The sequence below is a fragment of the Narcine bancroftii genome, chromosome 3 (assembly GCF_036971445.1).
Source record: "Narcine bancroftii isolate sNarBan1 chromosome 3, sNarBan1.hap1, whole genome shotgun sequence".
Taxonomy (NCBI): domain Eukaryota; kingdom Metazoa; phylum Chordata; class Chondrichthyes; order Torpediniformes; family Narcinidae; genus Narcine; species Narcine bancroftii.
Window position 1 is genome coordinate 161,963,970 of NC_091471.1, and position 576,716 is coordinate 162,540,685.

Consider the following 576,716-nt stretch of genomic DNA (forward strand, 5'->3'; position numbering starts at 1 on the left):
ATGGGTTTGAAGGAGGGAAGGTTTAATTTGTTGAGTAGGTTTGTACATGCATCGTGGGCTGAAGGGTCTTTACTGTGCTGTTATGTTCTATGAATACAGGTTTCCTTCCTGAAGGACCTCAGTAAACTGAATGGTCTTTTAAATAATAATGTGCAATTAAATAGAACAAATTTAATTTAAACAAATACAATAAATTGCACAGCTGTTGTGCTGGGATTATCACCACAGGCATCCATAATAGAACCACTCTGATATTGCCCCCATTTATTGGAATGCAAAAAAATGATCATGCAAAAGAACGCAAATGCAGACACTGGTTTTAAAGAACGAGAGCAGATTTATTAACGAGAAATCATCCTTTGATTTTGTTTTTATTTCAATTATCATTCAATGGAAGCATCAATAATTTTAGTTCAAAAGTATTCTCAACGCACATATGAAGACAATAGCCATGCATAAGTATAAACCTTGTATAGCTGTTTAAAATTGGTTAAGTTCAAACTAGTTGCTTAATAATGCCTAGTGATTTAACTTTAAGCTCTTATGCATCAAAGACAGAATAATTTCAAATATATTTGAAAGTGCTATGAAAATGGGGAGCAGGAACACCTCAATCATTTGTTGAATTACTGATGAAGATGCAAGCTAGTGGGAGGTAGAATTCGGTACAGCATTCGGTTATCATAAGGAGTGGTTTTGGTTAATTTGCAAATGAGCCACAAGATGGATCGTAAATGCTCTGAATGGCAGCTTAGGTTCAGCAAGAAAATCCAACCATTTTGCCTAAAACACACTTCGTCCATTGGTACCCAGGTGAAATACAATGGATAACTGCAAACTAAAACAATCCACTCATCAACCCTGCTCACTGCTCAATGGACTCAAGGGGTGAAGAAATCCTGGGGATGTCCTCTTAACAAAGCTCCTTTATTCTGGTCAAGCAAATGGGAAAGTAACAGAAATGGTAACGGGACAAGCCCAATTCTTTCCTCTCCCTTTCAGTGCTTTGAAATAAAATTATAGCATAGTCCATCAGTACAAACCATTTCTCAAATAGCAAAGATCTCTACACAAGTTCACATCAATGATTCTCCACTGATGCCCTCTGACATCACTGATGCCCAATGAAGGCCAAAAAATCATGCAAATACACACATTTAACCAAACCTCTGGGCAAACTTTAATGTAATATATTTTGGTTAATAATTTGCTTATTTCATTTGCTGAATTAGCTCCTCGAATGAATACTGCATCAATGTAAGCTTTGAGAAAATGACACTGCCGATTTTACATATCCTGATGGAACCACAGTCCATAGAAAGTTTATGACATATAGTGATACCAATATCTTGAGTTTGTTCCTTCCTCCTAGGCCTCCAAACTCCCCCCACCTCATATACACGGCCATCTCAAAATGGAATATTAGGGCAACTCAAAAGTTCTTGGCAAACTTTACAGTGGCTAACTTTTAATCTAGCCCTGTAATTCCTTACTGCAGAGTGGATCTGCTCTGTACTCTCATATTCAGGTTATCAACACTAATCCAGATATCTAATCTAGTAGCCTATCAGCCAAACAGTTAGAAAAACGATACCATGTTACATTATAGGAACTGGCTTTGAAGGTATGCATTGCAAGATGGCATACCCCAAATAACGTACAACATCATAAATTACTGATGTTTAGCTTTCACATTTGAACAGAGGCATGAGTGGCATCGAGTTCCTTGCCCCACTCACAAAATTATACATTGTCCTGCTAAGCAAGTAAAACCAGATCACACAATATTTTGATCACTGAGAAATAAAATGAGAATTATTCAGGAAGGCATAATTTTTATGTTAAAATGCAGAGCCACAACAGTAAAAGAATGGTAGTTTCTACTGATTAAAGTAAGGTGGCTAATATCAGGGCATGCTCCAATGGGACCACTGAAGACTTCTTGAAGCCCACTGCTAGCTGAACATTGAAGAAATGCATTTGGCAAAAAAGTCCTTTCTCCAACTTGATCCCATTGTCCACTTTCAGATCCAGTGCAGCATAAAGATCCCAGGTGTCCAGTTTTTTCTGGTGGTGTTATGCAACTTCCAATCCAGCCCTGATCTACATAGAAATCTAAGGCCAACAGTAAGTCACATGTGGTGTGATTAAATGATATGGAGAGTCATTACAATGACCTTTCACATAGTTTTAATCAAACTCAAAGAATGATAGGGAAACAACATCCAATTAGTGGCAGAGATTTCTCCCAGTTATACTGTGAGATATTTCTCAGTGATGAACAGGTAATATTTTAGAAAGTGCTTAGCAGGATATTTCCTGGTTTCTGTAGTATCATGGGATCTGATCTGACCTTAGATATGAAACCTGGTAGACAACATTTATATTCACATATAACAAGTGACAGCTAACAGTTCCCCATCTGCAAGAATTTGGACTCTCTCTCAATGCATGAAATTCATACTAATCATAGCTGTACCCAGTTAAAACAAAAAAGTGTTACTTTTTACGTGTTTGGACCAGCATTTCAGATGTGATAGACATTTAATATGCACTTCATATCACACAGAAGAACAATTAATAGTTAACTTGTAACACTGGAGTGCACAACATAATGTTCCAACTTGCAATAAAAATTGAAAATATTCTATTGATCTGACAGGTTCATCCTCGTGACTTCTTTTCCCGACTATGTAACGCAGCTTTATTTAACTTCACCATCAGCAGTTAATTCTGTTTCATAAGCATGTCACGCAACACAACATTTCTGAAGCATGAGCACAGAGTTCCTCTTAGGGTTTAAAATATAAAGGTATGGAAGTCTCAGACCGATCAACCAATATTAAAATGGACCTGTATTTCTTTTGTTTTACAAATGTTCACGTTTCTTTGAGCAAATCGTATTCAAAGTTGGAACTGACAGTTCTGACAGAGATAACCTGAATTAAGTTAAAGAATTTAAATGTGGAAATTTTATTCAATAAAACAAAAGGGACTGAGTCAGACATGAATTCAGTGTGACTTTCCACAAATATAGATAAGGTTATGTTCAATCAGTTTTGTAGTGTGATCACACTTCCTAAATTGCTCTATCGTGAGAATAATTGCCATTCAAAGAAGCAGGAGAAAGGTTTTGAGTGCTGTCCCTATTCCAAAACCTTACACCTTTCAACAGCTGTTACGTAACAAGTCAATAAAAGATTCAGAATGAAAGATTCCAATGTGACCACACCACCAGGTATTCTTAAGAAAGGATCAAAGTACAGCCCCAAACCAAAATATATTCAATCACCTTACACCAATTCTTTTCCCCTTTAAACCCAATGACCAATCATGGGTTGGCTGTGTCTTATACATTAAGAAAGCTAAAACAAATTATTTGTTTGTCTTCAAGTCTTCTATATGTTCTCTTTGTTCCTCCATTTTGTGGCCTCTCCTTGAGTTTATACGTTCACTGTGTGGGCATGTTTCTTACACAATAACTTGTCCTTCTTCGAGTAGAAGGTTTGGCCTTCTAAATTTGCACAACAGACCTGGAACACAGGAAACAAGGCATTCATTCACCGGCTAATACATCGCAGAATCATTGGTGTTGGTTTTAAACACAAAAGCAGCAGACATATAAGCTCCAGCTAATGTAATTAAAGTCTTCCTGGGACAAAGGAAGACAATACCTCCTTGATTATTCAGCTTTAGTTCATTTTGACCAACAATGTTCCATATGTTCTGCTTCGCAATTAATGGCGATGGTTAGAGTACAGTTTTGGGATTGAGAAGTTCAGATCAAAACACCTCAGCTATGCACAACAACTTTGTTCAATTCCTTAGGCAGACCACCCATAATTATATTCAATGCTGGGACAGGCCTAAGAGGCCAGGTGGCTTACTCCTGCTCCTATTTACTTGTGTTCTGATGTAATTCCTGAGCTCAACTCAGTTTGTATTAATTTTATTCATGAGTATTGCTTTTGATCACTTTCTTTTTCATCCAAGTGTCCATGAGGTGTAAACATTAATAACCATTAAGGAAGACCCTATAATTAGAAATATATCCTGAGTCACTTCAAAAGGACTAGACTCACTGCAATTTGCCTATCGTCCCGATTGGTCCACAGCAGATGCAAAATTGCTAGATCTCCACTCAGCTCTGGATCACCTTGAAAACAACAACTCATATATGCAGCTAGTCTTCATCATCTACACCTCAGCCTTCAACACCATTATTCCCTCAGTGCTGGTCAACAAACTCCAAATCCTGGGCCTCTGCACCTCCTCTGCAACTGGATCCTTGACTTCCTCATCGGAAGACCAGAGTCAGTATGAATTGGGAACAACGTTTCCTCCTCACTGACCATCAACACAGGTGCATAATTCCAATGCTATCCACAAACTTGCCAATGACATCACAGCTGTCAGCAGAATTCCAAGCACCAATGAGAAAGTGTACAGGAGGGAGATAGACCAGCTCCTTGAGTAGTGTCACGCCAATAACCTTGCACTCAAGATTAGCAAAACGAAGGAGATGATTGTGAACTTCAGGAGGATGTCAGAAGAATAAAAAGCAGTCCTCATCGAGGACTCAGCAGTGGAGAGGGTCAAGAAGTTCAAATTATTGGGTGCAAACATCTCTGAGGATCTGTCTTTAAGCCTACAGGTGAATGCAATCATGAAGAAGGCTCACCAGTGGCAGATCAGTGGGACTAGTTCAGCATAGACTAGAAGGGCCAAAGGGCCCATTTCTCTGCTATAATGTTCTATAGTTCCATGGTTCTTGAACCTCCCCGTACTACTCTAATCAGAAACTACTCTTGAGACCATCAAAAGGTTTCTCTGCAAGATTGTGATGCCACTTTTTTTCTCTCTATTTTAACTATGAATATTTTATTATCTATCTTTTGTATGTGTTATCTCTTTTAATGTAATGTTGACTATTGTAGTTACTTCTTTTTCCTTTACAAAGGACTTGTTCAGCAGTAGCAAATACATATTTTGGTGCAGATGTACATTGTGCCACGTATATGACAATAAACTCATTATCTGATGATCTGGTCATTCTGGCTATCTCCAACAGATTTGCCCACTTCATTGTTGATTTGTAGCCCTTCCTTGGCAACTTCTTGTACAATTGCTGGAACATCTTCCTTCACAATTTTTCTTCTGCCTCACTTAAGAATAGCTACCTGTTTTGGGACTTTCACGAGGAGGAACTTCCTTTGAACCTTCCAATGGAAGGTTCCATGCTCGGCCTCAGAAAAATGTAAAATGTGAGGAAAGGAAACCAGAAAAAGTCACATTTTCTGAGGCCGAGCATTTCCTTCATACGCAGGAGACAACATGACATCCATTTTCTTGGTGTCATTTATCACAATCTTACTAACTTTGCATTTACTTGAGCATCTAGTTTGCCTGATAGCTTCAATCCTGTCTGAATTATTAACCACTTCACTGCAATTAGCAGGAACATTTAAATGGGGTTTCCATTCATTGAAGCACGTTGGCTGTAATCAATCAAGAATTAAGTCTGGGTATAACTGGAAGTAAACAGCTGGAGAGTACAGACAACAAAATTGAAGAGAGCTAGGAAAGGACAAAATTCTTTTAAGGAAATGGCTACCCTTCTGGAAACTCAAGGAGGAAAAGGTCGGGTAATAAATAAAAAGGGAAGAAGAACTAATCCTTAAGAGCAGGTAGATAATGAGTAACTTCCACACCAGCAAGATAAAACAGAAAATAAGCTGGAGAGACTGCTATCATTTCAATGGGATCTTTTTGAGTATCCAAAAGAGTTACGAGAGCTAAAAAAAAAATCACGTGAAGCCACTGAAATGGAACAGGAATTGCTGCAACCACTGTCCAGTGGAATGCTTACACAATTATTTGGGCATCCCTCAAAAAGAACCTTGAGAGGCAAGCACACAGTTGCAGAAACCACACCTGATGCGCCTCCTAAGAAAGCAACAAAAAAAAGGTAAGGACATATTTCTTCTGCATTTTGAATGTTCAGTCACAAATTGAAAATACGATCAATCACACCAAATTCATTGGCTGAAAGGGGGTGGGGTTCTCTTTTTTTTCTTATATATATAAAATATATCGTTCATGTTTAGTTTATTGTTATGTATGTTACTTATTATCTGTATTTTGAACGAATAAATAAAGCTTTTTTTAAAAATCACACCAAATTCATTTTGCAATATCTTCAAACTGTAAAGTAAGAAAAGCAACATGAGAGAAGGTATAAACAAGAAACAGAAAGTTAGTTATCGCGCAGAGTAGATGAAAGTAATTCGAGCAGTACAATTAGGGTCACGGTTAGGACGGCACCAGCGACCCAGGTTACAATCCAGCACTGTAAGGAGTTTGTGCGTTCATCCATGGGCTTCCTCCGGCCACTCCGGTCTCCTCCTACCCCTCAAAGCAAATGGGGGTTGTAGGGTAATTGGGTAGAAATTTGCAAAATAAATATAAACCAATAAACTAAAATGTCAACATATTGTATAAAAAAACTACAGGAGGTATTGCGAATTTTTGGTAATGAAACTGAAAGGGACAATGGAAAATATCTTCATTGTCATTTGGCCAAACAGTTCCAGCGATGCTTGCCTCCTTACAATAGAGTGTGATTGTTGTGTTTGATGTTTTCAACTATTACACATTCTTAATTACAATTTTTTTTTCAAAAGCAATAAAAAGAAATCTTTTTTTTCCCCCCAACGTGTGGTTGCAATCTGGAACATGTTGCCTTAGTGGGTGGTGGAGGGAAAACAATCTCATAGAATTTAGAATGCATGCAGATGAGCACTTGAATTGCCAAGGGCATAGAAGGGTACGGATCAGGTGCTGGCAAATGGGTACTGAATGGTCAACATGAACAGATGGGGCTGAAGGGTTGGTTTTCTGGGCTGTATGCCTCTAGGATTTGCTTTGAGTACACACACCAGAATTATGCTTGAACAGTCCAACCTGGAGGTTAACAAAAGACAGGGATGAAGGCTTAATTGGCAGGTGAGGCGATGTGGAGAGCCAGGCGACATCACAGTGATTAGAGAAGTTGATTGGTTGTCTGATCACATGAACAGCAAGGAAAGTTCATCTTGCTGGTCAAATGTAATACTAAAGATGAAAGAAACGTGATTTTTGATTCAGATTCTTATAATTGTCCTTGGAGAAACTGTAGCCTTCAAATATACAATATTCAAACAGAAAACATTTAGAGTACAAAGAAATTGATGACTGGATTCTCGGGCCATAGTAAATAAAGCGAGTCAAGGACTGCATAGAATACAGTGCCCTCCACAATGTTTGGGGCAAAAACACTTTTTTCCTTTATTTGCCCCTGTGCTCCACAGTTTTACATATACAATCAAGCAATTCACGTGATTAAAGTGCACATTCCAGATTTTATCCAAGGTTTTTTGTATACATGCTGGTTTGACCATGTAGAAATTACAGCACTTTTTATACATAGTCCCCTCATTTCAGGACACCATAATGTTTGGGACATTTGGATTCACAGGTATTTGTGATTATTCAGGTGTGCCTACTTGCTTCATTGGTGCAGGTATAAGAGAACTCGGCTTGCTTCTAAACTTTTGATCACCTTTGGAGTCTGTAGTTGCCATTTTTCTACATAAGGACCAGAGTTGTACCAATGAAAGTCAAATAAGCCACTGTGAGGCTGAACAACAAGAATAAAACAGTAAGAGATATCCCCCAAAATTTAGGATTAGCTAAATCAACAGTTTTGAATATCATATAGAAGACAGGTCCTACTGGTGAGCGAGTAATCGCAAAGCCTCAGGTATCCAAGGAAGACTCCACTGCTGATGACAGAACAACAACAGAAAAGACGCCCAGATTACAGTTTGACAAGAACTATATAAAAGAGCCTGCAGAATTCTGGAAAAGGGTCTTGTGGTCTGATGAGACCAAGATTATTCTGTATCAGTGTGATGGCAAGGGCCAAGTGTGGAGGTGTAAAGGAATTGCCCAAGATCCAAAGCATACCACCTTTGCCATGATTTGCATCTTGCAGTGTAGCCTCTGCGTTTCCGTTCATGAAGTCTTCTGAGGACAGCAGTCATTCACATATCCACACTTGCCTCCTGAAGAGTGTTTATGATTGTTGGACATATGTTTGGAGATTTTTTTTTCATTATGATAGGAACATAGGAAGTTGGAACAGGAGTAGGCCAAAAATGGCCCATCGAGCCTGCTCTGCCATTCAATACGATCATGGCTGATCTAATTTATGACCTAACTCCAGCTACCTGCCTTCTCCCCATATCCCCTAATTCCTCTTTTTTGTGAATTCATCTGACATTAGCAGTGGAGTCTTCCTTGGAATACCAGTCCCTTTGCGATTACTGAGCTCACCAGTAGGGTCTTTCTTCTTAATGATGTTCCAAACTGTTGATTTGGGTAATCCTTACTGTTTTATTCTTGTTTTTCAGCCTCATAATGGCTTCTTTGACTTTCATTGGCACAATTCTAGCCCTCATGTAGAACCATGGCAATTATAGACTCCAAAGGTGATCAAACACATAGAAGCAAGCCTAGCTCTCTTATACCTGCACCAATGAAGCAAGTAAACACATCTGAGTACTCACAAACACCTGTGAAGCCAAATATCCCAAACATTATGGTGCCCTGAAATGAGGGGACTATGTATAAAAAGTGCTGTAATTTCTACATGATCAAACCAAAATTTACACAAATAATCTTGAATAAAATCTGGAATGTGCATTTTAATTACACATAAATTGTTTGATTATATATGTAAAACTGTAGAGCACTAGGGCAAATAAAGGAAAAATGTGTCTTTGTTGCAAACATTATGGAGGGCACTGTAATCGCAAGTTATTTAGGGAAAGGATTACTGGGATATAGAACCGAACAACATCAGGATTTGTTCACCCATCCTCCTTTGCTATCAGAGCATTTTGATGTGTGTCAGCCAAAGTTACATTGTAAAATTTGCCAGCAAGTGGGACTAGCTCAGGGAGACAACTTGGCTGACAACAGGAGTATTAGAGCCAGCACCACGAGGCAGAGAAACAGCTTCTTCCACGAGCAGTGAGAATGGTGAATGACCAAAGATACTGCTCACACTAACCATCTGAGACTCTCATATTCATGAAATAATATTTATTTATTTATTTGTATAGATGAAATACTTGTCCTGCATATGCATTGTTGGTCTGTTGTGTGTTATGTCTGGTTGTGTGTCTGCATGTTTTGCACCGAAGATTGGAGAATGCTCTTTCTTCAGGTTGTACTTGTACAATCAGATGACAATAAACTTGACTTGGCTGGCAATGGACGATGGTACTGTTTCAGTGTTGTAAAACTCAACAACTTTCAAGACCAGCATGCAGACAATGGACTGAATGGTCTCAGCCTGTGCTGGACACTTCTGTACTTCTCTGATGACAAGCAGACTACTGCAATAGCACAACACTATTAGAGCAGCAGTGACCTGGGTTCAAATCCAGTGCTGTCTGTAAGGAGTTTGTACATTCTCCGGTAATGTTAGTGAGTTTCCCTCAGGTGCTCTGGATTCCTCCCACCCACCAAAATGTATGGGGTCGGTCACTTGGCTCGAAAGGCCTGTGACCACGCTGTATCTCCAAATTTAAAAATAAACGAGGTGAAGAGGTGCAGAGGTCTTGAGGTTCACTTTACTTACAGCACAGACAAAGCAAGTGTCATGCCAAGTGTGGCCCAAGGCCTGCAGGAACTTGTCTCCAGCTTCAATCGGGAAGTCGCAGCCATGGCAGTTAGTGCCAAATAAATTATAATAATCTGTGGAAAGAAAAACATCTGCATCAGTTTCACATTGGTACTCGGAGCATTGAGATATGATGTCAGACCAGACAGACTACATTGATTACTTGCTTGGTGTTCAGAAGCATTTTGCCAGGGTAGAGAGTCAAAAACCAGATGGGGTAGATTAATATGAGGGAACAAAAGACCTGAGAGCCATCTGATATGAGCCAAAGGCAGGCATATGGGACTAGCTTAGGTCAGTATAGATGAGTTGGGCTGAAGGGCTTGTTTCCATGCTACAAAATTCTGTGACATGCCAAGGAACCAGAACTAAAAGGGTTATTAAAAGTTGCTGCACAAATTCATCAGGTGGTTAAGAAGGCATATGGTGTGCTGGCCTTCGTTAGTCAGGGGGATGAGTTCAAGAGCCACGAGGTAATGTGGCAGCTCCATAAAACTTGATATAAAAGGTTAAGCAGTGACTTATAGAGGTGTATAACATTACAGAAGATTTGGGTTCTTCAGCCTACGATGTTGTGCTGACTTAGATAAATCTACTCTGCAATAATCTAAACTGTCCCTACTTCACACCCATAACCCTCTATTTTTTTTTTACACACAAGAGTCTTTAAATGTCCATACTGTACCTGCTTCCATCACCATCCCTGGCAATGCATTCCAGGCACCCATCACTCTCTATGTAAAAAAAACTTACCTAACATTTTGCATAAACTTTTCTCCACTCACCTTAAACAGATGTTTTCTGATATTTGCTATTGTGGGCCTGGGAAAAAAGAGCTGGCTGTCCATCCTATTCATGCCCATCATGCTCTTAGATACCTCTATTAAGTCATCTCTCATCCTTTGTCACTCTAAAGAGAAAAGCTCTAGCTCTGTCAACCTTGCTTCACAAGTCATATTCTTCAAACCAAGCCACATCTTAGTAAATCTTCTGTTCCCTCTCTAAAGCTTCTACTGAAGTGCCTCCTTCCTGTTATGAGTCAATCAGAACTGAACACAATACTCCAAGTAGCGTTTTATAGAGCTGCAACATTACCTTGCGGCTCTTGAACTCAATCCCTTGAATAATGAAGGCCAACACACCATACAACTTCTTAACCACCCCCATCAACTTGTGTGCAACCTTGGGAGATCGACGGACCTGGACCCCAAGAACCCTCTGTACCTCCACACTGGTAAGAATCTTGCCACTAACCACTCCGCCTTCAAGTTTGATGTTCCAAAGCACATCACCACACTTATCTGGATTGAACTCTATACACTTATCTGGATTGAACTCTATCGGCTACTTCTCTGCCCAACTCTGCATCCTGTCTATATCCTGTCTCACTGTAGGTGTGTGAAAGATTTGAAAGTCCCCCATGAAATTGCCTCTTATTCTTATAAACCCGAGTGAGTACAGATCCTGACTAATCAAGCACTCCTCGACGGACAACCCGTCCCTGGAATTGGCCTGGGTATGTGATGCATACGTGCACGGTACCTTCAATGTTACACATGGTGTGTCATAATTTCCCTGGACTTCACAAGAAACTGGCCCCTCTTTCAGCTCACGTTTTGAAAGAAAAATTGTTTTCCATCCAATATCAGTTAAGAAAGATTGATTCAGCCACACAGTTACTATTTGTGGTGGAGTCACTCGACAGAGAAGGGTAAGGAAAGCCCTCAATTGTGTGAAGCAGTCTTCTCGTGTGGCACCGTAATGACTGGAGTATTACCTTTCTCACAGTAAGGATCTCCTCCCTCCATGTGGAAGACATTGTTGCGAATGGGCTGCATGCATGCCACACACACAAAGCAGTTAACATGCCAAGTCTGCTTCAAGGCATTGATGATTTCCTGCAGGGCAGGGAGAAACAAAAATCAGGACATGGAATCACGTTCGCTGCCACTCACGGTGGGAGGGGGGAAAGAGGAAAGGGGGCTGGGCTCCTTAAACCCAGCGCTGTAATCAGGAAGAAACATACTCAACTGGGATTGAAAACATGCAGTCCTGCCACAATATGTTTCATTGAAAGTATCGGGTCATACAACACCAGAGTAAAATTGTCCTTGATAGCATGTTTTTGGAACGTTGTCAACATAATTAGAAATAATGCAGTGCAATAATTACATCTCAATGAAGGGTCATCAACCTAACATCTTACCTTCCGTTTTTCTCTTCCTGGCTTTCAGAGTGTTTCCAAGCCTGTTTCCACTTAGATTTTCAGCATCTGTTTTAATTTGCTAGTTTTTAAAAATTCAGACGGGTTCCTCATCACCCAGCTGGACCATTCTCTTGCCCTCGACATCGACAGGCCTGTGTACTGCTCAACTGGGTACATTCTGGTCATTGAGCAACACTCATTCTACTGGAGGAACTCAGTGGGTTGAGCACCATCAGTGAGAGAAAAAGAATGGTCGATGGTTTAGGTTGAGATCTTCATGAATGGCTCCAGCCCAAAATGTTGACTGTTCTTTTTCTCCCACTGACACTGCTGAGTTCCTCCAGCATCTGTGTCTATATTCTGAACATTGCTCAATCCATTATTAATAAGGGTCTTGAGAGAAGTCAACAAGATTCTGAGAGGCATAGACAGGGTGGACAGCCAGCAGCATTTACCCAGGGCAAGAGGAGCAAACACCGGAGGACATATGTACAAGAAAAGTTTAAGGAAGACGTCCAGGGCTGTTATTTTTTTTACACAGAGAAGTAGGTGCTTGAAGTGCATTGCCAGGGATGGTGATGGAGGCTAGTACAATACAATAGGGACATTTAAAAATCGCTGAGGCAAGCATGTGAATGCAAGAAAAAGAGAGTGAGGTAGGGAAGGTTTAGTTTGTTGAGTAGGTGTATATGCAGGTAATCCCAGACATTCGACCATAATTGGGATCGGTCATACCTCGGAATGGACGTAAGTTAGAATTTTGCCTGTGCACATGGAGTTCTGAAGTCTTCAAGCAAACTTTTTAATTGAATTGTTTTTTTTAAATTGTAGATTTTGGTATTTGACAAACTATAACAGGGATACAAGAGCCAAAATGTGCATACTTACCTTGTTATTCAGCATCCCGGAGTCCACAGGCTGAGCACGGCCATCTTGATTCCTGTGCATATGCTTTAATCTTCGGGTTGCACATACTTGGTGGGTTTGTGCCTTGGAGTTCAGTTGGTGCATACATCGTGGGTTCACGTATTGAGTTCGGTTGGCGCATGCATGAGAATTAAACGGCCCGACTATATTATGAATTCATGCCCTTAAACCGAACTCCAATATACGAACACACCACGCGTGCGCCAACCAAACTCCAATACGTGAACCCACTGTGCATGCACCAACTGAAGACTAACGCATGTGTACAGGAATCAAGATGGCCACACCCAGCCTGGGATGCCAAATAACAAGGTAAGTACGCACATTTTGGCTCTTACATGCCCCGTAGCCCTGTTATAGTTTGCCAAATACAACATAAACTGTGTAAATGCTATATATTTTTTTATATATTTAAAAGAAATTCAATCATATGGTCGTAAGTCAGGGAGTACCTGCAGGTCAGAAAACATCGAAGGCTGAAGGACCTGTACTGTGCTGTAATGTTCTATGTTCGAACAGAATTTCTAAAGTAGAACTTGAGCTCTATTTCTCTGCTTTAACATTCTCAATCATAGCAGAGCCAGAGAAGTGCACTTTGGAATGAGCCAAATAAGCCACCAATTTTCCAAAATCAGGATGCCACAAACTTGATGCTAACCAGACAAAGAGAAATTGGTTGTAGATTAAAGAACAAAACCCTCTGTTCTTCACACAAAAAAAAAATGCCAAGACTAGTTATAAGTACATTTAAAAGGAAGAAATAATTAAAATGTAATTATTTAGGAGATATCATTGTTCTAAATCCAGGCTCCAGGTTTAAAGAAGCAAAACAAATGATCCATCAGTTTAGTAGCCGAGGCAGTTAAGTACCTTCCTATTCTAATATTATGTATTGGCACCTGTCGATCACCTCCCTGTCTCTCAGGCACATCCCTCATCCTCTCCATCTGTCCATCATCCTTCTCCTCTCCCTGGATCACCCATCCCACACTGTCCTCATAAAACCTCTTCTATCCACTCTTCTTTATACTGGCCAACTCTCCGCTCCACTCTCTGTCTCAATGACGGGTTCTGACTGAATCATTGATAATTTTCCCACCCCCGCCTATTGATGTTGTGTTCCACCCAGCAGTTTATTTTTTTGATTCAAATTCCAGTTTTGTGTCCCCTCATTTTGCGTGGTATTACAAATGCTCCAGCATATTTTGACACTCTCAAAATCGCTTGAAGAGAAACTCCCGCTGAAGAGTCCTGCATGCCACAGCACACTGAATCCCCGTGACAATGATCCATCTTTTCCGTGCTGGCTAAGCTAGTGCCACTTGCCTGTGTTAGGCCCACATCCCTCCAAACCTTTCCCATCTTCATCCCTGCCTCAATGTCTTCACATTACAATTGTCCTCGCTTTCACCACCCTGCTCTGTGTGGAGGAGGTGCCTCGCAGGTCCCTTAACATTTTTTACTTCTCACCGTAAATCTATGCTCTCATTTTCATTTTACCTACTCTTGGAAAACAATGACTATTTAACTAATCTATGTATGCCCTTCATGATTTTATAAACCTCTATTAAGTCCTCTCTTATCTCCTGCACTCCAGGGGGAATAAATCCCAGCCTTATCCTTAAAATTCAGCCCCCTTTTCCATCATCAATCTTGCGAATCTTTTCATAGGAACATAGGAAGTAGGAACAGGAGTAGGCCGAAAATGGCCCATCGAGCCTGCTCCGCCATTCAGTATGATCATGGCTGATCTAATTTATGACCTAACTCCACCTACCTGCCTTCTCCCCATATCCCCTAATTCCTCTGTCATGTAAAAATTGATCTCATCGAATTTTAAATATGTTTAACGAGGCAGCCTCAACCACTTCCCTGGTTAGAGAATTCCAAACATTCACTACTCTCTGGGGAAAAACTATTTTTCCTCATCTCTGTCCTAAATCTACTCCCCCGAATCTTGAGACTGTGTCCTCTCGTTTTAGTTTCCCCGGCCAGCTCAAAAAACCTTCCTACATCTATCCTATCCATACCCTTTATAATCCTATATGTTTCTATAAGATCTCCTCTCATTCTTCTGAACTCGAGCGAATACAATCCTAGACGATTTAATCTTTCATCATAAGTCAACTCCTTCATCCCAGGGATCAACCTAGTAAACCTCCTCTGGACTGTCTCCAAAGCCAGTATATCCTTCCTCAAATATGGAGACCAGAACTGGACACAGTACTCCAGGTGCGGTCTCACCAGTACCTTATACAGTTGCATCATTACCTCCCTACTCCTGAATTCAATTCCTCTAGCGATGAAGGCACCATCTTGCACTGAAGAAGGTTTAATCGGCAGATGGGTGAGCACAACTGAGCTCAAAACTCCCAGTGCAGACTCACTAATGTCATGTCCTCCCTGCTCCGCTACATTTGCTGATTGTGGGAGTATGATATTCATTTAAACAGTGACTATAATTAAAGAGTCATAGAGTTGTACAGCACGTAAACAGTCTTTTCAGCCCAACTCGTCTATGCTGACCAGTGTCCCTCTGGACTAGTCCCGTTTGCCTGTGTTCGGCCCACGTACTGGTCCATATTTCAAAATTGTACCCATTCTTCGGGCATCTCGCTCAACATAGGCACCACCCTTTAGGTGAAAAGGATTCCATTCAGATCCACAAATGATTTTCATAGCTGAAGAACACTTTGGGTCATCCTGTTCCTGTGAAAGGTGCTTCCAAAATGCAAGTATTATTCCATTTTGAGTGGGTATTTAAGAGAAGCAGCTCGTAACATTAAAAAAAAATTATAATAGAGAAACTCGAAGCAGGGTCTCAACCCAAAACGTCGACTATAGCTTTCTCTCCACCAGTGCTGCCTGAGTCCTTGCGTTTGTTCTGCAGTTTGCTTTATTTTTGCTCCAGATACAACTTCTTGCGTCTCTCAGAATAACGAATGCCTCCTGGATTTTGCTGTGGACAAAATATCTCCAGGATCTTGTAGGGCCAAACGTGTGAGTTTCTGCGACTGTCTCTGTGCAATATAATACACACAGCAGGGGTTCCCTCTCACATCCATTTAATATTTACTTGAACACGATTCGCTATGGATTGAGATATCTTACATTGCACAACTGGAACAGCGAGTTTGCATCTGGAAATTATTGCCCCTTTAACCCAGAGTTTCACCATATACCTCTGCAAATAACAGCTTATTTTTCAGACGGTGATTGGCAGCTTGATTGATTGACATCTCTATACAAAAGCTGGTTGATATTTTCAAACGTTTGAAGCTGCCTGACATACTTCCAAGCTAATTCTTAGTGTAGGTAAACCTTATCCCTCTGTGCCCCCTTCTGTGCAGAAGGCTCCAGTGTTACAATCCTCCAATTCCTCTGCACTCTTCCCATTGCTCCACTGCTGATGGCCATCCTTAACCGTGCATTGTCAAATTTTTATGCTTTAATGAAACACTCATCCCACCCTGGCTACTCTCTCTTCACCCCGATCCAGTGGTGGATTAACTACCACCCAAGCCCTAGGCTGAGGATTATTAAGGCTCCCCACGACCTTGCCTCCCTGCCCCATGGCCCCCACCTTTTTTTGAATAGAAATAAAGTGAAATTGTCCCATTTATTAGCCTTTGGGTGTGATGCCCTCACTTCTTATAAATTTATCTGTCGGGTATGTGCTGGGAATACACCAGTTGGTGTTTGTTGGAGGAGGGGAGGGAAAACTTCATTAAAATCAAACAAAACTTTACCTCACTAGCCCTGAATAATTTGAAAACTGTATCAGTTACAAAAGGATAAATAAAATCAGTTCTAAAAAAAAAAGTCTTGAAACAAAATAACACTTTAAAAAGTAAACCTCAGCTCCAAGGACATATAGTGATAGTTGTCTTTATCTCCTGTGGACGTTGCGAGATCTGCTGAGTTCATCCAGCATTTCTGTGCTTTTACATTGCAAAAGAAGCGCTGTCCCCATCTCCCCCCTCAGGGTTCCCAGCGTACAGGTGCAAGGAAGCATGATTGACAGTTTTCATTGCCGAATCCGACGAGGAGAATGGGACACCTGGTGGCGATTGGCGTGGAGGCAGGTTAGAGAGACTGATGGGTTTCCAAGTTAGGGAAGATAGGGATCGGGGATGAGTGGGCGGGACCATGCATGATAATGTCATTAGGGGAAATCTCGTGGTTTAGTTGTAGTTTGTGTATTCTTTTTAAGATGGGCGAGGTAGAATGATTTCAGCACTGCTTAGCATTGTGGGTAAAAATGCTGACATCTCTCTTGCTGTGCCCCATGTTAAGAATTCTGCTCTATTTTATACTGCCTCTCCTCCTTCTTGCCTCCCTCTCACTCTGTCTTTTAGATACCTTGCCCGTGATACACCGAGCAAACTTCCAGCTCTGAGTGTTCCCCACTTATTAATGGTATTTTCCCCTGCCAGCTTGGCCCATTCCCCACCCCAACACCCACTTCCGTAAAATCCTCTGCATTTAATATGTGGCCGCTGTTAAATTTCCCATTAGTTAAAATTCCCCGCTTGTTTATTTTGCCTTTTTTTTAAAAACAGAGGTGCTGGAGTGGTGCTCTGGTGGGCTCTGGCAGGACTGCACCCCTCGACGGGACCAGGACTAACGTGAGCCCATATTGACAAGTGGTTACATGGGTGTACCAGTGGTGGTGACAGCCCCCTTACCTTCTAGGCTGCTAGGCTTCAGCTTACTCAGCCTAATGGTTAATCCATCACTGCCCCCCTCCCATCAGGAAGAAGATTCACGAGTGAGGGATCAGGAACCACCAGATCCCAGGATAGTTTCTTTCTCGTCATTATCAATGAACACCAAATAGTAAACTTAGGTTGCCTTTGTTCTGCACCAACTGATTTGCTTGCAAAATAAGCACCAACACTGTATGTGAGAACATATGTGAACTTTGCACAGTTAAATACAAGGGCTTGCATTTGGGGAAATTGAGATTATCCTGAGATTGAATGAGAAACTGAATGAACAACGACTGACCTATCTTAAGAAGAGTTGTTGATTCTCTGACATGGCCGTTCAACATGAACCAAACCAAAGAATTCCAATAAATCAAGCTAAAATGATAATCAACCCTTTGCTACGTCTGACCTCTCATAACCCTGGAGCTGTGAAAAAGGGAGCTCTTAAGTGAAACTCCATTGCCTGGTTAAAGCCCTGATGGTCACTCTGAGTTGGGGCAAAAAGGTGGAAATGGGCAATAATTAAAAGGGATGCTGCCCAAAGACCAGCGAACTTTTCCTTCACACACAGGCAACGCTTTTGGAATTAGGGATTTGCCTTGAGATTGTTCCACTGGGAATTCTTTCTGGAGGCCTGATTCCTAATTGCTGCTCTGAAGTGTTCTTCCATCACATCTTCCTGAGCCAGGACACTGCACTGGTGTAAAGGAGTTTAAATTTGTCTCCTCTAGTAGTTACGTTAACCAGTCACGTATCATTGCCATAGACACATTTAAGTTTAATGGTTACTACTTCCGTCCTTAAACAGTTCCCTGCAGCCAGCATTTCAGTGGTCAAGATAAGACTGTCCAGTAATCTCACATCATTCTCCTGCAGTCATTGGTACTTATTGTAGACCAGAAACTTTCCCAGTTGTTCATTTAATTTGTGGGATGTGGACATCATTAGTAATGTCAGCATTTTTTACCCATTCCTAATTGTACTGGAAGTTGCTGATGCCTTATCTAGATTTATGCAAGCCCAACTGAGGAAGAAATCACAGTGCTTTCCCTAACAGAATAGTGATTCAGATTTCCTGTTTTGGAATAATGCAATAGTTTAATTTAAACTGTTGTCGTTGAAGTATATTTGTAGCTGTTTGGCTGCAGCTTGTAAGAATTTCAGTAGATTTAGAACATTACAGCACAATGCAGGCCCTTCAGCGCTGATCTTGTGCCCACCTATATAAACCTATTTTTTCTTGCATCCATGTGACAATCTAAGAGTCGTTTGAATGTCCCTACTGTACCAGCCTAAATGACCACTCCCGCAATGCATTTCAGGCACCCACTACTCTCTGGGTAAAATAATACCCCTGACATACTGCCCCCCCATACTTTCCTCCACTCACCTTAAACAGATGTCCTCTGATATTTGCTATTGTAATTGTATAATAAATAAGGTGCATTGTACTCATGGGTATAACAATAAACTCTCATCATCTAATCCCGATTGAATCACTGTAGTACATAAGCAGCCTTTTCACAGCAAATGACAGAGCAATAGGTTGTGTGCAGGTCTCAAATGGTGAAGAAGTGGCTCAATTCAAGAGGTTTCCATCAATGGTCAAGTTTTCAAACTAAAACAAGGGGCGTGGGAGCAAATGAAAATCATCCCTGCACCCTGAAATGCAATATAAAGGCACAGTAACAAAGCACCGGAACTAGATGCTGGCAGTTGCCTGGTTTCAGTCATGCTGCTGTACTTAGGGCCCTTTCTGCAGTCACATTTTCAGTTTTTCATGGACTTACCCCCAAGATCTTCCTTTGGCACCGGGCACACTCGGGAGCAAAGAACTGCTCGTAGCACTTCTCACAGTACACGGATCCCTTCTCCTCCACAAACCCAATGTGGGCAAGTGTTAGGCTGCAGTAGGTACAGGTAAACTCTTCCGGATGCCACGAGCGGCCCATGGCCACCAGAAACGGGCCTCTAACAGAGCAAACAGGAAGCGACTGTTAAAAGCTGCCAGTCCCAATGTTGATTTCCCTTCATTATCCTCACTCACTTCCCATTAACACCACTACCCCATGCACCTCAGCTACAATGCATATAAAAATCCTTTACCACCCTCTCTCAGCAGGCATTATTCAGTCCCTTCCGGTTTCCACCCTATCGTAGACAATTTCTTCACCTCACTCCTTTCCTTGCTGCTTAAAATGTGTTTATCTTCGAGAGTTATGAGGACAAATTGGATAGGCAGGGCTTGTTTTACCCAGGTGAAGGAGGGAGAGGTGCTACCTGATAGAAGTGTGCATGAAAGGAATAGAGAGAACAAATTGTCAAAATTCTCTTTTTTTAATCATTGGTGTGGCATCAAGAACAAGAGGGCAAAGGTTGAAGGTGAGAGGAAGGAGTTTTAAAGGGGATTTAAGGAGTAAGGATTTTACGGAGCAGTTGCTATCAGATGACATCTGTTTAAGTTGAGTGGAGGAAAGTTTAGGAGAGACGTCAGAGTTAAGTTTATTTTTACACGGGGATGGTATGTGCTTGGAATGCATTGTTGGGGGTGGTGATGTTGGAAGCTGGTACCATAGGGACATTGAAAAGACATTTGCATGGATGTGAGAAAAATAGAAGATGTGGGTGAGGTAAGGCTGGATTAGATCATTGAAGAGTTGGCTTACGTAGGTCAGCGCCACATTGTGAACTGGAGGGCCTGTACCGTGCTGTATTGTTCCATGTTCTATCTGGAACTCAGTACAAGAGCAGGTGATGGAATCAGATAGAGTCACTGTGTTTACGAGGAACTTAGACAGACAATGAAACAGGCAAGGCAGACAAATAAAACAATCCTAATGCAAGCAAATAAGATTGTGTGTCGCTGGGCAAAAAAAAGGTCAGCATGGATACAATGGGCTGAAGGGCCTACTTCTTTGTCATACGACTCAATGAGCCCAGACTAATGTCCGGAACCGATTAGTTGTTCCACGAGGAAACGTTCGACACGCTCAAGTTTACAAAGCTGAGAGGTAACAACCAAAATGTGGAGGGTGTTGTAGGTAGGATTTGCAGATGAGGCCTCTTCACCGGAGAACCTAGAACGAGAAGGTCATATTTACGAATAAAGAGATTGCCAACTTAAGAAAGGTGAGGCATTTTTTTTCTCTGAGGGCTATGAGCTTTGGAACTCTCTACCTCAAAAGGCCAGACGAAGAAGAATCTGGGAATTTTTTTTAGGACATTAATTCTTAGTTAAAAAGGTGAAGCCCTCGATAGCTTTATATTTTTTGCACTGTGAATAATTATTTATCTATCCTTGGATATTTATTATCATTTTTTTTGTTTTTGCATTTGTGGCTCCGTTTTATAATGATAGTAACTGGTGTATTTTATTTACCCGTTTGGTTTTAGCACATTGGCACATTGTACTTAGGCAGATGAGAGAAAAACATTCATTGAACATTGAAAGGTTGCTGGGTGGGGGGGCCCTGGAATGTTGAGGTTACAACCACATCAGCTTGAAGCTCTGAATGTCCTGCTCCTGCTCCCGGTGTGTATTTAGAACCAGAATATTGATGAAAGTGAGAACGGATGTCATTTGGTGGGGTGGAGGAGTGTTGACCATCGAAATGATTTGACTGCCTATCTTGAGATAGAGCTTTAGTGAACTTTAGTGAAATCCCTCCAACCAGAACTGTACCCGATACACTCCTCGTCAGAGCGGCAGAGAAATCCAGCAAGGATCGGGCCCTTTGGCCCAATGCAATCACGCCACCATCAAACATCCTTTTATAATAATCATACACTTATCCATGTTTTAAATTCTCTACACATTCTCAACAACCTGTGCCCTCCCTATCACCAAGATTCTCCCAGCTTTTGGAATTGGCCTTCATTGGGATGGGTATAAAGTACAGGTGCTCCTCAATTTCGGCAAGCCCATCGTAAGTCAAGAAAGAATACAGGGTATACCTTGTATAGCACCGACAGCTCTTTATAGGTCCTTACACTGATCCCACTGCCCCGCTCTTTCCCCACAGGCCTTTAGCATTCCAAATACTGATCCCACTGCCCCACTCTCTCACAACAGTGCTGTATCAGTCCCTGCAAGCTTTCTGACTGAACTAAAAGAAGTGATTGACCAAGGAGGCTACAAAGAATTCACAGAAGAGGAATTATCAAACATTTATTGGTAAAATCAATGATGCTTGTGATGACCTTACTTTAACATATGACCTGAAAGTAAATAGCAACAGACAGGCTATTGAACCATTATAACTTCGAAAGGTCCTGCAGCCTGTCCAGTTGTATGTTGGTGCAAGTCCCCCTGGAGAGCGCATCTGGCGGGTCATTGAGTTTACCAGGCCGATACAGTATGTCATAATTAAAGGTGGAGAGCTCGATTCTCCACCTGGCGATTTTGTCATTCTTGATCTTACCTCGCTGGGTATTGCTAATCATGAAGGAGACCGTGCGTTGGTCGGTCAGCAGTGTAAAGCGCCTGCCAGTGAGCTAGTGTCTCCAACGACGAACTGCTTCGACTATGGTCTGAGTGTTGGCTCTCAGGACCCTGGAGGGTTCTGGAGAAGAAGGCTACCGGCCGGCCAGCCTGGTTCACCAATGTTTATATGTACAGATTGTAGTGTAGGATGACTGTGATAGGCTGAGAGTGTAGCCACACCTACTGGCAGGTCATAAAGGATTGCTCCTAGCCAGACCAGGTCATTCTGGACTGGTCGACCTACTTGTGATATGCTCCAGTCTTTTAGTTAATAAAAGCCTTGGTTTGGATCAACAAGTCTTTGGTTCTTTCAATGCGCTCTACAGTTTTGAAGGGGTGGAGCGTATGCTACGGCTGAAATGCCTCGACATCGACCCACAGTCAGTTACATGCTCGAATAACGTTAAACACTGGGTGAGATGCTTCAAAATATACTTACAGCTCTCTGACCCTGCCGTGATAGAGGACAGCCATCGACTACTAATATTGATGACTATGGTGTCCCCGAGAGTCTACCAGAGTGTCCAGGATGCGACCACTTACACCGCAGCCATGAAGGTGCTGAAAGGGCTCTACGTTGAACAGGGTCTATGCTCGGTAAGTAGGGGAGCACCTGTACAAAAATTCCATTGCAGATGTGAATCTCTGCATCAAGAAAGCAACCCACACCATAAAGGACCCCAATCACCCTGGTCATTACCTCTTCTCACTGTTACCTTGGGCAGAAAGTACAGAAGCTTGAAGACCAGCACCTTTCAGTTCAAGAACAGTTTCTTTCAAGTGACTATCAGCAAGCCTCCTTTACTACCTTATCATATACTTCTTGAATACCACATTAAACACCTTTCTGCATGATTGCAACACCACTTCTTTCTTTTGCTCTCCAGTAATCGTGAATATTTATTATTTATCTTTTATTTTGTTATCTTTCTCTACTGTGGTAATTTAATGCATTTTTTTTAACATAAAGTGCTATTTGTCTTCAACAACTAAGAATTTTGGGCATACATGCATTGTATTTTGTATATGGCAATAAACTCATTATCATTTTCGGTCAGCTGCATGACTGTAATAGCCAATTAACCTATCAATCTGCACACCTTTAGGACATGGAGCACTGGAGAAAACCTGGCCACAGAGAGCAGCAATCAACCTGGGCCTCTGGCACAGTGAGGTAGCAGCTCCAACAGCTGAACACTGCTGCCCTCTCGTGTTCAAACAATTTAGGTCAACACCACCTTGCTGCTGCTGTGTGGCTCAGTGGATTCCTCCCCACAATATCTGCAGTAACCCCATTCAGAGAAGCTCCGTAAACCATGACAGATGCATAAAATAGCCAACTAGAACAAGAATTTCTTCTTCTTCTTTGGCTTGGCTTCGCGGACGAAGATTTATGGAGGGGTATGTCCACATCTGCTGCAGGCTCGTTGGTGACTGACAAGTCCGATGCGGGACAGGCAGGCATGGTTACAGCGGTTGCAAGGGAAAATTGGTTGGTTGGGGTTGGGTGTTGGGTTTTTCCTCCTTTGTCTTTTGTCAGTGAGGTGGGCTCTGTGGTCTTCTTCAAAGGAGGTTGCTGCCCGCCGAACAGTGAGGCGCCAAGATGAACGGTTGTAGGCGATATCAGCCCACTGGCAGTGGTCAATGTGGCAGGCAGCAAGAGATTTCTTTAAGCAGTCCTTGTACCTCTTCTTTGGTGCACCTCTGTCTCAGTGGCCAGTGGAGAGCTCGCCATATAACACGATCTTGGGAAGGCGATGGTCCTCCATTCTGGAGACGTGACCCACCCAGCGCAGTTTGGTCTTCAGCAGCGTGGATTCGATGCTTGCGGACTCAGCCAGCTCGAGTACTTCGATGTTGGTGAAGTCACTCCAATGAATGTTGAGGATGGAGTGGAGACAGCGCTGATGGAAGCATTCTAGGAGCCGTAGATGATGCCGGTAGAGGATCCATGATTCGGAGCCGAACAGGAGCGTGGGTATGACAACGGCTCTGTACACGCTGATCTGTGTGTTTCTTCAGGTGGTTGTTTTTCCAGACTCTTTTGTGTAGTCTTCCAAAGGTGCTATTTGCCTTGGCGAGTCTGTTGTCTATCTCGTTGTTGATCCTTGCATCAGATGAAATGGTAGGTAAACTGGTTGACCGATTTGAGTTCTGTGTGCCCGATGGAGATGTGGGGGTGCTGGTAGTCATGGTGGGGAGCTGGCTGATGGAGGACCTCAGTTTTCTTCAGGCTGACTTCCACGCCAAACATTTTGGCAGTTTCCGCAAAACAGGACGTCATGCGCTGGAGAGCTGGCTCTGAATGGGCAACTAAAGCGGCATCGTCTGCAAAGAGTAGTTCACGGACAAGTTGCTCTTGTGTCTTGGTGTGAGCTTTCAGGCACCTCAGATTGAAGAGATGGCCATCCGTGCAGTACCGGATGTAAACAGCGTCTTCATTGTTGAGGTCTTTCATGGCTTGTTTCAGCATCATGCTGAAGAAGATAGTAAAGAGGGTTGGTGCGAGGATGCAGCCTTGCTTCATGCCATTGTCAATGGAGAAGGGTTCGGAGAGCTCATTGCTGTATCTGACCCAACCTTGTTGGTTTTCGTGCAGTTGGATAACCATGTTGAGGAACTTGGGGGGGGGGGGGGGCATCCGAGGTGCTCTAGTATTTGCCAAAGCCCTTTCCTGCTCACGGTGTCGAAGGCTTTGGTGAGGTCAACAAAGGTGATGTAGAGTCCTTTGTTTTGTTCTCTGCACTTTTCCTGGAGCTGTCTGAGGGCAAAGACCATGTCAGTAGTTCCTCTGTTTGCACGAAAGCCACACTGTGATTCTGGGAGGACATTTTCGGCGACACTAGGTATTAATCTATTAAGGAGAATCCTAGCGAAGATTTTGCCTGAAATGGAGAGCAGCGTGATTCCTCTGTAGTTTGAGCAGTCTGATTTCTCGCCTTTGTTTTTGTACAGGATGATGATGATGGCATCATGAAGGTCCTGAGGCAGCTTTCCTTGGTCCCAGCAGAGCATGAAAAACTCATGCAGTTTGGCATGCAGAGTTTTGCCGCCAGCCTTCCAGACCTCTGGGGGGGATTCCATCCATACCTGTTGCTTTGCCACTTTTCAGTTGTTCAATTGCCTTGTATGTCTCTTCCCGGGTAAGGACCTCATCCAGCTCTAGACTCAAGGGCTGTTGAGGGAGCTGGAGCAGGGCAAATTCTTGGATTGAGCGGTTGGGACTGAAAAGAGATTGGAAGTGTTCTGACCATCGATTGAGGATGAAGATCTTGTCGCTGAGGAGGACTTCGCCGTCTGAGCTGCGCAGAGGGCTTGGACTTGGGGTGAGGGGCCTTACACAGCCGTTAATGTCTCATAAAAACCCCTGAAGTCGCCAATGTCGGCGCTAAGCTGGGTTCGTTTGGCGAGGCTAGTCCACCACTCATTTTGGATCTCCCGGAGTTTGCGCTGAAGATGGCTGCATGCGAGACGGAAGGCTCATTTTTTCTCTGGCCAGGATGGCTTTGGAAGGTGAGCCTGGTGGGCAGCTTGCTTCTTTGCCAGCAGCTCCTGGATTTCCTGGTTGTTTACTTCAAACCAGTCCTTGTTTTTCCTGGAGGAGAAGCCCAGTACCTCTTCAGTGGATTGCAGTATGGCCGTTTTCAGCTGATCCCAGAGGGTTTCAGGAGACGTGTCCGTGAGGCAGTTTGCATCCTCGAGTTTTGCTTGGAGGTTTGCCTGGAAGTTTCCTCTCACTTCGTCTGACTGCAAGTTTCCAACATTGAACCTCTTTCTGGGTTCAACAATTTAATAAATGAACGAATAACAGTTTGCAAGATAGTAGAATGTTTATCCTACTAATGGATTTCAGCCAGAAAACATGTCAATTCGTTTTGCACACCAGTATGACCTGGCCTCTTAGAATCTGGTGTAAAGTAATGTGCCACTCCATGCTGACAACAGAACAGGGGCAGGAGGAATGAAGTGTAATTATGCTAAAATGGCCCCATTTGATCTGCATGCCCTCACTCTCAACCAGTGAATGATGTCGCATTTATCTGGCTACAGGACAAGAGGCAACTTTGATAATGATGTCAAGCTAATTGTCATAAATATTACACAATGTACATAATCACCAAAATTCTTACCTCCTGGAGCTCAACAGGTACAGCATAAAAACTACAATAGTTTATACTAAATTAAAGATACTTAATACAAAAGAATAAATATTCACAGTTGCCACAGATCAATAATAAAAAGTGGTGTTACAATAGAGGTAGTGAAACACGAAAGTCTGTAGGCACTGTGACTGTAGTTAAAAACACAGAAATGCTGGAGGAACTCAGTAGGTCTCGCAGCGTCCACAGGAGGTAACGATATATAACAGTCCTTCTTCAAGGAATGCATAGAGGTAAACAAGAAAATCTGCAGATCCTGAGATCCAGGTAGTACACAAAAGTGCTGGAGAAAATCAGCAGGTCACACAGCTTCCATAGGCAGTCAATGTTTCAGGCCTGAGCCCTTCATCAAGCATGTCAAACATCACCTGGATAAAAAGGTGGGGGAGTGGGAGGAGCAGAGGCAAACAGGCAATAGGCGAGAGGGAAGAAGTGCAGACAGTCCTCTTTTGTGGTGTTGGAACATACCTGATTAGCGTAACAAGGGGAGGTACAAGAGCTGTTGGAAAGAAACCATTTTTGAACCTGGAGGTGCTGGTTTACAAACCTCTGTACCTTTAGCCTGAAGATAGCAGTGAGAAGAAGTTGTGGTCAAGATGATGGGAGTCCTTTATGATGTTGGCTGCCATTTTGAGATCGTGCCTCACACAGTTGTCTGTAATGAATGCATGTGGGCAGACTCTGGTTTTGCTTTGAATGCCAAACAGGACTTAGAAGATTCGATTTAAGCTCACGTGAAGTGCAGATCAGATATTTTGTCATATTGCCTGTGCAAATCCTAGCAGGAGAGGAGGAAGCTTCTTCAACAAATTCTCCTTCCATTACCTTCCTTTGTCCCACATTCATGCTCTTACAGAGAATGGTGGGTGCTTGGAACTGGCTGCCATGGTAAGTAGTGGAAACAGATACAAGTGGTTACATTCAAGAGGCTTTTAGATAGAGACATGAATATGCAGGGAAAAGGAGGATTAAGTTCATGAGCAGAACTTTAGTTTAATTTGGCATCATGCTTCGTGCAGACTTCGTGGGTTGAAGGGCCTGTTCTTGAATTGTATTGTTCTATATCTTAATGCTTTTGGTTTAAACAAAACTTCCCAGGTTCAGCATGAACAAATGATCCAGTGTAATTTATGGTCGAAGGTTCTTCCATCCCATGATTCCTACCTTCACTCCTGAAAGACCTGGCTCCAGTTTTCATATTCTTCCCTCGCCCTTCAACCCCCAACTCCGGCAAAGACTCCCCAAATGACAGAGAAGAACAAAAATTGTTGACACTGGAATCCTGAGCAAAAAGAAGCTGGAAGAACTCAGCAGGTCAGGCAGTGTCCATGGTTAGAAATGGTCAGTCAAGGTTCGGACCTTTTATCTAGAATGGTTTAATTTTTTAAAAATTAGCGATACATCACGGTAACATGCCCTGCCACCCCACGCTACCCAAATACATCCATATGTCCAATTGACCCACTAACTCCATTCGTTGTGAAGAGTGGGGTGGGGGGAGGAAGTGAATGGGAGAACCCAGAGGAAACTCATGCAGAAACAGCAAGAATGTACAAACTCCTACAGACTATGCTGGGCTTGAACTCAGGTCACTTGTGCTGTAATAGTGTTGCCCTATCCACTACACTAACTGTGCCACCATGCTGGCCTTCATTAGTCAGGGGATTGAGTTCAAGAGCTATGAGATAATGTTGCAGCTCTAGAAAACTCTGGTTAGACCATGCTTGGAGTACTGTATTCAGATCTGGTGGCCTTGTTATGGAGGAGGTGCAGAGAAGCTTTATCAGGATGTTCCTGGATTGGAGAACATGTTTTATGAGGCAAGTTTTACAGAGCTAAGGCGGCTGAAACATACACAAAGCAGAGTCCCAGTGATCTGGGTTCGAATCTGCCACTGACTTTAAGGAGTTTGTACGGTCTCCCCACGTCTGTGTTGTTTTCTTCCAGTTACTCCAGTTTCCTCCCAGCCTCCAAAAACATACAGGGTTGGTAGGTGATGGGAGGAGAGTTTGCACCTTCCATTCTAGTTCTGTGCATTCTGATGTGCTGTTGAGGCCAAAATGGGAATTCCATACTCTGCTACAGATCAACTGCTTGCCTTACTTCTTCCCAAAGCACAGGTAAGCACTCAATACACAAAAGTACTGGATAAACTCAGCAGGTCCTGCAGCATCGATAGCAGGCCAAGTTGTACAGCAGGCAAACACCCCCTTTGCTTAAAGTATTGTCCTTTCAACTATTCAGGAATTTGTATACAATTCTCACCTTACTATTAATCACGGGAGTACAAGATTTACACTGCTTAGTGCCGAGTGTATGCTTTACCATTCAGTGCATCACGGTTAATCTTTACCCCAGAACTACTGTTCTGCACCAAGGCTACATCTGTCTTGAATACACTTCATGACTAAGTCTCCACTGCAGGTGAGGAATCTCTTCTCATCTCTGTCCTGAATGGAAACTACCTGGTTCTGGGCTTCTACCCTTGCTGAGTGGGAGCCTCAGTAGAACAACACCTTTGAGTCCCACCTCTTACCTTATAACCAGGTTGCAGTGGGCACACATGGGTGTCCTGTTCCCAGCTGGGATATGCTCAGCCATCTGAACCAACGTGTCATCGTCTTGCACTGCTGGTGGCTTGTTCGTTGCAGTGCTGGGCACCTTTGAGTTGGGTGTAGAATTGGCAGGGGCAACATTTGCAGTGGGAAGTGTTGCCTTAGAAAAACTATTCACTGCAGGTGAACACAAACACAAAAATCAGTTCACTTTTCATTGAACATGCCCGACAGTGTCACCAACTCCGCAATGCAAGTTATCTAGCTATCAGTTTGAGCACAGCCCGCTCTCGCAAAAATGGGTGTGAGAGTGTTTAGTGGGTCATTGCTCTCGACCTGGTCCATGCCACTCATTCATCACCCATCATCTCCCTCAGGCCTGGCCTTGCCATTGTGACCTGCAGTTAAGGGTGCCAGACCTCAGGGAGTAGACACTGGACACACTCCCACCAACCATGTACTGACAGGATCCTTGGCCACTGTTTTCAATCAGCACCTTCGGATAGAAACTACTAAAATTGTTAATTTATGAAAAATAAATTAATGTGAAACATATTTATTATGCAAATTAATGAGAATTTTTTTAAAAAAATGAACACATGATTCTTTTTTGGAAAATGAATGTGTCCATTTCTACAAAGGAGGCTTTAGCAAACATGGATTGGCCATTTGGCTCATTACGCAGAGGAGAGTCCCTCCGTTTGGTGCTTGGCCCAGTTGTAACAAGATGGAGAAATGCTGTAACATGGTGAATTATCAACAGGTCAGACAAGAAGCTGGTCAGGACAAAGGTCATTTCCATGTGCTACCTGGAAGGTCATCTGACCACCAAGCTAGGAAGCAGGTCAAAAGTCCCCACCCACTGCCAATGAAAGTCAGACCCATTCACAAGTAAAGACACTTTCCAATTGGTCCTCCTCCTCCTCACCCACATTCACATGGGCCTACCTGTACCAGCTCAATAGCAGGCTGCAGGATAAAAACCCAGTATATGAGCTAGCTCTCTCTCTTTTCCCTTGGAACCATCCCTAAGATACAGTCCAGGATGCGAGCTGCAGTTGATGTCGGAGGACTAATTGTAAGGTGTGTGCTAGTGAAGAGTTGGGGCTATTTGTGACATGCGCTGGGATAGCCTATCGTGTCCTGCCTGTTGTAACTTGCATTAAGATATATAATGTTGGTGTGCTCCTAAATGTCCTCCTTCTGTGTGGTGACCTTCTGAGATTTGGTTTTCTACAGTAGAAGTCCTAAAATTGAGACTGCTTGGTGGATAGAGTGTGTTCTCTCGTTGGATGCCAAAAAAGTGTGTGATCAAGTGGAATGGGAATATATGTTTGCTACTCTAAAGAAATTCAATTTTGTCCGATTTTTATCAAGTGAATTAAACTATTGTATTTAAGTCCTAGTGCTTCAATATAGTCAAATTTACAACAAGCAACGTTTTTAGGGTTAGTCTGGATTTTTGGATTTTCTGAATTCTCGGACAGTATTTTTAAAATTAAAGTTTAATGAGGAATATGGAAGAGATGAACAGGTAAATTTTGATAATTTATTCATTAGCAAAAGGAGCATGCTTCATTTATTAAAATGAACAGTTGTAAATAAAAATAAAAATGCCACTGTGACACTTGCCCGTGCACTCAGGCACACAAAAAACCCGACAATTTTAAAAAGTTGAGAGATTTCAAAAAAAGTCTGGATTCTCGAGTGGTCTGGATTTCTGGACTTCCACTCTCAATTCTCAGAATGAAATTTGTTTCCAAATAGCGTCATTGCTTTACACAAAAAGAATCACTCTCTGAAAGTAGCCACACAAGAAAACAAAGTGGCTAAGAATGCATATGACACGCTTGCCATCGCTGGTTAGGGCATCAAGAACATGAGTAAGAATTTCTCTGTTAAGGGAATTGGTAACGATTGATATAAGTATTGTATCCTTGGGAAGACATTCATTTTAATACAATTTACCCTCCCTATCAACGTTAGTGGTAATTCTTTCCAATGTTCTAAGTCCTCCTGCAATTTCTTTATTAGTGGCTGATAATTTAATTTGTACAGGTGGCTTAAATTATTATCTTATCTAATACCTAGGTATCGGATTGCTTGTGTTTGCCATTTCAATGGTGATTCTTTTTTAAATTCTGTATAATCTGCATTACTCATTGGCATCGCTTCACTTTTATTTGTGTTGATCTTGTCCCCTGATATTTCTTCATATTCCTTCAATTTCTTATGTAGTTCTTTTATTGATATTTCTGGTTCTGTTAACTATGATGTCATCTGCAAATAAACTGATTTTATACTCTTTCTCCTTTATTTTTTTCTCTTTTTTAATGGTTCTATTGCTAAAGCGAACAGTGAGAAAGATAGTGGACATCCCTGCCTAGTTGACCTACTTAATTTAAATTGGTTTGATACATATCTATTTACTGTTACCTTCGCCAATGGTCCATTATATAATGCTTTAATCCAATTAATATATTTTTCTGGTAGATTGAACCTCTGTAGTACTTTGAATAAATAATTCCATTCTACCCTCTCAAAGGCTTTTTCTGCGTCTAAAGCTACAGCCACTGTTGGCTTCTTATTTCCTTGAATTGCATGAATTTAATGAACTAAAGAGAATAATAAGGACATTTTTATGGAAAAGGGGGAAACCGAAGATAGCGTTAGATAAATTAACCAGAGAGGTACAACCAAGGTGGTTTACAATTACCAATCTTTAAAAATTATTATAGAGCAGCACAATTAAGGTATTTATCAGATTTTTATCAGTTAAGGGAAAAACCAGATTGGACTAAGATAGGGCTAGATAAAATAGGGGAGAAGGTACCAGAACATATACTTTATAAGTGGGATGAAAAGCTGATACGATATGAAAGCTCACCAGTATTGCAGCATTTGCTCAATATATGGAAGAAGATTCACTTAGAAAGGAAAAAAAATTGCCAAGTACCAAAATTATTATTAATGCAAAATCAGCTAATCTCTTTTACAATAGATAATCTTTCCTTCAGAGAATGGGAGAGAAAAGGAATTAAAAGAATAGAAAATTGTTCTTTGGGAAATAATTTATTAACATTTGAACAAATGAAGTACAAATATGGAATAACTCATGGTACAATGTTTGCATACCATGAACTGAAAGCCTACTTAAAGGATAAATTGGGAAACAGACTGAGATTACCAGAAGGAAACAGCTTTGAATATGTGATTACAGAAACAATGATAATTAAAAGAATTATAATGAACATGTACATCAAGCTGCAAGAGAAGAAAAATGATGAAATAAGCTATAAACCCAAACAAAAGTGGGAAAAAGATTTAAACATTCAGATAAAAAATGAAATATGGGAAAAGCTATGCTCTGGAACTATGAAGAATATAATAAACACAATGTTACATATGATACAGTATAATTGGTTACACAGGTTATATATCATGCACCAAAAGTTAAATAAATGGGATCCAACATTATCAGATAGATGTTTTCGCTGTAAGCAGGAAATGGGAACGACAGTACATGCAATTTGGGCATGTGAGAAAGTGAAAAAAGTTTTGGGAAGATCTAAATCAGGAATTAAATAAAATCACAAAAAGCAACGTACCAAAAAATCCAGAGATCTTTCTTCTAAGTAATATAAGAGGTAAAGAATTAGGCCTCAAACTGGATGAAGCGCAAAAAAAAGATTTATTATGATAGCCTTAGCTGTAGCAAAAAAATGTATAATGTCAACTTGGAAATCAGAAGAGAGCCTGAGAATACAGCAATGGTACATGGAAATGAATAAATGTATTCCATTGGAAAAAATAACATATAATTTTTAAAAATAAAGTCACATTATTTGAACAAATTTGGGAACCGTACATGGAACATAACAGAGAGAGCTTGCCTCGGACCTCCACCCCTAAAATGATAAGAAGACAGAATGACTTGATCCAGTGTGTAAAAGTAGATGACACAATTTTCTTGTTTATTTTCATTGTGTGATGACATTGTTTAATGGTTTTATTGTATTGTATATGTTGAACGTTTAATGGGTTTGGAGGGGGGTGGAAAGGGGGAGGGAAGGTAGGGGGGAAAAAAAGGGAGAAAATGCCACTGTGTATATTTAAGAGGGAAATGTTTGTATGTATTTTGATTGATATGGTTCACAGTGTGAAAAATTTAAAAAAAAGAACATGAGTGAAGAAGCCACGTTTTAGCTCCAAAAAATTCTGGTCAGGTCACACTTACAATCCTGCCTGCAGCTCTGGAAAGGGTCCAGAAGAGGTTAACCAGGATGCTGTCTGGAGTAGAGGTGATGAGCTATGGGGAGAGGTTGGACAAACTGGTTGTTTTCTCTGGAGGGTCAGAGGCTGAGGTGAGACCTGAGAAGCTTATAAAATTATGAGAGGCATTGATAAATAGCCAGTCAGAATCTTTCTCCCAGGGCAAAAAAAAAGTCAAATATTGGAAGACATGGTTTTGGGTGGGAAAGGGGGTTGGGGAATTTAAAGGAGATGTGCAGAACAAGCTTTTTTTCACACTGCAAGTGGTGGGTGCCTGGAATGTGCTTCTAGAGGCACTGGTAGAAGCAGCTATGATAGTGGCATATAACAGGCTTCTAGGCAAACACATGAATTGGAGGGCCATGTGGAAGGAGCAGGTTCGGCACAGACATCTTGGGCCCAAGGGCATGGTCCTGGCTGAAATGTTCTTTGTTCAAACCTGGTAATCTTGTGGTGAAGTTATGAACTAGCAATGCAAAGGGTTGATCCATGGACAAATCCCTCACCAGAATGAGGTATATAAATTCAGTTAATTAAATAACCAGAGAACAATAATCTGGTATTTGTAATAGAGAACTGATCATTATTATTTACTTTGAAAACAGAATAGGTTTTTGAATGCTTGTATCATTTTTTTCATTCTTGGGAAGTACGCTTCTGGTGATCTTTGTTTGTCAGGGTTGTGTTTGCGGACATGTGCACCGGCACACTCAAAAACAAAATAAATTTAGTGAAAGACAAAACTCGGCCGCTAATGATTTTGGATGTTAATATGTAACAGTAATTAAAAATATTTGTGGGGGAACAATGGCACAATAGTTGCAGCTGGTGAAGCTGCTGCCTCAATGCGCAAGAGGTCTGGTTTTGATCATGATCTTGGGTGCTGCCTGTGCAGAGTTTGCAGGTACTTCCTGTGATCACATGGGTTTCCTCCCACAACCATAACGCTGGCAGGTTAATTGGTCTCAAAAGCATTTAGGTGAGTCATGGAATCAGCGGGGACATGATGGGAAAGTGAGAAGAATAAAATGTTGGACTTGAATATTAAGCCAAGTGGCTGCTCGATGGTTGATGTGGACAGCTAGCTGAAGGCACTGCTCTGTGACTCCATAACCTTGAGACTATGAATCTACCTGTTTACCAGGAGGAAATCTGACGAACCTGGTTTGGGCAGCAATGGACACATCTTAAATGACCTTTGCAATGGTCAAGACACTCACTTCCAGGCCTACTAGGAATGGACAATAAGTGTGGGTCTTGCTTTTCATTCCTTTCCTGAATTAGAAACGTCTTGATTTGCCAAGGCAATCAATGGACACTTTGTAGAGAAAGGGTTGTTCAAAATAAATTATTGTTGTGTCGTTCCTGCAGATTTAAGAACAGTGTGTACTGAAGCTAAGAACTTGTGACACCACGCTTGCCAAATGATTAGACGAGCATATTTTAAAAAGCATCTAGCCATTTGCTTGCAGTGTAGTCTATTCAAAATGGACATGATATTTGTTATAATTTAATATATTTACATTTATTATAAAGGAAGTTTGCCAATTGCACAGTCACACTGCCCCTACAATTAAGTCTGGCTGTAAATGCCATGTTACCCTGAATGATTCTAATAATCGGTCCAAAATTTTAATTACCCAAATTCAATCAAGGTCTCCCACAAAAACTTCAGATATATCATTACCTGGAAAGAAAGTACCACGTGATGTTTTCATGGCCAAGTGGACAGTGAATGCCCAGGGTGGCACGGTTATCATAGAGGTGAGCACATCGCAATTACAGAGCCAGTGACCTGAGATTGCATCCGGCGCTGTCTGTAAGGAGTTTGTATGTTTTCCCCATGACCTGTGTAAATTTTGTCCAGGTGCTCCAGTTTTCTCCCATCCTCCAAAACGTATGAGGTTGGTAGATTAATTGGGTGGCATAGGTCTCATGGGTTGATACTGTGCTGTATCGAGAACATTTCATAAAACCTTGCTTTTCTCTCCATAGATGTCACAGACCTCTCCCCAATTACCTTCATTAACGGAAACAGAAAATGCTGAAAATATTCAGCAGGTCAGACAGCCTCTGTGTGAAGAGAGACAGAGTCAATGATACAGGTTGAAGAGCCTTCAAGGAGACAAAGGAAGCTTGTAAACCTGTGAGGATGGTCGGGGAGTCTCTGATAGGATAAAAAGTGGGTGGTCATGTTAACGGGCAGTGTTAACTCTATTTTGCTTCCTCACTTCCAGATGAGTCTGCCTGCTGGATGTTTAATGGCACCTTGGCAAACTTCTACAGGTGTTTAATGAAAAGTGTGTTGACCGACTGCTTCACGGTTTGGTGTGGGAGCACCCATTCCTATGAGCATAGAGCTCTGTAAAAGGTAGTGAACACAACCCAATACCTCAAGTAAATCTCTCCCCATCATCAAGAAAATCTACATGGATTGCTGCCATTGGAGAGCAGCAGCAATCATCAAGGATCCACACCACCTAGGACGGGCTCTGTTCTCACTGCTGCTATCAGGTGGCATAAGACTCACACCACCAGGTTCAGGAACAGTTGCTATCCCTCCAAACATCAGACTCCTAAACAACACACAGAGACTCATTTAAAGACTCTTACTTTACACATTATTTATTACTGCATTTGCACAGCAGTTTACATTTCTTTCTTTGTTTAGGTTTCTCTCTTTTGTGTATGTAGCTTTTTCTTAAGTACAGTTCACACTACCTATAAGTAGAAATTCTGCGTGGCCGGCCAAAAAAAATCTTGAGTTTTGTGTAATGTCACATATGTACTCTTGACAATAAATTTGAAATTTCAGTGTTGACTTGCTTTGCTTCAGACCATTTTTTATTGACCTGCGAAGGACTGAAGTGCATCCAGAGACACTATCCCAAACACCATCAGTAGTGGATCAATGGGTAACGCCCTTAGTGCAGAGTCTAAAGATGTGGGTTCCAGTCCCACTCTGGGAACTCATGCACTTGGGAGGACTGAATGAGTCCTCGGTTGTCAGAGCCTTCTGCTCATTCTATGATGTGAAAGATCTGTCAGCACTCTTTCATGGAAAAGTAGGGGAGTAAGAAGAAAAGGTACAATATTATCCCTCAATAATCACCAGAAGCAGATAACCTTATTATTACCACATTGTTTTTTGTGGGAATGTCCTGTTCACAAACAGACACAGAGAAAATAGAGGGCAGAAGTTCTCTCTGCCTAGGAGGCACAGGGATGCCAGAAGGATTGGAATGATCAGCGCTGAGGGGCAGAGCCACAACAGAATGAAACAGTTTACCTGTTGAGTTTCCAGGTTGCCAGATGGTTGTCTTGGCTGCACCAGAGGCTCCGCTGGGCTTGAAGGCCGGGCTGGACACAGCAGCAGCGGGGGAGGTGCGGCAGACTCCACTGGGCTTCGATATTGGTTTGACCGAGGCAGTGGCTGGGCCAATGGGTTGCAGAACCTCCGAGTGCTCTCCACTGCAAACAAAGCAAGACAGAAAACAATCTTCAGTTCTTTATGCAATACTGACCGCTGCCAGCTCCCTCTGCAATTGTAGACTCTTGCACAGAGCTTCCACGAGGTCTTAATGCTCATCTTGTGTTACTACAGCTCATCACATGACCAACTGCTGACTGCTGCAGGTTCACCCAAGTGCAATGTAAAGATGCACCAAAGTTCTTACTTGCATAGGTTTCCAGTTTGGCTGCAGCAAGGAAGAATTTCGATGCATCTGTACATAGTACTTACATATACGACAATATGCTCTCATATCAGATCACACGGGAGTTATTTGACATTGGAAATCATCAAACTGTTGATGCCAACATAAAGGCCTGGCTGCCACTTTTTTTTCTTACACAATGGAAACTGAATATATATCTATCTTCTATATTTATTATCTCTAATTTAATGTACACTATTGTGGTTACCTTTTTAACCACTACTTGATTGGCTGCAGCAAACAAAAATTTGAGTGCATATATACATTGTACAATATATTGTGCTGCATGTCTAAATTATATTTAAATTAAAAACTTAAATATGACAATAAACATCATCATGATCGGTCATTGAAGTCAATCTTCAGTTCTATTATGGAGACACACGAGAAATTGCCGATGCTGGATTCACGCTGGCTATCTCCCCTCTGGACTCTCAGTCTCCGTAAAAGGTTCTGACCCGAAATGTCCCCAGCCCTTTTGCCCCTACCGAGGCTGCTTGACCAGCCGAGTTCTTTTGACAGATTGCCTTTTGCTTTTGTCACAATGTTTTGTTTGCTACTTTTCGAATGCTACTAAAGTAAATAAACATAGGCCAAGGATGTTTATTGGCATCGCCACTGCACATGGGCAATGATTTGAAACTGAGGGTGCTCAGAGCCAAGAGCTCTATGGTAAGTGCTCCATGCTGAGTTGTTGCTTCCCACTGAAGACTGCAAATTCTTTTCCAAATATCATGTGATTAAATGGACATGTTTTGGTGATCTGGTTGGCTGCTAGTTTGCTTCATGGTTCTCAGAAACGTACACACATACCAATTACGACAGAAATTACTATTTGAGGACATCAATCTTCTTAGCACCAAGTGACAAAGGGAGATCAATTTTAACCCAATCACTATCATCAAACCTCTAAAACCTCCATTGGAGACCTCGCTTTCCCCAAATCCAGTATAATCTGCCTATCAACAAGGCCACTTGATCCATGATGCCTGTGATGGCTCTTTGAAAGAGCCTTCCAATTTGTTCCTCACCTTGGCAATTCCTCCAAAGTCCAATCACTCACTCCTCATCCATTTCCCCTTTAAAAGTTCCTGGGGAAGATCATTCCGCCATTATTTCAGGCAGTTCATTCAGAATTAAACAAGAGGGAGGGAAGGACAGAGAGAAAGAGGAAGAAAGCAGAGAGACAAAAAGAGAGGAAAAAAATGAGAGAGAAAGAAAGACAGACTGAGGGCAAGCATATACCATCCACATGAATACAGATGCTATTTCAATAATTGGACAATGGAATACACACGTTTACATATACAACCATTTTCCAAAATATAACATGACTCATTCAACTTGATTCAAGAGAAAATGCAATCAAATTATTTGTCTTGCTCAATAATATTCATTGACAGACGTTTTGGACAGCCATTGCAAGCTGCAACCAATCTGCAGATGCATATGGTGCTGGATTTAGACGAGGAAAGTTATTAATACAGTCTCTGAAATGTCGACTGCAAATGGCTCTATCACCATGGCCATCTTGTTTCTTACAACCTACTCCCAAAAGAACAGAGAAAAATGGGTGACAGGTTCTGGCATAACAAATATTTAAGGCGTGCGAAGCTTGAACAAAATCTCTAAACAGATAGTTCTATCCTTCACTGCCTTCCCAGAAGCTCTATCAATGGGAGATGGTGTTCTGCAGCACCGTGTGAGCTCCAGTGCACCAGGTGCCTTGCCACACTGAGCAGAGCTGCACCATAAACATTCTGATTGATTACATTAAAAGCATTATACCACAAAAATCAGAATGTTTCTTTGTTACATGTGGCAAATCAGAAACCCAGTGCTTATACCCAGTACTCAACCTTGCTTCAGTCTGCAAGCATCAGTCTAATAAGGCTCTCATGTCTTATTCTTTCTGCAACCACAGCATCAGGACTAACTGCTGTTGAAACTGTTGAGCACCAACTTTCTAAACAATCTCAGCCAGTGAAAGCCATACAATTGGCACTGAAAAGTTGTTTTCAAGGAACATCTAGGAAGAGGAGAGTGACTACGTGGGGATGAAAGTTTTTGGGTCTGAGCTTTGGAGTTTGAAGTGCAATTTTTGGACGGTTTCCGGGGATACACACAGAGCTACTGAAAGATTATCATCTTGATGAAAGATGCCCAAAACCTGCTGGTCTTCCAGCAGGTGAGGGAATACTGCCGGCTGGCACATTCCAGGCTGCAGAAATACGTGCTGATGTATGTATGGGCTGCTGGGATGCACCGAGGCTTGGCGCAGTCAACATGATGGCACTGTGGGGAAGGACACTAAAGATGCAATAAGGCTCTGCACAGTTTTGTGTTGCAATTATTTTATTGTGAATAAAGTTTATTTCTGGAAAAATATAGTGCAGGTATGCCTGCCAAAGGGGGAGCCACTTAAAATGAGGGATCTCACAAACTCGAAGCAACATGAGAAACTATTGAAGTTGAAGTTGACACACTGCTGCAGTAGAATTTGGAAGCAGATTCAAAACGATCATCCAAACTAAGCAGGATGTCTCTGAAAAGTGAGAATTTGAAGGGCATTGGAGAGAAAGAGTTATGAGACTAGCTGGATAGCTCTTGCAGAGCTGGTATACATCCAATGGGCTGAATGGTCTCCCCTAACACCTTTGTTATTCGCTGATCTCTCTGAGGTTGGAGTGCAGCAATGCAGAGATATCTGGAAGTGGTGCTGGAATGGAGGTGATCACAAATCAAAGGGTGAATTTGGATAAGAATTTCAAAAAACAGTTCATGGGCACGTTTCTGTAGGTTTCCCCAGATTCAAATCCATCCCACCCCTTTCACACTCCCTTCTCCCCACCTTCTGTCAGGCCATTGATATACAAGCTTGAAAACTCAAACCTCCAGGTTCAAAGGCAGTTTCATTCCTGCTGCTATCAGACTCTTAACTCAGACCTCTCATTAGTAAAATGTCCCTGGACTGTTTCAACTGTACTTTTCTCTGCACCCTGCATTTTGTTTTGCAACACTACATCCTGCACTCTTTCCCTTACTATAACACTAAACCCTGCAGTTTAGCTTTATTATTGTACTTAACTATGAGTTGACTTGCCTGGATAACACGCAAAACAAAGCTTTTCACTTTATTTTGCCTGACATGACAATAAACAATTTAATTCATTACAGCTAATCTTGCTTTCTAAACTTCTTCAATACCTCAGCCAAGGAGGTGCATTAATGAATGGATCCTCAAGCAGTGAGATCATCTGTATCACAGCAGGTTCATTCTCCAATAAATTCCCGAGTTTCCTGCTGAGGGAATCGCCAACTACTGTTCAGTTCAAGCCTATAGAGTCACAGGACTCGCATGAGAGGGCAATCAGTCTCCTACATTCCGTTTCCTTGCCAGGACGAATTCAATACTAATTCTTATATTCACCTTGTTATTGAGCACTCTTCCAATTAATTAACTGTTCACTGAGTTGTGCACATTACACAGATGAAGGCTTTATTCTAGACTGTCCCTTTTTGATTGAAGGGCAACAACTATTCGGCTCAAGGATGCTCGCTGCACAAAAGGACTCTTGCGTAAATTTAATGCATCGCTGACAGATTAGGAAATTTCATCCTGTTCCCCATAAAGGGTAGAAAGTTCTTACAGAGTTCAACTCCAAAAAAAAGGTCCAACAACAACAGGGACAGCAAATCCCCAGCTGCTGGACATCTCTAACTTGTACCTCACAGGAATGTCTCAAGTCAAAGTCAGCTCAATATGACCTGCTGTGCATAACACAATATCCACTGCACTAAACAGCAAATCATTGCAGGAATGGTGAGTCACATTTGCACAACGTTTATAAGATTATTTCTTGTCTTTTCACCAAACTTTGACTGACTGGCACCAGTATAGAACTTCAGCACAGAAGCTGCAGGATGTTTGAATAAGTGTGAGGCGATGAAAGAATATTTAGAATAATTAATGGTGAGTTTGCTACTGAATGAATACAGAGTTAGGTCAAGGATCCGACACAGCATAGAAATTTAGGGCTGAATAGACCCTTTCTCAGGATCATAGAGCAATGAATCAAGCCCTTCACCATATCATGATTATGTTGACCAAGTATCTTGGTCGCACTTCTTCCCTCACCACCATTCAGGACCCCAATCAGTCCTTCCAAGTGAACAACACTTCATTTGTGAATGTACATGGATCATCTACTGCATTCAGTGATCCCGTTGTGGTCTCCTCTACATTAGAGAGATTGGACACAGGCTGGGATAACCACACATAAATGTTGGAGGAATGCCGCAGGTCTTGCAGCGTCCATAGGAGGTAAAGATATATATATTTTTATCAATACAACCCATGTTTCAGGCCTGAGCACTTCTTCAATGTATGAGCGAAAAGCAGACAAGTGCCGGAATAAAAAGGCTGGAGGGGAAGGGAGGAAAGGGTGGTGGGGAGCACAGGCCAACACCTTTGGGTGTATTTTATAGATTTTGGGTTGCTGATCACGAAAATCACCTTAAAGTTTTCCTATTTCATACCGCCTTTTAGATATAACCAATTTTTGTGATTTCCTGTCATGTTTTAAGTCTACTTCAAGCAGACAAAGCCATGAAGTGCAGCATGTCAGTGAAAATTGATCTTCTGCATTCGCACTTGGACATCTTCCTTGCTGATCTTGGTGCAGTCAGTGACAAACATGGTGAAAGGTTTCACCAGGACATTAAGACCATGGAAAAGTAGTATCAGGACAACTGGAATCCATCCATGGTGGCCGACTATTGTTGGACACTGACACGAGTGACTTCAGTTGCTGAGTTCAAATGAAAATCAGCAGCAAGTTTTTTTTTTCAAGTTAGTTGAACTAATGCAACGTGTCAGTATCGTCATGCAATTAAACTGGCTAAATTCAATAAAAGTTAATTTAATGATTCTTTGACTTCTTAGCTGATAGAGCACACATGTCGAACTCTGGCCCGCGGGCCAAATTTGGCCCGCGATATAAATATATTTGGCCCGCAAGATCATATTAAATATATATTAGAGTTGGCCCGCTGGCCGCCGCGCCAGTATAGCACATGCACAGCAGCAAGTACTACCGTAGTAGTTTTTAGCACTTCCACAGCAGGCACAGCAGTACACCGATATAGTTAACGGGAAAGTTAATTAGATATTCACAGCGGCGCCGATACAACGGACCCGCCGCCTAGCTCCAACTTACCCGCCGCCTAGCTCCAACGGACCCGCCGCCTAGCTCCAACGGACCCGCCGCCTAGCTCCAACGGACCCGCCGCCTAGCTCCAACGGACCCGCCGCCTAGCTCCAACGGACCCGCCGCCTAGCTCCAACGTCTCCTTGAGCTTCATCTGTGGATGGGTGCTGCTGGGCATCGGACTTTCCGCTGGGGTGGAGGTCGCGGACGAGTTCCACCGCTCTCACGGTATTCCCGGTGAGATGGCGAGACCAGCGGGGACTCCTTGGGTTGTTGGCGGCGGTTGCGGCAGGCGGAGGCGGGGGCGGAGGAGGGAGAGGGGGCGGGGGGGGATGCCGCTCGGGTTTGCTGGCTGGGCTGGGGAGGGCTCCCTGCAGACCTCCGCTCCCTGGCATGCTTCTCGGCAACGTGCGATCCTTGGCTTAAAGGCTAGAGAGAAATATTATTTATTGAATATTTTATTTCTTATTTGTTAATGCTTCTTATGGAAAGAGTTTAACCAAAACTATTATTAAACATTTATTTTAATAAGAAAAAGTTTAGCATTACATATGTTGAGAGAAAACATGCAGATGTTGAAAATTTTCAATAAATATTTAGTTCGGCCCTCGACTTAGTCCAAGTTTTTAATTTTGGCCCTCGGTGAATTTGAGTTTGACACCCCTGTGATAGAGCATATCCGAAATGATCTTTGTGTTCATGTTGAAGTTGTCTATCATAATCCCCAATTTTTTTTTTCAGGAAGTAAATCATTTGAAAAAAATTGATGTCCAGTGTAATAGGAGAGAGACAGGGGGAGGATGGGGCGGTGGGTAAACGGAAACTGTAGAAGTCAATGTTAATGCCATTTGGTTGGACTCAGGCTAGGAGACTGCTTTGCTGAGCATCTTCACTATGTCTGCTACAATAGTGGGGACCTCCCAGTGGCAACCCATTTCAACTCCCCAACTCATTCCCATGCCGACATGGACAGACGGGACCACCTGCAAATTGGAGGAACAACACCTCATATTTCAACTAATCCACCCTATCACTTCCCTTCCTCTATCCCATTGCCTTCTTTCCTGTAACTATCTCTTTCCCTTTCTCTCTGTCTTCTTCTCTTCAGCTCTGCATTCAAAGCCACCCCTCCCCCAATCAATTCTCAGCTTTCGTCTCTTCTCCCTGTCCAAAAGTGGTATTTTGTCCATTGGCCTGTGCTCCTCTCCCTGCCATTTCCTCCTCATCCCCCAGCCATTTTATTCAAACATCTGCTCTTTGCTCATACACTGAAGAAGGGCTCAGGTCTGAAATGTTGGTACTATCTCTTTTCCTCACATTGACAGTGCAAGACCTGCTGAGTTGGTCAAGCATTTATGTTTTTTTATTAACCTTAAGGAGCTGAATAGTTCTATCCTTGCTTTCATTCCCAGTGGTTGTTATCCACTACTGCTCCTGGCAGTCGGTTCTAGACACTGTTAGGTCTGCTTTGTTCATGAATGAGTGAGACAAACACCAGGCTGAGTCGAAATCAGGGTTCTTTGTTCTTTATTACCGGATTGTAACACTTGCAACTAACCATGTTAGTCGGAGAATGCATTCTGCCGTTATCAGCAAAATGGTGATTTTTTTATACCCTTGGATACATGCTTAGAACATCATCATATCATTACTTGTCCAATGACTAAAACTGTTGCTATCCTTTCCCTGCTAGCTTCCTGCCTCTCAATCCATCAATGTCTCTCTTATCTTGTAAGTACAAGGATGCATTCACATCTTGTTACAGCCCTGTACAGGGTAACTCCTTACACATTCCCATCTCATGATGTTTTACCTTACAACACCCACCACTCTCTGTGCAGAAGAATTTGCCCTGCACCTGTCATTATCCCCACCCTTCCCTCACCTTGTCCTCAAAGCAAATTTAAAAAAAACAGAAGGTGCTAAAAATCTGACATTAAAACGCAAGTGTTGGAAAGAACAGGTGAAGATGAATGAGTGCAGATAGATCATTTGAGCATAAAAGTCAATCATAAAGCTCTGGTTCAGCCACACTTCGAGTACTGTGCAAAATTCCGGTCGCCCCTTTACAGGAAGGTTGTGGGCAACTTGAAGCGGGTACAGAAAATGTTTACCTGGAAGTTGCTGGGATTAGGGAGGATGAGCTATGGGGAGACATTGGTCTGTGTGGCTGCAGCAAGTAAGAATTTATCTGGTGTGTACATTGTACCTCTGTATATGACAATAAACTCTCTTTAGTCATTACAAACTTGGGTTGCTTTCTCTGGAGCATCAGAGGCAATAACTGATAAACAAAATTATAAAATTATGAGAGATGTTGATAGAGAAGACAGTCTGAATCTTTTACCCAGAGTAAAAGCGTCACATACCAGAGGACATGCTTTAAGGGAGATGTGCAGGATAATCAGTTTTATAGACAGATAATGGTGGGTATCAGGGATGGGCGGCTAGGAGTAGTGGTGGAAGCAGATACAAAAGAAGTGTTTAAGAGGTGTCGGGACAGTCACGTGAATATGAAGGGGATTGAGGGATATTTATCAAGTGCAAGCAGTAGGGTTTTAGTTTGATTTGGACATCATATTCTGGGTGAAGGGCCTGTTCCTGTTCTGTAATGTTGTGTTCAGAAAGAACCTTTCATCAGAAGGCAAAGTCTGAAGAAAGGATATCAACCATCTTTACTCTGTCAACTCTCCTCCTCTCTCCTCAGATGCTACCTGATTTACTGAGTAAATAGTTTTTCATCAGCCTCCACTTCACTCAGTATTGAGTGGAATTTGTAGGTGATGAAATATAGATGAGCAAAACTGAGATCCCATTCCCAATTACTTAATTTCCTGAAGTTCCCAGGAGAAAACCTTGTTATATATCTGATGAATAGTGGGAAAACAAAAGATTGAGATGAGGCAGTAACCTTGCCCCAGGTTACAGGGTTTCTCGCGTAGGGGATGTGAGGGGCTAGGTTCTGTTAGCGCACCTGCCCCTGTTCAATAAATCAAGAATGTACATTCTATAAACATTCATTTCATGTATTAACACTACACCGCTCAGCTGCTCAATGCACAGTACATGTCAGAGTTGTGCTTAATCCCAAAGAGGAATCTGGTTTTTGTAAGTTAACACAGGGTCATAAAATCAGATGTGGTTGGCTGTTTTAAAGGAATTAATTTACAGAAAAGCACAGGGACACCCACAGGGACACCCACCCATGCACACAAATGCTCTTACTCACAAACACACAATCACACACACAGTGCGTGCACTTTATAATTAATCAATGTTTTTGAAAGCAAGCCTTTCAATGAAACAACTTGTGAGTAGCAAATTAATATTGGTCGCGTGGACAGAAAATACAGAGGAACTGCTTCGTGTTGACCATGCTAAAACTTTGCCGGTGTTACCAGGCCTTGGTGGTCTCTCAGTTTGAATGCAATTATGAGGAAGGAAGGAGTAAACAAGAAAGAATGTGGGGCAAGGTCTGTTTGGGGTGGAATGTAGAGGTAGGACAGGGAAATTGCCAAGGAGAGGTATGAGAAAAGGAAACTGAAAGAGTCGAGAGGAGGTATAAAACAGCAACAGAATCTTGCCAACCAATTAAAATTTGGCTCTGAAATCGTTAACTTATCTGAGGTAGAAGGTTTACTATCATCTGACTGGTACATATACAACCAGCGTTTCTCCAGACCACGGTGCACACACATACATACAGCACATAATAATCACATATCGACACAAATATATAATGTTCAATTTATTAATATTTTGCAATGATTTACTTGGTTACAGGATTCTGTTCATCAATCTCACTGCCTGCGAATAAGCTGTTTCCCAGCCTGACAGTTCTGATTTTGATACTCCTGTACCTCCTTCTTGAGAGTAGTGGGTCAAAGATACAGTGTGCTAGATGGAAAGGGTGCTGCCTGAGTTTTGTTTTAACTGTTTAGGAGGATGAGGACAGAAAAGGAGTGGGATAAAAGTAAAGAAAGCCACAACTGACCAGATTCTCAGGATAACATTTAACAGATGGAATGGAGATGCTTCAGCATAGTGACCACAGACTTTGCAAATAGTCTGGTCAAAGAAGACAGACCATTGTGAGCAGCCAGTACAAATACCAAACTGACACTTCATCTGAGAGGAGATGTGGGGCTAGAGTTCAGCTCCCATTAGTTGATGTGGTTTATTGGGCTTTAACTGTGATCTACATCAGTTTTAATCCTCAAAGGATGAGCGACAACAAATTCCACTCTCAGTCATCGCAGGCTACATATTCTCACAAGTCAGTGCGGATGTAACAATTTTACTTGCTCATTAGAGCAGAAGCCATTCTGCCCATTGAGATCATGTCAGCACCCTGTGCAGAAATCCTATCACTGCCCTTTCCCCTTCCTTATTTATTCACTGCTTTATTCTTATTCTCGCTAACATGTTCTCTGATTTTTTTAACCGCGTCCACTCTGAAGGGTGATTCGCTGTGGACATTTAATCTGCCAAGTCTTTGGGATGTGGGAAGAAAGTGGAGCGCTAGGTGGAAATCCACATGGCCATCGGGAGATCATACACACAGCATCTCAGGCCGGAGCCTCTGGAGCTGTGAGGTTGAACTACAGCACCATTCTGTCACTCAAGGAGGCTGTGAGCACATCTTGAAATCTATTCCCAGGTTATCTGGTCATCACTTCTCCTGACAGAACTCAGAAGAGAGTACCTGTTTTATAAAAGCAATGTTGGGGACGCAAATGAAACCTACTTCTCAGTGGCACCAAGTGAGTAAAACTGGGGTCTCAAGGTCAAGTTTATTTCACATGCAACAAAAATGCAGAGATAAAGTTGTTTTGTGAGCAGACCAGTTGATATCTCATATATCGTACACCAAGAAAGGCACAATACAAAAGTGCAGAATTACAGAGGTAGATCAGTTCAAGCTGGAAATGATGCATGGGCTAATTTAATGTAGGATCATCTTTTGCCATTCTGTTTGGACACACCTCTGAGATTGGAGTTTGAATTGTATCCAAGTTTAGTTCAGGATAAAGGATATGAAAAATGAATATCTCTGGATAGATTAAAACAGTGCAGCATTGGAACAAGTCCTTGGATCCACAACATCTGTGCTGACTTACTGCCACTTTAAACTGCACATCTGCCTGTATATGGTATCCCTCCATTTCCAGACAGTTCAGGTATGTGCATAAGTGCCTCTTAAATATTCCAATTGTATGTGATTCCACCATCTCCCCTGACAACCCGTTCCAGGCACCAACCACCCTGAGTAAACATTTTACCTTATAAATTCCCTTTAACATTTCCCCATCTCACCAATTTCTGTCTTTGAAATATCCACACTAGTAATTTATGCCTGCTGTTCACAAGTTCATGGCAGACACCATCTTACTGATTTTCCACTCGAACTTGGAACACTAAGGACACCTGTGTTAGACTGGTGTTCAACTACCACAGCACCTTCAATACCGTAGGCACAAATTCATCCCTAAACTTTGGGATATAGGACTCAGCACCCTCCCCCTTCACTTCACAACATCATAAGATATTAGGGCAGAAGTAGGCCAATCAGGTTTACGCTGTCATTTAATCATGAGCTGATCCTCATCACTCAGCCCCATTCCCCGGCCTTCTCCCCATAATCCTTGATGCCCTGACTAATCAAATACCTGTCAATTTCTGTCTTAAGCACACCCAATGACCGCACTTCTACTGCTGCTTGTGGCAACAAGCTTCATAGACGCACAATCCTCTGGCTAAAGAAATTTCTCTGCATTTCTGTTTTAAATTGTAGCCCTTTTATCCTGAAATTATGGCCTCTTGACATAGGCTCCCCTACCATGGGAAACAACTTTGTCACATCTACTCTGTCCAGGTCTTTCAACATTTGAAATGTTTCTATAAGGTCCCCCCTCATCCTTCTGTACTCCAATGAGTACAATCCAAGAGCAGACAAAAGTTCCTATCTATCATACCCCAATCAGTGAAGACAGGTGGCAACATCCTCTCCATAATCACAGTCAACACCGGTGCTCCACAAGTATGTACACTCAGTCCCCTACTATATTCCCCCTTCATGCTCTACTACAGGAATATCATATCTCAGAGGCTGGTGCATAAGTGCCCCTCACTCCAACTGGATTCCGAACTTGATGGAAAGACCACAGTCTGTCCAGATTGGTACCAAAACCTCAAGTCACATCAAAAAGAGCACTGGTGCACCTCAGGGCTGTGTGCTCAACCTGCCACTGTTTACAAAGGTAACTATGGCTGGACTGTCAGATGAAGTTCAAACAGAAAATCATCAATTTGTGGATGATACAATTGTAGTTGGGCCTCATTGATAACAGTGATCAGTAATCAGCAATAAATCAGTATTTCCAAGAGGAAGTTGATGGTGCAAGAACAACCACCTGAATCTTAATGTTGACAAGAGATACAAGGTGGACTTCAGGAGAACGAAGGCCAAACATTCTCCACTACACATCAATGGTTACGTTGTGGAAAGTACAAAGTTCCTTGGTCTGCATATAAAGGATGAACTATCCTGGACTCATAACACCTCCTCGTTAGTCAAGAAGGTGCAGCAGCATTTACAGTTCCTAAGAAGGTTCGGTGGACTACTGGCCCATATCTTGACAAACTCTTACAGGAGTGGCAATTAAGAGTGTCCTGTCTGGTTGCATTATTGTGTGGTATGGTAGATGCAAAACATCAGACCAGAAGTCTATACAGAGGAACAACAGCCAAGAGGATCACGGTGTCTCCCTTTCCTCTATTGGTGACATTTACTGGGAGCAATCTAAATAGGGCTCAACGAATAATAGAAGACCCCTTCCAAGTAGTACCCACTACCATCAAGAAGAAGGTACAGAAGCATTAATATTAGGACTGTCAGGCTGGGTGATAGCTTCTTGTCTTAGGCTGTGAGATTGATGAAAACTATCTTGTAACTGTGCAAATCATCCCAAATTTTCATTTAATTTATTTTGATTATTTATGTGTATTGTGGGTTTGTGTGCATTCACCATGGTCTGGAGGAACGCTGCTTCATTTGGTTATACAATAAAACCCCTGGTATCCAGAATTCAAGAAATTGGCAGCATCGAGCAACTGGTAAAAAGAAATTGAGAAAAATAAAAGAAATAAGAATAAAATAACAGGTAAAAAAATACGCAAGTTTAAAATTGTAAAAGTAAATGTTCTCTGAAGTAATATATAAACGTTTGGGAGCAAATATTCAGCCAGCGAAGTGCCTTGGTCATGTGTTGCTTGAAGCAGCTCTTTGAATAAAGTTGTGTGAAACACTAATGGCATCGTCCAGGATGAAAACTTGGTTGATGCTGCTCACCATTGGGGTAAATATCTGAAAACGTATCCTCATCTCTGCTTAGTAAGAGTTGCCCTGGTCAGAGGCTCTATCTGTAAACTTGGGGGACTTGGTTAATTATCTATAATATTATTGTTCATCTTTTGGGTGGCTCCATGGAAGCAGAGAAACCTGCAGATGCAATGACAGTTAAATGTGACTGAAAATAAAGTAAAACACTTTAAGGTTTATATATTCATGCAAGTGAAGTTTGTTCACTGTAAGAACAGTATTTTTTAAAAATCTTTTGTCTTTTAAACTGTTTATTCTTAATGCAGGTGTATTAGTTAGCCATTGTAAGAATAAGTCTCAAGCAACTGAAAAATACACAGATCCTGCATCCACAAATCCCCAGAAGTGCCAGATACCAGGGGTTTTGCTGTACAGTTATTATCAGATGATAATAAACTTGAACTTGAAATACTATTCCAATTCCATTTTCAAATCACCTAATATTACTACAGTGGTGGGCAGAATCTCAAATTATGACTAGTGGCAGGGTGCTAGACGACAACCTCTCTCTAAAAAGATGATCACTGACTTCAGGATAGATGGCAGAGACCACACCCTTATCCATACCAGTGGCACAGATTTTCAACTTCTCGGGAATAAATGTCCCTCACCGACCACATTGATGCGATGGTCAAGAAAGCACACCAATGTCTCTACTTTCTGAGAAGACTAAAGGAAGTTCAGCAAGTTCCCCCATGTACCTCAACAATTTCTGTGAGTGCATCATGTGCCCCTTTCACACTTGTAAGTGATCCCAGGAATTAACAGCCAAAAGGGCCTAGGGTGGAATGAAAATTGTCTCAACGTCAGCATGAAATGACATCATCTCAAGCTGGGGATAGACTGCCTCGACCCCTAGTGTAATCATTGGCATCTGCAGATGCTGGCATTGCAATCAGGCAAGTGTAGAATGAGCAATTGCATTCCAGGACAGAAATGACGCACATTTTTGTGTGAGTGCAGGAATGAGAAGGAAGAAAAGATTAAAATGAAGGTATAAACTTTGCTGTGGGAAAGTAGCAGCAGGAGAGGGGAAATAATTACCAAGAGCGGACAATTTTTAAACAGCATGGGAAAATTGATAGCGCTATAGCACACAATTTATAAAGACCGTGGGAAAAAGTGATGGCGGACCTGACTTCCCAGAATGTCACGTGGCAGAGAACGCCCCTCCTTAGTGCTCCGTGCTTGTAGCCTCGCATACACAGCCCTTTCTCTGCCGCATGTAATTTTGGGAGGACAGTTTGACATTGCATTTTCCCACGGTCTTTATAAATTGTGTGCAATATTGCTACCAATTTTCCCATGCTATATAAATTCTATACTATAGTGCTACCAACTTTCCCACACCGTGGGAAACACTGCCTGTGTTGCCTGAAAAAAAGACTGACACTCCAAAAACAGCTCAATATCCTGCCATGCCCTCTCCAATGTTACCTCTGTAACTCTAGACTCTGTAAAAATTGTCCGCTATTGCTATTCATTGCTAGCACTTTCCCACTGTCCCTTATAAAGGTTTATATAGGTCAGCACAACAACAGGAGCTGAAGGGCTCATACTGTGCTGTACATAAAGCTTAGTAAATGCAAGGTCATCCACTTGGGTAGGAAAAATAGAAGAGTAGATTATTATTTAAATGGTGAAAAACTGCAGCATGCTGTTGCGCAGAAGGACCTGGGAGGGCTTGTGCATGAATTGCAAAAAGTTGGGTTGCAGCTACAACAGATTATTAAGAAGGCAAATGGAGTGTTGGCCTTTATCACTAGTCAAATTGAATTCAAGAGCAGGGAGATCATGCTGCAACTGTACAAGGTACTGGTGAGGCCGCACCTGAAGTAACTGTGTACAGTTCTGGTCTCCATACTTGGGGAAGGATATACTGGCCTTGAAGGCAGTCCAGAGGAGGTTCACCAGGTTGATCCCAGAGATGAGGGGGTTGATGTATGAGGAGAGACTAAATCGTCTGGGATTATACACACTTGAATTCAGAAGAAAGAGAGGAGATCTTATAGAAACATAAAATTATGAAAGGGATAGGTAAGATAGAGGTAGGAAAATTGTTTTCACTGGTAGGTGAGACCAGAACTAGGGAACACAGCCTCAAGATTCAGGGGAGTAGATTTAAGATGGAATTGAGGAGAAACAGTTTTCCCCAGAAAGTAGTAAACCTGTGGAATTCTTTGCCCAGGGAAGCAGTTGAAGCTACTTCATTAAACATACTTAAAGTTCAGTTAGATGGATTTTACGTAAAAAAATAGGAATTAATGGATATGGGGGAAAGGCAGGTAAGTGGAGTTGAGTCAATGATCAGATCAGCCATGATCTTATTGAATGGGGGAGCAGGCTCGATGGGCCAGACGACCTACTTCTGCTCCTATTTCTTACATTCTTATGCTCAGGATTTAGGGTGGGTCCACCATTATTCGATGTATCATGATGTCATCGGTAGAAGGTAGAACAGTCCTAACCCTGGGGATAGCTCATTGCAAGTGTGAACATGTGCTGTGTCTCAGTCAAGAGTGGTCAAGTGTGAACAGCAAAAATGCCATTCCTATCCTGGGACACTGAACAGCTGATTCAGTGGGACTCAAGTGTAAAAGAGGCTGATGAAAGCAGACTTGTTGGCTGCATCACAGTGTGGGGCGGGAGCTGTTCTGTCTCAGACTGAAATAAGCTACAGAAAGCGGTGAAGGCAGCTCAAAACATCACACAAACTTTCCTCCCTTCCATGGACTCCACTGATATTTCTTGCTGTCTATGAAATACTGCCAACACACTAAGAGGTTCATTCAACCCTGGACTCTCATCTCTCTCCCCCATCGGGGAGAAGGTTCAAGACCATGAATATACACACCAGCAAGGTTAAGGACATTTTCTTCCCTGTAGCCATCAAGCTTCTGAATGAACCCCAGAACAGTGTTCTCAAGCTGCTCTTGCTATGTACTAATTGGTCCTCTGTCATCATAACTCTAGACTCTGTAAAAGTGCTTGCTTTTCTCCTTGTTCAATTGTATGAATGCTAGTGTTGACCTGTTAGACCACTCGCGGAAGAAACCCTTCACACTTAATGCACACTTAAATAAACTTAATGCTTTTTCACAATCAATATGCAGCTTTGCGAGTCTACCAGTGGGAAGAGTGAACACCATGCTTGTCCTCTCTTACCTCTGGACCTTCTGCACACAGCTGGAGGGCAGATGTTTGGTCAGCTTGCAGAGTGAAGGAGGAGGCTTGATTATTGGAGTAATGAATAGAGCCTCCAGGAGAGAGCGAGATACACCAGGATCAGACAGTCTGGCGCCCAGGATGTTTATTGCAAATCCATAAAAGTACAAGAGGGTGAAAAAAGGAAAAATGAAAAAGCTCAAAGAAAGAGAAAATGGAAAGAGATTTTGTATGTTTAAAAAAAAAGACAATTAAAGATTTAAATCATCAAGCAGGTCTCAATAAATGTCCTAACCTGAAATGTTGACTGACCATTTCTACTCACGGATGCTGCCTGGCCTGCTGAGTCTCTCCAGCTTCTCATTGTTTGCTCAAGGTATACAGTTCATTCGGAGAGATTCCTTAGAACTATTTTACTTTGAAAAGTTTCCTCAACTTAATCTACAATCCCTTGTACTCTCAATGCAAGAACAATACAGATCGATAAAAGTTATTTCTTTACGTTATTAACCCCAAATTATGAGGGATATAGATAGGATAGATGGCAGGAAACTTCTCTCTAAATCAGAATTCGATAAAACTAGAGGACATAAATTAGGGAATTTTCAAATTTAACATTTTAATGATCTAGCACAATAGAAGCTCATTCTGGCCATTGAAACCCGTGACTCTCAACTACACCCAATTCAGCTACCAACCCCGGATGTTTTTGGAAGGTGGGAGGAAACAGGAGCACCTGGAGAAAATCCACGCAGGTCATGGGGTGAATGTACAAACTTCATACAAGAAAGGGATAGGAGATTTAGAGGGGTCCTGCTGGGGACCCATCTCCCCAATAGAGTGCTGAGTACCAGGTCACACTCCCTGAAAGATTAGAGGAAGCATTTCGGCAGTGTCTGGACAAGCACTTGAATCACTCAGACCCAGATGACTGTGGGGGATGGAGTTGGTATGGGTGTGTGCCCACTGGTCAGCATGAATGTAGTGGGCTGAATGGTCTATTTCTGTGTTAAATAACTCTCTGACTCTATATCTCACCTTAATCACTTCTTTAACAATTTTGCTTTAACCAATTGCTGGAAGATGAAGTTAGTAAGAGTAGGTCTGCTACTGGTCAGCATGAATGTGGAGGGATGAATGGCCTTTCTGCTCTATATCACTCTCTGACTCTGTAACTCATATTTCATCATTTCTTTAACCAATCTGCTTGATTATCCAACCAGTCTCAGCTGATCCAATTTCTCTCTCTGTACCTCGAGCCCTCCTCTCTGCATTCATGATTTCCTTCCTACAGTGTGGCGACAAGATCTGTACACAATATTCCAAATACAGTCTCATCAACATTCTGTGCAACTGGACCATGGCGTCCTAATTCTTGTATCTAATTCCTTCGACTTGGTGTAAGAACTATTATTGATCCCCCCAACCAAACTTGCTGAAAGTTTTGATGCTGGGCGTGGGATCTTACTGTGCAAAGGCAAACTGCCTGTGTTGCCTGAAAAAAAGACTGACACTCCAAAAACAGCTCAATATCCTGCCATGCCCTCTCCAATGTTACCTCTGTAAAGGGTGTTTTTTTTTCAATGCAAGCTCTGAAGGATTCTTCAGTCAATAAAAATACATTATCCAAGAGGAGTGTGATGACCTCCTATTGGGGCAGTTCATAGACAACTAATGAAGTTCTGGACTCTGCAGGAACAAAGTGATAGTGGGACAGGATAGAGGGGAATGAGGTAAGGGTTGTATTTCATCGTATTGAACAGCAGCATGGCTCAACAGCTGTATGGCCCACTATGATTCTGCTTGTAAAGCACACTGCAGTTCAATCAAAGGTGCAAACACAACTATTGCAACAAGGGTTCAGAAAGACAGGGAAGCGCACGCTTGACTGCAACTAATTCTACCTGGCTTGAGCTGTGAGTACTGCAGTGATTGTCGCTGCTGCATTCTTGGCCTTGGGGCTCTGTTTCCCAGGCGGAAAACTCAGGGCTGACTTGGGCAGAGCTTCCAATGGGTTCCTGAAAATTGTCCTGAACACAGAGGAGAGAGGGAACAAGGGGAAGACAGACTGACCAAGAGGGGCAGGATAGAAGGGGGAAGAGGAGGAGAGGGAGTGTGACAGGATAGAAGGCGAAAGAGCACAGAGAGGGAATGTAAGGAAGGGTTAGAGGGGCGGAGGGGTAGGAAGCGGAGGAGGAAGGAGAGGCGGAGACAGGGAGAGAAGAGGCAGAGTGAGAAAGGCACAGAGAGGGAAGGGTAGAGAGGAGGAGGGCAGAGGGAATAAGCAAAGAGGATGATCAAAGACAAGGAGCAGTGAGAAGGGGCAAAGAGTGGAAGGAGGAGGGACAGAGAGGGGGTCAGAGAGAGAAGCAAAGAGAGGAATAAGGTGAAAACAAAGACACACGGATTCTGTAGTGGCAAAATTACATTTAATATTTCAACATCAAAAGAAACAAAAGAGTGATCGAGCAAAAAATAAGACCATTCAAATAAAGCCAGAATCTGTTTCAGCCTTTAAAACAGAGCTGTCTATTGTCCCAAATGCTCCCTTTTTTGTTTTTGAAATGGCCAAATATCATTCAACTCCCTTAAAATAGAGTTGAATCGCCTTTACCTGCCTCTTAAGCCAGCCTGTTCTGTGCTAAGAAACTCTTTCTCTTGTCAAAGTACCCTACTGGCCAGTTTCCTCCCATTTACTTAACCAAACCCCTCTGGGTTTTTTCGAACATCTAGTGCATCATGCAGTCTTGACAGGGTGGATTGGAAAGGTGCAAAAATCTAGAATTAGGGGATGTCTTAAAAACAAGGGCCTGTAGTGAGGTCGCGACAGCTACAGCTAGGTTATAGCCCTAAGGCTGTAGCTTGAATCCAGAGGAGAAGAAAGACACACACACGCACCAGTAGAGCATATTCGACACTGAATTTGTTCAGTGGCAGCTCTGCCTTTTATAGTCAGCTTGGCTCCGTCACCACCAGGGCATGGCTTGAGCAGACCGGCTGCTGATTGGTTACTTCGGATGCCCAGGCCCCTATTGGGACCCCTGCGATCCACCGGCGGTGATTGACCAGTTTCACCACTCTGCCGGCGGCCTATGGAAATGGGCGATTCAGCCTGCACGATGCTTTGCCGGTCACCATGTTCAATGGCCATTTCTTGTTTTGGCCTGAGGCGCGGGCCGCGGGCCACAGACCGCTATAGGCCACCCAATCAAGACAGAGATAAGGGGGAAACCTTTTCTCTCAGGATTGCATATCACTAGAAATATTCTTTTAAAGGTTGTGGATGCAGAGTTTTTAAAAATATTTTTAAGGCAAGAGGTAGATAGATTCCTGATAAACAAGGGATTGGGGGAAGGTCACTGGGCTGGGTGGCAATTGTAGAGTTGAGGTTACAGAGATTAGCCATGATCTTACAAAATGGAAGAGAAAGCTTCATGGGCTGATTATCTCCTTCTGCTCCTGGTTCATACGTTTTTTCTGCTTGCAAGGAGAAGAAGCCAACACATCTCCCCTCCCAGTGTCCCTGTCACCCAGCATTTCTTGCTCAGTCTCATCAACTGTACCTTTTGGAGGCAGGCGAAAGGCTGGTGATGGGGTCTGCAGCTCCCACCGAGGTTGGGGCAGGTGATGGATCATCGAATGCCAGAACATCACAAGTCTGCACAGCCACAGAACGCTTCACAGGGTCTACTGAGTGAGGACTTCCTCCAGTAGCATTGGGCGGTGAATGTGGCACATCTGAAGGCATAGTTAGAACCTTCTCTTCAACGCCTTCGATGAATCTTTACACGTAAAATACAACAGGATGGGGGAAGCCCAAAGACGCAAGTACAACAGTGATCAGATAAGTCTCATTCTGGGACAAGTCCTTTCCCCTTATATACTACATGGTTAGTTTAGCATTTAGCACATTATTACAGCATCAGTGACCCAGGTTTGAATCCATTGTTGTCTGCAAGGAGTTTGCATCTGCTCTCCTTGTGACTGTGTGGGTTACTTCCGGGTGCTCCAATTTCCTCCCACATTCCAAAGATGTAGGGATTAGTAGGTTAATGGGTCATCTGGGTACATTTGGGCGGCATGGGCTCGTTGTCCAGAAGGGACTGTTGCCCTGCTGTGTCTTTAAAATTAAATCAAATTAAAAATACTGGAGATAACATCATTCTGAAAACACACTATCCAACCAGGTATAGGAAGGTCTCTGACCACCTATCTAACTGAATTTCAAGGGAGTTTGCATTGCTGATTTGGTCAATAAGAGCCCAACAAATGTTGCAAGGTCTACCGGATTAACGGTTGGGTGAGCTTGCTGAGATTTCCACGTACCCACATTTCAGTGGGTCCAAAATGTTTTGGGGTACCTCAGAATCTCATGGAATTTCTAACTCTGCCTTTACGAAGAGAAAATACAAGAGGCATAGATGGGTACCTTTTTTCCCTTAAACACTAGGTGACACAGGTTTAAGAAGAGGAGGGGAAAGTTAAAAAGAAATGTGTGGGATAAAATTATTTTTCTAAACAGAGATTGGCAGGTGCCTGGAATGGGTGGCCAAGGTAGTTGCAGAAGCAGATACAATCGTAGTGTAAAGGACGCTTCTGGATAGTACAGGGATTGGAGGGATATACACCATGTGTATATCACCAAAAGAGATTTAGTTTAATTTGACACCATGTTCAGCATGTGGTGCTCCACTGCTCCATACATAGTGCTACTTTGAATTAAAAACTTCCCTTCAGCATCTCTTACATTTGTTGAATATGTGATTATTTGAAAAATGCATTTCTTTGCAAAGCCAGTGTTCTATCAAGTGCAACAGAATTAACTCTACCTAGCTTTATCGATCTTTACAGCAGAAATAGAGGCAATATAGGTGTTGGCCTTTGCATCACAGCTGACTGGTGGCAGATGAGGAGCACACTGAGGTAAAGCTAAAGGATTGTCCAGGCAGATCTTTCTGAAGAGAGGAAGAGAAGGAGATGAAGAGAAAGAGATTAAGGAGAGAGGGAGAAAAAAGGGGACATGCATACACAAGTTTTAAATGAAAGTCTGCACTTTGAAGTTGCGTATGTTGGATGGACAGCCAAAGTATCTATCGACTTCCACAAGTCAGAGCTAATGATTGGGCAATCTTGAAGCCTGAGAGATAAAGCCCAAAGCATTTGAGTTTACTTTCACTGCCAACTTTGATTTGATCTGTTTGGATTAGGCCCCACCCACAAAACAAGCCACACCCGCAGGTCACAATTCTGTCAGGTGTGAGGGGAGGGGGAGTCTGAAACACCTTTAAAAGGATACCTGTTATCTGAAGCACAGAAGTGCAGAAGGCACATTCAGACAACATGTCATATAAAAAGACAGCATAGCACCTGAGAGTGGACTAGGAATATTATCACTAAACATGACCCCCACTGATTGTAAATGTTCATTTTTGCTAGTTTATCCATTTGTTCATTTTTGTTGGTTTATCCATTTTTGTGATGACCTTAACATATTATTTCTCTGCAATGGATAAATGTATACTTATTAACTGGATAAACAGAGACCCTCTGCTGGTTACGGGAACATTTTACAATGGTAAAGATCTCACCTGAAGGTTTTGGTCATGTGCAATTTACGATGTGCGAAAAATGTACCAAAAATCAGAATCCCAAGCCCCCAGAATTTATTTTTTAATTAAAATCAAAAGAAAAGTTGAAAGAGTCCTGAATTTGGGTTATGTAACTGTACCTAAGAGAAGGTGATGTTGAGAGAAACCAGGAAGGAAACAGGCCAGCAGCTGGGATGAGTGGTTTCTCATGCACTGCCGGTGAGGTCAAAGGAAGTGTTGGGAGTCTGCGTTCTTTTCTATTGGGAAAGGAACTCCACAGCCGGCAACATTGGTATAGGAGGAAAATGAGAAATAGCTATTTTAAAAACATATTTCTGTCCAGCTTTTTTTTCCTAAAATTAAAACATAATTTGAATTTACCCAACAATGTTACAGAATGCTGCATTTAATGTGAACACATTCTGCTCTTCACCTTGGGAAATGGTTAAATGAATAATGAGTCTTTGGATATAACAGTTGGGTTTAAAATGCTTCTAGAAAGACACATGAATATGCAGGGAATAGAGGGATATGGATTATGGGCAGAAATCTCCATCTGGATAACTTCATCTTGTATTGGTTCTACCCTTCAATCGAACAACTAAATGCAATTGTGGCAAATTTGAAATGAACATAAAGTGGTGAATTTTTTTTCAGGGCAAGTAGCATCTACAAAGGGTACAAGAAGAGAGCAGAGTTTCCAGAGTTAACTGAGAGGAAACTGAAAGATCACTCTCCACAGATCTGTCCTGACCGGCTGAGGATTTGCAATACTGATGTGTTGTCTGGTTTTTACTGAGGGATTGACTTTCACCCTGGAGGACTCCAGAATGGATTCACCAGAACACAGGGGCTGTCAAAGGCATAGATTGGGCTTGCATTTGTTGGCCGACGGAGGCAAAGCCAATTCACTGGACTAAATGTGTCAAGAAACACCTGCCTACTCTGTACTAATCGCAGTTGGATTGGGTTTTAATTTTACACTCAGGGAGATCTCTAGCCCCTTGTTTACTGAGGTGCAGAAATGACTAATGCATTGATGGTTTTTTAAAAAAATGTTTCCTCTGATAGAATGAGTTCAAATTGAGCACTCAGCAACTGAACACAAGATGGCATGAAGCAAGATAATGTAATCGCTGGAACACAGAAATGCAAAGCTGTGTTCCCCTGGAGAAAATTTAGAAAAAAAGTATTAACACTCTTTTTGAAAATTTGGCAACCATACTTAAATTCCATAGGAGCACAATTATAGAGTGGACCATCGTGCCTCGCTGCCCTACCTCCCCCGTCTATCCTTCAATCAGTGAGGAGGGATTCCATCCCAACGAGAAAAAGTCAAGAGAAGAAAACAACCTGAGCACTTGTCAGCATGTTGTGACAAACCCATGACCTTTATTGTGAGTGTTTTGAATGTTGTGTGCAACTGTGGTTAGTTAAAAGTTTTAAATGTGGGTGGGGGGTGGGGGGTGGGAGGGGGAGATGGAAAGAGCTTGAACTCTGCAGAAAACTGTATAAAATTGATAAATGTAAATTGTAGACAATCCTGATACTGTTCACATTAACACTGATAATGTTGATAACTGAGTTTAAGTTTGGAAAATCATAAATAAAATATTCAAAAAAAAGATAATGTAATCCTGGGAGGCTCTCTCTCCTGAAAGGGTGATGGTCATACTAAAACGTCCCAAATTCAGCAGCAGGGGTCATTTGGCAAGAGTGCAGACAAGACAGGAATTGTGATCCAAATAAATCTGAACCCATTGAAAGGTGAGCGGAGAATTAAAACCAAAGCATGGAAACATACCACAATTTTACCCACACATTCCTCACACGATCAACCACCCGGGGATGAGCAGAATTTCACCGCGCACACAAGGGCAATGTGGGTGGATCCCATGATTTATCCTGTACCTCTGTGCTGTGGTATCTGGCTCAGCGAAGATCACCTCAAGATCAGGGACCAATGATGCAGGGGCTCCATCTGTCTGCATGGTCACTGAGCGTGCCCGTTGGGAATGGGCACCGCACTCGTCAGGGATCACTGCGGCGCTGGTGCCCACTGTTTTAGTGGGTTCCGTGTTTTCCAAGGCACTTTCATGGGCAGAGAAAATACTCAGGTCATTCTGCAGAAGGAAGGGTTTACAGGGCGTAGTGTGGCAAAGTTAATAGCGTTGTTCCTTTCCCAGGTGTGTTCTTCCAATGACAGAGAGGTGACATCAAAAGTGGAAGTTAGAGTTTGATAGATACAGGATGGAGAATGATATTGAAAAAAGATTGGGTGGAGAGGGTAGGGGTGGCGGTGTTATGGGGTGGAAATACAATTCTATGGAGTAGTAATACCCAGACAGAACAGCTGAGTTTGATTGACCTGTTCCTACAATTCCAAGCATTGCTGCGACACCAAAAAATGGATAATATGCACAAAGTCATTTCTTTTTCCTTGGCCTGGGGTAACATACAATATTAATCATTTATTGTCACTTTAAAATTCAATTTTATGTGTACAGTACTATTGTAGTCTCTTTTTTTTTAAATCAAGTACCTGTTCGGATGCAGCAAGTCACAATTTTAATGCATATGTACATTGTACAATATATATGACAATAAGCATTGTCTTTATGTGCACAAGAGCCTCCGATTATTATATCCATTAAGTTTAGACTCAACATGCCACTAAATTTAATTGCAATCATCTGATCACGACTGTATTGATTGACCCATTTAAAACTTGGACACTATTTTGTGAGCCTATACTTTTAAAACATTCACATGTAATGCTCAATTCCATTTAAATGACGAGACTGTAGAATAAACAATGCAGGAGGCCAATCAGCTGATTCATCTCTTTCAACAAGCTCTCCCGACACTCAGACTCCCCTCCGCTCTGTCCCCTGAAATTAAAGTCCTGAACAGGATGACAACTGTGTGATTGCTAAATAAAAACAATCAGGCAGAAGATTTGCCATCTGTGTACTTGGAAAGAGTTCCAATGAGTCTTGAGCAAGCAAAGGCCAAAGCAGAAGTGAGATGCGAACATTTATTTTTCTGCTCTTAGGTAACTATAACTTCCATCTGGTTCCACTGTTTCCATCTCTTCTTTACCTGTTCTTAATTTTCTAACTCCCCCCAGTACACCTACTGTGCAATACCTGATCACCCCATCTTATTTCCCCTTTCATACCCGTAATATCACCCCTTTGTAACATTTGTCCCATCCAGAAATATCGACTATTTCTACTCAGACACAGATTAACCTGCTGAGTCTCTCCAGTAGCTCATTGTTTGATTAATATTCTTTGTAGGTGTTAAATTGTGGGCATCACCAGGACAACACCAGCTAATCTGGAACATCTAGTGGTGTGATGGTTAAGGTTATTGTCACCGTAAGACTCAAGGCCTTGCATCAGGGCTGTCACTGACCGTGTTTAAAACTGAACAAAATATTGAAGACGGACTTCAGTACTTGGCTGCTGAGAAATGGTTTTGACCTATTGCCAGTGATGCTAATGGCATCACTTTCCCCAGAAGCAGTGGAGAAGCTCCTGATTTCTTTAAATTACTAAAACAGGGGAAAGATGGGAGCTCTCTGCTGGAAAAGGGTGCAGACAAAGAAGTGTGTACCACCATAAAGAGATGTGATGCTTCACAATAGACCAGGTCGAAGGGGTGTAAGTCCCTTCTGAAGTCAATAGACAATTGAGAAGAATCTGCTTTTCTCAGAATACAGTGACAATGTAGAACTCACAGCCAATGTGGGTATTGTGCCGTATAGTCCACTGCATTTTGGGTAATTTGGCTAAATAAATGAATAAAATGATATATTGATAGACTGAGAATGGGCCAGTTGGAAGAATGGTCTGCTTCTGTGCAAAGTTATGCAATGCTGCATGGTGAACTTTGCTGCTCTTGCCCAGATATTTTCAAACATCTCACAAGGAGGTAGAAGGAAGGGAGAGGGAGGGGAGAGAGCACAGAGAATGGAGACCGCCCAGGGGACAGAGAAAGAGTGGGGGTTAGGAAGCAGGAGGGACAGGAAGGGAAGGAGGGAGAAAGGAATAGAGGGGGCGAGAGAGATTACAGGAAGGGATAGAGAGAAGAAGGTCAGTTGGGTTGAATAAATTGGAGTGGTAAATGAGTTGGAGTGTGTTTGTGTGGGCAAAATTGAGGCAGGATGAAGGAATGGAAAGGGGTCAGACGTCCAGTCATGATGCAGGACCAGGTGAGGGACTAACAGTTTTGTTAGATCCTGCAATTAGATTCCCCAGTGATCCGGGAACAGGGCCACGGTCAGCACAGAAGCAATGCAGGGAGGACGATCCTTTGCTCGCAGTCCATTAGTCAGCAGTGAAGGTGTTTTATTCAGTGGACAAGGATGAAGCCAGAGGTAGGGTTCACAGCTGGAATGGGGAAAGGTGCAGATGACCAGGCAGGACCAAGTAGCACAACTTAGAGTACAACACATTTTTAAAACAATGCCTGCATTGCCCTAGTGCCATTGTAATCAATTTCTGGGTATATCACAGCCAATGAAGGCCCTGAAAGTAGGAAGTAAATGTGGACAGCAAGGTCCCAAGGGTCAAAGTCCTGATGTGGAACCTGTTGACTTGCCCTCCATAGGTGCTGCCTGATCTGGTGAGTTCCTCCAGCAGTTTGGTTTTTGATCAAAAGACACAACATAATTCAGACCAGATAATCTGTACTGCTACTAGTAATTGATATTAGCCACAAATAAATTCAAAATAATATGATTGTCCACATATCCACTACCATCTGTGTGAAGGTGCCCTTTAAGTCCCCATGAAATCTTTCCACTCTCACCTTAAATGATTGCCCTCTAGTTTTCTGCTCACCTGCCCTGGGAAAGAGATTGTGACATTTATGTTATCTATGACCCTCCTGATGTTATAAAGCACTGTAACCTTCTCCCTCAGTCTCCTCAGTACCAGGGAGCAAAGTTGCAACCTGTCCTTATAAATCAAGACATCCAGAGCCAGTAACATTCTTGTGATTTTTTTGCATTTTTTCCAAACAATTGCACACAACGTTGCAAATATATTAGATAGAAAATGCATGAGCTTAAAAACACAAACCTCCAGATTCAAGGAGATGCTAATGGCTAATTTATTTCCTGCTGTTATCAAACTCTTACATGGACCTCTTGCAGAAAATGATGATTCCCTTGCACTGTTTTCTCTACTTCCTACGCTATTTGGTTTATTGCAAAACTATTCATTGCACTGTCAGAAAATAGACATTACAGCAAAATATGGGTCCTTGGGCTCATGATATTGTGCCAATCTACAAAAGCCTAATTAATAAAACTAAATCTTGCCACCCTCATAACCCTCTATTTTTATTGTACACATGTACCTGTTTAAGAGTCTTTTAAGTGTCCAATTGTACTGGCCTCCATCACCACCTGTGGCAACACACTTCAGGCACCCACTCTTAACTGTGTAAAAAAAACCACGCCTATCCCTCCCCTAAGCGTTCCTTCCCTCACGTTAAACAGGTCTCCTCTGGTGTCTACAACTCTTGCTCTGGGAAAAAGGTACTTGGTGTCCTCCCTATCTATGCCTCTCATAATCTTGTAGACCTCTATGAAGCCATCTCTCATCCTTCTTCACTCCAAAGACAAAGGCCGTAACTGTTAACCTTGCCTTATAAGGCACATTTTCCAATCCAGGCGGCATCAGGGTGAACCTCCTCTGCATCCTCTCCATAGCTTCTACATTCTTCCTGTAATGAGGTGACCAGAACTGAACATAATATTTCAAGGGTGGTCTAACCAGAATTTTATAGAGATGCAACATTACCTCTCGACTCTTGAACTCAATTCTCCGACTAATGAAGGCCAGAATAACATAAGCTTTCTTTACTACACCATCATCCTGTGCAGCAATCTTGAGAGATTGTGGACTTGGACCCCAAGGTCCCTCTGTTCTTCCACACTGTTAAGAGTCCTGCCATTAACCATGTACTCTGCCTTCAAGTTTAATCTTCCAAAATGCATCACTTCAAAATCTGCATCATCTATATCCGATTGAAACCTATGAAGACATTCTACACTATCCGCAACACCTTTCTGTCAACTGCAAACTTGCTGACCCATCCCTCTACTTCTTTGTCAGGTCATTTATAAAAATCACGACGAGCAGGGGGTCCCAGTACAGTTCCCTTTGGAACTCCATTTATCACTGACCTCTAGGTAGAATACGTTTCATTCATTACTACCCTCTGCTTTCAGCAGGCAAGCCAGTTCTGAATTCATGCAGCCAAGGTTCCATGCATCCTATGCCTCATGACTTTCTGAATGGGTCTACCATAGGTGACCTTTTCAAATGCCTTACTAAAATCCATATAAACCACATCTACTGCCCGACCTTTGTCAATTTTTGTTACAGAACTCAATAAGCTCGTGAGGCATGACCTACCCCTCAAAAAGCTATGCTGTCTATCCCTGAGAAGACTATAGTTCTCGAAATGCTCATAAATCCTGTCCTGCAGAAACCTCTCTTTAATAGTTTACCCAACACTGACTATAATTCTCAGGATTCACCCTATTAACTTTTTAAAAATAAAAGGACCACATTTGCCATTCTCCAATCCCCTGGCACCCCCCTATGGTCAGGGAGGATGCAAAGTTTATTGCCAATGCCCCAACAATCTCTTCCCTTGCCTCTTGTAGTAACCTGGAGTATAACTCGTCTGGTCATGGGGATTTATCAAACCTAATGTTTTTAAGAAGATCCAGCATTTCCTCTTTTTTAATCTCAACATGGTCCAGCACATTTGGTTGTTCTATTCTGACCTCACCTTGACCAAGATCCCTCTGGTGAATACTGAAGCAAAGTATTCATTTAGGACCTCCCCTTCTTCTACCTCCAGGAACATGTTGCCTCCTTTATCCTTAAGTGGCCCGACCTTCACTCTTGTCATCATTCTGTCCTTCATGTATGCATAGAACATCTTAAGGTTTTCTTTAATCTTACTTACCAACATCCCCCTTCTAGCTCTCTTAAGTATTTTCTTGTTCCTTCCTGGCTACCATAAAATTCTCAAGAGCCCTTCCTATATCTTATCTATGGTCCCTTCTTCCTCATAACTAGATGCCTCACCTAATTTGTCAACCACGGTTCCCTTGTCTGACCATATTTCCATGTCACAGTGGGACAGCCCTATCTAGAACCGCATGCAAATGGTCTCTAAATATCTTCCATACTTCTTGTCCTTTTTCCCGATAGTATCTGTTCTCTCCCTAGTTCCTGCCTAATCCCATCATAATGATCCCTTCCTCAATTTACCATTTTGTCTGCCTCTTATCCTTGTTCATTGCTATGCTAAAGATCAGGGAGTTGTGGTCATTTTCACTGAAATGCTCCCCCACTGAGAGGTCCATCACCTGATCAGGCTCATTACCCAGCACTCAATCCAGTATGGCCTCTCCTCTTGTCATCTGATCCACATACTGAGTCAGGAATATTTCTTGAACACTCCTGACGAATTCCATCCCAACTATCCTTCTTGCAGTAAAGAGGTGTCAGTCAATATTTGAGAAGTTGAAGTCTCCCATTACAACAACCCTGTTATTTCTGTACTATTCCAAAATCTGCCTATTTATCTGCTCCTCATTTTCCTGCAGGCTATTATTTTTGTGGGGAGGTGTGCGATGGTGGTATAAATTACTCCCAATATGATTGCTTCCTTCCTGTTTCTGACGTCCACCCACACTGACTCAATGAACACTCCCTCCACAACGCCCTCCCTTTCTGCAGCTGTCCCTGATAGTAATGCTATTCCACCTCACACCACCCCAACCCCCACCCGAATTTTATCTCTCATCTTATCTCTTTTAAAACATCTAAACCCTGTTACCTGCATCAGCTAATCCTGTCTTTGCATCAGCTATTTCTCTGTAATGGCCACATTTCTCTGTGGGCAGAATGGTCAGCATAGCGGTTAGGCCGTTAGCACAACGCTGTTACGACACCAATGTCCCGAGTTTGAATCCAGCACCATCTGCAAGGAGTTTGTGCATTTCCTTGTGTCTGCGTGGGTTTCCTCTGCATACGCTGGTTTCCTCCCACCCTTCAAAACGTGCATGGGTTGTAGGTCAATTGGGTGTAATTGGGCGGCACGGAAGGGTCCATTACTGCGCTATATGTCTATATTTTTAAAAAATCAGTTGCCTGCCTCTTGCCTCTAGGGCGTGACCATTTCCTTACAACTTTAGTCTATCACTCCCTCTCTCTCCCAAATGATCCGGAGTTCATTCAGCTCCATTTCCCTAACACGGTCTTTCAGATGCTGGAGCTCTTGCAGGTGTAGTCATCAGCGACACTTTTGCTGTCCCAGATTTCCCATACCATTTGAGCAAACCACTGCCCAAGCTGCCATCTCCACTACCTACTCTGGGTTACTATGGAAAGATCCTACCTGACCTTACATACACCTGTAGCACATCCTCAGTCTCTCCTCATCAAAGCCTCTCACATTGGCCGCTCAACAATGGCCGGTCCTTTGGAGCTTCCCTTTTTATTTGCTGCTGGTTCTACCTGCATAACTTATTAAGTAGATAAGTTTATCTCTTTATTTTGTTATTTTTCCTCTACCAGCTGGATGAATTGACCCCTTTGAATAGCACACAAACAAAAGTTTTTAAACTGTGTTTTTATACATGTGACAATTCAATTAATACTGATGTAACATGATGACCCAGTTCCTGTACTCAGTGCCCTGATTGATGAAGGCAAATGCACCATATGACTTCTTTAAGGGTTGGGTTGGAGGTGGCAATTTTTGCTTATAGTGAATCTTTAGACTAAAGGAAATTTTGCATAAAATTGTGGTATATGCTTTGTCTTGTGTCTCATTTAAATACAAATTACTTTTGTCAGTCGGAATTTAGAATACTATACCCACGTGGTATATGCATGTGAGTGTTATACGAAAACATTTTTACACAATTTATGATTTTCTGTGCATTATATGAATGAAAATACTGTAATTTCTTGAACACAGTGTCACAGGTGGATAGAGTTGTAAAAAGAGCTTTTGGCATATTGCCTTTCATAAATCAAAGTACTGAGAACAGGAATTGGGATGTTATGTTAAAGTTGCATAAGACACTGGTGAGGCCAAATTTGGAGGATTGTGTGCAGTTTTGGTCACCTAACTACAGGAAAAATATCAATAAGATAGAAGGAGTGCAGAGAAGATTTGCTAGGATGTTGCATGGACTTCAGGAACTGAGTTACAGGACTTTATTCCCTGAAGCAGTGAAGGATGAGGGAAGATTTGATAGAGGTATTTAAAATTATGAGGGGGATAAACAGAGTTAATATAGGCTGGCTTTTTCCACTAAAGGCAGGTGAGATACAAACCAGAGGACATGGGTTAAGGGTGAAAGGGGAAAAGTTTAGGGCGAACCTGAGGTGGATCTTCTTCACACAGTGTGGTGGGGGGTGTGGAATGAGCTGCCAGCTGAAGTGGTGAATGCAGGCTCAATTTTAACATTTAAGAAGAATTTGGACCGGTACATGGATGAGAGAGAAATGGAGGGCTATGGACTGGATGCAGGTCAATGGGACTAGTCAGAAAAATGGTTCAGCATAAACTAGAAGGGCCAAAGGGCTGTGCTGTCATATTCTATTGTTCTATTTATTATCTCTTTTCTGTCATCTATTTGTGGTCATTTAAATTTTCACTATCTTACATACCAGTTTGGCTGAAGAAAGTAAGAATTTCAGTGCAACTTTACATTGAACTCATGTATATGACAAAAAAATTCACCTTGAACATTATTTATGATATCTGCCTAATTGCCTTTTGCGAACCAGCTGCTAAGTCACTCAGGTCCCTCTGCATTTTAGAACTCTACAATCCTTCACAATTTTCCAAGATTCAAAATTATATTATTGTCATGTAATGAAATAGAAAATGTGATATTATGCAAAATTTCCTTTAGTCTAAAGATTCACTATAAGCAAAAATTTCACATAGAACCAGAGAAAAAGAAGCAAAAGAGAGTACCCCCCCCCCCCAAGAGTTACTGAATGTCCATAGCTTTGCCTCCAATGCTCCTGCAGTCACACAACCTTCTGTCGAAACAATGAGCATCCCGAGCTCCAGATGCACACCTCTGACACAATTAGGAAGCCTCCTGCACTCTCACGCATCCTGGTTATGATACCTGGTACCCCTTCAGCCAGTTGCGAGCCAGCCTCCAGCAGTCCGCAGCCTGGTGCGAGTCCCTTGACCGCAGTATGATCTGAGATTTCCCCCTTTAATAGGTAGGGCACTACTCTCTGTTCAGGGAAAACTCACTACGAGATATCCACAATGCACCTCATTCAATCTTTTAGATTTACAAAATTTCACTTTGCATCTCTTTTGTAAATCGCAGAAAAATAATTATTAAATGAAAACCTACACAATAACCCTAACCCTGTGCACACAACTTCTGGCCCACTCCCCCAACTTCTAAATTTAGATAGACAGCACATAACAGACCATTTTGGCCCATGAGTCTGTGCCGCCCAATTTACACCCCATTAAACTACACCCCCAGTATGTTTTGAATGGTGGGAGGAAACTGGAGCCCGCGGGGAAAACACATGCAGACACGGAGAGAACGTACAAACTCTTTACAAACAGTGCAGGATTTTAATCCTGGTCCCAATCACAGGCACTGTAAAGGTGTTGCGCTAACTGCTTTGCCAACCGTGCCACCCAATGCCTGGAAGTGTTTTGGGATGTCCCATGATTGTTGAAATATAATCACACCTCTCCATTTTGGTATGGAGAGACAGAATTAGAAGAAGGTTCCAACACTGCTGCTGTTCACCAAAATCAGAGAGCACTGAAAGAGGCCCTTGAGCCCACATAATCCATGCTGACCATTTATACTCATAACCATTTCATTTTTCCCATCAATTGCCCCCAGAGTCAACCACTCACTCACACAACAGGGGAAATCCCCAGTGGCCAATTAATCCACTAACCTGCATGTCTTTGGGAAGTAGGGGGAAGCTGGAGCACCACCAGGGGGAAACACCCAGTCACAGGGAGAATGTGCAAACTCCACACTGACAACACCAGGGGTTAGAGCTGCACCAGCAATAGATGGGGTATGAACCTGAAGTGAGGGCAGCTCAACTCTATTGATGACGAGTTTGTTTGTACAATGTGCATATGTGCTAAAATTCTTACTTGCTATGGCTGAAAAGGTTCTTGTGAAAGAAAAATATGATAGAAAATGAACTGAATTAAATTAGAAGAGTCAATTAATACACAAAATAGATAATGAATATGCAGTTACCTCAGTGCAAAAAATGTGACTTGTGATTGTGCAGGCAGTCTTTTTGTGCTGTCAGAGAAGACTGTGATTACTGTACCCACTATGGTGTTAAATTATTAATAAATTACTATTATTAAATTGCTAAACTATCCCTCTGCTCCATTTATCCACCAAGAATCTTGAGCCTCTGAATGAACTGTCATTGAGAGGCAAGCTGTCTTGCAGTTTTGTCCTGTTGGTTAGGGTATTACACACTCAGTGTGATGGTGAGATGTTGCAGTGAAATCACACGCAAGACTCATTCTCTCTCATTTTACCTGTACCCTGTTTCTCCGTTTTCAGCCTTGTTATCCCTAAGGGTAACAGACAAGGGCAATATGAAAAACTTGGCAAAAAAAAACCCAATGTCCCACTGCATCTGTGTTTACGGAGGACTGTGCAGGGAATCCACTAATTATATCAGCCCAAGGGATCAAGACTGGAGATTTTAACACAGTTTGTCTGAAATGTTATGTGTACTATCATGAAGATGAAAAAACACAGACAGATATGTTCACAGATAATACCACAGCTGAATGGTCCTATTGCATGAGCAGCTAAACACTTGATCATGGATGCAATCACAAGTTTGAATCTCGGCAGGGTAGCTGACGAAACTTAAATTTGAATAATTCAATTAATCCAGGAAAGAATGGCCTCAATAATTGGGACTCTGAAACGGAGAACTGTCACAGAAACACTTTCAGCTCACCACTGTCCTTCGGAAATGATATCTGCAGTCCTTACCTGATCTACATGCAACTCCAGACCCTGTAATTAGGTTCATTCTTGCTTGCCCTCATAGATCAGACAATTCGGGATGGCCAATAAATTGATGGATACGCTCATATCCAGCGACTGTGTCAAAGAACTATTTATTGATTATTCACTAGATAACTTCAAGCAACTAATTTATATCTTTTACTAAGGCTGAAGTGAGTATATCTACTCCCTTCTGTTGTTATCAGGTGAGGATCAAGTGTGGATATATATCTACTGTAAGATGCACCCTACTGTTGCTACAAGGTGAGAATCAAAACCACCTGAACCAAATCCAGAGATCCTGCTAATCAAAATATATGGTCCCACCGTGGTATTTACCCAAGAGTGTAAATTAAGCAGAGTACAGGAATGCTTATGTGAATTCAGAATGGAAATTGGGTTTTAAAAGCATGTCTGTTGCTTCCAAATCAGTTCTGGATTCAAATCCTACCCCAATTGTTGTGCAGCAGGCAGACACATTGATAAATTCTCTCTGAAAACTTCTGACAGTTCACAGTTTACTGCCTCTCTGATTGACATAGTGAAATAGGAATGAGGAGCCATCTACTTAACAACTAGAGATGGGATGAAATGTGGCAACAAGCAGACCATCTAGGACCAGTGCCCCGTGGTACCTTTGGTTGTGACAAAATTCTATAGGACGCCCCTTTCAAGCTTTGCAGATTCTACATGCAGAGCCTTGCAAATGTCCTCGAAAGAAAAAATTAACAAGGACAGCATTTATTGCCTTGTTCCTTAAGAAGGTTCCAGAAGCTGCCTTCTGAAAGTGCCGCAGTCTTTCTGGTTAAGGGGCTCCTATGCTGTTGGTGTGGAAGGAATTCCTGGATTTAGATCCCAGCAATAGATCAATCCCAACTTAAAATCTTTGATCGATTTTTGTAAACCAAATAAGGCATTGATAAGTGGGTCTATTTTTATGTTGTAAATACAACATTCCTCACAAAATATTTTGAGGTACAGATTATACACGAGGTTCGAGAACTTGACCAAAATACACAAGACAATCAAGCAAAACATTTGTAGTTGATGTGTGTTTATTAAAATATAACTTCTAACCACAACCAGCATATATAGACGAGTACCTATTTAGTATATAATACAAATATATTACAGGCTAAACACAAACTTGAGGCATTAGCCAATACTTATGACACCTTGAAGCTTTTTGCTCTTTAAAAGACAATCACTGTTCCATCTAAAGGTGCTCAAAATGTAATACCAGAACTACTTTGATGTTTCCCTCTGCAACAGAATTTGTCATGGACCCACCTCTGAAATGACAGTCTGCTGCACTCCAGTCCTATTTTCCAAGTCAACTCCAGATGCAGAGGTTTGTGCAGCTAGCGATTAAGGAGGGGTGGGGAAGGGTCAGAAAGAAAACCAACCACCATCCCCAATCTGTGTGATAACCCCCAACCCCCCCCTCCCAAAAAATAACTGGCAAGATCTCACTTCAAACGTACTTCTCCCATGCCCACATCTTTCCAAACCCATCTTGGGGAGTTTCACCAAGTTGAAGACGCATGATAAAACTTGTTTCTGTTCTACAAGGCCTGCACCAAACAATGCTGACTAGGAAACTTGCAACACTACCTTTTTGCAAATGAGGTGGAATTTTAAAAGGAACAGGAAGGTAAAACAGGGAGAAAAAGAAGAAAATTAGAAGTGAGATCCAAAAGAAAGTAAGTACAGGCTGGCAGGTAGAAATATTTCCGCAGCTCGCTCTTCAGGGGGGTTTGAGTTAATTTACATTCAGAACTCGAGCAGAAACACCATGGTGCCAGTTACGCAGCTCTGCATATTTTGGGGTGTATCGAATAGTTGTGACTTTTGGCCTGTGAAAGAAAATAGAAGTGACAGAAAGAGATTAAAAAACTTCTGAGGGCAGGACACAGGAAGGTATTCCATTTACAGGGGTGATAAACCTGGTCCCACTCTCTGCAGGTTTGGAATCTGACTTAAGCCCCTTTCACATTTGCATCCCACTAAATTGGCCATTCAGTGTCCTGGGATAGGAATGGGGATTTGGCCTTTCAAACTAAACCACTCATAACTGGGACACTGAACGTTTTCACACTTGCAAGGGGCTATCCCTGGCATTTGCTCCGTTCTACCTTTAATCGGAAGTGTCTCCGTGACGTGGCATGCAAAAGAGTGAAGTGATTGCTCCTTTCACATTTGTCTGATCTCAACGCTGGCATCTGCAGATGCCTGGGATTGTACTAGGGGTTGAGGCCGGCAATCCCTGGTGTGAGATGACATCATCTGATGCCGGCGTTGAGGAGAATTTGCTTTCACACTTGCCACTTTAAAGGCCGATTGTTGTTTGATTCCTGGGATCACTGGCAACTGTGAAAGGGGCTTATGTTGGAGTTCAATTTAAAATTCTTATCCCTCACTGTAAACCCTCATACTGAGTATATGCATGAGTGTGCAGTTTGCATATACAGAAGGGAGAGAGAAAGAGACAGTAAGTGCCAGGAGTAGTGGTGGAAACAGATACTCTAGTAGCATTCAAGGGGCTTCCAGACAGACATTTGAACATGAAGGGGGACAGAGGGATACTTGGCATCATGTTCTATGCAGACATGTGCACCAAAAGGCCTTTTCCTGTGCTGTAGTGTTCTGTGTTAAAAGGTGGATGTGAAAATTTCACCTGCCCCTTCATCCCTCCCTCTGTCTGCTCCCCACTTCAATCCCTTGCTTCCCATCATCTCTGCATCAAAGCTTATTAACCAAGCATAATTTCCCTCTCTAAAGCACCAGCAAGGATATTAACCTGTAACTTTACAGCGTTCCTGACCAGCTCCTCCTCCTCTGAGACAAGCTGTCACCAAGATGTTTGTAAATTAATTTAATTTTTGTAATTTTTTAAATTTAGAGATATCACACGGTAACAGGCTCTTCCAGTCCATGTTCCCATGCTGCCCAAATATACTAATGAAGCTGCAAACCCTATACATTTTTGGACTTTGTACATTGTGTTGTGATATTTAGTTGCAGTCTGAACTTCAGGGGTTAAATTAACCCTAATCCTTAGTATGAGCATCCGCCTGCCCACCATTATAGTATTTCTGACTTAGCTGGCAAGAGGGATAAGTGTCCAACTGACATCTGGAGCTATCCTAATTCTTTCATTAGCTTTGGTGTACACTTGACTTTCACAAAATTGGGCAATGGTTACATTCCCTGTCTTTTAACCCAGGAGTCAGAGAACCACCACTACAGTACTTTTGGGCAGGGCATTCCAAGATTCAGACCCAACATTGATGAAGGAAGGGGCAGGCGACATATTTCCAAGTCAGTGTGGTCTGTGATTTGGGGAGGGGGAACCCAGAAGGTGGTGGTGTTCCCTTGGCAGCAGAGGTTGTGAACATAGAATGTGACACCAGAGTAGATGGTGTGCGTAACTGGAATACATGTTACAGATGGAACATGCTGTAGTCACTGTGCATCAGCGGTGGAGGGAGTGAACATTCAGGGTGAAGAATGGGCTGCTTTGTCCTGGATGGTATCAAGTTCCATGAGTCTTGAAGCTCCTCTCATCCAGGTGAGTGGAGAGTCTTCCTTCACACGCCTTATGCATTGTAGATGGGGAGCCCGAAGGGGACCAACTTCGCAGGGCCTGTTCTTCTGGGTGCAGTGTTTATATGGTTGAGCCCGCTTAATGGTGATCACCAAGAATATTGGTTATAGAACACCTGGCAGTGATACTGTCAAGAACAGATGGTTAGGCTCTCTCACGTTAGAGAAAGCCATTGCTTGGCCGCAAGTTTAATTGCCCAATTCCAATAGGATGAAAGATTTTGCTATGGTCACCAATGGATAACAGCACCAGGTAGGGTCTACTTTGCATTTTCCCACAGTGAAGAGTCTGAGGCCACTTAAACACCACCCTCCTCTCTGTTGCTTGGTTTCTTGTATCAAAATCATACCTCTGGCCCAGAGACCGATGGCCATGGCTTTCAATGGATTGCCATTGAGTGTCAATCAAATGTTTGGACATTCTGACAATAAGTTAAAGGAGCATTCAGCCCCCTCCCTCCCCACCCCCACTCTATTGTGCACACTGCCCTCTTCCCACTGTGTCGTGCAAACAGCCCTAACACTGCTGTATCATTCACAGTCCCAAACCCGCCCCCACTGTATTATGCACATGGTCCCAACCCCACCCCTATTGTATCACGCACAGAGCCACAACCCCAGCCCCACTGTACCATGCACACAGTCCCAAACCCATCCCTCACTGTATCGTGCACATGGTCCCCACCCAACCCCCACGGTGTTGCGCACACAGCCCCAACCCCATTCCTAATGTATCATGCACCCAGCCCCAACCCCACTCTATCATGCACCATTGGCAGTAACAGAGGAAATAAATCCATGCAGAGAAAATGCCATCATCAACAGGCAGTCAATCTTGAGTGGAACAGGTGGGAGATGAATAGAATTAGAGGAAGATACAGAACAGGAGGCGATCCTTCCCATCAGTAAAGTTCATCATTACTAATGTGATACATCAATGCATTGCACCCAGCTGGAATGTGTCATCAAGCCAGTAGCTTTACACACACACAATTAGAATCATCCACAGTAACAGGCCCTTCAGCACATGGCAATCATTATTCCCACATACATTAATACTCTTGCACCAGTAGAAGTACCCAGTCAGGGAACATCACTGCTTGACACAGTAACTGCTCCAACCATGTGTGCAGGTAACTGTTGTGAAATTGGTTCAGGACATCACTCCCTTCCGATGACTTTGTCTATACTTCCCGCTGCCATGGAAAAGCAGCCAAAACATTAAAGGACTCATCTCATTCCAGCCACGCTCCTTCACCACCCCCTCTCGTCAGGGGGAAATGTAAGATCACATACCACCAGATACAAGTCAGTTTCTTCCCTGCCATCATCAAGCTCCTGATCAAACCCCACACCAGTAAAATTCTGTTGCCTCTCCACCATCTGATCTTTTTTTTCCTGTTTCTCTGCACTTGGACTGCTTCTTATTTGAATTATTTACCAGATGCCTTGCTGGAATGCTCATAATACAGCTTCCACTACTCCACCTTGGTACATTTGACAATAAACCTGAACCCATTCACCAGCACTTGGTCTGTAAACTTCAGATGCTTCAAGTGCTTGCCTGGTACTTCATAACTGTCATGAGAATCTCAGGCAGTGTGCTCCAGATCACAACCAAGAGATAAATTCTTCCTCAGGTTTGTCGTAACCTCTCCCCCTCAATACTCTGGTTTAGAGAGATTTGGGCACTAGGGAAAAGTTTCTAGCCATCTATTCTATCTGTGCCCCTTAAATTGTTTGGGTCTTGTATTTCTATGCATGGTGAAAGTCGAGAATAAAACTGTCAGCAACAAGTGGACTGCTCAGCCATGACAATTCCTTCTGCTGTCTACAGAGGACAGCAGTGGTCTGTCACAGAGGTCCCCTTTGTCTTTTGTGGAAAAAACAATCTAAAACATGAATTGGCCAAAGACGATAGAAAAACAGAAAGCTCAGGAAACACAGAGCAGGCAGATCCCATCTGTTGGATGAGCAACTGAGCTTCACAGAGAGGCAGAGTCAGGCAGCACACCATAGGCCCAACTCTCCTATGCTGACAAAGTTGGCATTCTGAGTGAGTCCCATTCACTGCTTATCCTTTCTGTTCAAATGTATTTTGAACCTCAGAATTGTGTAGCTTCTACAGTTTCCTCTGGCAGCTTATTCCAGGTATGACAGACATAGTTGCTCCTCACGTCTGCCCCATGTTAAACCTGTGTTCTCTCATTCTAGAATCATCTATCCTAGGATAAAAGATTGAATATTCAGTTTATTCATGCCCCTCATGATTTTATAAATCTCTAGCGGATCACCCCAAAGCCTTCCACACTCTAGGGAATAAAGACCCAGCCAATCCTACCTCTCCCAATAATTCATCCCCTCCAGTCTCAGCCACAACCTGTTAAATTTCCTCTGCACACCTTCCAATCTACTGACATCCTTGCTATAGCTGGGCAACCAGAAATGCACATATTACTCCAAGTGTGGACCTACCAACACCTTGTACAGCTGAATCAGGAGGTCCCAATTTTTGTACTCAATACCCCACCCCTTGAAAGCAGAACTGTTCTGAAAAAGTCTTCAACTTGAAGACTCTCTCTCTCCGCAGATGCTGCTTGACCTGCTGAGGATTTCCAGCATTTTCTACTTTAAATTTTAGATTTTCATCATCTGCAGGTTGTTTTTTTCCACCCAAAATTAACCAACTGAAGACAATCAAAAGTTCAATAAAGACATGAATCCCAATCAGGTTTGATTAAACAGATCTGGAATGATAGCTAATTTCAATAAGGATGATTGGAAAAATTCCCACTGGATCCACTGTTGTCTTTCAAGGATAGAAACCAGTGACTGAAATGAAAATGCTAGAAATATTCAGTATCCACTTGAAACCATGCATTTCCCAGAAATGGCCTGAGGTCATAACCAGCTACCATCCGTGAGTCCACAATTTGCTGACAATGAGTCGGCATCAGAGACTCAGGATCAGTACCCATGGATTGAAGGGTAGCTAATGTTACCCCACTATTTAAAAAGGGGGGTAGAGAAAAAGCGGGGAACTATAGGCCGGTGAGCCTTACATCAGTAGTGGGCAAAATGATGGAATCCATTATTAAGGATGTAATAGTGGAGCATATGACTAGCAGAGAAGGGATCGGACAGAGTCAACATGGATTTACAAAAGGTAAATCGTGCTTGACAAATCTACTGGAATTCTTTGAAATGGTGGCAGGTAAAATAGATGGGGTGTACCTGGATTTCCAAAAGGCCTTCAATAAGGTCCCACATAAACGACTGGCATGCAAAATCAAGGCTCATGGGATTGGGGGCAAGGTATTGATGTGGATTGAGAACTGGCTGGCAAATAGAAGACAGAGAGTTGAGATAAACGGCTCGTTTTCTGAGTGGCAGGCGGTGACCAGTGGGGTGCCACAGGGATTTGTACTGGGACCCCAGCTATTCACAATTTACATTAATGATCTAGATGAGGGGATTGGATGTAATATCTCCAAATTTCAAGACGACACTAAGCTAGGAGGGATTGTGTGCACTGAAGAGGGGGTCAAAAAGCCCCAATGTGATTTGGATAAATTGGGGAACTGGGCAGATACATGGCAAATGCACTACAATGTGGATAAATGTGAGGTTATCCACTTTGGTAATGCAAATCGGAGGGAAGATTACTATTTGAATGGCAATAGATTGGGAGATGGGGAAGTGCAGAGAGACCGAGGGGTTCTTGTGCACCAGTCACTGAAGGCAAGCATGCAGGTATACCAGGTGGTTAAAAAGGCAAATGGTATGTTGGCCTTCATATCAAGAGGGTTTGAGTATAGGAATAAGGATACCTTACTGCACTGTACAGGGTCTTGGTGAGACCCCACCTGGAGTATTGTGTGCAGTTCTGGTCACCTTATCTGAGGAAGGATGTTCTTGCAATGGAGGGAGTGCAAAGGCGATTCACCAGGCTGATACCTGGAATGGCAGGAATAACTTATGAGGAAAGATTGCGCAATTTGGGATTGTACTCGCTGGAGTTTAGAAGATTGAGAGGGGATCTCATAGAGACATATAAAATTATGGCAGGACTGGACAGAATGGATGCGGAAGGGATGTTTCCAATGGTGGGGGAGTCCAGAACCCGGGGCCATGGTTCAAGGATAATAGGCAAACCATTTAGGACCGAGATGAGGAGGAATTTCTTTACCCAGAGGGTGGTTAATCTGTGGAATTCATTGCCACAGAGGGCAGTAGAGGCAGGTTCACTGAATATATTTAAGAGGGAATTAGATATATTTCTTCAGTACAAGGGAATTAGGGGTTACGGAGAGAAGGCGGGGACAGGTTACTGAACTTTAAGATCAGCCATGATCTCATTGAATGGCGGAGCAGGCTCGAAGGGCCGAATGACCTATTCCTGCTCCTATCTTCTATGTTTCTATGAGATATGGCTTGCATCCCTTACTGATACCAAAGCCTTGAAAGTGGAAATCCAATCAGCTTTTCAAGGGCCAAAAAAACTATGGGCAACAAAAGATCACCTCCTGAAAAGAGAAGTGTCTTCCAGTCAGACCCAATCCTTGAGACCATCTCAATGTGTGACAGGTAGGATCTAGAGAAGTCATACCATTCTATTGCAAAACTCTTGGCCCAAGAAATAAGCAGCTAAATAATTTTAATTCACATTAATAAAAGAGCAGAAAATCTATTCTATACCGAATAAGTCAACCAAGAGCTCATTAATAAGCTGTGGCATCTTTGAGGTGAGTACATTTTAACGAGCCAGCCAAAACAGTTTGATATTCAGCTTTGGATTGGTACCATTTTAAACCAATTTTCTTTGAACATAGCTGATTCCTTCCTGAAAATCTTTCACGGACAGTGGTGTTTCATTGCAATGTGCACTCCCATCAAATCAAGCATATCACATCATTAACAGGCACTCCAGCTGTTAATAAACACACCAGCTTGTATTGGAATAACAAGCCAAACCCAAATTGTGCAAAGAACTTAACCAGGTTCTTACCTTGTCTTCTTGCTGGTCTCACTCACTGATGGTTCCACTGGAAGAGAAGCAAAGAAAAATGTCAGGAACAACAGCCAGATAGAAAATACAATCAACTTATTTAAGAAGCAAACTTTCATTGGTGTGGTTTGATATACATAAGTATACTGATGATATTCGTAAGTATATTATAAATGCAATGAAAGTTCTGCTTGCTGCAGCTTCCCAGGTATGTCGAATACACTAACAATAGGTCAAGTATAAGTTACAAATAAGATACCAAAAAGAGGGGAAAAAATTTAAAAAAAAAGGAAAAAAATATATTAAATATTCACAGTTGGCTAGTAGGGCAAGAAGATGTTTTGTTTCAGTTAGGCAGACAAACCTTTGGTGGTCTTGGAGTAGAGTCATGGTTCGGGTGACATGGGGAGTTCAAGAGTCTGATAGCTTTTGGGGGAAAAAAAAAACTGTTCTTGAATCTAAAGATTGCAGACTTCAGGCTTCTGTACCTTTGGGTTTTTTTTCTTTTTTCTCCTTCCCTCTCCTCTCACAAACACACACCCACCTTTATTCACACTTGCTCATTCACTCACACACGTGCAAGTGCACAGAGACACAATGTTACAGAGCAGGAGGAGGCAATTCAGCTTCTTGCATCTGTTCCACTTAACTCAGTTGAGATTGATTTGTATCCTCTATGTACTTGCTGTTGATGCAGGAACACACATCAGAAAATAGGTTCAGGTGTAGGTGACTTGACCCCTCAAACCTGTCCTACCATTCCACGTGATCATGGATGATCTAAGCTGGTTCTCCAGGTCCCTCAATACATTGCTCTTTCAAATATTTGCACATCTATTGACATCAGGCGGAGAAGTACAAGCTGAGCAATTAGGCCAAAATGAGAGTTTGAAACATTTCTTCTCTGCTTTCAAATGTCTTTTGGCCTCCTTGTCCCCTCATGTTTTCCTACAAACCCAAAAACTCTGCATACCATCGCTGATCTCTCGCCTCTACCCAGTTTCCACTGTTGTACTACTGAGCTGCAATTTCAATGGCCTGGTCTTAACCTCTCAGATACCCTGAAAATGCCCCCTCCCCTCAAATAAAATGTCAGGACCACCTTTTATAGAGCACATCTGGAGCATTTATTGACAATAAATTTATTAGATAATTTTAATATACAATCTATTAAAACTATTCAAGATCTGGTGAATTTCAGGTAGTGGAATTTGACCATTTCAATAAAAATGGGAGAGAGGTTTCACACAAAAGCATTACTTTCTCCCACATCAATGCGAGTAAACTAACAGGTAAAAAGAAAGTGCACATCAGCCAGGATCCAATGGAATGGCAGAACTGGTATACATTGAACAGTACAGCACAAGAACAGGCCCTTCACCCCACATCTGCACCTAACTGGATGCCCAAGTTAAACTAAATCTGCTCCTTGCACATAATGCATATCCCCTTTTCCCTGCATATTAATGTGTCTATCTAGAAACATCTTAAACACTAGCACTGTGTCTGTTTCCACCACTACTCATGGCAGCCAATTCCAGGAGCCTACCATTCCCAGTGTTAAAAAAAAATGTCCCACACATCTTTATATTTGTTTTCCCTCTGCCCTTCCTGCCACCTTAAGTGCATGTTCTCTAATGTGTGACATTTTGACCTCAGGGAAAACAAGTCTGACTGTCTGCCCAATCAGTGCCTCTCATCATTTTACAGCTCTCCAGGTTATCATGAGAACACTTCCACAAAACACCTCAAGGCATTTATTCTATGAAAGTTGTGCATGGATAGAAGACATTGATGTCTCTGCAACCTCTTCTGTTCACTATCAGATGGGCCACACTGATAATTCTTCCTCAAGCCCCATCATGCCAAGCACTGCTGTACCGAAAGGTGCTCAGCCTGCTACTGTTCATGCTGCTGACACATGATGACACTGCCAGATTCATTTCCAACAGAATCAGCAAATTTGTGGCCTCGTAAACTACAACGATGAGTCACTTTACAGAGTGAAGGTTGAAAGTCTTGTAAAATGGTGCAAGAACCACAATCTAAGTCTCAATGTGGACAAGGTAACAAAGGTGATTGTGGACTCGAGGAGGACAAAGGTCAACCATTCTACATTATACATAACGGTTCTGTCATGGAGAGACTGGAGAGCACAAAGTTCCATGGCTGCATACAAGGGTTGAACTATCCTGGACTCACAACATCTTCTCATAAGTCAGGAAAGCTCAGCAGTGCCTACACTTCCTGAGGAAGGCGAGGAGGGCAAGGCTATAGACCCCAATCTTTTTTTAAATAATTTTTTATTTAATACTTCGGCATGAACCATGTCAATTACAATATATACAAGCATTCAGCATTAAAATATATACAGTGACATTGTTCCCCCCTTCCTCCTACCCTCCCCATCCCCTAAAACAGGGGTGTCAAACTCAAATTCAAAGAGGGCCAAAATTAAAAACTTGGACTAAGTCGTGGGCCAAACTAAATATTTATTGAAAATTTTCAACAACATCTGCATGTTTTCTCTTCTTTCAACATATGTAATGTTAAACTTTTTCTTATTAAAATAAATGTTTAATAATAGTTTTGGTTAAACTCTTTCCAGAAGAAGCATTAACAAATGAGAAATAAAATATTCAATAAATAATATTTCTCTATAGCCTTTAAGCTCCTTTTAAATGTTTTTTTTTACACAAGCCAACAAGTCAAAAAAAGAACAACTTGCTTCAATGACAAACAGGTTTGTCTTTTAAAATGATGAACATATAGTCTGTCTCCCACCTGTCTTGAAAGGTCCTGTTTTCTGTCTTTTGTTTGGCCATTTTTCGTAAGGGGTTTATTACATGTGAGTTGGGCGACAGGTAACAGATGCTAATGAAAGTAAAAAGAGGAGGTGGGGGCGATTAGTGGGCTGACGGGCCGGCGCCAATGCATTTGCAAAGCATTCTGGGATTTGTAGTATTAGCTGTGCATGCGCTATACTGGCGCGGCGGCCAGCGGGCCAGCTCTAATACATATTTGATATGATCTTGCAGGCCAAATATAATTACATTACGGGCCAAATTTGGCCTGCGGGCCTGAGTTTGACATGTGTGCCCTAAAAGAAGAAAAATAAATAAACAATAAAAGAACACAAAAGAAAATGAAATGAAAAAGAAATCGTATCACCCAAAATTCCATATTTAATTATTGTCGTACTTGTAACTTATCACTTTAAGAGATGAAGATCTGAAATAGGCGGTTTCTAATATACTCTATGTATGGTTCCCAAATTTGTTCAAATAAAATATATTTGTCTTTTAGATTGAAGGTAATTTTTTTTAAATGGAATAGTAGGTAATTTTTTTAAAAATGGAATATACTTGTTCATTTCTATGTTCCATTGTTGTAATTTTAAGGTTGCCTCCATTTTCCAAGTTATCATTATGCACTTTCTTACTGCTGCGAGTGTAATCACAGTAAATCTTTTTTGAGCCCTGTCTAACTTTAGGCCTAATTTCTTGTCTTTTATAATGTTTAACAGGAAGATTTCTGGATCTTTTGGTATCTTATTTTTTGTAATTCTATTTAAATATTAAGTTTAAATCCTCCCAAAAAGTTTTCACCTTTGTACATGTCCAAATTGTGTGTAATATTGATCCAATTTCTTGTTTACAATGGAAACATCTGTCTGATAGTGTTGGATTCCATTCTTTTAACTTTTGTGATGTCACATATAATCTATGTAGCCAATTGTATTGTATCATACGAAACCGAGTATTTATTGTATTACTCATGGCCCCTGTGCATCGTTCCCCCCATGTTTCGTTCTTTATTCGTATTTTTAAATCTTTTCCCAACCCTGTTTAGGTTGGTACATTGCTTCATCATTTCCCTTGTATTGCAATTTTCTGTACATATTTGTAATAAATATACTTACTATCACAGTTTCTGTAATTAAGTCTTCATAGCAGCTACTCTCAGGTAATCTTAAGCTAGTGCCCAATTTTTCTTTTAAATAAGTTTTCAACTGATAGTATGAAAATATTGTACCATGTGATATTCTGTATTTGTCTTTTAACTGTTCAAATGTTAATAAATTATTTCCCAAAAAGCAATCTTTTATTCATTGTGTGGTAACTGCGAAGTCAGACCTGATGTTGCTTCCAAGGTACAGAAAACAACAACAATTTAAGTAATAATTAACACACAAGAGAAGAAGAATTAAATAAATAAATAAATTGATGATGAGTATGCTGGGTAGTAGTGCTAAAACATGTGCTGTTTCAGTAGTGCAGATAGTTGGGTGGTGGTCAATGAATAATGCCTGAAGCTGAGACATGGGTCTTTCGACAGAATAAAGCATTGAAGCTGTGGACATTTATTCTTTAACAAGCGAATTCACTCTTCCCTGTTCATTGTTCCTTTTCACAAGAAAGATGGCTATGGGAATGTGCTGTAATTTGCTGAACATCTCTCTGTATTTGAATACCACCTCTCCAGTGAGACACACTGTTCTGAGAAATGGCTGGACTCTTGAGTTTAACAACTGGAGATCGTTTTACAATGCAGCTCAAGCCATCATGCAAACCAGCGTCCCCTCCATCGACTCTGTCTGTACCTCCTCCTGTCTTGGGAACATATTAAAGGACCCATCCCACCCTGGCCACGCTTTCTTCCCCTCCGCCTCCCATTGGGCAGAAGATAGGTGAATTTGAAGGGAGAAATTTCCAGATTCAATGAGTTTCTTTCCTGCTGTCATCAGACTCCTGAACGCATCTCACATTAGTTAAAAAAAGTTACTGCTGTGCTATGTTCAAGATAACTAATTAAATTGTGTGGGTAAACTAACTTCCTCAATGTACCTCAGTATGTGACAACAAATTGGAATAATGTCTTCCATTTTTTAAAAACTTTTACTGGAAAGAAAAATGCCTCTACATTTTCTCCTCATCTCCTTTTAAGCCTCTAAGTTTGAGGAGATTTGGCATATTATTGGAAACTCTAACGAACTTCTACAAGTGCACTGTGGAAAGTATACTGACTGCTTGCTTCATGGCCTGGTTTGGTAATCTAGGGGCCAGGGAATACAGAAGGCTCCAAAAGATTTAAAAAAAAACACAGCCAGGTCCATTGCAGGCTTCGATTTCCCATCCAGTGAAGACATCTGTGTGTGGCACTGCTAACATCATAAAAAACCTTTGTCAAAAACTCTTCTTACTGTTACCTTTGGGCAGAAGCCAAAAGTCCAGCACCTCTAGGTTCAAAAACAGTTTTTAAACCAGCAACTATGAGGTTCTTGAACCTCCCCATACTACCCTAACCGTAAGCTACTCTGGGACCACAGAAGGATTTGCTTGCAATATTGGAATATCACTTTTTTTTTGCATTTTCTTGGTAACTGAATATTTATTATTTATCTTCTTTAGTATTTATTATCTCCCTTCAATTGAATCCAATGTACACTACTGTAGATGGGATTTATGTGAAGTACCTGTGTGGGTGCAGCAAGAATCTGTACACTGAACAATATATATGATAATAAACTTATTATCATTATATGGATAACATAATCGAGCTGCATCAACAAAAAAGCAATGACACCGAATGCAGGAGAATAATAAATGCTTGTCCTTCTCCTCACAAAGGCTACACATATAAACCATGACTTACTGTGCTCAGTGCCAGTCATCTGGGCAAGGATGGAGAATGAACGGGATTGGGCCGTGCCTGTCTTGGGCTGCCAATCCTCAGTGTCTTGCATTAAACGCTTCTTGCTTTGATCGCTAAGCTGGTGATGATGTTGGACATCAGAATAGGCGCTGGACACAATTCGCCTGGGTGACCTGCAGGTAAGGAATCATAAGTAAGGTTCTAGCTATTGAGATTCCCACCGCTGGAAGCCACAGTAGGATTACATCTCTATGGAACACACACACACACACACACAAATGTGAGTCAGAATTAAGTTTATCCTTCTAATGTCAAAACTAGTATAAAAATGTAGTATGTTTATAGGCCACAAAGTGATAGAGATAGGTTAAGTGAGTGGGCAAAGATCTTGCGAATGTACTTTAATGTGAGAAAGTGCAAAATTGTACACTTTGGCAGAAAAAAAATTAGAGAGTATTATTGAAAAGGTGAGAGATTGCAGAGATCTGAGATGTCTTCTTGTGGACAGTTCAATTCATAGCAGATACAGTGTGTAATTAGGAAAGCTGGCAGAATGTTGTACTGTTATAATCAGGTTGGGGATGATTTTATTGAATGGTGGAGCAGGATCAGGAGTCCACTCCCGCTCAGAGCTTGTCTGCTTGTTAATTACTGTAATCAGCCTTGCCAATTATTCAGATAAAAGCACACCAGGTCCGGCCAGTATGAGACTCAGTCCTAAGATTGATGATCTCATCGAGAGAGGTATCACGCTGGTGTACAGAACAGGGACAGAAACTTTTACTGGAAAGAAAAATGCCTCTACATTTTCTCCTCATCTCCTTTTAAGCCTCTAAGTTTGAGGAGATTTGGCATTTTGAACCTTGTTCCATTCCCTACTCCTGACAACAATTCTGGGAGTCTGTCATTCAGTGTGGAAACAGATTCTTAGGTACAACTCATCCATGCTGACTAAATTATCTACTAGAGCCTGCATTTAGTCCTAAATTACATCCATGTTCCTACCCAAATATCTTTTAAATGTTGCAACCATGTCAAATCACTTCCCCTGGCAACTCATTCCACCACCATCTTGTCCCTCGGGCCCCCTTTCACCTTAAATTGATGGCTCTAGCTTTAGCTTCCCCCACTCTGTAAAAACTGACTGTGACCATTCACTTTACTGATTAGCAGTCATGATTTTATGAACCTAATAAGGTCGCTCCTCAGCTTTCTACGGCCCAAGGAAAAAAATGTCTCTAACAATCCCACCTAACACCACCTCTCCACACCGAGGATCCAAGGATCCCCCCTGGTGCTGGCAGCAATGCATACTGCAGCAATACCCAAGACCAACAGATGTAGAATCTCATGAATAGCAACAGTCTATTGGGTCAGGTGTAGAACTTGAAGGGAGCAATGGAGAAAAGGGAGGCAAAATGAGTCTCCTCTTTAACCAAGCACCTGGTATTTAACATATTTGTTCCTAGAAAGAAGATGATGTATAAATTAATCTAGCTGAGATAAACTGGAGGAGACAAATGAACACTACAGCTATGGGAAGAAGTGGCATTGCTACAGAAACACAACCTTCTAATGATGTAATTATCCTGCACTAGACCTCCTTAGTGATCTCTTGCTCCCGACATTGCCAGCATTACTCTCACAAGCCAAGTTAGGACGTCGTGATGTTAGGTCTTGCCGGGTTACTGTGCATCGAACACGCACTCATGCACATGCACAAAGGAACTCTCTGTTGGATGCAGATGCCAATCATGCTGCAGAATTACCGTTTCGATTGCTGTGTCCTTTTAAGATGTAAACGAGTGTTGTAGCCAATGTTGGAGCAAGCAGAAAAGCAGATATACAGTTCCCGAAGGTGGGAAAAGAGAAAAGCAACAATAAACAATTCTTCCCATGAACCTTACTGAGAAACAATAAAGCTTCTAATGCACAGATGGGATTGGTTAAATTGAGCAAAACCGGAACAAGGTTCAAAATGTATCAATTCTCAAGATTTAAAAAAACCAGAGAATCTGGAGCAAACAATGAGCTGCTGAAGAACTCCGTGGGTCAGGCAGTACCTGCAAGTAGAAATTATCAGTCGTTTTGGTTTGAGACCTTTTATTGTGATCTACCTTCAAGAACAATGCCATTCCTTCATTGCCGGTGCGTCGAAACCATGGAACTGCCTTCCCAACAGCACAGTGGGGAATGCTTCCATGTGAAAAAAAAACATCTTCAGAAGGGCAATAAAGGCTGGCCTTGTACTGACACCAACTATACTGGATACAAAAGGCAGTGAAATTTATGAAGCCATCTGGAAGCCAAAGTCTCCTGGAAACTAAATGGTAAAAAAAAATGCATCCAACTCTAGAATCCAGTGAAGTGGAACATGAATGTCTGCAGACACTGTGACTAGAGTAATAATACACAGTAAATGCTGGAGGAACTCAGCTGGTCTCGCAGAGTTCATCGGAGGTAAAGATAGATTGACGATATTTTGGATTTTGGGCCTGAGGCCTTCTTCATAGAGCAGGTAGGCATCTCAGCAAAGACAGAGGAAGGTGGGGAAGGGGGAGGAGTCCAGACCAACAAACAAAAGGTGTTCATTGGATCTGAGAAGAGAAAAGGTGAGAATTGATTTGGCTCTATGAAAAGAGGCAGAGAGAAAAGAGAGAGAACAAAAATTGAGTGGAGGGGTTGTGATTTAACAGAAACTGGAGGTTGATATTAATGCCATCTGGTTGGGCAGTGCCCAGACAGAAGATTTGTATGTGGTCTCAGTCTGGCAGTGCATGAGACCATGGACAGACATGTCAGCAAGGGAATGGGAAGGGGAATTGAAATGGGTGGCCACTGAGAGGTCCACACTATTGTGGTGTACAGCCAAAGTGCTAAGTGAAACCATCTCCCTGTCTGTCCCTTCCCTCTCCCTCTCTGCCTTCCACAGGGACCGCTCCTTCTTTGACTCCCATGTCCACGCCTCCCTCTCCACCAATCATCTCCATTACACCTCCTCCTGTGACCACAGGAGATGTTTCACCTGTGCCCACACATCCTCCCTCACCAACATTCAGGACCCCAAACAGTCTGTCCAAATGAAGCAATACTTGTGAACCTACAGGGGTCACGTGCTGCCACTGTAGTCTCCTGTACATCGCAAAGACTGGGCGCAGTCTGGGAGATTGCTTATTTAGGCTCCATCCATCCCAGTGGCCACCCATTTCAATACCCCGTAGTACTCCCTTGTTGACATGGTCTCTCGCACTGCCAGAATAAGATCACATGGAGATTGGAGAAACCACACCTCATAATCCATGTGCACACCCTCCAATTGGACGGCATGAACATCAACTTCTCTGGTTTCCGTTTACCCCCCCCCCCACCACGTCTCCTTTCTTCTAGTTCTGTCTCTCTCTCTCTTCCCTTTTCCCTCTGTCTCCTTTAACAGAGCCACAATAAATTCTCACCTTTTCTCTTATCATATCCAATTAACAGCTTTTGTTAGTCTGGACTTCTCCCCCTCCCATTCTTCCACCTTTCTGTTTTTATTGAGAAGTCTGCCTGCCTTTTGCTTATACCTTAAAGAAGAGCTCAGGCCTGAAATGTTGGTTATCTATCTTTACTTCCTATGGATGCTGTAAGATCCGTTGAGTTCCTCCAGCATTTACTCCAGAGAACACAACTGTCCAATTTCAATGAGTCAACATTAGTGCTGACACCCTTATCCCAGAGGCTTTTCTGAACCTTTTATCAGAGACTATATGTATAGATTTTTCATGCAACTGAGAAAAAGGATAGTCTACAGGAGAAGGGGGTGGGGGTGAAGTCAGCACAGAGGCTTGCATGAACCACAAGCACCAACCTTATCAATTCTTTGGATACAGCGGTTCAGCATTTAAGTTATTCTTCTCGTAGCTAAAGTTCTAGACTTTTGTTTAAGAGATACAAGTTTGAACAATGCCTTGGAAAATGGAGAACTTAATTGTTAAATTATGCTCAATTTTTAAAAAAAATGGTAGTCTTAGTAATAGTGACCGCAAATGACTAGAATATTGTTAAATGATTCAGCTTCTTCAAGGGGAAATCTCTCTTCCTTAATCCATCTAGCCGACACCTGACTCCAGACCTATCAATTTATTGTCTGTCCACCACCTTCACAGTTTAAGGGACAAAGGGGTGAACAATAAAGGCTGGCATTATCTGTGATTTGTAGCAGCAGAATGGTTCTTTGTCACTTCACCAATCTGCTTATTCAAAACTGAGAAAACTCAGGATGATGAGTTTTAATTTCTAATTGTCCATTGGGCCAACTGGGTTTTGTCGAGGTTGATAATCTGACTTACAGACAACATTTATCTTGCCATGTTGACATTTTCAAAAAGGCATTAAAAACCTATCTCACTTTTTGCTAAGATTTAGAACGTCTGTTGACTCATTGGATTAAGTCAATATTGCATAAGCACTCAGACCAACCATTAACACTTCTATCAATAGAAACCAGAAGTGGATCAAATTATATCTTTTGAAATAAAGATGGCATAAAGAGTCACATTAATTATTAAACAAGAAAAAGATCTCACATGTGAAGCAAAAAAAAACTCAGAGGTTTTGACTCTTAGGAGTAAAATGGTAAGGCCATTCAGATGTCGAGCCTACTCTGCCACCATGTGGATTGCGGCTGGGTGACGTTGGGGCCACAGCCTGAATACTCTTAACTAAAAAGCCATAACATTAGGTTTTGATTTGCAGCCTCCTCTTGAGTCTCGGCTGCTTTTTATAAAAAGGTGGGCAAGTTTTCTGTTACCTGAAGGAGAAAGCAACCTTCCTGATCACATTGAGACAGACATATTTTGTGACACAGCACAGTGACAGAATCTTCCAAGTACAAGTACATCCACGTGACCAATTAAGCGACTAACCCTGTTCATCTTTGGAACATGGGAGGAAAATGAAGGAGACACACACAGACAAAGGGAGAATGTACAATCACCGTACAGACAGCAGCAGATTGGAATCCAGGTCGCTGGTGCTATAATAGTGTTGTGCTAACCACTAGACTAGCTAATTTTGTTATATCCCCCTTGAATTGCATTCAAGCTTACTAGATGTTGGCAGTGCGCTGTTCATAAAATAAAACACAAATTTAGCTAACAGTTACTGTTAACATCAAAGCTGAAGTTCTAATGCTGGTCCCTGCTCCTCTCCCCATCCCACACCCTTCTCTGCCTTTCTTCCTCCATTTCTGCCTGTGTCCTGATCTCAGACTTCTCCCTGCTCTTCAACCTCTCTTGGTGTACCTGGAATTTACTAAGCTTTTCCCACAGCACAACCATTGCCCTATAATGATTTTTGGAAGGAGTTAGTGCATCAAGTTGATGAAGTATCCTTCAACTGCTGTTCTGTGATAGGACAGCAAGCAACAAGTGCAGTATCAATCAACATGCACCTTCTTATGAACCAATCAGAAAGATGAAACCACTCTTAATAGCCAAGACTTTGTACTGTTGGTTTCAAAAAATTCACAGCCTTTTGCATCTATTGTGTATTTTGACAAAATACTAATTGCAAACTAAGTTTTGGAATATGTTTCAATTTTCTAGTTTCAAACAAATGCAGCAGAAACATCACAAGCTTAAAAATGTTACTCAAACTTCCTGATCTGAGGCAGAAGGTACACCATCCTCTTGAGAAACAATATTTTTCTAGAAAAAAAAAGAACTATTTTTTAAAAAGATCTGTTGATCTGTTTCACTTTCAGGTTCAGCAGTGGAAAGCCCCCAGATTTCTTTGAAGAAATGGTATGTGCAAAAGAACAAAGGAAAAAGTTTTATGCTCACCAGAACACCATTAACTTCCAAAGTTTACAAAAGTCACAAAGCATGCACTCATCTCGAAGTGATTTATTCCCAAGTAAGAAAAAGAAATAGTTTGAAAAACTTAAAAATCTCTAGCCTCAGTAAATTCTGCCAGGGAATTCTTTTGTGATACAGAAATGGGAAGAAAATTTAGGATGAATCTAACCCCATGCAGGGACAATCCGGTTTAATGAACCAAACTCTTTGCCAAGCTTCGCTTTCTTCTCCAACACACAATTTTGTTCATCAATGAGCACACATTTGAAAAACACAGGCAAATTCTAGTAGAAATCAAATACACTCCCTCCCCCTGACTGGGCACCGATGTCAGTCCAATGCACTTGTGCACTGCATATAGATGAGCCACAGCAAAATGAGAGCTGAAAGGAGCACTTTGTATGCAATCAGTCTGCATGAAAAACATGCATGGCTAGTCAGTAAGAAATGAACAGGCAGCAGTAACACAGGCACTAACTTGGATACAACTTGACCCTGAAAGAGAAAGAAAAATATCACATTTCATCAATAAACACAACATTTTTTAAATTTCCTATTTTGTTAATCCAAGCCTCAAGGAAAAGGATGAATAGCTGCTCTCATGGGGAAGCCATGAAACAGATCTTGTCCAATCAGGGATTGGCTAGGGTGAAGGCAACATGACTCTTGTTCGAGGTTGTCTTGAGGCTTGGACTGACTGCACTCTACGAAGCAAGGAGCAGCCTCATGCAGTGGGAAAAGCCTTGATGCACAGATCGAGGTGCAAAAATTAGATCAGCCCCTTCGCAAAAATCAAAGCAAAAATTTTTTTTTTTTGTTAAAGCACAAGTAGGTTTAAAAATGTCACACAAAGGTAATTTTGTTTTTGAGTGCTCTCTCCAGTCTAAAATTGTGTATATGCGTGTAGTGTCTTTCACTGACCTCTCTCTGCTCCTCTACACTGTTTCTATTGCTTTATTACATGTGGGTTGACAAGCTGGATTGTATGCAAAACAAATTTTCTCAGTACCTCAGTACAGGTGAGAAAACTTGAACTTGAATATTCACAGTACCTGTGTGACACAATGCATTAGATTTTGCAGGAGAACTGGAGGACTCTACTGGAATTCTTTGACTTGCCTTTGAAAACAAAGTTCAAAACTATAATTGTTAGAAAGAACCAGAATTAGTATCTTGGGATCTTATTTTCTTGCCCTGAAAGAATTTGGTAAGATCCTTCAGACAATAATCTCAATGGCCTCTATACAATCCTAAATTAAAACTTAAGATCAATTTGTTATGAATTTAAACAGATCTGTAGCTTAGGTTTTTAAATCAGGTCAAAAAGTCATGGCTATGTTAGCAGGTAGCATATAGCCAGATAAAATTACCCCAGTTAGACTATATATAGGGGCAAGCCAGTTATTGCAGCACTAACATTTCAACAGCATCAAATTCTGCCTTTGCGAAGCAGATTTTTGTTGCACAGACCTACCATCTGAGAACAAGATGTGAAACTACATGAACTTAAATTCTTTAGAAAATACTTTTGAAAATTCCGTGAAATTTCCACTTGCAAAGCAATGGTGGATTCCAAGCATTCCCCTTCCAAAGTGGTGGAGGAAAGCTCTTTGCTGCTTATTCTTTTCTGCGCATGTGTTTACAGACTGAATTACCAAAGAGAAAATTCGTTTCTGAATGGCTCACTCGTCCACCCTATCCAAAAAAATCAGTGTGCGTTCCAAGATTGCCTTGGGGGAGGTCAACACACAGGAGGTCTACTTCGAGCAAATGTGTTCAATATGATCTATCACGTAGAGGGTGTTGTGCAACTAAATGTGCATGACCTTAATTTGCAGCAGGTTCCAAAGCAGTGAGCCAGTGAAAAGATCATGGTAATAGGGCCACCCTCATAATAAAGCAAAGAGGCCATTCATGCTGTCATCAGAGACAGCCTTTTGAAACCTCTCCAGGTGGTTCCACTCCATTATTTCTTCACAAAATATTCTCAAGTACTTATCCAATTCCTAACTCACGGAAAAATTTAAAAAACAGTAACTTATATTTCATGAATTGGAGAAAACAAACTAGGTTTTTGCTTTTAAGCATGAATCTTTGAAGAAATCCATGCAAATTCTAGCCAGACAGACTTGCATGCAAGATACAAAGTATTGCAACTGTTGGCCAGTTGAAATCAGTCAGGGATCTCAATGCACTGTCCTCACGTTACTGTGGCAGAGCAAGAACATGGATGGAGATTACCCTTGCTTGTGTGACAGAGCCCAAATCAGACAATCCCAGTGCTTCTCGCTCCCCTGGGATAAGGGCAGGATGGGCATTACCACGGTGATGAGCACCTGCCGCTTGCTTCGCAGTCTACCAGAGAAGAAGTCTGGGAGGCCACCTACCCATTCTGCTGTTTGGCATCAATCTGGCCCTCTCTCAGTCCTCTCTTCTGCCCCTCTGCCACCTCACAGGCATTATCAGAGGAGTACAGGTTTATGGGTGTATTGTACACCTTGGGCTGCCATGGGACATTAACGGACGGAGTTACCGCTGATTTGGCTGCAGTTACCGGCGGCGAGCGCCCGTTGGTGCCGACACTGGCATGCACGTGCTGTGGAGAAGCCGAGATGGGAGCAGGCGAGTGATGGAGAGTGGATGCCTGTGATGGAGGCGAAGTGAGGGGGGATGAAGCAGGGGATAGGGGGGCAGGCGAGACCCTCGAGGATGCTGTGGCACCAAAAGGCCGAGCCGTCTTATTGTAGGCCGAGCTAGCTGGAGGGGTGGACTTTGGAACCAAGGGAGCAATGGACGCAACAGGGGAAGAACACTCTCTGGACTCATCCTAAGCAAGGGGGCAAAAAACACAAGTTAAACACACACAAAACATGCAAAACAAAATGTGTGCCATGTGCAGGTTCATTAGAGGCATTCCCGAAATACTATGCAGGTCAAAACAAGTGTTGAAGTTAGCGCAATGCTATTATAGTGGGATCTATAGGTTAATTGGTGTATGTGTGTGGCACTGGCTCATAGGCCACAAGGGCCTGTTACCATGCTGTATTTCTAAAAAAAGTTGTTAAAAATTATCAACATGATCTGAATAGCAGAGCTGACTCAATGGGCTGAATGGACTAAATCTGTTCCCATTTCTTTATGTTCTTACATTAAAGGACTATCCGACCCGAGTCACACACTCTTCTTTCCCCTCCCCCTCCCCCCCTCCCCGCAACCGTGCCGTTAAACCAAACATAGGTGAACTTGAAAATGTGAACTCCCCATTCCACACTTGTCTGCGGATAGCTCAAAAATATGAACCTCTGGACTCCTTTCCTGCTGTTATCAGACTCTTAAATGGACCCCACCTTGGTAAAAGATAATGGCTTGCATTTTTAACTTTATTTTTCTCTATATCCTACATTTTGTCTTTGTAACAGTACACTCTGTGACTAACTGCAACACTACATTCTGTACTTTTTTTGTATTATTGCACCGCCTGCTGTATTTAAATATTGGTTGACTTGCCTGGATAGCACACAAAGCAACACTTTTCACAGCATGATGACACATATGACAATAAGCAATTCAATTCAATACACTGACGCTTATCCAAGCATCAGAACTAAACAAAGGATTTACATTAGTGAGTTTCCATTGGGTGACAAGGGAGGAATATCATTTCTCCAGCCTCCCAGAGATCTTGGGTGGGATGTATCTGCAGTTTCAACCCTTATTGCTCTGCTAGTTAGTCGCACCTCATTTTTGTTCAAGAACTATTTAAAAGTTTAAAAAATCCCAAATTAAAACATACCCCAGAACTTAACTTGGGTGGCATAGTTAGCACAGCAGTTAGTGTGACACTATTATTGCACCAGTGATCAGTGTTCAAATCCGGTGCTGTCTGTTTGCATGTTCCCCCTGTGATCCAAGTGGGTTTTCCCTGGGTGCTTTGGTTTCATCCCGCCCTCCAAAAGTGTTTGGGGTTATAGGTTAATTGGGCCGTACGGTCTCAATAGCTGGAATCAGCTTTAACCATGTTGTAAAAAAAAATTAAATGTAACATTGGAAACCCAAAAATTGTAGCTCTGGACTTGCGATCCCATTGCTCCATAGAAAATAGGATGCACAGGAATGACCATTCAATTTTGTTTATGATTTAATTGACATTATAATACAAATTAACAATAAACTATTTTTTTTCACAACTACGCAGCCATAATTTTTTTGGCTCACATTTAGAATGAGCTAAATTCAGGAGCCGTATTGGAAAAAAAAGGCAAGAAATGAATGGCTCAATCTGAGTAGTGGACACCATTGTCAGTGTCAACAACCTGCATAGTTTTTCTTGGAACCCAATGGTAGACACTGGAATTGTGTTCCACTTCCCTTTTCCATGCAAGTGACTTTCACAGTAGATAATGGAAGAGTTGTGTCCTGAGCGGGTGCTGTAATTTTGAAAACAGGAAATGAGGAATTGCTGGTGTCAGTGGAAGCAAAATGTCCCTCAATTACCTCAAGCACTACTCCACCCACGCACACCATGAAGTTTAATCTGTTGCGACAAATGGGGACATGGGATAGGCATGGGAGAGAAAGGAAAATGCAGTAAACCCAGTCCTCAGCATATTCTGACACTATTTTCAGGGATGGCGAGACCTTTGGAAACATTTAACAGCCAACTATAATCAATACTCGGAGGGTTGTTGATGATAGTTGACTATCACCACTTCAGTGAGCGAAAACCTGAGAGCCCATCTGTGCACAGCGAGCTTTCACAAAGTGCAACAAGTTAATGGCCAGTTAATCCAGTGGTGGGATTGGTTGAGAGATGAAGGGGGCATTGCTAATTCCAGTGATTCTGGTGAGAGTACAACATTCCCTCAACTTTGCACCAGATATCCTTTTTGGTAGGATTTGAACCCTCAGTCTTCATGCATGGATGTAAACGTGATGCCACTTGACTTATGGCTGATAGATTAGTCATACCACAATTCATGGCTAAAATGTAACATGGTTAAGTGGGCACTGGAAATTCCCCAGAATATCTGTGCAAGAGGTAGAATTGGGTGGGGGTGGGATAGGTTGATGAGAATGTGGCTTTAATGCAAATGGGTCATTGGCAGAAGAGACAATGGGCCACAGAGCCTGTTTCCATTTTGTCTTTTTGACTTGGTTTCAACAACTCCCGCTTGTACATGATTTGGATATCCCATGTCCCCTACTGTCAATTTCAAATAATTACACTAATTCCCCTATATTGAGATTCACCCTCTAAAGGAGTCTAAACATGAGCTGTCAAAATGTCTTTAGAACAATTATTCCCACCTCTACCACATTCTCTGGCAGCTTGTTCCATATACCCACCACCCTCCATGTGAAGAAGGAGCTCCTCAGGTTAGTGCAAAGAAAAGTGGAGCAGGTTTACAAAGGTCAACAAAACATCATGGGCCAAATAGCCTGGTCTGCGCTGCGACGTTCTATCTATGTGCTTGCAGACGTTAACTAAACTTCCTTAACAAGTAGTTATGGTATACATTTTCTCCAAAATTCATGAATCCACTCAGCTTCCAATCTCTATCACTTTTTGTGGAATTTGACAGTCAGCCATCCCAATCACCCCTATCCTTCCCCAACATTTAACACTGCAATGAGTAACAGAGGTCAGCTCCAGAGCCATTACCTTATGGTACCAAAGAAATGGGTTACATCCTGACCTCAAGTGTGGGTGGAGTTTGCATTCTAACTGTCTCCACTCAGGATCCCCTAGTGTTTTGGTTTCCACCCCTTCCCACCCCACCCCCACATCCTACAGTCCTGCAGGATGGTAGATTCATTGGACACTTAATTGCCCCTGGTGTGGAGTCCTGTGGGAGAATCTGGACAAAACTGATTAGAATCTGGGTAGAATAAAATAAATGGATTAATGATGGATTCAGGTATATTGGGGGCCAATAATTGGTACAGACTCAGGGGGGGTCAAGGTTCTTTTTATTGTGATATACATGATAATGGTATATATGTCAAAGGACATAATTCTGTGCTGTATCTTTGATTCTGTGACTGAAAGATACAGATTGCAACATTTATGGAAGGCTATTACTTTACCTCAATACGTTATTTTGCCAATTACTCTTCACTGCCATCAGTAAGACTGGATGTATTTTTTTACCACATTTAAATTTGGATGCAAAAATAACTTCAGCAAAATCTCAGCATGTAATAGTGAATTCCAGGTTCTAATTTGAATGGCCTCTTCATGCATTTCTGCCTGTTTTCCAAAGTAGTGCAGAAGAGATGGAACCGTGGCCAACCCATCCAGCATGCATTCACCAAGAATGGGTGCTTGTTGATGCTTGAAATTGAAAGCGAGCACCAGCATGCCAAAGTACTCACCCGTCCACACCAAGTCACGTACCTTTTGCACTGTTGTTCCTGTGGGCTTTGGAGCAGGAGAAGCTCTGTAAAACATGAGGGTGGTTGCCACTGTGAATTATTGGCGATAAAATTGGTAACTTAAGCAGGATCACAAATCCATTTTCACCAACCTCCAAGAATAAATACCGGGTGCATTTTTACTCTGTGGTCACTCATCTGCTTTAGACTATACAGCAGGCATTAAGAAATCCAAGCAGTCTGGAGTCTGTCTGACTCATTAAACGGCTAACTGAACACACAATTAGCAAGTTAAGCCAAATTTCCAAAGTGTAGCTCCACTTTCAGCTTCTTCAATTTCTGTGACGAACAGTGGCAAATTTTGCACATCTGAGAGTTAGTAGCAGGAGTCCAACAGAAATTCACAATCTCCCCAAGCACTTAAGTTCACTTGTCACATCATACTTCTTAAGTAAGAAGGGTTCTTTCATGAGCAATCCACCAGATTAACTCTACCAGAGATACATTCATATAAAATAGAAGGGCAGGAACCTTGGGGTGACGTGGTTCGCATAGTAGTTAGCACAGTTCTATTCCAGTGCCAATCCGCCACTGTCTGTATTGCATTTGTATACTCTCCCCATGATCTGCATGGGTTTCCTCTGGGTGCTCCAGTTTCCTTCCACCCTCCAAAAAAATATGGGGTTGGCTGGTTCATTGGTGCATTTGAGCAGCACAAGGCTCGTGGGCTGGAAGGGCCTGTTACTGCGGTATATCTCCAAATCAAGATTAAATAATTTTTTTTAAAAATTAAATGAAAATGAACTAATGAAATACTTATTTTCTTTTGAAGCATAATCATTGCACAGTCTGGGGAAAACTGTGGCAGCTAAACTGTGCACAGCAAGTTCTCATAAATGGCAATGTAATAATAACCAGTAATATTTGTCCTGGTCACTTTTAATGAGGGATAAATGTTGACACAAAACCCGAAGGACTGTTTGTCTTGGAAACAGCAGCAAAGGACGAACTGGTACAAGTGCTCGCAACAGTGGTATAAACTGCAAGAGGGTTTCCATGTGGGCCAGTCCAAGCGGATTGAGCAGCATCAGTGGGAAGAAAAGGAATTCTTCATAATTAAAATTGTTGGGGGCTAGATTTAAGGTGAGAGGGAAATGATTTCAAAGAGACCTGAGGGGCAACTTTTTTCCTCACAGTGGGTGGAGGGGATTATGGAACCAGTGGTAGAGGTGGGGACACCACGTCTTTTTATAAAGATATTTAAACTGCCCACGGGTTGGAAAGATTTAGAGAGATATTGATCAAATGCAGGGAAACTGGACTAGCTTAGGTAGGTGACTTGATCAGGATGGACAGGTAGGGCTGAAGGGCCTGTTTCCTTGCTGTAAAACTCCATAACACAGTGGTGCCATTATTGGAACATTCTGCCTCACAACCCCAAAAACCTGGATTCATTCTGACCTCCAATACTGTGTGGAGTTTGCACGTTCTCACTGTTTGGTTTTGCCCTGGATGTTCCGATTTCTACCCACAATTCAAAGACATGCAGGAGCTCCCCATTGGACTGATGGGGAACAGTGCCAGGAGGAGATGACAGGAAAAACAATCTCAGGGTTGCATGTGATGTCACATACGCACTCAGACAATAGATTTGAATTTTGAATGCAGGGAGAATAAGATTAGTGTAAATGGATCCATTATAGTTGATGGTCTGCAAGAACATGGTTGACCAAAGGACCTCTTTCCATGCTGTATGATTCTGAGTTGCAGTTATCCACAAGGCAAAAAGAAACTCCACCTTCCAAATCTTACAACTGGTTTCCTGGTGGATGGAAGCAAAAATACAGAGGAAATTCCAATTTAAGATTCATTCCAAAGCTAAGGGAACAGATAATTTGTCTTTTGAAATGAACAATTGCTTTCGCAACTTATCTTTCTGGGTGGACCGGAAACAATGCCTTGAAAATGCATTACTCAATCACAGCGTCGCAGCTGCTCAGACAGATCGAGAAGGAATTCTGCCGGCATATCAGTCATAAACTGCAGTTGTTAGAAGTACGAGTCATGGATGAGTCAGAACTGCCAGTAGAGACAACTGAAGTCATCATTTTGGGCCTCTGCCACAAAGTTCAAAGCCCTGCTCCTGACTCCACACCCTTTTCCGAATATTATAGCAGGATACAACATATGGTAGCTACTCGTGCTCAGACAGACAACCTGGTTGACCTGGCATGGACGAGCTAGGCCTGAGATCCTCTTGGAGCTCTACAACTCCATATCCTGTCCGATCCCTATTTAACCACGATCCCTCCACTGGAGCCCCACCTCCACAGGGTAAGCTCCAAAATCCGTGGTCAACGGTAGTTGCTCAAGAATGAACAATGCCTAGTTAACCTACCAGCCGGCATCAAGAGGTGACTATATGGTCACAACGAGAAGGTACAAAGTTCACAGCAGTTGCTGATGAGATAGCAGCTCAACAAATTGCACCATTAAGCCATCAAATATTTGGATCTGTCCTCATCAGCCTATGTCTGATGTTACATCTGTCTTCCCTTACACCTCCTTCTGCATGAAAACTCACTGCTCCCAAATTAATTGAAAATCTTTCCCTGCTCCGTATGAATTGTTTAAATTCTTCCAACCCAAACACAACCTAGTATCAAAGAGTTTTGCAGTCGACAGGAATAGTCTCACAGCATCTCCTCCATAAACTAAATTACAGGGAAGGGTTAAACATGTTAGGACTTTATTCCTGAAGAGTTGGAGAATGAGAGCAGATTTGATAAAGGTGTATGAAATTATGAGGGGTTTAGATAGAGGAAAGGCAAGCCGGCTGAGGTTATGTGAGACAACAAGAGGAAATGGATTTAGGGTGAAAGGTGAAATGTGTAAGGGGGAACATTTGGGGGAACGTCTGAGAGTGTGGAATGAGCTGCCAGCGGAGGTAAATATGGATTTGATATTGGCATTTAAAAGAAGATTGGATAGATACATTAATGGGACAGGTATGGATGGATCTGATCAGGAGCAGGTTGATGGGACGAGGTTTGGTACAAACTAGATGGGCCTGTTTCTGCACTGTTGTGCTCTGTGGTTCTAAATAACTCCTGCTTCATAATGTAAGAAAATGTCATTGAAGACAGAACATGACTGGGATTTAAATTTAAACACGCTTCCAACATGGACACCACCCCAAGTGAATCAGGCTGTAGAAAAGGTCTCGACTCCTGAGAGAGGAATACCAGACCTCGCATTGGAGAGCACCCTTCATGATCTCCCGACATTCTAAAATCCCTCACAAGCAATGAACTACTTCCTTATGTGATGAAGTAGGAAGACTTGAAGACTTACATTTAATGTTGGCTGAGAGTTAATATTTCTGAATGTAACTGAAATTACTCAAAAAAAAGGACATATTATACAACAAATCCTGAAAGTGTTACAGAGCTTTTTTTTTCTTCCAAATCTCACATTACCCTTGATGATTAATTTGACAACATGAGCAAAACAAGAATTTGAGTGTAATAGAGGTTACTTCAAATATCTACCCATAAGGTGAACAGAAAACAGATGGATTTCTGTCATCAAAAGAATGCAAGAATAATGCTTAAGTCAGACCACATCTGCTCGAGGATACAACAGAGGCATTCAGGAGGTGGTATAACAGACAAGACCGCAACATTCATCTCCACATCTGAAGTCAAGAAGAACTTGTGTGCTGAGAGAGTGAGATACACAATATTCCATTAGAATTCCTAAGTAGCACTTTGGTGAAGTAACAATGATTTGAAGAAACTTACTGGATTCCATGATTGGTGTTTTCAGTTATTTGGATGAAACAAGATTTTTTGTCCATTCTCAACTTTGGTGTCCTTGAATGCAAGGTGGCTGTTGGTGCACATCACAATACAAGGCCTTCAGCACAAAATGTCTTTCTGGGGTCAGGTGTATGTTAGGCTGAAATGCTTCGGTCATACCTGGTTATTCCAGCTCAGCTTAATTCTCTGCAGGACAGGTAACCTATGGGTCCGTGGGCAGAGGCTGTATTAGGCAGATATTTGGCCAGGGGACAGGCAAAGTTTCAATAATTAACAGCATCGTCCTGGGAGAGATGTGTATGGCAACCCTGATGCACAAAATGCTCTCTGTGTAACCATATCAAATAAGCTCTTTCAGTCTGGGGTAGGTAAGACTATGGGAATTCACAGTGGATGGTGGATTGATGTGCAGGAGGGACACCCACTTCTCTCGGTCTTTTCAGTGGATTCAGACAACTTGGAATTTGTTCCTTGAATTCTGGAATGGGGATGTTTATTCAGTCTTAGAATGTCAGCCACATTAGACATGTTCACATCAGAATGTTAAGGTTGGAGCAAAATGAATGATAGAATCAAATAGGAGTAGTGGTGGCACAGTTAGCGTGCAGCTATTAGAGTGCCAGCGACACGGGTTCGAATCCACTGCTGCCATTAAGGAATTTGTACGTTCTCCACGTGTCTGAGTGGAATTTCTTCAGATGCTCTGGTTTCCTCTCACCTTCCAGAAACACATGGGGTAAGAAGGTTAATTGATCACATGAGTATATTTGGGTGGTACGAGCTTGTGGAGCGGAAGAGCATGTTACAGTGCTGTATCTGCACCTTTTTTTAAAATTGCGTGCGTGTGGCCTCACATGCATGTGAGTGCAGTGTGTGTGTGTGTGTGTGTGTGTGTGTGTGTGTGTGTGTGTGCGTGTTGCTACAAACCCATGCCAAGTCTGTATAAAGCTTCCCATATTTAACATTTGGAAAAAGGTAAATTGCACTCAACTCTTTAATTCAAGCGCTGGACCTCACTGTGGAGGAGATGCAGAAGCCTCCCTTTGAACAGATGTGATTATTGGCCACTAAAATTAATAAAGAATTTGCTTGCCCCGTGCAGTTGAAAAGGAGGACAGGAAGAGGCAATCTCTGCAGACCTGGCGATGTTGAATATTGGGCAACAGTACCATGCTAGTGGATAACAGGACTGTTGTTTCTCTTGTGTAGGAGATGTTCTGACCAATCCTCACTGATTGTGGTCTGGAAGTAAGGAAATTCACAATCCAATTACATAGTGGGGTGTTGAGTCCCAGGTCTTAGAGTTTGCTGATCAGCTTAAGGGGATAATGGTGTTAAATGTTGAACTGTAGTGATAAAGAGCATCCTGGATGTATGCATCTTTGCTGTTCAGGTGTTCCAGGGCTTTGTGCAGAGCCAGTGAGATAGCATCCACTGTTGACCTGTTGCTGAGATAGCAAATTGGAACAGCTCCATGTTGTCGCTCAGATATGAGTTGATTTGTTTCAATGACAGCCCTTCAAACCACTTCATCATTGTTGCTGTCAGTGCCACTGGTCGATAGTCATTAAGGCAGGTTAATAAGCTCTTCTTGGACACTGGTACGATTGACACCTGTTTGAAGCAAGTATGTACCCCGCCCTGCCAGAGTGAGATGTTGAAGATATGTGTGAATACATTGGCAAGTTGGTCAGCACAGGTTTATAATACTTGGCTGGATGTTTTCCTTGGATTCACTCTCCTGAAGGCAATGGGTGCCATTGATAGTCAGCAATGATTAAATGGTTAAAATGTGGAAACCGATCTCGGATGGCTAAAGGACTGGCGGAGGTACGAGTCAGAGTGAGGTGGTGGAAGATATTACAAAAGAAAATATAACAAAATGCTTTCAACATTGCAGGTCGACCTGTACCAAACAAATACAGTACAGCACTCCCATTCTGTGTGTTAAAGGACTGTACAGGGTGTTTTAGAATATATAGTTTGAGCTTGCAGGCACCCTGACAAACTCCAAGACAGCTGACAGTGCTGAGGTACCTTCTGGAACACTTTTCAGGAACACAATACACCAATCTGTTCAAGTTTATTATCACATGCAGCAAGATATAGTGAGAACGTTTGCTTTGAAAGCAGTGGAGTTAGCCAACCCATACATAGTACCGCACCTAAATAAAAGTGCAGAGTTACAGGGAGAAATTAGTGAGAATAAAGCAAAAACATAGAGCTTCAAACATTACAGGCTCTTTGGCCCTCAATATTGTGCTGATCGATAGAAACTTACTCAACAAACAAAACTTTCCCTACCTTACACCCATAACCCCTTATTTTTTTGTATCCATGTGCCTAAGAGACTTTTTAAATCCCTATTGTACCAGCCTCCACCACCACCCCCTGCAATGTATTCCATGTGCCCATGGCTCTCTGTGTAAAGAAAAACTTGCCCCTGGCCATTTCCCTAAATATTTCTCTCCTCAACTTGTACAGAAGTCCTGTAGTGTTTGCTACTTTTGCCTCAGGATAAAGGTGCTTGCTGTCCCCCTATCTATAATGCTCACAATTCTGTAGACTATTATTAAATTACCTCTCATCCTTCCTCGCTGCAAAGAAAAAAGCCATAGTTGTGTTAACCATGCATCATAAACATATTTTCTAATCCAGGAAACATCCCAGTAGATCACCGCTCCTAACTTGTAATAAGAAGATCAGAACTGAATACAATACTCCAAGCATGGTTTTATCGAAGTGCAACATTACCTCATGGATCCGGAACTCAATTCCCTGACTAATGAAGGCCACCATACCATAAGCCTTTTTAACTACCCTATAAACCTGCGTGGCGACCTTGAAAGATCTATGAATTTGGAACCCAAGGTCCTTTTGTTCTTCCACCCTGTTAAGAATCCTGCCATTAACGATGTACTCTGCCTTCAAGATTGACCTTCTTAAATGCATCTCTTCACATTTATCCGAATTGAACTCCATCTTCCACTTTTCTGCCCAACTCTGCATCCTGTTACAATCCCACTGAAACCTACAACAATCTTCTTCACTACCCACAACTTCTCCAATTCTTGTGTCATCTGCAGACTTACTGACCCATCCCTCTACTTCTTTGTCCAGGTCATTTATGAAAATTACAAAGAGCAGGAGTCCCAGAACAGATCCCTGTGGAACTCCACTAGTCAGTGACCTCCAGGCAGAATATGTACCATCTACTACCTGTTTTTCTGGAGGTAAGCCAAATATAAATCCACATAGCCAAGGTCCCATGGATCCCATGCCTTATGATTTTTCTGAATGATTTTACTATGGGAAATCTTGTCAACAAATGGTAGCAATATTTTACTCATGCGTGTTTCATTCAGGAATCATTTGTGATGGAGACATCACTGTGCACTTGATTGAACCAATCGAACAAAGACAGTAGAACCACTTGTTGCAGCACTAAGGAAGAAAAAGAAACTGATAAAACCTCAACCAATGATACATAATTACATCATGAAAGGAGCCTAGCTTAAAGCTGTTTGGCTGAAATGTGTTCTACTCCACATAAACCTGCTCAATGGTACAGTTGGTAGATTTGATGGCTCATGGTGTCAGACACCAAGATTCAGCGCCAATTTCCAATGCTGGCCGCATAGAGTTACCTCTCATATTCCAAATTCAGCCACTCCAAGTTGCTCCTACTTAGGGTAGTATCCAAAGGAGGGGGTAGGTGAGTTAATTTTAATGAGGGATAAACCAAATAGGATCAGCATAGGGTGAGGGCCAAAGGATGTTTGATGGTTAACACAGATTTCTTGGGCCTATTTCTACAATGTATCTCTCTTGATAAACCCCTGTTAACTCCATCTCACCACAAGCAACCAGCAGCATATTCCCACAATTCTCCTCCTACAGATTTGCCTAAACTGCCACCTTTATTCTCAATTTCAGATTTTACAACAGTAAGAGATGCCTAGAGCCTTTATTCACTCTGGACAAAATTAAAGGAGAATGCCTTTGTATCTTGAAATGCTGAACTATTTTACAAATGTTTTAGCCTCAGAGTAAGCGTGGCTAGGATTATTAGTGTGCTGGGAGCTGTTTTATTGGCAGTGGTACAGGAGGACAAAAGGCAGAGAATCCATAAATACAATCCTTTCAATATTTTTTTTTGCTGAGAGGAGACTTGTTCAGTGTCTCGCCTTGATGTGTATTTTTGCTTTTTGTCTAAAACAAGAAAGCATTTCAGAAATTCCTTCGACAAACATGGTCAAACACTTTAATTTTCACAAGGTCTTTGCTGGAGGTGGGAGAATATTTTATAATGCCTTGCATTCTTCAGTCAGACATTTGAAAGTTGATTCATTGGTGGCCTCTTAAAAGGAAGGCAGATCGATACTTGAAGGCCGAATAGGTAAGTGGGAGAACAGGAGACTCAATGAGACAAAATGTTAAAATAATAAACTCGACCATACAGAATGATATTGGCATTAAAATTTGGAATTTCCGCCAGAATCTTTTTTTTTCCGTTCACACTTTTATCAGCCTAGACAATCCAACTTTCAACACTTCTGTACAGGAAGCCACAGGAATTCTTTTGTGCCAATGCCTAATCTTTGGAAGGAATCAAATTAAATTGTTTATTGCAACATGTTCCAAGGTACAGTGAAAAGCTTTGTTTTGCATACTATCTAGGCAAGTCAACCCACATCTGCAAGAGACAAATATGCTGGAGAAACTCAGCAGGTGAGCACATTTGTATTCTGCACTCAATCCCAGCATGTGGAGACTTTCTTTTTTTTTAACTTGTGCAATAATGAAACAAAAGTGCAGCAAATCAAATAATGCTGGGTACAGTCTTTATAAAGACAAAGTTACAGTTCAAAGAGTGGAATCCAATGATTTTTGAAGGAGCAGATCTGACTCCCAACACAGTCCAGTGGAGGTATACAGCATGTCAATTTGCATCAGTGTGATAGATTCTAACATCGGCAGTCCCTTGAGTTTCTGAAGATATTTTATATCTAACTGTTCTTCCTGAGAGTTATCGATGAACCAACTTCCAGCCACTTTGGTTGGATCATACTTCAGTGCATAGCAAAGGTGTGTTCTCATGCTTTGTCCAGTTCTTGTGTACTGTGAGTATTTTTGGTCCCCATATCTAAGAAAGGATGTGCTGGTGTTAGAAAGGGTGCACAGGGGGTTTACAAGAATGATCCTGGGAATGAACGGGTTAACATATAAAGAGCATTTCATGTTTCAATAGACCAGAAATGAGATGGTGAATCTGTGGAATTCATTGCCACAGACAGTTGTGGAGATCAAATGGGAGGTTTTAAAGTAGAGATTGCTAGGATCAGTAAGGGTGCCAAAGGTTATGGGGAGAAGGCAGGAGAATGTGCTTGAGAGGGAAAAATACATCAGCCTAGATTTGAATGGCAGAGAAGTCTCAATGTGCCGTATGGCCAAATTCTGCACCCACATCTTAGGGTAACAGGCCCTTCAGCCCAACTCACTCATGCTGCATTTGCTTGTGTTTGGCTCATACCCCTCTGCACTATTCATATCAATAAAACTGTCCACACATCTTTAAAATTGTCCCCCACCTCTACCACTTCCTCTGGCAGCGGATCCTAAATACCTTCCATCTTCTGTCTGGAAAAAAAGTCTTCCTCTGATCCCTTTTAATTGTCCCTCTCTCACCTTAAGTTTTGGCTCTCCAGCAAACATCTTATAAAATATTACAATGATCACTTGAACACTGATTCTGTTGGTGCTCTCGTTCCCAGCTAAGCATCCAGAACAGGAGGTGAAGTATGAGGATACTAATGTGCATTGAAAAGACCCAGCCATAAGATGGTGCTCAAGTCCTCGAAGGATGGCATCACTGAAGCAAAACTGCCAATACTGAAAAAAAGTGCACAAAAATAATCAGTGGAATTTGTTCCTATTTTTTTTCCTGGAGTGTCTAAATCTATTTTTAAAAGCAGCTCAAATATTTTATGGATTCCTACCAGAGAGAGAGATTAGTTGATGAGATTTTGAATGGTTGAATCAGACTTAAAGAGGAACTGGATGTTGGTCTTGGAAATAACTGTGGGACAGAGGGGAAGGGTGGGATCAACTGGAAAATGCTATCAAAGAAACAGCAAAGACGTGATTGTGTTTTCTTCTTCTCATAAATACAACGTATGAAGGCTACTTATCTCCACCAGGGAATGGAACGAGTGCCATCCAAGTGTTCATTTTACTCCTTCATTTCTATGGCTAAGCCCAAGAGAAACAACAGTCATGTTATCCACTAGCATGGTACTGTTGCCCAATATTCAACATTGCCAGGTCTGCAGAGATTGCCTCTTCCTGTCCTCCTTTTCAACTGCACGGGGCAAGCAAATTCTTTATTAATTTTAGTGGCCAATAATCACATCTGTTCAAAGGGAGGCTTCTGCATCTCCTCCACAGTGAGGTCCAGCGCTTGAATTAAAGAGTTGAGTGCAATTTACCTTTTTCCAAATGTTAAATATGGGAAGCTTTATACAGACTTGGCATGGGTTTGTAGCAACACGCACACACACACACACACACACACACATACACACACTGCACTCACATGCATGTGAGGCCACACGCACGCAATTTTAAAAAAAGGTGCAGATACAGCACTGTAACATGCTCTTCCGCTCCACAAGCTCGTACCACCCAAATATTCTCATGTGATCAATTAACCTTCTTACCCCATGTGTTTCTGGAAGGTGAGAGGAAACCAGAGCATCTGAAGAAATTCCACTCAGACATGTGGAGAACATACAAATTCCTTAATGGCAGCAGTGGATTTGAACCCGTGTCGCTGGCACTCTAATAGCTGCACGCTAACTGTGCCACCACTACTCCTATTTGATTCTATCATTCATTTTGCTCAAACCTTAACATTCTGATGTGAACATGTCTAATGTGGCTGACATTCTAAGACTGAATAAACATCCCCATTTCAGAATTCAAGGAACAAATTCCAAGTTGTCTGAATCCACTGAAAAGACCGAGAGAAGTGGGTGTCCCTCCTGCACATCAATCCACCATCCTCTGTGAATTCCCATAGTCTTACCTACCCCAGACTGAAAGAGCTTATTTGATATGGTTACACAGAGAGCATTTTGTGCACCAGGGTTGCCATACACAACTCTCCCAGGACGATGCTGTTAATTATTGAAACTTTGCCTGTTCCCTGGCCAAATATCTGCCTAATACAGCCTCTGCCCACAGACCCATAGGTCACCTGTCCTGCAGAGAATTAAGCTGAGCTGGAATAACCAGGTCTGACCCAAGCATTTCCACCTAACATACACCTGACCCCAGAAAGACATTTTGTGCTGAAGGCCTTGTATTGTGATGTATTGGCCTGTGTTCCATTAACCAGACCCAAGCCAAATCTGACAAATATAGTGAGGTTCCATCAGTTGGGATAGCCAGATTCCACGTAGACTGAGAACTGACTGACTCAGAGCGAAGAATTCTATTAATTGAGCCGTCATCTTTTCTGTCTTACTTTCTTTGAGCCTCAAGGCTGACATTGATAACGAAAGATCAGGTACATGACCATAACTGTACAGAAACCATGAAACGTTCTTGATCAACAACTTTACACCTGAACAAAGGATCGATCCAGTACACCAGCACTGGAGTCTGCTGTTACCAAGACCCAACAGCAGAGGTTCAGATGTCAAGCATTTTAAACCTGGCATTTGCAGGTGGTGGGAATGGACTTGTTGATGGTAAAACATATGCTTTGGTTTCAAATATCTTTCGCGTGCCACGTAAACCAAATATTGCCAGCAATCAGTGTCCAATGAGTTTTAGCACAGATTACTACAAGGGCACAGCTTGATGATTAATGCTGCCGTTTGTTTCGGTCTGACATGCCTTTGTGAAATTTTTAATTTTTAAGATCTCATTAAAAACTCACCAAAGAGCAAAAAAAAAACAAGCTAATGCTTGAAATCTGACTTCACTCCAAAAACATCATCAGTTGTGAAATCTTTTGGGCAGCACTGTGGAAATGCAAGACTTTCTTTCTGTTGGACAGTCCCCATTTCACATTTGGAACTAGATGGGGTGTACAGCCAGCACCCTTTTTTTCCAGGATGGCAATGGCCAATACCAGAGGACATCTGTTTAAAGTGTATGGAGGAAAGTTTAGAGGTGATGTCAGAGTCAGTTCTTTTTTTGACGGGTGCCTGGAATGCAATGCCAGTGGTGGTGACACATGGATGAAAGAAAAATGGAGGGCAATAGGCTTTGAGGGAGGGATGAGCCAGATTGGGCAGCACCGTTAACATAGCGGTTAGTGCAATGCTATTTTAGTGTCAGCAAACTGGGTTTCAATCCTGCACTGTCTGCAAGGAGTTTGTACATTCTCCCCAAGTCTGCTTAGGTTTTGACAGGGTGCTCCGGTTTCCTCCCACCCTTCAAAAACACACAGGAGTTATAAGTTAATTGGTGTATTTGGGGGGGGGGGGGGGGGGAGCACAGGCTCATGGGCTGGAAGGGCCTGTTACCATGCTGTTTTTCTAAATTCTTAATAAAACAAAATTTAATTTCACATATGCATTAAAAAAAACCTTATACATCATTTTTTAATTCAATTTTTGCTAAATTGATAGTTCTTAAATAACTGACAAAGGGCCTTGGCCTGAAACATTGGTTACCCCTTTACTTCCTATAGATGCTGTGAGACCTGCTGAGTTTCTCCTGCTCTTTTGTGTACTGTTCTGTAGATTAATAGAGGAGTATCTTTATATTGGTTACCACAATATTGTGGGCCAAAGGGCCATATTGTACTGTACTGATGTTTGCTAACTGCAGTTCCATTGCCTGATCTGTTCCCGGTCACGAAAGCTTTTGCAACAGTGCAGAAGAACTATGCCTGAAAATAGAGAATTGTTTGTGTAGGATGGGTGACAGTGTTAGTTTATTCTTCAAAGATTTACTCCATCCTTTTCAGTCTTCTATGGAGGGGAAGGGCATGGCCTCTTATAGAACACACACAAAGTTTAAACTATTAGCATATCAAACTACTGACTCCAAGAAAAACAGTTAGAAAAGCCTTCAGGTTAATGCCTGAGAAAATAGAAATTAAGTTCTTGTGCAATCTTCTGCAAGACATTAATTGTTACTGCTGTCACATTAAACTTTGCATCAATCCAAACTCAACTACATCCACTTAATGTCTTTCCTTCCTGCACTAGTGACACCAATGAGACCCTTATTGAGAGGGATTCACGCAACCAATACACCAAGTTAAACAGCAATCTTTTTTACCAATGTAAGAACATATTCCAAAAGGACAACACTCTTATGATGATGCCAGCGACCAGGTTTTGAATCCACCGAAGACTGTAAAGAGTTTGTATGTCCTCCCTGTAACCACATGGGCTTCCTCTAGGTGCTCCAGTTCTCTCCCACATTCCAAATAGTGGCTTCATTGGTCACATGGTGTATTTGGGTAATGTGGACTTGTGGACCAGAAGGGCTTGTAACCAGGCTGTATTCAAAACCCACTGAGTGACCCTTAAAGCCATCCTCTCAATGGAAGACTTGGGAGAAGGCAAATGCATTGATGAAAATACTGTTTTACCTGCACCATTTGCAGATTGTTTACATCATTACCCATGCCGTAATTTCTGAATGTTGCAACTCAATGGAGTTGTACAATTGTACACAGATTGTGTATTCCAGGGTCCCCCTGGGCAACCTCCCTCTATCTATTTCTATAGCTCTGTGCTTATTCTGAACCCAAACACGCATCAAGTTCTGCCTCCTCTTCATCTCTGCTCGATACAGACGCTAACAACCCCACTGTGGGCCTGCTTCTTCCCGGCACTGTGATTGACCCAGCCCGACAACACTTGAAGGTCTCAGCGACACTCCTCTTTTGGCCTTCATGCATCTCATGTTTCATCCCTCCATTGCTGGTCTTCAGTCGCTGGGGACCACAACATCCCATTCTTAGCACTTTATTCAATCACTAAAAAGGCTATTCAACTCCATGCTTTTGTTTATCTAACAGATGATTGGAGCATGTTGCACCCACTTATCTGGCATAAAACCAGAAAGAAGCAAAGTCCAACTTTCCAACCAACTCTAGTAACACATAGATTACAGAAAATCACTCAACCCAAAACTGGATTGGGCCATTTTCAAGACATCCCTTGTGACTAAGTAAGGAGTATCATATCTCCTGCATCAACTAAAGGTCAAAAACAATCTGATGGAGGAGCTCAGCAGGTTGCACAGCATCAGTGGGAGAAAAAGAATGATTGACGTTTCAGGTCAGAACCCTTCATCAAGATTGAAAGTGTAGAGGGAGTATAGCCTGTGTAATCAGGATAGGGTGAGAGAGGTTAGATAAGGACCACTAAGGGATGGTAAACAGTTGAGGGTGAGAGAATATTGGACTTGTGGAGAGGGTGAGGGGAGGAGTTCAGAGACTGAGGCAGGTGATTAGTAGATGCCAGAGAAAGGTGATGTGAGAGAGACAAGAGAATAAAAGGGGATCAGATGAAGGAAGATGAGTTATACACAGTGAAGCTGCTGATGCAGGGTGGTAAATAGAAACAAAGGCATCCAGTGCTGGAATTTGCCAAGTAAAGATGGCGAACAAGAGACCAAACACTCATTGCAAATCTCTGAGCAAAAACAGATCCAGGATGATCAGGCTACATATGGTGGCCCAAGATTCTTTGATGGGCATCACAATGGGTTAGCTTTTCCCTAAAAAAAATTTTTTTACTGAGAGTGTGTTTGCCCAACTTCACCAACATCTCCAAACCACTGAGTTTCTCTCCCTAATTTCAGCTTAGTTGACCAGTCCCTGTGTGCACCTGAGACCTCCAGGTCTTGTCAAGTTGGTTCCCTCCAGCCAAGTGCTTTGACAAGAGTCAGCAGCTCACCTGAATGAGTTTCAGACTTCCCCGTTCGGTCAACAAAGATATGCTGGAGGAACTCAGCAGGTCAGACAGTATCCACGGGTAGAAAGGATCAGTCAACTTTTGTGATCTGAATCCTTGAAGGGGCTCTGACCCGAAACATTTACTCACCATTTCCACCCGTGGAAGCTGTCTGAACCACAGTTCCTCCAGCATTCTTTTGTCTGCTCAAGATTTCAGCGGTTGTAGCTTTTGTGTTTCCCAGTTGGACTGTCTGAAAAATGGACCCGTTGGCTAATTTGTATCAGAAGTAGAATCATAAATGGCAGACAAGAAAGAGTTGAAGAGATTTTACAAGCTCCAGTGACAGATTTGTTAAAGGAATAATGGTAAAAAGAGTTGTGCTGTGTGGAAAGCAGCAGGAAGAAGTAGTCAGACAGGAAATCTGTTCTTATTGGTGGGATAATGGGGAAAATAAACAACATGCTCAAACAGTTTCATCTGTGCTGGTCAATCCTTGATGTCTGCACCCTGACAGTTTAAGATTATCCATTAATCATGGAACTTCAAAAGTGAGACAAGGTAGAAAGCACCCAGATGATGGGACATCATGAGACATCATCCTTGATCGTTAATTTTACAATCTAGTCTTTATTGTAAGGCCAACAGACACCACTGAAATCCAATGCCATTTGTTTTAATTTGGGAAATAAAACCTTGAAACCTCAGAAAGGAGTTAACTGGCCAACATCAAGGTTCAACAACATCCCTCAAAACCTCTAAGCCTGACATGCCATTTGTTCTAATATATCATCGAGTCCACGCTGCTGAAGATCCAGCTGCGCTGGATGGGTCACGTCTCCAGAATGGAGGACCATCGCCTTCCCAAGATCGTGTTCTATGGCGAGCTCTCCACTGGCCACCATGACAGAGGTGCACCAAAGAAAAGGTACAAGGACTGCCTAAAGAAATCTCTTGGTGCCTGCCCCATTGACCACCGCCAGTGGGCTGATATCGCCTCAAACCGTGCATCTTGGCGCCTCACAGTTCGGCGGGCAGCAACCTCCTTTGAAGAAGACCGCAGAGCCCACCTCACCGACAAAAGGCAAAGGAGGAAAACCCAACACCCAACCCCAACCAACCAATTTTCCCCTGCAGCCGCTGCAACCGTGTCTGCCTGTCCCGCTTCGGACTTGTCAGCCACAAACGAGCCTGCAGCTGACGTGGACTTTTACCCCCTCCATAAATCTTCGTCCGCGAAGCCAAGCCAAAGAAAAGATTATGCAATGCAGCAGGTCAAATTCCACATAGCAGAATCCTGTGATCATTAATGTGATAGATGAGCAAGTTATTTACATTTGAGTAAGCAATCCTGGTTAAGCCATGAATATTGGTCAAAATAGCAGGAAGAACATTCCTTTTCTTTGAACACAATCTGGGAGTCATTTACAACTTCCTAAGAGAATTTACATCTCTCAGAATGCTGTGAGTCTTTGTAATTCTATATCTAGAATTATATTTTCTATATTCAGTGGTGTTGCTGAATCGTTAAGTACACTGAAGGCTGCGACTTTTTGATCAAATGAATACAAAAATGTGATGGGTATAGATTCGGTAAATGCGAGAATTTCCCACTGACTTTGGGTGAGACCAGAAGGGTGAAAAAGTTTAAAAGTCGCATTAGGGGAAACGTTCACTCAGAGAGTGGTGAGTGTGGAATGAGCTGCTCACTGAAGTGGTGAATGTGGGCTCGATTTTGACATTTAAGATAAATTTGGATAGGTACGTGGATGGGAGCGGTATGATCTGGATGCAGGTCAATGGGACCAGGCAGAATAATAGTTTGGAACAATTAGATGGGCTGAAGGGCCTTTTTCTGTGTAGTAGTGTTCTAGGATTCTATGTAAGGCGGCCACACCCTCTATAAGTTTATACGTTCTCCCCATGACCTGCGTGGGTTTTCTATGGTAGCCTTGAATTGGATAAGAAAGTGGATCGTTCATGATGCCATTGAAGAGTATAGCAGGCTTCGGGAGCAACACTCCCACAGCTTATGCTCAGACCGGTCCCTGGATTTAAATCACTCAAAATCATTCTCATCCACAGAGAGAACCTCCAATCTAGTTGATGGCACAGATAATGTTGTGGTTAGCGCAATACTATTGCAGTGCCAGTGACCTGGGTTTGAATCCGGTGCTGTCTGTAAGGAGTTTATACCTTCTCACTGTGACTTGCGTGGGTTCTCCAAGTGATCAGGTTTCCTCTCACTCTCCAAAAAAAAGGGGCTGAGTGACTAATTAGGTGGTACAAGCTCTATGGGCCAAAGGGCCTTCCTGCAAGCTATTTCATTAAAATTAAAATCAAAATCCATCATGATGCAAGAAGACTACCACCAAACCAATAGTGCCACTTTCATTGAGAGCATGGTACAGGGAGAGTTCCAATCAGAAAGGCACGTTAATGTGACAGAGGGTCAACAGCTCCTCCACAACTACCACTGATCAATTCCTTTGAAAACCAGATTAATAAAAATCTAGTCCTCCCTTTTGAAGCAACTGGGAATTATTAGCTCAAAAATGATTATAAGATCCTCTGGTAATGTAGCAGCAATAATGTCCCACAAATATCTTAGGAACATCAAGCCTTTAGCCAAACCCCTGTAGGTCTGGTGCCCACGCTTGGCTGCCCAGGCCACGAGGGTGCAGACTCCAGGCAGCAGCGGACCAGATCAGGAGGACACTACCCTTTCCTGTCAAGAAGGAGAAATCTGGGAGAAGACACTATAAGACAAGGAACCACTGCAGCGGACCAGTGCGGGGCTTGGCAGGCCTCACACAGGCTACAAACTTGTGGCAACCTGGAATTGCCCCTGGATCTCCCAAAAGGCCTCGGTCGTTGATGGCTATCTAATCATTTCTTGGGTTTCAAACCAGGAGCTGGGGAGGGAGATTTAGATGTCTGGAGATCAGGTTCACCACTGGAAAGGACAGGAGGCCGTGAGGCTATAGAGGTTACGGGAGCACAGGAGGTGGTCAGAAACTTGCTTCCTTCTTTTTCTCTTCTCGATAGGGGCACTGGATAAGTGGCGCCTCTCTGTGTGCCTTTAAAGTGCAAAGGAAAACCATTTTAAAAAAAATGTAATTTAGAGAAACAATAGGGTAACAGGCCCTTCCAGCCCACGAGTCCACACTGCCCAAATACACCCATGTGCCCAATTAACCTACCGATCCCCATGGGAGGAAACCAGAGCAGGTGAATAAAAACATTCGCACATTTAAATAAGTTGCTCATCTATCATCTCATTGTGGCAAGAACACACAAACTCCTTGCAGACAGCAATGGATTTGAAGAGGTAAATTTTCATTGCCTGAGACTCAGTGGACTCCACTCTGAGGAGGTGTCTGCAAGTGAAAGCTGCTAACTGAGTACATGCCGATGCCGAGGGATGCACTAACCCTTGGGGTTGCCATATTGTTACTGAGACCTACAGCACGGAATCCTCCATGCCAATTAAGCTTGTCCCATTTGCCTGTGTTCAGCCCACATCTCCATAGACTTTTCCCATCCATGTATCTGCCTCGATGCTTTTTCAACTTCAAGCTTATCATCATCTGACTGCACATATAACCCGAAGAGACAGCATTTCTCTGGACCACGGGGCATACACATACACAGCACATAATAATCAAATATACATGAAGATATAATTTAAAAAATATATATATCTACTTACACACAACACACACACACAGGTGCTAAATGATTTACATGGTTACAGGACACTGTTCATCAATCTCACATTTTACAGGAAGAAGTCATTTCCCAATATCTTAAAGAGAGGACCCTAGTGAACTTTTCAGCCTTTGTGATGATCCTTTTTGATAGGTTACTGTAAAATATTGTTAAGATGGGAGCCTTGACCTCCTCAACCTCCTTAGGAAATGTAGGCACTCCTGTGCCTTCCTGACTAATGAGGAGATGTTGTGTGTCCAGAATAGGTCGTTGTTTATATGCACACTAAGGAACTATGAGCTCTCCACTCTCTCCCTGTTACAATGTCCCCACTTTCATTATTTCATCTAGCAGCTCGTTCCATATTACCACCCCCCTTTGTGAGAACATGGTGTCCCTCAAGTCCCTTTTACATACTTCCCCTCACACCAAGATTCCCCTACCCTGGGAAGTCTATGACTATTTAACTCAGCTCTGCCCCTCCTGATTTAAAAACTGCAAATAAGATCCCCAGTTTCCTACATGGCTGGGAGATAAGCCCTAGTGTTCCCAGATTCACCATATAATTCAAGCTAAGAATCTAAGCAATGTTCTAGGAATTTTTTCTGCTCCATTTCCAACATAGTGATATGTTTCCAATGGTTGAGTGACCAGAACAGCATAAAATATGCCAATTGTGGTCTCACCAGTTGTAATATGATGTCCTTGTTCCTATTGTCAATGCCCTGACCCAAGAAGTCAAGCAGGCCAACTGCCCTCTTAACCAGTAAAACACAATCTGCTGGAGGAGCTCTGTGAATCTAGCAACATCAGTAGGAAAGAAAGGACAATCAAAATTTTGGTTCAGAACCCTTCATCATTCAGCCCCCACCACCCCCCCCCCCACCACCCTGCCCTCCCCCACCACCCTGCCCCCCCCCACCACCCTGCCCTCCCCCACCACCCTGCCCCCCCCCACCACCCTGCCCTCCCCCACCCCGCTCCATCTCATTTTCATCACTTGTGTACTGCCTTTTTTTAACCACCCTGTTTACACAGTCTTGGGTCCTGATACCACTGGGTACTGAGGGACTGAGCTCCATGTCTCGACCTCTCAAACATTTCAGGGATACAGGAAATAGGAGCGGTATTGACACATTGAGATTAATGATTGCAAAGGAAAGCACATAGAACCAGAGAACACGACAGCACAGAAAACAGGCCATTTGGCTCTTCTAGTTTGTGCCGAAACATCATTCCACTAGTCCTATTGACCTGCACCCATTCCATAACCCTCCAGACCTCTCCCATCTATATATCATACATCCCAAATATTTTACTTATTGTGAATAAATTATATTTTTCAAAAGAAAATGTACACTTTAAATAGTGTCAAAGAATGAGAATGTAGTGGAGTGGTTCGTCAAGGGACTGGAGGGGGGGTGTTCTCCAGCAACGGGCTCTGGTAGTTGAAAGTATGGCTGTCAATGGTGAATGTTTCAGCTCACGAGAGCTCGACAGAGTAACGAAGGAACAGAGCAGAGACTTTGTAGGGTAATGGGGCTTCAGAAACATGAGTGAGGTTCAAAATAACTTGAAGCATTGCTTAGTGTAGTGTATAAAAGTGCTGTCATACAGCACCCTTAGGAAAGTAAAGGGCAGTAGCTGTTTCCAGCTTGAGCCCTTCATCAGGAATGTATGAATGCAGACCATTGAATAAAGAGATAGGTGAGGGAAAGGGGAAGGGGGAAGAGCACAGGAGAACAGACAAGAGCTAACAGGTGGATACAGGTGGGAGGGAAAGAAGTTGAGAAGTGACAGGAGGAGAGAGCAATATAGGAATTGGCTAGCATGTTATTTGATCTATACATTGGGCTGCAGATCCATTAAGTTATATTTAATGTGTTTATTCTTGTAGTTCAGAATTGAATTCCCCAAATCCCAGTCCCTGTGCTCATGTAACATGACACAAGTCTAATCATAAAGGCAGAGCTTTCCCATTCTAGCTAGGGGAACTCAAGGTAATTAATTTTGCAGGATCTCCTTTCCATTTCAAGTTCCTAAGTGCACACATGGCAACAACAGCCATCACTATAAGTAGGAGGGACACACAAGGTTAAACCAAGTTTAGTCATTCCACTGTATAACTGTAAATTTAAACATCCACAGGAAACATTAATCTGTCGCTCATACACTATATCAATCGGAAGCACTTGCCTTTTCAAAGCCATGCTGCTCTGAGTTACTATTATTCCATACTTCATCCGTAAGCAACATGTCAAATGTGTCTTATTATGGAGAGAACACAGACTAATTGTAAACTAATTACCATTCTAATGGGAGCCACTTGCAAACTCTTCCCCTGGACTGATGGTTGAAATAAAGCAGGTCCTAGAACCAGTTCCTCTATGTTAATGATACTGTGGGAACCAAATAATGATCATCAAAGTCATTTGCAACTTCACATCGTCTGCAATCTCTGCCCTAACCAACCCTGCGGTCATAAACAGATGGTTCAACCCGAAGGTCTGCCATCAGTAAAGCATCTCTGTTTTCCGAATCGTGAACGCCACCAGGTCCTGCCAATTTGTACACATTCAGCTGACACAGATAGAAGGTTGCTGTCAAACCTCTCCCTCGTAGTCTTGAGAAGAGGTTGATCCAGTCTGCATCGCCGGCATCGACAATGAATGCAATGCATCACACATCTGGAGCAACTACTTCTGCTGCTCTCAATTGCACATCAGGAGATTTAAAGAGGAATTTCTTCCTCCTCTTTGCATTCTCTTGCTGCTTAAAAGATTCATCAAAAAGCAAGATATGGATCATAAAAAGTCTACCCAAGGGTACTTAAAGTAAAAATCTACCTCCTACTTTGTTTAAATATGTATTCATCAAAGAATCCAACATCAAAACACAAGAAATGCATATCCGTTTTCCTGATTTTTATTCTGGGCACCAAGACATTCCCAAATATTCAGCTATTCAAAAAAAAACTGTCATGGACTGCTTTCTTGGAACAAGCAGGCACAGTAAATGGAAACACTGGCTGATGCCGGGCATCCATTATGTTTTATCCCCACTCTGAAGGCCTGCTTTTAAAAAGTAGAATATATTTAATTCTTAATGAGTTAGTATGTACAAATGTTTGATTTACAGAGACTCCCACAGCAAACTTGGGACCAGGACAATACTGGCTTGGCTTGCCTGAAGCTGAACAGGAAGGGTGGAGTGGAGCGAAGAATCACTTCAGAACTGGTCAACAATTGGAAACCAGTTGGGAACATGTCAGCCGATTGTGTGTGAGCAGTGTAATCTGACTCAGCAGAAATGATGCAAATGGAGCATTCAAATGAGCAGGATGTGCAGCTGGTTGAAGTGTTTAAAAAAAGCACAAGGATCAGAAGTTTTTAATTCACTGGGGCACAGCGGCAAATTTCCCATACTCTTCCTACACTACAGGACCTGTGAGTGCAAAGTGAAGTTGTTTTGAAAGCAAAAGTCGATGACCGGATCTGACTTTCACCAAAAAGGAGAAAGTGCTGCAGGCCTTTGCAAGAGACACTAAAACAGCTTCCTTCATGCCCACGGGGCACTATAATGTTTTATAAACACGACAGGCACATTTTTAAAGTGAATTGTTTGTACCAAGACACAGTGAAAGCCCAAGTTTTTTGTGCTATCAAGGCAAGTCAACTTCTGCACAGTATAACTGCTAGTGCATGAATTAAAATATTATGCTGCAATAAAACAGAAGTCATGTCTGTGCAAAAATGCATCGTATAGATTTAAATGGAAAGGTCCTGACTGGACCTGTGACTAGTTATGTGCCTTGGGGATCAGTCCTGGGTCCATTGTTATTTGTCATTAATATCGACGATTTGGATGATAACAATTTTTTTCAGAAGGTTTGCTTCCTGAAAAAAAAAATTGGGGATAATGATTTGCTGTATCATGTAGGAAGTTGGAGGAACACAAATTAGCTTTCATTGAATATAGCATATTTAATTGCATAATGATGCTGACACATTGTGCCAGTTTAACTGACCTAAAAATGCTTTTCCACTGATTTTCATTTAAACTCAGAGCTGTGAAGTGAACTGGGATTCACTGGTAGGGTGTGTGGTTCTGATGACTGGCCCTGCCTCCTGGCTCCGCCCCCATCTGCCCACATATAATCCTGGTTTCCTATCTAAACCCAGAACCTTTCTGAAGACCACTGTTGAACCCTACCCTTAGTTATAAGCTAATAGAAGTATTTGTTCTCCCTCCAGTCGTGAGAGCTTTTATTCATCTAGCTTATTTCCCTAAACGATGGAAGCACTACTAAAGCCAGGTATGCTACTGATAGACCAGGGTGTCAAACTCAAATTCACGGAGGGCCAAAATTAAAAACTTGAACTAAGTCGAGGGCCGAACTAAATATTTATTGAAAATTTTCAACAACATCTGCATGTTTTCTCTTCTTTCAACATATGTAATGTTAAACTTTTTCTTATTAAAATAAATGTTTAATAATAGTTTTGTATAAACTCTTTCATTGTCGTTGTCACTGTCATTGACCCATTTCCTTTAGCGTTCTGAAACCGTGCACATGACGAGTCAATGAGGGATGATTAAAGCAGTGGTCTTCAAACTTTTTCTTTCCACCCACAGACCACCTTAAGCAATCCCTTACTAATCACAGAGCACCAATGGCACAGGGACGCGAGTGGAAAGAAAAAGGTTGAGAACTGTTGTATTGTGGTAACTCCACATCTGATTAGGTTAATTGTTAGGCAAGTGGTCAGAGAAGGACGCACCCCCCAACCCCAAGAAAGGCTTAAATCACAGGAACAAAATAAGCTTCCGTCTCACTGCTCCCAATCTTACACACAGTCCTGATGTGGAATGTGGGGTCGCAGCTCCACGTTCACCCGAGTTCAGGTGCTGTCTATGTGGAGTTTGTACGCTCTCCCCTTGTCTTGGACCAACAGGTTGGTCGCCTGACGAAGGCACCCGAACCCCCCGTTGAAATGCCAGCGTCCGGGGTGGTGGAGGAATTGGCTGAGAAGAGCACGTTGCTCCCACCCCCCTCCCATGGTTGGAGAGGGATTAAACTGCGATCTCACGGCGCCGGGCTCGTCTCCAACAAAAGGAGCGGGAGGCAGGGTCCGCCGCGCACGGAGCGAGGGGGAAGGCATCGCCAACGAGACGTTCGGTCCAGCGTCGCCGCTGAAGCGCAGACCCAGCGAGGATGGTCCCCAACTCCAGCCGCGTCTGTGTGTCCGGGAGCCGGGCGGGCTGAGTGCGGCGCTCCGATCCCCGGGATTCGGGACTCTGAGATCCCTCCACACCTCCGGCGTCTTCATTTTCACCTTCAGTGTGCGCGGCGGCCAGCGGGCCAACTTTAATATATATTTAATATGATCTTGCGGGCCAAATATAATTATATCGCGGGCCAAATTTGGCCCGCGGGCCAGGGTTTGTGAAGGACCCTCTACCCCCCGAGACAGCTGAGGAGTTCACATACTGCTTCCACACCGATGAACTCAGGAGGTCCGCACTCATTTTGAGGGTAGGAATGAAAAGGTATGCAGTCATCAGGGATTGCTCTTATCTATGATGCTGCAATCAAGGCTTTGAACGAGGTGTTGAAGGCTAGGTACCTGAAGTCGCAGAACGAGGTCCTAGTGAGGTACCGACTCACTCTATGTCGCCAGCAGCCAGGAGAGACCATCAATGACGACCTGCTGGATCTGTGGACGCTTGCCAAGAAGTGCAGGTATGAAGCGGTTACAGGCCGCGTTCGTGAGGAAGAACTGATCCGGACTCTCTAATCGTGGGCGTTCGCTCGAGGTACATGAGGCAGTGTCTGCTCGAGTGAGGAAAGAGGACCTGGCTAGCCATGTCGAGCTGGCCAAATCATTGGAACAGGCCAAACTCGAGAATGATGACCTCGAAGCCAGCGAGCTTGCCTGCCCAGGTGAGCCCTTCCAAGTACCAGCCCTAGCGGGCTGCTGCTTCCCGAGCCAGGGAGTGCTTTTTCTCTGGCAAGAGCCAGCATCCCTGATCTCGTTGCCCGGCAAAAGACTCAGTGTGTTCCAGCTGTGGCAAGAAAGGACATTGGGAAAGTGTTTGCCGCGCAAGGTGAAGCCTGGGGAAGTCTGCAGCCTGCACCACTCCCAGATCTGATTCCAGCCCAAGGCCGTCTGCCCAAATTCACCCAAATCCGCTTGCTGTGCGGCATGCCAACGGAGGGTGGTGGTGAGGAAACAGTGCGAAAAGGTTCAGCAGCCATCTTGCCGCAACCCGAATTCAAACTCAGTGCCATCATCATCGGAGGAAGTAGGGTGGCCGTCCTGCCACGCCATGAGATAGACACCATCTTACCCACACAGGGCAACAAAGGATGATGGGTGCTACTCGAGTGAGCTGTATGGAGTCTCCAGGGACCTAGCCTCGATGGTCCTAGATCAGGACAGACCTCACCAGCTCAGCAACTCCATAGTGAATGTGAAGATAAACGGTCATTCCACTAAATGCTTAATCAACACAGGCTCTACTGAAAACTTCATAGACTCACAAACTGTGCAAAAATACAAACTAAAGATCTATCCTTCTAATTACCACATATTTCTCATGTCTCTTTTGCCTTCTACGCACATTCAACAACATTGTATAGTACATTTGTCGTTTGAAGGGGGGGGGGGCGGTAATCCTGTAAATTTTGCTTGTATATTCTTGATGAACTGTGTGCTCTGGTGTTGTTGGGTCTGGACTTTTTGTGTCACCTTAAAAGCGTAACCTTGGAGTATTCTGGTCCCCTTCTCCCTGTAACCGTTTGGAACGGAGGGCCCCTAAAATCAGAACCCACATGCAGCCTCTCCACACTGAAATATCAACCCCCCCCCACCCCCTCTCTTCCTGAATCTGTTCCCAGACTGCAAGCCTATTGCAACTAAGAGCAGGAGGCACAGTGCAGCAGACCAAGATTTTATAAAATCTGAGACACAACGTCTGCTCAGCGAAGGTATCATCAAACCTAGCACCAACCATTGGAGAGCGCAAGTGGTAGTGGTAAAGGGGGAAAACAAATCCAGGCTAGTAATTGACTTTAGCCAAACTATTAATTGGTACACACTCCAGGACGTGTACCCCCTCCCTCGTATTTCAGGCAGGGTGAATAATATTGCGCAGTATCGGATCTATTCGACCATCGACCTGAAAGCTGCTTATCACCAGCTGCCAATCCGTTCCGAGGACAAACTATATACAGCATTTGAGGCTGACAGTCGTCTCTATCAATTCCGGAGGGTCCCTTTCGGTATTATTAACGGGGTTTCAGAGGCAGATGGACAGAATGGTGGATGAGAAGGGGATGAAGGCTTCCTTCGCCTACCTTGATAATGTCACCATCTGTGGCCACACCTTGGAAGACCATGGCGCCAACCTCCAGAGTTTTCTCCATGCGGTGCCATTTATAGATTTAAGTGGTCTGGGGGTCTGGAGATCCTGGTGGAGCGCCTTAGCACTGGGGGTCGTGGACTCCTTCTTGGTTCTCCCGGCCCCGAGGTTCTCCATGAACCTCGCTTATAAATCTGACAAGTGCATGTTCAGGACAAAACATCTGGCTGTCCTTGGCTACGTGATGGAGAATGGCATCATTGGGCCCGACCCTGATAGGATGTGCCCCCTGTTAGAGGTCCCCATCCCCAGGACCACAAAGGCTTTGAGGAGATGCCTGAAATTTTTCTCATATTATGTCCAGTGGATCCCTCAGTATGCTGATAAGCTACTAATATCCCCCTCTTGGCTGAAGCCCAAACGACTTTTAACTATGTCCGAACCATGAACGTGCTGGACGAGAATGTACTTTTCCAAGTCGAAAGTGACGCTTCGGACATAGCTCTGGCCGCTACTCTCAACCAGGTGGGCAGGCCGGTTGCATTTTTTTCACGGACATTACAAGGCCACGAGCTCCGGAACCCATCAGTGGAAAAGGAGGCTCAAGCCATTGTAGAAGCCGTAAGGAACTGGAGACACTCTCTGGTTGGTTGAAGATTTATGCTCCTCACTGACCAGCGCTCAGTCACATTTATATTCAATAATGTCAAGAGGGGAAAAATCAAGAATGACAAAATTGCAAGGTGGAGGATCAGGCACTCCAGCTATAATTATAATGTTGCCTATCAGCCAGGAGCTCTTAATGACGCTCCAGATGCCTTATCCAGAGCAAGTTGTGCCTCTGCACACATCGGCCAACTGGGGCCTATGCATAATGAGCTCTGCCAACCAGGGGTCACCCGCATGGCTCATTTTGTCAAAGCACACAATCTGGCCTACTCCACAGAAGACGTCTGGGAAATGACAAGGTTTTGCCAGGTCTGCGCAGAGTGCAAGTCGCACTTCTGTCGCCCTGCAAAGGTGCACCTGATCAAGTTATCCTGGCTCTTCAACCAACTCAGCATCAATTTTAAGGGACCACTCCCCTCCACGAACGGGAACACCTTCTTCCTCTCTGTCATTGACGAGTGCTCCCGCTTCCCATTCATCATTCCATTTCCAGACACATTTACCTTATCAATTATCTCATCCATTTTCACTCTGTTCGGGCATCCCAGCTATATTCATAGCGACTTGGATTCATCCTTTATAAGTGACGAGCTGCATCAGTACCTGCTGGTGAGGGACATCACGTCCAGCAGAACTACTAGCTACAACCCCCAGGTGAATGGGCAGGTTGAAAGGGAGAACACCACTGTCTGGAAGGGTGTCAAACTGGCCCTGAAGTCAAAAGGCCTTCCAGATTCATGCTGGCAGGATGCCCTCCCCATCGCACTCCACTCTATCTGGTCGCTACTATGTACCGCGATCAACGTTACTCCTCATGAGCTTCTATTCACCTTCGAAAGAAGGTTTGCATTGGGAACTACACTCCCAGTCTGGCTCACTACTCCTGGTCCAGTCTTTCTTAAGAAGCACGTGAGGAGAAGCAAGACCGGCCCCTGGTGGAAAGGGTGAAAATGCTCCATGCCAATCCAATATACACCCATTTGGAGTACCCGTATAGCAGGGAGGACACCGTCTCTATCAGGGACCTGGCACGTGCCAAAACAGAGCATCAATTGCCTGAGGTGCACTATGAGCCATGGATCTCATTCTCACTGCCCCCAGTCAGGGCCTTGGGGGATCCGGTTCAGGAGGAAAGTGCACCCCCCTCCATCGTTGAGCCAGAGACCCAACTTGCCTCTCCTCCCTCACATCGGGGCCGGGAGAACCAAGAAGGAGTCCACGACCCCCAGTGCTAAGGCGCTCCACCAGGATCTCCAGACCCCCAGACCACTTAAGTCTATAAATAACTGTATACGTTTTTTTAAACCAATTGTTTCTGAACCCATGTTCTCTGTCTTGATTCACAGACCCTAAATTCTGCAGGAAGGGGTGAATGCAGTGAACTGGGATTCACTGGTAGTGTGTTGTGCTGATGGCTGCCCCACCCCCCCATCAGCCCACATATAACCCTGGCTTCCCACCTAAACCCAGAACCCTTCTGACGACTACTGTTGAACTCTACCCTTAGATATAAGCTAATAAAAGCGTTTGTTTTCCCTCCAGTCGTGAGAGCTTATAGTCACGCTACCCTCAGCATCTGATGCTCCTTGTGTCAGTTTCCAACAATAGTCAGCCAGCATTGATGGCTTTTAATTAGCCTGATATTGCTTTTTCATGGTCACAATGTCCTGGTGAACTCTTTCACCATGTTGTCACTGACTGCACCAAGATCAGGAGGGAAGAAGCCCGAGTACAAATGCAGAAAAAGAATTTTCAAAGATATGTTGCACTTCATAGTTTGGTATACTTGAAACATGTTGCCAATCAGCTGGATATAGTTTGGGGCTCTGCGGTTACCAAGAAAATCATCTATCCTAACTAAGCATGCCCAGGTATAAGACAATATTTGCATAGCACCTGTAATGAGTGCATGTCCAAGCATTCTGGACTGACAAAAACAGTTTGCTTTGTGGGCAATATACCAGCAGACAAAATATGACAGGAAACTACAAAAATAGGTTGTATCTAAAAAATGATATGGAAAGAAAAATTTGAAGGTGATGTTTGTGATCACCAGCCCAAAATCCATAAAATACATCCAAAAGTATTCAGGAAGCAGAATCTTCATTGTCCCTTGTAATGTGATAAATTGGATCAACAAATTTCCAGATGACACCAAGATTGGCAGTGTAGTGAGGAAAGCTTTCAAAACTTCCAGAGGAGCCTGGAAGAGCTAGAAAAATGGGCTGTCAAATGGCAGCTGGACAAGTGTGAGATGTTACACTCAGGGATGACAAACCAGGGTAGAACCTACACAGTAAATGGTAGGGAACTGCAGCGTGCAGAACAGAAGGATCTGGGAATACAGATACATAATTCCTCAAAAGTGGTGTCACGGATAGATAAGATTATAAAGAGAGCTTTTGATACATCCAATTTCATAAACCAAAGTATTGAGTGCAGGAGTCAGGATGTTATGTTGAAGTTGTATAAGACATCGGTGAGGCCAAATTGGAAGTATTGTGTGCAGTTTTGATCACCTACCTGCAGAAAATATATCAATAAGATTGAAAGCGTACAATAATGTTTCTGGGACTTGAGGATTTGATTAGAGGGAAAGATTAAATAGGTCAGGACTTAATTCCCTGGACGGTCAGAGAATGAGGGGAGATTTGATAGAGGTACTTGTACTCAAAATTATGAGGTATGGATGGGGAAAATACATACAGGCTTTTTCATCTGAGATTTGAAACAAGACAAGAACAAGAGGACATGGGTTAAGGGTGAAAGGTGAAATGCTTAAGGGCAACACGAGGGGAAACAACTTCATTTAGAGGGTGGTGAAAGTGTGGAACAAGCTGCCAGCGCAGGTGGTTGATGTAGGTTTGATTTAGACATTTAAGATTGGATGGGTACATGGACGGGAGGGGTATGGAGATCTAAGGTCTGGGTGCAGGTCAATGGGACTAGGCAGAATAGTTTGGCATGGACTAGATGGGACGAAGCACCTGTCTCTGTGTTGTAGTGTTCTATGGCTCTACAGTTAAACAGGGCAAGACAGCAACTTTTACTCATGGGTTGGTCCAGGCAGGGAGTCTGAGGACAGAAGGAATGAAACTGTCCTTGAATCTGATGGTGCGTGTTTTCAAACTCTTACTCAAAATAAGAGGAAGAAGATAGAGTGACTGTGATAGAATGGGTCCCTTAATATGTTGGCTCCTTTCCTGAGCCAGTGGAAGGTGAGACAACAGAGGAGAGGTTGGTTGGTATGATAGCTTGAGGTGCATTTTAATTCTATATTTTTTTTGCAGAATCTGTTCCACAACCTGTTACCATGATGGGTTTCAGAATAATCGACCTGTTTTTGGAGTCCAACTGATGGTTGAGAACAAGATGGTCAGTCCAGTGTAGCTGTCTGCAGAGAACTAGTCCTCAACACTGGATATATTGGGGTGGAATAAATAGTGCTGTTGGTTTGCTTGTTCTTACAGTGTATTTTGAGGATGTTGACAGCATTTTTCAAGTGCTTTGAGATGCTTGTTGATGGTAGTTCAGATCTCAGAAGCTAATAGGAGGGTAAAGGATCAGTGAGGGTGGCCCAGTCGGTGTAACGATTAGCGTGACGCCTTCACAGCACCAGCAATCGGGACCAGGGCGCGAATCCCGCAATGTCTGTAAGGAACTCGTATGATTTCTCTGTTTCTGCATGGGTTTTCCCCAGGGGATCTGGTTTCCTCCCACTGTTCAAAATACATCAGAGTTGTAGGTTAATTGGGTGTAAATTGGACGGCATGGACTCGTGGCCAAAATTCATTACTATGTCTAAATTTAAAATATAATAACGTACGAGTTTTGACCCCAGTCTGAGTTCTTAGAAGATTCACGAGGATGTTGCCAGGACATGAGGCCTGAGTTACAGGAAGACGTTGAGCAGGCTAGGTCTTTATTTCTTGGAGCGCAGGAGGATGAGGGCCAATCTCATCGAGGTGTACAAAATCATGAGAGGAATAGATTGGGTGAAAGCAGAGTCTTTTGCTCAGAGTCAGGGAAATCGGTAGCTAGACGACATTAGTTTACGGTAGGAGTGGGGGGACAAGATTTAACAGAAATCTGAGAGGTTACTTTTTGAAACAGCGTGTGGTGGGTGCATAGAACGGGCTGCAGGAGAAAGTGGTTGAGGGAGGTACTATTGTAATGTTTAAGAAAAAATTGAAAAGATACATGAATAGGGTGTGTTTAGAGAGATATAGGCCAAATGCAGGCAGGTGAGACTAGTGTAGATGGGAATATTTTGGTTGGCATGAGCAAGATGGGCTGTAGGGCCGGTTTCCATGCTGTGTGACCTGATGAGTGCCTAGAATAGGACTCAACCTCATTACATTCTAGAGTGAAAGGGACAGGCAGAGAATTGGGTTCGACAGCACAAGCAAGTTCAGGGTGAGCATGGGAATGTGGAGAGCCAGCAAATCACTCTCCCTTCCTTCCAGGACTCATTGAAGTGGCCAAGAGTAGAGGCAAGATTTCTGATATAAAGCGGCTGCTCTGAGAGGTGACCAGCTCTGTGTGTGAAACTTCTAAGCATTGACAGCTCTGACTTGACACACAGAGAATAGAGCAGTTTGCTCTCACAGTGCAAGTTTCAACAACATCACCTTTGACTCACCTCCCTCATCTAGTACAGAGCTGCCTTGTGGAAGAACATCTAGGGCCTCCACTGCACAGCCCTTGCACCAATCATTTTCAGTGTGCAAAGGTCTCTGGGGGTCACTCAGCTCAAAGGTGATTGAAGGATTCATATTTGAAAAAGAGACAATGCAGCAATTTTTCATTGACAGAGAGTAATTAAGGTTACTATGGGAGAGGGAGAGGAAGAGAAGGGAGAGGAAGAGAAGGGAGAGGAAGAGAAGGGAGAGGGAGAGAAGGGAGAGGGAGAGAAGGGAGAGGAAGAGAAGGGAGAGGAAGAGAAGGGAGAGGGAGAGAAGGGAGAGGAAGAGAAGGGAGAGGGAGAGAAGGGAGAGGGAGAGAAGGGAGAGGAAGAGAAGGGAGAGGAAGAGAAGGGAGAGGAAGAGAAGGGAGAGGAAGAGAAGGGAGAGGAAGAGAAGGGAGAGGAAGAGAAGGGAGAGGAAGAGAAGGGAGAGGAAGAGAAGGGAGAGGAAGAGAAAGGAGAGGAAGAGAAAGGAGAGGGATGGTAAACATTTTTGGACGGCTGTATGTGTGGTGAGATATTCAAATTACATTTAATACTTAAAATAGTTTTACAGCATGGACACAGAGCCTTTGGCCCAAATGACAAATAAGTTGTCAATGCAAGCTGGTCCCTTTGCCTGCATTCAGTCATATCCTTCCAAACTTTTCCTGTCCTTTTTAAATATCTTTTAAATACTGTATTTGCTTTAATTTTTACCACTTCCACTGGTGGCTTGTTCCAGACACACACCATTCCTCAGGTCCCTTTTAAATCTTTCCCATCCATTTTAAATCTATACCACCTAGTTTAAGACTCCCCCAACATGAGTTAATAGTTATGTTCTTTTCTGGGACGTGAGCTTGCTGTTAAAGCCAAAATTCATTGTTCATCCCTAAATGTCCTTTTGCTGGTATTGGTGAGTCACGCTCTTAGGATGTCTGTCTAGTAAAAGCACTTTCCCCACATTAAAGAGCAGGGTCCAGCAAAGAGAAAAAGATGATGCATTTTACAAAGGGAAAATCAGTGCACTGCACTTGCTGAACTAAAATTCAAAATGCTGGAACCACTCAGCAGGTCAGGTAGCATTTGTGCAGAGTGAGTTACGGTATGAGGTCAACTCCATTTCTCTTTCCACAGATAATTTCTGACAAGAACCTTTATAGATTTGTTTTTCAGGAATAAACACAACTCTCTCAAGGCAAACCTGAAAAACAGTATCTTCTGTTTTAGCACATCCCAATCCTCAGAACTCAACAGTGAATTGATCAATTTCAGGAAATCCCAAAAACCTCCCCTCTTTGTTCCCTCTCCAAAGATGTTTCTGTACCCAAGTGCTACTTTAATCTTCAGCTGTCTGTTTCTAAAGTAACTTACCACAAAAAAAAACCCTATCATGATCCTACCAGATGCTTCCTCACTGGGAAGGGTCCGGGTGGATGTCGCTGGGACGGGTCCAGGTGGATGTCGCTGGGACGGGTCCACGTGGATGTCACTGGGACGGGTCCACGTGGATGTCACTGGAACGGGCCCGCGTGGATGTCACTGGGACGGGTCCACGTGGATGTCGCTGGGACGGGTCCACGTGGATGTCACTGGGATGGGTCTGGAAATGGTTCATATGGATCAGTGGGACAGGAGAGCTTGAGCAATAGGGAGAGTCTGGATAGGCTGAGACTTAATATTTCTTGGGGTGAAGGAAACCAAATGGTGACTTTGTAGAAGTATATAAAATCACGGGGATAAGGAAAAATAAATAATCTTTTTCCAAGGGTATGAGTGTCTATAACTTGAGCGAATAGATTTACGATAAAAGAAAAAATATTTAAAAGGGATTTTGGGGCCAACGTATTTTATTAAGAGGGTTTTATTTATGTGGAACGAGCTGTCATAGAACCATGGAACACTATAGTACATAAACAGACCCTTTGGCCCATTTAGTCTATGCCGAATGATTATTCTGCCTCGTCCCAATGACTTGAACCTGGACCACAGACTTCCATACCCCTCATGCCGAAGGAAGTGATAGAAGCGGCAGCTCAATTTACAATCAAGGGTTGTGACACTCCAGTAATTCTGTCATAAACAGATACCAATTGGATAAAAGCAATTCAATGGATTCCAGCTTCCCACTTCTCTCCAAAAACCAGCTCACTTGGCTTGGCTTTCTAAAGGAACATAGTATCAAATGCAGCACAAATACTTAGTTGTGACTAAATTTGGAAGTAAGTTAAATTTTACTCAAGTCTGTCCAAAAATAAATTTGAGATAATGCATCTTCCCAGTACAGGATGGTGCCAAACTTTTATCACATTGTTCAGTGAAGCTCCACTTTATCCACCAACACTGAACTTAACTCAAGGACAGAGTCCATGACAAACCCCATGACTCACCACACTGCTATGTGGTTAGTCACAGTGTCAGGATGTTCTAAGCTGGATAAGAAACTTTAATCTCAATTGTCCCTGGCAGATGTGTGTCACGAGGCTTGAGGATAACGGAATTTGGCAAAGCTTTATCTCAACCAATGGGCAGCTGATGGTCAAGCTGCCTGAAATGAGACATGGGGATGCGCGCACTTACACACATGAACATACCCACTTGCACGTACAAACTACTCTCTGTGGCCCAAAGTGTCTCCTGACAACAAAATAGAGTTGCAGTATTATCACTGCCTTAATGCAGAGGGGATGAACAGCAACTTTGAACAAACAGCAACACAACATGCAGATAATTTGATTTAGCACAGCCCTTAGAGTCTACACCACTTTTCAGTAGGAGCATGGTTGATCATGTGACCTCAGTACTCTATTCTGACTCCATACCCCACATCCAACTCCCTTTTGAACATATCCAATGAAATGACCTCCACACCTTTCTGTGGCAGAAAGTTCCACAAGTTCACAACTCTCTGAGTGAAGATATTTATCTTCATCTCAGTCCTTAATGGCTTTCCCCAGTTGACCTTGATCATGTTGTAATCTTAAGTAATCTTTGTCACTGTGCAATTTTTGGTATTTTCTGCAAATTGATTCAAATCACAATTGTTATCTTTGCCAATGAATCTCTTTTTTTCAGCTTTGTGTGCTTGACACCAGCTGCAGTTGAGCAACCACACCTTGAACCTACACCTCACATATGGAGCATATATGGTGTGGATATAGAGCAGCAGTATGGTGGATCAAATAGTCTGCAACACATCAGAAGGATTTGGGTTCAAGATGCACTCCAGAAACACTGAGCCCTAAATTCTAGGTAGCACTACGAGTGTGCTGTCTAGTTAGATGTGTTGCCTTTTGGATGAGACAATGAACAACAGTTCATGTGGTTGTAAAATGTCCCATGGTACTGCTCCCTCTTCCCCTATATCCAGGGTCAACATCATCCATCAACCAGATACTAAAACAAGACAAAACTAAAAGACTAACTATTTCATGTTGCCAACCATTTCAATTCCATTGTAGACATGCCTGTCGTCAGCCTCATCCATTGCCAGGGTGAGGCTAAGTGTAAAGATGAGGAACAACACTTTGTGTTCTTCCTGAACAGTCTTAAATCCAATGGCATGAACATTGTTTTTATTAATGTTAGATAGCCCCACCCATTTTGTTTCACTTTACAAACAGATGCTCTTACTTTTCTCTCTAATCCCTCCTCCCTCATCATCTCTTCTTCCTGTCCCTCTCCCCCTCCCCAGCTCCCTTTCTGCTTCAAACACCCAACATCACCCCTTTCTTACTTTTGTCTAGATAAAGGATCCCGACCCAAAATGTTGACTGACCCTTTCTTCCCATGGGTGCTGCCTGACCCACTGAGTCCTTCCAGCCGCTCAGTGTTTACTTAAGATTCCAGCATCTGCAGTTTTGATGTTTCACTGAAAGAGATGATCTGATCATCCTCATATTAATCTTTGTTGGATCTTGCTGTGCCCAAACCAAGTGCAATTATGGTTTTTAGACTGCAAGCAGGTAACGGAACAATCAAGGAATTTTGCCGCTACAAGGGGAGTCTAAAAAGGAATGTGTAGGAATTTTGAGTCAATTCCTGCACCGCGATTTATCCTGCAGGACAACCTATAACTTTTTAGAGGAAGGCTGCAGTGTAAATCATACCAGAAAAATTAGTTGTCAGTCAGTCCAACCACCAGGACTGTTGCACTCAGGTAGTTGCAGTCCAAAAAGGTGCCCAGTGTGAATGACCACACAGACAATAATTAGTTAATTTTTTCCACAATTTTCCAGACATTGCAGTCTAAAGACCATAAATGACTTCACACCTCAATTGCATAAATAGTTGTGAAACATTTTGATTTTCCTGAAAGGGATGCAATGGTTTGTGTAAAAACACAAATCTTTTTTTTCGCCTTCCACTGATAACCTTGACCACTGAACAAACTATGTGCATAGTTCCTGTGGACAACGGATAAGCTGGTGACAGGCTTTGCATTGTTTAACAGCAGATATGAAACAGTCAGGGACAAAGGTGTGCTTAAAAATGAAGAGTTCAGGAGACTAGGGCAGGAAAAGTACAAAAACAGTGGAATCAATTCAACCTGACTTTGAGGAATTTACTCAGGAATGAAATCACACAATAACTGGCCTGAATAGATGCTCTGTGATTAGTAAGGGATTGCTTAAGGTGATATGTGAGTGGAAAAGTTTGAAAACCACTGTTTTAATTGTACCTAATTGACTCGTTATTTATGTGGTTTCATAACTCTAAAGGAAATGGGCCAATGACAATTTTTCTCAATATTTCAGTAACAATTGGGTCCAGAGCAGTGATTCTCAACCTTCCCTTCCCACTCACATACCACTTTAAGCAATCCCTTACTAATGACAGATCACCAATGGCATAGGGATTACTTAAAATGGTATGTGAGTGGAAAGAAAAAGGTTGAGAACCATTGATCTAAACAGTCTCACAGCAGACACCATCTTCCTGGATCTCCTCTCAGTCCTGCAGCATCTGGGCACCCAAGACATCTATGTTAAACTACCCCTTCGTTACCAAAGTCCCCAGAAAGCTTATTTCCAAATCAGGATCTCGGCCTCAACATGCCCTTTCAACTCGATCTGAGACGTCCTATCCAAAGGACCACATCAGTAAAAATGTGTAACTTATCTCCTCCATAATCACACTCAAAATCAGTGCTATTCAAGGTTGTGTATTCAGTCTCTACAATACTCCCTTTACACATGTGACTGTACAGCCAAATGCCCTGCCAACTCCATCTTCAAATTCGATGAATTTGAGTGGGCCAAATATCAAATAATAATAAGATGAACTGCAATCTCTAAATTAAAAAAAAACATAATTCTCTTGTATAGACAATGTTGTCCCTCATGTCCCTATTAAATCTTTCTCCTCTCATTTTAATGCCCTCTAGTTGTAGACTCCCATACCTTGGAGAAAAGATTATGACCATTTACCCTAACTGTACTCCTCATGATTTTGTGTACCTTTGTAAGGTCATCCTTGGTCTCCTACACTCCAGGGGAAAAAAAATTCCAGCTGATCCATTCTCTCCCATAACTCAAACCCTCCAGTCTTTGTGAATCTTCTATGCAGCCTTTCCATCTTAGTGATATCCTTACTATAGCAAAGTGACCAAAAATGTGTACTTCAAATGTGGTCTCAACAATGTTTTATACAGTTGTAACATATGGTCCCTGTTACATGACTAATGAATGTAAGCATGCCTTCTTCACCACAATGCCTACTTTGGTTGCCACTAAAGGACCAAGTTAAGACCCTGCAAAGCAGAGTCCACTTCATTTTCTTGGGAGCCAATGCATGGGCAAACTCCAGAAATTATGTTCACTATTGTCTTCAAATAACATACAGCCTCCAGAGGAAATGGCCAAGGTGGAGACAATTCCAATATTTGAATGACATTTGCACAGGTACATGAATAAGAAAGGAAAAATGTAGAGTGACATGAGTTAAATGCAAGCAAATTGGACCAACATGTTTGGCATGAGTTTGTGTCTGACATATTGCCATCAAATGTGTCTATTATTCTATGTCAGAGGACCCTTTCTGGACCCAACATATGAATGTCATTCTGAAGAAAGCACGTCAAAGCCTCTACTTTCTCACGAGCTTGTGGAGGTTTTGTATGACATTGAAAACCTTGGCAAACTTCTACAGATGTGTAGTGGAAAGTGAGCTGACTAGCGACACCACGGCCTGGTATGGGGGTCACCAATTATCTCTGAGCCGAAAGCCCTGTAAAGGGTTGTGGACACAGTTCAGTACATCACAGGCAAAACTCTCCTCACCTTCGAGAAAATCTCCATGGAACACTGGTCTTGCAGAGCTGCAGCAATTACGACGTATCCACACCAGCCAGGACATTTTCTGTTCTTGCTGGGCATTATTTATTATTGAACATTTTCTTTCTGTACTGCACAGTTTGTTTGCATTGCTTTCTCTCACACTACTGGGAAGTAGAAATTCTGCCTTGCCCGCAGTAAAAAGAATCTCAGAGTTGCATGTGATGTCATTTGGGTACTCTGGACAATATATCTGAACTTTGAAATGTAAAGAGCCAAAGTTTCTACTTCAATGAGGTGATAGAAATGGTCTTTAACTGGGTGCACTTGGCAGAGAGCTAATGTGCACTTTTCCCCAACAAATCCAAGAAGAGTTATATAGAAGCAGAGCAACGGCCTCATTTTTTTTTCCATTTTATTTAACAAGAATAAAAGGAGTCATCATCAGAAAATATTTCACCTGACTACAAAGCCTGAGGAGAACTCTGCTATGCTTAAAGCTTTGAACAAATACTAAATTTATTCCCAGACTAGGGAGCTTCATAAATTCAAAGCAAATTACCACAGAACCATTTCAACAAAACTCTCACCACATGGGGAATTTAAAAGGAACAGCAATGAGGTACTTCTGACCAACTTTCCCCTTCCCACACACAAATATTTAACACCTGCCCTTTTAAATGTGGCTGTGTTTTGGAATTAAGAGTGAGAAAGGTTTATTACCCCTGGGATAACATTTCTTTTCCAATCTAATTCAAAGTGAAGTCAGTTGCATTTGTGTTTTTTTGAGCACACATTCCCCCACTCACAGGATGCCACAGGTACCCTGTGGTGAGTAAGGGATTGCTTAAAGTGGTATGTGAGTAGAAAATAAAAGGTTGAGAACCACTGTCTTAACCCCTTCCCCAGCTTCCTCCAATATTTATATACCCGATATCATCTCCTTCCTACTTTTGTTGCTTAAACGCTGACTGGTCAGTTCTACCCATGGATGCTACTTAACCCACCAAGGTGTCTCCAGTTAAACAAGGACTTCTGCAGACCTTGGGGCTGAGGGCGATACACAACCGGGATGGAGAAACTCAACAAGTCACGCAGCATCCATAGGAAGTAAAGGGTAACCAACATTTCGAGCCTGAGCCCTTCGTCACATTTAAGCAGAAACAAGTTTGAATAAAATAGTTGGGGGGAGGGGGGAGGAGAGGCGAGGAGAGGAGGGAGGAAAGTGCAGGCTCACAGATAATAGGTGGATGCAAACTGGAGGAGAGAAGAAAAAATAGGGAGAGGGAAGGGAAGGGTAATGGAGAGCTAGGGGAATGGAGAAAAATGGAGGAAAGACACTTTATATTCCATCTTGGGAGTGTTCATCCAGCATTAACGTCAATTTCTCCAACTTCTGTTAACCCCCTCCCTTGCTCTCTCTTTCCTATCCCTCTGTCTCGTTTCCTCCATTAGTCTAGCTAGAAGCCTCTAAAGCACTTCTATATCTCTTCCACCACTATTCCAGGCACCAACCACTCTAGTGTCTAAAAAACATGCTCCACATATCTCCTTTTAACTTTGTATCTTTACTATATAAAGTACACTGTTTGACCAGCTGAGTTTCTTCAGCATTGTTTTTACTTCCACCACTGTGTTTGCAACCTTTCATGTTTTACCCCTTTTAATTTTCCCTCTCTCACCTTAAATGTATACCATGAGTATTTAACACTTCTCTGAATATCTTGAAAATCATACACACACCCCCTCCAAACTTCCAAATTCCAGGAATAAATTCCTAGCATGGGCAACAAAGCACTGGGAAAGTGTGTCCCTGTGCAGTTTAATTTTCTATAATTACAAGTACCAAACAAAAATAAACTTCCCCTTCCTGGAATGAATTCTTTCTGCGCTGATTGTAGACATGTATTTTGTTTAGCTTTGAAAATAAGCCCAAGATATCCCTGCCTTATTACATGAAATAACATTCCCATCAAGGGAGAACCTCAAGTTCCTGGGCACTTTCTATTCAATGAGTCTCTGAATGCATGACAATATAGCCTTGACAAGTATGTATAAACAACACTTCCAAAAAAAAAGTAAATACTTCACACGCCACCAATTAAGATATTTTTTTGTCAATGGTACTTTTATATTTTTACCCAGAATAGATACTATAGAAAAAAAGATAATTTAATCCTATTGGACAATTCTGGTACTCTGGGAAAGGTTTAAGATTATGGAAGCATGCACCAACAGCTTAAAGATAGTTTCTTTCCTGCAGCCATCAGGCGCCTGAACAAATCCCTCAACAGTGCTGTTATGCTGCCCTTGCTTGGTGCTAAGTGATCTTCCTTTTTGTTTCATCCCTTACTCAGTAAATTAAGCTCTTTACACTGTTGAATGAATGTTAGAATTAACCTGTTAGTCTGGTCGCAGAAGAACCTAGAACCGTACTAGGTATTTTTTAACAAATAATTTTAAACAAAGCAACTGAAACGAAAACGTTGACTGTCTTTTACCTCCTATGGATGCTGTGTGACCTGTTGATTTCTCCAGAACCTTTTTGCTTACTGCGCAAGACGCCAACATCTGCAGATCTTTAATTTAATAATTTTAGTTTAATTTTAATGTAATATAGAGATACAGCACTGCAATAAGCCCATGCTACCCAAATACACCTACGTGAGCAATTAACCTTCTAACTTCGCATCCCTTTGGAACATACCTGTATGAAACCCACGCAGACACAGAGAAAATGTTCAGGTGGTAGAGGATATGAACCCAGTTTACCTTTAAATGAAACAAAAATGCTTCTTCACCTGGCCTGCCCCCTGGGTTAGGGGAGGCCTACAACATATCCAGGATTAAGCTGTCAAGGAACGGCCGTCAATTAAATTGCAGCACACTCTTGTAGTTGGCAGCCCCTTCTAGCAGTCAGAAGCAGGCAGCTGCTTTCTGCCCATCCCATTGGAACCAGGGTAGACAAGATGACCTGAGGTGCATCCTGCTCCGAATATCATCTACCACTGCCAAATCAATGCCACTGCTTGTTCAAAACCACCTGGTCCCAATTTGAATAGCAAAGCAAAATACAACACTAGTAAAATAATGTAATCTTGAAACCAATGAACTTGGAAAGGGACTAAATGCTGAGTGCTTAAAAAAGGACACAGAAATATTTCCTTTTCAACATCCAGATGGAAGAACACCAATTGGGGAGTATAAAGTCAAATACTTGAAATTCTACAACATATTTTTTGATAAATACTTGGCAGATTTCATCAGTCAACCAGCATTTTTTCATGACCAGGAATATCCATGCCCAGTTTAAGAAGCTGAAATAGAATATCAAACATACATGCAACATGTCTCTGAGCCAAATACAATGTCCAAATTAAACTAACATTCTGTTGAATGCACTTAATTGATAACCCTTCATATTCATGCATCTAACTAGAAGCATCTAAAACGTTATCGTATCTGTTTCCACCACTACTCCTGGCAGCCTGTTCCAGGCACCAACCACTCTGAGTGTAAAATTTACCGATACACCTCCCTTAAATATCCTCTCTCTCATCTTGACTGTATGTCCTCCAGTGTGCGACAAATATACTCTAGGGAGATTCTTTGTCCACCCCGTCAAGGCCTGTTTCAGATTTATTTATTGTCAGAGAACATGCATGACATCACAAACGACCCTGAGACTCTTCTTTCTTGTTGGTGAACCAGAATTACCACTAATTAGTAGTGCAAAAAATAAACTGTACACAGTGTAAACATGTAAACAAATAATAGAACTGTAAACAGATAACAAATGTAAACAAACTGACTGTGCAATATATTTTTTAGATTCAACTTTATTATCATTGTGCCAAGTAAAATACAAACCCAATGAAATACAATTAGTGTCCAACCAGAAGTTAAAAAAATTGTGTTATATACAAATAAATATGTGCAAATAAAGACAAGTGCATTCAGCAAACAATGTGAGAGCAGTACCACTCAGGGCTGTGATGTATTTCATCAGATTTGTACTTTACTTATGAGGAAAGATTGTGCAGATTGGGATTGTACTCGCTGGAGTTTAGAAGATTGAGAGGGGATCTCATAGAGACCTATAAAATTCTGGCAGGACTGGACAGAATGGATGCAGATGGGATGTTTCCAATGATGGGAAAATCCAGAACCCGGGGCCATGGTTTGAGGATAATAGGCAAACCATTCTTGACCCAGAGGGTGGTGAATCTGTGGAATTCATTGCCACAGAGGGCAGTAGAGGCAGGTTCATTAAATCTATTTAAGAGGGAATTAGATCTATTTCTTCAGTATAAGGGTATTAAAGGTTATGGAGAGAAGGCGGGGACGGGGTACTGAACTTTAAGATCAGCCATGATCTCGTTGAATGGCGGAGCAAGCTCGAAGGGTCGAATGACCTACTCCTGCTCCTATCTTCTATGTTTCTATGTAAGATTCAGCACAGGGTCACAGCCTCGGGGGAAAAAAAGTTCTTCTTGAGCCTTGCTGATTTGAGGTCGAATCTCCTGTAGCACCTACCAGATGGAAGAAGAGTAAAAAGTCCATAGTTAGGGTGAGATACATTCTTGATGATATTTTTCACCCTGCCCAGAGAGTGTTCCTGATAGACTTTCTCAATGGTGGAAAATTTGGTGCTGATAATCCATTGAGCAGTTTTCACCACCTGCTGAAGTGCTTTATGGTCCAATACTAGACAACTGTCAAACCACATTGAGATGCCATCAACGGTATAGCCGCAAAAATCAATCAGCATCCTGGGACAGAGGTGTACCTTTCTCAGGCTCCGCAGAAAATCAAATCACTGTTGTGCCTTTTTGATCAGGTTGGAGGAATTCAGGGACCAGGTGAGATCATCAGAAATGTGGACACTCAGGAATATGAAGCTTGATACATGTTCCACTACAGCTCCATTGATGTAAATAGGGGATGAATGTGGCTTCCGGCAGTCCTGCAGTCCACAATAATCTCCTTGGTCTTCTGAGTGTTAAGGGCCAAGTTACTGTCAACACACCACACAGCCAGGTGCTGTACCTCATCCCTGTAGGCTGTCTCATCATCCCCTCCGATCAGGCCAACCACCGTGATGTCATCTAAGAATTCGATTATGGAATTAGATCAATGTACAGGAACACAGTAATAGGTGAAAAGGGAATACAGGAGAGGGCTCAGCACAGCCCTGGGGCACGCCAGTACTCAAGGTGAGAATACAAGAGAAGAGAACAGGTTGAGGTCTGTTAGTCAGAAAGTCCAACGTCCAATTGGATGCCAAACTAAAGTCAATGAACAGCATTCTGACACAAGAGTCGGGCTGTCCAAGAGGGTCAGGACAGAGAGAAGAGCCGTGGAGATGGCATCCTCACTCGACCTGTTGATACCATAAGCAAAATGATGAGGCAAACAGGATTTCAAATGTGATTGAACCACTCTCTCAAAGCACTTTGCAATGTTGCAAAGTGCAACTGGACTGAAGTCGTTTAAACTTGTGGCAGTGGAACACCTTGGCACTGACATGATGATGGCCATCTTGAAGCTTATGGGACCAGCTGCCTGGGCCAGGGACAGATTGAAAACGTTTGTAAATACCCCAGCCAACTGCTCTGCACAAACTCTAAGCACACGGATAGGTACACCATCCAGACCAGCTGCGGAGAGAACAAAGAAAATCAATAAAGTGGCCTAGAAAGAGGCTTTATACGAGTCTCTGATTGACTTCGTCGTTGAGGAGTCTGATGGTCGAGGGGTAGCAGCTGTGCCTAAAAAGCGAGTCTTGTGGCTCTTTCCTGATTGCAGCAGCTGAGAACAAAGCATTTGCTGTGTGGTGTGGAATCTTGATGTTCTCGATAGTGAGGAGGATTTTGCCTGTGATGTCCTGGGCTGTGCCCACTACCTTTTGGAGGGTTTTACACTCAGGGGTATTTGTGTTCCCCATACCAGACCGTGATGCATCCGGTCAGCACACTTTCTACCATACCTCTGTTGAAATTTGCCAGGGTTTCTGGTGCCATACCAAACTTGCACAAACTCCTGAGGAAGTATAGAAGCTGAGGTGCTTTCTTCATGAGGCCTTTGGTCTGATGAGTCCAGGTCACCTTTCACCTTCCAATGGTCCAGAGACTAAATTCAAGTTTGTCAAACCTCCCCCCATAACTCTAAACCAAACAATATCATGGTAACCTCTTCTGTCTCATAAGAACATAAGAAATAGGAGCAGGAGTAGGCCATCCGGCCCATCGAGCCTGTTCCGCCATTCAATAAGATCATGGCTGATCTGATCATTGACTCAACTCCACTTACCTGCCTTTTCCCCATATCCCTTAATTTCTTTTTTATGTAAAAATATTTCCAACAGAATCTTAAATTTGTTTAATGAAGTAGCCTCAACTGCTTCCCTGGGCAGAGAATTCTACAGATTCACTACCTTGGAAAAACAGTTTTTCCTCAACTCTGTCTTAAATCTACTCCCCTAAATCTTGAGGTTGTGCCCCCTAGTTCTGGTCTCACTTACCAGTGAAAACAATACCTCTATCTTATCTTTCCCTTTCATAATTTTATATGTTTTTTTAAGATCTCCTCTCATTCTTCTGTATTCGAGTGAGTATAAGCCCAGGCGGTTTAGCCTCTCCTCTTAGGTCAATCCCCTCATCTCTAGGATCAACCTGGTGAACCTCCTCTGGACTGCTTCCAAGACCAGTATATCCTTCCTCAAGTTTGGAGATCAGAACTGCATACAGTACTCCAGGTGTGGTCTCACCAGTACCTTGTACAGTTGCAGCATGACCTCCCTGCTCTTGAATTCAATTTGTCTAATGATGAAGGTCAACATTCCATTTACTTAATAACCTGTTGTACCTGCAACTCAACTTTTTGTGATTTATGCACAAGCACTCCCAGGTCCTTCTGCACAACAGTGTGCTGCAGTTTTTCACCATTTAAATAAGAATCTGCTCTTCTATTTTTCCTACTAAAGTGGATAACGTTGTACTCCATCTGCCGGACCTTTGCCCTTTGCCCACTCACCTAACTTAACTATATCCTTCTGCAGCCTCTCCATGTCCTCTGTACAATCTGCTTTTCCACTCAATTTAGTATCTTCCGCAAACTTGGCTACACTACACTCTGTCCCCTCTTCCAAATGATCAGCGTAAATGGTGAACAGCTGCAGGCCCAGCACCGACCCCCGCAGCACCCCACTTACCACTGTCTGCTAATCAGAAAGAACACTCATTTAGCCCAACTCTCTGCCTTCAGTCAGTTAACCAGTCCTCAATCCATGGCGATATACTTCCCCTAACTCCATTCATCTGTATCTTATTGATAAGTCTCTTGTGCGGCACCTTATCAAATGCTCTATGGAAATCCAAATATACAACATCAACCTGTTCCCTTCTATCTATCGCACCTATTTTATCCTCAAAGAACTCCAGCAAGTTTGTCAAACAAGACCTACCCTTTCTGAATCCATGCTGCGTCTGCCTGATGGAACCCCTTCTTTCTAAATGTCTTGCTATTTCATCCTTAATGATAGCTTCAAGCATATTCCTGATTACAGATGTTAAGCTAACTGGCTGATAGTTACCCAACTTATGCCGACATCCTTTTTTAAAAAGTGGCGAGACATTCACTGTCATCCAACATGCTGGGGCCTGCCCAGAATCCAGAGAATTTTGGTAAATGACTATCAACACATCGATTATAACTCCCACCATTTCCTACAGTCCCTGGTCCATCAGGACCAGGGATTTGTCCACTTTCAGTCCCATTAGTTTGCTCATCACTATCTCGTGTTACAATTATTTTGTCCAGGCCCTCACCTCCCTTCGTATCCCTATCTCCACTCTTTGGCATGCTGAATGTGTTCTTCCACCGTGAAGACTGACACAAAATATCTGTTTAAAGACTCAGTCACTTCCTCATTACTCAATATCAATTTCCCTTTCTCATCTTCCAAGGGACCTATGTTGACTCTGGACACCCTTTTTAATTTACCTTCATAATCTTTCTTCCCTTTCCTTATATCCCATTTAGTTGTCCTGTTAAAGTTTTCCAAATCCTTCAGTTTCCCACTACTCTTGGCTACTCTGTACACATAAGCTTTTAATTTTATACTCTTCTTTATTTGCCTAGTTAACCAAGGCTGACTCTTCCCTTTCTTACTGCCCTTATTTTTAACGGGAATATATTTTTGTTGAGCACTGTGAAAAATCTCTTTGAAAGTCTTCCACCGTTCCTCAACTGTTCTACTAACTAGCCTGTGCTCCCAGTCCACGCTGACCAATTCCTCCCTCATCCTGTTGTAATCTCCCCTGTTCAAGCATAATACACTAGTTTTAGATCTAATTATTGCACCTTCATCTGTATGAGAAATTCAATCATACTATGATTGCTTTTTCCAAGAGGCTCCCAAACTACTAGGTCGTTAATTTTACCTATCTCAATGCACAATTCTAGGTCTAAAATAGCATACTTCCTTGCTGGTTGCTTAACATGCTGCTCAAGAAAGCTATCACAGATGCATTCTATGAAGTTATCCTCCAGACTACCTCAACCAACTTGATTTTCCTAATCTACATCGAAGTTAAAGTCCCCCATGACAACTGCCATTCCATTCAGCTATCTCTTGGTTAATTGTCTGTACCACTGTGCTTTTTTTTTGGTATTCCTTTTCAAAGTCTCCTCATCCTTCCTATGATGGGGCGACCAGAATAGTACACAGTATTTCAGGCTTAACCAAAACAAATCTTACATCACTGCAACATGACTTCCTTATTTTATACTCAATACCTCACCCAATGAAGGAAACCATACCATCCACCTACTTTATCATCTCATCTACATTTGTAGATGGGGAAAAGGAGAGGGGGGGGGAGAGAGAGAGAGTGAGAGGGGGGAGAGAGAGAGAGGGGGAGGGTGGAGAGAGGGAGGGTGGAGAGGGAGGGTGGAGAGGGGGGGACAGATAGACTGACAGACAGACCGTCCTTGGGTCATTAAGTGTATGCTGGCATTGAAGGTGTAATCCTTTTATTGCCAGTCTCATCTTTGCAGTTTTATCTTCAAGAACAATTTGGGCATCAACTGATATGAACTCCACATACACCCCATAAGGTATATGGCGAGACAGTAACTGTTTGCAAATCTGGGTTTGATCTTGACCTCTCGTTGGTAGGTTAATGCCCCGAGTGTGTAAATGGGTGATAGAATTTTGGGTGTGGGCGGGGGGGGGGGGGGGGGGGGGGGGTAGATGATGGGAATGTGGAGAGTCAAACACTGGATGACAATAATGGTGATGACTTTATTGTCATATACCTATATACAATGTCCATAATGCACAGATATTATTGCAGCCAAAGCATTTGGGCAAAAAAGCTAGAATAAACTTACTTAATTGAATAAACAAAAGTCAATACTCAATACTGATATATGGATAATAAATATTCACAGTAATCCTCATGCAAAAAAAAAGTGGCTTGCAATGGTGCAGTAATTCCTTTTATGGTTTTGGAGCAGTCCCTGATGAGTGTACCAAAGGGAGGTTCAAGCGTTATCTGACTGTTGGAAAGAAATTATTCCTGAAACTAGAGGTGCTGGTTTTCAGACAGGCTGATGTACAGTTGGGTGAGAGGGTGTTTTGCTAGACAACATGGATTTGACGGGCTGAAGAGCCCATTTTCATGCTGTGAATCAACTAAGCCAAGGCACAAATAGCAACAAGTCATGGGGAAAGCCAAATCAGTTGTGGAATTTCACTTCAAACTGAGGAGCCACTGGAAACTTCTAATCATTATAACAAATGAACCATGAAACACTGGGCATAATTCGGATCAAAGGGCTCCTCTCTTGCCTATCTACATAAAACAGAGATCCTGCTTAATGGACACATCGGCTCAGTTCAGTTATAACAAGATCTTGAAAATGATTACAAATCCTTGTTGAAAACAATCAGCCGAAATGTATGTCAGAATTAAGATTTTACAAAACAGATTTTTTGATAAATGATGTGATAAATAAAAACAGAGATAAATTGTGGGAGCAAAGAGGGTGGGGCAGATAAAAGATTCAGGGGGAGTGTGTTAGAGTCAGGGGGCAGAGAGGCAGACACAGAGAGAGAGAGTGACACAGGAGTGGGGGAGAGGGAGAGAGAAAGATATCGAGAGACAGAGAAAAGGCCTTTTTATAGAGGAAAAAAAGTGAATGTAAAGACAGATATTCTCCACCTTTACATCGATTCACCTACCATTATAAAAAGGCCGACAGCAGATGCAGGATGCGGACTCTTATCCTTCCGGGGCGCTAGACTCACAATTGAAGTGAGTCGCTCCAACTTGCTCCATAAAGCCAATGCCGCTGAAGGAAGCTGGTCGGGGCGGGCCAATGACGTCATGATGACACTGTCAGCCCGCGATCCTGGTGCCACCACCAGGGCTCCCACAGTGATTGATGCTGGGGTTAGGGTTCCCTTCTGCTACCCAGAAATGTCCTCTTCCTGTTCCCCCTCCGCTTCTTGCTCCTTCACCAAGGCCGTCGAGACCAAGGAGCCAGAGGGCAGCAAGGAGCCGGAGAGAGTGCGAATGGACTTACAAGGTGAGTGGAAGTGGAGGGAATCCGGCCTGAAGAGCATGGAGGCCAGCAGGGGGAAAGGAGAGTCAGAGCTCGCTGAGCTACGGGGGCCAGAGGGCAAATGGACCTGGGTGATGAGCTCCATGGTCCAGGAAGAAGGAGGACAGACGCTGAGGAGTGGAGAAGACCCTGTGCTCGGCATGACAGACAGAACAGCTGGAAGAAGGATCAGTGGCCGTCTTCGTTACCCATAATCCCTCGCGCAGCTGGAACCGCTCTGCATTGCCCAGAACAGTTCCAACTGCATGGGGATTATGGGTAAGGAAGACAGCCATTGCTCAGTGTGTATGTTAGACCTCACAGCAATGGGTGGCGCAAATGCACCACTCGACCCGCCTCAATGCGCTCTGGAGGGCACTACAAGGCACTGCTCTTCAGAAAAGCAGTGCAGGAGCAGTCTTTTATGGCCTGCTCCATAAAAAGGTACATTCAAATTTTTCTCCGCAAGATGGAGCAGGTCTTGAAGCAGAGGCCCGGCATAAAAACACCTAGAGACAGACTGAGAGAGAGGCAGACAGAGTGGAAAAATATGTGGCTGAACGGAATTTCAATAGTTTTCCAGCAATGACAATTCATGATGTGATAAATGCCCTCTGGCAGTCTGCATCTGTTCCGAAGCACAGTTTTACCCAGAATGTATAAGAGGCAAGTGATTAATCCGACAGCTTTACATCAACTTCCTCCCATTCTACCTCAACACTTCAGCATATCCCGCTCGCCAGTGCTCCATTCACCTTCCCCAAATTCCCCTTCATGCATGTTACCATTCACCTCAAGCACTCCTTGGGCTGGTGGGGTCCACTGCTCCCTGGGTAAAGGGTGCTCTGCAAACCAAGCCAGCTTTGTAATGAAGGAACTGAAAATGGGGAGGGGGACTGTGTTTCAATGACACACTTGAAGAATAACCATGCGGACCTTATTATTTACATTCTTATGGACATCACACTTTTAAATTATTTTCACATTACAGCATTTGTAAAATCAGGTTTCCCCTTCTTCATCCTGAGCACATTCCCCTGCATCTGGTCTGGATTAAATAGATTTCCCTTTGACCAAGGTTTCCTAAAGCAAAATGCTACAACACTTCTATTTATGGTACAGAATGTAGATTATTTTTCCATTCAACAGGGTCACTGAGATGCAAATCTCTTCGAGACATTTTGTTTTAAATGGGGCTGGGGGCAGCCATAAGGAGGAAATAAGAAGATAGTCATTTGTTTCAGGAAACACAATCCCTTTCTCACTGCCGATTACGTGTGTGTTAACCCTCGAATTTGGCGGGTCAAATCTCGTGAATTATCCAGTGTGAAATGATATAACCGGGCAGGGCAAGTAAATCTCAACTGGACTCTGATACATGGGGGGTGATGTATCAGAGCCTGGCCAAGTTAACTTACCAATCATCTTCTGGCGGTGTGAATGTTCTACTCAATTTATCGGGTACCATTAATGACATGCTTGCATCAATCTGCAGTTATACTTCACAGCACGCCAGCCCTGGTGGGCGGGCTCTGACAGCATCCCCCACCAAACCCACCCCGCCCTCCAGCTGCCTGACCTCTCCATCAACCTGCTCCCTTCCTCCTCCATTCCCCTCCCTCTCTCTTTGATTCCCCCTTCCTCTTGCTCCATCTACCCCATATCAGCCCCACACCGATCCCACTGCCCCGCACTATCCCGACAGCCCTGTCGCCCGCTGCCCAGTTCTTCACAAAAACCTGGAATCTTTTTCAGTTATGTTGCTATTCCTGGTGCCAGCATAATACAAGCCACAAGAGTGCTCAGAAGCAAAATTAATGCATGGATTAATGGGGAAAGAGATGCATAACAAGCAAGGTGGATAGCTGCACAGACATGACATCAGGCTGCCGAAGGAACCCATGGTTAAAACAGCACCCAATCTTCCACGCTATCCAAGCATGAACTGAGCTCCCCTCTGCAGTTTAAGCCCCTGAAAGCAGCCACCATTTCCTCTTTGAATAACAGTCACATTACTCAGGAGAGCGGCATGAGGGTTTCCCCTCTAGGATATTCTCATAACGCAGGGAGACACTGGAGGGCTTCCCTGAAGACCATCGAACAGACACCTCCTGAGCTGCCCCAGCAGGGGGAAAATGCGAATCGCCCAACGCCTGCTCCACCCAAGTAGATAGGGCTTCTTGGCTACTCTCACCGATCTGGACAAGGTAGACCCGCTCCTTCTGCACCTTTTCAGGCTGAACTGAACAAATGTAGAACTACACAGAATTCGGTTTCAAAATGAAACAGACCATTCTCCTAGAATGGACCACGCTGCAGAAAAGTTAGGTAACTCTGAAAGATTGTTTCCTCCCCTTGAAAAATGATAAGTGAGCAAGTTGAGCACTGTTATCCAGTTGGCCAAGAAAAAACATAATGGATACTAACTCAGAGCGGTTCCCAGCAGAATTATGTGCAATTGAAAAAGAACAATGTTATCAATCTAAAGGCTGAATTACACCAATCAGAAGCAGATACAGAGCCTAATAATGTCATGGCAACGCATTAACAAAAGAAACGTGAATGTTCTCACTGGAGGGGGAATAGAAGGGGTGTTTATCCTTTTATACCAGGATTTTCACATGCAGCTGATTTGGTGTGTAAGAAAAAATAACTATTGGCCATGAATCAGTTGGTGGGGCTGTCAGTGCACAGCTGGTCACGCTCTGACAGCTGTGAAATTTAACTGTGCAGTGCAGTCAACTGGGCTGTCGGAGCACTCTACGTAATACATCATTTATGACATCACCGCTGGAGCTGGATCCCCTTAAAGTCCCGAGTTTCAGAATTACCTGCAAATAATGGTGCAGTATGAAAGGCTCCCAGGTTCTGCTTGCCCTGAAGTTTTTCCTGTTTCCTCAGAGGGTTGGCAGTGTGCAAGTGGCTAGATCACCAGGAAGTCACTCCACTCACAACCAATGGTTATCCATAGCACCAGCATTCACTTTTAGCAATTAGTATTATGGGTGTGCAAGTGTGCCAGTCACAACTGTATTTTGTTTTCTTCTTGCAACTTTCTTAGCAATAGCAGTGATGATATGCTGGCAGATTCAGTGAATTTTCTTACTTAACTCCATTTAGAGATGTAGCACATTAACAGGCCCTTCTGCCCCACATGTCTGTGCCACCCAAATTACACAAGACCAATTAAAGTATTAACCCCGTAGTCTTTGGAACATGGGAGGAAACCGGAGCACCCAGAGAAAAACCACACAGAAGAACTTACAAACTCCCTCCAGACAGCTGTAGATTTGAACCCGGGTCCATGCACTGTAGTAGGGATTCGCTCATGTTGGAATACATCCCCTAACAGATGGCATGACAGTGATGTGAACTGCACCTCAGAGCATAATAAACAAGTGCAGGGGTCAGCCATCCCGCCCGTTGAGCCTGCTCTACCGTTCAATAAGAGGGAGAAATATGTGTGCCTGGGGTGTCATGGGTCCTTCAGTATATTGCCTTCCTTTACAAGGCAGCAGAAGATATGGATGGAGTCTACAGAGTGGAGGGAAGTTTGTGTGCTGCTCTGAGCTGCATTCACCACCTTCTGTAGTTTGAGCAAAGCAGCTCCTGCCCCATGCTGTGATGTATCCAGCAAGTCTGCTTTCATTGGTGTACCTGTGGAAGTTGTTGAGTGACAAGGGGGGGGGGGGAGAGGGGGAATGTCGAGCTTCCTGGTCTTCTGAAAGTAGAAGCATTCCAAGAAACATTGAAACAAGTATTAAAACATCCCCAAAGACCCTGCACATGCAGTTGAATGAGTGGTTCAATCTCGCACATTACCAACCTTCTCCTGCACGCTGTCCTCTTTAGTCATTCTGCAGCCCTCAAAAGTGGAAAGGAAGCAGGTCATCTTCAATCATGAGTGACCTTCTGACAAAGACCCCTGGACTATTGGTCTTAGGTTTGTCCCCTCCTTGCTCTACCCCTCCCTTCTCCCCAACCCTGGAAATATTACACCAGGATCTCGGCCTTCAAGAAAATGGGCAGATATTAATAAATCCCAACTCTAAACCATGGTTCCTCTGTGTACTTTGTTTCTGACCGCTCATGAAATCCAGGTTCAACTCCCTAAACCCTTCTCTCCTTCAACACATCTCCCATCAACAAAGTGTTAGACTGTCCATACAAAATCTCAACCTGCTTTGGTTAACTAATTTTGTGGTGCTCCATTTCCCTCTCAACAGATGCTGCCTAGACTGGAGCTCTTTCTACTTTTATTTCAGATTTCTAGCAACTTCAGTATTTAATTTTAATTTTTTTTATTTGGGCTCCTTGTTTAAAAATGAATGAAATAAAAATGCCAAATGTAATTTGAAAGAAAATAAACTGTAGAAATTAATTCACTGAGTATTCTCTTCCAGCTCTGAACTATTCTTTAATAAATGCTATTACAGCGCCATTGGCCTGGGTTGAAATCCAACGCTGTCTGTAAGGAGTTTGTATCTTCTCCAGTGGCTGTGTTGGTTTCCTCTGGGTGTTCGTTTCCTCCCATCCTTCAAAACCTATGGGGATTGTTGGTTAATTAGGGTGTTAAGATACCACGGGCTCATGGGCCAGAAGGGCCAATTACAGTGCTGTATGTCTAAATTTAAAAATACATATATTTTTAAATTTAAACAATGGATTTATTTAACATTGATTCTGTGTGAATAAATTAAATATTTATGAAGTGCCACCAATACAACATCATTCTAAAGTGAGGCATTGGGACAAGACCATAAATATTTACACATCTGATTTACGGTAGAACACTGCAGCCGACAGGTACAGAGGGTGGATGTAACAAGCACCAGTGATTAAGGCCTGGCTTGCAATTCCCCAACTCTATTAGCATCAGAGAGAGAAATTTGTCACTCAACAACTACTATAGGTGCACTGTCAAACGCATACCTGCTGGATGCATCACAGCTTGGGATAGGAGCTGCTCTGGTCAATATCGAAAGTTATAGTGGTGAAAGTAGCTCAGAACATCACACAAGTTTACCTCCTCTCCATGGACTCCATCCACACCTCCTGCTGCCGAGGAAAAGCAGACAGCATACTTAAGGACCTATCACCACACACACACTCTTTTCTCCCTCCTCCCATCAGGGAGAAGATCGAAGAGAGTAAAATCATGGGCCAACAGGCCTAAAGATAGTTTATTCCTTGCGCCTATCAAAGTCCTGAATTAAGCCCTCCGAATCAAGCCCTTTTGAGTCCAGACCCACAACCTGCAGTGAACTTTACCTGAAGTCCCTGAACTGGGGTACAGTTCATAGATCACCTGCTCTTTAATGCAATGTGTCACTCTAAATTGGAATAAATGAATTCAAACACTCGCCCCAGTGACCCCTCCCAATCTGACACACCACCACCTTCCTAACCTTCCAATGGCATCCCAACCCTCATTAAAAATAGCACACACAAATAATGGAGAATTGATTTGTTGGAAAGTGCCATTTATGCTTAAATATTAATATAAAATATTCAAGGCTCCTGTGTTCATTAAACAGATGAATAAAATTCAGTTAAGTGACAAGTGCTATAAATGTTTAATTTGTATTGCTGTTCCCATTGTAATGTTGACTGAGTAAATTATCTATCAAAAGATCAATTCAGACTGGAGAGTGTGGTTGCTTCAGTGGTTTTTATTTGAAACAACACATTGTTGAAAAAGGGAATGATAAAAAAAATGAGAACAAAGTGCAATTATCCAAGAAGCCTAAAATATTAACTTAAACTAGCTTATAATTTTGGTGCAGATAGTTTCAGAACAATGAGCGGCCAGAGAGAGACAAGAGGTCAGACCGCATCACTAGAGAGAGATGGCCAGTCAATGTTTCACATATGGACCTCTAGTCTCGATAATGGGACTTGACCTAAAGCGTTGACTGACCATTTCTCTCCACAGACCGGCCTGCCTTTGGAGTTCTTCCAGCATCTCATTCTTCACTCAAGATTCCACCATCTGCATTTTTTGTGTTTCTCGGATTTCAGAGCTTAGTTTGATAAGAGCGAGTTTGAGGGGGAAACTCTGCAGCTTGGCCAATTGAAGACACCGCTTCCAAGAGTGGAGCGATGGAAATAAACAGTGCCCTCCATAATGTTTGTACAAAAACACTTTTTTTTTCCTGCTGATATCGGAAGAATTCTCATTATAATGAAGAAAAAAAATCCCCAAACGTATGTCTGATAGATCAGAAACATACTTCAGGAGGCAGGTGTGGATATGCCAATAACTACTGTCCATAGAAGACTTCATGGACAGAAACACAGAGGCTACACTGCAAGATGCCAACCATGGCAAAGGTGGTATGCTTTGGATCTTGGGCAGTTCTTTACGCCTCCACACTTGGTTCTTGCCATCACACTGATACAGGTTAATCTTGGTCTCATCTGTCCATTTTTCCAGAATTCTGCAGGCTCTTTTAAATACTTGACAAACTGTAATCCGGCCATCCTGTTTCTGTGGCTAACTAGTGTTTTGCATCGTGAAGATGTGGATTCCACTGTCATCAGCAGTGGAGTCTTCCTTGGAATATCAGTCCCTTTGTGATTAATGAGCTCACCTGTAGGGTCTTTCTTCTTCATTATGTTCCAAACTGTTGATTTTGATATTCCTAAGGTTTGGGTGACATCTCTTACTGTTTTATTCTTGTTTTTCAGCCTCATAATGGCATCTCTGACTTTCTTTCCCACCCACATTCAGATGTCTATCCAAGGCCTTATGTACTATCCCATCCTGACCACCCACAGATTGGAGGAACAACACCTTATTTTCTATCTGGGCACTCTCCAGCCAGATGGCATTAGCATTGATTTCTCTGCTTCTAAACTTTCTCGCCTTTTCTTTCTCCTCCCCCTCTCCAGTCTTTCCAATTCTCCCCTCCATTCCACCTCTATCCACCCACGCATCCCTCCTCCCCGATTACTGCTCCACCTATCATCTCCTGTTGTTGCCTCCCCCCCCCCCCATCTTTTTGTTTGAATGCCTGCCAATATTCTTTCATACCTTGATGAAGGGCTCAAGCCCAAAATGTCAGTTATGTATTTTTACCTTTGATACATAAAGGACACTGTTTGATCAGCTGAGTTTCTCCAGCATTTTGTGTTTTTACTTCAACCACGGTGCCTACAGATTTTTGTGATTTACTTCATTAGCACAATGCTGGTCCTCATTCAAAAATGGCAACTACAGACTCCAAAGGTGATCAAAAGTTTAGAAGCAAGCCGAGCTCCCTTGCACCAATGAAGCAATTAAACATACCAGAGTAATCACAATCATCTGTGAAGCCAAATATTATGGTGCCCTGAACTGAGGGATCTATGTCTAGAAAGTGCTGAAATGTCTACATCACACATGTCAAACTCTGGCCCGCGGGCCAAATTTGGCCCGCGATATAATTATATTGGGCCTGCAAGATCATTTCAAAAATGTATTAGAGGTGGCCCGCCCTGCAGCGAGAGCCGATGCTGTTTTTTGGTAATGTCACCCCCACCATCCTCCCCCTTCATTGCACATCCTTCCCCTCCCCCTAACTATCCCCTCCCCCCTAAAACCACTCCCCTTAAAAGATGGCCAGAATATTCTCAAAAAGGAATCCAGAATGGTAAAGTTCCACAAACCTTCTGCTGGGAATCCTAACAACACCCGGGCATCAGATCCACGGGACGCGGAGGGAGCAAGAGTGTTGCAGGTTGACCGTGCAAACTTTGAGAACGGGGAAAACAAAATTGTAACACGAGAAGTCTGTCGATGTCATCAGCCGGCAAGCCAGTTGGAAGGCTCCCCGCACAGGGGAGCCTCTCTCCAGTCACTTCTCCCACCTGTCGAGCCTCTCCCCAGTCACTTCTCCCACCTGTCGAGCGGTGCGGCGGATTGGCAAGCGCCTGTGATTTCCTGTCGGCACGACGGACATGGCAGGCTGCGCATGGCCCCCGCTGTTCCGCAAAGGCTGATCGGCAGCGCGCTGGGCCTGAGTGGGTGGGTAAGCAGGGATGGGCAGAGGGTGTAGGTGAGGAGTAATGGGCAGGGGAAGTTATGGTGGTGCGAGGGGCAGTTAGAGGGAGGGATGAGTAGAAGGAGGGGTGGATAGGGAAGAGGTAAAAGGGGGAGGGGCAGGGCGAGTAGGGGAGGGGTGATTAGAGGGTGAGAGACGGGTCGAGGGAGGAACAGGTTGAGGGGAGAGGCAGTAGAGGGGCGTGTATAGGATGGAGTGGGTAGAGGCAGAGCGAGTGGAGTGAGGGGTGAGTAGAGGTTGGGTAAAGGACTGGTCAGGAAGAGGGATGGTGGGTCGAGGGTGAATAGAGGCCTAGAGCCTGAGGAGTGAGCAGGAAATGCTGAGTCCTGATGCAGGCCAAAATGGACACAGCCTGTGAATGCTGACTACATCTCCACAGGGACCAAATATGTTTCCCTCAGGTCAAGCAAAGGGTGAACTTGAGCTACCTACTCCTGACCTGTAACATTATCCTCCTAAAGTTATATCCTAAAGTTTAACATTACATATGTTGAAAGAAGAGAAAACATGCAGATGTTGTTGAAAATTTTCAATAAATATTTAGTTCGGCCCTCGACTTAGTCCAAGTTTTTAATTTTGGCCCTCCGTGAATTTGAGTTTGACACCCCTGGTCTATATGATCATACCAAGTTGTATACAAATAACCTTGAATAAAATCAGGAATGTGCACTTTAAGAACATGTGAATTGTTTGATTACAGATTTAAACTGTGGAGCACAGGGGCAAATAATGGGAGAAAAAAAGTATCTTTGTCCCAAACATTATAGAGGGCACCATTAAATCAGGAATAAACTGAGGAGAGCAGGGAGAAATTTGCTGTTAAGAATTAGTTCAATCTGTTAAGGAAAAGGTGTTCTGAGCATGTATTTCTTGCCATTTCATTGGCTTATCTGTATTTCATGTGCCTCGTCTTCATATCTTTTGATTTTCATGACTGGAGAAGATCTAGGATTTAAAATCATTAGCTGATTTAAGGATATGTGCGAGAAAGTAGCACAAGACCAATTGTCTTGCATGGATGAGGCGAATGATCACATTGTTTTTCCCAGATTACAGAGGGAAACAAGAAAGTCTGCCGATGCTGTAATTGTGGTAAATAATAGGCTGTGTGACCTGCTGAGTTCCTCCAGCACTTTTGTGTATTTACTCAGATGTCTAATGTGAGATTGAAGAAGGACATGAGTGACATCTTTGTCACTCAGAGGGTCGTACACGTCTGGTGTGAGGTTCCACAGGAAACTGTAGAAGTGGGCACAATTCTGGCATCTGGACAACATTTGGACAGATGTACGGGTAGGAGGAGCTGAGAAAGATATGAACCAAATGCAGGCAAGTGAGACGAGCCCAGAATGTCGACTTGGACTGTTCTGTGCTATATGGTTCTTTTCACTTAGCCTGTGGGAGGACTTAATCCCTTCTTCTTTCCTGGAGGATTCTACATATCATAAAAGGTATTACAACTACCCAAGGAGCAGAGTGGTGAAGACAAGATGTCACTTCTGATCTAAAAGTCTCCCTCGATACTGAGCTGAAAGAGCCGTCCCAGAAAGGCTGGTCTTGAACTCACAGCCTACTGCTCATGAGGCAATAGTACTACTGCTGAGCCCAGCTGTAATGCTGCATTTCAAAGTAAGGAGCAGACATCAAGCAGTGCTGGGAAGTTCATTCTGGGAAAAAATCATCTAACCTTCAGAGGCTTGGCTGTCAGTAAGGAAAGAAAACTAGTTCATGTCTCCTGCCTCCTGAAATTGATGTGCTTGTTTCTTTCAGCGAAATCCAAAAATACTTTAATTAAAATGACTGTGTGACCAACATTCTGTCCAATGAGATAAGGCTAAACCACCATGCTTCAACCAGCAGAGAAACAAAGACTATAGATGCAATCTGGAGGGACTCAGTGCCATAGGCAGCATCCATGGGCAGAAACGGCCGGTCAATGTTTCGGGTTGGGACCCTTTATAAAGTAGGAAGAGGTGATGTGGAGCCTAACAAGGTTGAAGGAAGCTGGAAACAGTTGGAACTCCTCCACCTCCATCTAGTTCCCATGTTTCCCCCTCTTCTTACTTTCCTTCCCTCTCAGTGTTCTCTTCCTCACCCATCTCTTCACGTCTCCCACCTTCTATCCAATAACCTGTCACTTCTGAGCCCCCTTCTTGAAGGGAATACAATGTTCCCACCAACTCTTGGGAACCATTGACCCATGATAGCTCAAGGCAGAGCAGCATATGGAAAGGCACTGAGAATAGAGTCCATGCATTGGGCTCACACAGTTTAAAGCTGCACTGAGATACAGTAGACGAACTGTTTTGCATGCCATCCAAGCAAGTCAACCTCAACATCATACAGCACGTAATGCAAAAATAAAAACAAAAGTGCAAGAGATAGTGCTACAGGGAAAAATTGTAGTTAAACAGTGCAAGTTGTCATCTTTGATAATGAGAGGCTCATTCAAGAGTCTAATATCAAAAAAGAAACGAGAACAAAACACAATAGTGCTGGATGAACTCAGCAGGTCACGCAGTATCCATTGAAACCAATAGTCAGTCAATGTTTTGGGCCTAAACCCTTCACCCTCTATATAATTGAATTTATTCTTGAATGTTGAAGAGCATTTTCAAACACGTGCATCTTCTGACAGTAGGCAGGTCGGAGGAGAGGGTGTGACCAGGGTGCAATGGGCCTTTTAATATATTGGCTGCTTTCCCGCAACAGCATGAGGTGTGGATGGAGTTGATGGAGGGGAGGTTGGTTTGTGTGATGGCCTGCACTGGATTCACAACTTGCGGATGTTTCCTTGCTGTCCAAGGCATCCCATGCTGTGATGCATCCGGACAGGACACAAGGCAAAAGGAGTGACTGACCTTACAAATCACCTGTCCTCCTGGGGGAGATTGTGGTTCCCACATTGGCCTCATTGCCAACCTCAGAATCTACAAAACCAGAGTAGAAGCAACACATCCTCAATCCTGAAAGATCGGCTGAGGAAGCAATTGTTCTGATTTGGAGTCACTGCACTGAGACATTAACTACTTTTCTCTCTCGACCTGTTGTGTAACGTCAGACTTTCTACTTTTTATTTCTGAATTTCAACAACTAAAGCTTTATTTTAAAAAACTTCGATATCTCAGCTGACAGAACCTCAACTCAGAGTCAAAAACATAATTTAGTTGACCAACTATGAGTGTCATAGTTAGATTGGATTAGATACCAATTAAGGGGAATATAAGAACACAGAATTAACTCCTTCCTGTCATGTGCCTCCAATGCTGTGAAGTCATAGAAAGCCATATAGCACCAAACAAGTCCCTCAGCCAATTCATCACCATTGTGGCCTAATACCATTTGCCTGCATTTGATTCATATCCCTCCAAAGCCCTTCCAATCCATCTGTACATCAAGCCATATGTCTTTTGATTGCCATGGCTATAGTTTGCTCCAGCAGCTCTTTCCAGATACCCTCTGAACAAAGAAGTTGCCCCTCAAGACTCTTTAAAAACTGAGCATTCACTTTATCAAGATTTAAAAAAATCTTAGCCCTCAGCTTCCTATAGTTCAGGGAAGAATGACCCAAACTGTCCAACCTCCCTCTAAAACTCAAGCCATTCTGTCCCAGCCATATTCTGAAGAACCACCCCTGCACCATTTCAATTCACTAGTGTCCTTACGTCAGAGTGATATTGCATAGTCTGGCCTTCAGTGACATGCTAACCAGACCAGAATATATATATGAATGAAGAAAAGCAAAGAAATGGCAGCACAAATGTGCAAATTTGATACAATCAAAGGTAAAAGAGTTATCTGAAGTAAACATACCAAAATGCTGGAGGAACTCAGCCAGTCTTTTCAGCATTTATTGGAGCCAACATTTCGGGCCTGAGCCCTTCTTCAAGGGGAAAAAAAGTCAGTAAAGGCAGAAAGAATTCAAACAACGGTGGGGGGGGGGGGGGGAGGAATCCAGACTAACAAAAGGTGTTATTTGGATATGTTAATTGGCTATGGCCTGAATTGTCAGCGACATATCTTTGGCTCCTATAGATGCTGAAAAGACCAGCTGAGTTCCTCCAGTATTTCAGTGTGTTTATCACAATCACAGCGTCTGCAGGCTATCATGTTTCAGAGTTATATGAAGAGAGTAGCGGTTGGCATAATGAACCTGGGTTTGAATCCAGCGCTGTCTGCAAGGAGTTTGTACATTCTCTGTGACTGTGTGGGCTTCCTCCAGATGCTCTGGTTTCCTCCCTCCCTTTAAAATGTACCAGGGTTGTAGGTCAATTGGGTGTAATTAGGCAGCACAGATTTGTGTTTCGAAGGGCCTGTTACCATGCTGCATGCAAGTCTAAATTTAATTCAGCACCAAATCTACCCAGACAAAAACAAAATAAGATGCAGACACCAATGGGGTGGGAAAAAAGGTAAGTTTAAGGATCAACCATATAGATCAGTGAAGTAGGTCAAACCCTCTTTATCACACATAAAACAATGGATATTCATGTTGGATCTACAATTTTTGGGCACGATGTAGGAGTTACCCATAGAACCATAGTACACAATACCAAATAAACAAGCCTTTTGGCCCTTCTAATTTGTGTTAAACTATTATTCTGTATCATCCCACTGACCTGCACCTGAATCATATCCCTCTATACCCCTCCCATCCAAGTACCTGTCCATATTTTTCTTGTATCAAAATTGAGCCCACATTCACTACTTCAGCTGACAGTTCATTTCATACTCCCACTCTCTGCATGTAGAAGATCCCCCCCCCCAATATTCCCTTGAAGCTTTTCCACTTTCACCCTTAACCTTCTAGTTTTTAATTGTGTTTACTGTACTGCACCCATCATCATCCAGCAGCAAGAAGAAAACAAGAAGTAAAGTGTATACAGAGAAGCAGGAGGGTCTCAGAAGATCAGGCAACATCCATAGACACAAACGGCCAGTCAGCGTTTCAGTTCAAGTGGATGGGAGGGATATGGAGGGATATAGTCTGGGTGCAGGTCAGTGGGATGAGGCAGAATAATACTTTGGCACAGAATAGAAATGGTGAAGGGCCTGGTTAGCTACCACAGTGTTCTACGTTTCTATGGGTAACTCCTATATCATCCCCCCAAAATGCAAATGCAACATCAATCTCCATTATTTTATGTGCGATAGAGAAATAAAGACATATGAGGGGGGTCAAGAAAGTTGGAGGAGGAGGGGCCGAGAGGTGACTGGATACCAAGAGATGAAGGTGGAAGAAGCAGAGAGTCAAAGGTGAGAGGAGACCAGTGGTTGTGGGGAGGGGCGGGGGGGGGTGGGGGGCAGGGTTAAGGTTAAAGGGGGAAATGAGAAAGGGAGAATGGGAGTAGGCCTGGAGAGATGGGTTAGCTGAAATTGGAAAACTAAATTGAATTTAAGAAATAGCGTGCATCTTGTTGTTTAAAAAGAACATTTTAAAAGACCTAGAACATAATTTATTAATTGGAAAGTATTTGATAATTTTGTTAAACTGTGGCACCTCATTTTAAGAATCTACTTTTGCAAACACTTGTTCTTTGAATATTTGTCAACAGCAGCAGCCTGGATCAGGGCAATATTATCTCATGTTATCAGGATACAGAACTTCAACTTTTCCTTCTATTTATAGACAGGCAGAATACCAGCACCATTCAAAAGGTCAAGAGGCGTACTTTCCTCAAGACTACATCACATGATCTCAACAAGCATCAGTTACCTGCTTGGAAAAGGGAACTTTCTTGAACAAGAAACAAACACTAAAGCTCAGAGTACCTACAATGCCACCCCCCCCCCCCCACCCCACCACCTTTTTAACTGTGATCACTGAGCTATATAATCGCTGGGCTACTCAGTGCCAGATGGTGAAATATTCATAGAAGAAGTCCTCCCTTCCATCCATAATTAAAATGATTCATCACATTCCCCCTCCCATTAACCGAATGAGTCCCTGTAAATTTACCCTTCTCCCGCAACCTTAAGAGGCTCCAAAACGTGTCCTCACACCTCCTGACACCTGACGTGTCCTCACACCTCCTTCCTCACCTCCGTCACCAACGTTCCCCCTTTCATCCTTAACCCATGACCTCTAGTTTTTAATCACTCCTAACTTCAGTGGGAAAAGCCTGTCTGCATTCATTCCCTTCATAACTTTGTAGACATTTTCCCACATTCTCAGCAATCTTCCCCAAATTCTACTGCTCACTATGGATAATTTAGAGTGGCCAATTAAAATCAACCAACCCATAAATCTTTGGGATGTAGGCAGAAACCCATGTAGTCATGGGAAGAATGTTAAAACTCCACAAAGACAGCAGAGGTCAGGATTGAACCTGGTCTCTGCCGTATTGAGGCAGTGGTTTCATTATCTTAGCCAACTTGCCAATTGACTGTAACTTGACTGATGTCTTATCCATCTATTGTGGTGAATACATGTTGTGTCCTGTTCACTCCTCCTAAAACCTGAGTGTTTATAAGCCTTCTAATTTCAGGATGAAAATGATATGATCTAATTTTATGAAATATCCATGTGAAGAATAAAACAATTCAAAGCAAAAATAGGAGAGTTGGTTTTGCATTCACTGGTAAGGATTGCAAATAATCCCTGCAAACAACTTGAAATGAGAATTCATGAGTTTTTATCTGAATATCCTCCTGGATCAGAATTCGGTAAAACAAGACAATGATATTTTCTTTTCAGAGTATTACTAATATTATTGCACATACCTTGGCCATTCTTTTCAATCTCTCCATTGGCCAATTGGCGACAGCGAATTTAATAAAAAAGAGAAGCCCAAGTGGAGTAGCAAGTGAGGAGAAGCCAGTATGTGAGAGCTTCTTTCGGATAAGCGAAGGTCAGGTAGGGGAGAATGACCTACCAGGGAAAAGCCATGGACCTCAGGTCTCTGGCATGGAGTCTGGGCCTGTGGCTAAGAAGGGAAGGGAAGAGGCGAGCTGTAGTGATAGGGGATTCCATATTTAGGGGGACAGATAAAAGGTTCAGTGGAAGAGATCGAGTATCCCGGATGGTATGTTGTCTCCTGGGTGCCAGGGTCCGAAATATCTCAGATTGAGTTCTCAGCGTTCTCAGGAGGGAGAGTGAGCAGCCAGATGTCATGGTCCATGTAGGGACCAATGACATGAATAGGAAGAGTGAGAAGGTCCTGCAAGGAGAGTTCAGGAAGTTAGGCACTAGGTTGAAGGACAGGATCTCCAGGGTAGTGATCTCAGGATTGCTATCCATGCTATGTGCAAGTGAGGTTAGAAATAGGAGGATGATGTCGCTAAAGACATGAAGTAGGAAGAGGGCTTCAGCTTTCTGGATCATTGGGCATTTTTCCAGGGAAAGTGGGACCTGTTCCGACAAGACAGGAAAGGGACTGGAAGGTTTGCTAGTGATGCTCCAGTGGGTTTAAACTAGGGAGAGGGGAACCAGTGCCAGAGCAGATAAAGGATTGGAGGAGGGAAAAGATGATGTTAAAATTGCATGTACCATTAGAATTCAATGGGTTGAATGTAATGGAAATGTTCTCAAGTGCATCTATTTATTTCAATGCAAAGAGCATTGTAGGAAAGGCAGATGAGCTTAGTGGAATTATGACTTTGTGACCATTTGTAAAACTTGGTTGCAGGAGGAGCAGGTCGGGCAGCTCAGTGTTCTGGGCTTCCCTTGCTTTAGAAACAATAGAACAGGGGGTATGAAAGGGGAAGAAGTGGCATTGCTCACAGTAGTGATCAGGCAGGACAGACCAGATGGCTCGTCGACTACACTATATGGGTGGAGCTGGGGAATGGGGAAATTATGATCACACTAATGAGTTTGTATTATAGACCACCCAATAATCTGCAAGAATTGAAGGAATAAATCATTAGAGAGATAGCAGACAGCTACAGGAACCTTAAGGTTGTGTTAGTAAGAGATTTTAACTTTCCACATATTGACTGGGTCTCCCATACTCTAAAAGGATTGGATAGTTTGGAGTTTGTCAAATGTTTTCAAGAAAGTTTTCTAAATCAAAATATAGAGGTACCAACTAGAGAGAGTACAATACTGGATCTCTTATTGGGGAATGAGACAAGACAGGTGACAGGGGTATGTGTAGGGGAACATTTTGAATCCAGTGATCATGATGCCATTAGTTTTAAGATAATTATGGAGAATGATAGTTCTGGGCTTTGGTTTGAGATTCTAAATTGGAGAAAGGCTAAATTTGATTAAATTAGAAAGGATCTAGAATGCATGGATTGGAATAAAATTGTTTTCGGGCAAGAATGAGTGTGATAAGTGGAGGACCTTCAAAGATGAAATTTTGAGAGTACAAAGTTTGTATGTTCCTGTCAGGATTAAAGGCAAGGTTGGTTGGCATAGGGAACCTTTTTTTTTAGGTTTATTGGGGATCTGGTTCAGAAGAAGAGAGTGCTGTATAGCAGATATAGGCAACACGGAGCAAATGAGGTATTTGAGGAGTATTAAAAAATGCAAGCAAAACCTCAAGAAAGAAATCAAGAAGGCTAAAAGGACATGAGGTTGCTTTGGCAGACAATGTGAAGGATTTCCACAGGTATTTTAAGAGCAAAAGGATAGTAAGGGGGAAAATTGGTCCCCTTGAAAATCAGGGTGGTCGGCTTCGTAAGGATCTTAAATAGTTTTTTTCTTGTATTCACTCAAGAAAAGGGCACAGAGTCATGGAAAGTAAGGCCACAAGCAATAAGGTAATGGAACATATACAGATTAAAGAGGAGGAAGTGCTTGCTGTCTTAAAGCAAATAAGGTGGATAAATCCCCAGGGCCTGACAAGATATTCCCTCGAATGTTGAGGGAGGCTAGGGTAGAAATTGCAAAGAATCGCTAGTTAGGTGAAAAGATAGACGGTAATGTGAATGAGATCAAGGCTCCCGAATCATATATTACCTTCTAGGTGCCAGGGTCAAGGTTGTCTCTGATTGAATCTACAACATTCTGAAGCAGTAGGGTGAGCAACCAGATGTCGTGGTCCACATTAGTACCAATGACATAGATAGGAGTAAGGATAAGGTTCTGAAGATGCAATATTGTGAATTAGGAAGAAAACTAAAAGGCACCACCTCAAGGGTGGTAATCTCGGGATTGCTGCCTGTGGCATGCGCGCCAGTGAGGGTAAGAATAGGAAGTTAGAAACATATGATATTACAGCACAAAAATAGGCCCTTCGGCCCTTCTAGTCAGTGCCTAACTAATTTTTGTGGCAGATGAATAAGTGGCTGAAAGGTTGGGGTAGGAGTTCAGATTTTTGGATCATTGGGAAGTTCTGACCTGTACAAAAAGGACGGACTACACCTGAACTGGAGGGGGACCAATATCCTGGTGGGCAGGTTTGCTAGAGCTGTTGGGGAGGTTTTAAACTAGTTTGGAAGAGGGATGGGAACCAGAATGTGCATACAGAGAACAGAGGAGATGTTATAAAGCACGTTCCAATGTGTTATAAGTTTGTGAGGAAGGACAGGCAGGGGAGGAAGCATAAGTATAGTCAGTTAAATGATTTGAAATGTGTCTATTTCAATACAATGAGAATTAAGAATAAAGGAGATGAACTTAGAATATGGATCAGTCCATGGAATTACAATATTGTGGCCATTACAGAGACTTGGCTGGTGGAAGGAAAGGATTGGTTGATGCAGGTACTGGGGTTTGGGTGTTTTAGAAGGAATAGGATAGGAAATCAAAGAGGGGTGGGGTGAGTAGCATTACTGGTAACGGATAGAATCACGGCTGTAGAAAGGGAGGATGCTGTAGAGTGAGTGTCAGAGATAAGAAGGGAGCAATCACTGTACTGGGAGAGTCTATACGCTTCTAAGTAGCCTTCAGGATACCGAGGAGTAGATAAGCAGGCAGATTTTGGAACGGTGCAGAAATTACAGGGTTGTTGTTATGGGAGACTTCAGCTTCCAAAATATTGACTGGCACCTCCTGACTGCAAGAGGGAGAAATGGGGCTGTATTTGTCAGGTGTGTCCAAGAAGGATTCCTGGCACAGTGTGTGGACCAGTCGAGTAGAGAGAGGCCATTCAAGATCTAGAATTGGGTAATGAACTTGATCAGGAGGTAGACATCTTGGTTGGGGGAGCATTTCAGAGAGAGTGACCACATCTCTACTATCATAACTATGGATAGGGATAAAAGCAGACAACATGAGAAATGTTTAATTGGGGAAGGGCTAATTATGATGGGATGAGGCAGGAGCTATGGAGAGTAAATTTGGAACAGATGTTCACAGGAGAAAGTACAGAATTAATGTGGAGGATGTTTAGGGATCGCTTGCTCTGGGTTCAAAAAAGGTTTGTCCCACTGAGTCAGGGAAAGGGAACCGTGGTTGACAAAACAGGTGAAGTAGCTAGTTAAGAGGAAGAAGGAAGTTTGCATAAGATTTACAAAGCAGGAAACAGGAAGGGCTCATGAGAATTACATGGAAGCTTAAGAAAGGACTTAGGAAAGCTCGAGGGGAGTATGAGAAGGCTTTGGCAAGTAGGATTAAGAAGACCTCCAAGGTGTTCTATGTGTATATTAATGACAGAAGGACATTGAGAATGAAGGTGAGGCCACTTAAGGATAAAGGAGGCAACATGTCTCTGGAGTTGAGGAGGTCCTAATTAAATACTTTGCTTCAGTATTCACCAGAGAGAAGGACATTGATCAACTTTGGATCAGTATAAAACAGGCTTGTGTGCTGGTCAATGTGGAGATTTGGGAAGAGAAAGTGTTGGATCCACTTAAAAACATTAAAAGTAATAAGGCCCCAGGCCCAGACACAATATACCTCAGTTGTGGTGGGACAGTAGGGAAGAGATAGTTGGGGCATTGGCTATGATCTTTGAGTCCACCTTGGCCACTGGGGAGGTGCTGAAGGATCAGAGAATGGCAAATGTGATCCCCTTGTTTAAAAATTATAAACTGGTGAGTCTATTGGAGAGAATTCTTAAGGATAGAATTTATGAGCATTTAGAGAAGTGGCTTTGCGAGGGGAAGGCCGAGCCTCATGAGCCTAATTATTTTTTTGGGGGGAAGGTAACAAAAGAAATTGATGAAGGTAGGGTGAGGTGTGGTCTATTTGGATTTTAGTAAGGTATTTGACAAGGTCCCCCATGAGAGACTCATTAAGAAATTCATGAGGCATGGGATCCATAGCTGTGTGAATTAAAAATTGGCTTGCATGGGGAAAGCAGAGAGTAGTAGTGGTTGGAAAGTATTCTGCATGGAGGTCAGTAACTAGTGGAGTTCCGTAAGAATCTGTTCAGGGACCCCTGCTGTTTGTTATTTTTATAATGACATGGATGAAGAAGTGGAAGGATGGGTCAGTAATTTTGCAGATGATATGAAGGTTACAGGATTTGTGGATGGTGCTGAAGGTTTGTCATAGGTTACAAAAGGATACAGACAGGATGCAGAAAAGTGGCAGGAGATCAATCTGGATAAGTGAGAGATGCATCTTGGAAGTACAAACCAGAAGGCTGAGTACAGGGTTAATGGTTGGATACTTAACAGTGTGGATGAACAGAGGGATCTTGGGGTCCAAATCCATAATCTCTCAAGGTTTCCCTGCAGGTTGTTAGGATAGTTAAGGCCTCTGGAATGCCGGCTTCGGTAGTCGGGGGATTGAGTTCAAGAACTGAGAGGTCATGTTGTAACTCTACAAATCTTTGGAGAGGCCACACTTACAGTATTGTGTTCAGTTCTGGTCACCTCAATATCAGAAATATGTGGGGGGCAGAGGAGATATACTGGGATGTTGCCTGGATTGGAAAATATATCTTTTGCGGCAAGGTTAGCAAAGCTGGGACTTTTCTCTTTGAATCGAAAAAGGATTAGAGGAGACTTAATAGAGGTCTACAAGATTCTGAGAGGCAGAGATGAGGTGGATAGCCAGAACCTTTTTCCTAGGCCAGGAGGAGCAAACATCAGAGGATATCTGTACAAAGTGAAGAGAAGGAAGTTTAGGGGAGACATCAGCGGTACATTTTTTTTTACGCACAGCGAGTTGTGGGTGCCTGGAATGCCTTGCCGGGGTGGTGATGAAGATTGAAACAATAGGGGCATTTAAGAGGCTCTTAGACAGGCACATGGATGAAAGTAAAATCAAGGGTTACGAGGAAGGAAAGGTTTATCATTTTTTTTTTGGTAGGGATATATCGGTCAGCACAACATCGAGGGTTGAAGGGCTGGTACTGTGCTGTAATATTCTATTAAAAATGTGCTTGTCTTGCAGCTCATGAACCTGCAAAATCGTAAAAGATTTGCAAGAACAAGGAAGTTACACCTTCCTGGAATATTAATACTCTTCCCAATTTTGTAACATGTTAATCCCACAGCTATTTTACAGACAATTTTTGTTAAAGAAAAAAATTAGACTCTTGACCTTGGTTTTACAATTATCCAAATTGGCCAAATTCCAAGCAGTTATACTGCATTGATGATCCCAGTACAGCTCAGGAAAGAGAATCAGGTTCCATTAAGGATTTTAAAGGACATGCAACACCAGCTGAACCGAGACATCTTCTGAGGCTGATGATCAAGTTACTTTCTACATTGGTTTTTAAACTGAGGATCTGGTCGTCTTACAGGGTTCAAGATGTCAGAAGAAGGCATTCCATCTTAATACTTAAAACATACAATGTAGAACAGACCTCTCAACACTTTGGAATCAGATTTGCTTTTATCATCGCTTCCACAACTGCTGAAATGATAAACAGGGTCATTTCATTTAAGTGTAGTATACAACTTTTCTCCAACATTTTTGTGTGCTGCACCAAACCACAGCATTGCAGATTTCTTGTTTACCACTCTTCATTTCAGTTGTCTGTTACAACAATGACAATGTTCCCTCCAATCTCCATACCTCCCTCCACCCACCCCTCTCTCGGCTACCTCAGCATCAGGGAAGAGCAAGCTAATTTCCTTTGGCCACTTCAACCAGCCATGGCTGGACACGAGCTTCTGAGTGACTTCGGCAGCCTACTATCTCCTTAGTGAAGAGTGCAGCCTTGAGATGGCAAATCCAGGATTTCCAAGGGAAAGATAGACACACAATGGTTAGGAAACTCTGGAGTTCTGTGCTCTAGAGCCCTATTGTTCTTGATCACTAGAGATAAATATTTTTTTTGAATGATCATGGAATTGAGGGCTAGGGAGAAGGGGAAGGGGGAACTGATGGAGAAGATATGAGATGAGATCTGGGGTAGATTAGCCATGACCATATTGAAAGACAGGTTAGGCGAGAGGAGCCAAGTGGCCTGTTTCTAGTCTTGTGTTCGCAGGGAGAGCTCACTGGATCATTCAACCAGAATGACCTCATATCACTATATCCAATCCCACACCACAGAATGCAATCTGATGAGAAGCAGTTCCAGGTTTCTGTTCCCAGTAGAGATAAAATGAGGCCACTCAGTACCTCCACCCTATCTACTTTTCCAATCGATAGTGATCTTGCAGATCGAGACGTTAAAATTATAATCAAGATGAAAGTCACATGAACAAACTTCACATTTACCTCAGTCATTTTTGCTATTATTTGCTTTGTTGGGGTAAATTCTTAATGGATTTTAAAAAAAAATATGTGGGTAATTTTAATTTATTTTTTCAAAATTTAGAGACACAGCACGTAACAGGCCCTTCCGGCCTATGAGTCCACGCCCTCCAACTACACCATTGTGAACTTAGAAAAAAAAACAACCACTTATTACATGTACCAATACACTCAAACCAAATTCTCTGCATTAACTTTATTTCAACTCTGGTGTGAAGCTTCGTATTTTCCCTGAATGTTTAGTACAAACATCCTGTCTGGGATGAACCTGGTCGATCTCCCACATCCCAGAGCCTGACTTTTCAATGCCATCTAAACTCAGACATCAGCAGCTGATCTGTCATGAAGGAAACATCTGGTGTCTCTTGCGGATTAGTTAGCAATGACTATCCCAACCCACGCCAATTCACCCAGACATGTCAATTTTCAAACGAAAGGTGGTCCTTCAGATTCACGGCACCAAGGGAAAGCTGCTGGGCACCAGAGATATGGATGGCGGGTGCTCACCTCTGCAAGCTAAGCTTCAGGGATCCGGTGCAAGCCTTGATCTTGTTCTGTGCTGCCAGATGAGCCATCCCATCGGTGCTGACCCCGTCAATGGACAGAACCACATCTCCGACCTCAATGCTGGCCTGGGCTGCTTTCCCACCTTCCAACAGCTGAAGGAAAAATGGGAGAAGGAGGTCAGCCACAAATGAGTTCTGGATTCAGCACCTTCAGTATTAAAGAAAATGTGTGCACAATGGAGGGACCTAATGAAGGCATGCAAGAATAAGGGCCAGTAAGGACAAAAACAATGAGGGAGTGCCATGTCTTGCACGTGACGCTTTCAAAACAGCCCATGTAACTTTAGAGCTAGTGAACTTGTATGGAAGCGTTGTCTCTATTGAAATATGAGCTTTGTAGCATTTAACACTTCCAGTACATTCAATGTGTTGATGGCCAGATAATCTAGTCTGTGAAGTTGAGTGAGGGGTCAGCATGGGCTGGTACATGTGCACTCATTTCTCTGTGTTCAGACTTTAACCCAGAGGTCTGTGACTCAGAGGCAAAAGTGCTGCTCATGGAGTTACTGGATTCATGCCTATCAGTGCGGGCATGAGGGAACATAAAAATCCAAAGTTCGTTGCAGGCCCTTCGACCCACAGTGTTGTGCTGACTCAATAACCTACTAAAACAATTTGCTGAGAAAACATTGTCTTCTCGGGTTAGCCATTTCAGCCCTGGGGAAAAGTCTCTGGCCATCCACATGATCAATGGCTCTCATCATCTTTATCACATCTCCCCTCATCCTCCATCACTCAAAGGAGAAAAGACCATCATGTACATTAAATGCAGTGACGCTCTTTCTTGCTGCAGGTGTGTAAGATAAATCAATTAGTATTATCATCATATGCCATGAATTAGAAGGTGACAATAAATATGACTGATCAATAAAAGGCATACTTTATGTAGAGAAGTCATCAGGTGATGTGGCATCTGGAGGAAGTAAAAGACGCTCAACAATTCAGGCCATTTGCCTTAGGAGTGCTGAATATCAGGGAGATGTCTGAATAAAAGAGGAGGAGAAGGGGCAGGAGGAGGAGGAGCACAGGCTAATAGCTAAGAGGTCTTGGGTGGATACAGGTGGGAGGATAGAAGAGAAAGAAGCTGAGGTGATGGGGGAAGAGGGCAGAGGGTTGAGAAGGAGGAGGGGAAGGGGGTGGGGAGCTGATAGGAGAAGGAGGGGGAAGGGGGCAGGGAGCTGGAGGAAGGGAGACAGGGAGGGGAAAGAGAGAGACCAGGGAAGCGGTGGAAAGGAATTTGAGAACTTGGTACTGACATCGCTCAGTCAGAGACGGCTGAGATAATATTCATAGTTGGAGTTTGTGCAAAAATTAAGTGATGGTTAAGGTTTGGATGGTATGTGGTAGTTCAAGAGCCTGACAGCTGTTGGGCAAAAAAAATGTTCTGGATTGTAGAATTGGCCAGAAATATTTCCAGGACTGTGTTTATGTTGCATATTGTTATCACAAGCAAGTTTCATACATTGCAATTTGCCAGACATTTTTGTGAACTCCTCCACCCGCTGACAATATTTGAACATCTAATCACTAGCCTAGCTTAGTTTCGAACTTGTTACATGAGAAGATTGACAGAGGACTTTATGGAAGGAGTCATAAAGTGGGGCAGAAGATCAAATCACACAGGATTACCTAAAACTCATGTTGTAATTCACACCTCCCTTCAATGACCATGAATGGATAACATAAAGGAGAAATCTCACCTTTGCAGACCACAAACCTCCTCTGCACCCACCCCCACCCCACTTTGCTTGAATCCAAAGTAGAGATGTATTGCTTATCGCTTTAATGGGAGAAAAGAAGTTTGTTGGGGAGCAACAGGAGCACGTCACTGAATTTCTTTGTTTCCCTGAATACGATTTAAAAGCATACGCAATGCCTGTCAATAATGGAGTTTGAGTGACCCAAGTGATAGATCTCACTAATGCACATATGAGCAATGAGTTCAGACAATGAACACCTGGGTGTAATGACACAAGAAGCAAAGCCTTTCCCAAATGGTCATGTTGCGTAAATTGTAGATAGCACAACGTCAGGCACTGAGTCAGTCCATCTGGCCTGCTCCAAGGGTCTCTTCCCAGGATGTGCAATGATGAAATGCTACACATCTTGGGGACGTTCAGGAGACTGCAGGTCCCGGAATCTGGAGCAAGAAATAAAATCATCTGCTGGAGGAACTCAGTGGGATGAGCAACATCAGTGGGAGTAAAAGAATGGTCAATGTTTCAGATCTGAAAGCTTCATTGAGAATGAATGAAAGACTGGTCCGAAACTTGATCAATTCTTCTCTCCCACTGGTGTTGCTCAATTCACTAAGTTCCTCCAGCAGTGGGTTTTTTTGCATAAACACCAAGGGATAAACATTGGAATATATAATCGTGACTAATAAGAAATACTCTACAGAGCACAGTGCCATATCGCTAAATTACAGGATGAAAGTTCTAGTTCGTTGATCTAAAGACACAAGTTCAAATTTCACCACAGCAACTGAGGAATTTGAATAAACATATTCTTCATCAACATTTACCAGGAAACTGATGGATTTTTGAGAAAATACAGTGGTTCAATAGGTTCCCTTCAAGAAGGTAGTGCCACTCTCATTGGATCCAGACAGAATGAGTCCAGATGCAACAATGAAGCTGGCTCTTATCTGCCTCAATCCAGAGACAATTGGGGATGGACAATAATCTATTGTCTATTATCTTAAACAACTCACATCACCCTGGTCACAATCTCTTCTCTCTGCTCCCTTCAGAGAAAAGATACAGATGCCTGAAGTTAAACAAGAAAGGCTGCAGACGCTGTGGTCAAGCTTGACACACAAATGTGCTGGAGAAGCTCAGCAGGTCCCGCAGCATCCATAGGAAGTAAAGGGAAAGCAACATTTCAGGCCTGGGCCCCTCATCCAGCTCCTCTAGGTTCAAGAACAGTTTATTTTTCCCAAACAGCTATCAGGCTCTTGAACCTCTCCCTACTACCTGAACCCTAATCATAAACTATTCCTTATCTTTATCTATCTCATGGCATATTTTGGAAATTTACTTTACACTGTGGCAGCGGTGTACTTGTGTGGCTGCAGCAGGAATTTTGGAGCATCTGCCCATTGAACTTCTTTTATTGTCATGTACATTGCAGTTTCCCCAATCCAACTCGACTTGAAATTTATGTTCCCGTGGTTTTTCAAATTATCACCATAATAAAAAGTCTTGAATGCAGCTCAGCAATCATTTTCACAAGGAACACAAGAACTGGAATCTTGAGCAAATACTGAGAAGGCGGATGGGTCAGCAGGTCAGGTGCCACCTGGACAGACAATACTTTGTCTCAGGACCCTTTTCTCATATCTAAATCCAGGGAGAGTAGGTCCATCTCTCTTCACAGATGCGGCCTGACTCACTGTGCCCCTCCAGTTTCTGTTTGTTCAAGATTACAGCATATGTAATTGTTGTGTTTCCCTAATTTATTAATCCAAGCAAACACATTGAACATAGAATATTACAGCACAGCACAAGCCCTTTGACCCACGATGTTGCATTGATATGCAGTAAACCTACTCAGGTTCGTGATACATCCTTGCCTCTTATGGATGCTGCAGGGCCTGCCGAGTTTCTCCAGCATTTCTGTGTATTTACTACTATCACATTGTGTGCAGACTTTCTTGTTTCACTTGGATAATCACTTAAGGGTTCTGCACTGTGAGCTTGGAAATGGGATTTACTCTCCTTTTTATGTCTTGCACAGACTTGCGTAATCTTTGAAAATCTGCCCTTAACCTTCTGCATTCAAGAACTCCAATCCAATCAGGGAGGAGATTATAGAGTTTCAAAAGTCTGCAGACTGCTATAATCTGAAAGAAAGAAAGAAAATCTCTCATTCCTGATATGGAGTCGTGCTGCAAAATATCAACAATCTCTTTCACAAAGGGATTTTTTTTTTGAAGGTTACCATCCTCCACCTCGATCTGCTTCCACTACTTCCATTTTTTTCCTTGTGAAATACAGAAGTCTGTAGATCCTGTGTTTGTAGTAAAAACACAAACACTGGAGGAACTCAGCAGGTCTTGCAGTGTCCATAGAAAGTAAAGATATCTGACTAAAGTTTTGGGCCTGAACCCTTCATCAAGGTATAAGCACAAAGCAGACAGGCTTCGAGTAAAAAGGCTGGGTGAGGAGAAACACAAGCAAAAAGGGAAAAGGCATTTGGAAGTAGATAGGACGACAGGAGAGGAAGGATGACAAGTGGCTGAGGAAGTAAGTCTGATGAGTACGTGGTCGTAGAGCTTGAGATCAGCAGGGAGTGCAGAGGGGGAAGAGTGAGAAAGACTCTCACAGTGCAGAGAGGAAGACAAGGAACAGGTCGACTCAAAAAAATGGTACCAAAATTACCAAGCATCCAGTTGAGAGATCTGGAGCCCTGAGAAGGTATGATCCTAAACAAAAATAAAATGAGCTCCTGGAAGTAAATATATACTTTATATAACAAAGATAAAGATATACAACCAATGTTTTTGACTTGAGCCCTTCATCAAGTCATGAACAAAACATAGGCAGGCACCCGAATAAAATGGTTTGGGGTGGGGGGAGGAGGACAGGGGATAATAGGTGGATAATGGAGGTAGGGCACACCAGCAAATAGAGGGGGATGGTTCTATGAATGGAGAGCGAAGGGGGTGGAGAGCTGGAGGAAAGAAGACAGAAGGAGAACAGGGAGTAGGCCAACAGAAACCAGAGGTTGATGTTTCATGTCATTGGGTTGGAGAGTACCCAGACGGAAAATTAGGTGTTGCCCTCCCAATTTACAGGTTGCCTTGGTTTGACAGTACATGAGCCCATGGACAGACATGTTAGCATGGGAATGGGATGCAGAATTGAAATGGTTGGCCACTCTGTGGACAGAGTGAAAGTGCTCAGCAAAGCGATCTCCCAGTCTGCGTCCAGTCTCTCCAATGTAGAGAAGACCACAACAGGAGCACCTAATGCCCCAGATGACTCCCACAGATACACAAGTAGTGTTGCTTTACTTGGAAGGACTATTTGGGCGCCGAATGGTGGTGAGGAAGGAGGTGTGGGCACAAGCATGGCATTTTCTGCAGCTGCAGGGGAAGGAACCAAGGGAGAGATTAATGGGAAAGGATGAGTGGGCATGGAAGATACAGAGAGAACAGTCCCTCCAGAAGGTGGAGAGTTAAGGAGAGGTGAAGATGTGTCTTATGGTGGGATCCTGTTGAAGATGGCAGAAATAATGAAAGAAAATGTGTTGGATTTGGAGACTGGTTGGGCAGCAGGTGAGGACAAGGGAATAATCTGGACATGAAGATGTCATCTTGAGAACAGATACAGCAAAGACAGAGAAATTGAGAGAAAGGAACAGAATCCTTGCCGGGGACTGAGCACGAAGGAGTGCAGTTGAGGGCATTCTGGGAATTGGTTGGTTGGTAAAAAATATAAAAAAATGTGTGGAAAGCTTGCTTCCCTGAGATGGAGACAGAGCTTCTGGAAGTTCTCAGTTGATCAGGCAGCACCCATGGAGGGAAAAGGAGTCAATCCTTCACCTGGACTGGGTGATGACCCACAAGGTTCCTCCAGCATCTTGTTCTCTTGCTCCAGATTCCAGCATCTGCAGTTTCTAATACGTCCACTAATCTTAAAAAAGTCCCAATACCTTTGAAACAGCTACTACATTTAACTCATATTAAAAGCAAGTTCCATTTCAGATTAATGTTTTATCATAGGAAATACATGAGAGTGTTGGAGATAGAAATTAAAGTCCTAAATGGGGGAGGGCTGGGCGGGGCTAATTTTGATTGCTTTAGACAGAATAAGAAATATTCACACACAGAGTGGTATGAACTGCCGGAGAACATAGTGAAGATGGGTACAACTATCAAGTTCAAAGATCAGGTATATCGATAGGAAAGGCTCAGAGGAATATGGGCCAAATAATGAGGCAAATGGGACTGATGAAACAACCCAGACCACAATCCAAATGTGAGACACACAAAGGAGATAGCAGACAATGGCATCAGGAGAAAAACAGAATCAGCTGGAGGAACTCAGCAGGTTGAATGGTCGATGCTTCAAGCTTGAACCCTTCATTATGACTGAGAATGAGAGCAAGGGAGATACAGTTGCCAGGTGGCAGACAGCATTTTGAGGTGACTTCAATGGAGCATCGCAAGCCTGGAGTTGAGCAAGTTTCCATTTCTTTGCAGAGGTGAGGATCATGAAGAAATGCTGGTTGAAAGAATGGAGGAAGGGAGGGACAGAAACCAAAAGTTGGCCCAATTTCTGATTCTTTCTAGAGCTGCCAACTCAAAACTTTAAAAAGTTTCTCTCCCACAGATGCTTCACATGCTGAGCTCCTCCAACAGATTGTTTTTTTTTGGAAACACTCAAGTGTGTCTCCCTTGGTGCAAAGTACTCTGAGCTGCCACTATCATGACAGACAATAATTTAAATCTTATCCTAGCTAGAAGCATGCAGGAGCCTGCAGTTGCTGGAAACTGGACCAAACAATCTGCTGGAGAAACACACTGGGCTGATCGGCTTCTGTGGAAGCAAAAAATGGTTAATATATATCACATGGGAACCTTTCACATGCAGAGGGGATTCAGCTGGAAACAGATCTGTGGCTGCCAGGGTTGAATATACAACAAAAATGTGCTGAAGATACTCACCCATTAATGTTGCCTCTATAGGAATTAAATGGTTACCAGCATTTTGGGCCTGCACCCTTTGTCAAAGTATGAGCAAATAACAAGGTGCCTGAATAAAAAGGTGGGGCGTGGTGCTGGAGGAGAGGAGGGAGGAAGGGCTAGGGAGAGGAGCACACGTTAACAGATGCTCCCCGACCCGTTCATTACCTCCAGCAGGATGATTGTCTTCTCGTAGAAAGTTTTTGCTTTGCAAAACTGCAAATTCCATGAGCAGTTTTGATGATAAAAATTTCAAATCTCTGTATAAACTGAAGTGCACAATCTCTTCAGGTAATTCCCATAACAATGTGGTTATCTTGGGCACATTTGGGAGATAGCAAACCAAGAGAGATCTGTGACTGCTCAAACTTTTAAAGTTCTCCCAAAGTTGTTTGGGAAGAAAATTAAAGCCCATATTTAATGGTCAGCAAAATTGCCTTATAAGCAATGAAAATAGTTTAGTAATGGGCGAAAAAATTTCTGTAACCTCAACATCATACGAGCATCAAACAAGCCATAAGTCAAAAGCGCATCAGGAGTGAAGGCTTGACTTACATCTGGGGGAATAAGATCAATGCAATAATTTGCAGGCATATTATAAAATGTGAAACTTAGGAATTTATGGCAGACAGAATTGAAGCCTGGTATATGAACTCCAGTTTGGAGCCAGCAGCAAAGAAGACACAAAGGTGCTCGCTGTGATGCAGACCTTTGACCTCACAATTTCCTCTTTCATCTCACAAGCCTGTGGGTTGGTCAACTAACTGGCTACTGAGAATTGCCCCTTTGTCCAGGCGGCTGGCAGGAAAATCTGGGACCAAATGGCCTCCTCTCAAATGAAAATGTGAGAAAATACAACTCTTCCTCTCTCTACAAAAACACATTGAAACCGCCCAATCACATCCAATTAACCTACGACTCCATACATTTTTCTTGGGGGGGGGGGGGGTAGAAGGAACTGGAGCATCTGGGGAAAATGTACAAACTCCTTACATACAGCACGGGATTCAAACCCAAGTCACTGTCACTGTGATAGTGCTACGCTAACCACGACGTGAACCGTGCCACCCTTATGTTGATGTAAGTGTAGATATAGACAGTCTAATTAATGGCTGCAAAGATGCCAAGCTGTGAATAGTCCTAGCCACACCTAGGTCTTGCTCTCAAGTTCTTCACATCTGTCTATCAATTTGACTACACCTTATGACAATCCAGCTTCAGAATTAGTCAGGATAGATGTGGAAAATTGCTACTCTGAACAGAGAACCCAAATATTTGCATAAATTAATGATCACAGAGAAGAAACAAGAGACCATTTAGTTTATCCTGAGTGAGGAACACTAATCCTCTCAAAAAGGATCTACACAAACACAAAAAAAAAATCAGGGTGCAGAACTGATAATTGGATGCCTAAACAAACCCCTCCACAGCATGGCTGTGTTAATTAGAAGCACTCTCCATCATTTAGACCAGTGGTTTTCAAACAGCTCCCCTAAACCCACATTTCACCTTAAGCAATCCCCAAGTGCTCTGTGATTAGTAAGGGATTGCTTAAGGTGGTATGTCAGTGGGAAGGAAAAGTTGAGAATCACTTATTACTGAAAATATTTTGCTTGAGAAAAATTGTCTTTGGCCCATTTCCTTTGGAGTTCTGAAACTGTGCGCACAGCAAATCAATTAGATACGATTAAACTTTTTCTAGCCACTCAATTGACTCCCTAAATTTTACCCTAAAAATTGGTCACAAAATTCGACTATAACATGAGAATATACAGTATGAGTACTTTTCAATTGTTGAAACTAATAAAAATATTACGTATAATACAACTCCAATTATCTGAAATTGGATTCTCCGAAATTCTGATGTATTTCAGATATCCTCATTAATCCAAATGACGATATGTGAAACAAATCAAAAAATCCTCCTTTATCCAACATTTTTTTGGAGCCCAAGTGAGCTCACAAGTTGAAATAAGTTCACATGGCATGAAATTAGAATGACGATTGCCCTCTTTTCAGGTAACTCCCTTCCCTCTCTTTTCATTTCTTCTTTACATTCCCCAATTAACTTTTCTCTCCAATTCTCCCTCTTAAACTACGTGCCGCTGTCTCCCAGCTGCAAGCGGTCGGAAGAATCCTTTGTCCTGGTGTCATCAAAGAGAGCAGCCTCCTGGGCAGGAGCAGGACCTCAGGCTCAGTGGTATTCCATACCCACCCCTTCCCTCCCTCCTCGGCACACTTGAGTCTTGATGCCAACTCCGAACCCTTCCCTTGGCCTACTACCACACATGCACACTAGACTCTTCACTGTACGTGTGTGGTAGGCCAAGGGAAAGATTTAGAGTCGGGACTCGGGCGTCAGGACCCCTGGTGTCACCAGTGAGTGTTTTACTGTCCTGGGAAGCCTCCCCAGCGATCAACGGCAGCAGTGGGGTCGTGTCAGGGATCATCAGCGGCAGTTGGGACCAGCATATTTTTGGTGAGAATTAAACATTATTTTAATGCTTAAAAAGCCTTCCCTTGTTGCTTGTTGTTGTTTAAACATTAATACAAGTAATTTGCTGTTGCTACTGGGCTGTTTTAAAAAAAATGATTAGTTATCCAGAAAAAAGCATTTATCTGACATAGGCCCGGAACCGACCATTTTGGATAATCGGAGTTGTACTGTATAAGTTTTTTTTAAATATTTAGGGTTTTTTTGGGGGGGACAAAATATGTAAGAGTAAAAACATGTAATATTTTTTCACATCTTGCAGCTCTTAGGTCAAGTTATACAGCAAATTGGTATAGAGAGGTTCTTGCTGTTGGCAATGCACTCCCACAAAAAAAAATTCAAGGCCAAATTTACTCATCTTAGTCAACAAAATAAATTCCTTTTACACCCAAATATATAAGATATTTGGATGGGCAATGCATAAATAACTGCATGAATATGGTTGTAATTGGCAAGCAGAATGAGCATACTGGATGATAATTCCAAAGACTTAATAAAGACAAAATGGGCAAACTCGTCTCCTTTAGTGTCACATCATTTTGTACTCACACAGCGAAATACAGTTCCTTGCTGTTGTAAGGGACAAGGTTTGAGTAATTCCACCAAGGTCTTCAGTAACCTTCGGGACATACTTTTGTGGAAAGTCCAAGAGTCATTGGGTCAAATGCCCTCATCTTCTGTCAGGCTTTATTTATAGAAACCATGACTAAATGGAATGTTGCTCTCCCTTCAGTAGATTATTGTTTGAGCTGTATGTTTTTGTCAAGGACCTGGCATTAATTTTAAAAATCCATTTTATTATCTCGAGAGCTTATATTATACCAGGGTCATTTTTGCAGCAGGGTAAAAATTAAATTCAAGCAGCTGAGATTCTGGATCACTTATCTTATTTACTGGGAAATGCCACTCCATTAACATCAAGTGCTCCGATTGCCATAGATGTGGGAAAGTCCTCAAATTTTTGCCTGGAACCCCAGATGTCTGAGCCTGCGTGATCTTTCCTCTCCGTTCAAGCATTCCCAGAATGATCTCTCTCATGTGCCCTCGAATACCATGTCCTTGCTCTCAAGTATAGTGAAAAGTAATCTAATAGTGTAAATTTTTGGGTAATATTATGACAGAGAAAGGTCTTTGATCTGAAACGTTAACTTTATTTACATTGGGGAGACAGAACATAGACTCCTTGAGCACCTTTGCTCTGTCTACTGCAATAGCAAAGATCACACTTCAATTCCACACTTCACTGCCCCACTGACACGTCTGTCCATGGCCTCGTGCTGCCAAATTAAGGCCACACAAAAACTGGATGAACACCTTACAGATGTCAACCAGATGACTGATTTCTTCAATTTCTGTTAACCCCTCTCATATATCTCTCTCTTTCCCTATCCCTCTGTCAACCTTCCTCCAATTCCCCACCCATCCTTCCTTTTCCTATCAGAACCAACCTTTTTAGCCAGCTCCCCTCTTCGCCTATCATTTTTCAGCTTCATTCTCTTCTGCCCTCTCACCAGTATTCATCTATTACCTCTCACTTGCTAGCCTGTGCTCCTCTCTGTTCTCTCATTCCATCTCCACCCACCTTTTTACTCAGGTGCCTGAATTTCAACATTCATGACGAAGGGCTCAGGCCTGAAATAGCGACTGCCATTTACTTCCTGTGGATGCTGTAGAACCTGCTCAGCTTCTTCCGCACTTTCGTGTACTACACTAGACTCAAGCATCCTGCAAATTTATTTGCTTACCTAAATGTATACTGTTGTAGTTGGTGTGTGGCTGCAGCAAGAAAGAATTTCTGCGTGTATAACAATAAACTCATTCACATATTCTGATTTTGCTTTCCAGAGATGCTGTCTGACCTAGTGGGTGTTTCCAGTATTTTCTGTTGAGATTTCAGTTTGAATGGATGGTTTATTGCACTGGGATGCTGTGAAAAGCTTTGTTTTGCATGCTATCCAGGCAAGGCAGCCCATATTTGAGCACAGCATGTAGTGCAATAAATAAAACAAAAGTGCAGGGTGTGGTGTTACAGCTAGTTAGAGTGCAGTTTGTTGTTACAAAGACAAAGTTCAGTTCTGGAAAAGTGTAGTTAAACAGTGCAGGGGCATCATCTTTTTTCAACGTGAAGTTCAAATTTCCAGAATCTCGAGGCTTTAGTTGTCCGGACAAGATTCCACAAAATTTCCATTTGCAGTCTTTCAGTCACATCCACTTTTCATTGAAAGGACACACACTCATGGTGTGAAAAGAGCCAGGCCCATCATCCTCAGAAGCATGCACAGACATCACGAGGGTAACATCAGCGAGGAGCTGGAGGGGCCCATGTGGAGAGGCAGACTTGCTTATGTTGTGGGAAATGGTACAGTGCTTCAAATCTGAACTGTGTCACTATCAGAGTTAGCGGAGGCCCATTGGGCCAAATGGCTACCTATGGTGTAACACCACTTGGCATCTAACAATGTGTGTGTAACCCACTTTCCCTCTGCATTCAGGTACATTAACTGAGTCCCTCCCCCACGACCTGCGAAACTCACATACATGTACATTTCCCAGAGCAGAGTCAGCTGACCCTCCTTAGAACACTGCACCACAGAAAACAGGCCATTCAGCCCTTCTAGTATGTGCCGAAAACATCATACCGCTAGTCCCACTGACCTGCACTCATTCCATAACCCTCCAGGCCTGTCCCATCCATGTATCTATCCAGTTTATTTTTAAAACCCACATTTATGTCAGATGGCAGCTCATTCCACATTCCCACCACTCTATGAGTGGAAAAAGTACCCCCCAATGTTCCCCCTAAACCTTTCTCCTTTCATCCTGAAGCCATGTCCTCTTGTATTTCTCTCTCCTAATCTAAGCGGAAAGCGTCTACTTGCATTTACTGTCTATACCTCTCATAATTTTGTCAACCTCTATCAAATCTCTCCTCATTCCCCAGGGGGCATGCTGTGTGAAAGAAAAGATTCCAAGTGTTAACGTGTTCCAGAGCAGTTAAGCCCTCAGCGATTCACTCCCCAAAAAGTGTCGAGATCTCGGATCACACATTTGAAACCCATTCCACCAGATGCATATCTCACTTCATTTAAAATGAAAGAAAATGAAAGAAATTATTGAAAATTAAAACAAAAGCAAAGTAAATCAAAGTAAAACCCTTTCATTGACACCCCTGACCTACAGTTGAGAAGCAAGTGGGGGAAATAGGGTTCCAACCTAAAACATTGACTCTATCTTTCTCTCCACAGATGCTGCCTGACCTGCTGAGACCCTGAGCTTCTCATTGCTTGCTTGGGAAGCATACCTAGCTCTCTCCTCAATATATCCATGCTCCAATACTTGGGTTTGGTGAGTCTAGCAGTAGGACAAGAGTTCAGATGCACTGCCGCTTTGATTTAAACATTTCAATTAAAGAAAGTTCCCTCGGCATCATGCTCAAGGTTCAGACGAGAGCTTGGGTTAAGCCTCTGGAGTGGGACTCAAAGCCATAAGTCTTTGACCGAGAAAAGAGAGCCTGCCACTGGCAGTTAGATGTAACTGTCACAAGATACCGTGGCTAGGCATTTGCTTTGAAAAAGGCAGTCGACAATTCCCTGGAGCTGTTAGCTAGCCAAGAGTTGACAGCATATCAGAGATTGGTAAACTGGCAGGAAGGCACAAAAAGGAATTGGGGAGGTGGTGTTAACAAGATGCAACAAGAGTGGAGCATGGGAAAGGTTTAACTAAGGACTGATGAGCAGTAATAGCTGAAACATAACTAGTATTCACAGAGCACAAGAAAGACAATTGAAAACATTGAGAATTAGGAATGAAAGTAAAAACACTAGTCACGATTCCCAGCTGTCTCCATGGTCACCCTCAAGACTTAGGAGCAGAATTAGGCCATTTGGCCCATTGAGTGCTTCACCATTCAAATTGTGGCTGATGCATCTTTCCTTCCAACCTCATTCTCTTACTTTCTTCCCATAACCTTTAATACCCTTCTTTATCAAGAACCTATCAACCTCTGCTTTAACTATATTCAACAGCTTAGCCTCCACAACCACCTGTGGCACGAATTCCACAGATTCACCACCGTCAAGCTGAAGAAACCTCCATGCTGTTCTAAAGGGGCATTCTTTTTTTCTGAGGCCAAGCCCTCTAGTTTGAGGCTTTCCTACAGCTGCAAGCATCTTCGCCACATCCATTCTATCTAGCCAATGCAATATTTGGCTTGTTTCAATGAGATCCCTCCTTCCTCCATCTATTCCCCATTTTTCCCCTTTTGCCTCTCTCACCCCCTTTTTTCCTGATATTTGCCAATCAACGGTCTCTCTCTCTCTCCCTCCCCCACAACTCCAACCCACCACCAACACCATCTTTTTGTCATCCTGGTTCACCAATTCCCTGCTGCCCCATCTCACCTTGTCCTCATTATACTGACGATCTCCCCCCTACACTCTGTGTTCATGATGGATTCTAACCAGAAACGATGACCATTCTTTTTCTTCTCATTGATGCTGCTCAACCCATTGAGTTCCTCCAAGAGATTGTTTTTTTTTGTTTTTGCTGCATGGGATAAATCCAGCTTGAATTAAAAAGTTGGACAGTTATTATAGAGGGACCAAGCTGGTAGAATAACTCAACTAGGATCTGAAGCCAATGGACCACAAAAAGAAAAATTACAGTAAATGATGCTCATTGGTTGTTGTTTTCTTGCAAAGAAAAATAAATTCCTGTGGTAATTTCCATCACTGGGAGAAATGCTTGGAGGCAAACCAATTAATCATCCACATCAGAAAAGAACACATTGAAACATTCAGAAACTTATGTCACCTTGAACTTTAGTCTTGGCAGCTCTGAAGCAGAGAACAACTTAAATACTGTGCCTTGACGTTTTTTTTGCAATCACATTAATTCAAGATAGCGGACTACTCAACACTGTACATTAACTGGTGACTGGGTGTGCAGCTGTGCAAATGGTTCTAGTGATGCTGATCAAGAGGCAAGAGACATCTTGAATCAGGACGTCCTGAGAAATTCTCTAGGAACACTGCCAAGAACTGCACGTGAAATGACAGAGCACAGGAGGCAGCCTCTGCTCCTGGCACCAGCTCTTTTGTACAAGAACATGCAACCAGTTCCACTTCCTTCCCAGGTGATTTATGCAGGCCAAACGATCCAGAAATTTTCATTTTCCAGATTTAGTATCAGAGTATATACATGATATCACATACAACCCTGAGATTCTTTTCCCTGCAGGCCAGGCAGAATCACCACTTATTGGTAGTGCAAAAAAAGTGTGCACAATGAACACATGTAAACAAATAAACAAATGTAAACATCCGACTGTAATACAAAGAGGAGAAAAAGAAACAATAAAGTGTAAAAGAAAGTGTCTTTAAATGAGTCCCTGATTGAGTTTGTTGTTGAGGAGTCTGATGGTGGAGGGGGTAGCTGCTGTTCCTGAACCTAGTGGTGTGAGTCTTGTGGCACCTTTACCTTTTTCCCGATGGTAGCAGTACACCCTTTCAAATTGCCTTGTAAAATGGGGTTAACTCAGCAATTTACTAGGTTGAATACCCAGGTACAGGGCTATTTGGGCAAGCCCGGACAAAATCTACCTACGTCCCAGACCTACCTCGGAAGTGGTCATGGAACTCAGTCAAACTTACCTGGGTGTCCTCCTACACATCTTTGAAAGGGGAAATGTATCACCCAGTTACTCTGGAACATTAAACAGAAAGGGAACAGAAAGAACACTGGGGATTTCCTGTGGCTGTGTGACGTGTCTCTCACCACATCATCGCAGGGTTGAAATCCCCCTTAAATTGCTGGGTTGGCGATTTAACAGGTAGGTTAGGCTGCTATTTGTAGGCTGCAGGAGGCAAACACTACCCAGTAATCTCACCCAGGTCCTGGGAGGGGCTACCCAAGTGCTGCAATTTGAAAGCGCCTATGAGAAAAGAGCGTGGGTGGTGTGAATCCATGATGATTGCTGTTGCTCTCCAACAGCAGCGTTCCCCGTAGATGTTCTTGATGGTGAGAAAGGGTTTGACTGTGATGTCCCGGGTGGTGTCCACTACATTTTTCAAGGCTTTACACCCAGGGGTATTGGTGTCCCCATACCAGATCACGATGTAGCCGATCAGAACACTTTCCTCCACACATCTGTAGAAATTTGCCAGGGTTTCTGGTGTCAATAAAAATCCTCTACAAACTCCTGAGGAAGCAGAGGTGCTTTCTTTATGATGCCATAAGCTCATCTCAGCTGAATGAATAACCACCACATTCGCTTTGAATTCCTACATGTCAAAGAATGCATTTCAATGAATAAAACTGTTGGGATATTGATGAGACTTTATTGTCACACACACAAGTACAATGTACAGATACAAGGAAATTCTTGCTTGCTGCAACTGCACAGGTCTGTATAACACGCTTCGAAACTCATTTGGGCTGGGGCATTGAAGTTTGGGGCATCGAAGCATGTACTAATTTTTATTACAAAAATAAACTTTATTCACAAATTATTTACTAAAGAAAACCATTCAAAGAAACATACATTTCATCCCTTTATTTAGCATTATTGCCAGTATGCCCAAAACTTATTGCTCTTCCAGCACAGTGAGATGTCGGTGTGGGAATGCTGCCGACTGGCACATTCCAGGCTGCAAGAATACATGCTGAGGGAAGCACTGAGATTTGGCGCAGCCAACACAAGGGCTTTGTGAGGAAGGACGCAATCTAGAGTCCTTCTGGATTGAGAGGCTGAGACCGGAGAGAAAGTGCCTCAAACAACAGAGGGTGAAGTTTGTGCAATTCCTCTCACGAATAGAATTGCAAGCATTATCCTCGGAAGGACTTCTTCACCTGAAGGATACCACCTTTACAAAGCAGGACTCCAACAGAACTGCAAGAGGCAATGGATTCATAGAAACAGGAAACAAAGCGTAAAGCAATAATTAGGATGGGGCTCGTCATCCAATTACAACCATTCTGTATGAATGACAAATGTCCCAAGAAAACCTTTGCAGTTGTATTATTGGCAACATATTCAATCCATGTTGTAAAGAACACTGGATAGATTCGTCCACTAATACTCCTTCCCAATTGCTCTTTGTTTTAAATTTACAGCATTCATGACTTTTCATTTTAATTCCAAGGCTTAAGGATGAACTGACAAACACGGCTATTAATAACTTGCCTCGGATTCCTCTGAAATCATTCCACAACTGAGGATGAAAGAAGCATGGAAACTATTTTAAAAATGGAGTCTTGTGTCAAAAAAATTAGCCCTGTCAAGATTGTGTAATTGGAACAATGCATGGGATTTACAACACAGATACAGGTCTTTTTGGTCCAACCAAATCACACTGGTGTTCAGCTTCTATTCCTTTCTGTTCCAGATCCCTGCTGTTTCTCCTTAAATGCAAATAGGACAGAATGCCACCTGCTTATTTGATCCGCTTATTTGATGTGTGGCGTCTGCTAAATCAGCAAAGCAGCTGATACAAACCAAGGCTACGTTTGAAATCCTGCGTAGATCAAGTGGCCCATGACTGGAATGTGATTTTCTGTCTGCCTCTCTTCTCCTTTTGGAGAGATACTATAATTAGGTGTGTGCCCAGATCCAGTGAAGGCAAACTGTGCAGAGATAGGCCGAATCTTCAGTTTAGTGACAACAGGGCAATACTCTCTTTACCAATGTAACTGAGTTTTGAGTTACACATTTTTTTTTAAAAGAGACAGTTGTTGGTTCCCTTGGGCAGCAGAGTGGTATAGCCGTTTGAGTTGAAACCACAGCCCTTGTGATCCAGTTTTAATCCTGAACTCAATGGATGTCTGTGTAGAGTTTGCACATTCTCCCCATCACTGTGGATTCCCTAACCCAAAAATGTGTTGGTTGGTAGGTTAATTGGTGACTGCAACTGCTCTGTGGTCTGAGGAATAGGAGACATGGAAAATTAGTGGGGAAATGGGATTGCTCTATATGCTGGGCCAATGGGCCAAATAGACCCCTATTGAACATTGCACAGTTCAGGTCAGAGGGTTTATTGCTCCAGAAGATACTTTAAGTCGGAACTACACAGGTGGGAAACAAAATGATTAAATTGTCTACCTGAGCTATTGAATCAGAATTTATTGTCATGAACATGTCACAAAATTAATTCTTTGTGCAGCCATTATAGTGTAAATATTGCTATAAATTACATTCAAAGTAAATAAATTAGTGCAAAAGAAGAGAGTGAGGTAGTGTCTGTGGTTCATTGTCCATTCAGAATTCTGATTGCAGAAGGGAAGAAGCTGCTCTTGTGCTGCCAGGTGTTCGTCTTCAGGCTCTGTGCCTCCTTCCTGATGGTAGCACTATGAAGGGGGCATGGCCTAGGTGGTGAGGTCCTCGAAGATAGAGGCTGCTTAAAACACTGCCTCTTGTAGATGTCCTCAATTGAATGATGTCTGTGATGGTGCTGGCAGTGTTCACAACTCTCTGTAGTTTTTCCTTGTCCTGTACATTGGTACCTCCATACCAGGCAGTGATGCAACCAGTCAGAATGCTCTCCACAGTACACCTGCAGAAATTTGCAAGCCTTTGGTGACACACCAAATCTCCTCAAACTCTTCATGAAGTATAGCCACAAACAATTGCATCAACATGGAGGCTCCAGGAGAGGTCTTCAGAGATGTTGACACCCAGAAATATGAAGTTCTTAACCCTTGAGGGTCTTAACCCTTTCCACTGCTGACCCTTCGAAGAGGACTGGTTCGCGTTTTCCTGATTTTCTCCTCCTAAAGTCCACAATCTGCTCCTTAGTTTTGCTAACGTTGCATGCAAGGTTGTTGTTGTGACACCACTACCTGATCTATATCCCTCCTGTACGCTTTCTCATTGTCATCTGTGATTCTGCTGACAATCATGGTATCATTGGAAAATTTGTATTTAGAATTTGAATTGCATTTATGGCAGGAGATCAAGTAGAGCAGTGGGCTAAGCACACACCCTTGAGGTGTACCTGTGATGATTGTTAATAAGGAAGAGATGTTGTTCCTGATTCGTCTTCCAGTGAGGAAACCAAGGATCCAGTTGCAGGGTGGGGGGCATGCAGAGGCCCAGATTTTGCAGCTTGTTGACTAGCACCAAGGTGTTGAAAGTTGAGTTGTAGTCAGAAGTGTAGCTTGATGCATGCGTTGCTGCTGTCTCGGTGCTCCAGAGCTGAGTGGAAAGCATCTGCCGCAGACCGATTGTGATGGTACGCAAATGACAGTGGGTCCAGATCTTTACATCGGGACTAGTTAATTCTGGCCATGACCAACCTCAAAGCATCTCATTATAGTAGATGCGAGGGCTACTGAGTAATAGTCACCAAGGCAGCTCACTCTGCTCCTCTTCTACACTCATATGATTGATGCCCTTTTGAAGCAGGTGTGAATCTCTGACTGCAGCAATGAGGGATTGAAAATGTCCATGAACATTCCAGCTCGGTGACTGGCACAAACTTTCAGTACCCTGCCAGGTACATCATCAAGGCCTGACACCTCGTAAGGGTTCACTGTCTTGAAGAAGGTTATTATAATGGCTTCAGAGACAGATATCACATGTTTGTTAGCTTCTGCAGGGATTCCCATAGATACCGTTGAGTTATCTGTTTCAAAGGTGTTCAGCTCATTGGATAGTGAAGCATCACAGGTATTTATAGTGTTCGGTCTTGCCTTGCAGGATGATTACATAAAGGTCCTCGAAGCTATAAATTACATTCAAAATAAATAAATTAGTGCAAAAGAAGAGAGTGAGGTAGTGTCTGTGGTTCATTGTCCATTCAGAATTCTGATTGCAGAAGGGAAGAAGCTGCTCTTGTGCTGCCAGGTGTTCATCTTCAGGCTCTGTGCCTCCTTCCTGATGGCCTGCAATCCCTGCCATAGTTAGTGAGTATCTGAGTCTGTCTCCAGCTTTCTTAGAATTGCCTCTGCTCCTGAGATAACCTTCCATAGGTCATACATGGACTTCCTGTCATGATCTGAATCACCAGTCGTAATCACCATCGATCCATCCTCAGCAGGCCAAGAATCTTTGGATTCATTCATGGCTTCTGCTTGGGAAACTCCCAGTATGTATGTATGAGAACACTCTCATCCAGGCAGGTCCTGATGGTCGGTAACAGGCATGGCACATTCAAGTTTGAGGATGACTCCTTAACTAGGGCCAGTCCACTGATTCAAAGCAGTCCTGCAGGTGCTCCAGCATTTACCCCATATCTCCTCTAAACCTTCCCTATCCAGATATCATAATTGTATATGTCTTTACAGCTTCCGCTGACAGCTCATTCAACATACCCACCACTCTCTGTGTGAAAAGCAGAGCACATTATTTGGTCAAAAGTATAAATCTTGTTTGAGGGCATTTGGTAATTATCAAATTACTGTCTGCTGTGATCAAATTTATACCTGAAGCCTCCAGAGGCCTAGGGTGCTGTCTTTGTGGAGTTTGCACATCCTCACTGAGAGCAGTGAATACATGGAGCAAGCTCCAGGGGTAGTGGAAGCAGACACAATAGAAGTGTTAAGAGGCTTCTTGATAGACACATGATTATGCAGGAAATAGATGGGTATCTATCATGTGCAAGCAGCAGATTGTTTAATTTGGGCCAAAGGGCCTGTTCCTGAATACTGTGTTCTGTATTTCCTCCATTTCTGCACTTCAAAAGTGCTTTATGATCAATAAGGTGCTTCTGAATTTTCTAAAAGACAAATAAAGGTTGTTTTACTTCCTTCAATCTGTCAGGGTTACAAAAACAGTTTATCAAGTCCATGTTAAATTACTGGTGTGTGCTTTGTATGAATTGGCTGGGGTTTTTCCTAACTACAACAGGGACTGCACACCAAATGCTTGGAATGCCCCAGAATTTCAAGTCTTTTTTTTTCTTTAATTAATTTGCTTGTATCTTCATCTCTCATCTCTGTCGGGATTGAATAAAATATTATCACAACAGTTTCAGTGAAACCTGCGAGTGATTTTTTGTAATTGTGGTCTGACCTCATTCATAGCTCTCCTCTCTGTTCATTTCAGATCAAAGAAGCTGCGTTAAATGGGTGTGACAGACGAGCCCACACATGAACCAATCTGATCAGAATGAGATCATTTGCAATGGAAACCTTTATTGAGCACCTGCAACAGCGTAGTCTGCTCAATTTACAATCTCCATGAAAGACCACAGGCCAAAAGAAACTCTATCTTAGAAACAATCAAACCATAACACTTGAAGCAACAAACTATACCCTTTCCAGTGTCTGCAGAATTTCCAAGACCTTAAGCAGTGCACAAGTCTGCTGGAGAAACTCAGCAGGTGACGCAGCAACCATAGGAAGTAAAAGGCAGTTGATGTTTCAGGCCTGGTCCACTCCTCAAGAGTGTAGAAATCAGACAGACGTCTGAATAGAAAGGTGGGTGGACGGCGAGCTGTTCCTCTCGCACTTTCACGTACTCCACTAATCCAGAGCATCTTGCTTCCTCCAGCTGCCCACCCCCATTCCTTCTATTAAGTACACCTTTCTCATTCCTCTGTGCCTTCCCCCTACCACCTCTCAGCTCCTTTCTTGATTTCCCCTTCCCACTGACATTCACTTGTAAGCCTCTACAATCTCCAACCAGATGACATCAATATTGACTTCTCCAATTTTCCCAATCTGGTAAAACTCCTTTTTTTTTAAAAAAAATGCCCATATCCATATTTCTGCTTCCCTCCATGGATGTGTTTCTCTCTATGTTCGTTACCTCGGGCAGCCCTCTTGGTTTCTTTCCTCACATTCTCAGATCTTGCCCAATTTTTAGCAACACACCACGACCACCTCATCGACACTCCTGAGACAGGGCTTTCCAAACGCATTACCTCCAGCAATTGGAAGGATGACAGCACTAGGGACACCACCACCTGGAAGTTGCCCTCCTAAACACACCCCTTCCTTACTTGGAAATACATATGTGTTCCCTGGATCGCCCTCAACAATAGGGGGTGCATACCCACACCTTAAGGACTGCAGCGGTTCAAGAAGGTAGCACACCACTGCATTCTCAAGAGCAATTTGGGGAGGGAAATTAAATGCCAGGTCAACCTGTGTTCTATGAATTACGTTATAGGAAATAATAAAATAATATGGATAGTCAGAAGGCTGTCGCAGGTTACAACAGAATTTAGATAGGATGCAGCATTTGGCGGAGAAGCGGCAGATGGAGTTCAATCTGGAGCAGTGTGAAATGAGGTACTTTGGAAGGTCAAACCTGAAGGTGAAAAACATGGTTAATGGCAGGATTCTGAACAGTGTGGAGGAACAGAGGGATCTTGGGGTCCAAATCCAGAGATCCCTCAAGGGTGTTGGAGAGGTTAATAGGATGGTTAAGGCACATGGTGAGCTGGCCTTCATTAGCCAGGATTGAGTGCAAGAGCCGTGAGGTAATGTTGCAGTTCTATAAATCTCTGGTTAGACTACACTTGGACTGCTGTGTTCAGTCTGGTTGCCTCATTACGGGAAGGATGTGGAAGCTTTGTAGAGGTTGCCTGGATTGGAGAACACAACTTATGAAGGTTGACAGAACTTGGCTTTTCTCTTTGGAGTAATGAGGAGTGAGAGGTGACTTAATAGAGGTGTATAAGATTATGAAGGGCTTAGATAGGGTGGAAAGTCAGCATCTTTTTCCTGGGGTGACAATAGCAAATACCAGAGAATATTTGCTTCAGGTAAGAAGAGGAAAGTTTAGGGGTGATATCAGAGTTAAGAATTTTAAGACAGAGAATGGTGAGTACCTGGAATGCATTACCAGGTATTGTGGTGAAGGCTGATAGAATAGGAACATTTAAGAGACTCTTGGATAGGCACATGGATGTAAGAATAATGGAGGATTACAAGTGTGAGGTAGGGAAGGGTTAGATTGATGTGGGGTAGGTTTATATAGGTCAGAACAATGTTATGTGCCAACAATGTTCTACATTCTATGTCAACTTTTCGAAACCCAGAGAACTCTGCAAATTTTGATGCGACATGACAGTAGTGCATCAGAAGAGAGAGTTTCCACTCCAGAGAGAACAGTGTAGTCATCACCAAGACACCAGTGAGAAATGTGGATAACAGAAGGTGGAAAGTTTCCCAAAATGCATGCATCGGGCAATCACTCGCAGCTGCCCTTGTGACAACAGCTGGGGTGGAGAGGAAGCTTATCCATCGAACACAGAAACTTCTGTTCTAAGTGACACCCAGAAGGTTATTAACGATGTGCCTTTGTTTTCCACCTTTGCTGCCACTGCAACGTCATAGAACGAAAAAGCACACTCTTGATCAAGCACCAAATATTCCCTCCGGACCAACAGGATGTCGATGTCCTGGGAGTGACATCAACTCTTCTGTTTTTCATGAGTTTCAAGGTCATTTACATCAAGGGGGGCAGCAATATATTCAAGGCAGAGATTGGTGAACTGGAGAGTGTGTAGAGGTGACAATGAGGCTGAGACCAGATCAGCCATGTTCTTTCTGAATGGTGCAGCAGGCTTGAGAGTAGGTTGGCTGACTTCTATATCTTATGGGATACTTCCTAATCCATCCACATGAAAGAGAATTTTCCAACAGAAAATTACCTTTTAGCACACAAGGTCCACACAGTTAATACTTCGTAGAAACATCCAATCTCAACATAACTTTTTGCTCATTACTCCCCATTTATTTCCTCATCTTCTCCCTTCAGAATATTCTATTTTCCTCAGGGGCAGTACACAAATGTGCTGGAAAAACTCAACAAGAAATGCAGCATCCACAGGAGGTAAAGGGTAATCAACATTGCAGGCCTTGGCCTTTGATAGGTCCAAGCAAAAACAAAGTCACCGGAATAAAAATGTTGGAGGAGAGGAGGGAGGGAGGAAGGGGCAGAGGGAGGAGGACAGGCTAATGGACAAGAGGTGAATATAGGAGGGAGGATAGAAGAGAAAAACCTGCAAGGGGGTGAGGAGTTGAAGGAAAAGAGACAGAGGGATAGGTAAAGAGAGAGACTCAAGGGTGGGGTGACAGAAATTGAAGATGTCGATGTCAATGCCATTGGGCTGGAGAGTGCCCAGATGGAATACAAGGTGTTGTACACATTTCCACTACCACCACTCTCAGGCCCGAGGTTTTCATTGTTCCTCCTCTTCTAGATAAGAGGATCATCCCTCTATCCGCACAATTCTCTCTCTGGATCTTCACAAGGAAAAAGACCCATAGCCCCTGTGGTGATGTGTAATTACACCACTAGGTCACCAGGGGTCATCCTGGTGACCTTATATATAAAGCAGTCCAGAGCTACAGTCTAGCCTTCCAGGTTTGTCTTGCAGAGAGACAAGACCTCTTAGTGTACATATTAGTTTATTAAAGCTGTCTGATACTCGCACTGCTGGTGTGGTTATTGTCAGTACAGCCCCCAAATCAACTTGCATGTTTAGGACATCCTCAATTCAAGAAGCATTCCTGTTGATTAATTTTTAAATGCAACATCTTCTGTTTATCACTTGATGATCAGATACATTCTTTCCCAGTGTGGTTTAACCTAGCCATTCTCAACCTTTTTTTTGGCTATGGCTCCCTTAGGATCATGCTCAAAGTTTATGGGTCTACTTCCCTGTAAAACAGTCATTTAGCTGGTTTCTTCTGTATTTCTCTCCAACCAACTATTAGCGTATAGTCAGTTGGATTAGCGAACAAGGAATGTTTGATGGCTCTTGGACGCTACTCCTTGGAGTTCAGGATAATGAGCTGGAACCTCATAGAAGCATTTTGAAAGGCCTGGACAGAGTAGATGCGGCAAAGTTGTATCCCATGGTAAGGGAGTCTAGAATAAACTTCATGATTGAAGAACACTCATTTAAAACAGAGATTTGGAGGAATTTCTTTAGCCAGAGAGTGGTGAACCTCGGGAATTTGCTACTATGACTTTGCTTGCAGCATCTAGAGTCACAAGGGAGTGCAGAAAAGATCCCAAATTCTAATGCATCTCAAACAAAATACTAGGCCCCTGGCTAGACCAGGAAATGAGAACTCAACTGATACCCTTAGAGTGCTCCTTCTCCCTTACCCACCCCGATATTCCTTTTGCTCTTTAACTCACAGATAAATGAATGAATCATATTCACCAAATGAATGTCAATAGCCCTGCAAAGAATTCCAGAGCTAAAGTTTTCAGTGAGAAGGTTTGTCTCTGTGGAAGGTGGAGTATGCTCAGGGTTTCAATGCCTCAATCAATCCCATGGAACAATGTGCAGGCAAAATAATTTAATTTTTTTAAGCTGAATTTGATCTGGAACTTAAGAAGGGAAACTGATTTGAAGATGCTTTACTAAAAGAAACAGAAGCTGCTGTCATTAAACAAATTGAAAATAATCTTTTAACAATGGCCTTGATTGATATTTTATTGGTGTTCAGGAGAAATCAGCCTCATTGATCAGAAAATGTGCAATAGTGCTGAGTTAACTTAATCATTATCAGCAATGCATATCCTCAACTTTCTCGTAACTGGTGATTTTTCTCTGCTTAAGGCACTTGATAAAAGACACCATTCTCATTGGAGAAAGTGTGAATAAAAGTAACCACGTATGGAATTCAAGACAGGCTGTGGTGCTCTCTTTGTGCACAAAGTGTGATTGGGAACAAGTGCTGGTTGACATTCTGATGAAGTGACTTCCACCAATCACATTGCTGACGCCTTCCCCAAGATGGAGCCTCCTGCATCTGAGGGCTGGTGCTGAGGATAATGTCTCTGGAACTACTCATAAGGTCTTTGTTGTTTCATTCAATCAATTTCTCCATTGAGAAAACACTGGCAAGTATGGTCTCACACAAAATATCCACCAGATAGTGTGTCTTCTGACATTGATATACTTCGGAATTTATTGCTCAAATTCTCGATTGAGAATTCTTCTTTTCTTCTTCTTTGGCTTGGCTTCGCGGACGAAGATTTATGGAGGGGGTAAAAGTCCACGTCAGCTGCAGGCTCGTTTGTGGCTGACAAGTCCGATGCAGGACAGGCAGACACGGTTGCAGCGGCTGCAGAGGAAAATTGGTTGGTTGGGGTTGGGTGTTGGGTTTTTCCTCCTTTGCCTTTTGTCAGTGAGGTGGGCTCTGCGGTCTTCTTCAAAGGAGGTTGCTGCCCGCCAAACTGTGAGGCGCCAAGATGCACGGTTTGAGGCGATATCAGCCCACTGGCAGTGGTCAATGTGGCAGGCACCAAGAGATTTCTTTAGGCAGTCCTTGTACCTTTTTTTTGGTGCACCTCTGTCACGGTGGCCAGTGGAGAGCTCGCCATATAACACGATCTTGGGAAGGCGATGGTCCTCCATTCTGGAGACGTGACCCACCCAGCGCAGCTGGATCTTCAGCAGCGTGGACTCGATTGAGAATACACCATCTAAATTTAACATCCCAGCGATGAAAACTCAAGATATAGCAGTTTCTATTGCTTATAAATGATCTGAATCAACAGTTGTGGGATGTATACTGACTGAAAATGCAGAAGGCACCAAATGTAGCCAGGTCCATCACAAGTTCCAACCTTCCATCTATCGAAGTCATTGATCTAAGGTGATACCTCAAGAAAGCAGCCACCATTTTAAAAGATCCCCATCACCCTGATTAAAACCTCTTCTCACTGCCACCTTCAAGCAGAAGGAAGAGAGGCCTGAAGACCAGCACCTCGAGATTCATCAATAGTTAAAATCCAACAGTTAACAGGCTCTTGAACCTTCCCTTGTTACACTAACCAGGGACTGTTGGCACTAATGCAATATCATTTTTTTCTTGCACTATGGTAACTAAATATTTATCTATGTACTTATTATCTCTTTTCACAAATTAATTTAAATGTACACAGTTGTCATTGTTCCCTGCCCCATTCCTGTACCCAAAGTAACAGTTCAGTTGCAGCAAGTAAAAATTTTGCTGCATATGTACATTGTACATATGTATGACAATAAACTCAGTCATCATTATCAGCCTTCAACCACTTCTATGCCTGGGAAAATTATAGCAGCCTATACAACTCTCTTTAGAGCCAAAATGCTCAATTCCAAAATATCTCGGTGGATCTCATCTGCACCCTCTCCAACACAATCACATCCTTCCTATGGCTTTAGGGTTGGAGGTACTGCGATTATGGACAGAGTTCCATGAATGGGCAATGTACAATAAAGGGAATTTTGAAGATCTTTTACAGGTTTGTACTTGCAGTCGGAGCTTTGTTAGCTCAGAGTACATGGCTGATAAATTTAACCACACACGGTCCCAAACTACACATTGCAAACTACACATTGCTAAGGACAAATCAAGAAAATGGTAAAAATTTAGTCAAGGATTTAGACTTTACAGGATTGTTTTAAAGTTGGGAGCAGAGGTGGGGGGAAAAGACTAAATGTCCGAACAGATTTCCAAAGTACTAAAGTGAGGCACACACTGTTACAGAGATTCCCAGCCAATTTATTAAATCTATTCGGACCCTCAGATATGGGAGCTTCTGACTCCTTGTTCACCACCACAAGTATACTCAGAATAACCAAACAAGGGTGTATGGTTGAACAAGTGAACTTTCTCCTGTTGTTGTCCGCCCTCAGACTGAAGCCAACTTGAGCACCAATTCTTTTCCCCAGGTCAGCTTGACCCTGGGGCCAAGTTGTTGACTACCACTAGATGACATTTCTTTTCCGCTAAAATCAGAAGATACAGATATTAGAATCTTGAGCAAAAAAATCAAATCAGCTGGAAGAGCTCAACAGGTTGTGAAAAAGAATAGTTAACATTTTGGGTCAGGGCTTTCATTTCTTTCACAATAAACTGAAGAAATCTTGCTGTGGCCTCTACTTAATGGACATTCCCCCAGAAGGCACCAACTTATCGGTAACTACCTCTCCTGTGCACATGCAGACACAGACTTCATCTCATCAGTTGACAAAATGATGTTTGTGGGCTTGTTTGAGTGAATAATCCATTTAGCCTCACTGAGCTGCTCTCCCCATAGCCCCATAAATTGGCCTTCAGCATTATCCAATCCCTGCTGAATCTCTTACTATTTATGGCCTTTGAGGCAGGATATGCTCAATCACAATATCTCGCTACAGCAACTATTATATTCTTAACAACAACATTCATGAATAAAAACAAATAGCTTGGACTAAATTAACCGCAGACATTCCAAGTTGGCCACTGGTTTCTCCAAGTCTGACAGAAGAAGAAAATAAATTCTCATCAGTATTTCAGATCCAAATGAGCCTCAACCCTTCACGAGGAGACATTTCTGGCACAAACCTATCTTGACCCAGATCCAATCCAGAGACTCCTGGTAGAGCATATAAGTAAACCATGCTCAAAAAGAGGAGGATCATACCAACAGCTGTATATTCATTCAAGGCTCAAGGGATCTTCCATTTGCAGAGTGCATTTCACAATCCTAATGCATTACAAGGTGCTTCACAAATCATGACTTCTTAAAGTGAAGACAAATTGGCAGCCATTGTGTGCACAGTAAGGCCTCAAAACAGCAAATCAGAAAAAATTCCAGATAACGAAGGAATCATTAACAGAAGGTCCAAGGCACAAGTACTGGTGAAGTCACAGAAAACAGTCCTATTCATCTGCAAACAGCACCTTAAATTGTAGCAAGTATACCTGTTTACGCACACAGAGACAGACATCAAGTGCTGCTGGAAGATCATCACTTGGTGAAAAGCATCCTTTTGTCTGCCCGAAACTTGCTGCTCTTCCAGCACAGTGAGATGTTGGTGAGAGAATGCTGCTGACTGGGACATTCCAGGATGCAGGAGTATGAGCTGAGGGACATGCTGAGGCTGGGAACAGCCAATGCGAGGGCTCTTTGGGGAAAGACCACACTCTAGAGTCCTTCTGTTACTGGGCGATAGGCTAAGATAGGTGGGGAAGCCGTTAAACAATATTAGAGCAAAAAAAAACCAGGTGGCCACAATTTTGCCATGTTGTAGAATCAACACTGCAATGTAGTACATTGAAATATGAGATTAGAATGAGAAAAGTCCTTGGTCCTTTTTCCCTTTGCATATATTTTCTGTAAGCAATTTCTTTTTGCAAATAAATGCACACGTTGAAATGTTCCTTCCCAAGGTGTGGGCTTAATCAATTGAGGTTATTGAATGCTTTGAATTGTCATGGGGCTGTGGAGGCTCAGTGAATTGTCATGAGGCTGTGGAGAGAGCGCAGGCAGGAGAGATTGATGAGGGAAGAGTGAGGGAGGGGGAGAATATGGAGTTGGTGCAAAAAAATGGCAAAGGGCCAATCATGGTCTTCAATGAGAGATTCATAGAGATTCAACATGGAAACGAGCTTGAAGGCTGGCACAGGCATGGAAGGGCCACTTTCCATGTATTTTTAACTTCCTAACATGTCTTGGTCCTGAGAAGTGTTACTGGGCATGCAAGGAAGAACAGGCTACAGGTAACTGTGACAGGGGTGAATGAGACTGAGCCAAGAGCTGACATAGATGCAATGGGAAGAATGGTCTCCTCCTGTGACTAGTAATATCAAAATGGAAATAAGATTTTCTTTGCAAGATTGAAATTGTCAACCTGGTGCGTGTCTGGAGATGGGTTGGGGTTGAGCAGGGAGAAGATCCTCTGAGATTCTCTTCCGGAGAAGCATGGATCCCATTTCGAGATGAGCTTCCAGAGGATTTTATGACAGAACGCTTCCACTGAAGGCAAAAAATTGCCTTTTGTACTGAACAGCAATCAATAAGATTTGTCTTATCCTCTCACAGAGAAATAAATGTCAGTTTGAAAAGAGTAAACAAATACCACCCCAAGGGAGGCAGTTTTTCTTTTTAAACCAATATTGTGAGTGTTGGTACTGTATCATTTGCACGTTCAGAGCCCATAATATTAATGGTACAGCACAGCAGAATGTCCTTCTGCCTCATGAAACCTGTGCCACCAAAGTTATTGGCCATCCTGTATGTTTTTAGAGGGTGAAAGGAAACTGAAGCACCTGGAAAAAACCCATAGAGGTCACAAGGATAACATAGAAACTCCTTACAGGCAACACTGAATTTGAACGCGGGCCATTGGCGCTATAATAGCTTTAGGCCAATCGCGCTGCCCGACGACCAATGCAGCTGATTAAAAACACCAACAAAAAAAATAAGTCATGTCAAATCGGACAATGTTTGGATTTATAAGCCCAACTTATTCAACCAGACATTCTGAACTAGACCCATTTGCCTGCATTTGGTGTATATCCTTCTAAACCATTCCATTCCACCTTTCTGTCTAAATGCCTTTTGGACATTTATGAACTTGCCCTGATGTGGTGACACCTTCCCTCAGAGAGAGGAAGCAAGACAGTGAACTTACATTAAGCTACAGTAGCATAACCCATTTTAAATGTGGCCATTGAATACCAGTATATGCATGGATATTTTGCGGCTATAAAGGTTCATAGCACACATACAAGTTCAGCTTCCATCAAGAATATTTTATATTTTCACATATTATTCTTATGACAGAGAAGACTATTTGGCGCATTAGGTTCTCAGTGTATCCCCATCAATCCCAGTCCTACGTTTATTCCCCTGTCATTTACACTCCATCACATGACCTTCAAGTTTATTTTCACATGTGCTGTGAAAAAAAATCATTTTGTAAGCAGTCCAGTTAGACATTCTACACATAGTCCAACAAGTAACACAGATTACAGAAGAGCAGATACAGGAAGATCTGTTGGCAAGATTAAGGCTAACATAATTTTGCTTGTGTTAAGTTCATTCAGGAGTCTGATAATGGTGGGGAAAAAAAGTCCTAAAATCTGGTGGTGCATGATCTCATATCATGTATTTGCAGCCAGGATGAGATGAGTCTTTTAATATGTGCAATGGACAAAAGTGCTGAACGCTTTCAATGGTGTCTCTGCAGAAATTGCTGAGGGATGCAGAATATCCGAATGTTTCCGAGGAAGTAGAGGTGCTGGTGAACTTTTGTGGCTAGCACGTCAACAGCATCCTGATTCTCCTAAAATTTACTGACATTAAGGGCATTTTTACAGGGAACAATGAATCCACCAACCCCAAATAAAAGCTGAAACTGCAAGAAATAGGTCAGGCTGCATCTTTGGGATGAAAAATGTATGGGGGTTGTAGCTGAATCAGGGCACTTGGGCAGCACGGGCTCGTACGCCATAAAGCCATGTTATGTGCTGCAAGTCTGAATTTAAATTTATAGAAACAGCCAAAGTTTTGGGTCAAAGACACTTCCTCAGAACTGGGATGGAGACAACTAATAAGTTTATTGTCACATACATTAGACAATGTACACATGGATTGAAATTTTTACTTGCTACAACCATGCATGTAATTGCAAAGAACAATTATAACCAAGAACTAACTATATTAAATTAAAACAGACAGTAAATTTTCCCTTGTGGAAAAAAAAATGACTTGCAATAATGCAGTCAAAACAGAAACTGCAGGGACTGTCTCCGATTCACTAAAACTGGAAGTCTGGGGTGCTCAGCAGCAAATAAAATCTTCAGGTCAATTAGTGGTTAAAGCTTTTTTTTCTCCTTCCCACTTCTGACCAATGGTTTTCGACCTAAAATTTCCATTTCTCTTCCCATAGATGCAGCTTGACCTGCAGAGCATTTCCACATTTGTGATTTTTCATTTAAATTTCCAGCACTGATGTGTTATTTTTTTAAACCTACCAAACTTTCACCTTCATTCAGGCAAACTCAGGCAGCCTCGGAGGTCCCAGGACTGAACCTGGATCACTGGTACAGTGAGGCAGCAGTTCAGAAGAGTGCTGGAGAAATTCAGTGGGTCATGCAGCATCCACGGAAAGCAAAAAGCAGTGGACGTTTCGGGTCTGAGACCCTCTTCATAGAGCAGCAGAGTGTGGAAACAGGCCCTTCAGCCCAACTTGACCATGCTGACCGAAATGTCCCACCCGCCTACATTTGGTCACATCCCTCTAACCCAATTCTTTCCATGTATTCATCCCATTTTTTTTTCTGAAACATTGCAATACCACCTGCAATCGCCTTCTCTGGCAGTCCATTCTCGGTTTAAAAGAAAAAAAGCTTCCTCTCAGATCGCTGTTTAATTTCTCACCCCGTATGCCCGTTTCCTCAGGTTACTGATTCCTCTACTCTGGGCAAAAGACTCTCTGCGTTCATCTGATCTATTCCTCTCCTTTAAACGTTCATGACTGTTCACCAACCACTGGCAGTAAGGTCCAGATTCTTACCACTCTTCAGATGTGCCAAAAATCAGACAGATGCCCATGTATGAAGGTGGGGAGGGAAAGGAGTTCAGGCAAGCAGAATACAGATGGGAAAGGAAAGGAGCTGAGAGGTTACGGGCAGGGGAGGGGGGGTGGAATAGTGCAGAGGGCTAGAAAGGTAGCTCTCTGATTAGAGAAGGTGGTTGGTGATCTGGAGGAAGGGAGGCAGAGGGAGAAGGTAAAGCGAGAGCAGGGGTTAACAGAAATTGGAGAAGTTGAGAGAGATGCCGTCTGGTTGGATACTTGCTCAAGCTATGCCACGTCAAGGATAATGGAGTGGAAGCTACATTGGTAGAACACATATGGTTAATTGGGAGGATGCTTGTGCCAACACAGACATTAGGGCCAAAGTCGTCTATTTCAGGGAGACAAGAGACTGCAAATGCTGCAATCTGTAGTAAAAAGCACACTGATGAAAGAATACAGCAGGACAAGCATCTGTGAGAACAAGTCCTTCCTGTTGGGTTCAGGTGTTTTAAAAGGAATAGGTTGAAAGGTCAAGGGTGTGGCAGGGGGAATAGCATAACTGGTCAGTATCACGGATGAAGAAAGGGAGGATGTTGCAGATGCAATATCTACTAAATCGGTGTGGGTGGAAGTCAGAAATTGGAAAGGAGTAATCACTATACTGGGTGTAGTCTATCAGCCCACAAATAGCCTTCGGGACACGGAGGAACAGATCTGTAAGCAGATTTTGGAATGGTGCAGAAATTACAGGGGTGGTTATCATGGGAGGCTTCAACTTCCCAAATATTTACTGGCACCTCCTGAATGCAGGAGGGATAGATGGGGCAGAATTTGCCAGGTGTTTCCAAGGATTCCTGAGTTTGTGTAACAGGCAACTAAAAGAAGGGCCATACTGGACTTAGCACTGGATAATGAATCTGGTCAGGTGACAGACCTCTCAGTGAGGGAGCTTTTTGGTGAGAGTGACCACAACTCCCTGAGCTTTAGCATAGCTCTCTTCTTTGGCTTGGCTTCGCGGACGAAGATTTATGGAGGGGGTAAATAGCTATGGACAAGGAAAAAGCAGACAAAATGAGAAAGTGTTCAATTGTGGAAAAGCTAATTACAATGGAATGAGGCAGAAACTACGGAGAGTAAATTGGGAACAAATGTACATGGGGAAAAAAGCACTGAAGGAATGTGGAGGATGTTTAGGGACCACTTGCACTGGGCTCGGGGAAAGTTGGTCACACTGAAACAGGGGGAAAAAATGGGAGGAAAGGGGAACTGTAGTTGACAAAATAGGTGACACAGGTACTTACGAGGAAGAAGAAAGCTTATTTTAGATTTAGGAAGCAGGAAGGAGGAAAGGTTCATGAGAATTATATGGGAGGAGGAAGGAACTTAATAAAGAACTTAGGAAAGCTTAAAGGGGACATAAGAAGACCTTGACAAGGAAGATTAAGGAGAACCCCAAGGTGTTCTATGTGTATGTGAAGAACAGAAGGATGACGAGATTGAAGGTGGAGTTGCTTAAGGATAAAAGAGGCAACATGTTCCTGGAAGTTGAGGAGATAAGAGAGGTCCTAAATGAACACTTTGCTTCAGTATTCACCAGAGAAAAGGACATTGATCAGGGTGAGGTTGAAACAGAAGAGATTAAGGAAAAGGAAGTGCTGGATCTTCTTAAAAACATCAAAATTGATAAGTCCCTGAGGCTGGACATGATATACCTCAGGTTGCCATGGGAACAGAGAGAAGAGAAAGCTAGGGCATTGGCCATGATCTTTGAGTCCTTCTTGGCCAAAGGGGAAGTGTTGGAGGATTGGAGAATGGCAAATGTATCCCCTTGTTCAAAAAAGTAATAGGGAGAATCTTGAAAATTCTAGACCTGTGAGTCTTGCATTAGTGGTGTGCAAACTATTGGAGAGGATCCTTAAGAACATGATTCATGACCATTTGGAGAAGTACAGTCTTCTCAAGAGTAGTCAGCATGGCTTTGTGAAGGGAAGATCATGCCTCACAAGTCTAATTGAGGTTTTGTTTTGAGGAAGTAACCTAAGAAATTGATGAAGGCAGGGAAATAGATGTAGTCTATATGGATTTTAGTAAGGCATTTGACAAGGTTCCCCATAAGAGACTCTTTCAGAAAGTCGTGAGGCATGGGATCCATAGAACCTTAGCTGTGTCGATTTAAAAAATGGCTTGCATGTAGAAACCAGAGAGTAGTAGTGGACAGGAAGTATTTTGTGTGGAGGTCAGTGACTAATGGAGTTCCACAGGAATGTGTTCTAGGACCCATGCTCTTTGTAATTTTTTTAATAAATGACCTAAATAAAGAAGTGGAAGGTTGAGTAAATAAATTTGCAGATGATATGAAGGTTGCAGGATTTGTGGATAGAGCTGAAGGTTTGTCAAAGATTACAAAAGGATATGGATAGGATGCAGAGGGGAGGAAAAGTGGCAGATGGAGTTCAATCCAGATAAGTGAGAGATGATACACTTTGGTGGGTTAAAACAGAAGGTCAAGTACAAGGTTAACAGTGTGGAGGAACAGAGGGATATTTGGGTCCAAATCCGTACACCTCTCATGGGATGCAGGGCCTCATTAATAAGGGGGATTGAGTTCAAGAGTTGATCATGTTGCAACTCTACAAATCTCTGGAGAGACTACACTTAAGAATTGTTCAGTTCTTGTCACCTCATCATAGGAAGGATTTGGAAGCTATGAAGAGACTACAGAGATTTACTAAGATGTTGTCTGGATTGGAAAATAAGTCTGATGAGGCAAGGTTAGCAGAGCTGGGACTTTTCTCTTTGGAGCGAAGAAGAATGAGAGGAGACTTAGCAGAGGTCAACAAGATTCTGAGAGCCTTGTCCACAATGTGGACAGCCTGTGCCTTCTCCCCAGGGTAGGAATAGCAAACACCACGGACATCTGTACAAAGAGAAGGGAGGAATGTTTAGGGGAGACATCAGGAGTTTGTGGAGGTTCGGTATTACACCAGAAACCCTGACAAATTTCTACAGATGTGTGATGGAAAGTGTGCTGACCGACTGCATCACGATCTGGTATAGGAACATCAATGGCGCTGAGCGTAAAGCCCTCCAAAAGGTAGTGGACGTGGCCCAGAACATCACTGGCAAAACCCTCCCCACTAACAAGAACATCAAAAGAGAACACTGCAGTAATCATCAAGGATCCACACAACCCAGCATACATTGTTCTCATTGCTGCCATAGGTGCCGTAAGACATGCCAGCAGGTTCAGGAAGAGGTGCTATCCTTCCACCATCAGTCTCCTCAACAATAAATTCAGTCAAGAGACCCTTTTCCACTGGCATTCCAATTAATTGGCCATGCAGTGTCCTGGGATAGGAAGCCATTTGTGCTATTTCCACTGGGCTACCTTCAACAGGGACACCAATTACTTTTCAACTGAACACAACTCATCAACTAGAAATTGGGGACTATCTGCTGTCCTTTTTCCACTGGGTGTAATCGGCTTACTGGCATCAGCTGATGCCAGAGTTGAGTAGACATAGAGGCCGTCAATCACTGGCATGTTTTCTTTTTCCATGGGACCCTGTCCCAGTAAATTCCCCGTTAATTCCTGGGACAATGTGCTAATGGAAAAGGGGCTACAGACTCATTTAAGGACTCTTATTTGCAAACATTATTGATTTTTTTTGTTATTCTCTCTGTATGGCACTGTTTGTTTACATTAGTTATCTGTTTATATTTATTTATTTATTTACCTGTATACACCGTGTAGTCTTTTTGCACTACCAAAAAGTGGTAATTCTGCCTCGTTCACAGGGGAAAGAATCTCAGGTTTGTATGTGATGTTATGAATGTACTCTGACAATAAATCTGAAGTTGTTGTTGTTTATTTTTATTATACAGGGAGCTGTAGGTGTCTGTAAATGCCTTGCCAGGGTGGTGGAGGAGGCTGAAATATTAGGGGCATTTAAGTGACTCTTAGATAGGCACATGGATGAAAGGAAAATAGAGGGTTATGGGGTAGGAAGGGTTTTGATTTTTTTTTGGTACAAATATATAGGTTGGCACAATATCAAGGGCTGTACTCTGCTGCAATGTTCTATGGTGGTAGAACTTTGAGCACAAATCCTACTGCAAGGTCTCAAACCTGAAATTTCCCAAAACCTTTGCCTGCACAAATGCTACGTGACCTCTGACTTTCTGCAGCAGGTTCATTTACTTTTTTCTACTTCAGAAACCTGGAAAAAAAATGACATACTGGATAGAGCTTTAAAAACAGAAGTGACTTGTATTTGCATCATCAAAATCTCATTTCCTCTTCACGTGAAGAGCACAGTTGAACTCAGCTATATTCGTACCTATCAAAGTTGTGTTTGGATTGTTCTAATGTAGTTTACTGGACATTTAGCTGAACTTTAAATGTTGAGATGTTAAATTATAACAAAGCACTTCTGGAATCGTAAAGATTTATGGGATATTATTGTAATTTGACATTGTGGATGTAGTAAGGATGCTTCCTCCTTTGAGAATCTGGAACCAGGCCAAGGAAACTTTGCACTGGGCTCTATGTGGCTGCAGGAGAGCTGAAGGCAAATCCACGGACACATGTGACTCTGGGGAGAACTCTCTTTTGCATCTCTTTCTCCTTCTGTTAGAGGTGCTTGAGGCAATTTCTGCCGATGGCAAATCTCTCTGCCTTGCAGCAGACAAAAGCAATTTTGTGTAATATGACACTACTTTTATTACAAGACAATAAAATGAATCGAGTTGGGAACTCATGGTACAACTGCACAATGTGCTGGTGAGACCACACTGGAGTACTGTGTGCTGTTCAGGTTTTCCAGAGGAGATTCACCCAGGATGTTTCCAGGATGGGGTAGCGCAGGTTATTGCGAGAGTTTGGATTGGCTGGGACTTGGATAGGGGCGGCACGTTAGCATTGCGATTAGTGTGACTTTGACCGGGGTTCAAATGGAGAGCTGCTTCTAAGGAGTTTGTACGTTCTCCCTGTGTCTACATGGTTTCTCTCCCCCCCACCCTCCAACCCGAATGCTCTGGTTTCCTGGTTTCCACCCATCAAAAATGTACAGGGGTTGTAGCTTAACTGGGTGACACTGGCTTGTGGGATGGAAGGGCCTGAATACATTTAAATTTATTCATTGGAGTGTAGGAAGCTGAAGAGTGACCTCACAGTCATGAGATGAAGTGAATGGTCACAGTTTTACCAAGGTAGATTATTCTAGAACTAGAGCATCATATCAGAGGTCAATCCACGAGACCATCAGAGTGGCAGAGAGGATCATAGGGGTCGCCCTCTCTTTCCCCCTCCTCCCCCCCCCCCACTCCAATCGACGTGATTTACTGGGATCGTTGTATAAAGTGGGCTCACAAAAATAAGCGAGGACCTCTACCACCCTGCACGCAGCATCTTCAAGTTAGTCTTGTCGGGAAAGAGATACAGGAGTTTCACATTGTCTCTCCAGTCCCTGTCTCCTTTCACACAGACATGATAAATTCTACCTAGTCCCTTATCACATCCAATTAACACCTTTTGTTGGTCTGGATTCCTCCCCCATTGTTTGAATTCTGAGACTTTCTGATATATCCTGAATCTGTCTTTTCTGATTTTTTTTCTTGAAGAAGGGGTCAGGCCCAAAATGTCGACAATATATCTTTGTCCCCTACAGAGGCTGAAAAGACCAACCGAGTTCCTCCAGCATTTTGGTGGGTTTGATACAATTACAATGTTCAAAAGACATTTTGAAGGATATGCATGGGAAGGGCTAAGAACATGAACCAAATCCAGGCAAATGGGACTGCCCCAGAAATCCAATTTAGTCAGCATGGACAAGTTGGGTAAAACTGCCTGTTCCATGCTGTGTGACTCTACGAGGTGAATCTTTTTTTCTCTAACCGTTGTGAATCTTTGGTTGTCCCTTACTCGTGGAAGCAGAGTCTGTGAACACTTACAAGCCAGAGGTGATTTTTTTTTTAAAACGATAACTAAAGGAGTGAGAAGTTACAGTGGCATTAGCAGAAATGCAGAGTGATGGTTACAATCAAATCAGCTGCAGTCTCACTGAAAGGGAGAGCAGGATCATGGGACTAAAGCTAAACAAGAAAGTCTGCAGATGCTGGGGTTGAGTGCCATATACAAACATGCTGGAGAGACTCAGCAGATCATGCAGCATCCATAGGAAGCATTGAAGAGCTCAGTCCCAAAAGGCTGCTTACCCTTTACTTCCTGTGGATGCTGTGCCACCTGCTGCATTCTTAGTCTGAGAACCATTGAAAACTACAGCACAAAGACAGACTCTTGATTCTTATTTGATTGAAACATGGCAGCTTGATTCGTGTAATAGTTAACACAGCACTATTACAGCACCAGGGACTTGGGTTCAAATCCGGTGCTGTCTAAAAAATTTGTACTTTCTCCCTGTATCTGTGTGGACTTCCCCTGGCTGCTCTGGTTTTCTCCCACCCTTCAAACTTAACTGGGGTTATAGGATAATTGGGTGTAATTGGTCGACATGGGCTCATGAACTGGAAGAGCCTGTTGCCATGCTGTGTGTCTAAATTCCTAAAATAATTAGTGCCAATCCAGGAAGTGTAAATTTCCAGTAAATGAAATCAATCTCGACAAAAGGTCCTGGTCTGTGTGGATGCTACCTGGGCCCACTGAGTCCCTCCAGCCACTCTTTGTTCAGCCTGAAAATGTAAACATTTCCTCCTGTCCTTGAACTCATTACCCATGAGAGTTTAAAAGAGAAATGAAACAATTATTTTCCAATGAATAAATAGCCTTTTGAAAAAAAAACAATTGGCATGAAGCACTTGTGAAACAGAAATTGCTGCAAGTCTCCTGCTGTGTAAATTTCACACAAAATGCAATTCAGTATTCTCTCATCTGGATCCAGAGAAAAAACCTTAAAGACACAGTCATTCACTCAGTGGAGTATAAAGGGTGCATCACATTGTTGGAGGAACATCTTATCAGGATGTTAATGAGTCTACCCTCCCTGATGGCCACCATGATTTTGAGTACTGCTGGAAAAAGCAAGGGAGTTATTCCTGGTGTCCTGGTCAACACCAGTCCTTCACCAACATCAGTACAGTGGAATGTCTGGTCCTTACAACAGTTTGTGAGAGATTGTTGCTCACAACTTGGCTGTTACCAGGACAGTTTAGGATGTCCTGGGGTTGCGTCAGGTGATGTAGATATTGCAAGATTCTACAAATTAAAATAGCATCACATGTACCCAAGAAACTCTGCACCCATGTGCTGCACTCAACCATAGAATGGAGAGAGCAAGTTGACAAGACATAGTCATAGCTTTGGCCCAACTTTCCCATGCTGACCAGAATGTTCAAGACACACTCTCGTTCCACCTGCCTGCATTTGGCCCAAATTCATCTAATTCTATCCGTTCCATGTGCATTCTATTTTTTTCTTCAACAGTGCAACAAAACCTGCCTCAACCACCTCCTCTGGCAGCTCATTCCATACACCCACCACCCTCTGTGTAAAGAAGTTACTCTTCAGGTTCCTGTTGAATCTCTCCCCACTCATCTTAAACCTACATCCTCTGGTTACTGATTCCCCTACTCTGGGAATAAGATTCTTTGCTTTCACCTATTCTATGATTATGTACACCTCAATGAGATCACCTCTCATCCTCCTGCGTTCTAACGACAAAGTCCTAACCTGCTCAACCCCTCCCTCTATTTCAGGCACCACCCCCCCCCCCCCCACCCCAACCCAAGTCCTGGCAACATCCCTGTTAATGTTCTCTGCATCCTCTCCAGCTTGACAACATCTTTCCTGTAACATGATAATCAAAACTCTATATGACTTTGCAAAACATTTCAACTTTCTTAAATTGGTATTATTTTGCATTCATTTAACTGTAATGGTATGTTCTAAAAATCTCTGAAGAACTAACTGGAGCCCTTATTCGCTGTGTTTCTCAACATTAACAACAGCACAGAACAATATTCTACACTGACCAACTGAAGTAATATTACTTAAGCACTTTATTAAAAAGGTAGCTCTTTCCTGACACTGTCAAGGCTTTCCTTTATGCCATTTCCACCTCCCCCCCCCCCCCCCCCATTTCAAATACAATTGCTCCTGTGGGATTTAATCCTGACAACCAATCTGTAACCTAGGTACAACAGATCTTTGTTGCTATTCTCAGGCAGTCTCGAACCAAGTGTATGGTTTCCAATTCGAAAACCACACTCTGGTCTGAACAAGACAGCAGTTCATACATTCCTCTTAAAAATCAACAAACATTTTGAATGAGCTTATATTATGCCAAGGGCAAAATTTGAAACAAAAACCTTACAAATTATTGATAATGAAGCACAAGTGACCTCTCAGTGCTGAACTGACACAACTTGATGTGTCTCCATGGGTCACAATTGGCCACGGTTAGGTTTGGCCACAATTATAGCACAAACCTATTTATGACCGCTTGCCCACAAGATCTCTCCTTAAGCCATGAAAGAATTAATATTGCTCAATTAATGAGCCCACAATACCCCAAAATTTCACACTGAGCTATGAAAAGGGAGGCAAGAGGATGGAAGTAGGTTTAGTGAATGTTTAGGTAGGAAAGGGAGACAGAGGGAATGAGGAAGGGAATTCCAGACATCCTCAATGACAAAGTGATTAAGAGGCCAGAACTGAAGAAAATACACACAGCAGAACTCAGTACTGTGACAGAACTTAAAACAATTACTGATTGGAGCTGGGCCAACAGAGTTTCGAGACGATCAAATTAGACTAATCTAAACTGAAAATAGATTCCAGCAAATGTGCAGCTGTACAAACAAACCAATGAGTAGTTTCAATGGACCTCTCCTCAAAAGGTCTTTATGTTCCAAGGGTTGATGGATGGACTAGGTTTGGACTCAATTAAACTGAAATTGGAAGTGATCCTATGAAACTGGATGACCTGTATCGGTTTGAGAATCAGAGACCAACTGGGCTTGAAGAGAAAAGTGAGTGATCCATTCAGGTCTTGGCTCCAAATGTTGGATACCAGTTGCCAACCTGCTATACCCACCCTGGTACATAGAACCAGATGTGCAGAGACCTCATGGATTTTCAAACCCAGATAACAAGACAGCACAAACTGAAACACAGGTGGACATGGGACTGCTCTGCCCAAATCCAACGTCTTGTAATCATTGTGTAGCCTCATTCTATTCCACATGGATTCCCCTCCTATCTGAGCAGAAAGAAGTGGAAACTCCAACCTGACATTCAAAAACATTTAATAGTTTACACAGTGTTTGCATTGCAGGACTGCAGTCAGAGATCTGGACCATTGATCTGGAGATACAAGTTCAATTCTAACCAAGGCAGTGAAAGAATTCAAATCTGAGTAACTCAACATTATGAAACAATTTTAAACCATGAATCTACTATTGAAAAAATCCGTACAATTCACTGTCCTTCGGTGGAGGAAATCTGACTTTCTTACCCAGTCTGGTGCCTCAGAACCCCAACTATGGATGATTCTTTCTTGTCTCCTTGGGTCATGAGATGAGAGTTGACAATAAATGCTAGCATTGACAACATTGTTTCTCCCCCACCAACCCCCCCCCCCCCCCCAGCAAATGAACAGCGTGCAGAACCTTGGGATGATGCACCTACATTGAAAGTGCTCTAAAACTGTTAGCTGAGGTGGCGCTATATTGTTGGAAGTATAAAAGGAAGTCACGTTGCAGCCATAAAATCTTTGGTTAGATCGCACTTAGAATATTGCATGGAATTCTGGTTTTCCCATGACAGGAAGGATAAGGAAAAGGAGCAGACATGGTTTAACAGGATTAGAGGGCATGAGGTGCAAGGAAAGGTTGGACAAACCCAGGTTATCTTCTCTGGAATATCAGAGGCTGAGGAGAGACCCGACAGAAATTTATAAAATTATGAGAGGTATCGATAATGTACATGGTAAGAATCTTATTTTCACATACTGGAGGATGATTAGAAGGTTAGTGAGGGTGCAGTTTAAGGGAGAAGTGCAGGGCAAGTATTTTGTTTTAACATACCAAAAGTGTTGGGTACCTCAAACACGTTGCCAGGGGTAGTGGTAGGAGCAGATACAACAGCAGCATTTAAGAAGCTTCCAGCTAAACATGAATATTCAGGGAATAGAGGGATATGCAACAGAGCAAGTTGGACATCATGTTCAGCACAGACATAAGGGCTGAAGACCTTTTCCTGTGCTTCTCTGGTTGTTTTGTAGTTGTTCTGCAAATTTCCTTGCTTCCTCTGGATCCGAGAATAGTTTTTTTTTCCATAAGATCATTTTCGATGTATTGAACTCCTTTCTCTTCTTCAGGAGTTCAAAACTTATGTGTCTTTTTAGTTCTCAGTCTTTTGTACTCTCGTTACACGTCTTCATCCCTCAGTCTATTTTGTAATTGTTCTGCAAATTTTCGTGCTTCCTCTGGATCTGAGAATAGTCTGTTTTGTTGTCCTGGAATAAATATTTTCAATACCGCTGGATGCTTTAGTATAAATTTATACCCTTTCTTCCATAAAATCGCCTTTGCTGTATTGAACTCCTTTCTCTTCTTCAGGAGTTCAAAACTTATATCTGGATAAATGAAGATGTTTTGCCCTTTGTACTCCAGTGGCTTGTTGCCCTCTCTTACTTTTTCCATTGTCTTCTCCAGTACCTTTTCTCTTGTAGTATATCTTAGGAATTTTACTAAAATAGATCTTGGCTTTTGTTGTGGTTGTGGTTTAAAGGCCAATGCTCTATGTGCCCTTTCTATTTCCATTTCTTGCTGTAGTTCTGGACATCCTAGGATCCTGGGGATCCAATCTTTTATAAACTCTCTCATATTCTTGCCTTCTTCATCTTCTTTAAGGCCCACTATCTTTATGTTATTTCTTCTGTTATAATTTTCCAATATATCTATTTTCTGAGCTAACAGTTCTTGTGTCTCTACAACTTTTTTATTAGATTCCTCTAATTTCTTTTTTAAGTCCTCCACCTCCATTTCTACTGCTGCTTCTCGTTCCTGCACCTTGTCCATTCTTTTTCCCATTTCTGATAAGGTCATATCTATTTTATTCATTTTCTCTTCTGTATTGTTTATTCTTCTTCTTAAATCATTAAATTCTTGCGCTTGCCATTCTTTAAATGACTCCATGTATTCTTTAATAAGAGAAAGTATATCCTTTATCTTGCCTTTCCCTTCTTCTTCTATTTCACTGTACTCTTCCTCTTCCTCTTCTTCTTCCTCTGGGTTGGCCATCTGTTGTTTCTTTGTTGCCCTTTTCTTCTCTTCTTTCTTGTTTTCGTTGTCTTCTGTGTTCTCCTCTTGCTGCAGGTGTTCTGCAGCTGTCATTGCCGGCTATGGAGATCGACTCCCCAGCTGGTCACCCCTCCCGTCGGTGTGTTTTTTTGCATGCGCATCGCGTATGCGCGACTCCTCACGCATGCGCGGTTGCGCACTTTTACTCGGCTCAGCGAGCCATTTTTGTAGTCCACTTTCTACCGACCTGAGGGAGCGGGTTTCTCTCTCCACCGCGGGCCTCTTCGAACAGGTAAGGCCTTCTCCTTCTTCTTCCGTTGTCTTCTCTTCCTCTCTTCTTACCGTTGATTTCGATTTTTCTTTTTTCGTCGCCATCTTCTTTCTACCTTTATACTCACTTTTCTTTAACTTTTATTTCTGTGCCTTTGTGTTTTCCTTTGTTTTTTCCGACTTTTCTGGAGAGGGCTGGAGTTCACCGTCCGGCCACTACTCCATCACGTGACTCCCCCCTTCCTGTGATTCTCTACGTTGTTCTCAATTCTAGAATACTGAAGATGGATGCATTGGGCAATGGCTCAATGCAACAAGCTTCCATTTTTGGAAGGCGTCACTGTCAGTGAAAAGACCATGCCTGATAGCTCAGTCTTACATGAAGGAAAAAAATTCTGAATGCATGATCAATGTTCATGCTGTTACGTTTAAGGCTGTCCAGGAGAATGACTCTGTTGTTTCTATGTCTCGCTCTGACAATGGATGAGGCCAAGAGCAGACATGTTTGAATTGAATTGAAATAGTCAGCTACTGGCAGTTCTAGTTTAGACTTGCACAGTGTAGGCGTTGGTGAAATGGACACCCGATCTTCATTTGGTCTCAACGACAAAGAGGACATCACTGAATGCAGTAGATTAGGTTGGATGTGAAGCTCTGCCTCACCAGGAAAGTCTGTCTGTGTCCCTGCATGGAGGTAAAAGGTATGATGTAGGAAAAGATTTTTGCACTGTGATTACAGCAAGAAGTGGCCCAAGGAGATTGTAAGTGGGTAAGGAAGAGCAAACCAGAGACACTCAAAGACTGATCTATGCATAAAGCAGATGAGGCAGGTGTTGGATCATGCTAAATTTGGCAGAAGTGCCGGAGAATTATTTTTAAAAAAATTTAGACATACAGCACGCTAATAGGCCCTTCCAGACCATGAGCCCATGCTGTCCAAATACCCTAATTAACCTACAATTCCCATATATTTTGAAGAGTGGGAGGAAACTGTAGCACCCGGGGAAATCCCACACAAGCACAGGAAGGACATACAATCTCCGTACAGACAATGTTGAATTCGAACCCATGCCACTAGCTCTGTAACAGAATTGTGCTAACCTAGTGTTTTTCAAAGTGCCCCCTTAAACTCACATTCCACCTTAAGCGATTCCTATGCCATAAGTGTGATGAGGAAGGGATTGATTAAGGTGGTATGTGAGTGGAAAGAAGTTTTAAAAACACTGTTTTAATCATATCTAATTGACTCGTTATGTTCACGGTTTCATACCTCCAAAGGAAATGGGCCAATGACAATTTTTCTCAAGCAAAATATTTCAGTAACAATTGGGTCGAGAGCAGTGATTCTCAACCTTCCCATTCATGTACCCCCTTAAGTAATCCCTTACCAATCACAGAGCACTTATGGCCCAGGGATTGCTTAAGGTGAATTGTGAGTTTAGGGGGCAGTTTTAAAACCTCTGTGCTAACCAGAACCATAACTGTGCCACGCCTATGCTAACTGTGCCACCCAGAGATACATACGCCAATAAAGACGAGACAAACGATAAATCAGAATTCAAACAAGTGAATCTGCAGTTTGCAACAATTAACTCGTTAAAACACTGAACATACTTTGGCCAATGAACTTAACTATGTGTTTTGAACAATACATCAATGCTTCTAATTGTAAAAAAAAGTGGGAAGAAGTCCAAATCTGCCAAAATAACTTTTATATGCAATTCCTCAATTTATTGGGACTTTGATTTTCAATAGTAATAATCCATTAGAAATGAGGTATGACCTGCCATAAACAATCAAAGCAAGAGACTGATTATAAGAAAATGTTTCTCAGTATCATGCTTGCTGAATAGTTTAAAAGTACACTATCATGGGTCAGTTCAAAAAAAATGGTTGTATTAAATATTTAGTCAACATCAATTCAGAATGCTTAATTTCATTACTTTAACAATCTTTCCATTTGGACCAACCACTGTGAAACAGATGGTTTGCATTTGTAAGTAAGTGTAGAATGCATCAGAAAAAGACTGGGAGACAAAAATAGCCTCTCAGCTAATATAAATAGAGCTAGTCTCCTTGGCAGGAAAGGTAGTGAAAGTGTCCCTCATTAGACGGTAAAACGTGCTATTGGATACCAAAGACCACAAAATATTTCAATTACCAATTAGGTGCTCACAGGCTTTTTATTACCTGTGAACAATGAGAAGCAATATGAAGCATTTCTCAAGGAAGCTGAAATCTATTATTTGATTGCCTTTACAGGGTGCTGTTAAATACCAGCAATCAACTGCAATCTGATGCAATGTATTTGAGTACAGACACAAAAAAATTGACTAGACTTGCAATGAAAATTTGGATCATTTTGAGGCTTGGCTAACCTTTCTGGAGAACCATCGGCCAGCTCAATGCACACCAGAGAATTCCAGACTCCTCCACTCGAGGTCAGATACCAGTGTTTAGGAACTTCCCCCTACTGCCCACAGTCTCTCCGTCAAATCCTGGGGAGGACCCAATGTGTACCAAGCTGAGGTGTTGGATACACTTTATGAGTCCAACATAGGAAGTATATAAATAGGGTTACCAATATTCAAAGCTAAATAAAGACAAGTACTTCATGTTTTTTTTGTCACACATGATGCCCCAACACGGCTTAACTGTACTTTTCCCCATATCCTACACTTTGTCTTAGTAACATTCTGACTTACTGTAACACTACATCCTCAGCCCAAAACATCAGTTACCCTTTACTTCCAATAGATGCTGCATGACCTGCTGAACTTCTCCAGCACATTTCTGCACTGCAGGCTGAGGTTTTTCCCAAGCCCATTCCAAATATGCCCAGGGTTTGTGAAGGGATTATTCATCTCCCAATGACAAGTTAGAGTAAAGGAAACAGGGAAAGAGAGGAGACACACACAAACAGGATTCAGTCCACCATTTATGCAAAAGGTGGTATCTCTGATTCCGAAAGCACTCCCTCAGTACTGCACTGAAGTGCGTGCTTGGAATTCAGTGCACAAAGCCCTGGGATGAGACATGCTTCCAACTCAGAAGTGACTGACCCAGAGACTCACTACCCAGATAAAGTTCAAACAAGGCAATTTGAAACTTGATGCTTAGGGGCTTTACTGCTCAAATTCTCTAGTTCCCAACAAATGAACTACGAGCCAAGAGGTTTCAGAAACAATGCTATACTTGTGGATTTGCAACAGCACTCAAAATTAGAAAGTCACTGTAGACAGTAATAATGCATGGCATCTTTAACTGTGCAAAGCCTTCACTAAATGAAGCATTGAGGGTGTTAAAGTATCAATTCTCATTTGAAAAGACATTAATCAAGCTTCCCCCACCTTAAATAACTCTGCATGCATTCAAACTCATGGAAAAAAATGTTACATCAAATTTCCATCCACCATGACCAAATGCTTAAACACAGCAGGAAAATAAGTATTTATACTAATGTGGTTTCATTAAACCAGATTTCCTCTGAGTTAATAACGTGAAGACCACACTATTAGCGGAGAAGAAAGATCCAGCACTTCATGATGAACAAGAAACTCTAGTGTTTCACAGCAAGTTTCAGATTTCACAGCAGGGTTACCTTTTGGACAAGTCAGCTTTGATTCTTCAGAATTGGGAATGACATTTATAATCATTAGTCCAAACCCAGGATTTATGAGACTTTTTTTTTCTTTTTAAAATATTCTTATTAATTTGATATAGAGAAATATTGCATGTATATATTGCTTATATATTAATTATATAGCTTTTATATAATGTAGTACAAAATATTAGTCATATCAATTATACATTGTCTTATATAATTCTTGAAAAAAAATGAAAAATCCTTATGGAGAATTTCATCTCATTCTAATACTGAGATAATACATTGTGATTATCTAAATAGATCAATCTATTCTAGTTGTAAAAACAAAAATAAGAACAAAAGAAAAAGGAAGAAAATAACCCATATTAATCTAACCCTTCCCACTGCTCTTGGAATCAGACTGCTGACACCATTTCAATGGGAGTGTGGGCAAGAATGATTGGGAATGCAATTCAAACAGATGTCTGTGACGATTGGGGGAAAAAAAGCACAGAGCAATGCCTTAAATAAAAAAAAAACACTGGTTTCAAAAAAAGATTCATAATTATTTTAGCTGAGGGGAGAAATTGGAGAATCCGTCATTCCATCAGAATTCATTGACCTCAGCTGCTCAGGAATTTCCTGAGTCATAAAAAAAAATCAGTGATAAATACCCTTGCATGTTAAAACATTTATATAAAGGATGGAAACTTTGAAACTCGGATCAGGGGCAGGCCATTCAGCCCTGATACCTGCCCCCCCCAGGGCTGAAATGGCTAACACAAGGGAGAAGAGATTTAAGGTGCTTGGGAGTAAGTACAGGGTAAGATGCGAGGCAAGCTCTTCACACAGAAAATGGTGGGTGCTTGGAATGTGTTGCCAACAATGGTGGTGAAGATAGGTAAAACGGGATTTTTAAGAGACAATTGGATAGGTATATAGAACAGAGAAAAATGGAGGGTTATGCAGTAGGGGAATTCTAGGCAGTAGTTAGAGTAGGTTATAAGGTCAGTACTACACTGTGGACCAAAGCGTCTGCACTGTACTGTAGACTTCCAAGTTCTAAACTGCACTGTCTTCTCCCACAAATAATGATACTCACAATTGACTCATATCCCATTTGGTTGGTAAAGACTGTTATGTCTATTATTTTCTTCTAGAAAACACTGACAAACAAGAGCAGAGATGCAGCTGGTAAAGCTGCTGCCACCTCTCCCTCCAAAGATCCAGGATCAGTCTTGGAGCAATGCACCAAGAAACTGTTGGAGGGAAAAAGAAAATCAGCAGGTTAAGCAACATCCATGGAAAGATATTTATTATGTTTGTGCAAAAGGAATCAAGGAAAGGAAAGATAGAACTGGGGAAAGCGACAGGGAAGAAGTGATTGGAGGATGTGCAGTTGACACTACCCTTGTGAATCTGCAGGGATCATCTACTGCATCCAGTTGGTGCTCCTGTTGTGGTCTCCTCTACATCGAAGAGACTGGACACAGATTGGAAGGTGGCTTTGTTGAGCAGCTCGGCTCTGTCGCTGCAATAGCATGGATCTCCCAGTTGCCACCCATTTCAATTCCCCATTCCATTCACTTGCTGACATGTCTGACCGTGGCCTCATGCTCTGCCAGATTAAGACCACTAACAAATTGGAGGAAAAAAACACCTAATCTTCCGACTGGGCACCGTCCAACTGGATGGCATTAATTTCAATTTCTCTGGCCTTCGCTAAAACTATCCCCCCTCCCCTGTTCCCTGTCGCCTTCCCCCAGCTTTGTTTCTACCTTCCCTAACTCCTTTCATACGAATATGATAAATTCTGGCCTCTCCACTTATCATATCCAATGAATACCTTTTTTTGGTCTGGATTCCTCCCCCAGCCGGCATTGTCCGAATTCTGAGACTTTCTAAGATTTCCTGCTTCTGGATTGTTCTGCTTATTCCTTGAGGAAGGGCTCAGGCCCAAAACATCACCAATATATTTTTTGCTTTTAATGGATGCTGAAAAGACTGGCAGAATTCCTCTAGCATTTTGGTGTGTTTTTAAGGACAATCTCAGCATCTGCAGACTTTTGTGTTTCACTTAGTTATGTTGTAGGGCCTGATTTGTGCAGTAAAACTCTTCAACATCCATTATGAGATTCTGTTCCTCAAGTGCTAATCTAGATTGGGAGGCCTTCCACTGAATCTGAGCACTCCTGATGCATGCCTTCAAGATAATCGATCACACCCCAAATAATCTATTATCCCGCAGCTGATATTATCATTCCAAAACGTCAAGACAGTAAAATAGTTTTTAAAAATTGAATTGCGTGTTTCATGACTTTATTACTATTGACTTTAACATCTAGGTTCCAGCTATGTTTCTGCAATCACTTCACCAGGTTTTACACTGCAGATCTTTCCATGTTCCAAATTTAGTCAGTCATGAACGAATAGAGTGAAAAACAAACTGCTCGAGGAATTCAGTGGGTCGAGCAGCATCTGTGGGAAAATAAAATGGTTAGCTTTTTGGGCCAGAACCCTTCATCAAGAATTAATGAAGGGTTCCGACTCAAAATGCTGGTCATTCTTTATCTCCCACTGATCTGCGGTCTCTCGAGCCTCCATGGCTGAACAGTTTATTGTCACATGCACCAAGATACAGCAAAAAGTTTGGCTTTGTGCACTATCCAGGGACCTCAACCTAAACACAGAATAGCGGGTGGGGCAAAAATATTTTAAAAGACAGCGGGGAATACTGTTACATTGAAATAAAGTGCAGGGTAAGGTTGTAGAGCGCGTCGAAAGAATCAAAGGCTTGTTGATCCAAACCAAGGCTTTGATTCTTTCGACGCGCTCTACAATTTTATTAACTAGAAGACCGCAGCGTTTCACATGTAGGTCGACCAGTCCAGAATGACCTGGTCTGGCAAGGAGCAACCCTTTAAGACCTGCCAGTAGGTGTGGCTACGCTCTCAGTCAATCACAGTCATCCTACACGACCATCTGTACATAGACACATTGGTGATGCAATCTGCACTCTCACAATGGTGTCACAAAAAAACAAAAAGTGCACGATATAGTTAAACAGCTCAAGGCATCATCTGCTTATGAGAAGTCAGTTCAAGAGTTGATTTAGTCTGTGAATCCAAACCCACTCCAGTTGAATCAGCTCAGGAGGGAGCGCTGTATTCTTTAAGTAGCTAATTACCACCTCAGCCTTTGACAAAAGGCCATGTCTGCTTCTCTCCCGAGATGGAAAAAGGTTCCATAGTGCTAGATTGAGTAGAGTTGCTATCCCTAATATCACTAGATTAGAATGGGGCCAAGATGTAGCGTGGCATAGACCTGCTGCCTGACAGGAATATCCAGGGGTGGATCCTGGCCTCTGTTGCTATGTGGAGTTTGCAGATTCTCTGAGACTATGGATGTTTCCCCACATGCTCCTGTTTCCTCCTACATCCCAAACAAGTCGGTTTGTAGATCACTGTAACTTGCCCCTCGTGTGCAAGTGACTGGTAGAATCTGGGTGTACCTTAGAGAAATGTGGAGAGAATAAAATGGAGTTGATGCTGAATTAGTCCAAATGGGTCAGCATAGATTCAGTGGGCTGAAAGGCCTGCTTCTGTGCTCTGTAAGATCACGGGTTGAGACATCATTGCTGCTGTGCAAACTGACTGACTGTTTCAAGATGGTGACAGTGAATACACTTAAAGATGAAACATTCTGGGATGAACAAAGTTGTGCAAGATCCTGAGTCAGGGTCTCAACTCAAAACATTGGCCACCCTTTACCTCCACAGAAGCCTCTCGATCTGCTGAGTTCCCCCAACAGCTTTTTGTTTTGAGTCAGGAGAGTTATACAGCACAGAAACAGGCCTTTCAGCCCAACTCACCATGTAGTCCAAGATGCTAGTTGAGGAGTCTGCATTCGTCCCATAGCCACCTGAAACACTCCCTATACCTGTCTAAATGTCCTTTACATGTTGTAATTGTCATCGCCTCTACTACTTCCTCTAACAACTCATTCCATATACCCACCATCCTTTGGGTGGAAAAACTTGCCTTCAGGTCCACTTTCCTACCCTCCATCTTATCCATGTCCCTCCTAGTTTTGCAAACTTCAAAGCGCTTCCCCCACCTCCTCCTCTGCTTGTGAAGGATACTGCAGAAATGTAACACATTCTTAACCAGCCCCCACCCTTTAACCCCAAGGTGAGCCTGGGCCACAGCTCCTCATGTTACTGATGTGTTTACATCTGCTGTGACAACCAGTCTAATTTACTGCATGCCAGAATATAGGACACCAGTGTTAACCCTGGAGGCAGTGGATAATAGACAAGGCCTTGCACTCTCACTCCTCCCAGATTGTAACATTGAAGAAAGAAGCTGCTGTTGGATTAAAAGAGTAAACAGGACAAGGAGGAACAGCAGCAAGAAATTGATGAAGGTTAGAGCTCAGGGAAAATTAAAGCAAAGGGATTACTTAAAATTCTCCCTGGTGCAGTGCATTAAAATGTTTGGGATTGCCTGGGCTCTGATGCATTAAATGTGCATTTCAATTGCCATGGGCTGACTGACTGAAAACTCATTAATCCAGCACCTTAAGGACTTCAGTGGCATACTGCCTGCAGCAGAAAAAAAATTTGAGAGTTTCTTGGGCAGTCAGGTGGCATCTATGGAAGGAAATGGACAGTTGGGGTTCCCCGTCTTAGAGACTGAAAGAGGGTAGGGGAGATAGCAGGCATAAAGGGAGGGATGGGGCAAGAGCTGGCATGCCACAGGTAGATCTAGATGAGGAGAGATTGATTGGCAGTCAGAGACGGTGAGGGAATGAAGAGTGGAGTCAGAAGCAGATGGTAGATCATAATAGGTGGAGGCCTCAAAGGGGTGAAGGTCATTAAAGCTGATCAGGAAGGAAGGGTGGTGAGTGGAGCCAGATGTGTGAGGGATGATGGGCTGATGGGTGAGGGGAGAGGGGACCAGTGGAGGAAGGTGTGGGCAATGTGCATGTGAAATAAACTGGGTAAGAAAAAGCTGGGGTGTAAGCATCCAATCCTCCCCCTCGCCTCTTCATACTTCTATCATCCCGCTGCTCTTTCAGCCAAGATGAAAGCTCTCAACCCAGAGTGTCATCAATCCATTACTCCCCCGTAGATACTGCCTGACCTGCTGAGCTTCTGCAGCACATCATTTTCATTCCAGATTTCAGCATCTGCAGACTTCAGATTTTCTGGCCAGGTATCATTGTAGTGAATTTAAAGAGATCACGAGAACCCAGTGAGTTTCAGGTAATAAATTTTAACTTGCAAAAAGTTTTCCAGCCTACGCTGAGGCACCAACTCTGGTTGCAAACCTCCATGTGGCTGTTGCCAACCCTGACTCCAGCTGTACACCCAGCTCACACTCCCAGCAATGCACAGCTGGCCTTGAGAATATGATGATAACAAGCCTAATGCCAGGCTGTCGAGGTTTCTTAACAAAGGAAAATCACTAGAATATCGAGCAAGGAAATGGGCCCAAACACCAAAATGTTGACTATATCTTCATGTGTGTTAGCTCATCCATCAAGACATTTCAGCTCCTCTGAACAATTAGATTATAACTACACTTGGCTCACCTGAAAATTAGAACATAGTACAGCCCACGATGTGGCGCCAACCTAGGTAAACCTACTCCACAACAATCTAAACTTTCCCTACCTCACACCCATAACCCTCCATTTTTCTTACATCCATATGCTTATCTAAGAGCCTTTTGAATGCCCCTGTTGGACCAGCCATCACCACCCTCCTGACAATGCATTCCAGGCACCTGCCACTCTCTTTTTAACAAAATACCTCTGACATCTCCACTAAACTTTCCTCCCTTCAACTTCGACAGATGCTTTCCAGTATTTGGTATTGTTGCCATAGGAAAAAGGTGCTGGCTGTCCATTCTCTACCTCTGTCACTCATAATCTTGAATACCTCTATTAAGGTATTAAATATTAAAACACCTCTCATCCTTTGTCACTTCAGAGAAAAATTGCTCTGTCAACCTTGCTTCATAAGGCAAAATTTCCTATCGTAGCAACAGGTCTATGGCAGATACCATCTCATTGGCTCTACACAAAGCCCTCAAACACCAAGCAGCAAAGATGCATACATCGGGATGCTCTTTATCGACTACATTTCGGCATTCAACACCATCATCCCTTCTGAATTGATCAGCAAACTCCAAGACCTCGGACACAGCACCCCACTGTGTAATTGGATCATGGATTTCCTCACTGGACCATAATCAGTGAGGATTGGTAAGAACATCTCCACCATGGCATCACTGGGGTTGGTGTCACCACCCCACGCCCCCCCCCACCCCCACAAATGGGCCGAGGATGTGGGTTTACTGAGCATAGAAGAAACAAGTGCGTGTTCCTTGCATGTCTGAGATAGCGGCGACAGCACTGAGCTGGTGGCGGGGGGGGGGGGGGGGGGGGGGGGGGGGGTGGATGGCAGTGCTGAGCAAGGTCTGACCGGACGGAGCGAATTAGAAGGTTCAAAAATTAAATTAGCATAGAGTTTAGCCTTCGATTAGCACCTCCGCTCCATTTGCAACCACAGTGACCTCCTAGTAGCCAACCATTTCAAATCTGGGTCACACACATGTCTGTCCATGAACTTAGGTACTGTCCAACCCTGACCACCTGCAGATTGGAGGAACAACACTTTATTTTCCGTCTGGGCATTCTCTGGCATGAACATCGACTTTACTGCTTTCCATTAAACCTGCTTTCTTTTTCTTCCCCCTCCCCCTTTCCTGTCCTTCCAGTTATTTCACCCACACAGCTGAACCATCTCCTCCCTTCCTCTCATTGCTGCTGTTCCCTCCCTCCTTTCTCCACCTATCATCTCCTTCCTTGCCACCACCTCCCTCCCCCCCCCCCCCCCCACTCTTTTGTTCAGATGCTTCTGGCATTTTCTCATACTTTGATGAAGGGGTCAAGCCCAAAATGCCAGCTATGCCCTTTACTACATAAAGGAGACTGTTTGACCTGCTGAGCTTCTCCACCATCTTGTTTTTACTAGAGTTTTAATGGCCCGCACACCTCCACAATCTGCATTAGTACCAGAGCACCACAGGGCTGCATATTTTGCTCCCTGCTCTACTTGCTTTACATTTATGACTGTGTGGCTTAGTAAAACAAAAACATTACTCTATATATTCGCTGACGATACCATGGTATAAGTTTGTACAAAAAGAGGCAAAGAGCCAGCATACAGGTGGTGCACCAACAATAATCTCACATTCAATAGCCACTTTCACACTGCCAATGGGAAAACGGGAAAATCTACAGGGCACGCTGAACCCAGGAGCCTTTCACACTGCACCATTATTTGCAGGTAATTCTGAAACTTGGGATTTTAAGGGGATCCAGCTCCAGCGGTGATGTCATAAATGATGTATTACATACAGTGCTCTGATAGCCCAGTTGACTGCACAGTTAAATTTCACAGCTGTCAGAGCGTGGCCAGCCGTGCTCTGACAGCCCCGCTAAGTGATTCATGGCCAATAGTAATTTCTTTCATACACACCAAATCAGCTGCAAGTGAAAATCCCCTTCCCTGGCATAAAACGATAAACACCCCTTCTATTCCCTCTCCAGTGAGAACATTCACGTTTCTTTTGCCAATACGTTGCCATGACATTATTAGCCTCTGTATCTGTTTCTGATTGGTGTAATTCAGCCTTTAGATTGACAACATTGTTCTTTTTCAATTGCACATAATTCTGCTGGGAACAGCTCTGAGTTAGAATCCGTTATGTTTTTTTTTGGCCAACTGGATAACAGTGCTCAACTTGCTCACTTATCTTTTTTCAAGGGGAGGAAACAATCTTTCAAAGTTACCTAACTTTTCTGCAGCGTGGTCCATTCTAGGAGAATGGTCTATTTCATTTTGAAACCGAATTCCGTGTAGTTCTACATTTGTTCAGTTCAGCCTGAAAGGGTCCAGAGTGGTGAGAGTAGCCAAAAAGCCCTAGCTACTTGGGTGGAGCAGGCGGTGGGCGATTCGCATTTTCCCTGCTGGTGCAGCTCAAGAGGTGTCTGTTCGATGCCCTTCTGGGATGCCCTTCAGGGCTGCCCTCTAGTGCGTCCCTGTGGTAGGAGAACATTCTAGAGGGGAAACTTTCATGCTGCTTCCCCGGATATTGCGACTGTTATTCAAAGAGAAAGAGAAAATGCTGGTTGCTTTTGAGGGACTTAAACTGCAGGGGGGAGCTCAGTTCATGCTTGGATAGCGTGGGAGATTGGGTGTTGTTTTAACCGTGAGTTCCTTTGCCAGCCTGGTATCATGTCTGTGCAGCTATCCACCTTGCTTGTTATGCAGCTCTTGCCCCAATTCCAAGAATTCTACAATCACTGCATTAATTTTGCTTCTGAGCACTCTTGTGGCTTGTATTATGCTGGCACCAGGAATAGCAACACAACTGAAAAAGATTCCAGATTTTTGTGAAGAACTGGGCAGCGGGCGACAGGGCTGTCGAGATAGTGCGGGGCAGTGGGATCAGTGTGGGGCTGATATGGGGTAGTTGGGACAAGAGGAAGGGGAAATCAAAGAGAGAGGGAGGGGGTTGGGGAGGGAGGGGAAAGGGGGAGGAAGGGAGCAAGGTGGTGGCAGGCAGTAGGACAAGGGTCTGTTAGGCAGCGGGGTAGGAGGCTGACAGGCAGCGGGCCGGTGGGGGGGGGCGTGGAGGGGCTGTCTGAGTGCGGCCGCCTGTGTTGTGAAATGTAACTGCAGATTGGATGCAAATACGTCATTAATTGTACCCATGCCCCCACCATGTATCAGAGCCTGGTTGAAATTAACTTGCCCTGCCCAATTATGTCATTTCACACCACCCAATTCGTGTGATGTGATCCACCAGATTGGAGGGTTAACTCGCATGTAATCAGCGGTGTGAAAGGAGTGAATGTCAACAAAACCAAGGAGCTGAAAGTAGACTTCAGGAAGGGAAAACCAGATGTGTACAATCTAGTGATCATGGAGGAAAATCAGAGGTGGAGAGAGTGAGCAAACTTAAATTCTTGCGAGTCACTATCTCAGAGGATCTTTCTTGGAGCCAACACTAATGGCATCAAGAAGAAAGTACATCTGCGCCTCTACGTTCCCAGAAGTTTATGAAGATTTGGCATGACATTGAAAACCCTGGCAAATATCTGCAGGTGTGTGGTGGAGAGTGTGCTGACCAGCTGTATTGCTATCTGGTCTAGGGATACCAACAGCCCCGAGCGTAAAGCCCTCCAAAAGATAACTGACACAGCCCAGGACATCACAGGCAATCTCCTTCCCAGCATTGAGAAAATCTACAGGGAACGTTGCTGTCAGAGAGTAGCAGCAATGATCAAAGATCCACACAACCCGCTCTGTTTTCACTGCTTCCATCCGCTACATGGTATAGGTGCCACAAGACTCTCACCACCAGTTTCGGGAACAACTGCTACCCCTCCACCATCAGACTCAAAAACAAATGTCATTATGGACTCATTTAAGGACTCTTACTTTTGCACTTTACTGTTTGCTTTTTTTCCTCTCCTCTCTGTATTATACAGTTGTTTACATGTGGACAGTTTTTTTTTAAAATGCTACCAATAAATGGTGATTCTTCCTGGCCTGCAGGAAAAAAGAAGGGTTCCGACTCAAAATGCTGGTCATTCTTTTTCTCCCACTGATCCCATGTATGTGATCCCATGTATGTACTCTTGACAATAAATATAAAATCTGAAATCCTGGTAAATCCATTCTGTACTCTCTTCAAAGCATCTACATTCTTCCTATAATGAGGTGTCCAAAACTGAATGCAATGCTCCAAGTGTAGTCTAACCAGAGTTTCATAGATCTGCAACATTATCTCGTGGTCTTGAGTAGTCGGGACTGCCCTTCTATCTAGGCAAAGGGATCATGGGTTGGGGAGACATGGCTACAGAATGTCTAAACAACAACTATAATTCAGTCCATTCAATATTATTGAGCAGGTTCCATTTTACAGACATCCACGGTCAATTTTGTCCACGTCAGAAAATACACAAACATCTCTCAAAACAGCAACCACACCTCCATAGCATTATAATGAAGGGCATCAAAAGTAGACAAGACTGGTAAGAAAGAACGATGACAAAAGGATGAGAGAAAGAGAGAGTGAGAATGACATCAGATATTCCTAGGGATAATGGTGTGTATGCACCAGTCTTTTGAATTTAATATTATGGCTGTTCATTTCTAGAAGAGGTGTTCATAAGTCGGGCATTCATAATTCAATCACAGCTCAATTCACAAAGCTCTATTAATGAAAGAACAACATCAGAGATGAGAACTCAATTTAAGTAAAATGTCCAATTTTGGTACAAGGCAATAATAAAATAATTTAACGACAAAAGTCATGGATTCTTAAATCAGAAATACAATACTAACCATTTCTGTGGAGTGAGACAAGGTTAACCTTCTGATGAAAGGTCTTTCACCATAAACATTCTTTGTTTTTCTCTCCACTGATATGGCCAGCTTTATTTTTCATTTCTAAGCTCTAATGAAAGCTTGCTGAAAGAAACTAAAAATGAAATTGCTCCATGCAATGATGATAAGATTACCCTAGGCAGTCCCTTGGGATCAAGGGTGACCTGCTTTATGGGTGACTGACAACCAATGTGGGAACCACAGGCATGAGTGAGCTGAAGTGCATGGGTAAGAGTTTGTGAAGTGAAGCACCCCTTACTCAGACAATGAAAAGTGGCAAATCCACAGGACTCTAGTACATCGAACCAGGGCAGGGCTTGCACAGTAAATGGTGAAACCTTAGAGAGTGTTGTGAGAACAGACACCCAAGGTTACAGGAACATCATTCGTGGAGATAGGGCATGGAGAGGATGTTTCCAGATTTCAGATTGCTTTACAAATATTCTCTTTTCTGATATGAAGAATACAGGCAAATATTATCAGCGTCAGTGTGGTGGGCTGAATAGTCACTGTTCTACACAAGAAAAATAGTGAGTTATGAGAGTATGGGCCGAAGGGCCTGCTCTGTAACATTCAAAAACTGAAGTGATAACTTATTTCACTCCCCATAGAATGCACCCTGACCTATTTTTCAGTTCCTTTGGTGGAATTCTTGCCTCTCACAAGGTGGGGTAGCCAAAGTTGTGAATGGGCAGAAGCAACATCTCCACTCATTTGAAGATGAAAGATTGCCACAAAATCACAGACAGAGAGGTCCTATGGCCCAGACTGTCTGTGCTGGCCCCATTACCTTCCTAAGTTAGTCCCATTTGCCTCCAAACGTTTGCTGTCCCCATACTTGCTTAAACGTGCCAGTCTCCAATACTTCCTCTGGCATCTTGTTCCACGTCCCTCCATATAGAAAAGCTGTCCCTCAGATGCCTTTTAAGTCTCTCGCCTCTCTCTTTAAACCTATCCCAGCTAGCTTTAGATTTCCCTACAATGGGGAAAAGATTGTGACCATTCACTGTCCCATCCTTGTATCTACCTCCATAAAGGGTCACCCCTCAGCCTTCTGCTCTTCAGAGTAAAAGACTCAGCCTACTTGGTCTCTCCTTATAATTCAAGCCTTGCAGTCTGTATAATATCCCTGAGAACCTTGTCTATACCTTTTTCAGCTTAATGACACCCTTCCTGTAGCTGGGTGACTAGAATGATGTGATGCTGCAAGTGTGGTCTCACCAACATCTGGTCCATCACCTTGGACTTACCAGCACAGACATCCCACTGATACAAGAACACATTTCCCCACCACCTCAAGCCTATAGCCACAGACATCTTAGAAGCCTGAAGACACAATACTGTAAGAAATGACGACAGGAAATGACACCAACAAGCATGTGGTTGGAAAATTTCAGTTTAGTACCGTGGCTAATGTTCTGCATCAGGCAGGCAATCAGACAGTCATTTTGTCTTTTGAGGCCCGTAAGCAGAATTACATCATTCCTATTTCTGCACAAGGATTACTGTGAACATTTATTATCCATCTTATGTATTTATTATCTCTCTTAATTTAATTCCATTAGGTTACTTTAGAGTTTCTCTTTGCCAGTACTTGTATGGCTACAGCAAGAACTTTGGTGCATATTCACTTTATTATCATCTGACTATACATGTACATCCTGATGAAACAGCATTTCTCGAGACCACAGTGCACACACATAATACTCGACATGTGTGCCGAAAGATACAATTTAAAATAATACATATATTTGGGTTGATTTACTCAGTTATAGGATATTATTCTTCAACCTCACAGCCTGTGGAAAGAAGCTATTTCCCAGCCGAGCAGTCCTGATTTTGATGCTCCAGTACCTCCTTTTCGATGGTAGTGGGTCAAAAAGATCATGTGCTGGATAGAAAGGGTTCTCATTAATTCTTTGAGCTCTATTTAAGCATGTCCCCAGTAAATGTCATTAATAGAGGAAAGGGAGACCCTAATGATTTTCTAGGCAGTTTTGATTATCCTCTGTATTGACCAGTTTGTTGCTTTGCAGTTACCGTACCGCTCAATGATGCAGTCAGACAGGACACTCTTAATTGTGTTCCTGTAAAATGTTGACAAGATGGGGCCAGTAGCCTTGGCTGCCTTAGGAAATGTAGTCATACATTATACAATGTGTATGAAAATAAACTCATTTTCAGTGAGATGGATGGGGGGGATTTTCCATCAACTCCGGGCATCTTCTGCCAGGTGGGAGTGGGTTTTCTCACGTGCCTTCTCTCTCCACCCACCTTCGTGATCAGTCTCCTGCTCCTTCCCCACACCCCAAGATAGTGATCTTGACTTGTGGCATGTCCAAGAGTGAAGTGACTCCTTGAGTAAACATGTTTAAGGTCAAAATGACCTCCTCCTGCCTCTCAATGTGCACTGACATGGGAGAAATGTTGTTTATTCCAGAACAAGTCATGCTGCCCCCAACAAAAGATCGCAGTTTTAATTTTGGGAGATTATCCATCACGCAAATCTCACAAGCTTTACAAACCTAGAATGTAAGACATTAAACAGACCAACAAAAATAAAATCAGTATTAAATCTAAATGAATTAAAAAAAAACATTATCCTTAACAGATTATGTGTGTCTACACAAATTGATGACTAATTACACCAGCTACATCTCCCTTCACTCTACCACAAGTTCAGAAGTTGCAAGCCACCTGACACTTTTATTTCACTGAAGCTTGTACCATAAACTGTGCGGACAACTCTGTACGCCAGTAAACAAGGAAACTAATCTTAAAGATTGCACAAGATCAAATTTGGAGTTATGGTTTCCAAGCAGTTTGGGTCACCAATCTGCAGGAAGGATATTAATAAGATTGAAAGAGAGTAGAGGAAATTTACATGTATGTTTTTGGGACCTGAAATGAGTTACAAAGAAAGGTTGGACCGATTAGGACTTTATTCCCTGAGGCATAGAAGAATAAGGGGAGATGTGACAGAGGTATACAAAATTATGAAGGGTAGGCTTTTTCCAACAAGGTTAGGGGAGATAAAAACTATAGAGGACATGGGTTATGAGTGAAAGGCGGAAAGTTGAAAGGGAGAACTTCTTCACATAAAGAGTGTGAAACGAACTGCCAGCTGAATTGGTGAACGCAGGCACAATTTTGACATTTAAAAAAAATTTGGACAGGTACATAGATGGGAGTGGTATGGAGGGGTAGGGTCTGGATCCAAGTCAGTGGGACTAAGCAGAATAAGTAGTTCAGCACAGACAGCACTGGTCAAAGAGCCTGTTTCTGTGCTGTAGATTTCTATGGTTTTGTGACAAGTAGAAATATCAAAATGGGGACAGGATTAAAAAAAGTTTTAAAGCATAACGTGTCACATTTCACCTCATGCTGTGAGAATGGTTCTTCTGTGAGCAGTTTAACAGGTTAACACTTACATACATAACAGCCATACAATGTAGAACAAGAAGAGCACAATGACCAAGTATATATAGGAAGTGTCAGGGAAGGGAAAGCAGAGAACAGTTGTATTTTACACGAAGAGAGAATCTACTCAAAGGAGCTGAAAAGGTGCAAGCAAAGCAAGGCTAAATCATCTTCTTTTGTTTCCACATTCCTAGATTGATCTCCGAAGGCCAAGACTGTTGATTATCAAAGGCCTAGACTGCTAATTAGAAGATGAAAGTTCAATACCCAGAGTAGCAGCCTGGGAATTTAATTTCAGTCATTTAAAATAAAGCTGGATAAAAAGTTAGCCCCCATGTTAGTGAATGCAAAGCAAATGAACTGTTGCAAAGTCAGAGTCTGCTTCACTAATGCCCCTCTAAAATCTTCCATTTGGACCAGATTCAGGGCACTGGTTAGATGCCCTCATGAAGACTGTTCACTGAGGAAAATAATGAGGAAAAAATTATAAAACAAAACATGCACTGACCAGCAGCATTTATCAGTGCTTCCTGGCTTTCCTCGTCTTTAACTTGCAAACATTCACAGGTCCCTTTCTAAAGTCAAATCCAGAAGATATGATAAGAGATGCAGAGTGAGACACAACACTAACTGTGACTTCAGCTCTTGTTGTAGCAACACCCACACCACACATAAAATGCTTTTAGAAAGTGTAGACTACAGCAGATTATTTCTGACTGAGCATCACAAAGGCTTTGACTGGATGCCAGTCTTCTGAAATGATAGACCGCCTTTATAGAAAAAAAGAATGTAAAAAGAGAGATTTTCGTCTTTACATCGCTGCATTTACTTCCATAAAAGGTCTGAAGGCGGATTGACTGCTCAAACTCGCTCCAGCTTCCATCTGCCTAGGGGGTACACTTTGAGGTGAGTGAAGTTGCTCCACCTCCTCCATTAAAGGAACGCTGCTCAAAGTGGCTACAAAGGGGAGGGCTGATGACGTCGTGATGATGTCGTCAGCCTGTGACCCAGGAGCGCGATTTTTAATAAACCCATATATTTATTGCATTGCGCAGAAGATCTACCCAAGTCCTAAGACTCCTTGCACAGGTCTCTACTAGCTCTCTTACCTACTCTTCGGTCGCCATTTTCCCTTCTTGGCATGCAAGTTTGATGTCATGGCACTACTGCATCATTTGCCCTACCTCCCTTTATGCTCTGCATAAAGGCACCACGGGATCTGCCTTGTATATTGTCACCATAAAAGGTAAAATTGTTTTATTATAAATATAACTTGAGGCGGCTATAATGTTGTGTTTCACCATAAAAAAAGGCCTACACAGACAGGTTGATACTTCAATTTACTCTGTGCCCAGACAAACCAAAATGAATATCAAGCTGCTGGGGGGGTGGGAGAATGCTGAAGGAACTCTGAAAGTCTTGCAGGGTCCATAGGAGGTATAGATATGTAACTGACAATTCAGGCCCGAGCCCTTCTTCAAGATATGAGCCAAAAGAAGGTAAATGTCTGAATAAAAAGGCTGATGGAGGAAGGAAAAAAAGTGCAGGTGGAGAAACATAGGCTGACAGAGACAGAGTGTCAATGTGAGGTCAGTATAGAGCAAGCATATGTGCTGAAGAATGTTAAGGTAGAGAAGGATCTTCCCAAAAACATTAGGAATGATAAGTTCCCAGGGCTGGACCAGATATACCCCAGGTGATGGAAGAGATTGCTGAGATTTTGGCAATGATCTTTGCATCCTCCCTGGCAACATAGAAGATACTGCAGGATTGAAGAATGGCAAATGTCGTCCCCTTGTTTAAAAAGGTAATTGGGAGAATCCTGGGAATTATAGAGCAGTGAGTCTGAAGTCAGTGATGGGAAAACCATTGGAGAAGATTCTTCGGGTCAGGATTTTCGAGCATTTAGAGAAGGAAAATGCCGCATGTGCCTGAGTTTTGTGAGGAAGTAACAAAATAAACTGATTGCGGCAGGATGGTAGATGTGGAATTTAGTAAGGTATTTGACAAGGTTACCCATGGTAAACTCATTCAGAAAGTTATGAGGCATGGAATCCATGGAACCTTTGTCTCTCGATTCAGAATTAGCTTGTCTACAGAAAGCAGAGGGTAGTATTAGATGGAACACATTCTGCCTAGCCTATTGGGAGTTCTGTAGGGATCTGTTCTGTGACCCCTACACTTTGTGATTTTTAGAAATGACCAAGACAAAAGGTAGAGGGATGGTTCAGTAAATTTGCAGATGACATGAAGATTGGAGGTGTTGTGGATAGTGTAGATTTTCATAGATTACAACAAGATGCAGAGTTGGGCAGAAAAGTTGCAGATGGAGTTAAATCTGGATAAGTGTGAAGCGAAGCGTGATAGAAGGTCATATTTTAAGGAGGAGTACATGCTTAATAGCAGGATCATAGAGTAGTTATGAATGCTTATGAGATGATAGGCTTCATTAATCAGTGGATTACATAGTGCTGCATTCTTAGCCCCCTGCTCTATTCACTTTACACTTACGACTGCATGGCTAAGTACGACAATAACATCATCTACAAATTTGCCAACGATACCACGGTAGTAGGTTGTATAAAGAAAGGGGATGAGTCAATATATAAGAGGGAGATTGAAAACTTGGCTGAATGGTACACCAATCACAACCTTGCACTCAAAACTAAGGAGCTGATTATTGACCAGGAAGGGAAAGCCAGATATTTCCTGGACCAAACACACTAATTACATCTTGAAGAAAGTACACCAGCACCCCTACTTTCTCAGGAGTTTGCAGAGGTTTAATAATGACACTAGAAACCCTGGCAAATTTCTACAGAGGAGTGGTGGAAAATCTGCTGACCGGCTACATAATGGTCTGGTATGGGAACACCAATACCCCTTTTGCACTGCAAAAGATAGTGGACATAGCCCAGGACATCACAGTTAAAACCCTCCCTACTATTGAGAACACCTACAGGGAACACTGCCATCAGAGAGGAGCAGCAATCATCAAGGATCCACACCACCCAGCTTATGCTCGGTTCTCACTGCTGCCATCAGGAAAGAGCCACAAGACTCACACCATCAGGTTCAGGCACAGCTGCCAACCCTCCACCATCAGACACCTCAACCACAAATTCAGTCTGGGACACATTAAAGGACTCTTACTTGAGCACTTCATTGATTTTTTTCAAAATTCCCTTAGTATTGCACAGTTTGTTTACATTTGTTATCTGTTTAGTTCTTTATTTGTTTACCTGTATACACTGTGTAGTCATTTTGCACTACCAATAAGTGGTAAATTCTGCCTCGAAAGGAAAGGAATCACAGGGTTGTATGTGATGTCATGCATGAACTCTGACAATAAATCTGAAACCTAATTGAGTCGAATTCAAGAGTCATGAGGTAATGCTGCAGCTATATAAAACTTGGGCCACACTTGGATTATTGTGTTCAGTTCTGGACGCCTCATTACAGGAAGGATGTGGAAGCTTTCAAAAAGGTGCAAAGGAGATTTACCAGGATGATGCCTGGATTGAAAAATGTGTCTTGTGAGGCAAGGTTAACAGAGCTAGGGTGAAGATGGATGAGAGGTGATTCAAAGGAAGTCTACAAGATTATGAGAGGCATTGATACAATGGAGAGCCAGGTCGAGAGTAAGAAACACCAGAGGACTTCTGTACAAGATGAGGGGAGGAAAGTTTAGGTGAGTCATCAGGGAAATCTTTTTTAAGTTATGGCATTATGGGGTGGTGATGGTGGCTGGTACAATGGGGACATTCAAATGATTCTTAGTTGGGCACATGAAAACAAGTATAGGGTTATGGGTGTTATGCAGGGAAGGTTTAGTTTGTTCAGTAGATTTCTATCGGGTGGCATAACTTTGTGGGCTGAAGGGCTGTACTATACTATAATGTTCTATGTTCTAAAACAGGGGTGTCAAACTCAAATTCACAGAGGGCCAAAATTAAAAACTTGGACTAAGTCATGGGCCAAACTAAATATTTATTGAAAAATTTCAACAACATCTGCATGTTTTCTCTTCTTTCAACATATGTAATGTTAAACTTTTTCTTATTAAAATAAACATTTAATAATAGTTTTGGTTAAACTCTTTCCAGAAGAAGCATTAACAAATGAGAAATAAAATATTCAATAAATAATATTTCTCTATCGCCTTTAAGCTCCTTTTAAATGTATTTTTTTTCACAAGCCAACAATTCAAAAAAATAACAACTTGCTTCAATGAAAATCCAATCTTTCAACTATGAACAGTCCAAAATTAACCAAAGAAAATATGAATCCAAGCTTAGCTTGCTACACTATGATTTACTCTGATGCACCTGGGTCTAAAATACATCTCTTCTTAGATGCAAGTTCATCAAACTCTGGGGTCAGAGTTTGCCTCCCACCTGTCTTGAAAGGTCCTGTTTTCTGTCTTTCGTTTGGCCATTTTTCGTAAGGGGTTTATTACATGTGAGTTGGGCGACAGGTCACAGATGCTAATGAAAGGAAACAGAGGAGGTGGGGGCGATAAACGGGCTGACGGGCCAGTGCCAACGCATTTGCAAAGCATTCTGGGATTTGTAGTATTAGCTGTCCATGCACTATACTGGCGCGGCGGCCAGCGGGCCAGCTCTAATACATATTTGATATGATCTTGCAGGCCAAATATAATTATATCACGGGCCAAATTTGGCCCGCGGGCCTGAGTTTGACATGTGTGTTCTAAAGGATACATAAGGTTAGGGAGAAGTACAAACCACTAGTTGGGACTCTAACCCCTAGTGAGGCACAGACAGGATGACCAGATTACAGTTTGCTAAGAAGTATTTAAAAGAGCCTGCAGAATTCTGTAAAAGGGTCTTGTGGACAGAGGAGACCAAGATTAACCTGTATCAGAGTGATGGCAAAAGCAAAGTGAGGAGGCATAAAGGAACTGCCCAAGATCCAAAGCATACCACCTTTGCCATTGTTTACATCTTGCAGTATAGCCTGTATTTTTGTTCATGAAATCTTCGGAAGAATCATAGTCTTTGATATATCACAGCTGCCTCCTGATGAATATTTCTGATCTGTCAGACATACGTTTGGGTAATTTTCTTCAATATGATGAAAATTCTTCTGTCTTCTGTCATTATCAGTGGCGTCTTCCTTGGAAGACCAGTACACTCTTTCTTCTTAATGATGTTCCTAACAGTTGATTTTGATAATCCTTAGGTTAGGGTGATGTCTCCTACTGTTTCATTCTTGTTTTTCAGCCTCATAATGGCTTCTTTGACTTTCATTGGTACAACTCTAGTCCTCATGTTGAAAAATGGCAACTACAGACTCCAAAGGTGATCAAAAGTTTAGAAGCAAGCCTAGCCTGCACCAATGAAGCAATTAAACATTCCTGAGTACTCACGACACCTGTGAGGCCAAATGTCCCAAACAGTAAGGTGCCCTGAAATGAGGGGACTATGTATAAAAAGTGCTGTAATTTCTACATGGTCAAACCAAAATGCATACAAATAACCTTGAATAAAATCTGGAATGTGTACTTTTATTACACATTAATTGTTTGATTATAAATGTAAAATTGTGGAGCACAGGGGAAAATAATGGAAAAAAAGTGTATTTGTTCCAAACATCATGGAGGGCACTGTATATCCATCTATGTTAGCCTATGGTCCTTCCCTTGCCCATTCCTCCCTTCTCTGCTCTCCTTCCCCCACCCTTTTATTAAGACAGCTGCCTTTTTATCGCTCATAAATTTTTAAAAAATATTTTACTTAAGAATTTTAAAACCACATCCATATATATTCAAAGTTACAAGAGAAAAATATATGTGAGATAGATAGAGAGAGATATAATCCCCATCCCTCCCTCCCCCCTACACCCTCCCCTCAGAATATGTCAAAAAAAAGAAAAAAGAAAGAATTGGGAGAATGTTAAAAAATATATAAAGTCTCAATTCTAAATAATAATGCAGCTGGGGGTGACTTTCAGAGAGTCCTTCAAATTTTCAAGCCAATGTGTGGGCTCCATATTTTAAAAAAAAAATTGATACTTATTCTTCTTTGGCTTGGCTTCGCGGACGAAGATTTATGGAGGGGGTAAAAAGTCCACGTCAGCTGCAGACTCGTTTGTGGCTGACCAGTCCGATGCGGGACAGGCAGACACGATTGCAGCGGTTGCAAGGGAAAATTGGTTGGTTGGGGTTGGGTGTTGGGTTTTTCCTCCTTTGCCTTTTGTCAGTGAGGTGGGCTCTGCGGTCTTCTTCAAAGGAGGCTGCTGCCCGCCAAACTGTGAGGCACCAAGATGCACGGTTTGAGGCGTTATCAGCCCACTGGCGGTGGTCAATGTGGCAGGCACCAAGAGATTTCTTTAGGCAGTCCTTGTACCTTTTCTTTGGTGCACCTCTGTCACGGTGGCCAGTGGAGAGCTCACCATATAATACGATCTTGGGAAGGCGATGGTCCTCCATTCTGGAGACGTGACCCATCCAGCGCAGCTGGATCTTCAGCAGCGTGGACTCGATGCTGTCGACCTCTGCCATCTCGAGTACCTCGACGTTAGGGGTGTGAGCGCTCCAATGGATGTTGAGGATGGAGCGGAGACAACGCTGGTGGAAGCGTTCTAGGAGCCGTAGGTGGTGCCGGTAGAGGACCCATGATTCGGAGCCGAACAGGAGTGTGGGTATGACAACGGCTCTGTATACGCTTATCTTTGTGAGATTTTTCAGTTGGTTGTTTTTCCAGACTCTTTTGTGTAGTCTTCCAAAGGCGCTACTTGCCTTGGCGAGTCTGTTGTCTATCTCATTGTCGATCCTTGCATCTGATGAAATGGTGCAGCCGAGATAGGTAAACTGGTTGACCGTTTTGAGTTTTGTGTGCCCGATGGAGATGTGGGGGGGCTGGTAGTCATGGTGGGGAGCTGGCTGATGGAGGACCTCAGTTTTCTTCAGGCTGACTTCCAGGCCAAACATTTTGGCAGTTTCCGCAAAGCAGGACGTCAAGCGCTGAAGAGCTGGCTCTGAATGGGCAACTAAAGCGGCATCATCTGCAAAGAGTAGTTCACGGACAAGTTTCTCTTGTGTCTTGGTGTGAGCTTGCAGGCGCCTCAGATTGAAGAGACTGCCATCCGTGCGGTACCGGATGTAAACAGCGTCTTCATTGTTGGGGTCTTTCATGGCTTGGTTCAGCATCATGCTGAAGAAGATTGAAAAGAGGGTTGGTGCGAGAACACAGCCTTGCTTCACGCCATTGTTAATGGAGAAGGGTTCAGAGAGCTCAGAGCTCATTGCTGTATCTGACCCGACCTTGTTGGTTTTCGTGCAGTTGGATAATCATGTTGAGGAACTTTGGGGGACATCCGATGCGCTCTAGTATTTGCCAAAGCCCTTTCCTGCTCACGGTGTCGAAGGCTTTGGTGAGGTCAACAAAGGTGATGTAGAGTCCTTTGTTTTGTTCTCTGCACTTTTCTTGGAGCTGTCTGAGGGCAAAGACCATGTCAGTGGTTCCTCTGTTTGCGCGAAAGCCGCACTGTGATTCTGGGAGAATATTCTCGGCGACACTAGGTATTATTCTATTTAGTAGAATCCTAGCGAAGATTTTGCCTGCAATGGAGAGCAACGTGATTCCCCTGTAGTTTGAGCAGTCTGATTTCTCGCCTTTGTTTTTGTACAGGGTGATGATGGTGGCATCACGAAGATCCTGAGGCAGTTTACCTTGGTCCCAACAAAGCTTGAAAAACTCATGCAGTTTGGCATGCAGAGTTTTGCCGCCAGCCTTCCAGACTTCTGGGGGGATTCCATCCATACCTGCTGCTTTGCCACTTTTCAGTTGTTCGATTGCCTTATATGTCTCATCCAGGGTGGGAACCTCATCCAGCTCTAGCCTTAGGGGCTGTTGAGGGAGCTGGAGCAGGGCGGAATCTTGGACTGAGCGGTTGGTACTGAAAAGAGATTGGAAGTGTTCTGACCATCGGTTGAGGATGGAGATCTTGTCGCTGAGGAGGACTTTGCCGTCTGAGCTGCGCAGCGGGCTTTGGACTTGGGGTGAGGGGCCGTACACAGCCTTTAGAGCCTCGTAGAAACCCCTGAAGTCGCCAATGTCCGCGCTGAGCTGTGTTCATTTGGCGAGGCTAGTCCACCACTCATTTTGGATCTCCCGGAGTTTGCGCTGAAGATGGCTGCATGCGCGACGGAAGGCTTGTTTTTTCTCTGGACAGGACGGCTTTGTAAGGTGAGCCTGGTGGGCAGCTCGCTTCTTTGCCAGCAGCTCCTGGATTTCCTGGCTACTTATTACGTAAATTATAAATCATCTTCTCAAGTGGAATACAGCAACATAATTCAGCATGCCATGTCTCCATTCCTAAATCTGTATCTGATTTCAAAATAAAAATTCAATTTGATACATAGATAACCTTAATTTAGGTCTTTTTTGCTCATAATGGCGAAGGGCTGAGGCTCGAAACGCTGGTTACCCTTTACTTCCTCTGAATGCAGAATTTTTGAGTATTGCACTACAATTGCAGCAACTGCAGATTATCCGGTTTAATTCCACCGCAAGATTACTTGCTGCAGCTGAACAGATACTTTGTAAAACAAAACTAAAACAACTGCATACTAAAAAATATTTTGTTGAATTAAAAAGTCAATGTACAATGAAAAAGTGATAGAAAATATTTAGTTTTCCTAGTACTAAAAGTGATCAGAAAATATGCAGACAGTCCCTTTGTGGTGTTGGAACAGTTCCTGATTAGTTAATGAGTGGAGATTCAAGAACCTGATAAGACTGGAAATTTTTGCCCCCCAAAGGTTTGCTTCCTGTAAGAAAATTGGGGATATGATAGACAATTTCAAACTGAACGCAAAGATAATTTCAGATTTGCTGCATCACAGAGGAAGCTGGAGAAACATTAAATTAACTTTTATTGAATTTAGCATGTTTAATCACGTAATGATGCTGACACAAAACAGGTTTTGCTGCTTATTTTCATTTGTATTCATCATCTGATGCCTCTCTGGTCAGTGTCCAATAATAGTTGCCCAGCAATGATAGACTCCAGTTGCTGTAATACCACTTTTCCATGGGCGCAATGTCCTGGTGAAACCAAGATCATCAGAGAAGACGTCCAAGTGCCAATGGAGAATATCAATCTCACGCTGCACTTCGTGGTTTTTTATGCTTGAAGCGTACTGTCAATCAACTAGATGTAGTTCGGTGCTCTGTAGTTGCCAAGAAAATTCTCAACAACGTCTTTAAATGGCTTCCAAGCACACCAGGCTGAAGATAACATTTGCATAGCACCTGCACTGAGTACATTCTCAGACATGCTTGGTCTGTCCAAAATAGCTTACTTTGTGGGCAATGTACTGGTAGGCTTAAAATAGGACAGGAAATCACAAAAATAGGATATATATCGACACAATAGTCACCTAAAATCCACAAAATACACCCAAAAGTTTCCAGGAAGCAAAATCTTAGTTGTCTAGCCTAACTGTTGGAAAGAATCTGGAATCTAGAGATGCTGGGTTCTCATTTGCAAGTGAGCTGGGTAGTCTCCCATGCTCCATAGAGGAAGGTCCCAGCCCGGATCCAATAGGTGGAGTTCCATTAAGGTCATATAGGATCAAGATACTCAGAGTTGTACACCACATAATGCACAGGAGAGATGATTTTCAGAACAAGGAATGGAATGGAAAGCACATAGTTTGAGAAACAAGAACCAGGTGAGCTATTTCATCTGTCATTTTCGATGATTTTCTTTGGTTAGGGAAGGACAGGACAGGGTAACAAAGCCTCTCCCTCACTGGTGTTGGACTACAAATACCCTTGAATCCAACAGAATTTCAGGAGGAGCTTGCAACTGGGGTTGCAATCAGCAACTGGAAATTGCCAATAGCATGAACCAGGCAGGGTCGCAAGGCATATGTCAGGTTCAGAGATAAAACATCTGCTCTTTCTCAACTTAAAGTGAACCCCAGCAACCATCTCCCATCACTGAGAACTACTGACTTTCATTTATTCAATACCCATGCCATTACAATTTAACAGCCTAGAAACAGGCCCTTCAGCCCAACTTATCCACACTAACCGAGTAATCTACCGAAGCTAGTCCCACTTACCTGCATTTGGCCTATATTCCTCCAAACCTCTTCTATTTATGTGCCTGCCTAAATGTATTTTGAAAGTTGCAATGGTACCTATCTCTACCACTTCCTCTGGCAGCTCATTCCATTTACCACACTACCCTCTGTGTGAAGAAGGAGCCTCTCGGGTCCCTTTTAACTCTTCCCTCTTTTCACTTAGCGTTTCTACCCTCCTGTTTTAGATTCCTTTCCTCTGCAAAAAAGACTGTGGCTAGTCAGCTCATCTGTGCTCCTCGTGATTTATAAGCTTCTACAAGGTCCACCCACCCACCCCCCTCAGCCTCCCATACTCCAGAGAGAAAGGTTCCAGTCTGGATGAAGTTTTTCCTGATGAAGACAGTCATTGGAGATCAGTGACCCTGTTCCAAACACCAACCTTTACTGAGGAGATGAAGGCATTTAGTCACAAAAGCACATGGCCCAAATTCTCCTCCAAGTCATCATACATTTTTCCCCAAAAAAAAGCAACATAAAATTAACTCCCAAAGGATTCACTGGTGTGTTGATCAGTATATGCAACACAACTCAATCTCAGACAGATAACACAGAAACACCTAGATTTTAAAAACACCATGACCCTCATTTTTCAATGCACAACTGCACTGCTCCACCACCTCTGTAATCTGAGCCCCATTCTAGGAGCCTTTTAAAATCAATTGAAGCAGTTAAGAGGCTTTTAGAAATGCATGAATACACAGGCAACAGAGGGACATGGATCATGTGCAGGCAGGAGATTTGGCTTAATCTGGCAGCATGTCAGGGACAGAACTGTGGGAAGAAGGGGCTGTTGCTATATGTTCTAAATTGTTCCACCACCCTAGAGGCTGCAAGTTCTGGAAACTCTAGTTTCCTTTACTCCTTCTTTTGTGATAATGATAATAACTTTGTTATGTAGTTGAGGAAGAGATACAGGAGTATGACAGCCAGCACCACCAGGCTGAGAAACAGCTTCTTCCCTCAGGCAGTGAGAATGCTGAATGACCAAAGGAATTGCTCACACTAACCATCTGAGACTCTCACGTTCATGAAACAAGTTATTTATTTATTTGCATAGATGAAATGCTTGTATGTGTGAGAGTTATGTCTGGCTGTGTGTCTGCATGTTGTGCACCAAGGACCAGAAAACACTGTTTCATTGGGTTGCACTTGTAAAACCAGATTGCCATAAAATTGACTCTACTTGAAGTAAAACATGAAAGTCTACAGACATGGTTAAAGTAAAAACATAATGCTGGTGAAACTCAGCAGGTCAAACAGTGTACTTTATACAGCAAAGATAAAGAAACATAATGAACATTTCAGGCTTGAGCCCTGAATCAAAGTATGACATAATGTAGGCAAGTACCTGAACAAAATAGTGGGGTGCCAACTCCCACAACTACCTTGACTACACTTCCCCACACCAAGTGAAGGATTTTATTCCCTTCTCACTATCTCTCCGTCTCCACTGCATCTGTTCCCAAGACGAAGTGTTCCAGTCCAGATCATCTGAAATGGCCACCTTCTTCCATAAACGCAGCTGCCCCTCCACAGTCATCAACTCAGATATCCCCATCTCCTCCATTTCCCACTCATCTGCCCTGGCTCCCTCTGCCCCTAGATGCAACAAACGCAGGCTTCCCCCTGTCCTTACCTACCACCCTACCAGTCTCTGCATCGAACACATTACCCTTCGTAATTTCCAGCACATATAACATCTTGCCCTCTCCTCCACTCTCTGTCTTCTGTAGGCACCCCTCCCTCCGTGTCTCCCTCGTGCATTCATCCCTCCCCACCAATCGCCCACCTGGCACCTTCCCCTGTGGCTGCAGGAGGTGCAGCACGTGCTTATACCTCCTCTCTCACCACAGTCCAGGGCCCCAAATAGGCCTTTCAAGTCAAGCAACACTTCACTTGTGTATCCACGGGAGGGATCTACTTCATCAGGTGCTCCCTTTGTGGCCTTCACTACATGGGAAACACTGGGCAATTGCTTCACTAAGCATCTTCACTCTGTCCATACGATTGACAGGGATCTCCCAGTGAATAATCATTTCAATTCTGCATCACTCTCCCACACTCACATGTCTATCCATGCCCTCATGTACTATCCCACCAAGACCTCCTGTAAATTGGAGGAATAACACCTTTTTTTCTCTCTGGGCACTCTCCAGCCAGATAGCATCAACATAGACCTCTCTCCATTCTCCTTCCCTTCCCCTACCCTTGTCTTCTTTCCCTCAGCTCTTCCCCATCCCATTCCTTCCCTTTTTTTAACTTGTTTTTATTTTTCACACTATGAACCATATTAATCAAAATACACACAAACATTTCCCTCTTGAATATACATAGTGTCATTTTCTCCCCTTTTTCCCCCTCCCTTCCCTCCCACACCCCTCCAAATCCATTAAACATTTACCATATACAATACAATAAACCCATTAAACAATGTCATCACACAATGAAAATAAACAAGAAAATTGTGTCATCTACTTTTACACACTGGGTCAGTTCATTTCGTCTTCTTATCATTCTATCATTTTAGGGGGTGGAGGTCCGCGGTAGGCCCTCTGTGTTGTGTTCCATGTATGGTTCCCAAGTTTGTTCAAATAATGTGACTTTATTTTTTAAATTATATGTTATTTTTTCCAATGGAACACATTTATTAATTTCCATGTACCATTGTTGTACTCTCAGGCTCTCTTCTGATTTCCAAGTTGACATTATACATTTTTTTGCAATAACTAAGGCTATCATAATAAATCTTTTTTGCACTTCATCCAATTTAATGCCTAATTCTTTACTTCTTATATTACTTAGAAGAAAGATCTCTGGATTTTTTGGTATGTTGCTTTTTGTGATTTTATTTAATATCTGATTTAGATCTTCCCAAAACTTTTTCACTTTCTCACATGACAAATTGCATGTACTGTTGTTCCCATTTCCTTCTTACAGCGAAAACATCTATCTGTTACTGTTGGATCCCATTTATTTAACTTTTGGAGCGTGATATATAGCCTGTGTAACCAATTATATTGTATCATGCGTAACCTCATATTTATTATATTTTTCATAGTTCTGGAACATAACTTTTCCCATATTTCATTTTTTATCTTTATGTTTAGATCTTTTTCCCACTTTTGTTTGGGTTTATAGCTTATTTCATCATTTTCCTTCTCTTGCAGCTTGATGTACATATGTGTCTGTAATCACATATTCAAAGCTGTTTCCTTCTGGTAACCTCAGTCTTCCTCCCAATTTGTCCTTTAAGTAGGTTTTCAGTTGATGGTATGCAAACATTGTACCATGAGTTTTTCCATATTTGTACTTCATTTTTTTCAAATGATAATAAATTATTTCCCAAAAAACAATTTTCTATTCTTTTAATTCCTTTTCTCTCCCATTCTCTAAAGGAAAGGTTATCTATTGTGAAAGGGATTAGTTGATTTTGCGTCAATAATAATTTTGATATTTGGTCATTTGTTTTTTTCCTTTCTACGTGAATCTTCTTCCAAATGTTGAGTAAGTGGTGCAGTACTGGTGAACTTCTATATTGCATCAGTTTTTCATTCAACTTATAAAGTATATGTTCTGGTACCTTCTCCCCTATTTTATCTAGCTCTATCTTGGTCCAATCTGGTTTTTCCCTTGTTTAATAAAAATCTGATACATATCTTAATTGTGCTGCTCTATAATAATTTTTAAAGTTTGGTTGCTCCAAACCACCTTGTTTGTACCATTCTGTTAATTTATCTAGCGCTATCCTCAGTTTCCCCCCTTTCCATAAGAATTTCCTTGTTATTCTCTTTAGTTCATTGAAGAATTTCTCTGTTAAGGGAATTGGTAAGGATTGAAATAGGTATTGTATCCTTGCAAAGATATTCATTTTAATGCAATTTACCCTTCCTAACAGTGTTAGTGGTAAATCTTTCCAATGTTCTAAGTCATCTTGTAATTTCTTCATTGATGGCTGATAATTTAATTTGTATAGATGTCCTAGATTATTATCTAGTCTAATACCTAGGTATTGGATTGTTTAAATGGTGATTCTTTTCTAAACTCTGTGTAATCTGCATTATTCATTGGCATCGCTTCACTTTTATTTGCGTTGATCTTGTACCCCGATATTTCTCCATATTCCTTCAATTTCTTATGTAATTCTTTTATTGATATTTCTGGTTCTGTTAAGTATACTATGATGTCATCTGCAAATAAACTGATTTTATATTCCTTCTCTTTTATTTTTATCCCTTTTATTTTTATTTTCTGTTCTTATCAATTCTGCCAATGGTTCTATTGCTAAACCGAACAATGAGGGAGATAGTGGACATCCCTGCCTAGTTGACCTGCTTAATTTAAATTGGTTCAATATATAGCCATTTACTGTCACCTTCGCCAATGGTCCCTTATATAATGCTTTAATCCAATTAAAATATTTCTCTGGTAGGTTGAACCTCTGTAATACTTTGAATAAATAATTCCATTCTACCCTGTCAATACTTTGAATAAATAATTCCATTCTACCCTGTCAAAGGCTTTCTCTGCATCTAAAGCAACAGCCACTGTTGGCGTTTTATTTCCTTGTACTGCATGGATTAAGTTAATGAATGGACAGACATTGTCCGTTGTTTGTCTTTTCTTAATAAATCCAGTTTGATCTAGTTTTACTATTTTTGGTACACAGTCGGCCAATCTGTTTGCTAATAGTTTTGCTATTATCTTATAATTTGAGTTAAGTAGAGATGCTGGTGACAAGGTGACGATGCTGGTGTTAGTGGATCTTTCCCCGTCTTTGGTATTATTGTAATTATTGCTGTTTTACATGAATCTCGCAAGTTTTGTGTTTCTTCTATCTGGTTCATTACTTACAGGAGAGGAGGAATTAATAACTCTTTAAATATTTTATACAATTCTATTGGGAGTCCGTCCTCTCCAGGCGTTTTATTGTTTGGTAGCTTTTTTTTAATATATCCTGTATTTCCTCCATTTCAAATGGTTTTATCAATTTGTTTTGCTCCTCTTCTTGCAATTTCGGTAATTCAATTTTAGCTAGAAACTCATCTATTTTGTCTTCTTTCCCTTTGTTCTCAGTTCTGTATAATTGCTCGTAGAATTCCTTAAAGTTTTCATTGATCTCTGTTGGGTTATATGTTATATGTAATTTGTTTGTCCCTTTTCCTTGATGCCAATACCGTTCTTTTAGCTTGTTCTAAGCTGCCAAGCTAGTATTTTGTGCATTTTTTCTCCTAGCTCGGACTACTTCTGCTTTATTTTCATTATGTTCTTCTCCACCTTATACGTTTGTAGCGTTTTGTATTTTATTTTTTTGTCTGCCAATTCTCTTCTTTTTGTTATATCTTCCCTTGTTGCTAGTTCTTTTTCTGTACTTAATATTTCCCTTTCCAGCTGTCCTATTTCCTGATTGTAGTCCTTTTTCATCTTAGTTACATAACTTATTATCTGCCCTCTAATGAAGGCTTTCATTGCATCCCATAATATATATTTGTCTTTCACTGATTCCGTATTTATTTCAAAGTACATTTTAATTTGGAGCTCAATAAATTCTCTAAATTCCTGTCTTTTAAGTAGCATAGAGTTTTTTTTTAACCTTTATTTAAGATTTTATAACATGAATAACATATAGGATTACATTAAAAAAATTAAGAATAAAATAATAAAATTACAATACAATGTCAGTAATCTAAATAAACTATACCCTCCCCAATAATTATTACACATTAATAACCCAACTCAAATTAGTCCAACCCCCCCTTTCCCCCAAAATAAAGAGTGAAGAATTAATAAAGTTAATAATATATGTGAGAAAAAAAAAACCCACTTACAAAAAAAACAAAAACATAACCGATTAAAATACTAACAAAAAAAAGTAATTAATACTAAGATATCAGACTTAAAAAACATATTTAAATCAAACTTAAATGCATATATTTAACAAACGGAGTTAAGATGAAACATATATTTAACTCAAACTTAATATAAAAAAATTAGTAAAGTTAGTAACATTATCTATCAAAAATTCTTAAACAATAATCAATTCTTAAAAAATTGTAGCATGAAAAAAAAGATGAAAAAAAACTTTCTCTATAGAGATAAACCTTCACCAAATATCAACTAACTTCACATCTATCATCATATTAGTCACATTATTAATTGTACAATTCAATTTTAGTACTCTTCCACCATTTTTCGCTTTTACTCTTGAATAGTTATCCAATAAAAGCTCCAATACCACATTTAAATATCCCCAATCATTATGTTAAAATTCAGATAGCCAAATAATAAAAACACATCTACAACGAAATCTATATCTTCAACAAATGGAGCATAATTGTACAATTCAATTTACAACTTTCACCATTATTCCCTTCGTTCTATAACTAAAATAGCAAAATAATATACACCAGAATTACCACTCCTTTCACCTTAAAGTTAAAGAAAAAATATTTAAAAAACTTATCCATCCCATTCACATTTAAATTTCAGATATTCCTTATCTACTGAACAAACTTTACAAAAAAACCACATCAATTTTTAGTTTTTTTAAACAATCAAATACTTTCTTATGCTTTTTTTTAATATTTAAACAAAAAAAAACCCTTCACTCTTTAATCTAATAATACAAAAAAAAAGAATAAAAAACGGTTAGGAGGTTAAAAATGCCCCTCCCGTCTAAACCGCGCAATGCGGTAACTCCCAAAAAAAAAATGGGTGTGAGATAACTCTCACGTAGCAGATGACTTTCAGGAAATAGTGCCTATCCAGTTCTCTCCCCCAACTCTCACTTCATCTTAAACTAACATCCTCATTATTTAATATCCCTTTTTAAAAAAAAAAACATTAAAAAAAAGGACAACTCTTCTTTTAATCAGCTCCAACTGCCAAGTCACCATTACAACCATTCCTTCTTGGAGCACGGCTCTTTTCTTCCATCTCTTGTCTCCTTAGAGATCGCGGCGGACTATGTCTCTGTTGAAACTGAGTAATTGGCAGCTCTTGAGCAAATGCTATAGCTTCCTTTGGAGAATCAAGAACTTCGGTTGGCAACCATCTTGAAAAACCTTCAAAACAGCTGGATATCTAAAGGTTGCCTTGTAACCTTTCTTCCACAACAACTCTTTAACAGGATTGAATTCCCGTTGTTGGAACATAACTTCTTGACTCAAATCCGCATAGAAGAAAACTCGATTATTTTGAATCATCAAGGGTGATTTTCTCTGTTGTGCATTTCTAATAGCCACTCGTAAAATTATTTTTCTGTCGTAATAATTCAAGCAACGAACCAAAACAGGTCTTGGACTTTGACCTGAAATAGGTCTTCTACGCAAGGCTCTGTGAGCACGTTCCAGTATTATGTTCCGGGAAATGTTCTTGACCCAGCACCTGCGGAATCCATTCAGTAAAAAATTTTCTTGGGTCTGGTCCCTCCATACCTTCCGGCAAACCAATAATCTTTATATTGTTCCATCTGGATTGGTTTTCCAAATAATCAATCTTTTTCACCAAATTTTTATTTTGAGTTTGTAAGTCTTCGACCATTTTGGTCACATCAAAAACTTGATCCCGTATTTCATCTATATCTTCTTCACACGAATTAAATTTATCTCTCACTTCAAGCTTAAAAGCTCCAAACTCAGCCATCTGTTGAGAATGTATTTTCACCAAAGTATTAAACCTAGTACCAAGTTCAGTCATAATCTTGAATAATCCCTGCATTGTATAAGATAATTTAGATTCAAGATTCACAAAAATCTTTTCAATTGGAAGAGATTTTGGCTCAACAGATTCCTGCTTCTTCTCCAAAGGATCTTCTATTCCTTCCTTCATTCTGGTTGCCTTCCTTGTAGTATGACTGCGTGTGGAAACCCCAGCCACAGCCTCTCCAGCAATGACTGGAGGACGCTGGCCGGGGTTTTCCCCAGTCCATAATCTCCATCGGGCACACAAAACTCAAAACGGTCAACCAGTTTACCTATCTCGGCTGCACCATTTCATCAGATGCAAGGATCGACAATGAGATAGACAACAGACTCGCCAAGGCAAATAGCGCCTTTGGAAGACTACACAAAAGAGTCTGGAAAAACAACCAACTGAAAAACCTCACAAAGATAAGCGTATACAGAGCCGTTGTCATACCCACACTCCTGTTCGGCTCCGAATCATGGGTCCTCTACCGGCACCACCTACGGCTCCTAGAACGCTTCCACCAGCGTTGTCTCCGCTCCATCCTCAACATCCATTGGAGCGCTTACATCCCTAACGTCGAAGTACTCAAGATGGCAGAGGTCGACAGCATCGAGTCCACGCTGCTGAAGATCCAGCTGCGCTGGATGGATCACGTCTCCAGAATGGAGGACCATCGCCTTCCCAAGATCATGTTATATGGCGAGCTCTCCACTGGCCACCGTGACAGAGGTGCACCAAAGAAAAGGTACAAGGACTGCCTAAAGAAATCTCTTGGTGCCTGCCACATTGACCACCGCCAGTGGGCTGATAACGCCTCAAACCGTGCATCTTGGCGCCTCACAGTTTGGCGGGCAGCAACCTCCTTTGAAGAAGACCGCAGAGCCCACCTCACTGACAAAAGGCAAAGGAGGAAAAACCCAACACCCAACCCCAACCAACCAATTTTCCCCTGCAACCGCTGCAATCGTGTCTGCCTGTCCCGCATCGGACTTGTCAGCCACAAACGAGCCTGCAGCTGACGTGGACTTTTTACCCCCTCCATAAATCTTCGTCCGCGAAGCCAAGCCAAAGAATGTATTAAATTCTCCCAGTACATCAAGTTGTATAGGTTCTTGTATCTCAAGAGATGCAGTTTGCAGCGCCACCTCTACAGATGAAAAATGCCTTTGAGTAACTCTTTGTTCTAAAGGTTGTTTGGCGCCCTCTTTAAGGGGCTCTACCAATGTAACATAGAGATCTACATCCGAACACTGTACCTCTCTCCTGGGATCCATTTCACGCTGAGTCCCGGTGTCTTTCCTGTAGGTAGGCTCCAAAACTTGAACTTTTGGAAAATGTAGTTTTTTGATGATCTGTTGTCGATTTTTTTTGCTCTTTTCCACCAATTGTACCATCATAAGTTAAATTAACAGCACTGAAATTATCTAAACTTTTAAAGAATTTTAACGGGCATTTCTAGAAAAAACAATAAGATAGAGTCAGGAGAGGACTGGAAGGCACGTCTGATCCTTACGCCATCTTGCCATGCCCCCCAAGTAGCATGGAGTTTAATCTCCATCTATATGTTCTTGGTGGGATGTCCTGTGAGTGATCAGCTAACAATCTAGCTTTATTTCCATTTTCCTAACTCTCCCTTAGATATGGGCTGACAACAGGAACAGGTCTATCCTTGAGTATGTTTTATGTCTACTTGAATAATATGAATATTCCTTCTCCTTTGGGTGTTGTCTCCTCCATATACCAAAAATTGCATTTCCTGCATTGATTTAACCATAAATTTGGCTACTTTGTTCTTTTTGCTAGTCTTTTGTCCAGTTTTATCCATCTTTGAATCCAAATTAAGGTTAAAGTCCCCTCCTATCAATATATTCCCTTGCGTATCTACAATTTTCAAAAAAATATCTTGCATAAACTTTTGATCCTCTCCTTTAGGTGCATATATATTGACCAAATTCCAGAATTCTGAATATATCTGACACTTTATCATTACGTACCTCCCTGCTGGATCTATTATTTCCTCCTCTATTTTGATTGGTGCATTTTTATTAATTAATATAGCTACACCTCTGGCTTTTGAATTATATGATGCTGCCGTTACGTGCCCTACCCAGTCTCTCTTTAATTTCTTGTGTTCCACTTCAGTTAGATGCATTTCCTGCACGAATGCTATATCTATTTTTTTTCAATAAATTTAATAGCCTCTTCCTTTTGATTTGGTTATGTATTCTGTTAATATTTATAGTCATATAGTTCAATATGGCCATCTCATACTCTGTTTACATCTCAATTCCGCTTCCTCACCACCACCTTTCCCCTTTTCCCCATTTTCATTTCTCAGTTTTCCTTTTTTGAACTCAATGTATGACAACACTTCTAAAACATATAATACTTCAACCACTCCCACATCTAAAATTCTCTTAACCCCAAATGTCCCTCCCCCTCTCTGAGTCGCCCCTTGTCCCTTGCTGGGCAACCACAACTCCCCTCTCCATTCGGACTGCGAACCTGCTCGCAAGTGTCAACTCATTTGGCAGTGACTGTTATTCTCGCCCACTCAACCCCCTCCAGAAAAGACTTTTATCTTCACATTAAAACAAAGCTCCCCCTCTTTTCTTTTTTTTACCCCCTCCTCTTCCCTCCCTTCTCCCTTACTTCCCTTTTCTTCCCTCCTTTAGTTCTTATTTATACATTATTTTTGCATCTTTATATGTAGTTTGTCGTCGTTCTTGTTACATCTCTTCATCTCTCTTTCTGTCTTGCAGGCATTTTGCAAATTCTCGTGCTTTCTCCAGATCCGAGAACAATCTGTTTTGCTCCCCCGGGATAACTATTTTAAGCACCGTTGGATATCTTAATTTATATTTATAGCCTTTTTTCCCATAGGATCGATTTTGCTGTGTTAAACTCCTTCCTCTTCTTTAAGAGTTCAAAACTTATGTCTGGGTAGAAAAAAAATTTTTGACCTTTGTACTCCAGTGATTTTTTGTCTTCTCTAATTTTATTCATTGCCTCCTCCAATATATAAAGGTGTGGAACGGATCTTGGTTTTTGTTGTGACTGTGGTTTCGGAGTTAATGTTCTGTGTGCCCTTTCTATTTCCAATCCTTCCTGCATTTCTGGCATTCCCAGGACTTTTGGGATCCATTCTTTTATAAATTCTTTCATATCTTTGCCTTCTTCATCTTCCTTTAGGCCCACTATCTTTATATTGTTTCACCGACTATAGTTTCCATTATATCCATCTTCTGACCTAACAACTCCTGTGTTTCTTTAACTTTTTTGTCACTTTCTTCCAATTTTCTTTTTAAGTCATTCACTTCCATTTCTACTGCCATTACACGTTCTTTCACATTTTCTAATCCTTTCCCTACATCTGTAATGACCAGCTCTATTCTACTCACTTTTTCTTCTGTACTTTTCACTTTTCTTTTCATTTCACTAAATCCTAGTGTCAACCATTCTTTTAATGCTTCAATTTGTTCTTGAATTTTTTTTTAAATCTATGTACTGTCCATTCATTTTACCTTCTATTCCTCTGTGCAGAGCTTGGTGTTCTTCTTCTGTGTTTGCTCTTGGATTTGTGTCTCCTACTTCTCTTCCTTGTATGTGTCTCTTCTGACTTTCTTGTTCAGCTGCTTGTCTCAGTTTGTTGGTTTTTTTTTCATGGTTTACTGATGTCGGTCCTCTTCTTCTGGGCTGGTTATCTGTTGGGCCTCCTGCTTCCGTTTTTCTTTCTCATCTCTCCCTTTCCCGTTGCTTTCTTTTTCTTCCAGCTGGGAGCCCTGCTGTTGGGCATCCCTCAGCTGTTCGTGCTGTGTAGTTTCACTCCACAGCTGGTCCCCCCTCCCGTCAGTGTTCTCCTTGTCCTTGTTGTTCGCATGCGCAGTTGCGCACCTCTGTTTGGCTCAATGAGTCATTTTTGCAGTTCCCGTGGTCGGTAGGTCGCGACCCTGCGGGGTCTCCACTAACCTCGGGGAGCAGGCTCCTCTTTCCACGGCGGGTCCCTGCTTTTTCGTGCCGGTAAGGCCTTCTCCTTTCTCTTCTGGCGTCTTTCCTTTTTTTCCCCGTTGTTTTTGGTTTTTCTTTCTTGGGTGCCATTTTCTTTCTTTTCTCCACACCTTTATCTTTTATTTGTTGTGTTCTGTGTATCTGGGGCTTTGCTTTCCCTTCACTTTTTTTCTTCTTTTCTGGAGAGGGCTGGTATTCTCCTACTGGCCACTACTCCATCACATGACTCTTCCCCACCCCCTTCCTTCTCTATTTACTGAGTCATCCCTCCTCCCCCTACTTGCTACTGTGCCCTCCCACCCTTCTCCACCTATCACGTCCTGCCTTTGGAACCATGCTCCTCCCCCATCCCACCCCCCATCTTTTTGATCATTCCATACTTTGTTGCAGGGCTCAACCCGAAACATTGGTTACGCATATTCATCTTTGCTATGCAAATTCTGTTTGTCCCGCTGAATTTCTCCAGGATTGTGTTTTTACTTTGACTTGACGTATAACAAAAATCTTACTTGCTGCAGCTGAACTGGTACTTTGTAAACAATACTACCCTGTACATATTTGGGCAGCACAGCTGGCATAGCAGTCAGCGCAACAGTGTTACAGTGCCAGTGATTGGGACCTGTGCTGTCTGTAAGAGGTTTGCGTGGGTTTTTCCTTGGGAGCTCATGTTTCCTCCCACCGTTGGAAATGTACCAAGGGTGTAAGTTAATTAGGTGTAAATTGGGCAGCACAGAATCGTAGGCTGAAATGTCCTATAACCATGCTATATGTCTAAATTTAATTTAAATTTATATTAAATTAAGAGATAATAAATACAAAAGATTGGTAGATATTCATAGTTACCACAGTGTTACAATATGTTACAAAGTGCAGAAAGGGTTCTTGTGGTGTTAGAGCAGTCCACGATCAATGCACCCAATAGCTGTTGGAAACAAACTATCCTAGAGGCGCTGGTCTTCAGGTTTCTGTATCTCTGCCCAGAGGTAGCAGTTAAAAGAGGTTGTGAGCAGGGTGATGGCGCCCTTTACGAGGCTGGATGCCTTCTTGAGGCATCACCTCACAGACGTCTTCAAAAGAAATAAAGAGATTTGGTCAGGTGACCCAAGATCTCTACTTGTTACCACCTTATTATGACAGCTCAGCTCTCAGTGTTCCCTTTTCCTCCCTCATTTTAAACAAGTGAGTTGGTAAATCAATGGCCACTTGTTTGTAGGTGAGTGGCAAAATCTTGCTGGGATTGGCGAGTATTAAATGGGACAAAGTAAACGAGTGCCTGATGAATGGCATAAAATCTTTGGTGCTCTTTGGGCAGAAACTCAGCAGATCAAACAGTATCCTTTATATAACAAAGATAAAGATACATAACCAACACTTTTTGATCTGCTGAGTTTCTCCAGTATTGTGTTTTAACTTCAAGGAACTTGGGTGGTCTCTACTCTCTCCACTACAGAATTATTATGTGTAGTGGAGGGTGGTCCTAAAGTCCACGATCATCTCTTTCATCTTGTCCTCGTTGAGACTCGGATTATTGTTGCTGATGAGGTCACCTGCAAATTTGATGACACTGTTGGATCTGGTGATGCAGTCATGGGTCAGTAGCGTGAACTGGACTCAAGGTTCTGCTATTAATCCAGAAAAACCGTGGTCATGCCGTTAGGAAGTCCAGAATCTAGTTAGAGAGGGATGTTGATTACCTGCGAGGACAGCTTCTGGGGAAAGATCATATTGAACACCAATCTGAAGTCGATAAACAGCAGCCAGGTATATAAAGCGTCACTCTCCAGGTGGGTCAGGACTGAGTGAAGGGACAATGCTATAGCATTGTCTGTGAATGGTTTCTTCAATAGGGAATTGAAATTAGTCCATTGGCTCTGAAAGGTATGCTTTGAAGCGTTCCATCACCAGACACTTGAAGCATTTCATAATGGCGTAGGTCAATGCCACAGGGCAGTCGTCATCAAGGCCTGTTATTGTCGCCCTCTTGTGTACAGGGATGATGGCGGCTGTCTTGATATCTGTAGGGTCGATGGACTGCTGCAATGAGGTGTTGAAGAGGTCTGTGAAAATCTCTGTCAATTGGTCTGCACAGTTCTTCAGTACCCAACCAGATATGTTGTCTGGTCCCGCTGCCTTGTGTGGGTTCACCTTGGATAGGGTTCACCTCACCTTAGCTGCGAACATGCAGGGTGCCAGTTCAAGTCAAGTCACATTTATTGTCATTCCATGCTCACATGGTAAATACGAGATAGTACTTCTCCAGGACCACAGGGCACATTTATATTAATATCAGTTAGAATAGAAGTTAAACACATTAAAATATTAAGATATATACAGTAAAAGTCCATGTTACACTATGCACACATGTTATCAGAAATCAGGAGTCTGATGGCTTGGGGGAAAAAAAAACTGTGGCCCAGTCTGAACATTAAGGACCCCCGTGTTCTACGGTACCTCCTACCAGATGGCAGAAGAGAGAACAGTTTACATGAGGGGTGAGAGGCTCATCAGTTCTTCGGCTCGGCGTCTGCAAAACACCACTATCTGCAAGGATGTTCTCCCTGTCTTTGTGTGGGTTTCTTCTGGGTGCTCTGGCTTCCTCCCACCGTCCAAAACGTACGAGGTTTTACATTAATTTGGGTGTAATTGGGCAGTACAAGTTTAAATGGCCAGAATTGACTTCTATGGTGTAAAGATTTTGTTTTAATTATTGGGTGGCGGAGTAAAACATGAAAGTCTGCAAGCACAGTGATTGAGAGGTAAAAACACATTGCAACTGGGGCCTACGGGCTCCTGGGCCAGAAGAGCCTGTTCCTGTGCTGTGCCTTGAAATTAAAACTACAAAGTGCTGTAAACACAGCCCAGACAATTAGACAAACCAACATCCTCTCCATTAACTCTACCTTCAGGTCCCTCTGTCTCAGGAAATACAGTGCGTTATTCTGGTCATCCCATTACAGGAAGGATGTGGAGGCTTTGGAAAAGTTGACCAGGATGTTGCCTAGTTTTGATGTACAAGTTATGGGGAGAGGTTGGACAAACTTGGGTTGTTTCTCTGGAGTGTAGGAAGCTGATGGGGCAACCTTATAGAGGTGTACCAAATCATGCATCTTCATGTATAGTACAAAACCAGATGGGATTAACATCGTCTTCTCCGGTTTCTGCTAATCTGCTTTCCGTTCTCCCTCCCTTCCCTTTGTCTTCTTTCCTCCCTCTCTCCACCCTCTTCCCTCTCCATTTACAGAGCTATCCTCCTCCCCCTGCTTGCTGGTGTGCCCTCCCTCCCGTATCCAGCTATTACCGCCTACCTTTAGGCTCCTCCCCCCCACCATTTTGTTCAGGTGCATGCCAACATTTTTTCATACCTTGATGGAGCATTCAAGCCTGAATCTTTGGTTATGTATCTTTGCTACATAAAGTTCACTGTTTGACCTGCTGAGTTCCTGCAGCATTTTGTTTTTACTATGTACAAAATCATGAGAGACAAGGATATAGTGAACAGTCAGAATTTTTTTTTACGTGTTTAAAGTGAGGGGGAGGTAGTTTAATGAAGATGCTTGGAGCAAGCATTTCTATTTATTTATTTTAAACAAGCACATGTTGGGTGCCTGGAATCCGCTGACAGGGGAAGTGGTAGAAGCAAATACAATAATAGTGTTTAAGAATGATAGAACATGACAGCACAGGTTCCTTCAGCCCTTCTAGTCTGTGCCAATCCATTTTTCTGCCTTGTCCAACCTCTATAAGATTCTATAAACCTCAATAAACCCCTCCCACCCATGTACCTCTCCACATTCCAGTAAATGTTAAAATTGAGCCTGCATTCATCACTTCACCTGGCAGCTTGTCCCACACTCTTATCAATCTCAGTGTGAAAGCTCCCCCTTATTTCCCCCTAAACTTTTCCCTTTTTATTCATAACATGTCCTTTGGTTTGCATCTTACCTACACTTAGTGGAAAAAGCCTACCTATATTTACTCTGTCTATCAATTTTAAATACTTCTATAAAATTTCCCCTCATTCTTCTACACTCTAGGGAAAGAGACTTCTAAATAGCAGCAGGTTTTTAAGTTTGAATTGGACATCACGTTGGGCACAGACACATGTGACAAAGGGCCAGTTCCAGTGCTGTGCTGTCCTACAGAAGATGCTAATGTGCAGCTGGACTCTTTCACACCCCCGCCCCCACCAAGTCACATTCTCTTCCCTCCTATCCCTCAGTTAGAAGATATGTTTCAAAACTCTCACCTCCAGATTGAAGGACAGTTTCTTTCCTACTGCTATCAGACTCCTGAATGGACCTCCCATTAGTAAAAGATGATGCCTCATACTGTTGGCTCCTTATTTATCTTTCAAGGCCAAAGCCTGCACTTTATTGTAGCACTGTTTTTATTCTTGTCCCACCAGCTACTACGTAGAGATCCACATGCCTGGATGGCACACAAAACAAAGTTTCTCCACTGTATTTTAGTACATGACAACAAATAATTCTGTCCAGTTATTGTTTTATACAGAATTAGAGGCACTGTGAACAAGACAATCGTTTTTATTATTAACACACACTTCACTTCTAAAGTACTTCAAAGTGCTTTGAGGTGTTCTAATGACACTATGCAAGAGTGAGTTGCTCGATTACTCAAACACCTGCTCCTATTGTTAGCACATCATTCAGTCACAGTCAGTAGAATGACTGGGAGAAAGGAAGCAAGGAAAGGTCACCTCAGAAGACAGACTGCTTGCGTCAGACAGCAATGAGGTACTTTGCCCAATCTTATGTTCCACACCGATCAGTCAACTTGGCAGACTCCAAATTAACTTTCAAATGAATCCAGAAGAGGAATTCCTCTTCCAGAAGTAGACCAAAGCTGTGCTCCACAAGGAAAAGAATTCAGAGAGGCTCAAATAACCAATCTGGCAGAGCCCCGAGACTTGGCAAGCTCTGATGAGAACACACGTCATTCACAAGAGCAGTGGAGACACCAGTGGCTAATGTTCCAGAGGTCTGATAGCCGAGACAGGCCTCATAAGACTTTCCATACAATTCCAACGTGCCTGCGTAATGCATTGAGCAACAGACAGTGGCTCCAACAGAGATCCATCGTAATGTGGCATCTCGTTGAGACAGTTCCCAACATCTGCACTCCCAATGAACTGCAATCAGATTCTGCATAGATGGTTAATAAGATTTACACAGAAACAAAAAGATGAATTGAGCTCTAACTTTATAATAAAACGTGTTGGGCCATCAGGGAGAACCAGGTTCAAATCTCAAAGTTTAAATTTATTGTCATAGTACAAACATAATCACATATAACCCTGAGATTCTTTTCTCAATCTTAACCTTAGGGACCATTTCCAGGGAGTTTGCACCTTCTCCCTGACAGTATTCCCACCCCCCCCCCCCCCACCCGAGTATACCATTTTCACCCAGCATCACAAAGACATGCAGATTAGTAGGCTAATGTGCTTGGCTAAAATCCTGCTGGTGTGACGCTCAAGCCAAGGGAGGTGGATGGGAATGTAGAAAGAAAATAAAATGGGAACTTGGCCATCATCACGGATCCAGTGGATCAAAGAGCCCATTCCCATGCCGCATGATGCTTGGATTGTCGTAAAAATAGAAACTTATGGGAAGGAAGTTAGGAAAAATTAGATTGTTGTGGTGTAGGTTTACATAGGTTGGCACAACATTGTGGGCTGAAAGGCCAGTGGTGTGCTGTAATATTTGATGTTTTATGACTCCCAATAGGGGTACAAAGTCCCAGATTGTGAGGAAGGGTGGGGCATGCCATTTTCCTACGTTTGGGGGAATCTCATCGGAATACTCCAATGAAGCAAATATATGGTGGGAACACAGCCCACCTCTGGTACCTGATAGCTTTGGAGCACTAAAGAACTGCCCTCTCTGCTTCACCCACCCCTTCTTGTGAATGAACTACACACGAGCTTAAAGTTGGACCTTGCTAGTCAATAATCTCTTTACACTCTAAGGAACTGCAGAGAGTTGTGAATGTGGCACAGGCCATCACACACACCACTCCCCTCCACTGAGTCCATCCGAAACACCCAGTGCCTTACAAAAGCAGCCAACCTATTAAAAGACTCACCTCATTCCAGCCACCCTCTCTTCACAGTCTGCATAATGGATTCCTAACTCTTGGTCATTAGTTTGAATCTCTTGAATGTTACCATGGCTAGTCACCACATTTCACCCCATTGCATACTCAGTCTGTGGAACCTGAGCCACCAGTGAAGATTTCAGGAGATGAAATAAGAGTTCATTGTCACGCTTATTGCAAGGTTAACAGAGCTAGGGCTCTGGATGAGCCCAAAGGATGAGCAGTTATTTAAAGGTGTATATGATTACAAGGGGTTTAGATAAGGTGCACTGCCAGCACCTTTTTTCCTGGGCAACAATAGAGGACATCTGTTTAAGGTGAATGAAAGAAAATTTAGGGGAGATGTCAGGGTTTTTACACACAGAGTGGCAAGTGTCTGAAATGCATTGCTTGTGGTGGTGGATGGTACAACAGAGATTCAAAGGACTCTTAGATAGGCACATGGATCTTAGTAAAAGAGAGGTTTATGGGTATAGGAGAAGAATTAGGTTGTTGTGGTTTTTCATAGGTCAGCATAACACTGGGCTGAAGGGCCTGTACTGCAATGTTCTAGATGCTCTGAAATTCTTTCTTGCTGCAGTTAAACAGAAATGTAAAGCCCACAAATAGCTAGAAATTAAATGAACACAATGCAACATGAGAGAAAAAGGATAAAAAGATCAATAAATATTCAGTTGCAGGAATGTAAAATGTACTCTTTCAATAGAGCAGACACATTGTTAGAGCCCTCTACCTCCTTTCCTCCATAACCCTTCCATCTCCATTCAGAGAGCTACCTCTCCCCTATCACTTCTCACCTTTTTTCTCTTCTACCCTCCCAACAATATCTACCTTGCCTGTACTCTTCCCCCTACCATTCCTCTCTCCACCTTTTTATTTAAGTGCCTGTCTGCTTCATTCCTTGATGAATGGCTCAGGCCCAAAACATTAGTTACCCTTTGGATGCTGTGTGACCTGCTGAGTTTCTCCAGCACTTTTGGGCATTGCAGATAATTGACAGCCATGGGGTTGTGTTTAGGGTTAGGAGCATAATGGGAGATTCAAGAGCTTGTTGGCTGTTGGAAAACAATGGTTCTTGACCCTAGATTTGATGGAGATTGATAAAGAAATTGGTGCCTACCCTGGAGATCGTCAGCGGCATGTTGAAGTCCTTGCCACCTTGAAGTCTGAACCCCCAAGGAGCTGGGCCATGCAGAGTCACCGTGTAGTTGCTCATTGTTGGGCGTTATCGTGGACACACGCTCTTCGGGGTCGAAATCAACCAGCTGCAGGTGTGATTAAAAAAAACAGGCAGACAAATCACTACAAATGTGCAAAGTTGATCTTAATCTGCACAAAGCTATCAAACTTCTTGAAAATGTTGTATTCACTTGCATTGCATAAACAGTTATTGTGCAACAGAAGGCTATTCATACAGTGGTCCAACCTGCAATGGCATGCAAACACATTTAATGCCTTTCCCTTGTAAGATCAAAGCAAACTCCTGAACAAAGCTTGCAGCAGTAATACAATGTTGTGTTTACTCTGTTCTCTTTCTGTCTCTACATTGTGCTTTCATTGCTGGACTTTGTTATGTGCTGACTAATTGGATTGCTTGCAAAGTAATCTTTGGCCCACATGACGATAAGCTAACACTATTTGGCAGAATTTCTCCCGTGGCTTTGATTTTCACATTCTCACCACCCACTGGGAGATGATTTTTCCCCAAATTTCCCACTAAAATTGCCAATGACATTACTTCCACCGACAGCCTCTAATTGTGGACTACTGGCTCATCCCTTAAGTCAACTCATCCCTGTCTCATTTTTCCTGAAAGAAAAGGCAATATTTGCAAAACGTGACATCCTAGTTTGTGCTTCACCTCACCTGACATTTAACCGCACAAAGTTGCAGATCAACAGCAGGTCTCAGTTGTTTAATCTTTCCCCCACCCCTTCAGGTGTTCTGTCTATCAAATATTTTAAGTTGGTCCCAGCACTCCTCGCATTAAAAGGAGCCTTTCCTATTCAAGGTGCATCCTTCAGAAGGTGTCACGGACATGTTAATAGGCTAAACAGGTCTTGAAAACTATTGCCAACTTCATTCAGGATGAATACTGTCAGAAACAGTGAAATAGTAAAGGCTTCAATGTATAACCCCAAGCAAAGGGTTCACCTGCTGTTTTTACAGATGCCTAGATAATACAAAGTCAAGTACTATCTAGTAAATGTGCATGCCACATTTACAACAACATTTTCAAAATGGATTAGGCAAAATAAGAAAAGATTGGGACCATGTGGAAAGAAATAGCAAGCAGCTAAACAGAGGAACTCCATCATCTGGCAAAGATTACTCAACTAGATCTGTTAAACGAAAATCAAACAAACAGATACTGCAGCTGCAGTCAAATCTTCACGTAACTTAAGTTTTACCTTTCTGAGACAAACCACTTGTTGGTCTTGAGAGCAGAGTGCAATGCACCCGTGTCGATGAAGCAGAGAAGAATGAAGCAGCACAAGGTTTGGCTGCCAGTACCCACTATATATAACGAAGCCACTGTAAGATTACACCAAAGGGTTGCAGGGCTACAGCATGACGCAAGGTGACCCGATTTAACAGCTTTGATTTTATTACCAGGCTGGGACCCTGTTGCACAGGATCGGTGTTTGGGTGCTCCAACTGATAGCATGGCAGCAAAACTACACTGGACATCTTCCTCATCTCTACCCACCTCTTAATGATTACAAATACTGCATTAACATGACAGAGATGACCACACAGCACCATCACTTCACTGTGTCACTAATCTAGCTTCTCATTAATGCATCTCTGTTCTCCACCTCAAACCACTCCAAGTTGGGGTGCCTAACGAAGGGTCCAGGCTGAAACATTGCTGAGTTCCTCCTGCATCTTTGACCCCAGCATCTGCAGACTTGCTCATCAAATTGGAGTGGGATCCACATTTTGAGTTCTCTGGAGTTTCCCCAGATTTCTACAAACTACTTCCCTCCCTACTCCTGACTTTGCTTGTTTTTTTTAAAAAAAGAACAGAGCACTTAAATCTTTGACAGGTGGATACCCAATGTAGCAAATCTGATCTCACTCAGAACCAACAAGCTTTCCCAAATGTCTACGCTCTCAAATCACGTGGAAAGCAGACCCTGCGTAAAACCATGGGTATGCCACACAGTCATAATTGTCATTTTTCAAGCAAAACCCAGTCATGATGCAACCACCAAGGGAAACATTAAAAGTCTCCCCATGCTATTCACAACTATGAAAGACTTCTGCTCACTACATTTATCAACACCCTGCAAATAGATGATCTATTCATTAACCACCTTGTTGTTCTGTGACATTTTGCTGTTTGCAAATTGGCTGCCACAGTGAAGACTGAAGTAATTTATAAACTGAGAAACACAGTCACATTCAGAGATTAAGAGAAAGAGTGTATCATTACTGCAAATGTTCCCTCTTTTTTTTGACAGGGAACTGTATTGGACTTTGGTTTGTGATCCACAACAGTTAGGTATTAATGCCCAGGACTGCATGAAACTAAAGAGTTGTGAATCCAGCTCAGCCCATTGCAAACTCATTCTAAACTTCCCATTGCCACGGGAAAGCAGTGGATACATATATTAAAAAAAATAATCCACCCAGGCCACATTCTCCCCATTCCATTTGGCTGCAGATACAAGGACTTGACCAAATGGAACAACGAGAACACTTTCCCACTGTCATCAAATGATCAAACCGACATAGTCTTCTCATGAGTAAAATTCTCCTGCCTTGCAATGTTTTAATCAAACTTTTTATCTCTGACACCATACCCTGCGCTTTTGAATCATCTGTTGTGCTCAAGTAAAGGTTGTCTTGATTGGATGGCACATAAAATTAAACTTTTCCACTAATTCTTGGAACATGGGACCATAAATGAAACAATCTTTAACAGAAGTCCACTTTCTTCCCCTATACCATCTCTCACCTCTACCCACTGGTCACCTCACCCACACTCACCACTCCAGATATCCTCTCCCATTAAGTCTCTACCCTCTTATTTGGACAAGCTGAACCTTTTCCTATTTGACGTGCAGATTAGCTCCACTCCAGCTGGAACCCTGGCTCTACAATACTGTGGAGTAGCCAGTATAGTCCCAGTTCCTAACACTACCAGCATTGCCAGAACAAAACTCAATAAACATAACCAAAAATAGAGTTCCAAAGCCAAACAAATCCTCCAAAAGGCCCCAATAGAAATGCCAAACTAAATGATAACTGTGAACTTAATTGCAGAAGTTAAAACTGCCTGAATTCTACGGTTATCTTCAAACGTGGAGCGCCATCATTGTGAGATAAGGTTTATTGTCTAATGGATCCATCAAATCACCTTATATTAAACAAACTCATCAACAATGTATTGCCGAACAATTTTAATACACAGCAGCTTTGTTTATTGCATCCTATTGTTGCCCTGGCTCTGAATGCTGCAGCGTCCATCCATTAAGCTTCTGTGATGACTTGAGGGGTACGTCTGTAAAGGGTATAGTTGACATTCAGAGCCTGGGTGCAACTGTACCAATATATGCCCAGAGAGACAGCCAGAAGATGGCAACTTGTTGCTTGAAGCCCTGTTTGGAGACAGAGGTGAAGCTCAAAGGCAAAATTCAATGGGTTCATTAATCACCAACCTCAACAACTTACAAAAAAAGAGGAATCACTACAAGAGAGGTTGAGAGGAAGAGCAGAGATAGATATAGGGGAAGTGTACTTAATCTTCTTCTTTTCTTTGGCTTGGCTTTGCGGACGAAGATTTATGGAGGGGATAAATGTCCACGTCAGCTGCAGGCTCGTTGGTGGCTGACAAGTCCGATGCGGGACAGGCAGACACGGTTGCAGCGGTTGCAGGGGAAAATTGGTTGGTTGGGTGTTGGATTTTTCCTCCTTTATCACACAAGGTGGAAACCACAGAAGGATATGATAACAGAACAAGATGATCTGGGGTGGGAAATGACTCAGATCAAGTAGTTCACCAATTAACAAGCAAGTAACATACAGTAAAATAATGCAAAAAACTGCAAGAACTACTAAATCTGAAGACTGCTGTTCAGGAGTCATTGAACACATCCTCCCCAGCACTTAATATAAGGTTTTACGTCAGGTTGCATGGGTGAACTTAAATTTCATCCAATCAGCTCAAGAACACCACGTCCCAACCATTCTGCCTGCCAGGGTCTGAGCTATTAAATTTGAATCTGTCGGTACTGTGCACAGTGGTCCAATGATCAGTACAAATCCAGCAGTTATTTTATTGCACAGCTTGCTTCTAATATTTTTTTTTTAATCTTCTTGAACTCAGCAGGTCAGTTTGTAACCCTTTATGAAAATTGTTTGCTTGCTTCTTATAAAGATATGGTCTTTACAAGTTATGTAGACATACAGGTTATGTAGACTGCAGATGGTGGAATATGGAGCAACTCTTAATTATCTCCTCTGCCAAAACATTTCCTCAAGTTGTGGGTAAACATACACCTCAGGCAATTAAATGTACTCTGTACACAGATATCATTACATCACAGTTCAAAATTACAATTAGAGTCAAATGATTTAGTACACTATTTTCCCATCTATGCAAATTTGCAATTCTAATGTACAAAACCGAATATTTTGATTCTATTTCTAACACAGCTGGACAAGTAAGGAATGCTTTTAGCCACAAGTTTTTATAAAGTGCATTAATCCATTTAGACCATTTTCAATGGGAACAAGAAAAAAGGCATCTCTCCCACAACTTCAGGGCATTGCAAAAAAGAAAGGCTTATTAAGTTCCTTCCGCAGAGTTGCATTTGATGTAATAAAGTAGACATCGGAGAGAAATTGTGCAGAGCAATCTCAAACAGAAGCAAAATTATTGGCCCAAGTAATCAGATATGTTTTAAAGGGAAGATGAATGAAATACAGATGTTGCCCGAAGGACACTATGCAGAACTCCACTACAATTCAAAATAACCTCAGCACTTTGAGGTGCCCTCAAGTCGTGAAGTCTTGTTCTCATGGATTTGGATCAAAATGGGCGTCTGCATTTTGAAGATTCACACTCAGGGAAAGGCAGAACAGCTCATCCAAGTGATGATGTCTCTGTATCTGCCACACTCACTCCGTCCTACATTAGGAGTTTCAGTCTGAACGTTGTGTTCCAGTCACTACATGACTATTTTTTTTTAAGCGCAAGGCCATTTCACGGCGGGCTTCCGCCTTGAGACCAGCAAGAGCAGATGGAAAAATGGGAATTTACTTTTCAGACAGCAGCCCTAAAAGGCTGCTCCAGCATTCCTTTCATATCCAGAGCGTCCTCCAGATCCGAGAGAGGCAGGGTGACTGGTGCCGTAGTGCCACCCATCATATATACGTAGCAGAACCACTCTATGGTTCCAGAACAGTTCCAGCTGCGTGGGGGATTATGGGTAGGGAAACTGGCCATTGCTGTCACATTTTGAGCCACAGAGAGCGGCCCCGAAGGCCAAAGTGACTGTCCCAGCCCGCACCGGCCGCCCCGACACCTCTCACTTTTCTGATGGCCCCCAATGACAACTGCTGCCAGTCCCCGCTGCCCCGACAGTCCCCGCTGACAGCTCCTGTTGCCCTAACGGTCCCCGCTGCCAGCTCCCGCCACTGGCTCCCACCGGCCCCACTGGTGGCTCCCACTGGCAGCTCCCACTGCCCCAAGGGCTCCCACTGGCTCATTGCCCATGACTTGGAGGGAGAGGGGAGATGGGTCGCAGGCTGATGGCACCATCAGCCCACCCCTAAACAGTCACTTAACACGGTTGTACATTCAGATTGATCAGCAGAGGGCTGCGCTATGGAGATTATCCCTCTCGGAGAGGTGTTGGAATAAGCAGCTCGGAGATGGCCTCCGGACATTCAGAAAGCTGGGTGATTATGCGTTTTGGTGAAATTTCTCCACTTTTACATTCCGACTTTTGGGCTTCCTGAAATGGCCTGTAGAAACAACAGGTCTATTTTGCCAGAAGGATCACATAACCAAGCACAAAATTTCCAGAAACCACGGTTTTAAAGTCACAAGGTTTGATTCAATGAAACATTCAGATATGATGACAAATTAAACAATAGCAATGATTATCACAAGAACTGGCATAGAAAATGTGTTGATATCCAGCTCCTACATTTCCTCCATCTTAAACTCCTTTCACATTTGCAAGTGATCCCAGGAATCAAACGCCAATCAGCCTTTAAAGTGGCAAGTGTGAAAGCAAAATCAATTCAATGTTGGCATTAGATGACATCAGCTCACACAAGGGATTGATGGCCTCGACCCCTAGTACAATCCCTGGTGTCTTCAGACCCTGGTGTTGCAATCAGGGAAGTCTGAAATAGGTAATTGCATTGTGGGATTGAAATGACCCAAGTTTTTGCATGAATGCAGGAAGAAAAAATTAAAATGAAGGTATAAACTTTGCCATGGGAAAATCGTGGTGGGAGAGAGAGAAAATAAATAGCAATAGCGGACAATTTTTAAACAGCGTGGGAAAATAGGTCGCGCAATAGCTCACAATTTATAAAGACTGGGAAAAAAGTAATGGCGGACCTGACTTCCCAAAATTCGTTGTGGCAGAGAAACGCTTCTATGAATGCTACACATATGCAGCTGGGCATACAGCCCTTTCTCTGCCGTATGGAATTCTGGGAGGGCAGGTCCACCATCACTCCCCCCCCACCCCCCCACCCCCCCACACAGTATTTATAAATTGTACACGATAGCGCTACCAACTTTCCCACCCTGTTTAAAAATTGTTGCACTTTCCCAATCCCTTATAAAGGTTAATGGGTCACCACAACAACAGGTGCTGAAGGTGCTGTACATAAAGCTTTATTATGTCATAATTAGGCATGATTAATTCTGTTCAAATATAAGATTATAATACATTGATCAGGATTTAGGGTAGGACCACCATCACTCAATGTGTCATGACGTCACCAATAGAAGGGAGAACAGTCCTAACCCTGGGGATGACTCCTTCCACGTGTGAAAGTGTTCAGTGTCCCAGTTAGGAGTGGTCAAGTGTGTAAAGTTAAACCTCCATTCCTATCCCAGGTCACTGTACAGCCAATTTAGTGGGTCACAAGTGTGAAAGCAGCTTTAAATAGCTATGGTCCAGTTAACAGTGAGGCATTTTCACAATCTCAAGTAAACAAAGAATTGTTGGAGGAACTCAGTGGATCAGACAGCATCCATGAGTGGACATGGTCAGTCATTGTTTCAGGTCTAGGATAGAATAGGTGAAAATACATAGGGAAGAAGCTGGGGAAAGCTCACCAGAGGTGATGGAGAACAGGGAAGAAGATGCAAGAGGTGGAGAGACAGGGAGTGGAAGAAACCATTAGGAAGGTGGTGGGGAAAAGAAATGTTAGCGAGAAAAAAAAATTACAGGAGTAAGTAAAGAAGAGATGGGAAGTTGAATCAGATTTGGGTGGGGGGGGGGGGGAGAAGATTACCTAAAATTAAATGACACAGTTCATCCCGGGCAGCAACTCAACAGAGTTAAGTTTAAGTTTTAAGTTTATTATCATCTGATTGTACAAGTACCACCTGACAAAACAGTGTTCTTTGGCCCTCAGTGCAAAACTCGCAGACAACATCACGCATAACAAACATACAGACAAACAATACATATGCAGGACAAGTATTCATATGTACAAATAAATAAATATTGTTTCATGAATTGGGAATCTCGGATGGTTAGTGTGAGCAGTCCCTTTGGAAGTTCTGCATTCTCACTGCCCATGTGAAGAAGCTGATCCTCAGCCTGGTGGCGCTGCCTCTGAACCTCCTGTATCTCTTCCCCAGTGGGAGCACCTGAAAGATGCTGTGTACAGGGTGGAAGGGGGCCTCAATGGTTTTTTTTTGCGCTCTCTTCAGACAACGATTTACACGCTGTTCCCAGGTACTGATACAGAGACAGAGATCCAATGCTGCCAGAAAAAGTCGTTCTTTAGTCTGCGGAAACTTGTCATCCTTACGGCACAGTGAGATGTCTGTGAAGGAATGGTGCCAACTGACACATTTAGTGTGCAGGAGACTGCAAAGGTTAGAATTGGAACCCAAACACAATCAGCTGGAGGAACTCTGGGCCAAGCAGCAGCAGTGGGACAAAAGGAATGGTCAACATTTCTAGGTTTCCTGATGAATTTTCAGCTCAAAACCATGACCATTCCCCTTTGTTCCCCTAGAGTTCCTCCAGCTGGAATTGAGAATGCATGCCAAAGGCTGAACTGAAGCCAATGCAAAGGGTTTATGGGAAGGATCAAAGTTTAATGTTCTTCTGCTACGAGACACTTAGAGAGCCAAGTGCAGTGGAAGAGCCCCTCAAGAAAAGGAGCATCACTTGGGGAGGGGAGGGGGGGCATGGCATGGCACTGGCACCCTGTACAATAGAGGAGAGTTAACACAATTTGGTCCAGAAATATGAAACTATTGACTAAAAGTGAAAAGAGACTTTGCACTGTGCTTTCCTTTGTATATACAGTATTTGTTTGAAATAGGTTTGCTCTATTGCATATATTTTTTCTTTTTATTCCAGTTTCAATAGCAAGATAATTTTCTTTATGCCCAAGTCTCCTTTGCCTTTTACAGAAACTGGGGATGCAATCTGACACACACACATTAGAGCTTGTCATCGTCTCCTTCCACCATTCCGTTTCTTCAACCTGCTCCCACCTTCCAGAAACAAGACAATCATATATCTGCTTCAGACAATGCAGCAGAACAATGCAAGTCAAAAAGCTGCAGACGCTGGAATTCTGAAATTTATTAAAAATATACTGGACAGGTGGCTTCCGCGGAAAGAGAGCAGTGGGATAGTCTGCGCCATAATCAGTGCAAAAACATGGAAATGTCAACTGTGTAAAAGGAAGGAACATGAAGCCTTTCAGCTAAAAGCCATGTGGATTTATCCCACAAATTCCCCACTCCCCCACCATAAAACAAAAGGCAGCCACTAAAGTTGTGGATTTAAATCCCTATGATGGAACATCTTGGCATCAATACATCTGCTGGGATTAGTGAGGTACTGAAGAGCTGCTGCACTGTGGGAGTTTCTATCTTTCCACTGAGACAAGACACCCACAGCCTGCCCATTTATATGAAAAGAAAGCAGCCAACATCAAAGGACCCCCATCACCATAATCACTTCTCGTTGCTAGCTACAGACAGAGAAGATACAGAAACTTGAAGTCAAGCACCTCTAGGATCACGAGAGTTTATTTTCCTCCCAAAAGCTATCATGTTCTTCAAGCTCCCCGAACCTACCTAAAGTTTGCTCTATCCTTGACAAAGGGCTCAGGCCTAAATTATGGTTTTCCTTTACTTCTGATGGGTGCTGTGTGACTTGCCCAATTTCTCCCGCACTTTTGTGCATTGTACTACAGTAACAGTCCCTGCAGACTTTCCTGTTTAACACGCATAACCCTCATTTACTCCAGAAACGCTGAAAGGCATGTCTGCGCTATTGAAACGTTTTTGTTTTGCCCTAACTGAAATTATGAATCTGTTATGCTTTTATATTTCTCTCTTCTTCTGCCTCAAAGCACATTCTAGTTATTTAATTTGAACTCCTGTTGCATCTTACATTGCTGCTTCGCTGGCACAAGGAAGAATTTTGATGCAACTGGGCATTGTTCTTGTATACATGACAAACTTTCACATCACTTCAGGCCCAATCTGCTCTCTCAAGTGAATAAAAAGGATCCCATGACACGATTCTAAAGAGATGGGGTGGTAGGGCCAATATTTGCCCTCCAACATCATGTAAAATAAATCTAGTTGCAATCAAAGTTAAAACACAAAGCTGGAGAAACTCAACAGGTCAAGCAGTGTCCTTTATATTGTTGTTGTTTAGGTGCCTCGTCATTTGACATGGGCAGCTATGTATCTCCATCCATCAGTCTCTGACCCTCCAAATTGTAGTTATTGCCTCCCGTTTCTAACCATGATGTAAATCCATCTCTCATTTTCATTCTCCGTCTACCTCAGCTGCTTTTTCCTTCCAGCTTTCCAGTTGTAACTAAATGTTCTACTGTATCTGCATGATGTGTCCAAAGAACTTTAATTGCTGTTTTTATATTCTTTTATGTATATTGTTTTCATTCTTTGCAGAACTTCTTAATTTGTTATCCTGTCCATATATGATTTGCCTAGCAAACCACATCTCTGCTCAATGCTTTTTTCCATTGCATTTATGATGGTCCATGGTTCACATCAATATAGGAAGAATGTAGCAGCTGATGTCAATAGCTATTTTCTTGTTTATTAGGATGTTTCTCATTTCTATAAATGCTGTTCTTGCCATGGTTATTCTTGCTTTTATGTTTATTTCACATTTGCCATCAGATGTTACTCATGATCCAAGGTAATTGAAGTTGTGAACTTGTTTCAGGATTTCATTTCCCAATATGATCCTACAGTTTGGAATATTGGGTTTCTTTGATATTACTATTACTTCAGGTTTTTTTTGTTTAAAGTTAGGCCAAGTCTTTCGCTCTCTGTGTTGATGGTAGATACAAATTTCTGTAAATTTACTTCACTGTTTGCTATCAGCACTGTATCAGCTGCATAGCGGAGGTTGTTGATATTGTGACTTCCTATACTTATTCCAGGTAGGTCTTGTCTGGTTCTCATGACGTTTTCACTGTACAGTGAGAATGGGTCTGGTGATAGAGCACAACTCTGTCTGACTCCTCACTTTACTGGCTGATATTCTCATTGTCTATTTGTGTGGCTGCACTTTGTTGCCAATAGAAATTCCTGATGATGCTCAGATCTTGTCCTTTATACAGCAAAGGTAAAAATTTATAAATTTATAACCGATGTTTCGGGCAAGGTATGGAAAAATGTTGGCAGGCGTCTGAACAAAACCGTGGGGTGGGGGTAGGGGTGGTCACAAAGGCAAGAGGTGATAGGTGAAGGGAGGGAGGGAACAGCAGTGATCAAGGGAGGAGAGATGGCTAGGTGAAGCGAAGGGGAAAGGTGGGAGGAGAAGTGGAAATGGGAAGGGAAGGAGGGAGGGGGAAGAAGAGAGCAGGTTAGCAGAAACTGGAAAAGTCAATGCTAATGCCATCTGGCTGGAGAGTCCCCAGATGGAAAATCAGGTGTTGTTCCTCCAATTTGCGGGTGGTCTTGGTGGGACAGACATGTGAGTATGGGAGTGTGACACAGAATTGAAATGGTTGGCTACTGGGAGGTCTCTGTTTCTGGTTCGGACAGAGCAAAGGTGCTCAGCAAAGCAAACTCCCAATATGCGCCCAGCCTCTCCGATGTAGAGAAGGTCACAATCATTGCTATTCATGGGTTCAAACTAGCTCAGTGACATTTTCCGCATTACCAAAGGTACTACTCCCTCAAATGTAGAATAACAGATGTGGATGATGTTAGACAAATACAAATTCTGTTTTTCTTACGCCATCTTCAACCCAGTACAAGTTCAAATGGACATTGGACAGGTTGCACAGAGAGTCTTAACCTGGCCCATTGATAGAAATCAAGGTCACTAATCCCGCTCACCCCACCACAACTGGTGCCTGCCCCTGCTGATCCCTTTTCGGCATTTCCTGTTTTCATTCTCTGTGAAATCACCAACTTTCCTCCAATCTGAGTCAACTGTGAAACCACATTTTAATGAAATCTAATCATCACCTTCACAAGGAGGAGCAGCACAATGAGGGTGTTATGAGCTTGCTTAAATAAATATTTATTCTTTGTTGAGAGCATCATTAATCAAAATAGCTGCCTGTGAACAAAACAAGTAAAGCAGCACCAGACAGGATAGGATGAAGGAGTGTCATGTCCAACATACTGAACACTGGAATAGAGACAGAATGAGATGTGAAAAATGTTGCACAAATCCAATCACTTCAGTCATTAATTTCTAAATGCATTCTTCGATGTAGAAACATGACCCTCACCTTGAGCAAGTCTCCCAGAAGAACACTGCAATCTTGGATTAGTATAGATCGTCTAGGACTATGAACAGCATCAAGTATAGGAATTGGGACATCATGTTATAACTGTGCATGAAAAAGGGAAAACTGAACGAAGTATTGTTTAGTTCTGGTCACCTCGCTATAGGTAAACTGAAAAAAATACAGAAAAGATTCACAATAATGTTTCTGGGACTAGAGGGCTTGAGTTCCAAGGAGAGGCTGAATAAGCTAGCACTTTTTCTCTTGGAGTGAAGGAGGATGAGGGAGGACTTTTTTTGAAGTTTATAACATCATGAAGGGCATAAACAAGGTGGATGGCCACAGTCTTTTCCCCCACAATAGGAGAGTCTAAAGCTAGAGGCTACAAGTTTCAGGTGAAAGGAGAAAGAATTAAAGGCTCCTTGAGAAGCAACTTTTTTTGCACAAGGGGTGATGGGTATAGGGAACACATTGTTAGAGGGATCTGTTCGAGGCTGGTACAATTATGACAGTTAAAAAGACTTGGACAGATACATGGATAGGAATGGTCCAAACAAAGGCAAATGGGATGAGCTTGCATAGACAACATGGATGTCTTGAGTCAAAGAACATGTTTCCATACATTTAAGTCTATCACCAAACATGGTATAGATAAATATCAACCCCATAATACTTGCAATCAACTCTCCTGCCCAGTTTTTAAACAGGGTCCCTGATAAAGCAGGAATGGCCTTGACATTTGCAACCTCAACACTGCATTCAGCAGGCAATGTACGAGAAGACCAATCCTCCCCATCAATCTCTTCTTCCTCCTCCCAGCAGGCGGAAGATACACAAATTTGAAAATATGCATCACAAGGTTCAAGAAGAGTTTTTCCCTTAAGTTATCAGACTATTGAACACACAACCCTTGGGTAAAATGTTGCTGGCTTTGCACGCTTCGACTGTAACCCTTCACTCTCATAGTCGCAGATTAGCCAATTTGCCTGGATAGTTTTGCAATGCATTTCAGTACTGTGACAAATAAAATCCCACAAAGTTCATTTACCATCAAAAGTCTGCAGACACTGTGATTGTAGTGTAATACGCAAAAGTGCTGGAGAAACTCGGGTCATTGTAGCCAAGGGGTATGACCAACCTTTCAATGCTGAACCTTTTGTTAAAAAGGTGGGGGAGGAGAGCAAGGAGAGGGGGTGAATTTATTTGCCCACCAGTTCAAAATGTAGATAGGGGGCTGGAAAGATTTCCCCCCCGCCCCTCCTCTGGGGCCTGGTCATTACTCACAGGAGTGGCACTGATGACCACCTTGCTTAATTCCACACGTCTTGGGTGAGAGGTGCAGCAGACAAATCACGCAGGTCTGGCAATGCACAAGCTGCAACTTGCTCTCCACCAAGTGTGGCTTTACAAGGACGTGCCGAGCGAGAGCTGCCGCCGTCAAGTCGCTCGCCGTGGGTGGAGCTCACACCAGGGGACAAGCCCATTGTGGTCCCTGGACAGGCTGGGCGAGAGCGTCACGGACCCGCCCCTCCCACCCAATCCAACCCCGCCCGCGGATTGGAAGGCAGGAAAGAAAGGTGATACAGCGGATCCCGCCGTCGATTGGCAAGCCGTCCTGCCAATCAACCCAACACCACCACCGCTCGCCTGAGGTTGCAGTCAGAAGTTTGCAAAGGGACGTTTTGGAGTTTGCCCCTTTCCCCCCCAAAAAATCTACACCCCGTAAAGAAAAGGCACGCTTATTTAAAAAAAGCACTTAAAATGTTTAAAACGTAGCACCAAAAATCATGTGCCTGTCACTTTTAGCAAGTTGGAGGGACATTTTTGGTTGGGAAGCCGCGAACCCCCGGACACTGGGGTGGGGAGTGGAAAGAACATGAACCTGAACAGCACGCAGACCATGCATCATGCGGACTTGGCCAGCTCTCGGCAACCGGGGCTCCCTTTCGCATTGCATGTGTCCGCTGGCGCTGCGCTCTCACCTCGTGCGGTCCGGGCCAGGCAAGGTGCGACTGGAACGCCGGCGGGTGGCGGCGACGCGGACGGGACCAAGACGCCGCCAACGCTCCGCTGGCGGCAGGCGCTTCCCCGGTCTCCCGCACTTCCGTCACCTCCAGCCCCCTTCACTCCGCAAGGAGCATGATGATGGCAGGAGGAGGAAGGGAAATTGCCCCCTCCCTGCTTCCCCACCCACTGACGTTACATCATTTGGTTGTGGCGAAGCTCAGTAATAAAAATAAAACCCATAAGTTGCCCAGTCAAATAAAATGCATTGACTCAAAGTCATTTTGCAAAGTTGTTTATGCCAAAGGAAAATTGCTGTCTTAAAAGAAATTGCTCCCAATTTCTTCCATAATCTATTTAAAAGTTTTTTTTTTCCATGATCCTATTTTCCACAGTTGTTCAAACTATACCGGTGCAAAACAAAAAAAAAGATTTGATGTGGCATCCGGACTCTGACCAGAGTCTTACAATGAATGAAACCATATCGATTTATAATGTGACACCGCACAGAAACAGACCATTCAGCCCAACTTATCCATGTTGCCTTCCTGAGCTTGTTCCATTTGCCCACATCTCTCTCAAGCCTTTCGACCTGTCCCAATGTATTTTAAATGTAGCGAGTGCCCCTGCCTCTACCACTTCCTCTGGCAACTCATTCCATACAACCTTCTGTTGGCAATATCTCTTTGGGGACTTGAGAGACTGGGTGAGTTCTTCCCAACAGTTTCAGTGTGTGTTTTAAAAGAATTGTTGGAGGTTCTTGTGAGATCACAGAGGGTCAGTGAACATTTTAGGTCTGGTCCCTTTATCAAGCTGAGAGGGACAGCAGTGAAACTAAATGTATAAGGGTGGGAAAATGCTGGGGAAGGGGTCTGGAAAGGAGAGGACGGAAGGTGTAAGAGGTGGAGGGATGGATAATGGAGATAGCAGTAGGAAGGGTGAGGAAGAAATGTTAAGGTATGGAGAAAGAAAAAGGTATAGGAGGAGGTAATGAAGAACCATAACGAGTGGGAGCAGATGGGGGTGGGGGCTTATCAAAAATAGAGAAATCAATGTTCATGCCATGAGTTTGTGGGTGATGGACAATAGATGAGGCCAACAACAGGCAGGAATGGTTGCACAAGTAAAAATTGTTTACATAGAGGGTGGTGATGCAGGGAAGAGGCTGGCAGAGGAAATGGTTGAGGCAGGTACTCTTGCAAAGTTTCAGAAACATGTCAGCAAATACAAGGAGAGGATGGGTTTCAAGGGATATGGCCAAACCCAGGCAGGTGGGACTAATGTGGGTGGGACTCTTTGGTTGGTGCAGGCAAGTTGGGCCAAAGGACCTGTTTCAAAACTGTGTGACTCTTATGGCTCCAGATGACCAGAAGAGCACACAGTGACCGACAAAGTGCAGATGTTCAGCAAAACTTTTATGTATCTACTCCTGCTTCCTCCTTTATATGTGTCATATCTTCATCCCACTAATCTTGATGGAGAGTCCAAACTCAATGTTGACTGACCATTTCTACCACAGATGCTATCTGATCTGCTGAGTTCCTGCAGCAGTTCTTTGTCTGCTCAAGATCCCAGTATCTATAGATTTCTTGTCTCTCAAATAAACTTCAGTGTCGCTTGAGATATATTGGCCAGGGTAATAGGGATTATGAGTCACTTATAATCAAACTGGTGTTATGGGGTCTCTTAAATCCCTTTGACAGACTAGATCGTACCTCAGTTTAATATTTCATCCAAATATCATCATTCTTTCATTAAAACAAGAGGCTCATTCTTTGTGCTCATTACTGGGGTGGGATTTGAAGGCATGATGGGGGGGGGGGGGGGTGGTGGGAGAATGCAGCCTGCTGAGTCTCAAAATATGGACTTTTACAGACACTGGGTCAAAAGCATTATCAAGTTCCTTCCCTGACATACACTCTGCTTTTGAATTGAGAAAGGCTGGTATTTCACCCTTCTAATATTTTCAGCCAGGAGCACAGGTTTTAGTCAAAACAGTCAAGAAAGACAAAAGCTAATGACAGGTTGTGCTACTTACTTTCTACCTCCACACTGTGAACAGTCTAATTAATGCTTTCTGCGAGGAAAACTAAACAATGGACATCATATGAGTGAAATTATTTCAGTTACGTAGCCAGTCGAGCCACCATTTCTTGATGTCAGAGTCACAGGTTCAATCCTGACCTCAGGTTGTTGCCCGTGTGGCGGAGGTGCATTTTTCCTGTAACTGTGGGTTTCCAGCAAGTGCTCTGGTTCCCTCCCACACCCCAAAGAAGTGTGGATTGGTCGGTTAATTGGCCACTATAGATTTCTCTGAGAGTGCAGGTGAGTGGTTGGTTCTGAGGGGAGTTCATAAGAACCTAGGAATGCAGGAGGCTGCAGAGAATGGCACACCTAGCCAGTACCCATCTTGGATGCAGGCCTCCAGTTCATTGAAAGCATCTGCCTCCAGAGGACCCCCATCACTCTGACCACAATCTCTTCTAGCTGCTCCCTTCAGACAGAAACCTGAAGTCCAGCACCTCCAGGTACAAGAACACTTTGTATCCACCAGCTATCAGGCTCTTGAATCATCCAATACAATTCTAACCCTAAACTACCATAAACTACCCAGAACCATCAGAACATCTGTCTGTGCAAATAAAACGTAACTTTTCTTTCTTGCACTAACTGTTACTATGAATACTTGTAACTATCTCTTCTTTAATATTTATTGCCTCCCTTTCTGTCTTGGATTTGTGGTTGTGTAAGTTTTCACTATTGTCGTCGTTGGATCTTACCTTCCTGTATGGATGCAGCAAGTAAGAATTTTGGTACTCTGCACCTTGTACTTGGGTGTATGACAATAAAGTTCACATTGAGCAGTGAGCAGAATGTGGGAAGAAATAAAATGTAAGCTTAGTGTGAATGGATGGTTGGTGGTCAAACATGGTGGGCTGAGGTTTAATTTCATGAAGTTATACACCACAGAAACAGGCCCTTCAGCCCACTGTGTCCATGCCAACATTTGTACCCATCTTCATGAATTCCATTTGCCTGTTTTAGGACTACATCCTGCTTATTAAAGTATCCGACTTTGAGTCTCTGAACCTGCACTCTTTCTCTTCATGATTTGAACAAGGTGAAACAAGGCAGCTTTGTCAACTGCAACACATCGCTCAATACATTCTGTGGTTGTTTCAGGTGACAAAAACAATGAAGAATCCTTGTAGACTCCCACAGCCCCTGCTGATTCTGTGCTCCCAGTCTCTAAACAGAATCTCCATGAGGGTAAATGCTCAAAGAGTGTCAGCTCCAGACGTTGTACATGGTCGGGTCCTTAAACCATGTGCGGAGCAACTGGGTGAAGATTTTGTGGACATTTTCAACCTCTCTACAAAGGACAAAGGTACCCCCAGCTTCAAAAGGACATTCATTATGCAAATGCCAAGAAGAGTAATGTGACCTGCCTCCATGATTATGAGCTTGAGGCAATGATGGCTACTTTGATGAAGTTGGTAATGGAATGAGTCAACTCCTATCTTACAAAGGACCTGGACCCACTTCAATTCACCCATCGCCACAACAGGTCAATGGCAAGTCTTTAGCAACATCACTTTCTCCATATTGACCATCAACACAGAGGCACCCCAAGGCTGTGTTCTTAGTCTCCTGCTTCATTCCCTGTACACCCATAATCAAGTTCAGCTCCAATTCAATCTACAAATTCCCTTATGACACCACTGTTTTTGGCTGATTAACTGGAAATGATGCGTCAGAATGCAGGATGGAGGTCGAGAACCTGGTTGCATGATGCCAAAACAACAAGCTTGCTCTCAACATCACCAAGACCAAGAAGCTGATTGTTGATTTAGGATTGGGAGGCTGAGGGACTACGCACCTGTCTGCCTTGAGGAGATGAAGGTAGAGAGAGTCAGAACCTTCAAGTTCCTGAGAGTCCATCTTTCAGATGACCTCTCCTGGAGCCAGAACAGGAAAAATTGTGAAAAATGGACACCAGCACCTCTACCTTCGAAGGACTTTCAGGAGATTTGACAGGTTGTAGGATACATTGTCAAACTTCTGAAGGTGCACTGTGGAAAATAGACTGACAGGTTGCATCACAGCCTATTAGGAATTCAAGTGCCCAGGAACACGGGCGGCTGTAGAAAGTAATGAACATAGCCAGGTCCATCATAGGCTCCAAACTCCTGTCCATTGCAGTCATCTATGTGAGATGCTGCCTCAAGCAAACAGCCAACACCATAAAGGACTCCCATTTCCCTGATCACAACTACTTCTCACTGCTATGTTCAGGTAGAAGGTACAGAAGTCTGAAGACCAGCGCTTTTAGACTCAAGAATATTTTCTTCCCTACAGCTATCAGGCTCTTGGATCTCCCCTTGGTTCACTAAGCAGAGACTGCTCCAAAACCTCAAAAGGAGTGTTTGCTCTATTGCAAGTCACTTTTTTTTTAACACAAGGATTACAGTGAATTCATCATGTTTATTGTCTTTTTTTTTTAATCCAAGTAGGTTTACTGTAATAGTTTTTATTCACAAATATTTGTTCAGCTGCAGCAAGTAAGAATGTCAGTGCATATGTACATTAGATGATGGATATGACAATAAATTCATCATCATTATCGTCACCTGCTACAATGTGCCAATATGCATGGACTACTCTAGTTCTGGAGCAACAAACTGTTGGAGGGTCAAGCAGCATCAATGGGAGAGAAAGACGTGTCAACATTTCGGGGTAGAGCTTTAGCATTTGGACAAACTCCCTCTGTGACCCAATGATTCTCTCTTTTAATATTTTTATTAAGTTTTAGCAGTAAATGATACATAGGTAATAATAATAATAATAATATCCATCAAGGTAACTATATTGGTACATATAACTATGAATAACTTATGATACATCACCAAAAGGCAGAAAAAAATATACTAATAATCTAACCGTATGAAGTTGTTGGTTGAACATATATACTCCCCTACTGTAAAAAAGGAAACAACCAAATCACTAAATGCGATCTAAGTAGCCTTATAAATTATGAAAAGAATTAAGAAAAGGACCCCATAAACTAACAAAGTTAAAATACATTTCAGTAGTAGAACATCTAATTTTTTTTCCAACATCATCACATCAGACACCCATTGGGTGTGCGTAGGAGGGACAGAATTTTCCATCTTCTCAGTATAGCTCTCCTAGCAATAAGAGAAACAAAGGCAACTACCTGGGATTGTGACCCAGACAACTTCTAGTTATTCCAAAGAGGGCAAGAAAAGGATTAGGAGTCAAATTAATATTAAGAACTGAAGACAAGGTATGAAAAATACTTTCCCAATAATTGGAAAGAGAAGAACATGACCAAAACATATGAAACAACGTGCCTTCTTCAGTCTTGCATCTATTACATTTTGAAGAAACATTAGAATAGAATTTAGCCAAATGAACTTTGGAGAAGTAAGCTCGTTGTACTACTTTAAGTTGTAATAATGAGTGTCGGGCACCTAAGGAAGATGAATTTACCTATTTCAAAATAGAAACCCATGTAGCATCTGAAAATAATTGTTGAAAGTCTTGCTCCCATAATTTCTTAGTCTTGTCCAACAAATTACCTCTAGACAACAATAATAAGTCGTAAAATTAGAAATCTTCCCTATCATATTTGATTCCAAATCTTGAGGGAGTTTCAATTCTAAGGAGTTGTGGCTTAGTGATTCAAGTGTTTATCTCAACATTGTCAGCAATCCTGCTTCCACAACTCTCTCAGGCAGCGCAGTCTAGGTGAAGGAAGTCCCCCTCAGAATCCTTTACTCCATACCCTAAACCAGGGCTTCCCAAACGTTTTAGCTCATGAAACCAGTTTGGGAAGCACTTGGAAATTGCAGAACCCCTAACATCAATTACAGTTTAGAAGACCTGCTATATACACAAACATAGTAAGAAAGTAAATAAATTCACCATTCTCCATGTTGAAATCATTTCTTGCCTCTAATTTGCATTTAATGGGATGAATGGAATGTTTCTAGTCCTCACAGATCCTCTTAATGTTGGGCACAATATTAGATAGTTGTATCCTTGCATAAGGATCATGTCAGTTTCTGTCGGATCATGTCGGTTTCTATATTTTGTTTTCATTGCTGCATAATATGAAAATCCAGCCTCTCAAATGTAAGTTGTGGAAAATAGCAATAAGCAATGCACAGCAGATTTTGCCAAGGACGGATATTCTTCACTTAGGCTAATCCAGAATTTAGTCAGCGGAAAATCTTTAGGTCTTTTCTGCGTATGAAGGTCGGATGTCACGTCAATTAGATTTTCATATTCTTGAACTGATAATTCGGCGGGTTGGGGCATGACAACGAAAGGATTTTATACCCATCTCTTGTTCTTACTAGAAATGTTGGGAAAATACTCATCAAGTGCAGGAAATAAAGTAATTTTGTTGTACCATTTCATCAAGAAAATCTTCATCAAAACTCACATCAAGAACAATAAATTTATGTATAAGTTTTAATGCATATGTGAAATTAAATAAAATTTTCAAAAAAAAAACTCACATCATGCTCCATCACAAAGTCTTGCAGTGTGGAAAAACAATCAAAGTTTTTTCCTTTCACCATTGAAATCCAAAAGTCAATTTTTCTAGAAAGTGATGAAATTTTGTCCAACATGTTAAAAGTGGTCACATTTTTGCTTTGTAGGGTCATATTAATTTCATTCAGTTTTGTGAATATATCAGCAAGATATGCAATATGCATTAACCAGCTGCAACTTAACAGGCTCTCTGAAAGTGAAGACTTTGTCACTAAAATACTCTTGCAGTTCGAATAGCCTTTCCAATACTTTTCCTGGGGATAACCATCTCACTTCTGTAAGCAGTCGTAAGGCTGTGTGTTGGCTTCCCATTTCTTCACAGAGAGTTTTCAAACAATGGGACAGCAGTAGACGACTTTTGATATAATTAACAATTTTTACTGCTTCGTCGAGCACTTTTGTCAGGGGCTTGGGCATTTTTTTCACTACAAGTGCATGTCAATGAAGGGCACAGTGAGTACTGCTGCAATTCGATGCAACCCTCTTCAGTCTGGAAATGGTTCCAACAAATCTACTCGTGAGACCTTTGGCTCGATCTGTGCACACGTGCAAGCTCTTTTTCCACAGAATGGCATTCTTCATCATGTAGTTAATACCGATGCAGTTAAAAATTTATTCTTCATTTGTGTGCTCTTGCAAAGTTTCACAAAACAGCACATCTTCCTCAATATCCTTCTCGTACACATACCTAATGAAGACTGCAGAAGACCTGCTACATCTGTTTTCTCATCCAATTGTATTGAAAAAGCATCACATAACAAAAAACGAGCTATTAATTCCACTTCTGTGTCTTCAGCTAGATCCTTAATACAACTCGAAACAATATTATTCGACATTTGCACTTCATCAGTTTTCCTGCTGAACTGCTTGTTGAACATACACTTCACTTTGTCGTTTAAACAAGGCTTAATGATAGATTCTCCAAGAGTGTGGGCTTATCCCAGTAAAAAGGTTCAGCTGCATTCTCATTCTCTGCCTTTGCTCTCTTTACAGTTTCCATCTGAAAACCTTAACTGGTTCCAAGTGAACTCGTTTTCGTTTAAAGAAGGACACATCCTTATCTTTGTGCTGGGGATGATTTGCTTCCAGATATCTTTATAACTTTGTTGGGCCAAAGAACTGTTAGACAGAATTTTATCATATAAAACAAATTGTGCATCTGGTGCCTCTTTATTCTCGGCCGAGGTGAATCCAAGTGACAAATAATTTTCAGATATAGGCCTCATGGAAGAAACTTTGTGAAAAAACGGTGCCACCTCACTACTTGCTTCAGATGAATTATCCTTTCTCCTATGTACTTTTTTTCTGTTTAAATTTTAAAATGTGGCCAGCCTCGTGCCAAGATAAATCCGAGTCCCATTGGTTGAAAATGGCGTCTTGAGGCTTGACATCAACAGCGTAGATGTCAGTGCAGAAGTCAGGCCTCAGGATGCCATTTTGTTTTGTTAGGGTCGAGGCAAATGTTTGCTGCCATAACAGACACACAGGGCTTTAAAAACACAGGTAAAAAGTATTTTAAAGAAATATAGTTATTACTAGTTATAGTTATTACTACCCATTTCATCCATGGAACCCCTATGCCTTTTCACAGAACACAGTTTTGATAACACTGCCATAAACCAACACTTCTAGTTTTATCTGCCTAAGGGGTAAAAGTTTCCTATGTATACCTATCATAATTTTACATACCTCTATCATGTTCCACCTTAACCTCTTCCACTCTGTGGGGAAAAGACCCGGCTTCTCCAGTCTCTACACTCCACCCCAAACAACATCCTGGTGAACCTCTTCTGCACCCTCCCCGATGCTCTCACACCCTTCTTATAGCTCAGTGACTACAACCACATGCAGTATTAACCAAAGATCTGACCAAGGTTTTATGAAGTTGGAGCATAATCTCCCTCCTTTTCTATGCAATGCCCTGGCTGATGAATGCCATTGTCCCACATGCTTTCCTAACAATATTGTCCAGCAGTGTTGCAGCCTCCATAGGTCTATAAACTTGAATTTCAAGGTCCCTCTGTTCCCCAACGCTCCAACATTTATAGCCTTATTAATATTCTCAAAGTAAATCACCTTTTAGTGTTTAGTCTGGACTTAAGACCATCTGCCATTTGCAAACCACTTCGCCAATATGCCAATATCTCTCTGCAGCCTAAGACAATCCTCCACAATCTCAACAACTCTGCCAGTCTTTGTGTCATCCATGAACTTACTGATCTTGCCTCCCACATCTCCACACAAATATGGAGTTAAACAGGAAAATCTGCATATGCTGGGGTTGAGTGCAGTACACAAATGTTCTGGAGAACTTCAGCAGGTCATGCGGCATTCAGAGGAAGTAAAGGATAACCAACATTTTGGACCTGAGTCATTCCTGATGAAGGAGGTAAGGTCAAAATGTTGCTACCTTTTACTTCCTATGGATGCTGTGTCTATTACAAACAACAAGGGTCTCAGCACCAATCCTCGTGGGACACCAGGCATCCAATTGCAAAAACAACCCTCCACCATACCCTCTTTCTTCAATTATCTAGCCAATTTTGGTTGCAGTTTTCCAACTGCCCTGGATGCTAGGGGCCCTATTGGTTTGAACCACTCTCCCATCTGGGACATTGACAAACGCTATTCTATATGAATCTCATCTACTTCCTTGTCCTCATCCATCCCTACCTCACACCCATGTGGCTAAGAGTCTTTTAAATGTCCCTATTATACTAGTCTTCATCATCACCTGCATGACAGGTCCACTTGAGACTCTGACAACAGCTGGAAAGAACCAGTTTTTGAATCTGGAGGTTTGTGTTTTTACAGACTTGTGTATCTTCTGCCTGATGGAAAGTGGTGAGATAAAAGAATGAGTCTGATAGGACATGTTCTTCAATATGCTGGCAGCTTCCCCGCAACAGCAGGAGGTTGAGATGGTTGACAGAGGGGGTATGGTCTGTGTTTAAGGTTTTGTAGGTTTTCTTGTTTTTATTAGCTTAATTTTTTGTTTTCGTTGTGAAGAGGTTTTCTACTGGTTTTGATAGTTATGTTTTTTTGTGTGTTGTGTTAGTTGGTGTAATGGCTTGAGTTGCCTTCAAAAACATCACCAGAAAGCACCAGCAGTATTGGAAGGGCAGCTGGCCCATCCAGTTTGAGCCAAACAATGATGGTGACGAGGGCATGGAGGTTTTGTGAACCAGCTGTATCTGTACAGAGTCAACACTTTGGCTTCAAGAACAGTAATGAACCAGGAGAGTTTGTGTCACCTTTCAGCAACAATCCCTCTTCATTATGCCTACATGAACATGAAGTGTTCCAATTTCATGTCAATGCCACTCTGAAGTGGTTCCACACTCTCCATTTACCTTTCACGTTTCCATTTCCCAAACCCATCCCAGTGCTTGCTTTTCATACATTTGCTTCCTCAGGTGTCTCCACACCTGTTTCCCTGTTCCTGCAGGACCTTGGGAGCTGACAGCTTCCAGATTATATCAGGGGTCTGGAACAGGAGGGTAATTCAGATGCCTGGAGCTTGGATTCACTACTGGACCGGACATATGGCCTTATGGCAACAGAGGTTACAGGGAGCGTGGGAGATGGTGGCATTGGAAGGATGGCTGGATCCCTGGACATTCAATGTCTGCAGGGACTCTCTTTTGCTTCTCTTACTCCACTTGCAGGGGTGGGGGTGAGGAGGGGTTGGACTAGCGGCACTATTTAGTGTGCCTTTACAGGGAAATAAAAGTAAACACACTTTGGGTGCTGTGTACATGACAATAAATGAACCGTGACCCTTGAAACCTTGCCATTCTTAACCTCTCCCACCTCATTTTTATCCTGAGAACCCAATAATATTAAAATATTGGGAACCCAAGACGTAACTGCAGGTAGGCAGTTAGGAATTGAGGCTGTGCTGTGTCTTGCTGACTAAGTTTAATGGAATTTTACTTTAGAGTTTTTGAGACTTATTCCATCCCCCTTTAAAACATGCTCAATACCTGACAAGGCTAAGAAATACCCACAGTGATACCTGGCTCTATGCCGCCCTCTGGTGGCGTCTTACTGATAATGTAGGCATGCTTTCTCGGAATGGGACACCGAATTGCTTTTAATCCATGCACGTGAATGGGGCAATTAATTTGAGGAAATATAGATTCATACATCTAAAGACACTCTTGTAAATAGTCAAATTGATTTGTTTCCAATAAATTCAGCCTGTTGTTTTAATTCATTCACTCTAGCTAACAGTCCAAGATCAGAAGGGCATGCAGAAGATGGTGAATGCAACCAGAACATCATGCAAACCTCTCTCCCCTCCATGGCCTCCAGCTACATCTCCCTCTGCAAAAAACATAGTGAAAGATCTAACACACCATGAACACACAGTCTTCTCTCTCCCCCCTATTGGAGAGAAGGTTTAAGAATGAGAGAGCGTTCACTAACAGATTAAAGACAGTTTCTTCCCCGCAGCCATCAGGCTCCTGAATGAATCCAACAACGGAGCAGCAATGCTTCATTTGATTGGTACAAATTGATCTTCCATTTAACTGCAACCCAATAAACTGCAAAAGTGCTCTTTATGTAACTGTACACCACCGGCCTACTGCAGGGGGAAACCTCGGTACCTGCAGGAGTGTAAGGGGACAGGACAACACCTGGCCGACTGTCAATCAGTCGGCCTGAATGGATCAACCCTCACCCGGTCGGGTGTCAATCACCCTCTGGGATATAAGCCTGCACCAGCCTCCCGAAGTTTCACTCAGAGTTACTGCAGCTACAGACAAAGAAGTCACATGACCCTCCATAATCCACACTATAAACAAGAAACGACCTTTGACCAAGGATGTGTTTCCTGTTTAACTAGTACCCCTTTCCTGTGATAAATCGCACAATGACTAAAAACAAGTTTTTTTCACCATGCATTAGGTGAGATAAAAACTAGAGGACATGAGTTAAGGGTGAAAGAGGAAAAGTTTAAGGGGAACATTGGGGGGAACTTTTGTGCGGAGTGGTGTGAGTCTGGAATAAGCTGCCAGTTGAAATGGTGAATGTGGGCTTAATTTTGACATTTAAGAAAAAAATGGATAGGTACATGGATGGGAGGGGTATGAAGGTGTATGGTCCAGGTTCAGGTCAGTGGGACTAGCAGAATAACAGACTAGAAGGGCCAAATGGTCTATTTCTGTGATGAGGTGTTCTATTTTCTATGGTCATTCTTGAACATACTCTGCTTCACTAGACCTGGTAGGTACCATCCCACCAAGACCACCCATAAATTGAAGGAACAATACTTAATTTTCCATCTGGACACTCTCCAACTGGATGGCATTAACATCGCCTTCTCCAGTTTCTGCTAGCCTATTCTCCGCGGTCCCTCCCTTCTCTTTCCCTTTATCTTCATTCCTCGAGTTCTCCATCCCCTTCCCTCTCCAATCACAGAACCAGCCCTCCTCCTACTGCTTGTTGTTGTGCCTTCCCTCCATTATCCACCTCTTGCCATTTGGACTGTGCTCTGCCCCTTGCTCGCCTGCTCCTTGCTCCCCCACCCCCTACGCCCCCTATATTTTGTTTGGACACTTGCCTACATTTTTTTATACCTTGATGAAGGGCTCAAGCCCAAAACATTGGTTATGTCCCTTTATCCTTGCTATATAAAGTACACAGTTTGACCTGCTGAGTTTCTCCAGCGTTGTGTTTTTACTTCAACCACGGTGGCTGCAGAATTTTGCATTTTACCTCCAAAGGTTCTCTTCTGGGTGAAGAAGTTCCTCCTCATCTTTGCCCTGATGCAATATAGCATCCAAAGGGAGTTGGACATGTCGATAAAAAGTAAAGAATTTGAGGAACAGTGGAGTGAGGATGGGTGTTTAGCCAGCTGTATCCATTTGTATAGAGCTAGCTCCATCCTGTGACTTAAATTTTTAATTTAGACATACAGCACAGTAACCGACCATTTTGCCCCTCGAGTCCATTCTGTCCAATTTACACCCAATTAACCTACAACCCAGGTACTTTTCAAATGGTGGGAGGAAACAGGAGCCCCCTGGAAAACCTAAGCAGACACAAGAAGAACGTACAATCTCCTTACAGACAGCGCGGTATTCGAATCCCAGTCCCTGATCGCTGGCGCTGTAAAGGTGTGGCGCTAACTGCCAAGCCAACCGTGCCACCCATTCTCTAATCTGAAAATTAATTTTGTTTCCATTTCAGCTTTTTCCATTTGCACTGGAGGTTTGGAGGAATATTTCAGGGTTTTCTTACACTCATTGTCATTCATTTTCTTTCATCAAAATGGAGGGTGAGAGGCTGAGGGTTGATAAGATCATTAGGGTTATGGACAAAATGAACACTCACTGTCTTTTTCTCAGGGTAGATGATTCTAGAACAGGAAGGCATTCCTTTAGAGGGGATAGACAAAAGAGGGACCAAATGGGCTACTTTATTAATCCTAGGTGTGGTGAAACCACTATTGTACATATTTGTCATATGTAAATAACATGACCTTTCCTGTTTGACCCTGCTTTCACTGGCTGGCTCATGACTCCTCCCCTTTTTATCCCATAAAGACTGTAATGCCACAACCATACCCCCAGTTTGAGTCCAGGTCAGTGTGAGCAACCAACACATGGATGCTGTCCATCTCTTGTAAATGAAAGCCTTCAGTTTCGGCAACTTCAGTCTTTGTGTAATTGATCATGCATCATTAGGGTTGCCTGTATTTGGAACATATCTGTAGAAACAGATATGATTGCAAAGTTCAAAAGACATTTGGTCAGTTTAGAATGACATGGACCGAGTGATGGCAAATGAGACTAGCCCAGAATCCCAATTTGGTTGGCACGAACAATTTGGACTGAAGGGCCTGTCTGTGCTATATAGCTCCAAATGCCATTTAAACAGAGTCAATTGGTGATGACAGGTGAATTCCCATTCTGTGCATTATTATTAATCAGGCACAGACATATAACTACATAAATCAAATCTAGAGCTACACACCTCACTAACTTTGAATAAATAGTTCATATGTTTTACAGGCCACAAAGAACTGTTTATTCCAGCAAGGGTGTCACACAGATCTTGAAGAAATAATAAGCAGATTTGAACCATTCATCGAATTCAATAAAATTGGCAGTGGAATCCTCATCAATACCTGAGAAACGGCTACATTCCTGCAGATTAAATACCCATGTGACGGTAAGTTTTCATGCATCCTAGACTTATGAAATGAAAGATTTGCATTTATATTGAGTCTTTCATGGGCAGTAAATTAAGGACTTCTGAAGTGTAGTCACAGCTGTAATGAAGTGACACAGAAGCCAATTTCTTCCCAGCAGGTTCCTGAAAACATCAAATGCTGCTGACCAGATGTTAGTAATGTTGAGTGAGGGGAAAAAATATATTTTGGGCAGGATCCAGTAGGAATAACTACCCTGTTTGTGCTTGCAAAAAAATGACCATGGAATCTTTAATACTGATCTGAGGGCCTACGTGATAAGGGAGATCTGGCAAAAAGTGACAGCTCCAGCAATGGAGCACTTCCCACAGTCCTTTCTCTGGGCAGGCGGCGTGAGATCTGGCAAAGAGTGACAGCTCCAGCAATGGAGCACTTCCCACAGTCCTTTCTCTGGGCAGGCGGCGTGGGTTTTGAAATCAGGATCTCCTGAAATGGAGGAAAGTGCACTTCCCATGTTGGCCAGTGGAATTATGGCTGGAGATTTATGACAAAATATTGCTCCTTCTTCCAGCCGCCCTTGGTCATGTGACTAAGTGTGACAGCAGCAGATCCACAGCAGATACCTTCTCCCTGGCCTGACCCTCAGCCCTGGAACTTATGCATGACAAGGTCACTTATCTCTGAGTACTATTCTTTGACTACAGCTCTGACAACAGGGTAGTTCAAGTTCTAGTTTATTATCATCTGACTGTACAGATGAAACACCATTTCTCTGGATCACTGTACACACAATGCAGAGCACATAATGATCACTTACATGCATACAAATATAATATACAGAAATTGTATATAAGGGTTGCAGGATATCATTCTTCAATCTCACAGCCTGTGGGAAGAAGCTATTTTCCAGCCAGCAGTCCTGATTTTATGCTCCTGTACCTTCTTCTTGATGGAAATAGGTCGAAGAAGCTGTGTGTCGGATGGTAGGGATCCTTGGTAATTCTTTGAGCTCTATTTAAGCAATGTTCCCAGTGAATTTCATCAATAGAGGAAAGGGAGGCCACAGTGATCTTTAAACCACCGTACATTTTGAAGGGTGGGAGGATACCAGAGCACCTGAAGGAAACCCACACAGACACAGGGAGATTGTACATTCTCCTTACAGACAGCATTAGATTTGAATCCAGGTCGCTGGTGTTGTAACAGTGTTGCACTAGGCCACTATGCTAACCATGTGGCCCCACTACGCTAATCATAATCTTCTCGATCTTCTTGATGATCCTCTCTCTATATTGACTTCTGGTCCAATGTTTTGGAGCTACCGTACCACACAATGATGCAGCCAGACAGAACATTCTCAATTGTGCACCTGCAAAATGTTGTCAAGATGAGGATCTTCGCCTTGTCCTCCTCAACTTCCTCACCACTGTGCCTTAATCCTGACCAAAAATATTGACTGACCATTTCTCCCCAGCTCCTCATTGTTTACACTCTTTTTTAAACCCAATTGCTAAAATTCAGTGCTGTTGAATTCAAAAGAAGACAAACCTGCTCCCCTGGAGTCTCATTAGACTTCCAGCACTGAGTTGGTACCTTCATGGACAAAACAGAACTGCAGCACCCAGAGAGAAAACTGCAGGGTGGCAATGCTCTACGGTTTAATCAATGCCAATTCCACCACAATCAAATCCACTACCGAATCTTCATTGTATCCCCAGAGGACTTCACTAACACGAAAGGATCTGTCAGATGATGCCTGAGAGCTCTATGAAGGAAAGTTTATTCTCATTTGTAGATCCCTTCTTTTACTGCAGGTGTGTAAATAGAATATTATTTTTTTTTTAAATCAGCAAAAGGGAATGGGTGGTCTGTCTGCTCCCAACATGGCTTGAATCCAATCCAAACCTCACAGGTGGAAAGTTTCATTGAAAGGGACCACAGGATTGCTGAATTTTAAACAGGAAAGCCTGGCCTCAGGCAGGGAGGCATGAGATTGTAGCACAAGCTCAATCCAATTTAGCTCAAAATCAATCATAAAGTAGAGGGAGCTGCATTCTTGTAGTGCCTTTCATGGCTTCAGGTGCTCCAAAAGTACTCTCCAGTTATGAGTACTGTACCATTAGTGAATTTTGAAGTTGGGCCAAAATCATACAGCAAATTATTCTGCTCCACCAGACAGTTAAGAGTCTGTTTACAAGACTATTATCAGTAAGCCAAGTCCTGATTTCTGAAGACTCATTGAGTATAGAGTCAATTGTATATTCAAATGTTCACCATAGCAACCACTGGCAAGACATTTTAGTCTCGATGAAGGGTTCTGAGCCGAAATGTTGACCATTTTTTTTCTTCCACTAATACTGCTTGACCTGCTGAGTTACTTATGAATGTATAAAATAGGAGCAGGAGTCAGCCCATCAAGTCTGCTCTGCCATTCAATAAGATGGCTGATCTGGCTGTGGTCTCAGCTCTACCTTCCCGCCTTTTTTCCATCATTCTTAATTCCTCTAGAATGCAAAAGTCTCTCTAATTGTGGCTTAAATATTTGTAATGAGACAGCCTCTTACTGCTTCCTTGAACAGAGAATTCTACACCTTATGATAAGGGGAACAACCAGAACCTTTTTTTTCCCATTGTGGTAATGGCCAATACCAGAGGATATCTGTTTCGGGAGAGCGGGGGAAAGTTTAGGGGAGATGTCAGATGTAGGCATTTTTTTTAAACACAGAGAGTGGCGGGTGCCTGGAATGCATTGCTGGGGATTGAAGTAGAGGTTGGTTTCATAGTATATTTAAAAAATGCTTAGATAAGCACATGGATGTAAAAAAAAATTGGAAGGTCATAGACTGTGAGGGAGGGAAGGGTTTGCTTGATCATGGAGTAGATTTATCTGGATATACATAACATCATGGGTAGAAAGGACTGTACTGTGCTGCAGTATTCTATGTTCCATGGACAACTTAAAACAGAGGGAATGCTTCAGTGTCACAAGTGTCTTCCATTGGTTGTGTTAAGTAAGACTGTGAACTCTCAGGTGGATGGAAAAATCCCATTGCACTATTTTGCAAGAAGCAGGGGCTTCTTCTTGATGTTCTGGCCAATACTTATCCATCAAACTATACCCTAAAACAAATGATCTGATCATTGCTATTGATGGGAGATAATTGGGTCCTAAATGTCTGCATGCTACTTGGTTTACAACAGCGATCAAACAACAGAATATGGCAGAGCTGTTAGAATCTTTGGCAGATCCTGAAGTTTTGAAAGATCAATTTAATTAATGCTCTTTCTTTTAGTTTGCTCAGTTCCCTCTAGGAGTTGTGTCAATCTTCCATTGAAGTTATAATACCTGGAAAATCAAAGGGAGAATAGATAATTAAACTCCCTCATTCAGTAGATGGGCCTTCTGGATTCTGTTGGAAACTGATCCATTTGTTTGGATTTATATTTCAGGCTGAGAGTTCAAACCAGGCAAGTAATCATTCCCTCTAGACAGAATATCCTTGTGTAGATTGAACATAGAACATTGTGTGTGTGTGTGTGTGTGTGTGTGTGTGTGTGTGTGTGTGTGTGTGTGTGTGTGTGTGTGTGTGTGTGTCTCTGTGTGTGTGTGTGTGTGTCTGTGTGTGTGTCTGTGTGTGTCTTTGTGTGTGTCTGTGTGTGTGTCTGTGTGTGTGTCTCTGTGTGTGTGTGTGTTTGTGTGTGTGTGTCTGTGTGTGTGTCTGTGTCTGTGTCTGTGTGTGTGTCTGTGTGTGTGTGTGTGTGTGTCTGTGTGTGTGTCTGTGTGTGTCTGTGTGTGTGTGTGTGTGTGTGTCTGTGTGTGTCTGTGTGTGTGTGTCTGTGTGTGTGTGTGTGTGTGTGTGTGTGTGTGTGTGTGTGTAAACCCCTCCTACCTCATAACACCTCTTAATGCTCTTCTTTTATCTCCGAGTTAGTAATTACAACAACTGAAGAATATAACTTTGGTCAAGATTTCCACCTCGTTTCCAATGGAGGCTCTCATTCTCAGTATCTGGGGGTTTGCAGCCCCATCCAGTACAGGCAAGCTAGAACTCAAGGAAAGAGGCACCAGCTTATATTGTTGGTCTAGTGTTCATTGAGTCAAGATTGTTTGACAGTGCCTCCAATGTGAAGACAAAAAAAAAGTGTAAGTATGCCTTAATACTGCGTGATATTTAAGAAACAAAAGCATCAGGAAGCCATATAGCCCTTCTCCAGCAGAATCAGAGTCACATGGTAAAAAGACAGAAATGTGGGAGGAACTCAGCAGGTCTTGCAACATCCATAGGAGGTAAAGGTATAACTGATGTTTCGGGCCAAAGCAGCTACAGATTTTCGTGTTTTATTCTCTCAGAGAGTCACAAAGCACAGTACAGGCCAAATTGTCTATGCTGACTCAAACTGGCAATCTGGGCCAGTCCCATTTGCCTGCCTTTGGTCCATCCACTTCTAAACCCTGGTTAAATAAAACATTGACAGGTGATAGAGAACTGGAACAGAGCACGAGGTGCTGGAGGAACTCAGCAGGTCGGGCAGCATCCATGGTGGGCAACAGACTGTCAATGTCTGGGGCTTTAGCCGTTCACCAGGGATGCCAACATCAGGAAAGAAGCTCAGGCTGCAGGTGGGGAGAGGGGAAGACTTTCCTTTCCATAGATCTGTCCTAATGTGGAAATTGTGCTCATTTCTATAGTCAAGTAATCCTTGGTGCAGGAGGTCATTAAACCTTTGAGAATGCAAGAACCTCCAGCAAGAACAAAATTATGAAAAAAATATATTCAGGAATACAATTATTTCATATGTTTTGGTCATGTTCCTCAGTTATTGGGAGAGTATCTTCAATAACTTGTCTTTAATTCTTAATGTTAATTTGGCTCCTAATCCTTTTCCTGCCCTATTTGAAGTAAGTAAGTCAACTGATTTTAAATTGTCTGGGCTACAATCCCATGTGGGTTGTCTTTGCTCTTCTCATTGCAAGAAGAGCTATACTTATGAGATGGAAGGATGCCGTCCCTCCTACACATATTATGACAGTATTTAGAGGTGGTTTAGGAGGAATTGCTAGAGCAGCTTGCATAGAGCAGCTTGCACACACACATTTTAAAACACAGAATTTTTGCAGAGTGCTTTTTGAAAAAGAGCAACAAAGTATCAACATACAGCTGCCTGATTTTTTGCAGGCAGATAGAACAGTTTTGCTCTCAGAGAGGGAGGGTGTGAAACAGAGAGAGAGAGGAGAGAGAAATCAGTTCCAGAAGGACAAAGCTGGCAAACTTTTGGAAGACTGGTCAAAGGAGAAGGCTCTCTGTCTGAAAGGTGACCTGAAAGAAGGAGGATCATCTGGAGAACCCTGAAGGGGGCAAGTTTCGTCAGCAAGACTGATTAAACAGGAATCAGATGCGGATGTCCTGGAACAAAAATGAATCTCTCTCTGAAGACCAAAAAGAACCCTCCTGAGTGGTAACCATGTGCCTGTTAAGCACCAAAGACTGGGGAACTTCCTTAATGCTAACCTCTGTGCACAGTACAAGAATTGCCTGCAACCAGTGAGATTGGACTGTGATCCAAAGAACTTTTCTAATCTTAAATACGCATTACACACATCTGCGCTTAGTATTAGAGGGTGGATTAAGTGAGTTAGGTAGGTTAAGTAATAAAGTTAAAGTTTAATTCTGTTTTCTTGTTCAAATATAATTAAAAACTACTTTTGTTTAAGTGACCCTGTGCTGTTGTGCATATCAATTGCTACTGGTTCTTGGTGTCCTCTGGACTCCGTAACACGTACTCAACGGTTATGAAAAGCTTTTCGCTGGAAAAAGTTAGATGCTCTACTAATGTAATGAAAGTTAACTTTTTTTATCTTTATGGGGCCCTTTCCTCGATTATTTTCATAATTTATAAGATTAGTGGATCCCATTTTATGGTTTGTTTGTCCTTTCATACATTAATGGAACATAAATGTTTAATCATAACTTCACAAGGGAAGGGTTAGATCAGGGGTGTCAAACTCAAATTCACGGAGGGCCAAAATTTAAAACTTGGACTAAGTCGAGGGCCGAACTAAATATTTATTGAAAATTTTCAACAACATCTGCATGTTTTCTCTTCTTTCAACATATGTAATGTTAAACTTTAGGATATAACTTTAGGAGGATAATGTTACAGGTCAGGAGTAGGTAGCTCAAGTTCACCCTTTGCTTGACCTGAGGGAAACATATTTGGTCCCTGTGGAGATGTAGTCAGCATTCACAGGCTGTGTCCATTTTGGCCTGCATCAGGACTCAGCATTTCCTGCTCACTCCTCAGGCTCTAGGCCTCTATTCACCCTCGACCCACCATCCCTCTTCCTGACCAGTCCTTTACCCAACCTCTACTCACCCCTCACTCCACTCGCTCTGCCTCTACCCACCCCCATCCTATACACGCCCCTCTACTGCCTCTCCCCTCAACCTGTTCCTCCCTCTACCCGTCTCTCACCCTCTAATCACCCCTCCCCTACTCACCCTCCCCCTCCCCTTTTACCTCTTCCCTATCCACCCCTCCTTCTACTCATCCCTCCCTCTAACTGCCCCTCGCACCACCATAACTTCCCCTGCCCATTACTCATCACCTACACCCTCTGCCCACCCCTGCTTACCCACCCACTCAGGCCCAGCGCGCTGCCGTTCAGCCTTTGCGGAACAGCGGGGGCTGTGTGCAGCCTGCCATGTCCGTCGCGCCGACAAGAAATCACAGGCGCTCGCCAATCCGCCGCACCACTCGACAGGTGGGAGAAGTGACTGGTTGTGCGGGGAGCCTTACAACTGGCTTGCTGGCTGATGACATCGAAAGACTTCTTGTGTTACAATTTTGTTTTCCCCGCAGGGCGGGCCACCTCTAATACATTTTTAAAATGATCTTGCGGGCCCAATATAATTATATCGCAGGCCAAATTTGGCCCGCGGGCCAGAGTTTGACATGTGTGGGTTAGATCATTAGAATAGTTTTTGTTTTATATTTTTTGTCTCTTTCCTAAGTTGTTTGCAGCTATTTGTTAATATATGTTTTACTTTGTTGGAAAATATTCTTGCGTTTTATTTATATCTATATATAGATATATATATAGATATAAATATAGATATATATATATATATCTATATATATACGTATATATCTATATATGTATATATATAGATATATATATCAAAAATCAATAAAAATATTGGAAAGAGAAATGCAACTAACTTCTTTCAAAAGGGCAGCCATTCAAACCGCAGCATACCAATGACTGCAACACGTAAATATGCTGGAGAATCTTGGCAGGTCACACAGCATCTATAGGAAGTAAAGAGTAACCAACGTTTCAGGACCGGTTCCTTCATCAAGTATCGATGCTGCATGACCTGCTGAGTTTCTCCAGCATGTTTGTGTATTGCACTCAACCCCAGTATCTGTGGACGTCATTTTTTAACTGCATATGAATGAATGAATGAATGTTTAGAATATACTTATCTTAGATAATCTTTTTCACTTTTTTTTTCTGATGAAAGTAGGACACTCAATCCATTAAATCTATACCAGCTCTCAGAACAATCACAAGAATCCCAACCACATACAGAATTTCTCTGTTGTTCCATAGCTTATTCACCTCCACATACCCATCTCTATCACCCTAGTCTTGATACCACTTACCGACACCAGGGCAATTTAACATACCAATCTGCGTGTGTTTGAGATGTGGCAGAAAACAGGAGCACCATTAAGACACCCATGTGGTTATTGAGTTGTGGAGTTTTACATCATTGGAACAGATTCTTTGACTCAATTCATCCATGGTGAACAAGTTGTCTGCTTAAGCTGGACCCATTTGTCTGCGTGTGCCCTAGGTACCTCTTGACTTGCCTCATCCATTGAAGACATCAGTGTGAGATGCTGCCTCAAGAAGGCAGCCAACATCATAAAGGAACCTCCCTCCCCCCTGGCTTTCCATCACTCTGGTCACAACCTCTCCTCTTTAGGCAGAAGGTACAGAAGCCTGAACACCAGCACCTCTAGGACATGTCCAACAGCAATCAGATTCTTGAACATCAAGGACCACCAAAGGTTTTGTCTGTACTATTGAAACCTCTTTAATTTTTATATGAATTGGAACTGTGAATACTGATTTACCTATCCTTTTATATTTTTTATCTTTGTATCATGGTGCATGATGGTAGTTTAGGCCATTGTTGTTGGTTTATCTTATGTATCTTTGTGGCTGTTAGAACTTCAGTGCATCTGTATATTGATATATTATAGATGTGACAATTAAGCATTCATCTCATCCCTGCCTGTCAAAATGACTTTAACCCTTCATTCATACCCACGTCTACAGCTTCCTCTGGCAGCTCATCCCATTTATCCACTAGTTTTTGTGCAAAAAGGTTGTCCTTCAGGTTCCCTTTAAATATTTTACCCTCTCCACTTAAACCAATGCTCTCTAGTTTTATATTCCCCTATTCTGGGAAAAGGACCATTAGCATTCACTTTATCCATGTCCCTCATGAAATCTCTATTAGTTCACCACTCAGCCTCCAACACTGCAAGGCCGATCCAACCTGACCTTACAACTGAAGCCTTGATAACAGCCTCATGAACAGCTGGGTGACTGAAGAAGCACACAATGTTGGCCGAACTACACCCAGTGGTTACACAAGCAGCACTGGAGCTCAAGGTTAAACCCACATTCCTGGCACTGTTGGCAGCCACGTCACCAACTGCACCACAGTGAATTGATCATTGAATTTCTATAACAGATTTAAAACTGAAGGAATGGATGATGGGCAGGCTTTTGGGGTGGTGGGTGAGGATATCTTGACAGGAGATGTAGAGGAGGGCTGAATTAAAGGCAATCAAGAGAAAGACCCTTTTTGTGAAGGTCATTTTAGATGTTCTAGAATAGAAGATATCATCCTGGGAGCAGATGTGGCAGAGATAGAGGAATTGAGAGAAAGGAATAGAATCCTTACATGAAAGACAATGCTACTTGACAATTTCCAAAGTGATTCTACTGTTCCCATTTATGTACATCTCTGTTACACCTGCCTCCTTTTTCCTTACTCACCCCAATCTTGATTTGCACCATCATCCTTTCTGCTGTTTAATTTTTCCTGGCTTCCATCTGAGCACAGAATTTCAATTCCTCTACTTCCCTCCCCTCTCTCCTTCTTAAAACAATTACATCCACAATTTTACCTGTTTGGATGAAAGATCATCAACTCTGTTCGTTCTCAGGGTTGAGTGGGTGACACTAAGGTGCAGACGGAAATCACAATGCCAGTCCTGACCAGCAGGGCTGTGGGTATAGAATTCATACCTTCTCCTTGTGATCACGTTACCCTGCCCCACCAGGTCCTCCAGTTTCTTCCCTCGTCCGCAAAATGTGTAGGCAAGTTTGGTGGCCTGCTGCAAATTCTGATATTGTAGCAGTAACTGCAGAATTCCTTAATCATTTGGGTCATTCTCATTGTTTTATTCGGTTTTTTTTGCTCTTGGATAACTGAATATTTATTATTCATTGTTTTTTTGTATTTAATGTTGCTTTTTTAATTCAATGAAGTATACTGTTATTGGTTTTTCAGTAATTTTTACAGTTTTTTTCACCAAGTACCTGTTTAGATGCAGCAAGTAAGAATTTTGGTATATCTCTACATTGTACACTGTGAATATCAGCAAACTCATTTTTTGTGATCTGAACTGGAAATATACATTGAGAATTCACTTGTGGATCTATTAACTTCCCATTCAAGTTTGCAGCTTTAAAAAAAACCCACAACATTGATTTCTTTGCCTAAATTTCCCTTTGCAAAATTAAACTCAGAGTTATGATATGACACCTGACATAGAATCTTGCATCTTGCAGCAAGCGACTTGTTAAAGATTTACTTACTCCATACAGTGGAGGGAGACTCAATGCAGTGAAAACAGTCAAATGGCAGAATAGCCTTCTTTATTGTTAGGAGAAATGACTGTAACAACTTGGTAATAGCCCAGAAGCAGTTATTAGCTATGGTCATTAAAGTGATCATGGGCGTAATTCTAAAAAGTACCCCACAGCCTGCAACAAAACACGAACACAAGATCTGAGATTAAACACAAAGGGTATAATTAATTGGCCTTAATACCCAATATAAGAGAGTTCGATTTTCCCACCTAACCTGCGTAAACTGCACTTCTGAACTGGAGAAATAACAATAAAGTCGAGTTTAAGGTTCATAAGTCAGAGAGGGAAATTATCTCCCTTATATCCTCACCACATCCATGCAGATGGTGGAGGATTTGATGAGCTTTGGCGTGATCACATTCTGCACAGGGACACACCATGCCAAGTCGACCCAGATCTGATTTGGAATGTGCATATTTTCCCCTACAGATCAAAAGGGGCAGCACAGTTATGTAGCGGTTAGTGCAACGCGATTACAGCACCAATGAACCAGATTCAAATCCAGCACAATCCGTAGGGAGTTTGTACATTCCGTCTGGTGTCCGTGTGGGTTTTCTCTGGGTGCTCGGGTTCCTTCCTACTCTTCAAAAATATGTACAAGGGATTGTATTAGGGGCATGGGATTGTGGGCCAGAAGGGCCTTTTACTGTGCTGGATGTCTAACTTAAAAAAAAATTAAAAGCAATGGAGCTTCACTTTCAAAAAATGAACTCCATATGCTGAAAATCTAAAATATAAACAGAAAGAAAAGTCAGATCTCATCTGTGGAAAAGAAAAAGGTTGTTGACTTATTTTAATGCACCATGTTCCAGAGGTTATTTTATTTCATGTGTTCCTCTGATCTAAGATCCTTTTGAGGAAACCAAGGCTTTGAATTCAGTGCCAGAGCACAAATCAGAATTTGACATGCCTGATTTTGAACAATCCAATCTCTTCCCAGACTGATATGTATCTTTGTAAGATATGACTCCTAAGACTCAGCATTCCTCAGGTAAAGGTATTTAAAGATGTATTTAAAATTATGAGTGGTACAGATAGACTAAATGCAACCAGACTTTTTCCTCCGAGTATAGGAGAGATTAAAAACTAGAGCACAAGGGAGAAGGATGATAGGGAAAAAAGTTTAAAGGGAACATTAGGGGAACTTCCTCACACAAAGAGGAGTGGAAGTGTGGAACGAGCTGCCAGCTGAATTGTTAAATGCAGGCTCAATCTTGACTTTCACAAAAAAGTTGGAAGAGAGAAGTATGGAGGAATATGGTCCGGGTGTAGGTCAGTGGGACAAGGCAGAATAATTGTTTGGCACAAACTAGAAGAACTGAAGGGCCCGCTTCAGTGCTGTAGTGTTTTATTGGATTTCCTCACATGGAAAGATCCAGCACAGAAACAGGCCCTTCAGCCCATTGATCACCCATTTACACTAAATTAATCACATTTTATTCTCCCAACATTACCATAAACTACCCTCCAGAGGACACATACAGTACGTACAAGGTGAAGGGAGGGAAGTTTAGGGATGGCATCATGGTTAGGTTTTATATGCCAAGAGTTGTGGATGCCTGGAATGCCTTGCCAGGAATGATGGTGGAGGCTGAAACATTCAAGAGGTTCTTAGACAGGCACATGGATGGAGGAAAAGTGGAGGGTTTACAGGGTAGGGAGAGTAGTATTTTTTTAAGGAATACATGGCTTGGTAGGTACAACAAGAGTCAAAGGGTCTGTACTGTGCTGTAGTGTTCTATGTTCTAACAGTGTTTCAATGGTTCCCTGTAGGATCAGGCACTTGCTGAAGTTTCCCAGCATTTGCACTGGGGAACCTGCTCTTAAATCCAATGATTTAGACTTGGCAAAAAGTAAAACAAAACAATTACACGTTAAAAATTCTTACAAAAAAGTAAAAACAAACTCAACAAAAGATTCATTGGGATCCCACCGCTGGCATCTAGGTCTTTAAATTTTCGTAACTCAATCTAATTAAAATGGATGGATGGATTTTACCCCCCACCCCCACCCCCCCAGGAGAGGGTAGACAGGAATGGAGAGAGCAATATGCACAAGGAACTGCACTATATCTTTTGCCCCAATATACTCAAGTACAATTGATAATTTTAAGGTCGGTGTCGTATTTCCTCCTTAAGACATAGGTGATTTTCTCCAGGGGAACACTGTTCTGCATTTCCGCATTCCAGCGCGCAATGCCTAGATGAGAGTCCGACTTCCAAGTAACTGCTATGCACTTCCTGGTGACTGCCAAAGCAATCAACACAAATTGGATTCAAAATTTGGACAGCATAATCGTAAATCTTATGTCCATGATGTTTCCCAACAGGAACAACTCTGGGTCCTGTGGAAATACTTTATCTATGATTTTTACTAGGATTTGGCCGAGCTCTACCCAAAAGGGCCTCATCTTGGAGCATGACCAGGTTGAATGGGAAAATAGCTTCTTCCCGCAGGCAGTGAGATTGATGAACAGCATCCTGTACTGAGTAAATCATCTCAAAATAGAATATCTAGATATTATAATAAAATATTTAATTTATATGATTACCTCATGTATATATGTGATTACGATGTGGTGTATATGTATGTGAATCGTGGTCTGTAGAAACGCTGTTTTATTTTGTTGTACATTTACAGTCAGATGATAATAAACTCAAAGAATTTTCAAATGTGTCCGAAGTTGGACATCGACCCTCTCATGAATCACGTCACAGTACATCAGTCTCATTTCTCATTGAGTGAACTTTTTTTTGTCAATTGTATTTGGAGCGCATTTGTATTTTTTTGTTGTTTTTACTCTCAATGTTGATAAACAATTCAATTTTTTTCAGATTTCAAATTTATTGTCAGAGTACATACATGATATCATATACAACCCTGAGATTTTTTTTCTTGTGGGCTCGGCAGAATTACCACTAATTGGTAATGCAAAACAAAAACTACACACAGAGTAAACATGTAAACAAATAAAAGAGCTGTAAACAGATAATGAAAGTAAACAAACTGACAATGCAATACAGAGGGAACAAAAGAAAATCAATAAAGTGCACAAGGGTCCTTAAATGAGTCTCTGATTGAGTTTGTCATTGAGGAGTCTGATGGCGGAGGGGTAGCAGCTATTCTTGAACCTGGTGGCGTGAGCCTTGTGGCACCTATACCTCTTTCCTGATGGCAGCAGTGTGCTGGGTAGTGTGGGTCTTTGATAATTGCTGCTGCCCTCTGATGGCAACAATCCCTGCAGATGTACTCAATAGTGGGAAGGGTTTTGCCTGTGATGTCCGGGCTATGTCATCTACATTTTGGAGGGCTTTACGCTCAAGCATATCGGTGTTCGCGTACTAGACCGTGATGCAACTGGTCAGCACACTTTTCACCACACCTCTGTAGAAATTTGCCAGGGTTTCTGGTGTCATACCAAACCTCCGCAAACTCCTGAGGAAGTAGAGGCACTGACGTGCTTTTTTCATTATCCCATTAGTGTGTTGGGTCCAGGAAATATCTTCCGAGATAGTGACTCCCAAGAACCTAAATTTGCTCACCCTCTCCAACTCTTGTTCCCCCAGTGATCATGGATTGTATACCTCTGGCTTCCCTTCCCTGAAGTCCACAATCAGCTCCTTAGTTTTTGTGACATTGAGTGCGAGGTTGTCATTGGTGCATTGTTCAACCAAGTTTTCAATCTCCATTCTGTATTCTGACTCATCCCCTTCCTTTATACAACCCACTACCCTGGTATTGTCATCAGATTTGTAGATGGTGTTGTTGTTGTACTGAGCTAACAGTCATAGATGTAAAGTGAGTAGAGCAGGGGGGTTAAGAACACAGCCCTGTGGTGCTCCAGTACGGATGTAGATTTTGGAGGAGAGGTTCTTATCAAGCTTCACTGGAGGTGAGGAAATCCATAATCCAATTACACAGTGGGATGTTAACTCCCAGGCCTCAGAGCTGATCAATTTTGGTGTTAAATGCGAAACTGTAGTCGATAAAGAGCATTCTAATGTATGCATCTTCGCTGTCCAAGTGCCCCAGGGCTATATGTAGAGCCAGTGAGATGGCATTGCCATAGACCTGTTTCTACAATAGGTGAACTGGAATGGATCCATGTCACTTCTCAGGCAGGACCTGATATGCTTCATTACCAGCCTTTCAAAACACTTCATCACTGTTGATGTAAGAACTACTGTTCGATAGTCATTAAAACAGGTTACTGCACTCTCCTTGGGTACCGCTACGATTGATACCTGTTTAATTACTGATCTACTTTTGTTAAACAATGCAGCTATTATAAATCTCAATTTTGTTCCCTTATCGGAAACATGTCGTCAATCTGGAGAGGGTGCAGAGAAGATGTAAGAGGATGTTGCAGGACTTGGGGCCTGAGCTAAAAGGTAAAGTTGAGCAGGCTATGGCTCTATTCTATGGAGTGCAGGAAGATAAGGGGTGATCTCATAGATGTGAACAAAATCATGAGAGGATGCAGGGAGTCTCTTGTTCAAAGTAGGGAATCGGTAACTAGAGGACATTGGCTTATGGTTGGGGGGGGGTGGGGGTGGAGAGATTTAACAGGAACCTGAGGGGTAACTATTTTTATACATAAGGTGTTGAGAGTATGGAATGGGCTGCTGGAGGAGGTGGTGAGGAAGTAGCATTGCAATGTTTAAGAACAAATTAGATGGATATATGGATAGAATTGGTACAGAGGAATAAGGGCCAAACACAGGCAGGTGGCATGAGTGTTGGGCGGTGTTGGGCAAGTTGAGCCAAAGAGCCTGCTTCGATGCTGTGTGGCTCTGATGACTGCCTCCAATGTTCTGCTTCTTCCCTTGTTCTAATCTCCTCCATGTGTGAAACTATCAGACACCACGATGATCCTCCAGTATCAGTCTTTGAGCATGCTTTGAGCAGCCTGCATCCTCGGAGGTAGAACTTCCCCTTATTGTTGAAGGAACTTAATTATTAGAGAAATTTTATACACAAGCAATTCTTGTTTTCTTATTTTAGGTATTATGAATCCTCTTCGTGTTCCTGCATTGGTACCATTATTCATTCTCCTATTTTTCCCATTAACTCCCCTCTGATTCTTTCATGGATTACACACTTGGGGTAATTTACAATGGTCAATTAACACTGACTTACACATCTTAGACATATGAGAGGATATATGGCCATCTTAGACATATGGCCACAGGGAGAATTTGCAAATTCCACACAAGCAGCACCCGAGGTCAGAATTGAACCTGAGGTTGGTGGGGGGGGTGGGGTGGTGGGGTGTTGGTCTGTTGGGCTATGAGGTAGTGCTTCTACCAGCTATGCCTCAAGTGCACCCTCTGGAACCTTGCTGATTCTCTATTTGCTAATGTGGCCTGCAGTCTTTTCGGTTTATATTTCAGACTTGCCACATCTGTGTGGCGGATAGTGCTGCTGTTCCACAGACCCAGGTTTGACCAATGCCACTGTGGTCAAGTTCCCTGGTTTCCTCCCACATCCTAAAATGCAGTAGTTATTAAATTACCCCAAAGTGTGTGTGGGTGGAAACCCAGGATAGCACTAGATAAATTAACAGAATGGTATAAACAAGGAGGCTTACAACTGCCAAACTTTAAAAATTATTATAGAGCCGCACAATTAAGATACCTATCAGATTTTTATCAAACAAGGGAAAAGCCAGATTGGACTAGATTAGAACTAGATAAAATAGGGGAGAAGATACCTGAACATATATAAATGGGATGAAAAATTGGTACAATGTAGGAATTCTCCAGTATTACATCATCTGCTCAATATTTGGAAGAAGATTCATGTAGAAAGGAATAAAACAAATTACCAACTACCAAAACTAATACTGACGCAAAATCAGCTAATCCCTTTTACAATAGATAACCTTTCCTTTAGAGAATGGGAGAAAAAAGGGATCAAAAGAATAGAAAATTGCTTTTCGGGAAATAAATTATTATCCTTTGAACAAATGAAGGATAAATATAATATAACTCACGATACAGTGTTGGCATACTACCAACTGAAATCCTACCTGAAGGACAAATTGGGAAGCAGTCTGAGGTTACCAGAGGGAAGTAATTTTGAATATGTGATTACAGACACAATGATCATCAAAAAAATTGTAACAAACATGTATATTAAACTACAAGAAAAGGAGAATGAAGAAACAAATGGTAAAACTAAACAAAAATCTAAACATAAAGATAAAGAAGGAAACATGGGAGGTTATGCTCAGGAACTATGAGAAATACAATAAATACGAGGTTACGTATGATACAATATAACTGGATACACAGGCTATATATTACACCTCAAAAGTTATATAAATGGGACCCAACAGTATCTGACAGATGTTTTCGCTGTAAAAAGGAAATGGGAACAACAATTCATGCAATTTGGACATGTGAGGAAGTGAAAAAATTTTGGGAAGATCTAAACCAGATATTAAATAAAATCACAAAAAGCAATATACCAAAAAACCCAGAGATCTTCCTCCTAAGTAACATAAAAAACAAAGAATTTGGACTCGATTTGGATGGAGCACAAAAAAGATTTGTTATGATAGCCCTAGATGTAGCAAAAAAATGTATTATGTCAACCTGGAAATTAGAAGATAACTTGAGAATACAACAATGGTATATAGAAATGAATAAATATATTCCATTAGAAAAAAATAACCTATAATTTAAGAAATAACGTTACAATATTTGAACAAATATGGGAGCCATACATGAAACATAATAGAGAAAACCTACCGGGGACCTCTATCACTTAAAATGACAGAAGGAGAAGAGAATGAAAAGAACTGACTCAGTGGAATTTCTTGTTTATTTTTATTGAGTGACAACATTGTTTGACAGGTTTAATGTATCTTATTTTCTGAACTTTAAGTAAATGGGAGGGGAGGTAGGGAGGGAGGGAGGGGAGGAGGGAGGGAGGGAGGGGAGGAGGGAAGGGGGGAGAAAACGACACTGTATATATTCAAGAAGGAAAATGTATGTATCTTGATCAATATGGTTTATAGTGTGAAAAATTAAAAAAAAATTTAAAAAAAGTCTGTGTGGGTGGAATGTTTTGGCTACATGGGCATTCAAAACCATGCCCCAAAATCGAAGTGCATACTGTTGCGTGAACTGCTAAAGATGGGAGTTGGATTTGGGTATGGTGATTTCAGAAAGAAGCTGGCCAGATTGGTGTAAGGACAGCATGACATAAATTATAAATGCAAGATATGGATTGGTTCAGTATAATTTTTTACACCAATTATATATTACCCCACAAAAGTTACACAGATCAAAAGCCAAAATTTCAGAGTTGTGTTTCAGATATGGGACTGAGACGGGAACCTTTCTACATGCCTTGTGGAAGTGAGGCCATTTTGGCAAGAAATCACAAAAAAATTAACCAGCATAACAGGAGAGTCCTTCACGGGCCACCCGGAACTATATCTATTAGGTAATTTTATGGAAACAAATTGAACAAACATAAAATTTCATTTATAAAAATAGCACTGGCGGTAGTGAAAAAATATGTATCGTAATCATAGCACGATGGACTGCGGAAATAAACCTATGAAGAAAAGAATTATAGAACATGAAGAATAAGTATAACACTTTTGTAAAGGTCTGGCAGCCATACCTGGACCACATCGGGGCCCAGATACATGGATAAAAAGGAAGTAACTATTATATATACAAAACTGTAGTTTCCCCAACTGTACTCTATATACTTAAAATATATGTAAGCTCTGATGGTGAACGGATCTGTATATATGGAAGTGGAGGGGAGGGGTGTGTGATGGGGGGGGGGAGAGAGAGAGAGAGAGAGAGAGAGAGAGAGAGAGAGAGAGAGAGAGAGATAGAGGGAGGAACTGCTTTGTTTTTGTTTTGTTTGTGAGAAAAAGTTTAATATATTGTATATTTAAAATCTCACCATGTATAATTTTTGAAAAAAAAGACATTGCATTGCAGGAACATTTCCTAGTGCATTATTAAATCACCAAACATCCATCACTTGCTTAAATGGCTGATGAAGAAAACTGGTAGTGTGAGAAAGTCATCGTGAGATCACTGATTGCCAAGTTCATTGTGAAGAAGGTTGGATCAGTCCTCAATTTCTTCTCACTGTTCAATGGCAAAACAAACAAAAAAATCAGTTTATATCTTGCTAATATGCAGACTGTTCTTCACAGCCACAATTCAATAATTACGTCTTGCCACTTCTATGTCACTGAAAGCAGCGAACAATCTGACGGATTATTAAGCAGCGGGAGAAAAAGAATGGTTGAAATTTCAGACTGGAACACTTCAAGATTTACGATTCAAGATTCCTTTAGTCATGTAGACAAAATACACAAAATGTGTTTCCCTTTGTTTGCTGAAAGATAAAGCACATTCTTGATGACTCACACCAGGAAGATTGGATCCTGGATCCAGGTATCGAGACCGGGATCCATGAGGGTGTCAGTGGCGAGCAACACTCCCAAAGGGCATTGGGCACTGACAGCTTCCTCATTGTATCAGTGTTGGGAACTAATGGCTGTGGAGGGAGACTTGAACATCCGGGGCTTGGATTCACTGCTGGACCTGACAGGAAATCATGCAGCTATGGAGGTTAGGGGTTTAGGAGGCAGCAGCATCGGAGGTGTTGATGGGAACCATGGACACTCATACCAAGTCAAGTGCTGACAACTCATAGCTGAAACGGATCTGTCATGGACACAATGGATCAAATGGTCCCTTCTCTGTGTTGAAATTCAATAATTCTATGGCAACAAACTGTCATTGTACATATTTGCCAACTGAAAAACCTCACAAAGATTAGTGTATACAGAGCCGTTGTCATACCCACACTTCTGTTCGGCTCCGAATCATGGGTCCTCTACCGGCATCACCTACGGCTCCTAGAATGCTTCCACCAGCGTTGTCTCCGCTCCATCCTCAACATTAATTGGAGCGACTTCATCTCCAACATCGAAGTACTCGAGATGGCAGAGGCCGACAGCATCGAATCCACGCTGCTGAAGATCCAACTGTGCTGGGTAGGTCATGTCTCCAGAATGGAGGATCATCGCCTTCCCAAGATCGTGTTATATGGCGAGCTCTCCACTGGCCACTGTGACAGAGGTTCACCAAAGAAGAAGTACAAGGACTGCCTAAAGAAATCTCTTGCTGCCTGCCACATTGACCACCGCCAGTGGGCTGATCTCGCCTCCAACAATGCATCTTGGCGCCTCACAGTTCGGCGGGCAGCAAGCTCCTTTGAAGAAGACCACAGAGCCCACCTCACTGAGAAAAGACAAAGGAGGAAAAACCCAACACCAAACCCCAACCAACCAATTTTCCCTTGCAACCGTGGCAACCGTGTCTGCCTGTCCCGGATCGGACTTGTCAGCCACAAACAAGCCTGCAGCTGACGTGGACATTACCCCTCCATAAATCTTTGTCCACGAAGCCAAGCCAAAGAAGAAAAAGAAATGTCATGACTATTCTGGGTTGACCAAGCTCTCACTGGCTGGCTTGTGACTCTCCCCCTTTCTTCCCTATAAAGGCTGTCATGCCACAACCCTGCCCCCGTTCGAGTCCAGGTCAGTGTGAACGACTAACAAAGGGATGTTGTCCATCTCTTGTAAATAAAAGCCTCAGTCTTGGCAACTTCAGTCTTTGTGTAATTGATCGTGCTTCATTTTAATTTACAAGATTTTTTTTTGAGAACAAAACAAGTACATGAAGTTGGATCGACTGGAAATTGACCCAAGAGAACCTGAGGCAGCTGACAAGTTTGTGCTCTGCCACCGCTGCTTCAAAAAGTTCCTCACAAGCTCTGCAGCGATCCAGGATGACGAGGACAAGCTCCATCTGCTGTACTTATACATTGGGCACCGGATCTACCGGATGGTCCAGGATTTCCAGACGCACGGTGCCGCAATGGACATCCTGAAGGACCGGTACAAAGTTTAGGTGAACTCCACTCATGCAGGCAGCAAATGGGGGAACTTTCAATGACTTCGTCAGAGCTCTGAAGGAGCTCACAAGGGACTAGGCTGTGAGTGCAGAACAGAGGCCACAGCTGTTGATCAGAGATGCCTGTGTAACAGGTGTCCACTCTGTCTATGTGAGGCAGAGACAATGAGCCAACCTCAGATCATCTAACTGGTGAACACTCTCGAGGTAGCTATCCACAAATCTGAATCATTCTCCAACAAACATGTGGCCACTTTGTGGGGAACATGGGGGCTGTCATCTTGGGAGGCAGCATCGCAAGCTTCCTCCACTCTGAACTGACCACTGTTGCTGTTAGCATCCACCAGAAGTGCTACTTCTGCAGGCAGGCTAAGCACCCAAGGAAACACTGCCCTTCTAGGGATGCCACCTGCTCCAACTGTGGGAAGAAAGGACAATTCGTGAAGGTCTGCAAGTCCAAACTAATCCTGAGTTCCAGCAGCGCCGCTTGCAAGCGGGCACAGCCATCTTCAATGCTGTCACTTCCGCTGTCACTTCCAGGGACTTAGGATGGCCATGCATGCACACCGCGGAGACCACTGCCCGTAATGATGTCATTTTCACTTCTCTTCCAGTGAACTACGATGGGGCCACGTGCGTGCCAGGGGCCCGCCATCTTGGGCGCCATCTTACCGAACCGCTAGCAGCCAAGAGAACTCCTCAGATGATGAGCCGACACTGGCATCGGTAATCCGCAATCAACTCTCCAGGTCCATGATGGATGTCCAGGTAAACAACCGCCCCTCTGCTTACCTATTTGACAGTGGAAGCACTGAAAGCTTAATTCACCCAGACACTGTTCAGCACTACTCCTTCGGAGTGAAGCCCGCAAGCCCCTGTATCTTCACGGGACCCAAATCTCACTTGGCAAAGATTTGTGGCAGTTGCACAGTAACACTGACTGTCTGGGGCATAATATACAGGCACTAAACCCCTCATACTGCCATAGTGCTGTGCACCCATCCTACTGGGATTAGACCCATTGTAACATGAAGAGTGTCACCATGGAGTATGACAGGCCCCAGCCTCCCCTCATGGTCTGTAATGAGCAGTTTTTAAACCACCCACCCTCCTCTCACAATATGTTTGTCCCAGCTCATTGCAGCCTTTCATAATGATCAAAAACTCACAATTGCTCTTAGATATGAATCCTTAGCGACAACTTTTTCTGGAAATGCAAAGTAAAAACAAAGTAATAGAGATACTCAGCAGGTCATGCAGCATCTGTGAAGAAAGAGAGAAGCAATGAATGTATCAAGTTGGAGGCACAAGAGACAGCAGACACTAGAAACTGGAACTAAAAAGCAACCTGTTTGAGAAACTCAGTGGGCCGAGCAGCATCCGTGGAAGGAAAAACAGTCAACGTTTCGAATCAGAATCCTTTATCAAGACTGAATGCAGAGGGGAGACTGCCAGTATAATGAGGACAGAGTGGGTGGGGTGAGACAGGGGATTGACGAATCAGGGAGGGGTCAAAAATAATGGAGAGATGGGGAAGGAGAGGGGTAGTTGGGGGACAGAAGAATTTCATTGGGAAGTGCCAGACAAAGAGAGAGACTGAGAGATCTTGGGTTAGATGGGAATGTCAAACTCTGCAATCCACTTGGACACTGGCTGGTTGTGTGACAAGAGTATTTAGAGGTATTTTGGGAAGGATTGTTGGACCAGGTTGCACGCAGACATTTTGGAACACAGAATGTTTGCAAGACTTTTGCAGAGCTCTTTTTGCAACGAGATGAGACATCGATTGCTGGAGAAAGGAATGGTGGGGCTAGATGAGGCAGAGACTATTGCAGAAGCTTTAGAAAGCACCAGGAAAGAATTGGAGGAGTACTCACAGGACCCTGGGGCTGGGACAAACGTCACATTGCTGGACTCTCTAGCCCCACGAAAAGAAAAGTCTGCTGCCTTACAGGAATCCACAGCAGCAGCAGCACCTTGAGGGTCCCAAGTGCTTTTTCTGTGGACAAAGAAAGTACCCCAGAGCCCTCCGCCCTGCCAGAGAAAATGTCTGTTCCAACTGTGGAAAACATGGGCATTATGCAAAAGTCTGCAGAAGCCCCAAGGCCACAGCCAAGGCCCATTCTCATGCTAATGAGAAGCGGGAAAGCTCTTCTTTCTCCACAGACAAACAGAAGAAGAAGAATGCCATGTGCAGCCAGCCATCTTGGACAAATGCTATGGAACAGAGGACACAGTCTTCAGGAGACGAATATGACGCTGAGTACTATTGGATGGAAGGATACGAAGGATTCAAATTGCTAGTACTCCCTCACTTCTGTGCCCCGGTACTATTGGGGTTAGATTTTCAGTGCCAGTTAGAAAGCATTACAATAGTGCACAATGGGCCTCACCACCCCCCCCCCCCCACTACGCCTTACGAAGAAACAACACTGCAGCCTGTCTGTCCTGAACATAGAACCCCCTCCACTGTTCACACACCTGACCCCAGAATGCACACCAATAACCACAAAGAGCAGGAGGTACAGCCTGAGGGACAGAGCCTTCATTAGGACAGAGGTCCGCTGTCTACTATAGGAGGGCATCATAGAGCAGAGCACCAGCCCCTGGACAGCCCAGGTGGTTGCAGTAAAGTCAGAAGAAAAACTGCGCATGGTAGTGGATTACAGCCAGACAATCAACAAATTTACACAACTAGATGCCTATCCCCTGCCACACATAGCGGACATGGTCAACAACATTGCGCAGTATAAGGTATTCTCCACCATAGACCTGAAGGCAGCATACCACCAACTGCCCATTCGAAACAGCAATCGCATTTACACAGCATTTGATGCAGACAGCAGGCTGTATCAACTTCTGCGACTCCCCTTCGGTGTCACCAATGGAGTGTCCTTGTTTCAGAGAGATATGGACCATATAGTAGATGAGTTCCAACTGAAAGTGGTGTTCCCCTACATAGACAACGTGACAATCTGTGGCCACACTAAGGAGGATCATGACATGAATTTAAAACGCTTTTTCCAGGCAGCCGAGGAAAGGAACCTAACATACAACAAGGACAAATGCGTCTTTAGAGCCAGGAAGTTGCCAATCCTGGGCTACGTAGTGCAGAATGGGGAAATCAGACCAGACCCTGCCCGTATGTGCCCTCTCCTAGACCTCCCAGTGCCACACACGCTGAAACCACTAAAAAGGTGTTTGGGACTGTTCGCTTACTATGCCCAATGGGTCCCCAACTACGTCGACAGGCCCCGCCCACTTATAAAAGCCTCAGTTTTCCCACTGTGCCCAGAAGCCACTAGAGCAGGGGTGTCAAACTCAAATTCACAGAGGGCCAAAATTAAAAACGGACTAAGTCGTGGGCCAAACTAAATATTTATTGAAAATTTTCAACAACATCTGCATGTTTTCTCTTCTTTCAACATATGCAATGTTAAACTTTTTCTTATTAAAATAAATAATAGTTTTGGTTAAACTCTTTCCAGAAGAAGCATTAACAAATGAGAAATAAAATATTCAATAAATAATATTTCTCTATAGCCTTTAAGCTCCTTTTAAATGTATTTTTTTTCACAAGTCAACAAGTCAAAAAAAACCAACTTGCTTCAATGACAAACAGGTTTGTCTTTTAAAATGATGAACATATAGTCTGTCTCCCACCTGTCTTGAAAGGTCCTGTTTTCTGTCTTTCGTTTGGCCATTTTTCGTAAGGGGTTTATTACATGTGAGTTGGGCGACAGGTCACAGATGCTAATGAAAGTAAAGAGAGGAGGTGGGGACGATTAGCGGGCTGACGGGCCGGCGCCAATGCATTTGCAAAGCATTCTGGGATTTGTAGTATTAGCTGTGCATGCGCTATACTGGCGCGGCGGCCAGCGGGCCAGCTCCAATACATATTTGATATGATCTTGTGGGCCAAATATAATTATATCACGGGCCAAATTTGGCCTGCGGGCCTGAGTTTCACATGTGTGCACTAGAGCATTCAGGGATATTAGGGACCATATAGCTAAAGCTACCATGCAGTCCATCGATGAGTCGATCCAGTTTCAAGTGGATGCATCCGATGTGGCTCTGGCAGCCACCCTAAACCAAGACGGATGACCGGTGGACTTTTTCTCACGAACCCTACAGGTAAGACACTCAGCAGTAGAGAAGGAGGCCCTTGCCATTGTGGAAGCTGTAAGGCACTGGCGATATTATCTGGCGTGCAAACACTTCACCTTTGTCACGGACCAACAGTCTGTGGCTTTTATGTTCAATAACCAGAAGAGGGGGAGATTTAAGAATGACAAAATCCTGTGCTGGCAGATAGAATTGTCTACATTTAACTATGACATTCTATACCACCCCAGGAGACTTAATGAGCCCCCAGTTGCGCTGTCCAAAGGCACTTGTGCCATCCTTAACCACTCATCCCAGTTGCAGAGCTTGCACAATGAGCTGGGCCACCCGGGGGTCGCTAGACTGTTTCACTTCATTAAAACCCAAAACCTCCCATTTTCGGTAGAGGAAGTGAGGTCAGTGAACAAGAACTGCCTCATCTGTGCGGAAAGCAAACTGCAATTTTACTGGCTAGACAAAGCCAGCCTGATAAAATCTACCAAACCTTTTGAGCGCCTCAGCCTCGATTTTAACGGCCCGCTCCTGTCCAATAATAGAAATGTCTATTTCCTAAACGTAATAGATGAATATTCCCGTTTCCCCTTCCCAATCCCGTGTTCTGATGTATCAGCAGCCACTGTTATAAAATGCCTCCAACCCATGTTCAGCATATTTGGGTACCCGAACTACATACACACAGACAGGGGTGCTGCATTCATAAGCGCAGAAGTACAGCAGAACCTGTATGAGAGAGGGATTGCTACCAGCCACACTACAAGTTACAATCCCAGGGGGAATGGACAAGTTGAAAGGGAAAATGCCACTATCTGGAAAATGGTCCTCTTGACTTTAAAAGCAAAAGACCTGACTGTTACTAGATAGCAATAAGTGTTGCCAGAGGCCCTACACTCTATATGTTCTTTGTTGTGTTCTGCCACTAACATGACCCCACATGACCGTATCTTTTCTTTCACAAGGAAAGCCGGGATGGGCACAGTCCTGCCTAAATGGATGATGACCTGTTCTCCTCCGGAAGCACTGCAGACTCCACAAAACGGACCCGCTGATGGAGCAAGTCGAGTTGAGGCACGTGAACCCTCAGTATGCTTTCGTCACATTCCCAGATGGAAGAGAAGACTTGGTGGCCACCAGGGATCTCGCGCCGGCTGGATGTGTGAACAATGCGGAGGAAACACAGATGTCTACGGATCAACAAGGAGCGCAGGAGCAGTCACCAGAACAGTCGTCTATTGAGTCACCCCAGAGGACTATACCACCCACCCCGGAAATCAGGACCCTGGGTACGCCCGCCCCACAAAATATCACCACCCTAGACTCGGTGGCAGGACCTAATCCCATACAAGAGGATCGCCAGCCCACACGACCACATAAACTCCCAGTACTTACCACTCCCACACCTCCACCAAGAAAGGACAAAAGGCAGACCGCACTCCCCACCCCTATACCACTACTGAGGAGGTCCAGAAAGCCACAGAAAAATTTGGACTTATGAACTTACAAACAAGGGAAGGAGGACAGAAGGTGGGGGGGGGGGTGGGGGGAAGAATAACAATTTTTAAATGGGGGGTGAATGTGGTGATATATAATTACACCACTAGGTCACCAGGGGTTATCCCAGTGACCTTGTATATAAAGCAGTCTAGAGCTACAGTCGAGCCTTCCAGGTTTGTCTTGCAGAGAGACAAGACCTCTTAGTGTACATATTAGTTTATTAAAGCTGTCTTATACTCGCACTGCTGGTGGTTATTGTCAGTACACAATGCACTCCCTGTAGAACAAAAGTTCATCCTTAATGTCATGTGCTAGCTGTGTAACATATGTTGTGTTTCCAAAATTCTGCTTTATTCATTTCCACAGAGCTAAATTTAGGAAGCAGCAATTTGCAGACAGCCCCTACTATATTTGCATGTTTACTGCATGTGACCTTGGATGCAGTTCTGCTCCCTCTGAGCATAATTTATTCTCATTTTGGCTGAAGCAAAGAGGCAAATGTCTTCACTGTTTCAGTCCCGATAGTGCAGTGATCTATCAGACACTGATCCTGAAGGAAGGAAGGTCTCAGGCTTTTCATTTAGTTGTGTGGTTTATATTCAGGAATAAAAACAAAACATCCTTGAATTCCCCAGTCTGGAGGCAGAAACTGGAAATATTTTAGAGTGATGAGCTTTTATTAGAACTTCTGGTTCTTACTCTCTTGACTTTAATGTTTACATCATCAGCCTGCAGTGTCATGAAATGCTAAACTTGTGCCCATACCTCCTCCCTCATCGCCATTCATAGCCCCAAACAGTCCGAAGTGAAGCGATACTCATCAACTGCATATGGTGCTCCCGTTGTAGCCTCCTCTACATTGGAGGGACTGGACGCAGACTAGGAGATCATTTCATTGAGCACCTTCACTCCCCCCTCCCCATTTTAATTCCACACACCAACCCCTCAAAGACATGTCTATTCATGGCCTCGTGTGCTGCAAAACTGAGGCTGCCCGCAACCTCTCCAACTAGAGGGCATGAACATTGACTTCTCTGGGTGGAGTCACGTGATGGAGTAGTGGCCGGACGGTGAACTCCAGCCCTCTCCAGAAAAGTCGGGAAAAACAAAGGAAAACACAAAGGCACAGAAATAAAAGTTACAGAAAAGTGAGTATAAAGGTGGAAAGAAGATGGCGACAAAAAAAGAAAAATCGAAAGCAACGGTAAGAAGAGAGGAAGAGAAGACAAAGGAGGAAAAAGGTGAAGGCCTTACCTGTCCGAAGAGGCCCGCTGCGGAGAGAGAAAACCGCTCCCTCAGGTCGGTAAATAATGGACTACAAAAATGGCTCGCAGAGCCGAGTAAAAGTGCGCAACCGCGCATGCGCGATGCGAATGAAAAAAAACACACCGATGGGAGGGGGGACCAGCTGGGGAGTCGATCTCCACAGCCAGCAACGACAGCTGCAGAACACCTGCAGCAAGAAGAGACCACAGAAGACAATAGAAACAAGAAAGAAGAGGAGGAAAGGGCACCAAAGAAACAACAGATGGCCAACCCAGAGGAAGAAGAAGAGGAAGAGGAAGAGTACAGTGAAATAGAAGAAGAAAAGAAAGGCAAGATAAAGGATATACTTTCTCTTATTAAAGGATACATGGAGTCATTTAAAGAATGGCAAACACAGGAATTTAAGGATTTAAGAAAAAGAATAAACAACACAGAAGAGAAAATAAATAAAATGGAGATGACCTTAACAGAAATGGGAAAGAAAATGGACAAGATGGAAGAGCGGGCAGTAGCCGCAGAAATGGAGGTAGAAGACTTAAAAAAGAAATTGGAGGAATCTAATAAAAAAACTAAAGAGACACAAGAACTACTAGCTCAAAAAATAGATACAATGGAAAACCATAACAGAAGAAATAACATAAAGATAGTGGGCCTTAAGGAAGATGAAGAAGGCAAGAATATGAGGGAGTTTATAAAAGAGTGGATCCTTAAGACCCTAGGATGTCCAGAACTACAGCAAGAAATGGAAATAGAAAGGGCACATAGAGTATTGGCCTCTAAACCACAACCACAACAAAAACCAAGATCTATTGTAGTAAAATTCCTAAGATATACTACAAGAGAAAAGGTACTGGAGAAGACAATGGAAAAAGTAAGAGAGGGCAACAAACCACTGGAGTATAAAGGGCAAAAAATCTTCATTTATCCAGATATAAGTTTTGAACTCCTAAAGAAGAGAAAAGAGTTCAATACAGCAAAGGCGATTTTATGGAAGAAAGGGTATAAATTTATACTAAAGCATCCAGCGGTATTGAAAATATTTATTCCAGGACAACAAAACAGACTATTCTCGGATCCAGAAGAAGCACGAAAATTTGCAGAACAATTACAAAAATAGACTGAGGGAGGAAGACGGGTAATGAGAGTTAAAATGATCACGATTGATATGTATGTGGGTAAAGACAAAAATAGACTGAGGGATGAAGACGGGTAATGAGAGTAAAAATGATCACGATTGATATGTATGCGGGTAAAGAGGTATAAGAGTGAATAGAGACAATGTGCATACGTGAATGTATCTGTACTTAGAGGAAAATATAGATAGTATAGACAAGAATTAATAAGGGAAGGTAATGGAATAGAGAGAATAAGGAGGGAATTAAAAGAGTGACCTTTGTGACATATGAAAAGTGAAATCTTTTCTGGGGGGGGCGGGGTGGGGGGAAATAGCGGTCACTGCAAAATCAGTTGACGCTTGCGAGTGGATTCTCAAATCCAAATGGAGAGGGGAGATGTGGTTGTCCGACAAGGGATAAAGGACAACTCAGGAGGGGAAGGGGAGATTGGGGATAAATAAGATAGAAATAGGAGAGTAAGGAAAATGTTGGATGTTGTAGGAATGTTGTCTTATAAAGAGTTGAAAATAAGAAAACAGAAATGGAAAAGGAGGAAAGGTAATGATGGAAAAACGGAAAGAGAAGATAAACAAAATATAAAAGGGCTACGCTGAACTATATGACTTTAAATATTAATGGAATACATAACCAAATTAAAAGGAAGAAACTACTAAATTTAAATGAATAAATGTATTCCATTAGAAAAAAATAACATATAGGTTAAGAAATAATATTGAAATATTCGAACAAGTATAGGAGCCTTACATTAAATACAATAGCGAAAACCTACCGGGGACAAACATTACTTAAGTTGATGGAAGGAGAAGGAAAGAAAAGAATGGACTCAGTAGAATTTCTGGTGTATTTTTGTTGAATGACAACATTGTCTGACTGGCTTAATGCAACCAAGATTGTATACCTAAAATGGATGAGAGGGGGGGGTGGGGGGGTGGCTTGGGAGGAAGTGGGGGGGGGGGTAGAAAAACTCACTGTATATGTGTGAAAAAGAAATAGTGTATATCATGGCTAATGTGATTTATCGTGTGAAAAATAAAAAATTTAAAAAAAAACATTGACTTCTCTGGTTTCCATTAAATCCCTCCCATTGGTCTCTTTCTTTCCCTGTCCCTCTGTCCCCTTTACCCCAGCTCCCACCCTCTTCCCTTCCCACTCCATTCAGAAAGATACCCCATCCCCCTGTCACATCAGTTCTCTTCTACCCGCCCACCCATATGCACAGCCTGTACTCCTCCCTGTTCCTTCCTCCTCTCCTCCCGCCACCTTTTTATTGTGGTGCTGGCCTGCTTTTTGCTTGGACCTTTTTTGTTCGTTTTAGATTGGTCACAGTGTTTCAGCTACTGAAAGAAAATAGACACACACACACACACACCGAGAGCAGTTCAGTTTATACAAATGTTTATTACAAATTCAAAAGCTGATTTCAAACTACAATATGCAAGCCCTTCCCAACTATACTATTCAACGCCTGGACTGGTCCCAACTGCCGAAGCGAGGCAATGACCGCACACTTGTAGTAGGTTGTCAGGGCGCCGGTAGCAGCTTTTCCACTTCCCCCGACCGGGACGTTGGCTGGACTCTAGAAGTTCTTCTTCTTGCTGAGAGATGTTGCCACCTCTCAAAGAGTCTCACACTTCAGCAGTGGGACCATGGCTTATATTACCCAAAAACTGCTTACCCAAGCACCTATTCCCAGCACAGCAAGAAAGATAAGTGAGCAAGCTAGCATGCTAGGTTTCTATCGAATAACATAATTTTCAGCTTATCACTTTGAATACAATGGTTTATTTTGCATCAAGGCTAGGCCTCTGACAGTCTGTGACTAAAACAAGCAGGAAGATTAAATGTTATTTTTTTTAATTTTTTTAAATTTTTTATTTTTCACACCATAAATCACATTAGCCATGATATACACTTTTTCTTTTTCACACATATACAGTGACTTTTTCTCCCCCCCCTCCCTCCTCCCAAGCCACCCCCCCACCCCCCCCTCTCAACCATTTTAGGTATACAATCTAGGCTGCATTAAACCAGTCAGACAATGTTGTCATTCAACAAAAATACACCAGAAATTCTACTGAGTCCATTCTTTTCTTTCCTTCTCCTTCCATCAACTTAGGTAATGTTTGTCCCCGGTAGGTTTTCGCTATTGTATTTAATGTAAGGCTCCCATACTTGTTCGAATATTTCAATATTATTTCTTAAACTATATGTTATTTTTTCTAATGGAATACATTTATTCATTTCTATATACCATAGTTGTATTTTCAAATTATCTTCCAATTTCCAGGTTGACATAATACATTTTTTTGCTACGGCTAGGGCTATCTTAACAAATCTTTTTTGTGCATCCTCCAAATCAATTCCAAATTCTTTGTTTTTTATGTTACTTAGGAGAAAGATCTCTGGATTCTTTGGTATATTGTTTTCTGTTATTTTATTTAATATCTGATTGAGATCATCCCAAAATTTTTCTACTCTCTCACATGTCCAGATTGCATGAATTGTTGTTCCCATTTCTTTTTTACATCGAAAACACCTATCAGATACTGTTGGGTCCCATTTATTTAACTTTTGCGGTGTAATGTATAGTCTGTGTAACCAATTATATTGTATCATACGTAGCCTCGTATTTATTGTATTTCTCATCGTTCCAGAACATAATTTCTCCCATGTTTCCTTTTTTATCTTTATATTTAAATCTTGTTCCCATTTTTGTTTAGTTTTACCATTTGTTTCCTCATTCTCCTTTTCTTGCAGTTTAATATACATATTTGTTATAAATCTTTTGATTAACATTGTATCTGTAATCACATATTCAAGGTTACTTCCCTCTGGCAAACTCAAATTGCTTCCTAATTTATCTTTCAAGTAGGATCTCAGTTGGTAATATGCCAGCGCTGTATCTCCAGTTTTATTGTACTTATCTCTCATTTGTTCAAAGGATAAGAATCTACTTCCTGAAAAACAATTTTCTATTCTTTTAATCCCTTTTTTTTCCCATTCTCTAAAGGAAAGGTTGTCTATTGTAAAAGGGAGTAGCTTATTTTGCGTCAATATTAGTTTTGGTAATTGATAATTTGTTTTATTTCTTTCTACATGAATCTTCTTCCAAATATTGAGGAGATGATGTAATACTGGAGAAGTTCTATGTTGTACCAATTTTTCATCCCATTTATATAATATGTGTTCAGGTATCTTTTCCCCTATTTTATCTAATTCTAATCTCGTCCAGTCTGGTTTTTCCCTTGTTTGATAAAAATCTGATAGGTATCTTAATTGTGCGGCTCTATAATAATTTTTGAAGTTTGGCAATTGTAAGCCTCCTTGTTTATACCATTCTGTTAATTTATCTAGTGCTATCCTTGGTTTCCCCCCTCTCCATAAAAAATTCCTTATTATTTTCTTTAACTCTTTGAAGAATTTTTCTGTCAGTTGTATTGGCAATGCCTGAAATAAGTATTGTATCCTTGGAAAAATGTTCATTTTAATACAGTTTATCCTTCCTATCAGTATTAGTGGTAGATCTTTCCAATGCTCTAAATCGTCCTCTAATTTTTTCATTAGTGGATTGTAATTGAGTTTATATAATTGGCCTAGATTTTTGTTTATTTGTACACCTAGGTATCTTATTGCCTGCATTTGCCATCTGAATGGAGATTCCTTCTTAAATTTTGAGAAATCCGCATTATTCATAGGCATTGCTTCACTTTTATTTACGTTTATCTTGTAACCCGACACTTCTCCATATTCCTTCAATTTCTTATATAATTCTTTTATTGATAGTTTTGGTTCTGTTAAGTACACTATAACATCATCCGCAAATAGACTGATTTTATATTCCCTGTCTTTTATTTTTATTCCTTTTATATTATTATCTATTCTTATCAATTCTGCTAGTGGTTCTATAGCTAGCGCAAACAATAAAGGTGATAGTGGGCATCCCTGCCGCGTTGACCTGCTTAAGTTAAATTGCTTTGATACATGTCCATTTACTGTCACTTTCGCTAACAGTCCCTTATATAATGCTTTAATCCAATTAATATACTTCTCCGGTAAACTGAATTTTTGCAATACTTTGAACAAATAATTCCATTCTACTCTGTCGAAGGCCTTCTCTGCGTCTAAAGCAACTGCTACTGTAGGTGCTTTATTTCCTTCTACTGCATGAATTAAGTTAATAAATTTACAAATATTGTCTGTTGTGCGTCTTTTTTTGATAAATCCAGTTTGGTCTAAATTTACCATTTTCGGTACCTGTTCTGCTAATCTGTTTGCTAATAGTTTAGCTATTATCTTATAATCTGTGTTTAGCAAAGATATTGGTCTATATGACGCTGGTGAGAGTGGATCTTTCCCTTGTTTTAGTATTACTGTAATTATTGCTGTTTTACATGAATCTGGTAAGTTTTGTGTCTTATCAATCTGGTTGATTACATCCAGGAGGGGCGGTATTAATAAGTCTTTAAATGTTTTGTAGAATTCTATTGGAAATCCATCCTCTCCTGGTGTCTTATTATTTGGTAATTTTTTTATTATCTCTTGTATTTCTACTGTTCCAAATGGTTCTGTTAATTTATTTTGTTCCTCTATTTGTAGTTTTGGTAGTTCAATTTTAGTCAAAAATTCATCTATTTTCCCTTCTTTCCCTTCGTTTTCAGTTCGGTATAATTGTTCATAGAATTCTCTAAAGTTTTCCTTAATTTCTTTTGGATTATATGTAATTTGTTTGTCTTTTTTCCTTGATGCCAATACCATTTTCTTAGCTTGCTCTGTCTTAAGCTGCCATGCTAGGATTTTGTGCGTTTTTTCACCTAGTTCATAATATTTCTGTTTTGTCTTCATTATATTCTTCTCTACCTTATATGTTTGTAATGTTTCATATTTTATTTTTTTATCCGCCAATTCTCTTCTTTTCGTTGTATCTTCCTTCATTGCTAATTTTTTTTTCTATGTTTACTATTTCCCTTTCCAACTGCTCTGTTTCCTGATTATAGTCCTTCTTCATCTTGGTTACATAACTTATTATTTGCCCTCTAATGAATGCTTTCATTGCGTCCCATAGTATAAACTTATCTTCCACTGATTCCGTATTTACTTCAAAATACATTTTTAATTGTTTTTCAATAAATTCTCTAAAATCCTGTCTTTTAAGTAGCATGGGGTTTAATCTCCATCTATACATTCTTGGAGGGATGTCCTCTAGCTTTACTGTCAATATTAAGGGTGAATAGTCCGATAGCATTCTCGCTTTATATTCTGTTTTTCTTACTCTATCCTGCATACTAGCTGATAACAAAAATAGGTCTATTCTTGAGTATGTTTTATGTCTAGCCGAGTAGTATGAGTATTCCTTTTCTTTTGGGTTTTGTTTCTTCCATATATCCAAAAGTTTCATTTCTTGCATTGATTTAATTATAAATTTGGTTACTTTGTTCTTCCTGTTAATTTTTTTCCCCGTTTTATCCATATTTGGATCCAAATTCAGGTTGAAATCCCCTCCTATTAGTATGTTCCCTTGCGTATTAGCTACCTTCAAAAAGATATCTTGCATAAACTTTTGATCTTCTTCGTTAGGTGAATATATATTAAGTAGATTCCAAAACTCCGAATATATCTGACATTTTATCATAACATATCTCCCTGCTGGATCTATTATTTCCTCTTCTATTTTAAATGGCACATTTTTACTAATTAATATAGCCACTCCTCTTGCTTTTGAATTATACGATGCTGCTGTTACATGTCCTACCCAATCTCTCTTTAATTTCTTGTGCTCCAATTCAGTTAAGTGTGTTTCTTGGACAAATGCTATATCAATTTTTTCCTTTTTCAGTAAATTTAGTAGTTTCTTCCTTTTAATTTGGTTATGTATTCCATTAATATTTAAAGTCATATAGTTCAGCGTAGCCATTTTATATTTTGTTTATCTTCTCTTTCCGTTTTTCCATCATTACCTTTCCTCCTTTTCCATTTCTGTTTTCTTATTAAGATTAAATGTTCTTGATACACAGATGTCCTTTCTTCAGATAACAGCATCTCTGGCCCCTCGGTGGAATTTAGCTTATGTCTGCTGATTCTAAAAAACAAGCAGGTTCTCAGCCTTGCAGAACCAAGAGCTGCAAATTAAAAAAACAAGCAGGTTAGAATCTTCCATTACATTCCACCCCTTGGTCACAGGCTGTCAGACACGAGACTTGACAAGCATAAGAGTACAAAAAGAGCGTAAAAGAGAAATCAAAACTACAATAATCACAAAAACAAGCAATAATGCGAGCAACCAACGGAGAATAGTGTGGCCCAACCCCCCAAATGTACCAGCTAACCATGAAAAAGGATTCCAACCAAGGCCTTGTGGGCCACAATACCCAGACACTGGAGCTCACGAACAGATTTTGAAACATGCTGAACAATAAAATATTTATATAAGCTGCATTTGAGGCGGGTGACCGAGGACTTCCTTGATGTAATGCATTGGACCGTGTCCCCCATAGGCAACTCCCTCGGAATGTCCTCGACATTACAAATCCAATTGTTGGCACCAAAGCAACTGTTAAGCCAGATCACCAGGAGCGTAAGATGGAGGACCTGGAACAAAGAAGCCTGACACATGTCACTCATGATACCATAAGCGTTCAGTGTTTAAACAGACTAAATCATCCTGTCCCTGGACAGGTGTCACTATTTCTCCTTTTACAGGAGAGCCACTACCTTGTAGTGCCACCCATACCTTTTGTCCAGCATTCTCTAGTTCGGGAATGGGGGACAATGATTGTTTTTCTTCTGGAATATGCTGTAGTTCAGAAGCGTGAAGAAGTCGGTGGAAAGGTGTACCTCCTTTTAAAAGGCGACGATTCAAATTGTCGACTGCCTGCTGCAGCATATGGCACCACCCTTTCAGGGTCCCCAGTGGTGTTAACAAACAAATTTGTTCCTTCAGTAAGCCATTCATTCATTCAACTAACCCAGCAGTCTGCGGGTAATAAGGAATATGGTGAACCCATAAGATACCGTTGTCATTTGCCCAATCACAGATTGCCTTCCCAGAGAAGTGCGAGCCATTATGACTGAATCTCCTCTGGAACATCATAACAAGAAATTAAATGGTTTAGTCCTTGGATAGTGCTAGCTTGGTCAGCCGTCTTGGTGGGAAAAGCAAAAACCAGGCCCGAAAAGGTGTCAACCATTACTAGGAAGTAACGTTTACCCATACAGTCTGGCATGGGGCCTATGTAATCAATTTGCCAAACCGCAGCTGAGCGAGCACCCCGTTTTATTCAGCCATGCGGACCAGGAGGAACGGTACAGGACTTCACAAGCTGACATTCTGGGCATGTACACATGACCATGCGGACATCATTCTGATGGACGGGTAAAGCATGTGTACGGGCCCACATAGCTGATCCCTTCTCCCCCAAATGACCACTCTGTTCATGTGCCCATTGAGCCAGGGGGACAGTATCAGCACGGCTGATAGTGGCAAGCTGATCTGCTACTGCATTATGTTGTGCCATGTTAGTCGCCACATTGGTATGGGCATCAACGTGATATACGGTTATCTCATGGAAGTGGGAAGCATCCCACAACAGCTGCCACAACTGTTTACCCCATACTGGGCGGTCATGTATCAGCCAGTCGTTCTTTTGCCAATCAGGTATCCATATCACAAGTCCATCAGCCACAGCCCAGGAATCAGTAAACAGGCGAAGAAGGTGATCATGGGGATCTAGTGGTAAAGTGACTGCCTTCAACTCAGCATACTGACTGGAGCCACCATCCCCCTCCTCCGATAAGTGAGTTCCTGACTTGGGATGGTAAGCCACCGCCTTCCACTTTTGCTTTCCTTGCACCCACCGGCTGCTACCATCAGTAAACCAGGCATCCTCTTGTTCTCCTGGAGTGAGCGAATCATATGGTTTACCCCACTGAACTGGTAAAGGGGGTAAAGGAGGGGGAAAGGCAGGTTCAACGTCTTCATGACGAGACAGAAGATCAGCCACCTGTTCGTGTATGCGGCCCACCCCTTCAGGACCTCTGGTCGCACGACTCTGAATATACCACTTCCATTTAACAATAGAAGACTGCTGAGCCCGCCCTATCTTTAGATTAGCGTCATTAGCCAGGACCCAATTCATTATTGGAAGTGCAGGTTGCAATTGAACATCTGCATCGCCTGTCATTATTTCAGTCTCCAGCAGGGCCCAGTAACAGGCTAGTAACTGTTGTTCAAAAGCAGAATAACGAGTGTCAGCCTCAGGCATGGTTCGTGACCAGAATCCCAGCAGGACTCAGCGGCCCTCTTGTTTCTGCCAGAGGATCCAGGAGGCCACATCATCAGTAACAGAGACTTGTAGTTCGTAGGGGGTATCTGGGATGCGGGGAGCAATGGGCAGGGCCTGAAGAATAGCTTGCGTGGCGGACTGGAACACCCTTTCCTGAGCGTCACCCCATACAAAGTCTGTTTTCTTTCAGGTAACCTTATATAGTGCAGGTAAAAGCTATGCCAAGTGTGGAATATGGTGTCACCAGTATCCCAATAACCCCAGGAAACACTGGGTCTCTTTTTTGTTAGTAGGAGTGGCCAAGTCTGCGATTTTATTGCGAACTTCATCGGGAACCACCTGTTCTCCAGCATGCCACTGAATTCTAAGGAAAATAATCGTCTGGGACAGGCCCTGTACCTTGGCGTGGTTAATGGCCCACCCTCTTTGCATCAGGATATCTTGGATACTCTCCAAACCTTCCTGTACCATCTCTTCTGTGGCCCCTTGGATCATCACATCATCAATATAATGGTGAATTGAGAGGGAAGGCGATACTGGCACCGTCTCCAAATCACGGTCAATTAGGCTGTGGCAAATAGTAGGAGAGTGTACATAACCCTGAGGGAGGCGGGTGAAGGTATACTGGCGCCCCTTCCAGGTAAAGGCGGACTGATCCTGTGAGTCCTCAGCCATAAGAATACTGAAGAAGGCGTTAGCGAGATCAATGACAGCATACCATGTTCCCGAGTTCCCAGTAGCAATGTTTTCAATAAGGGTAACAATGTCCGGAACTGCCGAAGCAAGTGGTGGGGGATGTTTGTTCAAAAAATGATAATCAACTGTCATTCTCCAGGAGCCGTCCGGCTTCTGGACTAGCCAAACAGGGCTATTAAAAGGCGACGTTGCGGGCCTCACTACCCCTTCTTCTTGCAAAGCATCGATGGTGGCAGTAATCTCTTCCTGCCCCCCAGGAAGGCGATATTGTGGGATGCATACTGGTTTCAGGTCGGGGGGGAGGGGGGGAGGCACCATCACAGGATCCCACTTAGCCTGATCCACCACTAGTCTTTTTGTAATAGTCCAAATTCCAAATGCAAATCCCCCTTGGCTAGTATTAAGGGCCGTACCGGCCAACATATTAATACCCAGGATACACTCGTCAGTGGCAGCCACCAGGGCATGTAACCATATAGGGGAAGGGCTATCACCTACCATGGCACGGACTTTTATTTCCTTTGCCAGGGTGACCGCTCCTCCCAAACCCTTTATTTGAAATGTTGGTCCAGTCCAGAGGACGGGGTTATCCGGAATCACCGAGTGCTCTGCACTGGTATCGACCAAGGCCAAATATTGGTGGTCATTACCCCCACCCCAATGGGTTGTTAACGGTATGTAGGGCCGTGGGTCCCCGTGTATCCGCCTTATCTCAATGGAGTAGACACGGGAGCCCTGCCCACACCTTCATGCTTTAGTACGGTTCAGGGGCTTCCAGGACCTCATGCTACTATTATCCATAAGAGCCTTGTTAACCATTTGTTGTATGTCATCACGGGTAACTGGAGCAGGAGAAGCTGGCTCGATAGGAGCAGCAGTGGGAGCAGAGGGCACAACTGGGCCAGGAGGACTCAACAGCTGGGGATGATGTTCCCCTGCTTTTCTCTTATAAAGGGCATAAAGGACCGCAGTAGGTTTCCCATCAATATCACTTTTAGGTACGCCTAACTTTAACAAGGTTAGAAAAAGGTCCTTTCTGGTCGGTCCGTTATTAGCAGCAGACCCTCTCTTTTCATCCTGCTTGTCTGATTTAACCTGGGTTGTACTGAGTGGATTTTACCTCCCAACTCTAATTCTCGAAGCCCAGATAAGGCGTGCACTGCCTCAGACACAGGGTGTCCAATTAGTGGACTAGTTACGGACAGAACCAGTCCCCGTACAGTGGGTTGGGCGGAACGAACCAATCTGGTATGTATTCTGGCCGTGACTATCTCTTCATCAGGGCTCCCCCCGTGTACCCACAGCCTCAAATGCCCTGCATACAAGGCAGAGGCCAGGGCCTGTTGACGAATTACTGCTATGCCCTCTTCTGGGGTTCTGCAAATGTAAATCCCAATCTACTGGTGGTGGGTATACTCATAGCAGGCATCCCCTAGAGTAGTAAATAAGTAATCCACCTCTCTCCCTCTACCCCGCAGCTCAGCAGTGACCCTGATATCAGTAGTCAATGTTCCTAATCCTGCTCCCACTGCTGCTCCTATCGAGACTTGTTCCCAAACACGCAGGAGCCAGGCTGCCAGAGTTTCTCCCGTCTTTTGCCTAAATCGGTCTCCAATGGCAGCCAGCTCTTTTACAGAGAAATCACGGATCATTGATTGCTCTTGACCCCTGCTCCCACTTTGGCCCACAGGGGAGGAGGCCGAGGCCATCCCGTAGAGGGGGTAGGCCGTAAAGCATAAGCAGGGGTTTGGGTATTTTCCCCTGGGTTCACGTGGGAGATCGGGGTATCTACCCTTTCAATCTCTACCCTTACATCATCCGCCCTTCCATCTGTTTGGGAAGTCTGCTGCCTTACGGGGCGGGTGTGAACAGCAGGTGGAGAGGGCAGTGTGTTAGGCACATGCTGAGGAGTATCTGCATTATTACCATGGTCATCATTCCAGATAGTCCCGTCCCATTCATCAATTATATCAGGATCGTCACCATTCTTTATCATGGCATGAATACAATATGAATCGGGTTCTACACAGCTCTGCACAGAGCTGCTGCCGGAGTTTAATATTACGACACATCATTTGGACATGCTTATCCTCCCATTCTTTGGCTCTGTCCTGACTGGTGCGAACAATCTCGCTCATCAAGGAACAGCGTTGTCGCATGACTTCTAGCTCCTCCTCTAGTTGCTCTCTCTTGTGCTGAGATTCTACTTCTCTGAACTAATTCTGCTCCATGCTGAACGGAGTGGCGTAAGGTTGTGGCCAGCACCCAAAAACCATCCGTCAGCGTCCCTTTTTAACAGGAAATTTTCTTTCTCGAAGGAGAGTGGCAACCCGCTCACCCAGAGGTGCACTTGATGAATCTAACTTCTCATCCCAACTAATGGGTAGTCCCAACAAAGACAGGGTATTGGCCAACATGCCAAACCCATCGTCTTTGGAAGTCCATCCTGGAATCAAGAACTGCTCAGGGCTCACCTCTTACTTTCGGCGAAACATCTTGAGATCAATCCTGCTCGCAGCGCCAATTGTCTTGGGTAAACTTGTACCTCTCATTTTGTTCGTTTTAGATTGGTCACAGTGTTTGAGCTACCGAGAGCAGTTCAGTTTATACAAGGCTTTATTACAAATTCAAATGCTGATTTCAAACTACAATATGCAAGCCCTTCCCAACTATACTTATCAACGCCTGGACTGGTCTCAACTGCCGAAGCGAGGCAATGACTGCACACTTGTAGTAGGTTGTCAGGGCGCCGGTAGCAACTTTTCCACCCCCCCGACCGGGACGTTGGCTGGACTCTAGAAGTTCTTCTTCTTACTGAGAGATGTTGCCACCTCTCGGAGAGTCTCAAACTTCAGCAGTGGGACCATGGCTTATATTACCCAAAAATTGCTTACCCAAGCACCTATTCCCAGCACAGCAAGAAAGATAAGCGAGCAAGATAGCATGCCAGGTTTCTATCGAATAACATAATTTTCAGCTTATCACTTTGAATACAATGGTTTATTTTGCATCAAGGTTTTGGTCTGTGACCAAAACAAGCAGGAAGATTAAATGTTCTTGGTACACAGATGTCCTTTCGTCAGATAACTGCATCTCTGGCCCCTCGGTGGAATTTAGCTTATGTCTGCTGATTCTAAAAAAACAAGCAGGTTCTCAGCCTTGCAGAAGCAAAGGATGCAAAAGTAAAAAACACGGTTAGAATCTTCCATTACAGGCCCAAAATGTTGGTCACCCTTTACTTCCTATCGATGGCTTGCTGAGTTTCTCCAGCATTTTTGTGCATTGCACACTCTACAGATGCTTTTTAATATTCTTAGGAGTATAATATGCCTTCAGAAATTTGGTGACAAATTTAACTTCTACCATTGATATCATCAGATTGCGGACAAAAATGGCTCACCTCAGAACAAGCAATAGGCATCAGGCAGAATTAAATCCACCTGTGTATGTATCCCTTAAGATTATCCAGATGATTGAAACTGAAACTAAGTTAAACAAACTGGCCTTTGTTCACCCTTTATTCCACCAGTTTTTGATAAATCTCTTAACTTTCCATTTATAGGAGTTACACTGTTTCCCATTTCATTTTCCTAACTGTGGAAGTTGGGAGGCAATCAGCCTCTCACCCTTCATAACAAAACCTTTTGTAAAAAGTTTGTACTGGCTGACTACCCTTGATCAATTTTACGTGATGAAAGCTCTTTGAACCACTGAACTGGTGCTAAACTGTGTTAATGCATTGATTGTGAACCCTGCTGATGGATTAAAATGGGAGAGGTCTCTGTACACTGGTCAATATGCTTCTTACAGCCCATTCAACATGGTCTAAATAGCCTCCCTTCACACAGTGACTACACCTGCTGATTGCAGCTTTGCCGATGTCTCTGTTATTTATTCACCTTGTTCTGACCATGAGTGTGGCAACCATTAAGTTTTCTGACATGCACATGTTACATCAAAGATGTGCAAAAGGCATTTTCGTTAGGGACTGGGAACGGCACAGAGGGATACCAGCCTAATGCAGGCAAATGGTAGTTTTAGGTTATAATGGGATATAGACAGGGTGAATAGTTGGGCAGAGTAGTGGCATATGAAATTCAATCCAGAAAAGTAGGAATTGTTACAATTTGGAAGGTCGAACCTGAGGATAGAGTACATTGTTAATGGCAGAAATAGAGAGATCTTGGGGTCCAGGTCCATAGATCCCTCAAGGTTACTGCATAAGTTGATTGGATAGTTAAGGTAAATGGCATGCTGGCCTTCATTGGTTGGGTGATTGGGTTCAAGTGTTGCGATGAAATGTTGCAGTTCCATAAACTTTGGAGTATTGAATTCAGTTCTGGCTGTCTCATTAGAGAAAGGATGTGGAAGCTTTCGAGAGGATGCAGAGGAGACATACCAGAGTGCCGTCTGGATTGGAGAGCATGTCTTATCTGGAAAGGTTGAGTGAGCTCAGAATTTCTCTTTGGAGTGATGGAGGGGAAGATGCCTCAATACATGTGTGTAATATTATGAGAGATATAGACAGAGTGTGCAGCCAGCACCTTTTTTCCCCAAGGAAGCAACGGTCAAACCCAGAGGTTATCTGTTTAAGGTGAGTGAAGGAAAGATCAGGGGACAAGTCAGAGGTAGGTTTTTATTTTACACAAAGAGTGGTGCATGCCTGGAATGCATTGCCAGGTGTGGTGGTGGAGGCTGGTACAATGGGCACATTTAAAGTGCAGGGTTATCGAAGGTGGAAATGGTTAGATTAGTGGTGAAATAGGTTTATATTGGTCAACGCAACATTATGGGCCAAGGACCCATACATCAATGTATTGTTCTCTGTTCTGTTATTAATGGGATTAGTGTTGTTTGGCATGGACAAGTTGAATTGAAAGGTCCTAGTTTTGGAGCTATCTGCTTCTATTATTCTATAAAGATGGTAAGTTCTTATGAAAACAAATATGATGAGGTTTCTGCCTGCCACATCATTTTAGGTAATGAGGTACAGACCTCAGCACTCTTGGTTTGAACCTAAAAAGCCTATTAATCCTTTATGATTGTATCCAATATCATTAGTCTAATTTCTGTTCGTTTTTTAATATTTTATTTAAGAATTTTAAAACCACTGTGGTGATACAACAATCTCCTACTGCAGGGGGCAATCTCTGTACCTGTAGGAAGACCACCGGAGGACAGACTATACCTGGTCGGCTGTCAATCAGCCGACCTGAATAGACCCCTAGGGAGCTAACCCAACCGGCCGGCTGTCAATCTCCTGACCAGGATATAGTCCTGAGCCAGCCTCTCTTGAGCCAGTCACTTGGGAGCCACCATTACAGTCACTACTATATTAGAGACTTTTAGCCAAATAAAGCCTGTTGTGCAGTCTTCAAGTTTGTGTCTGCTTATTGCTGCTGCAGCGCATCACAACCACATCAATGTATGCATATTCAATAAAACTATATATATTTATAAAAACCCCTCCCCTCCTTTCCACATTCCACCCACTCCTCAGAACACTCCTCAGAACACACCAAAAGAAGGGAGAAAAAAATAAGAAAAAAGAAAGTCTGGGGAATGTAAAGAAAACATAAAATCTCAATACCAATAATTGATCTGGGGGTCACCAACAATGGATCTGCAGGTTACCAACAAGGCAGTCTTTCAGAGAGACTCTCAAATTTTCAAACCAACATATTGTAAATGTTGGCTCCATATTTTCCAAAAAAAAACATTTATTACCTAAATTATAAGTTATCTTCTCAAGTGGAATACAGCAACATAATTCAGCATGCCATCTCTTCATCCCTAAATCAGCATCTGATTTCCAAGTAATGGCTATGCACTTCCTAGAAACAGCTAAAGCTAGCCATAAAAATTCAGTTTGATACATAGTAAACCTTAATTTTGGTCTAATCACTTCAGTATAACCCAACAAAAATAACATCAGATTCTATGAGGGGGGGGGGTGACGTTATGCCAATGGAGTAGTGGCTGGAGAAGAACAGCCTGGTGCAGAGAAAAGAAAAAAAAGAAGAAAAAACAAAACTGGACAGAAGAAACATAGAAAGGCCTGAAAGATAAAGAAACCAAAAAAATCCAAGAGATGGCACCAAAAAAGGAAAAGACCAGAGAGACAGATAAAGAAGAAGACAGGAAAACAACAGAAAGAAAAGAGGTAGGGCCTACCTTAAAAAAGAATGTAGATCCCTGAAGCCATTGGATACCCAGCTGGGTAATGGCCCTCCTCGGATTGAACTACAAGAATGGCTCCCTAAGCCACAAAAAGAAACGCAACCGTGCATGTGCAAAGAGTTGCGTCTACGCAGAGCGCATAACAAAAAAGACACTGAGGGGGGCCCAGCAACAGGACAAAATTGAATCAAATGAAAGAGTCGGACAGATGACATCGCGGCAAGAAGAGGTGAACAGAAGACAAAAGAGGTTAGAGAGAGAAGAAAGACATACACGGAAAAGATGAAGGTAAAAAAGATAAACAGTTAATAGATAGAGAATATTAATGAAGTAATATTCAGGTGGAAGAGACCCAAAACTTACCAGAATCATGTAAATCACCAATAATCATAGTAATTCTGAAAGAAGGAAAAGACCCGCTATTGCCAATGTCATACAGACCAATTTCATTATTGAATGCAGATTATAAATTAATAGCAAAATTACTAGCAAACAGGCTGAATGACTGTACTGAAACTAGTAAGGCAAGACCAAACTGGATTTGTTAAAAAAAAGATGGGCAGCCGATAATGTTTGTAAAGTTATCAATTTAATTCATGCAGCACAAATAAATAAAATGCCAACAGTAGCTGTTATGTTAGATGCAGAAAAAGCCTTCAACAGGGTAGAATGGAATTATTTGTTTAAAGTGTTACAGAAATTTAAACTACTGGAAAAATTTATTAACTGGATTAAAGCATTAACAAAGGTCAACAAATGGATATGTATCAGATCACTTTAAATTAAGTAGGTCAACAAGACAGGGATGCCCATTATCCCATTCACTGTTCGCTTTGGTTATTGAACCACTGGCAGAGCTGATAAGGAAGGAAACTTTGATAAAAGGAATAAAAATAAAAGAATATAAAATAAGTTTATTTGCAGTAGTATATTTAACAGAACCAGAAAGGTTAATAAAAAAAACTACATACAAAACTGGAAGAGTATGGAGAGATATCAGGGTACAAGATTAACACCAATAAAAGTGAAGTGATGCCAATGAACAAAGTTGATTATTCAGAATTCAAAAAAGAAACCCCTTTTAAATGGCGATACTTTACCTTGGTTTCAGAATAGATAACAACCTAAAACATTTATACAAATTAAACTATGAACCATTAATTTAAAAAAATACAGGAAGATTTAGAGAGTTGGAAAGAACTACCATTAACTTTAATAGGAAGAGTAAACTGTATTAAGACGTATGTGTTCCCATGAGTGCAATATACACTTGACATGTCAACTCATGTTCAGTGTCATATATTCTTCAGCATTGTGTTCAAAGGCTTTGATACTTCTTTGTGATATTCTGTTGCATTACAACAGAAAAATGGGAAGATGAGTAGGGCATTTGGCCGTTCAAATCTCCTCTGCTATTTTATACAAACACAGTCATACTGTCTCTCTCAATATTAGATTTCCTCTCTCCCTCCTCGATGCCTTTTAGATCGAGGTCTACTCACCTTGATCATTACAGATATATTCAGCCCTACAGCATCAATTGTAGAGAATTCAAAAGGTTCACTAACCTCTGATTGGAGAAATGTTTCCCCATTTATAAAATCATGAAGGGCTTGGACAGTCAGTCTTTTTCCCATGTTAAGGGAATCTAAAATTGGAGGGCATTAGACTTAAGTGAGAGGGGGCAAGTTTAATAGGGTCCCGAGAAACTCCTTTTCCACACAGGGGTTGGTGGGTATATGGAATGAACTGCCAGAGGAATTGGGAAAGGTCGGGACAAATGTGAGGTTAAAGGACAATTGGAAATGTAAGGTTTAAAGAAATATGGGCCAAACACAGACATATGGGACTAGCTTGGTCAGCATGGACCATCTGGTCTGAAGGGTCTTTTTGTAAAAAGTGTAAAACTCTATGACTCTATATCCTTGCTCAAAACTTCTTGCAATGAAGAACATACAAGTTACTGCATGTTCCTGTTTGCTTTCAGTGACTGTTGAACAAGGACATTACCCATTAATGTTTTCCAATCTATCACCTTTTAACGTATCTTCTAACCAAAGTGCATGCAATCAGGCTACCATCTGATTTCTGCTCTTTGAAAACTTCTGATCTTTTAAATTAAATCAAATCTATGGTCTAAAATGTTCTACATCAATAGCTATAAATATGTACACAAGAGAGGCTCTGGCAGAAATATTTAAAATGTCCTTAGTCATGGGTGTGATGCCAGAGGATTGGAAGGTGGATCATGTTGTTCCATTGTTTTAAAAAAGGCCCAAAAAGTTCCATCAAAATTATAGGCCAGTGAGCCTGGTGTCAATAATAGGTAAATTATTGGAAGGTGTTCCAAGAGATAGATATATAAGTATTTGGATAGGCAGGGACTGATTAGGGACAGTCAACATGACCTTGTGCATGATAGGTAGAGTTTAACCAATCTTATAGAGATTTTCGTGGAAGTTACCAGGAAAGTTGATGAAGGAAAGGTTGTAGATGTTGTCTACATGGACTTTAGAAAGGCCATGGGTGGTTACTCAGGAAGGTTCTGACGCTTGGTATTCATAGTAAATTGGATTCAACATTCGCTGGACAGGAGAAGCCAGAGAGTGGTGTGGATGATTGCTTCCCAGACTGGAGGCTGTGACGCGAGGTGGTATCTCAAGGATTGCTTATCATCTAGGTCAATGATCTGGATGATGATGTGGTAAATTGGATTGCTGATGACACAAAGATTAGAGATGTTGTGGACAGCGAGCAAGGTTTTCAAAGCTTGGATCTGGTCCAGCTGGAAAAATGGGCTGAAAAATAGCAGATGGAATTTAATGCAGACAAATGTGAGATGTTGGAGTTTGGAAGGACAAACCTAGAAAGAATATACATGTTAAATGGTAGGGAACTGAGGAGTGTGGTAGAACAGAGGAAGCTGAATATGGCATTATTGGTAGATATGGTGGTAAAGAGAGCTTTTGGCACATTGGTCTTCATAAATTGAAGTATTGAGTAAAGGAGTTGAGATGTTATGGTAAAGTTGTATAATACATTGGTGAGGCCATATTTGGAGTATTATGTGGAGATTTGGTCACCAAACCACAGGAAAGATATCAATAAGATTGATAGAGTGCAGAGAAAATTTACTAGAATGTTACTTGCACTTTAGGAACTGAAATAACATGGAAAGGTTAAACAGGTGATGACTTTATTCCCTGAAATGCAGAAGAATGAAAGGAGATTTGATATAGGTACTTAAAATTATGAGGGGGATAGACAAAGCAAATGTAGGTAGGTTTTTCCCATTAAGGGTCGGTGAGATACAAACCAGAGGACATGGGTTAAGTGTGAAAGGGGAAAAGTTTAAGGGGAACATGAGGGGGAAAGTCTTCATACAGAGAGTGGTGGGAGTGTGGAGCTGCCAGCATAAATGGTGAATGTGGGTTCAATTTTAACATTTAAGAAGAATTTAGATAAGTACATGGATGGGAGAGGCATGGAGGGCTATGAACTGGGTGCAGGTCAGTGGGACTAGGCAGAAAAAATGGTTCAACACAGACAAGAAGGGCCGAAGAGGCCGGTTTCTGTGCTGTAATGTTCTATGGTACTAGGCTTCTAAGAGGGTGTGATTTCAAAAATTATCTAAGTTCAACAGAGTTCTGTTGCCTTCAGGATCAATTACACCCAATTAATTTTTACATTGCTTTTAGGCTCCATATATCAGGCTAATCATTAGTCAACAAGTATCTTCAAGCACATTGAGGAAGTGGGAACATAGGAACATAGGAAGTAGGAACAGGAGTAGGCCAAAAATGGCCCATCGAGCCTGCTCCGCCATTCAATACGATCATGGCTGATCTAATTTATGACCTAACTCCACCTACCTGCCTTCTCCCCATATCCCCTAATTCCTCTATCTTGTAAAAATTTATCTAACTGAATTTTAAATATGTTTAATGAGGCAGCCTCAACCACTTCCCTGGTTAGAGAATTCCAAACATTCACTACTCTCTGGGAAAAACTATTTTTCCTCATCTCTGTCCTAAATCTACTCCCCCGAATCTTGAAACTTTGTCCTCTCGTTTTAGTTTCCCCAGCCAGCTCAAAAAACCTTCCTACATCTATCCTATCCATACCCTTCATAATCCTATATGTTCATTCTTCTGAACTCGAGCGAATACAATCCTAGACAATTTAATCTTTCATCATAAGTCAACCCCTTCATCCCAGGATCAACCTAGTAAACCTCCTCTGGACCTTCTCCAAAGCCAGTATATCCTTCCTCAAATATGGAGACCAGAACTGGACACAGTACTCCAGGTGCAGTCTCACCAGTACCTTATACAGTTGCAACATTACCTCCCTACTCCTGAATTCAATTCCTCAGCAATGAAGGCCAACATTCCATTTGCCTTCTTAATAACCTGCTGCACCTGCAACCTAACTTTTTGCGATTCATGCACAAGCACTTCCAAGTCCCTCTGCACAACAGCATGCTGTAGTTTCCCACCCTTTAAATAATATTCAGCTCTTTTATTTTTCTTGCCAAAGTGGATAACCTCACACTTACTAACATTGAACTCCATCTGCCAGACCTTTGCCCACTCATCCAGCTTAACTATATCCCTCTGCAGACTCTCCACATCCTCATTACAATTTGCTCTTCCACTCAATTTGGTGTCATCCGCAAACTTGGCTACACCACATTTTGTCCCCTCCTCCAAGTCATCAATGTAAATGATGAACAGTTGTGGGCCTAACACTGACCCCTGCGGCACCCCACTTACCACTCTCTGCCAACCTGAAAAACTCCCATTTATCCTGACTCTCTGCCTCCTGTCAGACAACCAATTTTCAATCCAGGCCAATATACTTCCCGGACTCCACTTTCCTGTAACTTACTGAGAAGTCTCTTGTGCGGCACCTTATCAAAGTGGGTGCTGTGGGTGAGGAATTGGATCAATATCAAGTGAAAAACTGAGACAAAGTTACTAATAGAAGATTGCAAATGATATTTATTCCTAAAATTTTACTGGAAATCTCCTGTTCTAATAGAACAGTTGGGATTTGTATGGTTTATTGCTGCTCCCATTTAAATATACTCTTTGAATGTTTGCCACACTTCTGATAAGTTGTCGTGGAAGCAACCAGTCCCAACTTGAATATAATAATATTTTCAGAAAAGTGATTCATAGCATCTTACTCACTTGAAGCCATTGGTCTACTATGACTGTATCAACTTGTTAAAGGACTAACTTCAGCCTTCACACCAGCAATATTTCAAAATGTTGTACATCAGTCCTTTTTAACACATTCACTCATCCCAATTAAAAATAAAACAAATTGTCACAATGATGTTTGTGGGTTTGCAGTGCATAATGTAGCTGCCATGCTTTCTGCATGACAAGTGTGTCTACATTTCAAAAATTGTAGAGATATATCTGTACATCAGGCTCCTTTGCCCACCTTGTTCATATCAACCAAATTGACAACCTAAGTGTGATCAATTTGTCTGAATTTCCACCATATCCCTCAAAGTATTTCCTGTCCGTGCACCCATGCATCTCATAATTGTACCAGCATCTACCACTTCCTCTAGCAGATTAGTCAATTTACCCACAACACTCTGTGTCAAAAACATACTTCTCAGGTTCTTTTTAAATCTTTCCTCACTCACAAATGTAAGTTTAGACTCCCTTACTCTGGGAAAAAGGTTGTGTCCTTCATGGTTTTAGAAAAAAAAATGTAAGTTCACCTCTTCATTCCACAGGGAACAGACACAGCCTGTACAATCTCTCCTTGAGATTGAGTTATAAGCCTTCCTGACAAGGCAGCATTCTAGAGAATTTTTCCTGCATCTTCTCTCGCATAATCACATCCTTCCTTTCTCATGGCACCTGGAACTACACGCAATATTCCAACATCTTATACAGCTGTATATGATGTCCAACGCTGATGAAGGCAAGTGTACAAAATGGTTCCTTCACCATCTTGCATACCTGTGTCACCACTTTCAGGCAATTATATACCTGTATCCAGGAAGCACACAAAGAAGTGCAGATGTTGGAATCTGAAGCCAAACACAGTCTTGGGGGAGAAACACAGCAGGGTCACACAGCATCAGTGGGAGAAAAAAAGAATGGTCAACATTTCAAGCCAAAACTTCTTCAGGACTGAGGCATGTTAGTACAGGGCAGAGCAAAAAGGATAGGGTGGGAGGGGTGTTGGAGGGGCTCCAGGGATTTGTCAACTAGGCAGAGGTGGAACATGACAGGCGGTAGGTAGATTGGATGAGCTGGATCTGAAAATCCAGTTATGTGTCAGTAGCGTGAATAGGAGTGGACTGAGCACACAGCCCTGAGGGGTGTCAGTGCTCAGCACGATGATACTCGATGTTCTGCTCCAATCCAGACAGTCTGTGGTCCTTCTATTGCAGTTACAGAGAGGGGTGTTGTGTCCCAGTGAGGACAGCCTCTTCATCAGCCTCTGAGGAACGATCGTATTAAACACAGAGCTGAAGTAGCCTGGTGTATGAGGCGTTATTCTTCAAGTGGGTCAGGACAGAGTTGAGGGCCAAGACTTCATCATAATCAGTGGAATAGTTCCAGCTGAATATAAATGGGTCCAGTGTCTCTGGGAGGTGAGCTTTGATACATTCCATCACCAGTTGATCAAAGCAGTTCATACTGGTGGAAGTCAGTAGGTCAGAACAACAGGACAGTAGTCATTGAGGCTTGTTATTGTCTCCCATTTTGGTATCGGGATGATGGTGGTTGTCTTGAAACCCATAGGGATGATGGACTGCTGCAGTGACATATTGAAGATGTCTGTAAGAACCTCCATCAGTTGGTCTGCGCAGTCCTTCAGTACCTGACCAGGTACGTTGTCTGATCCTACTGCCTTGTGTGGGTTCCCCTTGGATTTGGTTCTTCTCACCTCAGTCGTGGTTATACGGAGGGCCTGCTCATCAGGGGAACATGGAGTTTCCTTCGGCGTCAGCTTGTTCTTCTCATTGTAACGGTGCATAGAAGATATTCAGTCTGTCTGGAAGGAAGGTATCATTGTCTTTGACTTACAAGATTGTCTTGTGGTCTTTTAGAGTTTTAATCCTTTGTCACATGTGCCTTGTGCCGCTGGTGTCGACTGTGAATTTTCTGTGCGTACTTAAGCTTTGCCTTCCAAATCGTATGGGAGAATTCTCTCCTGGCTGATCTTAGTACATCTTGTCTCTTGTTCAGAAGGCAGAATCATGAGCTCTGAGAAGGGCCCGGACATCAGCATCCAACCATGGTTTCTGGTTAGTCCTGGTTGTGAAGTATTTGATCTTCGTCAATGCACTTGCTGATGTAGCCAGTCACTGAGCTCATGTACTCCTCGATATTTACATGACCATTGTAGGTGGCTGCCTACCTGAGACAGCTCCAGTCGGTGATCTCCAAGCAGTCTTGTAGCCCCTCTCTGCCTCCCAACCTCTGACCATGTCTTGATCTCTATGCAAATAAGCTTTGTTTGTTTTGCCAGCAGTGTGTATGCTGGAGTTAGCAGGATTGATATATGATCAGACTATCCAATGTGGAGGCAAGGAGCAGCCCTGTACACAGCAAGAGTTTTAGTGTGCATCCCATCCAGGGTGTTCTCTCCTCTAGTGGTGGTTTACATGCTGTTGAAACTGGTCGAACTGCTTTCAGATTGGCATAGTTGCAGTCACCAGGTACAATAATGGCACCATCAAGTTGGGACGACTGGGCTTCGCAGCTGGCACTGTAATGCTCCTTCATTGCTTCATCCTCATTTGCTGAAGGTGGAATGTAAAGTGCAGTAATGAGCATGCCGAAAATTCCCTGGGAAGGTAGAAGGGTCTGTATTTTGCCATCTGTACCAGTTTTCGTTGATGTAAATGACCTTCACAGATCCCCTCCTCGAGCCTTGCCAAAAGCAATAACATTGCTATTTGCCCTGAAGGAAATAGGCCAATTAGTCAGATCGCTGAGTCTGGGATGTTTTCATGGAGCCACGTTTTTGTAATCACTAAAGTCCATCAGCCCTGCAGTTCTCCCTGGTTCGGATGCAGACTCAAGTGATCCATTTTCTTCTCCAGCAATCTTATATTTGCAAGTAAGATCATTAGTAGCATAAGGTCTGAAGGGGCTAAATCTTATTCTGACTCCAATGCCGGCCCTCTCGCCATGCTTCTGCCTTCTCCAGCAGGGCTTCCAATGGCCACCCTTGCATTTACAATGACCTTTCTCGTGTCTCCAACGATCTGCTCTACTAATAGGTATCACCCTCCCAAGAAGATAAGAATCTCAGATGTAATGCACACAAGTTTAATCAACCCTATTATTGCTGTCAAAGTTTGTGTAATGATATGGTTGTATGTACAGGCTGGCCTGCCCTCATAGACTCCTCCCTGATCTCCTCCCATGTGACCCAGGCCATAAAGGTCAAGTCCCCTCCTCCTCCTCTCCTCATTTTCCCTAGCCTGGACCCGGGCCGGCAATCTCTAGTGTATCGTTCCCCTCAGTCTTTGTCTCTGTAATTATTGGGGCAACTGGTAGCGCCCAACAGTTTGTAAACTGTGACAACTCAAGACTGATCACTGAAAAATGCTTTGAACCCCATTGGTTTTGAACAGAGAATGTAGATTTTTATTTAACCACATGGGTGATTAACATAAAGCAGCATTTCTCAACCTGAGGCAGTCAAAATCTTATTTCCTGGCTTAAAATGTCACATATTAGAGGAAAAAGCATCAGAAGTCTTCAGAAAATATGGCTTCCTCTCAACTGAAGTTAACTCAGCCCTCAACCCACATCTCTATTTCCTGCACAACTATTCCAGCCATCTCTGCCCCGAGATACAAGGACAGGATTCCCCTCATTCTCACCTATAGCCCCACCAGCATCCACACCCAACATATTCTTCTTTGCAGTTTCTGTAACCGACAATGTGATCCCACCAAATGACACATCATCTCCTCCCATCCCATCACCACTTTGTCTGCTCATCCGTTCTCAAGAATCACCCCCTTGTTACCTACCCCTGTGATCGCAGGAAATGCTACACACAACCACACCTCCTCCCTCATGACCATTCAGGACTCCAAACAGACCTTCCAAGTGAAGCAACACTTCACCTATGAATCTTTGGGGGTCATTCACTGCATCTCGTGCTCCCAATGTGGCCTCCTCTACATCGAGGAGACTGGATGCAGATTGGGACATCACTTTGTTGAGCACCATCTCTTTGTCCGCTGCAACAGCAAGAACCTCCCAGTTGCCAACCATTTTAATTTCACACCTCATTCCACATTGACATGGCTATCCATGGCCTCATGCACTGCCAAACTAATAAAAGTTTATCTTACAAGCCTCTTATTCTAGATAGACACATGAATATTCAGGGAATGGAGGAATATGGACTATGTGCAAGCAGAAGAGATTAATTTTTATTTGTGAGTCATTTTCAGCTGCAGACACGTGGGTCTGTTCTGAACAGTTCTCTGAATTGTGTTTCAAGATGGTGTGGGAATGGGAAGAGGAAATGGTTAATGGTTGAAATAATTTTCAGAAAGCCCTTCTTCCTCCAAGAATTTTGACATGTGTAATAATGTTCTTGATGGATACCTGAGGCATTCATCAATTTTCCATTTCAGCCTAATTCAAGGAATTTGTTTGACTGTGAAGTAGAAATGATGTGTGCTCCATTTACACACTCCAAATTCAAAATTATCGGCCTGTGCAGGCATGCCTAATTTACATTCTCTCCTAAGAATAAATAAAAAAGCATCTGCAGAGTGAAGAGTTCAGGTTCGAGTGTCCAACTGCTTCCCTTATCAGATTCTACAAGCCATAGCACATTATTTACATTGAGTATACGTAAAATATTTTTGTTCATTTCTGGAGAAAATGAATATCATTATCTTCTTGGTCTAGTACACCTGTACTAGACCAAGAAGAAAGAAGGGCTTTCTGAAAATTATTTCAACCATTAACCATTTCCTCTTCCCATTCCCACACCATCTTGAAACACAATTCAGAGAAATGTTCAGATAGGCTGGATGGTGAGTCAGTGGTTGAATGGCAGGCCACACTGATGCAACCATAGGTGAAATAAATACTGAAACACAGACATTATGTAATTTAAGTTTTCAATTGTCTCTGCTTAAAGTGAGCAATGTACAATGGATGAACATAGTTGACAATAATTTATCAAAAATAATTCACAGAAAATATTAAATAAATAAACAAAAAAATCCACAGAAAAAGTTCAAGGAACGAGATCAATTATATTCTTTTCAAAAACTATGATGATACATTTCAGGTCAGGGAAGGCATCTTCAAATCTGAAAATGCACCAAATATCACGAGTTAGTCATTAAAATTACATAATAAAAGAAACTAAGGAGAAAAATGAGTCACAACGAAAACAAAATAAGCTAACACCAAACCAGACAGCAGCTCAAAAAGTGGGAAACTTGATTTTGTTTGTTGTTTGAGAGCATTTTGATATTGGGTGACATAGTTGTTGATGCCAATAGCAAGCCATCATCTAAATGGGCACGGGTCATATCTGTTCTCAAGTGTTTCTTGGTGTACTTCATGTTTGAGAAAAGTTGTTCACACATGTATATTCTGCCATACAGTGATGCCATCTTTTTGGTGTGTTCCATCAAGTTTTTATAATTCCCAAATGGAAGAAGATATTTTTTGTAGAAGTCAATCAAAAACCCATCATCTGCATTAAATTTGGATTTCAACTAATTGCTACACTGCATCTCAATAAATTCCATCTGAAAATGTTCTTGTACTGTTTCCATATCCACACTGATTGGAGTTGCAAACAGCTTGAAGTCACTTGCCTGCAAACCAAAAAAACAGCAAAATGAGCAAACCCAAAAAAAAATCAGCAAAATGAGACAAAAACTCATTTTTCAAGTCATGGAGAACAGACACAGAAGTACCTGGATTAGTTGGCTCGCATTGTTGGAGATTGGGAAAATGTGCAAAATTTGATTTTTTAAGCTAGCTTTCCTACAATCGAAATTTTGTTTATAAGGCAACAAAATGGACATACATCTTATGGATCAGCCGACTTCTTTTCCTTGAAGTTGCAAGTTCAGGCTGTTCAGATGAGACATAACATGCACCACTGGGATCATACTTGCTTTCAAGGAATATTGCCACCTCTTCATGCAGGGCAATACTTTATCCAGCATTGTTCCACAGCTAAGCCAGCCAACATTGTAAAAGCATGTGCTTCCAATAAAAGTTGTTGGTATTGACGATGATTCAAACTACTGGATAGAATCAGATTAACTGCCTTCACTATATTCTTCAATTTGAGAGATTTTTCACACAGAGCCTCTTGATGGATGATGCAATTCTTTTTTTACATTGTGTGAAATTCCAAGGTCATTAATGTGCCTTTGGAGCAAAGCAATGGTGCCTTATCCCTCCAACCATTGCTGGCTGCTCCATCAGTTGTTCTGTCCACTAGCTTTGACAGATCCAGTTTCATGTCTGCCATCAATTTCTGCTGAGCTTCCAAAAAAAATGTCTGCTCCTGTGAGGGTGTCCTCAATAATATCAAAACTTGACCTTATTCCTTGAACAAAGACTGCAAGTTGAGCAGCGTCTTTTAAATCTGTGCTTTCGTCAAGTGTGATGGGAAAAAAAACTGAAAATTTTTGCAGTTGTCCTTTAAGCGACCTCTGTCTGACATTTCTTCGATTCGCCGTGCGGCTGTTCTTCTTCTTCTTCGAGAGAGAATAACAATTTTTTTCCTCAAGGCAAACAATGCCCACAACTGCCATCAAACTCGCGTGTGTATTTCTTCCCATTTCAGCATTCTTCTTTGTGAATACTGAACTTTGTTTTTCAAGCTTTCTTTCAGTCTCCAAGCTTCATCTGCCCTAGCTTGTCCACTCAATTCCTTCAATTTTTCAAGTTATTTCATAGTGATGTCTGAGGTTGAACTCCTTGTTCACTGCAACAATTTCATTGGAAAACATTGCACAAATAAATAATTTTCAGTCCAAGTTTCTTGGAAATGTTGGCACTCAGCATCTATCTTCCTGCTCTTTGTCACCATGCTGGAGTGATAAAAAATCTCATCAAGAATCTAATCATTGTTAACAAAATTTCTGAGAAAGAAATCTTTCACAATTTTCACTTAAAGATTAAAAATTACGTAAAGACAGAGAACCAAATAAAACTAAATAAACCTCTTGATTCTGAATAATCTCACGTCATAGTGAACCTTTTTAACATTGAAGTGCATTACTGTGATAGTACAGATCTATCACCAATGTACATAGTGTATATAGTTACTGTATCTAGACTGTGCTTACAGCGATTGGCTGAGAGCTTAGCCACACCTACTGTCTGGGCCTTAAAGGGTTGTGTCCCTAGCCAGGTCGGATCATTCCAGACTGGTCGGCCACCTGTGAAGAGCTCCTGTCATTTGCTAATAAAAGCCTTGGTTTGGATCAACAAGTCTTTGATTCTTTCGACGAGCTCTACAATTACAAAACACTCATGATGTATAAATAAAAAAATATAAATAAAAATAAAATTTAAAACTCATTCTAGCATTGAGAGGACGCGACTAGTTTTATCTGGATGATGTCTCTTTAAAGGCACATCAAGTGTAATGAAATAGAAAATAAATCAAATAGATAATTAACTGAATAAAAAAACTGATGTAAATTGAGGAAAAATTAATATAAAACTGAAAACTCACCTTGGCTCAATTTTCAGTACAACTGGCATGAGCCTCTCGAAAAAACGAGTTCTGATGAAGAATAAGTACTATGCAACAATTCAAGTTCCGAAACTAACAGCTGGGTGAAGCCTTGACTATGTGATTGCTTCAGGGTGACATCTATTAACTTTTTAGGTATTTGCTGTGTTGTTCATGTTCATGTGGGTCCCACAGGTTAAGAACCAGACCAAAGTTGAGGGACAAAGCACATATTTATTTCGGGGATGCAAAAGGACAACAAGGTCATATGCTAGGCAAACCTGTACACACATTCACACACATTACGCAAGGGGTAAATATACACTTCGAATAACGAGGGAGGAACCGACAGAAGACTGGGGGAAATTACATGAATACACACATTCAACAGTCAGGATCAAGGTGATATTATATGCCCCCACCCCTTGACCAGTACGGACACGGCTTTTGCTACCTAACCTTGGGGGTCACCCCAACCCAGTGCCACGAGGTCCAAAAGAGGCAGAACAAAGGGGCATATGGTCCTTTAAAGTTCTGCAGGCATTATTGTGGGGGATCATCACTTGGGGCAGACTGGGCCCCATTGGCTGCTGTGGCCAATAGCTCGAAGGCAAATGCAGGGGCTCAGCAGGGGTCAGCTGAGGTGATTCACCTGGGCCAACTGGGTAAAGGTCAGGGCTGAGTCTGGGTATGCTGTCTGGACTGCAGCACCTGGTGATTTAGGTGGGCCAATCACAAGGGTCACCTTGATGACTTGGGGTGAGTCTTTGACCTTGATTGGCAGGTAGTGTGTCCTCCAAACAGGAGCACAGCAGCGCCACCAGGTGGTGGATGTTGCCTTTCCTTTACATGCTGTTTACTCATTTTTTTATATAGCTGATGATATTTTTGGTTCTACATCTACTTTTCGACATTTAACAAATTTTTTCCATTTTGCAATTACTTTGGTTTTTTTGCACTACTTGTATCAGTGGGTCAGGTGCACATGGTACTTTTGCATTGGGTTGCAGGCCGGATAAATTTGGATTGCGGGCCGTAGGTTGCCCACCCCTGGTCTAGTAGCTACTTCTCAACGATTCACTAATCTCGCAGGTCTATTTAGATTCTTAGCCTGATGCCTCATCTTTGAGTAGGTGCCAAACTAGATATTTGAGGACAGGAATGTCTACTGAGGTTATTATCTCTGCTTAGTCAGTCTGTGTTATTTAGCTTTAGGTTTCTCCTTGGGACCCACTGGGACACAGTTTAGCGTGTAAACCCTCTGCTGCTTTGTCAAGAACTAAGTGGAACTTGCTCAGACCGCAGAGGGGTGCAGTTAGGGTGGCCATATATCTGGTGTGTTACTGAACCCGGCATCTATGCTGCCGGGTTGTGCCCAAGGGCTGGCCTGATGAACTGGTGGAGTGCCTGAAAGCCGCTGGCGCCCAGCTCTACTGCTCCGACGGCCCACTCCTCCTACCGCTCTGCACCGAGCTGGCCAAAGCTGTGTGCGGCATTGCCAGATCTGCCCTTTCCTCTTCACCCTCTTCAAGGGGCTGGATGACCACTTCTCCGGCTGCTCTGGAGCCACATTGCCATCATAAACAGCATCGACCCGTCCTATGGCCCCACTCTCCGGGGCCAGGACTCTGACATCCTAGGCAACATGCAGTGGATGGTGGGTGAGCAAGTCAGACTCTCCACCATCCACTTCATCTTCGTGCTGGCCATGCACAGCGCAGCTGAGGCGGTCTCCTGTCTCCTCTCTCCCCACTGCCCTAAGATGCCAACACCGACATAGACTTGGCAGCAGCTGTCATCCATCTGCTGCTTGACACCTTGGAGGCTGGAATCCCGTCGAGCTGTGGTCTGCCTGGCCCTGGAACCACTGAGTGACTGCAGGCACTATCAGCAGATATCTGCCTCCTCTGCTAAGGGAATTAGCAGGGTGCAGAGAACCAAGCAGACTGAATGGATACTAAATAAATACCAGTAAATTTAATAGCACTAATATCTTCCCAAAACCCTACTCCCCATCACCAGCCAAGAAAGATGATTGGGTGTCTGCTGGCCCAAACTGTGGGCCTGTGGAAAACTAACCCCCCCCCCAACCCCCCCAAGAGTAATTGGAAGGAATCAGGTGAAGCTGATGCTAGGCTTGGTGACATGAGGCATGGTGCTGGAACAGAATGGATACAGACGCATCCTTACCCGTCTGCACCAGTACCAGGGCCTGGACGCTCACTGCCCCTCACAGAACCCCAGCTCGTGCTGTCATCCACTCTCAGTCCTGATAAAGGGTTCCAGTATTGGTGTATTACTTGGAAATCATGAAAATCTGTAGACACCATGATTGAAGTGAAAAAACACAGGCTGGAGAAACTCAGCAGGTTAAACAGTGTCCTTATGTAGCAAAAGTAGAAATATGTAACCAACACTTTGAGCTTGTATTACTTATTCTTATTTTTGTAATTTAAAAAAAATATAGAAGTTTCAGGTTTTGTGCTTTTCATTTTTTTCTGCAAAATATATGTTTTTGAAAATCGAAATTAGCAATTTTTTTTGGGGGGGTACATGTAATTGGTCTTGCCTAGGGTGCAAAAGAGTCTGGGTACTTGTGATCTAGTTTTCCCCTTCCACAAGGGACATTGGCAATTGTGAAACTGAAGTGATTTCTTGCACTGAATCAATTTTTGTGGTCCTGCCTTGATATGTGTTTATTAGTCCTGTCCACTGGACACATCACATCCACATATGGGTGTGATGTCATCCTAGCATCCAAGGTTCTCAATGATTCATACATACGGCTACTCTTCATCGACGACAGCTCGGCCTTCAATATCATTATTCCCTCAGTGCTGGACAAGAAGCTACAAACACTGGGCCTCTGTACCCCACTCTGCAACTGGATCCTTGACTTTCTCATCGGAAGACCACAGTCAGTACGAATTGGACACAGTGTCTCCTCCTCACTGATTATCAACACAGGGGCACCCCAAGGATGCGTGCTCAGCCCACTGCTCTATTCGTTATACACCCATGACTGTGTGGCCAGGCACAATTTCAATTCAATCTACAAATTTGCCGATGACATCACAGTTGACGGCAGAATCACAAACGGCAATGATGAAGCATACAGGAGGAAGATAGATCACCTCGTTAAATGGTCTAAAAATAGCAACCTTGCCTCAATGTCAGCAAAACCAAGGAGATGATTGTGGACTTCAGGAGGAAGTCAAGGGAACACAACCTAATCCTCATCGAACACTCAGTTGTGGAGAGGGTCAAGAACATCAAATTCCTGGGTGTCAACATCTCTGAGGATTTGTCCTGGAGCCATCACATTGATACAATCACAAAGGCGGCTTGCCAGTGGCTATACTTCGTTAGGTGTCTGAGGAGATGCAGCATGTCACCAGAGACTCTTGTAAACTTCTACAGGTGTACCAAGGGGAGTATTCAGATCAGTCGCATCACTGCCTGGTATGGAGATGCAAACTCTCAGGACAAGAATAAACTCCAGAGGGTTGTTAACTCGGTCTGCAACATCACAGGCATCAGAATTCATCCCATCAAGGATATCTACATGAGATGGTGTCTTAAAAAAAAGCAGCCTTTATCCTCAAAGACCTCCACCACCCAGGCCATGCCCTCTTCACTCTGCTACCATCGGGGAAATGGTACAGGAGCCTAAACATGACCACTCAGGGGCACAAGGACAGCTTCTTCCCTGCGGACTTCAGGAGGACGTCAGGGGAATAAGACCCAGTCCTCATCGAGGGCTTAGTAGGAGAGAGGGTCAAGAACTTCAAATTCCTGGGTGTCAACATCTGTGATGATCTGTCCTGGAGCCTCCATGTTGATGCAATCACAAAGAAGGCTCACCAGCGGCTATACTTTGTTTGGCATCTGAGAAGATTTTGTATGTCACCGGAGACTCTTACAAACTTCTACAGGTTTACATGTTTGTGAAACCTAGCTCTCTCCACGCAACCAGCCCAAGTTCGGGTCTCAGCCTTGCTGCAGTCTGGATTCTCTGCAAACCCTGCTCATACTCTGGAACTGCGTTTCACAATCAGGACTGATGGGTGAGCCACATCCTGGGCCACCAGGATTACTGAACATATGGATGCCAAAGTGGTACTGTATCCCACTTCCAGCTTCCCTTTTTGAAGGGAGAACATTTCCCTAGGATCATTTCCAGCCTGTTAGATAGGATTAGAAACTTCCCTCCACAACCTGACACAGGAAAACAAACTACAAACCTGGGGAAACATAAAGCTACATTGGGACATTCTTCCCCTCCAACAATGCTAACCATGACTTGGTGGTGGAACTTGTGTCTGATGTATGTGGGTTTATCTTACTTCAGAGAATTGAGCATCAAACTCGAGACTAGTGCTTTAGGGCAGTGATGAGGGGGATCTCCACTGTGAGAAATGACACCTTTAGTGTGAAATATTAATCCAAGTTCTGCATGGTCTTTTATTTCCTGATACTGGCTATGTGAATAGAGTCTGTTTCCGGAATTAGAACAAACTAGCGTAGTGGTTGGCACAACGCTATTCTAGCGCCAGCGACACAGCTTTGAATCCGGTGCTGTCTGTAAGGACTTTGTGCATTCACCCCATGACTAAGTGGGTTTAGTCCGTGTTCTCCCATTTTGTCTCAACTTCCAAAAAATGGACAGGGTTGTTTGGTTAATTGGGTGTAATTGGGTAACTCGGAAGAGCTTTCCACCAGACTGCATCATTAAAATCATAATTTAGAAAAAAATGAACAATTGAAGAAGTACTGCACTGGCTGGAAATATTGTGTAGTACCCAAAAGAAGAGCTGCATGAAAACACAAGTCTTTCCTTTAGATTTCATTGTTCATTCAGGTTTCCTGTAAATTGTTTTGAACGGAGATCAAGTTTCTTACCTGAAATCTGACCCACTTCTCCTCACTTTCCATTACACTGTCTAGTCCTCACACACTTCTCTGTAGTACAGAGAAAGAATGTGTCTTTCTTTGCCAAATTAAACACAAATTATTTCCAGATATTCAACAAACCACTGCCCCATTTTACCAGAAAAGTAGCAGCTGACTTGTATTTGGGCGGCATGGTTGGTGTAGCAGTTAGCGCAATGCCTTTACAGCACTAGTGATCGGGACTGGATCTGGGTTTTAAATCCCACGTTGTCTGTAAGGAGTTTGTATGTTCTCCCCATGTCATTGTTGGTTTCTCCAGGGGCTCTGGTTTCTTCCCACCCTTCAGAAGGTACTGGGGTGTAGGTTAATGGGTGTAAAGTGTGACCTGTTCGGATGGGACGGTTTGTACCTCAACTGGAAGGGGACTAACATCCTTGAGGGTAGACTTGCTAGTGCTGCTCCGGAGAGTTTAAACTAGATATGCAGGGGAGGGGAACAAGAGTGTTAGAGCAGATAGTGAGATGGAGGCGGACAAGAGTCACGTGAGGACTGCATGTGTAGACACAAATCAGAGGTTTGTACGTGATAGAAATGTTCTCAGGTGCATCTATTTCAATACAAGAAGTATTGTTGAAAGGCTGATGAGCTTGGGGCATGAATTGATCACTATTGCTATTAATGAGACTTGGTTGCAGGAGGGGCAGGTCTAACTGCTCAGTGTTCCGGGGTTCCATTGTTTCAGACATGATAGAGGGGGAGGAATGAAAGGGGGAGGAGTGGCATTGCTAGTCAGGGAAAATATCACAGCTGTGCTTAGACAGGACAATCCAGAGTGTTCGTCTACAGAGGGCATATGGACGAAGTTGAGGAATGAGAAAGGTGCGACTACAATGATGGGGTTGTATGATAGACCGCCCAATAGTCAGAGAGAATTGGAGGAGCAACTTTGCGGAGAGATAGCAAACTGATGTAAGATACAGAAAGTTGTGATAAGAGGAGATTTTAACTTTCCTCATATTGGCTGGGACTCCCATACTGTAAAAGGGCTGGATGCCTTGGAATTGGTCAAATGTGTACCAACAAGAGAGGATGCAATAACTGATCTCCTATGAAGGAACCAGACAGGTCAGGTGACAGAAGTAAGTGTAGGTGAACATTTTGGATCCAGTGACCATAATGTCATTAGTTTCAAGTTACCAGTGATTATGAATAAGGATTGGTCTGGTCCTCAAATTGAGATTATAAATTAGAGAAAGGCCAATTTTGTGAAAGGATCTAGGAAGAGTGTTTTCTGGCAAGGATCTATTCAGTGAGTGGAAGGCTTTCAAAGGTGAAATTTTGAGAGTGCAGAGTTTGCATGTACCTGTCAGGATTAAAGGCAAAGTTAACAGTCATTGGTGACCTGGTTAAAAAATGGTGAGAGGTGCATAGGAGGTGTAGGCTATAAGAATCAAATGAGGTAGTTGTAGAGTATAGAAAATGTAAGAAAATACTAAAGAAGGAAGGCAAAAAGAAGACATGAGGTTACTTTGGCAGATAACATGAAGGTAAATCTGAAGGGTTTCTACAAGTATATTTAAAGGATAGTAAGGGACAAAATTGGTCCCCGAGAGGATCAGAGTGGTTGTCTATGTGGGGAGCCTCACAAAATGGGGGAGATCTTTAACAGATTTTTTGCATCATTATTTACTCAGGAAACTGGCAGAGTGCATCAGGAAGGAAGGAAGGAAAACAATGGAAGTGTCATGGTACAGACAGAGATTGAGGAGGAGGAGATGCTTGCTGCCTTTACAGTGAATAAATGTAGATACATCCCCCCAGGCCAAATAAGATATTCCCTCTAACCTTGAGGGAGACTAGTGTAGAAATTGCATGGACCCTGGCAGAGATATTCAAAATGCCCTTAGCCACAGGTGAGCTGCTAGACGTTTGGAGGATAGCTCATGTGGTCCTGCTGTTTAAAAAATTCTCCAAAAATAAACCAGGTAATCATAGACTGGTGAGCCTGATGTCAGTAGGAGGTAAATTATTGTAAGGAGTTCTGAGAGATAGGATATATAGGTATTTGGACAGCCGTGGGCTGATTAAGGACAGTCAGTATGGCTTTAAGTCATGTTTAACGAATCTTGTAGAGTTTTTTGAGGAAGCTATCAAGAAGGTAGATGAAGAAAAGGCTGTAGATGTTGACTATGTGGACTTTAATGACAAGGTCCCACATGGGAGGTTAATTTAGATGGTTGAGATTCTAGGTATCCATGGAGAGGTTGTAAACTGGATTTGTAATTGGCTGGGTGGGAGAAAACAGAATGGTAGTGGATGGTAGTGGTAGCATGTATATATGACTGTCAATGGGTAGCTGGCCTGTCCCCCACCGGTGACTCGCTCCCTGGTAACTCCACCCCTTGTGACTCTGGAATAAAGGTCGACCTCCCTTTCCCTGTCCTCAGTTGAGCATTTGGAATCGAGCCAGCTACAAGTCTAAAGTGCAATAAAGCCCCACTCGATGACTTTGGAGTTATTGATAAATTTATTACACTTTAAATCTTCCTCACGGGACGGACAAACTGCTGCGACCTGACAGGCTAGAGTTCGACCCACAGATACCTGGAGCCCCAGAGCTGTACAAGCAGTGGATTGAGTGCTTCACAGACTTCCTGGAAGCTTCTGAGGACCTCGTGGACTCTTATGAGAAGAAACTCAAGCCACCTGACGATCAGGGGGTGAATGACCTCCCCGCTGTGATGACGAAGTTTTGCAACCTCTACAGACCATGGATAAATGAAGTCTACTCACAGTACCTCTTGGCCTCAAGAAAACAGCAACCTGGTGAGTCTCTGGACAAATTTCTATTGGGCCCTGCATGATCTGGGGTAAGAAAACAGGGACAATATTCCTGCCCCAGTATCAGTAGACCAGTATGTGGAAGAGCTGATCCGGGATGCCTGCATGGCTGGGGTGAGGTCCAATTACATCTGCCGGCAACTGCTAGAGGAAGACAGGCTGCCGCTGCAGAGAGCCCTCCAACTTGCTAAGACTCTAGATTCAGCCCACCGCAACGATGAATCCATCACTGCCGGCAACGGGCCCTCATCGTGCAGGCTGCGGGTATAGCCAGTTTGGGACACTATGTCACAGACCACCTCTGTACAGGACCCAACCCCATCACCACCTCCTCCACTGCCACAGCCGAGCACCCAAAGTGCTACTTCTGCTACTTCCGGCAACGCTGCCTAGTGAGAGAAGCCACCTGCTTGGGATGTGGGAAGAAAGGACACTATGAGAGAGTATGTAAGTCAAAGCCTTCCCTGCTGAGCAGCGCCGTGTGCACCCCCAGGGGGTTGGCCATTGAACCTGACTCCATTTTCTCCTGGAGTGATGACGTTACTTCCAGCCTCAAGCAGTTCGACCGTGTGGTACCTATGACATAGATATAAAAAGGGAGGAGGTCCTGAAGAGGGATTACAGTGAGTTAGGATGGAAGCTAAGAGACAGGACCTCCAGGGTAGTGATCTCTGGATTGCTACCTGTGCCAAATGCAAGTGGGGGGAAAAAATGGAAGGATCAGATGGATGAATGTGTGGCTGAGGAGCTGGTGCAGAAGGCAGGATTTCAGATTCTTAGACCATTGGGATCTCTTCTGTGGGTGGCATGACCTCAACAAGGACAGGTTATACCTGAGCCCAAAAAGGGCCAATATCCTGGTGGACAGGTTTAATAGAGCTGTTGGGTATGGTTTAAACTAATTTGGCAGGGGATGGGAACCTGAGCAATAGGACAATGGATAGGAAAGAGAAAATAGGAAAAGTTCAGATAGGCAGTGAAATTAAAAGGGCAGAATGAGCAGAAAGGGATCGGAGAGTATGGTCAAGTGTGTCAGGTAACAAGGTGAAGGGTGTGGGGAGTAACAGATTAAAGGTATTATACACAAACACATGAAGTATGAGAAATAAAATGGATGAGCTTGAGGCTCAACTGCATATTGGAGGGTATGATGTTATTAGGAAAACGGAGACATGGCTACAGGAGGGCCAGGATTGAGAAATTAATATTCCAAGGTATACATCCTATCGATAGGAGATAGGTGGGTAGAGGGGGTGGGGAGGTTCTGTTGGTGAGGAATGATTTTCAGTCCTTTGAAAGGAGCGGCATAAAAGCAGGTGGAGTAGTGTCTGTTTGGATAGAGTTGAGGAATTGCAAGGCAAGAGGACCGTAGTGGGAGTCATATACAGGCCTCCAAACAGTAGCTCAGATATAGGAGGCACAATAAATCAGAAGTTAAGATTGGCATGTTAGAATGGTAATGATACAAAAATGCAGAAATATCTAGCTGGTTAGGGTCTGCAAGAAAGTGAGTTTATAGAATGTCTCCAGGATATATTCTTAGAGCAGCTCCTGATGGACTCCTCTGGGGGGAAGACAATTGTGGATTTGGTGTTGTGTAACAATGTGGATTTGATAAGGGACCTTGAAGTAGGGGAGCCATTAGGTAATAGTGACCATAATATAGTAAGTTTTAATTTGCAATTTGAAAAGGAGAAGGAAAGAAAGTTGGAAGTATCAGTATTATAGTTGAATAAAGGGGATTATGCAGCTATGAGGGAGGAGCTCGCCAAATTAAATGGAAGGATACCTGGTTGGGAGAACTGTGGAACAGAAATGGCAGGTATTTCTAGGCATTTTTCAGAAGATACAGGACCAGTTCTTTCCAAAGAGAGAGAAAGGTTCTAAGGTGAGAAAAGGGCAACCATGGCTGACAAAGGAAATCAAGAACAGTATCAAGACCAAGGAGAGGAAGTATAATATAGCAAAGGGGAGTTGGAAGCTAGAGGATAGGGAAACCTTCAAAGAGCAACAGAAGATAACTAAGAAAGATATACAGGAGGAAAAATGAGCTACGAGAGTAAACTAGACAATAATATAAAAGGGGATAGTAAAAGCTTCTTTAAGTATGTAAAGAGCAAAAAATTAGTTAGAACCAAAACTGGGCCCTTAGAAATGGGCAAAATTATTACAGGAAGCAATGAAAAGGCTGACGAGTTTAACAGAACCTTGGATCTGTCTTCACCAGGGAAGATACAGGTAAAGGTCATATAGGGAGTAGTGGTCCTGTGGTATCAAAGGAATTGATAGAAATTCCAACGGTAATGGAGGAATTGATAGAAATCCAGATTCAAAAGCACGTGGTCTTGAGTAAATTGAATGGACTGAAGGCTGATAAGTCCCCAGGGCCTGATGGAGCTTAGGGAGGTTGCTCTTGAAATTGTGGACGCATTGGTCGACATTTTCTGATGTTCTATAGATACAGGAGAGGTCTCTGTGGATTGGAGGGTGGCTCATGTTGTTCCACTTTTTAAGAAGGGAGGGAGGGAGAGAACAGGCAATTACAGACCAGTTAACCTGACGTCAGTAATGGGGAAGATGTTCAAATCTATTATAACAGAAGAAATAACTGAACACTTAGAAAGACAAAATAGTATCATTACAAGTCAGCATGGATTTCTGAAGGGAAAATCATGCTTGACTAATCTGAAATTTTTTGAGGATGTGACGAGGAGGGTGGACATGGGAAAGCCAGTGGATGTGGTGTACTTTGACTTTCAGAAGACTTTTGATAAGGTCCCACGCAGGAGATAAGTGGGAAAAATCAGAGAGCATGGTATTCGGGGTAGGGTGCTGACATGGATAGAAAATAGATTGACAAACAGGAAATGGAGTTGGGGTTAATGGATCACTTTCATGATGGCAGGATGTGACAAGTGGGGTCCCACAGGGCTCGGTGCTGGGCCCTCAGTTGTTTATCATATATATTAATGATTTAGTAAGGGGGTTATAAATAAATTATCAAATTTGCAAATGACACGAAACTGGGTGTCAGTGTGAAGTGTGGGGAGGATGTTAGGAAAATGCAGGGGGACTTGGACAGATTAAGTGTGTGGGCGAATGCATGGAGGATGCAGTTTAATGTGGATAAATGTGAGGTTATCCATTTTGATGGCAGGAACAGGAAGGCAGATTATTATTTAAATGGAGTCAAGTTAGGGAGTGGGGAAGTGCAACGTGATCTAGGTGTACTTGTATATCAGTCACTAAAAGCTAGCATGCAGGTTCAACAAGCTGTGAAAAAGGCAAATGGCATGTTGACCTTCATAAAAAGGGGAATAGAGTGTAGGAGTAAAGGTGTCCTTCTGCAGTTGTACAGGGCCCAGGTGAGACCATACCTGGAGAATTGTGTCCAGTTCTGGTCTCCTAATTTGAGGAAGGACATTCTCGTTATTGAGGGAATGCAGCGTAGATTCACAAGGTTAGTTCTCAGGATGGCGGGATTGTCGTATGCTGAAAGGTTGGATAAACTGGGGTTGTATATGTTGGAATTTAGAAGGATGAGGGGAAATATGATTGAAGTATATAAGATTATTAAGGGATTGGACATGAGAGAAACTGATTACATGTTCCTGATATTGGGGGAGACTAGGACTAGAGGCCATAGTTTAAGAATACAGGGAAAGCAATTTAGCACAGAGATGAGAATTATTTTTACCCAGAGAGTTGTTGGTCTGTGAAATGCTTTGCCACAGAGAGTGGTTGAGGCAGGTTCTCTGGATAAGTTCAAGAGGGAGTTAGATAAGGTTCTTGTGAACAGGGGAATTAAAGGTTATGGGGAGAAGGCAGGACATGGTACTGATAGAGTAAGATCAGCTATGATCTAAATGAATGATGGTGCTGGCTTGATGGGCTGAATGGCCTACTCCAGCACCTATTATCTATAGTTTATTGTGACCCAGGGGTTGCCATCTTACCCAACTCCACTTCCACCTTCGGGAACACATCACTTCTATGGTCTTCTTCCAATTCTCCTGGTGTGGCTGCGTGGTCAACATGGGGACCACCATCTTACTGAACTGGCTTCCCCTCCAACAGTGATGGTGACCCAGTACTGGCATCCATCATCTTAGATCAAGGCAGCCCTCAGCCCTCGATGATGGAGATTGAGGTAAATGGGAAACAAATTAACTGCCTGTTCGACAGTGGAAGCACTGAAAGCTTTATCCACCTGGACACTGCTCACAAACTCTCTCTCCCCATCAGACCAACGAGCAACACGATGTCAATGCCCATAAAGGACCAATCTGCCGAGATTCGTGGGTATTGTTTTGCATTGTTAATGGTGGGGGGGGGGGGGGGCGGGAAAAGTTATGACTGATGCTGATGCCTCAGCTCTGCGCACCAATCCTTCGAGGGCTGGACTTCCAGAGCCAGTTCAGAAGTGTCACAATGGCGTTCGGGGCTGGGGGGGAAAATCACCCAACACTGTATACAATCCCCAGCTCATGGCCCTCCCCCCAGCAGACAGCCTTCTCCTGCAATCTCTCAACCCTCTGCATACCCCCACCATCATTGTTTGAGAACCAGGCCCCAGACTGTAAGCCTATCACCACTAAGAGACACTACAGTGCTGAGGACAGGGCATTCATAAAGTCCGAGGTGCAGTGACTCCTGGCGGAGGTGGGTCATAGCGCACAGCTCCAGCCCATGGAGAGTTCAAGTCATGGTGGTGAGGGGCGAAAGTAAATCCCATATAGTGATCAACTACAGCCAAACGATCAACCACTTCACACAGCTGGGTGCATATCCCCTTCCCCGGATTGCCTACATGGTCAACAAGATCATCCAGTATAGGGTGTTCTCCATCAGTGACCTAAAGTCGGTGTATCACCAACTTCCCTTCACCCAAGCCCAGGAGACTGCCAGTATATGGCGTTCGAAGCGGATGGCAGGCTTTATCACTTCCTCTGGGTAGCCATCGGAGTCACCAAAGGTGTCTCCGTATTTCAAAGAGAAATGGATCGGATGGTGGACAAGCATAAAATGACAGCCATGTCACCATCTAGACAATGTCACCATTTGCGGCCACGGCCAGCAGGACCACGACACAAACCTTGCCTAATTCCTCCACACTGCCAAGTCCCTCAATTTGACCTACAATGGCCCTCCTCGGATGCATCATAGCACATGGTGTCATTGCCCACGACCTCATATGTCCCCTCATGGAACTCCCTAACCTGCCCAACCTCAAGGTGCTAAAAAGGTGCCTGGGGTTCTTCTCCTATTATGCCCAATGAATGCCCAACTATACCGATAAAGCCTATCCCCTGGTAAGATCCATAACCTTCCCCTTATTGGCAGAAGCCCAGGCAGCCTTCACCCAGATCAAGGGAGACACTGCCAAAGCCATGTTTCAGGTGGAAAGCAATGCCTCTGACTTCACGCTCAACCAGGCAGGTCAGTAGCATTTTTTCCCCACACACTTCATGGTCCTGAAACATAGTTTTCCTCCGTCAAAAAGGAGGCACAGACCATCATTGACATGGAATGCCACTGTCATCATTACCTGGCGCGGAAGAGATTTACACTGTTTAATACCAAATTGCAGGGCAAGATCAAAAGTGACAAAATCCTGAAGTGGAGAATCGATAATGACAACTACGACATCCTGTACCAGCTGGGAAAGCTCAACGACCCCCCCCCCCCCAGTTGTCATATCCTGGGGGATGTGCACCAGCGCACATCTCGGCTGCCTCCAGTCCCTTCACAGTGACTTTTGCCACCTCAGAGTCACTAGATTTTTTTCACTTCGTGAAAGCACAGAACCTTACCTACCCCATTGAGGATGTCAGGTCATTGACCAGACACAGTCAGATTTGCACGGAGTGCAAACCACGGTTCTTCCGGCCTGACAGGTCGCCCTTGCCCTCATCCAACATGAACGTCATTGATGAGTACTCCAGTTTCCCTTTTACCATCCCCTGTCCCGACGTAACCTCTGTGCAGTGAACTGGAATTCACTGTCGAAGTATTGTTCAGATGGCTGGCTCCTCCCCTGGTTCCACCCTCATCTACCCCAATATAAACCTTGGTTTTCCCACCTTACCTCAGATTCATCTGAGGACTATTGTGTCTACTGGCCATTGATTGTAAGCTATTAAAAGCGCGTTTGTACTCCTCACTTGTCTCTGAGAGCATTCAATCACGTTACAATTTTAATAGCTTAACTTTGAAACAGGATGGAAGTCATGTTGAAGCCAGGCATGCTCCAGATTGACTGTCTGTCCTCTGAGGCCCCAGAGGAATTTTCCTACTGGCTGGAGTGCTTCCAGACCTACCTGATGGTCCTTCAACTCGGATGGTCTCCGAAGATTGGCACTTATCTCTCGAGTCGGCCGCAAAAGGTATGCTATCATCAGAGACTGTGCTACCTAAGAGTCAGCCATAGAAGGCTTGAAGGCCCATTACATGAGGCCCTAGAACAATGTGCTGGTGAGGCACTGACTCTCACAACATCGGTAGCGACCGGGTGAGTCGCTGGATGTCTATATTCTTGAACTGTGGCTCCTGACCAGAAAATGCCACCAGGAAGCGGCCACGGCTCGGGTGAGAGAGGAGGAACAAATCCGGGACATCCTTGTGGCAGGAGTGAAGTTGAAGTACATGAAGCAGCGACTGCTGGATTTGGGGAAGAAAGACCTGGCCAGTACCCTGGAGCTGGCAAAAGCCCTCGAGCAAGCCCAACTGGGAGTCAACAACCTCATGGGTGAAAGCGGTACCTTTTCAGATGACCAAGTCATTGGGGCACCTGTGACCCCTGCAGTCCCAGGGCCGACTGCTGCGGCCACGCGTGACCAGGGATGCTACTTCTGTGGACAGGCACAGCACCCCCATGCCTGATTCCTCATGAAGGATTCCGTGTGCAAAGAATCCAGTAAGCAAGGGCACTGGATGAAGGTCTGCCAGGCTTAAGGGAACCCAAAGAAAGCGACTACATGTGCAACCCACGAATCATCGCTCGACCTGTGCCCAAGTCCCAAAGGACCAGCCTCTGCCTCTCCAGGCTGTTCGCTGCCAGAATTTTTCGGTGCCTCATGACGGGACCTGCCACTGGAAATGAAGCATCGCAGGAAGCCATAGCGGCCATCTTACCGCACCTCGAGGTCGGCGCCACCTAGTCCATCATTGGTTCAAGATGGAGGGTGGCCATCTTGCTGCCCTTTGTGGTCAATGTGGCCCTTTGTGTCTGCCCGTGGGCCAAGAGGAGAGATTCGACATCAGCATGGGGAGCGACGGGGTTTCCGGATCACTGGCATCAGTTGGCCTGGATCAGACAATACCTCACCAAATGAATAACATGATGATAGGGGTGAGAATAAACAGACATTGGCTCCATGGAGAGCTTTATAAACTTTGCGATGGCTCTGCGGTACCACTTAAGAGTGTACTCGACAGACTATCATAGCTTCCCACTTGTATTCTGCGATGATCCAGGGGTATTGTATAGTGCCTCTAACTGTAAAAAGGTGGAATTTTGTAAGTTCCAATTGTATGAACTGAAGGATTTGTGAGCTCCTGTGTTTCTGGGCTTGGACTTGCTGTGTCACCTTAAATGCATGACCATGGAGTACCCTCAGTTATAAGCTGAGAACTTTTATTCACACTACAATTTTATTAGCTTATTCCCTAAACGATGGACGTGCTACTCATGCCAAGTATGCTGCTGATAGACCCTCTGTCCCCCGACGCAGTTGAGAAGATCACGCACTGGCTAGACTGCTTCCAGGCCTACCTAAACATGCGCAGAGATGTCTTCCACACCGATGTACTCAGGAGGACCGCACTCGATTCGAGGGTAGGAACGAAAGGGTATGCCGTCATCAATGACTGGTCTACGTATGACGCTGCCATCAAAGCTTTGAAGGCTTGGTACCTGAAGTCGCAAAACGAGGTCCTAGCAAGGCATCTACGTTGCCAATGGCCAGCAGAGACCATTAATGACTACCTGTTGGATCTGTGGACACTTGCCAAGAAATGCAGGTATTAAGCGGCTATGGGCCGCATTCATGAGGAAGAGCAGATCAGGGACACTCTAGTAGTGGCGGTCTGCTCAAGGTATATGAGACAGCGACTGCTCGAGTCAGATAAGAAGGACCTGGCTAGTCATGTTGAACTGGCCAAATTGTTGGAGCAAGCCAAGCTCAAGAATGACGACCTTGTAGCTAGTGAATTTGCTCACCCAGGTGACCCCTTCCAAGGACCGGCTGCTTCCACTACCCCTTCCCATGCTAGTGAGAGCTCCTGCACTAGTGAATGCTTTCCCTCCAGCAAGAGCCAGCATCCCTGATCTCATTGCCTGGCTAAAGACTCAGTGTGTTCCAGCTATGGCAAGAAAGGACATTGGGCGAGGGTTTGCCACACAAAGGGAAGCCCGGGGAAGTCCACGGCCTGCACTGCTCCCAGATCCAATTTGAGCCCCAAGCCATCTGCCTCAAATTCACCCAAGCCCACTTACTGTGCTACATGCTGTTGGAACGTGGCAGTGAGGAAACGGCGCGAAAAGCCTTGGTGGCCATCTTGTCGTGACTCAAATTCAAACTTGGTGCCATCATCGTCAGAGGAAGAAGGATGGCGGCTATCTCACTGCACCATGAGGTTGACGCCATCTTACCCATGGGCAACCCAGGATGGTGGGGATCACTCGAATGAGGAGTATGGAGTCTCTGGTGTCCTAGATTTGATGGTTCTAGATCAAGACAGACCTCACCAGCTCAGAAATTCCACTAATGCCTAATTGACAAGGGCTCTACTGAAAGATTCATGGACTGTGCAAGAATACAACCTAAAGATGTATCCTTCCAATTATCGCATATTCCTTGTGTCTCAGTTGCAGTCTAAGCATATTCAACAACATTGTATAGTACATCTGTTGTTTGAAGGGAGAATTTTGTAAAATATGCCTGTACGTACTTGATGAATTGTGTGCTCCAGTGCTGTTGGGTCTGGACTTCCTGTGGCCCCTTAAAAGCATGACCTTGGAGTATTCTGGTCCCCTCCCCTATAACGGTTTGGAATGGAGGGCCCCTAAAATCAGAACCCACATGTAACCTCTCCACACTGAATATCGACATCCCCCCTCTTCTCTTCCTGAATCTGTCCTCTGACTGCAAACCTATTGCTACCAAGAGCAGGAGGTACAGCACAGCAGATCGAGACTTCATACAGTCTAAGACAAAACGTCTGCTCAACTAAGGTATCATCGAACCTAGCACCAGTCCTTGGAGAGCACGTGGTAGTGGTAAAAGGAGAAAACAAGTCTATAGCCAAACTATTAATTGGTACACACTCCTGGATACATACCCCCTCCCTTGAATTTCCAATATGGTGCATTATCGGGTCTATTTGACCATTGACCTGAAAGCTTCATATCACCAGCTGCCAATCCATTCAGAGGACCGTCCATATACGGCATTTGAGGCTAACAATCGTCTCTATCAATTCCAGAGGATCCTTTTCAGTATCACTATCTTCCAGAGCCAGATGGACAGAATGGTGGATGAGCATGGGTTGAAGGCTACCTTCCCCTACCTCAATAAAGTCACCATCTGTGGCCACACCTTGGAAAACCATGACGCCAACCTCCAGAGTTTTCTCCACTTGGCAAAAGCCCTGAACCTCACTTATAACTCTGACAAGTGCGTGTTCAGAACTAAACATCTGGCTATCCTTGGCTACATGATGGAGCATGGCATTATTGGCCCCAATCCCTATAGAGCTCCCCATTCTCAGGACTACGAAGGCTTTGAGGAGATGCCTGGGGTTTTTCTTATATTATGCTGACAAGGTTCACCCTCTCTTAAAAGTCACTAATTTCCCCCTCTTGGCTGAAGCCCAAACTGCCTTTAACAACCTCCGAACCACATTGCAAAAGCAGCCATGCACATGGTGGACAAGAATGTTCCTTTCCAAGTGAAAAGTGACACTTTGGACATAGCCCTGGCAACTACTTTCAACCAGGTGGGCAGGCTGGTTGAATTATTTTCTCGGACATTGTAAGGCCACGAGCTCCGGAACCCATCAGTGGAAAAGGAAGCTCAAGCCATGAAGCACTGGAGGCACTACCTGACTAGTAGGAAATTTAGGCTGCTCACTGACCAGTCCTCGGTTGCATTCATGTTTAATAATGTCAAGAGGGGAAAAATCAAGAACGACAAGATTGCTAGGTGGAGGATAGAACTCTCCATGTACAATTATGACATTGCCACGAGCCCTTAATGAGCCTCCAGCTGCCTTATCCAGAGGAAGTTGTGCCTCTGCACACACCGACCAACTGCGGTCTCTGCATAATGAGCTCTGCCATCCAGGGGGTCACCTGCATGGCTCATTTTGCCAAGAAACGCAATCTGCCCTGCTCCATGGAAGATGTCAGGGAAATGACCAGGTTTTGCCAGGTCTGCGTGGAGTGCAAGCCGTACTTCTACCACCCATCAAAGGCGCACCTGATCATGTCATCCAGGCCCCGCGAACGGCTCAGTGTTGATTTTAAGGGACCTCCACCCTCCATGAACGGGAACTGGTGCGTACTCCTGCTTCTCGTTCGCCATCCCATGTCCAGATATGTCCACTTCATCAGTCATAAAGGCCCTAGATTGCATTTTTTCCCTGTTTGGGTATCCCAGCTATATTCATAGCGTCCGGGGCTCATCCTTAATGAGTGATGAGCTACGTCAGTACCTGCTGGTGAGTGGTATCGCACCCAGCAGGACTATGAGCTACAGCTGCTGGGGAAACCAGCAGGTTGAAAAGGAGAACACCACGTTCTGGAAGGCTATCAAATTGGCCCTGAAGTCGATGCCTTCCACACTCACATTGGCAGGAAGTCCTCTCTATGGTGCTCCATTCCATCTGGTCGCTACTATGTTCTGCGACCAACACTACTCCTCACGAGCTCCTTTTCAATTTCAAAAGAAGGTCGGCATCGGGAACTACGCCCCCAATCTGACTCACCACTCCTCGTCCGGTCCTTCTCAGGAAGCACGTGAGGAGAAGCAAGACCAATGCCCTGGTGGAAAGGGTGAAACTGCTCCACAACAATCCCATGTACACCTATGTGGAGTACCCAGATGGCAGGGAGGACACCGTCTCCATCAAGGACATGGAACCCGCCAAAACAGAGAGTCTGTTGCCTCGTGCCCTGCGAGCCACGGAGATCATTCCCACTACCCCCCAGTCAGTGCCTCAGGGAATCCGGTTCAGGAAGAAAGTTCACATGGCTTTCGGGTGAAAGGGAAAAGGTTTAAGGGAACATGAGGGAGATCTTCTTCACTCAGAGAGTCGTGGGAGTGTGGAATGAGCTGCCATCTACTGTGGTGAATGTGGGCTCAGTCTTAAGAATAAATTGGATATACAAGGATGGGAGAGATGTGGAGGGTTATGGAATGGGAGCAGGTCATTGGGGCTAGTGGAATAATGGTTGACAAACTAGAAGGGCTGAATGGCCTGTTTTCTGTGCTCTAGCTTTCTGTGGTTTTATTGTTCAATGGAATTAAAAGCACAATTTAGAAAAAAATAATGAACAATTGAAAAAGTACTGCATATTAGTACCTGACGGAAGAGCAGCATGTAAATGCTAGCCTTTCCTTTAGATTTCATTGTTCATTCAGGTTCTCTGTTAATTGTTTTGAACTGAGATCAAGTTTCTTACCAGAAATCTGACCCACCTCTCCTCACTTTCCATTACAGAGAAGTGTGAGATGCCAAGTAAAGCAGATATTCAACAAACAACTGTCCCATTTAATCCAAAAAGTAGCAGCAGACCTATATTTGGGTGGCATAGTTGGTGTAGCAGTTACCACGACTTTACAGCACCAATGATTAGGACCAGAGCTGGGTTTGAATCCCACGCTGTCTGTAAGGAGTTTGTACGTTCTCCCCGTGTCTGCATGGGTTTTTTCTGGGAACTCCAGCTTCCTCTCATCCTTCAAAATGTACCAGGGGTGTAGGTTAATGGGGTGTAAATTGGGCAGCACTGTCTCATGGGGCTGAATTGGCCTGTTACAGTGTTGTATGTCTAAGGAAGGAAACTACATCGTACAGACGTGTAACAGTTCCTGTAAAATCCTAATATTCAGAGATGTGTGGCTCTTCAGTCCAGTAATAGCTCACCCGTCAGATTTATTGACAATATAAACATTAAATTGCATGGTGTTTTAGTTAAGACAACCAGTGATACTGTATATCTGACCTGCAGAATGGGAACTGGTGCTGTACTTGTTTATGGGGTCAGATTTGATTACAGTAGATGTGATAAATGATGTAATTAGGTAATAACTGGATTAGAGATGAAATCAACACATCTTCCAACATTATTTTATCTATCATCTCTCCAGCTCCCATTCATCTCTTTTTTTTATCTTTTGTTGTTTTTCACTCCTCACCATCCATCACTCACAATTTTCCACTTTCATTTGTTCTCTCTTCATTACCATTCTCTGTCTCTGCTCCTCTTACTTTCTCTGTCACACTTTTTAAAAAATGAGGTAGGGGAGTCTAAAACAAAAGGGCATCATCTTAAGGTGAGAGCTAAAAGGTTTAAAAGAGCTGAGGCGACTTGTTACACAGAAGGTGGTGGGTATCAGGAATAAGCTGCCAGGGGAATTGGTAGAGGTGGGAATAATGACAATGTTTAGAAGACATTTAGAGAGGTACATGGAGAGGAAATTTTTAGAGGGAATATGGGCCAAACACAGGCAAATGGAACTAGCTCAGGTAGACAACTTGGTCATCATGAATGAGTTGGGCTGAAGGCCTGCTCCTGTGCTGCATAACTCTTCCCTCTAATATTATTCTGTTCATATTATCTCTCTCTGTCAAACTCTACCACATATTTTTCACTCTCCATTATCTCCCTTCAGACAGTAAAACTGATAAGAAGTTGGAGAAACTCAGCCGGCCATGCAGCATCTATAGTAAGTAAAGCGTAACCAAAGTTTTGGGCCTGAGCCTTTCGTCAGCAATAAGAAAAATCCTCTCCTCCTGCCCCCTCTCCCTACCTTTTTATTTAGTTTGTCTGCCTGTTTTTTTTCTTATATCTGACCAAGGGCTCAGGCTGAAACATTAGTTACCCTTTACTTTCGATGTATGTTGTATGTCCTGCTGAGTTTCTCCAGCCCGTTTGTAAACTACACAGATATAATAATAGCTTTTCAAAAAATTTTTCCTTTCTGCTTATCTCTGAACTTAAGATTGCCACATAGAAGGAAACCTTTCTGTCCATTATTCCTGTACTACCTCTTTGAAATTGCTATCCAATGAGACCCAGTCCCTTCTCTGTATTCTTTGCCTGGCCTTGAAGTGAGCTACAGTGCCCTCCATAATGTTTGGGACAAAGATACAAAGATGCTTTTTTTTTCCCCTTTATTTGCCGCTGTGCTCCACAGTTTACATGACTGGAACATCACCCACAATGCACGTTGTCCTCAGGACTGCTGCGATGGAGTGGAGACTGTCACCCACCGCTTTGCTGAATGCAGCTTAGTGAAGACCACATGGAGAAGCATGCAATGGTCCTTGACATAATTCATCTCCAGAAGCAGCATGACAGAGATCACTCTGATCAACAGACTGTTCCCAGGGGAACACTCGGAGTCTGACACCCAGAACTGCTGAAAGGCCATCAACTAGGTGAAAGGTGCTCTTTGGTCTGCCCAAAATCAGTTGGTCTTTCAGCATACTGAGATGTTGGTCTGGGAACGCTGCTGACTGGTACATTCCAGGCTGCAGGTTTACGTGCTGAGGGATGCACTGAGGGGAAGCCCCTCAACCAACAGAGAGGTTCCATAGTGGTGGTAACAGAATATGAAGAGAATTTCAAATGTATAATGATGAGAATGTATCAATATGATTTAAAGTATGAAAGTAAAAATTCTTGAACATTTTCTTGCATTGTAAATAATTTATTTTTGGGGTAAAAAAAGAGGTTCACCAGGTTGATTTCAGAAACAGCAGAAGATTGAGTAGCCTGGGATGATATTCATTGGAGTTTGGAAAGATGAAGAGAAAACATATGAAATTCTGAAAGATAGAAGCAGGGAGTTTGTTTCCACTGGCATCCGAGACGAGAACAAAGTTCGGGGGAGTAGATTTGAAACAGAGATGAGGAGAAACTACTTTTCCCAGAGAGCATCAAATCTGTAGAATTCTCTGCATATTAAAGCAGTTGAGTCTGACTCATTAAATGTATTTAAGACACAGATACATTTTTGGATTGTAGGGGAATTAAGGGTTATGAAGGGTGAATGTGGAGCTGAGCCCACAGCCAATTCAGTCACAATCTTATTAAATGATGGAACAGGCCAACTCTTCCTCCTATTTAGAACCAAGGTACCATAGAACAACAGTACAGAAACAGGCTTTTTGTCCTATCTAGTCCATGCTGAACTATTTATGCCACCAAGTCCCAATGACTTGCACCCACCCCATAGCTCTATCTATCTCTCCGAGCCAATCTTCTCTTAAATGTCAAAATAGGACTCATATCCACCACATCCACTGCCAGCTTGTTTCACACTCTCACCACCCTCTGAATGAAAATGTTCCCTTTAAACTTTTCCCCCTTTCTCCCTTAACTCATGCCCTCTAGTTCTTGTCGTACCCAACTTCAGTGGAAAAAGCCTGCTTGAATGAACTTCATCCACACCCATTATAATTTTGTACATCTATACCCCCTCATGATTTTGTATGCCTTGTGCTCTTATGTTCCAGAAAACAAACATTCCCAATAAAACATTGCTACATTTATTGTTGAGGGCTGAATGAGGAAAACACAAGATATTTGATGCAAATTTATTGCATTCTAATTTGACCCATTTACCTATTCATCAGCCTTTCCACTACAAGTTAGCCACACAGACCCTTTAGCTGCTCTTACAGTTCACCCGTGCATTACCGTATCCATCCAGAATGGAAACACATTTCTGAGAAAATAGAAGTGGTTCTTGTGGACTGATTTTAGTTTTAAATTGCATTTTTTTTCCCCAGGGAAACAGCACACTTTTTCCACTGATTCAATGGATTCATATGTTATTTCCAACTTTTAACCACACACAAAAAAAAAACCCAAGGGACTCAGGAAGCATCTGCAGAGGGAAATGGAGAGATTACCTTTCAGGTTGATATTTTTCATCACATCTGGTAACTTATATCTTGCTCTCTTATGTCTCCTACTTTAATACTCTGTTTTATTTTAATTCAAGTGTAACTAGCAAGAAAAGCTCCCATTTCTTAACTCATTGAGGGAAACTTTAATTACAAGACGCATTGTATTGGGAAGGGTTGTGGCTGTCATGTGACAGCACTGCCCCCTACCTAGTCAGAGGACACACCAGCTGCCAATCAAGGTTTGGTTCCACCCCACCTATTATTGCACACTTTGCTGTTGGCTCCATGTAAATTACTTGGACTGGGCTCTCCAGCCTGTCTATACTTGGCTTTGGGCCATTGGCTGTTGTAATTGGATTAACCCTCCTGGGATCAAGCTATTGGTCTCTGCTAACAACCTGGGCTGGACCGTCTACCACTATAAAGGTGCCATGTGTTCTTTGTTCTCCTTCTTTGCCAGCTTGGGACCACTCTCCTTCACTCCAGGCCTATAAATGTGGAAGGGTGCTGAAGAAACTGCTGTTAAGATGTGCACTGTTAAAAGGGTTGGGAGCGTTTAATTAATGTCCCTTTTAGCATTGAGCCAGGCCTGCACTGAGTCAAGGGGTGGTGGGACATAATAGTGATGTTTCCTTGATCATTTTGTGTACGTGTCTGTGCGTATTTTGTTCCCATCTTACTTTCCCACATTTGTTATTGTCCGCGTGTATCGCATCTGTTACCATTTCCCACAGTTGCCTTATGTAAAAAAAATCCATCCCCCAACAAAACTGTGTGTCCAGAGATCTGACCTTTGAGACCTACGAAGCCTGATTCCTCACTCACAACACCCATATCCTCCAGTTTCATAACAAATGGATGAACTTTAATGAATTAAGAAGGTCTCTGGAAATGAAAATCTCAAATTCCTAGGACATATTAATAACTGTTTTTCTATTGTAATTGGGAGAGATCCCAGTTGTCCTATTTTCAGAATGGCATTCTTGTTCACTGGGGCAAGTAACAAGAATGCAGTTACTAATGAAGCACCTCTCATTGAAGGTAGACATCAGTGAAACCACAGGACCCATGACAACTTGGACACACTCTCTTCTCTTTCCTGCCATCAGGGAGAAGGCCCAAGAGTGTGAAAACACACACTAACAAACTTGAACAGTTTCTTCCTTGCAGCCATCAGGTTCCTGAAGGACCCCACAAAAGTGCTATCTTGGGTGGCACAGTTAGCATAGCAGTTAGTGCCATGCTATTACAACACCAGTGACCTGGGTTTAAATCTGGCGCTGTCTGTCAATGTCCTGTGTAGATTTCCACCCTCCAGGAAATGTTCAGCATTTGTGGGTTAATTGGGTGTAGTTGGGTGGCACAGGTTTCATCAGCTGGAAGGGCCTTCTATTGTGCTGTATCATCTGGAGCAGAGGAGTTACCTACCTTTAGACCCAGTAGTTTGCTAAGCAATATGAGTGACAGCAGTTGTATTGAGGTCCTCACCTCCTATCACAGTCTATTATAGTTTTCCATTCTATCCATCTTCTGAGCTAACCACTCCTGTGTTTCTTTAACTTTTTTATCAGTTTCTTCCAATTTTCTTTTGAAGTCGTCCACTTCCATTTCTACAGCTGTTTCTCATTCTTTCACCTTTTCTACTCTTTTCCCTATTTCTGTCATGACCATCTCTAATCTACTCACTTTTTCTTCTGTACCTTTTATTCTTATTTTTATTTCACTAAATTCTCGTGTCAGCCATTCTTTTAATGCTTCCATATATTCTTGAAAAAACTTTTTATCTATGTACTGTCCATTCCTTTTATCTTCTATTTCTCTATGCAGGGCTTGATGTTCTCCTTCTTCTTCTGTGTCTGCTCTAGGGTTTGTGTCTTCTACTTCTCTTCCTTGTATCTGTGTCTCTTCTGACTTTCTTGTTGGGCTGTTTGTCTCAGTTTGTTGGGTATTTTTTTAATGGTGTCTTGATGTTGGTCCTCTTCTTCTGGGCTGGTTATCTGTTGTGTCTCTGATTTCCTTTTTTCATTCTCATCCCTCCCGTTCCCGTTATTTTCTGTATCTTCCCGCTGGGAGCCCTGCTGTTGGGTCTTTCTCAGCTTTCGAGCTGTGGAGTGGAACTCCACAGCTGGACCCCCCTCCCGTTGGTGTTGTCTTTGTTATGTGCGGTTGCGCACCTCTGTTTGGCTCCGTGAGCCATCTTTGCAGTCCTGCGTTCGGTGGGTCGCGACCCTGCGGGGTTTCCACTGACCTCGGGAGTGGGCTCCTCTTTCCACGGCGGGTCCCTGCTTCTTCGTATAGGTAAGGCCTTCATCTTTCTCTTCCGATGTCTTTCCTTCTTCTTTTCTTCCCATTGTTTTTGGCTTTTCTTTCTTTGGTGCCATTTCCTCCACACCTTTATTTTTTATTTGTTGTGATTTGTGTGTCTGAGGCTTTGCTTTTTCTTTACTTTTTTCCTTTTTTTCTGGAGAGGGCTGGTATTCTCCTACCGGCCACTACCCCATCACATGACTCCTTGTCACCTCCTATCATAGCCTTATCATCACTCTTTGGCACATTAGACATTTCTTTTGTTGTGAAGACCAACACAAAATTTTCATTCAAGACTTCAGCTATTTGTGCATAAAGCAATATTAACTCAATTTTTCAGCTCCCTTGCCATAGGATCTTGCACTACAATAATTCTGTCCTCCTGTGCTGAAGAGTCATCCATGATGGCATGAACTTGCCTTCCTCTCCTAAGCCATCTCCCCTGGTGATATCTAGAGTGGAAAATACATAGAACAGCCACAGACCCTTCAGCCCATGTGTCTCTGCTGAGCACAATGTTCAAAAGAACTAAAACTCTGCTGCTTGCACTTGATAGATTTCCCTCAATCCCCTTCACAATCATGTGTGTATCTAGAAGCCTCTTAAAAGTATTGCTTCCATCACTACCCTGGCAATCCATTCCAGCCACTGACCACTCTGTGCAAAATATTTGACCGCACATCTCCTTCTCCCTCATCCTTGCCTCAATGCCCACCCTCTATTGTGTAATGCTTTTACCCTGGGGAAAAGATTTTAACTGACCATCCTATCAAGGCCTCTTATGACTTTAAAAACCACTATCAGGTTTCACACCCCCCTCCAGCCTCCTACCCTCCAAAGAAAATAACCCAAGTTTATTCACCCTCTCCCCATAATTCATACCCTCTATTCCAGGAGGTGTCCTGGCAAACCTCTTCTGTATCCTTTAGAAGCCTCCATGTTCTTCCGGCAATGGGGTGTTTTATATTCATAAGGTATATATATGGCCCCCAGGGCCATATAGGATATTCACTGTGCCAAGTGAACACGGTGTCAGTGAGGTCCTGCTGCTTGTTTGTAAGTCTGGTGATGGGTCATTCTGCCAAGTGAATGCTGCTATCTTCTTGGGCCGAGAGGAAGTGAAACCATCCAAGAGGATCTACCATTTGCTTTTCCCACGGTCCCTGCAGATCACTGGCAGCCAAAGGTGATTTTCATCAGAAATGTGTTGAGGGTCAGTTGCTGCAGCAAGATCAAAGTAAATGGGATACCCCATGCAAGCATGGCTAGATGCATCTTCCACAATGCCAGGAACAAATACAAGTGAGCTTGCCATTTGCAAAGCCTGTGTCATTGCCTAGCTTTATGGCCATTGGCAGGAGGAACTGGTTGGGGACATTTGTCAGGCCTTTCAGTGGAGGTCATCTCTATTCAACAGTAACAAAATCAGACTATACCATCGTCATCACATTGCTGTTTATGGGAGTGTTCTGTGCATAGATTAGCCACCTCATGACATTTCAAAGATACTCCATTGGCTGTAAAGTGAATTAGAACATTCTAAAGTCAAAAAAGGTATTTTGGAAATGCAAGTGTCTTTATTAAGAGCATGGAAATTAATCAGGTATGTCTAAAGGTAGCAGAAACTACAATCCATTTGTTTCAATCCTGTCCTCTTTACTTTTTATCTACTTCTTAAATGCTTCTCAGCCCAGTCATAATATCCTTATGTTGTCCAACCTGGAGGGGTGAATATTACAATAACAGGATTATTACAATAAAGCCTTTCTTTCTCTGTAATGAAATAACAATGTTAAGAATATTTAAGCAAATTTTTGACCACACATCTAATTCATTCCATGCTGAAGACTCTGATCAGCTTTGATGTTTTCCTACTAAGTTCATGAGTCTCTGAAAATGACAAGCAGGTGGATAGGGTAGTGAAGGTATTTGGAGACACATCAGGAGACGACAGTTGAAAACAATCTGAAGTCGAACACAATCTGCTGGAGCAACTCAGTAGGTTGAACAACATCCGTGGGAGAGAATCAACAGTCAATGATTTGAGCGAGAGCTCATCATCAGGACTAAGGAAGAGGTATGACTTGAAGCTTCAAGCATTCTTTCACTCCCATTGATGCTGCTCGACCCATGAGGTTCCTCCAGCTGATTGTGTTTGGCTTGTGAAGGTTTTTGGCTTGCTTGCCTTCATGCAATGCAACATCACATTGTAGCTGTTCATAACATTGGTAAGGTCATACTAGCAGAATTATTCTAGTTACCATGTGATAGAAAGGATGTGATAGCATGAGGAAAAAGTGCAGGAAAGATGCACCAGGTGTAGTGAACTGGGATTCATTAGAAGTGAGCTGTACTGACGACAGGTCTCACCTCCCGGCTCATCCCCCAGGGGCCCGTATATAACCCTGGTGTCCCGCCTAAACCTAGAACCCCTCTGAAGCCTGTTCATGAACCCTACCTGTGTTATAAGCTAATAAATGTATGAGTTCTCCCACCAGTCAAGTGTGGGCTTTTATCTGTGCTACACCAGGATGTTGCCTGGACTGGAGGGGTTTACTAACAAGGAAAGACTGGATACGCCGAGATTGTTCTCATGAGGTTGAGGGGTGGAGAATCGTGGAATCAGGGAAATGTTTTCCCCTTTGAGCCTGCACTACCAATCAAAGCAATCATGGTGGATCATGTGACTTCAGTATTAATCTCCTGCAGGCTTTCCCACATCAAGGGTGATGATGGGTATGTGGAACATGCCACCAGAGGCAGTGATAATCACAGCTTTATAAAGAATTTGAAGGAAAGCAATAGAGGGATGTGGCCTACATGCAGGAAAATGAGATAAACATAGATGATCAGCATGGGTGAGCTATTTGAGCCACATCGTCTCTAAGCTTGCCCAAAGTTCAATTTCTGCTGTTCCAGATAATATTCTGATGGCACCAAATGGAGCAGAAAAGCAAATTGCATAGAAGATACAGTCTCAAGAGAGCTAGATGTAGGTTAAAATAGGTGGGCAAAGGGTCTGGCAGATAGAGGACAATATGTTGGTAAATGTGAGATCATCAATGTGGAAGGAAAATCATGGAGTAGATTATTAATTAAATGGTGTAAGATCGCAGGCTGCTGTTTGCAGAGGGACTTGGGAACGCTGTGCATGAATGGCAAAAGGTTGGTTTGGAGGTTCAACAGGTCCCAAGAAGGCAAATGGAATGTTGGCCTTCATTACCTGAGGGATTGAAATTTAAAAACAGGGAGATTCTGCTGCAACTATACGGGGTAGTGGTGAGGCTGCACCTGGATTACTATGTGCATTTCCGGTCTCCTTACTTGAGAAAGGATCGACTGGCTTTGGAGGAAGGTTGATTTCTGAAATGAAGAGGTTATCTTATGAGGAAAGATTGAGTGGCTTGGGAGTTGAGGATGGGGGTGGAGTGTCTCATAGAAACAAGTAAAAATAATGAAGATTGGATCAGGGAAGTTGTTTCCACCAGCAAGTAAGTCTAAAATTAGGGTACATGGCCTAAGTTCAGAGATCCAACACGGTAACTGGCCTTTGCAGCCCATGAGCCCGTGACAAACCCCCCCCCCACAACCATACACCGTATGGCCATCTCCTGCTTCTATTTCTTAGGACCTTATGACACTTTCTGGACTTTTAGATATGACCACCTTTCTGATGAACCTAAAAAAAAATCGAGATTAACATTCCTTTCAAACTTGCCAAGTAAGGGGAAGAAAAGGGTCAAGGGTCAAAAAAGAAGCCAGCAATATCTCATCATCTGAGGATGAAGCCATCACAAGCACCGAACAGAGAGAGGAGAAGTGCAAAGATGGAGAGCAAAGGGGAGGAGAAGGGGTTAGAGGTGAGCCCAGTGGTGAGAGGTAGAGCTCACAGTGACCCCACCCCCCTCCCCCGTCCAGATGCCATCACCACCCCCCCCCAGCTCTGAGAGACCGGTAGCAGTGCAGAGACCGTTGCCCCCCCCCCCGCCCCCCAAATATGGGAGAATGCAGGCCAGCCCAGGGATGAAGGAGCAGGAGCACAGCTGGATCTCCCACCAAGTGACACCACCAGAATTGCCTGAGCTCCCAGAGGAAGATCAGCCCACTGTTCCTGATCCCGAAATCAATGGTGATGTTCTCCAAGGCAGTGTGAATGAGGGCACCGGCTGATTGACACAGGTCTGTAAGGGTTGTAAACTGGGGACACCTATAAATAACCATGGCGATTAGAACAGTCTCATTCACATGTGCAGTCTCAAACCCGATACACGATGTGATGAGGCAATGCACCATCTCAACAAGCCTCTGATAGTTTGAGGTGTGGCACTCTTGTATGAGAGACTTAACTGTCTTGTCTTGTATTGAGTTTGTTTACATTGATCTGTGGAGGTAATGGCTTCAAATTCCTGCATGGTGAAAACTACTGATTTAAACTCTAATTGAAGTAAAAGCACAGAAATACTGGAGGAATTCAGCCAGGCTTGCAATGTCCAAAGGAGATAAAGATACAGTATATTACTGATGTTTTTGGCCTGAGCCCTTCCTCAAGGTATGGGTATAAAAATACAGACGTCTGCATTGAATAGCTGGTGAACAGGGCAGGAATGGAAGGGGTTGGGGGGTGGGAGTGCAGAACAACATGTATGTTGAGAGGACAGGAGATGGGAAAGATGAGAATTCATTTGGTAAGGGAGGCTGTGAAATGAGTGTAGCGCTATCGATCAACCACATTAGATAGAGAGTTGTGATTAACAGGCTTTAATCACCTTAAGGCAGCAACACATCTCACAAGTTGCTGGCCTGGTTCCAAGGCAGGTACTAAGGGAGGAGTTTGGGCATTACAGCCTTTATAGGAATTTCTGGGAGGGAGGAGTCACAGGTTCAGGGGGTGGGCCAGCTCAAACAATACAGTGATTGCACCATATTCACCCCTTCTTTTGGGGTGAAGGGTTCAATGTTCGTTACAGGTTCAGCCTGTCCGGAGGTCTCATCTGTCTCTGCGACCATCATAAGGTTTGCTGTGGCTCAGCTGCTGGTTCCCAGGCGGTGTCTTGCGTGACAGGCTGTGCCTCTGGTGGCTGGGGGGGGGGGGGGAAGCGCAAGAGGAGGGGGTTAGTAGGACTGTGGGATTGCTCGGTCTAGGGTTGGGGTGCTGTGTCGGGCACAATTAGTGGGGCTGGTCGGCCATGGTTACTAGGAGGGGATGTTGATTGGTTGGTCAGGGGGTCCCCTGCATGCACCAGGTCTCGGATGGAAACCGTGTACTGCTGCCCATCCTGGTACTCCATTTAAGCGTATTGGGAGTTTGCATGAAGGTGGTAGACCTTTTCGACCAGAGGGTCAGTCTTGTGGCATCTGATATGCCTCTGGAACAGTACGGGCCTAGGCGCAGCCAGGACGACAGTAGTGGTTCCTGACACCGACTTCTTGGGGAAGGAAAAGAGCCTTTCATGAGGTAATGCATTAATAGTGGTATGGAGGAGGGACCTGGTGGCATGGAGCACCTCAGAGAGGACATCTTGCTACCATGCAGACCTTTTGACCTAGGAGAACTGCCTTCCAGATGGTGGTGTTCTCCTTTTCTATTTGGCCGTTCCCCTGGGGGGGGGGGGGGTTTAACATGTGGATCAGCTCATGGTTCTGCCCCTGGCCCGCAGGTACTGGCACAGCTCCTCGCTCATGAACGAGGATCCCTGGTCACTATAGATATAGCAGGGGTATCCAAACAGAGAGAATATGCTATGTAGTGCCTTTATGACTGTGGCCGTGGTCATGTCCGGGCAGGGGATGGTGAAGGGGAAGCAGGAGTATTCATCAATGATATTCAGGAAGTGTAGATTGCTGTTTTGGTGGATGGAAGGGGGCCCTTAAATTCCATGCTCAGCTGCTCGAAGGGGCGAGTGGCTTTGATGAGGTGGGTTTTGTCTGGCCGATAGCATTGGGGTTTACACTTAGCACAGATCGGGCAGCTTTGCGTCAACTGAGAAGGGGAGGTTATGGGCTCATTCCCAGGCTAGTACAAGATCTCATAATTGTAGGTGGATATCTCAATTCCCCACCTCAGAATCTTGTCATTCTTAATTTTTCCCCGCTGTTTGTAATTGAACATAAAAGCAACTGTACGTTGGTCAGTCAGCAGAGTGAACGGTTTTCTGGCCGGTTAGTGCCTCCAGTATGCACAGCTTCCACAATGGCTTGGGCCTCCTTTTCGATGGCTGAATGCTGAACTTCGGGGCTCTGGAGGGTTTGGGAAAAGAAAGCTACTGGCCTTTCCGCCTGGTTGAGCGTGGCACCCAGGCCAAAATTGGATGGATTCATCTACAGCATGCATCGCTACCTTGATTCAGAGTAATCAAGGCCAGCATCTGGTCGCTGTCTGAGTCACTGCTATAGAGTTGGTTTGGGGGTGCCTGCCAAGATGCTACACAGGTGGTGCTGCTCCTCGCCACTGGAAATAGTGCCAACCTGGTTTGCAAGCCCCCACAGCCCCGCTGAGCTGTTTCCAGTGTCCGGAAGTGATGTCAGAGGTGAAGCTGGAAGTGACACGGTCCAAGATAGCGGCAGATTCTGACCACACACGGCGCTGCTGGAGGAAGGTTGGGATCTACAGACCTTCCCGCAGTGTGACTTCTTCCCACAGACAGAGCATGTAGCATTTCAGGCCGGGCAGTCCTTTTGGGGTTCTCCAAGTGTTCACAGAAGTAGCACTTTGGGTGCTCAATGGCAGTGGTAGTGGCCTGGGATCCCATGTCCCAAGATGGGGCCACCGAGCTCCCCACATGGTGGCTGTATTCCCTGAGGAGAAGGCCTCTGTATTCAGTTACGCTCTCTCAACTACTTTAGCCAGGACTACTACTTCTTGCAGGCTTCAATCATCCTTTTCCAGGAGTCTCTGTTTGATATGTTCAGACTTGAACACATGCATCACATATCAGGCCTTCTAGATGGGCAGCCGCAGACACTTCTCGGCAGACTCAAGCTCGTCCCAGCTCCCACAGGACCCACATGTACTCGACGACTGACTCACCAGGCGCTTGTCTACGACTGCCCAGGAGGAATCTGGCGTGGATGACGTTCATTGGGGTCTAATACCGTTTCTGCAGGAGCTCCATTGTGGCTGAGTAAGTAGTGCAGTCTCTTATCATCTGGAAGACTCCGTGGCCGACCTGAGTGAAGAGTAGATCTCGTTTGTCTTCCTCATTCACATGTCGTTGATCTCATGAAAGCCTTGATGCAGTGCAACCATTGACCGAATTTGAACGAGGCCTTTGGATCTTTATGGTTAGTGTCCAGTTTATCTGCCTTGTCCATGACCCAAAAACTTAAGGTGATTAAATTGCTGTGCTATCAATGAGTCATGTTAGACAGAGAGTTGTGATTAATAGGCTTTAATCACCTTAAGACCAGCCATCTCATGTTGCTGGCCTGGTTGCAAGGCAGGTACTGAGGAGGAATTTGGGCATAACAGCCTTTCTAGGGATTTCCGGGAGGGAGGAGTCACAGGTTCAAAGGGTGGGCCAGCTCAAACAATACATACATATACTGGTTACACTACAATGAGATAGAGAGAAAAGAGAAAAAAGAGATAGAGGAAAGGAGGCATAGGGAAAGATGGGGATGAAAAGGTTTATGAAGGTCTGTGAAGGGAGACAGAGGGAGAGAGAGAGTCACACACACAGGGAAATATGTCTGTTGGTCTGTACTCCTCCCAATCTTCCCTGGTTCCCCAGCCTTTTAATACAAACACCTGTTTTTTTTTTCCCCACTCATACCTTGAGGAAGTGCTCAGGCACAAAACTTTGGTATTATATCTTTCCCTCCTATGGACTGCAAGACCAGCAGTTTCTCCAGCATTTCTGTTTTTACTAGTCACACGTCTGCAGAGTTTTGTGCTTCAGTAAATTGTAATTGAGCCCTGTCACGAACGATCCATATGTGCTTGGAATGAATTTTGTCACTCCTTTTTTAACTTGTTAAGTGTGTAAGTAATTCCAGATTGCATAATTTATCTTGTCTATCTATAAACTCAATTCTAAGAAAAATTCCCAATGTACTGAACAATGACAGTTGATCAATTATCAAATCAAAAAGGAATTTATGCCAACAGCCTTGATATGAAATTACATGCGGAAATTACAGATAAAGTTAATACCTACAAAAACTATTGAATCCGAATTAACGAATCATAAGGATAATGTCAGAGGGGAAGTCTTTTCTTTAAACCCCTCTCCTGCTCCACACACAATTTGACACAGCCTTCAGCAGGGGTCTCGCTAGTGGTGGCCACACTAAGACAATAAAGGGTGCAGTCATTTTAAATCTTCCTGCTGACATGCCTGTCCAGTGAACCATACAGAGAATGCTGTGGGGGGGGTGATGGTGGAGAGAAGGGTTCTGTCATTCTGTCCCTTGCTCAGATTTCAGGTGAAAGAACTATTTCCCCTACACCCGAGGTAGACATGCATACTGCTGAGACTCCATCTCACTCTCTGCTTGCCTTCCAATCATGCTTTGTTTCAAGGGAAGTTCCTCTGGCTTGTGTAGAATGACTGGAAGATTGCAGTAAGTATGGTAGCCTTCAGAAGGAAATCTCTAGCTGTACTAATGTTCATAAGCTCCATTATTCTCTGATGCAAGGCATCCAAATGAAGGATTGTCAGAATGACACGAAATACTAGCTGCCCATATACTGTGAATGCAGAACAGGACAGCCCAGTTAGTGTAGAGGTTAGTGCCACGCTGCTACAGAGCCAGTGACCTAAGTTTGAATCTGGCGCCGTCTATAAGGAGTTTGTTTCCCCGGGTGCTCTGGTTTTTTTCCATCCTTAAAAAAAAAGATGAATGGGGTTTGGAGGTCAATTGTTGTATTTGGGCAGAATGGAGTCCTGGGCTAGATGGGCCTCTCACTGTGCTGTGCTTGTTTAAAAAAAAATGATGGCTCTCATGGTGGATTAGGCAACTCTAGCCCAAAATAAAAATCAAACACTTGAAAATTTTTTTTGAATCATGATGGCCACATACAGATAAGGTGGTAAAGAATACAGATGATCTTCTTCACTGGGCAGGGCATTGAGTGCAAGAGAATGAAAGCCATGTCACAACTGTATAAAACATTTGTTTGGCCTCAATTCATGTGGAGGCTGTGGAAATGGTATGGGAGATAGTATCAGGATGTTGCCTAGGGTAGGTTTACATAGGTTGGCACAACATTGTGGGCTGAAGGGCTCATAGAGAGTATGAGCCATAAGGAGAGGTTGGACAAACCATGTTTCCTCTGAACATCAGAGGTTGAGGGGAGACCTGATAGAATTTTATAAAATTAAGAGGCATGGATAGGGTATTCTCCAGGCTAAAACTACTGCATCACAAATTAGAGGATGTGTTTAAGGTGAGAAGGAGAGATGTGTGAGGCAAGTATCTAATACGCAGTATGGTGGGTACTTGGAATGGGCTGCCAAGGGGTAAAGATGGAAGCTGATAAAATTGTAGTGTCTCAGAAGGTTTTAGATGAATGACTGGGGATTGGAGGGGTATGGATCACATAAAGGAAAAAGAGATTTGACTTAGATTGGCTCTTTGTTCAGTTCAGATACTGTGGCCTGAAGGGCCTGTTCCAGTATTACACACTATTCTATGTTTGACGTAAACGACAAATTAAAAAAAAATCAATAGTCAACTGTGTTACAAACCATGCATAATTAGCTCTAAATGTGGTAAAATCCTGGACGAATCCCCAATTTTGTTACAAACCATGCATAACAAGCAGCAATAGACAATGAACCAGTATTTAATTTTAAAGAACTAATTTTATTTCTAACTCTTAAACTACAGTCTTAACTTTTAAACTATCCTTAACACTAAATCTATCCTCAACTATGTGCAGGTGTACTAGTGTGTGTGTGTGTGTGTGTGTGTGTGTGTGTGTCTGTCTGTCTGTCTGTGTGATATACCCAAACCATTACAGTCCAGGTCAAAATCTACAAAGTTACTTCAAAGTTCAGTCTTTCAAGTTCAGTGTTGAAGTGTAGGCCTTTGAAATTTGATATCCAAAATTAATGATGAACTGATGGGAAGACTGGAATTGTGGCTACTACAGACTCACGAATTCTCCTTGCATGGCCTTTGAAGAAATGTCCATCCACACGAGCTGTGGCCATCACACTCCTGGTCCTTTGGTAGGCAAGACTCGAACTGGGCGGCCTCCATGAAGCTTCCAAGACCCTGGTACTAGTCTCTCCAAGTAACTTCATTGTTAGTCACAATCAAAATGAAGCACTTTGCTTCCCAAAAGACCCTCCTGGCACAGGTCAATCCATCGAAAAGGTCCAATCATTCACAGAGAATGCTTTGCTCTGAATTCCGCAGGATGGCTGGCCACAAGAGCTGCTTCAAAAAGGCTATTTTTTCTTCAGAACTTGGAATGGTTCTCCCTTGCAAAATCACAATGTCTTTGCAAATGTATTGAATCTGGAACAGATCGACAAGCCTTCCCTCAGTTCTTCCAATATATTGAATTGTTGCTGGGCTGTAACTTGTGTTGTGTTAAATATGACCATTCAGTTCCTCCTGTCTATACTATCCCTTATGGTGATAATCTCATTTTACTAAAATGGGAGCTCGTAATAACTGCAATTAGAGTAGATTAAATTTTCTTTAGAGGAAACGGATAGGGTTGGTGAGATGGAGTTGAGTTGCTTGGAGACACATAGGACACTGCAGATGCTGGAATGTGAGCAAAGCTGAAGGAACTCAGCAGGTTAACTAGCATCAGTGAGAGAAAGAAAATGGTCGATGTTTCAAGTCAAAGCCCTTTATTATTCTGGAAAAATGTAGGAGAAGCCAGTGTAAAGGGGACAGGGTGGGAAGAGTCATTCCCACTGATGCAGCTCAACCCACTGAGTTTGGCTGGGGTCGTGATACCTCCTGATGTTGAAAGTGCATTTTGGGATGAAGAGAAGGTATTACTGAGATTCACGACTTTTAGACGAGTACCATAACCTTTACGTGCATATATTGAATAACATTTTGGATCCAAAATGGAACTCGTAATAGTCAAGGAATGCACACGAAAGGTACAAACTTTAGACTCATGAAATAATGATATTTTAAAATATTCTGATAGATGGCATGGCTAAAGAACATGAAGATAATGTCTGCCTTTTGCCCTTCTCAATTCTCTTTGTCACCTCTTCAGTCGACCCTGTATTGAATGTGCCCAGAAGTATTGAACTGCACGTTTCACAAACATTTCTACGACTGATTCCACCTGCATTGAATTCGCCCATCGTTATTGAATGAAGATCTACCGGGACCAATGCCTGAAGAGGGCGCACAAAATCAGTGAACCAGTGCGGACTCGAAAGGCCAACATGGCCTGTTTCCGCTCCGTAAATGGTTATATGGTTATAATGTGAGCATTACTGGAAAAAACTCAACATTTTCCATGCAAAGTTGGTTATGAGCCTTGTCTTTGAACTTCTGCAGTCCATGTCCTCAATCTATTCTCTCAGTGCTACATGGAAAGTGAGTTCCAGGGTTTTGATCTTGAAAGAACAGGAACATTGTCAAGACAGAATTAATATGATGTAGAGAAAATCACAAGACACAAACAACTCAGGAGATTACTCAATCCATTGTGCCTATGAGGGTTTTCTGAATTTATTCAAATAAATCTGTTAATAGCTCTTTTCCTGAAAGAACTGTATTCTTTTATAGTCATTATTCAGTCCGCTTCCTCTTTCAAGCTATGTGTGTCAACTCGTAATAAGCTTTGAATAAAAGAATCTAATTCTCACCCTGAACTTGTTTGGCCTTTTTTTTAAAAATTAACTGTTAACAAACTTCCTGACAGTGAACATGCACCTTCTAAACAAAAATTGTTGCCAATTTTGAAAACTTATTACATTTTCCTAAAATTTTCCATGTTTTGAGAAACAGTCACTGATTCTCCAGTTTCTCAGTGCATCTAAATTATTCCTTTAAATTTCAGGCAGAACAACCCTTTTCACCATAGCAGGTAGTATTTTAAATTTAGACATACAGCACAGTCCACAGCCCCTTCTGGCCTATGAGCCCCTGCTGCCCAATTGACTTACAACCCCCATGTGATTTTGGAGGGTGGGAGGAAACAGGAGCACCTGCAGGGAAACCAAGTAGACACAGGGAAAATGTAAAAACTCCTCACAGCCAACTCCAGATTCAAACTGTATCAGTGGCACTGTAAAAATGCAGGGCACCAGAGTGGGAAAACACGCATACCCCAGCTGAGAAAGAGAAACCTGGAGAGGACCTAGCAGCGGACCAGCAAAGGGGTTGTTGGCCGAAGGACTTACATCAGGATATGGACTGCTGAACACTGGCTCAATATAAACAAGGTACCAGGATCAAGATTTCTGAGGGTGTTGATGACAAGAAGGGCTTTGGGTGCTGACAGCTTCTTGATCATATTGGGAGTTTAAAACCAGGAGTTTGGGTTCACCACTGAAATGGACAGAAGTCATGGGAACGCAGGAGGCAAATCCATGGATATGGTATCTCTGAATGGATTCCCTTTTGCTTCTCTTTTTGTTATTGGTGTGGGTGCTGGACTAGTGGCAATTCTCTGTATGCCGCTCGGGCTGTAAAAAGTTACAAATTTTGTGTTTTTTATACACATGATAATAAAGGAACCTTGAAAGTGAATGGCAATCTTGTATAAGATTCAGGTAGTGGAAATAGTTTAAATTCCACTGTAAACTAGATTCTGCAGCTGCAGTATTTTCAAACAAATCCTTCCCCCCTTTTCCTTTGTTTCATCCCATTTGAGCTGTGGTGCTCAGGTTTTGGATAGGACTTGGCTTTAGTTCATTGCTGGTTTCACAACACCCCTTTCCATTTAAAGTAACTGTAGAAGTTACATCACCAAAGGAAAAGACTATTTGAAGTATACTGTGAATGATAAGAGAAGTTAGCTCACTTTGAATCAGCAGTCACAGTTAAACCTTCTTGAAGGTTTGATAGGACTAAATTCCAGAATCTTATCAACTTTGATTTCAGTACCAAAGGATTTCAGTACCAAAGGAATTGAGACGGTCTCACTGCTTCACAGAAATCAAAACAAAGAGTGGGTAAGTGTGACAATGGATTGTTAATGGTGATATGAATGTGGTTAGGTTTGAGTTGTTAAAACCATGGTGAATTTACAATATGCATGTTAGTGATTTTAACTATGAAAGTTGATGATACTTTTTTAATAGTGTTGCAGATCCAGAGGATCCCAAAACCCAGCAGCAATAGAAATTCACCAAGACAAATGGTTACTTAAAAGTTACTTTTGATTTTCTTTAAATGTGAAAACAGGATCAAACCTTAACTTGTTATTATAACTTTACTCTCTTCTAATAGCAAGTGCATGTGAATGTAATGTGTATCTGTTCAGGAAGGTCCTTTGATTCAGTCCAATCTCACTTTTCACTCTTCCAAGTTCTTATACTGTGCACAGAATTCAACATTTATGAATTTTCTCCAGGTTTTTAAACAAGCCTGTCAGCTTGTCATGTTGGCATTGCAACATGGCTCAAAAAAGCCATTGCAAACTTCTCGCTCTCACGCTCTCTTTTTGCCAGCACAGGAATCAGTTTCTGCCTGGCCATCTGTTGTTTTCAAAACAATAGACCATTTATTCCACAATTAAAAACCTTCTTGTGAAGTCTCCATAGGCATTCTTCAAAGTTTCTGCAAGGTCACTGTGGACATGAAATCTCTGCTTATGCACAGCTCTTGTATTTCAAATGAGATTCTTTTGTGAAGTGTTACTGTCTGTTTGTGATGTGACCTACACTAAACCCCCCCACAATCCATCTCTTTTAAAGTCATATTAATATATAATATAACCTGTAATAATAGTTTAATTTTTCCCATTACAAATAATCCATGAGCGCATCTCCTCTTGAAAGGGTCCTTTCTGTCTTCACCTTTTGAAAATGTTCCTGTGCAGAAGGGTTTTTCTCAAGCAACTAGACTGTTGTTGGAGCTGAATCATAAGGATTCTTAACCATACACTGCCTCTTGCAGAATGTGTGTTTTACTTGCTGTCATTTAGGGTTTTTAGACTGCAGGCATGTAACGGCACAATCAACAAAATTTGCTGTTACATGGGCAGCCTAAAAAGGAAAGCGCAGGAATTTTTAGTCAATTCCTGCACCATAATTTATTCTGCAGGATCCCTACCACTTTTCAAGGGAAGCCTGCAGTCTAAATTGCACCACAAAACTCACCTCATGAATTCAACGTCCAGCTGATGACTCAGGCTGCGTTGCTCCACATAAAATCACCAGGACTAACGTGCAGAGGAACTTGAGGGGTGCAGTGTAAAAGACCACAAGGTAAGTAATTATGTTAATTTATGTTAAAATTTTCACAGTTTTTCCAACATTGCTGTCTTAAAAAACACACTTGTTCAACCTACAAATGCTGTTAAAAGAAGAGAATCTCCCTGTTAAAATCTCCTCTCATTGCTTTCATCAGGCAGATTGCACAGAAGCCTGAAGTCCACATTTCTAAGTTCAACAACAATTTTTATCCAACTCTCTCAGACTCGTGAACTTCCACTTTACTACACTAACCATAAACTATCCCAGGACCACAAAAATACCCATTTGCACTAATGAAATGTCACTTGTTCTTCTGTTATCAATCTATTTTTTTGCATTTTCTCTTTTATTTAATTATAGTATTGAAATTATTTTAAAACCTGATCAGCAGCAGCAAATAAGAAATTTGAAGCACCTGTACATTGTATGTGATAATAAAATTATTATTGATATCATTATTTATTTATAAATCTATTTATTATTTAATGCATACTATTGTGGTCGATTTTTAAAAGCAAAAAGTACCCATGTGACTACAGCAAGCAAGAATTTTGATGTTTCTGGATATTTAACTTATGCATATAACAATAAACACGTTGTCTTTATCAGGATAAATGATCTGCTCCATTATTCAATGGGATCAGATCTAAGCTGTACTTCCATAACCCTAAATAGAAATAGAAATTTGTTTCACATCTCATTTGATCCCTAAAGTTAGTCAGTGTTCAATTCTTGCTGTGGCCACAGGTACATTAAAATGACTACAAATGCCAAGTCGATAAAAGTTAATAAATATCAAATGATTAATGAAGTATTCACGGTTGCAGTTAGTCCAAGAAATGTGATGTTTCAGCATGAATAGACAGATCTCCTGGAGCACCTGGTTTCTGGCAGACAGAATGCCAGATCTTTTACCGGCGTTGTTGCAGAATTGCTTCCTGATAAATGGTGAAACTGTTCATCTGGTAAACACTTTGATTCTGTACTTCCCCAATCCATTAAATACTACAAGTACATTGGTTAAATAACTTGTCAGTCTTCCTTGTAGGATGGCCCATAGGAACATGGTGTTGAATACAAGATGATACAGGACAAGAACAGGTCCTTTGGTCCCCACAGTTCAACTGTTTTCACTTTTAGAATCCGTAAAGTCTTCAAACCTGAGGAATAACTTTCTTAGGGTCACATTAATCTGGTAGATCTCGAATACATAGAAAACAAACAAACCCATCTTGGAGAAACCCAAAAACTGCAGGTCCTAGTTTCTTGAGCAAACAATGAGAAGCTGGAGGAACTCGGTGGGCTGGAATGGCCAAATGTTTCTGATTGGCACCTTATATTGAGACCACCTTAGAACTCTTGGAATTTTTCAAGAATTCTCAGATACCAATGTTAGGCTGGAGAAGTACTGATGTTAATACATCCTGCATGGTTTCAATATCACATGATGAGTTCAGAGTTTGGTAACAAAGGTTTCACAATAAGGGAACCGTTTGCACTTGAATTGATGTTTAACCAAATGCAGTTATTTGTTGCCAATATATCTTTAGCCCAGAACATTTAAGGCACTTCACGGGAGCAATGGTCAGCCAAAGCATTGTCCATAAATCATTAAAGAGCAGTTAGAGGTGACCAAAAGCTTGGACAAGGTCTAGGACCTCAAAATATCAGAGGCTTGGAACAATTTGAGGAGGAATATCTTGGCTTAAGGGTCCAGGCAATGAGAGGTCTGACTGCCAACAATGAGGCAATAAAAAGAGGAGAGGATAATGAGCCAAAATTATAGGAATGAAAGTATCTTGGGAAGATAGCAGTGGTGCAGGAAGGAAGGATGATGGTATGGAGCGAGCTGAAAACAAGGAATCAATCTTTGGTTTATATTTAACAAAAGATGAAATATCCTTTCTATTTAATGGTGATTCCCAACATAGAACCATACAGTAAAAGAACAGGCTTTTGGCCCATGATGCCCCTGTGGAACAGTGCCAAATTCAACAAAATCTCTTTTTTTATGCAGGCAATCCATGTCCTGTTTCTTCCTCCACCCGACCAACCTCTGCATATTCACATGTGTATCTAAAAGTGTCTGAGAAGCTTCTATTTTAGCTACTATATTGGAGTTGGGTGTTATCTGTCATTGCCCTCCAGTACCCAGGTTTTGGCCTGACGTGTGTTTTTATATCTTGTTAGTAGAATATTTGAACTGTATTCATGTTTCTTTCCGATAGGTTTAAACATGCCAAACTATAAACTAACGTACTTCAAACTGAGAGGGAGAGCAGAAACAGCTCGTTACATTTTTGCATACAGTGGAATAACCTATGAAGATGACACAATTGAACGATCGGTTTGGGCCCACTTAAAACCAAGTAAGTAGCATAGATTGCAAAGTACAATTTTCTCCTCTGAAACAATGGTATTGATGTAATGCATTTCATGATGTCCTAACGAATTTAGGAATGCTTTAGAAAATGCAGGGAATTTTCAGCAGGTTAGGGAGTGTCTGTGAAGAGAGAAACAGCTAGCATGTAAATCAATGAGCTTTCATCAAACTAGAGAATTGGAAAAATGAAGATGCTTTAACCCTTTGGACTCCAGCCATTTTTAACCTTTCATAATATATACTCTGGACTGGTCCATGGGTAAACCTTTACAGTAAGAACACCAGTTCTGGAAGTTGGGTGTAAAAACAGTCCTGGAAAACCGGGTCACTGAGTATATAGTCCTGTTTTGTAGTCCTGGAAAACCAAAGGATGGAGTCCAAAGCATTAAGTTGCAGATATGGAGAGGGAGAATGTCTGATAGGATGGAGGCAGGTCAGTGGGACTAGGCAAAATAAATGGTTTTGCACAGACTAGAAGGGCCAAAGGGGCCTGTTTCTGTGCTGTAATGTGCAATGGTTGTCCAAATGATACAATTAGTTGCAGTGGTGATGAATGTTTATTAATTTTATTAATGCCAAGTGATATGTCAAATACAGATTCATAGCTGTTACATGGATAATTAACTCCTCTCTAATGGTGATCATTTTTACTCTAATTTTGCCCTCTTTCTCTCCCCCCCCCCCCCCCCCCCACCACCACCACACACAAGAGTATGGCTTTATATCATGGATAGAAACTTTAGATGTTAAAGGAATGTCTTTTTTGCCTTGGACTCATTCCCCTTTATATTAAAACCAATGTTCAAAGATGTGTGTTTTTAATTTGATATTCTTGCAGGTGGGGGGAGTAGAATTGATGAAATGCAAGGTTGACTGAAGATTAAAATGGATTAAAATTTTCCCCACAGTCTCCCATAGGTTTTAATCCAGGGCTAAATGTTCACCAAAAGGAAACTTTATAGATCTGTTAACGACATCTTTGAGGTGATGGGGTAGAGCACAATGTAATCCTTCTGTTTCACAGATTCATTCCTTGCCACTGAGGGAATGCAATGGCAGGACTGACAGAGGAAAGTCTGGATTGTCTTGGGTTATACTCATTGGAATTCAGAAGAATGAGAGGGGATCTCATTGAGACATATACAATTCTGACAGGACTGGACAGGTTAGATGTTGAAAGAATGTTGATGAAGTTAGGAAAGTCCAGAACATGGGGTCACAGTGTTACAAGCCTAAAAAAACCCCAAAACCCAGCAGCAATAGACATTCACCAAGACCAGTGGTTTTTAAAAAGTTGTTTTTAATTAACTTTAAACATGAAAACAGAATCAAACTTTAACTTATCTCTATACTTAACTAACCCAAATTAACCCCCTTCTAATTCTAAGCATATGTCTCTGATCTGTATATAAATTTAAGAAAAATTCTTTGGTTCACAGTTCAATCTCACATCTCCTTCTTCCAAGTTCTCTGGATGTAGGCAATTTTTATACTGTGCACAGAATTTTACATGTATAAAGTTCACCAGGCTTTGTGCTCGAAAGGTAAATATTTACCACTCAGGAAGGTTCCTGTCGGGTTTGCAGAGAGAGATTTGTTGTTTCATGATTTCTACAACTGAGGTATCACCATTGTATCAATATCTCGCTGATGAAACTTGCCCCATCAGGGTTCTCCAAATAGTCACCTCTTTCTTCAGGCCACCACAGAGTTCTTTTCTGTTCCTTTTATTTCAAGAGAAACATTAGACAGATAGCACTACCAGCCATCCACTGCTCTGGAGCTTTCTGTTTCCAACCAACTCTTCCTGGCTTGTTTCAACCGTGACTGTTCAGACTCTTTCAGTGTCACACACACACACTGGCTGAGAGAGCTTGTTGAGCTTGTCTCTCCCTCTCTCTCTCCAACTGAGACTCCAGAAAGCCCATGTGACTCTCTTACTTGCAAAAAAAAAACACCTTATTCAGCAAACCACAGGAGTTCTCCTCTCTTGGTCAAGCTGTTGTCTTAGATAAACAAAACCCAGGAGTGGCCCTTCTGTGAGCACTTTGCAGAAAGGTCAGAAGTCTTGCAGTTATCCAACCATCCAGCCTATCTCCAAATCCAAACAATGGTCTATTCATTTCAATTAGCACCTACTTGTGAAATGTGCATAAAAGTTTCCAAAGATCCTGCAAAGTTACTGAATATGAATTCTTCAGACTTTCAAATAAGATCTGTTTTAAAATGTATATCTATGTAACCTACTATAATCTTATCAAAATTCCTCCCAATATTTATCCATTATAACAGTCTAAGGATACGGAGTAAGCCATCAGATAAGGTGAGACTTTTTCCACTCAGTTGTGAACTTCTGTACCCCCTACCACATAAAGTTATTGAGGCCAGTTCATTAGATATATTCAAAAGGGGATGGGATGTGACTCTTGTGACTAAAGGGATCAATGGGTTTGGACAGAAGGCAGCAAGAAGGGACCGAATTTGTATGATCAGCAGTGATTTTACTGAATGGTGGAACAGACCTGAGGGGCTGATGAAGGCTTTCATACCTTGATGAAGGGATCAAGCCCAAAATGTTGGCTATGTGTCTTGAACTTTGCTATGTAAAATACACTGCTTGACCTGCTGAGATTCCCCAGCATTGTTTTTACTTCAACCATGGTGTCTGCAGCCTTTCTTGTTTCATTTTGTGGGCTGAATGGTCTCCTGCAGGTTCAATCCTAAGCCCTGGTGTTGTCTGTGTAGAGTTTACATGTCTTTGCAGTGAGGGTGTGTTTTTGCCTGCTACTCGGGATTCCAACAACATCTTAAAGAGGTGGTTTGCTTGGCTAATTGACTGCTGTAAATTGTCTCCAATGAGCAGGTAACTGGTACAATATGGGGGGGGGGGGGGGAGGACTTGAAGGGAATTGGGGGGGTGAATAAATTACAATGAAAATTAGTGGAAGGGAAAAATCAAGGATGAGTTAAAATGGGCTCTTTGTATCTTGATAGAAAATATACTTGTGTATGAAATGATTTCAGAATAAGACAGCAAAGAGGAGTAGTCTCTTCTCTTAGAGAGTCTAAATCTTTGGTGGTCTCTGCTACCAGAGGCTAAGATATTGGATGTATTCTGGCTAAGCTGGACAGGCCTTTGGTCAACAGTGGAGGCAAGGGTCAAAAGGGATAAAGGGCAGGAAAGTGGAGCTGAAGGTATCAGCTTGATCAATGACAATCTCATTGAATGGTGGAGTTGGCTTGAGGGACAGAACATCGGACTCCTTCTATTCCAATGATAAGATGGAAATGGAGAGTATATTTCAGCTTAAGTGTAAATTCAGGATGAGGGGCCAATCTACAAATATACCAGCAAATCTGATGAATAATAGATTTTGTTTTACTCAAAAGTTGTCACAATATGGAACTTGCAACCAGATGGTGGCAGTGAACAGGCCCTTCAGACCAACTTGTCCATGCTGACCAAGCTGGCATTCTGGGCTTATTCCATTTGCCTGGATTTGGCCCACATTCTTTGAAAGCCTTCCTGTCCATATGTCTTTTGAATGTTGTAATTGTTCTTGCTTCGATAGCTTCTTCTGGCAGCTCATTCCTGATTATGGACCACCCTCTGGGTGAAAGTTGCCTCTTAGGTCCTTCTTAAATTTCTCCCCTCTCCTCATCAACCATTGCCCTATAGTTCTTCCAGACTAGTCTAGGAAAAAGACTGAATTTTCATCTCTCAGTTTAAAAGCATATTTCTTTTCACCCCTTGATGTTAGGTGCATCAAATGTTAGTCAAATTAACCTTGGTTCTTTTGCTATCCAGTTTGAAGTTCAATAGTTTTGGAACAAATGGCGTGCATCTGAAAACCACAGTACAGTTTAGCAACACGATAAATGTACAATGCCTCTTGATCCCCTCAATGTTATCAGACATTTTGTTTGTTGAACTCAAAAGTTAAACATTGAAGAAATAAGGAAACTTAAATCAAGAAATGTTGAAAGTGCTTTTGGCCAGGCAATACAGGAAAAATAATGTTTTTTAAAAAATTAGAAACAAAACTGGTCACTTGAAATAAGTTTAAGGAGTTGAGACACATTATCAAACTGTACCATGGTTATTTTCTTCTAGTTAATAAGGTGATGTGACAGACTAATGCAGCTGACGTATCCAACATAATGAATTGTTACGAGTCCAGAGGGCCCCAAAACCCAGCAGCAATAGAAATTCACCAAGATGAATGGTTACTTAAACAAAAGTTGCTTTTAATTTACTTTAAACATAAAAACAAGATCAACTTTAACTTATTACTATTAACTTAATTTGACCTGACTTAACCCCCTTCTAATTCTTAGTGCATGTGAATGTAATGTGTTTATGTTCAGGAAAGTCCTTTCATTCAGTCCAATCTCAATTCTCACACCTCCAAGTTCACTGGTTATACTTTGGACAGAATTCAATTTATGAATTTTCACCAGGCCCTCGTTAAAAAATAGATCGTTACCACCCAGGAAGGTTCTAGTTGGTTTCAGAGATATTTGTTGCTCATTTGACACACAAACTGATTCCCTCCGATCAGCCACTTCAGTGTCTTGGTGAAGAAACTTTCCCCATCTTGGGTTTTCCAAATGATAACCTCTTCTTCCAGGCACCAGAGTTTCTCGTTTCCCTTATTTCAGGTGAAACAGTCGAGCCAGCCATTTCCTCTTGTAAGGACTACAAGGATTTTTCAATAGGTTGAACTCAGAACTCACAACCAGTCTTCAAAATGCAGTTTTAACAAATCTGCCAGTTTGCCATGTTACAACTTCCAAAAGCCACTGCAGAACTCCGTTCTCTCTCTCTGTGTTTGCAAAACCACATGATGCCTCTTAGAACAGTAAATTGTAACCAGAGTGAGGCACTGGAATCAGTTTCTGCCTTGACATCTGTTGCTTTAGACATTAATCCATTTACTCCACAGCATCAGTCCATTAAACACCTACTTGTGAAATCTCCATAGGCATTCTTCAAAGTTTCTGTAAATTCACTGTGGACATGAAGTCTCTCTTTCAGGAAAGCTCTTGCATTTTAAATGAGATATATTTTTGTGAATTGATAATGTCTGTTTGTGAAGTGACCTACACTAAACCCCCACAATCTATCTCTTTTAAAGGCCTATAAATATAATATAAAATAATAATATACTCCATAGCAGAATGCTGATGTAATTTATCTAACTCTCATTCCAGCTCTGCTATTCAAACAGCTCCCAATCCTGAAGGTGGATGACATTGAACTTAATCAGAGCACCGCCATTGCAAGGTACTTGGCCAAAGAAACAGGTGAGGATAATGATGACGAAGGGCCCAATCCTGAAACAATGATTACCCTTTACTTCCCATGGATGCTACGATACCTTCTGAGTTTCTCCAGCACTCCATGCAACCCCAGCATTTACAGATTTTCTTGATTAAGGTCAATCAATAGTTTCTCTTTTGTTGTCTGAATGTGTGCATTGATGCAATGTATTGAGAGTTCAAAGTGTTCTCATTGACAGTGCCTCACAAGTTCACACCACACATTTTCCTTCTACGAATTCTTTATTTTTATTAGGCTTGGCTGGAAAAAACAACATTGAACAAGCTCAAGTGGATGCCATTGTGGACACATTAAATGATTTCATGAACCTGTTCCCTTGGACTGAGAGAGATGAGACTCTGAAAGTAAGACCAAGCTTTGAAATGTTAAGATGCAGTGCCTGTGATGTTGATATCAATTGATATTTTACTTCTGGTTTTTGAAATGTTGAATTTTCATGTGGCATAAGAGGGAATGTGAGCTGGATTAACACCCCTGAGGAAGTGCTGAGCTGTCCACAAGACCATGAGCTGATCTATTCTTCCACTCTCCTGCCTTCACCCCATTACCCTTGATACACTGACTATTTAGACAATCTGCATTAAATACACCCAGTGACTTGGCCTCCATAGATGCCTGTGGTAGCAAAATTCCAGAGGTTATTTGTTCTCTGGCTAAAGAAATCCCTCCGTATCTCTGTTTTAAATGGGTGCTCTTCAATCCTCAAGTTGTGTTCGACTCCTCTACCCCAGGAAACAACTTTGCCGCATCTGCTCTGTTTAGGCCTTTCAACATTCAAATTGTTTCCATGAGGTTGTCTCCCATTCTTCTAACTCCAGAGTACAGACTAAGATCCATTAAACATTCCTTGTATGATCCCTTAATTCCTGAAACCATTCTTGTAAATCTTTCCTGAATCAACTCCAGTGCCAGCACATTCCTTGTACTCCAAGTGAGGTCTCACCAGCGCCTTATAAAGCTACACCCTGCTTTTATTGCTCAAATAGCAATGCCATCACTGGTGAATTGTGCAGATTAAACCTTAAACTGAGATCTTGCATTCCTTCATTGGTATGTTGGCCTTCATATCAAGAGGGTTTGAGTATAGGAACAAGGATACCTTACTGCAGCTGTATAGGGCCTTGGTGAGACCCCACCTGGAGTATTGTGTGCAGTTTTGGTCACCTTATCTAAGGAAGGATGTTCTTGCAATGGAGGGAGTGCAGAGGCGATTCACCAGGCCGATACCTGGAATGGCAGGAATAACTTATGAGGAAAGATTGCGCAAATTGGGATTGGACTCGCTGGAGTTTAGAAGGTTGAGAGGGGATCTCATAGAGACATATAAAATTCTGGCAGGACAGGACAGAATGGATGCAGATGGGATGTTTCCAAGGATGAGAAAATCCAGAACCCGGGGCCATGGTTTGAGGATAATAGGCAAACCATTTAGGACCGAGATGAAGAGGAATTTCTTGACCCAGAGGGTGGTGAATCTGTGGAATTCATTGCCACAGAGGGCAGTACAGGCAGGTTCATTAAATATATTTAAGAGGGAATTAGATATATTTCTTCAGTATAAGGGTATTAAAGGTTATGGAGAGAAGGCGGGGACAGGGTACTGAACTTTAAGATCAGCCATGATCTCGTTGAATGGCGGAGCAGGCTCGAAGGGTCGAATGACCTACTCCTGCTCCTATCTTCTAGGTTTCTTGTGTGAAGAGTTCAGAAGATCGCAGATGCTGAAATTGAGAGCAAAAAGCAAGATGCTGGAAGAACTCAGTGACTCAGGCAGCATCGATGGAGGGAAATTGTCAGTGAACTATTTGGGTCATAAAACTGCTCGGTCCTGAAGTTGGCTCTCCCCAATGCCCTGACCAACATTCATGGCTCCGACAGAAGGCACTATGCGACCCAGCATTTTCTTTTTAATGTTACCTCTTTCAAAATGACAAAAATGTAATTTTTAAAAAAAATCAGCAGAAGTAGCAAGAATCCCTGCCTTCAACCCTAATTAAAATTATGTATTTAACACTTTCCTATCCAATGTCCAGATGCAAATGTCAAACCTCCAGGTTAAATGGTTCAACAATCATTGATCTAATCTGGAGAATTCCATATTCACAACCTTCTGTGCAAGGGATTTTCATTTCATTTCTGGACTTTTCTGGTCTGAGCACATAGCTTATCAAATTGAACTGTCAACCATCCTCAGAATCTTGTATCTTAATGAGATCACCTTTCATTCTTATATGTTTCAATTGGCATAGGCCAAGCTTTCTCCTCCCTTTGTGGTCCAGACCCCTCATCCTGGTAACCCTGTATATTTATACTGCATTGGCTTGAAAGCCAAAATACTGATCCTAAGAGACTGGATAGGTTGGGGCTTTTATTTCCTGGTGTGTAGGAATCTGAGGGGTGACCTCAAAGAGGTTTATAAACTCATGAGCACACATAAGGTGGATGGCCTCCTCTCTACCACCCCCCCCCCCCCCCCCCCCCCCACACACACACACCAGATTAGGAAAATCTGAAACCAAAGAATAGATTTCAGGTGAGAGAGGCAAGATTTAAAGGGGACCGGAGGAGCAACCTTATCAAATGCCTTCTGATAATCCACGTACACCATGGCCACTTGTTTTGCCCTATTGATGTTGCTTCAAAAAAACTCTTAGATTTGGGAAAAGTAATTTTCTTAAAGTAACACTGAATCTGCCTAACTGTAATTTCATTTTCGAAGGGCACTATTACCAGATCTTTAATGATGGTTTCCAATATTCTCCTGATAGCTGTCATTTCCATTTCCCAATCCTCCCTCTCTTAGAGTGCTGTTATATATGCTTAAAACTTGCTGATTTTATCTTAGAATCGAAGGATTTTGTTGCTCATCATTTATGCATCTACCTCTTTTCGAATCCTGGGAAACAGACAATCATTGCCAAGAAATTTGTTGGTTTCATTATGTTTTCTCCAGTAGTTTGTTTTATGATGGTAATTACTCTCTGCCTTGGATTCTGCCCTTATTCCGCTGTGTTGTCTCCTTTAAAGTGGAAACAGATTTTAAAAACAAATTCCACACTTCTTTCATTTCTTTATTCCCTGTTATAACGTCACTTGTCCTAGGCTCCTAATTATTTTTATGACTCAGATCAGAAGTTCTTGTATTTTAAATATGTTCTATTCTCAAAGAATATCTTCCTCCTCTATCAATTTTGTTTTTAATCACTAATGGTTTGTGTAACTCTCCCATTTATTTATTCCTATCGGTATCATGAGAAAGTCCTTCATTTAATCTAATAATGGAAAATACAAAAATTAAGTTAACGTTACTGTGGAATAACTTTACCCCAGATCTGGCAGAGAGGCAATGACGGTGATCTGAAATTAATTAATTCAATATTGTGCACTGAATTGTCACAGCATTCTGCGGGACCCCATCACATAATTTCACAAGGGTCATCCCCTCCTCTCATTGCAACTTAAAACATTCACTCTTCCAGTTCCATTGGCAATCAATTTACTGACTATTAACCCCATTTCTCTCTCTCTACGGGTGCAGCCTGATCTGAGAATTTCCAGCACAGTCTGTATTGTAAAACCCTTATAAGATTCACTGCATGTTAGCATTGGCAGTTCAGAAGCTAAGTCATCAGTGTAACAAGATCTTTCTTTACCCTAATTTTCAACAACATTAATAAAACAAGATATGGGTAAAAGGAAATTACATAATTAATCAACCCATCATCTAACCATTTCTTCCTCCTATTAAAACAAAGGGCTATTTATTTGACGTCTAGAACATTGGAGCAAATTCTATCCATCCTTTTGTAGATTTTATTTGACAAATTACCTGTTCAGCTGTAGCAAATAAGATTTTCAGTGCATTTCTAACTTGTAGAATGTGTGTGACAAACTCATCACTACAATCACTCCACATTAAAAAAGTGGTCTTGAACTTTTTAATGTGTGCAAGTGACTAATTTGTATTGAACCTGTAAGAAGAGTTAGCCATCTGGCCTGTGGAGCCTGCTCCCTCATTCAATAAGACCATAGCTGCTATGAACGGACTCAGATCCTTCTCCCCCTGTTCCCCTTAACCCTTAATTCTCCTATTCTTAAAAAAAAACCTGAATAATTTGACTTTAACTTCATTGTCTGCCTCTTGTCAGCCTGAAGCAAATCATTTTAACCTTGATGTTCTTTATGATCCCAAGATAAAGTGCTTCCAGCTCAGATTAGCTTTGCCCCATTTGTGATGGGGTTATAGCTCAGTTCATTGTGAATTTACAGTCACAGCTGGTTGTTGATCGGCAGTAACAACTTTCTTCTTGCCAGCAAAAGATGAATGAAGATATTGTCGCCAATAACATCCCCATACTTCTGGACGGCCTTTGCAAGCTTCTGGGGGACCAGACTTGGTTTGTTGGTGACTCAGTGAGTATAATGCAATCAGCTTTATCATGATGCATTGGAGGTGACCTGAATGATGTTGATACAATTAGGAGGCATTGATGGGGTAAACAATAAAAATCCTTTTCATCAGGAAATACTGAAAAATGTCACACATGAGAGAGTACACATTTAATGTGAGGGGGTAGGAAGTTTGAAGATGTTTTAAACAAAGAATGATGGATTCCTGGAAGAGGCTGCCAGGAGTACTGGTGGATGCAGATACAACAGTAGTATTTAAGAAGCTTCTGGATAAACAAATAAATATGCGGGCAGCAGAATTTGCCTTCAACTTGGGCATCATGTTCAGTGCAGCCACATGGGCTAAAGGTTCTGTTCCTATACTGTTCTGTGCTCCATGATCACCAGTAATGATGGGAATAAACATTATGCATAGCAGTACAGGCAAGAATAGTTTAATAAATGTTTCTGCTGACAGCACCACACATTGGATATTATTATAGTTATCCACCATCTTCCCTCGCACATAGATCTATCCCCAAATTCAAAGGGTAAATAGATATGCTTCTCTCACCCGATCCAATGGATGTTCATTTATCCACTACACAGTTTTGCCACATGAAGCCCAGATTACACTCCCAGACTGTGCTAAATATCTGGGATGGGGCTGAGGGAGAAAAGGCTTGTGGAATGAAAAGGGCTGTTACCATGCTGTGTCCAAATTTAAAAAAAATTAAACCAATTCCTACATCAGCTTACCATGAGAGTCCTTATTAAATTCCTTACTGAAGTCTACAGAGACAACGTCCACTACCCTATCCTCATCAGCCACCTTTGTCACCTCAAAACTTAATCAGATCAAGTTATTGTTGGTGCTTTAGAATCAGCAAGGTATTGACTTTCTCAGAAGCTGGGAGACGAGGACAACAATGAGGGTGGGTTGGGGGTAAATTATCTTAATTATTAAGATAATTCTTAAGCATAACCAATAATACTGGACAACAAAGATTTTGCTTCCTGAACATTTTTGGGTGTATTTTATGGATTTTGCCTGATCACAAAAATCACCTTGATTTTTTTTCTATCATGTACTGTTTTTTAAAGCTATAACCTATTTTGTGATTTCCTGTTATATTTTAAGTCTACTTGTATATTGCTTACAAAGCAAGCTGTTTTGTTCAGTGCAGATGCTATGCAAATGTTGTCTTAGGCCTGGGCATGCTTAGTCAGGATAGATGCAGACAGGCTATAAAAGCAGCTCACATATACAAATGCTATGCATTACATTGATTATAAACTACATCCAGCTGATGTCAACCTGCTTCAAGCAGACAAACCCATGAAGTGCAACATGTCATTGAAAGTTCATTTCCTGCATTCACTGTTGGACGTCTTCCTGGCTGATCTTAGTGCAGTCAGCGACGAAAATGGTGAAAGGTTTCACCAGAACATTGCGACCATGCAAAAGCAGCATCATGGCAACTGGAATCCATTAATCCTGGCTGACTATTGTTGGGTGCCGAATACAAACTAAATTCAGCAGCCACCCATTTTTTTTAGGTCAGTTGAACTAATGCAATGTGTCAGTATCATTAGACAATTAAACATGTGAAATTCAGTAAAAAATAATTTACTGTTTTTACAATTTCCAATGTGATACAGCAAATCTGAAATTATTTGTTCATCTTGAAGTTGTCTATCATAAACTCCAATTTTTTTTTCAGGAAGCAAACCTTTTGGAAAAAATGTTGTCCAGTGTAATCAATGTGTAACAAGGAGACTTGCTTTTTAACTCTGGCTACATGCAACAAAATCTGAGATTAAAAAAAAAGATTGTTAACAACCAAGTTCTCTCACGATAACTCATCTTAAGAATATCTTTGCTTCCAGGTTACCTGGGCAGATTTTCACTGGGCTGTCTGTTCAATCACCCTCAATAATCTAAATGCCAAGTTGCACAACTATCCCAGGTTGTTGGCTTTGAAAGAACGAGTTGAAGCTCTCCCTCGAATTGCAGCATGGATAGAGCAAAGACCAAAAACTCCTCTATAAATTAGTCAGCTGTAACTTTAAAGGACAAATGGGATATTTTTGATGGAACGTTACAAGATTTGGGGGAGAACTAGATAGAGAACATCAATGTAATCCTGCAGCAATCAAGGAAGGAATTCTGAATAAACATTGCTAACTGAAGGGGAGCATGAGGAATGTTTTGAGGTGAATACTAGATGCTTTTACTAAGATAGCTCTAAACATATGTGAAGTACATGTATAGCTTAGCTATACATACAACTGTATAATTTATATCAAAATAACAATAGCAAACACTGTAGAGATATGTAACTATAATGGTATATTTTTAGAATAAACAGCTTTAAATCTATTTTATTTGTGGCTTTCTTGATAAAGTAAACTGCATTTACCAGTTAATGTTATCAATTCCAAAAACAAATTCTGTATGTGGATAGCTTGCACTGTATATTCCAGCATGGAAGTGAGTCATGGAAATAAACCTTTCAGCTCAATGATTCATTCTAATTCAGAGCTAAGAACAGTAACAGGCTCTTACAGCCTATGAGCCCACACTGCCCAAATACATCCATGTGACCTACTAACCTGTACACCTTTGGAATCTTGGAGGAAACGAGCGCATGGAAGAACCAACTTAGACATGAGGAGAATGTACAAACTCCTTAGATGTACAGGTATCTGGCTTAGTGCGACACTATTAGAGCACCAATGATGCAGGTTCTAACTGCTATCCTATTAACTGCACCTTTTTTTTCCTCCCCATATTTCCATCAACACCCCTCAAATTGCCCAGTATGTAAGTGAGTGGTAGAATCTAACAGTCAATAAGTCTACTAACCCCCAAATCTTTGGAAGGTGGGAAGATAGTTACCTGTGCAATCACATGGAGAATATGCTAATGGCACACAGGCAGCAGCAGAGGTCAGGACTGAACCTAGCTCATCGGAGCCAAGGTTTTAGTTCTGCTATGGTGCCACTTCTAACTGCCTTGATATGGGAAGTTGTGAAAAATGACTAAACAATCTTTGAGAGACCCTACATGAAATTTGAGGAATAACTGTGAAGTCATAATTTATCCAATTAAGGGAGTACAAATTTATGAAATATATTTGGAATTATGGTGGCACTTGTTTTTTTAAAAAAGGATCCATTTAGGAAAGTGACAATATCTTGCACATAACTAAGATAGCTTTATGAGAACATTTGAATGTAATTGAAGAGAAATTGCACATCTCCTTGACACAAAAGGCCACCATTTGTCCCAGTCTGAGCAATCCAATCAATCCCACACCTATAGTTTCTTCTCTTTGATGCTTAGAATTCCTCTCTTACTCTTTCACCACTCACCTCTTCAAGGGGCAAACATAGTAGCCCATTATGCTCCATATCAGCAAGTCTGTGATGTGGGAGACAACCAGAAAACTCAAGGGACGCCACGCAGTCAAAGGTGGAGCATACAGTTCAGCACCAGACATCTCAATCATGCAATTTGCTGGAGGGTGTGGTATTACCTGCAACATCACTTTACCCCTAAATATCTGCTTCATGAATTACACCGGACACCTCTCCTTAAGGTGCTCGTGAGTGCTGATTCCCTTCTCGTAACAGTGCTGTGATATTCAAGACTATTAAATGCAAGAGTGGAATTTCTACACTTAGGAAAGTGACAATATCCTGCACATAACTAAGATAGCTTCGTGAGAACATTTGAATGCAATTTTCAAGAGAAATTTCACATTTCCTTGACATAAAACGCCACCTATTTCGAGAACAAGGTGAAAGTAATTGAAAGATATTTCTGTCAAAATTCAATGGTTTTATTAACATCTATATCCTTCAGAAAGTAATCAGTATCATTGGACTACATCTTGCAACACTCACAAAGAGAATGCATGACCTATTTTATGACAACTGAAACTAGCACCATTGTTGCAGATGGCATTGGTTTGTCAGATAATTCAGGTACAAATACCCTGCCCTTGTGTTGATTTGGCTGATCATATCCCAATTGTGCTGGAATTAACATACAAAGCTGACAAATGTCCTGGCCTCCACATAACAAGTTTTAAAAGAGATCGATGTTGTGAAATTCATCCATTGCAAAAATGCAATTCGATCCATTGTCCTACTAGTCTTGGCAGCTGCATTTGAACTGTTTTCTCATAACTCCTCCATTCTTAAGATTATTCAAACCATTTACCATTGAGCAGGTGAAGGGTCCTAAAGAAAGGTTCCAGCCTGCAATGCTGCTAATTCTTTTTCACCCAATGATGTTTTTTGACTTCGTTTCTGGTGATGTGTTGCTCTAAATTCCATCTCGTCTCTCCAGTTTACAACTAACCAAAAGTTTCGCATCACTAATACTAGTACTGTCGATCAATCTCAATTAATAGTGGGAAAACAAGGACAAATAGATCTATTCAGAAATATTGTCAATGACCTTTTAGATAGAATTGGCTGCCAAACCTGACTGAACCAAAGTAGCATCACTCTCTACCATTAATATTCAGCTCTTTCTCTTTACTGCCAACTTTAAATTAGAACATTTTAGTACTGCTTATTTGAAAACAGCAACATTTTATTTGCACTTAATTCTCCTTTCCATTTACTAACAATAAAACAGGTCAGGTAAACAAATATGGCCCCATCAATGGTTAACACACTGCACATACAAAGAAAGATTGAACATAAGAATTCTACTTATGAGACAGCTGATGCCCACAGAAAGTTATTGCAGTTGAGGTAGGAAATCTACAGGCATATTAAAATAGCCACACATTGAGATTCTTTGCTTAATGTGTTTATGGAATCCAGAACTGGTTGGTTTAGGACATTTTCTTAGCAGATTTGCTTCTAATAAGCATTAGATTTCTTATCAGAATTTCATGAAAGCCAATCTACTGAAGTACACAAGTCAAAATAGGACTCAATATTGGAAAAAAAATATCTGGTCTGAGAAAGTTATTAAAGTTACAGGCATATGGATTAAGCTGGCCGTGTACAGGGAGGAATGAACAGTAATGGTGTTGCAGCCATGCTTGCATTAGATACAAATCTCTATTTATATAACTGCTGAAAAAAGGGTGTTTTGTGGTTTAACTGTGGAACTACAGCAATACAATAATAATAATACATCTTCACTTTGATCACAGAGATTTTGGACTGATATCTCACAAAAGTATCTTTGTTCCTTTAAAAACTATTCTGTTACATCACAATGCAATACATAAGAGTTTGGCACTTCTTCATTCCAATGACAGGGTCAAAGTTATGAAGTTTCACACAGAGTTCACCAGACTTATGCTTTTGAAGCATATGGGAAAGAAAAAAAATAGTCTTACAATCCTAATGAAGTCTTCAATAGAGCTGCTATATTCAGCGGAATGCTTCCATCACCTGTTTATGAAAATAAAATTGGAACCCCTGAGCTCCAACAGAACATCTAATGCAAAATCTCAGAAGCACAGGATTATATATGTAACATTTTGTATTTTAGTTTGAATATTTTATTTTTAAGAAAAAAGAGATAGGAAATAATACACTGAATTCATAAGGTCCAAAAAAAGAGGGAAAGGAGAGCCCCTCTCCTTTATAAGATTTAGATTTAGGGTAGGTCACATATATACATATAATATATATATATATACATATAATATATATATATATACATATAATATATATATATATACATATAATATATATATATATACATATAATATATATATATATATATTATATATATATACATACCCACATTTTAAAACAGATCTTATTTGAAAGACTGAAGAAATGCTGAAGATCTCTGGAGAATGTAAGCACCTTTCACAAGTAGGTGTTAATTGAACTGACGTCATAAAATGAATGACCATTGTTTGGTCAATGGGACAGACACCAGGAGATAAAAGGAAGAAAATAGAAAAAAAAGCAACAGGAGCAAGGTTTGACATCTCAGAGGCACATCATTTTAAAAGTATTAAATTTCTAATAAAGAGTATACTAATTGACAAATATCAGAATTATACAATCTGGGCATTAAGCAATTGAACAATGTCACCAAATTTCGAGCAACATACTATATCTATTCCTAAGACTATAAATAATCTTCTCAAGGGAAATACAACTGCATTTCCATGTTCCAACCATCAATGTGAAGTAGGGAATTAGATTTCCACGTTTCCGCTATACATTTCCCGGCTATTGACAACGCAATTTTAATAAATTTAGATTTCTAGAGAAGTTAACTTTTATTTATTTAGCATTTTCTACTGACAATTAACTTTTCAAAGCTAGTTCACAGCAATGCAAAGAACCCGAGTGTGATCAAGGGAAGTCAATGCCGCCCCCCCCAAAACCTGCTGATCTTCTACATTAGCACAGAAAAATGAGTAATTGGGGCCCATTATCTAGCAATTAATGTTTTGAATGAACTTGAAGAAAGAACCAGAAGAAAGTCTGGGCAGGATTGACAATGGTCATCGCCCTCCGGGTGGCAAAGTTTATCTTGGCAAAATCGAAGGTAGCTGAACTCTCTGTTGGAAACTTGGTGCCCCTTGGCTGCTACTCAACTAGGGAAAACACTTCTGACCTGCAAGCTCTAAGAATTTAAATGAATGTAGAGGAGCTGGAGAAACTCAGCAGGTCAAGCAGCAACCATGGAGGAAAATCAACTCAACATTTTGTATGAGGACCCTTTCAAGGCTAGGATGGGAAGATACAAGATTCCAAGCAGAAAGGCCAGAAGGTTGGGGAGTGGGTCAAGAGATGAGACAAATGAAGGTGGGAGAGGTGTAGAGACAGATAGGTGAAGGGCAGAGGGGATGAGAGAAAAGTATGAAAGGATGTAAAGGACAACTACAGAATGGAATCGGATTTGGGTGGAGGTGACCTGATAGCAGTTAATTCAATCTGCTATAGTTGACAGAAATGCTGGAAAATGACGTGTCAGATGTGAAACTGGTGGGATGAAGCAAGGAAACTCTACCCTTGTTCTAGGTGGCTGATAGCGAGATCAGAGAAGTGATGAGATTTTTAAATAGTATGCGAGCGATCTTGACGGCTAGTCGGGACTAAGCCTCAAGGTATATAAAGAGGTGGTGCCCCAAAGCTAGTTCTTGGCCACCTCAGAATCATCTGGGACTACAGATGTCATGAAGAATTTGTGGTTGGTGCTGAGTGATTGGGGGGAGAAAGACGAATGGTTAGGGAGGGCTAGGGGTGGTGGCAGGGTGAATGGGGGCGGTGATGTCAGGGTGGATAGGAGGGGCTGGGCGAAGTCAGGGTGTTACGAGTCCAAAGGACCCCAAAACCCAGCAGCAATAAACATTCACCAAGACAAGTTGCTTTCAAAACAAAAGTTATTTTTAATCAACTTCAAACATAAAAATAGAATCAAACTTTAACTTAACTCTATACTATCTCAAATTAATCCCTTCTAATTCTAAGTGCACGTGTATGTAATGTGTGTGTGTATTTAAGAAAAGTTATTTGGTTCACAGTTCAATCTCACTTCTCCTTCTTCCAAATTCTCGGGTTGCAGGCAATCACCATACTGTGCACAGAATTTAACATGTATAAAGTTCACCAGGTTTGGTGCTTGAAAGGTACATGTTTACCGCTCAGGAAGGTTCTTGTAGGATTTGCAGAGAGAGATATTTATTGCTCCAGGATTTCCACAACTGAGGTACCACCACTAATCACCTCAGGGTCTCGCTGATGAAACGTGCCCCATCAGGATCTTCCAAATGGTAACCTCTTTCTTCAAGCTACCACAGAGTTCCATTCCTTCCTCCATTTCAAGAGAAACATCAGACAGATAGCACTTACAGCTATCTACTGGCTTGCACTTTTCAGTTATTTGTCAGTATCCCTCACACTGAGTGACTGAGCTGTTAACTCAACACTCTTTTCCAACCAAAACTCCAAAGAGAGCATGTGACTCATGTCTTGCAAAACCCCCACCTTCTCCAGCAAACAACAGTTCTTTCCTCTTCTCAAGTTATCATCTTAGGTAAGCAATCCAGGAGTGACCTTTCTGTGAACCCTTGAAAAGTGCTTCCACTAGCCATCGTGTCTCCAGTTCCAAACAATGGTCATTTATTTTATGATGTCAGTTCAATTAACACCTACTTGTGAAAGGTGCTTACATTCTCCAGAGATCTTCAGCATTTCTTCAGTCTTTCAAATAAGATCTGTTTTAAAATGTGGGTATATATGTGACCTACCTTAAATCTTACAAATTCACCCCAAATATTAATATTGTTACAAGAGTAGATAGGAGGAGCTGGGTGAGGTGACGGGGGGGCCAGACGGCCGGGCGAGGGGGCCAGACGGCCGGGCGAGGGGGCCAGACGGCCGGGCGAGGGGGCCAGACGGCCGGGCGAGGGGGCCAGACGGCCGGGCGAGGGGGCCAGACGGCCGGGCGAGGGGGCCAGACGGCCGGGCGAGGGGGCCAGACGGCCGGGCGAGGGGGCCAGACGGCCGGGCGAGGGGGCCAGACGGCCGGGCGAGGGGGCCAGACGGCCGGGCGAGGGGGCCAGACGGCCGGGCGAGGGGGCCAGACGGCCGGGCGAGGGGGCCAGACGGCCGGGCGAGGGGGCCAGACGGCCGGGCGAGGGGGCCAGACGGCCGGGCGAGGGGGCCAGACGGCCGGGCGAGGGGGCCAGACGGCCGGGCGAGGGGGCCAGACGGCCGGGCGAGGGGGCCAGACGGCCGGGCGAGGGGGCCAGACGGCCGGGCGAGGGGGCCAGACGGCCGGGCGAGGGGGCCAGACGGCCGGGCGAGGGGGCCAGACGGCCGGGCGAGGGGGCCAGACGGCCGGGCGAGGGGGCCAGACGGCCGGGCGAGGGGGCCAGACGGCCGGGCGAGGGGGCCAGACGGCCGGGCGAGGGGGCCAGACGGCCGGGCGAGGGGGCCAGACGGCCGGGCGAGGGGGCCAGACGGCCGGGCGAGGGGGCCAGACGGCCGGGCGAGGGGGCCAGACGGCCGGGCGAGGGGGCCAGACGGCCGGGCGAGGGGGCCAGACGGCCGGGCGAGGGGGCCAGACGGCCGGGCGAGGGGGCCAGACGGCCGGGCGAGGGGGCCAGACGGCCGGGCGAGGGGGCCAGACGGCCGGGCGAGGGGGCCAGACGGCCGGGCGAGGGGGCCAGACGGCCGGGCGAGGGGGCCAGACGGCCGGGCGAGGGGGCCAGACGGCCGGGCGAGGGGGCCAGACGGCCGGGCGAGGGGGCCAGACGGCCGGGCGAGGGGGCCAGACGGCCGGGCGAGGGGGCCAGACGGCCGGGCGAGGGGGCCAGACGGCCGGGCGAGGGGGCCAGACGGCCGGGCGAGGGGGCCAGACGGCCGGGCGAGGGGGCCAGACGGCCGGGCGAGGGGGCCAGACGGCCGGGCGAGGGGGCCAGACGGCCGGGCGAGGGGGCCAGACGGCCGGGCGAGGGGGCCAGACGGCCGGGCGAGGGGGCCAGACGGCCGGGCGAGGGGGCCAGACGGCCGGGCGAGGGGGCCAGACGGCCGGGCGAGGGGGCCAGACGGCCGGGCGAGGGGGCCAGACGGCCGGGCGAGGGGGCCAGACGGCCGGGCGAGGGGGCCAGACGGCCGGGCGAGGGGGCCAGACGGCCGGGCGAGGGGGCCAGACGGCCGGGCGAGGGGGCCAGACGGCCGGGCGAGGGGGCCAGACGGCCGGGCGAGGGGGCCAGACGGCCGGGCGAGGGGGCCAGACGGCCGGGCGAGGGGGCCAGACGGCCGGGCGAGGGGGCCAGACGGCCGGGCGAGGGGGCCAGACGGCCGGGCGAGGGGGCCAGACGGCCGGGCGAGGGGGCCAGACGGCCGGGCGAGGGGGCCAGACGGCCGGGCGAGGGGGCCAGACGGCCGGGCGAGGGGGCCAGACGGCCGGGCGAGGGGGCCAGACGGCCGGGCGAGGGGGCCAGACGGCCGGGCGAGGGGGCCAGACGGCCGGGCGAGGGGGCCAGACGGCCGGGCGAGGGGGCCAGACGGCCGGGCGAGGGGGCCAGACGGCCGGGCGAGGGGGCCAGACGGCCGGGCGAGGGGGCCAGACGGCCGGGCGAGGGGGCCAGACGGCCGGGCGAGGGGGCCAGACGGCCGGGCGAGGGGGCCAGACGGCCGGGCGAGGGGGCCAGACGGCCGGGCGAGGGGGCCAGACGGCCGGGCGAGGGGGCCAGACGGCCGGGCGAGGGGGCCAGACGGCCGGGCGAGGGGGCCAGACGGCCGGGCGAGGGGGCCAGACGGCCGGGCGAGGGGGCCAGACGGCCGGGCGAGGGGGCCAGACGGCCGGGCGAGGGGGCCAGACGGCCGGGCGAGGGGGCCAGACGGCCGGGCGAGGGGGCCAGACGGCCGGGCGAGGGGGCCAGACGGCCGGGCGAGGGGGCCAGACGGCCGGGCGAGGGGGCCAGACGGCCGGGCGAGGGGGCCAGACGGCCGGGCGAGGGGGCCAGACGGCCGGGCGAGGGGGCCAGACGGCCGGGCGAGGGGGCCAGACGGCCGGGCGAGGGGGCCAGACGGCCGGGCGAGGGGGCCAGACGGCCGGGCGAGGGGGCCAGACGGCCGGGCGAGGGGGCCAGACGGCCGGGCGAGGGGGCCAGACGGCCGGGCGAGGGGGCCAGACGGCCGGGCGAGGGGGCCAGACGGCCGGGCGAGGGGGCCAGACGGCCGGGCGAGGGGGCCAGACGGCCGGGCGAGGGGGCCAGACGGCCGGGCGAGGCTTGAGAAGTCCAGGTGGTTGATGTCCCATTGCCAATTCAAGATGAAGATGTATAGTAAGGGCACGGAAGTTGAGGCAGGGGAAGAATTCTGCATCATAGCATACAAAAATATTTTGAAAGGTTTGACAGGATACCTCATTATTTTTCAAAACTGAGCAGTATTTTGGAAGGAAAATGCAAGAGAAGAATAGTAGTAGACCCAATGGTTACATATGGCTCGGAAAGAGCCCTTAGTTGTTTGTAGATGGATGCTTTGGACTAAATTCATTTTTCTCCAATTGGGAGATTTACACGTCACAAACTAATTAAATAAATATTCTATATAATGTTTCAGAAATAGCAAGCATAGAGGATTCAGATGATCTTGGCAGAAGAGGTTATGTAGATATATTAAAAGATAAGAAACAAATACTTTATTGCTTACACAAGATGGCTCAAATTTTCTCAATTCAGAGTGGGTTTGCATCTAACAGAGTGAGAGTGATTACTGATGCTGAAAATCTTTCAGAGAAAGATTTGTCGGGGCAAATGGAGAATCAGATGCCGGGGAGAGTGCATGAGACAGAGGGGAAAGGGTGAAGATTCAAGGCTGCCTGATTAATGGATAAATTGCTGCTGAATAACCAGGAGTTGACTGCCATGTTTTAAAAAAGTTTAGTAGTTTAGATACTATGGTCGAAAATATGCAGGCTTTTTGAAGTATAAAAAAAATTGAGATCGTGCACAGTAACAGGTCCTCCAACGACACCTAAATGCTCTAATATAACTCCACACATCTTTGGAATATGGGAGGAAATCCATGCAGACATGAAGAGAAGGTCAAACTCCTTACAGACAGCGGTGGATTTGATCCAGTTCATTGCATCGTAATGGTGTTGCCCTAACAGTGCCACCCTAAGAAACAGAAGTAGGCAAGCTAACAAACATCTTGCCTTGAGTAGAAGTGGGAAAGCATTCTTGTTCAAACCGCATAACTCACCTGTTTCTGTTGATGTCATATCCTGTTCCAGTTTTAGTTTATGTTCCCCAATTTTAAGCATGGACTCTTCTATAGTATCTTTGCTGATCAGTTTAACAATGTGCACTACCCTATAAACAAAAACAAACAGAACCAGAAAGTGAGAAGTAACCTACCTTTCATTCATTTCAAATACAGAATCAATGACCTTTTCTCTGACCTGTTTGCTCTGGATGGAACCAGGGCATTTGTGTGCAAAATTCTTCTCAACTCTTCCTTGTTCTACTAATAACTAGTTCCTACCTTTTGCCCATATCTAATATATCCCTTGTAAACAATTGTTTATGTAAAAGGCATCTTGTTTTTCTGGCTAAATTCTATCTGCTTGCATCAGAGGTCCCTCTTTTAATTGCAAATTTTAAAACAGTTCTAAAAGCTTAGACATTTCCAATATTCAAATGCTCTACGTCAGCGTCGATTTTCCATTCAGACTCTTTCATCTTCTTTATCTTTAATCTTCAGAACAGAATGGCTAAAATCACACACTTTCTGAATGAATGGATGGATGGGAGTGGGACAAAGAGGTGGGATTCGGGCTTATAGGAAAGGAAGAAACTGGAGGGAGAAACTTGGAGCATGTTCATAAAATCGGTTGCTTGAATTGGGTTGGGGCTGGAAAACGTGAGGGAAGAATAACCAAACTAAATGGGAGGGAGCCAAGATATTAAATGAATATGACACTATTAAGGAACTCTTATAGGATGAATTTAGAGGTTTTAAACATCTACTCCAAAGGATACGTTGACTTGAAAGAGCATGAACCTACTTATTCAGTTGCAAACATTAAAATAAAATTACTTTTTCTGTCCTACTCGGTGACATCGATCTTCTGCCTGTTTATCATTGTAGGGATTGCAGTCAATATCATGGAGAATGACAACATTGGCCGAGGTAAGATTTATGCCTAAGCCGCCGGCTTTGGTTGACAACAGGAAAACAAAAATTTCCATATCTGTGTTAAACTGATCTATCAAGTGGATTCTGAAAAAGAAAGTCAGTGGAAAAGTTATTCATAAGACAATGACATGCAAACTTTTTTCATAAAATGAGAGGCAAAAGACACACACACACACAATAAAAGCAATGACTGTTCAATCACACAATCACTGTGAGTCGTAAAATCAATAAAAATCTTACATGGGATTATGTATGTGTGAGTGTGCATCAGTAAGTACCCTTATGAACTCAGAGCAATTTCTCAATAAGGTGGAGGCAAAAGGATGATATCATATGCAAGATCACCCAATGCATCTACTCTTTTGGAAGAAAATATTTTGGCATATTCCCGCTTGCTCATTAACAGCTTCCACAAGTGCACTGAAAGGTATACTTGCTGGATGCATTACATTGGGGTTCAGGAGCTGCTCTGCTCAAGACTGGAAGCAGATAGTGAATGCAGCTAAGAACACAAACCTTTCTCCTCTCCATGGACTCCATCTTCATCACCAACATACTGAATGACCTATCAACTCCTCTTCTCCCTCCTCCTATGGGGAGAAGGCTTTAAGAGTATGCACCAACAGGCTTAAAGACAGTTTCTTCCCTGTTGCCATCAGACTCCTGGATGAACTACACAAGTGTTATCATGTTGCCCTGCTTGGTGTTAAGCTTCCCTTCACTGTCATCTTCTACACTTTAAATTGTGCACTTTACACAGCCATATGTTAGAGATAACCTTTAGTTTGATTCCAAAAGACGCTTTCCCACAGGGTGAGAAACTTAAATTGGTATTTTTCTATGTTAAGTATCCAAATCTTTCCCTTGTTCCAAATCAAGAGACCTCCATAGAAATATGAAAACACAACTCTTTTACATAATATACATGTAATATTCATAATGCAACATGGGCTAAGCTTGTGTCCATGGGTTGAAATTGTCAATCAACATTTTGGGCAGAGACTTTTATCAATAATGATGAATTCATTCCATGAATGCTGACTGACCAAGTGCCTTCAGCTCTTCATTGTTTGCCCAATATTCCAGCATCTACAGTTCTTTAACATTACAATTTATTTTTATATCATATTGCTGATGTCTTGAAAAAAGTGAAACAGGCATTAAAATATAGGTTTAACAATATTTTCTTTTTTTGTTTAAAAACCTATAACTAGACATTGCAAGAATGAATACACGTACCTGTCAGAGATTTGGGTTTTGCCGTCCAATCGAAGGTACCTGTGCTTATGGTGCTTCAAGAAAACCTCTAAAATGTCTAACATCATAGTAAACTGGCTGAAAAGGACAACTCTCGAACCCTGATAAGAAAAAATGTTGTTTCATCAAAATTATGATGGGAAACCATTCTCTGATGGCATTGAGAAAGAGGATTCAGAATCCTTACAGTCTGCAACAACTGGTTTCAAAACTCATCTATCCCAAAACATTTGTGGTGGGAGTTCACGAAGGTGGAAAATAAAGCATAAAAGTTCAAATAATTCATTAGTCTATATCCTACTCAAAAAAAGTATCCAGGCTGGTCCTGTGGCTTTATTATCGCAGAAATTAAATCATATCAAGCCAAAACTCATGGACGAATACAAAGAACAAAAGTGAATTTCCTACATTTCTAAGTTATCGTAAACCATCACCTTCAATGAAGATTGAGTCTTTCATATACAGAGTCCCTCTATCAGCATGGAATTGGTTTACAATCATGCAAACCATTTATATTCATTCCAGCCAAAATACTCAGTGGGAAAGAGAAAAATTAAATCTCCTATAATACATCTTCAAACCAGGAATACTAGTTTCCAAATGCTACTGCACTAATACACTGAATATATTTGCTGTATGTGTGGCCAATTTAAATTTAAAAAAATCACCAGAAGACTATACATAAATTTTTTTCCAAATTTGGTTTCACCATGACTCTCCAAACTAACATTATAAACTTAGTTTTAATAAAATTACCTCCTTTTTGAGTTCTGAAAGTATATTCTCTAATATTTGGAACTTTCCCGAATCCAACAGCAAGTCCATTTCTAACTGATAGCTCCTTATGGTGCTGTACTCTTGACATAGAAGGTGCAATTCAAAATCGGTCATCACCTCCATGTCTTGAAGAATGAGATCAGTATTGGCATCTCTATGTGTGGGCTCCTAGAAAAGTAAGAATAAACAATTAACTAGCTTGTTGTATTTTAATCACACACAAAACAAGCCCTGGCTGGTTTCACAGGAGCCTAGTTCAGTCAAGCCTTAAAGCACAGTTAAGCTTGATGAAGAAGTTATTCAACTTTGATTACACTTGAGGTAAACAATGCCAATCAACAGATAGAAGAAATGTCTAAACTGGCAGTCCAGGATGAACCTTGTTAAAAATTTTAAAAATACCGGCCCACAAACCTGCATCGCCAAAATACACCCATGTGAGCAATTAACCTCCTAATCCCGTATGTCTTTGGAACATGGGAGAAAACTGAAGCACTCAGAAGAAACCCATGCAGTCATAGGGAAAACTTACAAGCTCCTTGCAGACAGCATCAGATTTGAACAAGGTTTCTGGTGCTGTAATAGCACCAAGGTAACTGCTAAAATACAGGAGGCATTGTCATTTGGCCGAGATGGAGAAAGGCCCAATTTATTGCACTTGCAATGACATCTTCTCCCTTACCAGTATCTTCCAAATGTGGCAACACTTCACATGAATCCATAGGGCAGATTTAGTGATTCCAGTACTCCTGATGCAGCCTCCTCTACATCAGTGACACTGGACGAACTCAGAGATGGTTTTGTGGAGCACTTTTGTTCTGTCCACTGCAATAGCTTGCTAATTCCTTCAGTTCCTCACTCCATTGCCACAATGACATGTCTGTTCATGTCCTAACATACTACTAAGGTTACCCACAAATTGGAGAAACAACACCTTATATTCCATGTCAGCAGTCTCCAACCAGACAGCGTTCACATCAACTTCTCCAATTTCCATGAATACACTCCCAGTCGCCTTCTCTCATCTTTTTCTCCCTTTCAACCCTTCAGTCCTCCACCCTTTCCCTTTTAAAAAAAATTATTTTGTATCAATTCACACCAAAAATTCAATGAATATAATATTAATCAATATGGATTCCATTCCATATTTTGAATAAATCTTTTAAAACTAATGTCTCCTTAGTTCCTTTGAACAATTCACTATTCCATTCATACAAAATTTTCTCTTGGATAAATTCACAAATTTTATTCATTTTAATATGAACCCAAGTTCCTTTTTTACCCCTAAGATAACAAGAGGACAAAAATCTCAATTGAGCTGCTTTGAAATAATTCTTAGAATTAGATAATTTCAAACCTCCATGATCAAATTTCCTCGTTAATTTTTCCAACCAATTCTTGACATCTAGCCTTTGCAAATAAACTCTTGTATTATTTTATTCAAACTTCAAAAGAATGATTCTAGTACATGAATAGGTAACAATTGAAATAAATATTGTAATCTTGGAAAAATATTCATATTCACAATTCACCTGTCCTATTAATGTTATTGATAAATCTTTCCATCTTCTTAAATCCTCTTTCAACATTTTTTTTAAATTATGCCAAATAATTTAACTTAAATTATTAATATTCCTATTAATTTTTATTCCCAAATATTTAAATGCCTAATTTTGCCATTTAAATTTTGTCAATCTTTTACACGAAGGTATCACCTCACTTTTATCAACATTGACTTCATAACCCAATACTAGTCTGTATTGTTTTAATCTCTCGTTCAACTTATTTAATGATATTTCTGATCTCGTTAAATATACTATAACATCATCTACAAATAAACTCATTTTATGATATTTATTACCTTCTTCAAAACCTTTAATTTCTTTATCAGTTCTAATTATTTCTGCTAATGGCTCAAATGCTAATGCAAATAAAAAAGGAGATAATAGGCAACCTTGCTTAGAAGACCATTCTAACGAAAAAAGGCTTTGACATTTGTTTATTTGTAAACACTTTTGGTTTTGGCTGATCATATATCGCCTTTATCCAATTTATAAAAGTATTTGGGATTCCAAAAGCATTAAGTGTTTCTGCATCTAATGCTACCACCACCACTGGGATCTTTCGATTTTGTGCTATATTTATCAAACTTAAAAATTTAACAATATTATCTGTTGCTCTTCTGTTCCTAATAAAACCAGTTTGATCTACATTTATTAATTTTGGCAAAAAATTCAGCTAACCTATTGGCTAGTAATTTCGATACAATTTTGTAATCTGTATTTAATAATGATATAGGTCTATATGAAGAAGGTTGTAAACAATCTTTCCCTTTCTTTGGAATCACTGTTATTCACACGGTTTTAAATGATTCTTGTAAATCATCTACCTTTTCATTTGGACTAAAAACTCCATTAATACAGGCATTAATAACTCCTTAAACTCTTAATGAAATTCTGGTGAAAAACCATCTTTGCGTCGTGCCTTATTATTCTGTAAAGACATTAGGGTCTCGTATATTTCTATTTCAGAAAAAAATTCAGACAACCTTAACTTTTCATCTTCCTTTAACACAGGCAGTTTAACTTGTCTCAAATAATCTTTTATTTTATTATTATCTTTCATAGATTCTGAATGGTAAAGTTTAGCATAAAATTCCTTAAAATTATCATTTATTTCTCATGCTTTATAAGTAATTTGACTTGTAGGATTCTTAGTTGCAGTTATTGTTCTAAAAATTTGTTCAGTTTTTAATTGCCATACTAAAACTTTGAGCCAGTTCACCCATTATATCTCTCTCCATTCTACAAGTCTGCATCAAATTAAATTTTAATTTCTTTGACGCTAACAACTTTTTCTCCTTGTCTTATTGCACTTGAATTTCCTTCTCTAATTTCATTATTTCATTTACTAACTGATCTACTTCTTACATATAATCTTTCTTTATTTTAGAAGTATAGCTTATTATTTTACCTCTTAAATATGCCTTCATATAGTCCCATAGTATAAACTTAGTCGTAACTGAATCTTTATTGGTTTCAAGAAAAAAATTTACCTGTTGCCTCATATACCATAAATATTCGTGTATAATGCATTTTGTGTATAATGCGACCCCCCCATTTTTGAGGGGAAAAAGGGGGAAAAATTTTACCACCCTGTATAATACGACCCTTCCTCCCCTCACCTGCCTGAGTCACGCTGCTGTCTCTCCGGCCGTTCGCCCGAGTCGCACTGCCATCTCTCACGACTCCCCTCCCCTCACCTGCCTGAGTCATGCTGGCTTCTCTCTGCCCGCTCGATTCGCGATGTCGTCTCTCACGACCCCCTGTCCCCTCACCCACCTGAGTCATGCTGGTGTCTCTCACGACCCCCCTCCCCTCCCCCCACCTACCTAAGTCGCGAGTTGCAGAAATTTAAAAAAATTTTCTTACTCCCGTGTATAATGCGACCACCCCCCCTATTTTTGAGGGGGAAAAGGGGGAATTTTTTTGCATTATACTTGAATATTTACGGTAATCACAGAATTCTTTTTTCTTCAATAAAGTTGTATTTAACCTATATCTATAACCTATCTTTTGCTCTTCTTCAAACAAAATTGGCAAAGTTAGAGGTGAATGATCTGATAAAGCTCGTGCTTGAATTTGTGTAGAAATTAGAAACATATCTATTCGTGAATATGTTTTATATCAAAAAAAGTAAAAGGAATAATCCCTTTCATTTGGATTAATTTTCTTCCAAATATCCACTAGGTACATATCTTTCATTAAATCTCTTACCATTTTTACTACTTTATTCTTCATAATTTTATCTCCCGACTTATCTAACTTAGGGTCTAAAGCAAGATTAAAATCTCCCCCTAGATAATATTCCCATTAGCATTGGATAAATTATAAAAGCATCTTGCATAAATTTACCATCATCTACATTTGGTGTGTACATATTCATTAGGGCCCATTGTTCCAAATAGATCTGACAATTTACCATAACATACCTTCCATGAACATCTATACTAGTATCCGGTATTTTAATTGGTAGTATTTTTTATTTATCAATATTGCTGTACCTCTAGCCTTAGAGTTAAATAATAACGCTTCTACGGTCCTTACCGAATTTCTTTTTAATTTTTCACATTCCTTTTCTGTCAAATGTGTTTCTTGTAAAAAAAAGCTATGTCCACTTTAAGTTTTTTCATATATACTAATAATTTTTTCAGGTTTATTTGATTTTATACCCATTAATATTAATACTAATAAAATTCAATTTATCAGCCATCTAGTCTTCCACATAATCTACTAATTGTCCATCTGTCCACCTCCATTCCTCTCTCATTCAAAACAATATAATTCATAATAGTTATATTTAGATGTATTAGTAAGAAAAAAGAAAAACAGAAGAGGATAGAACCCACCCACCCCCACCAAAGTTGTACATTATTAGTAATACATCCTTACTTCCCTGATCTATAGGAGTCATGATCAAAATCACAACCGCTCACATGACTCCGCAGAAGCCAGGCTCACACTCCCAACTCATTCCCTGGAAATATTATACTGTCTTTTATTGCCTCCAATCTATTCAATCTCTACCAATTGCCAATTTCAGTTTTTCATAGATCTATAGGGCAAGAACTTTCCTCCCTAATACTCTTTCAAAACAAATCATATATCCTCAGCTGAAATCTTTCTGCATCTTCTCTCATTTCAAGCATCACCCAGTTCTTGTCTCTCTTTCTCAGGCAATGAATCTGCAAACACTTTTGCTTCATTGGGTTCTGAAAAAAATCTATTTTTTCTTTCAAGAACAAAAATCTTCAGTACTGCCAGGTAACTTAAAACAAAAGTATAACATTTTTTTTCCATACCACATTTTTAACAGCATTGAATTCTTTTCTTTTTTTCAACAAATCAAAACTTATATATCAGGGTAAAAGAAGACCTTATTTCCATTATAAATTAACAGTGATTGCCTCTCTTCTGCTTGTTTCGCCGGCAGTTCCAGGATCTTTACCCTCAGTTCACAATGAAATAACTTCACCAGTATTGAAGATGGTTTTTGATCTGGCTACAGTTTTGGTCATAATGCTCTATGGGCTTTTTCAATCTCAATATCTCCTTGAAATTCAGTTACCCCCAAAAATTGCAGGATGCAACATTGCAAAAATCTCTTCATGTCTTGTCCTTCATTGTCTTCTTTAAGTCCAACAATTTTTATATTATTTCCTATACTGAAGTTTTCTAACAATTTTTTTGAGTTAATTGATCTTGTGTTGTGGCTGCTTCTGCTTGAACTTTTTTCACTTGATCTTTAACATTTTGAATATCATTTGCAACAATATTTTTTCCACCTTTTTTGTATAACCCTTATTTTCAGTTATACTTTCATTACATTTTTTAACTTCGATTGTCAATTGCTGAAAAGTATCCATATATTTTTTCATTTCTGTTGCAGATACATGTCTCTTTTGTTTTCTCTTGTTTTTTAGCCAAAACTCTATGTTCTACATAGGTTTCCTTTTCTTCCTGTTCTTGATCGCTGGAGCTAGAGGCTTCTTGAGCCTTTTTTAAAAAAATAGCCTCCCTTTTTTTCTGTGCTCTGCACGTGCAACTCCTCACTCATGCCCAGAGTCACTTCTTCTCCTGTGGCAGGTGGCCATTGTCGGGGAGACCTTGCACAGTGACGCCCAAGGTCTCCCCAGCTCCAGACATCCCCACAGGCTCCTAACTTTCGGACAGCTCCAGGATCCTCCTTCAAGATAGTCCTCTCTTCTTCATCTGCTTCCTTTTCTTGTTCAAGTTCTTGAAAGATAGTAATTGTTTTATCCTTCTTAGGTGGCATTCTGAGATGTTCTATAGGCCCTCCAACAGCTTTTTTTCTATTTTCTTTTAATCACTTCAGCTTTTTAAACTTTTTTTGAAACTTTCACAGAGAGAGAAGGGATTCCAAGTCTAGTCCCATGTCATCATGTGGCACGCCGCCGCCCCCCCCCCCCCCCCCAACTACCACCCAATCCCTTTCTTTGCTTATTACACAGCTATCTTTCTTAGGTCTCCCCCCAATTACTTCTCAGCTTCAACACTGTCACCTGTATTCACCTGTTGCCTATTAGCCTTTGTTCCACCCTTTCTCCTTTTCCCAATCTCCATCTCTTTTTATTCAGATGCCTGCCAGATTTTCAGCACTCCTGAAGGGCTCAGACCTGAAGTCAACTAAAGTTGTATTGTCAAGTCCCAAAATCATGACAAACGTTATGATCCGACACAAGGCTTACCTTCTTCATAAGCTTTGCCATCTTCTTTAGCTTCTCAGTTGTATAATATTGCCTATGGAGCAATGGGTGATTTGCCATCTTTCGAAGTTGCATCATTACATTACATAACTCAGTTTTTTCTGTGGTAAACAATTAATTGCAGTGTAGTGAAAAGAGTAGACTATACACCAGGCATTTTTAACAGAAAATAGGAAAATAAAACCAGTGGGTATAAGGGTTAGCATGGACATGTTTGGCAGAGGTGCTATGTTGTACAAATCTATGATTTTGACATCAACCATGAAAATTAAAGATTCAATTGGTAAAATGGGGACCATACTATAGGTTCACATTCCTAATCTAAATCAAGCTCCATAGCCCAACTTTCATAATGGGAAATATCCACTCTTGGAACTAAATTTCACACAAACAATATTTGAAAATTGTTCTTGTTTCTTTAGGCAAAGAAAATAAAAAGGAGAAAAATCTAATAATTAAACTATCCATTTACTGTACAGAATTATATTTCCAAAACAGGGTAAAATAATGCTGACAAATTGAGAAGTGAAAAGCTGCTCATTTCCAAAAGAAGTAGATTTTAGAACATGATTAGTCAAGCCCAAAAATAACTTTACTGATTTTGTGGAACTCTCAGGGCCATGATGCTTAGTTACCTGATGTTGTAAAGATATTGAAATGTTCCTTTTAAAAAAAAACCTTACTGCAAAATGGACTTAAAGAACAGCATTCCATAGAACTTTTTGTGGGCAGTGCTAGAGCACAGCAATACCAGTTGTTTGTGGTGGATACCATGCAACAATGTCAATTATTGTACTAATGTTCTTCACATAACAATCCACATAAGTTATTGATGTTTATTCTCTTTAACAATATGAGTAACCAAAGCCCTACTAGATTTCAATTTGCCAAATATCAGAATTATACAGTATGCAAACAGGCTGTGCCAACTATTAAGTATCCATTAATACTATTCCATTTTATTCTCCCAATGTACAATCATTCCACCCCCCCCCCCACCCTGCCAAGCCACAACACTTAAGGATAATTTACAGTACCAACACACATCCCTTTGGACTGTGGGAGGACACTGGAGCACATGAAAAAAAGTCTGCATGATCACAGGGAGAATGTGCAAATTCCACACAGACTAATCTAGAGATTATGATTGCACACAGACCACTGGAGCGGTGAGGTTGCAAATCTACCATTGTGTTTCCTTATATATAGAGTAGTGATAGGTACAAATCATGGCTTTGGTCTAAATGGAACAAATTACTTGAGATAAATACAAAATAAATGGAAAAGACATCTAATAAGAACAGTGTCAAATATTACAGAGTCAACATACCATTACTGTTGATAGATTTCTTTAACTTCTTATAGAGGGCAGCATATGCCCGCTCCTGATTATTCGACATTGCACAAATCTCTATTCGATCTTGTTTGGGTGGCAGTTGCTTCAACACCTAAAACAACCAAATTAGTTAAAGTGAATAATCAAGATTTTAAAAAAAAATGTACACTAGCTATTTTCAAATTTTAATGCGTTGACCTACAACCAATTAAAGCATTAGAATATCAAAAGCGGTTTAGAATCTGCATCAGCACTTTATTTACTTTCTACGGTAATTTTCTTGTGCACTTTTAGTTAAAATCATTATTAAAATGGTTGCCTACCTACCATAATGCTGCATAAACATGCATTTAATATCTTCATTAATTTGTATATTCTCAATGTTTTATTTCACCAAAAAGTATCAGGTCTTTCTAACTTCCTGCATCCAATAGGAGAGACGATTAAAATAAAATAAGGGACAATAGATTGATTGCATCATGAACAAAATTATGGAATGAAGCCAAGTTCGCATTTGCAATAGACTGCACAACACATCTGTTTGTACTAGCAAATGTAATATTGAGTCAATAACTTAACACTGTAAACCTAGAGCTTGTACATTTTTAACAATTATAGAAAATTGCATTATCTGGAGACTTTCTGCACAATGTCAAATGCAAACCAAAAATTGCACTCATGCTCTTCACAAATCCTAAAATCTTTCACATATTGTAGATTGAACTGCATTACCTCACTCTTCACTCTCCTCAAGATAAATGGCTTCATGATTTTCTTAGCATGAGCAATTCTCCCTTTTTCAAAAGTGCTTTGTTGCTCCAAGATTTTCTACAGTGGAAGAACAAAGCATAAATGAATAGCAAATGTGCAGGATTTATTGGCAGTCATGTAAGTATGTTCTTGCATTGAGGGTCAGAAAAACACATGAAAATAATTATTTTAAAGAAAATTCAAGTACATGAGCCACTATAGACATTGTTATTAACAAAAAAGTAAAATATCAACTATACATGATTACTAAATGAAACACAGCCTTAATGGGCAAGTATCCATTTTTTGCAGCAATAAATGTTTCAATATTATTTAAACACTGACCAATAACGAGAATAAAGTTCCACAATCTATTATTGAATCTGTGATCAAGATCTAGAGTACAGACTAGTGGCTGGAACTGTAAATGAGGATCAATGCAATTCAAGTTTGACGACAACATTGTGAAGTTCAGAGATGTTTACTGAAGAGAATATTGTGTTATTATTGGAAAACATTATCCATAATATGACATGCAACACAATTTCAGCAGATGTGGTGAACTCCTTCCTTCAGGGATGATTTCTATAGATAGAAACAAGATGTCTCAGCAATCTTAATCTAGCTCTAGCGCTCATCCTGCAGAAATGACAGGTGTTATAATGCCAGAAAACTGTCAATTGGATTAATTTGTTTCCTTTCTCTTCCCATGTGTTTTTTTTTTAACCCTTCAGCAAACAAAGGAAGCTGTATCTCAATGGAACTGGCTTTAATGGTAGTTTGGCTTCATTGCCTACATTTGGTAGCCTATTCTCTCCAGCCTACATTTGCACTAAATTAGTTTTCTTGAGAAAATCCTTCAGGTGTCTTTGCAGCATTCTTTTCAATTGATACTGTTATGAGCCCAGAGGACCCCAAAACCCAGCAGCAATAGATATTCACCAAGACAAAAGGTTACTTAAACAAAAGTTGCTTTTGATTATTTTTAAACATGAAAACAGAATCACGCTTTAACTTATCACTATTGACTTAACCCCCTTCTAATTCTAAGCACACGTGTATGTAATGTGTGTGTAAGTTCAGAAAAGTTCTTTGATTCAGTCCAAATTCACTGGTGTTAGGTCTGCTTTGTTCATGAATGAGTGAGACAAACACCAGGCTGAGTCGAAATCAGGGTTCTTTGTTCTTTATTACCGGATTGTAACACTTGCGACTAAACATGTTAGTCGGAGAATGCATTCTGCCGTTATCAGCAAAATGGTGATTTTTTTATACCCTTGGATATGTGCTTAGAACATCATCATATCATTACTTGTCCAATGACTAAAACTGTTGCTATCCTTTCCCTGCTAGCTTCCTGCCTCTCAATCCATCAATGTCTCTCTTATCTTGTAAGTACAAGGATGCATTCACATCTTGTTACTGCCCCGTACATTCCCATCTCATGATGTTTTACCTAACAGGAGTACAAGGACACCTCCCCTTCTTGTTACAGCCTTGTACAGGGTAACTCCCTACACATTCCCATCTCATGATGTTTTACCTTACACTGGTTGCAGGCAATTCTTATACTGTGCACAGAATTTAACCATTTATAAAGTTCACCAGGCTTTGGTGCTTGAAAGGTAAATGGTCACCGCTCAGGAAGGTTCTTGTTGGATATCCACAATGGATTCCTTTAATCAGCCACTTCAGTGTCTTGCCGAAGAAACTTGCCCCCTTCAGGGTTCTCCAGATGATAACCTCTTTCAGGTCACCACTGAGTTTCTTTCTGTTTCTCTTATTTCAAGTGAAACATTAGACAGCCAGTCCTCTCCTCTTGCATGACCCACAAGGGCTTTGACCAGTATGAACTAAGCCCTCTTCCAAATGGGGTTTTCCACAAGCGTGCCAGCTTGTCCTGTTCCAGTCCCAGCTGCTGCTGCTGACTGTATCACTGCAGAACCGATCTCTGTCCCTCTGTCTGAGAAAACCTGTTTGACTTTCTCTGCTTGCAAACACACACGACCCTCTTAGAACAGCAAGTCCTACTCCAGACAATCTGTGGCTCTGACAAGTTCTTTCATCTGTTGCCATATGGTAAACAACAATCCATTAGTGAAGTGTCTTGGGCACTCTCCAAAGCTTTTGCAAAGGCTCTGGGATACCGACATGTCTAGTAGAGCTCCAGTATTTTAAGAAAGATCTATTTTAAAGTGTTTGTATGTGACCTACACTTAAAAAAAATCTGCTCCAATTTATCTCCCAAAAACATATCTATATACTGTCACGGCACAAAAACTATGCCGTAATTGAGTTGGATGTGTAGCATTAAGACAAAAATAAGGTCCACCAGGAAAATGTTCTCTTTACACTGTAGGCTTAGTCTTTTTTAAAAGAACTCTTCATACATAGCAGCAATTCATTTGGAGTCTTAGTTTTATGACATAGATGGCCATTCAATCCACTGGATGAAATTGGTTCAGCTGGGAGTTGGAGGAGGAGCTTGGAGAGAGTCGGGCTGGGAATCAGAGGAGGAGGAGCTCGCTGAAAGTGAGGAGAAGGTAAGCTATTAAAGTCGGGGGCTTACCGGGGCTTGGGCCTACTTGGTTCGGCTGGGAGTCGGAGGAGGAACTTGGAGAGAATCGGGCTGTGAATTAGAGGAGGAGGAGCTTGCTGAAAGTGACAGGGCTAATTGGTCAAGGGGCCAATAAAAGGAGTGAAAGGGGAGGAAGCGGCCAGTGAGGTGTGGCTCAGTGAGTGAGTGGAGCAGTGAAGGAGTGAGACTTCCTGGCTTTGGCTTATCAGGCTTCGGCGAAAGCAGGCAAGGAGAAAAGGTAAGCTGAGTTATTTGCCTTCATATTCAGTCATACCAATAGGGTTAGTGCTCTGTACTGGGTGTCAGATGTGGGAACAATGGGTGACCTCCACCTTCCCAAATGGCCACATCTGCACCAGATGTACCGAGATGTAGTTACTAAGGGAGCGAATTAGGGATATGGAGTTGCAGATTGATGACCTGCGGCTTGTAAGAGAGAGTGAGGAGTTAATCGACTCAAATTTCAGGGCGATAAATACTCCAGAACCCGTGTCAGGTAAGTGGGAAACCGTCATGGCGGGAAAAGAAAAAAGCGAGAAAAATAGAGAGCACATCAGTGACTATCCCACTCAGCAACAGTTATGTTGTGTTGGATTCTGTTGAGGGAGATGACCGGACAGAAGATGACCATGGGCATCAGGTCAATGGCAATGAGCCTGGCAGAGTGGTGCAAAAGAAAAGGAAAAGGAGAAATGCAGTAGTTATTGGGGACTCCATTGTCAGGGGTACAGACAGGAGGTTCTGTGAGCCAGATAAGTATACCCACATGGTGTGCTGCCTCCCTGGTGCAAGGGTATGAGATATCACAAATCAGGTCCAAAATATTCTGAGAGGAGAGGGAGAGCAGCCTGATGTCTTGGTACAAATGACATTGACAAGAAAAGGGAGGAGGTAATGAAAAGGGATTACAGTGAGCTGGGACGAAAGCTGAAAGACAGGAACGCTAGGGTGGTGATCTCGGAATTACTACCTGTTCCAAATGCAAGTGATGAAAAGAATGTCTCTTCTTTGGCTTGGCTTCACGGACGAAGATTTATGGAGGGGGTAAATGTCCACGTCAGCTGCAGGCTCGTTTGTGGCTGACAAGTCCGATGCGGAACAGGCAGACATGGTTGCAGTGGAAAATTGGTTGGTTGGGGTTGGGTGTTGGGTTTTTCCTGCTTTGCCTTTTGTCAGTGAGGTGGGCTCTGCGGTCTTCTTCAAAGGAGGTTGCTGCCCGCCGAACTGTGAGGCGCCAAGATGCACGGTTTAAGGCGATATCAGCCCATTGGCGGTGGTCAATGTGGCAGGCACCAAGAGATTTCTTTAGGCAGTCCTTGTACCTTTTCATTGGTGCACCTCTGTCACGGTGGCCAGTGGAGAGCTTGCCATATAAACACGATCTTGGGAAGGCGATGGTCCTCCATTCTGGAGACGTGACCCACCCAGCGCAGCTGGATCTTCAGCAGCGAAGACTCGATGCTGTCGACCTCTGCCATCTCGAGTACTTCGACGTTAGGGATGAAAGCGCTCCAATGAATGTTGAGGATGGAACGGAGACAACGCTGGTGGAAGCGTTCTAGGAGCCGTAGGTGATGCCGGTAGAGGACCCATGATTCGGAGCCGAACAGGAGTGTGGGTATGACAACGGCTCTGTATACGCTTATCTTTGTGAGGTTTTTCAGTTGGTTGTTTTTCCAGACTCTTTTGTGTAGTCTTCCAAAGGCGCTATTTGCCTTGGCGAGTCTGTTGTCTATCTCGTTATCGATCCTTGCATCTGATGAAATGGTGCAGCCGAGATAGGTAAACTGGTTGACCGTTTTGAGTTTTGTGTGCCCGATGGAGATGTGGGGGGGCTGGTAGTCATGGTGGGGAGCTGGCTGATGGAGGACCTCAGTTTTCTTCAGGCTGACTTCCAGGCCAAACATTTTGGCAGTTTCCGCAAAACAGGACGTCAAGCGCTGAAGAGCTGGCTCTGAATGGGCAACTAAAGCGGCATCGTCTGCAAAGAGTAATTCACGGACAAGTTTCTCCTGTGTCTTGGTGTGAGCTTGCAGGAGCCTCAGATTGAAGAGACTGCCATCCGTGCGGTACCGGATGTAAACAGCGTCTTCATTGTTGAGGTCTTTCATGGCTTGGTTCAGCATCATGCTGAAGAAGATTGAAAAGAGGGTTGGTGCGAGAACACAGCCTTGCTTCATGCCATTGTTAATGGAGAAGGGTTCAGAGAGCTCATTGCTGTATCTGACCCGACCTTGTTGGTTTTCGTGCAGTTGGATAACCATGTTGAGGAACTTTGGGGGGCATCCGATGCGCTCTAGTATTTGCCAAAGCCCTTTCCTGCTCACGGTGTCGAAGGCTTTGGTGAGGTCAACAAAGGTGATGTAGAGTCCTTTGTTTTGTTCTCTGCACTTTTCTTGGAGCTGTCTGAGGGCAAAGACCATGTCAGTAGTTCCTGTTTGCGCGAAAGCCGCACTGTGATTCTGGGAGAATATTCTCGGCGACACTAGGTATTATTCTATTTAGGAGAATCCTAGCGAAGATTTTGCCTGCAATGGAGAGCAGCGTGATTCCCCTGTAGTTTGAGTAGTCTGATTTCTCATCTTTGTTTTTGTAAAGGGTGATGATGGTGGCATCACGAAGGTCCTGAGGCAGTTTTCCTTGGTCCCAACAAAGCTTGAAAAACTCATGCAGTTTGACATGCAGAGTTTTTCCGCCAGCCTTCCAGACCTCTGGGGGGATTCCATCCATACCTGCTGCTTTGCCACTTTTCAGTTGTTCGATTGCCTTATATGTCTCATCCTGGGTGAGGACCTCATCCAGCTCTAGCCTTTGGGGCTGTTGAGGGAGCTGGAGCAGGGCAGAATCTTGGACTGAGCGGTTGGCACGGAAAAGAGATTGGAAGTGTTCTGACCATCGGTTGAGGATGGAGATCTTGTCGCTGAGGAGGACTTTGCCGTCTGAGCTGCGCAGCGGGCTTTGGACTTGGGGTGAGGGGCCGTACACAGCCTTTAGAGCCTCGTAGAAACCCCTGAAGTCGCCAATGTCCGTGCTAAGCTGGGTTCGCTTGGCGAGGCTAGTCCACCACTCATTTTGGATCTCCTGGAGTTTGCGCTGAAGATGGCTGCATGCGCGACTGAAGGCTTGTTTCTTCTCTGGACAGGACGGCTTTGTAAGGTGAGCCTGGTGGGCAGCTCGCTTCTTTGCCAGCAGCTCCTGGATTTCCTGGCTGTTTTCGTTGAACCAGTCCTTGTTTTTCCTGGAGGAGAAGCCCAGTACCTCTTCAGTGGATTACAGTATGGTAGTCTTCAGCTGATCCCAGAGGGTTTCAGGGGACGAGTCCATGAGGCGGATTGCATCGTTGAGCTTTGCTTTGAGGTTTGCCTGGAAGTTTCCTCTCACTTCGTCTGACTGCAGGTTTCCAACATTGAACCTCTTTCTGGGGGCTTTACTGTTCCTGGGCTTTGGCTTGAAGTGAAGGTTGAGCTTGCAGCAAACCAGCCGGTGGTCAGTGTGCATTCCGCGCTGGGCATGACCCTGGTGTGGAGCACATCTCGTTTGTCACTTTCTTGCACCAGGATGTAGTCCAGGAGGTGCCAGTGTTTGGATCGGGGATGCATCCAGGTAGTCTTCAGGCTGTCCCTCTGCTGAAAAAGGGTGTTTGTAATGACAAGCCGCTGTTCTGCGCAGAGCTCCAACAGGAGGCGCCCATTGTCATTGCACTTGCCGACGCCATGCTTGCCCAGGATTCCTGGCCAGGTTTCTGAGTCTTTGCCGACGCGAGCGTTGAAGTCGCCAAGGATGACAACCTTGTCGGCTGTAGGGGTGCGTTGGATGAGGAAAATGAACGTGTGACTGAGGTGCTGGTGTACAAGGTAAGGATTTGGCTTCTTGGATCATTGGGATCTCTTTTGGGGAAGGCATGATCTTTACAAGAGGGACGGGTTGCACCTAAATCCAAAAGGTGTCAACATTTTGGCAAGTATGTTTGGTACAGCAGTGGGGCAAGGTTTAAACTAATTTGGCAGGGATATGGGAACCAGAGTGATAGAGAAAAGGGTAGGGAAGATAAAGTAATGGCCAGGAAAAGTAAAATAGGAAAAGTAATGTTGGGAGGAGAAAGTAAAAAAATCAGATGGTGCAGTGAATTTTTGGGTCAATGATAGTGTTAAGAAAATTACAAAGGAAAATAGTGGGCAGAAAAATCAAAAGAAAAGGTTACAGAAGTCACTAGATATTAAAAGGACAAAGAGCATAAGGGCACTTTATCTGAATGCCCACAGTATTAGAAATAAGGTTAGTGAACTGGAGGCGCAAATCGGTACTCATGCCTATGATTTGGTAACCATCACGGAAACATGGCTACAAGGTGACCCTAAATGGGAATTAAACTTTCAAGGGTATCAGGTGGTGCAAAGAGATAGACAGGATGGTAAGGGAGGTGGAGTTGCACTCTTATTCAAAGATGAGATCCAGGCACTAGTGAGGAATGATACAAGATCTAAAGAGCATAATATTGAGTCCATTTGGGTAGAGATAAAGAATAACAAAGGGAAAAAATTATTGGTGAGTGTTATCTATCGCCCACCAAATAACAATAGTTTAGTGGCACAGGAAATAAATAGAGAGATAAGTGAGGCATGTAATAATGATACGGCAGTAGTCATGGGGGATTTTAACCTCCACATAGATTGGGAAAATAAAGTTGGTCGTGGAAGTCTGGAAGAGGACTTCATAGAATGCATCCACGATAGCTTTCTTGAGCAGCATGTTAAGGAACCCACAAGAGAAAATGCTCTCCTGGATCTAGAGTTGTGCAATGAGGTAGGTAGAGTAAATGATGTAATAGTCAGAGACCATCTGGGAAATAGCGATCATAGTATGATTGAATTTCTCATTCAGATGAAAGGGGAAATTGTTAGATCTAAAACTAATATATTATGCTTAAACAGGGGGGACTACCATAGGATGAGGGAGGAATTGGGCAGAGTGGACTGGGAGCACAGGCTAATTGATGAAACAGTTGAGGAACAGTGGAAGATTTTCAAAGAAATATTTTGTAATGCTCAACAAAAATATATTCCGGTCAGGAAAAAGGGCAGCAAGGGAGGGAAAAATCAACCGTGGTTAACAAAGGAAATGAAGGAGAGTATAAAATTGAAGGCGCAGATGTACAAAGCTGCAAAGAGCAGTGGGAAACTGGAAGATTGGGATAACTTTAAGAGACAACAAGGGGTTACAAAGTGGGTAATAAGAAATGGGAAAAAGTATTATGAAAGTAAATTGACACAAAATATAAAAACAGAAAGCAAAAAATTTTATAAATATATAAAACGGAAGAGGGTGGCCAGAGTTAACATAGGACCCTTGGAGGATGAGAAAGAAAAACTGGTAGCAAAAAATGAGGAATGGCCGAGGCATTAAACAAATATTTTGTGTCAGTCTTCACGGTGGAAGACACGTCCAGCATGCCTAAGTGCGGAGTCAAGGATGCGAATGTTGGGGAGGGCCTTGATAAAATAGTTGTTACAAAGGAAGTAGTGATGGAGAAACTAATGGGACTAAAGCCAGACAAATCACCTGGTCCTGATGATATGCATCCAAGGGTTCTGAAGGAAATGGCAGAAGTTATAGTTGATGCATTGGTGGTCATATACGAAAATTCCTTGGATTCTGGGCAGGTCCCGGCAACTGGAAGACAGCAAATGTCACGCCACTTTTTAAGAAGGGATGTAGGCAGAAGACTGGAAATTATCAGCCAATTAGCTTGACGTCTGTAGTTGGAAAAATGCTTGAAGCCGTCATTAAAGATGAAATAGTGAAACTTTTGGAATGTAAGGGGTCAATCAGGCAGATGCAGCATGGTTTTAGAAAGGGAAGATCTTGTTTGACAAACTTGTTAGGATTCTTTGAAGATATAATGGATGCGGTGGATAGAGGGGAACAGGTTGATGTTGTATATTTGGATTTCCAGAAAGTGTTTGATAAGGTGCCGCACAAGAGACTTATCAGTAAGTTACAGGAAAGTGGAGTCTTGGGAAGTATATGGCCTGGATTGAAAATTGGTTGTCTGACAGGAGGCAGAGAGTCGGGATAAATGGTAGTTTTTCAGGTTGGCAGAGAGTGATAAGTGGGGTGCCGCAGGGGTCAGTGTTAGGCCCACAACTGTTCATCGTTTACATTGATGACTTGGAGGAGGGGACAAAATGTGGTGTAGCCAAGTTTGCGGATGACACCAAATTGAGTGGAAGAGCAAATTGTAATGAGGATGTGGAGAGTCTGCAGAGGGATATAGTTAAGCTGGATGAGTGGGCAAAGGTCTGGCAGATAGAATACAATGTTAGTAAGTGTGAGGTTATCCACTTTGGAAAGAAAAATAAGAGCTGAATATTATTTAAAGGGTGAAAAACTACAGCATGCTGTTGTGCAGAGGGACTTGGGAGTGCTTGTGCATGAATCGCAAAAAGTTAGGTTGCAGGTACAGCAGGTTATTAAGAAGGCAAATAGAATGTTGGACTTCATCGCTGAGGAATTGAATTCAGGAGTAGGGAGGTAATGTTGCAACTGTATAAGGTACTGGTGAGACCGCATCTGGAGTACCTCCATATTTGAGGAAGGATATACTGGCTTTGGAGACGGTCCAGAGGAGGTTTACTAGGTTGATCCCTGGGATGAAGGGGTTGACTTATGATGAAAGATTAAATCGTCTAGAATTGTATTCGCTTGAGTTCAGAAGAATGAGAGGAGATCTTATGGAAACATATAGGATTATGAAGGGTATGGATAGGATAGATGTAGGAAGGTTTTTTGAGCTGGCCAGGGAAACTAAAACGAGAGGACACAGTCTCAAGATTCGGGGGAGTAGATTTAGGACAGAGATGAGGAAAAATAGTTTTTCCCAGAGAGTAGTGAATGTTTGGAATTCTCTAACCAGGGAAGTGGTTGAGGCTGCCTCATTAACCATATTTAAAATTCGGTTAAATAAATTTTTACATGATAGAGGAATTAGGGGATATGGGGAGAAGGCAGGTAGGTGGAGTTAGGTCATAAATTAGATCAGCCATGATCGTATTGAATGGTGGAGCAGGCTCGATGGGCCATTTTCGGCCTACTCCTGTTCCTACTTCCTATATTCCTATGATTCTTTAATAAAACTGAAAATGCTAGAAATATGTAGTAGGTCAGGTCTAATTTGTGGTAAGAGCAACAGAGCTAACATTTTACACCAAAACTCTTCTTTATCTGAAACCAGCACCTTCAACAACTGCTGGGAAATTATCATATTGTTCACTTTAAGTAGCTTAGCTTACTGTGTTCATTTCCTGTAGCCACTGCACACTCATTTTTTTTTTTTAAAAACTTGGTAAAGTTAAAGTGTAACGGCACCGGTACAGTGATCATGTGAACCGTCGGTCAAAATGGCAGATGCTGGGTTAGGGTGGAGCTGTGCTAAAGATGGCATCAGGTCTTTCTTCAATGGCCAAAAAGACTACAAACGAGAGCATGCTGGGATGATATAATGATGTCACTTCCAGCTGAGAAGCTTGGGACAGGAAGAGATTTAAAAGCGGTGCTTTTTAAAAAAAAATTAAATCTTTCTTCCTCCAGCCACAGTGGTGCTTATGTGTTCTTCCATTAGCTCTGTGTGTAGCACCTCGCTACAAAAACAAATTCTGCAACTGTTATGTTTTCTTTATCAATCTAAATCAAGGCTGACTCAAATTCTGGTTGCACTATTTTTTTAACCAGTGCTCTAGTTCCGAAAATTATTTTAAAAAAAAATCTCAAACTTACGGTTTTAGACGAAAACATCCTACGGATCTCACTGGTACTGCTACTGAACATGTTCGGCATGACAAAATTCAAGAGAGACATCAATTCGAGAAGATTATTCTGCAATGGAGTCCCAGTCAGCAGCAAACGATGCTCAGCCTATATAAAAAATGCAAACCAGAATTTCCTACCAAGGCAGATTAACTTCCTTACCCAACAGTGTTTTCATTCAGTTCCATGGAAAGAATGCTTACATAAAGAAAGACATGGAAAATGACCATTTGAAACAAGGAACTCAAAACCGTTGCCAATAAATAGTGATCAACAATGGAGATTTGGAATTTGCAGATTTGCGAAGAAGATAGTGCACTAAAAAGTCACTTCAATGATTTACAACTTACGTTAAATGTCATTAGATGCTGGTAGCGAATGGAACTCATATTCTTCAGCATGTGGCCCTCATCAAACACTGCATAATGAAGCTTCAAGCGGCGAAAAAGGCCACGATCATCTGCATTACTGATTGCACAGGTATACCTGTTGTTTAAAATCAATAAATAAAACTACTGTAGTACTGCCAAGTGATGCAAACAAGTTGAACCACAAGATATGGAATAGAAAAATATCTAAACTAATTCATTTTTTGGGTTAATGCCTTTATCCATTTTCCCATACTAGTCCTCAACAGAGCAATGAAGAAACCTAGAATCTCACGTGAATGACAATCGAGTAGATTTTCTGTTGTTGGGAAATATTTTGTACATTTGAGAAAAATTATACAGAATGGGCAGCACAGTTAGTGTAGCTGTTAGAACAACACCATTACAGTGCTAACGACCCAGGTTCGAATCCAGCACCATCCGTAGAGCTTGAGCATATTCCCCCAAATTCCAAAGATGTACGGGGTTAGTTGGTTAATTAGACATGGGTCACGTCTCCAGAATGGAGGACCATCGCCTTCCCAAGATCGTGTTATATGGCGAGCTCTCCACTGGCCACCGTGACAGAGGTGCACCAAAGAAAAGGTACAAGGACTGCCTAAAGAAATCTCTTGGTGCCTGCCACATTGACCACCGCCAGTGGGCTGATAACGCCTCAAACCGTGCATCTTGGCGCCTCACAGTTTAGCGGGCAGCAACCTCCTTTGAAGAAGACCGCAGAGCCCACCTCACTGACAAAAGGCAAAGGAGGAAAAACCCAACACCCAACCCCAACCAACCAATTTTCCCCTGCAGCCGCTGCAACTGTGTCTGCCTGTCCTGCATCGGACTTGTCAGCCACAAACGAGCCTGCAGCTGACGTGGACTTTTTACCCCCTCCATAAATCTTCGTCCGCGAAGCCAAGCCAAAGAAGAAAAATAAGACATTGGTGGATTTGAGAAGTGTGGGTTTGTGGCCCGCAGAAGCCAGTTACCATGCTGCATCTCCAAATTAAAATGATTAAAGTTGAATAATATCAATTAAAATCAGCATTAATTCTCTCTAATTGAGGTAGAACCCCATTTATGACTACAGGAAGCACAACGGTTTTGCCACCAAGAAAATGGTAACAGATTATACACCCTCTTGTGATGCAGTACAAGTATAGCAGCAAAGCTTCTGTTTGTGCACAGCAGGGAGCTGCTTGAGAAACTCAGGGGGCCAAGCTGCACCCATGGGTAAAAATTATCAGTCAACCTTTCAGTTCAACACCCTTTATCAAGACTGAAGTAGGAAGGGGAGATATCAAGTATCTCACTTGGGAAAGAAAGGAGTAGAAGCAGGGGATATAGGATATTGAATAAAGAGGCCACTGGGAGCAGGGGAGAAAAGTTGGAATGAAAACAGGAGGAGGTAACAGAGCAGAACAGAAGTGGGGATGGGATGGGAAGGTTACCTCAAATGAGAAAATTCAACATTTAGGCCATGGGGTTTAAGGATGTCACTCAAGTTTACCTTTGGCTTTCCCTTGGCTATGGATGAGGCAGAAGACAGGCATGACTTAGTGGGAATGGTGAGGGGAATTGAAATCATTGACTAATGAGAGTTCAAGCTTGGACCTACAAGCAGACAACAGAGGTTTGGCAAATTAGTCACCCAGTCTACATTTGGTCTTAATGATGTTGAGGAGGTCACACCAAGTACACCTAATGCAGCAGATTAGGCTGATGTGCATGCTAAGTTCTGCCTCACCTGGAAGGTCTGTTTGTGGCCCTGGATGAAAGTGAAGGGGGAGATCTAGGGTCAATTTCTCACCTTCTACAATTACAGCAGGAAGCACCTCAGGGAATGGTGGGGAAGAATGCACCACTGAGCCACAAAGCAGATAGGGATGGGGAGGGAAAGATGTGGCTAGTGATGGGATGGCATTGAGATTGACAGAAGTGTCGGAGGAAAATATGTCAGATACGCATAACGTACTATCCATTATATTTTTACATTTTGTTTACGCCTTATTATATTTTATAAGCATACAGGATACTTGGCTTAATTTTTCCAACAGGCCAGGCATTCATTCGGCATTTCTATACCAATCTACACAGACAAGTTTCAATCAGCACATACAGATATTGATTTATTTCTCATTTATGCAACATGTGCAGTTTGTCACCAGTGAGCAGCAAAAAAATAGCATCACTTACGTAGTTACTATTACAGTGAAATCCACAAACTTGTGAAGAATATCAGATCTGAGAATCTTCCGGTCTTCTAAAGATCCTAAACATTAAAAATATCAAATCTATACAAATTAATTTGAGGATGACAAGTTAGTCAAGAATGTTACTAAGTTAAATCGGCAATCCATGATGTACTTCCTTGCATTTTATCAGAACAACATATAGCTTTCAGCAGAAACATTAAACCAAAGCTCCATCACTGTGAGTGGAAGCAAAAGATCCAACGTCCTTATTTTAAAGAGTAGGAAGGTAGCAATCTGCCCATCTATCAACACCAATAATGTCATTTTGTGTTCAAGTTTTTGTGTACATTTTCAAGATTTCCTCCAAGTTGTTGCACAAAGTAAATCAGGTTCACTGGAGAAAGAAAGCTTTTATCTGCATGCAATCCAACGGAGATCCACCAGATTGATTGCTGGAATTGGAAAAGGAGTAGGGAAGAGGGAGGCAAGGTGAAGATCATCTTAGGACGAGATCTGAAGTAGAGCGAGCCTACGTTCTCCATAGTTTAGAAGAAGGTTTCACGTTGAAGCAAACACAAGTCGAAGTAGATGCAGCAGTAAAACTTTCAGTGGCTGGACTAGAGGTTGGTGTCACATTTGTGGCCCAAAATGTGAAGCTAATAAAACATTAAACACAAGTTTATCAGGTAAACTTCTTAGTGTCTTTTTATTCTCCGGTTTCCTTTGTTCTCCTGCTTGTGTTCTTATCTCTCTCTCATACCACGTGACTTCCGGTATATTTCATACATATTCATTATCATGACATCCCTCCTTTAATCAGAAATAAACTTTACCTTCACTTACCAATATCCCTTGGAAACATACAAACATCATAACTAATGGTAATACTATAACTCAACTACATAAAATTTACTTCCTACAGCACTCATACATGCACTTTATGATATAAGATTAAAATACTGTCCCAAAGTTCTTATTAAAACTATGGCACAAAGTCTTCGTATCGTTTGGGCACTTTCCGGTTTCGTTTCAGCCTGCCTGCGATATTGTCGACGCTTCTCGGTTGTTCACTCTCAGCGTCGGAAATACTGCTCGCCACGGCTTCGGGTGTTTCTGGCGCTCTAGTCACTTCATCAGGAGTGCTGGTAACTGCCTCTGGAACATCATCAGGTCTCTCAGTTTCAGCATCTCTTATTAGCCTTTCAACCTTTTCGCTCGATGTATCTCTGGACTGGTACCTTTTTACACCTGATACATTTTTTTTTTTATACAGGACTCCAGTCGGAGACTTGACTGTCACCATACTGCCACTTCTGGATACGACAGTATAGGGTTGATGGTAATAAGGTGTGTCTAGCTTACCACCAGTTTCATGCCTCACTAGAACATTATCTCCTGGCATGATGTCTGAGTACTTGGCTCCACGTTTCGAATCTGTGTACAGCTTTGCTGCACCTTTCTTTTCAGCATCGTGGTCCCTCATCTCCTGGTCGTCTCGGATTTCCTTTATTTCTGGCATTTTTGTGCGGATTTTTCTCCCAAAAAATGCTTCTGCAGGACTTTTTCCAGTGGTTGCATGAGGTGTTGCTCGATAGACAGCCACATAAGATGGCAATGCTTCTCGCCAATTTTGTCCTTCTGCGTGTGCAATCCTCAATCGTTTTTCAATGGACTGATTTTGTCTCTCTACTTCTCCGTTGGCTTGCGGCCATTTCGGAGTTACTTTATGATGGTGGATACCTGTGGTCCTCATGTATTCCGCAAATGTCTCTGAAATGAATTGTGGACCATTGTCAGAGTATAATGTAACAGGTAATCCATATCTTGCGAATATCTCTGCTAACGCTTGTATTGTTTTTTCAGTGGTTGTGGACTTTAACACCACATACTCATAGTATCTGCTGTAGTAATCTAACACTACCATAATTGATTCACCCGTCGGTAAAGGTCCAAGAAAATCAACAGCTACGTCGATCCATGGTCCTGTCGGAAGTTGCGTACTCCGGATCGGTTCTGGCGGATTACTCCTACTTGTGATTTGACATCCGTGACAAGTTTTAACAAATTTCTCTGCGTCTTTATCACAACTTGGCCACCATACCTTGGTCCTGAGGTTTTGCTTGGTACCAACAATACCTAGGTGTCCTTCATGCGCTAAGGATACGATCTTCGGTCTCAATCTTTGCGGTATCACCAATCTGCAACCTCTTAATACACACTGTCCGATGCAACAAAGTTCGTCTCTAATGGGAATGTAAACCTTGTGAGTACACTTGTCCCATTGTCCACTCTGTATGCATTCTCTTACTTCCATGAGTTCTGGATCACGTTCGGATTCTCTCTCGACTTCCTTCGTAGTCACAGCTTTCGGTGTCGACTGAATAGCTACGAAGCGTACAAAACTCTCTGTTTCTGTTCCCAATTCTGACTTGGATTGTGGACCTCCATCCTTCACCAATCTGGACAGCGGATCTGCAATGTTTGTTTTCCCTGCAATGTGAATTACTTTATATTTGTAGGGTTGTAGTCTGAGTACCCATCTCTCTATTCTGACACATGGTTTGGATCTAGCAGCATAGATCACCTCTAATGGCTTATGATCTGTGATGGGTTCAAATTCAATGCCATATAAATATGCATGGAACCTCTCACAGGCCCATACAAGTCCGAGTGCTTCTTTCTCTGTCTGAAAGTATCTTCTCTCCACATCTGATAACGATCTGCTGGCATAGGCAATGATTCTTGGTCCTCCATCATGCATCTGGACCAACACGGCTCCTAAACCATCACTAAACTTCTTAGTGTCTTTTTATTCTCCGGTTTCCTTTGTTCTCCTGCTTGTGTTCTTATCTCTCTCTCATACCACGTGACTTCCGGTATATCTCATACATATTCATTATCATGACAGTTGGCCTCAAAACAAGCTATCAGTTATTCAACTTCGAAGAATTTTAATCCACGGAAGGCAGCAAATTTTGCAATTCTCCATCAAGAGAGGTGCAGAGATTCAGTTGTCAAGTATATTCAAGTCAGACATTGATAGATTTTTGGACATTAAGATAATGATAGTAATTTGTGCCACTTTGGTGAAAGATCAAATATAATAATTGAATGGGCTGAATGGCCTACTCCTGCTACCATTTATTAAGGTCAATTATGATTTGTTCATAAGAGGCAACTTTCTCCAATGCACAATAGGAAGTCTGACAATATGGCCAATTACTATTTCCCTACAGGCAGGGAACAGACCAACATGGGACAAGACTCTTGGCATTATTCAAGATGCAACAAATTTGGTGCTTTTAGGAGCTACTGTATACGTTGGCATGTTTCCTATACCGAAAAGAATAGGACGCTTCAAAAAGTAGTTCAACAAAGCCTTTCAGTGCTTATTCGATTTCCCAATAAAATTTAAAAAAAACTCAATTGAGCAAAGACAAATCTGTGGCATGATTACTGGATGGCTAAACAAACCTCAAATCATTCATCAAAAATTAAAAAAAGTGCAAGATGGATGCCAGATTCAAAACATCCCTAACTCTTGTAAAACTTTTGTAACATGTTGAAATAAACTAGGATGTAAATATCAAGAAATTTTACAGCTATCAATGTCTCATCATTTGAACAAAAACAAATGTAAAGATAGCAGCAAACATTTCATTATAAAACTGTACAGCAACAATAAGATACTGAATTTACAGTACCAAATTTATGTTAATTTCATTGATAGTTCCTTGAATGAATTGTAGGACAATTAAAAAATATGTACAAAAATATTATTGCTCTCCAATCACAGCATACCAATCTAAACTTTAAAAATCTTACCATAATACAGAAGAACTTTTAGATCAGGACACCACTGCTTAAGTTCTCGGATCCAATTATCTGAAAAAAAAAAGAAAATGTTCATTTCTGTTTATTTAACCCAAAACTGAATAATTAGTACTTGTTTCAGTTCAGAGTTTCTCAATTTATAATCTGTAGATTGGTAGTAGTCCATGAGTATGCTATAGGCATTCTGTGGCAAAGAAAAATATTTCCCACCAAAACTAAAATGCTATCTGTGGTCCAGGAAGAAACTTGAGCTCTGTTGTGAAGATAGTTCTTTGGTGTGCATTTATAGGATGACCTATCCCGGACTCACAGCACCTCCTTATTAGCCAGGAAGGCGCAGCTCAAGAGGTTGTGGAGGGCGAGGCGACCACCATGTTCTATACGAGCACAGAGTGTATCCTAGCTAGTTGCATCATAGTGTGGTATGGTAGCTGCAAAGGATGAGATCAGTGCAGAGGGTGATTAAAATTGCTGACAAGATCACTGCGGTCTCCCTTCCCTCTACTGACGATTATATCTCTGCGGTCTCCCTTCCCTCTACTGACGATTATATCACTGCGGTCTCCCTTCCCTCTACTGACGATTATATCACTGCGGTCTCCCTTCCCTCTACTGACGATTATATCACTGCGGTCTCCCTTCCCTCTACTGACGATATATCACTGCGGTCTCCCTTCCCTCTACTGACGATATATCACTGCGGTCTCCCTTCCCTCTACTGACGATATATCACTGGGGTCTCCCTTCCCTCTACTGACGATGTGTAGCTGAGGTCTCCCTTCCCTCTACTGACGATGTATCACTGCGGTCTCCCTTCCCTCTACTGACGGTACATCACTGGGGTCTCCCTTCCCTCTATTGACGGTACATCACTGGGGTCTCCCTTCCCTCTATTGACGATACATCACTGGGGTCTCCCTTCCCTCTACTGACAATATATCACTGGGGTCTCCCTTCCCTCTACTGACGATATATCACTGGGGTCTCCCTTCCCTTTATTGACGATATCTATAGGGAGCAGAGCTAAAAACACGGTTCAGAGAATCATTGAGGATCCTTATCATTCTACCTGCAGTATATTTGAGACACTACCTTCAAAGAGGGACGGTGCATAAAAACCAGGACTGTCAGGCTGGGAAACCCCTTCTTCCCACAGGCAGCGAGACAGTTGACCTCTAAATAATTTTTATATATTTATTTTTGATCAGTATGTATATTGTTTCTGCGTATTTATGTAGTATGCACTATGATCCAAAGATATTTTGTCAGATTTTGTATGTATAATTGGATGACAATAAATCTGAAATTGAAAACCCCATCCTTTCCCACACTGCTTGCTTGGGGGGAGGAAAATAAATTCTTTAGGTGGTCTGTGGCTGAAAGGTTGAGAGCCACTCATCCAGTTCAGAGCAAGTGCCTTACTTATCTAAAAGTCAATGTTTCTGAATGTCTCTGCAGGAATGAATTTCAGAACTATTGAATAGCACTGAAAAGGCATGAATTAACATTTTGTTTGTTGATAAATTGGCATTTTGTGTTTTAATATTACCTAGGGTAGAAGCAGGTACAATGATTAGATGAGGTCCTTTATCACCTTCTTGGTAAAGATAGGCAAGGAGCGCTATGGCTTGCACGGTTTTCCCCAAGCCCTGTGGGGAATCAAGACATGATACATAATTATGACGCAAAAAAAAAAACTTTCAACCTAAAAAGTGTTGGGTTCCAAGGCCGATTTGTAGGTAAATCTCTGAAATACATCAAGATTTACAATGTGCAAAAGTATTCTCAGAGTAAAATTAATATCTGTATATATTAGAACTTGCATTTAAAACATCACAATAATAGAGAAGAATCAAAAGAAAAACACTTTGGCTTTCATCCTCCGAAAGGAGAACATTCTTTTGCGGTATTTGTTGGTCAAGCTGAGAGGTAAAAGTACAATTTTTATAAACTCACAACAGAGTGAAGTAAATCTCCATGTCCCAATTTCCCATCCATAGGGATAAATTTCAATCCAGTTTTGAAAATTAACTTCATCTTCTGAAGAAAAATGAAAGCTGAGGTGCAATACACACAAATGCTGGAGAAACGGAGGTCATGTGGCATCCATAGGAAGTTAAAAAGGAGATCAACATTTTGGACCTGAGCCCTTTGTCAAGAATCTGAAAAAACAGGTAGATACCTGAAAAAAAAGATGGGGGAAGAAAGAGGAGCGCAGGCTCACAGGTGGAAACAGGCGAGAGGATAGAAGCTGAAAAGTTATAGGGGAGAGGGCAGGGGACTAAGGGTAGCTCTCTGACAAGAAAGGAAGAGGAAGAGGAGGGGGCTGAAGGAAAGAGAGAGAGACCAGAAGCTGAGATGATTTGTCGAAGTTGCTGGATGCTATTGTGGGCTGAAGGACCTATTCATGTACTACACAGTGCCATGAATAACAGGCGTTATTGAATAAAGCATGAAAAAATAGAAATCTAAATTTCCCTCCCATTTTTTCCTCCTAGGTGCAAAATTCTTCAAAAAAAAAAAAAAGGAACACAAAGAAACAAACCAGGCCAGCCTGAAAAAATCTACGACAAACTATCCCCTACATATTACATGTGCAACCAGAGGAGCCAACATATTTGACCACTGTTACACCATCCAGAACACCCACCAAGCCATCCCGTGCCAGCACTTCAGATCACCTAATTCTACTCCTGGCGTACAAGCAGAGACTGAGGATTACACCACCAGTGGTAAAAATGCTGAAAGTATGGTCAAGGGAGGCAGAGCAGCACCTACAGGACTGATTCGAATTTGTGGACTGGACCATATTCAAGGATTCATCTTCAAACTTGAAAGAATATGCCACAGTTGCCAATGACTTCATCAGGACCTGTGTGGATGTGTGTGCCCATGCACACATACCATGAGTGCCACACCAAAATCCAGGGATGAATCGAAGGATTCACAACCTGCTGAGGGCTGGGTTGATGGCATTTAAAATCACTGATCCAGATCTCGACAGAAAGTTCAAGTATGACCTACAGAAGGGCATCTTAAGAGCAAAGAGGTAATTCCTAGTGAAGCTAGAAAAGGAATCAGATACGCAGGGCTTGCAGACCATTAAATCCAAGGTGGAGCCTAATCAGGGAGTCCACACCCTGATGAGCCAAACACCTTTTACAGTTAAGACACACTTTTCCTTTATTTGCCCTGTGCTCCAGTTTAAAATTTGTAATCAAACAATTCACGTGATTAAAGTGCACAATTCCAGTTTTATTCAAGGTTATTTGAATACATTTTGGCTTGACCATGTAAAAATTACAGCTTTTTAAAAAAAAAATTGATACTCCCCTCATTTCAGGGCACCATAATGTTTGGGACAAAGCAATGGTATGTATATTAAAGTAGTCATGTTAAGTACTTTGAATCATAACTCTTGCATGCCATGACTGCTTGAAGTCTGTGATTCATAGACATCACCAGGAACAGAGCATCTTCTCTGGTGATGCACTGTATGGCCTCTTCTGCATCCACCCTCTTCTTTCAGGGGCTTGTCCCTTCAAGTTTTTTTCTTCAGCATATGGAAGGCATGCTAAATTGGATTTAGATCAAAAAATTTCCAGTTTTTAAGCTTTGAAAAATTCCTTTATTGCTTTAGCAGTATGTTTGGGATCATTGTCTTGCTGTAGAATGAAGCGCTGTTCAATGATTTGAGGGATTTGTTTGAATTTGAGCAGATGTTTCTATGCACCTCAGAATTATTTTTTTCACTGCCATAAGCAGTTGCATCATCAATGAAAATAAAGTGTCCAAGTACCTGTGGCAGCCATACATGCCCTGGCCATAACACACCCACCACCAGGTTTCACAGATGTGGTGGTATGCTTTGGATCTTGGGCAGTTCCTTTACGTCTCCACATTTTGATCTTCCCATCAATGATTCAAGTTAATCTTGGTCTCATCTGTCCACAAGACCCATTTCCAGAATTCAGCATCCCTGTGATATCTGTCTCAGAGGAAACCATTAGAACATCCTTCAAGGGGGTGTTCCCCTGCAAAGCATCAGTCCCTGATATCATACCTGGCAGGGTACTGAAAATCTGTTCCAACTAACTAGCTGGAGTGTTCATGGACATTTGCAATCTCTCAAAGCTGCAGGTGGAGGTTCCCACCTGCTTTAAAAGGGCATCAATCATCCCGGTCGGAGCCCAAGAAGAGCAGAGTGAGCTGCCTCAGTGACTATTGCCCAGTAGCTCTCACATCTAATGAAATGGTTTTAGAGTTTGGTCATATCCAAGTCCTGGACCCACAGCAATTCGCCAACTGCCACAACCGTCCCGTAGCAGATGAAATCTCACTGGCTCTCCACTCAACCCTGGATCACCTGGACAACAGCAACATGTACACCAGGCTGCTTTTCAATGATTACAACTCAGCCTTCTACACCATCATCCCCTCAGTACTGGTCAGCAAGCTTCAAAACCTGGGCCTTCGCAAATGGAGCCTTGACTTCCTCAGAGGAAGGCTACAATCAGCGTTTTCTCCTCACTGATGATCCACAGAGATGCACCTCAAGTACGTGTGCTTTGCCCAATGCTCTAAGTCGAGATGCATGATTGTGTGGCTAGGCACAATTTAAACACCATCTACAGATTTGCCAATGACACCATGTTCATTGGCAGAATCACTGACAGCAATGAGGAAGCGTACAGGAATGAGGTAGATCAGCTAGTTGAGTGACGTCACAACAACAACTTTGCACCCAACATTAGCAAAAGTAAAAAAATGATTGTGCTCTTCACAAAGCAGAAACAATGAGAGCACAAACCAGTCTTCTGAGGGGGCCAGGGATAAAGAACTTCGAATTCCTGGGTGTCAACATCGCTGAAGATCTATCCTGGGGCCATCAAGTTGATGCAAGTAAGAAGGCTTGTATGCAGCTATATTTTGTTAGAAGATTGAGGATATTTTGTATGTCACCAAAGAGTCTTGGAAATTTCGACAGGTGTACTGTGGAGAACATTCTGTCTGGTTGCATCATTGTCTGGTATGGAGATGCACAGTAAAGGAAAAAGTTACAGAAGATTGTGAACTCGGCCAGCACCATCATGGTCATCAGTCTTCACTCCATTAAGGGCATCTATAAGAGATGGTGTCTCAATAAAACAGCCTCCATCATCAAGGACTCTCACCATCCAGGCCTTTCCCTCTTCTCACAGCTACCATCAGGAAGGAAGTACAGCAGCCTGAAGACAAACACCCAACAGTACAACAACAGCTTCTCCTCTGCCATCAGATTACTGAATTGATAAAGAACCACAGTCAATATCTCACTTTTTCTTCCTCCTCTTCTTTTGCACTATTTTATTTATGGAAATGTAATTTATAGCAATTTTTTCACCTGTGATGCACAATACGACTGCTGCAAAACAACAAATTTCATGATACATGTTCATAACGATAAATCTGATTCTGATATTGAGGAAGAGCAGAAAAGATCTGGAGAATACAAAGTTAGACAATGAATAAACAAGTGTCAACAAATATCAAAAAATACATTCCAGATTACGGGTTTCAGTGCAAAATGTTGACTACCTATTGCCTTCCATAGATGTTGTCTGATCCGCTGAGTTCCTCCAGCATTTTGTGTCCTATCAACAAAAGTACTAGGAAATACTTAAGAAAAATCTCTCATACTTACCATTTCATCTGCTAATATACCATTCACCCTGTGTTTATTCAGCAAGGCCAACCAATTTAATCCAATTAATTGATATGGTTTAAGTTCCAAACTGCAGAAAAGAATAGCCATTAGCTTATGACAATCAGAAAGTTAACCCCTGGCATAAAAATGTTAATTTCAAGCAACAATTGAAGGAAAAACTTTATTCTACGGAACTGCTAGTAAGAGCATTTTTGATTATTCATCCAAGAGATGTGAATGTTACTGTAAGGTCAAAAATCACAGCGGTCTATGAGCTTTGCTGGACTATTTCATTGGACAGCTGAAATTAATAAGGTGGAAGGGGGCGGAGGTGATCTGCAATTATACAGAAGCTAGGCCATATCTGGAGAATATCAATAAAAAAAAAAGTTAATTCACAGTGATTGAAATATTTGTCACCAGATTTATTTATTTGCTTACATTTAAATTCTATTGCTGCCAATATGAGATTTGAAATGTTTTCATATCTGGATCAACTCTGTAATTCAACCATTCTTTTGACATATCATTTGAATTTTTAGGATTTCAAAATCAGAGCACAAATCAAATTTTGATATTGATGTTCTGTGATGGTAAAGGAAATATGATCAGTGGCCAGGGTGTAGGGTGAGCAGATTTCTCCCATGGGAAGACTCTTGAACTCCCCTGTACTACCCTGACTATAAACTACTCCGGGGTAATCAAAAGATTTGACTGCATTATTGAAAAGTTATTTTTGTTCGCATATCAATCACAAATGTAAATATTTAATTATCCTTTTACACTTATTATCTTTTTTTTTGTCTTGACATATTTATACTGTTGCAGTTGGTGTATCTTGCATTCCTGCAGCAAATAAGAATTTTGGTGTATCTATACGTTGCCCTAATGCATTTAATAAATTCATGTCGTTACAAACATCAAATGATTTTACACAGGAAGTTGATAAGTTTTGATTTCAAGGGTTTAAGGAAAATAGGGAAAAAGTGGTTTGTGAATCAAGCCATGATCCCAATAAAAAGAGGAAGATGCTTGAGGAACCAAGGTATCTAGTGATAGTATTCCAGAATATTTATACATAATAATCACAAACAAAAATATAACATTAACTAGGTGCTATGTGTGCACTGTTGTCTGGAGAAATGTTGTTTGTCTAGTTGTATATGATAGTGAACTTGAACCTGAACAGGCCCACTGGCTCAACTAGTCCTGTTAAGAGTTCCCATCTGGCTACTTCAATTCTAAAAAAATTATTTAAATCAACATATGATCATTATAACAGTTAGTATCAAATCACAATGTTACAGTGTTTACAAATATATGGCTACTTTAATTCTTATTGAAAACAATTTTAAAAGTAGTTTTACAAGAGTCAGGGGAAAAAGTTTCAGCAAATCAAGTGCAATTACGCCTAGATGTCTGCAGGTCAAAAATAACAAAATTCAATGTTAATATATAAAGCAATAACTTTAGACATCAAGAATATTAAATGGTATCTTAATTGTGCTGCTCTATAATAATTCTTAAAGTTTGATAGCTGTAAGCCCCCTTGTTTGTACCATCCTGTTAATTTATCTAGCGCTATCCTCGGTTTCCTCCCTTTCCATAAGAATTTCCTTATCTTCTTTAGCTCCTTGAAGAATTTCTCTGTTAGGTGAATTGGTAATGATTGAAATAGGTATTGTATTCTTGGGAAGATATTCATTTTAATGCAATTTACCCTTCCTATCAGTGTTAGTGGTAAGTCTTTCCAATGTTCTAAGTCATCTTGTAGTTTCTTCATTAATGGCTGATAATTTAATTTGTATAGATGGCCTAGATTATTATCTCGTTGTATACCTAGGTATCAGATTGCTTGTGTTTGCCATCTAAATGGTGATTTTTTCTTAAACTTTGTGAAATGCGCATTATTCATTGGCATTGCTTCACTTTTATTTGTGTTGATCTTGTACCCCGATACTTCTCCATATTCCTTCAATTTGTTATGTAATTCTTTTATTGATATTTCTGGTTCTGTTAAGTATATTATAATGGCATCTGCAAATAGACTGATTTTATATTCCTTCTCTTTTATTTATTTTATTTTCTGTTCTTATCAGTTCTGCTAGTGGTTCTATAGCTAACGCGAACAGTGAGGGAGATAGTGGACATCCCTGCCTTGTTGATCTGCTTAATTTAAATTGGTTTGATATATATCCATTTACTGTCACTTTCGCCAATGGTCCCTTATATAATGCTTTAATCCAATTAATATATTTCTCTGGTAGGGTGAACCTCGGTAGTACTTTGAATAAATAATTCCATTCTACTCTGTCACAGGCTTTCTCTGCGTCTAAGGCAACTGCCACTGTTGGCGTCTTGTTTCCTTGTACCGCATGGATTAAATTGATGAACTTAGATATTGTCTGTTGTTCGTCTTTTCTTAATAAATCCAGTTTGATCTAGTTTTACTATTTTTGGTACACAGTCTGTTTACTAATAGTTTAGCTATTATCTTATTTAATCTGTGTTAAGTAGAGATATTGGTCTATATGATGCTGGTGTTAGTGGATCTTTCCCCATCTTTGGTATTACTGTAATTATTGCTGTTTGCATGAATCTGGCATGTTTTGTGTTTCTTCAATCTGGTTCATTACTTCCAGGAGAGGAGGAATTAATAAGTCTTTAAATAATATCATCAAGGGAAACACCAGATTGGACCAGATTAGAGCTAAATAAAATAGGGGAGAAGGTACCTGAACATATACTATATAAGTGGGATGAAAAGCTGGTGCAACATAGGAATTCACCAGTACTGCACCATCTGCTCAACATTTGAAAGAAGATTCATGTAGAAAGGAATAAAACAAATTATCAACTACCAAAATTAATATTGACGCAAAATCAACAAATCCCTTTTACGATAGATAACCTTTCCTTTAGAGAATGGGAGAGAAAAGGGATCAAAAGAATAGAAAATTGTTTTTCGGGAAATAAATTATTATCTTTTGAACAAATATGGTATAATTCATTGTACAATGTTTGCAAACCACCAACTGAAAACCTACTTGAAGGACAAATTGGGAAGCAGGCTGAGGTTATCAGAAGGAAGCAATTTTGAATATGTGATTTCAGACACAATGATAATTAAAAGATTTATAACAAACATGTACATCAAACTGCAAGAGAAAGAGAACGAAGAAACAAGCTCTAAATCCAAACAAAAATGGAAACAAGATCTAAACATAAAAATAAAGAATGAAACATGGGAAAAGCTATGCTCCGCAACTATGAGAAATACAATAAACACGAGGTTACACATGATACAATATAATTGGTTACACAGGCTATACACCACGCCCCAAAAGTTAAATAAATGGGACCCAACAGTATCAGACAGATGTTTTCGCTGTAAGAAGGAAACGGGAACAACAGTACATGCAATTTGGGCATGTGAGAAAGTGGAAAAGTTTTGGGAAGATCTAAACCAGGTATTAAATAAAATCACAAAAAGCAACATACCAAAAAAATCCAGAGATCTTTCTTCTAAGTAATATAAGAAGTAAAGAACTTGGACTCGATTTGGATGGAGCACAAAAAAGATTTATTATGATAGCCTTAGCTGTAGCAAAAAAATGTATTATGTCAACCTGGAAATTAGAAGATAGCCTGAGAATACAGCAATGGTACATAGAAATGAATAAATGCATTCCATTGGAAAAAATAACAATTTAAGAAATAACATCACAGTATTCGAACAAATTTGGAAACTGTACATGGAACACAACAGAGAAGTCCTACCGCGGACCTCCACCGCCTAAAATGACAGGAGAAGACGACAAAATGAACTGACCCAGTATGTTAAAGTAGAAGACACAAATTTCTTGTTTATTTTCATTGTGTAATGACATTGTTTAATGGGTTTAATGTATCATAGGTTGAACGTTGAGTGGGTGGAGAGGGGGGGGTGAAGGAGGGAGGGAAGGGAGGGGGGAAAGGGGAGAAAATGACACTGTGTATATTCAAGAGGTAAATTTTTGTGTGTATTTTGGTCAGTACGGTTCATAGTGTGAAAAATAAAAAAAAATATTAAATGGTAACACTGAACTTATTTACTGTCTGCATTGTTAAGCATGCATTTTAACATGCTATTTATTAGCATTTAAAATTATCGGACAATTAGTTCAAGGGATTGGGGGAGGGAAAATTGTCTCAAAGCAAGATTTTCCGCAATATGAAGGATACAGATGTAAGAAGGGACTTCTGAGAAGAAAACAAGAACAAAGAAAATAAGGAGATTTACTGAAAATGAATTGTAAAGCAGAACATCAATAAGGGGATGCAGTAGAAGATTTAGTTAAAAGTAGGAATAAAATTGATTTTAAAAAATCAAGAGTACTGAATCTATTTTGCTAAAATCTAGCAACGAAATGACACGCAGATAAGAGGGATTACTGTTCAAAACACCATTATAATCCTGTTTATAAGTGTTGAATGTAGATAGCTCAAATGTCAAAAAATCCAACACAAGGTAATTCATAAAATTCTGCACACAAAAATTGCATCCTCCAGAGGGCAATCTTGCATCACAGCTGAATCGAACAAGAAAGTTTTTTTTAAGATGAGTTTCATCTAGAAGATCTTTAAACTTTGATGTCAGATTTAAGAGCAGACCATTTTATTAGTCTATTTGTTTACTCTTAATTTTAAGGAGGATCGTAGTGCTGCATGGAACATCATAAAATTGGTTCCAAGAATTTGATTCAACAATAGACAGAAAAATAAAACCGAGATAATGTTTAAGCACATCGTTTTAGTGAAACCAGAAACAAACTATTACTGGCTACAACATGACCTGGTAGATTCTGTCTCAACGTTTTTGTTAATTGCTTGACATTCATTAATGCTGTAAAACCCCTGGTATCCAAGCACCTATGGGTATTGGTAGATGCCAGATAAGTGAATTTTCTGGTTGCTTGAAATTGCGAGTTGTGTACTTGGTGAACTAATGGCGAGATGTGCCAATTTTGAACATAAATTTTTCACTTATTTATTTTCTTTTCTGCAACTTTTTTTTGCTGGTGGTTTGAATTCTGGATAACAGGCTTTATTGAAATTTGTTTTCAGTCCATTCATTTTTTAAACCTGCTCTCTCAAATTGTAATAATCTTTTGAGGAGGTGGCTTGATTTAATCTTAACTAGATCCAAATGTTCCATTTTAATTTAATTGCAATAAAAGTAAAAACACAATGCAAGAGAAACTCAGCAAGTCGAACAGTGTACTTTATATAGAAAAGATACAGGACCAACATTTCGGGCCTAAGTCCTTCATTACAGTATAAACAAAATGTAGGCAGAGCCTAACCAAAATAAAATCTAATTGCAACCTTGGTTGGTCTATTTCTATTAGTTCTTTGCACAATTTCCTTTAAGCTTTAATTTTTTAATTATATAAATAATTAGAATCTGGTTTTCATTCACAAATTTATGAATGACACAAATTATTTCAATAATTCATGGTTTATCTTTCTCAAGCAGAATGTTGTTCATTAAATAGGTTCATTATAATCTTTATATCTACAAGTGTCAACATACTTTAAAAGGCATTATTTTCCTCTATATTCCCAATTCATACATTTTTCTATTTTTTAAATATTGGGATAGCATTACCAATACCAGTAGAAGAAATAAGTTGATGATCTAAGAGAGCAGCTGGAGTTGTCAGGCATGAAATTGTGGCCATCATGTCGTGGCTAAAAGACCACTGGGAACAAAATATTTATGGATACAGAGAATATCAGAAGGTCAGGAAAGTTGAAAGAAGGGGTGTGTGGTTCTGCCAGTTAAAAAATGGAATTAAATCTTTGGAGAGAAGATGCATTGGATCACAAGAAATAGAATCTCTGTAGATAGAATTAAGAAATTGCAAGGGTAAAAAGACCCTGATTGGAGTTCCATGCAGGCCTTCAAACAGTATTCAGGATGTGGTATGCTATTTACAGGAAATAGAGAAAGCATGCAAAAAGGCCAACGTGACATTAACCATGGAGATTTCAATGTGCAGGTTGGGAAAAGCAGGTTAGGACTAAATTCCAAGAGAAGCTACTTTATTGAATCCCTTCAGAATGACTTCTTAGAGCAGCTTGTGGCTGAGCCAACAGTGAAATGGCAATTCTGGCTTGGGTATTGTGTAATGAACCAGATTTGATAAGGGTGTTGAAAATAAGGGAGCTTTTAGGAGGCAGTGATCATGTGATAGAATTCACCCTGCAGTTTGAGAGGGGGAGAAAAAAATCAAATGTGTCAGTGTGCCAGTGGAATAAGGGGACTACAGAGGTATAAGACACGAGAAGGCAGGACAGCTGAGCAGCAACAGAGTTTCTGTGAGAAACAAGAAAGATGCAGGACAGGTAAAAGTAAAAGCAAAGTAATTTTGCATCACTCTTCACTGTGGAAGACATGAGATGTCAGATAACAAATGAACCTGAGATTCTTTTTCCTGCCAGTGAGGCAGAATTACCATTTATTGGTTCGGCAAAAAAAAAACTGTACTTTACCAATATACCTGACTTTCAAGGGTGTCGGGGAGAGAGGTGAGCGTACTCATGAACACCAGAGAGAAGGTGCTTGGGAAGCTGAATGGTCGAAGGGTAGACAAGTCTCCCAGACCAGTTGGAACAGATCCTTGGGTTCTGAAGGAAGTAGCTACAGGTACACAATCCTTTAACTGGAACCCTTGGGGGACGGTGTTTTCCTAATTTTGGATTTTTCTGCATTTCGGAAAGCCAGATATAAGCCCACCCGAATTGTGCTGCCGTATCCACCCCCTTCCAGTCACCGTGCTGTCTCCCCCACCCCCCCCGGCTGCCCAACTCGTGCTGCCAGTCTCCCGGCCACCTGACTCACGCTGCTGATCTTCCCCACCCTCCCACCCCCCCTCGCCTGCCTGACTCGCGCTCCCGCCTCTCTCCCCATTTGCCATATTTTGGAGCTTTCGTGATTTTAGATGTCTGGATAAAGGATCGAGTACCTGGATAAAGATTCTGGAGGCAGTTGTAATGATCTTCCAAAAATCAAAAGATTCTGGCATGGTTCAAGAGGACTGGAATATTGCAAAGGTCACTTCGCTATTTAAAAAGAGAGGGAGACAGCAGAAAGTAAATGTATACCTGTGAGCCTAGCATTGGGGTTGAGAAGTTGTTGGGAGTCCATTGTCAAAGATGATGTTACTGAATAGCTGGAGGTGCATGACAAGATAGGCCAATGTCAGCATGGCTTCCATCAAGGAAAATCTTGCCTGACAAACCTCCTGCAATTTTTTTTGAGGAAACCACAAGCAGGTTTGACCAGCCATTCTCAACAGGGGCCCAATGGTAACCTTTGGGGATCACAGCACATTTAAGTAAAAGCCCTTGTTTTCTTTTCACCTCACATATCATAACTTTTTTTTTAAAAAGATATGGTAAGACTGAAGTACGAAAGAAACCAAAACTTGACTGCTTCACAGGGAAGGGGGCCCATATATGCTGACCAGCCCCAAGGTGTCATAGCCAAAGAAATTTTGAGAATAGCTTGGCTAGGCAACAAAAATGCAGAGGATGACATATATCTGGACTTTCAAAGGGCCTTTGACAAGGTGCCACACACGAGTCTGGTTAACAAGATGAGAGCCAATGAAATTGTAGGAAAGACACTAGCATGGCTGACCAGCAGGAAACAGAGTGGGAAATAGAGAGATTCTATTCTGGTTTTCTCCCTGTTACCAGTGGTGTTTCACAGTGGTCAGTGACGGGGCTACTTTTTGAGCTGTATGTTAATGATGTGGATTGCAGAATAAAGTTTGCAGACGATAAAAGCACAATGCTGGAGAAACATCATGTCAGACAGTGTCCGTTATATAGCAAAAATAAAGATACATAACCAACATTTCAGGCTTGAGTCCCTCATATGGAAATATATTGGCAGGCATTCCAACAAAATGGTAATTTGGTGGGGGGAGGGGAAGGAGGAGGGAGGCATGGGGGCAAGAACATAGATAAAGAAGGGAGGGAGAGCACAGCAGCAAAGGCAGGGGACGAGGGATAGTTAGGTGAATAGAGGGAATGGGTGGAGAGCTGAGGGAAAGAAGACAGAGGAAGGGAAGAGTGCCCGGATATAAAATCAGGTGTTGTTCCTCCAATTTATGGGTGGTCTTGTTGGGATAGACCATGGTCAGACATGGAAGTATGGGAGTGGGACACAGAACTGAAATGGTTGGCCAATGGGACGTCCCTGTCACTGGTGCGGACAGAGCAAAGGTGTTCAGCAAAGCGATGCCCCAGTCTGCGCCCAGTCTCTCCGATATAGAGAAGGCCTCAAAGGGATCACTAGATGCAGTTAATCAGTCCTACGGATACACAAGTGAAGTAAAAAACACACAAAGCTGGAGAAACTCTGCAGACCAAGCACTGTTCTTTATATAGCAACAGTAAATATAAATGTTGGCCAACATCTAGGCATAACAGTAAGCCAGGGGTGGGGGGGGGGGGGGAGGAGGGTGGGTGTGGTCGTAAAGACAGGAGGGGAGAAGGGAGGGGAAGGGGAGAAGGGAGGGGAAGGGGAGAAGGGAGGGGAAGGGGAGAAGGGAGGGGAAGGGGAGAAGGGAGGGGAAGGGGAGAAGGGAGGGGAAGGGGAGAAGGGAGGGGAAGGGGAGAAGGGAGGGGAAGGGGAGAAGGGAGGGGAAGGGGAGAAGGGAGGGGAAGGGGAGAAGGGAGGGGAAGGGGAGAAGGGAGGGGAAGGGGAGAAGGGAGGGGAAGGGGAGAAGGGAGGGGAAGGGGAGAAGGGAGGGGAAGGGGAGAAGGGAGGGGAAGGGGAGAAGGGAGGGGAAGGGGAGAAGGGAGGGGAAGGGGAGAAGGGAGGGGAAGGGGAGAAGGGAGGGGAAGGGGAGAAGGGAGGGGAAGGGGAGAAGGGAGGGGAAGGGGAGAAGGGAGGGGAAGGGGAGAAGGGAGGGGAAGGGGAGAAGGGAGGGGAAGGGGAGAAGGGAGGGGAAGGGGAGAAGGGAGGGGAAGGGGAGAAGGGAGGGGAAGGGGAGAAGGGAGGGGAAGGGGAGAAGGGAGGGGAAGGGGAGAAGGGAGGGGAAGGGGAGAAGGGAGGGGAAGGGGAGAAGGGAGGGGAAGGGGAGAAGGGAGGGGAAGGGGAGAAGGGAGGGGAAGGGGAGAAGGGAGGGGAAGGGGAGAAGGGAGGGGAAGGGGAGAAGGGAGGGGAAGGGGAGAAGGGAGGGGAAGGGGAGAAGGGAGGGGAAGGGGAGAAGGGAGGGGAAGGGGAGAAGGGAGGGGAAGGGGAGAAGGGAGGGGAAGGGGAGAAGGGAGGGGAAGGGGAGAAGGGAGGGGAAGGGGAGAAGGGAGGGGAAGGGGAGAAGGGAGGGGAAGGGGAGAAGGGAGGGGAAGGGGAGAAGGGAGGGGAAGGGGAGAAGGGAGGGGAAGGGGAGAAGGGAGGGGAAGGGGGAGAAGGGAGGGGAAGGGGAGAAGGGAGGGGAAGGGGAGAAGGGAGGGGAAGGGGAGAAGGGGAGGGGAAGGGGAGAAGGGAGGGGAAGGGGAGAAGGGAGGGGAAGGGGAGAAGGGAGGGGAAGGGGAGAAGGGAGGGGAAGGGGAGAAGGGAGGGGAAGGGGAGAAGGGAGGGGAAGGGGAGAAGGGAGGGGAAGGGGGAGAAGGGAGGGGAAGGGGAGAAGGGAGGGGAAGGGGAGAAGGGAGGGGAAGGGGAGAAGGGAGGGGAAGGGGAGAAGGGAGGGGAAGGGGAGAAGGGAGGGGAAGGGGAGAAGGGAGGGGAAGGGGAGAAGGGAGGGGAAGGGGAGAAGGGAGGGGAAGGGGAGAAGGGAGGGGAAGGGGAGAAGGGAGGGGAAGGGGAGAAGGGAGGGGAAGGGGAGAAGGAGGGGAAGGGGAGAAGGGAGGGGAAGGGGAGGGAGGGGAAGGGAGAAGGGAGGGGAGGGGAGAAGGGAGGGGAAGGGGGAGAAGGGAGGGGAAGGGGAGAAGGGAGGGGAAGGGGAGAAGGGAGGGGAAGGGGAGAAGGGAGGGGAAGGGGAGAAGGGAGAGGAAGGGGAGAAGGGAGAGGAAGGGGAGAAGGGGAGCAATTTTTACAGAAGTGTTTCTTCACTTGAAAGGCCTGTCTGAGGTCCCCGGACTGTTGGGAGGAAGGTGGTGTGGGTGCAAGTATGGAATCTCCTGCGTCCACAGGGGAAGGAGCCAGGGAGGGGGGATTGGTAGGGAGGGATGAGTACATGAGGCCCCATACACCCTTTCAAGTGAAGCAACACTTCAGCCAGATGGCATTAACATCGACTTCTCCAATTTCTGCTAACCTGCTCACCTTTCCCTCTTTCTTCCCATCTTCTTTTCATCAGCTCTCCACCCCCTTCCTTCGCTATTCACCTAGCCATCCCTCCTCTCCAGCTTGCTACTGTGCCCTCCCTCCCTTCTCCACCTATTACCTCCTTCCTTTGGACCCCGCTCCTCCACCCACATCTTTTTGTTTGGACACCTGCTGACATTTTTCCATACATTGATGAAGGGCTCAAGCCCAAATCGCCAGTTATAATATCTTTATATTTGCTGTACAAAGGACACCATTTGACATGCTGAGTTTCTCCAACATTGTGTTTTGACTTCAACCACGGTGTCTCCAGACTCTTGTGTTTTTTGGTGGTGATGTGGCAAATGAAACGCTGCAGAGATTTAGAAGAGGAGAATGGGCAAAGAAGTGGCAAATGAAAAACAAAGTTAGAAAGTGAACGGTCATGCACTTTCGCGGAAAGAATAAAAGGGCAAACTATTATTTGGATGGGGAGAAAATTCAAAATCATTGTGAAGGATTTCCTAAAGGTTAACCTCAAAAGACAAAGGAGAAGAAACCCAACACCAAACCTCAATCAACCAATTTTCCCTTGCAACCGCTGCAACCGTGTCTGCCTGTCTCGCATCGGACTTGTCAGCCACAAACGAGCCTGCAGCTGACATGGACATTACCCCTCCATAAATCTTCGTCCGTGAAGCCAAGCCAAAGAAGAAAGAAGGCAAATACAAAGTTGGCATTCATATCTGGAGGCTCTGGTGAGGCATCACGAGGCTCTGGTGAGGCATCACGAGGCTCTGGTGAGGCATCACGAGGCTCTGGTGAGGCATCACGAGGCTCTGGTGAGGCATCACGAGGCTCTGGTGAGGCATCACGAGGCTCTGGTGAGGCATCACGAGGCTCTGGTGAGGCATCACGAGGCTCTGGTGAGGCATCACGAGGCTCTGGTGAGGCATCACGAGGCTCTGGTGAGGCATCACGAGGCTCTGGTGAGGCATCACGAGGCTCTGGTGAGGCATCACGAGGCTCTGGTGAGGCATCACGAGGCTCTGGTGAGGCATCACGAGGCTCTGGTGAGGCATCACGAGGCTCTGGTGAGGCATCACGAGGCTCTGGTGAGGCATCACGAGGCTCTGGTGAGGCATCACGAGGCTCTGGTGAGGCATCACGAGGCTCTGGTGAGGCATCACGAGGCTCTGGTGAGGCATCACGAGGCTCTGGTGAGGCATCACGAGGCTCTGGTGAGGCATCACGAGGCTCTGGTGAGGCATCACGAGGCTCTGGTGAGGCATCACGAGGCTCTGGTGAGGCATCACGAGGCTCTGGTGAGGCATCACGAGGCTCTGGTGAGGCATCACGAGGCTCTGGTGAGGCATCACGAGGCTCTGGTGAGGCATCACGAGGCTCTGGTGAGGCATCACGAGGCTCTGGTGAGGCATCACGAGGCTCTGGTGAGGCATCACGAGGCTCTGGTGAGGCATCACGAGGCTCTGGTGAGGCATCACGAGGCTCTGGTGAGGCATCACGAGGCTCTGGTGAGGCATCACGAGGCTCTGGTGAGGCATCACGAGGCTCTGGTGAGGCATCACGAGGCTCTGGTGAGGCATCACGAGGCTCTGGTGAGGCATCACGAGGCTCTGGTGAGGCATCACGAGGCTCTGGTGAGGCATCATTGGGTGTACAGGGCAGTTTGAGTAGAGATGTGCTAGCATTGAAGAAGATTCAGAGAAGATTCACAAGAATAATTCCTGGATTAGCATTCGAGGAACATTTAACGGTCTTGGACTGTAATCCTTAGCGTTCAGAAGAATGAGGAGTGGACCTCATAAAAGCATGTCAAATGTTGAAAGGTCTGGACAGACTAGATGTGGCAAAGTTGTTTCCCATGATAGGAGAGTTAAGGGCAAGAGAGCACAACTTCAGGATCAAAGAGCACCCATTTAAAAGAAATGAGGAGGAATTTCCTTAGCCAGAGAATGGTAAAACATATGGAATTTGAGACCACAGGTGTCTGTGGAGGATAGGTTGTTGGGTATATTTAAGGCAGAGATTGATAGGTATCTGAATAGTAAGGTTATAGAGAGAATGCAGGGGAATGGGACTGAGTGGGAGAATGGATCAGCTAATAATGGAAGGGCAGAACAGGGTAAATGGGCCAAAAAGCTCACTGATCCGATATCTTTGCCCTTTCTCCTCATCTAAATCTCTCTACAGCCTTTCGTTTGCCACATCACCACCTATAAAACATTAAAGTCTGTAGACACTGCTTGACCTGGTGATTTTCTCCAACATTGCGTTTTGATTCAACCACGATATCATGGGTAGCACCAATTATAAATGAATGACTTCCAGCAAGATCTTTTGGAATTGGTAAGGTGCTCTCGATAAAGTCCAATATTTGCTCTAAAATTTTTTAACCCTAAATCTATAAAAGGAAGCTACTGCATCTAATACCATAACAACATAACAATAATGAAGCAAGAGTGAAAAGACAAAAAGAGAGTGGATATTGGTAATGGATGGATTAATAATTATACAAATTGAAGGAAATACATTTGTCTTAAATATGTAATGCAGATTGGAAGGAGATACAAATATGACAGATGGCACAGAAGCTGAAGTCCTCCATCTTTTGGTTCAAGAATAGTTTACTTGCTAACAGCAATCAGGTTCTTGAACTTCCCTGTAAAACCCTTACCACGTTACTCCAAGACCATCAAAGATCTGTTTTATTCATGCAGGAAATTTCTGCACTACCAGTCAACTGTGAATATGTTTATTTTCCTTTTATATTTATTATTTTTTTCCCTCTTCAGGTCATCTTTTCATTAATTATACCATACTTAAATTACTGCGAGTGTTTTCTGCATCTATCGAGCTGCAGCAAGACTTTCATTGCATCTGCACAATGTATTTAAACATATGACAATAATCTCTTTATTTGTTTTTTTTTTTAAAGAGGTAATAGGTTGTTTTAATAAAATATTGCAGCCATAGTAAATTGCTTTTCAAGCACCTCATTTACCTCTTGTTAAGGATTCTTGGTTGTTCAATGGTTCTGTGACTTCCCTCAATTTCTGTTACTTCTGTTACTTGCTTTTCTAACCGCTGGGAAATTTCTGCACATCTATTCATAAGTAAAAGAACCACTTCCCGCTCCTTGATTACTGTGTTACAGTTCCATATCAGGTCTTCAGACAAGCCATGTAGCTTGTCAAATTTATTAAACTGGAAGAGAAAAAAAAAAGTTGTTATCCATGATAATGGCTACTACTACTAAGAATTCAAAACTATCAAGAAGATACAGTATCTTGTTATCTGGAATTTAAGCAACCAGCAAAAAAAGCACTTAAAATGAATTGGTAAAAAAAATGTAAGTTTAAAATCGGAACCCCTTAGCAGTTAGCTCGGCAATCACACAACGTGCAATCTCAAGCAATCGGCAAATACACTTATCCAGCATCTACCAATCCCCATAGGTGCCAGATTCCAAGGGTTTCACTGTGCATCTTTTCTTTCATTGATGTTTATATTCAGCAGGAAAGAAACTTACCTTTAATTTTGTTGTGACTATCAGAATCAAGAACATGGCTATTACAAAAACTTCTTGATATCAATGCAGCAAAGATGTTGCATCCCAAACATTTTGGTCCACCTCTATCAATCACTCACACGTGGCTCAGTGATAATACGGAGCCATTTCGATATGGCTTCATATTGGAATGCTGATATAGTGCTAGACCACTTGAAGACATTAAACCAAAACCTGACCCTGTACTAAATGAATCCTAAAAGGTTGTGACAAACATTTTAAGACAAGATTGTATAGATGTAAAGGCTGGCTGCAGCGAGAAGGAAGAACATTTGGTACAAAGCTTGTGAAATGGGCATTGTTTCCTGTCTCTCTTAGTATTTGGAATCACTTCCTCAAAATGGCAGTGGGCAAACAACTGACCAGACATATCATATAATAGTCCAAGAGCAAGTTGAAGAAATGCAGAGAAAGACTGTGATAATAGAGTACAGCTCACGTAGTGGATGAATGGAAATACTGAACTGTAATGCTTAAGGGGCATCCTCCTATAATGCTTTCTAACTAACCCAAATCTGACTTGAATAGATTCTGGTTTCATGGGAACAAAAGCTTCTTTCTGAACTGTAGCATTATTTCAATAGTGTTGTTAATTCCACGTGCAGCCACTATGTGAACGTGTACATACGTGCATACATAACACAAGCAGAAAGCGAACAGCTGCAAAAAGATTAACCTATTTAAAAGGTACAGAAGTACAAATAAATAGTACCAAAATGGCCTCTGATAAAGTTGCATTCAAAATTTCCCTTTTTGCAATTTGAGATTATTTAATTTACAATATCTACTTAGTCCAGTTGACTAATTTTCCTTCTTAATTAAAAATTTATAGAGACAATCTTATAAAAATTCAACCATGCATATAAAACAAACTCTTAAGATATATCATTCCAAGAAATAAATAGATGAGTGCTAAGTTATTAAAAAATGAAAATGTTTTTGCAGCTAGAGAATCTTTGTGGTCTAACCATTGAGCAGAATCAAATCTATTTCATATATAATATAGAAGCAGATTCTGGATAAGGGATACCAGCCTCTAGAGATCACAATGAAAATGTGTATGGATACTCCTATAATATAGCACACACTAAGTTTGAAGAACCTCCCACCCATCAAAAGGGGATGAATTTAGTGCAAAAATACATACGAATGACTGTTTTCAATTTCCTCAGACCTAACCTGGACACACTTCTTGCTTGTCAGGAAGACGCATCAGCTATTGCACTTCTAAGGCAGGGAAGAATACTGGACACCATCCTGTCAACTTTCTAGAGCATTCTGGCTGACTGTGATAGGTTTGTTGTAGTGCATTGGATTGGAGGTAATCCACAGGACCATAAGAGTGGCAGAGAGTACTGGAGTCTCTCTCCTCTCCTCCTTCCCCCTCACCCCACCCCTAAATCGATTTGATCTACTGGGATTTTTGTCTGTTTAGAGGACTTGCAAAATTGTCACGTATCCCCAGCACACAGTATCTTTTAGTTACTCACGTTGGGAAAGAGCAAAAGCCACCAGGTAAAAATCTATTATTTATTTATTAAGTGTGGTTTTTTTTAAAAAGTGTGCGTGCATGTACACACACGCATGTCTTTTATGTCTGTATGTTTGCATGATTTTGAACTGAGGACCGAAGAACGCTGTTTTGTTGGGTTATACTTATACATTGGCCTGAATTCATAGATCACCATTTTATTGCGGTTCTTATTGGGGGGGGGCGGGGGGGGGGGGTGGAAATGAAGCAACTAGATACATACATTATCAAAATTTACCTTTAGGCAAAGAACAGCAGTTAGCTCAGAGAACTTGTACCAACAACAGGTTAATTGATTTCCTCTTCTAGAAGGTTCTACAATTCTGCTAATTTGTGAAAAGTCAGATTTTCCAAGATTATAGGAAACCACTACAATTTTCAATGTACCTATTTTTATCAGGACAGAAATGAGTAACTGTCATGCCAAATGACAGTTACTGTCTTGTACATGCTAATTACAAAGAAGACATTCAAAGTTTCCTTTTATCGTCGTGTCGTTGTCGTGGTTCTCCCCCGAGGATGATGTCCTTCATTCCATTGATCCAAAGAGCGAAGACACCTGTGCGTGTATTTGCTTAACATGTACTTGATGTCGCCCTCCAAGAAGCACACAATACTTCACAAATTGACCAACTAATTCCAATGGGATGGAAACTACAATGACTGGAGCTGATTAATTTGTTGTAGCCTTTGTTTGCCTTCACAGCCATCGAGTTCAGAGTAACTGCGTCCGCCTGTTGCACCGTTGAGGACTTGGTTGGATTGTTCTTTGTCAGGGACCTCACCCTCACTGAATAGGTGACCCAACCAGGAGCATAGTTTCAGACGGCATCAATGCCAGGAGCACACAAGCTTCTCCACCAGGACAAGGTAACAGTCGTCACACAATAATACATTAAAAATGTAATATACATGATATGCATCAACTTTTGCCTGCCATAAGGCAAAGAGTCACCATGAACATAGCCTGCTACCCTTTAGCAATCAGAGGGAGAGAAGCAAAAGAGTCTCTTCAGGCACCTCCAGCACTCCTGCAGTCTATGCAGCTGTACAGACTCCAGTTCTCTCCATCGGTAACCTGAGCTCCAAATACAATTAGGAAGCTTTTAGCTTCGGAGGCCTCTTTGGGAGCTCTTCCTGCCCTCAGTACCTTCTCAAATCCCAGTTCTGATACCTGGTTCCCAAGAGCCAGTCTCTGACACCCCGCAGTCTGGTCTGAGTCCTTCGACCATAAGTTGCCAACAGCAGCCAGTCTTGGTCCTTCAGCTGCTGAACTGGATTTAAAATACTCAATAGATGTGATTAAACTTAGCTTTCACAATGCGCACAAGTGCACATGCATCTTTTAAAGTTGGATTGGCGTTTGCTTTTTGATATTATTATTTAATAGGAATTTTTGATCTTGTTTGATACCAACAAGAGGTACAACAAAATGAAATTTTTCGTGGCAATCAGCTGAAACTAGACCAAAGTTTTATAAAGATTCTAATTTTCTCCAATAATCCTACAAATACTAAGCTTGAACATTCTAAAAGCAGTTCAAAAAGATGACCAGCAAAACATGACCGAATGGATTATCTTGTCTGTTGAAGCATCAGCTGAGTTGTTTCACATCAACATTTACTGCTACATTTCAACCTGATATTTTTAACATAATAAACCAGGCCAAGGTGATTAATAAAAAGTTGACACTGAAGCATCTCAAAAAATAGATCTCTAGTTTGAATTTGCATGTTAAACACATGCAGGATAAGACCATTGAATCATGGGTCCAATAAGCATTTCCATGCACTGCAATTTTTAATTTAAAGCATTTGTACTGTGCTTTATGGCATGTAGGAAGTATCCAAGTTACAGAGCTGATAAGGGAAAGGATGTTATGCTTCCAATTATGCAGAAAATTGAACATCTACAGAAAGGTTAGTTGGCACACAAGTTGAGTGATGAAATGTTTTGAGAGGTTGGTTATGAACCAGTTCAACTTCCATCTCAGGATGGATCTGAAACCACTTTAACCTGTCTATCATCATAAGAGGTTATATATTGCTTGAAATCCACTCTAGACCAACCAGGGCTGTATGGCCCCTCTTGGACTCAGAGCTAGATCCGTCACAGGTTGAGATTTCCCACCCATTAAATAGATCTATACGGGGTGTTATCTCAAGAAGGCAACCAACATCAAAAAAAGGATCTCCTTCAATCTGGTCACCTCCCCTTGTTACAGTAACCATTGACCAAAGGACTGTCTGAACCATTGCAAAGTCATACTTTTGCAAGAGGATTTTTTTTTGACGAACAGCAAAGTAATAGGCCCTTCTAGCCCATCAACCCGTGATGCCCACATATACCAATTAACCTGCAACCAATTTTTGGAGGGTGGGAGGAAACCAAAGCACCCAAAGGAAATCCACACAAACACAGGGAGAGCATAGAAACTCCTGAGAGACAGCTCTTGAATTTGAACCTGGGCCACTGGCTCTGTAATAGCATTATGCTGATCACCACACTAACCGTGTCACTTATTTATTGTCTCCTTTAAATTCAATTATGTACATTATTGTAGTTTAAAAATAAACTAAGTACCTATTCTGTACAATATACACAACAATATCTTCTAGGAAATAAGTACAAGCAACTGACAATTGATGAACCTGTCACCTATCATGGAGTGAAATCTTTGAGAAAATACAAATAAAAAAAAAAGGATTTTTCTTAAATTGTCATTAGAAAAAAATTTGAAAGAATGGAATTAAATCCTTCATACCACAAGAAGAAATGGATAAAGCTACCATTTTGAACACATTTGATATGGATTCCATTACTTAAGGTCATGAATGAATTTGTAAAGTATTGAAAAATATTAAGCATTGTATCTGATGGAATATTGTTCAATTCCCTAGATGAATGTTATGCCAACTGCTTTCAAGTAGGGCAAAGTAGCCCAATTGATTGCCACCCTACCAACCAAACAACATATTTATTCCTTCTTACACAACACACAGCAATGCAGTATATACCATCCACAAAATATACTACACAATCATCCAAATCCAGCTCCAGGGGCTTTCAGGTTCCTCCTCTTAGTTGCACGCCATCTTGATATGGAAATGGATGGCAAGTCTTTCACTGTCCTGAAACTCCCGTCACCAACTGCACAATGGTAATCCCTTCATCAGAAATGATGCAGCAATTCAAGGCAGCAGTGCTCCGTTACCTTCTCAAAAACATAAATAAATGCTGGTGTTCTTAAAAACTCCCAACTAAATTTAAAATAATAAATTTATAGATATCCAATGCTAATTTGGAGCTATAGCAGTTCCCCCCACCCCCCCTCCCCCCACCACACACTTCTTCCCTTATCTGCCCGTCCATCTCTTTCCACCTTAATTTGTCCAGCATCCTATCAGCTACAGGGGTCCTCTTAGCACTCTCCCCTTTTTTTTAAAAAAAAATGTTTGCTATGTCCCTTTCCTACTTTAGTTTTGACCCAAAATATTGACTGAGCATTTCTCTCCATGGATACTACTTGACCTACTGAGTGCCTCCACTGTCTTTTTGAATCAAACATCTGCAGTTCTTGTGTTTCTCAATTGAGCCTTGTTTGTTGTGAAATAAAAGTGCATTTAAAAAACCCTGGTATCTGGAACCTATGGGGATTGGCAGATGCTGAATAATTAATATGCCGGTTGCTTGAGATTGTGTGTAGTGTGGATTGTCAAACTAACTGCTGGGGGTGCCAATTTTAAGCATTTGTACTTTTTTCCAATTTATTTTCCACAATTTTTGTTGCCAGTTGCTTGAGGCAATAGGTTGCTGGAATTCTGGATAACAGAGATTTTATTGTATTTTATTTTCCTTAGCAAGTTCCTCAGGAAAGGAAAACGGCCATAATTTTCTTCCTTCTGGCTTTTACAGAGGTCATCAATGTGGCTGAATTTCAACTGACATCTGAAAAAGTCAGACATTACAGGAGCCATTTAAGGCCAGACAATAAACACTGTCGATTAATAATATTAAAATGCAAGAATACAATGCAGATCAATTCAAAACTCCTGTATTAACACTACAAATTTCCACATCCTCACATTTAAAAATACTGTGTTCTGCTGCAGCAAGAATTTCAGTGCACATGGACATTGTACAAAATATATGACAATAAATTCATTATCATTTAAAATGACATACACCTTCATAATATAAAGGTTTTTTTAAATAAAAGATTGAAATTAGCTGACAAAATCTTAGATCTCTGTTCAGACTTTCATCCTAATTTCATACCAGTTTAAAAAAACACTTCCTGTGATAAGATGTCAAAATAAGGTCAAAGTAGTGCAATGCCAAATGTGTTAGCTTCCTTAGTATTTCAAATGAATTCACATTGACTGTTAAACAGAAAAGTGAAAACAAATTATATTAACTATTCAATAAGTAGTCAACACCACATGATTGCTACAAATTTCTTTTATGTAATTATCCATTTCATAAAAAGTCACCAGTGTGCATCATTTTTGCTGTGACTCACAAATAACCTGAATAGATTTTTCAGTGGAATCTGGAATATTGCTCTCTATGATGCCAACGGTAACAACCATATGAGTGAGGAATGGTGCAACAGCCTTACAGGGCGAGGCCACTGACAGAGCATTTTGAAATAGAGGAGAACTGGTAGATCTTTAAATACAATTTGCAATTTTGGAACTACCACAGAAAAATCTTAGAATGAAACAAGTCTGAAAAGGAGCTGTTTACTAAGCATACGGTTTCTACTTTACACAGAGCTAAAGGCACATTTTCAATTGTAAAGTCTAAAAAGCGCAGAGATCAGTGAAGCACAATTTCTGGTCTTCTTTTAACAAAAGTTGTCACTCGAAAAAAAACCTAAAAGGAAAACTACTCAGTTCCATCCAATAAGTATCCTTGATTAGTTATTTGCCAAAAAAAATGTATTCTCTCAAATGAATTCTAAAGAATCTGCTTCAAATTAAAGGTCAAATTGTAATCAATGCAAAATGGTTACTCACTATTGAAATGCTATCCTCTGAGAGCTGAACCTTCACATAGTGAATACCATAAAACAGTTTTTGCAAAATCTATGAACCAAGTTGAAGATACAAAGCAGTTATATAAAAGCTCTTTATTAAATAATAAAGCTAATGAAGTGTTCCAACAGAACAAAAAATTTTCTTCCAAAAGGTGCCAAAACAAACTACAGTGCATTTCAAGCCATGTTAATGCCCCAAACGAACTTTCTATTCAGTTTCATGCTCTTAAATTGAATAATGTAAGAATAATAATTGTAAGAAGCTAAAACAGGAAGAATTGGACTTTCAAGTGCCTTTTTTAAAAAAAATCTTTATTTATTTGAAAAATCATTAGTAATAGTACAACATATATTCAATAAAAACAATTTTATATAAGTATATTATATACTTATATAAAAAGAATTTTAAAAAGAAAGAAAAAAATCCCCACCCACCCTCCCACCCCGTCAGGAGAGCCAAAAAAAAACCAAAATCTAAGAATGTATAATAAATCAAAATATATCTAAATGCATATTAACAAAATAAACAAGTATCATGCAAATTATATAATTTTTTTCCATAACAATATAAGCTTTCAATTCATTATACCATAGCTAACGGCTCAATAGCCAATGCAAACAGGGCTGGTGACAATGGACAACCTTATCGAGTTGAACGTGTCAACTTAAACGGTAATGAAACAACCATTTGTCACCACCCTAACAGTCAGGTTCATATATAAAGCTTTAACCCAACCAATAAAAAGGGCCAAATTTAAACTTCTCCAGTACTTTAAATAAAAAATCCCCTTCGACCCTATCAAAGGCTTTTTCCGCATCGAGCGCAAACACCATTGGGTGGTTGGGCTACTATCAATATGCATTGACTAAACTAATCAATCGAAGAATATTATCTAAAGCATTTATATTCTTAATAAAACCTGTTTAATCAATATGTATCAATTTAGATAAATAATTAGCAAATCGATTTACTAGCATTTTTGCTATTATTTTATAATCAACATTCAATCAAAAAAAAGGTCTCTACGAAGACACTTTCTGAAAACCCATCATCATCCGGTGACTTCCCATTGGGCATTTCCAACATGGCCGCCTTAATCTCTAATTCTGTAAATGGAGCTTCCAGATCCATAACATCCTCCTCTTCTAATGCTGATAATGTTAACTTAGATAAAAAGGAATCAATAGAACCATTATCCCGTTTCCCCTCAAAAGTATATGATTTTTTTTATAAAATGAATAGAACTGGTCATTAATTTCCTGAGGTTTATTGGTAACTGTTGAATTCTTTTTTTACAGCATTAATAACTCGTGAAACCTGTTCCTTCTTTAACTGCCATGCAAATACTTTATGTGCCCTCTCACCCAACTCATAACATCGCTGCTTAGATCGATTGATTAAACTTTCAAATTGATAAATAAAAAATTGCAAACTTCAAACTAGATATCTTAACAAAATAACAATATAGACACTTAAAGTATTGCTCCCCTTCTAATAAATGAAAATCACTCACCCCTCAAAAAATTTAAAAAATAGTACATATATAAAAAGATTCTAATTATTCCCTCAAAAAAAAAACAACACCACCCAAAGGTATTAACAGCCTAAAAAAAAACTGGGTGTGGTAAACCCCACTAGTGGCAGATGACTATCAAAGATTTCAGTGCCATCCACCCTCCCCAGCCAGAAATACAATTCATATACAATTCAATACTGTAAATATATTCAACCCAATGACTCCATTCCCAATGATTGTTCCGGATCTTCAATGTCAATAAGACTGTGTTAAAACGTCTTTCTTTCCATTTTTCCCATTCTCCCTCCTTTTAGGTGACGATGGCGAAACTCTTCCATGACCACGTAAATCCAGTATTGAATTAGCAAAAACTAACGCATCATGATCATTCTCAAAAAATTGAAATCGAGTTACCATAAAAGACCTTGAACTCAGGAGGATATTGAAAAGCAAGTTTGTAACCTTTCCGCCACAGTACTTCTTTAGCCGAGTTAAACTCGACGTTTGATAATTTCTTGACTCAAATCTGCATTAAAAAAGACTTTATTATTCTGACTCATCATTGGAGATTGACCTTGTCGGGCCTTCTGTCCCGCCAACCGTAATATAATTTCTCTGTCCTGATAGTTCAGGCACCGAACTAAAAACCCACGGGTGGTTGTCCTGGTAACAGCTTCCTTCGAAATGCTCTATGTGCTCTCTCCAATACTAGACCTCCCGAGAAAAACTCTTTACCCAACACCTCGGGAATCCAACTCTTAAAATTTTTTTATTGGGTCAGACCCTTCAATGTCTTCTGGAAGCCCTACAATTTTCACATTATTTCTCAGTCTTTGATTTTCCAATGAGTCAATTTTTTTCAGTAAATCCCTCTTCTGGATTCCCCAATCCACAAATGAATCTTCCACTTTCTCTATTTTTTCCTTATTACGCACAACTTGATCTTTACATTCAGAAAAGGCTGTTTCAATGTTTTTTTTTATAATTTTTCTTGCACTGTATCCACTGATTTAATACATTGACATCTATCTTGGGTGTAGACATATCTTCAGACATATTAGATATTTTAGTTGTAACTTCCAAAAACCCTTGAGTCATTTGTTTAGATATATTGTCCATATGATAAGCAATCCCTTCCAGAACTGCACAAATAGACTCCATTCCGGATTCCAGTTCCACATCCTGAGGCCTACCTTCTCTGGACTCCACCTCTAAATGTTCCTGTGATCTGCTCGTTAAAGGTAAGTCCTCTTTGTCTTCCATCATTGTTGGGCCCTTCACGGTGGGGCTGCGGGTCTGTACACCCGACACCGTCACTCAAGACCCCCCCACAGCCCACACAGAGTCGAATAGTTCACGGACCCTGGAGACACCGCGCATGCCCAGCAAAGCCAGGGACCATGCAGAGGCAGTTTCCAATGCCATTATTCGCATCCCTGGTTCACCCAATGGCAGCGTGGGCTCAAAGGCCTTCCTCTCAGTCAGGTCGCCCGCACGTCTGACATTGCGAACACGCAAGTCAGCACCAGCTGAGTTCGTCAGCATGCCGGTGCCATCTTGCGGGGACAAGGTCAGCACCGCCGGTGTGATACTTAGCCTGGCAGAAGTTCTCTGTGCCTTGGAGGTTCGAGCCGACGACCCCGTGGTTTCAACTAGACAGGTAGGCCTCAGTTCTTCTGTGCTTTTAAAAGGTAATTTCTTCTATACTGGAGCCTTCTTTTTTTTTTAAATCCTAGTCATCATTGTGAGCCAGTAATGTTCTCAAAAATAAAAACAGAGCTTTTATTCACTTAAATAAAGTTTAAAAACAGGTACTAAAAAAACTGGTTGGGGAGGACTAGGATGGCACTTCTGCCCTCTACGCCAACTTGCCACGCCCCCTCGACTGTCAAGTACCTTGTACCTAAATACAAGCTCATTTAATTCAGTCACAAACATCAATCTGCTATGTCACCAGATGAATGACAGAATTACCAGCCAATTTGCTTGGATTTTTAAAGTAAAATCATCTCATTTGTTATTTAAAGTACAGTCATTTGACACTTTCAGATGCTTTTGGGTCTGGATGAACCAAGTGCTTGAATCTAATCATAAAGCATTAGCATTATAGGGCAATATATGTTGCCTGTACAGTATTTTTAGGATTAATAAAATTAAATTATCTCACCAGTGCTTCCCAGCTGTTAAATGGGCGAAGTTCAATAATCTTCTGAGCCTTTTTCAGAGAACACTGAGGTATGAGAGTAAGTTCATCGACTGTGGCATCCTGTAGGAAGCTGACAATTTTAGTTCTACGTTCATCTTCCACCTCTTCACCTCCACTACTGTAGTCTTCATCAAGAGAACTCTCACCACCAGAAGGAATGGATTCTACATCTTCAGAATCACTACTTTCCCTCCAAACAATTCTGCTACTTTTTTGTCCTTTGCCATGTTGTTTTATTTTATTATTTTGTTCTTTTCTTGTTCCGGATTGGTTTGACTGCACTGATATCACTTTTGACTGTGTTGTAAGACTTGAGATGGCATCTTTTCCATTTATATTTTTAGATTCTGACTCACAAGGCACTTCATCTACATATATAAAGAAATGTTTTAGTTTGGAAAGGTTAAAGTAGAGATTAATAAAAACTTTAGAGGTAATTTCAGTGAAGAATGACACTGATAATAATATGAAGATTTCTAGAAACAATTTAAATGATATAAAGAATTATAACAATGGACTAAATATTGGAACAACTATGAGGAATGAGACAAAATAACTTTTGAATTAAAGATTCACATATCAGAGCGCAAAAATTGATTCCGTGCTGTCGCTAACTAACTGAAGAATCTTTATAAGTGGATTAGTGCTTAGTTACATAGCTGAAGCAAGCCACTGAGACAATTTGCATGGACTATTGGGTAATTTCCCCCATTTGACTGCCTCATTTAACATCGTTTCCAATTAAAATAAGCAATCCCAATTCCCTTGATCAAACACCATGAATTGAAATCAGATTGTTACTGAAAGTATTAACTTTTCAAGTCAGAATTAAATAAAGAATTTAAAAGATTTTTTTGAAAAATACATATATATCATATGTGGGAATATTATAACAAGGCTCCAGTTATGATGCCTAACTACAGAACTTTCAGATTGGTAACTGTTAAAATACCAAAATCTATTCTTTGGAACTGAGTAAAAACACACAAAGCTGGAGAGATTCAGCAGGTCAAACAGTGTCCTTTATGTAGCAAAGGCAGAGATACCTAACTGAAGTTTTGGGCTTGAACCCTTCATCAAAGTATTGGTGAATAGTTCAAGCCTGAAACATCAGTTATGTGCCTCTGCTTTGCTACATAGAGGATACTGTTTGACCTGCTGAATCTCTCCAGCATTGTATTTTTACTTTAACCATGGTGTCCACAGAATTGTGTGTTTTACCTTCTTTAGAAGCAAGCTCTGAACAATAGAACCAGGGATACTGTACATGGGCAGCAATCCTTTAAATTTTAGGGAAATGCATGTGATAGCATTGGAGTCTTCTGGGCTCTCTATTCCACTGAAACCATTTACCACTGGGTGGAATATGTTTTGAGCTCTGAAGACCCCAATTAATATTCCCAAATTCTATTTACCCTCTGCATCAATGTGCACCACCTGCCAAACCCATTTCTGAAGAGAGAAGAATATCTTAAGATAAAAATAAGTCTGACCATACATTTTGACTCTACATCAAATTCCACCTTCCAGCAACATTCGACCTGTTCCAGTTTGCATACCATCCAAATGGGTTCACACAAGACGCTACAGCCGTGACCCTTCATTCTGTCCTGACCAATTGAGAGAAAAATTCCTCAGATATGAGGCTCTTGTTCATCAATTTCAGCTCGGCATTCACATGATCATCGCAGAGGCTTGTGGGTAAACTGTCCTCAATGGGACTCAACTCCCCTCTCTACAACTGGATCCTGAACTTGACTGAAAGGCCATAATCAATGTGAGTTGGCAGTAAAGTCTAATCAAGCTGAGCATTGGTACATCTCAGGGCTGTGGTGTACCACTACAGTTAATGCTGCTGACTCATGGCTGTGCTGCCAGATTCAGTTCAAACAGAATCATCAATCTTGCAGATGATACAATAGTAGTTGGCCTCATTGCCAACAATGAGTTGGCATAAAGAGAGGAGGATCGTCAAATGGTGCATGAACAAGCTGAGTCTCAAATGAACAAGACAAAGGAGATGACTGTAGACTTCAGGAGGATAAAAGTCCACCACTCTCCAATGCTAATCAAAGGCTCCCTTGTTGAGAGCACAATATTCCTTGATGTGCATATAACTGCTAACCTATCCTGAAGCCACAACACCTCCTCACTAGTCAGAAAGAGATGCAGCACCTAACACTTACCAAAGAGGTTGAGGGCAAGGCTGCCAGCCCACATATTGAGATTTTACAAGTGCACAATTGGGTGTCCAGTCTGGCCACGTAATTATATGGTATGGCAGCTGCAAAGCACGGAGTGGAAGTCAACACAGAGGATCATTAAAACAACTACGTTCACTGGGGTCTCCCTATCATCTATCGACAACGTTCACTGGGAGTGTTGCGTATATACAGCTCAAAGAATTATAGAGAATCCCTACCATTCATCACATAGCATCTTTGACCTACTAACATCAGAAAGGAGGTGGAGGAGTATCAAAATTAGGACTGCCAGGCTGGGAAATAACTTATCCCTGCAGACTGTGATATCGATGAATGGTATCTTGTAACCTTGGATCTATTATAATTGAAACATTTATTTTATATTTTTATGTATGTAAGTAATTATTACGTATTGCATCTTAACACACGTGTGCACCATGATCTGGAGAAACACTATGGTTGTATATGTAGTCGTATGAAAAAATGAACTTTAATAGTTACTGAAGAATCTTAATAGGAGAAATAGTGCTTCATTGGATAGCTGATGCAAGTCACTGACCATTGCTTCACATACCCTTGTAGTTAAAATCCCATCTCTCAGTAAAATGTGAGTGTGCACGCATGTGCATTCATCTACACACCACACACACTTGTTTGTCCTTTGAATAACCCACTACCCCCTTTCTGACACATCATTCCCAAAAAAAACTCAAATCATAATCCAAAAAATAAAGTGAAGCAAGGAAGTCCGCACAGGCACTGTGATTGTAATTAATACACAAGATTGCTGGAGGAACTCAGCAGGTCTCGCAGCATCCATAGGACAGAAAGAAATATATCCAACGTTCTGGGCTGGAGCCCTTCGTCTAGGTATAAACACAGGTGGGTGAATAAAAAAGTAGGGGGGAGATGTAAGAAGGGGCAGGGGGAGAAGCCGAGGCCAACAGCCTAAAGGTCATAGGTCACATCCACCAACTTTTTATTCAGGTGGCTGCCTGCTTTTTGCTCACACCTTGGAGGGCTCAGGCCCAAAAAAGTTGGTTATACATCTTTGCCTCCTACGGACACTGCAGGACCTGCTGAGTTTCTCCAGCACTGCTAATGTATTTACTTCAAAATTTAAAGACAGTCTACAAATGATTAGGAACCCTCTTCAATGTATTTTCAGTAAAACGATTGAACACCAAGAAATGAAAAATTCTTTAAATTAAGTTTCACTCTAATTCCAAAGATACATTACCATTATTGCACAATCAAAAATTCTGCAGTTCTTGAATAAGTTAAAATCAAGTTTGACTTTCCGAAACATGCACTCAACAATCCAGAGAACAGCTATAGAATGTTGTGCATTTGATGTTCTCTTCAAATAATTTCCTTGAAGAAAATGCACTCCACCTTGAATCAGTGAACTTGCTTTAGCACAATACTGCAATTCAACTGCTTGAAAATGCTGCAGAATGTTTAAATTTGCACAATTTCCCTTGAGAAGTTTTAATTTTGAAAATCTCTTTCTGCTTTGACTTTAACCAAAAGGACAAAATAGAGGTAACCTGAATCTTGATTGGCAAACACCTGCAAGGCTTCCAAGGCATCGTAATATGACCAGTCATGTTCTTCCAGGACCTCCCTAAGCTCCTGAAAAATAAATGAATATGAAATAAGGAATTGCAAAGGCATCACTGATAAAATTAACCATTTTTTCTGGAGCTACATTCAATTATAATTATATCACCAAGCAGATTGAAATGATCAAGTCTTTTGGAAAACCTTTAATCTCACAGCTGTTGCTCAATCATAGTGCAATAATCTTCATACTATATTAGCATGTTATAGAAATAACATACAAAAATTAAGTATTCAACACCAGTCACAGGTATTCAACATTCATAAAGTGGCTTTAATACTTAAATGACATCGTAGATCGAGCATGCATTAAATTATCCAAAAGCATTGGTTATATTCCATTGTTGGAAATGTAAACTGTGCAAGTTAATACATATTGACAAGTTAATACTTTTGATTATTAATATTTTAAACAATTGAAACAAGTAATTATTCATTCTCAATTGAGTAATTAGTCCCAAGTAGTTTTACACTGTTACGCCACAGACCAGCAGCAATGCAAATTCACCAAGGCAGTATTACTGTTTTTCTTTTAAAACACTATTTATTAATAACTACTAATAACATAATCAAATCAAACCCAACAATACGTGTGGGTGTGGTGGGATACCAAAACCATTACAGCTTGGGCACAATTCTAAAAATTCTAAAAAAGTTCAGTCTTCGAAATCCCTTGTCAAATCGCAGACTGTTATACTGATCTATAGAAGCAATCATGAAGAATATGGGAGAGAATGTTTAACCAGTCTGCCGAAAACTCATGAATCCTTGTCGAGAAATATCCCAGAGAAATATCCTTTTGCATGAATGGTTGTCACAACTCCCCTCTTCCTTGCGGAGGGGAAACAAAACACGTGACTTCCACAATGCTTCCAAAACCCAGGTACAACTCAATCAAAACGATCATTACTTTGTTCATGATCCAATGCAGCAATTCTCCTGACAGAGAATCAGCTGAATTGTCCATTAATCACACAGTCATTCCTACTCAGTGTTTGATGAGATTGCCACTGGACATAAAGTGCTGTTTTTTCAGTGTTCCACACACAACTCTCTCACCACCTGAGTCTCTGGAAAAACCACTAGATGTTCTTTCTCCTCTGCAAAGTAGCGAATTTGGGTACAGCCTGTACTAGCTGTTACCATCTAGATTCTCCAAAGCTGTGAAGGGTTGCAGCCTGTACTAGCCCTTAAAATTATACTCACACAAAATGAAACAGAGCTTGCAACACATCAAGTTCTCAAAATGTTTCAGAATACCACCACCCGTCCCTCATTCAATTTGCTCTGGCGTCCTGTCACTTGTTCCCTCTCATCTCATCGCTTGCTGCCCCCCACAGTGCTTTGAGGGAAGCACTGGGCCTTGATGATCAGGCTTGTCGAACAAAGCCTGAACATCGAGGCCCAGCAGTCCCCTCAAATCACTGTGGGAGACAAAAAGCAATGGGAAGGAGCAAGCCCCATGCAAACTGAATAAGGTAAATATGCAAACAATTTTTTCCTGATACCTCAAACTGAAAATTGTTTGGGGGTGGGTGGGTGTAGTGACATGGTGTCAAATACGGTAATTTTATTGAAACCAAGAATTGCATACTGGATTCAGTTAACAATAGCAACTGAAAGACTGCTAACACCAAAACCTCTATTGTGGAACTAAAATTCAAGAGTAGAGCATAGACACTTTGAAATTATTATCTTGTCAATATGTCAAATACAAAAATAGAATAATGTATAGATTGCCATCAAGCAACCGACAAAAAAGGAAAATAATTTTTAAAAATTAAAATAAAATAATATGCAAAAATATATTTAAAATTGTAAAAGTAATGGTTCTCTGAAGTAACACATCAACCTTTGGTGAAGGGAGGAAATATTCAGCCAGCGGAGTGCTTTCGTCATGCCTTGCTTGGAGCAGCTGTTTGAATAAAATTGTGTTTGAATAAAATGGCATCGCCCTGGATGAAGAACTGGTTGATGCAGCTCACTGTTGGAGTGACTCTCTTAAAGTGTCTCCTTATCCCTGCTTAGTGAGAGTCACCCAAGTCAGTGGCTTCATCTATAAATTTTGGGATGGGGGGAGTGGGGGAAAGAGTGGGTTAACTATAATGTTGTGGTTTGTCTTTTGGTGACTCCCTGGAGGAAGAAGAACCTGCAAATGCAGCAATGATTAATGGTTCAAAGTATGTGACTGAAAATAAAGTAAAATGCTTTGCTCAAGTAAAGTTTGTTCAATGCAAGTATAGTTTAATCAGCTGACATCAAATGCACAATTTTCCAAAAGGAACGATTTATGTTCAGTGTCAAGTGGGGCGGAATGGTTAGCGCAACACTGTTACAGCGCCAGCGACCAGGGTTAGAATCCAGTCCTGTCTGTAAGAAGTTTGTATGCTCTCCCCGTGTCTGTGTGAGTTTTCCCCTGATGTTCTGGTTTCCTATCACCCTTCAAAACACATTGGGTTGTAGGTCAATTGCGTCCAATTGGGCAGCACTGGCTCGAGGGCTGATATTTCCTATTACTAAATTCAACGCATCACTTTATCCAGGAAGTTATTGATAGATTTCATAGAATACAGAAGCAGGCCCTTTTGGCCCACCTTGCCCAAAAGGTAATGCCCACTGACACTAATCCCATTTGTCTGCATTAGATCCATGTCCTTTAATACCTTTCTTATCTAAGCACCTCTCCAACTTCCTTTTAAATGTTGTATTTAGCTCAACCATCTCCTCTGGTAGAACTCTCCATATAACCAAATGAAATTCAGATTTGCTTTAAATTAATTGATCTCTCTCCTTAAACCTGTGCCCTCTAGTTCTGGACATCGTGCACTGAGAAAAAAAAGTATCTCCTATATCCTTCATAATTTTAAAAACCTGCAAGATCACTCCCTCAGCATCCTAAACACTAGTTAGAATAAACCCAGACAATTCAAACTCTCCTTTGAATGACAGCCCTCCATTCCAGGCAACATATCATCTGCACCCTCTCTATTACTACCACATTCTTCTTGTAATGTTCATCAGAACTGTAGACAATATTCCAAGTATGGCCTTACCAATGTTTTGTACAGCTGTAAAATGACATCTGAACTCCTGCATCCAATGCCTTGGCAATAAGCCAAGAATTTTCTTCACTACCCTGTGCACCTGTGTCGCCACATTCAGGGAGTGATGGAGTGGTCCCCCAAGATATCTGTCCATCAATGCTCAAAAAATTCTGTGTCCCAATAGAATTTGTCTTCCCAAAGTTCATTATCTCACAGTTGCCTATATTAAATTCCATGTGCCTCTACTTCACCCAACTTTCTAAATGATCCATGTTTCACTATATCCTTAGACAAACCTTTTCACTATGGTTCCACTGACTTTCAAGTTCTCTACCCTCTACATTCTCATCCAAGTCATTTGTGTGCATGTGTTATATTACAAACAACCATTCTAATCTAATAACATCCAGACACATATCATGTTCTGAGAAGTTACTGCAGATTTCTCAGACACCAAAACCACCAAACCCCTTTCAAAAGTTATTAAAACAGACATCTCAACTCATCAGTTTATTTCCAACCAAATGGGGTGAAACTTAACCTACTGGGTTTAAAATAGTTCCAAATATATGTCTTAAAAGTAAAATGTGTTTTTTTTTAAAAAAATAAAATTTACTTGCCGCTCTATCTAAATCTGGAAACCTATTGTGCAGCTTTCTTAGCAGAGTGTCTTTCTTTTCATAGTCATCAATGGAATCTTGTGACTCGAGCTGGGGAGAAAAGATAAAATATGTCATGAGTATCAAAGTTGACAAAAATCCTGTCATTGATTATAACACGTATGAAACAATCAAGGGTTGTTGAGGGATGGGGGGGGGGGGGGGCCAGTGAGGGGAGGAAAAAAAGCCTTTTGTATTTTCAAATATTCCCAAATTAGGATTAAAATTTTAAAGTTTATGATGGACTGCCGTTAACATATAGTTTAAATTAATACATAATAACTCTGACCCCAAAAGTTCATAGTTGTAACAAAGTGGAAATAATGGACTCCATCATTACTGCACAAAAGGTATTGTCTCCACTGACCTGCAAAAAAATGTGGTAATGGGAACATTGCGGGTAATGATACTCTGCTTCTTTACAGGTTCCAAAGTTACCTTTTTTGTATTCAATCAAACAATTGTACAAGCACTTCACATTTCATTCTCATTGCTAAAACTCAGAGGATATAATGCAAACAAAGAATTGCTGGAACAGCAATTATCCTTGGGTAGAAATGGTCAGTCAACATTTGAGGTCTGAACCCTTTCTCAAGAAGTTATTCTTGATAAAATGTTCACGCCCAAAACATTGCCTGAGCATTTCTACCCATGGATGTGGTTTGAAGTGTTGAGTTCCTCCAGCAATCCTTTGTTTATTCATGATTCCAGTATCTTCAGTTTTTGTCTTTCACAGATCTCATGCTTTATGGGATTAATCATCTTCTTAAATGTTATATGATCATTAAGCAATTTTTAATGTCTAGTGTCCTTCTCTGAAACCAATGTTTTTGTTTAAATCTTTAAAAATCTCTTACTTCAACTATTAATTTCATCCATTACTTAATTTTTCTCTTAATATTTTATGTAGCTATTCAGCAGATGTGGCTGCTATCGAAGTTTTATGCCTAAAAATCAGCAAATTGAAATAAAAGACCTCTCAGGAAAGGCTTCTAGTCAATTCTGGTCATTCTGGTTCAAAACCTACTCGATTAGATTTCTTCTTCTTCATGGCAAAGGAAATAGGAAGATTATCATTTTCATCAGAGCTGTTGTTTTCCAGTTTCCTTTTCCGGGCAGTGGCTGAAAATATAAAGACAAGCTTTCAAATTGCCTATTTTGGTACAGTTTTGTTCGTAATCTATCCATAGATTATCATGCCTTTGGTCATTAACAAAAACAAGAGTGTCAGAACAAGTAATTCAATTTTGGGATTGGCATGACACTGATGAGGCTAACATTTGCAGCGCACTTCTTAAAATTGCTCAGGAACATGGTGGTGGTGAGGCACCTTCTCGAGTTGTGGTTTTGCTGGTGAAGGCGCTCTCTCAAACCCACCAACAATGAAGTGGTTAGTATTAAAGAAAACTAGTTCAGCAATTTTAATTCTGTATGATTGTATACATCAATGTGGTCAGCTTCACATTTCTTTAAATGCATGATATTGGACAAAGGTCAATTATCTGTTAAAAAAAAAATTACAAAACCACCGTCTTGAGTTTTGTACTGGAGCCAGGAGTGCTAATTAAGGAGATCTAATTTGGTATCTATGACATGAAGTATAAATAGGAAAATCAATGCAAGTTAAAAATGCATACAAATCTTATTCCAACTCATTTTAAGACAACAGTTTGCAAATTCAGTTTACTAGGACCATATCATTGAATCATGGTTTTTTTGGGGGCGGGGAGAGAAGAGAGGAAGTTATCCATAATAACAATTACAGCACGGAAACAAGCTAATTTGGCCCTTCTGGTCCGCACTGATCCAAGTACCTTCCTCTAATCCCACTTACTAGCCCTCTGTCTATATCCCTCCATGCCCCTCCCATCCATATATATCCAACTCTTTCTTAAATGACAAATTCTCCAGCACTTTTATGTACTGAATACTGCAACTGGAAAATATAACCTAAAAGGCAGCTTTCTGCCTTGAGGGATCTGATCTCAGTATTTAAATATTATGAAAAGCATAGTTAGAATAGATATGATCATGATGGGTACATTTAAATAACATTTTAATCAATAATTTTTTAATACCATGCATATCATGAAAGTGAAAAGAAATGCAAACATGTCAAATTTTCAAACTTCATCAGTGTACAACTTTATGCACTGTGAATTATTTTGGTAATGAACAAATGAAACAAGGTAGAGTTCCACAGTAACCAAGGATGGAAATGGGTGCCATTTGTGAAACAATCTATAAACTGTGTGGCAATTTTTTTTCTAGTTTAGGTGGGATTCTATACATTACTAGATGAGGGGACCAATGTAGTGTTTTATTTCACCTTTTCACTGAAGGCATGATGTGCATTTACCTTGGATCTTGTATATCTACCATTTCAATAAAACTGAGACTACAACCACTACTGCAGTGGTGAAAAGGAGGCATGATGCAAATCAGAGTGTGAATTTTTGGACAAGCTCAATAACACAAGGCCAGGCATCAAAGCATAGGAATGTTCAAGTCTTAACGAAATAAAAGTCTTGGATAAGATGGTTTGAGTAACAGATGAGCTTTGGGCAAGATCATGAGATATAATGGAGGACAGCAAAAGTATATCCTTCAGATAAATGAGATTCATTACCCACCTTGGTGGCAAATCATTGTTGACAATAGTCTAACTTAATCTCGAGTGTCTGAATGGATTGTAAATCAATTAGGGGTTAGGGATCAAAAACAGCTTTCCCAATGTTAAACTGGACTGTGTTTTTGCTCATATAGTACTGGATTTCTGCTCATGAACACCATCAGGAGCTAAGATGCATACAAACATTGCATTCTGAATTTCCTGCACAAAACAAGATGATGATGACTTGCTTGTTGTTTGTGTCTTTATTCCTCAATGAGCATAAATGGTAAGCATGGCAGATGAGAAAAGGAGGAAGTAGAAGCATAATGCCAAAAATATAACAGTAGATTGCTCTGACTTCCAATGAAATTGATACTTAAGATGGAATGAGGACAAATAGTTATTTTAAACATGTATTTATGTTGGGATTCCTGGAATAGTTAAAATCTAGACACTGATCCAAGAATAAAAGATCGCCAAAGCCACCTTGTTTACATCATAATAACAAGTTTTCCAGGAAATCTAAAATCTTCAAAACTTTCTTTAGAAATAGGATAAACAAATGCAACAACCATCAGTAGCTAGAGGAAAGGTTTAAAGCACCTAAACAAACAAGCATCAAGATTATTAAATAAAATCACAGGAAGCAATATACCAAAAAACCCAGAGATCTTCCTCCTAAGTAACATAAAAAACAAAGAATTTGGACTTGATTTGGATGCTGCACAAAAAAGATTTGTTAGGATAGCCCTAGCCGTAGCAAAAAAATGTATTATGTTAGCCTGGAAATTAGAAGATAACTTGAGAATACAACAATGGTATATAGAAATGAATAAATGTAGTCCATTAGAAAAAAGAACATAATTTAAGAAATAATATTACAATATTTGAACAAATATGGGAGCCATACATGAAACACAATAGAGAAAACCTACCGGGGACATCTACCACCTAAAATGAAAGAAGGAGAAGGAAATGAAAAGAATTGACTCAGTGGAATTTCTTGTTTATTTTTATTGAGTGACAACATTGTTTGACGGGTTTAATGTATCTTAGATTCTGTACTTTAAATGAATGGGAGGGGAGGGAGGGAGGGTGGGATGGGAGGGGGGGGGAAGAAAATGACACTGTATATATTTGAAAAGAAAAATGTATGCATCTTGATCAATGTGGTTTATAGTGTGAAAAATAAAAAAAATTTTAAAAAAAGATTTTTTTTAAAATATATATTTTTTTTAATATAGATATAAGCCAGACTCGCCTTCATGGCCAACCAGAGGGGAGTTTTTTTTGTGGTGAGTTCCAGATTTAGATGAAGGGACATGGCATTTTTGGCATGTATCCTTTGGGGACAGAAATACCTGGGTAATTCCCAAAATTGGTTCACAAATGTCAACATGGTAATTGTTCTGGAAATCCTTGGCAAGAGCAGTAGTTAAGTTATCAGAACCTGCTGCAAAGAAAGACTGCCATTGCTGGAAAAATGAAGCAACACACAAAATGCTAAAAGGGCCTCCGCGGGTAAGGCGGCATCATGGAAGCTAATACACTGTTGGTGTTTCAGGCTGAAATACTTATCAGGAATAGCAAGTTTGGTGTTGGGAGGGATGGGAGAAGCACAGGCTGGGAAAGGGGAAGAAAAAAATAAGGTAGGAGGTGATAGGAAGAAGAGGCAAGAGGGCTGAGGAACATTGGAAGCAGCTACTGTTTGGAAGAAGGCAAGCTTCTTTACCCTCAATTTAATAGCAAAAGAATCAATAAGTTTAATGAAGCTGTAATGCAAGAGTATTACGGCTCCGAATCATGGGTCCTCTACCGGCTCCGAATCATGGGTCCTCTACCGGCTCCGAATCATGGGTCCTCTACCGGCTCCGAATCATGGGTCCTCTACCGGCTCCGAATCATGGGTCCTCTACCGGCTCCGAATCATGGGTCCTCTACCGGCTCCGAATCATGGGTCCTCTACCGGCTCCGAATCATGGGTCCTCTACCGGCTCCGAATCATGGGTCCTCTACCGGCTCCGAATCATGGGTCCTCTACCGGCTCCGAATCATGGGTCCTCTACCGGCTCCGAATCATGGGTCCTCTACCGGCTCCGAATCATGGGTCCTCTACCGGCTCCGAATCATGGGTCCTCTACCGGCTCCGAATCATGGGTCCTCTACCGGCTCCGAATCATGGGTCCTCTACCGGCTCCGAATCATGGGTCCTCTACCGGCTCCGAATCATGGGTCCTCTACCGGCTCCGAATCATGGGTCCTCTACCGGCTCCGAATCATGGGTCCTCTACCGGCTCCGAATCATGGGTCCTCTACCGGCTCCGAATCATGGGTCCTCTACCGGCTCCGAATCATGGGTCCTCTACCGGCTCCGAATCATGGGTCCTCTACCGGCTCCGAATCATGGGTCCTCTACCGGCTCCGAATCATGGGTCCTCTACCGGCTCCGAATCATGGGTCCTCTACCGGCTCCGAATCATGGGTCCTCTACCGGCTCCGAATCATGGGTCCTCTACCGGCTCCGAATCATGGGTCCTCTACCGGCTCCGAATCATGGGTCCTCTACCGGCTCCGAATCATGGGTCCTCTACCGGCTCCGAATCATGGGTCCTCTACCGGCTCCGAATCATGGGTCCTCTACCGGCTCCGAATCATGGGTCCTCTACCGGCTCCGAATCATGGGTCCTCTACCGGCTCCGAATCATGGGTCCTCTACCGGCTCCGAATCATGGGTCCTCTACCGGCTCCGAATCATGGGTCCTCTACCGGCTCCGAATCATGGGTCCTCTACCGGCTCCGAATCATGGGTCCTCTACCGGCTCCGAATCATGGGTCCTCTACCGGCTCCGAATCATGGGTCCTCTACCGGCTCCGAATCATGGGTCCTCTACCGGCTCCGAATCATGGGTCCTCTACCGGCTCCGAATCATGGGTCCTCTACCGGCTCCGAATCATGGGTCCTCTACCGGCTCCGAATCATGGGTCCTCTACCGGCTCCGAATCATGGGTCCTCTACCGGCTCCGAATCATGGGTCCTCTACCGGCTCCGAATCATGGGTCCTCTACCGGCTCCGAATCATGGGTCCTCTACCGGCTCCGAATCATGGGTCCTCTACCGGCTCCGAATCATGGGTCCTCTACCGGCTCCGAATCATGGGTCCTCTACCGGCTCCGAATCATGGGTCCTCTACCGGCTCCGAATCATGGGTCCTCTACCGGCTCCGAATCATGGGTCCTCTACCGGCTCCGAATCATGGGTCCTCTACCGGCTCCGAATCATGGGTCCTCTACCGGCTCCGAATCATGGGTCCTCTACCGGCTCCGAATCATGGGTCCTCTACCGGCTCCGAATCATGGGTCCTCTACCGGCTCCGAATCATGGGTCCTCTACCGGCTCCGAATCATGGGTCCTCTACCGGCTCCGAATCATGGGTCCTCTACCGGCTCCGAATCATGGGTCCTCTACCGGCTCCGAATCATGGGTCCTCTACCGGCTCCGAATCATGGGTCCTCTACCGGCTCCGAATCATGGGTCCTCTACCGGCTCCGAATCATGGGTCCTCTACCGGCTCCGAATCATGGGTCCTCTACCGGCTCCGAATCATGGGTCCTCTACCGGCTCCGAATCATGGGTCCTCTACCGGCATCACCTACGGCTCCTAGAACGCTTCCACCAGCGTTGTCTCCGCTCCATCCTCAACATTCACTGGAGCGCTTTCATCCCTAACGTCGAAGTACTCGAGGTGGCAGAGGTCGACAGCATCGAGTCCACGCTGATGAAGATCCAGCTGCTCTGGGTGGATCACGTCTCCATAATGAAAGACCATCGCCTTCCCAAGATCGTGTTATATGGCGAGCTCTCCACTGGCCACCGTGACAGAGGTGCACCAAAGAAAAGGTACAAGGACTGCCTAAAGAAATCTCTTGGTGCCTGCCCCATTGACCACCGCCAGTGGGCTGATATCGCCTCAAACCGTGCATCTTGGCGCCTCACAGTTCGGCGGGCAGCAACCTCCTTTGAAGAAGACCGCAGAGCCCACCTCACTGACAAAAGGCAAAGGAAGAAAAACCCAACACCCAACCCCAACCAACCAATTTTCCCCTGCAACCGTGTCTGCCTGTCCCGCATCGGACTTGTCAGCCACAAACGAGTCTGCAGCTGACGTGGATATTTACCCCCTCCATAAATCTTCGTCCGCGAAGCCAAGCCAAAGAAGAAGAATGCAAGAGTAGTTGTGGCCTTCAGCTGCTGCCATATAATTAGCATTGTATGAGTTTCCTCTCCATCAATTTTTTACAACTATAGAAATAGCTGCTTTGAAACAAGTTTTTTTTGTTTATTTGACCAGAGTAGAATAAAAGCAATGATAAGATTTTATCCAGCTCACCTCCATGATAAAAGCTTCAGAGCCTGTGAAAAACAATTGTTTCCAACCATTTGAAAAAAAACATTTATTTTTAAATGGAACCAAGACTTCAGACACCTTGGAATAGAACAATACAGCACAGTACAGGCCCTTCAGCCCTCAATGTTGTGCCAACCCATATATTCCTACCAAAAATAAAGTACTGAACCCTTCCTACCTTGTAACCCTCTATTTTTCTTTCATCCGTGTGCCTAAGAGTCTCGAAATGCCCCCAATGTTTCCACCACCATCCCTGGCAAGACATTTTAGGCACCCACAACTCTGTGTAATTAAAAACGCCTCTGATGTCTCCCCTAATCTTCCTTCTCTTCACTTTGTACAGGTGACCTCTGGTGTTTGCTATTCCTCCTCTGGGAAAAAGGTGCTGGCTGTCCATTCAGAATCAGAATCTTGTAGACCTCTACAATTCTCCTCACATCCTTCTTCAATCCAAAAAGAAAAGTCCCAGCATGGCTAATCTTGTCTCATCAGACTCATTTTCCAATCCAGGCCACATCCTGGTATATTTCCTCTGCACCCTCTTCACAGCTTCCACATCCTTCCTATAATGAGGTGACTAGAACTGAACACAATACTCTAAGTTTGGTCTTACCAGAGATTTGTAGAGTTGCAACATGACCTCTCTACTCTTGAACTCATTCCCCTTATTAATGAAGGCCAGCATCCATAGGCCTTCTCAACTATTCTATCAACCTGCACAGCAATCTTGAGAGATACATGGATAAAGATCCCAAGGTCTAAATGTGACATGCCATATTCTATTTCCTCCACTGCTACCAACCATCTACTGTAACAAAAAATGATTGCCAGCCTATTCACATCACATTTATTAAATTTCAAAGTTAAAACATGCTTAATGTTCCAATTATAGTCCAAATTCATACATACCATTACAAAAGCAAACTAATCTTTAAAAAAGCTTTACATTTGAAGTGTATTAGCCACTACAAATAAACATTTACAATTGTAGTAACGAATACAGATGCAAGTTTGCAATTTGCTCTTTAAAAGTGTTTATTATACTGGATATGTCAGAGCAGTGCATGAACATGCCTAGATCTTTGAACATGCAGATCAATGTTTTTGTTCTTTTAATTTAAAATATCTCAAATCTTCAAATCATGCCACATGAAAGACTTAAGATTCCAACTAAACACAATCTAGGTAAAACTTTAGCTAGTAAAGAGTTCAAACTTATGACCTATATTTTGAAAGGAAGCAATCCAATTGCTTTGAATGAGGACAGAGGAGCAATCTTGTATGAGCATACAACTCAATATTCAACAATAAAGTTAGCAGACAGTAAAGCCCCTTCAACTATCCTTCAAATTTTTCAAGTAATTAAGTTATAAAAGGCATTAGATACATGACACTAGTTTTGCAGAGCATGAAATAGGCTATTTTTAAAGTGAGAAAGTCTTTTTTAAATTTGAAGATTGCTTAATGAATGCAAATATCACAAGGACCTAAACTTGCAACTCAATTGACTGAGTCATGGCTGAAGGATGACCACAGCTGGGAACTAAACATTTGTGAATACAGGTACACAGTGTATTGGAAGGACAGGATGTAGGGAGAGAGAGTGGGATCGTTCTACTGGTTAAAAATGGAATTCAATCTTTGGAGAGGAGATACATTGAATTCATGTGGGTAGAATTAAGAAATTGCAAGGGTAAAAAGACCCTGATGGGAGTTGTATACAGGCCCAAACATTAGTCAAAAGGAGATAGAAAAGATATGCAAAAAGGGCAGTGTTACATTTGTCATTGAAATTTCAGTGTGCAGGTTAGGAAAACCAGGTTGGTATCTGGATCCCATGAAAAGAATTTATTGAATGGCTTCTTAGAACAGCTTGTGGCTGAGTCAATCAGGGGAAATGGCAATACTGGATTGGGTATTGTGTAATGAACCAGAGTTGATAAGGGAGCTAAAAGTAAGGAAACCCTTAGGAGGCAGTGATCATATGATAGAATTCACCCTCCAGTTTTTGAGGAAAAACTAAAATCAGAATACCAGTGAAATAAAGGGGACTACAGAAGATGAGAGAGGAACTGGCAAAAGGCACATAATCAGAGCAGAAATGGCTGGAGTTCTGCAATAAACAAGTGCAGGACAGGTATATTCCAAAAAAGGAAATATTTGAATGGAAAACTGACAATGGTTGCTGTCGAGAAGTTAAGGCCAAAAAACAAACAAAAGAAAAAGCATACAAGGAAGCAAAAATTAGTGGGAAAATAGAGGACTGGAAAGTTTTTTTAAAAGCGTACAGAAGGCATTTAAGAAGAAAGGGAAAGACGAACTTTGAAAGGAAGATAGCAAATAATATCAAAAAGAACATCAAAAGCTTTTTGAAGTATATTAAGAATTTAAAATAGAGGCAAGAGGAGACATCATCAATAGAAAATTATGCTAGAGAAATTATAATGGGAGACAAGGAAATGGCAGAAGAACTGAATGAGTATTTTGCATCAGTCTTGATAGTGGAAGATATCAGTAATACACTGTACTCATCACCAAAATAAGGTGCTTAGGAAGTTGAAAGGTCTCAGGGTTGACAGGTCTCCCAGACAAGATGGATGGACCTTTAGGTTCTAAAAGAAGGAAGAAATTGTGAAGGCATTAATAATGATCTTTCAAGTTTCAATAGATTCTGGAATGTTTCCGGGGGACTGGAAAATTGCAAGTCACTCTGCTATTTTAAAAAAGGAGGGAGGCAGCAGAACAGAAATTGTAGACCTTTTAGCGGAACATCAGTGGTTGGGAAGTTGCTGAAGTCCATCGTCAAGGAAAAGGTTAGAGTCCTGGAGGTGCATGATAGGCCACTGAGGAGTTTTTTCAAGGAAAAAATTTACCTGACAAACCTCCTGCAATTTTTTGAGGAAACAAAAAAGGTGAGAAGGAAATGGAGAGGCTGCAAAGAGAGTTAGTTAGATAAGGAGAATATATTTTATTTGACACCTCTTTGCCCAATGTTGGAAAGTGTAGTCTCACACTTTTGTTGAAGGAATAAAAAGGCAGACTATTATATGGAATGGCAAAAAATTTGCAGGTGCAAAGAGACTCAAGAGCCCTCATGCAGGATACCCTAAAGATTAACCTCCAGGTTGAGATGGCGGTGAAGAAGGCGAATGTATGCCAATTATCTGGATGATAATGTGCTGTATTGTTCTATGGTTCCTATGTTAGCGTTCAGAGGAATAGCATAGAAAAGTAGGGATGTGACTTTGAAGCTTTACAAGGCAGAGGCATCATTTGAAGCAAAGGCTACAGTTTTGGGCTCCTTATTTAAGAAAACATGGAGAGGGTTCAGAGAAGATTCATAAAAATAGTTCCTGTAATGAGGGAATTAGCATATGAGAAATGTTTGACAGTTCTTGGACTATAACCCTTGGAGTTCAGAAGAATGAAGGGGGGTGGGGAGGTTCCTTATGGTAACATTTCAAATATTGAAAGGCCTGGACAGTAAATGAGTAAATGAGGCAAAGTTTTTTTTCCCATGGTAGAGGAGTCTCAGTCAAGAGGGCACAACTTCATATCAGAAAGGCATCCATTTTAAACAAAGAAGCAGAGGCAGTTCTTTAGCCAGTCGTGGAGGCCAAATTGGTGGATACATTTAAGTCAGGGATTGATAGGGATCTGAATAGTCAGAGAATTAATGGTTTAAGGGAGGGGAGGAGGACTGATTGGGAGTTTGGATAAGCTCATGATGGAATGGCAAAGTAGACTTGATGAACCAAATAGTCTATTTCTGCTCTAATATTAAAATGATCAATTCTAATTTTATGCAGGATGTTAAACAAAGAATCCAATAGTACTGGGGTATCAGATGCAAAACCAACTCATTTGTTCGTCGTTTCAGACTTTAATGTTTTTGCAAAGTGAGCCAAGTTGTGCACAGCCAACATTGCAGATGGAATCTCAACCTAACAGTCAGCTCAATTCAATCCAGGTTTTATGGAACAGATTTAAGACTAATTGCCATTTGTTTAAATATATGGAAAGTAGCCTTACCTTCTTCTCTAAATAAGATTAATCCTGAAGCTATAGCTCCATCCAATGTATTTGTTGACTCAATTAACTTGATAAAAGAGAAGGGAGGGGAAGGAGAAGTAAATACATTGAAACAGAAATATGTTGTCAAAAATAGTGCATTCAAACAAATATAATCTGGGAAAACTCCTCTTAATCACTATTTATTCATCAAGCTTTTGAGGAATGCATATTTTGCAGATACTAAAATTCAACCTGTGCTGAGATAGATAATTTCTATTGCTCAAAGTCAGGTAGATAGTGTGGTGAAGAAGGCATTTGGAATGTTGGCCTTCATAAATCGGAGTACTGAATTCAAGAGTAGGGAGGTTATGATGAAATTGTACAAGGCATTGGTGAGGCCAAATTTGGAGTACTATGTACAGTTTTGGTCACCAAATTATAGGAAAGATATAAACAAAATAGAGAGAGTGCAGAGAAGGTTCATGAGAATGTTGACAGGATTTCAAGGTTTGAGTTACAGGGAAAGGTTGTGCAGACTGGGGCTTTTTTCTCTGGAGTGTAGAAGATTGAGAGGGGACTTGATAGAGGTGTTTAAGATTTTAAAAGGGACAGACAGAGTAAATGTGGATAGGCTTTTTCAATTAAGAAAGGGGGAGATTCAAACTAGAGGACATGGTTTAAGATTGAAGGGGGAAAATTATAAGGGGAACATGAGGGGAAATTTCTTTACGCAGAGGGTGTAGGGATGTGGAATGAGCTTCCGGCAGACGTGGTCGAGGCGGGATCATTGGTTACATTTAAGGAAAGACTGGATCGTTACATGGATAGGAGGGGACTAGCGGGGTATGGACCGGGTGCTGGTCAGTGGGACTAGGAGGGTGGGGATTTGCTACGGCATGGACTAGTAGGGCCGAACTGGCCTGTTCTGTGCTATAAGTGGTTATATGGTTATACGGTAACATCTACAAAGATACATCCTCAACAGTGAATTACATAATGATATAATTAAATTAGCCTAGGATTCAAAATTAGTCTTGGTAATCCAAAAAGACTGAAACATCATCCGTGGTTAACAAATGCCCTTCAGGACAAGAAATTTGCTACCATTAACACATCTGGCCTGTATGCAACTCGACATTCATCCATGTGATTGACTTTACTGCCTCCTTAGTTCAGGGAGGGTTAAGGATATTCAGCAAATGCAAGGATTTCCAGTGACATCCAAATTTCATCAACAATAAACGAGAATGTTAAAAGAATCACAAGATTAGTATTCGGTTGTGGCATTCCCCCAGTTGAAAAAATATTGGCATTGATCAGAAATGCTCACATTTACAATAGTGATCACCTCAAGTAATGCCCTTTTCAGTGTCCTCAACATTTCTAAGTGAGTTAACCATATCAAAGGAAACTGGCTGAGAAGATTAGTTACATTTATGGTAAAATATAAATATATCATTTAGCATTATTTTCCATCAACAATAAGTACTGAAAATGAAGGATCACAGCAGCAGTAACTAGTCACCATTTAGCTGGGAAGTACAATTTTATCTTCTTTATTAAATAAGACCGAGTTCTAAACTAATCAAAGATTGACTTCATATAACCCATGATCAAGAAACCCTAATTTCCATCCATTTTCTTTTAAAGGAAATCAGGAAAACAATAGTTTAGTCCCTCATAATAAATCAAAAATAACATCATATTGCAGAATAAACCACAGGATACAAAATGCTGTATTGATTTGGATGTCAGTGTAAGACCCAATCCTCACTACTGCCCGACCCCACTCTTCCCATCCCCAAATCAATTCTTGCTGTAGCAAGGAAGCAAAAAAAAGTTAAAACCTCATGCCTTGGCAATAGCTATTGCTATTCATTACAAGACTGTGGTGGTACTGCTATGATTTTCTTTGTCAACATAGGGGACAGTTTATATTTAACTAGGCATTGGGCTGCAATCATCTACTTTATCTCCAACTTTCAATTTGCATCTCACAAATTTATGACTAATATAATCCCATTAATTATGTTTACAAGGCAACTATCAAAATGTCCTTTTCTACAGAAGTTTACCTTCTTTTTTATATTGACTAATGTATGGTTAAAATTCACCCTTTCAGCAATTCTGTGATGGTGACAATCCAGATTTCCTTATTTTATGCTGCAACACCAAACTTCAAATGAAAAAGATGGCCAGTAGCCAACATTAAATTTGTGTTTGGATATTATTCGACAAAAATTTAATCTCCTTTTAATAAATTTTATTCTCAAGTTTCTTTGTTGTTCAGAAAAATGGTGATCTATTTCCATTCAAGTATATGCATGAAAATGTAAGAAGGTGGATTAGCATGCATATCTTTGTATCGAATGGATCATCATTTTACAAAGAAAAGGGGAATAAAAATTATTTAAACAGGTTTTAATTTTCATGGATTAATGCTCAAACAGAAATTTAATCAGTTGGCCACACTAAATACAGATATTTTATAAAGAAAGCTGGATAATGACTTGATTTTACTTTATAACCAGCAAGCCTTTGGACAACAATTTGATCTTTGTTCCTCAGTTTTTTTCCCCCATTGTCCAATATATGGTAGCAGTTGTTGGGAGTTTTCGGAGCAAAAAGCTGGACACCAAGTTTCAAAATATTTTAATTAAAAAGACATTGTAAAGCTTCAACTTACTTGCATTAGTTCAGCAATAGATTTATTTGGAAATATTTCTTTCAGTTTTTGTAGGTTGATATCTGCATTAGCCCCCAAATCTGTATAAAAATTAGATGAATCACTACAGTCCAAGGATGACCCATTTTCTTCTGGAAAAACATTCTCAGAGTGCAACTCAATGGCACGATTTCTGGAAGTTAAATAGTATACATAATTACCTTCAAACAAGATCTGTTCAAATAATGAATACAGAGAAAAAGTGGTTAAATTTAAATTAAATGTAAAGAAACAGGACATCCCTGCCCACAAGCTCGTACTGCCCAAATACACCAATCAACCTAAATCCCCCATATGTTTAAGGGTGGGAGGAAATCAGAGCACTAGGAAAACCCATGCAGACACAGAGAGAATGTACAAACTCATTACAAACAACGCCAGATTCTACTGAGGCCATATGGATGGAGCTGAGGACCAGGAAAAGTTGTATTATAGACCACCCAATAGTAAACAAGAATTTGAGGAACAAATCTGTGGAGAGATTGCAGACAGCTGCAGGAAACACAAGGTTGTGATATTTAGAGATTTTAACTTTCCACATATTGACTGTAAAAGGGCTGGATGGCTTAGGGTTTGTGAAATATGTTCAGCAAAGTTTTCTAAATCAATATAATAGAGGTACCATTGAGAAAGAGTGCAATACTGGATCTCCTATTAAGGAATAAGACAAGATAGGTGACAGACGCATGTTTAGGGGGAACATTTTGGGTGCAGTGATCATAATGCCATTAGTTTGAAATTAAATATTGAGAAGGATGGGTCTGGGCCTCTGGTTGACATCCTAAATGAGAGAAAGGCCAATTTTGAGGAAATGAAAAAGGATGCAGAATGCGTGGATTGGGATAAGTTGTTTTCAGGCAAGTATGTACGAGGTAAGTAGAAGATCTTCAAAGGTGAAATTCTGAGAGAGTTTGGCATATTGGCTTTCATAAATCAAATTATTGAGTATAAGAGTTGAGATGTTATGGTAAAGTTGGATAAGACATTGGTGAGGCCAAATTTGGAGTATTGTGTGCAGTTATAGTCACCTAATTACAGGAAAGATATCAATAAGATGGAAAGATAGCAATAAGATTGAAAGAGAGCAGAAAAAATTTACCAGGATGTTGCATGGACTTCAGGAACTGATTTACAGTGAAAGGTTAAATAGGTTAGGTCTTTATTCCCTGAATAATAGAGATTTGATGGTGGTATTTAAAATTATTAGGGGTCTAGGCAAAGTCAATGCAGGTTGGCTTTTTCGACTAAGAGTAGATGAAATACAAACCAGAGGACATGCATTAAGGGTGAAAGGGGAAATGTTTAGGGGGACCATGAGCAAGAACTTCTTCACAGAGAGAGTGGTGGGAGTGTGGAACAAGCTGCCAACTAAAGTGGTGAATGCAGGCTCAATTTTAACATTTAAGAAGAATTTGAACAAATACATGGATGCAAGAGGTATGGAGGGCAATGGACTGGGTGCAGGTCAGTGCGACTAGGCAAAAAAAAGGTTCAGCACAGACTGGAAGGGCTCTGTTTCTATTCAAATCCAGTCGCTGGTGTTGTAATAGTGACACATTACCTGGTATGCTCCATTATTCAGAATCACATTTCATCAACTCCATTTTCCAGCCTACCTTGAAATGTCACTTTTCTTCATGCCACAACTACAGGTCTCGATCTTAAATGCCCTCAATGACCGAATATAAACAGTTTTATGGGGCAGAAAGTGATAGATAATGAGTTGAATGAAAACATAGGCGGGGAGATGAGCAGGTTTTCAGATGAGGTTTGTGGACACTGCAGAATGCTATCAAAAGATACAGCAGAATATACGATGGTTACAGATATAAGCAGAGAAATTACACATTTGTTCAATCCAAACAAATGTGGAGTTGCACTTTTAGAGGTCAAACGTAAGGGGAAAGTATACAGTTAATAGAAAGACCCTTGTACAATCAGAGAATCCAAGTTCATAATTTACTGAAAGTGGCCATGCAAGCAGATAGGTGCTAAAGACACTATGACATGTTTATCTTAATTGGTACAAGAGTAAAGAGCAGCTTTATAAAACTATGGTTAGGTCGTACCAAGAGTATTGGTACAATTTTGATGGTCGCCTCATTACAGAAACAGTTTAGAAGTGTTGGAAAGAGTACAGAATAGATTTACCAGGATATTGCTTGGATTAGAGGGTTTCCCTGCAAGGAGAGTATGGACAAACACAAGTTGATTTCTCTGCTGTTGAAGGCAGAGGTGAGTTCTGAGAGGCAATGACAGTTAGAATCTTTTTCCCACCCAAGGTAAAAATATCAAATACTAGAAACTTGCTTTTAAGGTGAGTGGGAGAAAGGTTTAAGGAGATGTACAAGGCAAGGTTGTCTATTTGCATAGAGTGGCAAATGTCTGCAATGGGCTGCCATAATGGAAGCAGATGCAATAGCAACAAGACATGAATATGAAGAGAATGGAGATGTATGGATTATATGCAAGCAGAATAGATTTAATTTGCATTTTTTAAACTATTCATACGTGATATAGACATGGCCACCTTGGTTACCAATTGCCATTATTCTTGGAACTGAATGGCTTTAAGATTAATTACATTAAAATAGAACTGATTTCATTCAGTTTTTTAAAAATTTGTTACCTATATGTTAAAAAGCGTTAATCAGCGACCTCCAAAGGGCAGAGGTTGTCTGTAGCTTTAAAATTGCAAAGATAGGAATAAAGTCATAATTCCTTACTCCTGAGTGGCATTTAGTAACCAATGCTTAAAATGTTCATGATAAATTAATTATGGACTCGTAACAAATTCAAATATTGATGATTGACAACACATAGCTGGGGCTCATAAGGATATTACAAATATGAAATAAAACAGCAAGAAGTCAAAATGAAATAGTGAGAGGTTTGAAAACATTCAATAATTTTACCATACTTCTGATGACTCAAACTACTACAATTTCCAGGTAAATAGGACAACATATAATTAAACAAAACAGAAAATGCTTTCCTTACATTTTTTCAATGCAATCCTTTGGCTTTCCATTCACTTCTGAATATGATGAACTGTTCTTACTTGGCTCTTCATTTTCAGATTCAGAGTCGAGAAAGAGGACCCCTTTACCTTTTCTCTTGAAATGTGATAAAACATTCTTTTGTTTTCCTTCTGGTGTCTCTGGTATAGTAGTCACTATTAAAAAAAAGAGGCAAAATATTTTTTTTAAAGCAATGCTTCCTTTCAGATTTGTTGCACTTCATTTTCAAATCAATATTTATTTTTAAAAACTCATTAACATCCCCACCTCCTTTTAGTTATGACTCCAGCAAGACCCCACCAAAACTCATCAAACTCACTGTATCATGCACCATTACTCCCAGTCACTTCCCTGGCATGGCCTCCAGCCTTAAGGTTTTCCCCAAACCCGTATCACCTGTTTCTACCTTCTATCCAAGATCCACAAACTCAAATGTCCCGGCAGACCCATCAAGTTCGGGTGCTCCTGTCCCACTGAATTGGTCTCCACTTACTTTGACTCTGTTCCTCCAGTCCAGTCCCTCCCCAGCTATATCTGGGACACTTCACAAACCCTTCACCACTTCAACAACTTCGAGTTTCCTAAAATCAACCACCTCATATTTACATAGATATACCAAAATTCCTTGGATTCTGGGCAGGTCCCGGCAGACTGGAAGACAGCAAATGTCACGCCACTTTTTAAGAAGGGATGTAGGCAGAAGACTGGAAATTATTGGCCAATTAGCTTAACGTCTGTAGTTGGAAAAATGCTTGAACCCGTCATTAAAGATGAAATAGTGAAACTTTTGAAACGTAAGGGTTCAATCAGGCAGACGCAGCATGGTTTTAGAAAGGGAAGATCTTGTTTGACAAACTTGTTAGGATTCTTTGAAGATATAATGGGTGCAGTGGATAGAGCGGAACAGGTTGATGTTGCATATTTGGATTTCCAGAAAACGTTTGATAAGGTGCCGCACAAGAGACTTAACAGTAAGTTACAGGAAAGTGGAGTCCAGGGAAATATATTGGCATGGATCGAAAATTGGTTGTCTGACAGGAGGCAGAGAGTCGGGATAAGTGGGAGTTTTTCAGGTTGGCAGAGAGCGGTAAGTGGGGTGCCGTAGGGGTCGGTGCTCGGCCTACAACTGTTCATCATTTACATTGATGACTTGAAGGAGGGGACAAAATGTGGTGTAGCCAAGTTTGTGGATGATACCAAATTGAGTGAAAGAGCAAATTGTAATGAGAATGTGGAGAGTCTGCAGAGGGATATAGTCAAGCTGGATGAATGGGCAAAGATCTGGCATATGGAGTACAATGTTAGTAAGTATGAGGTTATCCACTTTAGCAAGAAAAATAAAAGAGCTGAATATTATTTAAAGGGTGAAAAACTACAGCGTACTATTGTGCAGAGGGACTTGGAAGTGCTTGTGCATGAATCACAAAAAGTTAGGTTGCAGGTGCAGCAGGTTATTAAGAAGGCAAATGGAATGTTGGCCTTCATTGCTAGAGGAATTGAATTCAGGAGTAGGGAGGTAATGTTGCAACTGTATAAGGTACTGGTGAGACTGCACCTGGAGTACTGTGTCCAGTTCTGGTCTCCATATTTGAGATATAATGGTTTTGGAAACTGTCCAGAGGAGGTTTACTAGGTTGATCCCTGGGATGAATTAAATAGTCTAGGATTGTATTTGTTTGAGTTCAGAAGAATGAGAGGAGATCTTAAAGAAACATATAGAATTATGAAGGGTATGGATAGGATAGATGTAGGAAGGTTTTTTGAGCTGGCCGGGGAAACTAAAACGAGAGGACACAGTCTCAAGATTCAGGGGAGTAGATGAGGAAAAATATTTTTTCCACAAAGAGTAGTGAATGTTTGGAATTCTCTATCCAGGGAAGTGGTTGAGGCTGCCTCATTAAACATATTTAAAATTCGGTTAGATAAATCTTTACATGATAGAGAAATTAGGGGATAGAGGGAGAAGGCAGGTAGGTGGAGTTAGGTCATAAATTAGATCAGCCATGATCGTATTGAATGGCGGAGCAGGCTCGATGGGCCATTTTTGGCCTACTCCTGTTCCTACTTCCTATGTTCCTATATCCAATCCCTGTTGTTAAGCTCCCCAGCAACAATCGAGAGACATAAACAAATGGGTTAAGTTAACTCAAAATTTATTAACAAACTAACAATAAAACCCAAACACCACACTTAATGGCAACTTTATATGAACAACAGATTATTAAACTGTGTATGGGGGTGGGGGAAACAGGGGAACCCAGATCATTATAATCCAAGCTGAAATGCCCTGAAAAATGACCAAAATTCCCAAAACAAAACCCTCACGTCAGTCACATCAAGTCAGTCAGTCAAGAAGGAACAGCTCAGAGGTCCGGTCTCCAGGCTTGGGATTATTTGTTTCCTTGCCCACTGGACTATTAGTTTGATGCTCTATCCAGATGAACGTGGTCCCTTTCGACTTTCAACCCTGTCAGGGGTAAAAGAGGTTGCTTGAATTTTGAATGTGGCAACAACTACCTTCACTTTCTTCAACTGGGAAATTTACAGTGACCACACTGACTGCCACTTTAGGTTAACAGGTGACCTTCAGACACACAAGTCCTCTCCTTTGGATACCCTGGCTTGAGTGGTCCCGTGACTTGGGAACATAAAGTCCTCCTCTTGAAAGGGGATAGGAGAGGCACTGGCCAGTCCCACACAGAGGCACTGGCCAGTCCCACACAGAGGCACTGGCCAGTCCCACACAGAGGCACTGGCCAGTCCCACACAGAGGCACTGGCCAGTCCCACACAGAGGCACTGGCCAGTCCCACACAGAGGCACTGGCCAGTCCCACACAGAGGCACTGGCCAGTCCCACACAGAGGCACTGGCCAGTCCCACACAGAGGCACTGGCCAGTCCCACACAGAGGCACTGGCCAGTCCCACACAGAGGCACTGGCCAGTCCCACACAGAGGCACTGGCCAGTCCCACACAGAGGCACTGGCCAGTCCCACACAGAGGCACTGGCCAGTCCCACACAGAGGCACTGGCCAGTCCCACACAGAGGCACTGGCCAGTCCCACACAGAGGCACTGGCCAGTCCCACACAGAGGCACTGGCCAGTCCCACACAGAGGCACTGGCCAGTCCCACACAGAGGCACTGGCCAGACCCACACACACTCTGGGTATCAGAGTTCCCCAAACTGCTGTCAGAACAACAGTGCTGGCACTCATGGACAAAGTAGCTTAGTCTTCCTTTTCCCATTGAAACTATTGGGTGAGCACACTGACATCCAGCTCCAGATGACAGTGCTAGCACCCGTGAATAAACCAGCTCAGCATCCAGGTAAGCATGCAGTCAGACCGACAATCTGACTGCCTGCAGTCTAATCCACCAACTAACCTCTTCAAAACCAGCGCATTGGGCTTTATAAACTGCCCAGTGCATGCCTCCAGCTCTTCCCATTGGTGGAGAGTTTAATAGCAGCAGGCTCACTTTCCTACAAGCCCACGGTCTTCCAATGCATGGTTCCCGTGCTTTGACAGCTGTCAAAGTTCTGAGTGGTAGCCCAGCACTATTACTGCTCCCAGCACGTGGCAAAACCCCCACAGTGTAGGTTTAGTCCTTTGACAGTTGTCAAAGTTCCCTAGCGGTAGACCAGTGCTACTACAGCACCTAGTCGCCATCAAATTCTACGCAGAAGGTTCAGTTCTGACCTCAGTCAAAAATAAAATTGTCCAAGGTCCATAACACTATATACTTCCATTCCCCATACTGAAGGCCTCAAAGTCCTTGGTTTCTTTCTGGACAATAAAACCAACCAGTCCCCCTCCATCACCACCATCCCCTGGCTGGCAGAATTTGTCCTCACCCTCAATAATTTCTCCTTTAACTAATCCCACTTCATCCAGGTCAAAGTGTTGGCCATGGGTACTCACATGGGCACCAGCTAAGTCTGCCTTTTTGTTGGGTAGGTGGAGCATTCCATGCTACAAGCCTAAACAGGCAAGATCCCTCAATTCTTTCTTCACTACATCAATAACTACTTTGATGGTGCTTCATGTACCCATGATGAGCTTGCTGACTTCATCCACTTTGCTGCCAACTTCCACCCTGACTTCTAATTCACTTGGTCCATCTCTAACAACACTCCCTTTCCTCGATTTCCCTGTCTCCACAGACATCTTCTATAAACCCACCAACTCCCACAGCTACCTCGACTAACCTATTCCCACCCTGTCTCCTATAAGGATTCCATTCCATTCTTTCAATTCCTCTGTCTCCATTGCATCTGCACCCAGGATGAGGAATTCCATACCAGATCATCAAAGATGTCCTCCTCGTTCAAAGAATGTGGCTTTCCCTCTACCACCATCAACTTGGCACTCACCCACTTATCCTCCATTACCTGCACATCTGCCCTGGCACCCTCCACCCCCATACGTAACAAGGACAGGAATCATCTACTGCACACATGTCAAACTCTGGCCCGCGGGTCAAATTTGGCCCGCGATATAATTATATTTGGCCCGCAAGATCATTTCAAAAATGTATTAGAGGTGGCCCGCTGGCTGCCGCGCCAGTATAGCGCATGCACAGCTAATACTATAAATCCCAGAATGCATTGGCGTCAGCCTGCTAATCGCCCCCACCTCCTCTGTTTACGTTGCAGGGTCTCACCGTGGACTCTGGTTTTAGGGCCTGGCCAGTGTCAGGGGAAGCCAAGGCCGCTTCCCAGTCCCCGGAACCGGAGGCCTCGGGCCTGACCTCGCCAAGACCGTTGCCCACTCCCCCTCCCTGCCGCAGGCCGACCCGCGACTCACGATGACGTGGCCGCTGATCCGCCGAGATGCCGCCCTGCAGCGAGAGCCGATGCCCCCGCACTGTCGTTGTCCAACCCGATCACCCGCAAACCCCGCCCTCCCGCACATAAGCCTGAGTAAGGATTATGAACTTTAATCTCAGGATAAAACGATCTTCCAATAGTTTCATGTCACAGTGATAAATATATTACTGGTTAAAAATGGTCCTGCACCTGGATACAAGCTCATTAGGCATAAAACTTGAAAAGTGTGTAAATCAAAGGATATCTGTACCAATGGAAAAAGGGCATGGCAAATAACCCTGCTAGAGTTCATGCCCACAATCAGTCACCCATTTGATTGTTTCAGGAATCATGTTATTCTCCCCAATTCTCAATAGCCCTCAGATTTTACTATTCGACAGCACACTAGCAACATTTGACAAATCCTCTATAGAGAAATATTATTTATTGAATATTTTATTTCTCATTTGTTAATGCTTCAGGAAAGAGTTTATCCAAAACTATTATTAAACATTTATTTTAATAAGAAAAAGTTTAACATTACATATGTTGAAAGAAGAGAAAACATGTAGATGTTGTTGAAAAATTTCAATAAATATTTAGTTCGGCTCTCAACTTAGTCCAAGTTTTTAATTTTGGCCCTCCGTGAATTTGAGTTTGACACCCCTGATCTACTGCATCTGGTGCTGTCTCCTCTACATCAAAGAGACTGGACACAGCCTGTGAGATCGCTTTGTTCAGCACCTTGGCTCTGTCCACCGCAATAATGTGGATCTCCAAGTGGCCACCCATTTCAATTCTCCATCTCGTTTCTTTGCCGACATATCTGTCCTTGGACTCATGTACTGAGACCACCCATAAATTGGAGGGACAACACCTCATCTTCTGACTGGGAACCCTCCAACTGGATGGCATTAATATCAACTTCGCTGGCTTTCATTAAACACCCCCACAACCCTCCCCCCACCTACTGATTTCCCTTTTGCCTCTCCATTCCCTGTCTCCCTTTGCACAGACACAATAAATTTTACCTAGTTTCTTATCACATCCAATTTACACCTTGTGTTGGTCTGGATTCCTTTCCCATTGTTTGAATTCTGAGATTTTCTGATATCCGGCTTCTGCCTTTTCTGATTTTTCCTTGAAGAAGGGCTCAGGCCCGAAACATTAGCAATTTCCTATAAAAGCGGAGTTCCTCCAGCATTTCGATGCGTTTACCAACTCAATGTTGATCAGTTTACATTTTTCCAGGATCATTCTGCACCTCTGTCTAAGCACAAACCAAAGAAGCAGTTCCAGAGGCATTGCAAGACAGCAATTGATCAAGAGTGGCATCATGGAACCCTGGTAAAATGAAGTCAAAAAATAAATCTCTAGTTGCCGGGGTTATAACCTTGCACAACAGAAGATTGTGGCTGTTAAAACCATCACAACCCTCACAACATTGCAGTCATTCCTCAGAGCAACATCCTAAGCCTAGTGTCTTCATTAATGACTTTCATTCCATAAAAGGTTTATTCCAGAGGTGGGATTAACAATTTAAATAAAGAAAAAAACCATTATCAGAAATTCAAACCAGCAGCCTCAAGCAACTGGCAAAAAGTTGCAGAAAATAATGGGTAAAAAATATGGAAGTTTAAAATTGGCGCACCTTGCTCTTAGTTTGCCAATCTTGTTACAGTACACATAATTTTAAGTAACCAGAAAATTCACTTCTTGGGCATCTACCAATCCCCACAAGGGGTTTTTAATGTACTTATTCTTAAAATTCCATGAATGTCCATTAGTGTTTTCTACTATCAACATGCTGTGTACAACACTCCATACACCCCCCCCCCCCCCCACTGCAACTGGATCCTTCACTTTCTCATTGGAAGACCAAATTAGAAACATCTCCTCCTCACTGATCATCAACACAGGCTCACCCCAAGGATGCATGCTTTGCCCACTCCTAATACACCCATGACTGTGTGACCAGGCACAATGCCATGTACGAGTTTGCCGATGACACCACGGTTGCCAGCAGAATCATAAATGGCAATGTGGAAGCGTACAGGAGGGAGAAAGATCAGCTTGTTGAATGGCATAATGACAACAACCTTGTGCTCAATGCCAGCAAAACCAAAGAGATGATTGTAGACTTTAGGAGGAGGTCAGGGGAACATGACCCACTCCTCATTGAGGGCTCAGTAGTGGAGAGGGACAAGAACTTCAAATTCCTGGGTGTCAACATCTCAGAGGATCAAAGGATCTTTCCTGGAGCCTCCATGTTGGTGCAATCACAAAAGAGGCTCACCAATGGCTACACTTCGTTAGGTGTCTGAGGAGGTTCGGCATGTCACTGAAGATTCTCATAAATTTCCATAGGTGTATTCTGGCTGATTCCATCACTGCCTGGTATGGATGTGCCAACTCTCAGGGGGTTGTTAACTTGGCCTGCGACTTCACAAGCAGCAGACCACTCCATCGAAGACATCTAAATGAGGCAGTGTCTAAAAAAAAAACAGCCTCTATCCTCAAAGACCCCACCACACAGGCTACACCACAAACTCTGCTACCATCAGGAAAGAGGTACAGGAGCCTAAAGATGAGCACTCAGCAATACAAGGACAGCTTCTTCCCTGCTGCCATCAGATTCCTGAATAATCAATGACCCAAAGACATGCCTTATTTATCGCACACTACTATATTAAAAAAAATAATAATGCCATAAAATGTTTGCTCTATAATGCTGCCGCAAAACACCAAATTTCAGAACCTGTTCATGACAGTGAATCCTGATTCTGATTCTACTGACCAGAGACTCAAATTCAAGTACACCAGACAACACTATTTCTCCAGACCACTGAACATAAACTTATACATGGAATACATTTCTCACAACACATAAATAACAACATTAATAAATAAAACAAATACAAAAAAAATGTATACATATTCTGGAATAATTTACTCAATTTCATTCACCAGAAATCCAAAGGTACAGGAAATGTTTTTCAATCTTACTGACTGGGAGCTCCAATTTTAACTTGGGTAGGGAACGGAGGGGGGCCGATCTGTGGCGGGGGGGAGAGGCTACCCACGGGGGGGGCGGGGAAAAGAGCAGCGGGACGGAGGGGACCCACTTGCAGTTGGGAGAACAGATGGACATCCCGCCCCCCCCCCACACTTTCCGGCCCTCCCCGGCCAGGTCGCCTCACACCTGCCGCCCCCCCCACCCCATCCGCCCGCCGGCTCTCCCTCCCCACCCCCCATCCGCCCGCCGGCTTTCCCTCTACCCCCCCCCCCACCCCACCCGTCCGCCGGCTCCCTCCCTCCCTCCTCACCCGCCGGCTCCCTTCCCGCTGCGGCAGGCAGACTCCCAGCTCCGCAGCCTTTCTTCTCATAACGGAAGCGGTCGAGGTTGAAACCGCTCATAGTGGCGTGGCCCAGCCGCCGATTCTGACCCAGCGTCGGGACAGGCCGCCGTTCGGACGGGCGCCGGCCGACAAAAGGAGGAGGAGGAGGAGGCGGCGGCGGCGGCAGCAAACCTCGGGCCTCCTGGCGCGTCAAACAGGAAACCAACAGCGCACCAACATCGGTGTCAGACTTTCCCGCGAAGCATGCCGTCCATCCAGCAGCCGGCACCCTATTGGGCGAGCGAGGTGGCGGGACGGCAAATTAGAGGGCGGAATGAATTGGGGTGCGCGCGATGACGTAAGGGGTCAAAGGTAGAGCGATGGAGGAAATACAGAGCACGCTTTGTGGCTGCTGGTCTTGGCAACTGAACCTGATTGATGCTTTTGCTCTCATCAAAGCCCACCATCCACTGTGAGAAGAAATTCTTTCTTGTCCCTACTTTTAAATGGGTGAAGTCTGATCCTGGAGGAAGAAGCAGGAGGGAGAATGTGTTCTTACCTTTAATGGCTTCTCCACTTTCTACAAGTCAGAGGTGTAGCCGTGGGTCCCAATTATGCCTGTCTACTTTTATTGACTGTGGTGCAGTCTATGTCTCAAGCCGACCCAGGCGAGGCTCCTCAACTCTTCCTTGGCAACAATGATGACTGCATTGGTGCTGCATTTTGCACCCAGGACAAACTTGTCAACGTTATCCACTTTGCTGCCACCTTCTGCCCTGACTTCAGATTTACTTGTCCATCTCTGGCAATTCTCTCCCCTCTCATGTCTCCAACTTGAGAGGCAAAATATCTATTGACATTTTTTTTAATAAACTCACTGACTCCCACAGTTACTCTCTCTTCCCACCCGGTCTACTGTGAGGATTTTATTCTTTTCTCTGATTTCCTCTGTCTCTACTGCATCTGCTTTGAGGATTTAAGTGAACAAAAGACATGGCTTCCATTCTTGTGCCATTAACAGAACTGTTCCACACTTCTGCAATGGTCTGCCAGATGCTTTGTCTACATGACCAGCATCCAACATACAGTACACAGTTTCTACTACCTACTACAGGATCCTACCACTAGACATCTTCTCTCAGCTTTCAGCAGGGATTCAGGACTTGCTTATCCACCCAGCCCTTCCCATTAATACCCCCCTTGGTACTTTCTCCTGTGACTGCAAGAAGTGCTATATTTGCATTTACAGCTCCTTCCTCACCACTATTCAGGGTCCTGAACAGTCTTTCCAAAGTGAATCTGAAGGGTTCAATTATTTCATGCAGTGCTCCTAATGTGGCTTCTACATCAGGAGGCTGGATGCTGACTAGCAAATTGTTTAGTTGAAGGGTCTCTCTTTTGATACTCTTTCCCTCTTACTGTAAGGGGCGCTGGATGACAGTAATGGCGACTCTGCCTAATGTCAGGCAGAAGGCAATTTTGGGTAATATATGTTCTGTACTGTTACATGACAATAATGAATCTTTTATTACGTTTCAACAGCATCCAACCAGACAGCATCAAAAGTGACTTCTCTGATCCTTGTTAACCCCCTCCCAGGTTTACCTCTTTCTTTTTCTGTTTTCTTTCCAACAGTTCCCCAAGCCGTTTCTATTTTTCTCAGTCCTCTTCCCTCGTCCCCATCACTTTTTAGCTTCCTTAATACACTCCCACCTGTGTCCACCTATTACCTCTTGTCTATGCACCTCTCTCCTATCATCCCCCGCCTTTTTTAATCAGCCATTTGCCTGATTTTCAACATCGCTGATAAAATATTGACTTACTTTTTCCTCCTATGGATGCTGTGTGATCTGAGTTTCTCCAGCACTTTTGTATATAATTACAGGAGTGGAACAGTAGAAAGGGTATATGGTAGCATAGAAAGTGCAGGGGTTAGATGGGAAAGAGCATGGGAATATGAAGGGATGGGGAGGAATGGGAGGGGTAGTAGGGAAGAAGGGGAGGGGAGCAGGAATGAGAAAGGGCAGAGGGTGCAGGAGGAAGGGGAAGACATGGAAGAGAGGATGGGTTGGACGGAGATGTGGAGGGTGTTGGGAATACTTGAAGGAGAATGATGGAGGGGAGCAGAGGGTCAGGATGATGGAGGAAAAAGGGGAGGAGGAAGTCAATAAAAGGAGAAGAGAGCAGAGAAGGGGAGTGGAGAGTTGTGGGAGAAGGAAGGTGGAAGGCAGCAGAAGTTGGAAGCAGTGGATGACTAGGAGAGGGGAATGAAGGCTGATGAAAGAAAGAGCAGAGGGAGGAGGAGTGGATTGAGGAGGGTAGGTGGGAGATGGAGTAGGAAACAAGTAGAGGCAGGAATAGACCACTGGGTTTTCCTCGTGTGGTTTCGTTTCCTCCTACATCCTAAAAATCTGTGGGTTGTTATGTTAATTGGCTGTTGTGAATTGTCCCTTGTAAGTAGTAGTAGAATCTGGTGAGAGTTCTTAGGAATGTCGGGAGGGATTAATGTAATTGGCTGTTTGATGGTTAATGGCAATAGTTCTGTTTTCTTCCTGTAGGGTTATGACTCCTTGATTGGCTTGGAGGACATAGTGGCTAATAAAATTGGGAGGGAATGATGGGGGAGGGGGTGTGGTTAGTATAGAAATTCATGAAAGATTGAGAGGAGAGAAATGGGAGGAGGAAGAACAGGTGAGGCAGGGGAATAGAGGCAGGAAGATGAAGGTCAATTTTGCGATGCGGAGAGAAGGGGAGCAGAGGAAAGACAGCAAAGAGAAGGAAAGATGGATTGGTGAGCAAGATGAGGAGAAAGGGTGGGGGCGACATGGTGATTGTGCAGTGGTTAATTGATTAGGCAAGAAATCCAGTGGTCTAAAGCAACAATTATTGCCATTTCAAATCTCACCATGGGAGAAGAGGCAGTCCAGAAATCCAGTTACTAATTCATATTTTTAGAATAGAATTTGTTAATGTAATGAGTAGAGGAGATACACTGAAAAGATGTGTTTTGCATGATAATCAGATCATGGAATAATGAAACAAAAGTATAGGGTGTTGAGAAAGGTACAGTTAAAACAGTGCAAGGGCATAATTTTACCAATAGGTCATTAAGAGTCTGACAATAGCAGGAAAGAAACTTCAAAAATGTCTATTCTTAGTAATGATCACAAAGTTGTTGGATTAATTAAAAATAACGTTCACCTGGGAAGGAAATGTTCTATTTTTACCCAGAATGGTCTTGCAAAGATTTTCACTGAATCAAGTAAATATGACCATAAACAGTTCAATTCAAATTCTTCTTTGGACAGTTGTCTAAATGGGGAGAGTTAATCCACCAACCACTGAAGCAACAGCCTTGTGTAATATTCACAGATTCATCCTTTACAGATTCTATCAAAAAACCTCATGATTATATAAACAGCTATAAAGTATTCCCCTTACTCTCACCTTCCACACACCAGGAAGAAAACCCGTAGCCTCTATGTAATTCAAACCTGCAAGTCCTGGTAACATCCTTGTGAATCTTTTTTGTGCCCTTTCCAGCTCAATGACATCCTTTTTATAGCTGGCTGACCAGAACAACACACAAAACTCCAAGTGTGGTCCCACCAATATCTTATGCAGATGTCACATAAATTCCAGTTTTTATGCACAATGGCCTAATTGATGAGACCAAGTGTGCCAAATGCCTTCTTCACCACTCTGTCTACCCGCATCACCACTTTTATGATCTATGTACCTGTAGCCACAAGTCTCTCTTCTACAAAACTCTCTGGACTCCTACCATTCACCTGGCTAGTCCTGCCCTGGTTTAACCATCAAAGTACAATGCCTCACATTTGTCTGAGTTAAATTCCATCTGCCTTCCTTTGCCCACTTTTCCAGTTCATCTAGATCTGAGGAAGAGTTTCATCACCTAGCGGGTATTTGAAATCTACAATAAACTGACTGAGTAGCTGATGGAGGGAGGTACTCTCAACATTTTAAAAGCAACTGGATAAGCAATTGAACTGCCAAGACATACCATGTTTTGGACCTATTTGAGAATTGTACAGATCGTACTTAATGACTGGCACTGATGTGATGGGCTGAAGGGCCTGTTTTTACACCTTGTGATTCTCTGACTCTTAATTGTTGAGTGAAGAGTTTGAGTGCAATAAATAAATGTGCTGGAGAAGAGTTTGAACCCAGAATTGACTGCCCATTCTGCTATGGTACGCATAACAACTCATTCAAAATGCAATCAAGCTCATCCACATAAGTGCTTATGCTACTGGCAACGTTTTACATCATTTCCACAACCCCTGTTTGAAACTGTCACGCCAATTTTTTTGTTCTAGTTAATTTAGCATTTGCTACACTATGCCGTACAGGTATTTTGGATTTTTCAATTGTCCAATATTTTTAAGTGCCTTGTGCAAATCTAAGCACTTTATAACCTGTTGGCTGTCAAACACCAACTAAACTTTGCATAATAAAATAATTGTTCCTCAGTATTGATATATATTATGTCAAATAATCATCTTATTGATCAGCCATATGGAAACTAGCTTATCTTAACAGAGTGACATAAAAAACTGAATTGATTTTTTAATCGATACAGACAGATAAAGAAGGTTGAATATTTAGAATATGCCGTTTACTTAATTTAAGTTAAAAGTATCTATGGAGACAAAAGAGACTGCAGATGCTGAAATCTAGACCATAAAAGCAAAAGAGAAGGAAAGATGGATTGGTGAGCAAGTTGAGGAGAAAGGGTGGGGGCGACATGGTGATTGTGCAGTGGTTAATTGATTAGGCAAGAAATCCAGTGGTCTAAAGCAACAATTATTGCCATTTCAAATCTCACCATGGGAGAAGAGGCAGTCCAGAAGAGAAGTTACTGTGGGTACTCAATCTTTCAGGCGGCACCTGGGGAGGAAAATGGAGATGACTCTCTGAAGTGTCTCAACTCAAAATGTTAACTCTCCTTTGCCCTTTATAGATCCTGCCTCACTTGCTGAGTTACTCCAGCAACCCTTTTGCGCAAAAATATCCATTTCCTCCTGATGATTTCTTTCTTGCATGACATTTTCTTCTATACTATGGTTGGTATATATTTAAACTCAGCTGTATTAATTGTTTCTGTAGATGGAATTTGTGATCATCGTCAACACCAATGACAAAAACATTACTTTCTCATTACTACTTTGGCATTTGATAAGCTTTGAACTTTGTCAGGCTCAATTCTGAAACATGATCAAGGGCCTTGTACAATTCCAAATAGTTTATAGCAACTAAAGTGCCCATCAATCTACAGATAGAGACTAAATATATTTTTGTGTATGCCAGCTTCTGGACATTCACCCCTGTATGAATTTCCTTGAAAATTAAATCAATGATTACTTTAACTACATTTACAAGATATGCAAGCTCACAACACTTTTCAGGTCTAAACTTGAGCTTCCTGTTGCCAACCATTCCTGCGATGACATGTCTGTTCTTGGCTTCGTCCATTGTCACAGTGAGGCCTGGCATAAATATATAACAAGAATCTATACCCAACAAAGTAAACATATATTAACAAACCAAACAGCTGTAAACAACCTATGAAAGAGACAAAACAAAATGTACATAAAACAAAATCTATTCTAATAATCTAACCCCTTGTGAATTTATGATTAAACATTTATGTTCCATTAAAGCATGAAAGAAAGGACAACCAAACTGTAAAATGGGATCCAGTAATCTTATAAATTCCAAAAATAATTAAGGAAAGAACTCCATAAATTTAGAAAATTAAAATTCATTACATTAGTAGATCATCTAATTTTTTTTCCAGAGTCAAGCATGCCATCACATCAGATAACAGGACAGCCTTAATCCTAACAGAATGAATGTAATTTTTTTTTAAATTTTAGCTTAACCCCCATCCCTCCATTCCTGTACATATTTTTTCTCTCTTTCTAACTTTTCTTCCCGTTTCCTCCCCCCCCACCCCACCTTCCAGTGAACTGTCTCCACCTCTCACATCTTCTGCCCTAGCTTCTATTCTCTTTTTTTACATATATATATATATATATATATATATATAAAAAATATCACCCCTTTAAGGGCCTCTGACCTGAAATGTTGACTGAAAATTTTTACCCATGGGTGCTTCTCCAGCAATTCTTTGTTTGCAACAAATATATTAATTTGTGTAAGATGGATGAATGACAAAATATATAATAGAAATCTGCATGCCTTCACACAACTTTCTTCCTGAGCAGAGATTGTAAGCAGATTGAGTCTTTCATGCCAATGGGTTTGAAAATATGTAAATTTGTGATTCCGTTTCTATTATTAGATATAAATGGGCTTCAAGTATAATTCTGCAGTTTGAGAACTCTGACCCTGAGCTGTCAATCAACAAGTTTACCATGCAATCGCCAACCGTGTTAAAGGTTCCAGAAAATAAAACTGTCAATCAATTGGATCAGTCTGGGATCTGTCCTTTGATCTGTGCCTGGATTGTAAGGGGATGACCTCCAAAGTTATCCTAACACAAAGGGAGTGGATAACTGTGTCTTCCATAAGATGTTAGTTGAAACAAAATATAGACATTCTTGACAATGATTTTAAAAAAGTTTGTATTTACAAATAATGATTTTCAGAATTAACATTTTAGGTAATAAATACGTGTGCCATAAATAACATAAAATACCTTATATCAAAACTAACATCTGGGTCTCTTTTCATATTGAAGACAGAAACTTCAGGATCCTCCTGTCCCATGGTTTCTCCCCTCTCCTCCCCTTCGTAGGTTTTCAAATTCTTTTTTAGTGTTTATATTAGTTCTGGGCATTGAACCTGTGCCCATATGAAATTTGACTCCCCTGCACTGACAATGATGTCATGGGTGAGACTAATGTCAAGATCTAGAGACGAGGGTTTATGAGTTAATATCCACTAGAGTCTATGTTCTTCTTACTTTTGTCATTTTTGTCCAGCATGAAATCAGGACCTTCAGCCCAACTTGTTCATAACAATTAAGTTGTCAATCTGAGTTAATCCCAATTTCCCTGCATTTGGCCCATAACCTTCTCTATCCAGATTTCACATTTACTGTCAGAGTATATTTATGACATCGCATATAACCCTGAGATTCTTTTTTTCTGGTGGGCATGGCAGAATTACTATTTACTGGTAGGGCAAAAAAACTACAAAATGTTTAAATGTAAACAAATAAAGAAATGAAAATGAACTGACTATGAAAAACTGAGAAGAAAATCAATAAAGTGCAAAAGCAAGAGTCCTTAAAGGAGTCCTTGATTGAATTTATTGTTGAGGAGTCTGACGGAGGAGGGGTAACAGCTGTTCCTGAACCTGGTGGTGTGAGTCTTATGGCACCTATACTTCTTTCCTGATGGCAGCAGCGAGAACAGAGCATGTTCTGGGTGTTTGGATCCTTGATGATTGCTGCTGCTCTCCAGCAGCATTCCCTATAGATGTTCTCAATGGTGCAGAGGGTTTTTCCAGTGATGACCTGGGCTGTGTCCACCATATTTTGCAGGGCTTTATGCTCAAGGGTGTTGGTATCCATGTACCTGTCTAAATATCTTTTCAATGTTGTAATTATGCCTGGTTCTACAACTACCTCTGACAACTTGTTTCATATACACAGATTCAGATTTCAGATTTATTGTCAAAATATATACATGACATCACATACAATCCTGAAATTCTTCCTTCTGTAGGCGACGCAGAATTATCACTTCTTGATAGTGCAAAAAAAATTACACTGCACAGCATATACATGTAAAAAAAGATCACAAATGTAAACAAACTGACTATGCAATACAGAGAGTATAAAATAAAAGCACCCTCTGAAAGGCAATTGTCCATTAGGCACCTCTAAAATTGTTTCTCTCTCACCTTAAATCATGCTCTTCAGGTTTAGACATTGCGACCTCAGGGAAAAAGACATTTATCTTATCTAGAACCTTATGATCTTACATTCCTCACTAAGGTCCCCCGTTAGCTTTCTACACTGAAGGGAAAAAAGGATCCAGTCCATGCGAATATTTTCTGGACCCTTTCCAGCTTGGCATTCCATGTTCTTGCATTGATTTGGGGGGCGGGAGTGGGGGCAATAGTGAGAAGGGAGGAGTTTTTTGTCCATTTGGCAGTCACATCCTGATTCTTAGTTTGAGTGAAAGTGAGCAGTATGATGGTTCCTTTTGACTTACATAATTCGTGGTTATTTGTTCTCAATTAATGATGTAGCAGGGCAATCTTTAATTAAGGTTCTTTAAAAGATTAGGATCACACAGTCCTTACAACATGGAAATAGACTTTTATCCAATGCATGCACAGATCTTTACATTCCACATTTGGCCTCTGTCCACCCTTAAACCAATCAGAACATCATCAGGATTTCTCCTCAAAATGTTGACTCTCCATTTGCTCGACAGAAGCTGCGTGATCTGCTGAGTTCCTTTACTGTTTGCTCTGAATTCCAGCATCCGCAGTCTCTTGATATTCTGACTCTGCTTCCAGACATTGGGATGAGAGAAAAAAAATTGAAAGAGTCTGTGGTTAACTTTTGTGTTGGATTATTTAAATTGAATTATTTTCAGTTCAATGTGATTTATCATAGTCCCAGGCAACATCTGCTTTGAAAGTGATGTTATTCAATTAAAATAATCAGATTGAAAGGTTCTTTCAAGTTATTCATCCCAACTTTTAGGAACTGTTACTCCTGGACTTTCCCTCCAACCCATCAGGAGCTGATCTAACTTCCTCTTTTAATGGATATATTCTATTTCACTTCATTTATTTTGTGGGATTGTAGCGGCCCATGCAAGGAGACGGGTAACGGCCCACAAAATGGCTGATGGCGACTGCGTGCACCTGAGGGTGACACCAGCCATCAGCCCAGATGACCTTCCACGTGACGGGAAGATGGGGAACTGTGGTGCGAATAACGACCAACCACAGGCCTGCGCTCCGATGACACGGGGCCCTGATGTCAGCGTCTGGGGTCCATATAATAAACCAGTCTCGTCTTTAAGGCTTTTGTGTGCAGCTCATTTTCCATTCCCACGTAACGCAAACACTATATTGGTGACCCCGACAGGTCCAACCGGCAGTTTGACCTGAAGATGATGGACCAGGCAGAGCCAGCGATCATCCATGCGGTCTCACTCAGGCTTTCAAATTTCGGGTGTCACAGCCACATGTGTAGTTCAAGCAGGCTGAGGCTCAGTTCCAGCTTCACATATTGCCGCCGACAACACCTGCTTCTTCTATGTCATGAGCGCACTCGATCAAGACACAGCGGCAAAGGTCGTAGAGTTCCTACGGCAGCCTCCAGAGCAAGGCAAAGAGCTGTTAACCCGCCCATTCAGGCTCTCCTGATGTGAGCGTGCCGCCCGATTGTTGCATATGAATGGACTGGGGGTCAGGGTCTCTTCTGCCCTAATGAGTGAATGCTCACTTTGACTGAGGACCACAAGCTTTGCCTGCTCTTTGAGCAAATCTTTCTGGAGCAGCTGCCCAGGGATATCCGACTCTTACTCACAGATGAGGACTTCAGTGGCCCTTGGAGGTTGCTCTGGAGAGCAAAGAAGGATAGCAGCGCCGTCATAGACCATATCAACCAGTCCCACGAACAGCCAACTGTGAGACCAAGACCAGCGGAGAGGGAAGTTAATACCCTGGGACAATTCTTCTACCATCATCAGCGATGGGGTGCGGAGGCCCGTCAATTCCAACCACCCTGCAGGTTTCCAGGAAACACCCTGACCAACTGTCATTGATGGCTGCGGAGGTTGGCCCACATGATAGCCTCTAAGTTTAGGACTCCTTGTTGGGCAGGCGTTTCCTGGTTGACACCAGCACCGAGATAAGCATCCTGCCCCCTACTGGCCTTGACCCCCACAAAGGAAAGCAGGGCCCAGCACTTAGGGCAGCTAACACCTCCTCCATTCGGACTTTTGGAACCCACACTATCCCCCTTCGGCTTGACAACAGCCAGTTTACATGGACCTTTACCATCGTGGCAGTGGCGCAGCCACTCCTGGGGGAAGCTACCAGTTTCCCGTGGGGTGAAATACCTGCTGACCATGGTTGACTGCTCCATGAGGTAGCCTGAGACAGTCCCACTGACTGATATCAGTAGAAACCTGCGCGAGAGCACTTATCGATACATGGGTGTCCAGAGTCAGGGTCCCAGAACACCTAACCTTGGACAGGGGGGCACAATTTACTTCTGGGCTCTGGGCAGCTCTTGCTAACTTCCTGGGGACATAACTCCTCCACATCACAGCATACAACCATCAGGCCAATGGGTGGGTGGAGCAGTTTCACAGGCACCTGAAGGCAGCCTTGATGGCCTGGCTCAAAGGTCCCAACTGGGTGGACGAACTGCCTTGGGACCTGCTGGGGATTTGCACCACACTGAAGGAAGACTTCAATGCCTTGGTGGCGCAGATGGTCTCTGGCATACCCTTAATTATTCCGAGGGAGTTCCTGCCCCTTGACAAATACCTGGAAGACCCTGCAGCCACCCTTGAGAACTTGCAGCAAAACCTGGGTCCCTGGTCCTGTGACAACCCCCACCACATGGCCAGCCCAAATATAACATCCTCAGGCACTAAAAGATTTGTTAGTATGTGTTTGTGCGAAGGGGCTCACACCAGCTGCCCCTACAATGACCCTACGAGGGGCCCTACAGGGTCATCATGGACAATAGCTCCATTTTCGCCCTCGACATCGGTGGTAAGGAGGAGATATTTACCATCAGCCACCTGAAACCAGGTTATCTGAACTGTGAACAGCTGGTCTTCCATTCCTCCCCTACGACGCAAGGTCAGATCACCCAAGTTAATGGACAACGACCCTTATGCCAGTACTGGGGGGGGGGGGTCATGTAGTAGAAATGACAAAATGGCCGACGAACGCAGTGATCACGTGGACCTGGGAGTGACAACGGTCGTCGTCCCAGGTGACCTCCTGCACAGTGGAAAGATGGGGAACTGTGGTGGGAACACTGGCCAATCCCAGGCTGGTGCTCTGATGGCATGGTCCCTGACGTCAGCACCTGAGGCCCATATAAACATGATGGCCCATGCAATAAAACAGTCTTGACTTCAAGGTTTTGGTGTGCATGTTCTCTTCGCCAGAGTAGCGTGAACGCTACAGGATAACAAATTTAATTTTCTCTCCATTCCCCAGGCAAAGATTAATTTTGCATTAACTCCTCATTATAGAAACAACTGTGCCCCACTTCATGTTTACCGTGCCCCATATAGAAAAAGTCCACATTCTTAAATTTGAATAAATATATATGCTGATTTGCAGAAGTTACTTGGAAAAAAACATTTTGGAAGAACTGCTTCTTGAATTAAAAGTGGAAAAATGACAACAATACCATATTAATACATTCACTTTTATGATGAACAATAATCTACTGATGACTGTCATTCGTAAGTTATTGGGACATGTTCATTTGAGGATTAGATAACAGCAGTGAAAACTGTAAAGGGGAGAGATGCTTTGTAATTGTAAGGAAATCTTTCCTTTATGTGCGGACAACTTAAGTCCTGTCTAAATGCAGATCACCAAAAGGTTTTATTTTCTGCAGTTTTTAATGCTGAGATTTCAAAGGGATATTTTTCTCATTTGTTTTAAGTGACATCAGTTTACTTGTGCAAAGCCCAGAGTGTGGATAGGATAAGGTTGCTATGGCTACCCCGTGATCATTCGGTTCCTTCAACTGAAGAAATGAGTGGCAGTGACATTTAATTTATGTGCAAGTTTCCCAGGTTTCTTCTTCTTATTATTCCTGCTGGGGCAGACTGCTAATGTATCCTATTTAAATATTCAGGGTCTACAGGGGAGCACTTTTTGTGTGGAGGCAAATGATGATCTGCAGAGCAAATGTCGTGATAATGTACAGCCAACGCAAAACAATAAAATGGGGCTTGGGATGGGGGAGGGGTGAATTGAACAGGAATAGGCCTCAGAATTATTGTCAGTTCCACCTGATTTATCATAGTCACAGGCTACGTTTGTTTGAAAGCCTAAATGTAATAAGGTGATCTGTTGAAATAATCTGACAGAGGAGTCATCCTCAGGTTCTTTCAAGTTCTTTCTTATATCCCGACTTTTTAATTGTCCCTGCACAGTTGGAATATGAAGAACAGTATCAATTATGAAAGAAGATTTAGATTCTTCCACCTCTAACCTATCCAACGATCACATCACACATAATTGTAAGTTTGGCGCTATGAGCGTTGCTATTTATTACACTTGTCGAGCATTCAGTGATTAGTTGCAGTGATAAGTGCCCACTTGTTCAGTGTTGTCAACACTTACATCCATCAATGGGAGAAATATTTGCAGTTCTAAAAGAAAAGTAACATCGAAGATGTGATAAATACTTTTCCCTAAATTAGTTATGCAGTCAATTTAGCATGACATTCTTTCACTGATTACTTTTGTGGTTTACAATAATGCTCTTTCACCAGACCAGTACCACTAACAAAAAGTGTTCTTTTTTTCCATTCTCCTATTTGCTGATTTCTATTAACCAGGTCGACAATAGGAAACTGACCACAAATCAGAAGCAGAATTAGGCCATTCGGTCCATTAAGGAGCCTGTGGCTTGCTCCAAGGATTTTCCCTGCAAAGCATCAGCCTGCTACATCTGTAACACAGTTTCCTGGAATTAATCTTAAGCACAATTCAAATTGGTCTGTCTAGCAATGGAGGGTGATCAGTCAGATTCACTTGTGTGGTCAATCAATGTGCTTGCTGCAGACAATTAACTAGTTATATGCTGCTATGGCTTTGATGTCATTTTTTTTTCTGTTGAGAAGTAGACCAGCTGTCAAAAGATAGTGCCCCCAGGTAAGCATCTGCTGTCTCACCTGGCTGCTGTACCCTGATGCTGAGCAGGTACCGGGCGTAGAGTATGTTCGTCGGCGGCTGGTTCATGCTTTCCAGAATGGCCATTGCTGGTTCAAAATCTATGCAGTCTCAGCCATATTTTGGAAAATCATCATATCAGGTTGGTATCCTTTTTTTGACTAATGTAGGAAGGGGAGATATCAATCATAAAAAGGAGGCAGGAAAGGGCTGAGGAAGGTGTCGAGGTAGTATGATACTGTGCAGATGTGAGAGGAGAGAAAAGTCAGGGAGGAGATATTGGGGATGAGGGGGTTGTGAAGAGGGAGAACTGGAATAGGCCAGGAAAATATGAACGAGAAAAGGGCAACTGGAAATATTGGAACTGGATCTGTGTCTGCTGCAATTCCCAGTTGCCAGCCATGTCTCTTCCCTTTCCTACACAAACCTGTCTGTCCTCAGCATCATCCATTGCCAAGGTGAGGCCAAACGCAAACTTGAAAACTGCACTCCAAATTCCTCCTGAATAGTTTAACATCCAATGGCATGAATGTTGAATTTTCCAATTTCAGATAATCCCCATCTCAAACTCTGACAGCAACCTTTGTTTTAACAATCTCTCCATAAAAACTCACAAAACCACACACTCATCGCACTCCATGTTCCTAAAGACACCCACTGGGTGCTACTCACCACAACCATCGGGGAGCAGTGACTCGGACCCCAAGGCGGTCCTAGCATCCATCATGCAAATGGAGGACATTCCCCACGGATTCGGGCACTTGATGATGGACATCGCTGTCAACAGGAAGGTAATAAAATGCCTGTTTGATAGTGGTAGTACTGAGAACGTTGTGCACTCGAATTTGGTCCATATGGTGAAACTCAAAGTGTACCCATCGAGCTTCGCTATCGCTTTCGTGTCCCAGGACCACTCCACTAGGGTACTGCTTGGTGAACTTGACAGTGGGAGAGGAGGCATATCAAGGGTTCAAGCTACTGGTCACGTCCAACCTCTGCGCCCTGGTTATCCTGGGATTAGCCTTCCAGTTTCACCTCCACAGCCTCACCCTTGCCTTCGGTGGCCACACTCCCCACTCATCATCCACAGCACAAAGTCCAGTCCACAAGCGGGCTCTCCACCCTGTAGGTACACCCTCCATCCCTCTTCAACTACCTAACGCCGGTCTGTAAGCCTACAGCAGCCAAGAGCAGGTGCTACTGTGCAACTGACAGGGCCTTTTTCAAGGCCAACGTGAGACGGTTTCTGGCGGAAGGAGTTATAAAGCCCAGTACCAGCCCCTGCATGATCCTGGCAAGGGAAGCATTATTCTCTTCCAACAGATCTGTCGAGTCACCCTTGACCACAGCCCTCGCACATACACATCTTGGACAAGTCGCTTCCCTTCCCTAGCAGTCACCCCAGCTTCAATCGTGCATGGGTGTGCTAGTTCTCGCAGTGCCCCCAGGTAAGCATCTGCTGTCTCACCTGGCTGCTGTACCCTGATGCTGAGCAGGTACCGGGCGTAGAGTATGTTCGTCGGCGGCTGGTTCATGCTTTCCAGAATGGCCATTGCTGGTTCAAAATCTATGCAGTCTCAGATAGACTGGAAGTGTGAAGTACCATGAAAATTTTCTGGTTTATGATGATGACCTCAGCCTGCTTGTGGATGATCACCTCAATCGCATGCTTCCAGATTTCAAAGTATGCTGGAGCATCTAGATGCTGAGGGTTGATATCCAGCCTCTCAATGGTGAGGAACTTTTCCATGGTTCTTTCATTTTAAGCTAATGAAATTGTGAGCACTGCTGTGCGAATAATTCTGATGCAAAGTCCGCAGACTGTACAACAGGCTTTAATTAGCTTAAACTTGTACACACCAGGTCTCAGTACACTCCTGGCTCTATGTATCTGACTGCTCCCAAAGGGGCTGGCTCGAGTCTTTATATAGGCCGCTGATTAACAGCAGGCAGGTGTGTCGAGCCTTCCAGGTTGCCAATCTGCAGGTACAGTGGTTGCCCCCTGCAATAGGCTGGTAGGAGTATGGTTGTACCACCACACTGATTCTGTGATATTTGGTAAACGCACTCTCACTCGCATCAAGACTGGCCATTCTTGCTGAAATTACAAGGACAAAATTTCACAAAATCCTGCAAAACCTCCGATGTTGTTCTCACCAGCTACTTCTGCACATTTAGTAAAACTTCCTTGATTTTAATCTCTATTTCTATGTTTATCCTTCCATTTATAAAGTATGTAGTGTTTTTTCATTAAGCAGCCTTATCTCCTCATCCCACCATCTCTATATTTGTATGTTTAAATCTCCAGAGTGCTGTGTCTCTACCTGATAAAATTGCAGTTCAATAAAACCTATGGTATTCGGAATTCAAGCAACTGGTGGCCTCAAGTAACCGGCAAAAAAAAAAATTAAGGAAAATAAATTTTAAAAAATCAAAATAAACACAAATAAAATAATAGGAAAAAAAAGTAAGTTTAAAATTGTAAAAGTAAATGTTCCCTGAAGTAGCAAATCAACCTTTGGTGAAGGTGAGAGCAAATATTCAGCCAGTGGAGTGCCTTCGTCGTGCTTTGCTTGTAGCAGTTTTTTGAATAAAGTTGTGTTTGAATAAAATGGTGTTGCCCACGATGAAGAGCTGGTTGATGCTGCTTGCTTTTTTGGGGTGACTCTCTTAAAGTGTCTCCTTACCCCTGCTTAGTGAGAGTTGCCCCGGTCAAAGGCTTTATCTGGGAACTGGGTGGGGGGGTGTTAATTATCTATAATGTTATTGTTCATCGTTTGGGTGGCTCGGTGGATGGGTAGGAACCTGCAGACACAGGATGGTTAAACATTTTCAAAAATGTGACTGAAAATAAAGTAAAATACTTTAAAGTTTATATATTCATGCAAGTGAAGTTTGTTCAGTGGGTAAATACAGTATAGTATTTCTGCCTTTTGACTTTTAAACTGTTTATTCTTAATGCAGGTGTATTAGTTAGGCATTGTAAGAGTAGAACTGAAGCAACCAGAAAATGCACTTATCCGGGAACTATTCATCCCCATAGGTGCCGGATACCAGTGGTTTTACTGTATTTCCTCTTGCTATCTCATAAAATCCATAATTTCTCCAAGTTAGTCGTTGATCAGTGAAGACTCTGTCTAAATGAGTCATTTGGACTGAGAGCACAGCTGAGAAATTTCACTCTAGAAGGATCCAATTCATCTGTTTTGGGAATGACAGGAAGGAATTTTGAGGCAAGATCAGAAAAGTTTGGACATTGTGATTTGGATTTCTTGCTTGTTTTATTTCATAGAAATATTTTTCAAATATCTAAAATTGAAGGAAGATGGAAGCTGGCTTGAATCTACAGCACCTCATGATTGCTACAGTATGCTGGGTGTATCACCCTTAGCATGCCTAGGTTACTTGGGACCATTTATCACACCAACTAATGGATTCCCGTGACATCAGTGTATTGACTGTTCCTTGGAAATGTCAATGTCACATAAGTTAATTTTTTTTTCTTTAAAATGGCAGTATGTGTAAAATAATCCAGGGATGAATGGACAAAGAAGTTGACATGAGGAAAGTTTTGATTGGTTTAATGTGAATCATATTAACTGATAGCTGATAGCTTGATAACTGGTCAGTGATCAATGATCAACATGTCTCCAAGTGTGCTTTGCTGAAAGCAGACACAGTCAGGTTTGAATACTTGTAGTAGGATTCATAACTGAGTCCAGTGGAGGATATGTGAGTCAAGAAGAGAGAGTCTGAATATATTTCACACCCATCTCGGATATTAAACTTCAGAGGGCTCATGTTTGCTGTTTACATTATGACCCCATGGGATCACCTGAACTAAACACTCTGAAAGTAATGAATGCAAAATGATGTCTGTAAACAAAAAAACTTTCAGACGCTGAGGAACTAGTAGAATACACAAAAGTGCTGGAGGAACTCAGCTGGTCACAGCATCTGTTGAGTTCCTCCACAACTTTTGTGGATTGTAGTAAAAGATGTCCGTTGTCATATTTTCAATCATGGTTACAATGGCCATAGAGCCTATCAGAACTGCCCACATACCTCAAGCATCTGGCATTGCTTGGACCTGCACACCTAATCTGAAAAAAGTTAGTCGTCTAGACAGATGATCATCTTGCAAATAATAATGCTCAAAGTGACATGGGGACAAGTCACTAAATATAATACTGAATGCAGTTGTAACATCTCAGTGGGAAGGCAAAACATATGTGTGAGTTCTTTGCAAGAGGGTGTAAATTCAAGAAAAGGGCATTGTAATCAAATATGTTGGGTTTTGCTGAGGCTGCACCTGGTTTACTGTATCCAATTTTTTGATCACCTTGACCAAGTTCTCTATTCCCTACAGTTTAGAAGAAAAATACCGTAAGACATGGAAACAGAATTAGACCATTCAGCCCATTGAGTCTACACCACCATTTGAATTGTGACTGATGTATTTTTCCTCTCAACCCCATACTCCTGCCTTCTCCCCATAACCTGTGACACCTCAACCTTTGACAGCTCAATCTATAAATTTGCTGATGGGACCATCATTGTAGGCTGAAGAACTGGAAATAAGGAGCCATAATAAAAGATGGAGATCGAGAACTTGGTTGGCTAGTTCCAGAACAACCATTTTGTTCTCAATGTCACCAAGATCAAGGAGCTTATGTTGGATTTAAGGAAGGAGAGGCCAAGGGACTAGGCACTTCTCTGCATCGATGGGATGGAGGCAGAGAGGGTTAGAACCTTCAAATTCTTGGGTGATCATATTTTAGATGAACTTTCCTGGACCAAGTACAATGGGAAACCATGAAGAAGATGCACCAGTGCCTCTACTTCCCAAGCAGTCTGAGGAGATTTGAAATTTCGTCAGATTCTATATAAAACCTCTTCAGGTGCACTGTAGAAAGTATTCATCATAGCCTGGCTCGGGAATTTGACTGCCTAGGAACACAGAAGGTTGCAGAAGGCAGTAAACATAGCCAGGTCCATCACAGAATCTGTCCTACATTCACTGCAGCTCCTTCAAGAAGGCAGGCAACATCATAAAGGGCCCCCATCACCCTGATCACAACCTATCCTCACTACTACCTATGGGCAGAAGGTACAGAAGCCTGAAAACCAGCACCTCTTGGTTCAAGAACAGTTTCTTTCCAACAGCTATTAGGCTCTTGAAACTCTCCTTGGTACAGTAATAATGGATTGTCTGTTCTATTGCAAATCAATTTTTTCACCAGGAATACTGTGAATATTTCTTTGGCTTGGCTTCGCGGACGAAGATTTATGGAGGGGGGAAAAGTCCACGTCAGCTGCAGGCTCGTTTGTGGCTGACAAGTCCGATGCGGGACAGGCAGACACGGTTGCAGCGGCTGCAGGGGAAAATTGGTTGGTTGGGGTTGGGTTTTTCCTCCTTTGCCTTTTGTCAGTGAGGTGGGCTCTGCGGTCTTCTTCAAAGGAGGTTGCTGCCCGCCAAACTGTGAGGCGCCAAGATGCACGGTTTGAGGCGATATCAGCCCACTGGCGGTGGTCAATGTGGCAGGCACCAAGAGATTTCTTTAGGCAGTCCTTGTACCTTTTCTTTGGTGCACCTCTGTCACGGTGGCCAGTGGAGAGCTCGCCATATAACACGATCTTGGGAAGGCGATGGTCCTCCATTCTGGAGACGTGACCCACCCAGCGCAGCTGGATCTTCAGCAGCGTGGACTCGATGCTGTCGACCTCTGCCATCTCGAGTACTTCGACGTTAGGGATGAAAGCGCTCCAATGGATGTTGAGGATGGAGCGGAGACAACGCTGGTGGAAGCGTTCTAGGAGCCGTAGGTGATGCCGGTAGAGGACCCATGATTCGGAGCCGAACAGGAGTGTGGGTATGACAACGGCTCTGTATACGCTTATCTTTGTGAGGTTTTTCAGTTGGTTGTTTTTCCAGACTCTTTTGTGTAGTCTTCCAAAGGCGCTATTTGCCTTGGCGAGTCTGTTGTCTATCTCATTGTCGATCCTTGCATCTGATGAAATGGTGCAGCCGAGATAGGTAAACTGGTTGACCGTTTTGAGTTTTGTGTGCCCGATGGAGATGTGGGGGGGCTGGTAGTCATGGTGGGGAGCTGGCTGATGGAGGACCTCAGTTTTCTTCAGGCTGACTTCCAGGCCAAACACTTTGGCAGTTTCCGCAACATTAACAATGGCGTGAAGCAAGGCTGTGTTCTCGCACCAACCCTCTTTTCAATCTTCTTCAGCATGATGCTGAACCAAGCCATGAAAGACCCCAACAATGAAGACGCTGTTTACATCCGGTACCGCACGGATGGCAGTCTATTCGATCTGAGGCGCCTGCAAGCTCACACCAAGACACAAGAGAAACTTGTCCGTGAACTACTCTTTGCAGACGATGCCGCTTTAGTTGCCCATTCAAAGCCAGCTCTTCAACGCTTGACGTCCTGCTTTGCAGAAACTGCCAAAGTGTGAATATTTATATACAGGATATATACATATATATTGTATTGTATTCTCTCTTTCTCTCAATTAATTTAATATTATAGTTTTTCTTTATAAATACTTGTTCGGCTGCTGGAAGGAAGAACTTTAGCACATATGTATATTGTATGATAATATACAGTTCATCGTCACTAATCAAAAACCGATCAACTTTTGCTTCAAATACAGCCAGCAACTTGCCCAAGCCATTTGTGGCAATGATTTTCACAGATTCACCACTCTCTGGCTGAAGGTGGCCTCACTGAGACACACAAAGTACTAATAGGATGATAGATTTCTTGTCTAAAGAGTCAAGGACAAGTGTCAGAAGACAAAATAAAAAACAGGTGAACCATTTAAGACTGTAATCAATAGTGATTACTTTTTTTGATTACTCTTTGAAGTGCTCCATTCTGAAGGCTGTGGAGACAGTACTTGATTGCATTCAATATTAGATATTAATATTAATATTGGATATTAGAGGAATAAAGCGATATGAGAATAAATGGTGCTGAGGTAATAGATCAGCCTTGAATTTACTGACTGTTAGAGCAGACAAATTTGGTCAAATGGTCTATCTCTGCTCAGATTTCTTATGCCCTTGCATGGGAATATTTGTTTCAGTTTGGTTCTTATCTCTGTAGTGAGACTTCAACAAATGACTTGCTGACTCAGAGGTACCCAATCTGCTCCTTTGCCACAGTTGATGCCTAATTAGTGATGGGCAGACTTTGGTTTGTAATATTGCCAAGTTGACCTATTTAATTTAAATTGGTTCAATTATATATCCATTTATTGTCACCTTCGCATTGAATTCGCCCATCGTTATTGAATGAAGATCTACCGGGACCAATGGCTGAAGAGGGCGCACAAAATCAGTGAACCGGTGTGGACTTGAAAGGCCAACATGGCCTGTTTCCGCTCCGTAAATGGTTATATGGTTATATGGTTACAATGAAGACTTATTATGCATCAATATAAACAAGATGGTTCCAATGCATTTACCTGGATATTGATGTTTAACAGCTACAATGTGATCTGTGGAAGAGGGATTCTGTTGGAAGATGGGTGACTACTTACAGGTCAAAATAATCCCGGTCTGACATTCACGATTCTTATTTTTTTTTGGGAAGTAACGGCAATGTTTAAAATCTCAGGAATTGACGATGTCATTCAGGCTGCATCACTTAATGACTTCCCATCAGATCTGGCTCTGAAGGAAAAAGCTGAAATATTGTTTCTGTTACTCTTTCCACAGATGCTACCTGATCTGCTGAATGTTTCCAGCTTTTCCTGTTTTTATTTCAGGTTACCAGCACCAGCAATTGCTTGTTTGGGATTCATAAACAATGGAAATTGACCTGATAGAATGAACAGTCAGTCAAAGATACAGAGGGATTAAAGATACTGGAATCTAGAGCAGAAACAATCTGCTGGAGGAACTCAGTGGGTCGAGCAGCATCGGTGGGAGAAAACTGGCTGATGATTTGGGTTGGAACCCTTTATCATGTCTGAGACTGCAGGGGAGAGGTGGCCTGTATGAAGAGGACAGGATGGGAGGGGTGGGTTAGGGCTTAATAGATGTAGAGCACGTCGAAAGAATCAAAGGCTTGTTGATCCAAACCAAGGCTTTTATTAACTAGAAGACTGGAGTGTATTACATGTAGGTCAACCAGTCCAGAATGATCTGGTCTGGCTTGGAGCAACCCTTTAAGACCTGCCGGTAGGCGTGGCTACGCTCTCAGCCAATCACAATCATCCTACACTACAATATATACACATACACATTAGTGATAGAATCTGTACTATCACATTCACCCCTTCTTTGAGAACTGACCCCGGGGTGGATGGAGAGCTGTAAAAAAAAGGGCCCAGTGGGAGGTTAGGGGCTATACCGGTCAGGAAGCCTGACCATCCGGTGTGACTGCCGTGGTGCCGGTATTGGGGTCCCTGGAGTCGTGTCGCCGGCAGGTTCGTCGGGTGTAGCCACTGCTTTGCTCAATTCCCGCTCAATTCCCCAATGGCATTGTCGACAGTCTGGCCTGAGCTGATAGGGTGGTGCTGGTCTCTCTGTTCGAGCACGTGATCTGGAGGAGAAAGACTTGGAGGAGTTTGGGTTGGAAACACTGCTGGAGCTCATCTGGCTTGGGCTAGGTCCCTTACCGAGACTGTGTCCTCCCGCCCGTCTGGGTACTTAATGTAGGCATAATGCGGGTTCGCATGGAACAAATTCACTTGGTCAACCAAGGGGTCGTTCTTTGAGTACTGGATGTGGCATCGCAGGAGGACCAGCCCGGGAACCATTGTTTGGATTTCCTCGAGAAAGAGAACATCCTTTCATGGGGGGTGGCATTGGTTGCGGTGCATAGGAGGGAGCGGATGGAGTGTAGGGCACTAGTGAGCACGTCCTGCCAGCAAGGGGTGGGGAGACATTTAGACCGGAGGGCAAGCGTAACCGCTTTCCAGATGGTGGCATTCTCTCTTTCAACTTGCCCATTACCGCGTGGGTTATAGCTCGTGGTCCTGCTTGAAGCAATACCACGCTCCAGAAGGTACTGCTGCAGCTCCGCACTCATAAATGAGGACCCCCTGTCACTGTGGATGTAACTGTGGTACCTGAAGGTGGCGAAGATGCTGTGCAGGGCCTCTATGACTGAGGAGGCGGTCATGTCCGAGCAGGGCACAGCGAACGGGAAGCGGGAGTACTTGTCGATGACCGTAAGGATGTAGAGTTGGTTACGGTAGGGGCCACTTGAAGTCCACACTGAGATGCTCAAAAGGGCGGGTGGCTTTGATGATGTGGAAGACACAGTTGTCGAAAATGTAGGTCAAGTTCAGCCAATTGCAGTCTGAAAAAAATTCCCGAAGTTCGCATCATGATCCACCATGTCATAGCCGTAGATGGTGATATCGTCCAGATACAGGAAAGTAGCTGTTAGCCGTTCTGGTCCACCATCCGGTACATTTCCCGCTGGAAGACCGCGATGCCATTTGTGACCCCAAAGGGTACCCTGAGGAATTGATACAGCTGCCCATTCGCTTCGAAGGCCGTGAAAGACTGGTCTTCTTGGCGGATCGGCAGCTGGTGATAGGCCGAATGTAAGTCAATGGTGGAGAACACATGGTATTGGGTGATCTGATTCACCACATCTGTGATCCGTGGGAGTGGGTACGCATCCAGAAGCGTGAAGCGGTTGATTGTCTGGCTGTAATCAACCACCATTCGTGGCTTCTCCCCGTTTTTAACAACTACCACCCTGGCCCTCCAGGAACTCGAGCTAGTTTCAATAATGCCCTCATCCAGCAATCTGCGCACCTCGCTTGTGATGAATTTCCTGTCTTCTTAACTATATTGCTGGCTTTTGGTGGCCACAGGCTTCCAGCCAGGGGTGAGGAGGGTGGAGAGGCTACAGGTGAGGCCCAGGGTGCGGGGGAGGGTGGCTCAGGCTGCTGTTGGCAGGAGGCTTCCGGGGTGGAGTGGTTACAGACAGAGAGTGGAGTGTGAGACCCCCCAAAGTGCAGGGAAATGGTTCAGAACTGGCACTGAAAATCTAGTCCCAGTAATACAGGGCCACACAGTTGGGGAAGGACTAATAGTTTGAAATCTGTGAACGTGATGCCCTGGACTTTCAGGGTCACCGCACAATACCCCTTTACCTCAGTCGAGTGCGATCTGGTCGCCAATTAAATCCTCTGGGCAGTGGGGAGAATAGCCAGTCCGCAACGGTGGGCCATGTCTGGGCGGATAAAACTCTCAGTTGACCCTGAGTTAAATAAGCAATTGGTATGGTGTCCATGCACTTTAATCAGTTCCATTGCTTTTGTGAGGGGAGGGGGAAAGTCCTGGTCTAGGGTTACTGATGCAGTGACTTATAATGGGGACAGTGGAGTCTACGTGATGACGTCACACAACATGTGCACGGTGACGTCACAGAAACAGTCGGGCCGGAGCAGTCAGCGTCGAGGAGTTGGTGCTGCAGCCTGCTGGGGGTGTCGGCCAGCCAATGTTAAGTGCTGGGGGTCGCTGCTTGCTGTCAGCGGTGGGGCGGTCAGTTGGGCGGTTGCGGCGGTGGGTACCGGGTTCGTCGCAGCGGTGTGTCCCTGGTTGGCAGCGTTGGTAGTGGCGGTGGGTACCGGGTCGCTAGCATCGGTTGTGGTGGCGGGTACCTGGTCAGATGCCTCGGTGGTGGCGGGTCCCTGGTTGGCAGTGTTGGTAGCTGCAGCGGTGGGCTCAGTGGTGATGGCAGCGGCGGGTCCCTGGTCGGGAGCAGCGGCAGCCGTTGAAGTCAGGGCTGGGGCCTGGGTGGATGTAGCTTCGTGAGGGAGGGTGAAGCAGCCCAACGTTATTGCGGTGAGGGTGGATTGTACCTTCTGCACTCGGTATCTGCCCCGTGAAGTCGGGCACTGCCCTGCAGTGGAGCCCTCTCTCTCATTGGACGAGAGCTCTGAGGAAGAAATGTTTGAATGGGAGGGTGAGTGTTGGGCTTCATATGAGTCACTGTGTTTGACGGTGGCCATTTTGTAGTGACAGACTACAGCAAAGTGGCCATTTTTAAGGCACTTCTGGCACCTGGCTTTTTTCGCCAGGCACTGGGACCTGCTGTGCTTGTCCCTCCTGCAGAAATAATACTTCTGGGTCACATCGGGCAGTGTAGTGGCAGCCGACAGGCCATCGGTGTGCCAGGGGGTAGTAGGGTTGAGGGAGGGCATCCTACTCACATCATAGCATGGGGTCCAGCCCTGAGAGTACACATCCATACTTAAGACCACATCCTCCATTGTCTGTGCGATCCGGATCATGTCCTCTAGGTTTTCTCCCCTGTGCTCTAGCAGGCGCTGCCTCACCTCATTCAATCGTACCCAGGCCACGAAGGCATCCCGAATGAGATCGTCTGTGGTCTCCGCAGCAGTTCTGTCTGTGCAGGCGCAGTCTCTGTCCAGTGCCCTTAGTGTCTGAATATAAGCTCTACAGGACTCACCGGGCTGTTGCTTCCTGTTCGCTAGTTTGTACTGAGCGTAGACCCCGTTCACTGGTCACTCGTAGAGTTCTTTCAGCACCTTCATGGCTGCGGCGCAAGTGGTCGCATCCTGGATGCTCTGGTAGACTGTCGGGGACACCATAGTCATCAATATTAGTAGTCGATGGCTGTCCTTTATCATGGCAGGGTCAGAGAGTTGTAAGTATGTTTCGAAGCACCTCAGCCAGTGCTTAAAGTCATTCGAGGCTATAGCCGACTGTGGGTCGATGACAAGGCGTTCCAGCCATAGCATATGCTCCATCCCTTTAAAACTTTCTAGTTAATTAAATTGTAGAGCACACCAAAGAATCAAAGGCTTGTTTATTAACTAGAAGACTGGAGCGTATCACATGTAGGTCGACCGGTCCAGAATGACCTGGCCTGGCTAGGAGCAACCCTTTAAGACCTGCCAGTAGTCGTGGCTATGCTCTCAGCCAATCACAATCATCCTACACTACAATATATACATATACACATTGGTGATAGAATCTGTATTATCACATTAGGGGGCTGGTGAACCATGGAGGATGATGAACAGGTGGAGAGATGGAGGCAGGTGATTAGCAGATGCCTGACAAAGGGAGAGAGAGGCAAGGAAAAGAGTCAGGTGGAGGAAGATGAGTTACACAGGGTATAGATGGAGATGGCTAGAAGAGAGATGATTATGTGGAGACAAAGGCTGCCACGTAAAGCAGAGAAGGTGACAATAGTGGAAACCATTGGGGGAGAGGAAAAGGACAAATTGGACCAGATGGAGCCCCTTTTTCAAACACCATGTGCCAGCCCCTCCAACTGTCATTAAGGGTCCTCGCCCAAAACTTCAACCATTCTTGTTCTCCCATCAATGCTGCTCGACCCGCTGCGTTCCCCCAGCAGACTCTTTGTTGAGCCAATCAGAGATTCCTGCTTCATCGGGCAACTGTGTAGGATATATATTATTTTAAATAATAGTTTCATCGTGAAATCTTTTCAATTATATTTATTTCACTGAGATTTCAGAATTCCATTTGAAATAATTATTTACATGGCAGTGCTTCACAACACTTCTAATTGTTTAAAAGGAGAAATATTTCCTGATTTTCTCCCATGTATGGCTGTGGTCTCCTGTTTGATGAACATCCAGCTTTAGGGCAGACACTTCAGAGGACTGTGCTACCATAATTCTGTCTGGAGAAGACAAAGATGAATGGTCGCTTACAGTGCACAGGTCACGTGTGAGGAGTCCAAGGGCACATGCTTTACATGTAACCTGATGTGACTGTCACCCTTCAGCAGAGCTCTCCTGTGGTAACAAGGCAACAAGATGAGCTGATCGCTAAGGCACTGGATCTGGCATTTAAACTTGCTGCACCAACTCCCACCGAGTCAAATTATCAGTAAATTATTATTGGAAGTGTAACAATAGCAGCAGGCTGCCAGAACCATAGACCTTGTCCAAAAGGACCCTTGAGTGGCGCTGTATTAAACAGTGTGCTGCAGAGTAGCTAAACATAGTGGGATTCCTTCAGGACTTTACAACAGAGTTTAATTGGGCAGCAAAGAATTTACATAGAAAATACATTAGCTGCACACTGCTTTCTTGGACCAGGCACCGGCAAGAGTGACAAATGTGAAGGGTTTCCTGGGCGAGTGCGGCTTTGCAGTTGGCTGAACTTAAAAAAATAATAATGAAGATGTCACCGGCTGAAGTTAACGTATAGACGGTTTGCTAATGGGAACTCGAGCATTGCCAAAGGGTGCGGGTGTAATAGTTGGAAGTAAAGAGACCTTGCTGGCTCCCATGAAAGCATGGAGCAATAAGGTGAACTGGGCAGGGATTTAATTCAGAACAAAAGATGAACAAGAATATTGTACCAGGCTACCAGCTGTTGAGGGATTTACATTTAAAGCCACAAACACATTCAAAATCATACCCTGATTTTATTCATGGATTTAACCTCTTCACCAACTGATCCTGCAACATATTTTGAACATTATAGTCTATACTAATTTTATAAACAATGTCATAATGTATACATATTTTACCCACTATAGTTCATAGTTGGTTCAATGACCACCTTTCAGCATGTTTAATTTTCAAGCAAACTATGATGAATACCATAGTGTTTTCAATTATCAGACTTGATGGGGTTTTGGTGCAAAACAAAAGAAATTTGGTTAAGGTATAGAAGTCAGTTTGCTCAGTTCATGGGTTTTCATATATTTCAGATATTAAATCTTGCTTCATTTCATGCATATATATGTCCTTTCATATTTATTGTTGTTGTTTTCTAACTTCTGAAAGCAATGCTGAGCTAACATTTACCCCTTCAAAAACCTACGATAAAGCCAACATCCACAAATTGGGTATAATTTCCACCCCCCCCCCCCCCCCCCCCACAGCATAAATCTGTCCAAATCTAGCAAGAGTCTGTCTATGTTAATCAAAGACAAGGGAGTGGTAATATGTCAAGTTGTCTAAAATTGGAAATGTTCAAAGAGGGGTGACTTCTAACCCCCATTGGCATTGCTGGTTCAATGGAAAATGCCTTCCAGTTCAATTACTTTGTATAGAAGTTGCATCCAGGAAAAAAAAATGATCAAGAAGACTTTGCTGACTTTGCATTGTAGTACGTGAGCATGTGATCAGATGCATTTTCCCATACAATTGTCATATTCATGTTTTATTTATTTCCATTATCCCATGAGTTTCTTGAGTTTATTTTATTTTGTATAACTCAGATACTTGACGGGGCAATAAGGTGCATGTGTTCATTTATTTAACAATATTGGAAAGCACTTAAAACAATCACGGTGTATTATGGTTATTAGCACAAGGATGAAAAGGAGCCACAAACATTTTGGTAGCTCATTAATTCAGTTTATTGAGCATGCAATCTTCTACCTTTACTTGCCTAATTCAGAAAATATGTTGTTTGGATCCCATTGAAATCATTACAGTAGCTCGGATAGCAGATTAAGGATGGCCAAAGCATGAAGCAAATAATTTATAGAAACAAAAGCTGCAGAAGCAGACAAAGAGTTGCTGGAGGAACTCAACAGGCAAGGCAGTGTCCATGAGGAGACATAGTTAAGCCATATTTTGAGTAATTTATATAACTAAGTAAAATGTGAAAAAAAATGAAAGTATATATACTTCAGAAGAAAGTAAAGAAAATATAATAATTATTAAAATCTGAGGTATTAGGGGCATATAGAGAGATTTTGGTGTACTGGTTTTTGATTAAGTAAACATTTACAATCAACAGCAACTGGGCAATTGGAAAGAAAAATTCCATGATGACCTTGATTGTAAAAGATTTGGAGTAGAAGAGTAGGGATGCCTTACTGAGAAAGTCAAGAATTTGATGAGGCCTCAGTTTGAAGTGGTCTGTGCACATTTCATGAAGAATAAATGTTATAATGGCAGCATCGATTTGATGGATTGATTTTGGAGAATATGTGAATTGGGTAATTGTCCTGTGAGGACCAGTTGAGTAAGATCACCCATACTCATGGGAATTCAGAAGCAAGAGGTGATTCCATTAAATCTAGAAAGTGATCGACAGGGCAAGTGCTGAAAAGATGTACCCTTTGCCTGGAGAGTGAAAATAAAAGGTCAGCCTTTTATGCCTGAGGAGAAATGTTGTTAATCAATGGGCTCTAAATCTTTGGAATATTCTTCCTCAGGGGTTGATGGGTGTCCAGTATCTGAACATATTTAAGGCTGAGATCAATTGATTGGTGGACATTGATGGAATCAGGGAAGATGGGAAACACATGAGAAATCATAGGAACATCTATCATCTTCTTGAATTAGAGAGCTGGCTCAAGAGTCCTTTTTTTTAACTCATGTAACTATTTCTTGTGTTTTTACATTCTTGATTCTCTCATGACACTAAAAGCTGAAATAGAATTAAGCCTATAAACCTGCAGAAGATGAAAATTCATCCTTTTTGTCTTTGAGTTGATATAAAATGCAACTCATGACAGATAATTCCATGGATGGCAATTGTGTTAGAAGCTTCTGAGATTCATCCTTTTGCCACATTGGCACTCCGAAGTTCATTTCAACCACTTCCTCTATCAGCAACATTATACATCAGAAGTGGTGCTATATTTTGCAGGGTATGATAGACAACAACCAATTTAGATTTACTTTTTTCTCTCTGTTTAACCTCAAAATATTAATTTCCCTGCTTTCCTTTGATATTGACTGCACTGTAATTTAGTTACATTTGGGGTTCTGTTGATCTGCAGCTGCAATTCAGTAAATATGGGAAGGAAAGAGAGATAAAGGAAAAAGCACAACATATTGCCAAATATAGGGCATCTTTCAGTTCAGAATGTGCCAATGCTTTTCATGGCCAATTAAGTACCTCTTCCTTTATTTGTAGCCATTGTCTCAGCAAATGCAAATCCAACAGTCAGTCGGCTCACAGCATGGGGTTGCAGTACCAGTAAGGTAAATTGTGACATAATCTATGTTGGTTATATGAATTGATATTGGCTCAGAGATGAGAATTTTTCTGTTCCTCTTCGAATAGTGTCACAGCATATTTATATTACCCCCTCCATAAATCTTCGTCCGCGAAGCCAAGCCAAAGAAGATATTTTAATTTCACCCCAGGGAGAAAATGAAGTCTTGGTTTAACACACATCCAGCTGGTGGTACATCTGAAAGAGTAGCACTGCCTGAGTATTACACTGAAGAAACAGTGGTGAACACAAACAAAGACATTGTTATCTTAATTAACCACTGTTAAATAATTAATTTTCATGCCAGATTCAGTTCACCATAAGGAGCGCATTAAATTATGAAACACTTTGCAACAAGATAAAGCCCATGAGACAGTGTTGTTCAGTAATGTATATTAGTCATCAATTTGTGGCTGGTTTAAACATTGATAATCCTCACCAATTTAATTGAAGGCGATTCTTGAATGAAAAATTTTAAATGCAAAACATCTATCTAGATTTGCTTTATCTCACACTTTCTTTCTTTCTTTCTTCTTTGGCTTGGCTTCGCGGACGAAGATTTATGGAGGGGGTAAAAAGTCCACGTCAGCTGCAGGCTCGTTTGTGGCTGACAAGTCCGATGCGGGACAGGCAGACACGATTGCAGTGGTTGCAAGGGAAAATTGGTTGGTTGGGGTTGGGTGTTGGGTTTTTCCTCCTTTGCCTTTTGTCAAAATTAAATGTACATTCTATTACTGCTCTCTGTCTCATCCATATCTCGTTAAAAAGTTATCACAGAGTTGCATTTCCCCATACAAATACTGAGATGACACATCAGACAACTTTGATTTATCCAAGGATCATTATCTATTAAAGTAAGATATTGCCTTATAGTATATTGTCTTATGTTGCATAGTTTTGTGATTGGCCCATAAGATGATGAGAGTCTGAACTTTGTTTTCCCCCTTGTTTTGTTCAGACTCTGATGTCACTGGGGAAGGATAGCTCAGAGGCACCTCAAAGCTTTTCTCGGTTGGTGGTCATAGACCTGGACTAGTTCAGGGCAGGGATGTTTAATTAAACCACAGTCCAGTTGTTTCCCTGGTAAAATGAGTGTGGGAAGGGAATGTGTGTCAAAAGAGACATGCTCCTCACTGTGTGCGCTTATTGTCATACCAAACCTAATATATTGTGGGAATTCCCAGAGCTCAAATGATAACAGTATTAAAATGCCACATAAAAGAGGCACTCCATAGCACAGGTTACTGTAGTTCTGAATTGCATTAGTCTGTCCCATTTATTTTATTACAGCTGCATTTAGTATGCTGTAAGTGCATTAGACTCTTTTCATTTTGCAGTGGAGTACTTATTGTTCACCTCAAATTATGTGTTGTGTTATTTTTCTGTTTCAGTGTCTTGAGTTTGGACTTGTACATAAAAAGAAAATAGAATTATTGGAGAAGAAAATAAAGTACAGTTGACAGTTTTAGTCCAAAGAAACTAAAAGATCTTATGAAAGCTGGCAGGTTAGGTGGCAAAATTTCTCACCAGCATCTTTCTGTTTTATTCACTCTAAAATTTAGTCCGACTTTACCACTCCAAATAAATTTATTAAGGCTGAAGTTACTAAGATGTTTATTTACAAAAAAATCCAGAACAGTTTTCTGTAAAATAGATCATGTGGATCTTATCGTGAAAGGGATTATTAATTTGATAAGTAGAATGTTTTGTAACATCCATGGAAGTGAAGATGCCAGAACCATTCTGTTAGAAAATAGGAATTAATAATTATTGAATAAATTAGTCAAATTGTCAATTTGCATTTCATACATTTATACTCTTTTGATATGCATAAAATAGGTTTCTCATAGGACTAGATACATTGAATCATTTAAAAAAAAATGTTGACCTGAGTAAATGTCTTAATTTTTTATCTTTCCATTTTCAAACGACAGTCAAGTTGTGTCAGTGACCATTGAAAGGAAACAAATATGATGCATAAGGAACAGAAGTTATCTTTGCACCAGCTTCATTAGCCTTTACTTTACAATCAGCAACAAGGTTTTGTCAAGAGGAGACTTGTTTTAAGCAACAATTGAACTGATACATGACTTGCTATAGCACACATGTCAAACTCTGGCCCGCAGGCCAAACTCTGGCCCGCGATATAATTATATTTGGCCTGCAAGATCATTTCAAAAATGTATTAGAGGTGGCCCGCTGGCCGCCGCGCCAGTATAGCGCATGCACAGCTAATACTATAAATCCCAGAATGCATTGGCGTCAGCCTGCTAATCGCCCCCACCTCCTCTGTTTACGTTGCAGGGTCTCACCGTAGACTCTGGTTTTAGGGTCTGGCCAGTGTCAGGGGAAGCCAAGGCCGCTTCCCAGCGCCCGGAACCGGAGGCCTCGGGTCTGACCTCGCCAGGACCGTTGCCCACTCCCCCTCCCTGCCGCAGGCTGACCCGCGACTCACGATGACGGGGCCGCTGATCCGCCGAGATGCCGCCCTGCAGCGAGAGCCGATGCCCCCGCACTGTCGTTGTCCAACCCGATCACCCGCATACCCCGCCCTCCCGCACATAGGCCTGAGTAAGGATTATGAACTTTAATCTCAGGATAAAATGATCTTCCAATAGTTTCATGTCACAGTGATAAATATATTCCTGGTTAAAAATGGTCCTGCACCTGGATACAAGCTCATTAGGCATAAAACTTGAAAAGTGTGTAAATCAAAGGACATCTGTACCAATGGAAAAAGGGCATGGCAAATAACCCTGCTAGAGTTCATGCCCACAATCAGTCACCCATTTGATTGTTTCAGGAATTATGTTATTCTCCCCAATTCTCAATAGCCCTCAGATTTTACTATTCGACAGCACACTAGCAACATTTGACAAATCCTCTATAGAGAAATATTATTTATTGAATATTTTATTTCTCATTTGTTAATGCTTCTGGAAAGAGTTTATCCAAAACTATTATTAAACATTTATTTTAATAAGAAAAAGTTTAACATTACATATGTTGAAAGAAGAGAAAACATGCAGATGTTGTTGAAAAATTTCAATAAATATTTAGTTCGGCCCTCAACTTAGTCCAAGTTTTTAATTTTGGCCCTCCGTGAATTTGAGTTTGACACCCCTGTGCTATAGATTACCTATAGTTCAATCAACAGGTTTTGATGAAAGGTCTTTGACCTGAGATGTTAACTGTTTCTCGTTCCATGGACACTGTCTGACCTGCTGAGAGTTTCCAGCACATTTTGCTTTTCTTCCAGATTTCCAGCAATGGCAATCTTTTGATCTTCAAAGATTTTCACCTGAAGCATGCAGATTCTAAAATGAAAAGAAACACAGAAAAAATTGAGGAAACAGGTGGGATCAGGAAAGGACAACAAAGAGACAGTCGGAAAGCAGTGAAATGTTAATTATTTAAAATATTTAACCAATTAGTTCTTGAGAGATTGTAGCTCTGCAACTAAAATTAAGTTTCAAACACCAATTAAGTTTTTGAAAAATTAGGCCATATTCATAAATTATTTTAAAGCCCATAAGGTTGTTTTGTATGAATGTGACTACATTGTTATATATATGTGTACAATCCTGATGCACTGAAATTCTTACCTGCTGCAGCCAAATAAGGTAAACCAACAACAATAGTGTAAATTAAATTGCCACAGCGTGCTGAGAAAGAAAAAAAATATGGAAGGATAGATAGATATTGACAGTTGCTGTTGGTGCAAAAAAGGTGATGTTTCAGAAGTGCAGGTATCTGTTTTGGTGGACCTGGGGTAGTTTATGGTTAGGGTTAGCATAGTTCAAGAGCCTAACGGATGATAGAAATAAAAACTGTTCTTGAACCTAGAGGTGCTGGTCTTCAGGCTTCTGTACCTTCTGCAAGAAAAGGTTGTGACCCAGATGATGGGAGAATCTTTATGATGTTGACTGCCTTCTTTTTTTTTCATCTTCTCAACATAAGCCAAAAGTTTATTGCTTTTAATTGGGTTTTTAAGCCCATTAACATTCAAAGATTCAAGCTATTCACCACATAAAACTCCCACAGCTCCCTGCCATGATGAATAACCCCTGAATGAGTGACAAAGAGGGACAAACAACCATAGCCCCACCCCCCACCCCCCACCCCTGCTGATGACCAAGTGGCCGATGACTTCGGAAGAAGAAGACAAATCAAAAACGTGGTAAATTGTGTACCCATTTGAAGACTCCAGTGGGTGGATAAACAGCCTTCTTGAGGCAGTACCTCACATAAATGTTTTCAATGCTCAGGATGGATATAACTAGGCTTGCCACTTTCTGCATTGTATTCCATTGTAAATGTTGAATTAGTAAAGAGTAAAAAGGAAAATGTCAACATGTACGATCAATAATTATAATTGCTCACAAATTCTTATTGAAAATAGTTGACCACAGCTTCTATCGCAAGATAAAATTAAACCTTCTCCCTTTGTCTCTAACCAGAATACACACTGTATGCTAACTAATATGATTGCAGCATGCAGTGAGTTGAGTGGCTGTACAGTTCAGAGGGTATGGGTGGGTAGCAGTAAGAAGAGTGAAAGTCAAAGGCTCTGACATGCAGAACAATCTGAAAGTCTCTGTGTATGTGATTCACAAATGCCAAGAATGCAGATTTAAAGGAAAGCCAACAGAAAGGTATTGTTCATTGCAAGAGGAATTGAATACAAAAGTTATTCAGTTACATTGGTTATTGGTCCCTTTCTTTGGCTTGGCTTCGCGGACGAAGATTTATGGAGGGGGTAAAAAAGTCCACGTCAGCTGCAGGCTCGTTTGTGGCTGACAAGTCCGATGCGGGACAGGCAGACACGATTGCAGCGGTTGCAGGGGAAAATTGGTGGGTTGGGGTTGGGTGTTGGGTTTTTCCTCCTTTGCCTTTTGTCAGTGAGGTGGGCTCTGCGGTCTTCTTCAAAGGAGGTTGCTGCCCGCCAAACTGTGAGGCGCCAAGATGCACGGTTTGAGGCGTTATCAGCCCACTGGCGGTGGTCAATGTGGCAGGCACCAAGAGATTTCTTTAGGCAGTCCTTGTACCTTTTCTTTGGTGCACCTCTGTCACGGTGGCCAGTGGAGAGCTCGCCATATAACACGATCTTGGGAAAGCGATGGTCCTCCATTCTGGAGACGTGACCCATCCAGCGCAGCTGGATCTTCAGCAGCGTGGACTCGATGCTGTCGACCTCTGCCATCTCGAGTACTTCGACGTTAGGGATGTAAGCACTCCAATGGATGTTGAGGATGGAGCGGAGACAACGCTGGTGGAAGCGTTCTAGGAGCCGTAGGTGGTGCCGGTAGAGGACCCATGATTCGGAGCCGAACAGGAGTGTGGGTATGACAACGGCTCTGTATACGCTTATCTTTGTGAGGTTTTTCAGTTGGTCCCTTTATTTACTGGACTAATACCTGGAATCGATGTGTTATTTTTATGAGAGTTTGGACAGACTTCAACTGTATCCTGATGAATTTTAGAGAGTGAGAGGGGAATGACTGAAATATACAGGTCTGAGAGGTCTTGACAGAGATGTCTTATACATTCATTGTCACATACAAAGTATAGATGCATCAAAATTCTTGACTGCTGCAGCTATACAGGTGGATAAAACACACACAAAAAATTAAGTACAAATTAAATTAACATAATGTGCTGTGAGCCGAAAAGGTGAACAATAAATGTAAAAGAATGAATACCTATGTATAGTTGTAAAAGTGCAAAAATGTGCTGTTTCAATGGCACTGACAGATCTCTGGAAGACTTGGAAGAATATTATGGAAAGGATAGGGGTGGTGCAAGAAAGTTCAAGACACGATTGCTGGAAAAAAAAACTCTTGAACCTAGAAATGGTGCAATTCAGGTTTTTGTATCTTCTGCCTGAAGGTAGCATGGGGAAGAGATTATGATGTTGACTGTCTTCTTGAGGCAGCAGCTCACATAAGATGTCTTCAGTGGATGGAAGGTGGTGCCTGTAATGGACTTGCTATGTCTGCCATTTTCTGCCACCTTCTGCATTCCTGTGTATTTGGGTTTCTAACTTGCCATTGCGCAAGTAGTCAGCAGACATTTCACAGTACATCTGCAGAAGTTTTTATATAGTGATCATAACATGCTGAATCTCATCAAACTCCTGAGAAAGTACAGGCGTTGATTGCCTTTTTCATGGTTGCTATATACTAAATATGTAAATAGCAAGACAATATCTGGATCAACTTGAAACAAAAGAGATAATATGAAAGCCAGGTGTTATTCCAGATTGTGCTCTTAGGTAGTGTTCCAAAGAACTGGATAATGAATGAAGTCCAGTGCTTGGACTTCTGTGGGAGTTATCTATTCTCGAGGAGGCTTCAGCTCTTCTATACATGACTGAACTGTGGATACTGACATTAGGAACACAGGCAGTGTTAAAGACATAGAGATATATGCAGAGAAGCAGTTCCTTTGGTTCAACTTGTCCATGTTGACCAAGCTGCCTATTAGAGTTAATCCCATTTATGTGTTAAATGTTTCCCTTCATATTCCTGTCTAAACATCTTTTTAAATGTCATAATTGTGCTGACCTCTTTCACCTCCTCTGGGAACTTATTCAACTTCCCTACCAACCATGTTAATTATCTCCTTTTATCAAATCAGAATCTTATTTGTCATAATTCTTCACTGACTGATTTTGTTCACCTTTCACTTGGTAACAAAAAATTCCGTAAGATCTAGTCTACATAAAAGATTGATATTCTAATAGAATAAGGTTTGGCAAATGTTTTGGAAACAACTTTGATCTAAATCATCAAGCAAATAAAATGTTTATTTAATTCTCCATCCCATAGTAGTCATCTCTATTGATCAAATTAGAGTGTGATGTGAAACATTAGACCCAACTACGCTGGGTGGGTCACGTCTCCAGAATGGAGGACCATCGCCTTCCCAAGATCGTGTTATATGGCGAGCTCTCCGCTGGCCACTGAGACAGAGGTGCACCAAAGAAGAGGTACAAGGACTGCTTAAAGAAATCTCTTGGTGCCTGCCCCATTGACCACCGCCAGTGGGCTGATCTCACCTCCAACCGTGGATCTTGGCGCCTCACAGTTCAGCGGGCAGCAACCTCCTTTGAAGAAGACCGCAGAGCCCACCTCACTGACAAAAGACAAAGGAGGAAAAACCCAACACCCAACCCCAACCAACCAATTTTCCCTTGCAACTGCTGCAACCGTGCCTGCCTGTCCCGCATCGGACTTGTCAGTCACCAACGAGCCTGCAGCAGACATGGACATACCCCTCCATAAATCTTCGTCCACGAAGCCAAGCCAAAGAAGAAAGAAAAAGTCTAAGGAAACATTTTTATTTCTCTCCAGTCTGTGGTGAACTGCTGTGTATATTTATAAATAATATAAAAATATATTATTTATATAAATAATATATTTAAAGTTTCCTTTTAAAGTTGATCTTCATGCTTCTGGGAGGCCAAGTGGGATGCTTGTCTCTTCATTTCTTCATGTTGCCTTGAGATGTCAGGTGGATGATTTATTGAATATATTTCATTGCTACAACTTTTCGAATGGGTGGAAAATTCATTCTAAAAGAGAACTACAAATCAAGTACTTTATGCTGCTCTTGATCTTTTGGTACAGGTAGTGGACAACGCAAAACACAAAGAGGAACTCGCTTTATCAACAATAATGAGCTTACTGTCATCTTTCTTTGGCTTGGCTTCGCGGACGAAGATTTATGGAGGGGGTAAATGTCCACGTCAGCTGCAGGCTTGATAGTGGCTGACAAGCGTTCTAGGAGCCGTAGGTGATGCCGGTAGAGGACCCATGATTCGGAGCCGAACAGGAGTGTGGGTATGATAACGGCTCTGTATACGCTTATCTTTGTGAGGTTTTTGAATTGGTTGTTTTTCCAGACTCTTTTGTGTAGTCTTCCAAAGGCGCTATTTGCCTTGCCGAGTCTGTTGTCTATCTCGTTGTCGATCCTTGCATCTGATGAAATGGTGCAGCCGAGATAGGTAAACTGGTTGACCGTTTTGAGTTTTGTGTGCCCGATGGAGATGTGGGGGGGCTGGTAGTCATGGTGGGGGAGCTGGCTGATGGAGGACCTCCGTTTTCTTCAGGCTGACTTCCAGGCCAAACATTTTGGCAGTTTCCGCAAAACAAGACGTCAAGCGCTGAAGAGCTGGCTCTGAATGGGCAACTAAAGCGGCATCGTCTGCAAAGAGTAGTTCACGGACAAGTTTCTCTTGTGTCTTGGTGTGAGCTTGCAGGCGCCTCAGATTGAAGAGACTGCCATCCGTGCGGTACCGGATGTAAACAGCGTCTTCATTGTTGAGGTCTTTCATGGCTTGGTTCAGCATCATGCTGAAGAAGATTGAAAAGAGTGTTGGTGCGAGAACACAGCCTTGCTTCATGCCATTGTTAATGGAGAAGGGTTCAGAGAGCTCATTGCTGTATCTGACCTGACCTTGTTGGTTTTCGTGCAGTTGGATAACCATGTTGAGGAACTTTGGGGGCATCCGATGCGCTCTAGTATTTGCCAAAGCCCTTTCCTGCTCACGGTGTCGAAGGCTTTGGTGAGGTCAACAAAGGTGATGTAGAGTCCTTTGTTTTGTTCTCTGCACTTTTCTTGGAGCTGTCTGAGGGCAAAGATCATGTCAGTAGTTCCTCTGTTTGCGCGAAAGCCGCACTGTGATTCTGGGAGAATATTCTCGGCGACACTAGGTATTATTCTATTTAGGAGAATCCTAGCGAAGATTTTGCCTGCAATGGAGAGCAGCGTGATTCCCCTGTAGTTTGAGCAGTCTGATTTCTCGCCTTTGTTTTTGTACAGGGTGATGATGATGGCATCACGAAGGTCCTGAGGCAATTTTCCTTGGTCCCAACAAAGCTTGAAAAACTCATGCAGTTTGACATGCAGAGTTTTGCCGCCAGCTTTCCAGACCTCTGGGGGGGATTCCATCCATACCTGCTGCTTTGCCACTTTTCAGTTGTTCAGTTTCCTTATATGTCTCATCCTGGGTGAGGACCTCATCCAGCTCTAGCCTTAGGGGCTGTTGAGGGAGCTGGAGCAGGGCGGAATCTTGGACTGAGCGGTTGGCACTGAAAAGAGATTGGAAGTGTTCTGACCATCGGTTGAGGATGGAGATCTTGTCGCTTAGGAGGACTTTGCCGTCTGAGCTGCGCAGCGGGCTTTGGACTTGGGGTGAGGGGCCGTACACAGCCTTTAGGGCCTCGTAGAAACCCCTGAAGTCGCCAATGTCCGCGCTGAGCTGGGTTCGCTTGGCCAGGCTATACTTTATACAATGTACATCTGCACTGAAATTCTTACTTGCTATAGCTGAACAAGAACTTCATTAAACAAAAGATGACAACAGAATAGAAAATACAAAAGAAAGATAGATCATTAATACTAACAGTTATCCCAAAGTAACAAAAAAAATGTGACTTTGCAATATTACAGATAACCTTTGGTGATGTTGTTGCAGTCTATGATTAGTGAAACAAGGGGAGGATGAAGAGTCTGATGGCTGTTAGAAAGAAATTGGTCTCGAGACCCTGCTCTTCAGGCTTCTGGTACTTTCTGCCCAATGGTTGTGACCAGGATATTGGGGATCCTTTATGATGTTGACTGCTTTCTTGAGGCAGTGTCTCACATAGATGTCTTCAATGGATGATAGTTCAGAGTCAGTGATTAACCTGGCTATGTTTGCTACCTTCTGCAGCCATTTATAATCCTGGGAATTCAAATTCCCAAACCAAACTGTGATCCAACCAGTCAGTATACTTTCCGCTGTATACCTGTAGACGTTTGATGGAATATTTGACAACATGCCAAATATCTGCTGACGCCTTAGCAAGTAGAGGCTTTGGCATTCCTATCTCACGGTTGCCTCAGTGTATTGGCTCCAGGGGATGTCTTCTGAAATATGGAAAATTCTGAAATATGAATAATGCAGTCAGATAAGCTCAGCAAGGACAGAAATAAAGTTAAGTATTTTCCAATATGTTTTTCCAATATACTGAATTTAATAATGGAATAACCTTCAGATCATTTTGCATTATTCCTATCTTTGAAATCACTTTTCACAAACAACTCAGAAAAAAAAATTCTGTCCTTTGTCAAGAAAGATGAGATGATCAACCATTCATGAATGTGTGCAAACTGCACGTAATATCAAAAAGTTTGTTAATTGCACGGATCACAGGTTTCCTGTTTAAATCACGACACACTACATCTGAATATCCAATTAGTATAGCACTAATAATATGTCTTGATTTTTCCTCTGTGTTTCTTTATGGTTTATTTATTGGATTGAATGGGTTATCAGGTCTTTGTTGAATCTCCTGATGAAATCTTTGTATCTACCATACAGAATCTTCCACTGCTCTCAAATGTCATGCAGGTCACTTTGCAGCCAGTTCCTCGTTGATGTTCCTGTGGACTTCTCCAAGAAGATATTATGTTGGTGATAATGGTCCCCTTTCTTCATAATATTTGTAAAAGGTAGTTATTATTTTAATCCAAACACAGGAAAATGCTTTACGAAGCACGTTAACAAAACCATGTAATTAGCCTATCAATTCCCTGCTTCAAGGCACCTCTTTTTCAAACAGGATGTCTCTTATGACTATACTTTTCTCTATTCCCTGGACTGTGTTTTTGTACTTCTTTTGCACTATCTGACTATTGTTACACTACTCTCTAGATTTATTTATTTGTCTAGTTAGTTGTTATTATTGCACTACCTGCTGTATGAGCTAGATTGCCTGGATAGCACACAAACAAAAGCTTTTTCTACTGTATTTCAGTTTCCATGACAAATGAACAATTTCAAATTACAAAACTCTGAATTGATTTACACCTATTTAAAAATCTTACAAGAATGAAAACAATAAATTATTATTATGCAGGTTGATTAGCATTCACTTCTAAGAATCAATTTCTATTCAAAATTGAATTGGTGAACATGCAAAAAATTTCAGAAGTAAATCTCTGTTAAATACATTGTAAAATTGTAACCCAGTTGATCTCTGTCTGAGTGCATGTCTGCAGTGTCTCTGATCATTCAGAGGCTGTTGGTTCTTTCCTAGTGCAGAGTCAAAAGCATCTAAAATGTCAATAGATTCCTTCAGGCCCCCCTGCTGCCAGGGCTGGTATGGTCCTTGTCTGTACTGAAGCAGCCCTGCCAGGGGGTGGTGACAGCTCTCAAATGCAAACAGCAGAATAAAGAGGTACATGACAGGGGCTGCTGTCTGACATGGACCTTAGCAGCATGGGTCAGGTTAGGGGAGGGCACTTGGACCAGCAGGGGACTGGGAGAGTCGCCATTTATTCTGGTTGTCAGACAGCCAGTCTTCGGCTAACAGACAGGTAAAGGCAGACAAAAAAATCTGCATTTTGTTAGGAAATGCACATACATATTGGAAAAGAGAAATATGAAGTGCTTTGTTTGGCAAAGGGAGGGTTCCTGCTATAGAGAACTGACAGGAGCTTTTTTTTCTGTCTGCCTACCAGACATATTCAGATCTTTCAGGGTGACAAGTATATCTTCCATTTTTCTTAATAGTAAACATTTTTTTGTTGTTAAAACTTTGGTAAGTTTTGTTGAAATATTTAGTTTGTATCTGTCAGTTTTCCAAGGACATGACTAAATAGATGACTGAAGTTTTGAATGAACCAAATGTGGATGCATAACAAAATATAATATTGTTCTATTGACAATGCAGAGGTTCTGAATATTTTAGCATCCAACAGGGTGTTACATTTGAAAGAGAGTGAATAACCAGTTGCTTTTTCATTAACTCTGCATAGCAATGATTCTTTTGTTAAGTCTTCTGTTTTATTGATCACTATTTTCCCCCCAAAGAGACCCCAGTATAATAATTAAAATGAAAATTATGATTAACAGCTGTTTAGAAAAGATTTCAATTCAGTTGATCCCAAACAGTGTGACTGCATTCTCTTGTCTGTTTTGAAAAGTTGAGAAGTTTGTATTTTATTGAAATTGGCAAAGCTTTGATTCATTTTTGTGAGACTGCTTTTTATGCAGGAGAGAGTTTAAACGTATGTTGTAGTTGCTTGTTTCTTTAAGGTACAATTTAACCCTGCACATTATAAATGTAATTTCTTTTGCTGTTCAGAAGGAATACACTTTAGATATCTCAACAAATCTTATCACGAAGCCAAATAAACAGAACTACTGTTCTTGGATGGTTTCTGCTTTTACACTACAGTTGTGATTTGAAATGTATGATTATTTTGTCCAGAAAGCATTTTGAGTAATATTACAAAAGTGTAAATCACTGGTCCTATCTAGCAAGAATATTTTAGGCACCATCCTTTAGAAAATTAACTGAGTCTCAAAGGAAGTCCCTGACCTAAAGCATTTACTGAAATCCCAATGGGGGAATCCCAACCTGAAACGTTGACTAACCATTTCTCTCCATAAATGCTGCCTGACCCATTGAGCTGTACTGTTGCTAGTGTGGAACTGGGAGAGTGGGAAGTGGAGACACAGCGCTGCTCCACAGGGTCCTACTGCCAAGTACTGATGTCAACGGCTTCATAATGGCTGGCTTTAAATGGCCTGTTATAGGAGCGAACAGTATTTTTTAAAAATTCTGCATCCCTGGGGTCTGTGCCCAAAATGGCAGTGCCTGTGTTGGGCAGCATACCATGAGGGATTACATATACCGGGGGAGCAGCAGACCGGCACAGGGCACCAGAAGTGGGAGAACACCCCCTGTGGAGGAGAAGCATAGGAGATAACCCTACAGGATGTTGACTGTGGCAATTGACCAGTGAAGGTCCTAACAACTGAAGGACCCACACAGGTTGTAGGCAGCTGTAGAAATGCGATCAAAGGATCTACAACCTGCGGGCAGCTGGAGAATTGCTCATGGGGACAAGTATCAGATTCAGGATTTGAGAAGGTACTAAGGGTGCCCGAAAGGCCTCAGATGCTGAAGGATTCTTCATCGTGTTAAAGGTTTAGATCTGCAGCTCGGATTTCCAATGGATCTGAGCAGCTGCAGAGGCTGCGGGAGTGCTGGAGGGGAATCCACAGACACTCAATATCTCTGAAGGGATTGTTAGGCTTCTCTTTCTCCTGATGTTAGGGACACCTAGCAGGGAATACTAATGGTGACTGTTAGCCTTACAGCAGACAAAAGGTTATGGGAGAAGGCAGGAGAATGCGGTTGTAAGGAAAACTATATTAGCCATAATTTGAATGGCAGAGCAGACTTGATGGCCTGAATGGAGTAATTCTGTTCCTAAGTCATGGTCTTGAGTTCATTAAAAACCTGTGTATAGGAACATTTTTGTGTACTATATAAGGATGGTCATCAAAAGACATATATTTAACAGACAAAACAATGTAATTTTATTCAGCAACATGATTTGAGATGCACTGCTCAACTTTCATGGTGAACGAAAAGGAATCATCTGCTGGGTTATGGGGATAAATCCTTTGGAGAGATGGGATGGACAGAACGTAGAGACTGGGAATGGCTGCAGTAAATTGAACCTTAGTCTGTAGGTGACTGGAAGAATCTGGAGAGGGGCAGGGAGTTGATGGGGATGTAAAGAGAATACCTTGGCATCAATATAAATTGGTGCCTTGATAGTCAGTGCAGACCCATTAGACTATGGCGTCTGCTTCTGTATTCCATGACTCTGTGGTTAGCCCTGTTCTCACTGCTGCCATCAGGAAAGAGGTATAAATGCCACTAGACTCATACCACTAGGTTCAGGAACAGCCACTTCCTCTCCACTATCAGAGTCCTCAACAACAAACTCAATCAGGGACTCATTTAAGGGCTCTTACTTTGTACATTATCAGTGGAAATTCTGCCTGGGCCACAGGAAAAAGAATCTCAGGGCTGCATGTGATATCATGTCTAGATTCTGACAATACATTTGAACTTTGAAAATGTTACATTCAAGATAAACCCACATTGTTGCTAATTAAACCAAAAGTGAGTAAATCCCTACTGGAGGTCTGCTATATGTTTGAAGCAATGTGACCAGCTTGCAACAAAAGGACATATTTAAAACTGCAAGGGTGGTTACAGGCTGGTTAATTGCAGCCAATCTGACTTTGTATGCTTACGGTAAATCCACCACATTTGCACCAGTCTCAGTAAGTTGTTGGAAAACTTGCATTTAGGAACAATATTGTTTTCCCCTTTAAAGCTTTTCTTTTGGCAGAAATGCAGTTGATAATAATTTTATTGTCTCATGCTTTGTATAATGGACATGGGCACTGAAATTCTTATTTGCTGCAGCTGAACAGATATTTTGTAAAAAAAAATACACGGCGGTTAAAATCCTGCAAAAGTATTTACTGTAATTGAATTAAAAAAATAGATGGATAATAAATATTCATAGTTATCCTAGTACACAAAAAAGTGACTTTGCAATGGTGTCGACATTCCTTTTGTGGTGTGCTAGAGAAGCCCCTGATTAGTGTAACAAGGGGAGATTCAAGAGTCTGATAGCTGTTGGAAAGGAAGTGTTTTTGAACTAAAAGGTGCAAGTCTTCACACTTCTGTGCTTGAAGGTAGCAGTGAGAAGAGGTTACTGACCAGGGTGAGAGGGCTCCTTTGTGCTGCCTCTTTGTTTATGAATATTTTAGTTTTGATGTTTTCAAAGACTCATTGTCTTTCAGCGTAGAGTTCTTATTTCCCCCCCCTTACATCCTCCTCTTCCTATCCCTTAAATTATACAAGCACCAAACTATGAAAATACAAAAATACAGACATACAAAAACCACCCAAATACCTACAAAGAAAATGATCCTCTTCGAAGCTAGAGGACCTTGGATATTAAATAAAAAGCAGATAGGGGCCAAAAACACACGTTGTCTGCGCCACATTCCTAATTTCATATTCTTAATCTTTTATCTGCTGGGATGGATTGTTTCCTTTTTTTTCTTTATTCAGAAGCAGGGGGTGGGGTGGGGGGGGGGTGGGAAGAAGAGATGTGTAAATTATATCTGAGCACCTATGTTTCTCAGATACAGTTGCCACATTTCAATGATTGTGCCATACTTCTGTAAATTGTAGGTAATTTTCTCCAGAGAAATGCAACTCTGTATTTCCATATTCCATCGTATGATATTTAGCTTGGAGTTGGACTTCCATGTAACCGCTATACACTGCCTGGCTACTGACAAGGTGACTTTCACAAACTGAATTTAGTGTTTAGACAGTCTAAACTGTACTTCTCCAATGTCCATGAGTTGGTACAACTCTGGATCCTGTAGAAAATCCACCTTTGTAATCTTTTTCAGAGTGTCCCCAGGCCTTCCCAGAAGGATCTCACCCTTGTACAAAACCAGGTTGAGTGGACAAAGGTTCCTAGCTCCACACCACACCTAAAGCACATTTCTGAGATTTCTGGCTTTGAGTTGAGTAATTTTATCAGTGTGAAGTATAGCTGATGCAAGAAATTATATTGCACCAGCATATGTCTGGCATTAACAATTCCCATCAGGGTATTCAAACACAAATCTTCCCACCATCGTTCATCAATTGTGATGCCCAAGACTGGCTTAGGGCTTTCACTTTGGATTACGGAGTACATCCTAGAAATAAATTTACACACATTCCCCTTTTGAATGAGAGTCTCTCCATGTCACCATAATCTGGCAAGGTCCTTGTTGGTCCAAGTTTATCCCTCAGGAAAGATCTTAATTTCAGAAAGCTGAAGAATGTTCTATTTGATAACTCATATCATATCATGATAGAAACAATCCTCGATATACCTGTTCCCTTCCAGCACTAATGTCATAGGTTTTAAATTGTTTTGGGTCAAGGGCGTTTTAGGAGATAACCCCACCTTCAATCCAATACATTGGTTTATTCTTTGCCATGTCCATGTTGGCTACCTCTTGGGGGAATACCTTATATAGATGTTTCCAAATGGATGGCGTTTAGGGCAAAGTGGGAAATATGTTGTTATTTTAACCAAATTCACTCCTTTTTAAGGGATGAACTTGTTTTCAAGGGATAAACTTAATTTTGCAAGTCAAATTTGATCTGAAAAATTTGATTAAATAAATCAAATTAATCTCTTGATTATCTTATAATTAAAAAATTGCTTGGTCTAATTGTAGTACTCAGTGGGATTGAAAGACTCAGAAGTCACCTGGTCCTTGAACCTGTATCTAAACTGGGCTGTCAATAATTTCCTCATATTATTAGTTATTCCATTTTACTTATTGCTTCAAGTTTACTTGAATCATTCAGAATTTAAATATTTTTATCTGCAAAATTTGCTCATAATTTAACAATTGCAAATAAACAAATAAATCTATTCCTTTCCATTTTCTTGAGACTTATCAGGTCAGTAAGCATTTCCCAGAAGATAAAGTCAGCCACTGCCCACAAGCCAACTTAGGTTTTGATTTGAAAAGAGTTTATTAGGAGTGATTTCTCCTCGCTATATCATGAACCTGCTCAGCTTTCACTGGGAGGCATGGCATTTGAAATAATTTAATTTTTTACTGCTGCAGTTGGTGTTCCTTGTATATCAGCTTGGCTGTAGCAAGTGAACAAAATTTTGGTGCATCTCTGCTTTATATCAATCTTTTGTACATCCCACAGATCACATTAGATATGAATCTATGTCCTGTATATGTCCAGGTATATTGATGGATGAGGCATGGACTGGGTGCAAGTCAGTGGGACTAAGCAAAAAAAAATGGTTTGGAACAGACTTGAAGGGGCCTGTTTCTGTCCTGTAATGTTCTATGCATCTATTCCTGTTGTAGAATTCATTCATGTCTGTTTTAGTGAATAGAATTGAAATAATAATTGTCACATGTACAGTAAAAGTTTAATTTTTATTACGTGCCATCTAGGGAAGTCAACTTGTATTTATACTGGTAGTTATAGTATTACAATAGGTAGAATAGTGCATGTTTTACAGAAAAGCAAACATTACAAGAGGATCTGTTACCAGTGATGTTACCTTGCATCTCGAAGTTTTATGTGATATACAATGTTTTCAGAAAGCTCTTAACAGGTTAAGAAGGTTATGGATGCATGTAATTAATTGGTACTTTGGATCCTAAAAGGGTTAAATAGAAGTCTCAAAATATGACCTTGCTGCGCTTTGTATGGCCAATATAATCGAATGCAGAAGAGTAACTCTTTCTGTAAGACAATAGCTGGGGAACTGAACTCAGAGCTTGAATGCATTTCAGCTTCGGAGCCAGATTTACATTCGGTCTAAACACCACAGGAGCTAAAGCATTAGCAGAGGACACTGATGCTCAACCTGAAACAAGAGCCTGGAGCAGGCTGCACTTTCCTTGTTGTCCCTTTTCTTGTCAAACCAAAAGGTCACACATTGTGCATTCTCTAGGTCACGAGTGTCCTGTTACAAAGCTGCCTCTGTCTACCTACTGTACTTGAGACTAGCACAAGGCAGCAGAGCGTGAACCGTAGAAGAGAAGTAACCAACCAAAAGGCTTTGAGACACAATGCCTCCTGCTATCAGGGCAAGACAATTCAGGGGATCTTGTGGTGGTGTATATTTTCCATCATATGCATGAAAGAAGCTCTAATGGGTCTTAACTAGGTTTAACTGGCCTCTGAAATGTCTCATTATCAGTTCTATCTGTGTTTCCAAGATGTCTACCTAATGTCATAGAATTCCAGCAATAGTTCTGTTTTTATTCTCCAAATTAGCTTGGAACTGATAAGGGAATTAGCTGGGAAACTAGAGATGAAACATAAGGACAACCAAAGTTACAGATACAAACTTCCTAAAATTCAGCTTGTGGACTAGGCATCTGAATGTGTTTAGATTTTTAGGAATTGTTTAGAATCTGGGTAAAATCTCTCCCCCTCCTCCAATAAACAAGTGTAACATTTTGATCATGCATGGGTCCAAAACTATACGTACATTCTGTTTCTCTCAGTTTAAAAAAAAATTCTTACTTGTCAGAAAGCTATTTTAACTCCACTGTTTCAGCAATAATTGTTTGCATTTATAAAGAATCTTTAAATAGTCCCAATGTACTTTATAGGAGATTTAATAATAAATAGTTATTATTAAATAGTTACACACTGGTTTACATAAGGAAACATAGTGGGAGATGATTAAAGCAAGAAACAATCTGCTGTAGGAACTCAGGAGGTCGAGCAGCATCATTGGGAGAAAAAGAATGGTCAACATTTGGGCCTGGAGTCCTTCATCAAGATGACTGGAATCTGGGTTAAAGAGATATGATTTAAAGTTATCTTATAGGAGAAAATAGAGAGAGGCAATTTTATTTACTTCCGACCTTTAAACCTGGGCAGCTAAAGGCAGTAACGGCAATGTTATAATGATTAAATTGAAAAGCACTCAAATTAGAGAAGTGGAAGAGGATCATGGAATTGGTTTATATAGGTTGGTACAACATCATGTGCTGAAAGCAGAATATGAGATGTACTGTGTTATAATGTTCTATATCACAAAGGATTATAGGGCTGGAGAAGGAAGATTGGAAGAAATGAGACCATGAAGTGCTTGATAAACAAAGTTGAGAGTTTTTAAAATGTGGTTTTGATTACCTGAGTTCCTCTCATTTCCTTCTCCCCCACTGTTTTTCCACACTTCTGACCAAGGGCTCAGGCCAGAAATATCAACTGCTTTTACTTCGTATGGATGTTACAAGACCTGATGAGTGTCTCCAGCACTTTTGAGTACTGTGCTAGACTCCAGCATCTGCAGACTTTCTTCTTTATCTCCATGTTGGGTATGGATTGGTTGTGGTCAGGTTAAGTTTGTCCCAGGTTTTACATTGATACTTGAGCAGGTGTGTGTCTTAATTATTCTGTTCATAATTTTGTAGTTTTGTTAAATTACCCTTTTTGCAATTTTTGATTATATGGAGAGCAATTTCCTTTAGAATGGTTTGAGAAGAAATGTTCCTTTAGTGGTGGAGAGAAAGTAGATTGAAACACAGTTGCACAATTATTGGCAGCACAGAAAAAGCAAAGAACAGCCCCAGTGGAATCAGGTATTGACCCACTTCTAACAACTGTTGGCTGTCACCAATCCCCATCCTTGGGTCACTGCATAATGTTAGCGAACATAGAAGTGGACAACACAAGAACATGTATTTCACAATATTTGTCTCAAATGCAACACCAAATGTAACAAAATCTCTTCTGGTTGCAAATTATTCATATCCCCCCATATTTATGTGTCTATCTAGATGCCTCTGTATCCACCACTACCCTTGGAAACTCATTCCAGGCACTTTTCATTCTTGCACCACACATCATAATCCCCCCCCCCCCCTCCTCATCTTAAATGCAGGTTGTTTAGTATTTGATATTTTAAGCCAGAAAAAAGATTAAACTGTGTTCCCTGTCTACGCTTTTCACAATTTTATAAATTTCTATCAGGGCTGTCCCTAACTTTCCAGTGTGGAAATATAATTTGTAAATATTGATTCTCTGATGACCTTTGCCTCAGTTTGGGTGGAAGGAGAATTAGGTTTACCTCCGTGGGAACAATCTATGCCTATAGATTTTGCTGTTGCTCTTTCTCTCACTATTCTATGGACATTATTGTGAAGATCCTTACTGTTAAGTCGCACCTGTGATTGTGCCAAAGACATTGTGTTCTAATTTGAGGATCTTTGGAATTTCTCTTGGTTAGTGAATTCAGTGCTAATGTTTCCATTTTCATAAGTGAACAAATTAAATTACAGAGGTAAATTTCCTCAAATCCATTGTAATAAGAAAGACAAATTTTGTTCCAAACATGTTGAAGGCTGTTTCCTCTTTGTTTTTGGGCATTCATCAACTTCACTGCATTATCCAGGTTGGTGTATATGGCAAGACTTTGGTTGCTCTAAACATATTTTTTCTTTTCTCTCTTGTGGACGATAGCAGTTGTGGGGAAAGATAAAGACAGTTAAAGAGATCAAAATTGAGTCAGATAGCGCTGCTGTCTTCAGAGTGAGACTTGCTTATTTCTGCAGTGAATGGAAGCATTTTGGGGTGGATTGTATCACTCTGGGATCTCAAACAGTTGCTCCATCACAAAACAGCCTTTGGAGCATGGCCCTGGAATGAAGGCATCCTGCTCTGAGGATCCATGGTCACCGGTCACACCCAGGGCCACCCTGCCTTCATTATAAAGTGCATAAAAGTGCTGGAGAAACTCAGCAGATCTCATAACATCCATAGGAAATAAAAGATAGTTACACTTTGGGCCTGAGCCTTTCTTCAGATGTGCTGAAAATCAGGCAGAAGCCTGAATTAAAAAAGGTGGGAATGGAAAATGAAGGGGGAGGGACACAAGCTATCAACAACAATAAACTACATGATCAGGTGAATTTTGGCTCTGATAGGTCTGCTTCCATGCTGTATGACTGTGACTTTATAACACTTGACCATTGATGGTAGAACAACATGCTTTGAGATAAACGAAATAACAATGTCGTTGGGTTAAAAGTCTAAGCAATGGTTCAGTGGGTAGAACGCTGCCTCAAAAGTAGTAGATTGAAGCCTTTCTCTGGATAGTTAAGCAGGCTGGCACCTCGGTACAACAATGAAGGTGAGCAACACCACCAACATTCTGCCTTTCAGATAGAACATTACACAAAAGCTCTTTCTGGGAGAATGTAAGAGCAAGTCTTTTCTTCCTTATATGTGTTTGGCACAGACCTCTCTTGTATTCCCTGGTAATATCAGGGGAGGGCATAACAAAAGAGCAAAGTCAAATAGATACTTGCTGAAAGATTGGTTTCAACTGAACTGCCTGTGGAGGAAACAAAACCCAAAGTGCATGTTACCAAGTGGAAAGCTTGGCAACATTTGTTCAGCTAAACACTGGGCAGTAACGCAATCAACCACATAGGTAGAGGTCTATGGGCCAAATGCAGGCAGGTGGGACTAAAGTGTCCTGTACATATGTTAGATGTTAAATAGCAAGAAAAGGTAAGTAGCGAATGGGAAATGATCTTCGTCTCTGCAGCCCAGGTGGAAAATGTAGAAATAAAAACAGAAAACAAGGTGAGACAACATCTGCGAAAAGGGAAAAAGTTCATTTTTCTCTATTTACTTCCATTCTTTTCTCTCTCACCTCCCCCTCTCTCCTTCAACCTGTCTCTCCACTTCCCCCAACTTCTGTCCAATGCCCTATCACCTCTTAGACCTTTCCCAGCTTCTTCTACCCTCAACATAGTTAATAGTTCCCCTTTCCACTTTTGTCTCGATAAAGGTTCCTGACCCGAAACGTTGACTGCCCGTTGATGCAGCCTGGCCCACTGAGTCCCTCCAGCAGCTCATTGTTTGTTCAAGTTTCCAGCATCTGTAGTTTTTGTGTTGCACAGTTAATGTTTCATGAATGGGTCTCTTCAGCAGAACTGGGAAAGAGAGAAATAGGTTAGTTTGGGTAGAAGGGAAGGCAGGGGAAGGCAGTGGGTGGAATAAAAGGAGTCTCTCTGAAAGGGTGAAATGATGGGGCAGTTAAGCTTCTTTGTCTGTGGAATGTGTTATTAATGTGTGATGCTCTGTAACAGTGCTTCTCAACCTTTTATGACCCACAGTGAAAAGCTTTCTTCTGTGAGCCGTTCAAAGGCAAGCAAAGTGTCGTCACACTGGTTTGCAAAAAAAGGAAAGGAAGTCCCTTTAGAGACAGTTAGTGGTCGAGGATCATGCCGTCTCCGCCAATGTATCTGCCTCCCCATTTCCAGCTGCCTCCACAATTCCCCATTCCTATCAGTGCCTCCAGCCTCAAGAATGTAGCCAACATCATAAAGAGTACCCTGGTCAAAAACTTGGTTCATTGCTGCCTTTGGACAGGAGGTGCAGTAGCCTGAAGACCAGCACCTCCAGGTTCAAGAATAGTTTTTTGCCTGTTATTGAACACTGTTCCCTCTAAGTGGTGAGCATGTGTGCACGCTTACACATTTTGCATCCAGTGTACAAAGGCAATTAATGCGTACACGAAAGGTTCGTTACCTAAAATAATGTAATAATTAATAATTATACTTATTGAAAACAAATAGCTAACTGTTTCTGTTAACTAGTTAGTTACTTCATAGAATGCATCATATTTGTATTACATTAAAACATGCCAATACAGTTTTATTAGCCATGAGAGATAGATTGTGCCGAAATTATCTTGAAACAATTTCAAGTTTACATTTGCAGAAGCATTCAGTCTGCACATACCTTAGTCACAGGAAAAAAAAGATTGCACAACCTAAAACTTTTGCACACACTACTAAAACTTAGAGGAAACATTGCTCTTGAACCTCTCTGTACTATCCTACCCATAAACTACACTAGCATCACAAAAGCATCTGTCTGTAATATTTAAATAACACTTATTTTCACACTATCTATAACTGTGATAATATTTATTTATTACTCTATCCTTTAAGTTTATTATCTTTTTCTCTACTGGGGTAATTTAATGTGTACTGTACTATTGTAGTTGGTGATTCTTATGTTTGGCTGCAGCAAGGAAGAGTTTTGGTGCATGTACTTTGCACTTATGCTGGATGGGTCACGTCTCCAGAATGGAGGACCATCGCCTTCCCAAGATCGTATTATATGGCGAGCTCTCCACTGGCCACCGTGACAGAGGTGCACCAAAGAAAAGGTACAAGGACTGCCTAAAGAAATCTCTTGGTGCCTGCCACATTGACCACCGCCAGTGGGCTGATAACGCCTCAAACCGTGCATCTTGGCGCCTCACAGTTTGGCGGGCAGCAGCCTCCTTTGAAGAAGACCGCAGAGCCCACCTCACTGACAAAAGGCAAAGGAGGAAAAACCCAACACCCAACCCCAACCAACCAATTTTCCCTTGCAACCGCTGCAATCGTGTCTGCCTGTCCCGCATCGGACTGGTCAGCCACAAACGAGCCTGCAGCTGACGTGGACTTTTTACCCCCTCCATAAATCTTCGTCCGCGAAGCCAAGCCAAAGAAAGATATGTCAATAAACTCATTATCTTTATCATTAATGGGAAACATTCCACATTTAGCATTGAATTGATTGCAAATACAATGCTAGCATTTTCAATGTTGGCGGGAACTGCTCCTCCCAATTCTGCAAGAAACTGCAGAGATCTGTGAACATGGTTCAGTCTATTGCAACTACCTCCGTTTGCTTTTTATTGATTCCACTAATAACTTTACTGCCTTAGAAAAGCAATCAACATATTAAAAAAAACTCATCTCACATCAGTCATTGTTCATCCCACTCTTGTCAGGAAGAATTACAAGTGTGAAACCATGCACCAAAAGATTCAAGAACGGTTTCTTTTTGTCATTATCAGACTCCTGAATGAACCCTGTAATCATAAAATTATGTTGCCTTCCATTTGTACAATGTATTGTGTATTGTGGTGCAATATACAAGATGTCTACTGGTCAGCTCACAAAACAACCTGTCATTGCTTTTTATATACATGTGACAATAAAACATGAACTTGAACTTGAAAAGAAAGACCAGTGACAATCAAGCAATGGCAGCATAATGATAGCACTGTTGAGGGATTTATTAAGGAATCTAATGACTGCAAGAAGGAAACTGCCTTTAAACCTATTGGTGCACACTGTTACATTCTTAAGCCCTCTTCCTGATGGGAAGAGGGAGAAGGGTATGTGTCTGGGTTTCACCTATGTTGGTAGTCTTTCGTCAGCAGTGGGAGATGTCGGTGGAGCTAATGGAGGGGAGGGAAATTTGTGTCATGTTCTGAGCTTCATTCATTAAATTTTGCAGCAGTTTCTGATCTTGAGCAAAGCAGTTCCCGTTCCACACTGATACATCCAGCACCTATAGCTCTGACCAACAGGAGAAGGGGTGAGAGTGGAGGTGTAGGAAATTAATTGGTCAAGGACTCCATCAATGATGGAGGAGGGGAAACCGTGTCTCTGGAAGGAGAAATACATCATCAAGGTTTCTTTGTGGATGTATCAGAGCAAATACAAGAAAAACAAAAGAACTGGGAGAATGGAAGAGAATCCCTGCAGGAGGAATATATGCTCAAGATATCTGTGATCTTGTAATGGATGTTGGTGGCTAGTCTGCCCCTGAGCTTGAGAGCTTGAGAGCAGAGGAAGAAATAGATCTGAAGTTCAGAGCAGTAGGGAAATTAGTATCAACAAAGATTTTTAGTTCTTGATGAGTGCAGAAAGCAGCAGTCTTTGTCACCTTTAGCTTCCTATAGATGCTGTGAGAGTGGTTAAGTTTCTCCAGCATTTTTGTGTATTGTACAGCAATTGCAGCATAAGCAGACTTTCTTATTTAGCTCCAATGCAGTTGTCAATGTATTGGAAGAAGAATTGAACGAGGAGACTAGAGCAGGACTGAAAATACATTTCACACATTCCACTGACTACCAGGCAGGTTGCATGTCAGTTCCCACAGCCACACCTTTGTTCTGGAGAAAGTGAGCGGAGAAATTGTTCAGCATGAGAACACAGAATGTGTGTGCTGGTGGAAGGGAACCAATTAATTGAATCAAGGAAGTAGCTGAGGGTTCATCAGAATGACCTGGCGTAGGATGGAGGTGTACTCAAATTGTGTGTCACTCATAAAAGTGAACCAGGAAAAGGAAACTGGTGGAAGTTAATGGTTCAGGCAGCATCCATGGGTAAAAATAGTCAGTCAACGTTCTGGCCTGGGATCCTTTATTGACGCAGAGGGATTAGGAAATAGGAAATATGACATAGTGGTGGGGTTATGGTCGAGACTAGGAATGAGATGTGTCTGAGAGCTGATATTGACCTCTCCAAGACATAGGTTAGTTTGCAGACCCCACATTGTCATGTTTGATGAAGATATCAGAGCTGGTCCTTAGTGAATGGAGGGCTGTGAGTTCAGAAGAGGGTAAGTTAGAATGAAAAATGGGAATTGAAAAATCCAAATGGACCATGTTGCATTGGGAGTCAGCCTTCAATAATTATAGAGAGGGGAAGGGGTTGCCACTTCTCCTGGGCAGATCAAGGAGAGAGCACCCAGGTCCTTACCTTCTACTCCACCAGTCTACATTCAATGATCATCTGTGACAGTTTCACCCAAATTCAATGAGATTCCACCACCACCACCCTCTCCTCTCCCCTCTCAGCATTTCATAGCTACCAATCTCTTCAGAATTTCCTGCTCAGCACTTTCACACTCTAACCACCAACTGCATCTAAATCAATGGCACTTTTCTAGGCAACTTCTTCCCACCATTTGGGGTCCCAAACAGTATTTCCAAATTATTAACTTGTACTTCTTCCAGTTACATCAATGCAAACAACATGACCTCCTCAATGTTGGAGAAACCAAACAATGTTTGGATGATCAGTTTTTAGAATCCATGGGGTAACCTTGAGCTTGCTATTTCCTGCCACTTTGATTCTCCATCCCATTCCTACACTGGTCTCCAGCACAGAATGTAAAAAGAGCCAATCTAGCCCGAGGAACATCTTCCATCTGGTTATGTGGCAGATATCAGGACTCAACTTTCTAACAACCTCCCTAGTATCCCCTACCAGCCCAAGCAATGACCTCTCCAAATTGTCAAGAATGCAATCTTGGCCTCAACCTCTCAGAGATTATCCTTTTGTGCAATCCTTATCCTGATTTCTTTCCCCCAGTTCCTATAAAGGCTCTTTGGCCTGAATGTTTCATTTTGCTCTGATGCTGACGGGCCTGCTGAGCATTTCCAAAGGTTCTTCAGGATTTCCAGCACATATTGGGATGACATTTGACTTTGCAGAATAATTTACTTTAAAAATGTTTTCTTTAATTTGAGAGATAGCAGCCTGAGATTTTCTTCCCATCACATTTGAGGAAGCACAGGGGTAAGCCATTGAATTCATTAACCTTGTTCTGCCATAGATAATTGATCAACTCGACAATTTCACTTACTCACCTTTAATCGATTCCCATAGATACCTTCCCTCATAAATAAAAACCTATCAGGATGGTGGGAGTACATATCAAGGAGGTACTTGAGGCAAGTACTATTGCAATATTTAAGAAACATTCAGGTGGATAAGATGGGTTTAGAAGGATATGGGTCAAATGGAAGCAAGTGGGACTAATGTGATTGAGCTATTTTAGTTGGCATGGCAGGTTGGGCCAAATGGTCTATTTCCACGCTGTAATAATCTATGTGCAGCACCATTTCATCAGATGCAAGGATCGACAATGAGATAGACAACAGACTCGCCAAGGCAAATAGCGCCTTTGGAAGACTACACAAAAGTGTCTGGAAAAACAACCAACTGAAAAACCTCACAAAGATAAGCGTATACAGAGCCGTTGTCATACCCACACTCCTGTTCGGCTCCATATCATGGGTCCTCTACCGGCACCACCTACGGCTCCTAGAACGCTTCCACCAGCGTTGTCTCCGCTCCATCCTCAACATCCATTGGAGCGCTTTCATCCCTAACGTCGAAGTACTCGAGATGGCAGAGGTCGACAGCATCGAGTCCACGCTGCTGAAGATCCAGCTGCACTGGATGGGTCATGTCTCCAGAATGGAGGACTATCGCCTTCCCAAGATCGTGTTATATGGCGAGCTCTCCACTGGCCACCGTGACAGAGGTGCACCAAAGAAAAGGTACAAGGACTGCCTAAAGAAATCTCTTGGTGCCTGCCACATTGACCACCGCCAGTGGGCTGATAACGCCTCAAACCGTGCATCTTGGCGCCTCACAGTTTGGCGGGCAGCAACCTCCTTTGAAGAAGACCGCAGAGCCCACCTCACTGACAAAAGGCAAAGGAGGAAAAACCCAACACCCAACCCCAACCAACCAATTTTCCCCTGCAACCGCTGCAACCGTGTCTGCCTGTCTCGCATCGGACTTGTCAGCCACAAACGAGCCTGCAGCTGACGTGGACTTTTTACCCCCTCCATAAATCTTCGTCCGCGAAGCCAAGCCAAAGAAAGAATAATCTATGTTAATCTCAGCCTTGCAAATTCCACCATTCCAAGCCTTACATCCAAGCATGTCTGAAACAATGCTTCTACATATAATGAAAGTAATCCTTTAATAGAAAACTGGAAACATACTGAATCTGAACAGCATTTTCACACTCTATTGGAATCACTTTGGATTATATGTACTGTTTTCAAGTTAAGTCCATGAATGGTAACTACACAGTGAAAAGTGACTGGGTAATCTGCAAGTAAAATGCACGGACTAGTTATTGGGTCCCTTGCTGTTTGTCATTTACATTAATGATCTAGATGATGGGGTGGTAAAGTGGATGATACTAAAATAGGTGGAATTGTGTATAATGAAGAAGGTTTTCAAAGATTGGACTGCTTATAAGAGTGGGCTGAAAGATGGTAGATGGAGTTTAATACCAATAAGTGTGAAGTGCTTCATTTTGGAAGGAATAAATAAAACAGGACATACATAGTAAATGGGAGGGCATTAAAGAATGCAGTGGAGCAGAAAGATCAAGGAATAATGGTTCATCATCAAGGTAGAATCTCATGTGAAGAAGGCTTTTAGTATGTTAGCCTTTATAAATCAAAACATAGAATACTGGAGTTGGGGGGTGATGTTGAGACTGTTCAAGGCATTGGTGAGGCCAAATTTGGAGTACTGTGTGCAGTTCTGGTCACTAAATTATAGGAAGGATATCAACAGGGTAGAGAGTGCAGAGAAGATTTACAAAAATGTTATCTGGGTTTCAGAAACTAGATTGCAAAGAAAGATTGACCAGATTAGGTCTTTATTTTTTGGAGCGTAGAAGTTTGAGGGGGGATTCGATAGAGGTATTTAAGATCATGAGGAGGATAGATAGAGTTGATGTGGATAGGCTTTTTTCCTTGAGGGTAGGAGAGATTGAAACAAGAGGTCATAAGTTAAGAGTTAATGGCAAAAGTTTAGAAATAACATGAGGGGGAACTTCTTCACTCAGAGAGTGGTGGCTGTATGGAATGAGCTTCCAGGAGAAGTAGTGGTGGCAGGATCCTTTTTGTCATTTAAGGAAAAATTGGATAGGTATATGGATGGGAGGGGAATGGAGGGTTATGGATCTAGAGGAGAGTACTTGGTTCAGTGTGGACTAGAAGGGCCGTGATGTCCTGTTTCCGTGCTGTAATTGTTATATGGTCATATGGTTATTTCTGTGATGTACGCTCCATGTAAGATAAAGATTTCCATATATTTTTGTAACACTGAAGGAGAACCTTTAGCCCAAATCTATGCATGCTAACAGAGCAAACCCATTTCCCCACTAATGTTTTCTGTAAATGATTCTCTTCACATTCCCATCAACTTCCCCCCATCTTCCCCCCCCCCCCCCCACCAACATGATTCTACTGCTCACCTACTTGGAGTCATAGAACAACGACTGCCCAGAAAAACAAACCATTCAGCTCATTTAGTCTGTGCCAAACTATTAATCTGTCCAGACCCATTGACCTGTATCCAAACCATAGTCCTCCATAGCCATCCCATTGAAGTACCTATTGAGTAGGTGTATTTTGCAGCTGACACTTAACCTTCTGTTCCACATGTCTTTGGGATGTCTGGAGAAACCAGAAGAGAGCCATGGCGTCTCAGGGAGAATGTGCAGACTCCACACCGACAGCACCAGAGGTGTGGAGGTGTAAGGCAACACGTTCAGCAGCTGAGCCAATGTGTCACTGCATTATGTTAACAAAAAAAAAATCGAACAGGAGTTGAAAACAAATAGCGAAGAAGTATAAGAGGGATGAAGGAGAAGATTGGGAAGCTCCACAGATTTTCAGTTAAGCTCTCCAAAGGAACGTTCACAATTTAATTAAATGATGCAGAGTTTTGAGACAATTCTGTGTGTTGATGGATAAAACAAATCAATACTTTCTTTCAAGTCTTTTTATTCACTTATCAGGTGCACAGTTAATGTGAAACACACTCTATCTGCCTGGGTCTGTATACTTGATAGTACAGGATACTGAGATATAACCTTAACAATGCAGGTCTGACATTTAAGTAATTCACCTGTTACTCATTGCAACCTATTTGTAGGATTTTTAAAAACTTCACTGATGGGTCAAATGCAAAGCAACTACATTGTGAGTTGCACCTTATCTTCACTGCCTGCAGCCCTTGAAGAGTTTGTGGCTGGATGTGTCAGGTATCACCCAGGGACCTGGGCAAAAGGCTTTTGCAGTTAACCCAATACTGTGACCGGAGTAATGCTGGCTTTGATTTTAAGGGAGTTTCGTTAACTACTGAACCTGCCTGTTCCATTAAAAGGAATCAAGTTCGCCTCAAATGAGGGCTCACAATAATTCCTGTTTTTCTTTATAATGGCTTTGGCTATACTGTGTTACACCTTGCTGCCTTGAGAGCATCAAGCCATGCCAATAACAAACAAAAGGGAGGTTTCCCATTCACTTTATAAAATTTAAAGCACATCCTTGCGCTTCCCCCCCCCCCCCCCTTTCTCCTTCTTCTGATATCCTTGTGATATGGGTCATTCTGCACTGACTGGTTTCATTGTGTCCCTTCAATTTAGAGGCAAACACAACTCTCAGATCACTGAACTACTTCTCCACAATATGCCTTGTCCTGCAATTAGACACAATCGACTCTTTTGACCTTCCCGTCATAATTATCATGGGATGAAACTTTGGAATCCCATCATACAAGGTGGACAATTGCCAAACACAATCCACAGAATGTCAACCAAACAAAGGGTTGGTCATTTCTGTATGTTTTTCTCTATTAGCATAACAAAAAAATGCTGCCTTCATTGAGCAGACATTGCTGTGCCATCTAAAAACAAAGTGCTGCAGGTGCCAGAAACCTGAAGTAAAAACAGCTGGTCAGGCAGCATCTGTGGCGAGAGAAACAGAGGTTAATCTTCAGGCTGAAGGCCTTTCATCTGGAAAAATAAAAAAAAAATACGTTAGCTCACTCCAGTTCACTGTTTTGAATTCTTTTCTGGGCAAAAGGGTAGACTTGCTATGATCTTTATGGACTTCAGGATGATTGCAATGTCCCATATTGAGACAATTCAATAATTTGGAAGTTTGGCAGATCCAGAATCTGAACTTGCCCATTGTGATAGGAGGCAGGGTTTCCCACTGACCCCAGGGATCGGGGATTGGAGAGTCTACCTTCTAGGAATAGTCCAGGGATGCAACTTGTCCTTTTTCCACTGGTCTAATTGCATGCCAGCAGCAACTGAAGTTGGGGACGTGATTTTACATCATTTGATGCTGGCGTCATGATCGTTTCCCTTTTCCACTGGACCCTTAACTGGTAAATTAGCCATCAATTCCTGGGACAAGATTCTAGTGGAAAATGGGTTAAAGCCTCCCCTCCAGCTCATTGTGTCTCATCACCTGTGGGGGAATATCACAGCTCAAGATTGGATTTGGCAGTTTCAGATAATCAGCCTTTCCTGTTTGTGTAGTTCTGTTGTAAAGTCACCCACATAATATGAAAAAATATAAAAATTTGCACTTTTCTCTGCCAGGGTGAGAATAGGGTGAATGAGTGTGATCATGTGGAGAGTAACAGGATCAAGATGATGCTATTGGTTCTGTCTCAGATAGTGTGGCAAATGCTTGTTAATTGTAGGTGATCTATCTGGCGGAGGTGTAAATAGTAGAAGATGAGTAAGGGTAGGAGAGAATACCACTGAAATAATGGTGGAGAGTAAAGAGAGAATGTCAAAGGCTGTAGGGGTAGGAATCTGGAGTAGACAAAGAATTGCTGGAGGAACATCCATGGGTATAAATTGTTAGCCAACATTTTGGGTCTGAACCCTTCATTAAGACTAAGACGGAATATGTAAAATTACATATATAAAGGCAGAAAGAAGCTAGGGGTTTGAGGTCACAGAGCACAGGGCAGGAGATGTGAGCAGTGGAGAGACAGGTAGAGGGAGAAATAGTGGAGGAATTGAGCTTCAAAACCTAGCAGAGAAAAGATGAAAAATTTAACATTTTAAAATATTATAAGTGGGGGAAAGGCTGGTTATCTGAAGCTGTCGAATCCAATCTTGAGTTGTGATATGCCCACACAGGAGATGAGGCACAAAGAGATGGAGAGAAAGTACCGTTCCTAAACGCTGAGAGAGAGGTCAGCATGGCAATGTAATGAAACCTCCTTAGTCTTACATCAGTGCCTATTTGTAAACCGAGGCCTTTAGGGATTCTTGTATTTGTGCACCTCTGTTCCTCAAATTTTCTCAGGTTCCTAGATTCACTGTTCATATCCAAGTCCCCTGAAAAAAAAAACACCTCACATTTTTCAGGATTAATTTCCATCTATCACCCTGCCTGTCTTACTAACAGATGAATTGATCTTCAGGAAAATTGCAAACTTTCTAATCATACCTCTCACATTTATGTCTAGGTCAATAATGCATTGAACACACAGCAGGTGCCACATCACCAATCCCTGTGGTAATGTCACTGGCTTCTCATTGCTAAATCAACCCTCAACCATCATTGCCCTGCTTCCTATCCCCATGGACAGGTTCAGACCTGGATCTTGCAAACTTTCAAATTATTGAATTGTCTCAATATGGGACTTTGCAATCTTCCTGAAATCCATAAAGAGCACACCAGTCTACCTTGCTGGCCAGAAAGGAATCCAGAGCAGAGAACTGAAATGAACTGAAGACAGTGGAAGTAGAGAAACAAAATGACTTTGTTCTTTGCCATGTATGTGGTCGAAGGAATGGAGGTGGACATTTTATGAGACTATTCTGACCACCAGCATTTTGTGAAATGGTCAGAACTCAGGGCCAGGACAAAGGAATGTGCTTAGTGTGTCACAAGGGTAATAAAGCAATTAAAGCCTTATAGCCTTGGACTAGATCTAATGAAATGTGTCCCTTGGTCAACAAAATTGAACCATAAAAGATGATTAGATGAGGGATATAAATATAGAAAATTTGGGGAAAAGAGTGGCGAAATGTTTAGAGTCCAACCATTATGGAAGTGATTTACCCCAAGACGGAAACGTGAGGATTTCATCAAGATCAAGAGAAGTACCTGGCTCTTACCTTTTCTATTTTTTGATTGTTTTCAGGAATATCAGAAAAACCTTAGTGGTGTTGTGAACAGATATTTAGCTCTGTATGACTTGCATGTTTGCTGTTGTGGTATCAATAAAGGTATTTGCTAGATTAAGACTAGATTAGGGGTTTGAGGTCTATGACAAACCAATCATTATTGTTGAGGGTAGTAAAGCAACAACCCATTTTTCATACATTGGATTACATCTATTCCCCGACATATGTCCAAGTTCCATTCTGACCAACTGGTTGTATCTCGAAATGGACACAAACTGGAAGTATGTTTTCATGGCATGTAGAAGTTGTAAATCAAGACATTTAATCAAATATTCAGTTCCAAATCGAGCACCTTCTTCGGCTTCTTGCCAGATTTATCAGCGGGGGATGGGCTTTCCTCTTGCTTGCCATCTTCCTTGATGAACTTACCATGCTTATTGATTAGTAACTGAGAGACGGTCACTATTGTAGCAATTTTTTTGATTGTATGTACAGATGGTCGTAAGTTGCATATGTCATAAGTCGGGATGAAGCTGTACTTTCTTTGAAAATATCAATCAAATTAGTCAGAGAGGATCTTCCCTTATGTTGATTATGACTGATCAATGCCAATCACTCCAGTGCATTTTAATCTGATCCTTTGGAATTTAAAAAAAAATTAAACTATCTCGCTGATGTTTGACTTGCCTGCTGTAATTAACTGGTTTATATACACTGCTCATCCAGGGAGGCTGTATGGGTGGAATTGGGAATGGGAAAGGGGCAGTCACACTTATCAGGGTGCATTATAGACCACCTAATGGGGAGCGAGAATTAGAGGAGCAAATTTGTAGGGAGATAGTAGATATTTGTAATAACCACAGGGTTGTGATAGTGGGAGATTTTAGTTTTACAAATATAGATTGTGAAAGGGCTGGATTGATTGGAATTCGTAAAATGTGTGCAGTATAGTTTTTTACAGCACTAAGTTGAAGGGGCAGTGTTGGATCTATTGTTGGGGAATGAGATAGGTCTAGTGACAGGTATGTGTTGGGGAGCACTTTGGATCCAGTGATCATAGTGCCATTAACTTCAATGTGTGTTGATTTTTGTTTTTTTTTAAAAAGTAGGAGCTCAATTTTTTTGACGCTCAATAAATAGATTTTGAAAAAGAGATTCAAGGAAGTAGATATAGGACTACTTAGATGAGGAGGAACTGCTTTTCCCAGAGGGAGGTGAAATCTGTGAAATTCACTGCCCATTGAAGTGGTGGAGGCTCCCTCCAAATATACTTGAGACAAGGTTGGACTGATTTTTACATAGTAGGGGAATTTAGGGATATGGGCAGGAAGGTGGAGATGAGCCGATCATCAGATCAGCCATGAGCTCATTGAATGGCAGAGGCTTGACAGGCTGAATGGCTGACTCCTACTCCTATTATGTACTTGTGATACTATACCAGTGTTACCATACAAGCCTTCTTTGACAGTAGCTCCTGAACTGAGATAACTGACATTTGGAAACAGGTAACTTCAAGTTGTATACTGTTTATTCATCTTTACGGGGTCAAATATCCTGAAAAATCCCATCACCAAACAAACTGCAACGGTTCATGTCTGTGTGGGTTTCATCCGGGGGCTTCGGTTTCCTCCCACTGTTCAAAAAAGTGCCTTAGTGTAATTGTGGACTGTGGCCATTTGGCAGTGCGTACCCGTCCGTGCCCATTCACTGACGTGTTTTTACAAGACTTGCCAAACGAAATGCATTGAATTCGCCCATCGTTATTGAATGAAGATCTACCGGGACCAATGCCTGAAGAGGGCGCACAAAATCAGTGAACCAGTGCGGACTCGAAAGGCCAACATGGCCTGTTTCCGCTCCTAGAATGCTCCCACCAGCGTTGTCTCCGCTCCATCCTCAACATTCATTGGAGCGCTTTCATCCCTAACGTCGAAGTACTCGAGATGGCAGAGATCGACAGCATCGAGTTCACGCTGCTGAAGATCCAGCTGCGCTGGGTGGGTCATGTCTCCAGAATGGAGGACCATCGCCTTCCCAAGATCGTGTTATATGGTGAGCTCTCCACTGGCCACCGTGACAGAGGTGCACCAAAGAAAAGGTACAAGGACTGCTTAAAGAAATCTCTTGGTGCCTGCCACATTGACCACCGCCAGTGGGCTGATATCGCCTCAAACTGTGCATCTTGGCGCCTTACCGTTTGGCGGGCAGCAACCTCCTTTGAAGAAGACCGCAGAGCCACCTCACTGACAAAAGGCAAAGGAGGAAAAACCCAACACCCAACCCCAACCCACCAATTTTCCCCTGCAACCGCTGCAACCGTGTCTGCCTGTCCCGCATTGGACTTGTCAACCACAAACGAGCCTGCAGCTGACGTGGACATTTACCCCCTCCATAAATCTTCATCCGCGAAGCCAAGCCAAAGAAGAATGGTTATATAGTTATATGGTAATTGTGGAAATGGATGTCAAGACCTAAGATTAAGGTTTTCTAGTGGGGAAAAGCTAGATTTGAGGAGATGACAAAGGATTTACAAGGAGTGGATTTGGGACAAATTGCTTTATGGGAAGGATGTAGCCGAGAAATGGAGTCCTTTAAAAGCTAACATTTTGAGAGTACAAAATCTTTATCTTCCTGTCAGGATAAAAGGCAGTCAAAAGGCAGAAAACCATGAGAGAGCCATGGTTTACAAGGGATATTGGAAATTTGGTTTGAAAAAAAAAGAGGGAGACCTATAATAAATATATGAAACAAGGAATAAAGGAGATGCGTGGAGAATACATTGAATGTAAAAAGAATCTTAAGAAAGAAATTGGAAAAGCTGAAAGAGGGTACGAGGTGGCTTTAGCAAGGAGGGTGAAAATAAATCCAAAAGGCTTCTACAAATATGTTAATAGCAAAAGGAGAATGAGGGATAAAATTGGTCCATTAGAGAATCAGAGTGGACAACTGTGTGTGGAGCCAAAAGAAATGGGGGAGACTTTAAACAAGTTCTTGTCTTTGGTATTCACTAAGGAGAAGGATATTGAAATGTGCAGGATAAAGGAAGCAAAGAGGGTAATTATGGAAACTGTAGTGATTAAGAAAGAGGAAGTACTGGAGCTTTTGAAGCATATAAAGGTGGATAAGTTTCCAGGTCCTGACAGGATTTTCCCCAGGACATTGAGAGGTTAATGAGGAAATAGCAGCATCTTTGACTGATTTTTTAAATGTCATTAGAGATGGGGATAGTGCCGGAGGATTGGCATATTGCTAATGTGGTTCCTTTGTTTAAAAAGGTTCAAGGAGCAAGTCTAGCAATTATCGGCCTGTAAGTTTGACGTCTGTGGTAGGAAAGTAATGGAAAGCGTTCTTAGAGATAATATATAAGTATCAGGAGAGACAGGGTCTGATCAGGAACATTCAACATGGGTTTGTGTGTGGAAGGTCATGTTGACCAATTTTGTTGAATATTTTGAAGAGGTGACTAGGAATGTTGATGGGGGTAAAGCAGTGTATGTTGTCTATATGGACTTCAGTAAGGCCTTCAATAAGGTTCTGCATGGAAGGTAAGTTAGGAAGATTCCTGCACTAGGTATTAACTTTGAGATAGTCAAATGGATTCAACAGTAGCTGGAAGGGAGATGCCAGAAAGTCATTAGCCACTTTCAGGTGCTCGGACACAGATAATGCACCAGCAGACACGGCTGGGGGGGTGCAGCTGGAACGTTCAGGTGGCCGCGGAGAAAATGCCTTTCTGTCACCTGAATGTGCCGGTTGAAGGAGATCCACGTCCGAGCGACCACCAGCTCCTGTGGACTGTGGCCGCAGTCCCACTGCTGCTTTGAGGTGCAAAGGGGGACGCTCCAAGCCGGAGAATGTACTTACAGGAGGAGGGTTAGGTAAGATTCCTCCTGGCCGGGTTATCCACTTTCAGGTGGCCTCCCAACAGCTGCATTTGGGTAGAAAAGGCAGCTTTACAGTCAGGTATTCTGGCCTCCTGAAAGTGGCTATAGTGGATAACTGTTTGTCAGGCTGGAGGCCAGTAACAAGAGGCATGCCTCAGGGTTCTGTATTGGGTTCTTTGCTGTTTGTCATTTACATTAATGATCTGTATGATGGGGTGGTAAATTGGATTAGTAAATATGCAGATGATACTAAAATAGGTGGAATTGTGGACAATGAAGAAGGGTTTCAAAGATTGCAGAGGGATTTGGACTGCTTACAAGAGTGGGCTGAATGATGGCAGATGGAGTTTAATGCTGAGAAGTGTGAAGTGCTTCATTTTGGAAGGAATAATCAAAATAGGACATGCGTAGTAAATGGGAGGGCACTGAGGAATGCACTAGAGCATAAAGATCTAGGAATAAAGGTTCATCGTTCCCTGAAGATAGAATCTCATGTGGAAAGGGTGGTGAAAAAGGCTTTTAGTATGCTGGCCTTTATAGATCAAAGCATAGAATACAGGAGTTGAGAGGTGAGGCCAAATTTGGAATACTGTATGCAGTTCTGGTCACCAAAAAAGGCTTTTAGTATGCTGGCCTTTATAGATCAAAGCATAGAATACAGGAGTTGAGAGGTGAGGCCAAATTTGGAATACTGTATGCAGTTCTGGTCACCGAATTATAGGAATTATAGGAAGGATATCAACAGTGACGAGAAGGATATCAACAGTGTCGAGAAGATTTACAAAAATGTTATCTGGGTTTCAGAAACTAGATTACAAAGAAAGATTGACCAGATTAGGTCTTTATTTTTTGGAGCGTAGAAGTTTGAGGGGGGGATTTGATAGAGGTATTTAAGATTATGAGGGGGATAGATAGAGTTGATGTGGGTAGGTTTTTTCCCTTGAGGGTAGGAGAGATTGAAACAAGAGGTCATGAGTTAAGAGTTAAGGGGCAAAAGTTTAGAAATAACATGAGGGGGAACTTCTTCACTCAGAGAGTGGTAGCTGTATGGAATGAGCTTCCAGGAGAAGTAATAGTAGCAGGGTCCATTTTGTCATTTAAGGAAAAATTGGATGGAAGGGGAATGGAGGGTTATGGGCTAGGTGCAGGTAGGTGGATCTAGAGGAGAATACTTGGTTCAGTGTGGATGAGATGAACTGTTTCCATGCTGTAATTGTTATATGGTTATAATCAAAGTACCATATTCATTGAATATGAGGATTGGGCAACAAAAGGAATTCAGGTTGAATATCAGCCATTATTTCAACGTGAGCAAAGGTTCGGAGATGTTGACCCTCAGCTCAAAAATGCGAGAAGGTGCTTCCATTTCAGAGGGACAAAAATGATCAAGGCTTTGAGCTCTTTTCACTAATTTAACTTTTAAACTTAAAATGTTCATTTATTTAATTGAGAGATGCAGCAGGGTAACAGGCCCTTCCTATTCACGAGCCTGTGCTGCCCCAAATACATCCATGTAGCCAATTAATCCACTAATCCCATATATCTCTGGAACATGGGAGAAAACTGAAGCATCCTGAGGAAACCTACACAGCTAACCATCCCACTCCAATTTGTCATTAGATCTGTATAAAGGACATAAATGCCCACAGTATTTTGTGAACTATTACCTATTGTAGAGTAGAATTAACATAACATAACATAATTTCAGCACGGAAACAGGCCATTAGGCCCTTCTAGTCCGCACCAAACCAAACACCCCTTTCTAGTCCCACCTCCCTGCACAATGCCCATAACCCTCCGTCTTCTTCTCATCCATAGACCTGTCCAACCTTTTCTTAAATAATACAATTGACTCCGCCGCCACTATTTCTCCCGGAAGATCATTCCACACGGCTACCACTCTCTGAGTAAAGAAGTTCCCCCTCATGTTACCTCTAAACCTCTGCCCCTTAATTCTTAACTCATGTCCTCTTGTTTTAATCTTTCCTCCTCTTAATGGAAATAGTCTATCCACATCCACTCTGTCTATCCCTTTCATAATCTTAAATACTTCTATCAAATCCCCTCTCAACCTTCTACGCTCCAAAGAATAAAGACCTAATCTGTCCAATCTCTCCCTATACTCTAGATGCTTAAACCCAGGCGAGTGGGTAAGCACATTGTAAAAACATACCACATGTTGCAATCGGCTGGGCAATCAGCATTCAGCGTGCTCTGATTGACTCATTAGTTAAAAACAAGTGTGAATTGTACTAGGTTCATTCTGGGATATTCATCATAATGTGTAGCTTCACAGGTAAACAGGCATGAGTGATCACATGAAACCTGCCAGGGATATCTGGTATATAAATGACTTCCTTCTACCTTCATTTATCATGTCTGCTTTGGGGAAATTTAGTCCTTTTACTCTGTTGAAATAAAATGTTTAATTTTACTGATAACATTAAGACTGAAGGGTTGCATTCCATTTGGCCCTGGTTTATTTAATAGGTTTATGATAAATTAGTCACAATGTCTTTCAAATAGGCTTAAAATCTCCCTTGAGGAACTACCAAGGACTTAATAGAATGGTGATGATTTAAACAGTCTGTGTAATAGATTCACACGCTCTCTCTGTGTGCTGTGCATTTTTTGTAACGTGCTGTTATTGCACAATATTGAGTTGGAAAAGTAAGTCAGAATCTTTCGTGATGTAATTGAGCGATCCACAAACTAATATTGTGCAATGATTCTTGCTGTTGTACCATCAGGATACAGTGCAGAGATTTCTTTTTATTATATTTTTGTTTGTACCTTTGCTACAGAATTGAATAGAACCCAGTTTTATCTTGAGTCTCAGAGGACTTCCATTCTGAATGTTGACTTTATTAGCCTATTGGGATTTGCAATAGTCTCAATTAATTTCAATAGAGAACTGTTATACCAATTCACAAGCCGAGGCGCAGTTTTTTTTCGAGACAATTTACTTCACATTGAGGTGAAACATTCTTTAACCCTTTGACTTCAGTCTTCTCTTTGCAGCAACTTGGCATCCTGGGTGCACAGCTTCAGAGACTCAGATTCAGTATTGACGTTGTTTCTGAGACAGAACCTATAGCTACATTTTAATTGAGAATTATTTTGGACATTAAGTTGGAAAAGGTGAAGAAAAGATTCACAAGAATGTAACCCAGACTGGTGGACTTGAATTACAAGGAGAAGTTGGATAGACTGGAACTTTTCTCTTCTCTCTGGAGGCTGAGGGGGGAAGGTGATGTAATGGAGATTAATAAAACCAATGGGGGCATCATGGCCACAGTTCTTTTCCCAAGGTAGAGAAATCCAAAACTAAAGTGCATAGTTTAAGGTGAGGGGAAAAGATTTAAAAGTGACCTAGAGGGCAATTTTTTTACAGAGGGTGGTGGTATATGGAATGAATTGACTGAGGGAATTGTAGAGGTGGATACGGCAGTCATGTTTAAAAGACTAGGAAAGGTTTAGAGGGAATCACAAAAACAGCAGGTGCTGAAATCCTGAACAAACAATGAGATGCTGGAGTGAATCAATGTGCCAGGCAGCATCTCTGGGCAGAAATGGTTGACATTTTGGGTTGGGACCCTTTATCGAGACTAAAGTAGGAAAGGAGTAAATCACAAAAATCTGTAGGCACCATGACAAAGTAGGATAGGATGTCACCCTTGAATGCTGCATGACCCACTGAGTTCTTCAGCATCTCAATGTTTCGAGGGATATGGGCCAAGCACAAGCGAATAGGACTAGCTCAGGTAGGCAACTTGGTTGTTGGGCCAAAAGGCCTGTTTCTGGGCTACAAAACAATGAATACTTGTGTGTAAATATTGAAAGTGAAGAAATCTCTCCAAAGTCAATCTTATCAAAATGCTATTGAAGTCACAAATACTTCACCGATATCCCAACATCACCATTTTCAAATTATTCCAATTTATTCTAGGAAAGGTGGTGTGCAGGGGGAGAGGCAATACAAGTTTGGAAGCAGATGATTCTTCTCATAGTTTAATAATTTAAAGGCAGGATGAAAAGATAAGGTCTAATGGTGTCATATACCAATGGCAGCTTGGTAATAAGAACATAATGACAAGAGAAATATGAGCAGGAGTGGGCCATTCTTCCTCTTCGACCCTGCTCTGCCATGGCTGTGCTGGCCATGAATTCAGCTGCACTTACTTGTCTATTCTACAAAACCCTTAATTCCCTAACTATTTAATAATTGCTCTTACTGTGTCTTAAATATATTTAATGTGGCTGTCTCTATTGTTTCCTTGGGTAGAGAATTCCATAGATTAATTACTCTCTCCTTATCTATTCCCCTTAAATTTTGGGGCTATGTCCCCTAGTTCTAGACTCACCTACTGGTTGAAACAATTTCCCTGCTGCTATCTTATCTATTTCTCTCATAAGTTTATGAGATCCAAGATTCCCTCCTCGTCCTTCATGAATATTCTCTAGTCCCAGAATCCTAGGAGGCTGTTGGCAGTGTGGTTCATTCAGGAGCCTGTTAGCTGCAGAGAAGATTTTTAAACCTGTGTCGACCCTGAAGCTGAGGCTTAGATCCTGAAGTTTAGAACTCTGTCTGGGCTAGTCGCTCTCCATGGGTTCACCCCGACTTCAGCAGGAGAGGCCATGGGTGTGATGTTGCCTATAGGAATTGATGTGGATGTCCCCTTCCTGCTGCCTTCCTATTCGAAGCGAGAACAACATGTACAAATCATTGGGCATTCTGCTGCAGTCTGTGCTGCTTGGCTTTGCTGTCTACTGTGTGAGAACATGCATTCCCTACCAATGTCACCGTGTATGCATGATCCTTTCGGGACTCAAAGAAAAAGAATATTGAACAATATTTCTTTCATTCTAGCTCTTATTGATATTGAATTACACAAAATCATATTTGTAATTTACATGTGAAGATGTAACATATCGAGTGCACTGAGAATTTAAACAAACTGAATGACTGGGGTTCTTAGATTTTTCAAATTGCTTTAGGAATATATCAAGGTGAATTTTCTTCTGACAAACAAATAGATAGTGGTATTCCAACCAATAGATGATAAATCCTAGGAACCTTAATCTTAATGTGGTTGGAAGTCAAATAATTTTTGATAAAATTTGTGCAAAGTTCCTTGGACTTTCCTTAACCAAAGATGTTCTATAAATGCACATTGCTTTTGTATTCACACTGAGCTCTCTGTATGTGCACAACTCCGATCGGTTTAAACATATCCATCATGCTGAAATTCGGTTGCCTGATATGGTTCAGGCTAAAAATGTTACAAGCCCAAAGAACCCCAAAACCCAGCAGCAATAGACATTCACCAAGACATGTGGTTTTTAAAACAAAAGTTATTTTTAATCAGCTTTAAACATGAAAACAGAATCTAATTTTAACTTATCTCAATACTTAACTAACCCAAACTAACCCCCTTCTAATTCTAAGTGCACGTGTATGATAAATTTAAGAAAAGTTCTTTGGTTCACAGTTCATTCTCACTTCTCCTTCTTCCAAGTTCTCTGGATGCAGACAATTCTTATACTGTGCACAGAATTTAACATGTATAAAGTTTACCAAGCTTTGGTGCTCGAAAGGTAAATGTTTACTGCTCAGGAAGGTTCTTCGGAGGTTTGCAGAGAGAGAGATTTGTTGTTCCAGGATTTCCACAACTGAGGTACTACCATTAGTCACCTCAATGTCTTGATGACGAAACTTCCCCCATCAGGGATCTCCAGATGATAACCTCTTTCTTTTAGGTTTCTACGGAGTTCCTTTCTGTTCTACTTATTCCAAGAGAAACATCAGACAGATAGCACTTCCAGCCATCCACTGCTTTGGAACTTTCTGTTTCCAACCAGATCTTCCTGGCTTGTTCTGTTCAGCTCCTTTAGTGTCACACACACTAGCTGAGAGAGCTTGTAAACTTGTGTGTCTCTCTCTCTCTCTCTCTCTCTCTCTCTCCAACTGCCAACTGCCAGAAAGCCCATGTGACTCTCTCTCTTGCAAAACCCCCAACTTCTTCAGCAAACAACAGGAGTTCTTGTTGGTTAAGATGTTGTCTTAAGGCACGTTCAGGTGGCCAAATTCCCTGCATGTAAAGCCACATATTATGGCAATATGCAGCTGTTGGGAGGCCACTTGAATGCGCAGGAGGCGCCTGCGAGGTGAACTTTGTAACCCTCCTCCAAGAGAGATAATCGTCTCAGCACAGTTGTTCCCCCAGCCATCTGAAAGCAGCCACCTGAAAACGGCTGCTAAGGGGATGACAGACAGCTGATAGTGCCTGACAGCTCCCCTCCCAGCTGCCCCTGCCCCCTGGTGCTGGCCGCCCAAACTTCTACAGCCCACACTAGCCACCGAAACCTCCACAGCCCACTCCACCCGCACTGCCCGCCCCAACTGCTGCAGCCCATGCTGGCTGCCCCACAATGTGGGGACTGATATCAGACTCTTGGGAGAGTGGGTAGTGGGATCAGTGTGAGGACGCCCCTGTGCTGATAGCCCATACTGGCTGTCCCAATTCTGACAGCCAGCCATCTCAAATCTGACAGCCCGAAGGGACAGGAGCCAGTGTCCACTCAGAGGCACATCCTGTGCAGCTGTCCCTTCAGGTGGCCAGCACTGCGCTTTTAGCGCTGCCACTTTAACGACAATTCAAAGGGCCGCTTCCTCTACTTCAGGCGCATTCTTAGTGGTGAATGCACCTGAAGAAGCCTTTAGATTAACAAAACCTAGGAGTGACCTTTCTGTGAGCACTTTGCAGAAAGGTACTTGTAGCCAGTTTGTCACCTCCAAAACAATGGTCTTTCATTTTTTGACCCCAGTTCAATTAGCACCTACTTGTGAAATGTGCTTAGCATTCTCCAATCTTTCTGCAATGTTATTGAATATGAATTCTTCAGTCTTTCAAATAAGATCTGTTTTAAAATGTGTATATGTACGTAACCCACTAATCTTACCAAAATCCCAAATTTTTATAATCCAGTACAATACACAGTAGCAAGGCCTCAAGTTCAGTACTACTTTGGCTCTGGCAGCTGGAGCATAGACAAGTTAATTCCCAATTTAATTTATTAAACTAAGTGAAATAACTGAGTCATAACATTAGTGAACCCAAAGAACTCCATGTCCAAGATTGTACCACCCATACTTAGCAGCAGTCCATGAGTGTTGTGTACTCTGGAAGATCAGTGGACCAGAGAAGAATAAGATGGGAAAGGATCCTACAAAGAAGGAGGCCACGGCAGAAGATCAGCAAGTAGTTTGGATGTTGAAGGACGCATACTGGGCCACAGGCTGGTGGAGGCCAGCTTGTGGGAACCAGATATTGGGACAAGGACTGTTCTGCACCCTCTCCAAAGCCTCAACACCATTCCTGGACACAATATGGCCTAGCCAAAGCTTTATCCAGCTGCATCATGACTTCCTCATTTTATACTCGATGCCCCAACCAATGAAGTTTGCCAGATGGAGTTAAACAAGAAAATCTACAGATGCTGGGGCCAAGTGCAATGCACCATGAACTGGAGAAACTTGTCTTATGGATGGTCCGTGACCTGTTGAGTTTTGTATACTCAAGTATACTATCTGCCTTCTTTACTATCTCATCCACTTGTGCTCCCTTTATGGGTGAGCAATATAATCCTTGCAGAACACCACTGCTCACAGGTTCATAAGGAAGCTCTTATTCCTTATATTTAGGAGGTTATGACACCTTTACAGCAGGTTGTAATGGATCACTTATCCCAACTTCTTGTGGCTTTGAGACACAATTTTTCCTTTGTTCAGTGCGTCCCTTTCTCAAATCACAATCGCTTAACACAAGGGTGTTGATGTGAATTCAAAATTTTTGTTTCCAGAACAGGATAGTTGGTGACATTTGCTTTTATGGAAGCACCCTTTGTTTTTTAATTGATATGCAGCTGTCTCTTGTAGTTGGACTAGATCCCTTCCAGAGACAGCATCTTGACATTGGTGGGCCAGTCTATTAACTGTGCTGAGGTCTCAAAGTGACATCTGCGTGTGGCGTACCACATCAGTTAAAGGGCAGACACTAAAAGCTAATAGGTCAAAATGGTTAACTTGGTGACAAAATAGAGGAACTTACCTGTCACTCTTGTGTCAATAACAAGTGGATTTCAATAGCACTTCAATGAAAACAAGATAATGACCCAACCAGAGGAACAGCATGTGTGAGTTTTGCCAGACCCCTTAATAATACTAATGTGAAAATCAAAAGGCATTTGAACTTTTCATTTAAGTTTTAGTCCTGGATTGATGGGTCATGTGAATGAATCATGTGTTGACTTTATGATATTTTAAGCCATATTTCAAAGCAAGAATTTTGCACAAGATCTCTATTTGGACTACCTTGTTATTCTTGACTGAAGCAGTTATCTCTGTACTACTTGATGAACTGGAAAATTTCTCCTCCCAAGACTGCAAGAAATTGCAGAGGGTTGTGACTAGGCTCAGACCATAACATTTATCACCCATCCCCTCCATCGACCCCCATCCTTAACTGATGCTGCCTTGGAAAAGCAGCCAACACATTAAAAGACTCATCCCACCCTGGGCACACTCTTCATGAAGATGAGACCATGCACCACCAGTTTCAAAGGAAGTTTCTTTCCCACCTTTATCAGACTCATGAACCCTAAATAGTAAAATTATGTTGCCCTTGCTCCATACCAACTGATCTCTCTATGTAATTCTGCACTTCTGTACTGTCTAACTTGTCGTACAGTGGTTGAGACGTCCACTGGACTGCTCGCAAAGAAACCTCAATCACTGCATCTTGGCAGCGATCTAGATTCAAATCCAGAACAGTCTGTAAGGAGTTTGTATGTTCTCCCTGTATCTTCATGAGTTTTCTCCTGGTGCTCAAGTTTCCTCCCATCCTCCAAAAATGGAGGGTGTTTATAGGTTAACCTGTGTATTTGGGCAGTATGGGCTCATGGGCCAGAAGTGCACTGTCTGTCTAAATTTAAAAAAATATAAATCAAAACAAACTTGAAACTTGAGGCCATTGCTGGAAAACCAGGCAAACCTGAAATATAAGATGGATTTTAGACTCAAGTCGAGCTTTTCCTCCTTGATTTCCCTCCTGAAGACGATTTGACAGTTCTTCAAATTGGTGTTCAGCCTGAAGAATACAAATGAATGTGCAAAGGTGGAGCACAAGGAGACCACTTTTCCCTTTAAGCACTTTGAGCGACAGAGAATGAGGGGTGACTTGATAGAGGTATACAAGATGATGGGAGGCATTAATTTTGTGGAGGGACAGAGGCTTTTTCCCAGGGCTGAAATGGCAAATACAAAGGGGCATAGTTTTAAAGTGCCTGGCAGTAAGTACATGTGGGATGTAAGAGGTATGTTTTTCACGCAGAGACTGGTGGGTGCATGAAATGTGCTGACAGCAAGCTAGGTGGTGGCAGGTACAATAGGATGTTTTAAGAGACTATTAAGTGGGTACATAGAACTGAGCAAAATGGAGGGTGATGCAGTATGGAAATCCTAGGCAGTTGGACTAGGTTATTCGGTTGGCTCAACACTATGGGCTGAAAGGCCTGAACTGTCCTGTTAGATATTATATGCTCTTACCTGCCTGCCATTCACTAAAATCATGGCCAATTTGACTGTGACTCTGGATTCCTTCCATCTCAGTAACTTTTCAGTTGCTCATAAACAACTCTAGTGTGGGATTGGGATGGGGTGAGTGAGCAAGGTTACTAGGGAAATTGTCATTTGAGCCTGGTTCCATGTAATTTGGGGTAATGACTTTATTGTCATACACATTGAACAATGTATATTCATTTGTATCAAAAATCTCACTTGTTGCAGCTGAATAAGTCCCTTTTAAATATTTTCCCACTCACCTTAATCTATAGCCTTTAGCTTTAGACTTCCCATATGTCCAGCTCTTCTTCCAGAGAAAGTCAGACTCAATGTTATCCTGTTTCTGAGAGAGGAAAAGTCCAGTGTTACTCACTGTACTCCCTTTCTCAGCCCCAACCAATACTTTGTAATATATTGTGCTCTCTTGACCATGTGTTGGGTGTATTCAGACTTGGAAGAAAGATGCAGGTGAACGGACCCCCAAGCAGACAAACTACGAGAGTTGTGCAGTCACACAGCGTGAAGATAGGCCCTGTGTCCTAACACCCGCACTGTCCAATATATCTCACGCCACCTACTTTCATTTGGCTTACTTCCCTCTAAACCTTGCAATTTTTTTTCTGACATTGCAATAGTCATTGCCTCAACGACCTCCTCTGGTCCCTCGTCCATATACCCACAACCCTCTCTGTGAAAAAAGTTCTCTCTCAGATCCCTCTAAAATCTCTCCCCCATCACCTCAAACCTACATCCTATGGTTGCTAATTCCTCTGCATTCAGCCAGAGGGAAAACTCAGGCAGGTTACAGGGAGAACATACAAACTCCTTGCAGACAGGATTCAAACCCAGGTAATAGCATTGCGCTAACTGCTGTACAGACTGTGCCACCAATTTAAAACCCAGCTTGCATCCCAGCATGTTTCATTGACTCCTTTTAATAACCTCAATCCCATTTATAATCCAGAGAAGCAAAGGTAGGAGGAGAAAACATGAGGATGAGAAATTTTTCTTTGAATCAAAATATGGACAACACTTTCCTTATTCTAATATCCTAATTTCAAAGTATCATCCTCCAAAGGATCTTGGAGAAAACATACACTGAACCAAAGAACGAAGCATTAGGTGTCATCAAAATAATCTCAGTACTTGGCTACAGAGAGGTCTGAGGATGGAAAGCCTGATGTATAAGGTTAGAGACCAAAGAATTTAGAACATGGAACAGTACCGGACAGGAACAAGCCTTTCTACCATGACGAGTGCACCGAACATGGTGGCCAAATTAAGCAAAATCTCTGCTGCCTGCACATGGTTCATATTCCTCCATTCCCTGCATGTTCTATCTTGAAACCTATTAAACACTACTATTGTATCTGCTTCCCCCATTGCCCCTGGCAGCCCCTTCAAGGCACCTGCCATTCTGTGTCAAAAACTTACCTCTTACATTTCCATTTAGATCAATACATTTTGATCTCCATGATCGATGGAGCTTTACTGTATTTCTATATTTTTAAGGAGACAAATAAAAGCTGAGATGCCAGGATTTGAAAGCTGGAGGAGAGAAAAGGGGTAATTAAATGGAATGGAATGATTGTAATTAAGGGAGGAGAATCTTAACCTTGGATCACCAGGTGACTTGCGAATGCAAGTTATTGGGGAGGGTGTAAGAATGAATAACAATGTCAAGTCAATGACACATCATCAAAATCTGTAAAGTAACAGAGAGAGTGAAAGGAGGAATCTCAGAAAGATATTTTTGGTACATCGGCACAATTTCACGAGCCTTCATAAAATTAGAATTAGGTAGAAGCAGAAGTCAGGATGGGTTCTGGATTGAGACTAATCCACTGTGGATAAGACAGGGGTGAATATCATGGGATCCTTCAGTAATTGCAAGCTTTGTACAGCCTGTTGTGTGTCAAACACACTATCAGTCAGCTGTATTGCTGACCAGCTTCACATGAGCCCACACACAAAGATTGATTCATAAACATCACTTAAAAGCTCAACTAAAGTACAACTGCCCTTTGCCCTTCATCTTTGAGACACAGGCTCAATGGGAATGTCAAACCACCTTTATTTTGTTAAAGAAAAACACGCACACATCAAACAAATAAAAGGGTGGAAAATATCCAATTGCTCTATTGGGAGTTTGACTCTGTTAAGATCTCATAATACACTTTTTAAAAAAAAAAATCTTACTTCCCTTTTAAACTTTCTGAGACCCCGTTCAAGTGCTGATTGGTGGGATTTTTCCCATTGGCCTGCCTGTGCATTCAACTGGGGCATTTCTGGTAGGTCAGAAAAGAACTAAAAATCGGTGTAAAACAATCTGCTACATTAACTTTAGCAAGGGCTTCCCTCTATGGATGTATGGATGTAATCTCTCAGCAGGACCCAAGGGAGGCTAGAATTGAAATAGGCCTATTCTCTAGCAGAACTTTGATTCTCTATTAAGTTCCTTGTAATGAAGTGAACTTCTCCATCTCATGTTAATCAGTAGATTCTGGGTGGATCAATGGAAGAGCCAACTTAGATAGAAGCTCATTGTTCAACACTTTTTTTTATCAAGTTGAGCAGACAAAAAAACATCCTCAAAGTTCAAACTTGGTTGCTGAGATTGAAGTGATTTTGCAAAGCTATTTAAAATGGGCAGCACAGTTAGTGTAGCGATTAGTGCAATGCTATTACAGCACCAGTGACACAGATTCGAATCCAGTGCTGACTGAAAGGAGTTTGCACGTCCTCCCTGTGAGCTTATAGATTTCCTCCAGGTGCTCCAGTTTCCTCCAAGGTTTGTAGTTTAATTGGTCACATGGGTGTATTTGTGTGGCGCAAGCTCGTGGGCCAGAAGGGTTTTCAACTGTGCTGCATCTCTAACATTGAACATTAAAAATCCCTGTAAAACACAGGATAATTTAGTTTTTATCAACTGAATTTAAATAACCATAATTCTGGCCACAGCTTCTGTCCAAATTGCATCACATATTATGTTTTCAGATAATTTTTATTGCAACTAATTCATCTTGGGGTTAAATATTTAGTGTAAAGTTACCAATGTATAAGGAATCAATATATAGGAATCCATCTGTTTGCTAATATATATTAATATACCTGTGGGATATTCTGGTAGCAGTGTTTAAATTTGCTCTTGAATATAATGAGGATTCAGGGCACCTCTCTGCCAAGAATCCGCTTCAAAATGACTCTCAGTGAATTCTGTAAAAGTGACAATGACTCTAAGTGAAACAGAATTAAAGCATTCTGGAAAATTGTTCAGCCGTGACTGACAGGAGGGGGAGACAAATAGTGCCCCTGTGCCTTTTCCCCTCTCAAACAAGCAATCATGCTTTGGATACCACTGGAAAGATGGCCTCTCAGTCAGATCAGTGGCATCATGGCTGGCTCTGTGGTATGTCAAGGAGGGTAAAAATTCAAGTGAAGGGTAGGGGATCCAGAGTCAGGGGCCACGAGAGGCACTTCTGTAGCTGCGCAACATTTTACAATGGAATGTTGCCTCCTTGGTGTCAGGATCATGGACGGCTCTGAGTGGGCACAGGACATTCTGAAAGGAAAGGCTGGATAGTCAGAGGTCTTGGTCCATGTTGGTACCAATGATATAGGCTGAAAGAGGGATAAGGTCCTGCAAAGGGTATGTAGGGAGCTAGGTAGAAATTCACAAAGCAGACATCTAGGATTGTAATGTTGAGATTACCCTCTGTGCCCATTGCTAGCATTCAAGGCAAAATAAAAAAAAGACCGTACAGTTGATTGCATGGCTAAAGTGTCAGTGTTGGAGGCAGTTCCACAGATTCCTGTATCATTGCGTTCTTCCAGGGCAGGTGGGACCTATACAAGAAGAATGAGCTATTAACCTGGAGGAGCACCAATATCCTTGCAGGGTGATACATTGTTACTACTCAGGAGGGTGGTGGGGTATGGGAGGAGGGGGGTTTAAATTAATGTGGCTGCAGCAGTGGGAATTAGAGCAGTAAATCAGCAGGTGGAGAGATTGAAGAAAAGATCAACATTGTCAAGTAAGTCCAATAGGTCGGACAGGCATGGCCAGGTTAATGCACACTATGGAAATGGTGGTCTGAAGTGCATTTATTTTGATGCAAGGATTTTATGGATATCTATCCAAGGGAACTGAGGGGTGCAAGGGGGGAGATCTTTGTATCCTACTTGGTGACAGATGAGGTTCCATGAGGCTGGGAAAATGTTTGAAAAGGGCAACTGGGATAATTGAGGAAATTATAGAGCATTGAGCCTTACATCAGCACCAGGGAAAATATTAGAGAGGATTCTTAAGGGCATTTGAAAAAAAAACATTGGCTTATTAATGAAGGACAGCATGCCTTTTTGTGTGGGAGATCGAGTCTCACAAATTCCTACACACTAACCCATGAGAAAGCTGGATAAATATAGAATCTGTGTCAGTACTCTGCATTAAATGGTAATATTCATACTCATCCATTTAAAATCACTCATTCGAAAACCTACCAAATGGCCTGGAAATAAAGTGCATCTCACTTGGGACTGTTCACAGAGATTCCAAAAATGTGGGGTGCATCGAATTACATGTTTATGATTCTACTGCAGGTTATACAAGGCAGGATGCTCCCATTGTGAGAATATAACAATGCAATATATACGAAGAAGGCACACCAAGGTGTTTGAGGAGATTCACCATGTTCTCAAACAGTCTATTGAACTTCCACGGGTGCACTGTGGAAAGTGTACTGCTCAATGCATTGCAACCTGGTTTGGTAACTCAAGTGCCTTGGAATGCAGAAGGTTGCAAAAAATGGCAAACCGAGCCAAGCCAAGGGTAGTGATGGCTGTGTTAAAAAAGATAAAGGTGGATAAATCTCCCGGACCGGACAAAATATTCCCTAGGACACTCAGGGAGGCTAGTGGACAGTTAGTGGGGCCATTAACAGAGATATTTAGGATGTCACTGGCCACGGGGGTGGTGCCAAAGGATTGGAGGGTGGCGCATGTGGTTCCTCTGTTTAAGAAAGGGTCCAAATGCAAGCCTGGGAATTATAGGCCTGTAAGTCTGACGTCTGTGGTGGGCAAGTTGATGGAAAGTGTTCTGAGGGATGCTATTTACAAATTTTTGGAGGTACAGGGATTGATAGGGAGTAATCAGCATGGTTTTGTCAGGGGTAGATCATGCTTGACAAACCTGTTCTTCGAGGGGCTTACAAAAAAGGTTGATGAAGGGAAAGCTGTGGATGTTGTCTATTTGGACTTTAGTAAAGCTTTTGACAAAGTTCCCCACAGGAGGTTAGGAAAAATGGTGGAGGCATTAAGTATAAATAAAGAGGTAGTGAAATGGATTCAGCAGTGGTTGGATGGGAGGTGTCAGAGAGTAGTGGTAGAAAATTGTTTGTCTAATTGGAGGCCGGTGACTAGCGGAGTTCCTCAGGGTTCGGTCCTGGGTCCACTATTATTTGTTATATATATTAACGATCTGGATGTAGGGGTGGAGAATTGGATAAGCAAGTTTGCGGATGACACAAAGATTGGTGGTGTTGTGGACAGTGAGGTAGATTACCGTAGATTAAAAGGTGATTTAGGAAGGCTGGAGGTGTGGGCTGAGAAATGGCTGATGGAATTTAATGCAGATAAATGTGAGGTGCTACATTTTGGAAAGGCAAATTTAAATAGGTCATATACATTGAATGGTAGACAATTGAGGAGTGCAGAGCAACAAAGGGATTTAGGAGTTATGGTAAATAGTACCCTCAAGGCTGATACTCAGGTAGATGGTGTGGTGAAGAAGGCATTTGGAATGTTGGCCTTCATAAATTGGAGTATTGAATTCAAGAGTAGGGAGGTTATGATGAAATTGTACAAGGCATTGGTGAGGCCAAATTTGGAGTACTGTGTACAGTTTTGGTCACCAAATTATAGGAAAGATATAAACAAAATAGAGAGAGTGCAGAGAAGGTTCACGAGAATGTTGACAGGATTTCAGGGTCTGAGTTATAGGGAAAGGTTGTGCAGACTGGGGCTTTTTTCTCTGGAGTGTAGAAGATTGAGAGGGGACTTGATAGAGGTGTTTAAGATTTTAAAAGGGACAGACAGAGTAAATGTGGATAGGCTTTTTCAATTAAGAAAGGGGGAGATTCAAACTAGAGGACATGGTTTAAGATTGAAGGGGGAAAATTATAAGGGGAACATGAGGGGAAATTTCTTTACACAGAGGGTGGTGGGGATGTGGAATGAGCTTCCAGCAGACATGGTCGAGGCGGGATCATTGGTTACATTTAAGGAAAGACTGGATCGTTACATGGATAGGAGGGGACTAGAGGGGTATGGTCCGGGTGCTGGTCAGTGGGACTAGGAGGGTGGGGATTTGCTACGGCATTGTCTAGTAGGGCCGAACTGGCCTGTTCTGTGCTGTAAGTGGTTATATGGTTATATGGGTACTGGCCTCCTATCCTCTGCAGACATCAATGAGAGATGCTGCCTCAAGAAGGAAGCCAACATCATAAAGGACCCCTATCACACTGGTCACAATCTCTTCTCACTGCTATGTTCAGACAGAAGGTACAGAAGTCTGAATACCAGAACCTCTAGCTTGAGGAGCAGTTTTTTTTTCCCCAGCACCCATCAGGCTTTTGAACTTCTCTACTACCCTAAACATGACATTGCTCCAAGACCACTAAAGATCTGTCCCCATTACTAAATCAGCACATTATGCAATGACAAACAATTATATATTTATTATTTGATATTTATGATAGTTTTTTTTTTCTTTTGTAGCACTTTGTTAATTTATACTTATTGTTTGTTAATGTTTTAAGTACATGTGTATATACAACTAGGAAGAAAGTCCAGACAACAGCCTAGCAAATCTTCTTTGCATTCTTTCTATCTTATTGATATCTTTCCTGTAGTCAGGTAACCAAAACTGCACTCAATACTCCAAATTTGGCCTCACCAATGTCTGCTACAATTATAACATAACATCCCAACTCCTATACTCAATACTTTGATTTAGGAAGGCCAATATGCCAAAAGCTCTCTTTACAACCCTATCCACCTGTGACACCACTTTCAGGGAATTATGTATCTGTATCTCCAGATCCTTCTATTCTACCTCACTCCTCAGTGCCCTACCATTTACCATGTACATCCTTTCTTGGTTTGTCCTTCCAAAATGCAACACCTAACTCTTGACTGCATTAACTTCCATCTGCCATTTTCAGCCCATTTTTCAAGCTGGTCTAGATCATTCTGTAAGCTTTGAAAACCTTGCTCTCTACAACACCTCCAATCTTAGTGTCATCTGCAAACTTGCTGATCCAATTCACCTCATTCTCATCTAGATCATTGATATAGATGACAAACAACAATGGTCCCGGCACTGAATGCTGAGGTACACCACTAATCACACACCTCCAGTTTGAAAAGCAATCATCCACCACTACTCTTTGGCTTCTCCCAATCAGCCATTGTTGAATCCAGTTCATTACTTAACCATGAACAGCGAGCATCTGAATCTTCCTGACTAACCTCCCATGAGGGACCTTGTCAAAGGCCCTACTAAAGACAATGTAGTCAACATCCACAGCCTTTCCTTCATCAACATTCCTGGTAACCTCTTCTAAAAACTCTATAAGATTGGTTAAACATGACCTACTATGCACAAAGCCATGTTGGCTATCCCTAATCAGTCCCTGGTTATCCAAATAATTGTATATCTGATCTTGTAGAACACTTTCCAATAATTTACCTATAACTGATCTCAGGCTCACCTGCCTATATAATTTCCAGGGTTACTTTTAGAGGCTTTTTTAAACAAAGGAACAACACGATCTTCCCTCCAATCTCTGGCACCACACCCATGTTTAAGAACCGAGGGAATATCTTGTCAGTTCCCGGGGATTTATTCACCCTTATTTGCTTTAAGACAGCAAGCACTTCCTCCTCTTTAATCTGTATCAGTTCCATGACCTCACTGCTTGTTTTCCTTACTTCCTATGATTTTGTGCCAGTTTCCTGAGTGAATACTGATGAAAAAAAAATGTAATACCTTTCACATCTCTTTTGGCTTCATCTCTTTTGGTCTGTCCTGCCTGAGCACAACTGTGATATTTTTCCTAATTAGCAATGCCACTCCTCCCCCTTTCATCTCATATGTTCCATCACATCTAAAGCAATGGAAGTGAAGTCCGTCCTGCAACCAAGTTTCACGAATAGTCACAATGTCATTGTTCCAAATGCAAATCCATGCTCTAAGTTCATCAGTCTTTCCTATAATGCTCCTGGCATTAAAATAGATGCACTGGAGAACATTTCTACTACAGACAACCCGTTGACTCCTAATGGTGCATGCAATTTTATCATCATCTTCAAGGGGACCAATTTTGTCCCTTATCATCCTTTTGCTCTTAATATACCTGTGGAAACCCTTAGGATTTTCCTTCACATTGTCTTCCAAAGCAACCTCATGTCTCCATTTAGCCTTCCTGATTTCTTTCTTGAGATTTTTCTTGCATTTATTTTACTCATCAAGTACCTTATTTGCTCTATGTTGCCAATACCTGTTATACACCTTGGGAACCAGATCCCCAATATCCCTCAAAAATCAAAGTTTCCTTTGCCTTCTAACCTTGCCTTTGATCCTGACAGGAACATACAAATTCTGTACTCTCAAAATTTCACTTTTGAATGTCCTCCACTTACCTCGCACATCCTTGTCCAAAAACAACTTATCCCGATCC

General features: G+C 42.3%; 3 protein-coding genes and 1 pseudogene across 18 annotated transcripts; 1 reads left to right on the forward strand and 3 right to left on the reverse strand.

Annotated features, from left to right (window-relative positions):
* Positions 1–317: 317 nt before the first annotated feature.
* Positions 318–270,381, reverse strand: pdlim5a (PDZ and LIM domain 5a). Of its 9 annotated transcripts, none has more exons than XM_069925683.1 (14): positions 270,198–270,381; positions 256,382–256,526; positions 166,837–166,988; positions 96,709–96,751; positions 92,699–93,138; positions 86,244–86,261; positions 84,475–84,647; positions 78,820–78,856; positions 36,335–36,516; positions 28,755–28,950; positions 19,366–19,546; positions 11,508–11,628; positions 9,689–9,804; positions 318–3,533 (listed from the first exon to the last, which is right to left on the reverse strand). In XM_069925683.1, exons 2-14 carry the CDS (start codon positions 256,475–256,477, stop codon positions 3,444–3,446), a joined length of 1,845 nt encoding a protein of 614 aa, XP_069781784.1. In that variant the 5' UTR covers positions 256,478–256,526; positions 270,198–270,381; the 3' UTR covers positions 318–3,443. The 9 variants fall into 9 exon arrangements, with proteins under 9 accessions (XP_069781784.1, XP_069781789.1, XP_069781791.1 ...); XM_069925688.1 differs by having other exon boundaries at positions 92,699–92,814; positions 270,198–270,380; XM_069925690.1 differs by lacking the exon at positions 92,699–93,138 and adding an exon at positions 90,790–90,806 and having other exon boundaries at positions 270,198–270,379.
* Positions 270,382–276,174: 5,793 nt separating this feature from the next.
* On the reverse strand, positions 276,175–278,030 carry LOC138756722 (zinc finger BED domain-containing protein 5-like; annotated as a pseudogene).
* A 59,971-nt stretch (positions 278,031–338,001) lies between these two features.
* On the reverse strand, positions 338,002–493,911 carry LOC138757792 (SWI/SNF-related matrix-associated actin-dependent regulator of chromatin subfamily A containing DEAD/H box 1-like). Of its 5 annotated transcripts, none has more exons than XM_069925695.1 (23): positions 493,614–493,904; positions 485,459–485,633; positions 482,420–482,591; positions 479,752–479,818; positions 469,727–469,821; positions 468,661–468,750; positions 464,924–465,008; positions 461,131–461,537; positions 450,308–450,510; positions 436,977–437,067; positions 432,843–432,942; positions 431,285–431,344; positions 427,461–427,536; positions 425,241–425,376; positions 424,861–424,998; positions 414,492–414,587; positions 413,754–413,871; positions 412,406–412,524; positions 406,117–406,305; positions 405,343–405,461; positions 404,005–404,187; positions 403,168–403,277; positions 338,002–339,144 (listed from the first exon to the last, which is right to left on the reverse strand). In XM_069925695.1, exons 1-23 carry the CDS (start codon positions 493,702–493,704, stop codon positions 339,137–339,139), a joined length of 2,928 nt encoding a protein of 975 aa, XP_069781796.1. In that variant the 5' UTR covers positions 493,705–493,904; the 3' UTR covers positions 338,002–339,136. The 5 variants fall into 5 exon arrangements, with proteins under 5 accessions (XP_069781796.1, XP_069781794.1, XP_069781797.1 ...); XM_069925693.1 differs by lacking the exon at positions 338,002–339,144 and adding an exon at positions 366,534–366,695; XM_069925696.1 differs by lacking the exon at positions 338,002–339,144 and adding an exon at positions 379,875–380,487 and having other exon boundaries at positions 493,614–493,911.
* Positions 377,933–405,596, forward strand: LOC138757793 (hematopoietic prostaglandin D synthase-like). 4 transcript variants are annotated; one of them, XM_069925700.1, is made up of 7 exons: positions 377,933–378,082; positions 381,556–381,696; positions 386,925–387,017; positions 387,289–387,398; positions 391,369–391,467; positions 404,056–404,097; positions 405,318–405,596. In XM_069925700.1, the coding sequence occupies exons 2-7, from the start codon at positions 381,564–381,566 to the stop codon at positions 405,330–405,332; spliced, it is 492 nt and encodes a 163-aa protein (XP_069781801.1). In that variant the 5' UTR covers positions 377,933–378,082; positions 381,556–381,563; the 3' UTR covers positions 405,333–405,596. The 4 variants fall into 4 exon arrangements, with proteins under 4 accessions (XP_069781801.1, XP_069781798.1, XP_069781800.1 ...); XM_069925697.1 differs by lacking the exons at positions 404,056–404,097; positions 405,318–405,596 and adding an exon at positions 393,334–393,826; XM_069925699.1 differs by lacking the exons at positions 377,933–378,082; positions 404,056–404,097; positions 405,318–405,596 and adding exons at positions 379,284–379,339; positions 393,334–393,826.
* Positions 493,912–576,716: the final 82,805 nt, after the last annotated feature.

Excerpts from the sequence above, each read along its gene's own strand:
- LOC138757792 (XM_069925696.1), bottom strand. The coding sequence starts at position 493,704 with ATGAGCGGTTTCAACCTCGACCGCTTCCGTTATGAGAAGAAAGGCTGC. Across the intron at positions 412,525-413,753 it reads GAAATCTATCAACAGTAATG|AAAAAACTGAGTTATGTAAT; the intron begins GTATGTTGACTC and ends TGTTTACCACAG. Across the intron at positions 403,278-404,004 it reads CACCGAGTAGGACAGAAAAA|GGTAGTGCACATTGTTAAAC; the intron begins GTAATTTTATTT and ends TTTTGTTTATAG.
- pdlim5a (XM_069925683.1), bottom strand. The coding sequence starts at position 256,477 with ATGAGCAACTACACGGTGACTCTGCATGGCCCAGCTCCTTGGGGGTTC. Across the intron at positions 28,951-36,334 it reads GCAACCTGGAAACTCAACAG|TGAATAGTTTTTCTAAGGCA; the intron begins GTAAACTGTTTC and ends GTTCACCTGCAG. Across the intron at positions 9,805-11,507 it reads AGATCCTTACTGTGAGAAAG|ATTATTATAATTTATTTGGC; the intron begins GTAATACTCCAG and ends TTCTTTCCACAG.
- LOC138757793 (XM_069925697.1), top strand. The coding sequence starts at position 381,564 with ATGCCAAACTATAAACTAACGTACTTCAAACTGAGAGGGAGAGCAGAA. Across the intron at positions 381,697-386,924 it reads TTGGGCCCACTTAAAACCAA|CTCTGCTATTCAAACAGCTC; the intron begins GTAAGTAGCATA and ends CTCTCATTCCAG. Across the intron at positions 387,018-387,288 it reads GTACTTGGCCAAAGAAACAG|GCTTGGCTGGAAAAAACAAC; the intron begins GTGAGGATAATG and ends TATTTTTATTAG.